This window comes from Eumetopias jubatus, unplaced genomic scaffold (genome assembly GCF_037043125.1).
Source record: "Eumetopias jubatus isolate StellerSeaLion01/CBP00866 unplaced genomic scaffold, mEumJub1_p1.0 scaffold_14, whole genome shotgun sequence".
NCBI lineage: Eukaryota > Metazoa > Chordata > Mammalia > Carnivora > Otariidae > Eumetopias > Eumetopias jubatus.
In genome coordinates, this window is record NW_028274820.1 from 37,099,473 (window position 1) to 37,529,851 (window position 430,379).

Here is a 430,379-nt window from a genome sequence, read left to right on the forward strand (position 1 = left end):
TGGTAAGAACAGACATCCTTATCTTGTTCCTGAAACTAAGAGGAAAACATTCAGTGTTTCACCACTAAGTATGATACTAGCTGTGAGGTTTTTTGTAGATACCCTTTTTCAGATTGAGTTAGTTCCCTTCTAGTCTTAGTTTGCTGAGTGTTTTTATCTTGCAGGAGTATTGCATTTTTTTCAAATGCCTTTTCTGTGTCTCCACAAGAAACCTTGTGGTTTTTGTCCTTATTAATATGTCGTATTACATTGATTGATTTTCATTTGTTGAACCAACCTTGCATTCCTGGAATAAATCCCACCTGGCCATGGTATATAATTCTGTTTGTATGTTGCTGGACTTGGTTTACTTGTATTTTGATGAGGATCTCTGCATCTATATTTGTAAGGAATATTGATCTGCCCTTTCTTGGGATGTCTTTGTTTGGTTTTGTTATCAAGATAATACTGGCCTCAGGGTGCCTGGGTGGCTCAGTCGTTAAGTGTCTGCCTTCGGCTCAGGTCATGATCCCAGGGTCCTGGGATCAAGCCCCACATCGGGCTCCCTGCTCCGCAGGAAGCCTGCTTCTCCCTCTCCCACTCCCCCTGCTTGTGTTCCCTCTCTCACTGTGTCTCTCTCTGTCAAATAAATAAATAAAATATTTAAATATATATATATATATATAATATTGGCCTCATAGAGGATATTTGGATCTAATAATTTGACCTGCTGTTTTTTGTTTTGATTGTTGTAGGCTGTCTATGCTGAGGATCAGCCTGAGGTTTAAACTTAATGTCTTTTCTGAGCCTTTCCCTGGGCATATATGCTCACTTTCTAAATTTCCTAGTATATGCAGTTGTTTGTTTTTAACGTCTGGCTCCCAAAAGAGGAAAAAGAAAAAAATGAAGGGAGGAGGGAAGTGTACCAGGCCTTTAAATCCCAGTGAAGTCATTTCAGCCAGAGGGGGAGGGACTTGTAACAATTGGGGGAGGTGCAACAATGGCCATCCATTTTCTGTCTGCCTCTCTCTGTTTAAAAGCAGCAAGCCAGGGTGCCTGGGTATCTCAGTTGGTTCAACGTCTGACTCTTGGTTTCAGCTTGGGTCCTGATCTCAGGGTCGTGAGCTAGAGCCCCATGTCAGGCTCCAGGAGCCTGCTTAAGATTACCACTCTCGGGTGCCTGGGTGGCTCAGTCGTTAAGCGTCTGCCTTCAGCTCAGGTCATGATCCCAGGGTCCTGGGATCGAGTCCTGCATCGGGCTCCCTGCTCCTTGGGAGCCTGCTTCTCCCTCTGCCTCTCTCTCTCCCTCTCTCTCTCCGTCTCTCATGAATAAATAAATAAAAAAATCTTAAAAAAAAAAATTATCACTCTCCCTCTCCCCCTCCCCTGCTCTCTCTCTTAAAAAAGAAAAAAAAAAGCAGAAATCAGCAAGAAGAGCTCAGATATCTGACATTTGAAGGACAGGGTCCTTTTACTGCCCCCTGGCTCCTTCAGGTTTTATGCAGGCTGCTCCAGGAGCATGTGCACAACTGCCTGTCAGGGCATTGGGATGGGGAATGGTAAATACATGGGTTACTTTATTTTATTTTTATTTTTATTTCAGTATAGTTAACATAGAAGATTATATTAGTTAAGTACAACATAGTGATTCAACAATTCTATATATTATTCAGTGCTCATTAAGATAAGTATACTGTTAATCCCCTTCATCTATTTCACCCATTCCCCCCACCCACCTCCCTTCTGGTAACCACCAGTTTGTTTTCTATAGTTAAGAGTCTGTTTTTTGGTTTGTCCCTTTTTTTCTCTTCAGTTGTTTCTTAAATTCCACATATGAGTAAAATCATATGGTATTTGTCTTTCTCTAACAGACTTATTTCTCTTAGCATTATAACCTCTAGATCCGTCCTTGTTGTTTTAAATGGCAGGATTTCATTCTTTTTTATTGCTGAGTAAAATTCCATTATAGATAGATAGGTATAGAGATACACACATACATATATACCACTTCATCTGTTCATCTATTTTTTTTAATATTTTATTTATTTATTTGAGAGAGAGAATGAGACAGAGAGAGTACATGAGAGGGGGGAAGGTCAGAGGGAGAGGCAGACTCCCTGCTGAGCTGGGAGCCCGATGCGGGCCTCGATCCCGGGACTCCAGGATCATGACCTGAGCCGAAGGCAGTTGCTTAACCAACTGAGCCACCCAGGCGCCCATCTGTTCATCTATTGATGGACACTTGTGCTGCTTCCACAATTTGGCTATTGTAAATAATGCTTCCATAAACATGGGGCACATATATCCTTTCAAGTTAGTGTTTTTGTATTTTTGGGGTAAAAACCCAGTAGTGCAATTATTGGATTGAATTACTGGATCATATGGTAATTCTATTTTCAATTTTTTAAGGAATCCTGTTTTCTACAGTGACTCTACCAGTTGGCGTTCCCACCAAAAGTACATGAGGGTTCCTTTTGCTCCATATCCTTGCCAACACTTGTTGTTTCTTGTGTTTTTTATTTTAGCTATTCTGACAGGTGTGAAGTGATATCTCATTGTGGTTTTGATTTGCGTTTCCCTGATGAATAGTGATGTTGAGCACCACTTCATGTGTCTGTTGGCTATCTGTATGTCTTTGGAAAAATGTGTGTTCATGTCTTCTGCCCCTTTTTTAATTGGATTGTTTGTTTTGCTGTTGAGTTGTATAAGTTCTTTATAGATTTTGGATACTAAACTTTTATTGAATATGTCATTTGCAAATATCTTCTCCCATTCAGTAGGTTGTCTTTTAGTTTTGTTGATTATTTCCTTCACTGTGCAGAAACTTTTTTTTTTAAAGATTTTATTTATTTATTTGACAGAGACACAGCGAGAGAGGGAACACAAGCAGGAGGAGTGGAGAGGGAGAAGCAGGCGTCCCGCTGAGCAGGGAGCCCTATGCAGGACTCGATCCCAGGACCCTGGGATCATGACCTGAGCCTAAGGCAGACGCTTAACGACTGAGCCACCCAGGCGCCCCTGTGCAGAAACTTTTTATTTTGATGTGGTTCCATTAGTTTATTTTTGCTTTCATTTCCCTTGCCTCAGGAGACATATCTCGAAAAATGTTGCTATGGCCAATGTCAGAGAAGTTACCACCTGTGCTCTCAGATTTTTATGATTTCAAGTCTCACATTTAGGTCTTTAAGCCATATTGAGTTTATTTTTGTGTATGGTGTAAGAAAGTGATCCAATTTCATTCTTTTTCATCTAGCTGTCCAGTTTTCCAACACCATTTGTTGAAGAGACTGTCTTTTTCCCATTAGATATTGCCTCCTTTGTCAAAGGTTAATTGACCATATAATTATGGGTTTATATCTGGGCTCTCTATTCTGCTCTGATAATCTATCTGTCTGTTTTTTTGCCTCTACCATACTATTTTGATTACTACAGCTTTGTAGTATATCTTGAAATCTGGGATTGGGACACCTCCAGTTTTGTTTATCTTTTTTGAGATCGTTTTGGCTACTTAGGGTCTTTTATGGTTCTATACAAATCTTAGGTTTGTTCTAGTTCTGTGAAAAATGCTGTTGGTACTTTGATAGGGATTGCATTAAATCTGCAGATTACTTTGGGTAATATAGACATTTTAACAATATTGCTTCTTCAAATCCATGATCATGGAATATCTTTCCATTTGTTTGTGTGATCTTCAGTTTCTTTCAACATTGTTTTACAGTTGGTCTTTTCACCTCCTTGGTTAATTTTATTCCTAGGTATTTTATTATTTTTGGTACAATTGTAGATGGGATCATTTTCTTTTGAGGGGATTGTTTTCTTAATTTCTCTTTCTACTGATTCATTATTAGTGTATACGAATGCAAAGGATTTCTGTATGTTGATTTTGTGTCCTGCAACTTAATTCATTTATCAGTTCTAGTAGTTTTTTGGTGGAGTCTTTAGGATTTTCTATATATAGTATCATGTCATCTGCAAATAGTGAAAGTTTTACTTCTTCCTTACTAATCTGGATGCCCTTTATTTCTTTTTCTTGTCGAATTGCTGTGGCTAGGACTTCCTAGTACTATGTTGAATAAAAGTGATGAGAGGACATTCTTGCCTTGTTTCTTATCTTAGGGGAAAAGCTCTCAGTTTTTCACCATTGAGTGTGATGTTAGCTATGGATTTTTCTTATATGGCCTTTATTATGTGGAGGTATGTTTTCTCTAAACCTACTTTGGTAAAGGTTTTTATCATGAATGGATGTCGCACCTTATCACATGGTTTTTCTGCATCTACTGAAATGATCATATGATTTTATTCTTTCTTGATGTGATGTATCACATTGATTGATTTAATACTCTGGTTTCTCTTCAGATTGTATAAATCTTTTGCCTTTTATATTGATCAATTTACAAATATTGAATCACCCTCACATCCCAGGAATAAATCCCCCTTGATTGTGGTGAATGTGTTATCGGATTTGATTTGCTAGGGATTTTTGCATCTATGTTCATCAGAAATATTGGCCTATAGTTTTGTTTTTTTGAAGTGTCTTTATCTGGTTTTGGTATCAGGGTAATGCTGGCCTCAATACATAGCTTAGTATTATTATAAATTTGGTTTGTAACTCTACTTTTTGTTTTCTACATGATTTAAGAGATTAATACATTTAAAAAAATTAGTCTAAAAGCTAGTATTATTGTAACTTTGGTTTGTAACTCTACATTCTGTTTTCTAGATTAATGCTTTAAAAGAATTATTAGTTTATGTTTTGGGGCACATATTGTGTAAATGTGTAATTTTGTGACATAACAGCCAAAAGGGGCAGGGACAGAGCTCTAAAGGAGCAGAGTTTTTGCATGTTATTGAACTTAAGCTGGTATAAATGGAAATTAGAGTGTTACAACTTTAGCATGTTAAATGTAATCCCCATAGTAACCATAAAGAAAAAAATAGCTATGGAACACGAAAGTAAATAAAGGAAATTTAAACATTTCACTGCAAAAAAAATCAGCTAAACACAAAAGAAGACTGTAAGGCAGGAAATGAGGGTCAGAAATGCTCTATAGCATATAGATAACAAATAGCAAAATGATAGAAGTTAAATCTCCCATCAGTGATTATTTTAACTGTAAATGAATAAGCCTATCACAAAAACATAAATACTTTGTGATTCCACTTATATGAAGTACTTGGTGTAATCAGAATTATAGAGACAGAAAGAACAGTGGATGTCAGGGGCTAGGGGGAAGGAGGAATGGGGAGTATTATTTAATGAGTATAGAGTTTCAGTTTTATAAAATGAAAGTCATGGAGATGATAGTGATGATCGCACAACATTGTTCAGCATATTTAACACCATTGCATTGTATACTTAAAAGTGGTTGAGATAGTAAATTTTGCTATGTGTACTTGCCCAACATTCTTAGACTACAGTTGACCTTTGAATAACATGGGTTTGAACTGCATGGGTCTACTTATATGTGGATTTTTTTTTATAAATACAGTATAGTACTGAAAATGTATTTTTTCTTCCTTATGATTTTCTTAATAACATTTTCTTTTCTCCTAGCTTACTTTATTGTAAGAATACAGTATATAATACATATAACATACAAAATATGCATTAATCGACTATGTTATTGGTAAGGCTTCTGCTCAACAGTAGGCTATTAGTAGTTAAGTTATATACAAAAAGTTATATACGATTTTCAACTGCACAGAGGGTGAGCACCCTAACCTTGCATTGTTCAAGGGTCGACTGCACTTAATTACTATATTTCATAATGGGATATTAATGGATGGAATAGCTACCCAAATAAAACTATGAAGACCATATAGGAAAATGTGGAAATATGATAAAATTTTAATATATATTAATAGTTGCTAATTATAAAAACATATGTGCTAAACACTGTTTTGATTTTTTTGCATTTAATATGTTATATACAGTAAATCCTCATTATAGCACAACACCTTAGGAATTTTTTTTTATCAGAAGGGAAAAATCAAGGCACAGATTAAGTGACTTTCACAAGACCAAGTAGCTAATTAGGGGCAGAGCCAGGATGCAAAATTGTTTGGTTCCAAAGCCCAGCATATTTACTGCACTGCTATTATAAAAAACAAACTATGTGCGTATGGTTATAAACACCAAGGTAAAAGATAATTTGCAAACATTAAATTGGCTGTGTTAAGAGATTAGGATTATGTGACTTCTTTTTTACTCTTTTTGTAACAAATACTCACTGGGAAAAAGGTGGAAAGTACAAATAAGCAAAAAATTAAATAAATAAAAGTTGTGTTATCTCAGTCCCCCCAGATTTAATCACTATTATGTTGTTTCCTGTTTAAAAATTTATTTTAGGGTGGCTGGGTGGCTCAGTTGGTTGGGCGACTGCCTTCGGCTCAGGTCATGATCCTGGAGTCCCGGGATCGAGTCCCGCATCAGGCTCCCCACTTGGCAGGAAGCCTGCTTCTCCCTCTCCCGCTCCCCCCTCTTGTGCATGCTCTCTCTCTCATTCTCTCTCTCAAATAAATAAATAAAATCTAAAATAAATAAATAAATAAATAAAAACTTATTTTACTGTTGTTTCACCATGTTTTCAAATTAAAATATAATAGTGGTATAGTATACATGATAATAATCCAAGGTACACTGTGGAAAATTCAGCTACGATTTCCTCGCAGGGCATAATAGTCATAAAGATTAACAGGGCTTAAAATGTTTAAATGTTAAATGGAACTCTATTAATAGCTGCTATTGATTAAGTATCTTCCATATACTAAACACTTTTGGTGACTTATATAGAAAATTCAGCCTTCTCTCAGTTTTTCTAATTCTTCCTTTAACTCTACCAATAAGGAGGAATGCTAATATAAAATAACAAAACACCCCCAAACCTCAAACCCTCACTAAGAGTTTATTTCTCATTTATTCAGCAGTGCAAAATAGCTATGCCTAGTTAAGGGGCTGTTTTCTGAGTTGAGACTCAAGGAGAGAGACTCCCTAGTTTTGTGGGTCTACCATGCCCAGGACCTCTGGCCAGACAGGAAATGGAATGTCTGTTTAGGAGCTAGGTCTGAAAGCAACTTACATCATTTCTGCCTACATTTCATTCAGAGAAGTCAATCACAGGAGCCCTATATAATCACAAGGGAAGCTTGGAAATGTAGTCTGGTAGGATGCCAAGAAGGAAAAGAAAATGGGGTTTGTTGTAGAGGTATCAGTAGCAGTTACCACATATGCCCTAATGTGGCCTGGGGTGAGTGGATGGATTATGCTATGTTCTAGGCTTTAGGATGAACAATTTCCTTTTGCTGGTATTTAAATTTGTCTTTCTTTATCATCAGCATTGTGAAAATAAGGTTAGGGATAAAAAGATACTCACCTGTTCTGATTATAATCCACTAAGATATATCAGTACAAAGCAAACTAATTGGACTTCCTTTCTGAATACCATATACAAAGAAAAAAATAAACTCTCAGGCACCTGGGTGGCTCAGATGGTTAAGCGTCTGCCTTCGGCTCAGGTCGTGATCCCAGGGTCCTGGGATCGAGTCCCGCATCGGGCTCCCTGCTCCTTGGGAGACTGCTTCTCCCTCTGCCTCTCTCTCTCTCTCTCTCTCTCTCTCTCTCTCTCTGTCTCTCATGAATAAATTAAAAAAAAAATCTTTAAAAAAAAAAAGAAAAAAATCAACTCTTTTTTTATGAGCTACCAACAGGCATCTTATGTCACAGAGAAGAGCCTGAGAAAATTAGGCTAAAACATAGAATCTGAGACAGGAGAAAAGCAAAGCATCCTGATTCTGCTCAGTTTCTGAATGTAGTTGTGAAACAAAAGCAGAAAGCCCTCATTCTTTAGGAAAAAAATATTTATATTAACTTCCTCTTTAAGAATGGAAATTAGCTTTTTATCAGTAAAATTTGTTAGCTAGATAGAAAGCCAAAGAAATACATTTTTGTTTTGACAACCTATTTTTCACAAGATAAAAATTCTCTTAGTGCAACTAAGTTACTAGTTTACTTTTCTGTTACACAAATGAAACCTTTAATTGATTTCATTGCTTCAAATATTTGTGAAAAATTGTTTAGCTAAATCAGAAAAGTCACACAATAATAATTGTGAAAATAAGATAAGGTTTTGCATTGTATCTGTTTATGTAAATTATTCAACAGTAAGCCTCCTATGCTATTTTTAAAGATGCATTGTATTCACTGACTCTAGAAACTACAGTTTTAACTATTCTCTTCTCCTCCTACTACAGTAGAATTTTATTATTATTTTTTTAAAGATTTTTTTTATTTGAGAGAGAGAGAAAGAGACGGAACACAAGCAGTTGGAGTGGGAGAGGGAGAAGCAGGCTTCCTGCTGAGCAGGGAGCCCGATGCAGGCTCGATGCAGGGCTCCACCCCAGGACCCTGGGATCGTGACCTGAGCCAAAGGCAGACACTTAACAGACTGAGCCACTCAGGCACCCCTACAGTAGAATTTTAATAAAATGATTTTAAACAGTTTTTGCCTCCAGAACCCAAACACAATGCAGTGTTTGCTTCCTCACAGTTAACAGAAAACTAGTTTTTCACCTGGGTCTTCTCTGGCTTCAGTTACATGAGCAGGGGTTTTTTTGTTTTTGTTTTTGTTTTTTTTAGCTTAACTAGATAAAGTTTCTATCTTTTACAATGGAAAGAGTTTTGACAAAACAGTGTTTGCTTGATGTCTAGGAACCCTCATCCACTGTTGGTGGGAATGCAAACTGGTGCAACCACTGTGGAAAACAGTATGGAGTTTCCTCAGAAAGTTAAAAATGGAACTACCCTATGATCCAGTAATCACACTACTGGGTATTTACCCAGAAAAATACAAAAACATTAATTCAGAGGGATACATGCACCCCTATGTTTATGGCAATATTATTTACAGTAGCCAAATTATGGAAGCAGCCCAAGTGTCCACCAATAGATGAATGGATAAAGAAGATGTGGTGCATATTAACTACTTTTTTGACTTTTGTTATTTTCAACTTCAGTGGGTTTACTGACCTTGGCTCTGCTTTATGCTTAACAGAGCTATCCCATTCCTCATGGAGAAACAGTAGGGATAGTACATTCATTTCAGCTTCTAAGCTGGCATCTAAAATGAAATTGCTCTGCTTTGTAACTCCAGTGCAAGGTACTAATGACGTTATTACCTATAAATCTTGGGTTGTATAAAGGCATTGTATAACAAAGAATTTTTAAATGGAATCATTACTTTTTAAAAATTATTATCATAATTACAAGGTAACAGAACGAGTATACAAAATAGTGTCTCTGATATTTTATTATGATAACATTTAAGTGCTAGCCATAAATTGTCATTATCTCTTAGGAATGCATGAAAAGACACATGACATGCAATTCTCCAGTTTCAATTATATAAGTACATCATAAATTTTCAGTTTTTATTATGGGTACACTGTTCAAAATTTAATTGCACATGTAAAAAGTTTTAAAGCTGTTATTTTGTCCATAATTTCATATGCTCCTATCATAGTTAGTGCCTGAGTTAGTTGGTCTCCTAAAGCAGCAGTAGTTAGTGACAAGTTGTTACTTTCCATTTTCCACCTATCAAGTGCTTGGCGGACTCTCTCATTTAATGAAACAGTGCTGAAAATTTTAAAGATAATATTATTTTAATCACCAACTAAGATCATTTAAGTTACTTAAATATTATATACCTAAGTTTTCAAATCAATTTACCAGGTTGAAGTGAAGATTAAATTATTGATGAAGATTGTTCATATAAAATTAGCACAGAGCTTGGCAAATAGTGAATGTTAGTTCCATGCCAACCCTTGTTTCCTTGTAGAAAATCAATCAACATTCACTTCTAAGAGAGATTTACTCAAGATCTCAAAACAGTAATTGTGGGTTATTTATCCTAAGGCAGTATATTACTGCTACAGTACTATGTGCTTTATAACGTGATCTCATAACAACTCTCATAGGTAAGTATATCCATTTTACCAGTGGAGAAATTGAAGTACCTATAAGTTAAGGGGCCTATCCAAGGTCACAAAACTAGTTGTAATTTAAAGCCAGACAGTCTGCCATGAGAGCCCTTACTCTTAACTACATTGCCCACATGGTTCTCAAATATATAATAAACTAACATCAGTCTTTTACAGCAAATTAGAATTCATGTTAATATAATGTTTCAAAATCTTATAATACCAAAGTGATATAAATCAGAACATAAGAATAAGCTTATACCACATGTTGTTCTTCATACATACCTCTTTGCAGACATATCTGTTTCTGAGATGACCAGGTTTAATTTTTTACACAGAAATTTAAAATTTGTTTCAGTGATGTTATTGGCAACTATGTTGAAGATCTTCTCTAGGATTTTCTCTACATTTGAACACAAAAAAAATTTAAGTCCTTTCTTTTGAAAAACATACTCTATTTCAAGTTATTATTTTATCTGAGTCCCTTACTTCTGTGCTCCTATCAAATGTCTATGTCAAGTAAAATTGAAAAGTAAGATGCAGACCTAATATACAAACTGAAATTTGAACCATTTGTTCTATTTCTTCCAAAATCTGAATAATCAACATGTAATTGCCATTTAAAAGTGTATCATAAGCACCTACAAAATGATTTTCAAAAACTTTAATTCTTTGAGGATTTGAAATGAATTTAACTCCATCCTTTGATTCAGGCTTTTTAATGGGCTTCTTTATGTACCCTCTTAAAAAAACCAAGTTTACATCTACTATAAATACAGTGTGTATATTTTATGTGTATATTTTATATTCAAATCACTGTATTTAATGAGTGCTAGCTTAGATATAAGTAGAGAGTTTTTAGTTTTTTGTTGTTTTTTTTTTTTTAAAGTTTCCAGCTAACTTGGACTAGATCTATTTTTTGTTATTAAGGTACTTTGGGAATTTTTAAGAACTAGCAATCTCCCACCCCCCTGTAATCATCTCAGTCCCTCAGGCTAGATTATATGCAAATGATATAAATGAAAGTCCAATTTCCGAAGCAAAATTTTAAGGAAGGAACCCCATGTTCTTTGCTAATTGGAGAATAAATGTATCTCCCATGATGACTCCCTTCCCCTCTCTCTGCGTACCTGCAGTATGAAGGCCCCTTGGGTATAAAGGATATAAGTGGCTAGGGTTCTCTCATTTCTGCCGACTTTGATCTGTTGCCACTTCTCTAAAGTCTCTTCCTGCTTTTTTTTAAATTTTCTTTATTTGCCAGAGAGAAAGAGCACAAGCAGGGGGAGCAACAGGCAGAGAGAGAGGAGAAGCAGGCTCCCTGCTGAGCAAGGAGCCCGACACGGGACTCGATTCCAGACGCTTAACCATAAAGTCTCTTCCTGTTACCTAACAGTAATACTTTATGGATTCTTAGAAACTTCTAAAAACTTTATAAAGTAGATATCACAGGAGTGCCTGGGTGGCTCAGTCAGTTAAGCGTCTGCCTTCAGCTCAGGTCATGATCCCAGAGTCCTGGGATCGAGCCCCACGTTGGGCTCCCCACTCAGTGAGAAGCCTGTTTCTCCCTCTCCCTGCTGCTCCCTCTACTCTCTCTGTCAAATAAATAAATAAAATCTTAAAAAAAAGTAGTTATCATAAAATATTCCTTTTTAATGATAATGAGCAGAACCACCTTGCATAGCAAGTTAGAAAAAACAGCTACTGTGACTTTTAATTTTCTCTCTTAGGTTCCTTCCATCAGTGAGGCCCAAGTCTTAGAGAAACTTTTAACTGGTAGCCACACGTGGATGTATATTGTGACTTAAAGAGAACTGTACATTTTTAGTGACCATCTCACTATATTATGAGATTATGCTGATATAAGCTCCTGATTACAGACAGGGAACATAACAGAATGATATGGAGGGATGGTTTTGTATATTTCCCCAAATCTGGATCCATACTTATTAAATTGACTTAATACTTTGTAAGTACTCATTGAAGTGGAGGACCAAACTCTGGATCCAGTCTAAGGATTGACAGAAGCAAAGTCAGAGTCCCAGGAAAAAGCTTAGTTGTTCAGAACTTAGCCCCAAGGAAAGAATTGGACAGTGAAATTTCCCTGCCAGAGGCTTGGAGAAACCAATCTCCATCTGGTCCAGTGGAAGGATATTTAAAGAAAATGGACCTGTTATCTGAAACAATCAGGGACAACCAAAGGAATGCTTAAGGACGAAGAATGAAGACTACCCATGACTGCAGACAGGTGATCATAGTGGGCCAAAAGCTGATTGGCTTCATTGGAAAAGGTCTAAGTACTTTCTTCAAGGCCAGATGAGAGTTTTAGAACAACTACATATGGTGATACGGATCAGAACCCATGAAGAAGTTTTTGTGTGGAATGCCTAAGTCTGGGCACAGCCATGATGAAAAACCTGTGGAAGGGTATTGAGGCCAATAGGTGGATAACAGCCTACTCCTCCACTTGGGTTTGCCTGTTTTCAATGGTTTAGTTTGTGTGGACCCAGATGAAAAATCTGAATTATCAAAATAAATTCCTAACCCTCAGTAAAGGGAAGATGATAAATATTTTAATGCCTCTGCCAGATTGAAAACCTCTATAAAGCATACTATCTTTTAATTTACAGATGATACTAGAAAATGACTTATAAGCTAGTAAGCCACTCTCTCATCACCTACCATCTCTTTGATCTGCCCTCTGTAGATAGTGTGCAATAGTATACAATTGTTTTCCTTTACAGATTTCCATCGGAGGTCTCAGCAAAGGGTTATCATCAAAATTTATCTCCTTCAGTGAAAAAAGGTTGTGGATACCATTAGGTAGAACTGTCAGATTATTTCCTAGTAGAAATGAAGTTATAATTGAATTATACCTTTCTGTATAAAGAAAAATCTGAAGATAAATAACAACTACTTATGGGGCATTTACTGTGTCTCGTTGGCAACATACCAGATATACCAAATATAAATTCTTATCATTGTTTCCTTGCTAGGAGTGAAAAGAAGGAAGTATAGAAACAGAGCTATGGTTCTTTTCTCTCAGAGGATGGCAAAATGAGATAGGAAGCTGTTCTCTTATAGTACAGGAAAGGACTTTGTGATGGTATCTTTTAAATAAACTTTTTATTTAGAATAATTTCAGATGTACAGCAAGTTGCAGAAATTGTAGAGAATTCTTGTATATTCCTCATCCAGTTTTAGTTTCACCTGATGTTACCATCTCACGTTATTGTATTACATTTGTCAAAACTAAGAAACATTGGCACATTACTATTAAATAAACTGCAGACAATTTTGGATTTCATTAGTTTTTTCTATCAGTGTCCTTTTTCTGTTCTAGAATCCATTCCAGGATAACACACTGCATAGAGTTATGTCTTCTTCGTCTCCTCTGGTCTGAGACAGTTACTCATTCTTTCCTTGTTTTACTCAGTTGAGTAGTACTGATTAGGTATTTTTATAGAATATTCCTTAATTTGAGTTTATCTGATATATTTTCTCATGATTAGACTGGGGTTATGGGTTTCTGGAAAGAATACTACAGAGGTGAAGAGCTCTCATCACATCCCAGCAGGGGTACCTGATACCCATATGACTTTACTAGCAATGTTAAGCTTGATCCCTTGGCTAAAACAGTGTCTTGCCAGGTTTCTCTGATATAATGTTTTGATTTTTTCTTGTCCATGCTCTATATTTTTTGGAACTGATTTACAAGGTCTAGTCCATCCTCAAGGAGTGGGGATTAAACTCTACTTCCCTAAAGTGTAATGTTTTCAAGACACCTTAATCTAACAAAAACTGCAGGTAAAAAGTAAAACTGTGGTGACTAACAGGGTAAGACTTCGTAATCATTTAAAGAGGAACTGACCTATAAGTTTGCCTTTCTATTATTTATACATTTATAGTTATATTATTTATAGTCATAAAGGAACCTGGTTCCTTTCAGTGAAGAGTGGCATTCAGAAACCAAGATCAGGATACTAGTTTTGCTCATTGCTTCTGGGAGTGTGTGTGTGTGTGTGTGTGTGTGTGTGTGTGTGTGTGTGTGTGTGTGTACACATACATACCTACATATATATAAGGGGTTTTAAAATGTACATTATAAGCTCATAATTATAAATATATGTGTTAATGCATATGTATAATATATATGTCACAACATATAGTATTTAGGGTCTGGCTTCTTTCATTCAGCATAATGCGTTTGAGATTTATTGGTGTTTAATGACATATCAATAGTTTGTTCCTTTTTACTAATGAGAAATATTCCATTATATGGATTTGCATACATCATCCATTCGCTAACTAAAGGACATTTTCAATGATTCCACTTTTTGGTGATTATGAATAAAACCATTCTATATATTTGCACTCAGTTTTTTTATTGAATATACATTTACATTTCACTTGAAATGAAAGTGTAGTTGGAGTGTGGGGGGTTGTATGGTAAATATACATATAACTTTATAAGAAAGAATGTGTATCATTTTGCATTCCTACCATCAATATATCAGAGTTGCAGTTACAGCTCTTGGTATTGTCAGATTTTAATTTTAGTTATTCTAAGAGAAAGAGTTCATTGTAGCAGCTCTTTCTGCCCACAGGTCTTGTCCCGTGCTTTAATAAAAGCTCCTTTTTGCATTCACACATACAAAAATATCTCATTATAGATTTAATTTGCATTTCTCTCATGACTAATGACTTGAGTATATTTCCTTGTGCTTATTTGCCATTCATATACATTCTTTGTAAAGTATCTGTTCAAAACTTATGCCAATTTTTATTGAGGCAACTGTTTAATATTGACTTTTGAGAATTATTTTTATGTATTCAGCAAATATTTTCTTCTGGTCTGTGGCTTTTCATTCTTTTAACAACACCTTTTGAAGGGCAGAGGTTTCTAATTTTGATGAAGTCCAATTAATTTTTCTGTGGATTGTGATTTTGGTGTTGTATCTAACAAATCTTTGCCAAGGTTACAAATATTTTCTTCTATGTTTTTATCTAGCAGTTTTATAGTTTTAGCTTTTACATTTAGGTCTGTGATTCATTTTCAGTTGGTTTTTTATATGGTATGTGGTATGGATCAAAGTTTTTTTGTTTTGTTTTAATGTTGCAGTTTGTTTTGTTTTTTGGCTTGTGGCTATCTGGTTGCCCTAGCACCATTTGTTGAAAACACTATCTTCTTGGGATGCCTTGGTGGCTCAGTCTGTTAAGTGTCTTCCTTCTGCTCAGGTCATGATCCCAGGGTGCTGGGATCAAGCCCCGCATCAGGCTCCCTGCTTGGCAGGAAGCCTGCTTCTCCCTCTCCCACTCCCCCTGCTTGTATTCGCTCTCTCACTGTCTCTCTCTGGCAAATAAATAAATAAAATCTTAAAAAAAAAAAAAAGAAAGTACTACCTTCTCCATTGAATTACATTTACATAAAAATCAATTGGCCATATATGCATGGGTCTGTTTCTACACTCTCTATTCCATTGATCTATGTCTGTCATTTTGCCAATTGTACACTGTCTTTACTACCATAGCCTTTCATAAGTCTTAAAAATCAGGTTGTATGAATCCTTCAACTTTGTTCTTTTTTCAAAATAATTTTAGCTAGGGGCGCCTGGGTGGCTCAGTCGTTAAGCATCTGTTTTCAGCTCAGGTCATGATCCCAGGGTCGGGATCCCCTTGGGGCTTGATCCCAGCACCCTGGGATCATGACCTGAGCAGAAGGAAGACACTTAACAGACTGAGCCACCAAGGCATCCCAAGAAGATAGTGTTTTCAACAAATGGTGCTAGGGCAACCAGATAGCCACAAGCCAAAAAACAAAACAAACTGCAACATTAAAACAAAACAAAAAAACTTTGATCCATACCACATGACCCCACTTCGGGCTCCCTGCTCAGCAGGAAGCCTGCTTCTCCCTCTCCCATTCCCTTTGCTTGTGTTCCCTGTCCCGCTGTGTCTCTCTCTGTCAAAATAATTTTAGCTATTCTATTTCTTTTGCCTTTTATATAAATTTTAGAATTAGCTCATTTCTTTCTGAAATAAAAAACCTTGCTGGGATGTATATTGGAATTGAGTTGAATTTAAAAATAAGTTGGGGAAAGTAACATATTAACAATATCAATTCTTCCAATTTATGAATACTATATTTCTCTCTATTTAGGTCTTGTTTGAGTCATTTTGTCTATGTTTGTAGTTTTCAGCATACAGACCTTACATATACTTTGTCAGATTTATACCTATTTTATGGGGTTTTTTTGTGTTATTTTCTTTTATTTTTTTAAAAGGAAGGTTTCATTTTTTTTTAAGATTTTATTTATTTATTTGACAGAGACACAGCGAGAGAGGGAACACAAGCAGGGGGAGTGGGAGAGGGAGAAGCAGGCTTCCCGCTGAGCAGGGAGCCCGATGTGAGGCTCAATCCCAGGACCCTGGGACAATGACCTGAGCCAAAGGCAGACACTAACGACTGAGCCACCCAGGCGCCCCCAAATTAGGGTTTTATAGGACAATATGAAAAGGTAATTAGAGTCTCACAAGGAGAAGAAAGAGAAAATGAGGTAGAAAAAAATATTTGAAAATATAATGGTTGAAAAATTCCCAAATTTGATAAAATACATAACTATACAGACAAGAAGCTCAGTGAAATCCAAGAAGTATGAATACAAAAAACCACATCTAGGATGGCTGTCACAGAAAATTCAGAGTAGGGCTCTCAAAGATTCAGCCCCTCCACTGAGTCAATCATAAGCTGGGAAAGTCTGATAGAATCAGCTTTTTCAGAATTCTGGAATTTAATCCAAATCTTACAGTAACCAGGATAGTGTTCAATGAGGATAAAAGCAGCAGAATTTAGGTGAGAGAGCCCTGAAGCTTTTTCATTCATTTCCCTACCATCCTGCATTTCCCAGCATAGCTGTGGCTGCCACTGGGATGGCACAAACTGACATTGCTGATGCAGCTTGGAGCTGTCAGAGAGCTAATAACGACCTTGTCCTTAAAATATTGTGGTTTTGCATTTTGACCTGTCTGGTGGTTCCCCAAGGGACTGGCACAAAGGCTGACTTTTGTTTTACTCTTCCCACTCATGCTGGAGTTGCTTTGCCAGTGGCAGTTGTTGTAACATTTAAAGACATAGACTGCCCATGCCCACCTGGAGCAAGGGACAGCAGACAGGGCAAGTAGCAAACAGACATAAAAGCCCAGGAAGGAAGAGGCACAGGGAGAAGTTTCTTGAGGGAATAAGGGCTCAGAGGTGCCAGAGTGTATCCTGGGGAAAACAGAGTACAACAGGCATGCCAAGGACTGGACACATGCTCAGAAGAAACCTGAGAAAATCCTAGGCTTGAACCTAAGGTAGATCTCTGGGCTCCACACAATCAAGAGAGGAAAACTAAAAGTTGTCGGTGGCCTGGCTTAGCACTGAAGTACCCCAACTTAGAGCTAAGCTGCAAGGACTGGGAGTGTAGTATTTTCTTTTCTGTTTTTGCTCTAGGTATTGAAGGATGGGAAAAGATAATTTGTGCAAATACTAACCAAAAGAGACCAGCAGTGGCTTTACTAATATCAGATAACATAAACTTTAAGTCAAAAAACTATTACAAAAGACAAAGAAGTATATATTGATAAAGGACCAGTATATAAAGAAGATATAACAATTATAAATATATACACACCAAACAACAGAACCCCAAAACAGAAGGCAAATATTGACAGAATTGAAGAGAGCAATAGGCAGTTCTACAATAATAGTTGGAGACTTTAATACTTCACTTTCAACAATGGATACAACATTTTGACAAAATGTCAGTAAGGAAGCAGAGGACTTGAGCAATACAAAACAACTAGACCTAATAGACATATATAGAACACTCAAACCAACAACAGCAGAATACACATTCTTCTCAAGTATACGTAGATCATCTTCCAGGATAGACCATAATGTTAGGCCACAAAACAAGTCTCAATAAATTAAAAATGATTGAAATCATACAATATATCTTTTCTGGCCACAGTGGAATGAAACAAGCAAAAAAAAGCAGAAGAAAAACTGGAAATTTTACAAATTTTTTAAACAACACACTTGTAAAATAACCAGTATGTCACAGATGGAACCAAAAGGAAAATTAGAAAATGTGAAGAGATGAAAGAAAATGAAAATACAATATACCAAAACTTATGGATGCTTAGAAAGAAATTTATAGCTGGAAATACCAACACTAAAAAAGAAATACCTCAAATTAATAACTTTACACTTAAATCAACTAGAAAAAGACAAAGTAAAGCCAAAGCTAATAGGAGGAGGAAACAATAAAAATTAAAGTAGATATAAATGAAACAGAGAATAAAAACCAATAGAAAATGAAACCAAAAGTTGGTTCTTTGAAAAGATCAACTAAATTGACAAACCTTTACCTAGATGGACTAAGAGAAAAAGAGAAAAGACTCAAATTACTGAAAATCAGATATGAAAATGGGGACATTACTACTGATTCTACAGAAATAAAAAGATTACATAGAGTACTATGAACAACATTATGGCAACAAATTAGATAACCTAGATTAAATGGACAAATCCCCAGAAACACAGAACCTACAAGGACTAAATCATGGAGAAACAGAAAATCAGAAAAACCTATAACTGGTAAAGAGATTTAATCAGTAATCAAGTATCTCCCAACAAAGAAAAGCCCTGGGACTGATGGCTTCACTGATGAATTGTACCAAACATTTAAAGAACAAATATCAATTCTTCTCAAACTCTTCCTGAAAACTGAAGAGGACAGAACTCCTCCTAACTCATTCTATGAGGCCAACATTACCCTGATAACAAAGCCAGAAAAAGACAATACAAGAAAACTACAGACCAATATCCTTTATGAACTAATCCTCAACAAAATAGTAGCAAACTAAATCCAACAAAATACTAAAAGGATTATACCTCATGACCAGGTGGGATTTATCTTAAATGCAAGAGTGGTTCATTATAAGAAAATCAGTGAGTGTAATACATGACATTTAGAGAAAAAAGGAAAAAAACATGTGATAATCTCAGTTGGTGCAGAAAATCCATTTAACAAAATTCAACACTCAAAAAAAAAAAAACCCTCAAATTAGGAATATGGGGAACTCCCTCAGTATGTGAAAGGGTATGTATGTATGTATTTTAAAAGTTTCTTTTTCTCAGTAATGTCTATACCCAGTGTGAAGCTTGAACTCACAACCCCAAGATCAAGAGTTGCATGCTCCTCCAACTAAGTCAGCCAAGCAGCAGAAAGAGAAATTAAGAAATCAGTCCCACTTATAATTGCACCCAAAACAATAAGATGCCTAATAAACCTAACCAAAGAGGTGAAATACCTATACTCTGAAAACTATAAAACACCGATGAAAGAAATTGAAGATGACACAAAGAGATGGAAAGACATTCCATGCTCATGGATTGGAAGAACAAGTATTGTTAAAATGTCTTCACTACCCAAAGCAATCTCCAGATTTAATGCAATCCCTATCAAAATACCAACAGCATTTTTCCAGAGCTATAACAATCCTAAAATTTGTATGGAACCGCAAAAGACCCCAAATAGCCAAAGCAACCTTGAAATAGAAAAATCTGGAGGCATCACAATTCCAGACTTCAAGTTTTATCACAAAGCTGTAGTAATCAAAACAGTATGGTACTGGCACAAAAAAAAATAGACACAGAGATCGATAGAACAGAATAGAAAACCCAGAAATGAACCCACAATTATATGGTCAATTAATCTTTTACTAAAGCAGGAAAGAGTATCCAATGGGAAGAGAACAGTTCCTTCAAAAAATGGTGCTGGAAAAACTGCACAGCCACATGGAAAAGAATGAAACTGGGCTACTTTCTTACACCATACACAAAAATAAATTCAAAAAGGATTAAATACCTAAATGTGAGACCTGAAACCATAAAAAATCCTAGAAGAGAACACAGGAAATAACTTCTTTAACATCGGCTGTAGTAAATTCTTTCTAGATATGTCTCTTAAGGCAAGGAAACAAAAGCAAAAATAAACTATTGGGACTACTTCAAAATAAAAGCTTCTGCACAGTGAAGGAAACAATCAACAAAACTAAAAGGCAACCTACAGAATGAGAGAAGATATTTGCAAATGACATATCTGATAGAGTTAGTATGCAAAATAAAAAGAATTTATAAAACTCAACACCCCAAAAATAAATAATCCAATTTAAAAATGGGCAGAAGAGGGGCGCCTGGGTGGCTCAGTCACTAAGCATCTGCCTTCAGCTCAGGTCATGATCCCAGGGTCCTGGGATCGAGCCCCGCATCGGGCTCCCTGCTTGGCGGGAGGCCTGCTTCTCCCTCTCCCACTCCCCCTGCTTGTGTTCCCTCTCTCGCTGTCTCTCTCTGTCAAATAAATAAATAAAAATCTTTAAAAAAATAAAAATAAAAAAATAAAAATGGGCAGAAGATGCAAACAGACATTTCTTCGAAGAAGACATCCAGATGGCCAACACTTTGGCACCTGTCAGAATAGCTAAAATCAACAACACAAGGAAACAAGTGTTGGCCAGGATGTGGAGAAAGGGGAATGCTTGTGCACTGTTGGTGGGAATGCAAACAGTGCAGCCACTCTGGAAAACAGTTTGGAGGTTCCTCAGAAAGTTAAAAATAGAACTACCCTATGATACAGCAATTGCACTACTAGGTGTTTACCCAGAGAATACAAAAATACTAATTCAAAGGGATACGTGCACCCCGATGTTTATAGCAGCATTATCTATAATAGCCAAATTATGGAAACAGCCCAAATGTCCACTGACTAATGAATAAAGAAAAACCACATCTTTTACACACACACACACACACACACACACACACACACACACACACACACTGGAATATTACTCAGCCATAAAAAAGAATGAAATCTTGCCATTTGCAATGACCTGGATGGAGCTAGAAAGTATTAGGCTAAGTAAAATAAATCAGTCAGAGAAAGACACTATATGACTTCACTCAGATGTGGAATTTAAGAAACAAAACAAAGAAGCAAAGGGACACCTGGGTGGCTTAGTTGGTTAAGTGTCTGCCTTTGGCTCGGGTCATGGTCCCAGGGTCCTGGGATCGAGTCCCATCTCGGGCTCCTTGCTCAGCAAGAAGCCTGCTTTTCCCTCTGCCTGCTCTGCCTGCTGCTCCCCCTGCTTGTGCTCTTTCTGACAAATAAAATCTTTAAAAAAAAAAAAGCAAAGAGAAAAAAGAGAGAAAGAGGCAAACCAAGAAACAAACTGATGGTTACCAGAAGGGAGGTGGATGGGGAATGGGTTAAATAGGTGATGGGGGATGAAGGAGTGCACTTGTGGTGAGCACTGGGTGATGTATGAAAGTGTTGAATCACTATATTGTACACGTGAACTAATATTACACTGTATGTTAACTAACTGGAATTTAAAGAAAAAAAAAAAACAGTACGAGACTGGCATAGGGTTGACATATAGACCAATGGAATAGAATTGAGAGTCCAGAAATAAATCCATATATTATGGGGGCGCCTGGGTGGCTCAGTTGGTTAAGCGACTGCCTTCGGCTCAGGTCATGATCCTGGAGTCCCAGGATCGAGTCCCGCATCGGACTCCCTGCTCAGTGGGGAGTCTGCTTCTTCCTCTGACCTTCCCCCCTCTCTTGTACTCTCTCTCTCTCTCAAATAAATAAATAAAATCTTAAAAAAAATGAAAAAAAATAAATCCATATATTATGGCCAATTAATTTTTGACAAGGGTGCTCAGACCATGCAAAGTGGAAAAATAATCTTTTCAAAAAATAATGCTAGAGGGCTCCTGGGTGGCTCAGTCGTTAAGCGTCTGCTTTCGGCTCAGGTCGTGATCCCAGGGTCCTGGGATCAAGCCCTGCATCGGGCTCCTGCTTGGCGGGAAGCCTGCTTCTCCCTCTTCCACTCCCCCTGCTTGTGTTCCCTCTCTCGCTGTGTCTCTCTCTGTCAAATAAAGAAATAAAATCTTTAAAAAAAAAAATGATGCTAGAATAACTAGAGATCTGCATGCAAAAGAATGAATGTGGATCCCTACCTCACACCATATACAAAGATAACTCAAAATGAATCAACAACTTAAACACGAGATAAAATTTTAAAAACTCTTAAAACATGGGGGGGAAGTCCTTGGATTTGGATAATTGATTAGTAGTTATGACACCAAAAACACAAGCAACAAAAGAAAAAATAGCTAATTGGACTTATCAAAATTTAAAACTTTCATGTATCAAAGGACATTATCAAGAAGAAAAAACAGGGGCACCTGGGTGGCTCAGTTGGTTGGGCGGCTGCCTTCGGCTCAGGACATGATCCTGGAGTCCCGGGATCGAGTCCCACATCGGGCTTCCTGCTCAGCGGGGAGTCTGCTTCTCCCTCTAACCCTCTTCCCTCTCGTGCTTTCTATCTCTCATTCTCTCTCTCTCTCTCAAATAAATAAATAAATAAATAATAAATAAATAAATCTTAAAAAGAAGAAAAAACAACCTATAGAATGGGAGTAAATAACTGTAAAACATATATCTAATAAGGGTCTAGTATTCAGAATATATAAAGAACTCTTTCAACTCAACAACAAAACAACACAATTAAAGCCCAATTTAAAAATGGGCAAAGGACAGACACCTGGGTGGCTCAGCTGGTTAAGTGTCTGACTCTTGGTTTCAGCTCAGGTCATGATCTCAGGGTCCTGAGATCAGGCCCTGTGTCAGGCTCAGAGCTCAGTGCAGAGTCTGCTTGTCTGTCTCCCTCTGCCCCCCACCCCATAGATAAATAAAACCTTTAAAAAATAAATAAAAATGGGCAAAGGAATTCAATAGCCAATTCTCAAAAGAAGATATACAAATGGTCAACAAACATCTAAAAAAGATGCTCAAATCATTAGTCATTAGGGAAATTCAGATCAAACCCACAATGAGATACCACTTCACATTCACTAGCATAACTGTAATCCAAAAAAATGTAAAACAAAATATTGACAAGGATATGGAGAAATTGGAATCATTGTACATTCATTGTGGGAATGTAAAAATGGTTCTACCTCTGTGGAAAACAATTTGACAGTTCCTCGAAAAATTAAACATAAAATTACCATATGACACAGGAATTCTATCTCTAGGGATATACCCCAAAGAATTGAAAATGTACTGAAATAAACACATGTCTGCACATGTTCATAGCAGCACTATTCACAATAGCCAAAAGGTGAAAGTAGCCCAAATGTCCATGAGAGGATGAATGGATCATCAAAGAATAGAAGGTTCGTACAGTGTAATATTAAGCAGCCATAAAAGGAATGAACTCCTGATACAAGGTACAACATGGATGAAGCTTGAAAACATTATGCTAAGTGAAAAAAGCCAGTCCAAAAAAGTCATATATTGTACAATTCCATTTGTATGACCTATCCATGGTATTAGGTATGTCCATAGAGATGCAATGCACATTGCTGGTTACCAGAGGGAGAGGGAAGGGGAGAAGAGAGAGCAACTGCTTAATGAGTAAGGGTTTCCTTTGGAGTTGATGAATGTTTGGAACTAGATAGAGTTAGTATTACATTGTGCTACCTTGTTAATGTGCTTTAAAACTGTTAATTTTAGATTGTGTGCATTTAACTTTAATTATAACAAAAAAAAACATACTTAGGCATGGCATAGTCAAACTGCTGAACACCAAAGATGAGAAAATCTGGAAAGCAACAAAAATTTCCTTTGTTATGGCTGAATAATACTCCATCGTGTGTGTGTGTGTGTGTGTGTGTGTGTGTGTATGTGTGTATACACCACATTTTCTTCATCCATCAATCCATTGATGGACACTTAAGTAAATAATGCTGCAATGAACATTGGGGTTCATACGTCTTTTTGAGTTACTGTTTTCTTTTCCTTTGGATAGATACCCAGAAATAGAATTGCTGGGTTATATGGTAATTCTACTTTTAATGTTAATTTTTTGAGACAATGTGTACTTTTTTCAGTATGTATCTATACTTCAAAAAAAAAGTGTTTTAAAAAACTGGCAACAACAAAGGGCAGAGAGAGAGAGAAAGAGAGAGAGGCTAGAGGTAGGAGTCCTTTCAGTGGCTGTTAACGTTAGTACATGTGAGCAGTGGTGCTATTCAAAATATTTGACAACTTGTTTGGCACAAGCACTGACCCATCAGAATAGATGCCATCTGTAAACAACAGGTACAACAGTGATACCGTAACTAGCTGTTTTACAGGTGGGGGAAGATGAAAGCCTGCCTGATAGCATTATCAGTGCCTGTAGAGATAACTATGAGGCAAGAGAGCTGTCTGTCCTTCTTCCCAGGGACAACCACAAGCAGTCTGCATGTCAATCTACATTCCTTTCATTTTTTTTTTTTTTTTTTTTTGGCTCTTTGGAGAGAGGCTCTCACATCAGTTTAAAACCTACATCACTTTCTGTGCTTAGTGATTAACCGTTTAATCCTCACAGTTCAAAGAATATAAATTATTATTTTCATTTACAGATTAGGAAACAAGATTAACATTAACAAAAAAAAAAACTTCCCATTGAATGATGGAGCTAGAATTCTAAGCTCTGTCCTACTCCAAAGCCCATGCTATGAGGGAAGAAAGGAATCAATCCCTAAATTCCTTTCATTGGTATATTCCCTCACATTTGTGAAACTATTTCCATAAATTTTATTTAATTACATTCCCACAAGTCTGTGAACAAGCAGAAGTTATAGCTTTCCTATCTTGCTGATGAAAACACTGAGGTTCAGTGTTTTCAGTCTTCCTAAATTAACGAGTAACAGAGAGAATTAATTCACAAGAGTATATAAACATTTTTTTGCTTGAATGATGTTTTCACATATGCTACCTGCTTTCAAAGTCTCATTCAGTTTGCACACCAAATCTACAGCATGGGTATTCTGGTTAGCTTCACTTTATAAGTGGAGGAAGCAGACTAAATGAGAAGATTTGAACTCAGCCCTTCTAACTTCAAGTCTGGCAGTAAAAGCTGGTGACTTGGTAGCATACTAATTGTTTAGTAATTGTCTCTTAGCTCCAAACCTACTTCCGTGGGTTTCTTGACTGTTTTTCCTTTTAGTGTCATCCCAGCAACACTCTTACCCCACCAGCAGCATGAACCGCAGCCTCTGGTTTTCCCAACCCTCCCAGAACTATGGCCAGCACTCTCTCGTGCTCTCACCCCTCCATACTGCCTCTGTCTGTCTGTCACACTCTCTCTCTCTCTGTCTCCTCTCACTCACATGTTCAGGTTCCCCCAGGTGGGTTATAACCTCTTTCAGGGAAAGCAACTGGACCTTATGCTTTGCTCTCATTTTCTGTACCTAGGAAAGTCATTTCCTTCCAATGCGCACTTAATACATTATGTTGGCTGCTGTTCTGTCTTGTCAGCAAAATTTGCAACCTAGACCATGAATATTCTACTTGTTGATTATGCTTATTGATTACGCTTGACACTTACCACTCAAGTTTAGTTGCTGGAGATCATTTAAACATAGAAAAGATGGTGGCAGATAACTTATTTGATTGTTGCATGCATTTAAACTAGCCAAACTTCTCAATTCCCCTATATTTCTTGGAATCTCTCTGATTGCATTATTTGAGATATCAAGTCTTTTAAGTTGAGTCATATTAGACAGCTCTTCTGGAAGTCTTGTTAACTGTAACAAAGATAAAACAATTACATTTTTAATAAATGTTTCTATGACTAAAACTTTGTCTAAAATCAAATGGAGGGATGGTGTTTTGGCCCTAAAAAGGGATATTTTCACTATGTCACAAATTCTTTGTGACTTCCTTCCTTGCTAAAATCCATAATATATTGTGTGGCATCCAAGTACCTCCCCAGTCTGACCAATGCTACCAATTTAACCAAATGGCTTATTAACCCACTTTCCTTATTCTCCCAGCGCTTAGTGTTCCTTACCACCTATCCCTTTCTTCCCTCCCTGAATCTGACCTGCTTTGGTTTCTTCTCCTCCCTGAAATCTTTCCCAACTATTCTGTCCCATATTTGATATTTTTATTCTCCTCAATGGTGCTTTTTATTAGTCCTTTGTGTGTGTTTTCCTTGGATTTTTAAATGACGTGATATATATTTTATACTTTTTTGTGTACATGTTCCCAGTCAAGATGCATTTTGAGTAAGTGCTCAGTAAACCCCTTTAGAATGGACTCACACAGCTTGGCATTGTAGCCTCAAAAAAACCTCCTAGTACAAAAAGTGTTGCAAAATAACAGGAATTAAGATACCCTGCTATGGTGAAGAACAAATGCACATATTCAGACAAAATATGGCCATTACAAATGGCTTTTGAAATAAAGGAAGGTCTACGAGTGAACCAAAGAATTTTGAATAAATGGGCCCCTCTGAAATAACCAAAGAACAATGTAAATACTAAATATTGTGCTCAGTGTTCTTCCATATATAAAAGAAGCATAAGAAACAGTCCCTAGGGGCGCCTGGGTGGCTCAGTCGGTTAAGCATCCAACTCTTGATTTCAGCTCAGGTCATGAATTCAGGGTGAGTTCGAGCCCCTCATCAGGCTCCACACACAGTGTGGAGTCCACTTGAGGATTCTCTCTCTCCCTGTCCATCTGCCCTTCCCTCCTCTCATGCTCTTTCTCTCTCTCATCCTCTAAAATAAATAAATAAATCTTAAAGGGAAAGGAAATAAAACAGCCCCTAACTTCAAGGAGATTAAAATTAGTTCAGGGGACAAAATATACACACAGGAAACCATAAGGAAACAGTATTAAACAATAGGTAGTCCAGTACCAAATAAAGAGTTATAATGGCTATATGGAAGTTTAGAGAATGTATATCAGTACACGTCAGAGCGCTAAAGGAAAGCTTCGTGTAGCAGATGGGACTCGAATGGCCTCTTAAGAATGAATAGGATTGAATGGAAGTTACAGGACACTTAAGGCAAGACAAATATCATGCATAAAAATGGGCCAGTGAGGAGCTGAACAGTAAAAAGAGGTCCTGGGAAGCAGAGGGAGATGTGTTTGGAGAAAGAATGTGGAACCAGGCCATGGCAGCCCTTGACAGTTGGCCCTAGGACATAGGAGTCGGGTCAAGACAGGTGAGTAGGTTCATAATTTAAAACATAATAAATCAAATATTCTTTTAACTATTTGCTCAACATTTATTAGAGGATGTACCTAAGAATCATGTGATAATAGAGCTACTACAGAAGGAAAACTCATGTTGGGTACTCTTCACTTAGCAAAATAAAAACCGTGTGATTAACCTGAGCTTATTTTCTTCAAATGACTGTTTAGTGACTATCTGCCTTTGGGCATCTTACCTCTACCTCAACTGGGTTATCAAAGTGATCTTTCCAATCATATTTTTTTAGAAGAGTTCTTATAAATTGTTTTTCCATCTGGTGATTTTTTTTAAGGGTATCCAGCTTTATTTTACATGGTTGCCTACTCTTTTTCTTTTTAAAAATTTTTTTCTGTTTCCTGTGATCTTTGTTTTCTTTATTATGTTCAGTTAGCCAACATATAGTGCATCATTAGTTTTTGATGTTCTTTTTCTTTTTTTTTAAGTAGGCCCTATGCCCAACATGGGGCTTGAACTCAGGACCCGAGATCAGGAGTCACAACATGCTCTACCACTGAGCCAGCCAGGTGCTCCCATCTGGTGACCTTTGAAGTGAGGTTGTAGTGATGTGGACTGGTGCCTTTGACAACCACTTGCCATGAGTAGGCAATAGATAAGCAATCTGGGTTCCTGAGAACAGTTCTCCGTAGTGAAATCTGATAACTTTGACAAGTCCTGATGAGAGAAAGGAGACTGAGTCAAAGAGAATAGGCAAGAGGCTCCTAGGCATGAGGTGAGTGATGACCATGGACAAGGTTGGAGATAGTGACGCTGGAAAATGAAGGAGTTGATCCAAGAGCTTTTTCAGAGGAAAAAGTTACAGTATAACTAGTGATGGATAGGGAAGAAAGATGAGTTCATGACTTCTAGATTTGTAGATCTGAAGAAAGTGGCATCACAAACAGAAATGGAGAAGTTGTGAAGGGAGTTACGTTGGAAAGAAAGATGAGTTTGATTTTGAAATCATGTTGAGTTTGAGACAGTAGAAGAACAGGGAAACTGGGAACTGTGGGACTAAAACAGGGATGAGAGATCAGCTCCAGTTATACAAATTTGAGGGTCATGTGCATGGTATAGTAAGAAGTTAATAGAAAAGAGGAATAAAGGATACAACCTTGTAGACTTGCACAGTAAGATACAGGAGGAGAAAGTGAGAGGATTATAAATCAGCCAAGAAATTAGTTGGTGATTATAATGCAGAACCAAAAAGTATCCTTTAGTGCAATAACAACTTGAAAAACACATATATCATTTTCAATTCCAGCTACTTAAGCAGGTATTCCTTGGAGTAGCCTTTCTGGAAATGTATTATGTAGCAGGTGTTGGGTTTAAAAGGGTAAGTAAGTTTGGGAAATGTTGGTTAAACGGAGACAAATCAATTTCTTTAGTGCAGAACTCTTCAGGGCTTTTAATACACTAACATTCATTGGGGGATCCTCTAAGAGATCCTCTAAGAGAAGAAACCAGTGCTTCTCAAAGCTATTTGATCAATAGCTCAAGGAGCCACCCCCTCCCCCCTTCCTAAGGAGCAATTCAGACTAGGTGTTTTTAAGGACAGACTTTGGGAAATCTTGTTCTATATAATAGTCCAGCCTCTATCAGATGATTTTAATTTGACTATAATGGCCAAATTAAACATAGCCAGATAATAGCTCTAGGGCCCTTTTCATTAGTTTACTAAGATCTTAATATAAATTAGCAATGTTTGATTTTTTTAACTATTTCTATAAAATTCATTCTTACAGTTCAAGTAAAATGAAAAGCTAATGCTAATGAAAAGCTAATGCTAATGAAAAGCTTAACATTTGTGTTGACCTAGCAATTCTTTAGGGAAAATTCTCTAATAAAATAGTAAAATGTGAAAAAGGCTGTATTTATGAAAACGTTCATCACAGCATTTTATATGATGATGAAAAATTACATCCCTAAATGCTTAACAACAGACGATTAGTTACTTATATCATGTATTAGCTATAACAATTATTGAGAAGATTGTGTTATATTATGGGGAAATGCTAATCTTAAGTGAAAATAGGAGAAACAAATTAAAATTGAATGTAGAATTTTTTTATACTTGCTTATAAAACCATATACATAAAAAAAAGAGTAAAGGTAAGTTCTATCACCATATGACCAGTAACCAATAGTTATATTACAATGGTATGCTTCTGGAATGATTTTTTTTTACTTCATTTCTCAATTTCCTAAATTTTCAATAATGTGTTTATATTATAATCCATAACTTTAAAACTCCTTTTACAATTAAACTGAAATAAAAAGAAATCTATAAAATTGTCAACTTTAGTTACTTGGAATTTCATTTGAATGAAATATTTTCCCATGAAGCTTTCATGTTGGGAAATATACTTTAAAGCCATGTTTGGGGTTAAAAATTAAAAACCTATTCTTTAAAAAATAAAATATTCCAGCTAAATTTAAAACGCACACATACTACAGTTCAGATTCTAATCCCCTCCGGTGCCAACTTCCCTCCAAAGCCCAGGACATCAATCTCTTACCTTTCTTCCATTTATCTGACTTATATTCAGCTCTTCCAACGACTGAAGTTGGCACAGTTCAATAGGAAAATACACAAATTGATTGCTTGAGATGTTTAATTTCTGGATTCTTTTTAGGTTACAGATATCTGAAGGGATATTCTGTATTTGATTTATTGAAAGATCAAGTACTTGCAGATTTTCTAAAGTACACACTTCTATAGGGAAAGCTTCAAATTCATTACAGCATAAAATAAGAACATGGAGTGATACCATATTGGAGATAGATGGTGGAATTTTCCTTATTTGGTTTTCACCAAGATCCAGGTATTCAAGATTAATAAGAGAACATAAGTGTTCAGAAAATATGAGGAGTTTATTTTTATTTAACTCTAAATTAAGTAGTTGTTTACTAAAAGATATATCCACAGGTATTTCTGAAATATAATTTCCATTAAAATTCAAATAATAAAGAGAATCTAAAGCACACAAACCTACTGGAAAATAAATTATTTTATTATAACTCAATTCAACTTTAGTTATTTTTTTGCAATTTTTCACTTCAATGGGAACATCTGTGATTATATTTCCTGAAAATTCTAGAATGAACATATTATTAAGATGGGAGATATTGTCAGGTATTCTCACTATATTATTTCTGTTTACATAGAGTTTTCTTAAATTTTTGAGCTTATAGATGTTCTTAGGAAGTCCTGTTAATTTATTATAACTAAGACTAAGACATTCCAACATTACACAATGGGAAATTTTCTCTGGAATTTCTTTCAACAGATTTTTATCAAGTATTAGAATTATGAGTTCCTTAAAATTCTCAATTTTGTGTGAAATAACTTCCAGTTTATTGTCAGTTAGTTGGAGTTCTTTCATTTTGAATAATTGAAAAATTTCCACAGCCAAAAAGGTAAGTTTATTATGATCCAGCAGAAGTTTTTCTAAATTTTTAAGCTCCCTAATTTCTTTTGGCAAACTGCTTATCAGGTTTCCAGTAAGGATTAGTGAGATTAACTTTGGAAGGAAGCACAGAACTTTAGGAAATATTGTTAACTGATTATATTCCAGATTGAGAACCTTCAAGTTTTTAAAACTAGACAGAGTATCTGGTATATGTCTTAACTTATTTTTAGCCAAACTTAAAATTTCTAAGTTTCCAAGACTTTCTAAGCCAGAAGGAAAATTCTCAATGTAATTGTTATTAAAAAAGAGTTGCCTGATATTCCCAAGCTGTGATATTTCTTTAGGTATATGTGATATTTGATTGTGACTGACATTTAATATCCTTAAATTATGAAGTAACTGAATTTCAGGTGGAAGAGATGATAACCCATTTTCTTGCAAGGATAGAATTTCAAGTCCCAGCAGGTCACCTGAGTCTGCCCCTTTAAAACTTTTGATTTGGTTCTTGTCCAAATATAGATATTTTACATATTTGATTTTTAAAATGTCCTTGGGGAATTCTTGTAAACCCTTGGCCTTGAGGCTAACTGTAAAGTTATCTGATCCTAAGCCAAGTCCTTTCTGATTTTCTTCAGAGGGTTGTGGACTAGTTGTTTCTAATGTTTCATGCGATAAGAAGCCAGTGAAAGCCGGATACTCAGCAACCATCTCAGTTATTGATAATGGTGGACTTTGTGGAATATCACTTTTTAACCGCAAGCTGTCATATACAGTGATTGTTTCAGGAAATTGAAGAGTTTTCCTTTGTTCTTCATCTCTCTTAGACTTATTTCCAGGGGACGATGTTGATGTATCGTCATGTATACCTAATTCATCATTTCTAGGATGCGTTTCACAAGCTTCCTCTAATGAATTTGATGTTTCTTTAATAAATTCAGATTCCACTGACCATGATGTAGATTCTGTCCTAAATTGACTAGTGATATCTTCTAGCTCTTCTGAAGTACCGTCATTTTCAGACATATTTGCTGCTATGTTTTACATCAATACATGATTGTAACTCAATTTTAATTTTCATGTTTAATTTTCTCCTTTGAACCTACAAAACAAGTATTGGTATTAAAAGAAGACATATAATAAAGATGTTGAAATTACAAATGAATTTTATAATAATTTTTATTCTGTAGTGAATAATTTAATAGATATTAAAACAATATATTTATAATTTATTTTTATTTTAAAAAACAATACATTTATAATTTATTATTTATTTATAATAAGCTAATTTTATATGATTGGTAGTTAAAAATAGTTTATGGATTGCATGCATTTATCACATGATACTCTTGAAATCACATTAAAATTATAGAAAATGAGAAAGGAGACATAAAGGAATGAAAGAACTCAGCAGAGTTTTGGAAAACAGAAAACTGGTGGCTCCCTGACATGCAGAGAGTGCCGTTTGCATTGTGGATATTGTAGGTTTACATGTGGTACTGGAGTGTCTTGTCCCAAGACACTGATAATTTTCTAATAGGTAGAAGTAAAATATCTTACAAAAGAGATGCTTTCTGTAAGACTAACTAGAAGCGGGGCACCTGGGTGGCTTAGTCATTAAGCGTCTGCCTTTGGCTCAGGTCATGATCCCAGGATCCTGGGATCGAGCCCTGCATTGGGCTCCCTTCTTCTCCCACTCCCACTCCCCCGCTTGTGTTCCTGCTGTCACTATCTCTTGCTCTCTGTCAAATAAATAAATAAAATCTTTAAGAAAAAAAATTTAAAAAAAAGACTAACTAGAAGTAAAGCAACTTTTTTTTTAAGATTTTTTTATTTATTCATGAAAGACAGAGAGAGAGAGAGAGGCAGAGGGAGAAGCAGGCTCCCAAGGAGCAGGGAGCCCGATGCGGGACTCAATCCCAGGACCCTGGGATCATGACCTGAGCCGAAGGCAGACGCTTAACGACTGAGCCACCCAGGCACCCATAAAGCAACTTTTTCAAGAACTAAAGCCTGACTGTAAGTCTTTTGTGTGACTCCTGAATTATCTGCACAGCTGTGCAGCACCCCTCCTCAGAGCTCTGGATCCCAGCTTTGTCAGTGTACCTTCCAAGTCTGTAGTTTTTAATAACCCAATCTCTTTCCTTTGTCTCTTCATCCTAGGGGTGGTATTTACTATCTCTGTGTTACTGAAGTTCCCCCTTTGCCTTTTTGGTTCTCCAATACTTGTCTACACACAACACCCTATATTAAATCCTTTCTATTAAACTGGTATGGTTTCAATATTTCACAGACTCTCAAAAAGAATAGAAAAAGAGGGAACATTTTCCAGCTTGTTTTATGACATTAGCACTAACCTTGGCAACACATAATAAGGACAATATGAAAAATTACAGGCCAACTTAAGGCAAAAATTCTAAACATTACAAAACTGTTCTAAATTTATAAAAACCAGCAATATATTAAGAGAATATTTTGTGACTAAGTTGCATTTGTCCCAGAAATTGAAGGTTGGATTTTAACATTAAAAATTTAATGTGATTTGCCACATTGAGATTAAGGAGAAAAACCATATGATCATTTCAGTAGATGCAGAAGCACTTGATAAATTGCAACATTTTTCATGATTTTAGAGAGAACTTTTAGCAAACTAGGAATAGATGGGAATTTCTTTAATCTGCTAAATGGTGTCCATTAAAAAACTCTATAAATATCATACCTAGTGGTGAAACAGTGAAAGCTTTCCTTTGCTATTGGAAGCAAGAAAATGTTGCCCTGTATCATCACTTCTATTCAGTATTTTACTGAAGATCTTAGTCAGTGGCATAACGCAAGAAAAAAGGTATAAAAATTATTAAAAAATAAATAAAAATGTCATTATTCACAGATAATATAATTATATATGTAGGAAATCCAAGATCATCTACAGATACATTATTACAATCAATAGCAACATTAAGTAATGTTGAATATAAAGTCAATATACAAAAGTCAGTTTCCTTCCTTATGTTAAAAAAAAGAAGTTAGAAAATGAAAGTTTAAAGAGGTATCATTTACAATCAAGAAATGTCAAGTCCTTAGGAATAAATCTAACAAAAAGTGTATAAGACATCTACAGAAAAATACTACTTCATATAAGTACAAATGTAGTGAGAGATATTAGAGAAGTCCTAAATAAATGGAGTATTTTTTTACTTTGCAAATTGATCTATAAAGTCTGTCTTTTTTTTTTAAGATTTTACCCATTTATTCGACAGAGAGAGTGAGAGAGCACAAGCAGGGGGAGCAGCAGAGGGAGAGGGAGAAGCAGACCCCCCGCTGAGCAGCGAGCTGGACGTGGGGCTCGATCCCAGGACCCTGGGATCATGGGATCATGACCCGAGCCGAAGGCAGACGCTCAACCATCTGAGCCACCCAGGTGCCCCTATAAATTCTATCTTATTATAAATTCAATTCTAACCTTATTTTTGTGGAATTTAACAAGCTGATTATTAAAAGTCTTTGGACAAAGGGCCAAGAAGAGTCATGATATGCTTAAAAAAAGGAAAACCAGGTAGAGGGTTTGTTTGTTGAATATGAAGACTTCTTATGAGGTTATAGTAACTAAGGTGATATGGCACTGGTACAAGAATATTCAAATAGATCAGTAGAATATATAGAAAGCCCAGAAACAGACATTTGATTATGACATACGGATACTTGGTTTTTGAAAAATATGGGACTTCGGAGCATTGAAAAAAAGGTAATCTTTTCAATAATGATGCTAGAACAACTGGACAGTTAGTACACTGTAAAATATGTCTGAAAGATATATCCAAACCAACCACAACAAGAAAGTTTCCTTAATCAAAACTGCCAAGAAAGGCTTAGAACTGAAACAGAACCTGATAGAAGGGCTTCAGAAATGTGTGGACATATACAAGTACCTTTTCATCTTCTCTATGGCCAACATGAGGAACAGTAAGCTGAAAGGCATTACATCGCAACACCTGGAAGCACAGCCAGACGTTCTTTGGCAAAAACAAAGTTATGATGGTAGCCTTGGGTCGAAGCCCATCTGACGAGTACAAAGACAACCTGCATCAGGTCAGCAAGAAGTTGAGGGGTGAGGGTCAGTCTCCTTTTCACCAGCCACACAAGGGAGGAAGTGAATGAGTGGTTTACAAAATATACGGAAATGGACTGCGCTCGAGCTGGAAACAAAGCAACTTTCACTGTGACCCCCGGAGCAGTTCTCCCACTCCATGGATCCTCAAGAGAGGTGTGGTGACCCTGCTGTCCAACAATGAGGTGCAAGGAGGGTGATGTGCTGACCCCAGAGCAGGCCCACGTACTGAAGCTTTTCGGGTATGAGATGTCTAAATTCAAAGTTGCCATCAAATACATGTGGGATGTGCAGTCCAGAAGGTTCCAGCAGATGGGAGATGACCTGCCCAAAAGTGCGTCCTAGTAGGCAGAAGAATCAGGCTCGGCGGGGGCGGGGGAGAAAAAGGCTGCCAGGCACTTGGGGCCCAGACGTGTGGGACCGCCATCCTGTGGGCCAAACAGCCTCGAGGGCAAGAGGGACAGATTGCTTTTCTGTAAGGAATAAAATGCAGGGTGGCTCCCTGTGAACAGCAAAGAGGACTTTTCCTAGAAAAAAAGGCCTTGTCTTCAGGCTTTTGTATGGATTCCCAGGGTTCCTTTTGTTCACCTTAAGCCAGCATTCAGCACTGGTTCCTGCATGATGGTTGGGGATCTGAGAGCCACCATCAGAGCCGGGGCTTCTCTCCTCTGGTCTTTGTGCCCCTACTGGAAATGGGGGTGTGTCAAAGAATAGAGGAACCCTAGCCACACTTCCTACCCTTTTCTTTCTCCCCGCTTCCCCCCGCCCCATCCCCCACCCACACCAGGGCCAAGAGTCTTAGACGACAAGACAGGATGCTTTCTTTTTTTTTTTTTAAGATTTTATTTATTTATTTATAAATAAATTTATTTTTTATATAATAAATATATAATTTATATAATAATAAATAATATATTTTTCTCTCAGAGAAAGAGACACAGCAAGAGAGGGAACACAAGCAGGGGGAGTGGGAGAGGGAGAAGCAGAAGATAGGATTCTTTCACTAAGACAAGAATAAAGCCACTTTTTAAACCCAGAGCAGATATTAAAACTGTTCCACGGGGGGGGGGGAAGGGAGGGAAAGGAAAAATTAAAAAGTAAAATAAGATATATCCAAAATGTGGTAAAGATACAGAAGGAGATGGAAAATATAAAGAGAAGGAGTAACATATTTAATTAGAGTTCCAGAAGGAGAAAGTGGACATAATTGAGCAAATGCAATATTTAAAGAAATACTGGCTATGGATGCTCCAGAACTAATGAAAAATATGAATCAAGAGATCCATGATATACAACATATCCAAGCAGAATTAATAAAAAGAAGTGTCATTCTAAAACTACAGAACAAGAGAAACAATGAACAAATCATGAGAGCAGTCAGAGAGAAGGGAAGGAACACTATAGAGGAACAACAAGATGAGAAGAGACGTCCTAGCAACTTAAGTGAAAGCTAGAGGACAGTGGAATAACTTATTCAAAATATTGACACAAAGTCCTATAAACCTTGAATTGGGATCCAGCCAAATTATCATTCAAGAATAAAAGGAACAGAAAAACATTTACAGATAAACAAAACTGGGAACTTCTACCACCAAGAGACTCACTCAAAAGGAACTTCTAAAAGATATACTTTAAGAGGAAAAAGATACCAGAGGATGGTCTGAAATTCAAGATGGAATGTGAGCAAGTAAAATGGTAGTCACATACGTAAATTCAAAGAAATAATGGTCTATATAAAACAATAACAGTGCTTCATGTATGGCATTTAAAAAGAACTGGAATATTAGGAATAACGTATGAGTCAAGAATCTCCCTGAATATTACAGAGGATAATGGTAACTGCAGTGCAGAGACTTTGCCAAGTGATTAAAGTCAACATCATCACTACATTATGTACTTCAAGATATGGAGGACTGAGAAGGGCTAATCACTTCGTGGTTTTCTTGCCAAAAATGCATAACCTCAATCCAATTAGGAAAAGACATCAGACAAATCCAAATTGAGGGACATTCTGCAAAATAACTGATCAGTTCTCTTCAAAAATGTTGAGGACATAAAAGACAAAGAAAGACTCAGAAACTGTCACAGATTGTAGGAGACTAAGGAGACGTAACAACAATTTTATATGAGATCCTGGGTTAGACTCTGGTACAGAAAAAAGACATTAATGTAAAAATGTAAATTTCAAATAAAGTCCATAGTTTAGTTAGTAGTAGTATACCAATGTAAACATTGCAACTTCTCTGTAAATCTAAAATTATTTCAAAATAAAATAAAAACAAAACCTGAGCTAAAATGTTCTAAAGTCTTTTTTATGTGAGGTAGATGAGAAGTTCAGCTTTAAGAATGTGTTGGGCATGCTTGATAAAATTTGATAAATTTTTAAGAGTTATTATTAACAATAAAAGTAGAGGGAATAGATACCAGACTTACAAAGAGAAAAATTTTAAGGTGAAATACACAAAAGAAGAAGAACAATAACAATATTTAGAGACATTTTTAAGCAAAACAGGAGAGAAAGAAATTAGAAAAAATTTAAAAGAAAGTATAAACAAGTCCAAATATAATCAAAATAAATGTGAATGGACTAAATAACCAATTAAAAGTCAGATTAAAAAAACCCCAAGTGCTATTTATGAAAGATGACTCTAAAGCATAAGATCACAGAAAGGTTGAAATTAAATGGAGGAACCCATGTTATATGTGGACCTTGATTTATGACAAAGGTGGCACTAAGATCACTGTGGAAAGTATGGCTTTTGATTCTGGGTCAACTAGGAATCCATATAGAAAGAAAAAGATATTTGACCCCTATTTTGCCATCCACAAAAATCAATTTTAAGTGGACTATAGATTTAAATGTGAAAAGTAAAACAATGAGAAGACATTAGGATAGAGAATGAACTAAGTGAACAGAAAAAATATTGTAATAGTAACAGATTGGAAATAACATAAATGTCCATAGTAGGAAACATATTAATAAATTATCTTCTATCCATACATAGAACTAACTTCAACAGAACCTTAACCACACCAGGCCAGGCTGGGGTTTAATCAACATATTTTTAGCTTTTGCTTTAACTTAATGTTAAAGATTATTAAAATTACTGTGTCCAAATCATCTCCACTCAAAGTTTCTCAAAATGTATGGTTTATGGCTTTCATTTTAACTGTGGCTGAGTCAAAGCATTTGGGAGTATAATTTTCTATTTCCACAATATGTTTTGTCATTTTAATTTTATGGTTTTTGCCATTTGTGCCTTAAGAAGTTCTTCTATATTTACTTCTCTATCGGTCAGGATCCCACAGGAGAACATGCTCCCCTCGCATTGAGTAATTTGAGGAAAGTTTACCAGAGAGTTTATTTACAAAGGTAGAGTGTAGGGGAATCACAGAGGATAGTGTTGTATCCCAGGGCTAGTACCATGAGCTCCACTGTTACTCCTAAGCCTGGTAGGGGATGGAGAACCCAGACAGTGCACTGTGGACAAAGGCCACCTGACTGGAGCTTGGACTTTGGATGTATAAATACAGTCAGCAGCAAGGCTGCAGCAGAGAGAGCCAGGGGACTAACTCCCCACTCTCACTCTCCTCCATTCTTATCTTCTGATGCAGCTCCCTTTTGGCTGAACCCGTATGCGGTTCAGAGAGCATGAGGGACACTGAATGCAGTCCATACAGTTTAGCCCTTTGGAGCACAAAGCAGAATCAGATGGTGGAGATTACAAAAATGGCCACAAGTTTTTCCAGTGTTTACACGTGTCCGAAGAAGTAGAGTCTATTTCCTCACCTCTTGAGTCTCCCATTGGCCATGTGACTCAAACTTTGGCCATTGGGGCATTAGCAAACATGACACAAGCAGAGGTTTGAAAAGCACTCAGACACTGCACAGTTTTTGGGACCCCTACCATCTATTCAGTGTGAAGTCTGGTTAGCTTACTGGATGATGAGAGACAGTTGGCTCATTATTCCAGTCTTCAGCCAGCCAACACGCAGAAACAGAGTGACCCAGCTGACTGGCAGCTGACCACAAATGCATGGGTGAACCCAGCCACCACTATCAGAAGAACTGCCTAGCTGAGCCAACCCCAAATGGCTTAGTCACAGAATTGGGAGCTTAATAAAGTGTTTGCTGTGCAGCAAAGACTAACTGGTGTAAGTGGCAAATGGAATATATCCAGCACAAATGTTTAAAAAAAATATGCTTTGCCTTTCACAGTTAGTTCTTTAATCCATATGGTATGGATTATTTTGTTTATGGTATGAGGTAGGGATCTAATTTAATTTTTCTCATATGTCTAGTCAGTTGTCTCTGCAATATATTCAATAGTAAATTCTTTCTTCACTGATTTCTAATGCTGCCTCAATCATATATATGTGTAGAGCTGTTTCTGGAATTTCAGTTCTATTCCTTTTATCTATTTGTCTAAGTTTGCATCAATACCACATGTTTTGATGATTATAACTTTATAATAAATCTTGGTATCTGGTAGAGAAAGTCCTCTCCCCTTATTCTTTTTCTTCAAAATTATGATGGTTATTCTCAACCTGTTACATAGCCAGATCAATTTCAAGACCTGTGCATCAAGTTCCACAAAATGTCTTGCTTGTATTTCAATAAGAATTGAATTAAACTTGTGAACTAATTTGGGAAAGAAGTGACACATTTATGATACTAATTCTTCCTATTTAATAACATGGTATATCTCTGTTGCTATTGGGAATGATATCTGATTTCTATGTCTTTTTTTAGTTTTAAAAATATTTATATATAGGAACACTATTGATTTTTTTAAAAGATTTTTTTTTATTTATTCATTCGAGACACAGAGATAGAGAGAGAGAGAGCATGAGCAGGGGGAGAAGCAGAGGGAGGGGGGAGAAGCAGACTCCCCGCTGAGTAGGGAGCCCGATGCAGGGCTCAATCCCAGGACCCTGGGATCATGACCTGAGCCGAAGGCAGACACTTAAGCATCTGAGCAACCCAGGCGCCCCAGAACACTACTGATTTTTATATGTTGATCTTGTCTCCAGCAATATGACTGGGCTCTCATATGAGTCCTAATAACTTTATATATTCTAGTAGATTTTCTATAAAGACAGTATTACAAATATTGGCAGTATTTGTTTCTGCTTATCCAAATCTCTGACTCATTTATTGACTTACTGCTTTTGTTAAGCCCTTCAGTAAGTACAATGTGGAATAGAAGGAATGATAGTAGCTATTTTTGTCTTATTTTTTTAATCTAATGTGGTATATTACATTAATAGCTTTTCTTTATTGAACATCTGGCATTTTGAGGGTAAATCAAACTTGGTTACAATATATTGCCTTTAATTCACTTTTGAATTAAATGTAACAGTTACTGAGAATTTTTATACCTGTGTTATTAGTAATTTTGTTGATAATTTCCTTTTCTGTAATGTCCTTATCCAGTTTTGTTGTCAAGGTTAACCTCATAAATTGAGCTGGGTAACTTACCCTAGTTATCTGTTTGGTGAAGTATTTTATATGTTATAGGGATAATCTGTTCAGTTCTGTAAAATTTTCTTTTTGATCTCTTCCTCATTAGATTTGATACTGGTTTGTCCAAATTTTCTTTTTCTTTTCAAGACGTGGCGAAGTAACTACTTTCTCCTGGCTTCATGTTTCTTTATAGAGGAAATTCTAACCCTGCAATGCCCTTGGCCTTGAGCCTCAGCTCCACAGTATCTCCTCTACAAAGAAGACTTGAATAACTGTAAGCTCATCTCCTTCTGGGTTCCCCCTAGGTCTTTCTGCCTGCCAGATTTGTGTTCTAGTGAGCTGTCTTCCATAGAATAAGAGGGTTGACTACCTGTTGGGGGAGCCAAGATTGTCCATCTGTGTGATGACAAACTACTTACGTTGAATTCAGGGGGGAACTATCACAAGTCCACTTTGCTACAGACCAAAGCCACTTTCTCTAAACTGTTTTATCAGTAATACGTGTGATATTTTGACCCCCATCTGCTTGGTTATATTGAATGATAAGGAACTTGGGAGGAGAAGAAAGGGTGTTATTCTTTGTTCCTCAAATGGCAACATCTGGTGCCTTGGCTGAACACTTTGAAAATAAATACAACTGGAGAAATTAAGTCTCTAGGGTGGTAAGGGTTCATGGCTTATGGCTGTAGAGTTTTGACCTCAACATTTTGTAGCAGCCCAGATTGTGCTTTTGGCTTTTGTGGGGACGGCGTTTTCAGGTGGCTTAAGCCCTTGGGCCTTCTTTAGTAAGCATGGCATACATGGGATTGTGATCTTGATGGCTTACCACAGTTTATGGTAGTTTTGTCCCCAGGTGTTTGGTTGTTTTCTGCAAAAGGGTACTTTTTGTTTTATTTTTTTATTGTGGTAAAATATATATAAAATTTATGATTTTAATTATTTTCAAGTATATAGTTAATAGCATTAGGTACATTCACATTGTTGTGTAACAAGAGTGTAAGATGAAAAACTTACTAAACAAAGGCTGCTCTGGTCTCCGTGTCTGGGTACCTACAGATTGACTATGAATGCTGCATCCAGTTGGGACTGGTAATAAAGAAGAAACACAGTCAAAGATGAGATCTCCTATTCTGTTGGCCCAAATTAGTTCAAGTACCTAACCTTCAACCCATGACTGTGGCTAGGAGTCAGAGTAATACTATTTTAGATAGTACTACATGGCTCACCCCTACAGTCAGGGGTGGCATTTGCCCACCCCAAATATCACAGGGGAAATATATATATATATATACATATATATATATATATATATATATACATATATATATATATATATATATATATATATGCATGTATGTATTTATACATACATATCTGAGAGAGCAACCCAAACCCAAAGGAAGAACAGATGCTGGAGAAGCAACTATGATGTCCCCTTTAACCACTTCTTAGAGATAACCAGTGAGAAATACCATACATATTCTTTTTTTTTTTTTTACAAAATTGAGGCCCTACTATGCAGTATCCTTGTCTAATATGGTAACAGTAGCTATATGTGGCTATTTCAATTTAGATTAAATAAAATTACAGTTCAGCCTCTCAGTCACACTAGCCATACTTCAAACGCTTAATAGCTAAATGTGTCTAGTGACTACCTTATTGAACAGTGCAGATACCTAACATTTCCAACATCACAGAATATATATATTGTAGTTAACATACCGTGATTTGAAATAAAATATTTGAAAATCTTCTTTCATGCCTGCAGAATATTCCATTGAAGTCTGTGTTATCATTTGTATGACCATTATATGAACATTTTAAAGGCTGATAAATAACATTCTAAAAATGTACAGGAGAAAGTCTTTTTCCCTTGGTCCTCACAAGCACTGAGAGGCTCATTTAAAAGTAAATACTGCCAGTCGCATAGGCAAAAACAGACCCCAACTCTGTTTTTATAAATATTAGTTAGGTTGAACAACAACCCTCTGTAAGTTGTTACATATCTGAAAGACATAGGTATTAACCACAAGACATTTTTATGTCCTGCTGTATCAACAAATTGTTTCCTGGAGTGTGGAATAAAGGCCACTCAACAGAGGCTAAAGAAACGCGGGACAGGGCGCACACACACCAGAGGTAGGTATCCCTGGGCATGAAGAGGGAGGACATAGCTGTAGAGGTTGAGGGGAAATGGGAGAAGAAAACCTGGGTTTGGCTTGTCGGGTGGCCTAAGTAATAGCGCGCTTCGCTTCACCTGGAGCCTTTAGCAGCGACTGCGACTCGGGTGGCGGGCAGGGCGGGGATGCGCGCAGGGGAGCATCCAGCACCTCGGGCAATAGCGGTGGCCTGCCGCCCCGCACTGACGCGACCCTGTGCCGCGGCGACAGTGGCCAAGCGCCTGGGAACGGCCGCGCCCCTGCGCGTTTGTGAGCTGGCCCGGGTCACACTAGGACACCTGCGGGGAGGCGGGGGGCCTCCATTCAGTTCCCCGGGCGGGACGCGCGCCGGCGGCCACCTATGGGGCAGAGAACTCGATGTGCTCCTACCGAGCTTTGTTTTCCTGCCTGCGAGTCTAACAGCAGGCGATAGAGGCCGGGTGAGAATGGCACTTCGTGACGTGGAGGACCCATTTCATAGAGCCCGGCCTTTTCTGTCTCGGTTATCCATGGGGCCATTCTTCAGCGCCTGCGGCCTCCCAACCCACTAATCAGTGGGGGCTGAAGTCACGCTGCCCGGGCCCAAGAATAACCGAGCCTGCTCAACTCGGGGAGGTGGCGATGGCGCCACTGTTGAAAGGGATCGCCGACATCCGGAGGATTGGGAGATTTGCAGGCAGGAGGTCTGCCTTTGCATTTACCAGGAAAAGTACTGGGAAGTGAGTCTAAGGACAGGAGAGGTGGTTGTGCTTTGAGAAAGCTCCCGAGGTGACTGACTTGCCTTCTCCCATCATCTAAACAGGACAAATTGAAGTTCCAAGACTGTTTTAGTCCTAGCCTAATACAACCAAAAACACGGCATTTCTCAGAAAAAAAAAAACAACAGGAAGTCTTTGTAGAATATGAGGATGTAATTGAAAACCAGATATAGAGCTTTTAGAAAAGAGAAATGGAGGGCGCCTGGGTGGCTCAGTTGGTTAGGCGACTGCCTTCGGCTCAGGTCATGATCCTGGAGTCCTGGGATCCAGTCCCGCATCGAGCTCCCTGCTCGGTGGGGAGTCTGCTTCTCCCTCTGACTTCCCCCCCTCTCATGTGCGCTCTCTCTCTCTTTCTCTCTCTCATTCTCTCTCTCAAATAAAATCTTAAAAAAAAAGAAGTGGAAAACTTAAAAAGGATCTTGTTTGATTTACTAATACAAATACCTAAAATATAACAAAATTGAAAAAAATCAATGAGTTTTACCATGATTGAATAAAGTATTCTCAAATGCCACTTGAATTCATTCATATCTTTTGATAAACACTGTTGCATCCTGTTAGAAGGTGATGGTTTAGAATATTCTTATTAGAGTACTAAACTAACAGAAAACTTCCAAACATATTATCCATAGACTCATGTCAAAGGCTCTCCTTTCATTTGCGGAGGACCTTGTCTGCAGAGTAGGGCACTTGACCTTGGTGAGGAGTCACAGCCCTTCTGGTTGTCAGGGTGGTTGGCCCACCACTTTCCCCAGCCCTTTTCCATAGCCTGCAACTGTTATCAAATTGTTTTAGTATATGGACCTCCCAAACCCTCGCATCACCACCAAATTCCAATTTGAAATTTAAAGTTGAATAATGGGCAGCAGCTCTTTCTGCCCACGGGTCTTGTCCCCGTGCTTTAATAAAATCACCATTTGCACCAAAATAAACGAATAAATAGATAAATAAATAAAGTTGCAATTAACTTCTCAGAATTTATGAAAAGCAGTGAGGTTCCCTGCCTTCACGCATTTCATCCACTCCTCACCCCCTGCCTCTGGCAACCATCAATCTGTTCTCCCCATCTATGAGCTTGTTTTTGTTGTTTTTTAGATTCCACATATAAGTGAGATCATATGGTATTTTTGTTTCTCTGTCTGACTTACTTCACTTAGCATAATGCCCTCAAGGTCCATCCATGTTATAGCAAATGGCAAGATTTCTTTTTCATGGCTAAATAATATTCCATTGTAAAATTATAAAAATATGGCACTTTTTTTTCTATCCATTCATGGACACTTAGGTTGCTGCTGTGTCTTGGCTATTTTAAATAATGCTGCAGTGAATATGGGGGTAGATGTATTTTTTTTGAGTATTTTCATTTCTTTTGGATAAACACCCAGATATGGAATTGCTAGATCATATGATAGTTCTATTTGTAATTTTTTGAGGAAACTCCATACTGTTTTCCATAGTGGCTGCACCAGTTTACATTTCCACCAACAGTGTGCAAGGGTTCCCTTTTCTCCATACCTTTGCCAACACTTCTAATTTCTTTTCTTTTTGATACTAGCCACTATAACAGGTATGAGGTGAGATCTATTGTGATTTTGAATTGTGTTTCCCTGATGATTAATGATGTTGAGCACCTTTTTATGTGCCTGTTAGCCATTTGTATGTTTTTGGGAAAATGTCTATTCAGATCCTCTGTCCATTTGTAAATCAGATTTTTTTTTTTTTTTTTTTTTTTGCTATTGAGTTGTAGGAGTCCTTTAGATACTTTGGATATTGAGCCCCTTATCAGATATATAACTTGCAAATATTTTCTTCCATCCCATGGGTTGCCTGTTCATTTTGTTTATGGTTTCCTTTGCTATGCAGGTTTTAATTTGATATAGTCCCATGTTTATTTTTGGTTTTTGCTACCTTTGCTTTTGGTGTCAAATCCAACAAGTCACCGAAGACCAATGGCAAGGAGCTTACCTTCTGTTTTCTATTTAGAGTTTTATCATTTCAGGTCCCATGTTCAAGTTTTTAATCCACTTTGTTAATTTTTTTGAGTAGGCTCCATGCCCAGTGTAGAGCCCAACGCAGAGCTTGAACTCATGACCCTGAGATCAAGACCTGAGCTGAGGTCAAGAGTTGGACACTTAACCGACTGATCCACCCAGACACCCCTGTGTTAAATTTCTGTGCATAGTGTAAGACTGGTCCAGTTTCCCCAGCACCATTTATTGAAGAGTCTATCTTTTTCCCATTGTATATGATTGGCTCCTCTGTTGTAAATTAGTTGGCCAAATATGTGTGCATTTATTTCTGGGCTCTCTATTCTGTCCCACTGACTTATATGTCTGTTTTTATACCAGTACTATACTGTTGGAAATATATATAATTTGCTGATATTCCAGAAGTCTGTACTTTTTGTTGTTCTCTTAATTGAGGCATTAAAAGCTGCTGCTTAGTATACTTAACTTTCTTTACTCAGAATAAGGTAGAAATGAAAAAACCTTAATTTTATTTATTTATTTTTTAAGATTTTATTTATTTCTTTGAGAGAGAGAGAATGAGAGACAGAGAGCACGAGAGGGAAGAGGGTCAGAGGGAGAAGCAGACTCCCCGCTGAGTGGGGAGCCCGATGTGGGACTCGATCCCGGGACTCCAGGATCATGACCTGAGCCAAAGGCAGTCGCCCAACCAACTGAGCCACCCAGGTGCCCAAAGCTTCTTAATTTTAATATGGCAATTTATCTTACCTTTGGTCTTTGGAATGCAGGTAGTTTTCTTATCCTTTTCTTTCTTTCTTTTCCTCTAGGGAGTTTACAAAGTTTCTGACTTGTGATTTAAACTCCACATCAAAAAGCAAATTGGATTATCTTTATCTTCACTTAAGAACTGTCTCAAAGTTTATTCATAACTAGAAAATAAATTTCAAAAACATTTTGTGGTGCTCTCATCATAATGTTTATCTAATCTATCTTGGAATTGTAAGTGTGAATGATATATTTTACCATTCATTTCAATGACTGATTATGACCAAGAAAGATGGGAAACTTACTAACTTTATAGCACTCAGTAAAGCCCTACTTTTGCACTGTTGCAACATAAAATAATATGTGGTATATGCACATCCATCTATTTTAAAGTAGTAAATATCGAGTAAGCCAAAGCTCAGATAAAGTTAATTAAAATCTAATTTTTTTTTAAAGAGGACTTTTTTTTTTTTAAGATTTTATTTATTTGTGTGTGTGTGAGAGAGGAGTGCGAGCAAGAGCACAGAGCATGGGGAGGGGCACTGAGCAGGGAGTCTGCCCCAGGCTCGGGCTCGATCCAGGACCTTGAGAATCATGACCTGAGCCCAGGGCAGACGCTTAACCAACTGAACCACCCAGGCGCCCCTAAAACCCCACTTTTAACTATATACAGTTAGTTACTTCTGAGAGAAATGGTTGAAATAAATTAAAAACCCAGACTGGCTTTTATTCCTCCTAGGGTTATGTGTACAAAACTATTCAGTATTAATTGGGAACAGACAATCTAGAAAGGAAAAATAGCACACATTCAACTTAAGTGAAAATTGCTTATCCATTTTTGTCTGCAGATGACTTAGATTCTTTCCCTTTCACTGCCCTACTGGTACATATTTCAGTAAATACAAGCAAAAAGTATTATCAGCATCTGTAAAATATAACTAGGAAGGAGTGTTATTAAAACATCACATAGCACATTCCAAAAGTCAACAAATGATTTGCTAATTACTGGTGTGGGATTGTACTTGTGTTATTTGCTCATATAATTGAGTTGATGACACAATTACATGATTCTATAACAAAGCATTTCATATGCTCTGAAGAAGACTTCTTTAAAAACAATGGCTTTGGATATGTATTATTTTTATTTAAAGGTTTTATTTGTTTATTAGAGAGAGAGAGCACGAGTGGGATGAGTTGCAGGGGGAGAGGCAGGCCCCCCGCCGAGCAGGCAGCCCGACGCGGGGCTCCATCCCAGGACCCTGGGATCGTGACCTGGGCCGAAGGCAGACACTTAACTGACTGAGCCACCCAGGTGCCCCAGGATATGTATTATTTTTAACTGTACAATTTTGCTCCATTTTTACAGTAATGTTAGAAAACTATTAGTTTTCCCCCTGCTGAATTGGAGTACATATAGTCTACTCCCTAGGCAAGTAGGGGAAATCATACCAGTAAAGCAATGCAAATCAGAAATTGGGGGCAGCGGGCTCAACCTTTGAGTGTCCTCAGTGTAGGATCATCAGTTCAAAGGGGGTTTGTATTTTCTAGACTGTTTAGCCAAACAGTCTAGAAATTTTCTTCAATTTTCTTCAATCTTCAATTTTCAGTTGCAACCCAAAAATATTCTCATATGTGGTCTCAGTCCTGTGCCAACATTAATTTTTATTAATGTAATTAGTTGAGTTTTATTTGATATAATTTAAACTAATTTAATAAGGGTTTACATTTTTGTTAGCAAAGTTTTGTATTTCCCCATTTTTAAAAATTTTATTTTATTTAGGGCGCCTAGGTGGCTCAGTTGTTAAGCGTCTGCCTTCGGCTCAGGTCATGATCCCAGGGTCCTGGGATCGAGTCCTGCATCGGGCTCCCTGCTCAGCGGGAAGCCTGCTTCTCCCTCTCCCAGTCCCCCTGCTTGTGTTCCTGCTCTCTCTGTCTCTCTCTCTGTCAAATAAATAAATAAAATCTTTAAAAAAAATAAAAAATAAAAAAAATAAAATTTTATTTTATTTAAATTCAATTAACTAACATACAGTGTATTATTAGTTTCAGAGGTAGAGGTCAGGGATTCATCAGTTGCATACAACACCCAGTGTTCATTACATCATGTATCTTCCATAATGCCCAACACCCAGTTTACCCCATCCCACTACCCCCCCTCCCCTCCAGCAACCTTCAGTTTATTTCCTGTGGTTAAGAGTCTCTTATGGTTTGTCTCCCTCTCTGATTTCATCTTGTTTCATTTTTCCTTCCCTTCCCCCATGCTCCTCTGTTTCGTTTCTTAAATTCTACATATGAGTGAAATCATATGACAATTGTCTTTGACTGACTTATTTCACTTAGCATAATACCCTCTAGTTCCATCCACTTCGTTGCAAATGGCAAGATTTCATTTTTTTGATGGCTGATTAGTATTCCATTTTGTGTGTGTGTGTGTGTGTGTGTGTGTGTGTGTGTGTGTACACACACCACTTCTTCTTTATCCATTCATCTGTCGATGGACATCTGGGCTCTTTCCACAGTTGGCTATTGTGGACATGGGTGCTATAAACATTGGGGTGCAGGTGCCCCTTCGGATCCCTACATTTGTATCTTTGTATATTTCCCCATATTTTAAAGGTGTCTGCATTTCTGAACATAGACTCTCTGTTAACCTTTGACCGCTCCCTATTGGAATGTGGATACTGACTTAAATTTCTACTAAGTTTTTATATATTTTTAGTGAATTTTCAACACTTGTAAAACAAGTTGTGATCTTTTCTCAAATATGCTTTTAAAATTTACATATAGTAAAATTTCCTTTTTTGATGTACAATTTCATGAGATTTGACAAAGACACAGTATTTGTCAATCACAGTCAAGATACAGTTTTTGTTGTTGTTGTTTTAAGATTTATTTATTTATTTGCCAGAGAGAGAGGGAAAGAACAAGCAGGGAGAGTGGCAGATAGAGAGAAGCAGGCCCCCCACTGAGCAAGGAGCCCAGTGCAGGACTCAATCCCAGGATCCTGGGATCATGACTTGAGCCAAAAGCATGCATTTAACCAACTGAGCCACACAGGCGTCCCAAGATACAGTTCTTTTACTTCCTCAAATTCCCTCGTGCTTCCCCTTTATATTCCCACATCCCCTCGCTCCCATCCTTACCCTCTAATAACCACCATTTGCTTTCTGATCCTATAGTTTTGCCTTTCCCAGAATGTCATCTAAATGGAATGTTATAGTATATAAACCATTGAGTCTGGCTTCTTTTAGTTAGCATAATGTATTTGAAATTCATCCATATTGTTCATCAACACTTTATTCTTTTTTGTTGCTGAGTAGTATTTCATATGGATGTATCTGAGTTTGTTTCACTCACCCATCAAAGGATATATGGGTTGTCAGTTCGGGGCAGTTATCAATAATTATATTTCATATGAATTGTGAAAAAATGAAAAGTGTATCCTATAAAAGTCTGAATACAGATTTTTGTGGGAATATTTTTTTTCTTCTTTGATAAATACCCAAGAGTGGAATGACTGGGTTCCACAATAGGTGTCTGTCTAACCTAGAAACTACCAAACTCTTCCAGAGGCATCTGGGTGGCTCAGTTGGTTAAGCATCTGACTCTTGTTTTTGGTTCAGCTCATGATCTCAGGGTTGTGGGGTTGGGCTCTGCCCTGGGCGTGGAGCCTGCTTAAGATTCTCTCTCTCCCTCTCCCTCTGCCCCTCCCTCTCTCTAATAAGAAAAAAAAATTAGAAACTACCAAACTCTTCCAAAATGGTTTTGCCATTTTGCATTCCTCTTAGCCATATATAGCCAAATGTTAGCCATTTTGCATTCCTGTTAGTTGCTCTGAATTCCTTGATTCTTTTGCCTTCCTTTATATTGTATACATTTAAAAGGCATTTTAAACACCTGTTATCTCTCATGATACCCATAAATGTGCTGTCACTAAAATATACTAGTCTGTTTTTCTCTAGTGGTATTAAAGATTTTTTTTTAAAGATTTTATTTATTTATTTGATAGAGACAGCGAGAGGGAACACAAGCAAGGGGAGTGGGAGAGGGAGAAGCAGGCCTCCCGCCGAGCAGGGAGCCCGATGCGGGGCTCGATCCCAGGACCCTGGGATCATGACCCGAGCTGAAGGCAGACGCTTAACGACTGAGCCACCCAGGCGCCCCTAAATATTTTTTTAACATTTAAAATTTAATTTTTGGCCATATGAAATTTATTGAATATACAGTATGCAGGATGGTACCAAGCTATTTCTTTTGCATACTGATATCCATTTGCCTAATGAGATGCTTTGGGGCTGCTCTAAATGGAATTTCTTTGCCCATTTCTCAATGGAATTCAATACATTTCTTCAAATGATCCTCCATTCCTTATCTTAGGCAGTTTATGATACCATTTTCCCAGTTGCCCAGGACGGAAAGAAGGGATTTATGATTCCTATCTCTTCCTTAGTTCCCATATCCAAAAGGTCACTGGGTTTTGTCAAAACATTAATCCACTTCTCCCCATTGTCTTATACTTTCTTGCTCAGATCCCTTGGAGCCCTTCTGTACACTGGCCCAGGGTGATATCTTAACATACAAATCTGAGCTAGTCAAGTCCCAAGGGCTCCAATGGCTCCTCATTAGCAGGAAACACTTCCTTCAAAATATGGTCTTTTTTTTTTTTTTTTTTTTAAGCCTCCCCAGCTTCTTCTCCTTTACCTAACAAATGTCTGAATACAGAAGCCAGGCTGCCAGAGTTTAAACTGTGACTCTACCACTTACTGGTTTTTTACCTTAGACAAGTAACATAACCTCTCCATATACAATTGTATTCAAAGTTATATAGTGTATGAAAATGAAAATATTTACAACACTGTGTTAGAGAAGTTTGACTTCTAACCTGTTTAGAAGAAAACAAATATCTTGTTATGTTTTTATTACAATCACATATCATGTTCCTGATTCATTAATACTATGGAGCCAGACTACCTTGATATGAATCTCAGCTCCACCACTTAAGTTGGCAAGCTACTTAACCTTCTGTTTCTTCATCTGTAAAATGGGAATAATAGTATCTGCTTCATCGTGATTATTGTAAGGGCTAAATGAATTAATATATCTAAAACAATGCCAAGGAACATAGTAAGCACCATTTTAAGTATTAGCTATTTTCCCATCCATTGTTGGTGTCCTTCCAATAAATCCCAAACAACCAGGGCTTCCTTCTTTTTTTTTAAAGATTTATTTATTTTAGAGATAGTGAGTGGGACTGGATGGGGACAGAGGGAAAGGAATCTCAAGCAGACTCCCTGCTGAGCTTGGAGCCCAGCAAAGGGCTTGATCTCACAACCCTGAGATCATGACCTGAGCTGAAACCAGAGTTGGAAACTTAACCAACTGAGCCACCAAGGCGCCCCCAGTGCTTCCTTCTATCATAGAAATTAGTACAATATATTGAAATTACCTTTCTCACTTACACTTTAAGATGTCTGAAAGATATTTCCTTTGCCACAAGCACTCTTGCCTCTAAGAACTCCCAGGGCTTGCCCTTCTTTTGCCTTAGGGCCTTCTCCGTCAGCCTACCTCTGCCTCTCCAAATACTCTAGAGGCATTCTGACCTTACGGATACAAACTTTAAATGAGAATCATACCATCACAGATGGATTTTTATTGACAAAGTATTTTTTGCATGAACTCAAGCCACCTTAATTCATCAGTTTTCTACACAGCACAGCAAAAACAATTTATATTTTTTCCATTTCATTTTACTGAAATTATTTTCATTGAGAGTATTTTTCTGTATAAATTATAAAGCAAGGAATTGATTCACCAATCAGTTTTTTTGCCTATATTTAATACTGCCAATTAGTTTTTGCTATTGAGTTCCTCAGGATCAAATTAAATTCTCAATTTTATTGATCCAGTTCATCTGTTAAATTTGGTCAAGAACTGTGGCCAGTTTTGGAGCACCTGTGTGGTTCAGTCGTTAAGCGTCTGCCTTCCGCTCAGGTCATGATCCCAGGGTCCTGGGATCGAGCCCCACATTGGGCTCCGTGCTCTGCAGAGAGCTGCTTCTCCCTCTCCCACTCCCCCTGCTTGTGTTCCCTCTCTCGCTGTGTCTCTGTCAAATAAATAAAATCTTTAAAAAAAAAAAAAAGAAAAAAGAACTGTGGCCAGTTTTACTTTGTTAAATATTTCCATCATCTAATGGTGGGGGTGGTCAGTTTTGGCAACTTTTAATCTTAGGTGTTCTTCAGTAAGTTTTTTCTAATACGTTTATCATTGCAGTGTTAGCTGTTCTGGTTTTCTTTTTTCCATTTTTATTTATTTATTTATTTAATTATGTTAATCATACATTACATCATTAGTTTTTGATGTAGTGTTCCATGATTCATTGTTTGCATATAACACCCAGTGCTCCATTCAATATGTGCCCTCCTTAATACCCATCACCGGGCTAACCCATCCCTCCACCCCCCTCCCCTCTAGAACCCTGAGTTTGTGTCTCAGAGTCCATTCTCTCTCATGGTTCGTCTCCCCGTCCGATTTCCACCCCCCTCCATTCTTCCCCTCCTGCTAGCTTCTTCCTTTTTCTTTTTTTAACATATAATGTATTGTTTCAGAGGTACAGGTCTGTGATTCAACAGTCTTACACAATTCACAGCGCTCACCATAGCACATACCCTCCCCAATGTCCATCACCCAGCCACCCCATCCCTCCCACCTGCCACCACTCCAGCAACCCTGTTTGTTTCCTGAGATTAAGAATTCCTCATATCAGTGAGATCAGAGAAAGACATGTATCAATCATATGATCTCACTGATCTGGTTTTATTTCTAAAATGGAAACTCATTTGTTGTGATTTGGATAAACAATTGTTTGAATTTACTTTTTAGCTAAAAATGAGAAAATTTTATCAATTCTCCAGGAGCATTCTTGGGCTCAAAACATCTCACTCCATTTCCTTTTTCCCTTAAATGTCTTTATGGCCTTCTTTCTCACCCCTCAGATGCCAGCTCAAGCATCACTTGCTCAGGGATGCCTCTCCTGATCTCTAAGGCTAGATCAAGTTTCCCACTTTATGCTTACATAATACACTTATTTTTCTTTCATCACTTACTGGACTTTATAAACATGTATTTCCATTAGTATTTATTGTATCCCTCATTAAACTTTGTTCCCTAAAGGCAGGAGCTTTGTTTCTCTTACCACTGGATCCCTGGCACATAAATGGCACTCAAGATTTATTGAAGAATGATGGAAAGGAAAATGGTATGGACATACAATGTCTGACCAATACTAGGCATTCATTAAAACCTGTTTGTTTGTATTTCTATTATTGTTTATTTCTGGTTATGCTGACAGAAAATGATCATTTTTTTTCCTCAATACTATATTTGAAAATTGACTTTCTAATGCTATATATTTTTAAGCCTTTAATACCAAGCTACTCTAATAGTCTTCCCTTCTCTACAGGGTTGCCATACTGTGTAACTCCAGGAGGATACACTGTATTCTATGGAGCAGGGAGCCGTTTGATGTAGTATCATTGGATCCTCACCTCCCTCTGCGGAAGGGAAAGCATTTAGCTAATTCTTAAAGTTGGTTATAAGAGCAATTCTAAACCCTAGCTGTACATCAAAATTACATGGGATACTTTAAAAACAGAAATCCTGGGGCGCCTGGGTGGCTCAGTCAGTTAAGCGTCTGCCTTTGGCTCAGGTCATGATCCCAGAGTCCTGGGATGCAGCCCCGCTTCTCCCCCTCCCTCTGCTGCTCCCCTTGCTTGTGCTCTCTCGCTTTAATCTCTCAAATAAATAAATAAAATCTTAAAAAAAAAAACCCACATAAATCCTTGAGCCCCACCCTGCATTTATTGAGTCATTATGTAGTGAAACTCCCCCCATGACTGCAGAGCCAGGGTTAGGAAACACTGGGTTGGAGCATAGGATGAGTGTGGGAAAGGTGGTTACACATTAATCTGGATAGGAAGGTTAGAGGCCATGTAATTAGGGGCCCTGTATTCAATACTAAGAAACTGGAATTTAATTCTACATATAGTAAGGAACCATGAAAGGTTTTCAGAAGGTAATGAAATAATCAGATCTGTAAGAAAGGTGAACTTGGCACCAGTATGGCAGATACACAGGCAGGGTGTAGAGCCTCAGCCAGGGGAAGCCAGGGACGAAGTTAAACAAACTTAGGAACAGGTGGTAAGGACTTGAACTAGGGTAGATGCAGTGCAGCCAGGGAGGAAAGGAATGGGAAAGCACTCACAAGACATTTGACAAAACCCAATAAATGGAATGTCTAGGATAAGAAAGGAGAGAGAGGCTGAAAAGCATTCCAGGATTTCCAGGCTAAGCAACTGGATGCAATTTGATGATGCCACTAACCAAACAGAGAATATAAGTGGAAGGACAGAACTGAGCAAGCAGAGGAAACAGATTCTGTTTCCAGCTATGATGAAACAGAAGTTCCTTTTGTACGCCATTTAGGTAGAGCTAGAATAGCGGAAATTGGAAATTAAGATCTAGAATTCAGAAGAGAATCCGAGGCTGAAATTTTAGGTTTGGGAGTCATCAGGGTATTTCAGTTGAGGCCATTGGAATGAATGAAACCGAACAGGGCATTGTCTATGTAGAATCAAAAGTGCTTAGCACAGAATTAGAGATAAAGCAGGCTTTCTCATTCAATTTACTTAACCATATAATTTTAATAAGGCTCAGAAAGAGCACCATTTGAAATAAGCAGAAATTAATGTGAAGTGTAAATTACGATGTATAAAAATTATCTGCGATCTTTAGGACAACTTCAAATATGATTACTGTATCTCTGTACTTACTTAGAATACATCAATCTGTTAGCTTGGAAAAACTAGTTTCTAAACTTATTAAATAGCAGATTAGTCAAGATGAGTCAGATGACTTGGATTATGAGTCAGTTAGCTCCTCATCTATGGTATCAATACTCCCCTAAATGAAACAGATACTTGGTGATCTACTTCATACAATGTAAAGGCAATATAATTCATTAAGCCAAATCATAAAAATACAACATATATGTAATAAATGCAACTACTTATATCCAGAGATTGTCACTTAATCTGTGTCTATGTATGTGTATGCTTGTATGCCAGGTACTTTTGTGTCATTTATTTTAATACAAATTCATTATTGGGTCTGGAATTATTTCAATAGAAAACAAGCCAAATTTAAGATTCCTAGGACTGGCTACTTTTAGAGAGTGAATGAACTTGTATATACTGAGTCCCAGAAATCTTTGTTTAAAGAGGGATCCAGGTTAATTATGATGCAGGGGGTTTCAAGAACTATACTCTGAGAAATACTAATTTATACCAGTTACATATTTTAACTAAGACTTTTAAAAACATGTTGAGAAATTTTCTTGGCTTACAGAAAAATGTTTGAAATAGCAGTGTTATGTGGTTTAAATAGGAAATATATTTTCTTTATTCAACTTTGTTGACTTTCAGTATATTTTGAAATGACACACAAACTTATACCAAAGCTATATTTTAATTTCATTACATTCCACTCCAAATTCTTTACCATTTACCAAAAATAACTTTTTATAAAGCTTACTGTTTTGTCCATTAATATACAGGTGATCAATCTACACTTTTTTGCGTGTTTCTCTCAAAAATTAGAATAGCTTATGAGGATATTATATAAAACTGGTATATTACACACCAAACAGAAGTACAGATTCTGTACAATGTAATAGTATACATATATATTACAAGAGACTAAATGCCTTGTTAAAAGTAATAGTTTAAGAAATCTTTCATGGAAAAAAAATCTGCATTACAAAACGTGGTGGCTCAAGTATCGCTGCTTTCCTCTCATGAATTTCTTTCGGTCGGCATTAACTGTCCATTTAGCTTCATTAATAGTTTTACCACAAGGCCAGCCTACAAAGTAAAATATATGTCGACAGTAAATATGAAACACATAAGAATGGGTAAATGACATACATGACAGTGGGCAGTTCCCTATCTATCTGAAAAGGAAGGAACATTCTTAGTAGGAAGCAGCTTGTCAGGAATAAAGAGAATACTTAGACTTTGAAGGGATTTAAGAAGCAACCTACTGGATGCAGCTAGTGGCTCAGATATAATACTGGTTAAGAAGAGGTAAGGACTACCTAATACCTTGATAAAAGAGATAGGGAATACTGACCAGACTTAAAGGAAATGGCAGAAAAAAGAGTTTCACTGTTATAAAACCAAAATAAATTATTCGGATAAGTTTCTGGCTTATTTGCTTAGGAAAGGCCTGCCTTTTTCCCCTTGGTCTTAAATATCTTAATTTCATACGATATCAAAGGTTTTCCTTGAAGCAAAATGGATGGTCACTTTAAAAATTTTTTTCCTTTTTTTTTTTAAATTCAATTAACCAACATAAAATACATCATTTGTGATGTAATGTTCAATGATTCATTAGTTGCGTATAACACCCAGTGCTCATCGCATCACACAGTAGTTCATTAGAAGTCCAAAGTAAATGGTAAGTACTTACCTGTTTTGTGTGTACTATAAAGCTCATTTTATTTTCCATACTATGGATCTGAAAACATGTATCGGCATCCCCCAATTGCCACATAAAACAACCATACTTAAGACTGATGAGTAAAGCCTGCAACATAATTAGAAACTGTTTTATTAAAATATATATTAAAAACAACACCTATCTTCTCTTACTATCTACAATGACCTAGTTGACCTAGTCATGTCTAAACATAATGGTTTGGAATGTTAGAATAAAATCTATTCGAGGTACCTACATTAACTTCACACAGCCTAAAGTACAGAGACACATAGATGGTAGACTCTCAGGAGACTGTCTTAAGCAATGATAAATCGTTTGTATCAGACTGACAAAATATTTTAAAGATGCCTATTCTGTGGTATGTATACACACACACTTTCTCTCTCTCTCAGGAATATTATTCAGCCATGAGAAAAGAAGAAAGTACTGCCATTTTCGACAACATGGATAGACCTCAAGGTCATTATGTTAAGTGAAATAAGTCAGAAAAAGACTAATATTATAGGATATCACTTAATTTGGAGTCTAAAGAAGCTGAAGTCACAGACACAGAAACAGAATGGTGGCTACCAAGGGCTGTGGGATGGGTGAAATGAGATGTTGGCCATAGAGTACAAACTTGCAGTATAAGATGAATAAGTTCTGGGGAATCTAATGTACAGCACTGTGACTATGGTTAACAATACTAAAATATATACTTCAAGTTACTGAAAGAGCTACTTAAGTTACTTAAGTTACTTAAATGTTCTCATCATAAAAAAGATGGTAATTATGTAACATGATGGAGGTGTTAGCTAATGCTATGGTAATAATCATTTTGCAATATATAAGTATACCAAATCAACCCATTGTATACCTTAAGCGTACTCAATGTTATATGTCACTTATGTTTCAATAAAGCTGAGAAAAAAAGATGCCCATTCTCTCAGTGACTTTCAAGAAAATTAAATGTACAGGTTTTTACTTTCTGCATATTAAAAACATTCCCTTTTACTTTATTCAGTACCTTTTGAATATTCGCATGGTACTTTCAGATCTGAATTTATGTAATGAGGTAACATGTTGACTTAGGCAATTCCATCTCACTGAAAATAAGTACAGTGATACAGCTATTGTAAAAATAAGCATAATTTTTAAAATAACATACCCTTCATAAACTCATCAAATTATTTAAAACAAATATTAGAATAACCTATTCCTACATTTTCCTAATGAAAAGCTATATTTAAATAGGCATTCGATGTATCTTTTTGATTATTTTAAAATAAGTCTCTCCTATCGGTAACTTTCATTTTCTTGCCCTAAAAATATATTCTTTATATATGCATGTACAAAGAAAGTATTTGTGCATCCTTTAAAATATATGTTTAAAAATATCTGTATTCTATGACTAGCAGTTCTTAACATATAGATTATAAGCAATTGAAGTTTTATGAAAAAGATGGTTTAGGGCATTTTTAAAGTGAGGTTCTTAAATGAAACAGTATAATTAATTTTCACGAGTGTACATTATGTATAATGGGAAACTAATAACATCTTCTTTAAAATTAGCCATCTACATTTATACTGTAAAATACAGCTCTATAGATAGGGTATGCTAAAATAGCTATTTACCAAGGTACACACTGAAACACTGAGTCAAGATTTAATACCTTAAACTGTCTATCTTTTGGATCAGTTGTCTGAAATCTGTTTAATCAAGATGCAGAAAATGTTCCATTAGTATGGCCTCAAAACAGTTTAATTTACAGAAAAAAAAATAAACCTGTGCTACAACAAGTCCTCAATTATATGGCCAACATAAATTGATACCAGCAAAGGGTAATCTATTGCCTGGGTGTGGCAGTAGTACTATTATGGTTAAAGATACATTAACAAATACAGTTCAATGATGAAACAGCAATACATTCACTATAGTAAAACACTGATCTACAACACAATGTATTATACATTCAATAGTGTCTACATTTTATGTAAGTAGGACAGAAAAATCTCTGATGAGCATATGAAATTGGCTGGGCTATACTTTCCAATGGGAATCTCTCATTATTTCAAAGAGAAACAAGATATAGACAATAGAAGTAACTGATACAAAAAACACAGCTGTATTCGATCTATGGCTTTTCATAGATTTAATCTCTGAAGCTATTATATCCCAAGTAGAGTTTTAAATGTAAATGAAGGTATTTTTTGCAAATGAAGATGTTTATTCTTTTAAAGTAAGCTTGCCAAATTCACCCCTAGCATATCTTGATGACTGTAAGACAACGGAAGACAAGCTGACTGCTCCCATCTTTGATGATTAGAAAATATAATCAACTTAGAGCTTTCATAGGTGCTGTAAATTTATCAGTGGTTTACAGAGCACAAGGTAATGGTTAGATGGACAGAAAACATTGTTACCCTTTGGTTTAATCCCTTTTTATACCCAAGGACAGTATTTTTATTTATATTTCTAGAAATCAAAATCTTACCCTAAAAAAGCAGACTTTTAACTAATAATATTGTTTTCATCCTCTGCCTGCTACTGCAATCTCACTTACTCCTGGACCAGAATATTATTCATAATGTGAAATGTTTTAAGATAATGCTGACCCATCACATGGGAACTAAATAAAACGTTTTATTGTTGCCTAAACTTGGGATGCTACCAAAAGTCAAACATACACTATAGCTTACAGAAGAGGCTTGGTGTCATACCCACAGCATCACCATTTAGTTCAATAAAGGATTTGTAAATGTTGTATAAAATGCTCTGAAATAGCAGAGGAAAAATTTCTTGAAATGGTAAGGGGAATTTCTCCTTCAATTTCCTTTAACAAAGTACAAAAGAAATAGAAAAATGATTACAAACTAATAAGCAGCAGCCTATTTTGTGTGAGTAAAGTAGCTTAAATAGAAAATGATAATAAGCAAATGACCCAAAAGCAAGCTGATATCAGAGACTTCAAAAAAATCAAGTTCCAGATAAACTCCTGAAGTCAGCCCCTATTCAGCTCTATGTCCCTATATATTCTCTATCTCCATTCACAGGCATATCCAACAGCATGGGAAAATAGCTGTGTCGAGTTATCACAAAATGACTGAACTACTTTCAGAAGTTATGTGATCACACAATAAAAGCTTATGAAAATGATGAAAATAAAAATAATTGGTTTATGATAAAATTTCCTAATCTAAGATGCCTTTTCTAACATATAAGCTTAGTTATTACCTCAACTGATCTATTCATAGACAAATTTGAATGAACAAAATTAATGATTTTTCTTAGCTTCCTATTATAAACTAGAAAGCTGTTAATCCTGATAAATGTGTTAAATATGCTGAAAATAATTGATAATCCCCAATTTTATATTATGACTCTGATTAGAAAAAGGAGTATAAAAGAGTAGCAAGCCTCTGATAGAAAAGCTCTGAAGTGATCTAATAACAGTCCCTTCCACACTTCATCTTGCCTGTTCCCCAAAAGGCTCTTACAACTAATTCTGATTTTCAAAGTGAATCCCTTGTATCAGATATTATATTTTTCTTTTTTTAATCTGTATTTTTTTCATTTAAACTTAATTGAATTTTTTGAATAGGTAATATAATCACGGTTAAAAAAATTTTTAAGTTGCAAAATGGTACATAGTAAAAAGTCTCCCTTCTACTCTTGTTCCCAGTGACCTGGTTGCCTTCTCTAAGGGCTTTATGAATTTTTACTCATACACAAGCAATGTGTATTTATGTAAATATAGTCTTCATTTCCCCCCATTTCTACACAAATAGTAACCTATTACATATGGTTCATCACTATGCTTTTTCACTAAATATATCTTGGAAATCATTCTATACATTCCTCATTCTTTTATATGGCTGCACAGTATTTCAACATAGAAATGTACTATAATTAATGAAATTATATAATTAGTATATGTTAATAATATAATTAAAATCCCTTACTGACACTCATTTACTTTTCATCCCTCATCCTTTGCTATTACAAATGAAATTGCAATGAATAGTCTTATATATGTCATTTCTAGATTTTTCATATAGGCTGGTACCATTTTTTTTAGACATTATAAAATGTAACTGGTCAAAAATAGCTGAAAAGCTGAAAATCTACCTTAGTTTCCATGTTGAGGAGATGAAGTCCTTTTATATTCACTCCTACATACACAGGGATGACTTTATGATTGCTGGGGCTTGCCTTCGTAAATATCTGTCCTGTGAAAAAAGCTGCTCCATATGTAGGAATTTCCCAACAATTCTGTAAGAACATGCGCTGAAGGTGATGCATTTCTTTACTGACACCCTCACTTGTACTAAGATTCTAAAAACAAATAAAGTAAAATAAAAGAGATGTGAAAAGAGAACATACCTTTGACAATCCAAATAGGTCAACTGAGCAGTTTCTAAAATCATGGCTGCCCCCAAAGAAGAATAAAATTGTGACATTACCCCAAGAACAAGTTTTCTTTTGAAATGTTAGTATTTAAAAAAGGAAAGAAATATCAAAATCTAAAAATATTGTTTGTCTATTCTATTAGGTTTTAAGTGCCCCTTGGACAGGGATAGCGTATAATTTCATGGGTGTGTGTGTGTGTGTGTTTAATCTCTAGTCCTTACCACGGTATCCAGCATAGAGAAGGCATTCAGTAAAAGATTCCACATTATTAAAAATAAAAATATCATGCTACTTCCAGTTTCATGTGAACTAGAAGATCCATTTTTAATTTCAGGACTGTAAATTTAATGTACCTATGTTTAAAACATATCAAACAATTTCAAACAATTTAATTCACAAAATTTCAACTAGGATATAAAGTGTCTTTTTATTTCTATTAATCAGCTTACCTTGTATTCATGAAGTATTCGGTTTGTCCAGTGAGGTGCCTTACTTTTTAGTTTGGTAACAGGTACAATGGATTTTAGGTTTTCTTCACTGTAAGCAGATATGCCAACATGCTTTAAATAAATCATCTTTAGTAGTTAAAGTACATAAATCATTCAAAAACAAATTGCTTTAAGTAACATGATTTTTGACCTGAAAAATCTATATTTATATTTGAGCTGAAAAATCTATAAATATATCTCTAAATATTAGAGAACTCTCAAAATTTTAAGCAAAAGACCACAACCCCAACATTCTCATTTAAGAGAAATGTTTCTTCTTTCAACAACCACAAAATATTTTTGAAAATTGAAAACCACAATAAAGCTTCAGTGTTTAAAACCTCAGTGTTTTCTCTCAAAGACTGAACTTGTAGCTAGTTTTTGTGGTAGGTCTTAAATGCATCTACTTACCAAGTCAGGTTTTAATGAACTTATTTATGTAATAAAGAAAGATAAAGAAGAAAAAAATATAAGGTATATCAAGGGGTGCCTGGCTTGTTCAGTCAGTAGAGCATACAACTCTTGATCTTAGGGTTATGGGTTTGAGCCCCACGTTGGGTGTAGAGATTACTTAAAAAAATAAAATCTTTAAAAAAAATAAGATACATCAAACCATAGTCAAATATAAGAAAAGTAACTTTGGCGAGAGTATAACTTTAAGAATGCTTTACCATTGCTTTTGTTTTTTTCCTTATTCCATGCCTTGTATCCTTTAGTTCCAAACCAAAGTATAAATATTTCTTAATAACATTTTTTAACTTTCTCAGTTAAACAGAATCTCAAGCACAGCACAAGACCACATGCTGTATTAAATACTTACTTTAGGAAACCTTGCTTGTGTTTCTTACTCTCATAATTTCCATAAACTATTTGCAACAGTAGACTTGCCAATGTTATCAGTTTAGCATCAGGAGCTGTATAAAAGCCCTTCAATAAATTATATCTGGCTTCATCAAAGAGAATAAGAATAGCTAGTGGGTCTTCAATCTTAAAAGAAAAAGTATAATTTGGTTATTGGGCTATAATTTCCTGTTACAAATATACAACTTGTCACTTTCTAATATGGAAAAGGAAAAGCTACATATCCTATATATAAATGAGCTGCTATTGATTTAGAGCAGAGGTTGACAAATTTTTCCTGTTCAGGGCCAGATAATAATATTTTAAGCTTTATGAGTTACAAAGTCTTTCTTACAACCACCCAACTCAGCTACTGTCGCACAAAAGCAGCCACAGATAATCTAGTAAGACACGGGTGTGGTGGTGTTCTAATAACACTTTTTCTATATGGATACTCAAATTTAAATTTCATAAAATTTTCACATGAGATATTATCGTTTTGATTTTTTTCAACCATTAACAGCTTGTGGGGTATATAAAAATAAACAGCAGGTCAAATATAGCATAGGCTATAGTTTGTATCTCTGATTTACAGTCTAATAAAATATTACTGGTTTATAGATATGGATAACTTCTAGCACAATTTTACCTAAATTATATTTATATTCCTCAAACATTATTCTACATGTTTCACACAATATAGTAGTGAACCTCGAGGAAGATAAAAGGAAGCAAGTTAATTCCTAGAAGAGCACATGAAGTTTTAAAAAACCTTATTTAAAAATTTTTTTTAAATTTTACTTGGCTAAAAAAACTTGTCACTTTGAAATAACACTAAAGGAGATCAGAAGATTTGTTTTCTAAGTTTCAAAATCTTTTTAAAGTTTCATTTTATCCAGTAAGATTAACAAAGATTGAAAAGCTAGCCTACAGAATATACTTCTGCTCCAACTGGAAACAGTTTTATAGAGTTTCTGAATGAATACTTAAAGTATTTCCAGGGCGCCTGGGTGGCTCAATCAGTTAAGCGTCTGCTTTCAGCTCAGGTCATGATCCTGGGGTCGGGGATGGAGCCCACAGTTGGGCTCCCTGCTCAGTGGGGAGTCTGCTTCTCTCTCTCCCCCTGCCCCTCCACCCAGCATGTGCTCTCTCTCTTGCTTGCACTCTCTCAAATAAATAAAATTTTTAAAAAGTTATTTCCAAATATAAATCAAAGTGATTTCAATTCCTTATGGTAAAAGTTATTTTTGTCTAACTAAAATAATCTTTTAATACTCTATATAATATGAAAAAAATGAAAGAATTTCATGGGGAAAAAGATGAGAGGATTATTCTAGATTAAAAGAGACTAAAGAGATAACAATCAAATACAAAGTATGAATCTTGACTAGATCCTACATATGGGAGTTATATAAGATTTTTAAACAACTAGGGAAAATCTGAATATGTATCACATATTAGACATTATTATGTATTTTTTTAAATTTATTTACTCTGGTTAGAACTTCACTACCATGTTAAATAGCAGTGCTGAAAGCTGGCCTCCTTGTCTCGTTCCTGATCTTAGGAGGAAAGCTCTCAACATTTCATCGAGTATGATGTTAGCTGTGAGTTTTTCATAAATGCCACTTATCATGTTGCGGAAGTTCCCATCTATTCCTAACTGTAAGAGTTTTATCATGAAAGGGTATTGGATTTTGTCAAATGCATTTTCTGTATCAATTGAGATGATCAACTGTGTTTTTTTCCTTTTTTTTTAAGATTTATTAGAGCATGAGCACAAGTAGGGGGGTAGGGGCAGAGGAAGAAACAGACCCCCACTGAGCAGGGAGCCTGATGGGGGTGGGGGGGTGGAGGGGTGCGGGCTCCATCCCAGGACCCTGAGATCATGACCTGAGCCGAAGGCAGCTGCTTAACTGACTGAGCCATCCAAGGTGCCCCTTCCTCTCTTCTATTTATGAAATTCTAACATTTTTTTATGAATAATCTAGATCTTTGTTTTTGGTAAATTTCATACAAATTTTTATGTAACTCCCAGTATATGTCACTGAAAGGATCATATCTATCTTTGGTTCGCTAGTATAAGAGGGACAATATGAGTGATCAAGTATAAAACAGTTACCAAGTTTGTACATGGTCGATGAACTTTTCATATACTAAAATTTCCTTAACTTTGTTTAATATTTCCTTGGATAAGAATCAGGAAATGCATTGTATGTTTTTTCTTTGCCAAAGTTATGAGCCCCTGGAACTTTTTTTTTTTCAATTTTAAAAAATTTTTAGACTATCACACTAGTTTAACTTGTAATATCCACCTTAAGTTTCTTTGTTGTCCATTCATCCTTCAGATAGCATTATCCCACCTCTCCTCTAAAATTTACAGCAATTCAAATTCAAATGTACTTGTCTGGAACAAATCTTTTTATCAAATGTAAATTCTATCTGCATTTTTTACTATCTATATAATTCTCTGCTTGATTTGGAAATTTACTATTGAGAATAATTTTTTATGTCCCCTTTGCAAATATAATCTTCTCCACTCAGAATGTATTTTGTTCTCCTCCCACACCAACCTATCTGCTCCTTTGAAATTTACACACTGATTAGCCCTTTATTAAATTTATCTTTGATAGTGTACTTCCTAACTATTCTAAAATTCTTTTTGGTATAATCTGTCTTCCATCTGGTTGTTAATTCTCTTTAGGAGAGATTCTCTATTTCTTTTGTTTCTAAGACAATGGACGTGGAAAAAAAAAACCAACTAGGGTTTTTTTTTTTTTTTTTAAAGGTTTTATTTATTTATTTGACAGAGAGTTAGAGAGAAGAGCACAGCAGAGGGAATGGCAGAGGGAGGGGGAGAAGCAGGCTCTGCACTGAGCAGGGAGCCCGATGTGGGGCTCTATCCCAGGACCCTGGGATCATGACCTGAGCCGAAGGCAGATGCTTAACGACTGAGCCACCCAGGTGCCCCAGTATTTGTAGGAGCATTATGTTTTGACCAATATTCTTGATATCCCTTCTATCATTCTTTTTTTTTTTTTAGATTTTATTTATTTATTTATTTATTTATTATTATTATTTTTTAAAGATTTATTTATTTATTTTGAGAGAGTGAGAATGAGAGAGAGAGTACATGAGACAGGGGAGGGTTAGAGGGAGAAGCAGGCCCCTCGCTGAGCAGGGAGCCCGATGCGGGACTCGATCCCAGGACCCTGGGATCATGACCTGAGCCGAAGGCAGACGCTTAACCATCTGAGCCACCCAGGCGCCCCCAACTAGGGGCTTTGTAAGTAGACTAACTCAAACTCTACCATTTACCCTAGGGATGTGAGGATTAAACAGAAAAACAAAAGTAAAACCTCCTCATATAGGAAGAGAACAATTTCTGTTAGTGCCTACCACAGGAATTCAATAGATTCTGTGCATTTAAATGACTATAAATAAGATTTCCAAGCAAACCTTTTTTTCAACTTCCAAAGGAAGTCTCACATCTCTTCTTAGGAAAAGCTGTGGTGTTTCCCTTTGGGGATCCAAATTAGTCAATTCAGCAAGTATTTCTGGCCAGTCACGAACATGTTGCAAGGGTTTATGATAAGGCTTGAGTTGAAGGCCTGAAAAACATCTTTCCTTTTATAAATAATAATGTGAAAATAAGTTACATCAACACACAGAAAATTTGTATTGAACTATCTGTACTTAAGTGCTGAATACACACAAATTAAAGGTCTAAATTTAAATCACTGACTTTATAACCAATTATATCACAACCCAATTTTCGGTTAAGAGCTTTTGTTTTTAAGAGCATAAGAATTATGAGAATTCCTAAAACAAATAAAACATATCAAATGTATATAAGATATTTAATTCCATTATAGTCTATTTAATTATGATCCAATCAGTAGGATCTGGTATTTAAAAAAAAAATACAATTAAACAATAAATAACGAATCACAATAACTTCAATGTATTTGGAATACTTTGCTTGAAAGATAAATCTATAGTGGCATCAGGTTGGTCTTAAAAAAAAAATTTGATGGAAAACTAATATAAAGAAAAAGAACATTTGCATTATTTCAGGTGAAATGAGCACTGACAATAAAGGCAAGTTGGATGAGCACTACATTTAGTGGCATTCAAATCAAATTCTATTGCCAGAGAAGAAACGTTTTCAAATACTTAAAAAATGCTTTGAATTAAGGAGGGGTGAGGGGTCTCAAAGGTTTACCTGTTTCAACAGTTGGAACACTAGTAATTTATATAAAAGAGAAGATCATTGTAGCACTTCAAAATTTAAAGTCATTAAGAAACTGATGCTATACTTAAGTTTACCAATCCACTCTCACAAAGGAATAGGTTTACACAACAGAGTAACAACTTTCTTACTGAGATTTTCTGAACAGATCCAAATAGTGAAGTATTGCTGTGTTTCTTGAGAGAGACGCATTCCTTCCATTATCTGCTGCACTGTGGTATTATTTCCATGCTTCAGTTCAACAGAACGGTATGATCCATCCATTCTGTATATTCGAACTTTTTCATACTAGGACAAAGAACAATAATAAATTATGCAACCTGGTTAGAAGCTATATATCCCAACCTAACAAAATGCTTCAATTTCAACTTCATATGTTTTACTACAGATTTCAAACATGGAAAATAACAGAAAACTGCTTCGAGTATCTGTTGGCATGGTTTAAAAAAATTTTTATTTCCATTATGTTTTCCAATGTTTTCCTCTGGATGTTTCAAGTCAAATATAAGGCAAATGGCTCTTAAGAAATACTCAACTTCAAATTCTTCTGGGAGATGTTTTAAAGCTTTACTGAACTAAGTAGGTATCATATGGGAGATACAGACTTGGTTATTGAGTCTACTGTTAGTCAGGTATCTCATGAGTCTAGTGGGCCACAAATAATACTGTAGAAATGTGTACTAGAAATAATTTTTCCTAAGAGGAATCTGTGATGGAAGACTGTGCATATGAAAGTTATGGAACAATGGACCTTGAGCCAGTTTCTTTCCTCCTGTTCAGAACATCTCAGAAAGTAGTAATATTCTCAGTATGTTTTATTTAAAATCCCTGTCACCTATTTTGCCCATCCCTCACCCATCCCTCCACTCTAGCAATCAATACTTTGTTCTCTATATTTAGGAGTCTGTTTTTTTTGTGTGTTTGGTTTTTTAGATTCCACATACAAGTGAAAGCATATGGCATTTGTCTTTCTGTCTGACTTATTTCACTTAGCATAATAAATACCCTCTAGGTCCATCCATGCCATTGCAAATGACAAGATTTCATTCTTTTTTATGGCTGAGTAATATTCCATTGTCTATATATACCACCACCTCTTCTTTTTCCACTCATCTATTGATGTACACTTAGGTTGCTTCCATATCTTGGCTACTGTAAATAATATTGCAATAAACACAGAAATGCACATATCTTTTTACACTTGATCTTAGCCAAAAGGCTGAGAAGCAATTGCATGTATCTTTTCAAATTAGTGTTTTCATTTTCTTTATGTAAATACCCAGTAGTGGAATTACCAGATCATATGGTACCTCTATTTTTAATTTTTGGGGGAACCTCCATACTGTTTTCCACAGTGGTTGCACCAATCTACATTCCCACCAATAGTGCACAAGGGTTCCACTTTCTCCAGCACTTGTTATTTTTTACCTTTTTGAAACTAGCCATTCTGTCTGGTGTGAGGTAATACCACTTTGCGGTTTTTCAATGTATTCTCAATACATTTTATTGCCCAAACAACTTCCAGCTCAGTTCATTTTGGATGAAAGTACTAATTCCTCTTATCTTTTTCATTTAGAATATAAAAATTATGCCAGGAATAATAATGTGTTCTATACAATTAGAAAATAAATTGTAATCAAGTATAATATAAGGGTGCCTGTACTGCTTTCCTTGACTTTGTCTTGTGCTCATGGAATAGTATTTTTTTTTTTTAAAGATTTTATTTATTTATCTGAGAGAGAGAATGAGATAGAGAGAACACGAGAGGGAAGAGGGTCAGAGGGAGAAGGAGACCCCCTGCTGAGCAGGGAGCCTGATGCGGGACTCGATCCCGGGACTCCAGGATCATGACCTGAGCCGAAGGCAGTCACTTAACCAACTGAGCCACCCAGGCGCCCATGGAATAGTATTTTGACAAAATCTGTTGAGTGTGTGGTGAGTGTATGTTAATATTCCTTAAAGGCAGAAATCACATATTTATTCTTTATCACCTGTCACTTTCAGCATTTCAAGGTGTTAAATTCACAGAGATACTCCATACTTATTGCCTAATTGATGGAAATGTCTGGAAAGGCTCAGAGATTATATCTGTTGATACCAAGTTTTTTTTTTTTTTTTTAGATTTATTTATTTAGAGAGAGTGAGAATGAGAGAGAGAGAGTACATGAGAGGGGGGAGGGTTAGAGGGAGAGGCAGGCTCTTCACTGGGCAGGGAGCCCAATGCGGGACTCGATCCTGGGACTCCACGATCATGACCTGAGCTGAAAGCAGTCGCTTAACCAACTGAGCCACCCAGATGCCCCTGTTGATACCAAGTTTTAATACTTTATCTGTCTGGTATAAATCCTTTTATCTGGTTTGCAAGTTTTCATACAGTTTTTAAATTGATGACAGTTTTCTTGTCACTGTAACTTTTAGGTGAACCGAGTTTTTTCTAATTGTTAATTCTTCTCTATCTTAATGTTACTGCTAATTATTTCAGACATTATCAAGTATTAAGATTATACTAGAAATTAGGTTAATAAGTGTTTTAAAGATTTATTTACTTATGCAATTTTTATTTTGGTATGCAAGAATAAATGTCTGAATGTTAGGGGTGATAACAAATTTAATACTTAAGAGATCTAACCATGAGGTTTTCTAAAAGGAGTAAAGAAACCATCCATCCATTCCTCTTGCCACAAATACTCAAATTACTTATCAATTTAAATAGTTGGCTTAGCTCTATTCCTGATGGTAATTCTTACTGGTTTGTTAATGGCTTCCTTCAATAGCTTTGCAGCTTCTTCCCAGTTATTTTGCTTGTTTTCTTCACAAATATTTAAAGGGGATCTTCCTTGTTGATCTGTTATGTGCTAGAAATTTTGGAAAAAAGAAAAATATGAAAAAAAAAGCATTACAAATATATGGCATTATAAGTGAAAATGTCATTCAATCAAAATTTCATAAAAAACTTTTGTCAAGTATTAAATATTAACCATACTTAGCATATACTATATTTAAACATTACTTGATAAAGATGAAAGACTGAAAGCACTAATAAATGTGATTATATTTAAAAGTTCTGATTATAAGATCCAACAAAGGTTTTGTTTTAAATTATTTAAATGATTATTTCCCCCTTTAAAAATATTTATTAATACAAATTCTGGAAAAATGCATAGAAAATCTTTTTCCTTCTTAAGGATATTTTTTGAGGAAATACAGTATAACACAAAAAGAGGTTAAATTTGGGGTGCCTGGGTGGCTCAGTTGGTTAAGCGGCTGCCTTCAGCTCAGGTCATGATCCCAGGGTCCTGGGATCGAGTCCCGCATTGGGCTCCCTGCTCAGCAGAGAGCCTGCTTCTCCTTCTTCCTCTGCCTGCCTCTCTGCCTACTTGTGCTCTATCTCTGTCAAATAAATAAATAAAATCTTAAAAAAAAAAAGAAAAAGAGGTTAAATTTTATGTATATGCAGGAGAGGGATGATAGTGATGACTGCACAGTGTGAATGTATTTAATGCCACTGAACTGTACATCTAAAAATGGTTAAAATGGTAAATTTTATGTGAGGTACATTTTATCACAATAAAACCAAGTATAAAAGCAAAGTTTATACATAAATATTACTCATATAGATGATAAAATTTATTTTTTAGTTGACTTCTCAAGTATACAACTGAACATTTTAATGTCATTACTTGTTATTCATTGCTTGAACATTAAAAAAAAAAAAACTGGAAAATAACTTACTCTGTCAACTTCTGGATGGTTTAGGAGAATCTGTACTATTTCAGCATGTCCTCCTCCAGCAGCAAAATGAAGAGGAGAACTAAGCTGTCCATTTAAAAGATTTGGATTGCACTTGCCTTTTTCTAACAAAATGCGAGTAGCCTCAACTTTTCCATACCTATAAAAAAAAGATAAAACTTACCCAAAAAAGTCATATAAAATGTTTTAAAAATTCAAATTTTAGATGATTACCTCAAAGAAATCTAAGATTTTTTTTTTTTTTTAGTAAGACATTGACATAAATGTTTTCAGTGCCTAGGGATTTCTTATGAATTCTTCTGGTTCAGATCAACTGTTTCTGTTTCTGATCAAGTGGGAGGAAATAGAAGACAGAGCAGATGACAAAGAACTCCCCCCACACAAAGTACAAAAATTATGAATTAGGGAGATAAAATTTTTAGTCAAAAATAGGTTCAGAATCAGAAACTTCATAATGCTTTCACTTAGGCCTGATTGTGATTTGCAAAATAGGCCCAAAGATAGAATTGGACTGTGTTGGGCAGCTACATATCCAAAGATTTTTGAGTCTCCCACACTGTAATATTTAAATATTTAAATATTAAATATTAGACATTAAAATTTAAATATTAAATATTTAAACCATAAGATACATAAGACCATAAGATACATTAATAAATATTAAACATTAAAATTTAAATATTAAATATTTAAACCATAAGATAGATAGTTTCTGCTCTAATAAAGGCTTACAATGTAATAAGAGAGGTAAAACAAAAACATGGGATAAGTTACATTATGCTGTAAAATTTAAGTAACAGTTTAGGATAGCAATCAACATAATAGGCGCTATATATCTGTCAAGACAAAATAGTATATAACTAATGCTTTAAAAAATGTCAGAAAAGATAAGACTTTAGTCTACCACTCCCTGAATTGATAGAACAATTTGAAGTGGATTTTTTTTTAATTTTTTTTTAAAGATTTTATTTATTTATTTGAGAGAGAGAGAATGAGAGATAGAAAGCATGAGAGGGAAGAGGGTCAGAGGGAGAAGCAGACTCCCCGCTGAGCAGGGAGCCCGATGCGGGACTTGATCCCGGGACTCCAGGATCATGACCCGAGCCGAAGGCAGTCGCTCAACCAACTGAGCCACCCAGGCGCCCCTGAAGTGGATTTTAAGTAGGAAGGAACCAAGAGATGTTGAAGAGAGGTAAAAATATTTTAGGTGGGGGGAAAGGACTAAGCAAAGCAAGGACCCAGTAGAGTACAAAGCATGCGTCGGACGTAGTTGAGTCCACCATTTCATCAGAGCTAAAGACTTATATAAGGCTGCAATCTGAAGCAATGGCGGAAAAGTAATTCACTGTTTGTAAATAAATGGATGGGGGTGGGGGAAGGGGAAAGGAAATTTGCTTTCAGATATGGTACATTTGAGGGGAAAATAATACATCTTTAGAAGTGATCTGATTTGCCATCAATTTTCCTTTCTTCCCCTCTATATAACCTTATACCCTGAACCTGCCATTTGTATGCTACCCTTTCCGATTCATTTGACATTTTGCTCAAGTTCTTTGCTGTTCCTGAGATGTCCTTTTCTCCCTATCTCATTTTGTTTAGGTTAAATTCTGTTATTTCTCTGCAACAGTTTAAAATCTACCTCTTCTATAGTTCCACTACATGTAGCATGTTTTTTGCTTCTTTTATGGGACTTTTATCTACTTTCACCCTTATTTATATACATCTCTTCTCTAATAGCCTGGAAATTCATTGAGGGTAGATACACTGTCTCTGCATTCTCTAAACTGCCTTATAGACAAAAAGAGAGTGACTAAACTGTTCAGTAGGTATTTGAAAATGCAAGCTTAGTACTCAGGAGGAAGGCAAAGGCTTGGAGTATCTATCTGAAAATAAGCAAATTCATCTAACTGAAAAGAATTACTGTTAAGGCTGGGAGAATTTAGGGCGCCTGGGTGGCTCAGTCTGTTAAGCATCTGCCTTCAGCTCAGGTCATGATCCCAGAGTCCTGGGATCGAGTCCCGCACACTGGGCTCCCTGCTCAGCAGAGAGTCTGCTTCTCCCTCTGTCCGCCATTCCCCCTGCTTATGCTCTCCCTCTCTTTCTCTCTCTCTAATAAATAAATAAAATCTTAAAAAAAAAGGGGGGGGAGGAGTCTGGGTGGCTCAGTCGGTAAGCATCTGCCTTAGGCTCAGGTCCTGATCCCAGGGTCCTGGGATCGAACCCTGCATCAGACTCCCTGCTCAGTGGGGAGCCTGTTTTTCCCCCTCCCTGTCCCTCTACCTCTCCCCCTGCTTGTGCTCTCTCTCTCTCTCTCAAATAATAAAATCTTTTTTTAAATTTAATTTATTTATTTGACAGAGAGAGACAAAGCGAGAGAGGGAACACAAGCAGGGGGAGTGGGAGAGGGAGAAGCAGGCTTCCCGTGGAGCAGGGAGCCCGATGCAGGGCTCGATCCCAGGACCCTGGGATCATGACCTGAGCCAAAGGCAGACGGTTAACGACTGAGCCACCCAGGCGCCCCTCAAATAAACAAAACCTTAAAAAAAAAAGAAGGCTGGGAGAATCTGATAAATGAAAAATGAGTATCTTAGAACAATGAAATGCATCTTGAAAAACAATATTTCAGGACAGGAAAAGATACTTCTAAGCAATTCAAGTAATAAAAATAATATAAATGTACATTTTGTATGACGCTTTTAAGTTTTCAACGTACTTTTTTATATAATTACTTAAAATAATCTTCAAAACAACCTATAAGGCATGCAGAAGTGTTTTTATGACACAGTTAAGAAAAATGAAGCTTGAACCAGGTAAGTAACTTGCTGTAGGTCCCATGGTTACTGACCAGTGTTAGAATCCAGGTTTCTCAATCTTAGTACAGCAGTTTCCATACCATAACAGATGCTTAGGTCACAGAATGGAAGCCAATATTTCAATAATAATGATCATGTAACAGTAATATCTTGCATTCGTACTGACCTTCATTATAGCTCCATTATGCCCCTTCAACTCCAATTTGTTCTTAGAATGAAGGGGCTGGTCAACAGTATTAATGCTCTAGAGCGGGGAAAGAGATTAAAAACTCAGAAAAGTTTAAGAAGGTTCATGAAGAGTGAAAAAGAGACAACAGTGAGTGTGGCCCACTCACCTTTGAAGTCTGGCTGTGAAAGGAAGGGAAGAAACAGGACAGTGGCCAGAAGAGGGAGCAGGGTCAAATTAATGTTCTTTTCAAGAGGAAGAGAACCATGTATGTTTGAAGGCAAGAGAAAAGAATGTGCAGATAGTGAATTTAAGGTAAACAAGGATTTCTACTTGCATACCCCATGATACAGGAGAGAGACGGGAACAAAAACGACAGAAGAAGAAGGACATTTCCGATGGCTTCAATTTTCTTTGAAAATAGGAGGTAAAACTATCTGACGAGAGTAGAGAAAGGAAGTAGTGGGACTTTAAGTGCTTAAGAGGAGAAAGGTTCAGAACAGCTCCTAGGGGAGGACTAAAAGGCTGACAGGGTGAATGAGACAAAGAGGATAGACAGCTAAGCTCCAGTGAAGGTGGGGTCATTTGAAGGGTCAAATCGTCAGAGCTCTAAACACTCTCTACCAATAACATGAAGCCTAAAAGTAGGATCAGAGAGCGAAGACGATGTGAGAAAGGTCAGAGAATATGTGATGTCAGTGAAACATTTACTGAGTGGCAGATTAAGTTGCTCATATGGGGAGAAAGCCAACTTAAATAGTTTTGGAAAATGGTGATTCTAGTAAAGAATGGTTTTCAGGTAGGGCGCCTGGGTGGCTCAGTCATTAAGCGTCTGCCTTCGGCTCAGGTCATGATCCCGGGGTCCTGGGATCGAGCCCCACATCGGGCTCCCTGCTCAGCGGGAAGTCTGCTTCTCCCTCTCCCACTCCCCCTGCTTGTGTTCCTGCTCTCGCTGTCTCTCTCTCTGTCAAATAAATAAATAAAGTCTTTAAAAAAAAAAAAAAAGAATGGTTTTCAGTACGTGGCCACCAATATGAGAATTTGAAAAGCTTGCAGCAATCTTAGGGGTTGTCCTCAAAGAGTGATCTGGGAAGCCCTAAGAATCCCTTAAATCTTTTCAGAGTATTCTCCAAATGAAACATATTTTCATAATAATATTAAGATGTTATTTATCCTTTAAACTTTTTTTTATTAAAGATTTTTATTTATTTATTTGAGAGACAGTGAGAGAGAGAGCACATGAGAGGGGGGAGGGTCAGAGGGAGAAGCAGACTCCCTGCTGAGCAGGGACCCCCCCCCCCGCCCCGATGTGGGGATCGATCCCGGGACTCCAGGATCATGACCTGAGCCTAAGGCAGTCGCTTAACCAACTGAGCCACCCAGGCTTTAAACTCTTTTTGGATCATTAAGTGTACGGTGGGGTTTTCTAGAAGCCATGTGCCATATAATACTGCAGCAAATTAAAGGCAGAATTGGATGTGAGAATCCAGCTATCTTCTACTAAGCTAGAGAATAAAGAGATTTGCAAGAATGTAAAATAATACTATTCTAGTTAATTTTTTTTATTCTGGAAAATATGGTATTTTTTCATAAAATTGTTATTTATGTTAATATGTTTATTGTTATTTTTAAATGAATTAATACTTAAAATATTTTTGGGGTATAACTTCTAATATGTTAAATGACATTAGATATAATTTACATAAACAAAACTCTTTGGGATCCTGTAACTTTTAAGAATGAAAGGCGGTCCTGACACCAAAAAGTTGGAGAACCACCAATCTAATAAAACCCTCACTTTAAAGATGAGAAAACAGACCAAGAGGGGTAAAACATCTTGTATAAACTTGCAAAGATAGTCTCTAAATCTCAGTCTCTTAATGAGATGGCCTAGTATTCCCCTCCTTGATCCTTATACCAATTAGTGATTAAAAGTACATTTCCAAGATAAAGTAATTTAAGTTCTTACTAAATGGTTAAATCAGTCTTTATTCAAATTTACATTAATCAAATGATCTGATTAAAAGTATTGCAAGGTGACCCATATTACTCCTGGTACATTAAACTTAGCTATTTCCAACTGACAAAACTAATTTTATCAAAAGATAAAACTCTTTTCCTTGGTATACTGTAGTAGTAAGATTTTCTAATTAAAAATACTATGGATTATGAATTTCAGATTTAGACATCAAAATCTTTAAATTTTTACAATACTTTAAAATAATAATAACAGCCAACATTTATTGAGTGCTTATTATGTGCTAGGTATCCTCAAAGCATTTATTTGCATTTTCTCCTTTAATCTTAAGAAATGTACTATTACTAAGTCCATCTCACAGATGAAGACACAGGTCCTTAGAGACATTAAATAACTTGCCAAAGGTCAGACTTTTAGGAAATGAGAGTTATTAGGACTGAAACCTAAGGACATTTCAAAGAACATTAAATACCATACTTCTATTTTTATGTAATAGGTACTTAAAAATACTACCATTCTTAAAATATAAATATTACCATTCTTTTATTAGAAAATAACCAATGCCACAAAAAAAGGGACAATACTAACCAAATATAAATTTGGGATTCCTAAACTAAAATTCTCTGCCTCTGTCTTCCCAATTCCACAGTTTACTTTTTGTTTAGCTCCAGGTAAGATATGTGATTTCTTTCAGTACTGCTGCTACCAATATTTACTAGTAATCTGAAGAAGCAACTATAGGTTCAGTTTAAAAAGATTTAGGGTAACTCCAAATATGAGTAGAAAATTCCATGTTAACGGGAAAACAACTAAGAACACACTTACAGAATAAAGGAGCCTATTTTTAAGGAAACAGGAAAAAATTAAGAGCATATTTCTTGAATAAAGGAGCCTATTTTTAGGGAAACAGCATATTTTTAAGGGAGGAAAGATGGATATTAAAAGCAACTATATTTAGCTACAGGATCACAAATTTTGGAATCAGTGAAATTAAAAGAATTTTGAGCTGAAAAGAACTCTAGCAATGATCTAATTAATGCCTTTACAGATGGATAAATAGACTGAGATATAGAGAAGTGAAGTATCTTGCTAAATGTTGCTCAGCTAAGAAGTAGCAGACATTCAACAAGCAGTGAATAATGTAGGCACTTTTTAAACTAGCCAAGGAAGATCACTTTAAACAATAAGTCAAAAGCAACTTTCACGTAAGAAATAATGGTAAATAACTTCATTACGTCCCTTCTAGAGGATAAACTATAGCTGAAGTTAACTACTGCTATGAACACAAATGTAAGAACTCAGATCAGCTGAGGGGAAGAGTTATTACCATCATGTGGGAAGAGTCGGAGAGCAAGAGCTACGATGGGCAACTAGTGGAAACAGCTAACCCCAATCTTGTGAGCTAATCCCTCTCATCTTAAAAAAAAAAAAGAAAGAAAGAAAGAATGGCATTCATTCTAATGAAGGATTTTGGGAGTTTCTTGATGCCACAGCTTCCCCAAGAACTAAATGAATAGTTTTCTAACATGATCAATGTCAAATCATAAGTAGTTACATCATGTAAATTTTATAGTAAGGGTAAACAAACCTAATATAACTCCAATACAAAACAACAGAAATTACAAGGGTGAATGAGGGACCTAGTGCTGTATAATGATACTTTTCCCATGGGGCAGACCTTGTAATTCTGAACAGCGGTACATATAAACAATCAAAGATCTAAATAGAAAGCCCGTAAGGCAAAATGTGGTAGAGAAAAAGTGGCTGGAATGACAACAGTTCTGAAAAGAAGCACTAACATTTATAACTAGGATTCACTCCTTCTAAGAAAAAAAAAAAGTAATCCATTTACCAGCATGCATAATGAATGGGCGCCCAGTGGTCACTATCTAATTGGTTGACAGAAAATCTTTCATTGAGAAGACGGTTTAGTAATTCTGAATCTCCTTCACAGGCACTTCGATGGAGAGGAAAGTCATCTACCCACTGTCGTTCCCTAATCATTAAAAACAGATAATTTTTTTAAAAAGCACTGTTGAAATTCAAATTGTTTCAAAATAAACATGACATATCTCTGAAAGCCATATATCACTTAGCAGCTGCAAACTAAATCTTTTATGCAATGCTTACATTGCATACTAACTACATATATCATTTTAAACAATTTTAACATTATAATGTAAGTTTTAAAAAAGCAATGTGGAGTAAAACCAAAACAGTACTTGTCTTCTGTGACACTGCTCATACTTCTCTGCCATTTTTCCTGTTTGGGAATTTGGATTTTCGAGTAGTCTGGAGCTCCTAGACCAAAGTATGGATTTATTACCACTTTATCTACCTAAAAAGGGAAAATAGAAAAAACAAAAACAAAAACCCCTTAAGAGATTTAGATACTTGACTTTGATATAAACACCGCTAAACACAACTAAATAAATACAACTAGATGTCATCTTAACATTTGCAATTAGTAACAGGTGTATTTACTTTAGAAAAAAATTATATTTCAGATAAAATGTCTTTGAAATCAGAGCCAAAATTCATTCAACTCTTACCCGGTTTGTATACTGAAGATCTGATCCAAACAAAGGGTTGTAAATACAAGTATCTGCCTTCTCTAGGGCTAACATTTTACTCTTTATTTCTAGTGCACTGTAGCCCATATGTTGTGAGTTTTCTGTCTGACCTGATTCAGTTGCATATGCAGGGTTTATGACATTAGTTTTTATCCGCTCAAGAGGAGAAGGTCGGAATAAAGCTGGAATAAAGTGAGATTGTGCATGACGTTCATCTAACCACCTGGCAAAATAGAAAGAGGAGGTCAGAGAAGTATTTGTTCAAATATGAAGATGAAAAAAGGAGACCATCAAACTCTGAGATGTGATACGTTCTAATATTACATTCAGATTTTTAAATTTTTAACTAGTGTTCATTAAGTACTTCATTTACTAATAATAAAAGTTTTGCTAATAGACACAGCAAACTATTTTTAAAATGCATATACCATTATAATAAAAACCCCTTTCAAAAAACATGAAGTACTTTTAAAATTAAAACCACTGAGACAGAGGTGACATTAGCTCTGTAGTTACAGAAGGACAAAGGCATGAGAGGCTAAACAACTTGTTCACCGCTAAGAGTAACTCAGTACTAAATCTATTGGAACTTGAGGAGCCGTGTGACCGAACATCAGGGAAAACAGAAAGAGAACTTTAGTCATTCGCTTATTTAACTATTTTTTTAAATTTTATTTTATTATGTTATGTTAGTCACCATACATTACATCATTATGATTCATTGTTTGCGTATAACACCCAGTGCTCCATTCAATACGTGCCCTCCTTAATACTCACCACAGGGCTAACCCATCCCCGCCCCCAAACCCTCAGTTTGTTTCTCAGAGTCCATAGTCTCTCATGGTTCATCTCCCCCTCCGATTCCCCCCCTTCATTTTTCCCTTCCTACTATCTTGTTCTTTTTTTTTTTTTTAACATATAATGTATTATTTGTTTCAGAGGTACAGGTCTGTGATTCATCAGTCTTACACAATATTTAACTATTTTTTAAATTAACATATAGTGTATTATTTGTTTCAGGGGTACAAGTCTGTGATTCATAAGTCTTATATAATACCCAGTGCTCATTACACCACATTCCCTCCCCAATGTCCATCACGCAGTTACCCCATTCCCCCCCTCCAGCAACCCGCAGTTTGCTTCCTAGGATTAACTATTTTTAAAGACATAATTCTATTAAAATAGTGGAGAAAGGATGGAAATAAGGGAACTAGTGCAAAGTAGGAGGGGATATAAAGGCAGTGGTAACTCAACTTGAAAATTAAAAAAAAAAACAAAAACTAAATTACTTTTATAATAAGGAATCTTAATTCTTTTTCTTTTTTAAAGACTTTATTTATTTATTTGACAGAGAGAGAGATAGTGAGAGCAGGAACACAAGCAGGGGGAGTGGGAGAAGGGGAAGCAGGCTTCCTGCTGAGCAGGGAGCCCGATGCGGGACTCGATCCCAGGACCTCGGGATCATGACCTGAGCCGAAGGCAGATGCTTAACGACTGAACCACCCAGGCGCCCAGGAATCTTAATTCTTAATCCAGGGCAGTCTTTGTCATTTTTGAAAAAAGATTAGCTGTTGCAAGCAAACCAGGACAATCTTGTCTTTGGGGCTTTTCATTTTTATATTGTACTTCAAAAACTTAACATTATGTTACATATATATTATTAATTTTATTATTTTCTTCTGTTCTTTCAGAGCTAATTTCTACTATGAACCTGTATTTGATTTATTAAAAAAATATTTTTAGTGGCATTTCTTACTTGTCCAAGGCTATTAACATCCTTGCTGTAAGTGTAGCAAAATGAGTGCTGGATTCACTACAGACTCGCATAATATCTTGTAAGCAGTAAAAAATTGGGCATCCTGGAGTATACGTATATTTAGTATTATCTGAAAAAGAAAATGAATAATGCCATCATATAAAAGGTTTACAACTGCATGTTTTTCATTTAAAATTATATATTATATTTTAAAAAGTAGTTAAGTGTAACATGAATTCTTTTAGATTTGGATATAGAAAACCTTGATTAAATTGATGACCAGTTCTGTGACCTTATCCATTTGGAATTAGAAGACCTATATTCTTGGAGGATTGCAGAAATTGTTTCCTCTTTCTCTTCGTCAACAATATTGTAAAACTCTGATTAATAAGATTTCGAACACCATTTTAAAATATTGTACTTTTTAGCCTAAGTATGGCTGGGGAAAAAATATATATATCTGGAATGCTAGAGCTGGCTCATAAAATACATATAAGTACTATGTGAGCAGCATGATGATGGCATATCCACACTGGGTCATTAATTTATCATCAGTCTTATTGCTGCCTTATAGGAGGCCAGTACTCTAAAGTTTCCAAAGTGGTTTTCATATCTAATACCTCATTGAATTCTTTGAGCACAATGAACTTAGTAGAAGCAGATACCTATCCTACAAATAGAGCTGAGGCTTAAAAAGGTGATTTGTCCAAAGGCACAAAATTAGTAGGCTGAAAGGTCTGCACTGAAAAATAATATTTTTCAATTATTCCAGGATGTCAAAGGCTCAAGTTAAATTTTTACATTAGATCTAAATTCTTTAAATACTACTAATACTGTCAGGCAGAGTATTTTAGAACTATTATTAACACCTTCTTGTGCCAAATACCAGATAGGTCCTGATCATAGTCTGTTAATGTTCTAAAATACTGAAATATCTATTTCTAGTCATATCCTTTAAAAAATCCCTTATTATAACCTGGAAATTTTTAATTTCAATTATAACTTCCCTCTTCACTTCTTTATTCTACTTTTAAAACCAGAAATAAAAACATTACTGTTTAGTCCAGAAGGCTGAATATTACTTTAAAATCAAAATACCTTTTTTAATAAATTTCCTCATCTTAACTACTAACTGAAAAATAGGTATTTTAAAACAGTATTATAGTAGTAACTATGAATGTGAGTTACTAAATTCCTCAGTAGACTTTAACTTAGCATCAAGAGTACATAAAGATTCATAAAACTTAGACTTTACCTTTGACAACTGATGGAACAATAAATAATGCTGCTTCTCTGCCCATCTTCTCCCCATCCAGAGGAAATTTCTTCATTAGTACCACTCGCTTTCCTAACCATTTTTAAAAATCAGTAAAGATAAAAATAATGGGCTTTTAAATTTTATAAATTTCCTTGAGAATTAGAAAAAAATTATTTTAATTCCAGTACAGTTAAAATACAGTGTTGTATTAGTTTCAGGTATACAATATAGCAATTCGACAATTCCATATATTACTCAGTGCTCATCAAGATAAGTATACTTTTTTTTGTGCTCACAAAATTTTTTATTTTTTATTTTATTTTTTTAAAGATTGATTAATTGATTGATTGATTGATTTGACAGAGAGACACAGCAAGAGAGGGAACACAAGCAGTGGGAGAGGGAGAAGCAGGCTCTCCGCCAAGCAGGGAGCCCGATGCAGGGCTCGATCCCAGGACCCTGGGGATCATGACCTGAGCTGAAGGCAGACGCTTAACGACTGAGCCACCCAGGCGCCCCTGTGCTCACAAAATTTTTTAAACTTTTGCATGTTATAAAAACATCAAATGAAAGAAGAAAGTGTAGTATTTAAAAATGCATCAAAATAACAGATCACCATCCTCACTAAAAAAACACAATTAAGAAAAAAATCACTAAATAGATAAATTCTATAGAGGCAATTCACAAAAGTGGGCAATTCCAAATTTTAACAAACATTTTAGAAACACCATCCTCACTAGAAACCAAACAAAGCAAATTAATAAGTAATGATATAGAATGTTTTAACTTATAAAAGACGGCAATTTAAAATATAAGATAAGGTACGCTGGAAGAATGTTTGCTTTTTCAGATATTGCTGGTAGAAGTGCATATGCCTATCTAAACTTTTGGAAAGGAATATGTCAGTATGAATCAAATACTTTTAGAAATACATAATAATAACATAACCAATAATATTGTATAATTTTGAGTACATTTATGTTGAATGAGGTTTCAAAAACTATGAAGCCACATATATGCGAGTATATAAATGTAAAATCACATTAAGTGAAAACAACATCTATTCCCATAATTGGCTAGCATAGTGTACCTGGCATGTAGAATTCAGGCAATAAATATTTGTTGGATGAGTGACACACAGACATACTTTAGCAATGCATAGGACCAAAAAAAAAAAGAGGCTGTAAGGAAAATATATGTTTATTAAATGCTAATTTTGCTTTTAAAAATCAATTTCATTTAAAATAAAAAGTATCATAAGGACATTAGGGATATGAAAAATATATGTGCTGCCGAAGCGAGCACAAGGGATATGAAAAATAATCACCCATAATCTCACCATACTAAGTATATTCTTAATCCCCTTCACCTATTTCACCCATCCTCCCACCCACCTCCTCTCTAGTAACCATTGGTTTGCTCTCTATAATTAAGAGTGTTTTTTGGTTTGTCCCCCTGCCTTTTCTTGGGGGAGAACTAGAAAATTTTTTAAAAGGCAGCATTAAGAGGAGTTAAAATAGAGCCAATTTTATTATATGCCCTAATAAAAACTGTTCATTCCGATAACAATGGACATCATTCTGTAGACAATGAACCAGTAGATTTATGGTACTGGTCTTGACTCACTCTAGAAGAGAAGCTTGCTTGCTTGCTTTTTTTCCTTTCTTTTTTTAAGATTTTATTTGAGCGAGGGGCGCCTGGGTGGCTCAGTTGTTAAGCGTCTGCCTTTCGCTCAGGTCATGATCCCAGAGTTCTGGGATCGAGTCCCACATCAGGCTCCCTGCTTGGCAGGAAGCCTACTTCTCCCTCTCCCACTCCCCCGCTTGTGTTCCTGCTCTCGCTCTCTCTCTCTCTCTGTCAAATAAATAAATAAAATATTTTTTAAAAAAGATTTTATTTGAGCGAGAGAGCGGGAGTGCACGTGCGTGAGCACAAGGTGGGTCAGGGCAGAGGAAGAGGGAGAACCGGACTCCTGGCTAAGCAGGGACCCTGATTTAGGGCAGGATCCCACAATCCCGAGATCATGACCTAAGCCAAAATCAAGAATTGGAGGCTGAACTTACTGAGCCACCCCATAAGTTGCAAAGTCTTAAAGTTTAGTAGCCCTTCACTTAACATTCAACCTCCACCCTCAATTTCAGTTTTGTTGGTTTTTTTTTAAGACTTTTATTCGAGAGAGCATGAGAGAGAGAGAGAGAGAGAGAGAGAGAGAGAGAGAGTGCGCACCCGCGCACACACACACAAGTAGGGGAGTGGGGCAGAGAGAGAAGCCAGCTTCCCTCAGAGCAGGGAGCCTGACAGGGGGCTTGATCCCAGGACCCTGAGATCATGACCTGAGCCAAAGGCAGATGCTTAACAGACTGAGTCATCCAGGTGCCCCTTCAATTTCAGTTTTTATTAAAATCTGATTGGGCTACGAACTACTGTTCTGAACTGTAACCTCCATTCTTAATCTGTTTTTCCTGATTTGGCCGCAAGGGAGCTATAAATAAAAACCTACAAGTCATGCACTTTAAAACTTCTCATCTAGACACCTTTACCATTATTTTTGTCAACTCTTCCAATCTTCCCATTCCACGATAGAGAACCTTGTTCCTGACCCAAGTAGGAATGTCTGGCTGGATGCCTTCTATGGACAAGTAGATAATATAATAGTTCAAGCAGCTTCATTTATGCACAAAATAATGGACTCAATATTTTTATTATGGCCATTATTATAGCCCCCAATTATTTTACAAATTGGACATTTGTAGAAAATATAAGTGTTAGATACAGAATAACATCTCATTTCAGAGGCAATTTCTTTTGTCTAACCCAAGGCATTGCCCCACTTAATCTTTCCTGCCTTGCTGCATCGCTAAACTCAGTTCTGATTCATTGCTTAACTGCCTACTTTGCAAATTATAGATGTAATGAGATTTTTTGTGGGGAAAAAAAATAAAAGCACTGACTACAAGTTGGGAAATGAGGATTCTTGTCCTAACTCCTCCACTAATGGGAATACGATTTTAACAGATAACAACCTATATGTGCATTTCCATTTACAGATGTGAAAATGACTGTATACCAACTCACAGGACCAATTTAAGAATTTCATTAATAAGTAAGTGTGGTGATGCTTTATAAATGATACACAGCACTACACAAAAAGGTAAGGCATAACCACTGCTATTATAAAGTCATTTGTGATTTTTATGTGATGCTTATATAAGGTATCCTATTACTCTATAAAAATATTTCATACATTACTCAATAAATAGGATAGTCAGGATCTGGTATGACTCATTAATATAACTAGTTAGTTTAACTTCTCCATTTTAATTTCTTTTATTAAAGGCTGCCAGAAAATCTTCTAAGAGTACTACCCCTTTCTCTGGGCCAGAGGACATCTTTGTTAACACCGACACCACTTTCATCCCCCTTCTGGGTGAATGGACCAAGTGATAGAATTTGGCTAATTCATAGCTAATTATGACTTGTCTATCTTAGCTCAAATATATGATTTTAGTATATGTCTCAGGAATTTGATCTAAGGATATATCCTGATAACTATAACAATTTAGCAACAGTAAAACAAGTCTAGATGAAATTGATCAGAAGGCCAAGACTGAGGTAGAAAAGACTGACAAATCTGTGGCATCCAAAAAGAGCCTTTCACATGCCTGGATCACCCATAAGGAGAGTCCCCTTTTTAGCTAAGATCAATTTCTAGATCACTTTATTAAAAAGTCAATCTGATAATTAAGGAAAGGATATTCTCTTTGTGGGACTCGGAATGTGTATCAAGGATCTGTAAATTTATGCAGTAACTTATTATAATGTTGAGTTACAATGATTACAGCCCCAACCATTCAGGCCCTGTTAGGGAGGTTACCTATTGGGAAGGTAAAAAATGGTGAATGATAGCTCCAAAAATTATGAATCAGAGGCTTACAGTTCAGCTATCTCTATAGAACAAATACCCAAAATAATAACTTGAATCACAGGATTCAGCCCTATCTCTGCAACAAAAACAGACTCTTTACTGAAACAGATAAATTAGACAATCTCTAGAAAGATTAACAGAAAAAAAAAACCCACTAAGCTTTAAAAAAACAAAAGGTAGGCATAGAGAGGTATGCTTTACCTCATTACAACTGTTTTCAACAGCTATTTGAAATTAGCTTTAGCGTCTTAATGATAATGTCTGAATAGTGGATAGAGTTTATAATTTCTCTAACTTTTAACTGCTATCCACTTCTTGTGAGGCTACGGCCTGAGAAAATTATCATTAATTTTTAAACAGTTTCCTAGGCTATATATTACCTAATATTTTAAATGGGGTCTGAACCTTTTAAGGTTAATACTTCAATAATTCAGTTTGGCTTTTTGAAAAGGTCTTCTTCCTGTGACTAAACAGGAAGAAACCTCTGCTACCTGGTAGCTTATAGGATTCTAATTCATGAATCTTAACTTTCACTTAGTTATGAAGCAAGGTTTTTAGTTTCCTCTGTCCTAAAAGAGAAAATAAAAATAGTAGTTCAAAGATACTTAACTAGAGAACTATACTTCTTGCAAAAGTGATTTGTATTTTCTCTTTGTTTTCAAGCTACTCTTTGGTTTCCTATCTCTACTGAACAAATCATTAACACTGTAACTTATTTAACTATTTTTCAACTTAAAAAACATTACAGTCAAGTTCTTTCTTTCTTTCTTTTTAAAGATTTTTATTTATTTGACAGAGAGACACAGTGAGAGAGGGAACACAAGCAGGGGGAGTAGGAGAGGGAGAAGCAGGCTTCCCAGTGAGTGGGGAGCCCGATGAGGGGCTCGATCCCAGGACCCTGGGATCATGACCTGAGCAGAAGGCAGACGCTTAATGACTGAGCCACCCAGGTGCCCCTCTTTTTTTTTAATTTAAGATTTTATTTATTTCTTTGAGAGAGAGAGAGAATGAGCTGGGGGGGGGGGTGCAGGCAGAGGATGAGGGAGAAACAGGCTCTCTGGGGAGCCCAATGTGGGACTGGATCCCAGGACTCAGGATCATGACCTGAGCCGAAGGCAGACACTTAAAACACTGAGCTACCCAGGCTCAGTCAAGTTATTTCTTGAAAGGCTTTGCTATACCTTAAAAGATGTTTTGAGCCTTTTTCAAGTTTTCTTTTAAAGATTTTATTTGAGAGTGAGAGAGAGAGTGCATGCCTGTGAAAGCAGGGTGTGGGGGGGGGGAAGGGAGAGGCAGAGAATCTCAAGTAGACTCCTCGCTAAGTGCGGAGCGAGAGGCAGCTGGATCTCAGAACCCTGAGATCATGACCTGAGCTGAAACCAAGAAGTGGACGCTTAATAGACTGAGCCACCCAGGCACCCCTCAAGTTTATTTTATATATTTTTTAAAGATTTTATTCATTTATTTGACAGAGAGAGAGACACAGCGAGAGAGGGAACACAAGCAGGGGGAGTGGGAGAGGGAGAAGCAGGCTTCCTGCAGAGCAGGGAGCCCGATGAGGGTCTCCCTGGGATCAAGACCTGAGCCAAAGGCAGACACTTAATGACTGAGCTACCCAGGCGCCCCTCAAGTTTTTTTTAAATGGAAAGGAACATAAAAAGAAATTGATCTTCCCCTTTTTTAAAAAAAAAAAGATTTTATTCTTAAGTAATCTTTACACCCAACATGGGACTTGAACTCACAACTCCAAGATTAAAAGTCTCACACTAATGACTCTGAGCCAGCCAGGCAACCCAAAAGAAACTGATCTTAATACATTTTTAAAAGTATCTTTCTCTACAAGCATTTAAAGCAAACTTTATATTAAAAAAAAAAAAAAAAAAACAAGAAAAATGTTTCCTACCTCTAATACCCTGGTTTGCAGGAGAAATTGGTTTGGTGGTTTCTACTACATAATCCAATATGCCCTGTGTTATTTCACTGTTGCCTTGAAGTTTAGTTTCCAACAAAACTTTCTTTCTCTTTTTTTTCTGTCCTTCAATGGGAACTTCATGCAACAAAATCTTAGATGAGAAAATTTAAAGAGAGAAAGTTTAAAATAAAGTTTACTTGCCCTAGAATATAATAAGCCAGCAGTCTTTCTTAACCCCAGCTTCATATTAGAATATCGGGGGAAGCTTTTAAAACAATAGCAATGTCTAGCTTCATCTTAGACCTGTTAAATCAGAATGTCTGGGGAGGGGGGCCCTGGTACTGGAAGTTTTAAAGTTCTCCAGATGATTCAACAGTGCAGCCAGGGTTGAGAACTAGTAAAACAGAGCACTGCTGAAAACAGCAGCCTCCTGAGAGCCTCTGCAATATCCTCTAATAGGTTTCAGATAACTAACCTTAAAAAAGCAATGTGAGCAAAGTGCTAGAGAAATTAGTTGGAGTTAGGTTAGATTAGAAGTATTCTATGATGCTTGGAATCTGTTGCATAAAAAAGATAATTGTGTTTTAGGGTTTTTCGGGAGTTTTTTGGCTTCAATCACATTTACTAATATATTTAATACAATTCAGGACTACAGAGAAGTAACTTAATTGCTTAAAACTTTAATTAAAGGTAGAAAGATATTTTAAAATGAACTGTTAAAAACAGTTCTTTAGGGAAATAACCAAGAATAATATTTACATTGAATTTGGAACGAGCTGACTTTTGCAATTTTTTTTAATTTTTGAGAGCCATTTCATAAATTGTACTAAAAACTAAATCTATATAAGGAAAACTCCACTGACTACCTTTTAATATCTAATAATTTATACCTATCAATCAATAGAAAAATGGTCAAAAAGCATGCAACAGACAAAAAGACATATAGTGATGGGCAGAGATCTAGGAGCATCAATTCTACCTTTTCAAGATCTAGGTTGTCAAGAAGAATTTAGACGATATGATAAGACTTTATGTAAATGAAAATGACATTCAGTGGTAGCAAATAAAATGTTAGTAAATGTTCTCACTTCATATGACTTAGCTCTGTATTCCCGAGAATTGAGACTGGCAGTATTCTTTGGACGAATAACAGCAACATACGCATCTTCTATGTTTTCTGGATTTCCCATTGTTTTACAAAACAAACAGAAATACCTTGAAATATTAAAAGACACATAATCAGCATAATCACTTTGAAAAACAATTTTAAAAATAACATGTTTATTTTTCTATCTTGGAATATATATACTACCTAAAAGACAAGCTAGTGATGACTGTATCTTAACCCTGAACATTCAAACCCTTAGCTTATAATTTTAAGATTTCTTCTTGGTGCTTTTTTCTTTTTCTGTGAAAGGTAAAAAAATTTTAATGGAGATGCATACTTTTGTATGTCTAAACTGTATAAGAATCTGCCTTTTGGACCTAAAAAAAAAAAAAAGTGATATGATTATAAAATGTCTTCTAAATACTAAGCAAATAATGACCTGAAAGAGTGATTTGGAATATTACACACTTATATTTCATAAATGACACAAGTAAATGTCATACTGTTAATAGTTTGGAAGCTGGAAATAGGCAGCTGTCATGGACATTCTTTCCAAAATCTTTTGAAAGAACTTTGATATTTGACATGTGGATAAGCTAACGTATACCTTATGATTTTCCTGAGAGATGACTACCAGAGAGTCAAAAACATGTGGTCAGTGGATAAAATCTTTCTGATGTTGACTTACGAGTATTTTCCACTTCCATTACCAATTCCCTAGATAACTCCCAACATTTTCTTCCAAATATATATTTTACTTACAAACACACACACACACACACACACACACACACACACACACTTCCCCCAGACTAATTTTAGGAATCCACTGAGGAATTTCCAACAAGCATTTGTATTTCAAGCACTACTTCCTTGTTTAAAAAAAAGACAATGTATTGTGAATACACTGTATAACATAGGTATCACAATTACACAAACCTTTTTTTTTCTATTAAGCACCCAAAAGAGAAATCAAGTAATCCTTAGTCTTCTAAACACAATTTAAAGCAACCAATTCCTGTGAGGGTCAACTTACAATTAAAAAAAAAAAATCTGGGAAAATGCTTTATTAATATTCATCATTTCTCTGGAATACTTAGTACTGCACAGTACGCTCAACTTTTAAAAGATAAACAAATATGATTAATAGAAAAAGGCATAACCATGAGGGTTATAGTATTTTGTTTTTATACCATTTAATGTAAACATATCCCTGAAAGATTATAAAAATTGATTTTCAAGAAATATTCATACTTTAATATTTGAAATATACATATACCCTGTGACATGAAAGAAGAAAACAAAGGCTTAAGTTAGGAAAAGAATGAAAGCTACTAACATATCAAGGCAAAACTGCTAAGGCAGAAACACATGCAGGGAGACTGGAAAAGACTAACTTCAAATAAAAATAATAGAGAAAGGTAGAACTAAAATCAGCAATATGTTTAGACTGAGTTTTAGACAAAGGTTCAAGTGACTAGGTATAGGAAATAGGTAGCATTTTGTTATGGCTCATTCGATTCTGAAAAATGCTTAGGCATAATAATGTTCCAAGCAATGAGGCCTTACAAATATGAAGATGTGGTTCTCAACTGGGGGTGGTACCCTACCTGGGATCATTTGAAAATGTGTAGGGACATTTCTGGTTATCACTATGACTGGGAAAGGGGAGGTGTGCAAATGCCATTTAGTTCCCATGGGGCAGGCTTGTTAACATTTCTTTGCTATACCAGACAGTCCTGTTTAACAAAATGTAAATAATATCTTCAATAAAACCATTTGCTATATTGAGTACTGATTAACAAACTAAAGCCTTTTACACCAGAGAAAAAGAGAAGATTCAGTAGGTGAATATGGGTATTGTAAATTTAATTAGCAGAAGTCAAAGTTGACAAGAGGATTTACCAGTTTGCAACGTGCATGCTAACAGAAATTACCAGCAATGATCGGAAAGTGTATCTTCATAAATAAAAACCAAAAATTGGGACATTATCTTAGGTCTCTGTAAAATGTTCCTGAGACAGAAAATGATCCACCTTCTTCCATCCTTAAGCAATGTTTCTCAATCTTTTAAACCCATGTCAACTTTAAATAACCAAACCAAGCCAAACCCACAAAACGTTTCTGTCCACATAGTTGAAAATCATTGCTAAAGCATATTTTTATTCCCTTGATTTTATCAAGTTGTCCTTAAGTTTTTAATGCTTTTGTTTTCTGAATACAACATTGAATGTTTGTAAAATAATGTGAACAGCTAACACCGACAGTGCTTATTATGTGCTAGACACTATGCTAAGTGCTTTATATATATTAATTCATTTTATTCCCCCTAAACTTGATGAAGGTAGATATTATCATCCCTGTTTTACAGGAAAAAAAAAAGTTGAGGTGGAGTAGCTAAGTTACTTGATCCTTCCACATTCTCCTAGAACAATTCACTATTTTAAAGCATTATAACATTAAAAAAGAAGAGATGGAGACTAAATGTCAGTAAGAATTCCTCTACAGGGATTTGCTGACCATAAAAATCTCATCCTTTTGCTACAAAGAGAGGAAGTATTAATAAAGTAGAATAGGAAAGAGCCATCGGTGCTACTTCTAAGTTAGCTTGCTTTCTCCTTGTCCCTTCAACCAATTCTACTAATCATCACTTATCAGGGCCAACAAGTGTCAATGATAATTTTCAAAGACTTTCTGTTAAGTGACATTCTGTTGTGTAATTTAAGATATTTAATAATCTTCAAATTGCTTTTGAAGACAATTACAATGAATTTGGCTAATACAGAAGGAACTATAAGTAATACTGGCATTGGGAACCAAATGAAATCCTACGGTGAATACCAAGGTTATTTAAGGTTATTTGGAGGAGCATGATTTCATCCTTAGCATATCCAAATATGCTATATATCAGCTGCTGCTGTAGTTCTGCAACCCAATTTTAAGGAAACCAACTAATACAGTAGCATGGGGTTAAGGGGCAAAGATCATGGAGTGAATTGTTTTTATATTGTTATGAAAACATATTTGTATTTTTGGCATTTCCCCCAAATAAGATAAGGCCATCAAAGCAGTTAAGAGACTGTAGACGCAGAGAGAAAGACGCATTTGCAAACAAACTGAAGGCACACAAGCTTTCCAAGAGAGTGCGAAGGGAACGGGAGGGAGATCCTGAGTCAGGCCAGCTACATCAAAGATTTCTTTTGAAAATAAAAAACACCATGAATAAAAAGCAAAGAAAGCCAAAAGCCTCAAAAGATGGAAAGAAGTGTAGAGGCGAGTTGAACCGGAATGACAAGTTGTGAATCGCTTTCCCTGAAATGACAAAAATAAACAATCTGCCTAGGTTTTTCCTCCGCCACCACCCATCAACGTCCACTACCAGGAAAGGACTGCACGCCTCTTTGCTCAAAGAGCTACCACCCCAAGAGTGGCTCTAGCTTCTTCGTTACTAGTAAGAAATAAATTCCTTGCCTGGGGAAACTAGTGGAGATAGTTCAGCCTCCCACCTCTGTTTTCTCTCGCTGGAGTCTGGTTCTCGCTCCTCCTCGTCTCACCCGTGAGGGCGGCCGAGCACCTCCCGGGCCGCTACATTCAACTCACTCGGTGGGACAGTCACCTGCGGGGCGGGTGCCGTCACGGCTTTCTCATTCCTCCTTCCCTTCTGTTTCCCAGCAGCCGGGCCTAACTTCCTGTGACAGGAAAACCCTTGGTGGCCACCAGAAGCCGCCTGGCGTGTTCGGCAGCGCTTTCCAAAACGCGCCTCAAGAGCCCGGGTCTCTGGACTCGGAGAAACTCTTGCCGATTAGTTCTTTATTGTCCTTCCCTCTCCCGAAATTAGGGGTTTCCAGGTCTTCAAAGTCCTTTGCTTCCCCTCCCGCCGCTACCGGGGCGAGGAAATCACTTCCGGGTTTACACCCCTTGCAGCGTCGCGGTTGGCGGCGGAAGAGCTTCCGGGTCGACGGACGAGCTGCTGCCGTTCCTGCTGCTTCCCGCTGGGGCTGCGGGCTGTCTGGGGTTGGTGGCGGTGCCTCGAGGACAGGGGTGGCAGCGGCCGGCACACCAGCGGCTGAGCCGGCAGCGGGGGAGGGGAGGAGGGCGGCCCGGGCTGCGCGCGCGCGCGCAGGGCTCGAGCATGAGCCGGACTTGACCGCGAGGCGGAGGCAAAAGCCACCGCCCCCTCTTCCCCTCCCTTGAGTGAGGCGGCGCGGCGGCCAGAGAGAGATGGGGGGCGCCCGCCTAATCTGAGCCTCGTCGGGGGCGCCTCAGTCTCACGCAGCGTTCCTCGCGGGCCTCTAGTGCGCACCCTCAGCCCCAGCAGCCTCTGCCCGGCGGGCGCACCCGGGCGGGCGAGGAGGGGGCGCCCGCCTGGGTGGGTGGGGTGGGGAGGGTACCTGAGGTCACCTGCTCCGCGCGAGAGGCAGAGGCGGCCACGGCGGTGGCAGAACTGCAGAGCTGCGGGGTCCACCCGACCCTTACCCTCAGCCCGGGAAGTAACCGTAAGTCTCAGCTTCACCATACGAGTGTGTATGAGGCTATCTCAACCCTTTTTGGGTTCCGAGTTCAGCGCTGCCTAGTTCACGCCCTCACGGGTCTCCCACTAATGTGCCTCCTTCCTCTTGTGGAGGATTGTACTCCTCTCTGTCCCCATCCCTGAACAGGCAACATCCTCAGTCGGTCCCGTGGGGCTTTTCTCCTAGCGAATTTGCAAGTCTCAGTGGCGCGTCCCATCCTCCCCAGCCAGATGCATCTCCTTGTCCCTCTGTCCTCAAAGATCTGTGTCCTCCCTCTCTCTCTTTCTCTCTGTATCCCAGACCTCGGAGCCTTCCCCGCCCATCTTTTGAGACGTGGAAAGCCACGGGTTCGGCGGATCTGGTGGGCTAGAAGGTCTTGAGCGGATGGCTGAAAGTGCTCTGCATCGTTGTGATGGGTGGGGATAGGTGCAGATAGCTCTGATGGACCTTTATTTTTGCAGCGTCTGCGACCAAAACAAAAGAATGGGTCGCTCCCTGGACCTTCATTCCTCTCCCTTCTTAACTATGTATAAGCTCTTTTCTGTACATTGCCGTTTGAGTCGCAGGAAATTGGAACTAGAGCTGTAATTAAGCATCTCCTGAGGTTTTAAGAATTAATCTCACAAGCTCTATTCACACGGAATTGACATATTAAACAATCTTGTATTGGAATGAAGACCCATTCCAGAATAGCTTTGCTAGTAGATTCTAAGAAATGAAGGTAAAAAACAAAGGGCTGATATTTCCAATATGTTTTTATGTCTTTAAATAATTTTTGGTGTTTTGGATTTACATTTAGTTCTTAAGTTACGAAGTGTGTGATGTGGAAAATTTTGTATTGGAAAGTTTTGTTAGTGGTTAAAAAACACCTGATTTTTAAAGATCATCTCAAATTGTATTTGGTAAGATAGTTTAAGTCGTTCATTTCAGAGAGACTTTTTTACTGATTTAGATCAGCCACCTACAGATGTTACACGCTTGTGCCTATGACCTTACTGCTTCTTAGTTTGAAAAAGAAATTAACTGTGGATATCTTCAATGTGTATTTCCAGATTAAAGGCTAGGCATTTTTTCTTTTTGAATTTAGTTTGCTTTTTAAACTGCCACTGCAGAACTTTCCAGAAATTAGATTAAAAAATAACTGTAATGCTGTCAGTGACTGAACAATAGCTCTCAACACGACTTCATGCTGATGACACTTTCCAGGGCACTATAGGGAGCAAATAATTTTTTTCTAAGATTTTATTTATTTATTTATTTGACAGAGACAGAGTGAGAGAGGGAACACAAGCAGAGGGTGTGTGGGAGAGAGAGAAGCAGGCTTCCTGCAGAGCAGGGAGCCCAACGCAGGGCTCCATCCCAGGACCCAGGGATCATGACCTGAGCCGAAGGCAGACGCTTAATGACTGAGCCACCCAGGCGCCTGGAAGTAAATAATAATTTAAGAATAATTTTACTCTGCATATTGCAGTTCTTTGTTACTATTCTGTAAACTGTTCTGTAATGTACCTGGTAGCCTTGGTTTATTTTTTTCTGAAAACATAGTCATTGTGTTAAGAAAGGTAGGTGTGTTTAATGATGATTTTTGTGGTTGTTTTCAAAACTTTCTTTTAGCACTTGATTTGGAACTATTACTTGATTTGTAACTTCATATTGTTCACAGATTTTAGTTTAAAGTAGGCTCAGGAGATGTAGCCCCAGCTCTCTGTCTGGAAGTATACTTTACTGGCTTGTTTCAGAAGCCAAGCTCTGTACAGCGTTGAGTGTATTATTAAAGGTGTGGTTTTGCTTTTCAGAAAATTGATGAGTTTCCAAATGTGAGTGAGGTAATTGGCCATAACTTGGAAGAGTCTTTTTTTTTCCTTCCTTTTTTAAAAGTCTATTGATCCCTGTTATCTTTGGAAGTAGTGGGGAAGATAGCACTGTATTTTCATAATACACTTTTTCCCTTGCCAACTGCACTGGGAATTTTGAGTTTTCAATCTGAAAATGTTCCAAAACCATGCAGATTATGCCATAAGGGTGAATTCTAACAGGTGGCTGCTGAAACAAAAGTTTTTGGTTACTCTTTTGTACTCCTATAGCACTGCCCACTTTTGAGAGAACTGATTTTCTTTCTTTCCTCTTCTGGAGTGTGCAGTTGAACTTGTGAAAGTGAAATCTGTGTATTTACAATGTATTTGTAAGTAAAAGTTCAAACTAATTTTCATATATAAATAGATGGAAGAACTTCAGTTAAGCTCATCTGAGTCTCCTTGAGTGGAAGTTAGAAAGATTCCTCAGTGTTTTGGGTACATTTTTCCTCTTTGAGGATGAACACAACATTTATTTAGATGAAATTTTAAAGTACTTTTCTGTAATATTAGACTTATTATGTGACACATTTGCCAAAACAGATTTGAAAGTGGCTCAGTCATTATTTAAAAGAGTCTGAGGGGAGTTTCTGCTCATGGTTTTAAAAATGCTTATGTATTTTATTTCCTTTCTCAAAGTGACTTGCTTAGGGAATAATAATTTTTGGACTCTAAGTTTATTTTTCAGACAATCTCAAGACTACCTTTTTTTTTTCTTTTGAGATAACTTACTTTCATACTCAGTTCATTTCAGTAAATCTTTATTGAATGCCTACTGTGTGTGCCAGGCACTATGTTAGATTCTGGGACTGCAAGTATAAATAAATTACAATTGCTTTCCTCATTGAATTTGCCAGACTAGATATTTGACTGTGATTGTATCCATCTGCCTTTACAGACATCTCTAATAGGTTTTGAAGTCACTTTACTGTATTTGGGGGTTGTTTCGTATCCTTTCTATAAGAATAAATACATTAAATGCCATTTATGAGTGCTTAACTTGTACTAACCACCATGCTAAATGCTTTATATACATAATTTCATTCAATTCTTACAACAGTCTTAAAGAGTATTTTATCTCCCATTTAAAAACCACACAGATTCTGATTTATAGTAATGCTGAATGTTGTTTTTACTCGTAATATGCTAGAGAAGATTCAGCCTTAAGATTCCTCTTTAAGAAAAAAGTTGTAATATAGTTATAGCAATTTTTAATTCTCTAATAATGCTTTGAATAGATTCTCATTTCATAAGGTATTAATATCATTTATTTTCTAAAGCACTTGAATTATATACTATCAATGTAATATTTAGTAGTTGTTGAAACCTTAGAAAAGACAGTTCTGAAGTTCATTATGGTTAACTGTAATACAGATCTTCAGGTATATAGAACTTTTTTTTTCTAGTTCAGCAAAGGGACCAACAGCTTTACTGCGTTTCTTCTATCGCCTGCTTTCTCTCTGTTTCCATACATACATTACATATATGTGTGTAAAAACACATGCATATATACCCATGATTAGAGTCTTTTTCTGAACCTTTTGGAGCCAGGAGCAGACATGGTGTATGGTCACCTGTAAACACTAGTGTCTGTTTTTTCCAAAAGCAAGGCACTCTCTTATATAACCAATGTATAACCCTCTAAATAAAAAAATAAGCATTGGTACAACACTATTGCCTAGTCCAAAGAACCTATTCATATCTCATCGACAGTTGGAACAATATCTCTTTCTTTTCTGGTCCAAGATTCTATCCAGGAATACATGTTGTGTTTAGTCGTCATGTTTCTTCAGACTTCTTCAGCCTCAATTTTCCCTCTTTCATGTCCATGACAGTTTTAGAAAGTACAAAGCCCTACATTCTGTAGGATGACTCTCAACCTAGGTTCATGTAATATTGCCTCATGACTCCATTCCGTTCGTGCATTCCTGGCAGGAGTACCACAGAAATGAGTCTGTGTTCTCTTAGCACTTTGCTTCCAGAGGCATATGATGTCAGCCTTGCCACTGCTGGTGATTAAAACGTTGATCAGGGGTGCCTCAGTGGCTCAGTGGGTTAAGTGTCTGCCTTAAGCTCGGGTCATGATCTCAGGGTCCTGGGATTGAGCCCCGAGTCAGGCTCCCTGCTCAGTGGAGAGCCTGCTTCTTCCTCTCCCTCTGCTGCTCCCCCTGCTTGTGCACTCTCACTCACTCACCCTCTGTCAAATAAATAAATAAAATCTTTAAAAAATAATAATAAATTGGGGTGCCTGGGTAGCTCAGACGTTAAGCATCTGCCTTCTGCTCAGGTCATGATCCCAGGGTCCTGGGATCGAGCCCACGTCGGGCTCCCTCCTCTGCAGGAAGCCTACTTCTCCCTCTCCCACTCCCCCTGCTTGTGTTCCCTCTCTCTCTGTGTCTCTCTCTGTCAAATAAATAAAATCTAAAAAAATAATAATAATATAAAAATAATAGATAAAAAGTCAATCATTTTGGTATCCTTTTGTATTTGATTAGTATTTGTGGAGAGGTATTTAAAAATTATGCCAGCATCTTGTTTCTCATCAAATGTCTCTAGTCACTAGCCTTAATGTAAGTATCAGTGAAGACTCTCATCTTAATTAACCACTTCTCTGATGATTGCCAAATGATATTACTCTTATTCTTCTACTTGTATTAGTTGGGATTTTATTGTAAAGTGGAACTTTCCTTTCTCCCCCATTTGTTTATTTATTAAATCAGTAAGGACTCATAGATTTCTATCTTATTTAATTTGTTGTGATTTGTTACTATTACTACTTATTTTGCTGTTTAAATTGTTCCTGATTTAGCCTGCGGGAGCCCCTTCAAGCTGGCTCCGATGCCTATTTATCATGCTCCCATCTCATTCATTGTGCATTTCTGGCAGAACATGCTGTTCCTTGTTCATTCTGTACTTTGCCTGGTCTAGCCCTGGAATCAGCCATTTCTCCAAGGAATCCTGTTTGGTCTTTGTTATTGTTGTTTGTTTTTGTAAAAAATGGTATTTAAAAACAAAGATTTAGGGGCTTAGTGTGCTCATTGCTACTGGGGTGTCATTACTTATAGGTACTAGGAAATGTATGACTTTGAGTATGGTTTGTATACTCAGACATATGTAACAGACACATATATATTATCTGTAATTATCTCGGTACCTGGGTGTATATATTAATTAAACCATAAGTTTGTCCCTATACTTTCAATTCCAGTCTAATACTCCAGGGTTCTTTCTAGCCTTCTTCCTTTCCACATTTATAAATGCCTTCTCTGGCAGTAGGAAACTTGGCTTCACATTAGCCTCAGTGTAATTATCATTTGCCCAGTTGTTTGACTTACTTCCTCAGTGTGCTACCATTCTCCTTGCCATGTAGACCATCTTCTACCACCCTGCGTCATTGACTGCTGGGCCTGCTGGCCTGTGCCTTTTTGTGGATCTACAACTCCTGACTAGGCCTACGACTCTGCAGCTGCCCATCTCTACACAACACCCATTTATCCTTGCCTCCAGTTAGTTGGCTCACAACTCTGCTGGCCTTCCTAACATGCCCTCAGTGCCCTTTGTCCTCAGCCATCATGCAGACTACTTTGCATGGCCCAGTATTTCATTAGTTTAATTTTTAAGTGTATTTCCAGGATTTATAAACATATATATGATGAAATGTATACATAATTTTCCCACATAAAAATGATAACATACTATATTAAATGTTCCACACTTTATTTTTTAATGACAATATAGTATTCCATTGTGGTGAATGATTAACAACCATAAATTCCTTTCATTCTGGTATCCATTCTCCTTTGCAGTGTGGCTTTGCTGCTTCTCTCTAGGGGCATAATCTATTTCTCCATCTCTTGAGTCTTGGTTGACCCTGTGATTTGCTTTGACCAATGAATATGGTAGGAGTGATGTGTGAGATCTGGAGGTTAGTCCTTAAGAGACCTTCAAGGGATGATTTCTGGCAACTGCCATGTAAGGAAGCTGGTCTAGCCTATAGGAGGATGAGAGGTCTCTTGGAAGTGAATCAAGACTCTCCAGTGGACAGCATCTACCAACAGACATGAAAGTGGACTCTTGGATCTGCTAGCCCAGCTGACTCTTTAGCTGACGGAACCAGAGGTGAAACCAGCAAAAAAAAAAAAAAAAAAAACCCTGCCCAGCAGCCTCCCTAATTGTGAGAAATAACATAATTGTTTTGAGGCATTAAGTTTGGGATGTAGTAACAGATATCTGAAACCATATCTGTGTTCATTTTGGACATCTAGGTTGTCTCTAGTCTATTATGAACAATATTGCAATGAGTATCTTGTACACAGTACATACTATTTTAATTTTAAATAATGCCAGATTATTTTTCAGAAATGTTGATATAATTCTTATTGCCATCATTAATGTCCAAGAATATTTCCCCCACAAACTATTGCTGATTTTTGTTGTTGTTGTTTTTGCAATAAAATGAGTAAAAAGTTTCTTTTGGTGCTTAATTCTGCATTTCATTAACTTGAAATGAAGTTGAGCATCTTTTGTGAAGTGAAGCTGAGCATCTTTTAATATAGTAGTTGGTCCTTTTGATTTTTCATTTCTATGAATTGCTCATTCCTACCTTTACTCATTTTTTCCTGTTGGATTTTTTTCCTTATCAATTTTTTGGTTCTCTTTGATATGTTATCAATGTAGTCCTTTAGCTTTCTTTGCAAATATGTTTTGTCAGTCTGTCTTTTTTTTGGTCTTAGTTTATGACATCATTTGCCATACATTGGGGGGGGTATTTCATATAATCATTTGTGTCTGTCTTTTTCTCTGTGGCTTCTGCTTGTTCCTGTCTTGAGAATATCTCTCTCCTATCTTAGGTAATAAAAACTTTTTTCCTAAATTTTCTTCTAACTTTGTATTGGAATCATGTTCAGTTGCCCTAGAAATCCAAAAAAGAATGATATAAACAAATTAGGGGTATCATTTTCCTCAAGTAATGAGAAATTAGCGATAGGCTGTCCAGAGCTATTATGGTGCTTCTACAATGCTGTCAGGAATTCAGGCTCATTTGTCTTTCTTTCAGTCACCTTTTGGTCCCAGGTGGCATTCCAGGCTGAGAAACAACTTCCTTCTGTTTTCTTCTTTCATCATTCATTGCTCTGCTTGTTTTAACTGAGGATCAAATCCTTTGGTGACTGTAACTTCTGGGGGATGAGGCCAAGACAAAGCAGGTCCCCTAAAATAGCAAGTTCTTTTGAAATATTTTCTCTGTTCTTTGAAAATAATAATACTGATTTTGCTTTCTGTGTCATAATAACTGTATGTGCAGAATAAAGCCCCCGAATCTTTCTCTTTAACCCATTAGGCAACTGGGGTTTTTTCCAAAGTTATTTACAGGCATACAGGGAAATAAACATTATATTCTCAAATTGGAAACTAATGATTTTAAGAACATAGGACTTTATCCTTATGTTCAACAAATAATATTAATTAAAGGTGTTTTATGTACCAGTAACTATGGTGAATAGTGGATATAAAACTCAGTATGATGTGACCCTTGTTATCAGAAAGTTTATCAGATAATTGGAGAAACAGATTAAATATAATATTAGGTGGTAAATTGACTGTTGTCAACTTAGGGAAGCAGGACATCTAACTGTGTTAGTTGAGGGTTGAGGAGCTATGATCAGGGAACTTGAGGGAGAAAATGGCTTTTAAGTTGAGACTTGAATGACTTGTAGGAGTTAGCCTATTAAGGAGGAGCTTGTTAGGGGTATGGGAAGAACTTCCAGGAGCTTTAGTAATTCAGATGTGGGTCTGAGTTGTAAGAGATAGGCTGGCATAAGATAAATTCTGGTTTGGACAGGGACTTTTCCTTAATTCCGGGGGCTGGAAGCCTTGGGAAGGTTTTAAAATGGAATTGGGCAAGATCATATTTGTCTTTTGATAAAGGTAAGCTAGTTGTAGTTGGTGGGAGGTTCTTTGGGTGTGGGATCTGGAAGCAAGGGCACCTACTAGGTAGGAAGTTTATCTGATACATTAACATCTGTTCCATATTAGGAGCACCTGGCTGGCTCAATGGGTAGAGCATGTGACTCTTGATCTTGAGGTCGTGAGTTTTGATTCCCATGTTGGGCATAGAACTTACTTTAAAACAAATAATAAAATCTATTCCATATTAGTTAAATAAATATTCTACACCTATGTGAATATGATGTGGGTAATACAGAGATATATAAAACATACTTCCTGTTCTCAAGGAGTTTATATTTTAAGGTAACTAAAAATAAATATATCAACAATATGAGGCAGTATACTTATCTTATGGTTTCTATCCTATAAAATGAGGGCAAGTAAGGACTAGAATTAAAACTTGAACCCAGTTTCATGGCTCCAAAGCTCATATTCTTTCCATGTGGAAGGCTGTGCTACCTTCCACAGTACTTATTTCCCCTTAGCTTATTTAATTATCAGTATGTTGCTTGTAAGTTACCTCAGAACCCTTGTGAACTAAGATTAGAGGACAGTTAAAATGGTTTTCGGCTTGGAACACAAAATATTGAAGGAGCTATGCCCTGGCTTTCTCCAGGCAGTCTCTGTGGTGAATGGAGTATAACCAGGAAGATAGAAATGTTGGTTAGAAAAATTGCCACATTATCTGAACAAAACAGTTGTTATAAACAGTCTTGAGATTTGTTTCTGGGAAATTTAGTATTGAACTGATAGGACAGTGGAGGACAAGACTGGCATGGCATGGCATGTCACTAGATAGCTGAATAGCATTCTTATTAATGTTAAGGGTCCTTTTTTCCAGTTAGTAGATAGAGCATGGAATGAGAAAACAGCATCACTGACCAATAAATACATAAAGCAATGATGGTTTTTGATGATGTATTTAATTTTTATTTCCAGAGAGAAGTTGGAAAAGTAAAGTTTATTCTGTATCTCTTTCAGTCATTCTAATGCCTTACTTTATTTAAATTTGTTAAATGAGATACTTTGACTTGGCCAGGTAGAGATGGCTGGAGATAATAATATCCTTTGGTGTCTGTCCATCTCTATTAGGGTGTGCTTGCCATGTGATGTCTGTAGGCCTCAATTTTCTTACTTGTAAATTGATACACTTGGATAAATATAGTTGACCCTTGAACAACATGGGTCTGAACTGCACAAGTCCATTTATATGTGGGTTGTTTTTTTTTATATAAATACAGTATAGTACTGTAAATGTATTTCCTTATGATTTTATTAACATTCTCTTTTCTCGGGACACCTGGGTGGCTCAGTCAGTTAAGCATCTGCCTTCGGCTCAGGTCATGATCTCAGGGTCCTGGGATCGAGTCCCACATTGGGTTCCCTGCTCAGCAGGGAGCCTGCTTCTCCCTCTGCCTGCCGCTCCCCCTGCTTGTGCTCTCTGTCTCTCTCTCTGACAAATAAATAAAATCATTAAAAAAAATTCTCTTGGGCGCCTAGGTGGCTTAGTTGGTTAAGCCACTGCCTTCGGCTCAGGTCATGATCCTGGAGTCCCGGGATCGAGTCCCACATCGGGCTCCCTGCTCAGCAGGGAGTCTGCTTCTCCCTCTGACCCTCTTCCGTCTTGTGCTCTCTCTCATTCTCTGTCTCTCACATAAATAAATAAAGTCTTTAAAAAAATTCTCTTTTCTCTAGCTTACTTTATCATAAGAATACAGTATATAATACATATAATGTACAAAATGTGTTAATCAATTTTTTATGTTATCAGTAAGGCTTCCACTCAACAGTAGGCTATTAGCAGTTATGTTTTGGGGGTGTCAAAAGTTATATGTAGATTTTTTACTGTGTAGGGTCCAGCATCCAACCCCCATGTTGTTTAAGGGTCAACTGTAATCTGAGGGTTTTTCTTGCTCTGAAATGTGACTTGACATGACATCTACAAAATTACTTTAAAAGTTAGCATATGATATTGTGATTGAAAAAAAATTACCTTTTCTATAGAGTAGGGAGGACAAGAAAGGAAAGATAGAGGTTGCATTGAGAACTTGGTATCATAGAATGAAGAGAAACATTCTCCAGAAACTCGGAGGGAGTTGTTACTTCTGATTTTTTAACTATTCACAACCTTTGAACGTGGGTTAAATGCCGGATACATAAGGCAGTCAAAAGTGGAAAATAATAAGGTTGTTATACTCAAGGATTATAGTTTAGTAGCCTTTTCAACTGATACTCCTTGAGAAAATTGAACCTTAATGTTCTGAGCTAGAGGTTCTCAAAGTTGAGCATGTATCATAATCACTGGGAGGGCTTGTTAATACACAGATTGCTGACCCCACCCCCAGAGTTTCTGATTCAGTAAGTTTGGGGTGGAACCTGAGAGTTTTCATTTCTAATAATTTCCCAAGTGCTGCTGATGTTGCTGGCATCTATTCTGTAAAATTAATTTATTTCTCCCTTAGGCTTCTAAAAGAGTACTAGTTGTATAGAAGCACTGGGAGAATTTTAAAAATTGTTCTTCAAATCATTTTTCTGTGTCCAGAGTTCTTTAGATGAGGAACTCTGATAGGGGGAGATAAAATGAAGAAAACTATAATTCCAGACCTTATCTTAGAAGGTAAAAACACAGTTGCATGGACACAGGAAGATTAATAGCCAGGTGCAGGTTAGATTAAAGTTGGAAAAAACAGGGTTCGGGTCCATTTACTTAGGAACTTCTCTTATCCACCTGCTATCTAGAATATGACTTAAAAGAGAACTCTTTTCATTTGGAATTTTGTCCCCTTAAACCTAGGCAGTATCAACTACCCGTCAAGGACCAGTTTTAAGTAGAGTATGTACCATGATGTCAGTGTGCTGATGTATAACAAAGTCATATAGCCTAGGGGCACCTGGGTGGCTCTGTCAGTTAAGCGTCTGACTTCAGCTCAGGTGTCCTGGGATCCAGCCCCACATCAGTCTCCCGGTTCAGTGGGGAGTCTGCCTTTCTCTCTCCTTCTGCCCCTCCACCTGCTCGTGCGCACATTTGCACTCTCTCAAATAAATAAATAAAATCTTTTTTTTCTTTTAATGATTTTATTTATTTATTTGACAGAGAGAGACACAGTGAGAGAGGGAACACAAGCAGGGGGAGTGAGAGAGGGAGGAGCAGGCTTCCTGCGGAGCAGGGAGCCCGATGTGGGCCCGATCCCAGGACCCTGGGAGCATGACCTGAGCCGAAGGCAGACGCTGAACGACTGAGCCACCCCGGTGCCCTGAATAAATAATATCTTAAAAAATAAAAATATAGACTAAAAGTCTCTGTGATTCCTTTCACCACCTTCCTTTTTCATACCCTTTATTCCTTGTCATTTATGTATACTTCTTTCTCCCTAATTGGGTTTCTGGTTTCTGTGTTTTTGTATCCTTTTTAACATGTATATACTAAATAATTTGTCAATCAGTAGTCTCCATTAGATTGGCTGAAGAAAAATTTCAACATTTTAAAATTGGGAAAATATGTGTAGAAAATGTCATTGGCTTTATATCTTAATATTAAATTGCTTACCCAAAAAGCATACAATCTATACATTGTTAACTTCCAAACTGTATCTCCAGCCCAGACCTTTCTCCTCAGCTTCACACTTGTATAGCCTACCTGATATCTTACTGGCCTCTCAGATGTAACAGGTTCAATTTTAAGCGGATCCCCCACCTTCTTTCCCACTGTACTTTGACCTCCTGCAATCATCCCCTCTCAGTAATGGTCATTCCACCCTTTCAGGTGCTCAGGCCAAGAACTGTGGAGTCATTCTTTTTTCTTCTCCCTCACTCCCACTTCCAGTCTATCAGCAAATCCCATCCCTACCTTCACAGTACATCCAAAATCTGATCAAGTATTCACCACCTCCACTGCCACCTCCCAGATCCAAGGTACCATCAACTTTTGCTTGGATGACTGCAGCCACTTCCTAAATAGTCTCCCTGCTTCTAGCCTTGCTGCCACTCCTGTTAGTCTTCTTAGATAGCCAACCACCTGTGAAATATGTCAGGTCTTTCATTCCTCTCCCAAGAACTCTTTAGTGGCTTTTCTTTTTTACCAGAATAAAAGCCTAGTGATTTCTGATGACCCTTTAAAAAACCCTGAACAGTCCATCTGCCCCCATTACTTCTCTTGACTTCATATCCTGCTCCTTCCTCACTGTACACTACAATAATACTGGCTTCCTTTCTGTTCCTTGAATGCACAGGGCATGCTCCTTTCACTTGCTTTTTACCCTGCCCAGAATACTTTCCCCTAAATATCCCCACGGTTCACTATTTTACCTGTTTTACTCAAGTGTCACATTCCCTGATCATCCCAAAACTCCATCCCCTTCTTGGCTTTGTTATTATGACACCTTACCTGAATATATTGTAAACTCCATGGGGACAGGGATTTTAGTTTATTTTGTTTTCGTTGTATTTCCCTACATGCCTGGCAAATGGTAGGTGCTCAGTAAATACCTGTGACGTGAATTTATGATTTTATCTGCCTAGAGGAGTATGCCTTTCCTTTGAGAAATGCGTCCAATAATCATGCGCTTCTAGCATAGGCTACCAATCTTTGACTTCTAGCACTTATTATTCTGCTGGTCCTTCTTCTAAAAATGACACATTCCATGCTTCTCTTGTTCAATTTGAAATTACTGTTTGACTGATTTTTATTGTAACATACAATTTGCATAAATTGTAATTCCTAAGTTCATATATTATCTTGGGAAATAATTAAGCATTCTTTAATCCTTTTTAAAGTATATGAATTATTCATTGTCACTGAATGTGGTGTTTCCCAACAGTCATAGTGCTATTTTGGTATGCATGTTGCTTTTACGTGACTTTGTATCATGATTTATAACTTTATACCATAGCCTCTTTCATATTCTTTAAGAAAGGTCAGTAGCTGTTTCCCTTTGTAAACCTGGATTGAGAGTACATGGTCCTGTTTTGATTTTTCTTTTTTTTTTTCTTTTTTTAAAGATTTCATTTATTTTTTTGTCAGAAAGAGAGAGAGGGAGGGAGAGAGCACAAGCCTGGAGAGTGGGAGAGGGAGAAGCAGGCTCCCCGCTGAGCAGGGAGCCCGATGTGGGACTCGATCCCAGGACCCTGGTATCACGAGCTGAGCCAAAGGCAGACACTCAACCGATGGAGCCACCCAGGCATCCTCCTGTTTTGATTTCCAAGAGTTTTGTGGGTTTTAGTGTTTTTTTGTGTAGCCAGTGCTTCATAACTACCTTTATGGGATCAGGTAGGTCCCACAGACACTCCTTGCTCTCTTACTCACTTTTTCTTGCCTCAACAAGATTTGACTTTTATGTACTTGTTATGGAAGTCCTACACTTTGGATTTTTCATTTCGGGTATTGTGCCCTATTGTCAGGTCATGTTTGGATTCATGGAATCATTTGAATCTAGCTAATAACTTTTTAGTCTGAAATCAGAGTCACTGCAGCACTTATGTTCATCCAGTTGCCGTTTCTTCAGGATGCAGGAAAGCATAAGTGGCTCAAATCTCAATTCTTCATATCTTTTTTAGGTGTTAAATTCATTTAGGTGTTAAAGGTTGTTATATTCCTATGTCCTTCATTATTTCATTAAGATACATGGAATATAAAATGAATTTAAAAACATTAAGTCAAATACATAAGACTCAGTTTCTTGTTTTCTGATATTGGAGAGTTTCCAGTCTCAGACTGCGGTGGCTGTGATTTGGAAAACAGGGAACAAACATGAGGAAGTCCTTAACCTTAATTATATTTCATTACTGTGGCAGTAGAATGTAATAGAACTTAATGCTAAGATTCACTATCAGTAGCTAAAAATATATAAAGTGTAAATGAATTCTTTCAGATGCAAACCAATACTTGAATGTCAACATGTAGTAGTTGGGGCTTTGCTGAGAACACAGATATTGCTACATAGCTTAAGACATCCCTGGGGGGAAAAAGCATAGGTTCAAAGATACACATAAGTTTATCCATAATAGTGGATACATTAGAACCAATTTAATGTAAAGCAATGGAGAATGGACTAAAATATTATGTCAGATTTTGATATTATTAAAATTATGTGTTCAAGGGATATTTAATCAAATGAAAAATGCTTATGATAAAACTTAAATACAAAAGCAAAAAGTTCCAATTTTATTATACGCCATGATCCAGTTCTTCACTTAAAAGAAGGCTCTATACATATAAAAAACATGCCCATGGGTTTGAGGATTATAGTGATTTTATTATTTTATTCTTTATACTTTTCTATTTTCTATACTTTCCAATTTTATACTCTCTGTATAATCTTAAGTATTTTTAAAGAAGGAAAGAAGTTTTTAGAACTAGATATAGCTATGATCCTAGGCAAGTTAGTAATAACAATGATGACGACATTATATTGAGTGCCTACTATTTAGCAAATATTGGAATATGTTTTATGTATTTTTGTCATCATATTTTTTAATAGTCCAGCAATGGAAGCTTAATTATCTACGTTTACATATTAGGGAAAAGTCTCAAAACTTTCGAATAGCTTATAAGCTAGTAAATGTTTTAGCAGGATTCAAACTGAAGTTTTTACAGTTTTCGAAATATACCAGAAGGCCTCTCCAAAATAATTTAACTCTCAAAGCCTGTGTTTCTTTACTGTAAAATGTAGGTGGAATTGTTATGCAGCTTAAATGACACAAGGTACATAAACCACAGGACAAGTTTTTTTCCATGAGATCTTATAGTTATAGCCTTCTGGCTTTTTTTTTTCCCAGCCTGCTTCTGCACATGTGTTATTTAAGCAGTTGTTAAATATTTCCATTAATAACATTATCTGAAATTTAACTATACAGTAAATCTGTTAAGTTGCGTTTCCTTTTTTTTAAGATTTTATTTATTTATCAGAGACAGAGTGAGTGAGACAGAGAGAGAGCACAAGCCGGGAGGTGGGGGAGAGGCAGAGGGAGAAGCAGACTCTCCACTGAGCAGGGAGCCCAATGCAGGGCTTGATCCCAGGATCCTGGGATCATGACCTGAGCCGAAGGCAGACACTTCACCCACTGAGCCATCCGGGAGCCCTGTAAGTTGCATTTCTTCAAGACTGTACTTTCAGGAATCATTTCTATAGTTTGTAAGTTGCATTTCTTCAAAGAAGAGCAAAATTAATCCATTGATTAGCATTTTGTTTTTATAGTTTTAATATTTATATACTTCAGTTTTGCAGTCAGTTTTGGAAGTTTCATTTTCATGAGAATCAGTGTTACTTTGTTAAAAGGGATAACGCTTAGGTTCTTCACCTTCCTTAAAAGATGTTTTAAGAAACTTGGTGGGGGTTGTCTGTGTGGCTCAGTTGGTTAAGCCTCTGACTCCTCATCTCAGCTTAGGTCTTGATCTCAGGGTTGTGAGTTCACGCCCCAACGTTGGCTCTGCACTGGGCGTGGAGCCTAGTTGGGAAAAAAAAAAAAAGTTTGGTATTTTGTTGAGTTTGGGAGGCTCTCTTTTCCTTGCCTGAGTTCTGAACCAGGTGAGAGGTCAAAACAGTGAACATACCCAGTTTTTTCTCTCTCCAGATTTTCTAAAGTCCCTGAGGTAGATAAGGGGCCAGTTGGGCACCTTGCAAATGGAGGAAATCATCAGGAATGCGGGGAAAGTGTACTCTCAAAACCTTTCTCAAGTTTTGTACTTTTGTTTAGAAGTTAGTGTAAAAGACTGCTGAAACACCTAAGTATGGTGAATTGAGTCTAGCTGATAGCTATTATTGTCTGCAAAATGGTTGGATGGATGGATGGATGGATGGATGGATGGATGGATGGATGGATGGATAGAATTTGCTTACTGTGATGTTCAGAGTTACACTGTTGCTTATAGTATATTAAACAACTTCAGAAAATCCAGGATAAGTATGATTTCAAGTATTACATTTCAGGCTCTGTATTTTTCCCCTCAAGTGTCTTAATTTTGGATTTAGAAAATATGAATACTCTTATCTATGGGAAATGCAAAGAAGTATGAAACTGTACTTAAACCACAAATTTACATTTTTGACTGATTAAAAGAAAAATTCCTTTAGACAATGATCATACAGATTTTACTGTATGTTCTAGCTACTACATGGTTTTCTGTTATATTATTAACCACCATTTATTTTTCTGTTCTGATAAATAACTAGATTATTCCACAGTTTTAAAAAACCAACTTCAGGGGCGCCTGGGTGGCTCAGTTGTTAATGCCTCTGCCTTCAGCTCAGGTCATGATCCCAGGGTCCTGGGATTGAGCCCCGCATCAGGCTCCCTGCTCCGCGGGAAGCCTGCTTCTCCCTCTCCCACTCCCCCTGCTTGTGTTCTCTCTCTTGCTGTGTCTCTCTCTGTCAAATAAATAAAATCTTTAAAAAAAACCAACAACTTCGAATTGGTTTTTCCTGGAAGAAAGAGGGAGGGAAAGACTTGTGGCAGTGGGGATACCTAATTATGTGTTATATCTTTGAAAAATAAAGAGATTTGAAACAGTTATGGAGGAAAAGACAGTGACGTTATAGGCAGGAAGTAAATTAATGTTAATGTCTTGTTTAATATATCTTTATTTACCCTGCAGTTATGAAGATGTTCCCCCATATTTTCTTCTGAAAGCATTATTGTTTAACTGGCAATTTCACATTTAGATCTGCAATTCATATGGAATTTGACTTTTGTGTGAGGTTTTAGGTAGAGTTCAAGATCCTTTTTTTTTTCCCTTGCGTATACAATTGGCCAAGCCTTTATTGAGAAGACCATTCTTTAAAGGAGGAGATTTTTTAATGATGGAAAATAACAGAACGTGTTTGCTTTTTGAAAGGTGATCTAGGCCTACATGATTTTCTAGATTCTGGGGAGCTGATGGCATAGAAATAGGATAAGTAAATGAAAGAACATAGTTTCTAAAGGGGAAAGAAACATTTTTGCAAAGGAAGGGATCCATAGCGTATTTGTCTCTGCTTTGAAAGGGATGCACTCTCATGCTAAGAAGAGAAAAATGAATGCAAATGCAAGTTGGTTTATAAGCTTGACTGAGAAGATGAAGGAGTTCCATCTCTGTTCTGCTTTGTTCATGAAGTAAGGGTGTTGAGATGGTAGGTGTAGGAGGGAAGGGTTGTGGAGGTTTCAAGAGAAGTAATAAAGTATGAAAGCCCAAAGCCCAATTCATTCAGTTCTTTCTCTCTCATACCTTCAAATTCTGTGAGAGAGAATTTGATTGGTTAAGTTAGTCACTATTCAGTATAGAGTCCCCTCTTTGGGTATAAAACTCTTGAACCAAGCCTTGTAATAGGCAACTAGCTTGCCTAAAAGGTTCATTTTGGATCAGATGTCCATCCTTAGTCCAGGTATCTCTAGGTCAGTGGTAATGGGGGAAACACACATGTCTGTCTTTTGTTCAGAAGGAAGCACTTCTTTCTTGGTCCCTCCAAAAGAAGTCCTAGATTTAAGTCAGTGATCCAGTTTGGATGACATGAACAATGGCTGTGGTTAGGTGAATAGAAAACTCATTAGCCGGATTTGCTCCTTATGACCCTCTGCTCCCTAGTGGAGTCAGCCCCATCTAAACCATGTCTTGACTGTGATGGAAGGGAAAGGTTTCTCTAGAAAAATTGTATTGCTCTTACCAGGGAAGGATGAACAACTGGGGAAAGAAAATATATTGGAATTTAATGCAGAAAAGTATTCATAGACCCTTGATCTTTAAAGGAGTGTTATAGGGGTGGGTTAGCCTGGTGATGGGTATTAAAGAGGGCACATTCTGCATGGAGCACTGGGTGTTATGCACAAACAATGAATCATGGAACACTACATCAAAAACTAAGGATGTAATGTATGGTGATTAACATAACAATAAAATTTTTTTTAAAAAGGATTATAATAGTCTCTTAGTAAACCCAGTGAATTAAGAACTGAAACAATTCTACTGTAAAAAGCTTTAATCTTGTTTTAGAATTTGTCTTCACTGTTAGTCAGTGACTTTTGACTTAATAGCAAAACCACCACAATGGAGTGTGGGTGTTTCCGCTCAGCTTGCATCTCTTCCTTCTTTATCTTACATTAGGTTTTTGTTGTTTGTTTGTTCAAAGGATTTAAGGAAAAAATACCCTTCATTATTAGACCAGCTTGTAGTAGGGTATTTGGGGAAGGACATTACTCTAAAGTATAAAGTACTCATCGCAAGAAGATACGTTTGCACACATGGCAATGAACCACACAGGGTTTGCCAGACTTAATGTTTGACTTTAAGCACAAAGAACATTGGAAATTGTTATCTTTCATCTTACAGTTGAAATACTTACAATACCATTACCTGTAAGACAGTTTAACTTTCTTCTGAAATCTCTTTCATAATAGCATGTTTTTAAGATTGAATCAGTGGGATAGCACTGGGGGACAGGAAAACAATAAAATGTCCCCAGATTCTAAGCCAGTTTCCTTAAGTTGAGGGCTATAGTTATTTAGCAGTAGAGGAGTTTGGCTTTCACCAGGTATGTGTATGATTCTGAAATGATCTCTCATTTAGAAAAAGGAAGTAGAACCAGATAGAAAAACAAATGTTTTTGTATTGTGATTTACTCCGTAAGTAAGAGAAAGGAAGTAGAACTAACCACATAGAAAAGTATCTTTGTATTATCTTGTGCTTTGCTTGACACATAGTGATTGCTCAGTAACAGCATCTAAACTTGTAAAGAATGGGTAAATATGTGAATTTTTTGAAAATCCTTTTTTCCTATTAACATTTTATTTGGTGGGATCCTGTAGCCCTAGTATGGACAAGGATTTTTCTGACTTTATTCTGCATAAACCTAAGGCATCTAGGTTCACTGATAACTTTCCAAGGTGTTAGCCATCATCACCCAAAATATATTGGTTACATCAGCATTGTATCCTTTTCCTTTGCCACAACTGAAAGCATTTCACTATCTTTCTTGCCTAACTACAGTTTCCATTCTTAACTGTGAAGAGTGAGCCAAAAAGACATTTGAGGTACGTGTGTACCACATAATAGAGGTAGGGGAGTCCAGATGACTTTTCCATAATTCAGAGAACAGAAGAAATCTTCTAAATTTAATTTTTAAATTATCATATAGTAATATTGACTTTTGTGGGTATACAGTCTAACATGTTAACACATACATAGATTGGTGTGACCACCATCATAATCAGGATGCAGAGGTGTTCTGTCACCCCCAAAAAACTTCTTTGTCCTGTCCCTTTATAGTCTTACCCTCTCCCACCCCTAGCCCCTGGCAATCACTGATCTGTTCCTCACTGTAGTTTTGTCTTTTTTGAGAATGTTGTATATATGGAATCATATTGTATGTAACCGTTTGAACCTGGCTTCTTAAACTCAGCATAATGCCTTTGAGATTCATCCACTTTGTAGCATTTCATTTGTTGGGTAGGTGATTTGTGAATATTTTCTCTCATTCTGTAGTTTGTCTTTTCAGTCTCTTAAGAACTGTCTTTTGCATAAACTATCACTTTTTTTCTTTTATAGATTATGCTTTTGGTGTCTGTAAAGAACTCTAATTTCAGTTCATGAAGGTTTTCTCCTGTGTTTTCTTCTTAAAGTTTTATAGTTTTTATTTTTACTTTTAGATCTGTGAACCATTTTTAGTTAATTTTGTGTAAGTTGTCCTTGCACCTTAGGTTATGGTTCTGTTCTTTTCCTTTTCTTTTCTTTCTTTCTTCCTTTCTTTGTATGTGGATATCTAGTTGTTTGAACACCGCTATTTAAATAAAAATCTCTCTTTTCTCTGTTGAATTGCTTTTGCACCCTTGTCAAAAATGAATTGACCATATTTGTATGAGTCAATTCTGGACTTTTGTTTTCTGTTCCATGAATCGTTTTTTCTCTTTGCCAGTAGCACACTGTCTTAATTATTATAGTGTTAGGAGTAAGTCTTAAATTAGTATTTTTCCTACAGCTTTGTTCTTTAAGAACTGTTTTTAATTATTATAGTCCCCTTGCTTTTCCATATAAATTTTAGGATTAGCTTGTTTAAATCCATAAAAATTCCTGCTAGGATCCTGCTAGGATAATTCCTGCATTAACGCTGTAGGTCAGTTTGTGGAGAATTGACATCTCTAAATCTGTCGAGTCTACAAAAGTTTTTAAAAAGACTAATAATCTTCATAGAGATGAAATGTTACATCCATGATCCAAAAGTAGAATACTAATAGAATACTATAGGAAAAGGAACAACCAAATGACAAGAACGAACTATGGGATTTAAAACATGATAACTTAATTCCATAAAATAGCTGAAAGATAAAGTTAAGGAAATCTCCCTCAAAGTAGGACAAAACAGAGGTAAAGGAGGAGAGAGAGATTAGAAAATTAGAAGATATAACTAAGAAATCCATTATCCAAACAATAGGAATTCTAGAAAGGGAGAACAGAAATGGAGAGACAGAGATGATCAAACAATTTGTCCTAGAACTGAATTAAGGACATAGATCTCCATTTTGGAAAAATGAATTTAAAAAAGAACCACACAACTTTATAGAAACAGAAAATAGGATGGTGGAAACTGGGGAGTTTAAGGGGGACATACTTTCATCTTGGGAAAATGAAAAAATTCTGGAGATGGTGTTGGTTACACAGCAATGTGAATGTACTTAATGCCACTGAACAGTACACCTACAAATAGTTAAAATGGTAAATTTTGTATCAAAAAGAACAAGAAAGGAGACAGTAGCAGATGAAAGACTTCAAAATGTTTTAAAAGCTGGAGAGCAGTTACACAAAAGGCAACTGATTTAGCAAAACTAAACTGATAAAGCAGAGGTCAAATCTAATTCTACAGTTGTGAAAGAAAAAAGGGCAAGGGGCGCCTGGGTGGCTCATTCGTTAAGCATGTGCCTTCGGCTCAGGTCATGATCCCAGGGTCCTGGGAGGGAGCCCCGCATTGGGCTCCCTGCTCGGCGGGAAGCCTGCTTCTCCCTCTCCCTCTCCCCCCTGCTTGTGCTCCCTCTCTCTCTCTGTGTCTCTTTCTGTCAAATAAATAAATAAAATCTTTAAAAAATAAATAAAGAAAAGAAAAGGTAAGCTGATTGAGTTACAGCACACCAAAAAAGCACAGGAATTGGATGCACGGGTAGCTCTGAAAGAAGAAGGGATATGGCTAAAACAACAGCAGAGATTTAAAAATCTTACGAGGAGTAAGAACCATACAGATCCTCTGTCCATTCTGTGCAGCTATTGCTCCATTTCTGTTCTGGAAGAACACAGGAGATACATCATCTACACAAAGTTTGCCAGAAGCACAGGGACAGGCAGCAGAGGGTGATGCACCATTCTGGAAATGGCATTAGGTGGAATTATACATACTAATGGTAAGACCTCCCCCAGCTTCCTTCCTCCATTGAGCCTGGAAGAATAGACCTAAACATTCTGTACTTAAGGTCCACAGTGAAATAGCCCAGCCAGATTCATGCTACAGTGCAACCTGCTTGTTGCCAAGCCTTGCTACTATAAATAATGCCAAAATAAGCATCAATGTACAAGTCTCTTTGTGTACCTTCCAGGGGTTATCCTAGGACAATATGTTAAATGTTTTCTAACCATAACCCACAGGAAGAAGTAATTTTATATATGATAACCTGGGTATACACACACACACACACACGCACACACATGCTTCATACGTTTGTATGTGTATGTATTTATTTATTTGAAACAAAAGTTTCACCGAACTACCCTTACTACATAAATATACTGTGACATTTTTAGCTTTTTAAAAAAAATAAGTTGGCCCTGTTGTACCTCATTTAAATATAAAAGTAAATTGTGGTCATATACAAATGACTAAAGATAGAAATAGAATTCCTAGGCCTACAATATGTTCATCCTCAACATGAAAAAATATTACAAAATTATAAAATCATTTTCCAAATTGTACTTCCCACCAGTAATGTTTAAGCATTTCAGCTTGTGTTTCCAGACTCTTCTACTAATCTAATAACTAGAATGGCCTCTGTGACAGATACTGTGTATATGCTGACAGTCTTTATTTTTTAATCTTTTCTTTCTTCCTCTGTCAATTAAGGAAATGTTAAAAGGTCAAAACTCTATTCCCTAGCTCTTCTTGCAGTTAGAGGTAGTTGTGTGACCTAATTCTGACTAATGCAGCACGCCAAGCTTGCAGTCTGGAGCTGTAGCAGCCATTTTATGACCACATGGGTGAAAACAGCATGCTGAGAATGACAGTATAAAAATGGGAGGGGAGCACTCAGGGCATTGATGACATGTGTAGCTTATATAAGAACTCTGGGTTATCTCCTTCTGGATTTACAGTTACACTATTAAGAATAAACGCTTATCTATTTAAGCCACATTTATAGGTTTTTGGGGTTCACTCCTCTGTCAATTGCTTGTTAGTTCCTGTAATAGTTAACTTAGGCTAAATTATTCCATAGCAACAAATGACCACAAAGTTTAAGTGACTTATAACAAGAAACATTTCTTTTTTCATTCACTTAAACATGTCAGCTGCAGATCTGCTTCAGATATGCTCCCACGTCTTCATTCTGGGACCCAAGCTAAAGAAGTTGCTGCCTGGGTCTTGTGACAATGAGAAAAAGAGCAATGGTCGAACCACAAGATGGCTCTTAAAACTTTGGTTCGGAAATGTCATGCTTCATTTCTACATACATTTCGTTGCAAAATAAATGCCCAAAAGTGGTGTAAATGGGCAGGGAAGTATAATCTTTCAATAGGGAGGGCTGTGAATAGTTGGGGACAATAATACAACTATCAGTGTATCCTTTTGCATTTTTGTTCTTACCAGTATTTAAAAGCTTTATACATTCCAGATACTAAACTTGTGAGTTTAGCTTTTACGCTGAGGTCTGGGATCTAGTCTTGAATTAAGTTTGCATATGTTCTGAGGTAAAAGTCAAGGTTCAGTTTTTTCCTTATGGCTACCCATTCATTCCAGTGTCATTTGATGAAAGGACTTAACTTTCTCTGATTGGATTGCCTTGGCACCTTTGTTGAAAGTCGTAGTGCTATTTAAGTATAAGTTGATTTCCTAGCACTTTATTTTTACGTTAATCTATTTGTTGAACCTTATGCCAGTACCACACCATCTAAAGTAAGTCTTGAAATCAGGTGATAAATTTTCTGATCTGTTTGATTTTTCAAGATTGCTTAGAATATTCTGGGATTTTGCACTTCTATATCCAGTCTTCCAATCTATGAACATGGTTTCTCTCTCCATATTTTTAGGGCTTTAATCCCACCAATACTTGTTTCAGCACAGAAGTCTTTCACATCTTGTGTTAAATTTGTTCTTAAATATATTTTATACATTAAATGTAAATAGGATTTAAAATTCTTTTTTTCTAGTTGCTTGCTGCTGCAATTTGTTTTTGTTTTTTCTTTTGAAGTTTAATATTTGCGATTTTTATTTTGTAGGAAGTAAATTACTAAGATTGTGTCAAGGTGAAAAAATGTGACCATCATATTTACCAAATCAACTCTGTTTGGTACATTTCTTTTTCTCCCTCTCCTCATGGCACTAATTAATTAATTTAACATGTTAACATTGTATATGTTTAAGGTATACAGCATCTTTTTATTTTTAAGATTTTAGTTATTTATTTGAGAGAGGAGAGCAGGGGGAGGAGCAGAGAGAGAGGGACAAGCAGACTCCATGTTGAATGTGGAGCCTGATGCAGGATCAATCCCCCGATTCTGAGATCGTGACCTGAGCTGAAACCAAGAGTCGGCAGACACTTAACCAACTGAGCCACCCAGGTGCCCCAGCAGCATGTTACTTTGATACATTTATATATTGTAATATGATTGCCAATATAGTGATGTTTATCATATAACTACAGTATAATTATTATTGTCTGTATTCATTATATTGTGCCTTAGATCTCTGTGGCTTATAGATTCCTCATTACAGGTTTGTACCCTTAAGTACCATAACTCTTATCCCCCACCCCTGTAGCCACTATTTTACACACTTTTTTTAATAGGTCCTTTTTTTGGGATTCCATGTATAAGTGATATCATACAGTACTTGTTTTTTTCTGTCTGACTTCTCTCTCTTAGGATAATGTGCTCAAGATCCATCCATGGTGTTGCATATGGGAGGATATCTTTTCTCATGGCTGAGTAATATTCCATTATGTATATGTAACACATCTTTTTTATACATTTTTCCGTTGATGGGCATTTGGGTTGTTTCCATATCTTGGCTATTGTGAATAATGCTGTGGTAAAATGGAAGTGCATATACCTTATAAAAATCCTATTTTCCATTTTTTTTGGGTATATACCCATTAGTGGAATTGCTGGATTATATAGTTCTATGGATCTATTTTTAATTTTTTGAGGACTCTCCATATTGTTTTCCATAGTGGCTGAACCAGTTCACATTCCCACCAGCTAGTATAAGGGTTCCCTTTTCACCACATCCTCACCAGCACCTGTTGTCTTTTGTCTTCTTGACGGTAGCCATTCTAAAAGGTGTGGGGTGATATCTCGTGGTTTCGATTTGTATTTCCCTGATGATTAGTGATGTTTGAGCATCTTTCATGTGTCTGTTGACCATTTTGATGTCCTCTTTGGAGAAATGTCTATTTAGTTTCTCTGCCCATATTTTTTAATTGGATTGTTTAGCTTTTTGTTACTGAGTTGTTATGTTTTGGAAATAGAAACACAATGATGTTTTTATTTGTCCCAGTTGTCAAGTAAAGAACCAGGCATTTCTACTCCCTGTGTTTCTTTCGCACTAGACTATTAAAGTAGGATTGTGACATCAGAGGTTAACCAGTCACTCATCCTTCTCCTTGATGATGATCTTCAAATACCTTATTGTGAATAAAAAGACTATGACATTAGAAGGAAATTGGCTGTGTCCCTTCTTTTGTTCTATTTCTCTTAGTATTGTTCTGTGTAGTAGGTAATACTAATAACCTTCCAGTATACAGATATTGGATGTTTATCTGAAATTTTACCATAATTTGGGGCACCTGGGCGGCTGTCAGTTAAGCATCTGACTCTTGATTTCAGCTCAAGTCTTGATCTCAGGGTCAGAAGTTCAAGCCCTGTGTTGGGCTCCATGCTGGGCATGGAGCCTCCTTTAAAAAAAAAATTAAATTTTACCATAATTTAAAACTCCCAAAATGGAAATTTGATTCCATTTTTAACATTCACACACACGCGAGTTAGAAAAATTCGGGGTGCCTGGGTGGTGCGGTCCATTAAGCGTCTGACTCTTGGTTTCAGCTCAGGTTGTGATCTCAGGGTCATGAGATCCAGCCCCACATTGGGCTCCAAGTGCAGCAAAGAGTGTGCTTAAGACTCTCTCTCTCTCCTTCTGCCCCTCCCCCTCCACTCGCACACTCTCTTTCAAATAAAAAGATAAATAAATAAAAATCTTTTAAAAAAAGAAGTTAGAAAAATCCTTTGACAGCATAATTTTGTTGCTTAGTGATGTATATTTAGCATAAACTGTTTAAAGTCATAGATTTTAGGTACCATACTCAAGTATTTTTCAGTGTTATCATTTCTGATCTTTTTTGTTTTTCCTAGAACTTTCTTAAATTAATGTCATATAAATTGTAAGAATTATGACCTTCTGCTTGAAGTTCATCTCTTAATAGGAAAACATGAGAGAACATTAGTTTGCATAAAAATAATTTACTTTAGTCTTGAAGTTCTAGTAGGCAGAACACACTATATTGAAATGAGATTATCTTGACAAAAGGGGACCAGCCTTTTTGACAATACTCAATATACATTAAGCATGTTGGTTGTTCTTTTTGTGTAAGTATGTGCACTTTTCTTTAAAATTAACTAATTTTAATCAAACATTTTCAAGTGAAGTAAAATATCTCTTGAGTATAGAAACTATATCACATAAACATACCGGTAGCAAACATGGGATTGGATTGATAGTTCTATGAGTTCCCTCTATATTATAGAAATCTCATTTGATGTTACTCAGATTCCTTAACTTAGTGGATGTAAAAGACCTAAACAGATTTCTCCTGTTTTAAATTTTGGTGTATGCCTGGCATATATTTTTTTTGTGTCTGTTTTGTTTACCTTATTTTAATGCACATGTGTATTCAGTTTAGATTAAGTAACTTTAGTTTCTAGGACTATTTAAAGTGAATTGAAAGAAGGTAATTATCAGACACTAATTGGAAATTGTTGCACAGCTTGGGTTTGGACAGTCATTCATCATTTGTCTAGTGATCAGATTTTGAGCTCTTTCAACTGTCCTAAAGTTAGGAACCAATAAGCAGAAAAGTTTTCTGGGAAAAAAAGCAGGCATGGGGAGTATGTATTTATTAAATACCTTCTATATTAGACACTGTGCTAAGTACTTACAGTTTTATTTCTCAAAACAACTCATGCCCATTATATGGTCAAGGAAACACATGCAGAGAGATTAACATAAAGATTAGGATTCAAGTGGATTTTTTTTTAAGATTTAATTTTCTTAGAGCTTTTTCGGTTCACAGCAAAATTGAAAGGAAGATACAGAGACTTCGCATATAGTTTCTGGCCTCCTCCACCAACCTGTAAGGCTTTCCCTATTATCAGCATTACTTACCAAAGTGGTGTATTTGTTACAGTTCATGAATCTACATTAAAATATAATAATCACTCAGTGTCCATAGTTACCTTAGGGTTTACCCTTGGTGTTGTGCATTTTATGGATTTGGATAAATGTATAATGATATGTACCCACCATTATTATATGCAGAGTATTTTCAGTGCCTTAAAAATCCTCTGTGGTCCACCTATTCATCCCTCTCTTGCCCTCAACCCCTAGCAACCACTCATCTTTGTAGGTTTGCATTTTCCGGAATGTTATATAGTTGAAATTGTACAGTCTGTAGCCTTTTCAGATTGGCTCTTTCACTTAGTAATGTGCACTTAAGGTTCCTGCATGTGTTTTCATGGCTTAATAGATCATTTCTTTTTAGTGCTGAATAATATTCCATTGACTGGAATACCACAGTTTATCCATTCATCTGTTGAAGGGCATCTTGTTTGCTCCTAGGTTTTGGCAATTATGAGTAAAGCTGCTATAAATATCTGTGTACAGGTTTTTGTGTGGGCATAAGTTTTCAGATCCTTGGGGTAGACACCAAGGATTGTGATTACCTGATCGTATCGTAAGTGTATGTTTAGTTTTGTAAGAAGCTACCAAACTGTCTTGCAGAATGACTGTATTATTTTGCATTCCTACCAGCAATGAATGAAATTCGTGTTGTTGCATATCCTTGCCAGCATTTGGTATTGTTAGTGTTCCAGATTTTGGCCATTCTAATAGATACATAGTGGTAATTAGAGTTATTTTAATTTGCATTTCTCTCATGACATATGATTTGGGTTATCTTCTAATGTACTTATTTGCCATCTATATATCTTTTTTGGTGAGGTGGCTCTTAAGATCTTTAGCCTATTTTTTTAAATCAGAAATTTTTTTTGTTGAGTTTTAAGAGTTCTTTGTATGTTCTGGACAACAGTCCTTTATTAGATATGTCTTTTGCAAATATTTTCTCTTAGTCTGTAGTCTGTCTTCTCATTCTCTTGACTTTGTCTTTCACAGAAAAGAAGGTTTTTATTTTAATAAAGTCTAGCTTATCCATTATTTCTTTTATAGATTGTATCTTTGGAGTCATATCTAAAATATCATCATTGTGGGGCACTTGGGTACCTCACTCAGTTAAGCGTCTTACTTTGGCTCAGATCATTATCTCAGCATCCTGGGATCTAGCCCAGCATCCAACTCTGCGCTCAGTGGGGTGTCTGCTTCTCCCTTTCCCTTTCCCTCTCCTTCTGCCCCTCCCCCTGCTCATGCTCTCTCTCTCTCTCTCTCTCTCTCTCTCTCTCTCTCTCTCTCTCTCCCCCCCTCCCCCCCCATATAAATAAATAAAATCTTTTTAAAAAATGAATATAAGTGGCGCCTGGGTGGCTCAGTCATTAAGCATCTGCCTTCAGCTCAGGTCATGATCCCAGGGTCCTGGGATCGAGCCCCACGTCGGGCTCCCTGCTCAGCAGGAAGCCTGCTTCTCCCTCTGCCAGTCCCCTGCTTGTGTTCCCTCTCTCACTATGTCTCTGTCAAATAAATAAATAAAATCTTTAAAAAAAATATATATATATATATAAAATAAAAAATTGCTATACCTGAGTTCATCTAGGTTTTCTCCTGTGTTAACTTCTGGGAGTTTTATAATTTTGAGTTTTACATGTAAAGTCAATGATCCATTTTGAGTTAATTTTTGTGAAGTGTGTAAGGTCTTTGTCTAGATTCATTTTTTTGCATATGGATGTCCAGTTGTGTTGCAGCACTGTTTGTTGAAGAGACTGTCTTTGCTCCATTGTATTGTCTTTGTTTGTCAAAGATCATTTGACTATACTTACGTGGGTCTGTTTGGAGTTCTGTTCTGCTGATCTATTTGTCTCTTCTTTCACCAATACCACAGTTTTGTTTTGTTTTTTATTTTTTTAAGATTTTATTTATTTATTTGACAGAGAGATCACAAGCAGCGGGGGGGCGAGGGGCAGGGGCAGAGGGAGAGGGAGAAGCAGGCTTCTAGCTGAGCAGGGAGCCCAATGTGGGGCTTGATCCCAGGATCCTGGGACCATGACCTGAGCTGAAGGCAGATGCTTAACGACTGAGCCACCCAGGCACCCCAGTACCACACTGTTTTGATTACTGTAGCTTCATAGTAAATCTTGAAGTTGGGTAGCACCAGTCCTCCAACTTTTCCTCTCCTTCAGTATTGTGTTGCCTACTCTGGTCTTTTGCCTCTCCATAGAAACTTTAGAATCATTTTGTCAACATCCACAGAGTAACTTGCTGGAATTTTGATTGGGACTGAATTGAATCTTATAGGTAAAGTTGGGAAGAACCGACATCTTGACAATACTGAGTCTTCCTATCCATGAATATGAAATGTCTCATCGTTTTTCATTTTTTTTTTTATTTCATTCATCAGAGTTTTGTAGTTTTCCTCATGTGGATCTTGTCTATATTTTGTTAGATTTATACCTAAATATTTCATATTTTTGAATGATTCTATAAATAGTATTTTTTATTTTAAATTTTACTTGTTCATTGCTGGTATATAGGAAACTAATGGACCTTTTTTTTTTTTTTGAGAGAGAGAGATTGCATACACGCACATGGGAGAGGGAGAGAGAGAATCTTAAAACAGGTTCCATGCTAAGCATGGAGCTCAATACAGGGCTCAGTCTCATGACCCTGAGATCATGATCTCAGCTGAAATCAAGAGTCGGATGCTCAATCTACTGAGCCCCCCAGCACCCCAGCAGTTGACTTTTTTATATTAACTTTGTATTCTGCAACGTTGCTATAATTGTTTATTGGTTCCAGTAGTTTTTTGTCCATTTTTTTGATTTTCTGCATAAATGATCTTGTCATCTGTAAACGAAGATAATTTTCTTTCTTTCTTCACAATCTATATACTGTTGATTTCCTTATCTTGTCTTATTTGCATTAGCTAGAACCTCCAGTTTGATACTGAAAAGGACCTGTTCTTAGTGGGAAAGTTTCAAGTATCACACCATTAGGTATGATATTAGTTGTAGATGTTCTTTATCAAGCTGAGATAGTTCCCCTCTATTCCTAGTTTATTAAATAGAATTTTTATCATGAACGAGTGTTGGGTTTTGTCACATGCTTTTTCTGCATCTATTGATATGATCTGTGATTTTTTTTTTTTTTTTAGTTTCTGTGATGGATTACATTAGTTGATTTTCAAATGTTGAAATATTTTAAAAGCTTTTTTAATATAAGTGTGTCCGGTCTCTAAGACAGCATATAGGTTTGGTGATATGCTAGGGGGACTCACAAGACTAAGTTGTACTCACAGCTAAGACTTATTATAGCAAAAAGATTCAAAGGAAAATCAGCAAAGGGAAAGATGCATGGGGCAAGCTTCCAAGAGTCCTGTCTTTATGGAGTCAAACAGGATGCACCTAATTTCTCCAGGATCAAATTGTGACATGTGTGAAATGTTGTCTACTAAGAGAGTTCACTAGAGACTCAGTGCCCAAGCTTTTACTGAAGGCTGGTCACATTGGTACCTTCTGCCTAGCATATACCAAAATTCCAGACTCCCAGAGGAAAAGGAAGTGTTAAGCATATACTATAGTGTTTTTAGAAACAATTTAGGTACACTGAACCACTCCTATCAGTTAAGGGATGGTGTGAAAGCTCATTAAATCTAAGTTTCAAGACACCTGTCAAGGGCTCTTCTTTGCAAGCAGGCCTTTCTAAGATAGCGGTCTCAAGCCTGTTATGTTAACTTTTTCTACATAGTCCATCCCTTTGGCACTTGGCCAAGGCATCTTTTTTTTTTTAAAGATTTTATTTTCTTTATTCATGAGAGACAGAGAGAGGCAGAGGGAGAAGCAGGCTCCCAAGGAGCAGGGAGCCCGATGCAGGACTCGATCGCAGGACCCTGGGATCATGACCTGAGCCAAAGGCAGAAGCTTAACGCCTGAGCCACGCAGGCGCCCCCCCAAGGCATCTTTATACCTATGCTTTTAAGATGTTCAGAATTTAGGCTGAACCTCTAATTGGTAAATTTAACCAGAAAAGTCTATCTTGAAAGCTAGGTGGCTTCTCCTTAAGTTTTTGTATTTAAGTTTCTTTTTTATCTAGCCCAAGGCATCAATTAAGACAGCACAAATCTGATAAGTTGAAGTGACCTAAATGCCTTTTAGGTCTGAAGCAATGTCCTCAATAGTCAGCATACACACAAAGAAGTGCAGTTCTAGAGGCCATATGTAATACCCCTAGAAACAAAGAACTCACGGTTGTTAGGATAGTCCCAACAGGACATTTTTAGGCAGTACAGGGCCCCTAATGTAACCGCCTACTCTCTGGTCTTTCACCCTAGGGTTCCCTGTCCAGTCCAGTTAATTCAGTCCATTATTTGGTCTCAGGACTGCCTGAAGGCAGACAGTTCCAAACAGATTTGCTTGACCATGACGTCAGTTTACCTGCCTGGTAAGTACGGACCGCATCTAGAGGTGTTGTCCGTGGAAAGCACGAGAAGTAGGGTACCCTTTGCCTTCTTGTCCGCGTTGTCGGGGGTGATCATAGCTCAGCCGTCAGTTTGAATGGAGAATGCTCACAGCTCCTCCAGAAAGGAGGACACCTCCAAGTATCGTTCCGAGAGACAAAGATCGTGATACTCTTTCCCAAACCTCCCTAGGTGCCAGATTTTTGTTTTGTCTCTTTCGTTACAAAATCAGCGTGTCTCATTTAACAGTCTTAAATTTACATTTTTTTTCAGTCATTTCCTATTCTCACCCAGTCTTTTATCCACAAGGATTGGCTACAAGGACAAAAACATTTTTATAGAAAAGCATTTTTATATAATTTGACCAGAAAGACACACTATTATGTTCAGGAATTGTTCAGGATTTAAATCCTGACTTTTCAGAATTTTTCAAAATGGGGTAATATAGCTTTCCCTCTCTTTTGTCCTGGCTAATTAACTAGTTAGCAGCCTAGAAAAGATCAGTCCCTTTTTCTGGACAGCTGTGTTTAATAATCAGAGTGCCTCACTGGGGTGTGTCTACCAGGAGAAAGGTGATGGAATTAGAGTCAGACTCTTAGTCCATCCTCGTAAATTATAACTAATTTGGAAGCCTGAACACGAGTCAGCAGTGGGCCATCCCCCAGAGGAAGTCCAGAATCCATTCTGTCAGTACTGAGTGGTGGGGTCACACTCCTTGTGATGTGCCCTCCTCCAGCTTGCAGCTTTTGGCAGGAATCACAAGTTAGGAATGCAATTAGCCTCTCTGCATCAGGAATATAGAGCCGATTAGTAGCCTAATTTTAGATGGGTCCCATCAGAGAATAAGACGTTTATTGTGGGCATGTGGATGTGACCCAGACAATCCAGCTGGCATCCATTGATGTTTTCATAGCTTAGGGCCCCACAGTGGGGTGTCCTAAATCTACAGCACTCCCAGAGTCTGAGTTCTGTTCATTGAGCCTCTGCTTGCTTTCAGTTTGGTGGTGCTGAGGCTAAAACAGCCCATATCAGACAGCTTCAGGTTTTACTAGGGTCAGGCTCAGGCAACTAGGGCCTGTAAATTTAGAATTCCAAAAAAGCTAGTAGCTAGTCTTTTGCAAAGGAAAGACTCTACAAGGTCCAACAGCTATGTTCCAAATCCAAGCAACAAGCAAGGCTTTTTTTTTTTTTTTAAAGATTTTATTTATTTGACAGAGAGCACAAGCAGAGGGGGCGGCAGGCAGAGGGAGAGGGAGAAGCAGGCTCCCCGCTGAGCAGGGAGCCCGATACCGGACTTGATCCCCAGGACTCTGGGATCATGACCTGAGCCGAAGGCAGACGCTTAACGACTGAGCCACCCAGGTGTCCCAAGCAAGGCTTTCTTATTAGCCTTTTTATCTTATCAATCTTAGAGTCCAAATTGACCCACTCAAAAATACGTACATCAGTCTGAAAAATCATCAGCCTCTAATGATCAGAAATTTCATATCATAAGAGCTCATTAGCAAGTAAAAACTGCCTTTTAAAACTCCAAAATTGTACCTACATCTAGAGATTTCTTCTCCTTTTATGTTGTCTTCCTTTCTGCAGAGCTTCCAATAGGCAAAATCATTAGTTATGGAGATTTAGTCTGTTCCTAATATTCAAAGAGTTTAAATTTGATCTGCTCAGCAGCAGCAAAAAAGCAAGGAAATTTTGTTCCATTACCATTTTTTTTTTTTTTTGCAGCTTTTCCCAATTGGGAGGATCTCTCTAGAGTATGTGAAATTACAAGCATATAACATATACATCAGTGTTATCATACATCCAGATATAATACCCACAAAATACAAAGGTATTTTGTAAAAATTTACCTTTTGTCTCATTGTTAATTTATTTAATATTCCTAGAAGGAAATTTAGCATTTACATAGTTAACATTATGGGGGTGTGTGTGTGTGTGTGTGTTGGGCTAGGGGTATATCTGGGAATGCCAGAGGATTTGGTTGCTGCAGCAGCCCCTAAGTTAAAGAAACTCTTGGAAAGCGGCCCACTACCCCTACCCCATTTTTCCGCTCTAGGTTTATCTAAAGCTTTGCTCCAGTCCTGGGAGCTGATGTAATCTTTTTTCCTCTCATTTGTAGGAGACAATGCTACAAATTTTAACATTTTTAGGCTATCCATAGCTCACCTTTGGGAATATTTTTGGGCCCTTTATCCTCCAACCTGCAGGAAAGAACAAAAAAGATATCTCAAAAAAAAAAAAAAAAAAGAAAAATAACTAGTGTTGTCAAAGATGTGGATAAAAAGGAACCCTCATACACTGGTGGGAATGTAAATTAATGCAACCACTGTGGAAAACAGTGTGTAGGTTCCTCAAAAAATTAAAAATAGAGATACCATATGATCCAGTAATTGCACTACTGGGTATTTACCCAAAGAAAACAAAAACACTAATTCAAAAAGATACATGCACCCCTATGTTTATTGCAGCATTATTTACAATAGGCAATAGATATAGAGACAGCATAAGTGTCCATTGATAAACAAATGGATAAAGAGGATGTGATCTCTCTCTCTCTCTCTCTCTCTCTCTCACACACACACACACACAAATATTACTCAGCCATAAAAAAGAATTAAATCTTGCCATTTGCAACAACATGGATGGACCTAGAGGGTATTATGCTAAGTGAAAGATAATACAATATGAATTCACTTGTAATGTGGAATCTAAAAACCAAAAAACAGAAACAGATCTTAAATACAGAGAATAAAGTGGTGGTTGCCACAGGAAAGAGGGTGGGAAGGATAGGCGGAGTATTAAAAGTGGAGTATTAAGAGGTACAAACTTGTAGTTATAAAACAAATAAGTCATAGGAATAAAAAGCACAACAGGGAATTATAGTCACTAATATGGTAATAACCTGTATGGTGACAGAGGTAACTACACTTAACAATGAGCAAGCTTAATGTATAGAATTGTCAAATCACTGTCACATATCTGAAATTAAAATAACATTGTGTGTCAACTATACCTCAATTAAAATTTTTTAATTAATTTTTTTAAAAAAGGTATTACCTGGGATGTACTCTTCTTCCCTTTCCATGCCCACCCCCAGTCCCCACCCTTTTTTTAGCCAATATAGCCAAAAGCACCCAGAAGATCAGTGAGCCAACTTTCGTGGGGATGGATCTATAATTTTCACATTTCTTAGGCAACCTTTATCTCTCACACTGCTGAATAATCAGAGATGCCAAAGTTGGAGAAATTAAGCTATTTGCTGACAGCACTATAGCATTAGAGACTGAAATGTTAATTTTTCAGCACTATGTGAAATTCTGAATTCAAAGTATGAAAAGTAGTGGTGAAGGGGAAGTTAGAATATAACACATTAACATTTTAAGTAGTTGGAAAGTCAAGTATATGAAAGCTGAATATTGCCTAAGAAAAATTTCAGCTATCTGAAAAATTTACTTGTGTGGAGAGTTCTGAGTTCTGTGATCATTACAGATAATTATGTTTTAATAGGAATAGAGAAGTAAGACTAATGTTTTATAGACTGGTTATATCCTAAGTTTGGACAATTTTCTGCTTGTGGACCTCATGCTGTTTTCAGTATTCATTTGCTAGTTTGGCAAAGAGAGGCAGTCAGGTGCTGCCCTTGGCAGCAATGTTCATTTCTGCCTTTTCTGACTGCAGCATCCTTTTCCACAGTGAAAGCTATATGGACATAAAAGATATCTAAGAGCAGCCAGAATATGTTGGATTATCTCCTTTTCCTTGGTTGCTGAGAAACCTCAGGTAGCCAAACTGCCACATTGAGTTTTTTAGTACTGTCATGATAATACTTTTGCGTTTGTAGAGCCATTGTATTTTGAATGCTGCTGTATGAAGATACTGTAGTTAACACCAAAGTGAATTTTTAATTCAGGAATGCCTATTAATGAGAAGTTGCTTTCTTTGTTAAAGGATTTTTCTCAGCTCAGATCATTTTCATAACACTACTGTCTAATACTCATAAGTTTTCCTGTAAACTGGAGGTATTCATGAACTTCTGGGAAGCCACCGAGGGTAAAGCCACATTTGACTTTGACTTAATATGCAGTTAGGCAAGCTAAACCCAAAGCTCTTAAACCAGACTTCATTTTTAACAACATTTTAAGACTAAGACTGCTTACTTCCTGCCAAAGATAGGGGTATGTGTGTGTGCATGTTTGCAGTAATTTCCAATGTGAGATTCTCTTTCCTGGCTTTGTACTCAATTCTGTAACCCTTTCACTTAGTGTTGTAAGTGCAGTTACATAGAAGAAACCTTTATTAATATTGGCACTGACCTACAAATATGAAAATGGAATTAACCTTGGTTCAGAAGATAATTGAAAAAACATAGGTGTCTGTTGGCAAGTTTAAATTTATCAGGTGTCTGTTGGCAAGTTTAAAAACTGATAAAGTCTAGACTGCCAGTTATATATTATTCCTGATATAGAACATAGAGTTGGTGACATTTTTCTTAAGTTTCACTATTAAAAAGAATGAGTATTGAGTTCTTTAAAGGCAACAACTGAATCTTTATCAGTGGCTTACAGATCCTGATAGAGGAAGGGAGATAAAATTTATTGAGTACCAAGGGTGGTGGTATTGAGCCCCGAGTTGGGCTCTGCACTCAGCAGGGAGTCTGCTTGAGATTCTCTCTCCCTCTCCCCCTTCCTCCCACTCTCTTTCTAAATTAAATCTTTTTAAAAAATGTGTTGAGTACCTACCATGTGACAGGCACTGTATTACATACTTTACCTAGATAATCATCACAATGCTGCAAGGCAGGTGACCTTATGCCTAAGAGGTTAAAGGATTTGTGCTAGAACTAGGAAATAGTAAATATGGGATTCCAACCCAAATTGTTCTGTGCTGTACTCCTTCCATCAAATCAGGCGTTGACAAACTACAACCCATAGGCCAAACCTACTTGCCTGTTTTTATAAATGAAGTTTTTTTGGAACCATTCTATGACATACTGCCTAGGGCTTTCAGGCTACAGCAGCAGAGTTGACTAGTTGTGACCAAGATCATATGATTTACAAAGCTTAAAATATCTACTGTCTGGCCCTTTACCGAAAAAGTTCGCTGTGGGTAGAAATATTAAGGAAACCAACTTTTGAACAGGAGGAAGGAGGAACTACCTGATCAAGTCTGCCAGCAAAGGTTAGAGAGCGTTCTTAGTTGTGGTGCCGTGTTAACATCCAATTTGATAAATATTTGTGCTGGGCACAGGTATAGGTCCTTAGCAATAAGGAGAGAGCAGATATGGTTGAGGCCTCTGAAGCCCATAAGTGACTGAAGAGGAAAAACAGGTAAAGTAAGTAGACTACTGTGATGATCACTATGGTGGAAGCCTGTGGATTAGACAGTTACTTCTGAGAAATCAAGGAAGGCGTCACAGAAGAGGTGATATTTGAGTTGGACCTCAAAGATGATACATTTGACAACTGTGAAAGATAAGGTATTTGGCAGTTATGAAGGGGAATCTGTACCTTCCACGCAAACAGACCAGTGAGGGCAAAGGCACAGAGGCTTACCTAATGTCTCAGAGAAGGATAAATAGTCCACTATAGCCGGAGTAGGGGATTTTTTGGAAAGGAGTATGGTCAGAATTGAAGTTATCAATGTAAGTTGGGATTAAACTATATAAGGACTAATATTCCAGGCTAAGGAAATATTGTGTGTGTATTGTGTTTCACACATAGCATACAATGATTCTTGAATTAAGTGATATTTGTCTATTTGTGCATGTGTGTGGCTATGGTTAGGATGTGTGTGTTACATTTGGAGATGATTTTTAAAGGTCCATTAAGGCAAGGCAGTTATCAAAAATTGGAGCCAAAAGGGGCACCTGGCAGAGCATATGACTTTTGATACATGAGTCTTGATCTACAGGTCATAAGCTCGAGCCCCACGTTGGGCATAGAGATTACGTTTTTTTTTAAAAAAAAAAGAAAGAAAAGAAAAGGAGCCAAAAGAACTGTTTGGACCTCAGGCTCAGACTTGAACTTCTGAGATGTTCACCAATTCCACAAGCCCATAATTTAATCATAGCATACCAGATTTGAAAAGGTAGCTTAGGAACCCTACATACATACACTCAGTTATCCATTCAGCAAATGCCTGAAACTACTCTTGGGACTGGATATGATAGTGAAGCAAATAAAGACTGCCTTCATGGAACTTGTTTTAGTGGAGAAGAGAGGAAATGAGTAAATCATTAGTTATTATATCAATACATACGTTTTATGAAGAAAAGATAAGCAGGGATAAAGTATTAAAAAGTGGCCAAGGAAGGGCTCTCTGAGGAAGATCATTTCCAACTGAGAGAAGAACAGGTGAAAAGGCCCCAAGGCCAGAGCATGTTTGTAGAAAAACTAGAATGCAGACAGTGTGCAACTAGAGCAGCACCCTAAGGGGAAAAGAAGCAGGAGATAAGGGAAGAGAGGGGACAGCTGAGGCCAGAACACAGGGCCCTAAGGTCCATTTGGCTAGTGAGAAAATGAGACTGACTGGTAGCCAGGGCCACATAGCAAGTTAATAGCAAGGCCAGAATTGGTACCATCCTGGTTCACCCTCCTTTCCTTTGCTTCCCTCGTTGCTGGGGTCATTGGAAGATTATTTAAGGTATTATGTGTGTACACCTCAAGCATTCTGTAGAGAAGCTCTTCCTCAAAGGCCCATTATGGATGCTTTCTTCCTTTTCTCTAATTATCTAAAAGCTAACATTTTTTGGGTGGGTTTCCTAGTGCCAGGCACTGTGTTAAGTGTCTTTTAAAATTACTTATTACTGTATGTGAATCTACAGTTACCTCAAAATAAAAAATTAAGAAACTAAAAAAGGAAACATTTGCTGACACCTGCACCACTCCGTACATTGCTTAGAGGTACTGTGAACTGATTGTGCATTCAGTAATATAAATTTCAATCTTACTGAAGCATTCGACTTAGACTGAGGTTCCCCATAACCTAATGAGGAAGACAGGCAAACTATTGGCTGTCCTTTCAATGCCTAGGATTCCATGCATTCATTAAAAATCAGTACTTGTAAATCATTTCAGTTTTCTTGTGATAGCAATCCTAAATTGCTTTTCTTTCTTTCTTTCTTTTTCTTTTTCTTTCTTTCTTTCTTTCTTTCTTTCTTTCTTTCTTTCTTTCTTTCTTTCTTTCTTTCTTTCTTTCTTTCTTTCTTTCTTTCTTTCTTTCTTTCTTCTCTCTCTCTCTCTCTCTCTTCTTCTCTTTCTTTCTTCCTCTCTCTTTCTTTTTTCTTTCTCTTTTTCTTTTTTAGTAGGCTCCACATGTGGAGCCCAACAGGGAGCTTAAACTCACAACCCCAAGATCAAGGCCAGAGCTAAGATCAAGAGTTGGACACTTAACCAATTGAACCACCCAGGCACCCCCTAAATTGCTTTTTTTATTGTTTTGTTTATTGGTGAATATAAGTTAACATTTTAATAGTATATTTATGACATTTAAACTGTATCCTTAGTTGTGTTAATTAATGATTACATTCAAACAGTTTTTTGTTTATAATAAAGTAATATAGCTTTCATTTTTTAAAAAATGATTTTATTTATTTGAGACAGAGACCGACAGAGCACGAGCAGGGGGAAGGGGCAGAGGGAGAAGGAGAAGCAGACTGCCCTCTCTGCGGGGAGCCTGATGCGGGGCTCGATTCCAGGACCCTGAGATCATGACCTGAGCCAAAGTCAGAAACTCAACCCACTGAGCCACCCAGGTGCCCCTAGCTTACATTTTAAAAATCTGTTATAGGGGCGGCTGGGTGGCTCAGTCAGTTAAGTGGCTGCCTTCGGCTCAGGTCATGATCCTGGGGTCCTGGGATCGAGCCCCACGTCTGGCTCCCTGCTCAGCAGAGAGCCTGCTTCTCCCTCTCCCTCTGCACCTCTTCCTACTTGTGCTCTATCTCTCTGTCAAATAAATAAATAAAATCTTTAAAAAAATAAAAAATAAAAAAATAAAAATCTGTTACAGTAACAGAATTAAGATAAAGGGATTTATGTTGAGGGGTGAAGGGTGCATAGAAACCAGCTGCTACAGTCAGTCGTAACCTTACAGGAGGATGGAAGATTCCTTAGTAGATTCTCACTAGCTTGACATCATATTTCTAAAGGCCTTCTTTATTGTCATTTGGTCAATCATATTCAGCCTTTTTATCTCAAGTCATTTTTCCTAAGGAACTATGCCAGTTTCATTTTACTGCAGTACTTTCTATTATTGTTGCTAGTTGCTGAAATCTGCATGGATTTTTAAAAATGGCAGTTTGCCATCCCATTTCTTAAAAAAACGTGAACATTAAGTCATGTTAAATTTTAATAAGTCGTGTTTTCCTGACATTATCTTTTGGGGCAACCTGTATCTCATTAAATGCCTGTGATATTCTAACATCATATGAAGTATGAAAGAGTACCAAATAACATTTCATACAGGATTTCAATGATCATCTTATGGTCAATTTCAGGATAGGCTTTTTAGGTTATCTAATATGAAAGGCATTTGCTTACAAGCCATTAAATCTTTTATGGTTAAATCTTGGGGGTATACGCTGAAAGGATTTAAATGTCCTTTCTATCTCTGTGATCTTATGAGTTTAATTAGTAAAAATTCAATACTACAAACATTCTTCATATAGAGAAATATAAGGTATTTCTTGTATGGGTGTACTTTATAGTCTTTAGTGGAATAGAGGATATGTTGTGTCAATTATTTCGTATGAGTTGTGGAACTTTATGTACATTATTACGTTTAATCTTTACAATGGCCCTCAGAAATGAGTATTATTTTCTTGACAAGAAAATGGATGTCATTAACAGACTTGCCAAGATTCTAGGTCTTTCTAGCTTAAAAGCTCTTTCACTACACCCCATTGCATTTAATCAGTCTGTCAGAGCAAACAGGATATATACATAACACTAAATTACACTAGCCAAGTTTAAAGTCAAAATTATTATTATATTAATATCATATAATAATCCTATCATTTCAGAAGTGGGAAATAACATTAAGAACTGTGATCTGAAATTAAGTTGAAAGCTGAAGCCAAATTTAGGACAGGAATCTAAGGGTCCCGTCGTACCTAGCTATTCAGCCTTATCTTAGCTTATTTCGTTATGCAAATCCCCAACTCATTGTTTTTGAAAACACTTTTATGGTAGGCCTTAGGTATGCACTTCCTGAGAATTTGACTATAATCTGTCATTTGTAGGGAGCCATTGAAGATTTTACAGAAGGTAAATCCAAAAGACTACCACTACCCCTTCAGCTGCATAGTTCTATGATCACATCCTTAAACCCTATTATCACTGAAGCTAACTCTACACCTTAGGCTCTAGAAGAGGGCAAGACATGCCTTTTTCTTTATTCCTCTCTAAAAGAAATGTTTTAACATCAAGGAATTTTTAGGGATATAGTTGGGCCTCTAGGGTTTGTACGTTTTGGTACAAAGTGGCAGGAGTGTAATGCATTCAGACAGCTAGTCTTAACCTTTTTTCCCCTCTTTCTCTTTCTCTTCTCACCATCAGAGAAATCTAAGCTAGAGGGGCCAATGGACCTTGTGATTTACACATGGCACACCTAATTACTCTGGGTTAAGAGACTGGGTAGGGGTTAGATGTTTGGTACCAAAATTAGTAATAAATAGCATTGATTTTTCTTGGAGTGTCCTTTCTACTCATTTTCTAGTGGGGAATGGTTCTTTAAGGATTTGGGAATTTAAGATGTTGTTTTTATTTTATTCCTTTTGTTACTTTATTCTATTGGATAATTAATATCCAAGACTGCTCTGTTTCTACACTCTTTAAGGCTTTCAGGAAATAATATTCAAAATAGATCTATAATGCAAATACTTTTCATCACCTCAATTTGTACCATCCTTGTCTATGAAACTAATTTGTTTGTTTTAAGATTTTATTTATTTATTTGCCAGAGAGAGAGCGAGCGAGCACAAGCAGGGGGAGCGGCAGGCAGAGGGAGAAGCAGGCTCCCCGCTGAGCAAGGAGACGGATGCGGGACTTGATCCCAGGACCCTGGGATCAGGACCTGAGCTGAAGGCAGACGCTTAACTGACTGAGCCACCCAGGCATCCCAAAACTATAATTTGTTAACTGGATTACCCTAGCATCCTCCAGCTCATTCTCCCTATTTCTATCTGTGCCTTCCTATGGTCTATTCTCAACCCAGAAGCTAGGAGAATTTTTTTTTTCACCTTTTTATTTTAAAGTAATTTTAGACTAACAGAAGAGTTGCAAAAATAAGACAGAAAAGGGTGCCTGGGTACTCAGTTGGTTAAGCATCCTACTCTAGATTTCGGCACAGGTCATGATCTCAGGGTCCTGGGATCCAGCCCCATTTTGGGCTCCCCACTCAGCAGGGAGTCTGCTTGTCTCCCTCTCCCTCTGCTTGGTCTGTCTCTCTCAAATAAATAAATCTTTAAAAAAAAAAAGTAGGACCTAGAATTCCTGCCTACCCTTTACCCAGCTTGCCCTAATGTAAACATCTTGCATAACCATGCTACGGTTATCAAAACTAAGAGATTAACATTGGTACAATATTAACTTAATTATATACTTTATTTGGTTTTCACCAGTTTTCCATTTATGACTTTGTTTTCTGTTCTAGAATTCAAGCTCAGATCCTACATGGCATTTAGTTCTCACATTTCCTTAGTCTCCCCTAATCTGTGAACAGTTGTACAGTCCCTTCTTGTCTTTCATGGCCTTGACACTTTTGAAGAGTACTGGCCAGTTATTTTGTAGAATGTCACTCAATTTGAGTTTATCTGATACTTGCACATATTTAGGTCAATGTTACGCATTTTTTCACAAGAAGACTACAGAAGTAATGTGCTTTTTTTTAGTGTACTAAGAGAAAATGATTTATTGGTGATGTTAATCTTAATCACTTGGTTAAAGTGATATTTCCCATGTTTCTTCATTGTAAAATTGCCACTTTTTACTTTGTGATTATTAAATATCTCCCCTGAGATGTTTATACACTCTATACAAATAATCCTGTTTTTCCTTAAACTTTTGCTAACTAAAAAATCAATCTACCCAGTATAATAAAGCAAGAAAAAGAAAAGGCATGGTAGATGTTAAAGGAAGAAATAGAACTGCCTCTATTCATAGAAGACATGAGCCTACTTTAGACAATCCCAAAATATCTACCAAAAAACTTCTAGAATAAGTGAATTTAGCAAATTCATAGTTTTTAAGGTCTAATGTGTGAATTCAGTTGTATTTTCTATATACTAGAAATGAACAATAGGAACTTAAAAATTTTTTATAGGACTATTTATAATAGCACCCCCCAAAAATAAATACTTAGGTATAGATCTAACAAAATATGCATGGCATTTGTGTGATGCAACCAACTTACAAAATAGGACTGAAAAATCAGTCAAAGTAGACATAAACAAATTGACAGAAATACCATATGCATGGATTGGGGCAATCAGTATTGTTAAGATGTCAGTTCTTCCAGTAACCAAGATAATAGAGTGTTGCTGAAAGAATAGACACACAGAAAAACGAAACAGAGTCCAGAATTGGATACACACAAATGTAGTCAACTTTTTTTTTAATTGAGGTATTATTGATATACAGTATTCTGTTAGTTTCACCAGTCTATTGTCTGTATCTGTGAGCTTGGTGTTTTTGTTTGGTTGGTTGATTTTTAAGATTTCACGTGTAAGTGAGATCATACAATATCTTTCTCTGTCTGACTTATTAAACTGAGCATAATGCCCTCAAGGTCCAACCATTTGTCACAAATGGGAAGATTTCATTTTTTTATATGGATGACTAATATTCCATTTTATATGTGTGTGTGTGTGTATGTGTGTGTGTGTGTGTGTGTGTAGAATCACATTTTCTTTATGTATTCATCCATTGGTGGACACTTAGGTTGTTTCCGTATCTTGGTTATTGTAAATAGTGCTGCATTGGGGTGCATGTGTGTTTTCAAGTTAGTGCTTTTGTTTTCTTTTGGGTAAACACCTAGAATTGCTGGATCATATGGTAGTTCTATTTTTACTTTTTTGAGGAGCCACCATAATGGTTTCCCTAGTGGCTACATCAATTTACATTCCCACCAGCAGTGTAAAGGGGCTCTCTTTTCTTCACATCCTCACCAACACTTATTATTTCTTGTCTTTTTCATAATAGCCATTCTGACAGATATGAGGTGATGTCTCTTTATGGCTTTATTTGCATTTCCCTGATGATTAGTGATGGTGACAATCTTTTCATGTACCTGTTGGCCTTATATCTGTATGTCTTTGGAAAAATGTCTATCCAGATCCTCTATCCACCTTTTGATTGGATTGTTTTTTGTTATTGAGTTGACAGAATTTTTTATACATTTTGGATATTAGCTCCTTACCAGGTAAATGATTTGCAGATATTTTCTTCCATTATTTAGGTTGCCTTTTCATTTTGTTGATGGTTTCCTTTGCTGTATAGGAGCTGTTTAGTCTGATACCATCCTACTTGTTTATTTTTGCTTTTGTTGCCTTTGCTTTTGGTGTCTGTGCCAAAAAATCATCATTAAAAGTGATGTCAAGAAGCTTGCCCCCTGTTTTCTTCTAGGAGTTTTACGTTTTCAGGCTTTATATTCATGTCTGTAATCCATTTTAAGTTAATTTTTTGTGTGTAGTGTAAAATAGTGATCTAGTCTCATTCTTTTGCATGTGGTTGTCCAGTGTTCCCAACACCATTTATTAAAGAGATTATATTTTCCCCATGGTATATTCTTGGAGTCTCTGTCATAAATTAATTGGCCATATTTGCATGGTTTATTTCTGGGCTCTTTTCCGTTCCATTGAGCTGTGTAGCTTGTAATATAGTTTGAAATCAAGAAGTGTGATGCCTCCAGTTTTGTTCTTTTTTCTCAAGATGGTTTTGGCTATTTGGGGTCTTTTGTGGTTCCATACAAAGTTTAGGATTGTTCTATTTCTGTGAAGAATGCCATTGGAATTTTGATAGGGATTATACTGAATCTGTAGATTGCTTTGGGTAGTACAGATATTTTAACAATATTCTTCTGATCCATGAGCATAGAATGTCTTTCCATTTATTTGTGTCATCTTCAATTTCTTTCATCAGTGTCTTATAGTTTTCAGTGTATAGGTCTTTCACCTCCTTGGTTAAATTTATTCCTAGGTATTTTATTCTTTTTGATGCAATTGTAAATGGAATTGTTTTCTTAACTTCTCTTTCTGATAGTTCGTTATTAGTGTATAGAAACAGAACAGATTTTTATATATTGATTTTGTATCCTGCTATTTTACTGAATTCATTTATTCAAATAGTTTTTGGCAGAGTCTTTAGGATTTCCTATATATAGTATCATATCATCTACATATAGTGACAGTTTTACTCCTTTATTTTTAATTTGGATGCCTTTTATTTCTTTTTCTTGCCTAATTGCTTTGGCTAGGGCTTCCAAAACTATGTTGAATAAAAGTGGCCAAGAGTGGACATCCTGGTCTTATTCCTGAATCTAGAGGAAAACCTTTCAGCTTTTCATTACTGAGTATGATGTTAGCTGTAGACATTTCATATATGGCCTTGTGTTGAGGTATGTTCCCTCTGTACCCACTTTGTTGAGAGTTTCTGTCATTAACAGATGTAGAATTTTATCAGATACTTTTTCTGCATCTATTGAGATGATCATATGATCTTTAATCTTTCATTTTGTTAATGTGGTGTATCACTTTGATTGGCCGATGTTGAACCATCATTGCATCTCTGGAGTAAATCCCACTTGATTGTGGTATATGATCCTTTTAATGTATTGTTGAATTCAGTTTGCTACTCATTTGGTTTTTGATAAAGGTACAAAGGCAGTTGAGTGGAGAAAGGACTTTTTTTTTAATAAATGGGGCTGGAACCATTGGATGTCTGTACATAAAACATAATGAACCTCAATCCATACCTCAATCTTTTATAGAAATTAATTCACAATGGATCATGGACTCAAATGTGAAACCTAAAACTAAAAAACTTCCAAGAGAATATATAAGAGAAAATCCCTGTGACCTGAGTTAGGCAGAGTTTTACATATGACTCCAAAAGCACTGTCCATAAAAGGAAAAAATGATAAATTTTACTTCATCAAAATTTAGCACTTTTGGCCTGTGAACACTGTTAAGAGACTGAAAAGAGAAGCTACAGACTAGAAAAAATATTTGCAAATCACATTTCTAACAGAGAACATTTTTTATAGAATATGTATGGAACTCAAATTCAACAGTAATCCATCTTAAAAATTGTCAAAAGATCTAAACAGACATTTTAGATATATAATCAAGATATACTCGTGGCAAATAAGCATATCAAGGCATGATTCATATCATTAATCATTAGGAAAATGGATATTAAAACCATTATGTGATACCATAATACATCCGATAGGGTGGCTACCAAAAGAGAAAAAAGGGAGGAAAAAAAAAAAAACAACTCCCAAAAAACTGATGATTCCAAATGCTGACTGAGATACAGAGCAACTGTAACTCTCTTACACGGCTGATAGGAATGAATTAGTACATCTGCTCTGGAGAACAGTTTAGTGGTTTCTTATGAAGTTAGACAAATGACTTACCACATATCCCAGCAATTCCATTCCTGGATATTTGCCCAAGAGAAATTAAAGCATACATTCACATAAAACTTATATGTGAATATTATGATAGCTTTATTAACAATTGTCAAAAACTGGAAACACCCAATATGTCCTTTAATATGTGGATAATCAGTGGCACATCCATGCAGTGCAATACTATGCAGCAATAAAAATGATTGAACTATTGATTCATGTATCAACATGGATAAACTATGAATGCAGTTTCTAAAAATGCTAAAGCCTGAGAAAAATGTAGCTCCAAACCTGTAATAACTCCTTGTTGCACACAGAACAAAATCAAAGCCTTACAGTGCTTATCTCTCTACTCCCACTAGAATATAAATTCCATAGGTGCAATGATATTTATGTTTGTTCATTTATATTTGTTGGCTGAAGAAAGTAGATATTAATACTACTGGTTTGCAGTTGAGGAAACATCAAAAGTTAAGTTACTTGGTAATATAAAAACAGAATTTGAGCACAAGTCTTTCCAACTCCTACACTTTTCGTTGCCATCACACTACTTGCCAGTACCTTTGGCTTAGCATAGTTTCAAAACTAACCCATGGTCCTCAAGTCTGACCTGTATGTTACAATCAACTGGGAGGTTTTTTAAATTCTCTTTCTGGCCTTTTGGTCCTTAGACTAGGTGAAATCACCTCTCCAGGTGATTCTGATGCATAGTGACAAATGAAAATAACTACAAATTAATAGTACTTGTTGAATTAATGAATGAACAGAGTTGATAGCTTAACATATGACTTGCCCACGTTTTTTGTCTGCTGTTGTGTATTGACTTTTCCTGGCTTTTTTTCTTCTGTCCTTATTTCTTGTTTATTTTTTAATTTTTACCTTACCCTTTGAAAATTCTCTTAGAGTCTGTCTTTAAACCATCCTCTACTCTAAGTATTATTGCAATAACAATGAAACATTTCTGTGGATGTAGTGAGTTCTGGAATCTTCTTCCTTGAGGTACATCTCTCTGATTTCAACCTAGAGTGGAGTGGGCTTGGGACTTGACTATTTGAATGAACTTTCTACTTCTTTCTATTCTGGCTAAAGAGATGTTTAGTTGTAGAATTACAATTGTTATTCTTATCAGTAGTGCAGACAGTTGCAGAAGGATGAATTAGAAGTAGATGGTCAATGTGTGTAATGGGTTTTCTTCTAGGTAGATGAAGAATGGGAACCAATTATTTCATTTAGGGCAACAACTTCAATCCATAATTAGGACTTTAAAAATAATTTACTTCTGTGGTAACAGAGAGGCTAAGAGCAAGTTATTTCTGAAGAACTTCATATTCTGTAAAAGATTTCTGGGAGTAGTTTATTAATTTAGGTGCACTTGAAGTTTTGTTGCAGATTATTAACATGTGAAAAGGGAAGCTGAGAGACAATGATTTAAAGCAAGAGTTATAGAGCCCTTCACAATGAAAAGTTAATCAGAAATTAGGGAAAGCTTTCTAGAGTCCATTGATAAGATGCATTTTTCTTACTTTTTTCATTAAGTGACTTATCAAGTGCTATATTTTACCACTGAAAAATGATGAAATTTTGCCTAGATTTTCCTGTAAAACTTAAAAGCCCCAAATAAGGAATTATTTTCACCTCTTTCATAACCCTTCACCTGCCTCATGAAGCTCTGTACATAGATTTATCTTAAGTTGGGGAAATAATACTTAAGAATTTGATTCAAACAAAGAGGGAACAGTCACTTCAGGTTATACTAGCTGTGGCTATGAAAAAGTTAAAGGACACACCTGGCAAATTTCTAGATGAGACTTGTAAGAATAATCTGAGGGAATGGAGCTATGACTTTTAAATGATGAATTTCCTTCTAACTTTCAGGCTTTATTGAACTCAAGTTTTAAAAATGAAACAAACTTGAGAACCACAAAAAGGTTTCTAGATGCCATTATGTTTTTACCATGAGTGACAGTAATGTTTAATGCACATTTAGAGTATTACTGATTTTTTAAAAGATTTTCTCTATTTATTTGTGAGAGAGAGCACGCGCACGCGCGAGAGAGCACAAGCATCATTCAGAGGGAGAAGCAGGCTCCCTGCTGAGCAGAGAGCCTGATGCAGGACTCCATCCAAGGGTCCTGGGACCATGACCCAAGCCAAAGGCAGACACTTATCCCACTGAGTCACCCAGGTGCCCCAGAGTATTATTTTTTTTTAAGTATCTTGTTATTTTAAATAAATACCCCAAGATATCACTGATTTCTTAGATATTTCTTTTTTCACATCTTGGATAGAATTTACTTTTCTTATAGAACATTTGCTAAAGTATAATGTAAATCAAAGAAAATGTGTTGTTTATTAATCTAATCCAAAACTCCACAAATGTTTATAATTTGAGCTACATTCTAACAGGGAAGAAAGATAAGACCAAACAACTGTAAGTTTTCATATCCTGAGGAAAGACCCTTTAGAATCTACATGATATGTTTTATATTTGGTTATAGATTGAAATATATAGTAAACTGAATGGAGTTCTCATTCAGAATAATAAATCCTTAAAATAGTTAAAGCAGTACTACAGAACACAGATTATTTCACTGAGAATAAACACATGGCTCCTAGATCTGAAAAACAAAAGAAAAAAAAAAAATACAGGGTGTCCCTGAAAAATCCGAAAAGTGTCTGTGGTATATTATGATAAGTGTAGAAGTTTCAGAGGGAAGGATTTTCTTCTCTCATTCTAGATGAAATGATAAAGGAATAGTACTCTAGTCTAAAGATTCAGCAAACCTCTGAAAAATTAAATTAAAAAATTTAAATTATGGGGGCACCTGGGTGGCTCAGTTGTTAAGCGTCTGCCTTCGGCTCAGGTCATGATCCCAGGTGGGATCGAGCCCCGCATCGGGCTCCCGCTCTGCGGGGAAGCCTGCTTCTCCCTCTCCCACTCCCCCTGCTTGTGTTCCCTCTCTCGCCATGTCTCTCTCTGTCAAATAAATAAACAAAATCTTAAAAAAAGATATTTAAATTATATAGTGATCCAGTTTATATATATACATACTTATACTGTATATATTATGCATAAAACAAATATTTATATACATTAAAAATAGGGTGGTTATTTGTCAGAATGCTGTGATTATCTTCCAGTTATCTTTTGTCTGTCTTTACTCATTCTACTATGCATATATATTTGCATATTTAAAGTAAAAATGTCAGTAACAAAGAGCCCTTAAAAGACTCAAATGGTGACCTCATTAAGTATAGATGTGGGCCAGAAAATACACCGTTATAGTAAGTCAGTGGTTAACACCATCTCTAAAATAGGTTTAGCATTTGTCTTATCCTGCCTGTTCATCTTCGTCTCCATACTCAGATATAACCATTTGGCTGGAGGGAGTTACGAGTGTTTTATACAGTGATGTGTGCACATTGAAATCACCCAAGGAGCTGAAATGCCAGTGCCCTTGTGCCACCCCCTAGAAACGGATTTAATTACTCTGGAGTATAGCCTGGCTAATGGGACTCCTTAAGTTCTCCAGGTTAATCAATGTACAGCAAAGGAAGGATGAGAACCTCTGTTTTATAAGAAACTTTAAAAAAACAAACTCATTTATTTTTCAGTCTGTTAATTTGTATTCTTTTGAAACTTACTACCTTGTACAAAACTTGTGTTGAACAAGTATATATTATTTTCAACTGTTTTCTTAAATAAACTACGTTTTATTTTTTTATTTTTTTAAAGATTTATTTATTTGAGAGAGCAAGAATGAGAGAGAGAGTACACGAGAGGGGGGAGGGTCAGAGGGAGAGGCAGACTCCCTGCTGAGCAGGGAGCCCGATGCGGGACTTGATTCCGGGACCCCGGGACTATGACCCGAGCCGAAAGCAGTTGCCCAACCAACTGAGCCACCCAGGCGCCCCTAAGCTACGTTTTAATGTCCAGCCTGTCACTGAGTTAATTGGGTAACATGATGGACTGTTGTATTCTGCCGCTATCTTTTCCTCCCTCCAATCTGTCTTCCACGCTGTCCAAATGGTTAATTTTCTAAAGCATAAAATAATTATATCACTGCCATGCATAAAAGACTTTAATTATCCATTCTTTACAGATAAAAGTATAAGTTTCTTAGTTGGCCCCAACTTATTTTGTTTTATCTTCTGTTAGTTCAAAACTAGAGATCCTGAACTCCATGTGTACTGAGCATTCCTTGAATAGTCCTTTTATTTCATACCTGCCTTCACATATGCTATGTCCTTTATCACTAATTTCGATCATTGCTCAAGAGTAGGTTCAGAAACATTTATTGGAATGGAGCGAAAGTAGCATTTATTATTGAGCATACTAGCCAAGGACTGTGGGGGTTTTTTACTGTAACTTAACACCTATTCTGAAGTTCATATATGAGCAAAATTTCCTACATTTTTCACTCTCCCACAAATTGGCTGAGTCTATTGTATACATAATTTATACAGAGATTTAAGTGTATTCAACCATAAAATTCAGTTAAGTAATTTCCTGCCCATGTGAAAGGGAAAATTGAAAGGCTCATACATGTAGGTAACTTTCATAGTACAAAGTGCAGCCTGTGAAACCTTAACAGTCTCTGTGTGGATAAGTGTTACAGTTTAACAAGAAGTTAGTTTGGGCAATGTTAAGAATTTGAGATTTTTTTTTGTCTGTTAAGATAAATTTGGTAAAATGTAATTTAGTTTGTTCTTTTATATATGCTTCCTAGGTTTTCTTAGTGTTGCTAATTGTGTTATTGTTTATTTAGGATACTGCTTTATAACTGATGTTTTACAGTCTTAATTTGATAATTTTTTTCTTCCATTAGAATGTGAAACATGTTGCAGAAACATTCAAGAAGTGGCTGAAGGGAGAAGGAAAAAAGTGCCATTGCCTATCAGAAAAAAACAAAAGAAAACATGGGAAATACCACCACCAAATTCCGTAAAGCACTCATCAATGGTGATGAAAACCTGGCCTGCCAAATTTATGAAAACAACCCTCAGCTGAAAGAATCCCTTGATCCAAATACATCTTACGGAGAGCCCTACCAGCACAATACTCCATTACACTATGCTGCTAGACATGGAATGAATAGAATACTAGGGTAAGTATTATTGTAAACCAGTTAATAATAAATTAGTGAAAGGGAAAAAAATCCTTGATCTTTGAAAATATATACATACATATGTGCATGTTATATGGTATTATAGTGAATTAAACTTTTGTTTTTTAAGATTTAAACTTTTTTTTTAAGATTTATGTATTTATTTTAGAGCTCAAGACGGGCCCTCAAGTGGGGGGGCAGAACTCAAGCAGACTCCGCCTAGTGCGGAGCCCAGCATGGGGCTCTATCTCACAACCCTGAGATCACAACCTGAGCCAAAACCAAGAGTCGGATGCTTAACCGACTGTGCTACCCAGGCGCCCCAGTGAATTATTAAGTATGATTTTTTTTATTATGCCTAAATTAGACCAAAAGTTTTAATAGTAAGGTTGGTTCACATAGTCTTGTGGCTGTAAATACATTTTGATCCTCAGTATGTTTCATAATATGATATCTTGGTAATATTATAGTGTTTATAGCATTTGAATTCTAGAAAGTACTTATCAGCTATCAAAAAATTGCAGGGAATGGTGCCTACAGCAAAGTTTTCAGCTCTGATTAAGTTGAAAAAACAGATGTATTTGCCTTATCTAGTCATGATCGGGTTTGAGTTTCCTTTCTTTTAATGGGGTTCAGTTACTTGAAAAGACTTCTAAAAGCAAAACATTTCCTTAAAACCGAAAATACTGAGAAAACTTAGAATCTCTCCAACAAAAAAGCATTAGTTGACAGCAAACATGTTTATATGAAGAGTCTTACCTCATTACATGAGAATTAAATTTTATGTTTACTAGCTTATAAAATGAGAGGAGCGGAGGATAGTAGTTCTAAAACAAATTTAGTGTTTTAAGAAGTAGATTTTGCAGCTGTAAAAGTCTGATGCTGGAAGAGAAGAGACACTTTTTTGCTTACAGAGTGAATAAAATTCATAAAGCAGTATTTGAAGCTCTTTAGAACTTGGTAAAAAATGTTCAACCTTTTCTCTATTTCTTTTAACACAAATTGTTGTTCAAATTAAGCTGCTCCTTTCGGTTTCCTTGAAACATGTCGTGTGTGCTCTGTTTGCTGTGTGCGTGCTGCTCTCTGCCAGGCGTCTCCCCCACTCCTCTCAGCTTTCTCTTTCTTATCTAAGTCTTACCCTTCCTTCAAGGCCCTGTGCGGGATTTATCTGTCTTCTTAGCTTGTCACAACCCAAAAGAACCTCAATCTTTCTTTTTAACTTCTGTGGCTTTTTTTGTTTGTATTTATTACTTATTTGCTATATACTATATAACTGTGCTTTATAATTTTGTGTATCTTTTCTCTACCTAAATTACTACTTTTTTAAAATGTACCTTTTTTGTACTTCTAGCATCTAGCATAGTGTCTTACACAAAGTGAATAACAGTTTTATAAAATCATTACACAAGAAAAAATTTTATGATCAGGATTTGTGAATGAGAAAAATTCCATGAATGAGCTAAGTCATCCAGACCCATGACTTTATCAAGTAGGAATCTCTGTAACCTCTAGTAGGTATTTCTTGACTTAGTATTTCCATAACCTCTCCTTTTTGCATTTAGTTTTTATTTTCATTTCTCTAAAGATACCTACTTAGAAGCCACCTCCAACTCATCTTGTTTGAAATTTTGTATTTTTTCTTCCCAAACTGGGTTTTCCCTATGTTAACGACACTAACATATTGTGCTGATATGATAATTGCAAATGTGTGAGTGCTTACTGTTTTCTAGGCACTATTAACAGTGTCTACATGCCTTATCTTATTTAATCCTCATCACAACTCTGTGAGGTAGTTGGCTGTCTGCATTTCAGAGGTGAGAAAACTGAAGCACAGAAAATTAAGGCACTTGTCAGATCTCTAGCAGCTTTTTTTTTTTTTTTTGCAGTTTTATACCTTTATTTGACAATCACCGATTAGTTCTCATCCACATTAACTGTCTGTAGATTTTTGAAAGTGGTGACAGGTACATAGGTAACCAGTGTGTAGAGCTTGTTTGGTGAATCTTCATCCTCGTTACGTTTTCTGGACAACTGCACGCGGATACGGTATGGAACATTCCTTATTCCTTTGGCCCAGACAGCTTTGTTGAACCTGGTGTCAATGCGCACATCTGGAGTTCCCATCTCCTTCATGGCAAATTTCCGGATCTCTTTGAGTGCCCGAGGGGCACGCTTCTTAAAACCCACTCCATGGATGCGCTTGTGAATGTTGATGGTGTATTCTCTGGTCACTACTTCGTTGATGGCAGAACGGCCCTTCTTCTTCTCGCCACCCTTCTTCGCGGGAGCCATTCTGCCGGGCCCTGGTTGGAAAGTCTCTAGCAGCTTTTAAGTGACAAAGCTAATTGCCCAGGCAGATGACTTTAGGCTTTAGGCTTTTTAACCACTGTGATAGCCTTTTATCTCTATGGTCAGATAAACCTATGTGTCAGGGCTGCCTAAGCCACTTATTAGCAAGGCAAGTTATTTCATCACTCTGGGCTTAAGTTCCCGTATCTATAAAATAGATATCTATTACATACAGCTTGTGGGACAATTAAATAATGTTATATGTCTATCATGCTGCCTAAGATACAATATGTACTCAGTAATGTTATTGCTTCTCACTTCTATAACCCTAAATATCTTCAAATTATCCTTGACTTACTCTTCTCCTTTATCTAACCTGCTACTAATACGAAGTTCACTAAGTTTTATCTCTGAAATTCACTTCTTTCCATTCCCATTGCCCCAAGCTTAGCTCACCTTTATCAACCTGTGCTCCCAACATTGAAAATATCTGATTCCAAAATGTTCTTTTTCCAACTCTTTTCCTCTCTTAATCTCATATCCAGATTAATCTTGCTCAGTTATATCCTTTTTAATATTTTTTCTATCATGGCAAAACTGTAACAATACCCTATTGTCTGTATTATTCTGTTTGGCCTCTGATGCTCCCTTGACCTTGCCCTCCTTCTACCTAGTCAGCCCAATTTCTCATTACTCTCTAACAAGTTCTTATCAGTGAGACTTGTTGATTGACTTCCTTTGTGCTCTCCCCACCGTTAGAAATGCCACCGCCACCACCACCACCACGGCGTTTGTTTTATTCCTGTTGTTCCTTGATTCTCAAATGTCTTCATTCTTCTCTGATTCCCTCTCCTTTAAATCCTAACTTGGTTTCTGCCTGTTTCATGAATTTACCTACAACTACTCTGACCTGCAATGTTTTTTTGTTTTCTGAAATTCCTACAATTTAGATTTTAAACCATCTTATTGTTATTAAACTCATCTTCTCCACTCGATTGTAAAGATTGTAAATACAGTGCTAGACACTTAGTAATGTTCTCAATAGATTAACTATTGAATACGTAATCCATTAAAGCTTTTTTTTTAAGTTGAGTATTGTCAGTGAGATTACAGAACTGTTGTATTGCTTTAGCTTCCTCACATTGAACACTACAGTATTATTTAGTATCAGGTCTTGTTATATGATTAATTAAAACTTGCTTGGAATACTAAATTAAAATATATTTAACTATTATTATTACTAAGATAATATGTATATTTTAACATAAAAGAAACCAAGTAGCAAAATGTTTTTTAACCACATATAGTATAATTTACAAATATACTTTCTAAAATTGGAAAACACTATTAAGAAAGTTATCTAATGCAGTGATTCTTAAAGTATGTCTGAGGACTCCTAGACCCTGAGATGCTTTTAGGAGGTACATGAAGTCAAATCTATTTTTGTCCTAATACTGAGGTATTATTTGCCTTTTTCACTGTGTTGACATTTGCAGTGAAAGTGCAAAAAATGGAAGCTAAAACTACTGATGCCTGTAGATGAATTAAGATTGTGGTACCCAACCTTCCTGATAATCATTGTATTCATCACTGCCGGCCACTTGCAGTTTTAAAAAAAAAAAAAAAGCCAGTTTCACTTAAAAGTATCCTTGATGAAGCAGTAAAAGTTTTATCTTTTAATAAAAGTTACTATTTTTAATTAATCTCCATCCTTGAGTACAGTACGAAAAAGTTCATTGATGTGATCTCAGATTTTACATCGCAAGTAACCCAAGAAATGGCCACTTGTTGAATTTTTGGTATAGTATCAAATATGAATATTCACAGTTATCTGAAAAGGCATTTTAGAATACTACTCCTTTTTCTAACTATATAGAGGCTGGATTTTCTTCATATGCTTTGAACCAAAACGACATATCACAACAGATAGAATGCTATGAGAATTCGTCTTCTGTTAGCTAGACATGAAAAGAACTTTATAAATGTGTAAAACAGTGCAATTCCTCTCACTTAATTTTTTTAAAGTATTTTTGTTTCATTTTAGTATGTCAAGAATATTTAATATGTAATGGGGTCTTTTTATGAATAAGTATTTTTTAAATGTCTGTTTTAATTTTTAATACAAACATAAATATACATAACCCACATAAACAAAAGCTCTTAGGAAACTTCACTGATTTTTAAAGTTGTAAGAGACCAGGGGCGCCTGGGTGGCTCAGTCGTTAAGCTTCTGCCTTCGGCTCAGGTCATGATCCCAGGGTCCTGGGATCGAGCCCTGCATTGGGCTCCCTTCTCTGCGGGAAGCCTGCTTCTCCCTCTCCCACTCCCCCTGCTTGTGTTCCTGCTCTCACTATCTCTCTCTCTCTCTGTCAAATAAATAAATAAAATATTTTTTAAAAAAAAAATAAATAAATATAAAGTTGTAAGAGACATGTGACCAAAAAGTTTAAGAATTGCTGATTTGGTCAATATTCTTGACTCTTTGAGGCCGGAATATACCTCTTTCTCCATCATGTGGTTATCATTCTATTGAATGAGTAAAGACCTATATAAAAGATGACATATATTCTCTTTAGTTACCAGTTTGGACTACTTTTATGATTTGGCCATATGTTTTATACCTAACTTTATACTTATGTTTTACTTTATACTTTCAGTTTCAGCCTAAAGTTTTTGGGTGTTTTCTTCTTTATTTCCTTAAATGACTCATAATTTCTTTATTAAAGCCTTTAACATCATATGCTCGAATCAGAAATTGTTCTCCTTTCCTAAGAATAAGCAACTCTGATTTCCTTAATCTGTATTTTTTTTAATTTATTTAGATAGTTAAAATTACAAATCAAATTATTATATTAAATGTTTAGTTGCTTTTGGAATTAATAAATTACTCCCCCTTTTTTTAAGATTTTATTTATTTGAGAGACAGCGAGCATGCACATGCAAGCTGGGGAGGAACAGAGGGAGAGGGAAAAGCAGATGCCATGCTGAGCAGGAGCCCCAGGCAGGGCTCCATCTCATGACCCTGAGATCACTACCTGAGGTGAAACCACTAGTCAGATGCTTAACCAACTGAGCCACCCAGGTGCCCCCAAGAAATTGCTCTTCTTAACACTGTCATGTAGAATAAGGATAAATAGCATTTATTCATCAGCATTAAATAAAATAGCAAATCTCTTAAATTATTTGTTTTTTTTTAATATTTTATTTATTTATTTGATAGCAAGAGCTGGAACACAAGCAAGGGCAGTGGGAGAGGGAGAAGCAGGCCTCCTGTGGAGCAGGGAACCCGATGCGGGGCTTGATCCCAGGACCCTGGGACCATGACCTGAGCCGAAGGCAGATGCTTGATGACTGAGCCACCCAGGCACCCCTATTTGTATTTTAGATAGCTTCAAATATTTCACTGTATTTAACCTTGCTAGACTTTCTAACAAACTAATGGCCATTATTTTCTTATGATGTCTCATTTAATTTCAGGTACCAGTCTACTGGCTTAAGTACAGTCCCTTGCTCAGCTTGGCTAGATTCCTAATGCATGAAATATATGGATAGACAAAGGTGTGTGTGTATATATATATATATATATATATATATATATACACACACATATATACACACACTTAGTCAAGGACCTTGGCCATAGAGTAAAGCCTCCGTATGGCATAAGACCTTGATTTTATCACTGTTTCCTTTAGCTTTATGGTACCTGCAACATCAGGCATAATTTTCCTCTATTCTTAAGCAGGATAATATGGTAAAAGTAATTTACAGTTTAGCAGCTAGTTTGCATCCATGTCTCTCTGAACCCAAAGGCTGTTTATTTACATTATACCACACCACACCTCATGCTTCCTTCATGAGAAACTAAATCCATATTCATAAATAGTTACTACTTAATGTAGCAAGAAGACTGTTAGATTTTGTAATCATTGTGTCCTAGTTGGGATACTTTTTAGTTATATCTTCTGGAAGGTCATGTATAAAATGGGAATTATGGGACGTCTGGGTGGCTCAGTCGTTAAGCGTCTACCTTCAGCTCAGGTCCTGATCCCAGAGTCCTGGGATCAAGTCCCATGCTGGGCTCCCTGCTCCGTGGGGAGCCTGCTGTTCCTTCTGCCTGCCTTTCCCCCTGCTTGCGTGTGCTCTCTCTCTCTCTGACAAATAAAAAAATCTTTAAAAAAATAAAATGTAAATTATAATACTTAGATTTTACAGAGTAGCATCTTTTGCTTCTTTGGAAATGAAAGAGGCCTGCCTTATACTATAAATAAAATATAAAACCTTCATTAGAACATACATTAATATCAAGCTTTAAGAAGTAATAGAGTTCCTAATTCTTGATTTCTGTTTTTTGACTCTTATATTTTAGGAGTTATTAAGTTCTTTTAATGGGTTAAATGGATTTAAAGGATTGAAATTCTCCTGTCCTTCCCCTCCTTGCCTGTAAACTCCATAAGGACAGGGACTTAATTTGTTTTCTTCACAATATGCCTAAGTTTTAGAATAGTACCTGCCAAATAACAACTGCAGTACTTGTTGCATGAAAGGGAAGATTTAAAAGGAAGTGAAGGTATATGTATGTGTTAATACTGAGAGAATAAGAGTGTTGATAGCAAGAAATTGAGGCTGTGGCAGAGCAGACTTATTTTGGAGGGAGCTCAGTTGAATATGAGATGATAGTGGAATATGCAAGAGAAAGGGGCCTATAAGGAGTAAGAATATGGTCTAGAGGTCAGATGAGAACTCAGACAGGCTGATAGAGCATTAACAATTATCACAGAGGTAATAATAGAAGACCTTTAAGAGAATCATGATTCCACCACCATTGTCTATAATTTGGATTCTGTTAATACTTTATAGTTTACAAAGTATATTCATAGAAACCATTGAAAGATAGATGGCTATGAGAATAGATTTGCTCTCTAAAAGGAGGGCATATGTATGAAGAGGAAAATGGATTCAGAACTGAATTTTCTTCCAGTAAAGGGGTTAGGAAGTGGAGCTGTTACCATGGGTAAAGAGAAGTTGTGCTAAAAAAAAAGAGGTATTTGAGAAGGTGTGTACTTATGGAAACCAAGGTAATAGAAAGGTCAGGATATAAATGGATAGTCAGCGGTTCCCGAGTAGCTTAGTTGGTTACGTGTCTGCCTTCGGCTCAGGTCATGATCCTGGGGTCCTGGGATCAAGCCCCGCATCGGGCTCCCTGCTCAGTGGGGCGTCTGCTTATCTCCCTCTCCTTCTACACCTCCTCTCCCCCACCCCGCCCCGGCTTGTCGCTCGCTCTATCTGAAGTAAATGAAATCTTAAAAAAAAAAAAAGTGAAAAGTTAACTATTTCAAGCTAAAAGCAAAAGTTAAGGACAATGATGATGAATTTAGCTCTTAGGAAATTCCTGGGGATGTGAAGAGTGCCATTTCAGTGCTGTGATAAGATAAGCATAGATCATTTTGAAGTGGAGATTACAGAAGAAATAGAGGTAGCAGTGATAAACTGGCCATTTGGGAATTAACAGTAAAGAATCTAGAAAAACAAATGGCTCCTGGATAGGTCAGTAGGGTCAAATGAAAGGGATTATTTTCCAAGCTAATGTTTTTCTTACTCCATCTTTCTACTAGTTATCTTCTTCTGTCCCTATTCCAAAATTAATCTATGCAAGTAGTAAAATACACTTCATAATTACCGACATAGTAACAGAGAGGGGCCTATCTAAAACTTACATATCAACTAGTTATTATTCTATTATGCATTCATGTACATTAAGGAAGACTCTACTTTTGATATTAAATAGGTGATAGAAAAGTAATATGAATCAATAAAATTAGAATATCCAACTTTTATAGTTTTAGCACAAAATGTTTATGCAGGTGTGGTATTATGTCTAATAAATTTAAGAATCTTTCCTGAGTAAATATGTATAAAGAAGCTATTTTAATATTTTAACTGAGAATAATAAACTTTTTGTTTCATTAATCAGAGTCTGGCAGATTGGATATGAGAACATATGCAAAATTATCTATCTCTTCTTGGGGAGGATCTGGAAATGTTTAATATGTGAAAGAGAGAGCTCTCTCTGTATCAACATCTTTCCAACTTGCATTAAATCCTTTGGTGTAAAGGACCCGAGATCTCCTGAACAAACTGAAAGAGAATAAATGATCTATTGAAAATGGGAACAGGAAGGGCTGGATAAAAGTGGTTTACACAGGATCTTACAGAATCTGAATTAATTTTAATAATTTCCTAAATTAAAATTTTAAGAAAATGAAATCATTTTTGTTAATTTAATGCCTCCTAGGAAAGGTTTTAATTTTGAACACATTTTTAGAGTATGATTTTAATTTTAGTTATCCACTACAATCCCACTATAATTCAACCATTATAAATACATACTATCAACAGTTGTTGACATGGGGAAAATATTGTATGTTTTCCTTTTTTTTTTTTTTAACTATTAAGCAACATTATGGTCATATAAGCAAACAATATTACCCATGTTCCTGCCTCCTTTAAACAACTGTTTGAATTATTCTGTGTTCCCTTCTAGTTTGAGCTGTAAACATTCATGGACTTTGTAATGACTTTTAATTTTTTATTTTATAGATATACTATGATTTGTTTCCCATTTCTCCTATAAACCAGACATTTAAGTGATTCCAAATTTTTTTATTCAAAGTAACACCATATTGAATGTCATTGTTCCTATAGATTTTTATTTCTTTTTTTTAAGATTTATTTATTTTAGAGAGAGTTTGTGCGTGTGTGTGTGTGTGTGTGCAAGGGGGGGAGAGGGAGAGGGGGAGAGAGAATCTCCAGCAGACTCCCTGCTGAGGGAGGAGCCCGACATGGGCCTCAGTCCAATAACCCTGGGATTATGACCTGAGCCAAAGTCAAGAGTTGGACACTTAACCAACTGAGCCACCCAGGCACCCCCAAAATTTTTATTTCTTTTAAGTTACTTCTTTTAGGATAAATTCTCAAAAGTAGGTTTACCTGGTCAAAGGATATGAACCATGTATTATTAGTTGTTAAGGAGCTATTTATTATGCCCAAGATCACATAAAGAGTGACAGAATTAGGATATGAGCCTGGCAGTCTATACTAGATGCCATGTTCTTGATCATTCTACTACACTGCTGGCTTGAGAGATCTAGAGTGCTATCTTGAGAGAGCCCCAGTGCTGTCACCAATCTAGATCATAAGAGTAAGGTGTATTCAGTTCATCTTGTCCAAGTTATAGCAAGAAATTGGTGTATCTGACAGTATGTTGAGGATTTTAGAAAGAACAGAATATAGATCCTGCCTTTGAAACCTATGAACTAAGTGGTAGAAGGAAACAGATATGTAAGAAAGTAACTGTGATACAGTGTAATGAGTTATATAATTATGATGCTCTATGAAGACAAAGAAGGGAGTGGCCAAACTGGAGGGGGAAACATAGTGTAAAGAGACTTCTATATAGTACTGGGTTTGTTTAGATAGTCTCAGTCAGTTTCTAGGAAACCAAACAGCAGAGCAAGCAATGAAGAGCCTACACATGTACGTGGCGATCAGAAGGCCATAAAGGCTATGTTGGGTTGTAGAGAAAATATGTACAATTAGGGCTTTCTGAGGAAATTTTACTGAAACTTGAGACCTGGGCTAAAAGAGAAGCTTTGGAAGTTAAACAGTGACTGAATAGAGATTGAAAACTCCAGAGAGATTTACCTCCCAAGAGATAGATAAGTTTACATCTGAAGGGTTATGAGGAGTGAGTAAGACTTGAGACCATGGAGACATTCCCTAAATCGTAAAACTCAGAGATGCTAGTCTTTTCATCTCCCTAGAGATATAGTTTACATTTCAAAGGTAAGAACCCAGGATCTTCCCTAGGATCTTTTGTTTACACTCCAGAGGGGAGGAGTCTGCTATATAATCCTTCCAGAATCTTATTTTCAGGGCTCCTGGCTATGTTAACTTGCTATTGCTGCTGTGACAAATTACCACAAACTTAAAGACTTAATACAAATTTTATTATATTGAAGCTCTAAAGATTAGAAGTTTGAAGTGTTCCTACTGGACTAAACTCAAGGTGTTAGCAGGGCTACGTTCCTTCTGGAGGTTCTAGGGTAGAATCCCTTCCCTTTCCTTTTCCAGCTTCCTAAAGCTGCCTGCACTTCTTGGCTTGTGGGTCCTTCCTCCATTTTTTAAAAGAAACAGCTTAGCTTCCTTCCATCTTCCAATCTCTCTTTGACTTTTGACCCTCCTATCTTCCTCTTAAAAGGAAGGACTTGTGATTACATTGGGCCCACTTGGTTAATCCAGGCTCATTTCACATGTCAAGAACCTTAACTTAATCACACGTGCAAAGTCCTTTTACTGTATAAGGTAACATGTTCATGGGTTCCAGGGATAAAGACATGGATCTTTTTGGGGTGGAGGCATTATTCTGCGTACCATACTCACCTGTAGTGCAGATGCCAGTACACAGAATGATGTCTGATCTGGCTTTAATTGCAATTTCTGGTGGGAAGAGTTGAGGTATGAGGAACTGACCTAGTTATTATAAGTAATAATTTATTTGTTTCTGCTTCAGAGACCTCATGTCTAGTTTCAGGACAGTTCAAATCAATGTAGTGCTAAAAACCTAATAGCCTGGTTTTGGAGGACCCTACTGATAAGAACAGGAAAAATCTAGAGTTTTGTCTGGGACTTTCTGCCTTAGGACCTCTTCCTCAACCTTTTTCTCATAAAAGATTTCCAGCTTGGCTAACTCATTCAAATTAAAGAGTCTATCCTAGTTCCTTTATGGTCAGTTTTTTATGTCAGACCCATATGTCTAAGTTAAAACTAACCTAAACTCAATCCATATGTACCTAGGGGTTAGAGTTTGGCTCTGCTGCCTTCCCATTGCTGTTCTGTACTTAGGCATAGAAATGCAAATGATACCAGCCCTCCACAGTAAATGTAGGCACTCATCTTCAGACATGGGGCTTATATTCCTATTCCTCAACTTGTATTTGTGTGTTTTCTAGTATAGACTGACTGTATTATAGCAGGGGTTTTTGGTTTTTTTTTTTCAACTCATTTTCCAGTATCTTATTATAGCCACTGAGTTGGCTGAACTATTAATCCTGTGATCCTAGGTCAAGGATGTATTAGGGAGTTGGGCCTAACTGTCAGATCTAGGTTTGGCATTAGTTAAGGGAGCTCACCTAGACCTATCATTGGTAAAGGCTACCACTTTGGAATTAGATCTTGGTCTTCTAGAACTGACCACAACTTACTCCCCTCAAAAAGTATTACACTGTGTAAATAGTGCTGGCCAATGACTTTCAGGTAGAAAAATTTATTTCTAGATTTAAAAATTAGTCCTAGACTTATGCACTACTTCCTGTCTTATATTAATTGTCACCATCTTTATTAAGTAAAGATGTAACTAAGAGAAATAGAGCAGAACAATAAAGAAAAGAAGATAAAAGCTGGTGTGGAATGTTTGATAATGTGCCCTCAGACATTCATGTCATTGACATATGAGTCTCACGTGGCCCTTCCTGTTCCTTTCCTCCCTCTGCCCCTTCCTTGTTTCTTCACTTCTCTGTTTTTCTTCCCTTTTCTTTTCTCTTCTGTCCCTCTTCTTTTATTAGCAAATACCATAAAGATATTCAGCTTTCTTTTTCTTAGTATTTTGTTCTAGAATGGAGTTTTTTATAACTGTACGAATTAGTCATTCATCTTATTTTGAAACACAACTTCAATAGACATTTTATTAACAACTTAGAAGTAGAGTTTATTTTTTAAATTTATCTTCTGTGTGTTCTTATTTCAAGACAAGGAGACTCTGGTTTTCATTTTTTCCTTTACCATTTTAGGACTTTTCTTTTTGGTAGAGATGGAAATCCAAATAAACGGAATGTGCACAATGAAACATCTATGCATTTGTTATGTATGGGACCTCAAATTATGATATCTGAAGGAGCCCTTCATCCTCGCTTAGCACGGCCCGCAGAAGATGATTTCAGAAGAGCAGATTGTCTGCAGATGATCTTAAAATGGAAAGGAGCAAAACTTGACCAAGGAGAATATGAGAGAGCAGCTATTGATGCCGTTGATAACAAAAAAAACACACCCCTGCACTATGCTGCTGCCTCAGGCATGAAAACCTGTGTCGAGGTAAAACTTTGTTTTTTAGTGTTCTTCATTCTGTAAAATTTGTGTCTTGGTAATACGTAATAATCAGAGTTTTCTTTGCTTGTCTTAACCGTTACTTTAGTCCTTTCTGTCCTCTTTGTGGTTCTAAAAGAATCCGGATCGCTTTTATTAAATAAAGTCATTCTTGGGGAAAGATTAAAAAGAAACCCATAGTTAAACAGTCCACCTTGGGGAAAAATGGAATCAAGAGCAATTAAAAATTGGCTAACATTCCTGAAGATAACAGTCATCAATTAAACACTTGTCACTTAGAGTAAGGGTTTTAGTAGAGATATGTTCTACTTTTTGGCTGATTTGTAGAAGCCAGTTTATACATATTGGGTATGGCAAATCTTAGCAAGTGGGACTTACAGCCATGCTACCTGGAATTGATCAGTTCCCTGAGCAAGGGATAAGTATTAATGAATATATTTATTTTGGTCTTTTAAAACTTTGTAATTTAAAATGTGCTGGTTTTTCTGTTTAGTCTGCATTAATGTTAAGGTTAATGCATTTGAATTTTTCCATTTATATATTTCATATATAACAATAGGCTTAGATAAAATCAGCCATATAATACAGGATCTTAACTAAACTAAGAAATCCTTACTCTTCATGTTATCATCAGTACATACAACAGAGTGGATTTTTTTCAACTACATTCATATCAATCTATACTTACTCATAGAAGTTCTTTCTTATAAATATATTAAAGCGTGAGTGGGGAGCATTATAGAGTGGATCACAGAGTATCTATGTTACCAAAACTGTAGACTTTGATGGAAGAGCAGTGATCCTAATCAGATTAAAATATGTATCTGAAAATTTAATATTTCTTTAATGTTACTCATATATATTTTATACTTCTAAGTTGATAAATATACTAGACATATGAATGTCTTTCATTTACTCGTTTTAAAAGATTACAACCACTTAGGGGAGCCTGGGTGGTTCAGTCGTTAAGCGTCTGCCTTCGGCTCAGGTCATGATCCCAGGGTCCTTGGATCGAGCCCCGCATCGGGCTCCCGGCTCCACGGGAAGCCTGTTTCTCTCTTTCCTACTCCCCCTGCTTGTGTTCCCTCTGTCGCTGTGTCTCTCTCTGTCAAATAAATAAATAAATCTTTAAAAAAAATAAAATAAATAAAAAATAAAAGATTATAGCCCCTTAGAGGATTTCTTTAGTGTATCTGAAGTGACAGTTCTTTTTATTTTAAAAATCCTTCTGATCTTATCTTTAGTTTATTGCTATTATTTGTGATACTGGTTAATCTTTTAGAATCGTAGTCATATTATCTCTTAAGGTTGTGTCACCTTTGCCCACTAGTAAGTTAGTGACAGTCATTAACTTAAAACTATTTTTTTAAGCAATGCTTTCTAACATTGATTTACAGTGTGATAGAAGGATGTCCTAGGATTGGGGAGTACGGGGTGCCTATCGGTAGAATTCCTAAGGCTTTTTACACAAATCTTTTTGTATATTCTATGCTCACCTCCTGTGAAAGAATTTCTGCTGAAGTGGTTATTGATGGGGTTGCATCATATTTCTCAAATGAGTTAGAGTAGAAAATAGCTTATTCTTGATAGTAGTAATAATAGTAATAATTTTCTTATTTTGCTGCTTTAATATTTTGCTTCCAAAAATTCTCCATAAGCATTGCTTTAGTACTTGTTGATTTTGAAATATGTTTACAGTGACATGCTTATTAAATTGTTCCCAAAAATTGAGTGCAGTGTTTTTACCGGTATTATTTTTTGCTCAGTGAAGGAAATTAGTGCTAGGTTTATTCTGAATTGACAGGCCTGATGATTTGCTTTGTGTGAATGAATGTGTGTATATGTTTTAACTGTTTGGTCTGTCAGCATATCACATTTATAAACCACACCATTTGGTAACTTTTCTTTTTTCTGTATTCAGAGGAGCTCTTTCACTTAATGAAACATCCCAAATAGAGCCCTATAAATACCTTAGTTGCGTTTATTCTAGTTTTCCTCAACAAATTCCAGCATATCCTTTTACCTATATGAAGTATAAAGTTATCTTTAATCTCTTACATATACTTGACTATACACTTACCCAGCCTTAGGCCTTGATTGACTTTTGATAATGTTTACTCTTCATTAAACTAGAAGAGTTTTCCTTGGAAATGGACTTTAATTAATTTCCTGAGGTCTTAGTGTGTTTCCTAATACTAGTGCATAAAATAAATGCATTGAAATTTAGAACCTAATAACTGCACTTCTTACAGTGTTAGTTTATAGGTATCTTCATGTGGTATCATACTCCTTGAGTTAAAGAGTGTTATCAGGTATTTATTAATTTTTTCATAAAGCTAAGAGATGATAATATGGTAAAAAGGGTACTGGTTTCTAGTCTTGGTCTTCACCGTGACTATCTACTAAAGCTCTTTGAGATTATCAGTTCCAGGCATCCAAAAGAAAACTATCTCCAAAAGACCTCTTTTAACACTAATTTTCTGTTGATCTTTGATTGCTATAAAATATATCCCATTTTCAGTGTATAGGCTTTAAGGCTAGATTGATTACTTTATTCCATAGTTAAGGCCTACCTGTTTTGTTTTTTTTGTTTCTACTCTTATATCTGTGGAAATATGCCTTCTCTAGTTGTTCAAAATGTTTTTCTCTGTATGTTTATTTAAAGACAGACTTGGTAAACCCATCGGTGACAATTTTCGTATGTACATTTAATAATTTAAACAGTACTGTGGAACACAATTACTACAAGGAGAAGGGGAAGTTTTAAAGTTAATATTTCACTTCTATGGTTCTAACTTTAAAACTTCCCCTTCTCCTTGTAGTAATTGTGTTCCATAGTAAGCTAACGGTACATATCACACACACACACACACACACACACACACACACACACACACACACACACACACACACGCACACAATATATATGTATATAACATAGCAAAAACCTCTTAATTATGAAGTTCTTCTGGAAACTTCCAGGTGTGAAGGCATCAGTAGCTTCATATAGGTTATTGCAGTAGAATGTCTGGCCCTGAAGTTCCTTGTGTTATATTGCTGCCTAGTTGACTTCCTTGTATTGATATTCCAAGAGTCTGTCAAATTCAACATACCAAAAACTACTCAGTCTTTCTATCGTCTAGCTCCTCCTCGTGACTGCCTCTTTTCTATTACTGATGCCATCAGTTTACCTATATCTAATCTTGATACCTGGATTTACCTTGGCCTGGTTTTTGTCTTTTTTTTTGTCTTTTTGCATCAAACTCATGCCACTCATTTGCATAATAGAGCTCTTCCTTTTCTCTTTTGGCCAGCCCTCCTATTTATCTCTATTGACCACTCTCTAACACCAAGTGCTGATGTTGAATCCTCACTTTGGTGTATAAACTTCTGCCTTGGGCTCAGGTCATGATCCCAGAGTCCCAGGATCAAGCCCCACATCGGGCTCCCTGCTCGGCGGGAAACCTGCTTCTCCCTTCCCCCCCACTGGTTGTGTTCCCTCTCTCACTGTGTCTCCCTCTGTCAAATAAATAAATAAAATCTTAAAAAAAAAAAAAAAACTTAAGTAGGAAAATCTGGCGTTTCACAAATATTAATGATTCAGAATTATTTAAGAGATAAAAGTAACACAGAGAGGAATGGGCTGCAATTGTTAGAAAGTTAAAAATGCTTATATGTTAAACATTTATTAAAGACAAACTATAAATTAAGCCTAATTCTAATTTTTTCATATTTGAAAGAATCATTCAAAGGTCTGCAAACTTTTTTCTGTGAAAGTCAAGTGGTAAATATTTTAGACAACTGCTCAACTTTGCCATTGTAGCCTGAAAGCAGCCATAGACAGTACGTAAACAATTGAGTATGGCAGTGTTCTGATAAAACTGTTTATGGATACTCCCACTTGACTTTCTTATCTCCACATATCATGAAATATTCTTTTGATTTTTCTTTCAACCATTTAAAAATGTAAAAGTAGTTCTAGTTCACCGACTACATAGGAACAGGCATCAGGCTAGACTTGGCCCACAGTTTGCACTGGACCCCTGTATTATGCAAAGAATTGGAAGAGGAAAGTAAAGATGACTCCACACTTCAGAAGCTTACTTTAAATATATAAAATAACATTTATGCAGCAAGTCCTATATGCTTTAATTATACAGACATTTTAAAAATGCTGTGTAATAGATGCCCAATGCATAAAAATGGAACTCTGTTAAAACAAATCTTACAAGAATTTAGTACAATAAATAATACACTTTTTTCTTAGTTGCTGAGTTTTTGTTTTTCTATTTCTTTGGAATACAGATGGACTTTGGAGAAGAATGGTGGGTTAGGTCTATTAGCATGGCCCAATTAAAATCCCAGTGATTTTTCTCCCTGTGGCCGACTTCCCTAAGAGCCAGCCTCGTCATTAAGCCTCATTTTATTTATATTAGTCTTTTTCTGTCATAGTGATTCAATAAATGGTTGATGTGCAGAGGTTCTTGCTTTTGATAGTGTTTCATTCTTTGTGAAAAGCATTTTTTAAAATGAGCATTATCTTAGATATTTCCTGTGCACCCCTGTCCTAGTTGCTTATTCAAAGCTTTCAGTGTAGCTGCTTATTGTCAGATCAAATAGAGGTCACTAGAAAACTAAAGGTGGTAAGTCACTTTTCCCTTTTTCAGCCATAAGGCCTATTTGACACTTTGGCAGCTCTCAGAGCATTTCACACTTCGATGAAAAGCCATAAAAACCATTCACAGGTCAGGCTGAAGAGTTTTACTTAATTATATTGTGTTTTTAGCACCTGGAGTTTTAAAACTGAAAAGAATACAGAAGTTGTAGTCCCAGCTCAACAACTTAGTAACTTTGCCTATCTGAGCCTCAGTTTTCTAATATTTATTCAAGAAAGTTATGACTTCCTTATTGCCTGCAAAATATTAATGATGCTAAGGGCTATATTAATTATTTGGGCAATAAATGTTATAGGCATTGAAGGGAAAGGAAGACCATTTTAATTTTACTTATCCTGGAAGATTTCATGGGTACTAGTATGATTTGAGTGGGTAAGATTTCAGTATTTGGAGGAGAATACTTAAAATGTGCCCCTCAGACCTGCAGCATCAGTTACTCCTGGGAGCTTGTTATAAATATGAAATCTTGGGCCCAGCAGGCCTCCAGATTCCAAATCAGAACCTGTGGGGGTAGACTCCCAAAATGTTTTAAGCAAGTCCTTCTCGTTATTTGTTTACGTGTCAGAGTTTGAGAAGCATTGTCCTAGGTCTCAGATATATGCGGGTTAAAGTATTTTGCAGAAGAATGATAAGACAGATGACTTAAAATGAAGATAGAGGCCATACCAAGTAGAAAATACTAAATGTCAAAGTCAAGAATTTGGAATTTATTTATAGCAAATTGAGCCATTGAATATTTTTGATTGAAGAAGTACTATTATGAAAGCAAATATAGCAAGATTAGCCTAATGGTTGTTATGTACACTGGATTTGAATGAGGTACTTGTAAAACTGTTTCTTGAAGCCTTGCTACACAAAGGATGGTCCTCAGACTGGCATTGGCATCCATTATTCAGAAACTTCTTGGAAATGCACAATCTCAGGCCACATCCCAGACCAAATGAATCTGAATCTGTAGGTTTGTTTTTTTAAGATTTTATTTACTTATTTTGGAGAGAGAGAGCAGGGGGAGGAGCAGAGAGAGAGGGAGAAGCAGACTACCCACTGAGCAGGGAGCCTGATGTGGGGTTGAATCCCAGGACTCTGCAGTCATGACCAGATCCAAAATCTAGTTGGATGCTTAACCTCTGAGCCACCCAGGCACCCCCTGAATCTGTAGTTTAATAAGATCCCATGGTGATTCATATTCACATTAAGGTTTGAGAAGCCCTGGCTTAGAGCATAGTCAGTGGGACACCTACAATGGAATCATAACACTTTTTATAAAAAGTACATATATCTCATCCCCACCCTGCTTCCCCCCAATATGACTATCAGGCTACCCAGATGATTCTTACACAGTGCTGGAATAGTGGTTGTAAATATGGCTGCACAAAAAAAAAAAAAAAAAATCCTGTAGTGTAGACCATATCTCAGATCAATAAAATTGGAATTTCTAAGGTTGGAGCTCAGACATTAGTATTTGAAACTTCAGATGATTCCAGTGGGCAGCCAAGGTTGAAAACCAATGTAGTAGAAGGAGTGATAGGCATGAGATTATTGCATGGTTCTGGTAGGAACTGATAAAGAGCCTCGATTTGTGTGGTGGTATTGGAAACGGAAAGAGTAAGGCAGATGCAAGGGACATTGTGAGGACCTGGTAGCATTTTGTGACTTGGTCAATTGATACAAGAAAGCAGGGGAGACTGAGGGTTAAAAGTGATGGAGGCTTTGGGGCTCCTGGGTGGCTCAGTCGTTAAGCGTCTGCCTTCCGCTCAGGCTCAGGTCATGATCCCAGGGTTTTGGGATCGAGCCCCACGTCAGGCTCCCTGCTCCACAGGAAGCCCTTCTCCCTCTCCCACTCCCCCTGCTTGTGTTCCCTCTCTCGCTGTGTCTCTCTCTGTCAAATAAATAAATAAAATCTTAAAAAAAAAAGAAAAAATGATGGAGGCTTTAAGGGCGCCTGGCTGTTTCAGTTGGTAGAGCACAGAGCAGGTAGAGCACAGAGCACGTGACTCTTGACCTCAGGGTCATGAGTTCAAGCCCCTCATTAGGCCTAGAGCTTACTTAAAAAAGTAAAATGTGTGCATTTAAAAAAAATAATGGAGGCTGTCTTTAGGTGATATAATTGTTCTCTCACTGGTTTTTCACATTTTCTATAACAATCTGCTATCATTTGTAATTAGGGTAAAATAAATTATTTTTAAGTAGAATGAGCATGGTTTTGAACCTGGGTCACTTTAAAGCCTGCTGACAATTAACAGACATTTAAAAAGTGAGATGAGGTAAAGGAATTAGTTGAAAGGAAGGGAGACCGTATTGAGTTTTCATTTAGAAGGATGGAGATTGAGGTCTTAGATGAGCTGCATGAAATGGTGTTCAGGCTATTGAAAATTAGTACTAGTTGTTTGGGAGTAAAGAATATAGATTTAGGGGCGCCTGGGTGGCTCAGTTGGTTAAGCGACTGCCTTCGGCTCAGGTCATGATCCTGGAGTCCCGGGATCGAGTCCCACATCGGGCTCCCTGCTCAGCAGGGAGTCTGCTTCTCCCTCCGACCCTCTTCCCTCTCATGCTCTCTGTCTCTCATTCTCTCTCTCTCAAATAAATAAATAAAATCTTTAAAAAAAAAAAAGAATATAGATTTAGAATTGAGTGTCTTCTGCATGGAGTTGGTAACTAAAAACAAGATAAGGTAGAGATGAGAAATTCAAGGAAAAGATTTTAGATTATAGAAAAATTAGAGTTAAAGTCACAGCACCCATTTGGAGAATGCCTGTGTTTAAAGCGACTGAAAAGAAATGGCCTATAAAGCAAATAGAAAAAGCAGAGAAGAGAACTGAGATAATACTATCAGGGATGCCAAGAGAAGATTTCAAGGGGAGGAGGTAATCAGTCATGTGACATGCTGCAAAGAGGTAAAGCAATTAGAAGAGTAAGAAAGGCTGTTGAATTTGAGAGTACTAATGATTTTCAGAAATACTGTTTTAGTGAGATGGTCAGGGTAGACGGCAGACTGCTGGGAGTAATTGAGTCTTTGGCTAAGGAAGTGGAGAGACAGTGGGTGTCAGTCACTAATTTGAAAAATGTGGCTGAGAAAGAAAGGAAAATATTAGGAAAGTAACTGGAAGGATAACAGAATTAAGATGAAGAACGCCTGTACCAGGAGCCCTTAGAAAGTCAGAGAGTGAAGATAGAGGGGTAATGGAGTGCTCAAGGTCACACAGGAAATAGAGATGATGAAATGGTAATTTTCAACTAGAACAGACTTCAGCAGTCATCTTGTTTTGTAACATCTTTTCTCAGGATTATATAAGCCTCATTTTATAGATGGACCTGTGTAAATTGAGACTTAAAGAAGTTAATTGATTTGTCCAGAGTCCCAGCTCTTTAGATTATGGATCAAAGGGGTGGAAGGGATTTGTCTTGCGTACTAGGGGCTGTCCTACCCCTCTTTCTCTGAGATTGGAAACAAAGTAAGGCAAAATAAATGAACAGATGTGTTGAGATAGTGATAATTGGATGTTTCTTTTAAGGTAGAACATTTTATGTACCACTGAGTGTGCCAGAGAGGCTAAAAATCACATTTGAATATTCAGTTCTCCTTCCTTTAAGAGAGTGAGGAAAGTGATAGTTAGAATGCTTTGGTTGAAGCATTTAAAAACTACCTCTTCAGAACCAGATGTAACTCCCTTATTATATAAAAGCAAAACACCTGACTTTTGCAGCCTCCGGTTCACTAATATCCCTACCTAATACATCTTTCACTTATTGGTGTTCCCAACTTCATGCCCCAAATGTCAGTAAGCTGAAGCCCTTTTTTTAAGTACTGCTCCAGTGTCGAGCACTACTGCCGTTAGCTAGCTTCTGTGCCCAAGGTACACAATGCTGATTTTCCTTTGCCGAAACAAATGCTGCAAACGTGGACCCTGCATTTCATCACCAGTTATGAGTTTCTCTCCAGGTGCCAGTTGCAGCAATGAGATACAGGTCTTTGTAGTCCCCTCATCTCCACTCCAGTCATTTGAGGACCCCTTTCAAAGACAGATTATCAATGAAGGCAAGAAATCTCACCCAAGTTCCGAGTATGTTCAACAGTGACTCTCAACAAGGACTTCTCACACATCCCCTCTTCACACACCCATTTTTTTTAAACGCCAAAGCATGCAGTCTATACTCCAGCATATCCTTTTAAGAAGGTTCCCCTTACCAATATTCCAGAATGGCACAACCTCTTAAATTTTGTTGTCTTTCCTTTTGTTAAAGACTAGGGCATTAAGTTAAAGATGATTTATCTTGTTCGCTAATATTTAGAATCTCTTCTGTGGTAATACCTGTTGTAAAGTAAATCAAATCATGGCTTTGAAAGCTTTCCCAGTGTGCATTTCAGAAATCATTTTCTACTAACTCTGAATAAAGAACCAGAAAATGAAGTTGGCTCTCCTAATTCCATAGTAGTCAGAAGCAAATAATTAATTCTCTTTTAGGATTGGATAAGCTGTGGAGCAAGCAGAAAGGCTAAAAACAGTAATAGACTCTGCTATAGGTATGGTAAGTCTGTGGACTTTCTACAAGTCCCCAGTATCTCAGTATGTTAGGTCATATAAGTATGTCCATTTCAACAGCAACATATGTAGTAGTCTAGGGTCACTGCTTATCAAGATTTTTTTTTTTTAAGATTTTATTCCTTTATTTGAGAGAGAGCAGGGGGAGGGGCAGAGGGAGAGGGAGAAGCAGACTCCCCGCTGAGCAGGGAGCCCAACATGGGGCTCATTCCCAGGCCTCTGAGATCACAACCTGAGCCACAGGCAGACGTTTAACTGACTGACCCCTCAAATTTTCATGTGCATAAGAATCTCTTGAACATCAGAATCAGATTCTGATTCAGAGGCCTGGCGTGGGAGGGGTTTGGGTGGTTATGCTGAGATTCGGCATTTCTAACAAACTCCCAGGTAGTACTACCGATCCCCAGACTTTGACTGTCAGAGAGGTTCTAGGTGGTAAATAGCATCTAATATGACCTTGCCCTCAGGCTCTAGAATGTGGCTGCAACAGTGACTGCTTAGAGCTATGCCTAGCAAGTTTTTTTTTTGTAAAGGGCCAGATGTAAAGAGTAAATATTTTGCACTTTGTGGCCATTAGCCATATTCTTCTTGATTTGTTTCTATGCTTGCTTTTACAATTAAAAAAAAATTTTTTTTAACCGTTTAGCTCTGAGGTATACCCTCAGCCTTGAGCAAGAAGCTGAAGCCATATCCATTGGGCTTGTCAAATTAACCCATGGCTCTCAACCCTGACATTGATAGAAGTCCCTTATTTCATCAGGCCTCTTGGGATGACTATAGAGGAATCATAAGGATTCCAATTCCAAAAGCAATAAGGGAACTTTATAAGAAGAAGATCTCTCTGTTTATTGGAGGGAGGGGAGAAAATTATATGGAAGAAAACTACCTTTTTATTTGATGCCATAAAAAATGAAAACTAAAGCTATTCATATTTAGATCATAAGTAAGATCTGAGTAGAACTTTACCATGGACCCAGGATGCACGTGACCTATTTTAATTTATGTGATCAACCTATTCTATGTGGCGGTACAATATCCAGTTATGGTTGTAAGAAATTGGTCCAACTTGTGTGTGAATCCCAGTTCTTCTGCTTAATAGGTGGGTAACTTTGGTCAAGTTACTTAACTTTTCTGAGACATCATAATGTCCCTGGGGTTGTTTATAAATAAGCATGTGTATTTGAAATACATAACATAGTGCTTGGAACTTAGAAGACAATAAATGGTGGCTGTTACTATGTTATTATGGTCATGACTGAATTCTATAAAAGAATCAGCTCCATGACTAATTGTCAGGATATTCTTTAAGGTAGATTATGTCCTAGATTTTGGTCCTCGTGGCATTTATGTCCTTCCTAATGTCTCTGCAGACATAATGGGGAAATTTGAACCGACAGCCTTTAGTAGCAACATATTTAACTTTGCAAAACCATCAGAAACCTCAGTAGTAACAAGTCAAGTCACTCTTCCATGTTTTGTTTTGTTTTTACTTTCATGTTTTTTTTTTTCTTTCATGTATTTTTAAGGTGAGATTTCTTTGGGCAAAATCCCACCTTTAAAAATTGAAAGATTGTTTGATATAGTGTCTTCCCAGCTTGGTTATTAGCGCTTATTCTCATCACTTATTTTGAGGAATGTTGGAAACAGTTTTGCTTCAGTGATTTGCTCATCCTAATTTCAGTTCAGTGTTGGACTGGATAATGAGGATACAAATGAAAACTTTTGTCTGCCATGTCAGGCATTCAGGCATTAGTGGTTAAAGTAACAGTATCAGCAGTGTTCTTGTTTAAGAAAATTTATAGAAATTTATAAAATCTAAAGCATTGATTAACCGTAAAATGTTTTTATTTTTAAGTAAAACTTTATTTTTTTGATTGGGCAGAATGTTTAAGTATTTCTTTTTAAAGTAATAAATTGGCTTTTGTTGTTATTGTTTTTAACCAAAGGAAATCATCCTAATACCAATAAACAAGAATTGCTGTCTTAAAATCAAAAGCCACTGGTATCTAAGTAATTTTTGTCATTGCAAGTACTTACTTTTATGTTTTTGTTGTGTTTCATTATATTGTTAATTTTTTCAAATATGTGGCATGAAATAACTTGTTTAAATCTGTGGTTGCAAGTTTTTGAAAAAATCTTTTTTAGCTTTTAGTAAAACATGGAGGAGACTTGTTTGCTGAGAATGAAAATAAAGACACTCCTTGTGATTGTGCTGAAAAGCAACACCACAAAGATTTGGCTCTCAATCTGGAATCACAAATGGTATTCTCACGAGATCCTGAAGCTGAAGAAATAGAAGCGGAATATGCTGCATTAGACAAACGAGAGGTACGGTTTTATTTTTTTTTTTAATAAAAAAATTATATGGATTTTTTTCTTTTCATAAGTACTAATCTTATTTTATGGCTTTCATGTTAAATTTTATTTTTCTACTTTAAAATCCAGTTCATGTGGTCTTTGCAATGTGCTTAACACCCTGTCGTCTACATAGCCATGATATGAAAATACAGATAGAAAACCTAGAAATGGTAACTATCCTCTAACATATGTAAATATGTTTACTTATGTTTATTTATTTTTTTTAATTATTTGAGAGAGAACCCCACGCACAGGGTAGGGGGAGGGGCAGAGGGAGAGAGAAATTCAAGTAGACTCCGCACTGAGTGTGGCACCCTACACAGGGCTCAATCTCACGACCCTGAGATCAGACCTGAGCCAAAACCAAGAGTTGGACGCTTAAGTGCCACCAAGGCACCCCTGTTTACTTACATTTCAATAGAGAGGCTGGTGTGTGATATGAAGCCCTAACCATTCTTACTCTTCTAAAACTGCAGTCCCGTTTCTCAATCTTTCCCTGTCTTCTGCATTGCTCTTAACAGTAAACATGCTTTGGTAACTTTTATCTTAAAAAACAAAAACAACAAAACCATTTCTCCTTTGACCACTCTTCCCTAGTCCTGCCCCTCTCCCGCTTCAGTTGTAGCCCCCTATCTCGGATCTTCTGAGAAAAACAAAATTTAAGAGCTGTCTATATACATAACTGACTTCTTCACCTTCCATTCACTCTTCAGCCCACTGCAGTGTGACTTTCCTCCCTTCTATTGAGATGGAAGTGCATTTGTCATGGACATCAAGAGTCACCATGTTGCCAAATCCAGTAGGTACTTTTCTCTCCTCATCTTACTGGAATTCTTCGGCAGCACTTGACACAGCTGACCACTCGCTTCTTAGGGAAACATTGTTCCCTTAGCTTCCAGGACATTGTTCTTTGGTTTCCTTTAGGTCTTTCTTGTTTCAATAAATAGTACCTCCATACTGAGTTGCTCAAGCATAAATGGTCAAGCTTTCTCAATTCCTCACTTCTTATGTCCAAACAATCTGGGAATCTTGTCAGTTTTACCTCCAGAAGTATAATCTAGGTCCATTTACTCTTCCTGGTCTCTACTCCTACCTTCCAAGGCCCTCTCCATCTGAGTTTCCTAACTGGCCTCCTTCTTTCTGTTTTGGTCCCCTTAGAATCCATTTTGTATACATAAGCCAGAGAGACATTTTTAAACTTAAATTAGATCATATAAATCACTTAAATTACTTAGTGACTTTTCATTGTACTTAGAATAAAATTCAAATTATTTGCTCAGATACAAGACCTTATATAGTCTCACCACTACCTACCTCTCCAACATCATCTCAGATCTTTCTCCCCAGCTCATTTTGCTCTAATTATAGTATGTAGAGTACACTGAGGCTTTTGCATTTGCTGTTTCCTATATCAGAAATCTTCTCCCAGTTTTTCTCTCGGCTGGCTCAGTAGTTCTTCAGAGAGGCAATCTTGGACTAGTCTTTCACAAATAGGTCCCTCTCCTTCTATTATTCTTTACCATAATATCCTGTCTATTTTTTATAACACTTATCACATGCTATAATTATTTTATGTATTTATTTGCTTTTTACTTTTCTTTCCTATTAGATTATCAACTCCATGAGGGCCAGAATCATAACTGCCTTAATCAACAGAGTATTTTCAGTGTCTGACACAGTGGACATCCATAGAAGTATTAAGTAAATTATAAGACACAATAAATGTTTTCCTCCCAAAATTATTCTGGTTCCTCCGTGTTCAGTGCCAACTTGATTCTAAAAGGACTTATACTAACTATTGTTTCTATGTGTTCAGAAAATAATTGTATTGTTTGGGTTTTTTCCCCATGAATTCCCAACAGTTTTTGAACTTCTGTACTCCAGATTGTTAAAGGAACTGAGTTTCTTGGAATTCAGAAATTTATATTTCTTTACCCTTTGTGTTTCTCAGGTTAGGTTATTTTATGGGAATGCTTATTCAGATTAAGTACACATAGAAAAGGTGGCCGATGTCCTAAGCACTTTCACATGGTTGTTGAATCTACACAGTAATGGTCAATAGCAGTTATGCTCCCTTCTTTTTTTAAGTGAGGAAGATAAATCAGAAAGTAGTTGAATAATGTACCAGGATCAAAGTGAGCTAAACCTGATTCTTCTGACTTCTGTATTTGCTATACTGCCTACCTTTTCATAATCCATCATCTTGAGTCAGACATAAAAACTATTTTCTGTAATAATATAATAATTTAGTCAGAAGACAACAGTTGAACAATAATACTCTGGAAATAATGTGATGTGATTAAATTGAAAGACATTTGTGACTATATTCAGGCTTTTTTCTCAAAGATACTATCTTAACTTCTGAGTAAATCAGAAAATAATAGTATTCATTTTCAATAGATTGAAGATCTAAATGAACTTAATACAACTATAATAAACTATTAAGTTAAAAAAAAGTTACAGAATAGTTTGATACGAATTATATAGAAAAGACTAGTATGTATTGAGAGAAAATTGAAGTATACCAAAATGGTAACCATGGTTATAGATAATTTTTTTACCGTTATTATTTTTTCTATTTGCATGCATTTCTTAAAAGTTATAATGAGCATTTATTGCTTAAAAAATGTAAAAAATTTCCTCCTTTCTGACTCTACCCCCACAGTGGTAACAGTTTCTTGTGTGTGCTACCAGATTTAAGCAAACATATGTGATAAAGAATTTTTAATGCAAAAGTAAGGTCATATAGTATATTGAGTTCTGCTAAAATATTTTTGATTTTTTTTTTAATTGAAGTATAGTTGACACACAGTGTTACATTAGTTTCGGTTCTACAAAATAGTGATTCAACAAGTTTGTATGTTGGGCTGTGCTCACGACAAAGATATGGTCACCATAAACTGCTACCATGTCACCACACAACGCTCTTACAGTATCATTGCCTTGATTCCCTGTGCTGTACCTTTTATTTCTGTGACTCACTCCATAACTGGAGGCCTGTTCCTCCCACTCCCCTTCACCCATTTTGCCCACCGCCCCCCCATCATCCCTCCTTCTGGCAACCATTAGTTCTCTGTATTTATGGGTGTTTTTCTGCTTTTTGTTCGTTTATTCATTTGGGGTTTTTTTTAGATTCCACATATAAGTGAAATCATGATATTTGTCTTTCTCTGTCAGACTTATTTCACTTAGCGTAATACCCTCTAGATCCATCAAAGTTGTTAAAAATTGCAAGAGCTTGTCCTTTTTTTACGGCTGAGTAATATTCCATCAGGTATGTATATGTACACCACATCTTTACCCATTCATCTGTCAGTGGGCACTTGGGTTGCTTCCGTATCTTGGCTATTGTAAGTAATGCTGTAGTAAACATAGGGGTGCCTATATCTTTTCAAATTAGTGTTTTTGAGTTCTTTAGGTAAATACCCAGTAGTGGAATTACTGGGTCATATGGTATTTCTATTTTTAATTTTTTGAGGAACCTCCATACTGTTTTCCACAGTGGCTGCACCAATTTACATTCCTACAAACAGTGCATGAGGGTTCCTTTTTCTCCACATCCTCACCAACTCTAAAATAGTTTTTCAACTTAACAATATATCATGAACATCTTTCCTAAGTCAGAACATATGATCTACATATTTCAACCATTTACCTATTAATTTAGATATTTTTTATTATTAAAAACAAGGCTAAAGTGAATATCTACTTGTTACATATATATCTTTATCCAGTTGTGTGATTATTGTGGTTTAAAACATGGATCTAAAGCCACACTGACTGGATTCATATCTTACCCCCATGACTGACTTATTATATGACCTTGAGTAGTTTACTCAGTCTCTCTGCTTCAGTTTCTTCTTCCTTAAAATGGAGATACTAATGGTCCCTACTTTGTAGAGTTGTAGTGATCCTTAAATGAGTTAATATATGTAAATACTTAGAACAGTACCTGGGTCCTTATGTGTGTTACCTAATGTATGCTATTATATTCATGATCATCATTATTGTTACTGGATGTATATACACATTTTAAAAGTATAGTCTCTATAAATTTGTAGAAATTGGTTTGATGGATCTTGAAATATATACATTTAAGATGCTGTTAAACTGTCCTAAAAGATTATATCAATTTATTTTCTTCTAGTAGCTTATTAAAGAATGTTAAAGAATATTAAATATTAAGAATATTAAGGAATATTAAGAATATATATGTTAAGAATATTAAATAATTTAAGTATTAAAGAATTTCCTCCCATTTCTGCTAGCATTAGATATTATCATTGTTTTTATTTTTTGCTAGTTTAGACAAATGGTACCTATTTGAATTTATTTATGTGATTATTCTGTGAATTGATTATTTATTTGCTTTTTTCCCTATGGATTGTGTTTTCTTAATGCTTTCCAAGAAGACTTTGTGTATTTTTCTGTATCCCACATTTTTCACTTAGGATATTGACAGATGTAAATTTTTCTTCCTCTATGGCTTCTGAATTTTTTTTCATGTTAATATTATAATACATGCCCCTATATTTTTTCTAGTCTTCTAGTTTTGTTTTTATCCATATTAGATTTTTTTGGTCTATTATTTCAAAATGTAAAAAACAATACTTTTGTAGCTCCTTACACACAAATGTTTATAGCAGCACTTTTCATAATAACCAAAAGTTGAAGACAACCCAAATCTCTATCAACAAATGACTGGATAAATAAAATGTGTGGTATACATATACAGTGGTATATTACTCAGTCATGAAAAGGAAAGGAGTACTAACACATGCTACAATATGGGTCAATCTCAGAAACACTGTGCTATGTAAAAGAAGGCAGACACAAAAGGTCACATGTTAAGTAACTCCATTTATATGAAATATCCAGAATAGGTAAATCTATAGAGACAGAAAGGTAAATGGTGTTTGCCAGTGTCAGGGAGGAGGAACGACTAGGGAGTGACTACTTAATGGGTGTGGGGTTTTATTTTGGGATGATAAGAATGGGAATTAGATACATGGGGTGGTTGTACAACACTGTTGAACTGAATTGTACATTTTAAAATTGGGTTTTTTTTTTTAAAGATGTTATTTATTTGAGAGAGAGAGGGAAAGGACAAGTGGGGGTGGGGAGGCAGAGGGGGAGGGAGAAGTAGACTCCCCGCTGAGCAGGGAGCCCAACATGGGGCTCTATCCCAGGACCCTGAGCTCCTGACCTGAGCCAAAGGCAGATGCTTAAATGACTCAGCCACCTAGGCACCCCTAAAATTGTTATTTTTAAGTAATGTGTGTTTCATAACAATTTAAAAAAATAAAACCAAAAAACAATACTTTCTTTAAAATTCATTTTATACCTTCTGCTTTGACCCTGATCAACTTTTGGATTATTCTGCCTATGCTAATAGTTTTACATGGCCTGCTATGTAATTGTATTAGACTATATAATTAGGTAGTTTAAAAGATTCATATTCCCGAGGTGTCTATTTTAATTAAGTTTCTCAATTCAGTTAATGATCTGGACACTGTATAATATTGTATCTCTATAATTTCTTCTTGATGCATTTTAATTAAGTTCTTTCCTTCAGATTAGTTTATAAATGGATAAAATCTATTTTTCATCCCATCACTGAACAAAACTCTGAGTGACTGACTGCTCTGCCAGACAGTTTTGGGAGCTTGAGGATACAGTGAAGAACAAAGATAAGCCCCTGCCCTCTAGGTGCTTATGTTCTAGCATCGATATAGATGCCCACAAATAAGGTTAAAAAGTAAACACAATTTGTGAGAGCGGTAACTGCTATAAGGAAATAAAAACAAGGTGATGTGTTGGAGTGATGGCTGGGAAGAGTGTATTTAATTTACATAAACCTGTACAGGCAGAACAGAGAAACTAGTGAATGTTGGACCTAGTTGGGGTCAGGCTCTGTAGGAGTAGACTGTGTGACTGTATGTGGGTAAATGAAGGGAAGACAAACAATATGTTGCTATGAAAGCCATCGTAAGAATTCCCCCCTCCCAATTCCTCTCCCAGTTTATAACTCAGGAAGGCTCAGGCTCTTTTTCTTCCAGGGAACGCATATGGTGGACATGGCCTTAGCTGGCTTCCCTGGCGTGCAGGTCTAGCCTACTGTGTGAGAGCAGCTGCCTTCCTCTTAAATCAAACTACAGATCGGGGTGGACCAGGCCTTAAGTCCAGGGGAGAACAGCTGATTAAGAAGAAAAGAAACTGAAACAAAGGGAAAGGTCTGAGAATCCTAAGACTTTGTCTTCCAGGCTAAGCTCATGGATCAGCTAATGAGAGATTGATATTAGGAGGAATTGGAAATAATTCTCTTTGTTCCAAGTGCCTTTCACATCTTCTAAAATTAGAGCAATTACTAATACATTTGGGTAAATGAGTACCCGTTTTCCTTTTTTTAACAATAAGTATGTTTGACCTATATAATTGGGGAAAGCCGTTTTCCTTGTGGAAAGAAATAAAAACAAATTCTTCTTTCATAAATACTTTGTCATAGTCTTTTCTGAAAGTTTTTGAAGATGCTATCACTTTATACATGATAGTCAAAGAGGTACAGTTTGTATGTTGGGCTCTTTCACATTTTTTCAGTGACATTTTTTCAGTGGTATTTTGGTAGCAGAAGTATGCACTGATGCAAAAGAGGTACTTTTATTTGCTCTTACCTTTTTAAATTAGTTTCCGTTTTCTTTCTGTGTATCAGTACCGACTGCTTTGAAGGTTATTGCTAGATTGTGTTTAATCTGAAAATAGAAGCAGTTTATCTTTGCAAAAAGAAAGAGAAAGGCACCTTCATTTTAATCCTTCTTACAGAAGAGAGGGCTAGTGCCCACTCGGGACTGAGCAATGTATTGAAATGCTTCACATGACCTAATTACAGTTCTGTTGCAGAGATTTCGGAGTGAGTATGTTATGTGTTCATGAAGGTAATACATCTTTCTCCTTCAAGAACTATTTTTCTTCCATTGTAACCTAAATTTAAAACTGAATTTTTTTAAACTTAATCTATGTAGATTGCTTTATATGATCTCTTTTTTAACCTATCTAGAATCAAATCTCATTTGGCTCGCATAAATAAAGTAGAATGATAGCTAATCCATAAAAGAGCATTTAGACTGGGTATTATAAGGAAGTGTTGAATCACTGAAACTAATATTACACTCTATGTCAACTAACTGTAATTCAAATAAAAACTTAAAAAATAAAAAGAATATTTAGGAAATAACACCAGGAAATATACAGTTGCCACCACTAGGAATATCAAGAAATACCCCTTCTCATTGCTGAGGCAGGAGAGGTACCTGGAATCCCAAGTCTGAACTTGGAACACATTTTTTAGAAGTAATGTTCTACATAGTGTGTAAGTTCTATACTGGAGTGAGTACTATAAATTTAACCATAAAAGGATTTCTTCGATTTTTGCAGGGGAAAGTGTGGTTCAGAAATTAGCTGAAAAGCAAACTGTACATGATAATCTGGGGATTATAAAGGTCAGGAAATTTATCATGTCAACTGAGAAAAATTATCCCTATTAAATAGAATCCCAGTTATAAGTAGTTAAATAAGAATTGGTGAAAGGAGGGCGCCTGAGTGGCTCAGTCGGTTAAGCCTCCAACTCTTGGTTTTGGCTCAGGTCATAATCTCAGGGGCATGGGATCGAGCCCCCTCCCTTCCCCAGTGGGCTCCCCATTCAGTGGGGAGTCTGCTCTGCCTCTCTCCCTCTTCTGCCCCTTCCCCACGCGTGCAGTGTCTTTCACTCTCAAATCTTAAAAAAGAAAAAAAGAATTGGTGAAATGGTTTCCATACCCCCCAAAAATGAAGCAAGAAATAAAGACAGTATCTTATTCTAAAATATCTGTAAATCAACTAAAATGGTTGAGGTTTGCTAATTGCCCAGAGTTCTCTGGAGACTGTGATACGTGCTGCAAGAGGACATCCTCAATTCTTGGGAATTTCTGTTTTTTAAGCTTTTGTGTTTGGCCTTTAGTCTATGCTTACTGTAGTAAGCTGGTTAACAGCTGTTTAAAAGAATTGAAATAGATAATTCATCAATGTTAATAACACAATATTGAATAAAAATAAAAGGAAATTGCCTAAATATATATAATGTTATGCTATAATGTTATGACAACCATACATCAAATTCATGATAGTGATTTCCATGGGCAAGGATGGGGAGACTTAGGGAAATGTAATGGGGAAAACATGTCATGGATTATTTTAGCTTTTACATAATCCCCCCCTTTGTCCCCTCCGTCTGTTACCTGCAGTCAACTGCAATCCAGAAGCAAATGATCTTCCTTCTGACATATCCTCAGAAGGTCAGTAGTAGCCTAATACTATATCATAATGCCTGTGTTATTCACCTCACTTGATCTCATCACACAGGCATCTTAACATCTCACTTCACCACAAGAAGGGTGAACACAGTCCATAAGATATTTTGAGAGAAACTACATTCGTACAACAATTACAGTGTATTATAATTGTTCTCTTTTATTATTGTTAATCTCTTACTGTGCCTAATTTATAAATTAAACTTTATCATAAGTATGTATGTATAGGGAACAACAGTATATATATAGGGTTCAATACTATCCATGGTTTCTGGGATCCATGGTGGGGAGTATTGGCACACACATTCCCCAATGGATGAGGGTGGAGGGGAGACTACTGTATAAAATTTTGCTTCTTTTGTTTCATTTTGTTTTAAAAAAGAACTTGAAACAAGTATGACCAAAATGTTAACAGTAATTGTTTCTGAATAGTAAAACACTTGTAATTTATATTCTTTATATGTTTTCTGTTAAAAGCAAAGAAAAAGATAACAAAAGAAGAAAAAACTTGAGTCGATATAGTACCTATATAAAGAAAACTATATTTATAGTACCTATATAAAGAGCATTAACGAACACTTGAATAAACAGATAATATGTTTATGATAAGAACTCTGAATAGTATGGCGTAGTCACATCTCCCCAGGTTAATTAAGAAGTATCATATAATCCCACCAGTAATCCAAATTAGATCTTAATAAATGTAAATGTTTGGTGGTTCAGTGGTTAAACTCAATGAACATATATATTTACATATATAATTGATTTGTAAAAAGCAAAGACTGGATAAAAATACTTGAGAACTGTAGTCATGATTATTGCACAGTGGTGGTATTATAGGTTTTTATTTCTAATTATTTTTTGTATTACCCAAATTTTTAAAATTGTAAAGTAAGATGGTTTGTCATTATAGTATGGTGCCTTTATTTTAGAATAATAAGGTTGCATGAGCCTTGACATTCCACTTTCTAGCTTATAAAAGACTTGTGAAACAGTAGTTTGAGGTCCATGATAGTGGAGCACACAGAGCCTTTTAACTTCAGTAATCAAACTGAAACAGGAAGATTGAATTAAATGATTATCATATATATTTGTTTATAAGCATTTAGGATTTCCTAAGAGTATAACAGCCAACTTAACTTGATTTTCTTCTTTTCAAAGCCATATGAAGGATTAAGGCCTCAGGATCTTCGTAGATTGAAAGATATGCTTATTGTGGAGACTGCAGACATGCTTCAGGCTCCACTGTTTACTGCTGAAGCTTTACTTCGAGCTCATGGTAATGAAAAATGTCTTATGCTTCTGATAACATGAGTGCCTTTTGAAACTTTTCAGAGTGAAAATATGGCTATTTTACTATTTCAATATAAAACAAAATAGTTTGTTAAACAAGCCTAAGTTGTTTTTTGTAGTGGTTACTGCAGTAGCCAACATCCTCAGAACATTCTGTATTTTGGAGTATAAGCTGGCTATAAATCATAGAGGAGAAATAGGAGATTTGTGTTTAAAAACCAAGCTACTAACTCAGCTTATGGATTGTCTAATTTTAGAAATGTGCCTGATTTGGGCGGGGTTGAAAGTTGGAATCCATAGTCCTAGTCCTAGTTTTAACCTTAATTTTTACTAAAGTCAATTAAATACCTAACAATTGTGTTATTAGTCTGTCAGTTATATTCATTTTATATAAAAGCTGTTTCTCACCATAAAGTGTACAAAGCGAAATTAGGGAGTCAATACAAGAATATACTATCCCTTTTAAGTTTTTTTGGAGGGGGTTGTTGTTGTTGTTGTTGTTTCAAGGACATTAACAACTTTACTTAGGAAAACTACTCAGCTTGTTTTAAGTTCTCTGTGATACTTAGGGCAGCCGTTATCACATGCTGAGTTGGACCCTGTCATTGCACAGTTCGTATTTGATATTTTGGGTGGTTTCAAAGATAAGTTTTTTCTGATTTAAAAATTATTTTTAAAAAGAGAAAGGTAAATGGCTCTTCTGCCTGGTTTACCTGTCTATTTGAACTATAAATCTGTATCACCTATACTAAAATAGAATGTCGGGGCGCATGGGTGGCTCAGTCGTTAAGTGTCTGCTTTCAGCTTAGGTCACGGTCCCAGGGTCCTGGGATCGAGCCCCGCATCGGGCTCCCTGCTCGGCGGGAAGCCTGCTTCTCCCTCCCCCACTCCCCCTGCTTGTGTTCCCTCTCTTGCTGTGTCTCTCTCTGTCAAATAAATAAAATCTTAAAAAAAAAATAAAACAATATAAATTAAAATAAAATAAAATAGAATGTCAACTTCCAAAAATTTTTATATAATTTTTTGATCAGAAGAAAATTTAAAATTCCATATTTCATCATCCCTTGGTCATCACTGTGAATAATTTGGTATATAACTTTCTAGAATCCCTACCTCTAATATTGATATTTCCCAGGGTTCTGTACTTGAGATTATTTCCACTTTATATACCAGTGGCTCGTAAATTTTAGTATAAATAAGGATTACCTGAGAAACTAACCAGAGATTCCTAGACTATTTCTAGAGAGTCTAGGTCATTAGGTGAGGGGAGAGGCTTAAAAATACATGTTGTAAAGACGTCTACCAAGTGGACCAGTCTCAGAGAAGCATTGCTATACACATTTATCTAATGAAACCAAAGGTTTCAAAAATCACCCAAACAGTAAAGTATATCTACAATGTGACTTTAATAAAGTATTTGAGGTTGGGTTTCTAAATGTGTGTTTAACATTTTTTCCTCAATCTAAGGATGTCCACACCTAAACTTCTCTTTTCTCCCTCTGTCTTGATGCACGAGCATCACATTCATCAAATTACCCTGCCAGAAACGTGAAAGTCATACTTCATTCCTCCGTGCTTGTTACATTTGGCCACAGTCTCATCATTTCTTAAGTGTCTCTGATCTTCCCATCCCCGGCTCCAGCTCCCTCTCGAGCTCTTTCCATTCCCATTGCCACTGAGTTAAATTCAGGCTGTCATTAGTTTCCATCTAGATCATAGTCTCCCGAGTCCTGGTCTCCAGTGTTGTCATTCTTCTTTCACCCTATTAATTTTTCATATTGCCACTAGACTATTCTTTTAAAATGCACATTTGAGCATGTCATGTCACTCCCTTGCTGAAAAACCCTTCACTACCTTTCCACAGACTTAAAACCATCTAAACTCTTTAGTAGACCTTCATGACCCAGATTTCTTTACCTGGGCTGTCATCTTCTCGTTTCTTTATTTACCCACTCTTGCTTGTCCTTAGTAACCACATCTTCCAGGAAACCTTTTCTGCTTATGTGTTCCCAAGTCTGCACTGAGACCCTTCCTGTCTATTCCTACTACATCCTGTGTCATACAGTTAGAATACAGTTTTATAGTAATCTCTTTATTTGCTTTTTCTCTAGATTAACCTGGGAGCTCTTAGAGGGAAGCTTTTAATGTTTTTTGTTTCCACAGTACCTGGCATACATTAAGCTCTCAGAAAATGGTTATAGAATGAATAATACATAATAAATAATATACCTGAAGTGTTGTTTATATATACATTACTCCTGCACATATTCCATTGTCCAGAATTCAGTCACTTGGCCACACTTAACTGCAAGCAACAGTTCCACACTGAAGTATCTTTTATATACTCATAACCATTTCTGTGTAATGTATTGTAACTCTGAGTTACAATATATAGAGAATCTAAGTTATATAAAGTATCACAGTCTAAGTTACAATATATAAAGAATCTAGTCTAACTTTACCAAAAATTTTTTAAAGGAACGTTTTCATCTCTATTTGTTTACATTGTGTCATCAAGTATTATTAAATGATCAATTCCAGGGGCACCTGGTGGCTCTGTTAAGTGTCCAATCTTGATTTGGCTCAGGTATGATCTCAGGGTTGAAAGATAAAGCCCCACATCAAGTTCCATGCTGAGCATGGAGCCTGCTCAAGATTCACTCTCTCTCTCCCTCTGACCCTCCCCCCCCTAAAAAAATGATCAACTCCATTTTTACTCCATTGATATTTTCCTAAGTTACTTCTTTTACGTAATAGGGGTCAGTTCTAATAAGGTGATAATCTAATTGAATTTTCTTATTTGGTATTATCTATTCTGTGATGACTTTTTTGGTAACTTACTTAATAGGTCTATATTTCATTTCCCTATTTAGGCATAAAATAGAGGCTAGCAAGTTTTCAAATGGACATCTCTTCTATACTATTTGGATAATACCAGTAACAGTGACATTTGATAATCAAATAAGGTAGAGATAACTGATGTTAGTGAATAAAATAGTGCACCAAACTACAATTTCTACTAATTGCTCTCAAAACAAGGATAGGCTGTGTTTCAGAGCTATTAACTGAACTGTTTGGAAGATTTATAGGTTATATCCTGGGTAACATTCACTCAGCTTTACACAGGAAAGTAGATTTGAGTATTATATTATCTGTTGTCAAATTTAGTCCCAAGGTAATGAAGTTGATCTAGATAAAGCAGAAGACAGAAATGTTTGGCAGTATTTACTGAGCAGTAATTGAATTTTAAGGAAGACTGTTAGGAATACAGAGGTCATTCTCTCAGTATTTCCTCAGTAATACAAGTAATATAATTGAATGCTACCTAATAAGAAAATAAGTAAAATTTACAAAATATGAGACCAAAGGTAATTTGCTTATGCTTAGAATTAATTTATATTGAAGTATTCTTTAAGCTCCTTTGAAGACTCATCATCTTCTCTAGGCAGTTAAACATCAGTGGTCTACAGCTTCTCACTCTGCTCTCTTCCTAGGAAATGATATCTTCTTCCAAGGTTTCTATAGGTATAGATTTCTCCCTCTGGACTAGACTTCTTTTCTTAGCTCCACAGCCTTGTATGTAACTGCCTTTTTTTTTTAAGATTTTATTTATTTATTTGACAGAGAGAGACACAGTGAGAGAGGGAACACAAGCAGGAGGAGTGGAAGAGGGAGAAGCAGGCTTCCCGCAGAGAAGGGAGCCCAATGCGGGGCTCGATCCCAGGACCCTGGGATCATGACCTGAGCCAAAGGCAGACACCTAACAACTGAGCCACCCAGGCGCCCTAAACTCAGCTTCTCAGTGACTTCCTAGCACTCCTGAGCTGATGATGGAAGTGTTATTAAAAAGTCCTGCATGATCTAGCCACTGCCTATTTTTTCAGCCTCATCTCATGCAGTGCTTTCCGTCTGCTCTCCATGCTACAGCTACATTGACCTTTTTAACTTCACAAGGATGCCATCTTCCCTCCTACCACAGGGACTTTGAACATGCTGTGTACTGCCTGTCTAGAATGTCTTTCCCCCTCCCTTTTACTATTTAACTCCCACTCATCTTTCATTTGTCCACTTCAAGCTATTTCCCCAGAGTCAGACCTCCTCTGACTTGGGATTCTCCACCTGTCCTTCATGGCACTCTGACAGTGATGATTCTTTTACTTAATGTCCTTCTCCTTGCTAGACTGTAAGTTTCATGAAGGCAGGAATCCTGCCTGATTTTTCCTCCCATTGTATCCCTACTGCCTGACACAGTGCATGGCACATAAGAGACATTCAGTAAATATTTGCTAAATGAATGATGTGATAGAATCCAAGCAAAAGTTGTGCTGAAAAATATTTATAGTAAATAAGATTAAAATTTAGCATATTTAATATCTGTTTATAGAAATTATAGTAGTTTTTTTCCTTTATTAAAATGATATAATGGATACTTTTGAAGAATAATCTTACTGTGCTAAGAAAAGTAGTTTTAACTTTTTAAGTAAGTAATGACCTATCAAAACACTAACATCTGGGACACCTGGATGGCTCAGTCATTAAGCATCTGCCTTCGGCTCAGGTCATGATCCCAGGGTCCTGGGATTGAGCCCTGCATCGGGCTCCCTGCTCCGCAGGAAGCCTGCTTCTCCCTCTCCCACTCCCCCTGCTTGTGTTCCCTCTCTTGCTGTGTCTCTCTCTGTAAAATAAATTAATTAAATATTAAAAAAAAAAAACTAACATCCATGTAGCAACATTTCCTGGAATGCACCCATGCAGTTTTTTTCACTTGTTGGATTTTTTTCCTCTTTATAATCTGTTCCCTTTCCCAATCTTACTTTCCATCTTCTCAAACGACAACATGGTATGCTGTAACTTTACAGAAATGCTCACGTCTCTTCCTTATATTTCTGTGCCCTGCTCATATGGTTTACACAGCTGGAAATATACTCGTTCTACCTGTATTGCATGTCTAGATCATAATTATCCTGCTAAACCACCAAATACACTGATTTAATATGGTTGAGAAAAGTCTTGCATAGAACATTTCCACAGCTATTTGTATTACAGCTGTAAAATTGTATAGAATGAGCCTATGTTGAATAATTGACTGTATACTACTCATGACCCTATAGTTCATTGTGCTACAGTGGAAAGAAAACAAGTTTTAGAATCACAGAAATTGGTTTTAAATCCCTCACTGAGCCTAGGCAAGTTATAGAACTTCCCTGAGTCCTCGTTTCTTCACCTAAATAATGATTGAAACGTTTGTTGGGAGGAACAAATGAAATAATGTGTGTAAAACAGCAAAATAATTTGATGTGTTTATTATTTTTAATGTGTTAGGTTTTTATGGCTCTGTACTTTATAACAACATGAGTCACTTGGCTATTTTAAAAGTGTTCATATTAGGAAGATCATCTTTTTTAGTTGAGTCAGATGTGAACTCACTTAATACAGAATGTATACCTAATGCACTAAAACTTTATAACCATAATCCCTTCAGAAGTTTCTTCTGCTTTCAAGCTGTTTATCAAATGATTTTTGGACTCGTTGGCATTTTGGTGTGTTTATAGTAAGCTATATAATCATTTTACAACTTGACACCAGTGAAACAAATTGCAAATTTTACATATTTTTCTTGAAAAGAGTAAAATGGCTAAGTTAAATCTATGCCATGAAAAATTTAGTAACTTCCAGAAGTGACGTGTGAGGCACCTCTTTTGATTATTAGTAGAAATGACTGGAAGTTTTGACGATATTTTAGATATTGACACAGTTGTAAGTCACAGTAGATTTTAAAAGTTTAAATTCTGTTTTAAAATATTCGGGGGCGCCTGGGTGGCTCAGTCGCTAAGCGTCTGCCTTCAGCTCAGGTCATGATCCCAGGGTCCTGGGATTGAGTCCCATATCAGGCTCCTTGCTCAGCAGGGAGTCCGGTTCTCCCTCTCCCTCTGCCCCTGCTTGTGTTCCCTCTCTCACTGTGTCTCTCTCTGTCAAATAAATAAATAAAATCTTTAAAAATAATAATAATAATAAAAATTCGGGGAGGGGCACCTGGGTGGCTCAGTTGTTGAACATCTGCCTTTGGCTCAAGTCATGATCTCAGGGTCCTGGGATCAAGCCCTACATCAGGCTCCCCGCTTTGTGAGAAGACTGCTTCTCCCTCTCCCACTCCCCTGCTTGTGTTTACTCTGTCACCGTATCTCTCTCTGTCAAATAAATAAATAAAAATCTTTAAAAAAAAATTCAGGGTTTGGAGCACCTGGGTGGCTCAGTCAGTTAAGCGTCCAACTCTTGATCTCAGCTAAGGTCTCAATCTCAGGGTCATGAGTTCAAGGCCTGTGTTAGGTACCACACTGGGCATAGAGCCTACTTTAAATAAATAAATAAATAAATAAAAATAAAAAATAAATATATATTTACTTATTTATTAGTGGATATCATATACCTGAATATTCATTTGTAATTACTAATTTGATATAAATAATTTTCCTTCCTCTAGGTGGCCTATATCTCTTTAATTTATCCTCACTTTAGGGCGCCTGGGTGGCTCAGTCATTAAGCGTCTGCCTTTGGCTCAGGTCATGATCCTGGGGTCCTGGGATCGAGCCCCACATCGGGCTGCCTGCTCCACGGGAAGCCTGCTTCTCCCTCTCCCACTACCCCTGCTTGTGTTCCCTCTCTTACTGTGTCTCTCTCTCTGTCAAATAAATAAAATCTTTAAAAAAAAAATTTATCCTCACTTCATTTTGTTATATGAAACTCTTAAAAAACATCACTGTATTTCCTGTTTTTGAGAGCTATCATTCCATTTTTCTTAAAGACTGGGACAGGGAGAAATTACTTGAAGCTTGGATGTCCAACCCAGAGAACTGCTGCCAACGATCAGGTGTTCAGATGCCAACTCCACCACCAAGTGGATATAATGCTTGGGACACACTCCCTTCTCCAAGAACTCCAAGGACTACACGCTCTTCTGTCACCTCTCCAGATGAAATAAGTTTATCTCCTGGGGATTTGGATACCAGTTTGGTATGGTTCAGTATTCAATGTACTTCCCATAGTTCTGTGTTTAGTCTTTTAACTTTTAAATTATTTAATATTGTTTCATGGAAGGGGCGCCTGGGTGGCTCAGTTGGTTAAACAGCCAGCTCTTGGTTTCAGCTCGGGTCACTATCTCAGGGTTGTGAGATCGAGCCCCATGTCAGGCTCTGTGCTGGGCGTGGAGCCTGCTTAATTTTCTCTCTCTCTCTCCCTCTCCTTCTTCCTCTGCCCTTCCCCTTACCCCCATGCTTTCATTCTCTCTCTCTCTCTCTATCTCTCTCTCTCTCTCTCTCTCTATATATATATATATATATAGTTTCATGGAACCCTTGTAATTGAATCCTACACCCTTCTTAAAGGATTCAGTTATTTCACCCTTTGGTAAATATTTATTATCACAGAATATTTTTGTTATCTCTGAATTACAGATTGAAAAACAAAAGGTTTTCTTTTCTCATTTCAAAACAGAACACATAAAAGAGTTTGAGAAAGCCATCTACTATATTTACACTTAAAATCTCTAGGTGCTTAAAGTTTTAAACACAACATACTGAAATATTAAAAGTTGAGTTTCTGATAGGCACTTTAAATTAAAAAAATATGAAAAAAATTTTATATTCTCTTGAAAACACTTAAAATGTATTGATAACTATGTATTTGTTTCAGTAAAGCTTTAGAGTATATCATCTAGATATATTTGCATAATAGATGTTTTCTTTTTATTGAGAAACAGTACTGCCATTGTCTACATTTTTAATTGGCATACCATTGGTATACTGTTGCAGGAAATTTTGACGTTTCTTTAATGGTTCAGCCACTCAAAATGTGTGATAAAAATGAAAGCATTCTGGGTTTTATCTAGGCCTTCTTGGAAAATAAAATCCAACTTCTCTAATTTGCATCTGTAACATTGGAATGTTTGCTTCTAATAAATCATTATTTAGAAGATACATAGTTATGTAGCAGAGTTCCTTGGGTAGAAATCCTTAAATTCCTACTCTGAATATCCAGGAGTTTTTATCTTGAAAACACAAAGTTGCTCTGTTTTTGTAGATTTTCTGGGATGAGTATAGGCTAAAGAACATGATATTGAAGTGGTTATTTTGCAATGGACAATTTGATCTTGACCTGAATAGATTTTAATGGTTTGTTTCTTGTACTTTTTTTCCCTAAATGCATAGCTGCTGATTAATACATAAATTTGGAATTTAAGAGTTTGACTTGTGCATTAAAACATTTAGGTCCCTTAATAGTTTATAATGAAGTAGGCATGGTATTTGTTATTCAATCAGAAGTAGGCACACTAACTTTAACTTCCCTTATAACTTTGAAACACTTAACTTTATAGTTACTATAGTAGTATTTTTGCCCTAAGCCAATGAATAAATAAATATATCGTTCTCTATCCGAAGTATGACTTCGTTTAAATCATTGCTCTTCTTCATCTCCAGTGTGACATTTGTATGTGCAGTATTTCTGTATTTGAAGACCCAGTGGATATGCCCTGTGGACATGACTTTTGTAGAGGATGTTGGGAGTCGTGAGTATATGTGCAGCTTAGTATTTCTTACTGCATGATAGCACTCTGATTTGGTCATAAAATTGCCTGCTTTTGATAGTTAATGATATGGATTATTCATACTGGTTTCAGAGTTGCACTAAAATACACTTTCTTTTCTCATTTTTACATCTTCCCATTTATTCAGTAATTAATATTCTTTAGCTTAAATGGAAGGTACTTTTGGTAACAAAGCAGGTATAGGGAAGTAAGTTTTCTTAGTATTTAATTTACATTACAACTAATGTAAATTTCAAGCCTACACCTAAGTATCAAGAATAAGGTTTTTTTAATACTCTGAGAATTTGTAAGCATTTGTTTTATGCTTTCTCTAAATTTTTTTGTGACAAGCAAGTAAATAGCCTTTGAAATCTATAAGAATATGTATAAAATTCCTTTTCAGTCAATTCAAAGGTTAATGTCTCTTCTCGACATGGTTGGGTACAAATGGGAAATTTATTTTGTTTCTCATGTTGGTCTCTATTCTCCTTCCCATTATCTTGCCAAGATTTATACTCTCATACCATCCATTAACTTTGCTCTAATGTTGTACTTTTCAAGGGAGGTTTACAAACAAAACAAAGGAGAATATCAATGTAATTAATGAGCAATACAATATGTTATCTCTGGAGCACATAAGTCTACTGACTAATGACCTAAGCAAAGCATGTAAGGAAATCTTAAAACTCGGAAGGTTTCAAACTCTTCTTTTTCATGGAGTACCAGGTACCAAGTGTAGGGAGCTGGGGAATACCATGTCGGGTGAGAGAACAAGAACCTGAGCAAATTTTCTGTTGCTGTCTTAAACAATGTTGCTGGAGTATAATTGACATATAATAAACTAAATATTTAAAATAAATAATTTGATAAGCCTTGACATATGTACACACCCATGAAACCATTACCACAGTCAAAATAATGAATATATCCATTACCCCAAAAGCTTCCTCATTTCTCCTTAAAATCCCTCCCACCCTTCTCGGTCTTCCTCCCTCATCCTCCCACCACGTCCTCCCTCCAGTTTTTTAGACAACCATTCATCTTTCTGTCATTCTGATTTCATTTTGAGTGCGTTTTCTTTGTTTTCTAAACCAGCATATGGGAGAAAATTTCATTTGGAGGGGAGAAATATTACTGCTTCTTAAAAAGTCAGAATAAATGAGAATATCTTGTCATTCTTTCTAAAACATAGACTAGACTTCACTCTGAATCTAATTAGATAAGATCAAATCAGTACAGCTGATACAGGTTAAACTGACTGGCAAGGGGCAGGTTTACAATCCAAAGCTAACTTTGACCTAGTTGTAGATGCAGAAAATTTTCCACAGATACAGTAGTTTATTTAGCTTAAAATTGTTAACTCTGTTGTATTGGGGAGTATTTTCTGGGTTCTACCAAGTTTGCTACTGTTGACCGTGGTTTCTGTGTGAAAAACTAAGCCTCCCCAAGGGATTTACTTGAATTTTTTTGAACTTCCTTTACCTCCTTCACCAAACTTATGTCACAGGAACCATCTCCCATACTCAACACAGACTAGCCATGGGAAGTTTATGGTAAGATTTAAATTTGAAAGATCTAATGATTATTTTCTGTGTTACGTTATCAACCTACCTAGGACTCCCCTCCCATCATCCTGCCAGTAGTTGTTGTAAAATCAAGCAGCAGGAAAACCAAGTTCCAGGTTGGGTGATTTATACATTGATAAAACCATTTTTAAATGAATTGCAGTCCTTTCATAGGCATATAGAAAAGAAACTTCTTTGTTTAAGAAGCAAGGAAAAAATGTTAAAAGTCCTTAGATTGTTCAAAAACTCTCAATTTATTTTACTCTTCCCTACTCCATAATGTCATCAATCCAGCCAGATGCTTTGAAGCATCTACTCCAAGGGCTGAAATGAAAGGGAAATTATTATTTTCTACCCAGCCTAGATTATCCTTCCTGCTACTTATTAGTTGTTGATTTACGTAAGTGGTTACCTCCCTGTGCCTCAATTTCCTTATCTATAAAATGGTGATAATAGTAAGCACATCATAGTTATTGTCAGTATACTGTTAAATGGCTTAATATATGAAAAATGTCTAAAACGAACAGGGCCTGGAGCATAGTTACTACTCAATAAATGGTAGTTATTATCCTCTTCCTAAGGATGGCTGATCTGCAAGATAACAACATACATAAAGTCTGCCCCAGATTTCTCTCTGTCAACTTTTTTCCTTGATATGACAAGTTCACTTAATTCATTTTCCAAAAAAGTCTATTATAAACCCAAGTCCAACTAATCATTATTTGTGGTTGCTGTTTCAAATAAAAATAGCGTTCCATGATAAACGCAGGTAGGTCTACTTATAGCTTGAACAATTTCCTAAGTGCTTTCCCTCGAGACAACCACCATGCTTTGGTATGCAGCAGCAGAAGTTCATTATGCTTACTTCCCATTTCTTTGCACAGATACTTAAAAGATGTGTCTTGTGAGTTAAGATTTAATAAAATAAATCAATAAAATGTATTAATAATTAACAATAATTCATAATTTTTATTACTCCAAGGATATTCTTAAGTGAAACTGGCTTTTTTTTCTTTAACTGCAAGTGCAAAGCAGTGAAGAGTATAAAGTATACCGGTATTGTTTTAACACCACTGCCATGATTCATGCTAAGGCACTAGCAGTTTTACCTCAAAAATAAAACAGTTTTAATACCATTATGAAAATACTCTTGACCTCAGAAACCCTGTGAAAAGTCTCAGGTCCACAAATCACATTTTGAGAACTGCTGCTCTATAGTATTTCCCCTGAACACTTCATCCATCTTTATTTCTGCCAAATTGTTTTTCTTGACACAGAGGTCATTTTTACCTGGTAACTAAGATACAGAATGCCTTTCTGTTGGGATATGTCAGAGTTTTGTGGAGCATGTGCAGTTTTTAAATCATATTGAAAAATAGAGGGTAAGATTTTAAACATGTTGAATTTTAAATGCATATGAGACATTTAAACAAAAGTAATGTGTGTAGTCAAGATCTGTAGCTAAGAGGGGAGAGCTGGGCTTTAAACCTCGAGTCATTAGCATATAGGTGGTAGTTTAAGTTGGGACTATCTAGATCACCCAGGAAGAGTGAATGAAATGAGAAAGGGGGAAGAGTTTTGGTGTGAAAACCCTCAAGGACAGTAAAACATAAGTGATCAGGAGAGTAAAAAGCACTAGTGAAAGATGAATAAGGAGCAACCAAAGGTAAGAAGAATGCCAGGGGGGAAATTAAGTCCTAGAAGCCAGAGAAAAGAGAGAATCTGAAAGAAGGAACTGTTTAGCAGTGTCTAATGCTCCAGAGAAGTCAAGGCGGATAAAAACTGAGAAGTCTTGAATCCTTGGGCTAATGGGTAGTCTTAATGGCCTTGTTGAGAGCTGGCTATTCAGTGAAGAGGTGACAAAAGCCAGAGTGTTGCCGGTTAAGAAGTGAATGGGAATGGACTTGAGGAATGAATGACAAATCATCGAACTATTTTGTCAAGAAACTGATGTGAAAAGGAAGTGGAGCTAAAAAGGATCATTTAGTTGAGAAATGTTTCAGGGTAGGAGAAAACTTGAGCATATTGATAGTGCCAAAGAAAAGACCCATGAGAGAGGCAGACAAACAGAAAGACAGAGACAGAGAGAAAGGATAGGTTTCTGGACTGTGTAAGTTCTGAAGCTGGCCAGAGTATTTACGGATTTGCTTGGGGGGGGTAAAGGAGGAAGCCTCTTTCACTGAAGTGAGTAGTGAGAAGGCAAAGATAGCTAAAGACATAGCTAGGTTCAGGGTGTGATGGGGAGATAGTAAGAGAGGGCTCTGTTTTCTTCAGAGTGCCAAGATGAAATTGGGGAAGAAGGTGGAAATGGACCAGAGGAAGCAGATCTGATGAGATCTCCGTTAGCTTGATTTTTATTTTTTTAAGTGCAGTTGAATTAAGACACAGAGAGAACCAAAGGAAAAATACTGCAGGCAGAATAGTCAAACTGTTGATGATCACTAGAGAATGGTGACTTAGTTGCCTGGTTTTCCATTTATTTTCTCTAGGTTTAAGTGTTAAATCACATTTCAAAAGCTAATTTGTTTCTTGTTTTTCCATAGGGAATAATAATAAAAATAAAACCCTAGCTAAAATTTATAAATTCTTATTCTATGCTAGGCACCCTGCAGATACTCATATACACATTATATCTTATAATCTGTGTAACAATCCCAAGAAGTGCTTATTATTATCTCCATTTTACAGATAGTGAAACTGAGGGGCAGAACAGGTAAATAAATTGCTGAAGATCATATGACTTGTTAGCGGCAGACCTGGAATTCTCTAACTCAAAATCCTGCTCCTTAACCACTTACTTCACCTTGGGCTAGATTCCTGCCACTCTCCAGGATACCTTTTCCCTACTACCCCAACTAGTGTGCCTAGAGTAGGACATGCAACTTAATACTCATCTAAATGAAATATAAGGAGATAGTCTTTTCTTCAAAAAGATATACTATCTTCCAATGCCACTCCCAAATCTCTTGGATTAGGCATGATTTAATTTTATATAATTGCTTCTTTTTCTCTAAAGGTATAGAATATCGAGGATTGAATATGACCTTTCTAAACCACTCATTTCTGAAATTTTAATGTTAAAGATAATGTTTCAGATTTTTAGAGAGGATAAAGCAAAAGAAGAACATTGTAAAAAAATAATGTATATATAACAAATACAAATATATATATGTGTGTATAAATGAATGGTTGGGCAGGTAGTAAGTGTTCAATGTTTGTAAATTATGTGAATCAGTGTATTACAATTGATATTTCATACTTCGGTCATTGGTTCATTTCTAACAGAAAATTCAGCATAAAGAAAAAGTTCTTAGAATGTGCAAATAAATTATATTCTTCCTTTTTTTCTGTCAATTGATAATTTTAATAGGTTTTTGAATCTGAAAATTCAAGAAGGTGAAGCTCACAACATTTTCTGCCCTGCATATGATTGCTTCCAACTTGTGCCTGTGGATATCATAGAAAGTGTAGTTTCTAAGGAGATGGACAAACGATATCTACAGTTTGATATTAAGGTATGCTGCCAGTTATCTGATTTCATTTTCATTTTCATTTTATTAAACCTATATAACAGATTTTATTTAATTTTTTTGTTTTATTTTTGAAAACACATAGAATAATGACTGACTTTTGTCTCCCAGAAAAACTGCATGAAGGAATGATGGCATTAACTAAAGTTTTAAGCTAAAGCATTATGTTTTTTAAAAGATTTTATTTATTTGAGAGAGAGCATGCACGTACATGTGAGTATGGGGAGGGGCAGAGAAAGGAGAGAGAGAATCCCAAGCAGGTTCCACGCTCAGCACAGAGCCCAACGTGGGGCTTGATCTCATGGCTCTGAGATCATGACCTGAGCCAAAATCAAGAGTCAGACACTTAACTGACTGAGCCACCCAGGCTCCCTAAAGTATTATTTTATGGTTATGATAGATAAAATAAAAATAAAAAATTGAAGTAGTAATTTAAAAAAAAAAACTTGCTCAAAACTATTTACTGATTTGCCTGTTCAACTTTTAAAACTGATCAAGACAGTGTTCAAAGTAAATAGTACCTATTTGCAGTTTTCCAAAAGATATATTTTAGACTTCTAAATGTAAATATTCAGAAATAAAGATTATCAACTTGGAATGGGTTTTTTCAAAGAATAGTTTCATATGATGAATTATAATGTTTCTCTTTTTTTCTATATTTATTTGCATTTAAGAATTGTCCAAAAAAAAAGAATTGTCCAGAAGTATGCAAGTTACTTTGTTGTGTGGTTTAAAAATTATACTTTGGGGATGCTTGGGTGGCTCAATCAGTTAAGCGTCTGACTTTTTTTTTTTTTTTTAAGATTTTATTTATTTATTTGAGAGAGAGACAGATAGTGACAGAGATAGCAAGAGAAAGCACAAGCAGGGAGGAGTGGGAGAAGCAGGCTCCCGCTGAGCAGGGAGCCCAACGCGGGGCTCAGTCCCAGGACCCTGGGATCATCATGACCTGAGCTGAAGGCAGACACTTAACTGACTGAGACACCCAGGCGCCCTGAGCGTCCAACTCTGGATTTCAGCTCAGGTCATGATCTCTGGGTGGTGGGATTGAGCCCTTTGTTGGGCTCTCTGCTCAGCGGGAAGTCTGCTTAAGATTTTCTCTCTCCCTCTGCCTTTGCCCCTCCCCCCATAGGCATGCGTACTTGCTCTCTCTAAAAAAAAAGTGCAGATTTTTTTGTAGTCTAAACCCTATGACATACGGACTTTTCAAAAAGATGTCCTGCTCTTCTGTAACAAAGCATCATAATCCTGATTTTTATGTATTATTGGGGTGCCATTTAGAAATTTACAGTACTAATGCAGCTAATAATCATATAATTATTTTCCATCAGAAAAGCAGCACATTGTATGAGAAAACATTTTTAAATTACACATTTTCTGTGTGAATAATTGCATTTTTGCTTCATCATCTACCTGGTTTTTAGATTGAAGAAAACATAAATTTAAAATGTCACGTTGTTACTAAGGTAATTACCTCTTTTTTCCTTCTTACTAAGTTCCATACTTTCTGGTACTATTTTAAGTATCTCTTGAGACTGATTATTCCTTGTTTTTTTTTAGTTCATCCTTTTTTTCCCTCTAAAGTAAATTGACATGGGATCACTCGGAATTAAGAGTTAAAATAGTTCTGTTGTGTTTTATTATTGCTGTTTCAACAGGCCTTTGTTGAAAATAATCCTGCCATTAAGTGGTGTCCTACTCCAGGCTGTGAAAGAGCAGTCAGACTTACAAAACAAGGGTCACATACATCTGGGTCTGACACACTCAACTTTCCCTTGCTCAGAGCTCCTGCTGTGGACTGTGGAAAAGGACACCTCTTCTGTTGGTCAGTATAAGACAAGTTGGAATCAGCCTAATCACCTTTCTAACAGTTTTTAAAGAGACTTTGCATCTTGAATTAGGCCTTTGGAGTGTAGTATATTTCACGTCATTCTTATTAATTTAAAAAATATGTGATGAGTAGTCATAGTTTATATTTACTGTGTGCTTGATTTGTACCAAATTTGTATGCCAGATATTTTCACATATTGAATTCTCCCAATAATGCTGTGAGTTGAGTGTTGTTATTATTATACCCATTTTACAGATAAAGAAACTCAGGCATAGAGAAGTTTCCCAGGGTTATGCAGCTAGGAAATGGCAGAAATGGGATTAGAGCCCATGCACTTAAACTCTAGTAACAAATTGCTGAGAATAGATTAGAACATGTTTAGAACTTTATACTTTTTTTCTTAAAATTGAAGGCTCCGGCAGTGATTCTTAACCATGGATGCCCAGAATTAACTAAGACCCGTTTTCCCAAATTTTCATCATAGGCCCCAACAAATAAGATTTTGATTTCGTAGGTTTTGGAATAGGGCCCCAAAAAAGAAGCTTGTAGGTGGTTCTAATGCACAGTCCTAGTTAAGAATCACTTTGTGTGTCTTGTGTTTTTTAACTATATGTCTGACATCAGCATTTAACTATATGTCTGACTATCAGCATTCTGCATTATTCAGAGTAGATTCAATGATAATTAGCTGTTGTTGTTTATTTAGGTAATTAAATGATCAGAAAAAGAAATAGTATTTGTTCTCCTTTTTTCTCATTTCCAGATTTATCACGTATGCAAGGGTATACTTTAGATGGATATAAGACTCTACTTATTTACTTATCAGAAACCAAAGTCAAATTATAGCACTGCTAAATAGTAAAAAGGCATAGTTATGGAAATATTCCTACCCTGAAAGGTCTATTTCTTACCCTCATTATCATTATCATTAGCTAAAAATATTTCTTGAATTGCCAGTCTGTGTATAGCACTGAACCCTCTAGGTCAGGTGTCAGAAAACTACTGTCCCCACCAATTTTTATTTGAACACAGCCACACCCATTCGTGCCAGTTTATTTTCTGTGATTGCTTTCAGGCCATGGCAGCATTACATAGTTCCGACAGAAACCATATGGCCTATAAAATCCAAAATATTTACCATTTGGTTCTTTACAGAAAAAGTTTGCTAGACTCCTGTGCTAAGTGCTTGAATGAAGTGATTAATGAAAGGAAAATCATATTGGCTACTTTGATGGCTAAATCAGACTCAGCAAGGAAAATAGCAACAGAATATTGAGTAATAGATTATATCCACATGCCTTATAGTAATTTTTCAAAACATTTACACAACAGATTCATAATTTTTAGTTTCTTAACTCCACCTCACTACCTCACTAGAAGAGTTCAGGATCCAGCTCAGGAGTGACAAGTGAGTTAATGAATACACACTTAAGCTTAATTTTTCATAAATAAATAGTCCTTAGAGGAATATGAACCCACTTTGCTATAACGTAAGAATACTACAGTAAAAAAAATAAAGGAGCTTCCTCTTTTGAGTTAGTGTGGAGTTTCTTCAAAAACTTAAGCTCATGTGCCCTAAGGTACCCCACTGTGTGCACCCTGTGCATCTAAAATGGTACTAATCAGAGGTGCCTCGGCGGCTCAGTCAGTTCAGTGACTAACTTTGGCTCAAGTCACAATCTCAGGGTCCTGGGATAGAGTCCTATGTCATAGGCTCCACACTCAATGGGGAGTCGGCTTGCGCCCCCCCCCCCCCCCGCTTGTGCGTGTGCGCTCTCTCTCTCTCATTTTCTCTCAGATAAAGAAATAAAATCTTTATTTAAAAAAAAAGCGTGAAAGGGGGTGCCTGAGTGGCTCAGTCAGTTAAGCATCTGCCTTCCACTACCCTTATGATCCCGGAGTCCCCACCCAGGTCCAGCCCTGCCTGGGGCTCCCTGCTCAGCGGGGAGTCTGCTTCTCCCTCTGCCCTTCACCCTGCACGAACTCTCTCTAGCTCTCTCTCAAATAAATGAATAAAATCTTCAAAAAATAAAAAAATAAATTTAAGAAGTCTAAAATGTAATGGTACTAATCGTGTATTATCCTTGGGAAAATTTAGAAAAGTTATCACATAAATCGATTTCTGAGTTCTCTGTTCATGTAAACATCCTGATTGAAAAAGGCTAATTTAAGAGGATTGGTGGAGAAGCTACAAAAATGGAAAATATAAATATAAATATAAATTAGTAAAACACTTAGAAGATAAGGAGAAGAAAGCATTTGCTAAGATCAGAGAATAATAAAGTTTTGAAGGGAAAAGAAGAACCTGTGATTAGCATTGTCTTCTTAAGCTCTGGTTTCTGTAGTCTGGCTTTTACTAGTTTTTACTACAGATGAGCTTTCACTTTTTTTCACTTTTCACTTATTACTATAAGGCATGTGGCTATAATCAATTCAAAGGTATTCTTCCCCACCTTTGTACGTTACAAGTAGTAAGTTTGATTTGACTAAACATGACAAAACTGGTGGAAAAACTACCAATATAGGTTAGACTCTAAAAGCTATATGAATGAGTCTATAAACATATATGGTGCTATAAATATACATTTCTAGACCAGTGTTTGGAGAAATATATTCACTTATTCTTTCTCACACCCCAAAATATCGGGCTGATTATACTCAAGATTCAATGGAGACAATATATCAAGACCACAGGCCCTCTTTTGAATTTTATCCCATTTCAGGGGATCTGTGAATGGCCACATGGATTCAAGGTCACATTTGGTAATTATTTACTCTTTCTCCTGTTCACAAGGGTAGTAGAGAGCTTAGCAAATAGAAACATCATTTACTGGACATAACAATTCTAGTTCTAATTCTAAATCCTATTCTAGGATTTTTACATTGCCTGCTTCAACTCTCTAGGCATTAATTTGCAGTCTCTGTTTTTACATTCTTATCTTCCTACTCTTATTCGTGTAGTGTAAGAGCTTTGCCTATAATCAAATTTCTAAAAATTAAAAAAAAAAGAAATTCTAGGAATTCTACTGCCCTTATCTACTATTTCAAAGAGAGGCAAAATCTGTATGCAAAAGGAAGCTTTATAAGAGATATCTTCATAAAATAAAGGCATATGATTCTGGGTGTTGCTTCTTTCTTTCTCCAGAAAGCTCAGAAATATTCTCTAAAGATGATTACAAAAAAACACAAGAAAAGGCAATAATAGTTCCTTCTTTTTAAGAGCTGTGTGCGATGTGTGCCTGGATATAACTGAACATATTTATTGATGGGAGGTAAGGTAGGAGTAGACATTCCCCTTCCCACCACAGTATAGCCCTTTCTCTTTTTTTTTTTTTAAAGATTTTATTTATTTATTTGAAAGAGAGGGTGAGAGAGAGAACACAAGCAGGGGGAGTGGGAGAGGGAGAAGCAGGCTTCCCATGGAGCAGGAAGCCCGATGTGGGGCTCGATCCCAGGACTCTGGGAACATGACCTGAGCCAAAGACAGACGCTTAACGACTGAGCCACCCAGGCGCCCCTATAGCCCTTTCTCTTGTAACTTGTTCACCCACCACTTCTGTGCCCTTATTAACTGAACCTAGAATGTTTTCTCCCCCTAGCCTATATAATTATATTTTGTCTGATTTGACTATATTGTCCCTGGACAGTGTTCATAACTTGAGCCAATGACCATCTCCCCTCTGTTTTAATTAAATAGAATATGCTACTGTGTAACATCTGTGCCCTCTGAACAAACAGCAGTCGTTCTTTTCTGAGGCAACTCTTTTTTTTTTTTTAATTTTTTTTTTTAAAGATTTTATTTATTTATTTGAGAGAGAGAGAGAACGAGAGATAGCACGAGAGGGAAGAGGGTCAGAGGGAGAAGCAGACTCCCCGCTGAGCAGGGACCCCGATGTGGGACTCGATCCCGGGACTCCAGGATCATGACCCGAGCCGAAGGCAGTCGCTTAACCAACTGAGCCACCCAGGCGCCCCTTTAAAGATTTGTTCTTGGGGCTGCTTAGGTGGCTCAGTTGGTTAAGCGTTTGACTCTTGATTTTTGCTCAGGTCATGATCTCAGGGTCCTGGGATCAAGCCCCACATCAGACTCTGCACTTAGTGCAGAGTCTGCTTGTCCCTTTCCCTCCGCCCCACCCCTTGTTTGCACTCTCTCTCTAAAATAAATAAAATCTTTTTAAAAATAAAAAATAAAGATTTGTTGTCAAAAATACTTCTTAATACCACCCAAATTCTAATCTATGAAGAGAACTCAAATTTAACCTTATGTATAGTGGTCATTTCTCTCCTGTTTCGCCTCATAGTGTCCTCAGTCCCTTTAATCTCTAGCGTTGCCACTGGAAATGGAGAGACTTAAATGGAATTCATCTCTTCTAAATCCATAGACAGTCAAATATAAGAGTTACTCAATAAAATTGACTGGCATGAATATTCTAAACAATAATATTGTGTGGTTTTTAATATATCACCCAGCTGTGGAACATTTATTTACTGAACTATACAAAGAAACCTTTTAATAGTGTCACCATCACCATGAAACAAATTGAACCCAGTAAGATTTGGATTATAGGGATACAACTGATGAGAAATCACAGCATCAGGTTTCTAGTCCACTGAAGTTTCCAGTGAATCAGAGTACGATGTGCAGACTTGTCAGGTATTTTGGGAAGTTTCACAAGTGATGTGCATTAGTACATTAATATTGTCATCAACTTGTTCTGTTTTCCTCCAATACCCACAATAAGGATTTTGATAAAACCTACTCTCCTGTTAGGATCATGAATCTTGATTGAATTAAAGCATAGTTTCATGCTTCATCTCCTCCACAGACTTCACAGACAGTGGACTCTTTAAGAGTCCCCTGGGCAAAATAAATGTTGTTCTTGTTTGTGGGCCCTAATAGTTGAGTCTCATCTTCGCTTGCAAAATTAGAGTCTCAATTTCTTAGCTTAATAGCCCTGGTTCTGGAAAAAGATTTTTCCAGACTGGCAATATTTAGCTATTTAAGTATCAGAGCCCTGCCAACAAGCAGAACCTATTCTCCAGCTTGTCCCTAGGCCCAGAAATGAAACATGATATTTATTTGATAGAAATTGATCATAAGACCCTGTTTAAATATCATGTCTACTCTATACAAAGTATCATACTCATCTAAATAAATACTGCTGAAAGTTCAATTTATCAAGTTTTAGTGGAGCAGGTGATTGACATTAAGCAGGAGACACAGGGCCAACCTTTGAGACTTAACTGCCACTAACTAGCTGTGTGACTTGATGATAAATAAGCATCCTCTCTTATAATACAGTAATACAGTTGAAGCCTTTGTAACTGATGCAATCAGCACAAAATGTACTAGTTCCAAAGCCAAACTACTTGGCTTCAAATCTCAGCTCATCTGCTTGCTATCTGTGTGACCTTTGGCAGAGTACTGAGCCTCTCCATGCATGTAAAATGGGGATAATAGTACCAATTTCAAAGAATTGTTATGTGGATTAAATGAGTTGGTACGGGGCACCTGGGTGGCTCAGTCGTTAAGCGTCTGCCTTCGGCTCAGGTCATGATCCCAGGGTCCTGGAATCGAGCCCCGCCATTAGGCTCTCTACTCTGCGGGAAGCCTGCTTCTCCCTCTCCCACTCCCCCTGCTTGTGTTCCCTCTCTCACTGTCTCTCTCTCTGTTAAATAAATAAATAAATAAGTTGGTACATGTAAGAATTACAACACTGCCTGATATACTCAAAAATATTCTTGTTTGTTTAGAAAGAGAGAGGCAGGGAGAGGGGAGAGGGAAAGGAGGAGAATCTTAAGCAGGCTACACACACAGTAAGGAGCCAGATGTGGGGCTCAGTCTCACAACTCTTGAGTTCATGACCTGAGCCAAAATCAAGAGTCGGATGCTTAACTGACTGAGCCATCCAGGCACCCCAAAAATTTTGGTTTTTTTAAATTATAATTCTTAATTTCTCCATTAAGGGAGAAAGTTGCCTAAAGGAGGGGAATCAAAATGAGGATTTCTACTTAGGATGGGTCATTAATAAAGTTCTAAAATGGTGGTGAACTGAAATTGTCAACATTTTTTTTAAGAGGGAGGCGTTACCTTTATTTTTTACTGTACTATAAACATGTAATGTGATAAAAATTGTTACAATGGCAATCCTGTTACAGTGCATAAATGTATCAAACTGGCACACGTGTATACTTTAAATTCACACCGTGTTATATGTCCAATTTATCCCAAAAAGTTTGAAAACAAAAAAAAAAACCTTTTTTTTTTTTTAAGATTTTATCTCTTTATTAGAGAAAGAGCACAAGTAGGGGGGAGAGGCAGGGAGAGGGAGAAGCAGGCTTCTTGCTGAGCAGAGAGCCCAATGTGGGGCTCAATCTCAGGACCCTGGGATTATGACTCGAGCCAAAGGCAGACACTTAACTGACTAAGCCACCCAGGCACTCTAAGAAAAAAAAATTTTAATTAAAAGCTTGCATAAATGAAGTGTTTCAGATCATGCTTTCAAAATATTTTATAACATTTTATAATAAATTTTTCCCACCTACTTATTTTTTTAATTCAACTGATTAACATATAATGTATTATTAGTTTCAGTGTAGAGGTCAGTGATTCATCAGTCTTATATAATACCCAGGGTTCTTTACATCACGTGCCCTTCTTAATGTCCATCACCCAGTTACCCAATCCTCCCACCCACCTCCCCTCCAAACTGAGCAACCCTCAGTTTGTTTCCTGTGATTAAGAGTCTCTTATGGTTTGTCTCCCTCTCTGATTTTGTTTTGTTTTATTTTTTCCTCTCTTCCCCTATGATCCTGTTTTATTTCTTAAATCCCACATCTGAGTGAGATCATATGATAATTGCCGTTCTCTGATTGACTTTTTTGCTTAGCATAGTATCCTCTAGTTCCATTCACATCGTTGCAAATGGCAAGATTTCATTTTTTTGATGGCTGAGTAGTAGTTTAGTAGTGTGTGTGTGTGTGTGTGTGTGTGTGTGTGTGTGTGTGCCCCACATCTTTCTTATCCATTCATCTGTCTATGGACATCTGGGCTCTTTCCATAGTTTGGCTATTGTGGACATTGCTCCTATAAACATTGGAGTGCAGGTACCCCTTTGGATCATTATATTTCTATCTTTGGGGTAAATACCCAGGAGTGCAGAAATTGTCAACTTCTTGGTAGGAATTTCCCATCAGGTTATGAAACTTTAGAACGTTTTTCCTTTTCCAGAATCCTTTAGAGCCACTGTATATTTCTGCCAGTGGTTGTGCATAGTCACAAATTTTCAAGGGAAGAGCCATTCCTTTAATCTCTTGATATTAGTTAATCATGATATTTGGACAGGGTTAAGGATTTTATATTAGATAATCTTTTTTTTTCCTTTATAACGAAGCACTTTTTCCCCTTAGTGAACCCACTGTATTGGTGTGTCTAAATTTCAGTTGACTGTGTGGCAAAATTCTTTTTCCAATTCCCTTGTTTTTAGTGACATTTTGAGGTACAGTCTCAACAACAGGCACCAGGTCTCTCAGAATTCTTGTCACCAGTCATCTGTGTCTTGGTTAAAACTTTGTTCAGGAATTTAGCTTTACAGTATCTACAGAACATTCCAGTCTCTTTATTACTTGTCTCAGAATAACATCTCTCCCTACACTTGACATAATTCAGATTATCAGTCACATAATGTCTGGTAGCATTGTTATTACCATACTTTAAAGTAGTTGGGCTTATTTTCCCAAATACCTTAGTTTTAAAAGGCAACCTCTAGCTCTCTTTTTAATTTATAGTCCTTGCTCTAACTTATTTTTTATATAAAAAGCCTCTCCTTTTTATACCCACTCTTAGCATTGCATTGGAAACTGCCATCGAGTTATAACCGTCAGAAGTGATCCTACTGATTGGGCTAGCACGTGAGGAAGCAGCAGCTCTATGTCCTCCTGTGAGGTTCTGGAAAAGAAAATCTGTTGCTGTGTAATGCAACACAGCCTCAGAGACCAAGCATACCAATAAACGATTAGGGCCTTTTGAAGAAATAGCATTTATTTTTTCAGACTCCGTTTGAAAACATTGGGCTTTCCTCTCCACCGCCTCCCGCCCCGAGTATTTTCTCAGTTCTGTCAGAAAATGTCCTAACACCAGAGCCAGTCATACTTGGTATTGATTCTAGTAGGGAAAAAATATTCAATGTGCTGTTTAATCTTCAGGGGGAAAACTCTTAAAATTAATGGAAATAATTTATTTCACTGACTTCATTTGTTTTAGGTACTGCAGATATAGAAGTCTATTTTACACCTAAATTTTTTTTAATAAGTCATAAGAAATCTAGGTTCTGTATTCCTACATGTATTCTCAAGCACCATATGGAAACACGGTTCCTAGATCTGTGGCATATTTTTTACCCTGGTGTATGCTAGTGTATGTGCCAAATTAAAGTTAACAGTTATCACATCTATCCCTTACATTTCTGGGAAGCAGAGTTTATTTTAATATGTACTAAAGGGAATGTAATATATCTACTTCCATTTTTTTAACTCCCATTTTTAATCAACTCAGTATTTTTTGAATGACTATTAACACTAAGTTACTAAGAAACATTATAAAACCTCAGTTATGAAAAAGATTTTCAAAATGCCAGATTCGGTAATGTCAGGAATTGAAGCAAACTAAATTACTTTCCAGATAATTGTTTTTTTTTTCTTCAGAACATTTTTAAGTATATAATTCAGTGGTATTAAGTACATTCCTAATGTTGTGCAACCATTTCCTATCCATTTATAGAACTTTTACCTCATACCAAACAGAAACTCTAACCATTCAGCAATAACTCCCCATCCTCCCTTGCCCCTTAGCCACTGGTAACCACCATTCTACTTTCTGTCTCTGTGAATTCCCTGTTCTGGATATTTAATGTAAGTGGAACCATACGATATTTTGTCTGACTTATTACATTTAGCATAATGTGTCAAGATGCATCCATGTTGTAGCATAAATCAGAATTTCATTCCTTTTTATGGCCTACTAATATTCCATTGTGTGTATATATACCACATTTTATTTATCTGCTCATTACTGATGGACCCAGGGGTTGTTAACCATATTCTGGCTATCGTGAATAATACTGTTGTGAACATTGGTGAGAAAGTTTGTTATTGCTTTCAATTCTTTTAGGTACATCCCTAGGAGTGGAATTGATAGATCATGTAATAATTCTGTTTTATATATTGAAGAATTACCAAACTGTTTTCCATAGAAACTGCATCATTTTAGATTCCTACCAGCACTGCATAAGGATTCCAGTTTCTCCACATCCTTCCCAAGACTTGTTGTTGTCCAGTTTTTTGATAGTAGCTATTTTAATGGCCTTGAAGTAGAATTGTTATATTCTTTTTTTAAAAAAAGATTTTATTTATTTATCAGAGAGAGAGAGCACAAGTGGTGGGGAGAGGGAGAAGCAGACATCCCACTGAGCAGGGAGCCCAACACAGGGCTTGATCCCAGGACCCCAAAATCATGACCTGAGCCAAAGGCAGATACTTAACCAACTGAGCCACCCAGGTACCCTGTTACATTCTTAATACAGTAAAATATTACTTCTTAGTTTGTAAGACTACCTGCATCAGCAGGTGTCTTAACAGACTTAAACTTTGCAAATAAGATCTTTGTTTAAAATAACACATCATGGAGTGCCTGAGTGGCTCAGTCGGTTGAGCATCTGCCTTTGGCTCAGGTCATGATCTTAGTGTCCTGGAATCGAGCCCCACATCAGGCTCTCTGCTCAGCAGGAAGCCTGCCTCTCCCTCTGCCTGCCACTCCCCCTTCTCATGCTCTCTCTCTCTCTGTCAAATAAATAAAAATTCCTTAAAAAAATAAAAATAAAAATATATAAAATAACACATCATGATGGTGATAATGATGACAGCACCTACAGATTGGGTTTTTCTCCCCCCCCAAAATGATATTTTGTTATTTACTCTAAAATTTCCTTTGTACTGCAGAATATACCATCATATTGAATTAAAAGAAGTAATTTGTAAAAGCCTTAGCCCTTTTTAATGTTTGATTTTTATATCGCTATAGAAAGAATGTAAAATCAAGTTACAAATGATAAATTGATATGTTTTTTATTATTTAAATCCAACTTTGCCAAATTCCAGTGAAACAGAAAATTGGGATTCAGCAAACTCAAAAGTAAATTAGATTGCCCTGTTACTTGGGGATTTTAAGGTGAAAGTAACAACAAGAATGTGATGTAATCAAAAGAAAGGTAGAGTAGCCTTCCTTATACCATTCAAACTAGATTTTAACCCAAAGACTGTAATAAGAGATGAAGAAGGACACTATATCATAATAAAGGGATCTATCCCACAGGAAGATCTAACAGTTGTAAATATTTATGCCCCTAACTTGGGAGCAGCCAAATATATAAATCAATTAATAACAAAGAAACTCACTGATAATAATAAAATAATAGTAGGGGACTTTAGCACCCCACTCACAGCAGTGGACAGATCATCTAAGCAGAAGATGAGCAAGGAAACAAGGCTTTGAATGACACACTGGACCAGATGGACTTAACAGATATATTCAGAGCATTTCACCCTAAAGCAGCAGAATGCATATTCTTTTCAAGTTCATGTGGGGCATTCTCCAGAATACATCACATACTGGGTCACAAATCAGGTCTCAACCAATAAAAAAAGATTGAAATCATACCATGCCTATCTTCAGACCACAATGCTATGAAAATTGAAGTCAACCACAAGGAAAAATTTGGAAGGACCACAAATACATGGAGATTAAAAAACATTCTACTAAAGAATGAATGGGTCAACTAGGAAATTAAAGAATTTAAAAAAAAATGTGGAAGCAAATGAAAATGAAAACACAACAGTTCAAAATCTTTGGGATGCAGGAAAGGCAGTCCGAAGAGGGAAGTATATGGCAATACAGGCCTTCCTCAAGAATCAAGAAAAGTCTCAAATACACAACCTAACCTTACACCTAAAGGAGCTGGGAAAAGAACAGCAAATAAAGCCTAAACCCAGCAGGAGAAGAGAAATACTAAAGATTAGAGGAGAAATCAATGATACAGAAATCAAAAAAACAGTAGAACACATCCACAAAACTAGGAGCTTGTTCTTTGAAAGGATTAATAAGATTAATAAAATCTTGGGGCACCTGGGTGGCTCAGTCGTTAAGCATCTGCTTTCGGCTCAGGTCATGATCCCAGGGCCCTGGAATCAAGCCCGGCATCAGGCTCCCTGCTCAGAGGGAAACCTGCTTCTCCCTCTCCCACTCCGCCTGCTTGTGTTCCCTCTCTCACTGTGTCTCTCTCTGTCAAATAAATAAATAGAATTTAAAAAATAAAATCATGAAAGAAACAGGAGAGATCACAACCAACACTGCAGAAATATCAACAATTAAAATATTATGAGCAATTATATGCCAACAAATTAGGCAATCCAGAGGAAATTAATACATTCCTAGAAACATGAACTACCACAACTGAAACAGGAAGAAATAGAAAACCTGAACAGACCCATAACCAGCAAAGAAATTGAATTGGTAATCAAAAATCTCCCAACAAACAAGAGTCCAAGGCCAGGTGGCTTCCCAGGGGAATTCTACCAAACATTTAAAGAAGAATTAATACCTATTCTTCTGAAGCTGTTCCAAAAAATAGAAATGGAAGGAAAACTTCCAAACTCATTCTATGAGGCCAGCATTACCTTGTTCCCAAAACCAGACAAAGACACCACTAAACAGGAGAATTTTACAGACCAATATCCCTGATGAACATGGATATAGAAATTCTCACCAAGATACTAGCTAATAGGGTCCAACAGTACATTAAAAAGATGATTCACCACAACCAAGTGGGATTTATTCCTGGGCTGCAGGGGTGGTTCAACATTTACAATCAGTCAGTGTGATACACCACATTACTAAAAGAAAGGATATGAACCATATGAGCAAAAGCATTTGACAAAGTATAGCATCCTTTCTTGATAAAAATCCCCTACCATGTAGGGAAAGAGGGAGCATTCCTCAACATCATAAAAGCCATATAAGAAAGACCCACAATGAATATCATCCTCAGAGGGGAGAAACTGAGAGCTTTTCCCCTAAGATGAGGAACACAACAGGGATGTCCACTGTCTTCACGGCTGTTCATCATTGTAATGGAAGTCTTAGCCTCAGCAATCAGACAGCAAAAAGAAATAAAAGGCATCCAAATCAGTAAAGAAGTCAAATTTCACTCTTCACAGATGACATGATACTCTATGTAGAAAACCCAAAAGACCCCAGCAAAAAATTTCTAGAACTGATACAGGAATTCAGCAAAGTTTCAGGATATAAAATCAACACACAGAAGCTTGTCGCATTCCTGTACACTAACAGTGAAACAGCAGAAAGAGAAATCAAGGAATCGATCCCATTTACAATTGCACAAAAACCATTAGGTTCCTAGGAATAGAACCTAATCAAAGAGGTAAAAGATCTGTACTCAGAAAATTATAGAACACTTGGGGTGCCTGGGTGGCTCAGTTGGTTAAGCGACTGCCTTCGGCTCAGGTCATGATCCTGGAGTCCCAGGATCGAGTCCCGCATCGGGCTCCCTGCTCAGCGGGGAGTCTGCTTCTCCCTCTGACCTTCTTCCCTCTCATGCTCTCTCTCTACCATTCTCTCTCTCTCTCTCAATAAATAAATAAAAATCTTCGAAAAAGAAAAAAAAACTATAGAACACTTAATGAAAGAAATTGAGGAAGACACAAAGAAATGGGAAAACATTCCATACTCATGGATTGGAAGACCAAATATTGTTAAAATGTCTATGCTACCCAAAGCAATCTACACATTCACTGAAATCCCTATCAAAATACCACCAGCATTTCTCACAGAGCTGGAACAAACAATCCTAAAATGTGTATGGAGCCAGAAAAAAGACCTCAAATAGCCAAAGGAATGTTGAAAAAGTCAAAGCTAGTGGCATCACAATTCCGGACTTCAAGTTCTGTTACAAAGCTGTAATTATCAAGACAGGATGGTACTGGCACAAAAACAGACACATAGATCAATGGAACAGAATAGAGAACCCAGAAATGGACCATCAACTCTGTGGTCAACTAATCGTTGACAAAGCAGGAAAAATTATCCAGTGGAAAAAAAGTCTCTCCAACAAATGGTGTTGGGAAGATTGGATAGCCACATGCAGAAAAGTGAAATTGGACCACTTTCTTACACCATACACACAAAAAAATTCAAAATGGATGAAAGACCTAAATGTGAGACAGGAATCCATCAAAATCCTAGAGGAGAACACAGGGCAGCAACCTCTTTGACCTCAGCTGCAGCAACTTCTTGTAGATACATCTCCAAAGGCAAGGAAAACAAAAGCAAAAATGAACTGTTGGGACTTCATCAAGATAAAAAGCTTTTGCACAGCAAAGGAAATTTTGGTCAACAAAACTAAAAGGCAACCTACGGAATGGGAGAAGATATTTGCAAATGTCTTATCAGATAAAGGGCTAATATCCAAAATTTATAAAGAATTTATCGAACTCAACACCCAAAAAACAAAAAATTGTCAAGAAATGGGCAGGAGACATGAACAGACATTTCTCCAAAGAAGACATACAGATGACCAATAAACACATGAAAAATGCTCAACATCACTCAGGGAAATACAAATCAAAATGACAATGAGATACCACCTCACACCAGTCAGAATGGCTAAAATTAACAACTCAGGAAACGACAGATGTTGGCCAGGATGCAGAGAAAGGGGAACCCTCTTACACTGTTGGTGGAAATGCAAGCTGGTGCAGCCACTCTGGAAAACAGTATGAAGGTTCCTCAAAAAGTTGAAAATAGAGCTACCCAACAACCCTGCAATTGCACTATTAGGTATTTATCCGAAGGATAAAAACATAATGATCCAAAGAGGCATCTGCACCCCAATGTTTATAACAGCAATGTCCACAACAGCCAAACTGTGGAAAGAGCCCAGATGTCCATTGACAGATGAATGGATAAAGAAGAGGTGGTATATTGATACCATGGAATATTACTTAGCCATCAAAAAGAATGAAATCTTGCCATTTGCAATAATGTGGATGAAACTAGAGCATATGCTAAGGGAAATAAGTCAGACAAATACAAATACTATATGATTTCACTCGTGTAATTTAAGAAACAAAAAACATGGGGGAAGGAAGAATAAAACAAGATAAAAACAGAGAAAGAGGCAAACTATAAGAGACTCAACTGTAGGGAACAAACAGGGTTGCTGGAGGGGAGGGGTAACTGGGTGATGGGCATTAAGGAAGGAACTTGAAGTAATGAGCACTGGGTGTTGTATGCAACTGATGAATCACTAAATTCTACCCCTGAAACTAATAATACACTGTATGTTAACTAAATTGAATATAAATTAAAAAAAAATTTTTAAAAAGAATGTGATATAAAATAGTAGTTTTCAAACTTTAAAATGCAGAAGGGTCATGTGGTAATTTTGATAACATGTAGATTCTAATTAGTTGGTCTTATGGGCCTGCTCTTCGGCATGTTTAACAAGCTCCTGAGTGGCGGAAAGGCTACTCGGCCAGAGAACAAACTTTGAGTACAAGAATTTAAAGTATTAAAAAAAAAATTTAAAGTATTAGTGAAGACAGACCCTAACTGATAAAAATATTACAGCTCTTCTGGCATGCAAAACTAAATTACCAGTATTAGGTAATCTATTTTGAACGTTTAACAATGTGTAAATGAATGTACTGATTAAAAAAAAAATTGGACCTGGTGATATCAAGCTCTGGAATCACATTTTCAATTCTTCTATTGAAATGTTTCTCTCACTAGTCATTGTGCCTCAGTTTTTTTTCAACTTTAAAATTGGAAGAGTACTTTCCATCTATTACCTTGATGTTGAGAAAGAATTTTTTTAAATTGCCTCTTTTCTGTTTTCCTCCTTAGGGAGTGCCTTGGTGAAGCACATGAGCCTTGTGACTGCCAAACATGGAAAAATTGGCTACAAAAAATAACTGAAATGAAACCGGAAGAACGTAAGGGGAATCTTAGATAGCTATACTATATATATTCTAATAGCATTCAAAAGATAATGTGGTCCTATTACTTAGAGTCTTCATTAAGTAAGTTTTCAAGTTGTTAATGCTGTAGCTCTCCAGTTTAACATTATGCCTCTCACTAACACCCTTTTGGATCACAAGGTTTTTGCAGCGGGGAATCACAGACAGGTTCCATGTTTCTAACTGACTGTTTTCAGTTAAGATAAGCAGGGTAAACATGGGTCACATTTAAGCCCTCCTCCCACAGCTGGGTGGAGGGCTTTTTCCTGGAGTGGACCACCTAGCTTTTTATACCTTAAGAAAGAAATGTATACACGGTAGTGAGAGGAAGCTTCTTATTTCCCTGGAAACTTCCAGTGGATGATAAGACAAGTTAATTTCTTGACATTATGTGGCTCTGTAGATTTACTTATATTAAATGGCATGTCTAACTGTTTTTACTGAGATTTCTATAAATACATATTAATCCTACGGAAATGCTATGAAATTGGTGTTAGTAATCCCATTTTGTAGATGAAGTAATTAATACTTAGATTGGATTGAGTGACATCAAACGGCATGTGCCTGGAAACAGAATGGATTTTAATTAGCCTTCCTAATAGCAATTCCTTCATTTAACAGGAATTGCTTTGCAGTTATTTTTCATCCCCTGAAGTGTTTTATGACAACTGTTTCTTTCAAATTAATATAAAAGTTAATTTCACTTTTTAACTTTTTATATAATTGAGTTAGTTTGAGGTATTACAAATCAGGATTAAGAATTCACTCAGTGATTCTGCACTTATTATGAACAAAGCACATGATGATGATGATGCCAGCCCTCAAAAAGTACATAAGCTAGAAGGGAAGCAGTCAGGTCATTACAGTATTATATGATAACTAATATAGTTGGGTAAAGATAAGAGTACAAAAACAAGAGAACTAAATCAGGTTGGGGAAACAAGAAAACTAAATCTGGTTGGGCAGGGGGGTGTCAGAATCCTTCTGAAGGCAGTGAGATAGGAATTGGGTTTTAGCATACCTGCAGGACAGAGATGTGGTAGGTATTCCCATCAGCAGCTAAAGTGATGCTGGGAGAGCCTGGCTGACAGCTCTGAGACCCTACAGACTTGTATTATATCGGGCAGTATACCACTGCCCACGAACTGGTCGTTAGCATTTTATATTCACGAGATTCATTTTGTGCACTGACTCAGGGTTATTCAAATCCATGAAGAAGAGACTACTATGTAAACCAGAATATCAGTTTATTAATTGATAATGAGGGGGATCCCTTTCACATGATGAGAAGGCTTATGTCTGTTATCCAGGAGCAAAAGGAAATGGATAATCTTAGGATATTTTATAGGGAGATCTGATTAAATATTCTTGCCCTGTACATTCATCATTCAATCAACAAATATTTTTTTGAGTACCTGCTATGTGCTAGGAATTTCCCAAATTAAAAACAGCCACATGGATTGTTCTTGTTCCCCAGGTGCATTGTGTCTCTTGAATGCCAGATACAGCTTGCCATTGCTCCCTTGACACCCACCCATTTTCCCTATTCTCCTGATACGTATGGGTCTGTGTATATGTGTGAGTTCCATAAACAGATTAATACCATTATCCTGCAACACCTTTAAACATGACAAGACCATTGGATTTTGCTTTCTTGTTTTGCTTCTGGCACCAAGAAACATTTATATTTCTATTAGACATGGTTGGCTATTGCTCGCCTACCTACGTTTCTTTATACCTTTCTATGATGCTTAATGTTAAGGTCCATGGGAGAAATTGCAAGAGATGAGGCTGGAAAGGTAGGCATTGCCAGATTGTGAGGATTTTTGCCAAATTGTCTGAAGTTATCTTATTAACAGAATAAGCTATATGATACATTTTTTAAGTAGGAAAGTAGCATTATCTGAGATATTTTTATGAAGATAACTGATGACTGGGCAGGTGAGACTGAAGGATAGATCAAAATAGGGAGGTAAATTTTTAGTTTGAGTCAAAGGATGGATGATTGGTCAATGTAGGAAATTCAGATATGAGATTACCTTTCAGGGGAAAATAAATGATTTGTTGTGGATATTGTGAACTTTGAGGTACTTACAGGACATATATGTGGAGGTGCACAGTGGGATTTTAGAAGTACTTGTTTGCAGCCCAGAAGAGATGCTGAGAAGACTTAGGAATAACTTATTGCTTTTAACTGGTAACCATATTATTTATGTAATGTTTATTGAGTGCTACTTTATATTAGAATATGAAAATAAGGTGCCGTCTTCCTTCTTGAAATTTACATTTTAGAAACGAAGACAGCAATATACAAAACTAAGAAAAAGAAGTATTACTAATGCTGTGAAAGAACAGCATACATGTGGTACATTGTGAGGGAGGGGAGAGATCAAAGAGAAGATCAGTTTTCTCTGTGAGAGGGTAAGGAAAAACATTCTGAAAGAATTGATGCACAAGCTGCATCTTGAGAGCTGATAAGATGTTCTTCACACAGACCAGAACAGGAAGGGTATTTGGGCTTCAGGTGAAGGAGAGCTGTGAAATAGCATGGCATGTTCAAGGACTGCAGATTCTGCAGCACAACCAGCGCAAAGGAAGGTGTACTGCAAGATAACACCACACAGGCAGAAGTCCCAATCTGGTGTCAGCACGGGGTGGGGTTTCTATGGGGTGCTGGGAGGTCTGACTTCATCTTGAGACACTGAGAAGCAGTTCTGAGGAGGAGAGTGAGAACTGAAGATGCTTACTTAGGTCACTCAGGTAAAAGTGTGGACAGTGAATAGAGACTATTGGGAGACAAGTAAGAATGCTGTTTCTTAGAAAACTTCAGAATGTCCAGAATGTTTCTTAGAAAACTTCAGAATGAGAGGATAATGAGGGTTTGAAACAAGACAGGGTCAATGCAAACAAGAGAGGAGAGGTGTATACAGGAGAGTTAAAGAAGATGCAGTTTTATTTAGTTGTAAATCTAGTGTGCCTACCAGTTGCCTGGAAGTGTTAATGCACCGCAAGAAATAATTAGCACAATATATTATTTATTACTTCTTGAGCAGAAAATGGCTGAAGTGTCCGATGAAACAAACATTTTCAATGGGTGTTTTTACTTAGGTCTTAACATTGTAAAATTGGTCATTCATTCTATACCCACGAATAAGTTTTTACTAGGACGAGAGAGAGAACGACCTGGCTAGTAAGTACGGGTTATCACTGGGACTGTGACAAAATACCCTTACATATGACCATGATCCTGATAATGAGGAGAGAAGAGAAATAGAAGAACTAGAAAATGATATATATGGTGTATACACAGTTACTTCTGGTGGCCAGAGACAGGGAGACCTCAAATGAAAAACAAGACTTCCTCAAAGAGTCCTAAATGGGGTTTTAACTCAGAAAGACAGAGGAACTTGAGAAAATTGGATAGAAGATAAGGGACTGAGAACACCTGAAAAGTTGTCTACCATAGAAAGACCAACGCCAAGACTACAGAGAAAGTTCCCAGGTGCTGAGAAAAACCTAGGAGTTTTCTCATTGTCCTCCAGACGGAAATGTGATGACCAGCTGACTACTATTAATGGCCACTTAAGTTTATGAAATTTAGGGTGAGGCCTAAAGCAAATAATACTAGGCCAACTGTAAGGCTTAAGCAGAACATCATCACTAAATACATAAAAATAATATTCCAAGAAGGAAAAGTATGATTTAATGCTGTATTGTTTACATATTAATTTGGGTTATGGTCACATACATACTTTTGGCATAAGTATTTTCAACTAAACTTGTCGATTGATGAGGTCATTTTCTCCCTTATGCCTGGTTTTCCAAAGTCTTTGAATTATGAGACTCAGAAGGAGTGACAAAATCTAATTAATGAGAAAAAAATGCTATAAAATATACTAAGATTCGTTCAAAGAATTCCATATAAAGATTTAAATACTATTTTTCAGCACTGAAACTGCCTCTGTTATGTCTAATCTGACAAGAAGAGGGAGTGATTATATTTTCTGTGAAACAATGGTTATTTTATAAAAATTCTGAGACCAGTTTTTCCATAGTACATGATAAATGATTATTGAACGGAATTCAAATACTCTTCTTAAGAAGTCAGTCTTTAAAATCAATTTTGTGGATGCCTGGGTGGCTCAGTCGGTTAAGCGTCAGCCTTTAGCTCAGGTCATGATCCTGGGGTCCTGGGATCGAGCCCCACGTGGGGCTCCCGGCTCAGCAGGAAGCCTGCTTCTCCCTCTCCCTCTGCTTGTGCTCTCTCTGTGTCTTTCTCTCTCTCTCAAATGAATAAATAGTATCTTTTTTTAAAAATTTAAAAATAAAAATAAAATCAACTTTGTTTTGGGCAACACTGTCAGGACCCTTCTCACTCCTGAGAGCTTTTTCTGTATCCTTGTTTAATAAACTTCTGTCGCTTTACTCACTCTCAAATAAATAAATTAATTAATAAAAATAAATAAAACCAACTTTGTTTTCACTTGCATACATACTGATTCTATCAGTAGATCTTAAATTGTTATGCACTAATACTTGATTAAATGAAGCTAATATTTCTTACAAAGAGACCTAAGCACACTAGATTATTGAAGAAAGAAGATCAGGATACAATAGACATGTAACTGAAGTCAAGGGAAGAGTCTGGAACTCAGTAAGGGTGAAGAAAACTCACCAGGTAGTTGGAAGGGGGAGATAAGGTAATGTAGGTATGAAGCAAAGTGTATACAAAAGGCAGATGTATGAAATGACCTTGTTCGGAGAACTAGAAGTAAAGGCATTTTTTCCAGTACAAATTTTTGTTTTAATAATAGTAAAAAAAAATAATAGTTATTTCCTGAACACAGTTTACTTTATACAATCCTCTAGAATGCAGTTAGGAACTAACATTTTCTCCGAGGGTAGGAGAAAAAAGCCGTTACGTTGCAAGTCACACAAGCTGCTTTATTTTAATGGCTTTGTGCTTTATTTATTATAACAATGAACAATAAAGGTCATAAGAATATGTTAGAGCCTCTGAGCTAAAAATAATGTTGAATGCTGAAGGGAGGAGACAGGCCACTATTTAAAAAAAAAAAAAAATTAGACTCTATTGCACTTGGTGATTAGGTTTTAAAGCAGTACCCTTTGTAAATGGCATTACCTCCACAGCTTGACCGGATTAGCCGTAAATATAGTAAGTTCCTCCTGAAACTCCTGTTCTCCACCAAATTAACTGAGAATTCTCTGTAGAAACACCCTAATCAAACCATCTTCTATCAAGTGGGTTTAGAACTGAAGTGGGTCTGATCACTTCATTGCTGCTGCTGTTTCTCTTTGCTGTATGGAACTGAAAACCAGTGCTTCCCAGTCCAGCACTGCTGTTCTGTTGTTGAATAAACTTAAGTATGTAGGCACCTTGGGGTTCTTTGTGGCAAGACAGCCGCACTCCTGCACTGGTTGGCTCCATCAAAGGGCTGCTCCTAGTGCTCAGCTCTTCCAGTTCATATACTGAGCCACTTTCCAGGGGTCATTCAACCCAAACGCTTGTCTCCCTTCCCTCTCCAGGGTTGGGTCACTTTTCCTTTTAAACCTCAAAACTCAAGGAGTCTGATTTCTCACCTGCTTTTAACAGCAATGCTAACTTCTTACCCCACCCTTTTGAGAGTGTCTGCATGTAATCAGGGCCTTGATTGTACAGGCCACTTTCAGTGATTTCAAAGTAATTTTTGGACATCTCTTTCAGGAAATAAAAGGTAGAGCTTCCCTGTGCACTTAGAGCTAGAAAACAAAACAAATTTGATTACTGACAGGGAGAAAGTAATTGTGCCTCTGGACCTCTCTCTAGTACCTAACTCTCTCCACTTGGGGTGCTAGGAAGGGTGTTGGTTTATAAGATTTAGAATCTTTTAAAATCGTGACATTCCTTAAGACTGCAGATCTCAAATGAAAATGGAATAAATTGAGTTTAAGAAGAAGAATATAAGATTGGCATGGGGATAGAGGGAGGGAGAATCTTGCCAGGTGGACAGTGGCCAAATCATGAAGGTGTTTTTTGCTAAAACAATTTGATTTTATCTTGCAGTCAGTGGGGAGCATCTAAAAGGTTTCAAGGAGATACCTATTTCTCAAATATCACTGTGTGGGCAGTATAGTGGAAGCCGGGGGCAGAAGGAGCTGGGGAGATGGGTTGGTTTATTAACTGTCTAAGCAGGAGGTGTGGAGGACCCTAGCTAACGCAGTAAGAAGTAGAAATGGAGAGGAGACAGATAAGGAGGAGAAAATGGTAGAAACTGTGGAATGTAGCAGGTGAGGAAGAAAGGAGGGTATCCAAGATCATGCACTTCCTGGATTGATTCTGAGTAGATGACCATATCATTTACCAGGATATGGAATAGAGAAAGGGGCAGGTTTAGGGGAAATGATAAGTTTAGTTTTAGACATGTCACATTGGATTCATTTTTAGTTTATCTGAAATAATCATGGGTTAAAAAAAGATAGTGATATTTCAATATAATTTTCATGTTTTTTACTATGATGAAGAGTATCTGGTCATTATGTTTGCAGCTGACCCATTTAAGAAATTATTGTCTAAAATTACCATTCTTGGGGCGCCTGGGTGGCTCAGTCGTTGGGCGTCTGCCTTCGGCTCAGGTCTGGTCCCGGGGTCCTGGGATCTAGCCCCGCGTTGGGCTCCGTGCTCTGCGGGAGGCCTGCTTCTCCCTCTCCCACTCCCCCTGCTTGTGTTCCCTCTCTCGCTGTGTCTCTCTCTGTCAAATAAATAAAATCTTTAAAAAAATAAATAAAGTAAAATAAAATTACCATTCTTTCTGTAATTCTTTGTGATGCAGTAGTTATTTTAAACAGACAATAATATATTGCTTTTTGTTAGCTTTAGTTCTTTTCTTCCCCAGTTTATTTGGACACAACTTTAGAGAAAAATCTCCTTTAAATCAGATTTCATAAATAGAACTGGTGGAATACAGCCCCTTATCATACTGTAATCATGCTATTCAAAATGAAGCAGTTTAAAAACTTTGCCATATACCCTAATAGGAAAATAAATACATAGTTAAAATTGAGAGACAATCTACAAAGAAAACTTTGGGGGAGCGGGGTTCCCTCTGAAGTTATACACTAACTCATGTGTTTTGTGTTTGTGCTTAATATCCCAAAGTTGTAGGTGTTAGTGAAGCTTATGAGGATGCTGCCAATTGTCTCTGGTTGTTAACTAACTCTAAGCCTTGTGCTAACTGTAAGTCTCCGATACAGAAGAATGAGGGATGCAATCACATGCAGTGTGCTAAGGTAAGAAGTTAAAGAGAATTTTGCATGCTTTGTAGTTAGAATCTTAATTTGACTTTAATCCAAAGAAGAAACAAGCATAAAACTGTTGCTGGGTTTCAGATGGATTCCAGGAGATTACATTCTGTATTTGTTGAATAACGTAAGTATTGCTTTATACTACTACCTTTTACACTCATAATGAATGTTAAAAATAGATTAAGGATTCAGTGGTATTTGGTCTGAAGGTGAGAAATGCCTGAATCGCTTCCCTGCTAATCTCTCCTAGTGAGGATCCTGAAATCTTACCTGCTGATCAATAAGCCCCTCTCTAACCCTGCCCAGTGAGGATCCTGAGAGAGTTTTGTCTCTATATAAAAAATAATATTAGGGGTGCCTGGGTGGCTCAGTTGGTTAAGCGCCTGCCTTCAGCTCGGGTCATGGCCCTGAGGTCCTGGGATCGAGCCCCATGTCATGCTCCCGCCTCGGCAGGGGGTCTGCTTCCCCCTCTGACCCTCACCCCGCTCATGCTCTCTCTCTCATTCTCTCTCTCTCAAATAAATAAAAATCTTTAAAAAATAATAATATTAAAAGATAAAGTGCTATTTTATATGAGATCTCTTACAAAACTGGCTTTTGAGCACACAGCTTCGATTCAAGGCCCAAGTCAGGCCCCAGGCAATTCCCCTAAGTCCACATCTAAGTTGGTGTCTATGTATAGGTGGCTACATAATAAAAGTACCCAAAGCAGTGGACAGACTTAGGTCTGCTAATGAAATCATCAGTTAAATAAATAATTCATTCATTACAGTATTGAAAATGCCAACAAAGATCTTCTTGACTGAAACATAATTAATATAAATAATTACTTTTGGAAGGTTACCCTACTGGCTTAGTTGCATAGAAAGAAACTGCCATATTTAAAACAAATATTCTGGGGTGCCTGGGTGGCTCAGTCGTTGGGTGTCTACCTTCAGCTCAGATCATGATCCCAGGACCCTGGGATCGAGCCTCGAATCGGGCTCCCTGCTCCGCGGGAAGCCTGCTTCTCCCTCTCCCACTCCCCCTGCTTATGTGACTGCTCTTGCTGTCTCTCTCTGTCAAATAAATAAATAAAATTTTTTAAAAATAAATAAAACAAATATTCTGGAATTAGGTTAATATTTTATTAATCCATGCCTACATTTATGAACATTTTTGTTTTAAAATTATAATATTCCAATTTTTTTCTTTTTCATTGGAAGTTCCATGTATATAAAAATAATTATTTAAAATTGAAAGAACAGGGCACCTGGGTGGCTCAGTTGGTTAAGCGACTGCCTTCGGCTCAGGTCATGATCCTGGAGTCCCGGGATCGAGTCCCGCGTCGGGCTCCCTGCTCGGCAGGGAGTCTGCTTCTCCCTCTGACCCTCCCCCCTCTCATGTTCTTTCTCTCTATCTCATTCTCTCTCTCAAATAAATCTTTTAAAAAAATAAAATAAAATTGAAAGAACAATGTAACTTAATTTACAATGTGAAAGAAACCCAAATAATTAAGAATATTCCAATAACATATATCAATATCTTCTAAGTATTACTTTATTATTTATTTTTTTAAATTTCTTAAAGACTTTCTTTCTTTCTTTCTTTCTTTCTTTTTCTTTCTTTCTTTCTTTCTTTCTTTTTCTTTCTTTCTTTCTTTCTTTCTTTCTTTTCTTTCTTTTCTTTCTTTCTTTCTTTCTTTGACAGAGAGAGACACAGTGAGAGAGGGAACACAAGCAGGGGGAGTGGGAGAGGGAGAAGCGGGCTTCCCGCCGAGCAGGGAGCCTGATGCAGGGTTCGATCCCAGGACCCTGGGATCATGACCTGAGCTGAAGGCAGACCCTTAACGACTGAGCCACCCAGGTGCCCCAGTATTACTTGATTTTTAATGTTAAAGCTAATGATCATTATCATTATTATATTTAAAAAACAGCGGTTACCAGATCATTTTTATAAGCCTATTATTACTATAAAATTAACATAAATGAATTCACTTAGTGAGATAGTAATAATTTCCTAAGAGAGAAGAGGAAAAAGGTAGTACAGTGTTCTGAGCAAAATGCTCAAAGGTGCTTATTATTATTAGTTCAGCTGATCAGACCAAAAATATTTTATTTGTGGTCTTATCTCTAACATCCATTATTAGTTTTTTCTTGGAAAATCTGATATAGACTATATAGATGTATAAAGAAACACAGGTTGACCATAAAAATCGGCCATTGGGCTACTAATAAAAAGGGCAAGATCCAGTTATCCAGTTACCTTTATTAACTTCAAAGCACCTACCAGTAGTAAGTAGTTGATAAATATGAATATTTTTATGAATTCATCAGGTTCATGATATAAGATAATTTATCTTAAACAGATTTTGCTTAAGCTTCTGTTGCATTTAAAAGAAACATCTACTTGTACACTATGGAAATGTAATAGTCTTATCTAATATACCATCTGAAGTATTTGCACTGAATGAAAGAAACTAGCAAGTAATTCTTAGGACATAGAAGAAAGACATCTAGAAAGTAATAACCTTACTACAAAAAAATTTCATACTTTTAGAATTTTTTTTATATGTGAAGGTGGAACAACAGATCATATATAATTGAATCCATGCTCTAACACAGTGACTAAATCATGATATACTTTTATTACTGCCACAATGTTGATTATGATTCAATACAGTGGAATCATTACTTTCTGGAATCAAATTATTAAACATTTTAGAAGAATGAAAAATTTGGCCTTATAAAAATAGTTTTATTTTAAAAAACACTATTCATTTCCCTTTAGATAATTTTCAGGAAACTATTTAAATTTTGCATTCTTAGACATTTTAAATCATTATCATAAGTAATTTTCTTCATCTGACTCTGTAAAACTGTATGCTACCACTAAAAAACAAAAGTTACTAAAGTTCTATATTCTTTTTCTTATCATAGAATATAAAATCTGGCTGTTTTGTAGAAAGTTCTCTCACTAATTTGAGACATCAATAGAGATGTACTGAAGGGTAACTTGTATCAAATCAGGCACAAAGTTTGCTTATACCAAGCAATAAAAGAACTTGCATACTCTTCAGAACCTTGATATCTACAATTGATCGTATAAGTACCTGTTAGTGAAGGGCTAATGAGGACACAAACTTTAATTTAGTTCTCTGTGACCTATCAGGTAGAGAAAAAATTAATAAAAATATAGAAGACTTAACATAATGACTAATATATATCTGATTGCTATATATTCAGACTTTGTATCCTGAAAACATCAATTACACCATGTTTGCAAGTATCCATGGAGCATTAGCAAAAATTCGACCATTGATCATCAAAGAAAATCTAAGTAATACTGCAGAAAATAGAAATGGTAATAGCAACATTCTCTGATCATAATGGAATAAAATAGAAATTAATAATAAAGTTATAAAAGGCCTCTTCATCTGGAAATACTACTTTATCAGATGAGAACCTGAGCACCTATATCTAAAGCAATGCTCAGAAATATGCATAGCCTCATTAAAACAATACAAAATAAGGAATGAGTTAAGGATATGACTCAAAAAATTAGAAAAACAGAATAAACTTGAACACCAGGAGGAAGGATTTGTTTTTTTTAAAGCTTTTATTTATTTGACAGGGAGAGAGAACACAAGCAGAGGGGGCGGCAGGCAGAGGGAGAGGGAGAAACAGGCTCCCCACTGAGCAGGGAGCCCAACGCGGGGCTCTATCCCAGGACCCTGAGATCACGACCTGAGCTGAAGTCAGCCGCTTAACCAACTGAGCCACCCAGGCGCCCCAAGAATGGTTCAATATTTAAAAAGCTATTGCTGGGCGCCTGGATGGCTCAGTCATTAAGCATCTGCCTTCGGCTCAGGTCACGATCCCAGGGTCCTGCGATTGAGCCCTGCGTCGGGCTCCCTGCTCTGCGGGAGGCCTGCTTCTCCCTCTCCCACTCCCCCTGCTTGTGTTCCCTCTCTCGCTGTATCTCTCTCTGTCAAATAAATAAATAAAATCTTTAAAAAAAAAAAAAAGCTATTGCTATACCTCATCTTATTAGTAGATCCAAAGAGAAGGATCATACATATGTTCTGTAGTTGCTAAAAAGGCATTTGACAAAAAATCAACAACCATTCTTTATTAAAACACTCAAAGATGGACTCTTCCTTAGTATGATAAAAATAAATCTAGTTCAGTACAAAAGTTAGCATGATATTTAGTGAGAAAACTAGAGGTACTCTAACTAAAATCAAGAATAAGATAAGGATACTCTTAATCACAAATATTGTTAACATTGGACTGGAGATACCAGTCAGCATATTTAGACAATAGGAAGAAATTAAAGATGTAAAAATTAGAAATGAAGTAATAAAATTATTTTTTTGCAGATAGTATGATTAAATGCCTAGAAAACCCACAAGAATCAGTTGAAAAACTAGTAACAACAAAATTCAATTAATTAGCAGAGTACAAAGTTAATATGCAGAAGGCAATAGCCTTCATTTGTACCAAAAACATCCGGACAAAATATGTACTGAAAGAGAAGATCTCATTTATCTAGAAAAAGCTTAAATGTACAATATTTTTATAAAGAAAATTTTAAGACCCCTTTCTGTAGGACACAAAAGATGACAAACAAATGGAAAGGTAACAAAGTTGTTGGATAGAAAGTTTCCAATGAAAATACCATCAGGTTTTGTTTCTGCATCTAGATAATTCTTAATTCACAAGTTCACATGGAAAAACAAAGCAAGGAGAGCTAGGAAAACTCTGAAAAAGAACAGTGAGGGAGAACTAGCCTTGTCAAATAGTGAGCCTGTTGTAAAGGCTCAGTAATTAAAACAGCATAGTGCTGGCACGTGAATCTAGAGATTAATGAAATTATAATAAAAAGCCCAGAAAATAGAAATATGTGGGGATTTAGTGTATGGTAAAGGAGGATCTCCAGTAGGGGAGAAACATGGACTGTTCAATAAATAGGATTGAGACAACTGGGCAGTTGTGTGGGAAAAAAATAAAGTTGAATTCATACTGTATACTGTATACCCATGAACAGCACAAATACTTAAATGTTTAAAAAACAAAGGAACAAACATAAAAGTACCACAAGAAAACAGATTTGAAATGGGTAGATCCCTCTGACCCAAAATCCATAAGCATTAAAAAAAAGATGTATTTTCATACTGTAATGCTTGTATTTTTGGTATTATTGGCCAATTATGGTAATAAAATGAAATTTTCTTAAAAATAAGAAACATTTTATGTCAGTCTTTCTACTTGGAAACCTTTTAAACTTGTTCCTAGTTTCAAAAACAGTTTATCAAAGTCATAAAAAAAACTTCTGATGAAGACTGGTGAAACTTTATGTACCAAAGTAAGATTACCATGCACTTGAGAAATGAAACATTGTCAGTATTTGTCTTTATTGTGGGAAAGAATATCCTATTGATATTTTTAAAGATTCCTTGATATTACTTCATAATACTATGATTTACGTTTTAATATATCCTTATAAGTGGTCATTTTAAACTGCCCTCCACATCTTTCCATAGTACAGATAAGGTCTCCAGGGGAAACATGAAAAAGACGGCATGTCTTTAAGAAGATTTGTTCCTGATCACACAGGCAGAATTGCTTGATCTCTACAAAGTGGTTGACTAGAAATCAGAAAATAATTTGCATGTTAACACAGGGCAATGTTTGCATATATGTTTTCTTTTGAAGTGCAAGTATGACTTTTGCTGGATTTGCCTAGAAGAATGGAAAAAGCATAGTTCTTCCACAGGAGGTTATTACAGATGTACTCGCTATGAAGTCATTCAGCATGTGGAGGAGCAATCCAAGGAAATGACTGTGGAGGTGAGAACTGTTTAAATTAAGGCCTCTGGCTAAAGGGGGAGTATTTCGCATTTCTTCTTTTTCCTATCTTTGTCATAATGAGGCATTAAATTGAATACACTTTATTTTTTTCCCTCCCCCCCCCAGATTGAATACCTTTAGAGTAGCCTTTAATTTAAATAAAATAGGTCTATCAACTTGAAAGCTTTCTTTTTTTTAATTTTCCCTTTTTTATTTTGTTAAAGTCTTATATACTTAAAAACAATTTTAACATAATAACAATACAGTATTCTGTTACAGCATATAATAAGTTTCTTTGTCTGCTTGGCTTCCATAACAAAATACCATAGACTGGGTGGCTTAAACAGCAGAGATGTATTTCTCACAGTTCTGGGACCTAGGAAGTCCAAGATCAAGATTCTTGCCAATTCAGCTTCTGGTGATGACTCTCTTCCTGTCTTGCAGAGGGCTGGCTGTCTTTGTGCCATATCCTCACATGATAGAGAGCAAGAGCTCTCGTGTCTCTTCCTTTTCTTAAAAGAGCAATAATTCTACTGGGTTATGGCCCCACCTCCAATGACTTTATTTAACATTTATCACCTCATAGGCTCTATCTTCAAATCCAGTCATTCACATTGGGGGTTAAGGCTTCAACGTGAATTTTGGGGAGATACAGTTCAGTCCATAGCAAAAGCAATATAATAAAACATTGAAGATCTGATAAATGTAGGTCTTGAGGGGCATCTTTGCCTTACGCTCTGGGATCATAGATTCAGTGGTTTATCATAGAGAATGCAGATACAAGACTTTGTTCTCATATCCTTAAAAATGTACTGGTTTTTTTTTCCCTCAAAATAATGAAATCTGTATGCACAGCTACCTATTAGTAATAAAAATTTTAAGTGACAAAAAGTCACATTTTAATAGCTCGTACTTTATTTATAAAAGTCGTTTATGGACTTTTGTTTCCTAGGCTGAGAAAAAACACAAACGATTTCAGGAACTTGACAGATTTATGCACTATTACACAAGATTTAAAAACCATGAGCATAGCTATCAGGTATGTCCCAAATCTTTCAAATGCTCTGAATTATACTGTTGTGAATAAATAAAGAAAATTATATAAATTATTTCTTTCTATTCCTTTAGTTAGAACAACGCCTTCTTAAAACAGCCAAAGAAAAGATGGAGCAATTGAGTAGAGCTCTCAAAGAAAGTAAGTTATAAGTGGTATGTGTGATAATTAATCTAAAATAGCCTCACATGCTTAAGTCACTTCATTGGTAGGAGGTTAAGGCCCTTCAAGGAATACATTATTATCTGCGTTGCTCATTCTGGTACTGCTTGGGTCCTCAGAAGCCCAGAGTGCAGCTTAGCATTTGAGGCCTCTGTAATGAGATTTTCTACCCGGCTTAGCTCATAATGTTCCTCTTAATGCAGCCTATACTGTTAGCAGATAAACACACATCATAGTTTTGCTTACTCTGTGCCACCGCTGATGCTCTCCAGTGTCTGGAACAGTGCATGAGCCCTAAAAGGCATCCCTGACCTCGTCAAAAGAGCGAGATTCACGTCACCCAGTTGTAGTGTGACTAAATTCCCAAAGATTCTTGAGAAAATTGAGCAGACTGCTTAATGGAATGGAAGTCAAATACAGTTTTGGGAGAAATCTTCTCGCTGATAAATAATGGACATTAGAGTCTGAAAGCAAAGACAGGAGATGGGGCTGACTTATGGATCCTAAAATGGAAATTCAGAAAGAACAATCCCTAAAATGTATTGAGTATTGATTGCTTCATTAAAATACAATATCTCACAATGACCGCACAGAGTATAGGTTCTACCATGTTTGTTTTAAAAAGTCACATTTTAAAAATAATCATAGCTTATATATAAAAGGTTTTCAGCCTAAAAATGCAATTGTATTTGCTCCAGTTTGTAAAAGTAAGACCCTTTTCATGAGGGTAATTCCCTAATTAAGATAGTAAGCATAAATTAAATAAATTAGAGTAGGAGAAAAAGTATCAATAGCAGCTTTGTCTCCTTGTTAATATTTAGTTTTTAGACTTTAGGAATGATGTAACTATATCGCCATTATCACACTCTTGAAGTACTGTCCACAGTAAAAATGAAAAGATTGAAAAGGAAAAAACCCTCACTAGTTCTACAGTTCTTCAACAGGGATTTTTGTGTCTTACATCACTGGGTTGCTTAGAACAGTGCCTGACACATAGTAAACATTCGATAAATATCTGTAGATGTGAATTACTGCTTCTTTTCAACCTTCTGGAGGTTTGAGACGCATAATGAGATATGAGAAAGAAATGTTACAAGGATTGGAAAGGAAGAAACAAAACTTCACATACTTCTCACACATGTCATAGTGGGGGGTAGTGTTTGTGTTGTTTTGTTTTTCTTTTTTGACATCTTCTTAGTTCAGATCCCTCTGCTAGGGTAGATATTTGAGGATGGTCTATACATCAGTGTGTGTATATACACGTGTAATTTCTTTCCACAAGCCTGCAGAATAATCTTACTTTCAAAAGTACTTATGAATTTAGATTCTACTCCTTAGTTTCCCTTTATTTGCAGTTAAGGAGAAAGCTAGAATGTAATAATGATACTTGGAGAAGGAACGTCTCAGATAGTAAGGCAGTTTCTTCTCCCCTCTTCCTTGGTCTTCCTCCCTTTCTTTCTCTTCTTGATATATTTACTAGCATTAGTTATCCAGTTGTTCCCCAGAATGTTGTATCTTTTTTCTTACAATGTTTTTGCAGAAGCATAATCATAATTTGGTGGGGTTTTTTTGTTTTTTGGTTTTTGTTTTGTTTTTTGGCAAACAACTTAGCAGGGCATTTGTTTTAATTCTTTTTTTTTTTAAGTTTATCTTTTTTAATAATCTCTATACCAAACATGGAGCTCAAACATATAACCCCAAGATCAAGAGTTGCATGCTCTTCTGACTGAGCCAGCCAGGAGCCCCTGTTTGTTTTAATTTTTAATCAGCAAAGTTTTACTAGAGAGAACCTGAAAAATATAGTAAATAAGAGTTGACCTAAAGCTAGATTTGTTTAACCAACAGGGTGAGAACAGAATCCAGAATCAGGGTATGCATTCCTTAATGACTGCCATCAGTGCTCCTGGGCAACTGCAGTGTATGCTTCATTTATAAATGCAGACAAGCCACACATGAGTGTTTTGTGTAGGTGTTTAGTCTAGTTCAGATAATTACTATCATACAGTTACTTCAAACAGTTTCTTCAGAGAGATCCTTTGTTGTTGTTTTTTAGGAAAACTCAGTCGTTTAATTATAACAGCATATTGGCAAAACAATTTTTTTTCACTGTGCCTGATTTACTTTATAGCTGAAGGAGGCTGTCCAGATACCACTTTCATTGAAGATGCAGTTCATGTGCTCTTAAAAACTCGACGCATTCTCAAGTGTTCTTACCCATATGGATTTTTCTTAGAACCTAAAAGCACAAAGAAAGAAATTTTTGAACTCATGCAAGTAAGATATCTTTTTTAAAATTAAATTTAAATGCAATTTTTATAAAAAACAGATTTTGTCCTTTTTCAACCACTTCGCTAAGTTTTATCTTATTTGGCTGTGACTGGAAAAGTTTTGTTTCCATTTTTAGAATGGTTTTTAAGTAAAGGAAAAGTTACCAGTAATAAACTGAAATTTTTTTGTATTTAAATTTACCACGGCAGATCCCAGTGAGTTCTGAGCTGTGTAAACATTTCCTACCACATTTCTTTATTTGTTTTAAACTGGCTGATGTTGAAATCTGGCCTAATTCTTAATATGTAATTAGAAATTTTATCTTCAAAGATGAAACAAACCACAGTACATACTAGATGGGAAAGTTGCTGTTTACTAGTTTATTTTAAAAGGACAACTGAAAAAGTTACAGTATTTAAAAAACAAAAACACCTAAGCCAACTGACATCACTATAGCTGAACAACTTCATTGTACTTCTTTTTTTTTTAATCCACCAAACTTTCTTCTCTTGCCACAATTTCCTTGTCACCCCTTTGAGCTGTCCTCTAGTAATTTATATCCTACATTTCTTTTTTAAAATGCTCAATATTAATATTCTCCATGAAGCCTTTCAGATCTAACCCCAGATCACAGGGATCTTGCCTTGCCTCAAATTCCTTTAGCATTTACATATAGTTTACAGTACGCAGTCATGTATTTGCATGTACAATGCCTTGAAATTTACTCTTTTTTTTTTTCCACGTAGACAAATGATAAATTCCCTGTAGACATCTGGCATACTCAGTATGTCTTTGTAATCTGTACCAACTACATTGTTATAAATGCCTTTCAAAAGAGTGCTATTTTCCAGAAATGTGCAAAATAGAAGTATATATTAAATAGGAAGTTATTTTATAATTTGGATTAATTTTTGACTTCAAAAGAGTTAGATTTAACTGAGAAACCAGATAGACAAGGGATTTGCTACTGACTAACCTACTTAGCCTATAATCCTTCTTTTTTTCTCTTTCTCTTCTTAACATAGACAGACCTAGAAATGGTCACTGAAGACCTTGCCCAAAAAGTCAATAGGCCTTACCTTCGCACACCCCGCCACAAGATCATCAAGGCAGCGTGCCTTGTACAGCAGAAGAGACAAGAATTCCTGGCATCTGTGGCTCGGGGAGTTGCTCCTGCAGACTCACCAGAAGCTCCAAGGCGCAGGTAAAAAGGATGCATGCTATGGAAATCATCCTAGCTCCAGCCACAAATGCCACCAGGTTTATTTTTTTATCTAACTAGGTTTCATATTCCTGGAAGTTACTTATATCTAAAATACAGAGAACTGATAAAAGCATGTTAACTTCTTTTTGGGGATTTCCCCCCCAGTTATATTTCTATCTTTCTTATATTTTGTTTATCTTTGTGTAGTTTCTTGGACTAAAGTAGGCTAGGTTAATTTCATACTTCAGTGAACTCATAATTCAAAGTTATTCTAATGCATCACTTCAAATATGTAATATATGTAGTGATCTGATAGTCATAAACATCTTACAATGTCGAATTTGGAAGCCTTGCCAACTTATTATGGTCTTATATTTTTATATAAGAGGTTATGAAGAAATTAGAAATCTGATATTAATAAAGTTATTTAAGTGATTCATATTCATCCAAGAACAGTCGAGTTTTAGTTGTTTCTTTCAGATACTTATACTACTGCCATTATAAATTAAAGCCTATTTTCTTATTCATAATAATTATAAGCATTAGAAATTCCTTTGACCCTATTTTCATTACATAAACATTTATGAAATAAAAATAGAAGGAATCATAAAATATTCTGATATAGCATGATGATTTTTATTTTTCTACCATTTTACACTAACATAAAGCAATTTAGAATTTGAAAGAAATAAAGTATCATTTTCTTTTCTGGAATTTTTTTTTATTATGTTAGGTTAATCACTATACATTACATCGTTAGTTTTTGATGTAGTGTTCCATGATTTAAAGTATCATTTTAATTATATTTAGTAGTTGATCTACTTTGGTTAAGCAAGTTCCAAGCAGAGGACTTAAAAGTAATGTTCATTGAGTGAGGGTCTGATTGTACTTTGTAGTGCTGATAATAAATCAAATGGTATGTCTAATTTCTTTGTAGCTTTGCTGGTGGAACATGGGATTGGGAATATTTAGGATTTGCATCACCTGAGGTAATTGTTTTGCGGGGGAGACGGGGTTTGTTTTGTTTTTTAATTATATTTTTCCTTCATGAAATCCTGCTTGTATTTCCACCCTTATCTATTCTAAATCCTACTGAGATTGTCAGCAGTGTTTTCTCTTTCATATATAACAAAAATGCCTCAGCAGAGTCTACATTTAGCCATTTGTGGTATTGGATTATCATCACATTTTTAATGCATCCCCTTTTTATTATTTTTAATTACTGAGGAGTCAGAATTACGCCAACTGACAGCATATATTTTGGAACATCACTTCACATTGGTTAATGAGATACAAATTTTAATTTATCAGAAATGTATTTTTTGTTGTAATATTATTTCAGTCTGAATCTGTGAAAAACCTGCACAATCTGTTTTTTTAAAGTTATTACAACAACCTGATTGAATTGATTTATAATCAGTTTCTAAGGTGGAAACTTGACAGTAACAATGTTTATGCAGAAAGAAATGCTTTGCTTAGTTGCTTTGTATTTCTCTTTAAGATTTTCACCCTCTTCTTAGGTTTTTTGGCTGTTGTTATTGATAGATTTTAAAATACAAACAGTCTAAAGTACTAACACTGCAAATAGCAATTACCACAAATAAATTAAGATAGAGTGAAAATCTTAATCACATTGCTATTTTCTGAGATTTAAATTGCCACTGTCACTGAGTCTGATTTTAAATGGTTTTAGCAGTTCTATTTCTGTCTCTCCTTCCTTACTCTTTAAAACAGTAGTATATATGTAATGTTTATGTTATAATAACCTTTTAACTTAGTTCTTGGAAGGGAGCAGGACAAACAATGAAACCTTTGTTTATCATTTACAGCCCATTTGGTATCTGAATGAAATCGCTTATGATCCAGAAATGACTGTGGCTTATTTAAATCAGATACTTTCTCTTTTCAGCTGCTGAGGATACTTGCAATCACCTTGTGGCCTTTTGTATTGGTAGATATATCCAAGAAAATATTGACTTGAGAAAACAATTTGTGCTTTTGAAAATTTTAAATTCACTTAAATTGCAAAAAGAATTCAATATATTAATGAAATTTCTATTGTAAAACAAATTATGAACCTTTTCTTTACCTGATCCTATGCTTATTATTCTTATTATTACAGCTTTAAGGATAATGTGGAAAATTTCCACCTAAAAGCATAAATAAACAAGCTTCAATTATCAAAAAAAGAGTACTAAAGATTTCAGTACTTCAAGGTAGAAACACAATTTAGCTTTATTTGAGCAAAAATAAAACCTTTACCAGTGTACTCAGAGTCATGTGTGCATCATCTTGCAGCTTCTAGCTCCGACAGTAACTTTAGGAACCCTAAGTATTTGTCCTTGAATATTGAAGGCCTGCTAATGTGACTGACACAGATTCATTTGATTAAAAAAAAAGGAAAGCTTGCCACCTCACATGTGAATATTTATAAATAAGATTATTGAACTCTTATTCTCCAGAGATTGAGAATTGTCAAAGTATAAGTAACTTTTCCTTCTTAAATTTATTTTTTTATGTGTTAATAAATTTTATAAGAATTATTTAACTACTTTTGTTTTTCTCTTCTGTGAAGTGTTTGGCACACTGAAACACCAAGTTTTTATGTAAATCTTATTGCAAGTCTGAAGAATTAACATATAGTGTGAAACTAAAATTCTGCATGTTTGTGACTATCAAGTCACTACCAGAATAATATCTTGAAAAATTAGCTCTTTGCCTTCATATATACTCTGAAAAAAAATAATGTTACCGAACTCCAGTAGACTTTTAGGTTGAATTTGTATTTTTTCCGTAAATTCCATCTTATTCTTTTTTTAATTAAATTGAATGAGTCAGTGACAATCATAAGTATTTTGTACCACTTCAAAGGCAGTGGAGACCAGAGGAAAGAGCATAGTGTTAAAGTCTGAGGGACACCTGAATTCAAGGTCCAGCTTTGTAACTTATTAGACTTTAGGCTATGTTCTTCCTTAAATTTCTCCTCTTTAAAATGTGGATGGTGCTATCTACTTCATGGAAGTTCTGGAAGGATTACAGCGTCCCTTTAAGTCACTGACAGATTTGGTGCTCACCAAAAATCTGGCAGCTTTTTCCCCTATACATCTCAAAATTTCTCAATCTTCTCTGTAACCTTAATACTCTTGAACCATTTGGAGTATACCAACTAAAGCCTTTTCATATGTTTCCTTAAAAATCTAGGAATTCTGGGGCACCTGGGTGGTGTAGTCAGGTGGATGTCCCACTCTTGGTTTCGGCTCAGGTCATCTCAGTGTTTGGGGCCCTGCACTCAGTGGGGAGTCTGCTTGGGACTCTCTCCCTCTGCCTCTGCCTGCCCAATACATGCACACTCCCCCCCAAAATAAATAAATATTTTTTAAAAATGTAGGAATTCTTAGGAATGTTCTGATAAGTTTAATTTATGAGATCAGTGTTTTAAGCCTGTTGCATCGTGAGAGAATGCCATTGAGTTTTCTGTCAGAATAATTATAAATAAATTAAGTTTCTTTTATAGTTGTTTTTAAACCAAATTTTAATTTTCTTAAATTGGGAATATGTATATTCTGTGCTCAGTAATAATTTATTTAATTCAGAATAACTTTTTGTACCATCATCAAGTGTACAAAGTAAACAAATTTTCCTTAAGTATAAGCCTTGAGGGGCTGCTGGGTGTCTCAGTCAGTTAAATGTCTGACTCTTGGTTTCCGGAAACTCAGGTCATGATCTTGGGGTCATGAGATTGAGCTCCGCTTCAGGCTCTGCACTCAACATGGAGTCTGCTTGAGAGTCTCTTTCCCTCTCCCTCCCCCTCGCTCCGTCCCCTGTTCACGTGCTCTCTCTCTTTCTAAAATAAATAAATAAAACCTTTAATTAAATAAATAAACAACAAATACTGAACCGAAATAAAATTTTCATGCCATCTTTATCTAAAAAATGTTGTGTTCCTTAGTGGTCCAGTGAACCATGATGACACATGATAGTCATCCAGTTTGGGATCATGGGCCTCCGGGAAAAGAGGAAATCATACTGCAGCTCAGCAGGAAAGTTTAAAGAACCTAAATAATCCCTCTGAGAACCTGTAGTATCTTTCTTGGTTTCTAACCTGGTAGGATGCCTCCCACTTCTTATTAGAGTCCAACTGCTTATTTACACAGATGGAGTTTAAATAAATTTAACTTGAATGGTATGATGTGAAAATTTTATTTGTGATGTAAAACTACTCTTTGTTTATTGCGGTACCTTCCTAACATAAGCATATTGAATATCCTAGGGTAACCAGGGTGATCATAAACCTGAGTATCTTTGCATTTATCACTGAAAGATTCTATGATGGTTCTCAAAATTAGCCTATTTATGCTGGTGTCATGCACACTAACTGGCCTCTCTTCTAGTCTTTTCTGTCTCTAAAACGTGGAAAGTATGTTTGTACCCAAGTAATAGCAGGTAGTCACGGGTTCTGCCTCTGCCCAAATCTGTGTTCTTCCCATATACTGCACAGAAAACACTTCCCCCCACCTGTGTTATAGATAATCCCACATATTAGCTAATATAGGAAGGAAGCCAAGTAACATCTTATTTTAAAACTAACTTCACCTTTTTCTTTTAACCTAATCATTTCACTTCTGAGTATGGTATGTGGTTGTCCCAAGGAATATAAAATCTAATAGTCTGATGAGTACTTGACAGTGTATGCTCTTTGTTTTCTTTTTTTTGCTTTCTATTGCACATATCACAGTCACTTTTTAAAAACCAAACCTCCAAGAGCCTAGCTTATATTAGTAAAATCATTATGGTATTAGTTATAACATTATGTGACAAGACCCAAGCATATGAAATAAGGCTGTTATGACCCAGCATTGGAGCTTGCAAGTATTCCCAAGTTATCCAGGCAATCATAATGACTATTTAAAATTTATCTTTTTCCATTTTACCTTTTCTGTTTCCTTGGCATGGCAAAACCTGAAGTTTCTTTTGTTAAAGCCAAGTGATTTTATAATATGTTTATAAAATCACACATTTTTTTCCTGGAAAAAAAGTGTATTGTTTGTTTTATTTGCATTAAAAAAATTGCATGCTCTCCTGTATTTTATAACCTTTGGTTTATGCAGGAATATGCTGAATTTCAGTATCGGAGGAGGCACAGACAACAACGCCGTCGAGGAGATGTGCACAGTCTGCTCAGTAACCCTCCAGACCCTGATGAGCCAAGTGAAAGCACTTTAGGTAAGCTCTTGAGTTGGCTATGTTTTCGTCTCTTCATTCTCCTGAATTCATTCTAAAAACTGGCTAATCTAAATGTTTGTGAAATAGTTTATAGTGCAGATATACAATCAATGTTCAGATGCTTCAAATGTCACAGGACACAGAAAACCAGGGAGATTAAGAATTTGGGCTGTGGAGTCAGCCATACCTGGATTCGTGACCCCTTCTCTGCTTTGTGTTGGTGTGAAACTTTAGTCAAGTTCACTTAACCTCTCCAAGCTTCAGTCTCCTCATTCCAAAGAAGCAGTAATAACAGTGCCACTTTGTGAGCTCACTGTGAGCATTAAATGAGAGAATGCGTGTAAAACCCTTAAACACTAGTAGCACCTAGTGAACATTCAGTAAATTGTAGCTCTTGATCATTGTTACTATGTTCATGAAATATTTTTCTCCTAGCCTCAGACCTCCTCTAAAACATTCTTTAAAAGAGAGAAGATTTCTGGTATTAGAGATAAATGATTTTAATTATCAACTTTTAACTTAATGTTAATTTAACTAATGTTAAATTGTTAATGGAAAATCTTCGAACTATAATGTCAGCAGATCGTCTTTAATAAATCAGGATCAGGGGCGCCTGGGTGGTGGCTCAGTCGTTAAGTGTCCGCCTTCGGCTCAGGTCATGATCCCAGTGGGCTCCCTGCTCAGCGGGAAACCTGCTTCTCCCTCTCCCACTCCCCCTGCTGTGTTCCCTCTCTTGCTGTCTCTCTCTCTCTCTGTCAAATAAATAAAATCTTTAAAAAAAAAATAAATCAGGACAGTGAGCCTAAAGATTTGTTCTTTGGGCTATTGTAATTTCAAAATTCTTTAGTTTTAAGAACTCTGAAAAGTAATATACCTTTATTTGTCATTGCTTAAGGAAAAAGGAATGGGTGGCATTTGCATTATGAATAGAACTATATTTTATAGTTCTATGAATAGAACTATAGAACTAAATACATAGTGCAAACAAAAAAGTAAAGAACAATCAGGTGTTTGAAGTAGTAGTATTAGATATATATATAGAAATATACATACATATATACATAAATATATTTAAATATATGTATATAAAAATATATATTTTTTTTTAAATAAGGGAAGCCAGTTAGCGCCCCCTTTTGGAACCCAATGCAGGACTTGAACCCACAACCCTGAGATCAAGACCTGAGCTGAGATCAAAAGTCAGATGCCTAACTCACAGCCACCCAGGTGCCCCAGTATTAGATGTATTTTGATGAGACAAATATGGAGGAGAAATCTCTGAAAGATTAAATGAACATGGGTTTTCAACAGCACTGAAAAGAGAAATTGTTGGCCGAAAGAAAAAGATGGGTGAAGTCTTGTATGACTGACTTGTCTCTGGTTCCACTTGCATTGAAACAGACATTGCAGATGGTGGCAGTGGCCGCAGGCCTGGCGCCTCGGTGGTGAGCTCCACGTCTATGAGTGTGCTGCACACCTCTTCCCTGCGCGACTACACCCCTGCCAGTCGCTCGGAAAACCAGGACTCTCTTCAGGTAGCCTTCCTGGGCAGCCTCGTCGCCCTGTTCATGCTCTTTCTCTGTTTAGCCTGGCTTCCTATTTTTACTTTTATTGTTTTCCTTTTTCTTCTTTTCATTCTAAAACCTTTGTTTTGGAGATGTGGTACCAGAGTTCTCTTAAGGAATTTTTTTTCCCTTTAGCATGGGCAAGGAGAAAATTAAAAACAAGATTTGAGTAGATAAAAAAAATTATGTATAAATAGAGGTAATATTTATTATCTTTAGCAAAAGAATAGTTGGCAAACCTCGTTGAATTAAATGATTTTTCCTTTTAAAGTTTAAAGTGATTTTTACTTTCTGTCACCTCAGGCTCTGAGTTCCTTGGATGAAGATGATCCCAATATACTTCTTGCAATACAGTTATCACTGCAAGAATCCGGGCTGGCCATTGATGAGGAAAATAGAGACTTCCTCAATAATGAGGCATCCTTAGGAGCGATAGGCACCTCTTTACCTTCTAGGCTAGACTCGGTCCCCAGGAATACAGATAGCCCTCGGGCTGCGATGAGCAGCTCTGAGCTGTTGGAACTTGGTGACAGCCTCATGAGATTAGGAGGAGAAAGTGACCCATTTTCAACGGACGGTCTGAGTTCACAGCCTCTCAGTGAGGCAAGAAGTGAATTCTATCCATCCAGTGACCCCGACTCATCTGGCCAGGATGCCAACATCAATGACAATCTTCTTGGCAATATCATGGCTTGGTTTCATGACATGAACCCTCAGAGTATTGCCCTGATTCCTCCAGCAGCTACAGAAATCAGTGCAGATTCCCAGCTCCCCTGTGTCAAAGATGAGTCAGAAGGTGTGAGGGATGTGGATCTGGTGCCACCGGAAGAAGATTCAGTGTTTGAAGATGCTGTGGTCAGTGAAGGTAGAGGAACCCAAATAGAAGAAGAAAATCCTCGGGAAGAAAATAATCTGGCTGGGGAGGCAGCATCTCCGGCTGGTAATAGTGGTAATGAGGTAGCCAAGGGGGATGGTTCAGATGTTTCAAGTCCAACACCTCAAACCTCAAGTGACTGGCTTGAACAAGTCCATTTAGTGTGAACTGAAGACCTTGGGCTCCAAATGAATCACAGGTACAGATGGTATTCTAGTGGAGTATGCTTTATAGAGACTTGATCCACTCAATTCCAACTCAATTTTAAACCACTGATGCTAGGGTTGAATACGAAGGAGTTCCCTTGAATGGTAGCTTCATTTCTGATTTTAACCTTACAGGGAATTTCTTTTGTATTTAAAGGGATAGCTTTTCCCCTTTGTGCTGACAAAAAAGAAGAGTAAGAGAAACACAAATGGAATGAGTAGGCCAGATTCCACATTCTGAGAAAATGCAGTCCTCTGTTTAGCCTAAGGTTGACAGTACTTAAATTGAACGTTTAAATTAAAGGCTTACTCCCTAATCCTTGGGTGGTTTTTCCTCTTTTAAAGAAAAAAGTTTTCTTCATTTTAGAAGTTACTTTGAACAGATCTAATAACATTTCGTTCCTCAGTCTGTTTGTGCTCTTCCATCACTTTCTTCCTTCCTTTCTGTCTGAGCAGTGTGAATTGAGGTATCCAAGGCTTCTCCCTAGTGCTGCATCTACCACAGTGTAGTTTTCGTATTCACATCAAGCAAAGATTTCTTGTCATGTCTATTACAGTCCACTTGTGCCAAACTGACTCATGCGCTGACTAACAAGGCGGTAGGCGTGCAGTGTCCTGAAGGGCTCCAGAGGAGTCTCGGCCTTCTCGGGAGTTAAAGGTGCCACTTGGTAGCAGTGATATTCCAGAATTGAATGGGCTTTTGTTGCCATGGAGACTGCATTTAAATAAATGTAGCCTGTAGCTTAAGTTAACTAAACCTAATGCTGCTGTTAAAAACAGTTTATTTTAATATTAAAATACAGTTGATTAGCAACAGCGGTGCTGTATTTTAAGAGACACTTTATTGGAAGTGCAATCATAGTTCTTTGTTTTCACACTTTTACAGTGCATTCTAATTACTAATGGGTGCAATTACTTTTAATGGTAAGTGTTTTATAAAATAGAAAAAAAAGTGGAGTTTTCATGAGTTATAGTAAATCCCACAATTATTAAAAAATTCAATAAAACATCCTGCGCAACATGTTACCGTGCCTTTGCCTAACTAAATGGATAGTTGCCAGTTAAATAAGTGAGTAATTCAAATTTCAGTGTCTCTTCTGAAGTAACTATGCTATGAATTGCAAAGACCTCCATAAAACCACCCATGGCCTTGCCTTTACAGTAAATATAACAACTAAATGTTCAGTTTGTTTGCCTAAATAGCAAATGCTGACATGTGTTTGTTCTATTGCACAATACTCATTTGCTGTGTGATTACTGTTTAGTGTTGAAAAAAATCAACTTCCTAGTTATCAGTGTCTTACTGTGAAGAAAATACTGGTCATAGTTGTAATTAAGATACAATGGTACAGTGTGTAATTAAAACTAGAGTAAACTGTTGGAATGGCTGTTTTACTTACATATTATCAAAACTAGCATAACACAAACAAAATAGATATGCAACACTCCGTTTAATGTTTTGCCAGATTCTTACCAGAAATCTACTGATACCAAAATTTCAGTACTGAGTGTGTACAGGCAAGTCCTGGGCTAGGTACAAGGTTATATTAGTATTGATATCCATGTGAGTTGTGATTATGGTTTTTGATTAATTTTTTTCTTCTCCAGAACCTGCTTTTGAAATTCTTGTCCTTCGAATTCGTATGGCTAGGACATTATATTAGAGTACTTAATATTCCCCAGGTTCCCTTGGAATAAACTGTGTGTGAATTGCTCCTATGCCATGGGTATCAAAGATCCACATTAGCTTTTATTTCCGCAATTATCAGGAACGTCGATATCAATCCCCATTAAATTAGTTGGGGAAAATATTAACTTTGTCTACAGTGTATTACTGTATATTAAACTGAAAAGTCCATTAAAGGATTTTTTTACAAATTTATTTTGGATTAAAAATAGCGACACCAATCAGTTTCTAGACCAAGCTGTAATTTTTCAATAGAAAGAGTCTTTGTATCACATTGAGGCATCTTGCAAAGCTGCAGTAAGGTGAGGAAGAGTGGTCCGTGTGAAGACAGTGTATGTGATGGGTTCCGGCTCTTTGCACCTTGTGCAGTCCCCTTTGTTTCTGTGCTGTTATCTCCTGAGCATGAAAAATGATCATTATTCAATTTGTATTTCCTTGGTACATATTTTAAAAACAACACAGTCATTGACTTTACAATTATTCAGAAATAAAGTTTGGCAAAGCCTATTTTGTAAACAAGTTAATTTTATAATGTAAAAAAAAAAAATTACTCTAACCTTGACTTGTTATTTGCACTTTCATAGTCTATACTTGATACATTCCCACTTTATATACAGTAGGATTCTACAAACGTGTAGATGTCTGGCCAAATGAATGCTGTTAATAATATGTAAAATTCTTTGATTAAACATTTATTACTTAAACTACTTCACTTTTGTCTCATTACATTATAGACTTTGTTTTAACCAAGTCAGGAAGCTGATTTTCTTCAAATTAAATTCCCTCCAATATAATGGGATTAATTTGGTTCTGACATGTAATTGATTAGTGCCTAATATTTTTTTACACTAGCCCACTTCCTATTTTATACCCCCAAGATAAATTCCAAAACACTGCATGACAATGTGTTAAAACATTGTGACTTCACTGCTCCTTTTATTTGCATCACCGTAGCTTTCAGGAGAAAAGTGTTACGATTTTTCCTTGAAATCTCCAATAGAAACACACAGAAAAAGAATTTTAAGGTATTTTGTAAAATTGCTTAGGACAGGAAAAATTTGTATGCCATATGAATAGAAACACCATCATTTTATTATTCTGTCCCTTCTCAGTTACCGAAACAGCCTTTGCATCTGAAGTTCCGGTTTCGTGGAGTCTGCGGGTGAGAACCACTTAGTCATGTCATTGTATTTATGCTTTTCATTGTGTGGATCTAAAGCTTAACCACTAATGTCCATCTGCTGAATTATTCTTCAAATGTTTACTGCAGCCACTGATCTCATTTTTGTTCTTTTAGTCCTCAAATATTGTTGTTTACCTGTCATGAATTAAAACCTGAGACTTACCGAAGTTTGCTTGTAATCTTAAAAGTTATAGTTAGTGTGTCTCTGAAGAGTAAAATCTTGGAATCTAAGTAACAAATTTGGGGAGTTTTTTTAAGGCTGAAATAAAAACTCCATAGGAAAAAAAATTGTCATGTGCTCTGCACTGGGGCTGAGTGGTATTATCTCAGCATTGGGCCATCGGGATAATCACTGGGTCTTCTCCTTAGCAACAGTATGTTACTGCCTTGTCAGCCGTCATCCTCTCACCACAATCGTATAATTCTTTCTAGAAAAATAGAAGTGGCTCTTTCTAGATTATTGAGTGGCCATCCTTATTTTAGGAACAGCAGTTCCTAAAGAACTTAGTTCTTAAAGAAAGGTGGGCCAGAAAAGTTTTCTTTAGTTCTCTGTTCCACTTAGGACTGACAGATGGCTGACAAAATGTGAGTGGTGGGCGAATTTTGAAGGACTTATCCTTCTTCAGTCTTTGAAACTATAGTTTGAAGATATTCTAGATTGGGCCGTATATCATTTTGTAGCCAGCTATTGCACAAGGGCCTCGCCTGCACAAGGCATCAGTTTACAGAGTGAGAGATACATACATGAAAGGACAAACAGAACACAATATAGGAAAGGCTAATTGTCGGACAAGACAGTCCAGTTCTCTTGCACCTCTTCTGCGCTCACACACTTTGCTGGGTGTCCCAAGACTGCAAAGCCTGAAGACAGTTTTACCTGGGTATTTCTCAGGATTTATGCAATTAGTAACCTTGAGGACAGGGAGCAGGTATGCTGTAAAAGCAGTGGACTCCTCACCCTCAGTGTTCCTCAGCTGCATGCTTGGCATCCATCCGGGCCCATTGCATTGCCCCTGTGGAACTAGGGACAAGGGGAACTGCCACAAACATGCCGATGTTCATTCTGCAGGCTGTGTCATGAATGCTAAATAAAATCCTTGGCCTCTGACCCAAGAGTCTTGTGTCTTCTGTCAGCATCCATGATACCGTGACAGGCCAGCTTACTTACTGGTTCTTACTGATAGGGTAAAAATCAAATCCCAGACCTGACAGCTTTGGCAATGAGGATGGAATGCTGACAGAGAAATGATTTTTCTGGAAGAGGAACCATGGGTCAGATTTGGGAATACGAGACTCCCTGGAATCTATCTGGTAGTGAACTCTCTCCTCCAAATGATAGATGAGGGGTTGGGGGAGAGTAAGGGTTCCCACTGTCCTACTTACTACTGAACAGAAGTTCAGCTAATATTTAAAGGCTTAGCCTTTAAAAGCCAACAGTTAAGTTCTCTCTCCACAGGCTAGCCTCCCGCACCTCCTCAGGTTTCCAACCCTCTTGGTTGGGGGTAGCAGGATCTGGCACCTATATGCCACCTGCTGTAGCTCCTGACTCACACATTCTATACTTCTGTTGGGAAAGGCATTTGGATGAGCTCCGCAGCAGAGAAGGCAGGCTTCCCTTGTGAATGAGGCCCTTTGGGTGATTCAATATAATGTCACAACTTCCAAACCGAATGTCTATTGGAACTGATGTGTTAATGTGCCCAGAAGTACCCATCTCATAATTTTCATGGGGTTTCTCCCTTTCAGGGACTGCCATATGTAGAGAAGTGACAGGGACACATAAATCACTCCCCAATTAGCCTCCTTGTCCTCCCCTCTCCAGTGGTCCGCCGGAAACAATAAAGAACCCAGGAGGAGAAAGGGAATGCATTCCTTTGGTTTAAGTACTTAGGGCCATTTCCCAGCACAACATTGCCACCTGTCTGATGCAGCCACCAAGTACACCCATTTTGGGGAAATTCCACTGTTAACCAGCTCCTAGGCTTTTGTTTGAAACTGAATGCCTGACCCATGGAGGCCTTGTGACTCACTGGTATGACATCTCCAATTTGGAGTGAGTCAACTGTACTTAGAATCTAATTAACCTGGGCCCATCAGGCCTTGCAAGTCAAATAGAAACAATGTTAGAAGAGGTATATTTGAGAGCGCGACTAACCTGACTATAGCATAAGTATCTCAATTTTACATGAAAAAAATTAGTAGCAGGCGCCTGGGTGGCTCAGTCGGTTGGGCGACTGCCTTCGGCTCGGGTCATGATCCTGGAGTCCCGGGATCGAGTCCCACATCGGGCTCCCTGCTCGGCAGGGAGTCTGCTTCCCTCTGACCCTCTTCCCTCTCGTGCTCTCTATCTCTCATTCTCTCTCTCTCAAATAAATAAATAAAATCTTTTAAAAAAAAATTAGTAGCTACCCCTTCAGGAGATATTTTGAGCCCAACTTCACTGCCTGAAGCAAAGTCACTGGCTTAGTGGGGGTCTCAGTTCATAGAATGCCTGTACTTGTTTCAATTGCTTGTCAGCAATTTCTACCAAGTCCCAGCAAAAGTTCCTTAAAAACTATAGATAACACAATTCTAAAATTTCTATGGAAAGGCAAAGAAACTAAAATAGCTAAAAAGCTAAAAACTACTTTGAAAAGGAAAAATTAAGTGGAAGGAATCATTCTCAATTTCAAGACTTCAGTAGTCAAGACTGTGATACTGGGGGAAGGATAGACACATAGATCTATAGAAGATGGAGAATCAAAAACAACCCCATACAGATACCATCAACTGACTTTGACAAAGGTACCAAAACAATAAATAGAGGAAGGATAGTTTTTTCAATAAATGGTGCTGGAATAATTGGTTTTGAAATGGACGAAATTATGAACGTCTACCTAAACCTCACACTTCACATAAAATTAAAAATGGATCACAAATTTAAATGTAAATATAAAACTTTCAGGAAAAAAATAGTAGAAAATCTTCATGATCCAGATTAAGCAAAAAATTCTCCCACTTGATACCAAAAGTTGATCCATAAAAGAAAACATTGATAAACTGGACTTCATCAAAATTTAGCACTTTGCAAGAGATCCTTGTGAAGGTGAAAAGCTGCAGACTGAGAAGATTTGCAGACCACGTATCTAGAATATATAAAGAACTCTCAAAACTCAGCAGTAAAAAGACAATCCAGCATAAAATGGACAAAAGACATGAAGAAACATTTTGCCAAAAAAGATACGTGGCTACCAAATGAGCACGTGAAAAGTTCAACACCACTATCCACTAGGAAATACAAATTAAAATCACAGTAAGACACAGTCCGTGCCTATACAACTGGCTAAAATAAACAGTATCAACATCAAATGCTGGTAAGCATGCAGAGAAACTGGATCACCCGGGTACCACTGGTGGGAACATGATGGCACAGCCACCCTGGAAAATAGTTGGGTAGTTTCTTTAAGAACCAAGCATCCACTTACCATAGGTCCCAGCACTTGCACTCCTGGAAGGAAAGTGAAAAACATGTCCACAGAAAAATCTGAATAACATAGTTATTCATAGCAGCTTTATTTGTAGAAACCAAAAACTGGAATCCACCAGAATGTCCTCTAGTTAGAGGAATGGCTAACTGTGGTCTCCCCATGCAGTGGAATGCTACTCAGCAGTGAAAGGGAATGAACAACTGACACGACGGTCAACAACTGGAATGGATCTCAAAGGCATTGTGCTGAGTGAAGAAAGCCAGTTTCAAAATGTCACCTACCGTATGATTCCATACATGTAACATTTTTTGAAATGACAAGAGAGATGCAAACAATGAGTGATTATCAGGGGTTAGGGATGGTGGGGAGCAGGGAGTGGTGTGTGGCTATAAAGGGGTTGCACAAGGGACATCTTTGTGGTGATGGAATGGTCTGTCTTGGTTACGCTGTCCTACATGAATCTACACGTGTGGTAAAATCACATAGAACTACGCATACATATTGTACTAATGTCAGTTTCCTGGTTCTGATACTGTACCTTATGTAAGAACCATTGGGGGAAACTGGGTAAAGAGTACACAGGACCTCTCTACATTTTCTTTGTAATTTCCTGTGAATCTGTAATTATTTCAAAATAAAAAGTTAAAAAGAAAGATAGCAGGCCAAATTTGGCATGCAAGCTATGGTTTGCTGACTGCATCTTTAGAACAAAAATCAGATAAAAGGTTATCTTAGTGCATTATGAGCTGCAACTTGGGAACCATCGATGAGATCTTCAGCAGTGGCTTTGTTTCAAAGACTTTGATTAAGTAAATATACTGAAACTGCCAACATTTGTTCTTGACGGTAGTGTCAAGTATATGCCATGGACATTTTGGCCATTGATGTTCTTTTGAGCCTCTGAGTGCCAGGGGGCATACTGATTTTAAAAAGAACAAGGCTAACTGTGATATAATAGCCTTTAACATGAGTAGTTTCACCAAGGCCCTTTTGTATTAGATAGATATGTGTGCTCATCGAAACTCGTCTAGAGCTAGAGGAGGGAATACCCGTTTGGGATAATATAAGAACAGAAGTAAAAAGTAAATTACAGATTGCCCCATATTTGTGGGCATTATAGAAAGTATAACCTGAATTCTATGGATTCTCCTGTTTCTTTTCCTGTAAGCTTCCACTACCCTGTTGTGGACATCCAAAGTTGATGTACAAAGGTGCTGCATATCACTGGATTTGAGGCCACTCCTGACAGATTTTCAAACGGGGGACCTTCTCAAAAGACAAATTTCTTGGGGCACCTGGGTGGCTCAGTCATTGAGCTTCTGCTTTCAGCTCAGGTCATGGTCCCAGGGTCCTGGGATCAAGCCCCGCAATGGGCTCCCTGCTCAGCAGGGACCCTGCTTCTCCCTTTACTGTTCCCTCTGCTTGTGCTCTCTCTCTCTGTCAAATAAATAAAGAGACACAACAAGAGTGGGAACACAAGCAGGGGGAGTGGGAGAGGGAGAAGCAGGCCTCCGGCAGAGCAGAGAACCCAATGCGGAGCTTGATCCCAGGACCCTGGGATCATGACCTGAGCCAAAGGCAGACGCTTGCTTAACCGACTGAGCCATCCAGATGCCCCTCAAAAGACAAATTTCTAATATTGGTAATAAATTAATCTCATCAGATAGACTGATGCCAAGAGGTGTGGCTTAGAGTCCTTACTAAATGCAGAAGTAAAAAGATTGCCATGGATGTATTAGAATTTCTTTTAATCAAGTCACTGCTATGTAACGGCAGATACAGTAGACTCTCAATAGGCTGTGTGTGGTTGAGAACATTGCCAAGACAATGGAAATGCCTGATGTGGTGCTGGGACAGCAGAAACTTAAGAATGAAATCAGCCAGCATGTCCCTGTTATATACAGGAAGGTTTTCTCGATGCCAGGAGAGTATGCAAAACCTCAAGCTTCCCAGCTGAATTTTCTTCTTTTATGGAATTAATTCACAAGGACTCTGGTGTCAAAGCCTTTGTCAGGTACACACATGGCAATGTTTGTTAATGTATCCAGACCCAGGAGCTTTAGAGGGTCTTCCCAGATTTTAAAGTCCCTTTCTCTTCTACTTGCTCATATTTCAGAAGTTACGCTCATCTTCAGGACTTTGCCGGTAAGTAATCAGAGATTATAAACCCAATAAGAAACTCTACTATGGAGGTAGGGGCTAATCTGAAATAACAGGTTACCAAAAAGTCAGGTGTATGTGACTGTAGTGCTTGTACTTAAAATTCAAATATCTTACTTGAGATCTGTAAATTCAGTTAAATCTAGAAATGAAGCTTTATGGTAAATCATTCTAGAGAGACCAGAAGAGACCATCTAATTCCCCCCTGCACAATTCATTCATGCTGGAAATAGCCCCTTCTCGTTGGCATGCCAGATACTGAAGGCGTTCAGACTCAAAAGGCTTCCCTGGGAGCAAATAGATTGCTTGAGATAGAATTTACATAATTACTGTATTATTATAAAGTATTATAGTGATTTCTATAGAGTCAATTCTGTAGAACTTGAAACCAAAAATTTCCTACACTTGCCAGGTGCTATATTTGTAAGAGAGAATATATAGAAGCATTCCCTGCATGTATATATTATACATAGCAGAAATCTCAAAAATTCAACTATGCGTATCTGGTAGTTAACAAAAACATACCTTCCCAAAGCAATTTATGATAGCTTTTATACTTCAATAACATTACTTCAAACACGCTGTGCTTGTCAATTCATCTATTAGGATCTTAACATTTTAATCATGTAAATGATGGGTTAGCAAACCTTTTCTGTAAAAATCCAGCTGGTAAATATTTTAGACTTTGCAGGCCACACAGTCTCTGTGGCTACTATTCCATTCTGCTGTTGGAGCACAAAACCATTCATAGACAATAAGTAAATGAATGGCTGTGGTGTGTTCTAATATAAAAACAAACTAGATTTGGTTCAGGGGCCTTAGTTTGCTGAACTCTGGTATAAATGAACTGTCCATATGTATAATGTTTGTATTAGGAGACGGTGCCAGGGCATTTAATACCTTGATAATATTCTCCCTGTAAGACCCTTCTCCAAAGCAGGCTTGCTTTCCCCCCAACCCCATCTCCATAAGATTCCTTTATATGGTATGGCCTTTAATCTTCATTTTGCTCAAGATCCAGTTCAAAGTTTTTCCGTGCTTGTTGTTGGTTTACTGTATAGTTTCTGATCTAGGCTCAGTCTGTTTTCTTTCTCCAGTGAAGCTCTCCCCACATTGGGCATCTCAACTTCTGTGGCAGTAACAGGTTAATCTCATGTCAGTAACCTACCTCCCTTTGTACAAGTGGTAGTTTTTTGAATCAGAATCACTGGAAAGAAGGTAAAGGAATTTGGCTCAGCAAACCCCTGGAGATTCTAACTGAAATTAAAGTCCACTGTTACCTCCAGGCTCTCCTCAGTTCCACATCTCTCCAATTGGCTACAATTTAGGAAAAAGACGGGAGGATGGGCAAGGGTCTTCTAGGTGTCTGGGGCTTGGCTTGCAGCAATTTGAGAAACATACACCCGCACTAAGAATTTCAGAATTGCACGTTGAAGGTTCAACTCACTCAAAATTTGTCCCTACTGGCACCTGGTTTTCCTTTAGGAGACAAGGAAATGGCAGAAACTTTCTAAAGCAGTGGTTAGGATGGCAAGGAATCCTAGAAAAGCTGCAAGACAAATGTCTGGCCCCAGCAGAAAACAGGTGGTATTTGCAAATTATTTTGCCCAGTCAGTTTCACTTCAATTACATGTTAGCCTAATTTATGATTAACTTTGGACCTCTGGAGGACCAAGACTAACCTCTTCAATGGAAGGAATCAAACTTCCTTTCACAGTAAGTTTTTATTCCCACAGCCTTGATTTTTCAATCAGATTCTATTTTATTTTATTCTATTTGTCTAATTTGCAATGCCATAGCATCAAAAACAGACTGTACACTGAGGCGCCTGGGTAGCTCAGTAGTTCAGCGTCTGCCTTCGGCTCAGGTCATGATCCCAGGGTCCTGGGATCGAGCCCCGCGTTGGGCTCCCTGCTTCTCCCTCTCCCACCCCCCTGCTTGTGTTCCCTCTCTCGCTGTGTCTCTGGCAAATAAATAAATAAAATCTTAAAAAAAAAATTGTACAGACCACACTCGCCTAAATCTAAACTGCTGGCTAACTGATCCATTTCAGATTGATGATGAAAGAATTATGCTATTATGATCTGCAGTCATCACAGAATTATAATCCACTGTTATTGGAAAGTTTCCCAAACTAGAACTCTTTGCTCTTGATTGTGTCTATTTGGAAAAGTTCATCTGCCTTATTCACAGCCTTCTTTTCTCGAATACTTTCAATAAATGAGGAAGTTTTCCCAGTCCTCTCAGGCTGACTCCCGCATGCACAACCCTTGGCAGCCAGATCAAACCTCCTCCTCTGCTGTTCTCTGAGTCCTGATCTCTGCAGCATGGCCTCTGCAGACCCTACTTCCTCTGCTTCACATCTCCCCCCCATTTCAAAAGAGGTTGCCACAGGTACATGTTCCAATCCCTCTCTCCAGTTTTGGAAAAAAGGGCCCTGGGGCTCTTCCTGTCCCTACTCACTAGGATTTTTCTCCATTTCTCGTACCTTCAATTCCTTCCGCCTTCAAACATGCCCCAAATGTCCCCTGTCCTGGAGAGTGGAAAACCAAAAAGTAAAAAATGCCCCCCCTTTGCCTGCCTCTGCCGTTTCTCTCCTTCCAGAGGTGAAGCAACCAGACTTCTCTCTTGGGGTCTGGCCTCCCCTGCCACGATAACCGTTCCTGCCTCCGTGAAGTCTGGACTCGGTCCTCTCTGTCCCTCCAAATCAGTGATCCAGTCATTGTCAAATCCACTCGGCTTGTTCTTGCTTTTATTGTGACTTGCTCGACTTTTGGGTGTAGATTTAATGAAACAGTGTTGTGTGTTCTTAACGTTCTGAGACATCACAGCCCTAAGTGAATTTTAGCCACATCTCACCAGTGCTTTCCTGAAAGGCTCTGCCAGCCTCCGTAATGTTACCCTCTCACTGTTGTTTTCATGACCCATATTCTTTTTTTTCCTTCCATCTACTAATTACTGGTATTTCTGGAATTTGGTCTTTGGACTCCCCTACATATGTCATTCCTGACTGTTTCATCCATTCTCCCTGCCTCACTTCTCGCCTGTGATGGTCCCCAGTTACCTCTAGCCCCAAGCTTCAGCTCTTGAAACTGCCAGATTCACGTTTCCTGTTTCTACGTATTCAAAATATCTAAACCTTTTACCATATCACAACTCCCCAAGCCATTTCCCTCTTTCTTAAGATGGCTTTATTTTAGTAAGTGACAATTACCCAAAGTAAATATGGGACACCCTATTTCTCCCCTACCCTGAGGAGTCATCCAATCAGACATCCACTTCCATCAGCCTTTTTTGTCCATTATCACGATCACATATGATTGACTCATTCTACCCCATTTATCATCCCAGGTCTGTTCTTAGAGTGCCTTCACTGTATGTGATTGCATTAGCTCTGATACAGCCTTCCTCTCTAACACCTCCCTTCTCTACCCTAACCCACCCACAATGACCAGACTAATTCTCCTACAGCAGTGCCTTCACCATGATACTGCAATCAAAATCTTATGCCTACAAGATGGTCTGAAATCTTGAGCCTGAAAGTTGAGGTCCTCCATCATCTGGCATAACTATCCCTCTACATTAACCTCTTCTCTCCAGCTCCCTCCCTGAACCACCTGAAGCACACCAAAGGCCTGCCTCGTGCCTTCGCTCACCCTGCAGACATGACTTACATGCTTCCCGCTGGGGCAAGCACCAGAGACTGGCTGGACCAACACGTGGAATTAGAAACAGGTGAGGCAAGGATGTGGCCATAGGTTCCTTTGCATGGATTTGAAAGTTGAACTTATATATCTCAGTGAGAATTTTCTCATCAGGCATCTCACACCAACAAGGTATGAGACTCCGGGAGGGATATAAAGATCTGTCTAATCTATGACCTCCAGGAACATGATCAAACCAGTTATATAAGATGTGTATAAATAAATAAGTCATGGAAAATGTTATGAGACTTCTTGTTGATCAATGGGTATGGAGTTTCAGTTTTGCAAGATGAAAACATTTTGGAGATTGATTGCACAATACCGTGAATGTACTTAACACTACTGAGCTATACACTTAAAAATAGTTAAGATGGTAAATTTTGTTATGAGCATTTTATCACAATTAAGATCATTTTCTTCATTGTTCCAGACAACCAGAGGAGGTGGTCACTGAGTTAAGCCCAGAAATACAGGTGAGACAGTGACAATATAGCTAACACTCTATCCTGAGCCCTTTATGTACATTAACTCTGTTAATTCTCTGTAACCCCTACTAGGTGGATGCTATTATTCTCTCCAGTCTGACCCTGGAATACAGGGAAAAGGCAGAATTCTTTAGTTTATCTTACTCTTAAAAAAAAAAAAGTCAGATGCCAAAATATTCAAGAATGTCCACAGAATGTCCAAGAAAAGAGAACGGGTAAATATAGGTTTCTGTAATCAAATTTATTCATGTACAGAGATGTTGTTTACAGCTTTAAAGACTGCCTGGAACACTTCAACAGTGTTATGGACATCTTGCCAATGTTTATTAGTGTGTAAAAATGATACTCATCTTTTGAATTTATGAAAATCAGAAGTGTCCCCCAGAAAGTTTTGCAATGTGACAATGGAACTAAAAATATCATAGCTACAGCTATCATCTACTGAATGCTTGGTTTCGTTTGACAAAAAAAAAAAAAGTATTTTTAAATATTTTTTTGTATTAAAAGGCTAATGAAGTGAGGTAACCCCCACATGTCTGAGCCAGGCAACATGTCACAGCCATCCCTCCTTCCCTCTTTTCAACATGAACCAGTCTTGGCCCTATGACAACCGTCCCAGTCCAATCAGTTGCAAAATAAAAAGGAAGAGGTTGATGATATCCAAGTAGATGTTCAGGGCAGCAAAAACGTACTCTTCAGGGTCCAGATCAGAGTGATGGTGGCGCCCTCCCACCATGAGCTGTACATCCATCACCAAGTACTTAAAGAAAAGAAAGAAGAATTGGCTACCTAAATTGTACATTTCTATCAAGTAGGTATCCTAAATTACCTGGAAAAAATATTTTAGCATCAGCAAATATATTGCAGAAAGTCAATTTGTGGCTATATTTGTTCTTTTTACAGCCTCAACCATTCACTCTGTCCCCAAGTGCGTCTTCTATCTATTACAGCAAGTGCTCCATCCTCCTGATGACAGTGGCACCAAGTCCATAAGCCTCCTTTTGCTTTCCAAATGTGGAAACCTTTGGGCCTTTAGCCAATGAGGTGGACCAGGTGGAACAACTGGACACAGAGATCAACTACAAAATTCCCTGTATTTGTGATTTCCCCACACGTTCTTGCTGAACAAAGAACGAAGATAAAGACGGTCCCTGACATTTAGATTCACACACAGCAATAATTCTGAATTCCTGGGACTTTGGATGATAGTGTTTTTCAAACCTTGACATTGGGATGGTTTTACAATGCTGTCGATATTTCCAAAATAGAAGGAGGGGAAGATGGGGTTTGTATATGGTTAAATATTTCCCAAAATAAACGTTTTAGCTCAGCTACAGTAGATAAAATTAGGAGTTCCTAAAACATCAAGGAAAAAGTCAGGGAGCCCTCTTGCCCTTGTGCTTGTTGCCAGGTGAGCAGCCCCGGGCAGCAGTACACATTAGAGGAGGAAAAGGAAACAAGGGGCCCCTCACTTCTTTGTATCCAGACTCTAGACTGAGTCTAGTGCTGTGGGGCAGAGCCACAGAGCCCCACCAGACAGATCAACGCTGGCACTATAGAGAATTCTAGGGATTTTAAGGATGCTTTAAAATAATTTGTTTACAACAATATCCACTTCAGTAAGACCCATCCCAAGTGATTCTGGTATCAGCTCTCCATGGGCCCCGGTTGCCACTCAGACTGGGAGAGATAAGGAGGAAGGGAGAGCAGAGCAGGAGGAAAGGAAGTGGGCACTCCTGGGTAGCTTCATGCCAGCTCATTACAGACATTATCTCATGTAAAATGTGACCCACCTGGTGGAGGCAGGGGAGATTAAGCCTCCAAGAAGAGAAAGTCACACTGTGGCGAATGGCAGAGAAGGAAGTCCAACCCAAGGCTGGGCAGGATGCCAAAGCAAGTGCCTCACCTTGATACTGAGTCCCTTCTCCTCACTGCTCCCCTCTCCCTCTGACTGATTCCAGCAACTTCGGGGGACGGGGGATAAGCTAGGGTGACCAATCATTCCAGTGTGTCCTTGGAAAACCCCTCAGTGCTGGGCGAACCAGAACAGTTAGTCACCCTAGAAAACGGGCTGCCCAGCAGCTGAGCTTCCAGCCTTCATTTATCACCTGGCGTCCTGACTTCTATGGAGAAGCGCTTTCTCTCTTCCTCTCCTCCAAGAACTCCTGACTTTATCTTATTTCTTCTTATACGAGGGTAATAACTTCTAATCATTTCACAGACACGTCTTGGTGGTTAGGAGTGCACCTCCAGGTGAAATGTTTTTGAAAGCAGACAGAAGTGAGAGAGTAAGATGAGCTGGGATTCAGACCCCCAGGAGCATTTGGGGATAACACCCTGCCTCACCCCTACAGCTCTCATGGTTAACCATCCCCTCTCCACCTCCCTGAAAAAAATTTCAATTTCCCTCTTCCATTATTTGTTTAGTGTTGGGCAGACCTGTCTGAGTCTACAAAAGTATTTGTTCTGCCTCCAGAAAGAGAAACAACAATGTACTTTTGCATGGAAACAAACTATGACTGAAAACAGGACACAAGAGATATAAAAGCAGGCATCAATATGCAAAGGATGAGAGCAAAAGAGTAAAGGAAAATGAGCACAAGTCAGTTCTCTACGTATCAGTGGAAGGAGTGAGAAAACTGAAATGTACATATGTAACATTAGCCTCCTGGTCTAAATTTTTCTGACATTTGAAAATGGGACATAATTCTAACAAAAAGGAACACACTGAAGCAAAATGTGGGATATTTTTAAGCTGGGTGATAATGTGTGGAGTTTATTACTCCATTCTCTCTACTTCCGGGTATGTTTGGAAATGCCAAACATAAATAAAGAGAAAACCTAAAATATGTGACATGATAAAAGCATAAAATGGAACATCATGCAGCCTTTAAAAAAGAATGAACTCAATCCATGTCTGCTAAAATGTGGAGACCATTATTTTTAAGTGAAAAAGCAAAGACAGAATAGTTTTTTTTTTTTTTTTTAGGGCCAGTCAAATTTAGCTGTGGGGGGTGTCGTATACCAACTTTAGTGTTAACAAGTTCTGAGAACCCACTACCATCGGACCAGCAAGACAGAACATTCTATATAGTATGACTACATTTTTTTTTAAATAAGTGTGTGTGAATGGCCATCACAATACTGAAGGAGAAGAACAAAGTTGGAGGACTGATGCTACCTGACTTCAAGACTTACTATGAAGCTACAGTAAGTAAGACAGGGTGGTATTGGTGAAAGAAGAGACAAATAGATCATTGGAACAGACTGAAGAGCTCAGAACTAGATGCACATAAATATAATCAACTGATCTTTGACAAAGGAGCAAGGGCGAGACAATGGAACAGACATTCTCTTCAACCAGTGGTGTTCAAACAACTGGACATCCATGTGCAAAAAACCCAAATCTAGACAAAGAACTTACACCTTCAAAGAATTAACTCAAAATGGATCTCTGGCTTAAATGTAGAACACAAAACTATAAAACTCCTAGAAGATGACATAGGAGAAAACCTAGATGACTTGGGTGTGGTGATGACTTTTTAGATATGACCCCAAATGTACAACCCATGAAAGAAATAATGCATAAGCTGGAGATCATTAAAATTCAAAACTCCTGCTCTGTGAAAGACAAGGTCATGAGAATGAGAGAACAAGACATAGAAGGAAGAAAATATTTGTAAAAGACACATCTGGGGCGCCTGGGTGGCTCAGTTGGTTAAGCAACTGCCTTCAGCTCAGGTCATGATCCAGGAGTCCCGGGATGGAGTCCCACATCGGGCTCCCTGCTCAGCGGGGAGTCTGCTTCTCCCTCTGACCCTCCCCCCTCTCATGCTCTCTCTCTCTCTCTCTCTCTCTCTCATTCTCTCTCTCAAATAAAATCTTTAAAAAAAAAAGACACATCTGATACAGGACTGTTATGCAAAATATACAAAAAAAAAATCCCTCTTAAAACTCAACAATAAGCAAACAATCTGATTTTAAAATGGGCCAAAGAACTTAAGAGACCCCTCACCACAGAAGATATACAGGTGGCAAATAAACACCACTAGTAGATACTCTGCATCATGTCATAAAGGAAATGCAAATTAAAAACAATCAGATACCACTGATGGCTGATTCTGGAACACTTACAACATCAAATGCTGGTGAAGATGTAGAGCAACAAATTCTCAGTCATTGCCAGCAGGAATGCAAAATGGTGAAATTACTTTAGAAGACAGTTTGGAAGTTTCTTATAAAACGAAACATACTTTTACCATCCAATCCAGCAATCATGTTCCTTGGTATCTACCCAAAGGAGTTGAAAACTTACAAAAACCTGCACACGGATGTTTATAGCAACTTTATTCAAAATTGCCAAAACGTGGGAGCAAATAAGATGCCCTTCAGTAGGTGGACGGAGCCATGAATGGCGGCATTGTAGAAAATGGAATGTTATTCAGCACTAAGAAGAAATGAACTGTCTGGCCACGAAGAGACACACGGACCTTAAGGGCACATCACTAAGTGAAAGAAGTCGTTCTGAAAAGTCTACAGACTAGATGACTTCCGCTATACGACATTCCAGAAAAGGCAAAATTTGGAAACAGGAAAAAGATCAGTGGTTGCCAGGGGTTGGAGTTAGGGGGGTGGGGATCAAAAGGTGGAACACAAAGGATTTTTAGAGCAGTAAAAAATACTCTGTGTGATGTCATAATGATGGAATATGTCAGTATATATTTATCTAAACCCAGAGAGTGTGCCACACCAGGAGTGAAGTCTGATATAAACTCTAGGTGATTGTGATGTGTCCGTGTAGGTTCATCGTGTAACAAATGTATCACTCTCGTGGGGGATGTTGATCGGGGGGGAGGCCATGCATGTGTGGGGGCACGGGGGGGATCATCTGTACCTACCTTCCTCTCCATTGTGCTGTGAACCTAAAAGTGCTCTAAAAATTGTCTTTATAAAGAAAAAGAAGCAGCATAGGAGGGAAAGGAGGAGGGGGAGACGTAGGAGGGAGAAGTCTCCCAGAGGGTTTTTGAGTAGATTCCTGACTCTACTAGACTCTGGGGCTAGCACAGGCTTAGGGGCATTGTTGATGCAGATACCATATGCACTTTGTCAAAGTGAGGGAGACATGGACTTACAAGTGAGAAGATTATAGTTCCAAGGCCAGCATACAACAGATGCAACCACTGCAAAGAGAAGAAACAATTTTATGTTAAGAACAAGATTCAGAATAATGAAAGGTCTCACCTGGGTCACTGCTGCCAGATAAGGACCCAATATTACAGAAAGACAAATCTGTGGGGAAATTCATCTTTTTGAACATCGTGGTCCACAGCATCCACTCCATTCCATTCAGCCAACAAATGAAAACCACCCTTGCCAAATCAGTTTTATCAAATAAGTGTTAAACATCTCATGCATGGTAGGGCAAGTAGAACATACTGGATATGTTTCACTTTTTGCACCATCACATAGCCTTTCTCCAGCACCTGCCCCTACACTCAGCTCTTGGAACAGGTCGCTCTGGAAAAATAGTGACCCTCCGGCACCCTAGCTAGAGCTGATTGACAAGAGATGGAAGACATCCACTCCAACAGCAGTGACTCTCTTGACTGACCAGAAACCTTATAGGTGACTGGTATCAAACAAATGCACCAGGCCAGTCAGAAATTCTGAGGCTGTTGTATCATCAGCTAGTGCTGGAGCTATTACTATAGCCAAATAGAGTTGGCCAGTCAGCTCAGTCCAAGAGAGGAAGGGGAGGGGATTTCCATTTCTGTGAATCTTGTCGCTTCTTCCAACCTAGGAGTTCCATGAACATCCCCTGGGTCTTTGCCTCAAGCTAGTCTGTTTCGTGCAACCAAAACAGCCCTGATCAGAATACAGGACTGATCTGAATGCCAAAGGGGTTGGCTTTACATAGGGGAGAGGATAAAGAGGTGGTGCCTAACATATGAGAAAAATCATGCCATTCACTTTTCAGGACAAGAAAGCTCATCCTAGATAAAGAGAGCATTCTGCTAACCGGGGAAGATTCTTGGTGAAGGACATAAATCAGGAGTCAGTGACACAGTGTGGGAGGGGCAGTGTTTCTGGACTGAGCTAATAGTAAGAAAACACCTGATTACTGAAGTCTGAAGAATTCAAAATTGCCCAAGTCAAACAAGCATGTATACTTAACAACAAGGTTCTGTCAAAGTCTTCCGTTTAAACACGTGTGTAAGATTATATATTGTAGATATTTGTGAAAGGAAGTTTACAGTGGGAATTGGGGTGCATCTATCTGGTAGGAAACACAGTTCCTTAAGTGCACCTAGATGGTATTGTAAAGACCTACAGAACCAACCTAATAAATATTTGGATTATTACTACCAATATCTGGGCTACCATCCATGATAATAATTGGAGAGCTGTGTGGTCTTTTAAGGCACATCTTTGTGATATCTTTGAGTTTTTGTCTCTAAAAGATAGATGCTAAACATAAATAAAAATAAATTAAATAAAATATAGATGCTATCTCCCTAGCTGTAAGTCTCTACGTAGCTGTAAGCTGTAAGTCTAGCTGTAAGCTGTAAGTCGCTATCTCCCTAGCTGTAAGTCCCTAGCATTCATAAAGCTAAACCAATTCAGGCAGAACTGCTGGTTATACGTCTTGAAGATCGCTGAATAAGTCCACTTGTTATCAAAGAAACTCTTTGATTCAGCAGCTGGGCCAAGCTGGCCTTAGGGCTTTAGTCCAAAGGTCACAGGCCGCAGGCCAGTCCTCAGCGGACCCGGCTGCCTGTCTCCACACAGGGGCCAATGACAGCCAGGCCACAGGCCCAGACGCGATGCCTCTACCTCCCCACACGCCCTGCAGCCTCCACCCACAGACAGTGCGCTGTGCCAGAAAGGGCATGGCACTGGTGTCACACAGATGGGGCTTTGACCCCACCCCTACCACGTACTCCCTGTGTGGACTTGGAGGAATTATTTAATTTCTCTGGGCCTGTTTTCTTACCTATACAGTAGATGACCTATGTACTTTTCAGGAAGGTCATGAGAATTCAATGTAATGCCTATGTGAAAACCACAGGCTCATGTCTAGTAAGAAGTCAATGAAGATATAAAAGGAAGAAAGGAAGGAAAGCAAGCGAGCCAAGCTGGAATTGGAAAACAAGGAGCCTCCTCTAGGCTGTTGTCGGGGAAAGTCTGAAAAAGCCCATGTCTCTACTCCTATCACTTCAAACAAGCAGCACCTAAGGATAGGAGACGGAGTCTGACCCGCCCCGTGGGGAGGTTCACCCCCTACACCCTCTGAGGGAAAGGCATCTGTGGTCTAGAGAAGGAGCTCAGTCTTCATGCCCCACACCTTGCGTCCTTGGCGCCCCAGCCACACCACACTGGGCAGCCACAAGGACAGGCCTCACGGACCTTCAGCTCCGGGGAGGGGCCTGGCTGCCTCTTCTCAGTCACTGGGGAGCAGCAGAGCCCTTCCTGGGAGACACAAGAGCGCAGTCAACTTTAGCTCAAGGGCCCCCTGAAGGCCTTGATGAACCTGCCTTGACTTCCTCTCTAGAAGGCTCCCACCACCCACCTTCCCCCTCCTTCACTTGGCATGTCAGATACACTGCTGGGGTCAGACAGGTCTTCCAGCCACCAGCGGCTTCCCGGCCCCTTTCCTCCCGGAGACATTTCTCCTGTTTCAGTCCTCGCATGCTTCACCCATTTCGGGTCTGCTTCTCAGAGGATCCAGGCCAACACAACCGGCACGTCACCCTACCTTTCTAACAATTCTCTGAGGTTCCCAAACGAGATCCCACTTACATATGATCGTATGAAGAGTAAGAGAATTCCATAGATAATAAGTACGAAGAGTAAAACAAACAGCATTCCATTGAGCATGGTGAAATCCCACTGAGGAAACAACACAAAAATAACTCAGTTATCATCTATAAGGAATTTCAGGATGTTTAGAGATGCATTTTATACCCATAGATAGACACTGACCCGTTTGTTAATAATTTACCCAGGACATTTCTGAGAACCATGGAAATCCATTTGCCCTACCACGGAAAAATGCTACATTAAAAAGTGTGCTGTTGACTGGAACTTGCTTCAGGAGGGAGGAGTGGGTCGGAGTATGGAGGAAATCACAGGAGCCAAGGATACATGAGGGTTCGTTATACTATTCTATTTTGTATTTATATGAAGTTTCCCCTAATAAAGGTACACTGAATAGGATGTAAATTTGTATGTATGGTATGATCATAATTATTCGTATCTTTAAAAGTGTTGTGCATAGAATACAGTAATGGAATGAAATAGACCAATGTTAACTGGGCACCTTTTCCGTGTTTGTTTGCATATATTTTAATAAAGATACACTATGCTTTCAAAAATTATTGCTAATGATTCTTTTGTAATTTTGAAATTTATTAATATGCTTTTTGTTTTTGCCTTTTTAATAAATCAGGGAAGGGACCAAATCAGCCTGGGAAAGATGAGGATTCTTGTTTTTTTTTCATTTGTCAGAGAGAAAGAGAAAGAGTACAGGCATGGGGAGAGGCAGAGGCAGAGGGAGAAGCAGGCTCCCCGCTGAGCAGGGAGCCAGATGCTGGACTCGATCCCAGGACCCTGGGACCATGACCTGAGCCTAAGGTCTGACTGAGCCACCCAGGTGCCCCCAAAAGATGAGGATTCTTTTAAAGGAAGGGGAACATCATCTTCTGACCTGAGTAAGATTATGCAGCAAAAGAAGACCCTTGAATCTCTGATATTTTGTCAGAGCGTTTTCCTACTTCCTCTATTTCCCCCCTCACTCCCTACCCTGTGCACACCAAGAGAGTAATCTGAAGTATTAGGTCTCCAAGGGTGGTTCCGTACCATCAGCATCGCCCGTGCAATGCAAATTACTCGGCCCACGCCCCAGGTTTTCTGAAGCTGCCACCCCAGGGTGGAGCCCAAGGAACCTGTTTTCCAAGCCCTCCAGGTGATTCTGATGGCTGTTAAAAAAATGTTTGGGGGCGCCTGGGTGGCTCAGTGGTTAAGGGTCTGCCTTCAGCTCAGTTCATGATCCCAGGGTCCTCGGATCGAGCCCCGCATCGGGCTCCCCACTCAGCCGGGAGCCTGCTTCTCCCTCTCCCACTCCCCCTGCTCGTGTTCCCTCTCTCACTGTCTCTCAAATAAAATCTTAAAAAAAAAAAAAAAAAGTTTGCAGCGGAGCATTCAATACTTGCAGCTGGTGGGCATCTGAAGGGTGGCTCAAGTGAAGTGGGCTGGAAGTTGAAAACACACACTGGATTTGAATTTTAATTCAAAAAAGGATGTAAAATAGCTCAATATGTTTGATCTAACGATTACGGAAATGGTATTCCCTTGCATATATCCGGTTAAATAAAATATATGATTAAAATTAATTTCACCTGGTCCTTTTTTTTTTTTTTTTTTTTTTTTTTTTGCCTTTTTAACGTGGTTACTAGCAAAGTCAGACTCCAGAAGGCGGGGAGGCCACGCAGGACAGCAGTGAGCGGGAGGGAGGAGGGGAAAGAGTGGGTCAGCAGCGGCAAAGGAACATACATCCACCCACTCTCACGACGGAAGTCGGTTCCGGGGATACATACTTTTGTTTGAAGAGCAAACAGAGTGAGGGCTAATGTCACCACAGCGGTTGCAGCTGTTGCCCATAACACTTCCTCAGCGTTATAGAAACTGAAAGCAGAGACTGTGATTACTGTTCACATACACATACAAGGAGAAGCACGCACGGAAAAGGAAATGTGTATCCAAGACTTACACTGATACGGCTCCGAGCAGCAGACCTTGAAGAACCGTCTGAAAACAAAATGCACAGTAAATCAGAACCCCGATTCCCGAGGCGCAGAAGCCAGAGGAGATGGTTTAAGGGGCGGGTGTTTTTGGCAGGAGCGAGTGGGAGCGCGGATAACGTGCAAATAACGCTAGCGTGCAAACTACCGGGAAGATTAATTACGGGAAACAAATAGTGGAACTAAACATTTTCCTAACATTCCCCCCAAGACTGATAAGCTGCTTCTATTAGTAAAACTTCTTAGAACGCAGGAGTAACTTTCAGCGTACTGAGGGAATTAAAGATGCATTCAATAGGAATATCGAAACCGTAATAAAAGGTTTCTCTAGACCATATTGCTGTTAATCCCATGGCGCCAACCACACAGAATCCTAATTTTATCAAAGCAGGATATGCTATTTTCACTGATGCTTTGCCAACAGCCCCAGTACGGACCCTTCCTACAGTGCTTGGGTGGGAATTAAAAGCTTCAGACCTCAGAAAAGGGAGGAGGATGGAGGGGATGGGGCTCTAGGGCAGTTCTCCACTGCGCGTGGAGCTGCACCTGTAGGTGCCGGTCTCAGGCTCAGAAGCCGGCTGCACTGGGGCTGCACGAGGCGGGAGAGTGTCCACGGGCTGGCCGCAGCCGGGGCGGGGCCGTGTGCGAGAGAGGCGCTCAAGCCAGAGGAGGAGCCCAACGAAGGCAACAAGGATGGCCCCAGGGGCACAGTCGGGCTCCAGCAGCAGACAGGTGGAGTGCGACAACAGTGAACAGTTGCTGAAGGGCCTGACATTTCCCAGCTGGGAGGGCGCCTCCACCAGAGGCAAGTCCGGAGCCTTGGCTCACCTTCTGGTCCGCGGCAAGAGCCAGGAGAGCATCCGCTAGGGCCCGGGAGTAAAAATGAAGACGCAGCCTAACCGCGGGGCGAGGACTGCTAGAGCGGCTTTGAGCTTCTCCAGCTGGCCAACGTTATCCAGGATAGGAGAGGAGAACGACCGCGGTCCCCAGAGTCCTGGATTGCGTCTCTGCGTGTCCCAAGCCCAGTGAGTAGCTGCATGACTCTCTACTTTGTTAAATTTACCAGAGCTGTCTTTATTTCCAGTATAGGTTTAAAAAGCTCTATCTGTTCCATGTACACGCGGTATTTGAAAAATGTGCTTGCTTCCAACCTTCCTCTTAAGATTTTCTTCATCTACTTGCTCGATTGCTGCATATTTCTCCATCTTTTGCAGCACGTAAGTGTGTGTGTATGAGAGAGAGAGACAGAGAGAGAGAGGATGATGGGAAGAAGACAGAGGTTGGAGGGGGAGGAAAAGATTTAAAGCGGGAAACCAGGGGCACCTGGGTGGCTCAGTCCTTAAGCGTCTGCCTTCGGCTCAGGTCATGATCCCAGGATTCTGGCTCCCTCTCCCACTCCCCCTGCTTGTGTTCCCCCTCTCGCTGTCTTTCTCTCTGCCAAATAAATAAATAAATAAAAATCTTAAAAATAAAGCAGGAAACCACTTTTCAGTTTTCCAAGAGGAGAATGAGAAGTCAAACCCACCTAATGGCTTCAAGAGCGCAGAACATGGGCTCCAGGGGCTTAAATGCTATGGAACAAAAGCTGTCTTCAGTGTGTGTTTTCATTTTCCCTCAACTCCTTTTCTGAAATGGTTTTCTCCATATTTTTCCTAATCTTAGTGAAGACAGAGTCTAGAAGATATAACTAATTCTTTGCCCCTCTATAATATTAAGCTGTTACCTGCTTTGGGATACACAACAAAACCTCAGAGATGAGAGCTTCTTTTGAGACCAATAACTTTGATCTCCTGTAATTTAATTTTTTTTCTTGGAAATTTTTAAAATAAAAAATTCGGAAGTTTTTGGAAACAACTTCCCCACCCTATTGCCTATGCTCCAGGATTCCCAATATCTTTCTGTGTCTGGCTTTTAGCCCCCACTCCTTCCTGAGTGTGGTCTCTGCAGGAACTGGGAGAACCCACCTGCTCCCCTGAGCAATGAGCAGGGTATCCACGCCAGGTAAGAAAGGCCTTTCAATGCTCTGGCAGCCAAGGAAATGCCCACATGTAAGCATCAGAGAGCTAGTCTTCTCCCCCCTCGGGATGAAGCTCTTCTTCCCCACATAGAAATCACACTGGACACTGCACTATATGGATGCTGAGAATCTCGCCATTGGCATGTGTCCTTCCTCTCTTTGACCACCAGGAGGCACAGACCCAAATCCAGGCTTATCACACTCAAGGGTGTAGGACGATGCATTTTTTTAAATTTTTAATTGAAGTATAGTTGACATACAATATTGTATTAGTATCAGGTATACAACATAGTGATTTGACAATTATATACATTACAAAATGCTCACCACAATAAGTGGTGAGGTATCATCTGTCATCATACAAAGTTATCATGACAGGATTGACTACATTCCCTGTGACTTATTTATAACTGGAAATTTGTACCTCTCAAACTCCCATCACATGTGTCTCCTATTCCCCCGCCCCCCCAACCTCTCACAACCACCGGTCTGTTCTCTTTATGAGTCTGTTTCTGTTTTGTTTGTTCATTTGTTTTGTTTTCTGGATTCCACATATAAGTGAGATCATATGATATTTGTCTTTCTTTGTCCGACTTATTTCACTTTGCACTTACCCACTAGGTCCACCCATGTTGTCACAAATGGCAAGATTTCATTCTTTTTATGGCTGAATAATACTCCATTGTATATATGTACCATCTCTTCTTTATCAATTCATCTATCAGTGGACACTTAGGTTGCTTCCATATCTTGGCTATTGTAAATAATGCTGCAATAAACATAGGGGTGCATATATCTTTTTCAATTAGCGTTTTCATTCTTTTGAGTAAATACTCAGAAGTAGAATTACTAGATTGTATGGTATTTCTATTTTTTAATTTTTGGAGAAACTCCATCCCATTTTCCACAGCAGCTGCACCAATTTATATTCCTATCAACAGTGCAAGAGGCTTCCCTTTTCTCCACATCCTCCCGAACACTTGTTATATCTTGTCTCTCTGATAGTAGTCATTTCTGACGTGTGTAAAGTGCTATCTCATTGCATTTCCATAATGACTAGTGATGTTGAGCAGATCATCTGTTGGCCATCTTGTATGTCTTCTTTGGAAAAATGTCTATTCAGGTCCTCTGTGCGTTTTTTATTAGATTTTTTTGGTGTTCATTTGTATGAACAGATAGATAGTATATACATATATGTGATATTAACTCCTTATCAGATATATCATTTGCAAATATCTTCTCCCATTCAGTAGGTCACCTTTCTGTTTTGTTCCTTCCCTGTGCAAGAGATTTTTAATTTGATGTAGTCACAAATGTTTATTTTTGGTTTTGTTTCCCTTGCCTGAGGAGAATGATCCAAAAAGTGTTGCTAAGGCCAATGTTCAAGAGTTTACTGCCTATGTTTCCTTTTAGGAGTTTTATAGTTTCAGGTCTCACATTTAGGTATTTAAGCCATTTTGAGTTTATTTTTGTGTATGGTATAAGAAAGTGGTCCAGGGGCGCCTGGGTGGCTCAGTCGTTGAGCGTCTGCCTTTGGCTCCGGTCATGATCCCAGGGTCCTGGGATCGAGCCCTGCATCGGGCTCCCTGCTTGGCCGGGAGCCTGCTTCTCCCTCTGCCTCTCCCCCTGCTTGTGTTCCCTCTCTCGCTGTGTCTTTCTCTGTCAAAGTCAAATAAATAAAATCTTTAAAAAAAAAAAAGTCCAGTTTCATTCTTCTGCATGTGGCTGTCCAGTTTTCCCAGCACCATTTGTTGAAGAGACTGTCCTTTTTCCATTGTATATTCTTGCTTTCTTTATTAAAGATTGATTGACCATATAGTTGCGGGTTTATTTCTGGGCTCTCTATTGTGTTCCATTGATCTATGTGTCTGTTTTTGTGCCAGTACCATACTGTTTTGATTACTCTAGCTCTGTAGTAGATCTTGAAATCTGGGATTGTGACACCTCCAGTTTTGTTCCTCTTTCTCAAAACTGCTTTGGCTGTTCAGCATGTGTAGGACTATGCATTTTGTATACAATCTAACCACTGGCTTTATTTTCCTACCCTTATTTTTTTTCCTTTCATCAGATTCCCCCACCAATTTATCTTATCTTCTTATACTGTGGGTATTTTTATAAGCTCTCTCAAATCTGATGTGGAACCAGATGAAGAATTAATCAATTGGTAAGTAAATCTTCACAAGGGGAGGGTGCTGATATCCTGGAATCCTTGTGAGCAACAAGGAAAGGAACTAGCGGCAAGAAAAAGAGCCACACGTTTTCTGTGGCCCAGAGCAGCACTGATCCACAGAGAAAGGACCAACGTGGCGAGGCCTTGTGAGTAGAAGCCCCACGGGAGGCGCTGTGAACTGGGAACTAGACCACGCATAAGTGAGGAGAGGAGAGCCAAGGACCTGGAGCCCCCCAGCCCCCAACTCTCCTGAACTGAGATGCAAGGTGAGGAAATAGGGAGAAGCTGCGGTGAGATGGGTTTCTGCTCCCGGTGAGACTTGAAACAGAAATAAGATAAATCTTACAAAAATAAGGAAAATTACACTTCTCACCCACGAGTTTGTGAACCAAATGTGAACCCACTTTCCATAACAAAATGGGTTTGTGGCAGAGGGCCAGAAACAGTCAACGTAGCTGTTCCTGAAATGCAGCCTCTGAGGGGGCTCCCCTGTGTGGCCTTTCAAGGCAAGTTTGCCCAGGGTCCCCAGATCCTCTCAGTAAAGGGGTGTGGATGCTGTCTCATAAGTAAGTTTATGACTTCGTTACAACCAGAATCCAGCCAAGAGAACATCTCACAAATACTATCTGTATTATTCCACAGGAAGATTTTCCACAATAGAAGGAGTGGAATTACTAATGTGACAGGAATAGATTTCAGAGGCAAGCAACAAGGAGTGCTAACAAAGTCTACTTACAAATAATCCCAGGAGAATGTAATTCGCAGGCACCTGGCGGCGGAGTTTCCCGCAGCAAGCAAGTACAATCAGTACAACAAAAAATGCCGGCCTGAGGGTAATTTAAAGCCACGTGTTATTTGCTTCCGGTGATCATATCATATGATATAGGTAGATAAATAGAGATAGAGATATGTTATTATGTTATCATCTGATACTAAGTATAAAGTAAACAAAAATATATGCAGATGATTACCTTTGCTTTTTTTTTTAGCTTTTAAAACTAACTTTGCTCATTGCCATCCATAGAATTTTTTAAATTTTACTTTTGAAATAATTATAGATTGACAGGAAGTCGCAAAAAGACAGAGAGTTCCCGTGTATCCTTCACTCAGTTTCCCCCAGTGGTAACATCTTACATATATATAGGATAATACCAACACCATTAATTTGACATTGGTACAATGTGTGTATAATGCTATGTCATAGAACTATGACACAAGTCTGTGTAGATATGTGTAACTAGCACCACAATCAAGATTTGAAACTATCCCATCATTAAAACATCAACAAAGATCTCCCTCATGCCATCCCTTTATGGGAACACACAAACACACACATACCCTAGCTCCTACTAACCACTAATTTGCTTGTCATCTCTATAATTTTGTCATTTCCAGAATGTTAAACTTTACTTAATTTTTAATAAACTCAATCAGTAGCTGGTAGAAAAATCACTTTTTATGAAATCCAAGAATACTTACAAGATTGCATAGGTGAACCAGGCATTCATGAGCACCCAAGATTTTAAACCCTTCCTGATTAAAAAAAAATTAATATAGTTTTAAACAACAAATTGTTTAATGTAATACTTTAGAAATAAAACAGTTTCATGAGAAAGGGGTAAATCCTAAATGATTGACAATGACAAATGAGGAGTGAAATAATGAAACCTAGAACTATACCTTGCTTCTTAAAATAGACTCATAAAAAGACAGTCATGTAAGTCAAATTTGTATGAATGTACATGTCCTGGTGACATTTTTATTTTTAAAAAATACTGAGGTCTCTAGGTGTACAAAGCAAAAAAAAAATACCAACTTCTCATAAATTTGTTTTGTAAATAGAGATTTTCATAGGCTAAGTTTAAGCAGTGATGGATCATAGCCCCAAAATAATTTCTGCATTTAACCGCGTTCCAAGTCTCCAAAGCCTCCATAATCTCACCTTTTTTCCATTTATCCACTTTTGTCTGTGGAAATAGCTCAGGGGAAATAGAAAATGAAATAGTGCCCCAAATAAGAGTAAGACAAAAAGATCTCGGCTTAGGAAGTTGAAGCAAAACCGTAGAAATCTACCAACACCTTGTTCTAAGAGTTGCCTCAGGAACCACAAAGCTATAGAAATATCATATCCTATGGATGATTAAGAGAAAATAGATAATGTTTAATGATCAGAATTAAGTCGAGTCGATTCAATAAGAATTAATGTGAACAACTTAATATTTAATTTACATCAGTAACAAAGACTTACCAGAAAAGAAACAGGCTGACAATTGCCCCAGTGGCCACCAGCTGAGCTGACAGGATCAGGAACACTTTGATAATGAAAGCTGAAGAGACAGAAACATTATTTTCATGACACAATATTCAAAAGTAAAAATAGAAATGTAATTATCTATTTTTGATACTTAACAGAAAGAATATTTCCTCTGACTTTTTGAGGAGGGGAAAAGGAGCCCTAGTTTAGACTCAGCAGATGGAATAACAACAGAGATCCAGTTCTGCAGACCTTGTGGAAAGTATCCCGTTCGGATTGTCACAGGTATTTTACTGGAGATTTGAGGGTTTATCCGTGGAAGCCCCAAAATCTAAAAGACAAACAGGAATTTAATTCCTTATTATGCACACCCCAACCTCCTTAGGACTAAAAGTGACCTGAAAGTCCCTGGATGTCTCAGGCCATCATTAGGGGTCCGGGTCCACCTGTGGATGAAATGGAGTGCAGGTAGAGAGGGCAGCTAGTCCTCAGAGACAGATGCGGGCTGCTGGGAGGCCGCAGAGCCTTCCCACCACTTCTCTCGCCAGCCTGCCTCCCTTTAGCAATTCCCTTCCCTTCAACTTGAGCAGAAACTGGATAACATGAGGAATCATAAGTAAGACCAAGGAGGTCCCAGCGGCATGCCAAAGCTGAGTGCAGAGGATGTCAGTGTCTCTTTTTGCTTCCTTCCTCCTGCACAGCTCTTCCCAGAGCCCTCTGAATATGGTGCTGAATATGATGACAGTGAACTGTTTGGTAGCTTTGACTCAATTTTCAAAGCAAAAGTAAATTCTGCTTAGAGATGACTGACAGGGTTGTCAACTGTGTCCTTTGGCTAGGTGGTGTTGATGCGTTGGAAGGGTGACAACAAAGAAATGGGATTGAGCTATCTTAATCAAAATACCAGAACATATGTGCCCCAATGAGGGCTGCCTACCTTAAAATATTCATGTAGTCAACATTTATTGCACATCTACTATATATCAGAGACTGTGAGGGAATAAATATTAGATGTGGCCCAGCCTTATAAGACTAGACTAGACATAAGATCACTAGAATAGACAGTCCAGAAATAATCCCTTACATTTATGGCCAACTGATTTTTAACAAATGTGCTAGAACAATTCAAGGGAGAAAGAATAGTCTTTTCAAAAAAAAGCGCTGGGACAACTGGACATATACATACCAAAGGATGAATTTGGATCCTTTCCTCATGTCATACACAAAACCTAATTATTAGTTTAAAAATGGATCATAAACGTAAGCATAAAAAGCAAAACTCCTGGGGTGCCTGGGTGGCTCATCTGTTAAGTGTCCAACTCTTGGTCTCGGCTCAGGTCATGATCTCAGGGTCTTGAGATCAAGCCCCACATCAGGGCTCCTCACTCAGCAGGGAATCTGCTTCCCCTCTCCCTTTGCCCTTCCCTCCCTCCCCACCTCGCACACTCTCTCTTTCTAAAATAAATAAGTCTTTTTAAAAAAAAGAAACAAAGCTCTTGGAAGAAAGCGTAGATGTAAATCTTTGTGAGCAGAAATTAGTCAATAAATGTTTTAGATATGACACCTAAAGCATAAGCAAAGAAAGAAAAAAACAGACAAATTGGATTTCATCAAAAGTAAAAGCTCTGTGCGTCAAATGACACCATCAGAAAGTGAAAGAAAACCCACAGACTGGGAGAAAATATTTGCAAACCATGTATCTGATACGGGACTTATACCTAGAATACACAAAGATCTCTCACGATTCAATAACAGGAAGATAAATAATTAAAAATGGACAGAGCTTATGTAGTGCCCCCCTCCAACTGACACTGGGCTTGGCCACATAACTTGTGTTGGCCAGTGAGACATTAGCATGTGTGAAGCCTGGAAAGGCTTGACAAACTTCTTGGCACAATGGGGCTTGTCTACCTGGTATACTTTTTCTTGGGACCCAACTCCCAAGTGCTGAGAGACTCAAGTCATAAAGAGAGAGCCAACAACCAGCACCAACTTCGAGCCATGTCAAGGAGTCAGAATGGCCACTCAGCCTCAGCTGCCATCTGATTACAACTGCATTAGAACCCCAAGTCAAGACCAGCACAAGAACTGCCCAACTCAATCCAGTCAACCCACAGAATCATGAAAGATAATAAAATGGTTCCTGTTTTTTTAAAAAGTGGGCAAAGGATTTGTATAGATATTTCTTCAAAGAAGATATTCAAATGCCCAGTAAGTTTGTGAAAAGATGCTCAACATCATTAGTCACTAGGGAAATGCAAATCAAAATTACAGTGAGATACCACCTCACATACACTAGAATGGCTATAAGACGACAGACAGACAATAACAAGTGTTGCAAGGACATGTAGAAACAGAACCCCTCATTACATTGCTAGTTGGAATGTAAAATGGTGCAGCCACTATGTTTAACATTCCTCAGAATGTTAGATACAGAGTTGTCATATAACCCTGCAATTCCTAGGTATCTACTACCCAAAAGAAATGAAGACGTATGTCTACACAAAAACTCAAATATGGATATTGATCACAGCATTATTCCTAATAACCAAAAAGTGGAAATAGCCCAAATGTCTGTCAACTGAAGAATAAATAAACAAAATGGGTTCTAATGAGGCGATGGAATACTATATGAGCATAAACAAGGAATGAAGTTTGGACACATACTACAACACAGGTGAACCTTGAACATTATGCTAAGTCTAAGTAAAAGAAGGCAATCGCAAAAGATCACATATCATTTGGTTCCATTGATATGAAATATCCAGAATACACCAATTCATAGAGACAGAAAGTAGGTTAGTGGTTGTCAGAGGCCAGGGGAGAGGATGGGATGGGGAGTGACCCCAATGGGTATGGGTTTCTTTTTGTGGTGACGGTTGCACAACTCTGTAAATATACTAAAAATCATTGAATTGTACACTTAAAAGGGGTAAATTTTATGATATGTAAATTGTATAAAGCTGCTTCAAATAATGATAGCCCCCCAGTCCCATAGCTTTTCATCCATTACCCATTGATTCCATAAGACTCTCATCTTTTTGCATACCATATTAATTTTTTTAAAGTGGGAGAGGGCCCAGCCTCTGCCCTCCAGGAGAGACAGACGCAAGCAACTAACTCCAACAGTGGTGGGGAGGCCTTCAACCTGATGTCCTCATGTGTTAAATGACACTACAATGCTTTCACTTACAGGGTTGTTGGAAGGACTAAATGCAAAACTCTTCCTCTCGCACAACACCCGGTGCTGAAGGACTGGCACCGGGGCAGAGGTGGCTCATGTGGTGCCATCCATCCTCCCTGGCTTCCTCACCACCCAACCCCAACCTGGTTAAAGAGGACAATGGGCCCAACTAAAAAAACTACAGATGGAGGTGGCCGTGGGATCCTGGTGGGGTCAATGACGAGCAAGTGGAAATTCTTGGGTGTGGTTTCCAGGAAAGCCTCTGAAAAGAAGTCAGATTTGGCTTACTCTCGGGCATCTGTCCATGAATAGCACCCCTTGGAGTTGTCGAGGCAGCAGACTAGGCTTAGCCTTTCTTTGCCTTTGCCTTTCCCTACCTGGAAGGCTAGGGCTCCAAAAGGCATCTTTCCAGCCACAAGATGGGGAGTGAAGGCCACAGGGAGACAGCAGTGGGGTTCAAAGCTCACAGTCTACCTTTAAGTTGTCCAGGCCCTAAGAGGGTCTAAGGATGACAGAGTGGTCACGGGGGACTGGTAGCATTTGCCTTGAACGGCATAGTTCATAAAAGAAAAAAGACATTTTTTGAAGCCACAGATTTTTAGTTTTCTATTGCTCACAGCTGAATGCATTTCCCATACAGAATTAATATCTAGGGGGCATTAAATTAATATGCTTTAAAACTAAAGCCAGTATCATGGCATCACCTTGTAGGGAGGTAAGAACATTCTACAGTCAGTGGGTAATTCATATTTCCTCAGGGAACCACACATTGTTTACCGTAATATGTTTATTATGAATTTCTGAATACCCTGGACAACTAAGGGACCACCTACTACAGCAGCCCTACATCATGTTTCATGGTAAAGTGTAACTGGGAAAAACTAAAGGCAAAGTTAAAGCGTCTAACAATCCACTCTGGGAAAGCATTTTGAGAGAACACTTGCTTTTCTCTTCCAAAATTATGCTCACCTTTGCGGACCGATGAATCTGAGAATGGATTGGCTAAATTATTGCTGTCATTTGGGGTGGTCTCATCTGAAATTTGTACCACATAGCTATCCGCTCGCTCTTTCATCTTTGAATGTGGATTCCCGTGAGTTTTTTGTGGCTCAGAAGGCGAAGTTGTGTAGGACTGACCAGACTTGATCTGGACGTTACTATCTGCTGCTTTCCGAACCAGATGGTGATGATCCCCAGAACTAAAGTCTATTGGTTCACTGATCTCCAAGTCCATTTTCCTGGAGGAGGAGAATTGTTATTCAAGTCTTTGTGCTCATACCACTACAATCTTAGCATCCTTGTAACATTCAAATGAGTTTTCTATTTTTTTTTAATTAAAAAATTTTTTTAAGTTTTTTAGTAGGCTCTATGCCCAACATGGAACTTGAACTCACAACCCCTAGGTCAGGAGTCACATGCTGTACCCGCTGAGCCAGCCAGGCACCCCTCAAACGATGTTTTCTTAATTTTAACTCCCTTAGCTCAGGACTTACCAAGCCAGTACTTAACAAATATTTATTGGGTGAGTGATGAACCACTACTTTTAAGATGAGGCCTATAGAGTAAAGTAACTTGCACTTTATAATGAAATTACTATGTTTATAAATTCATCCACAAGGAGTTCATAAACTCCCTTTTATGTGCCAGGTGTGGAGCTCCCCTCATCACCTCTGCCCTCAAAATGCTTATATTTTGGAGGAGAAGATAAACAAGCAATAATATAAAAGCCAAATTAAGCAGGGTCAGGAACAATGGAAGATGATAACGAGAGCCCCTCATAACGTCTGGAGGAAAATGTAGGAAGTAGAAGAGGCTGTCACAAGCTTCCAGAGAAAGGGAAATTTCAGCCAAGGCTGAAAAACGAGTAGGAGGAAGAGATGGGGAAAAGTTTTCCAAGGCAGGGAGTCAGCCTGGACCAGAACGGGAAGAAGCAGAGAGGGCAGGTTCCAGAGCAGAATGAGGTTAGGCAGAGGGCCAGTTAGGGCAGGTCAGTGAGGGACCAGCAAGCAAATTCATCCTGAAGGCCATGGCCATGGTAGGCAGAATGAATGGCCCTCCAAAGATGTCCACACCCTAATCTCTGTGACTTGTGAATGCCCCTCACATGGCAAAGGGAACATTGCTGATGTGATGAAGCTAAGGACTCTGAAGTGGGAATAGGATCCTGGATTCTCTGGGTGGGCCCAACTGAATCATAAGCATCCTTATGATCATACTTATAAGAGGGAGGCAGGAGGACCAGAGTCACAGGAGAGATGACAATAGGAGCAGAGGTCCGAGTGACAGAGTTGCTGTCTCTGATGACGGAGGAAGGGGCCGTGAGCCAAGGAATGCAGGAGGCCTCTGCAAGTTGGAAAAGGCAAGGATATGTATTCTCCCCTAGCACCTCTAAATCCGAAAGCTGGCACTTTGATTTTAGGCCAGGGAGACCGATTTGGGACTTCCGACCTGCAGAACTATAAGAGAATAGATTTGTATTGCTTTAAGGCATTATGTCTGTAGTGATTTGTTACAGCCATAGGTAACTGATACAACAGAGAATTACTGAAGGTACTCCAGCAGGGGACCAGGGGATCTGACTAGAAAGACTGCACTAGGGCGCCTGCGTGGCTCAGGCGGTTAAGCATCAGCCTTCGGCTCTGGTCATGATCCCAGGTCCTGGGATCAAGCCCCACCCCCCCCACCCCCCGCATTGGGCTCCCTGCTGAGCAGGGAGCCTGCTTCTCCCTCTGCCTGCCCCTCCCCCCTGCTTGGGCTCTCTCCCTCCCTCTCTCTCTGTCTCTCATGAAGAAATACTAAAACCTTAAAAAAAAAAAAAAAAGACTGCACTAGGCACAGTGTGGAGAAAGGGCCAGAATAAGCAAAAGCAGAAGCAAAGAGACCAGAAATGCAGGTAAGAGGTTACGGTGGCTCTGCCACAGTGCTTTGGAGCAGAGCACAGTTCTTAGAAAATCAGTACGAAATGAACCAAAAATGGCAAAGAAAAGCCCCCCGTTAGCTTTACTGGGACATGAAGACTCAGACAAGCCCCTGTTGCTGGCCTGCTTCCCCACAGAAGATTGCTGAGAGGGCCAGGGCTTGGTCAAACCATACCCCACTCGGGAATGGCATAAAAAGAAGGTCTGAACAGAACACCACGCTCTTGGAGAGGCAGACTCCATTTTACAAAGATGTCCTTCTCAAATTAACCTCTAAATTTTGCAAAATTCACTGGGATTTTTTTTCAGTACTTGAAAACATAACTCTAAAGTTCATCAGAAAGAGTAAATATATGAGAATAATCAAGAAGAAAATTGAAAGAGAAGGATTATGGGGAGCTGGGGAGTACTGATTTACCTTATTAGAAACCAAAATATCATGAAGCTACAGGATTAAAAGTATGGTTGTAGCATGTCAATAGATAAATGGACCGATGGGATGGAAGAGATGTAAGAAATAGACCCATGTGTATGAGAATTTAAAGTTTGATAAAGGCAAGTGCCTGGGTGGCTCAATCGGTGAGGTGTCCGACTCTTGATTTCGGCTCAGGTCAAGATCTCAGGGTCATGAGATCGAGCCCCACATCACGCTCTGCGCTCAGAGGAGAGTCTGCTTGAGCTTCTCTCTTTCTTTCCCTCTGCCCCACCCCCCGCACTCACTCTCTGTCTCTGTCTCTGTCTCAAATAAATCTTTAAAAAAAATTTTTATAAAGGTGGCATTTCAAATTATTGTCCCATAGTGTTGGAACAAGTAGTTATGCTTAGAAAACAAAGTTCAATAACTATTTCACATCTTTTACAAAAATGCATTCCAGATGAAGTAAAGATATTATCATAAATAATAATAGCCATAGATACTCTACAAGAAAATATCAACGATTATTTTTGTAAGCCTTTGTAAGAATGCTTGGAAATCCTTGCCAGATTTGGTGTACAAAAAGCACTTTTAATATCATTACAAAAGATACCAATAACTCTGAAATGCAAATTTGTGAAAATAAAACTTGCAATATTTACTGTAAGAACAACCTTTTAACAAGGAAAAGATGAGCAACTCTTTAGAAAGATGAAAAAAGAATATAAATAGACAATTCATAAGGGAACTTTGCTCAATAAACTTAGGAAATAATACCTCACAAATATCCATGCAATAAAAACAATTGTGTACTTTTTTCCCCCAAAAAACTAAAAAGCTAATTCTCAGAGTTGCAAGGCTGTAGAGAAATGGATAACCTAGGGCCACATTCTGACTTGTGGGGGTCCTACAGATATTCCCCTTTCTATAAAAAAATATTTACATGTGCATTTTTTGGCTGCACTGGAATGAAAAAAATACAATCCAGACTGGATTCATTGTACACTATTCATTATTATTATATTCACTTTTTTTCTACTGATTTTAAAAGAAATTGGAATATTTTCATGACCCTTAAAAGTACGTTGGACCCTAGGCAATGTGCCTACTGTGCCAGGGGGCTAAATCAGCCCTGAGAAAACCTCAAGGAGTTGGCAGGTGTGTAAACCTTTCTTTCGTCAGTAATTTGGCAGCATCAGATTCAAAATGTGCATCACTTTACGCCCAACGATTACATTTTCAGGAACTTGCCCCATAAAAATACCCACACAAATAGGCAATGAGACATATATAAGGAAGCTCATTACATTATTCACTGTAACTGCAAAAAAAATTTCAGACTAAGTATCAATCATTAAGGAATGGTTAAATTGATTTTGGCAAAGAAAAGTTCGATATATATATATGGATTCATGTCAGAAGTTCACTCCAACACACTTTTGAATAAAAAAACTAGAGTAGAGAATAATACGTAGTAGGATCACACTCATGTTTTATACACCGCACACATACACATTTCCAGAGGCTGAAGAGATAGAGGACAAACCGTTAACATGGGTATCCCTAACACTGCAGAGCTGGGGAACACACTCTGAGTTGTATGAATTTTTATAATGAGCATTTATTATTTATATTAAAGAAGATATTTACATTTTGAAGAGAAAAGGGAATATTTCTCTTTTTGGTAAAATCTGGAGCTCCCCTGAGGGGAACTGTCCTGACACGCAGCTGAGGAGCCCCGCAAGATGCCGAGTACCCAAGTTGGTTTCCTCCCGGGCGGTCCTGCAAATCAGAAGGGGGAGAGGCAGTGAGAGAGTTTCAAAGCACTCGGAACAAAAAACAAACAAAAATCAACGGCAGCTGAGCTTTCCTCATGAAACTACAGTTGGCTGGTGCCTTAATCATACAATGAGGCTTTCACCTGGTCTCAGAATGCTTCCCTGGCTCGGGAGCCAACGGTCATCCGAAGGGCAGGCGGGCCCTGGGACTAAGGGGGAAGTTCTGAGTGACAGTTGGGGGGAGTGGCAGTTGGAGCACCAGGTGGGCTAGGCATCCTGCGGCTTCCTGAAGGCCTAGCGTCATCACCTTCTCCCAAGCAGGAGGAAGACCCGCACAATTATTTCAAATAAGGAAGATTTGTTTATGACAAAGCAGGCACTGGTTTTTCTGCGAGGTGATAACGCGACCCCCCCCACCGTGGTATAGGGAGATACCTACCTGGGGCGGCAGGCCAGTGAGGAGCCAGGGAAGCCTGATTCAGGCTGTTGGGTGAGAGAAGTCAGATGACCACGTAGGAGGGCAGCAAGGAGAGGCATGGGAGCAGACACTTGTCCTGAATGCAAAGTGTTGCTGAGAACAGGCTGACTGATCCACTCACTACACTGCTCATCAGTGTGTGCCTACTGTGTGCGGGGCATGGAAGAAACCCAAAGAGGAAAAAAAGCAAGCTTCCTGTTCTCAGCACGCTCACTGTCCCGTGGAGGCGACGTGGGTGCAAAGGTACACCGTGAGGTCGAGGAGGGAAGAGTCAGAGCGAGGAAGCTACGTCGGGGAGTCAGAGAATGGAGGTGTGTCCTGAGCCGATTCTGGAGAGGACAGGGTGGGGTGTGAAGTGTTGGGAGGGAGCACATTCCAGGCAAAGGGAACACCCTGAGCACCGGGCTGGGAGCCGTGGGACACCCGCACAACAGGGTAATCATATCAGGTTCTAACACGGAAGGTATGTCCACAGAGGGAGATGGACATCACGAAGCCCCTCCTGGGGATGAAAGAGGGAACGGTCAGCAAGCTTATCTGCCCGGGCTCCCCTCTCCTGCACCTGCCGGCACTTTCATGGGTCTCACTCACCCTCTGTCCCGACCGCAATCTCTCTCCCTAGTTTGTTGTCAGTAGACAATTTGAGTTAATTAACGTTTTCCCAAGGTTGCATGTCAGGAGGTTATTAACCAGTGACTTGACTAATCTGATCAAAAAAATGCTTCCTCCTCCTGCTCTCGTATTGGCCTCAGAATCAACATCAATCAGGCACTTACCGAATGTAGACGTTGTTTACAGCCTCACCCGCACTAACTCACCGACTCCTCACCTCGACCCGGTGAGGCGCGTGCTCTTGTCGTCCTGGTCGGCCTGGTAAGTAAGCGGAGACACAAGGCTCTGCCCCGGAGCTGCACAGCACAAGGGCATGAGTGCTCACGGAGTCCCACACGGCCCATATCCACTGGGACACAAAATGGGCTGAATAGTACTCTCTTTGAAACCAGGCTATGATATGTTTTATGCATCTGCTCTCCCTTTTTTTTAATTTTAAGAGTTTTGATTAATGAACCATGCAACACCTAAATCATGCAAATTAGCCTGCTTGGCAGCACTGATAATCCCCTGGGGAATTCAGCTTTTTCCTTTCCCTTGGTGTTAATTTGAAGACCCTAGGAGGTATTTACTCCTGTCTTCACAGCACACACTTGCTCTATCACACACACACACACACACACACACACACACACACACACACACTAGAATTTTCTCAGGTATCCCCACAGGCACAGATTGTGTTTGTCTCTGTGCAGTTGAACCCTTCCCCTGCGTCCAGGCTGGTGTCTCTCTCTGTCTTTGTTTCAGTCTGAGATCTCTCCCTGGCACCTGGGCACCAGGGAGCCCAGCCTGGCCAGTTGTGGCTCATGCTCTTCCTGAGGCCCCAGCGAGGGAGCAGGGGATGGGGTCACAGACTTCATTGAGTTGCCTTCCTGAGTTCTCTCCTCGCATCCATTTCCCTCACCTCCTGACTTGCCCCTCCACCCGGCCCCATCACCTTCTCTGCCTAGCAGCCCTGTCTGTCCCCATGGCACACCACTCTGTTACACCCTAGTGTGGTCTGCACAGGACTTGTGGCTTTGCTTAGAGAAGCCCCACTTACTGACTTAAAACTATGAGCCAAGTTTGAGAACAGACCAAATCTTCACACAGCCCTGAGGTGGGCAATACCATCCTCACCTTACAGACAATGACCCGAGCTACGTGTGGAGGTCCGGGTGCCAGTCCTTGAACGAGACCCGAGCCACCATACACTGCTCTCTCCAGCTGGGAGAGGATTTCTAAGGCTGAAAACCTGCCAGTGTTTCCCTTTTCCCATTTGATATTTTCTTTCTTTCTTTTTTTTTAAATAAAAGGAACACATGATGTTGTGAAAAAAATTCAAACAATACAAAATGAAAAGTGAAAGTCTTCCTCACCGAGTCTGTTACAATCAATTGACAACAGTTTTCTGTCTAAAGGACTAAAACAAATATTTTTCACACACATACAGCTTTTATATTTCCATAAAGTGATCGTATTTTATACATTGTTCTGTAAATTGCTTTCTTTATCTTTTCATTTCCGCACGTAGAAGAGCCTCAAATAGTTTCCTGTGTCACTGAGAATGTAATCCAAAGTCTTTACTTTGGCCAACATAATCTTTTTTTTTAAATAATTTTTATTGTTATGTTAATCACCATACATTACATCATTAGTTTTTGATGTAGTGTTCCATGATTCATTGTTTGTGCATAACACCCAGTGCTCCATGCCGAATGTGCCCTCCTTAATACCCATCACCAGGCTAACCCATCCCCCCACCCCTCCCCTCTAGAACCCTCAGTTTGTTTTTCAGAGTCCATCGTCTCTCATGGTTTGTCTCCCCCTCCGATTTACTCCCCTTCATTCTTCTCCTCCTGCTATGGCCAACATAATCTTGACGAAAAACTTGCCAAAGATATTACAAGAAAGGAAAATTATAAGCTCATCTTACTCATGAACACAGATGCAAAAATCTGAAAAATATTAGTAAACCAAATCCAGCAATATGGGAAAAGGATAGCAAATCACGGCCAAGTTGGGTTCATTCCAGGAGTTGCAATGTTAATTTAACATTCAGAAGTATATCCACGTAATGAACACATTAACAGATAAGTATTATGATCATCTCATAGAGAAAACCGTTTGATAAAACCTCTCTCCTCCTCCTCCCTCCCTCCTCCTCCTCCCTCCTCCATCCAAATGTGTACAACACATTTGTGATGAAAACAGAAATCGAAGGGAAATTTCTTAACCTGACAAAGGGAATCGACAAAATCTATGGTGTCAGAAGTCAGGTATAGTGGTAAGGGGCAAGTATGGGGTTTTGTGGTAGTAATGTTCTATTTCTTGATTTGGTGGTTGGAGTTACTTTGTGATAAAAGGGGTAAAAGTGGCCTTCTTCCTGATGATCTCAGAAGGGTGGAGGGTGTGACCAGAAGCTGCAGGAGCTGACAAAAACAGGAGATGGAGATGGGGGCCGAGGGAGAATGGAGGAAACAGGGTGTTGGGTGTTCATACATGTGGATGTTGACCCAACCCAGGATGGTGTCCTATGATGGAGAGGAAGCTGGTGAGCCATGGGTCAAGGTTCTCAGTGAATGAGAGGGAGTAATTTGTGGATGAAGTGCAAAGAGAAGTATACACTGGGAGATGGAGACATGCATTAGGGGGCATGAAATTTACCACCTAGATGCCCTTCACAGAGTGCATGGTTCTAAAACGAGACAACAGTCCTTATCTATTTTCCACAACCACTTTTACAGTTGGTCTTAATCCCCATAAAGGTCCTGGAAAGTAGTTAATATTTTGTTCTACTATTGGGGAAACCTAGACTCAGAGCAAGAATGCCTGAGCCACAGCACAGGCCCCAGGGCTCTTTGAGGGCATTCGGATGTGGTGTCAGAGCAGAGGCTGTGTCGGCCACTGGTCCAAATCATGGTCCCTCAGTTAATCATCAGTTAACACTAAGACAGGGATAGTAACTCCTTTCAGGGTTGTCATGAGCACTAAGTGAGATTTTGTGACAACGTGGGCGTTCAATACAAGTTTTCTTTCTTTCCCTGGGCCATGCCACCAGCATATTCATTGAGCTGTCTCCAGGTATATCAAGTCCAGAAAACCCAGGATCCTGAAAACAGGTACGCTACCACTACACTATGAAGTGAGGCTGAAAAGCAAGAGACCCTTTTCCATGGTGAGGCCTGTTCTGATCAGCGACATTAATAAGAGGGGAACTGTCTTGTCATAATGCTCTTGTCTAGGCCAAACCAGTCGTTTGCCTTCCCACTCTCATGCTCACTGGCGTGCTGACCAGAGGCTACCGGACCGGTGATAACATCATCACCCGACGGTTTAGGAACGTGTGATTGACATTGTAGGCTTTAAAATGTGTTTCCCCTCCTAATGCATAAATGTCCATGGATACAACCCATATAAATAAAAGTATTTGGGGTTCTAAATTATAATTTTTAGTACTGTAAAGGCGTTCTCAGCCTGAGTGTCAGATTAGCAAATAAAAATACAGCACACCTAGTTAAATCCTAATTTCAGATAAACAAAGAACACTGCATGGGATACACGCATATCAAAATATTATTCGTTCCTTGTCTGAAATTCAAATTTAATTTGGTGTTCTGCATTCTACCTGCCAATCCCAGGCCTAAAGCCAAAGTTTGCCAAAATCTGTCCCCAGAAGGCGATCGAGATCCAAACTACAGTCCACTTCCAGAAGTCCCGGGTGGGGCACTTCCGGCCGTGGGGGGTGGAGCCAGCGCGGCGCAGGCCCCACCCATCGCCGGAAGCTTTCCAGGCCAGGTCCCGCCCCCGAGCCCGCCTCCCGGCGCTTGTGGGCCGCCCGGGGCTGGTTCCGGTCGCAGAGCGGGTGGAACCGCCTTCCTGCCTCCAGGGGGCAGCGGCCTCCCTCGGGTCCCTGCGTGGACAGCTCGGCGCCCGCGCCGCTCTTCCTGTCGCTGGGAGTGGCGGGCCGACCAGCGGGCGGCCCGGGCCGGCGGTCGCCATTCCCGTGTCGCTGCGCCCGCGGGGGCCGCCCGAGCCCGCCACGATGCCACTGGGCCTGAAGCCCACCTGCAGCGTCTGCAAGACCACATCGTCCTCCATGTGGAAGAAGGGCCCGCAGGGCGAGATCCTCTGCCACCACTGCACGGGCCGGGGCGGCGCGGGCGGCGGGGGCGCCGGCTCCGGGGCGGCTGGCGGGACGGGGGGCAGCAGCGGCGGTGGCGGCTTCGGCGCGGCGACCTTCGCCAGCACCTCGGCCGCCCCTCCGCAGAGCAACGGGGGCGGGGGCGGCAAGCAGGTGAGCTCCTCCGGCGCCTCCCGCCCGCGGAGGCCGACCGGGCGTGGGGTGGGCGGAGGCCGGTGGGGCTGGGAGGGAGCGCGCGCGTGGGCCTTCCCGGATCGCGGTGACCGTGCTAGAGAGGGCCGCCCGCTCCCGCCCCACGATGAGATCTTCACTGGCTTGGCCCATTCTAAGCACCTTTGGTATTGTGAGAAATTGAAAGTGTAAAGAAGCGAGACAATTTAAAACCCTTCAGAAATCCCCCTCATTGTAGTAACATTTGCGGTAGTATCCAGACATCTCAGTACACGCACGTAAACGGGGTCATGCTACTGGACCTACTTTCCCTGTTAAAGGTTATTTTATTATTATGTTATAAAGTAAGATTATGTCATTGCTTTAAATGGCAGCGTAAGTATTCCATTGTAGGGAAGTGCCACACCCAGCCTGCTCCCCAGGGTTGGAGAGTTGAGTTGTTAAGGGATGTTCTCCACTATAAACACAGCAAACGAATAGTTCTTGCCTTGGCCGAGACTTAACTCCTACACCTACCCCAATGCCCTATTGTAAGTACTTCACACCTTTTTGGAGGCTCTAGAGATGCTTGTCTAGGGCCCTCCCTGTTTTAATTAGCCCAGTTCCTGTGATTACCCAGGGTAAAAAGAAAAGCCACATTCTACTTAATTTTTTAAAAGTCAGCATAAAGTGCATATTCTGAAGTCCTTGTAAGATGGTTGTATCGGGACAGCAATCTTTCTACAATTTTATTTCTTTATCTTTTTTGTTCTTTAATTGTTTATGTAACAGAGTAAGCAGGAAATTCACAGGAGGTCTGCTCGGCTCAGAAACACTAAATACAAATCTGCTCCAGCTGCTGAAAAGAAAGTTTCCACTAAAGGAAAAGGGAGAAGACATATTTTTAAATTAAAAAATGTAAGATGATTGTGGACAGTGTCTTTTACAGTAATGGCATTGTGTGTGTAGTGTGTCCTGTCAGTGCCTTCATTTCTCATCTGAACTTTGCTCTTCCGAGCCTTTCTGCAGTATTCTGGGGAGTGGTCCGCACTTCTTAAAAGGAAGTGAGCTCTGTTGCAGGAGGCTTGCTGTTTATAGTTAATAATATCCTTTTTCTGTTTTTTTAGCTTTTAATTTTTTCCAGTGGGAAATATAAAATATGAGTCTAAAAGAAACATAAACCTTGAATGCATTTGATTGGGCCCTCTATGCAAGGAGGAGGTGGGATTATGGTTCTTGATATGGCCAGATATATTAGGGGGGAAATTTTTTTTTTATTCTTTAAAGATCTAAGTAAATAATACTGGAACTCATTCATTTCCATATTTGTTTGTTATTACATCCCCAGAAAAAGTATCTTGCTGACACGATGATCAGTTTGATGATTGTGAATCAAAAATTTTGCTAAGCCTTCTGCTGTAAGAAACTAGATGGTTGAAAGACTTGTGCTGGGGGTAGTTGAAAGAAACTTTTGTTGCAGTAAATTCTCAGTATTTTTGTAAACACAAGGGGAAAATGGCCATCCACAGTGGACAGTGCGTTGTAGACTACTTTTTTAAACCTCAGTATGGTGTTCTTTCCTTTTAGAACAAGAATGCTTCCTTTACTGGGCATTTCTGAAATTGGGTGTATTCATTTGTGAAACACTGAGGGGCCCTGTAGTAAATTCTTGTGCCGCCTGCAGATTCTTATTCAGAATAGTTGACTAATTGATTTAAGACTTTTATAATTTAGTTTTCTTAAAATGAGGCACCTGTTGAGAAGGCACGTTAAGTAAATGTGCATGTGATTATAGTTGTATCATTTACACACACGTTTTCCTCTTCTGTGTGGTAGAATATGCTCTGCAGTTATTTCAGTATCTATTTCTTTAGCAACCCTTCTCTTCAAGGATGGTACCAAGACACGTGGGGAGGCCTGGTTTTTGTGTTGTGGCATATAAGCGTGTATTACAGCTTAAGAAGGGTTTGCAGTAATGGCTGGGTGGTGGCAAATGCCTAAGCACTCCAAGGAAGTTTCTATAACCTTAGTTCAGCCTTGCTAGAAAATTACTTCTGATGACAAGTATCCCAGCTTAGTTCCATAGTTAAGTTGAGATGGAAAATGTCTTCAAGGAGACACTTTTTCACATTGTGTTCACCTACACATTTTTTTTATTACTTCCTTTTTTTTGTTGTGTGCAGGCCTTCAGAGCCAGGATGTTGTTTATAACCGGAATGTTATATGTAATAAAGCTCCGAGAGCGGTTGGGGTAGATCTCAGCAGCTTGTGCGTTAGTTCTCAGCAGTTGGTAAGCTGATGGTAGCAGAAATAGCCACAGAAATACTCAGACTGTGCTTTGCCACAACATTCAGAAAATCGTTTATCTTTTTATTGTGCTCAACCAGCAACAGATTTAGTGTTTCTTAAGTTACAGAACTCTTGTAGATGACTGGGAAAATGACTGTATACGCTACACACACATACACACTCGGAATGTGCTAATGTTTTTACTTTTTTTTTTCCCCCAGCCCATCAAAGCTCCTGAGTCCGTTTCCACTATAATCACTGCAGAATCAATCTTCTACAAGGTAAGCATCTGTAGGGTTACTAAGGGCAGGTTTGGGCCTATCATAAGATACACTGCCAAATGTTGGGTTAGTCCAAAGGCCTCTGCCCCTCTATATAATGTGTGATTGCTTTTTGTTCTTCTCTAAGCTAGTTTTCCCCGTAGGTGGCTGGTATAAAACATTTCATCCAGAGCTGAGGTAGGAGGGGTAGTTGCTTATTGAAACATGGTATTTTTAAGTATTTTAAGTGTCTTAAAATTCTAAGGTATAGTGTGGCATCCTGAAAGAGTGAGCCACCCTAGTCACCCTGCCAGTCACTGTGGGAGGAGCACAGAGTGGGGACTTGGATGAGTAGAGGGAGTGTAGACCTGATACCTAGTGGGTAGAGGAGGCACAGAGATTCTAAAATGCCTTTAAGCAGAAGTGAGGGCAATAAGGGCAGTGGCGGGGATTAACATCTACTAGAAGTAGATGGTGAGAGAGTGTCCAAAATGTTTTGATAAAAGAGTGAGGAAGTCCATTTTCCTAGAGCCAAAGCCCACAGACACCTGCTTCTTCGATGGGAGACATGATATATCGTTATTTTTGAACCAGAAGCCTTAGGAAAGCAGTTGCAACACAGAAACAGCCTCCAAAGCCTGGCGGGCCTGGCACAGGCAGCAGCCATTACATGCTGTTGATGTCTTGGGGGCTGAACTATCTTTTGGGGGGCAGTGGCACGAGTTAGTGCTTCATACCTGACCCAAGTGGACCAAACACTGAAAAACTCAAGTATGATACTCTGTGTGTACCTTTTTTGTTGTTGTTAGCCCAGAATCTGTGTAGTCTAAAACAGCCTGTACACAGGCAAACACCACTCCTGTATTTCCAGCATTTCACGCATGTTAGTAATAAATAAAGTAGCTAAATTTAGTATGCGCTTGCTGTGCATCAGGCCCTGAGGTGAGCACGACACAGGCTTTACTTCACTCAGTCCACTCCATGAAGTGCTACTGTTATCCCCATTTTATGGATGAGGACAGTGAAGCACAGAGAACTGCTTGATCTTGTCAAAGATTCTATAGCCAGCAGGTCATGGAGTGAGGCAGTGTGATGGCGGAGCTCAGCTCCTGGCCCCACCGGCAAATGACTGTGTGATTGGGCCGAGACCAAGCTCTCTTTTGTTTCCTCTGCTAGAAAATAGGGATTGTGAATAGCAGCCACCTCAGTGGTTCAGGCGAGCTCATGCCTGTTAAGCACTCAGCAGAGTAAGCACTCAATGAATAGTAGAAATTGGCATCATCGTGTTTTCAGATGTGTGTATCACTCTCACAGCCGAACACACAGTTTACAGATTTAAGTCTGGAAGCAACTGGTTGGGAGGCACCTGGTTGGCTCAGTCAGTAGAGCATGCAGCTCTTGACATTGGCGTTGTGATTTCAAGTCCATGTTGGGCGTAGAGATTGCTTAAATAAATAAACTTTAAAAAAAAAAGAAGCAACTGGTTTGGCTAAGGATTTAATGTACTAATGATTTCCAGGCATGTCTCAACCAAAAGGCGAAAGGCCTTTGAACAGGTGTGGGACCTGTTATTACAAGTATCATATTTTTTTTTTTTAAGATTTTATTTATTGGGGCACCTGGGTGGCTCAGCCGTTAAGCGTCTGCCTTCGGCTCAGGTCATGATCCTTGGGTCCTGGGATCGAGCCCCGCGTCGGGCTCCCTGCTCAGCGGGGGGCCTGCTTCTCCCTCTGCCACTCCCCCTCCTTGTGTTCCCTCTCTCGCTGTGTCTCTTTCTGTCAAATAGATAAAATCTTTAAAAAAGAAAGATTTTATTTCTTTATTTGAGAAAGAGAGAGTGTGTGCGTGCACAGGCACACAGCGGGGAGCCCGATGGAGGGCTCTATCCCAAGACCCCAAGATCACTACCTGAGCCGAAGTCAGACGCTTAACTGCTTAACAGACTGAGCCACCCAGTCACCCCACAAATACCGTATTTCTTATTGCTGTCTGCCACCCCTGTTTGTTAGACAATAAGGACAAAGTGCAACAAAATATTCAGGTATGTTGCCGATACCCAGGATTGCAGAGGCTGCCGCTGCCGCTGCACGCAGCACCGGGGCGGGAGGACTTAAGAGGTCATTGCCATCTGCTGAACTAGAGCCCAGATCAGGCATGCGAGAGGGAGCTGAGTGGGAGCCACTGGGTCTGACGGCCAGGAGTGTGGGCACCCAAGACCCCAAAGGGTTGAATGGCCTCCCTGTGGCAGAAGAGCCCCATGAACAGCTCTGCTTACTCCTGATCCAGTGTTCTTCAGTATATTGAGTTGACCTTTCTTTTCTGCCAGCAGCCCTGAAACCTCCCTGCAAATGAAGGAACTCCTTAGATTAAGTGCCTTAGTCATGGTTAGCGCTTTCTGTATATACATGCACAACACAACACGTGCTAATAATCACTTAACCACGTGCCAGGTACTGCTCGCCATTGGCATCTTTTTTTTTTTTTTTTAAGATTTATACATTTATTTGAGAGAGCAAGAGAGAGAGCACGAGAGCAAGCGGGGGGGGCAGAGGGAGAGAGAGAGAATCTCAAGTGGACTCCCCACTGAGTGCAGAGCCTGACGTGGGGCTCGATCTCATAACCATGATCACAATCATGATCTGAGTGGAAAGAAGAGTCCCAACACTCAACCAGCTGAGCCACCCAGGTGCCCCTGGAATCTTTCAGTAGGACATTGTCTTTGCCTTGCAGTTCTATTTTCACACTATTATATATTTTGAGTTAATATTCATTTAGCATATATTTGAGTGTCTATGATAAGCAAGGCCCTGTTCTTTGTACAAAAAAATGAATTAATCATTTATAATTTGGGAATAATGATGCTACGTGTAGACAAAGCAAACCGTAAGTGCAAAGAATTTATATGACAAATAACTTAGAACGTTGAGTAGTGGCTCTGAGGACCAGCTGAGGATGGATATGAACTAGCCAGTAGCAGATTGTGGTCCGCATTGACTCTACCGGTCCGTAGTGATGCAGATGCAACTGTAGCCCTTAGACCCATGGATGAAGGGTCCACCAGGAAAAGCTCCTGTCACAGCTCACTCACTGGAAGTATTTCTTCAGAATTATTTTTATGGTTGAGGGCACACCCCAGCACTTTACCTGCTGCCAAGGCCCTGTTTTGAGGGAAGCAGTGATAAATCGCACTTGGTTCCTGCAAGTCAAGGACACTTTCCCCAGCTAGGAACCACACCCACCTAAGGGAGTGCTGAGTACCATAAAGATTTGGATCAGCCATTATGGATGCTCAGGGGAGAAATTATTTCCTTTTGAAGACCTAGGGAAGGAGACATGCAACAGATGGCAGAGGCAGAGTCATAGGGAGGGCTCGACACGGACGTGACAGATGAGTTAGTTGGCTGCGAAGTGGAGCAGGGATAAGACCTGAAGCCGTGAATGCTGGAAACGCAGGTAATTGTCTTGTGGGAGGATAGCAGAGTGAATGGCATGGGACCCATCCTGAAGACTGGTTATGATCAGAAGAGTTTCTCTCATTTCTTTGGGTTGGAATGTGTGATGTCCATTTTCTTTATGGATGGCCGAGGAGGGAGGAGTGTAGAGCGTATTCTCCTCGGGTAAGCACTGCTTTTCAATACAGGACAGAGACGGACCCCTGAGCTGGTGAAGGAGCCCCAGCTGCATTCTCTGCCTTCAGTAGCCTTCAGCAAAGTCACTTCCCCTTTCTACAGCTCAATGGCTGTAGGGATAACATTGTTCTGATACGAAATCAAAGTGTTTTTATAAACAAATGTTTTCTCCAGATGCACATTTTTGGGGGTGTGTATAATTTTTATTCAAGAGTGAACAACTTTAGAATTGGCATCAGGGGCACCTGGGTGCCTCAGTCTGTTGAGCATTCCACTCTTGATCTCAGCTCAGGTCATGATCTCAGGGTAGTGAGATTAAGCCCACTCCGTGTGGAGCCTATTTAAGATTCTCTGTCTCCCAAAAAAAAACAAAACAAAACAAAACAAAAAGGGGCACCTGGGTGGTGCAGTTGGTTAGGCATCTAACTTGATTTCTTTCGGCTCAAGTCCTGTTCTCAGGGTCATGAGATTGAGCCCCACATCGGCTCTGTGCTCAGCATGGAGTCTGGTTAAGACCCTTTCTCCCTCTCCTTCTGCCCCTCCCAGTCCACACGAGAGCACACACGCTATCTTTCTCTCTCTCTCTCAAATAAATAAATCTCACTGTGCACCTGGGTGGCTCAGCCGTTAAGCGTCTGTCTTCGGCTCAGGTCATGATCCCGGGGTCCTGGGATCGAGCCCCGCAGCAGGCTTTCCTGCTCAGCAGGGAAGCCTGCTTCTCCCTCTCCCATTCCCCCTGCTTGTATTCCCTCTTTTGCTATCTCTCTCTGTCAAATAAATAAAATCTTTAAAAATAAATAGAATAAATAAATCTTAAAAAAAAAAAAAGATTCTCCCTCTCTCTTTGTCCCTCCACCCCCACTTGAGCTTTCTCTCTCTCTAAAAAAAAAAAGAAAAGAATTTTCTTTTCTCAGGGGCAGGTAACACAACCATATAAACATTGATGCATTGGACCATCTTAAAGGTGTTTTACTGAGCACTTTGCAAACTGTTTATTTCGTGTTAGGGAGGTTTCAGTTCATAGCCGGGGTGCTTTTTTCTGTTTTTATTTCAAATATGGGATTGTCTTCTATTTCCCCCAGGGAGTATATTACCAAATAGGAGATGTTGTTTCTGTGATTGATGAACAAGATGGAAAGCCCTACTATGCTCAGATCAGGGGCTTCATCCAGGACCAGTATTGTGAGAAAAGCGCTGCCCTGACGTGGCTCATTCCCACCCTCTCGAGCCCCAGGGACCAGTTTGATCCTGCATCCTACATCATCGGTGAGTTTGACAAGTGGTGCAGATTCTTGAACTCAGGTAATTCTCCGCTATTACATAAAAGAAGGTGTTAGTCTGCTCGGGCTGTCGTAACAAAATACCACGGGCTGAGTGGCATAAACACAAAACCTATTTTCTCATAGTTCTGGAGGCGGGAAGTTGAAGATCAAGGTGCTGTCAGGGTCACTTTCTGATGAGAGCACTCTTCCTGGCTTGTAGGCAGCCACCTTCTTGCTGAGTCTTCATGTGGCCTTTCCTCTCTTTGTGCACACTCCTAGTGTCTCTTCCTCTCCCTAGAAGAACATCAGTCCTATCAAATTAGGGCTCCAGCCTATGACCTGAATTAACCTCCCTAAAGGCCCTATCTGTAAATACCATCACATTGAGGCTTAGGGCCTCAACATATAGAGTGGGGGGAATATAATTCAGTCCATAACAAAGAGACATAAGCATCATTAAATATTAAAAAGTAAAGAGCTTTATAGAAAATATGAAAGACATTTTATACAGTTGGGGTTTGAGGGCTTTCAGTTATTTTGAGTTAGGGCAGTATATACGTACTAAAAAGTGATGTGGATAAGATTTTTCTGAGGGACCCAGGGTTAAACTCTATATTAAAAGAACGTATTGATCAGGCATTAGGCTTATTTAGGCATATTTACTTATAATAATCTAGTTAAAAATAATTTTAAAAGGAACTGTCCCCATTATTTCTAGAATCTGACAAATTTTCACTATGTGTCCCTTCTACATGTCACACACCTCATCCTAGACCTTTTATAACATATCGTCATGTATAGTTGAAATGGCGGCCAGTGTGCTCTTACTCATTTCAAGTCTACAGAAGTGGTATGAATGTTTCTTGATGTAGACTCACAGGAAGAAGTTGCTGAGTCATACAATTTTAAAAGTGCTCAGAGTTTGGAAGTCACCCCATATTTTCAACCTTTCTGCAATGAGCAGGCGTTACTTTTGCATACAAAAGTTTTGTTTTGTTTTGTTTTTTCCGGAGGGAACTCAGGGGCAGGTAACATACTGCTGCTCTTGTCACCTCTGTGTGAAATTTGATACATGATCAGCTTTAGTCTTCCGCCTGTAGGTGCATAGAAGAGTGGGTTTTTACCTACGTGACTGTAGGACGGGATTCCCGGCAGAGGCGGCAATGTGAACAATCTCTCCTGAGGCTCCTCTCCCTCCTCCTCCTCCTCCTCCTCCTCCTCCTCCTCCTCCTCCTCCTCCTCCTCCTCCTCCTCCTCCCTCCTCCTCCTCGGACACTGGAGCGGGGAGCACAGCATAGGGGTCAGAGCACACACTCTGGAGCCAGACGATCTGGGTTCCTAGCCCAGCACCCAAGACTAGCTGTGTGGCTCTGGACAAGTTCCTTCATCTCTCTTGTCTCGTTTTCCTCACACAACAACCAGGAAGAATAACAGTGCCTTCCTCAGAGCATAGTTTTGAGGATTCAAAGCATCGGTGTATATGCAGTACTTAGAGCAGTGTGGGCATATCACAAACACTGTATACTACTACTGTTTTTAGAATCCTTTCTATATTGAATCACTGTTTTGGGGAGTTAAACAGCTAAAGTAGAAGGAAATGACGGAGAGGGACTTCAGAATAATACAGGTATCAAGGACTAATGTCAGGGCACCACCAGAGTGGTTTCTCCTAGCATCTAGGAATTTTAATCTTTTATGAAAATGATATATATGTTCAAAAATGTGTTTGATCTTTCCATCAACTGCTTTTTAGGACCAGAGGAGGATCTTCCAAGGAAAATGGAATACTTGGAATTTGTGTGTCACGCACCTTCTGAATATTTCAAGTCACGTTCGTCGCCATTTCCCACAGTTCCGACCAGACCAGAGAAGGGCTACATATGGACTCATGTTGGACCTACTCCTGCAATCACTATTAAGGAAACAGTTGCCAACCATTTGTAGTTTAGAAAGTGAAACTCATTTCCAGTCATCTTGTATTCATACTCCTCTAAGACATGCTGCATGTTTCTTTCATGAAATTCTTAGATGGAAAGGTGAACTAGAAATTTTTCCCTAACTACCCAGTAATCATTAGCTTGTTTATTACTAGTCACTTGGAAATTTAAAAGGGATAGCAAGGAATTAAATATATTTTGAAATTAAATATATTCTATATATGTATCTTCCCAGGCAAAGGCTGCAATTTCCAAGGAGACCAGTAGGAACAGGTAGTATCTATTTTTTTCTCCATGATTTATTTCTAGAAACTCATTACAATCAATGGATTGTATTTTTCTGCTAGAACAAAATATTAATTAAGGTTTGGATTTCTGACCAAGGGCTTAATCAAATAAAATGTAGCTATGACCAACTGTGTCTATCACAAAGTTACACAAGCTTTATTTCTTCATCTAGAAAATGCTAGATAGACTGTTTAACCTTAAGGAAAGTGATTGGTGGATGATTCTATTAGCCTGAGCTTTTTCAAACTTCGTTCTGTAGCAAACAGATTCAGAATTATTTTGTTGATTGTCATTGTTTTCATCTCCCTTCTCACTCAAGGTGAGGCTCCCAATCAAACCATAAAATTTTACAGTGCAGACAGCTTCATGAAGCGCACACAGGAATCACGTCGTGTTCAGGCATCCCCCTTGGTAGTTTCTTGACTACCATTAAAACAACCACTGGGCAGTCATAAAAGTGACTTATATGCATTAATATCAAAAAACAGTTCTACTTAGAGTTAAACCATCTGCTGTAGACTCGTAGTTACAGGCCTAAAATAAAGTCTTAGACGCCCTCAATTGTCAGAATTCAGGTATAGGTTCTACTCAAGTGCAGGCCAGCTAAGGGAGGGAACAATAATGTGGAAATGGGAAGACGTGAGGATTGCACACCCGCACTTCTTCTATCCTGACTTAACCAGCATTTTTCAACCCCAGGAAAATTTGTCAGAATCTAATTTAATCATAATGATTTTGAGTTGTAGCAGTTTTAACTGTTAACATTTTCCTGCACAGCTATGGTTTGTATGTTAGAAGGAAGCAACTGTAGATAGCTCTGTGTTCATAGTTCTCTCCACAAATGTTACTGTAAAATTGATTGTAAATACCATTGTAAATAGCTAAGTGCCAGTATTCAAACTTTTGGATTAAAATGTGTTTTTTACATTGTATTTACTTTGGGTTTATTTCATTTAACAATTAAATGTGGGGCTTTCTACCTAAAAATGGTATAAACAGAAAACACCAGTGTTCTCATAATTTGGAGCAATAGATTGATCAATATATAATTGATTTTAGGAAAATTTCAAAGAGTGGCCAATTGCTAAAAGAAATAACGTATGATACTTATTTAAAATGAGGATACAGGGGCGCCTGGGTGGCTCAGTCCTTAGGCATCTGCCTTCGGCTCAGGTCGTGATCCCGGGGTCCTGGGATCCAGCCCCGCATTGGGCTCCCTGCTCCGCGGGAAGCCTGCTTTTCCCTCTGCCACTCCCCCTGCTTGTGTTCCCTCTCTCGCTGTGTCTCTCTCTGTCAAATAAATAAAGTCTTTTAAAAAAAGAAAGAAAACAGTATATATACTTACCATGTGTTTATAAATTGGTATGTGTATAATATTTTTTTAAATAAAGATTAAATTTTCACTTTCTTCCTCAACAAATACCAATGGCTCCCACTGCCTATCAGGTAAATTCATTCCTTTTCTCCTGTTATCGAGGGCCTACCCTGATATGGCCCCAGTCTATATTCCCAGCCTTGTCTCCTTCTACCCACCACTGAAATGTCTCCCCTGACGCCCTCCTCATTTTCCTGGCCAAGTCCTTGTTCATGTTCCCCTCAACTCCACCCCACAGACCTTTCTTAAGGCCCTTGAATTCTCTCTCTCTGTGAGACCTTTCCAGATTTCCATGGATCCTTGAAATCAATCAATATCCTATTCTATTGTTGCATTTAAGTTGCTGCTTCTATTACCCCTACTCCCACCCCTGTGCTTCCTGGAGGACAGATTTTTTTGGTTTTGTTTTTAAGATTTTATTTATTTGTCAGAGAGAGCACAAGCAGGGGGAGAAGCAGGGTTGAGCAGGGAGCCCAATGCAGGACTCGATCCCAGGACTCTAGGATCATGACCTGAGCCGAAAGCAGAAGTTTAACCAACTGAGCCACCCTGGCATCCCAGAGATAGTGTGTTTTATATACTCATTTTTATAATTCCCACAGCACCTACCTTGGGTCCTCACTTATGGGAGGTGCTTAGTGCAGAGTCCAAGTTAGTTGCTGTTCACTAAAATAAATGCCTGTTGATATTTTAATATTTTTTTAAGATTTCATTTATTTATTTGAGAGAGAATGAGATAGAGCATGAGAGGGGGGAGGGTCAGAGGGAGAAGCAGACTCCCCACTGAGCAGGGAGCCCGATGCGGGACTCGATCCCGGGACTCGATCCCGGGACTCCAGGATCATGACCTGAGCCGAAGGCAGTCGCTTAACCAACTGAGCCACCCAGGCGCCCTTTAGTTAATATTTAGTTAACTAGTAGTTAATACTAGCTCATACTAACTTTGGCTTAAATTTCAAATTCTCTGCAGTCAAGGATAATTTCAGATTGTTATTAGATTAATATTTTTAAGATTATTTTGACAGGAAGTTTTTAGGATGAGCTTTAAATAGTTCCCGTACACAAATCTTGACATGAGTATCTGGAAAATTTATTCCTAACCATTCAGGTTCTTGGCTGATGCAGGTTTAAGTTTGTCCTTCCTCTCCACCTCAAGTCCATCTTCTGTTCCAGCCCGCCTGCCCTACTGGCCCCGGTGCAGGACACAGAAGCGAGAGCCTTGCACAGACGGTTCAACAGGCTCCCACAGCTGTGTAAGGTAAAATCTCTAGCGTGGATCCTTTAGCTCATCCTCAGTGGTTCTGCTTTTCTTTTTTTTTTTTTTTTAAAGATTTTATTTATTTATTTGACAGAGAGAGACACAGCGAGAGAGGGAACACAAGCAGGGGGAGTGGGAGAGGGAGAAGCAGGCTTCCCGCTGAGCAGGGAGCCTGAGGCGGGGCTCGATCCCAGACCCTGGGATCATGACCTGAGCTGAAGGCAGACGCTTAACGACTGAGCCACCCAGGCGCCCCTGGTTCTGCTTTTCTGATCAAATCCTGACTGATACAGTTACTGAGACTCTGAAGGATAAAGCCAGGAACCACTGTTTTTCATCATAAGCTATTTAAAATTACTTGGCTTTTTTTTTTTTTTTTTTTTTTACTATGCGTACTACTTTGATAAATGTTTTAAATTTAAAGGTAATGAGGAGGGGGCGCCTGGGTGGCTCCGTGGGTTAAGCGTCTGCCTTCGGCTCAGGTCGTGATCCCAGGGTCCTAGGATCGAGCCCCGCATCGGGCTCCCTGCTCGGCGGGGAGCCTGCTTCTCTCTCCCTCTGCCTGCTGCTCTGCCTACTTGTGCTCTCTCTCTGTCAAATAAATACAATCTTTAAAAATAAATAAAGGGAATGAGGAGGTCACATAGGGAAAGCTGGACAAACTGAATTACAAGATTTTTATTTTTTATTTAATGTTTTATTTTTAAGATTTATTTATTTGAGAAAGAGAGAGCGTGAGCAGGGGGAAGGGCAGAGGGAGAGGGTGAGGGAGAGAATCTCAAGCAGACTCTGTGCTGACCATGGAGCCTGACTCAGGGGTGATCCCAAGACCCTAAGATCACGACCTGAGCTGAAACGAAGAGTTGGACACTCAACCCACTGAGCCACTCAGGCATCCCTATTTTTAAAAAATTTTTTAAAGTAAGGTGTCTGCCCAACGTGGGGCTTGAACTCATGACTCTGAGATCAAGAGTCACATGTTCCAGTCGCCCCATTGCATAATGGGTTTTTTCATTTTTTTTCTTAAGGAATTTGGTTATCCTCCTTGTCTTTTTCTTTCTTTCTTTTTAATCAGTAGGCATCTTTAAAGTTTGTTTTTTGTTTTGTTTTTTTTAAGTAAGCTCGATGCCGAACGTGGGGCTTAAACTCAAAACCCTGAGATCAAGAGTCACGTGCTCTATAGACTGAGCCAGCCAGGCACTACATAAAATTTTAAATTTCTATCTGTCAGGAAAATATGTATACAAAATAAAAACCAAACCAAAACAAAGGAGGAGAAATAGCTCACTCATGTGGCTGTTGGCAGGAGGCTTCAGTTTTCCACAATGCTGACCTCTCCATAGCTTTGCTCACAACACAGCTTCCACCAGAGTGAATGATCCATGATAGAGAAGGAGGGGGAGAGCACCCATACCCGAGACAGAAGCCACCATCCTTTTATAACAATCTGGAAGTGATAGGCCATCACTTCTGCCATATGCTGTTGGTCACACAGACCAACCCTGGTACAATGTGGGAGGGGACCACATAAAGGTGTGAATTCCAGGGGCAGGGACCATTAGGGGCCAGAGCTCTAGGGACTACTCTAGGAATCCATGTTAAGGAGATATGAAATGTAGACAAAAATGTGTGTAAAAAGAGGTTGTTTCTGGTATTGTTTAAAATAGTGCTGAAGATCCAAATTCTGATATGTTTGTAATGGAATTTTATGCAATGAAAAATGCTTATGAAAACGCTCACTGTAGGGGTGCCCGTGTGGCTCAGTCGGCTGGGCGTCTGCTTTAAGCTCAGGTCATGATCCCCAGGGTCCTGGAATCGAGCCCCGAGTTGGGCTCCCTGCTCAGCCGGGAGTCTGCTTCTCCCTCCCCCTCTACTGCTCCTCCCTGCTCGTGCTCTCACTCGCTTTCTCTCTCTCTCAAATGAATAAATTAAAAAAAAAATCTTTTAAAAAATGCTCAGTGTAAAAAATATAGAACTACATGAACAATGGTTCTGATTCTGTAAAACACCTACATGCGTATAAACATATAAATAAGGGTGGAAATAAAATGTCAACAATTGACGTTTAGAATAAATAGTGAACTTTGTATTCTTATCTATACTTTCATTTTTTTGTATTTTGTAGTTTGTATTACTTACATCTACTACTTATATAATCAGGAAAAAATGCTATTTTAGAATGGATATCTAGGCCAAAAGATGGTGTTACGAGCTGAATGTTTGTGTGCCCCCAATATGTTTATGTTGAAGCCCTAACCCCCACTGTGATTACATTAGAAGGTTTGGGCTTTGGGAATTAAGAGTTGGATGAGATCATGAGGGTGGAGCCCCCGTGATGGGATTAGTGTCTTTATAAGAAGAAGAAGAAGGGGCGCCTGGGTGGCTCAGTCAGTTGGGTGTCTGCCTTCGGCTCTGGTCAGGATCTTAGGGCCCTGGGATTGAGCCCCGCATCGGGCTCCCTGCTCAGTGGGGAGTCTGCTTCTCCCTCTCCCTCTCCCTGTGCTCTCTCTTTCTCTCAAATAAATAAATAAAATATTAAAAAAAAAAAAAAGAGGAAGAAAGACGAGAGCCTTTCTCTCTCTCTCTCTCTTTCCACTTTGATTCTGCCAGCACCTTGATCTAGGACTTCCTAGCCTCCAGAACTGTAAGAAATGTTTAAGCCACCCAGTGCATAGTATTTCGTTATTCTATCCTGAAATAAGACACATGAAAACAACCCAAGTGTCCATTGGCAGATGAATGGATACTCAAAATGTGGTATATTCATTCATACAGTGGAATATTATTCAGCCATAAAAGGGCATGAAATTCTGATACTCGCTATAACAAGCATGAACCTTGAAAACATTATGGTAAGTGAAATAAGCCAAACACAGAAGGACAAACATTGTACACTACCACTTGAGTGATATACCCGGAATAGGCAAATTCATTGAGACAGAAAAGGGCTGGGGGAAAGGGGAATGTTATAGGTACAGAGTTTCTGTTTGGGATGATGAAAAAGCTCTAGAAATGGATAGTGATTGGTTGCACAACATTGTGAATATACTTAATAGTATTGATTTGTACATTTTTAAATGGCTAAAGCTAAATTTTACATAATGTCTATTTTACCACAATAAAAAATAGGTATGTAGGAGATAAAGTCAATAGAATTTAATAACTAGTCGGAAGTGAAGAATGAGGGAGAAGGATGAATTAAGGAAGGCCTAAGTATTATTTTGTGATAGATAACAAGTAACAGTAGTAGCTTTCCAGGTAGAAGTAACTGAGGAGTTGTGTCTTGTTTTGTAATACAAGGGCTTTGAGGCATTTCCTGGATTTCAGTATCCATTAGGTAACTGGAAATCTGGATGTGAGAGTTCAGAGAGAGGCAGTATAGTAACAGAACTCTCAACCCAGCTACTTCTGTTAGGGAGGCAGCCATGTTGTTCTTGGTCCCTGGCCTCTAGGCCAGCCTCAATTCTATGAGGTCATGTCTCACTCAGGCCCACCACAGCCAAGACTCCCTTTCTCAGTTCTGATCCTCCAGCACAAATATCCCAGGTATAGAAATAGTGCTTCCCTGTCCTTGTGTCCTGGATTATAAATCTAGGAAAGGCCTCAGGAATCCAGAATTAACAGCAAACCCCTGTGACTGCTGCATGCTTCAGGTGGCAGGGGATTTGGTAAGAAGAGGGTAGGCCATGGAAAGACAGTGGGAGAAATGGCTGCAGCAAGGCATCCTCTTTCTTAGCAAGCTAGGGAACCCTGAAGCAGGGCCATGGGCACAGGGGTTTAGCCATGGAACCATCCCAATATTTCGATGCCCTGAGCATCAGAATAACACAATGGATGAGCACCCAAAGAGCTCACATCCAGTTTTGCAAGCTGAAACTTGCTAGATAAATATGACTTAATTTTGCTAACAAATCTAGCTTTTTCAACAAGTGCAAATTCTCATAGGTGTTAGTAGCTCATGATCCATAGAACGAAAACAGTTTTTCAGAGATTCATGGATTTAGAGACCATCTAATCTAACTCCCTTATTTTACAGAGATGGAAACCAAGGCCTGAAGAAGTTAAGTAAATGTCATGGAAATGTCACTGCAATGTCACTGCAGAACTTCCATAGGTAGGGTCCAAAAGAGATTGGGAAAGTGCTATTGTTAGAGATACTATTAACAAAAACACAAAGGGAAGTTCCTGGGATCAGGGACTGCAAGCTGTGAGCAGAAAGGAGGAGCAGGAGGGAGGAAAGCAGGGAAAGAGTGTGTCTGTTTTGCAGAACAAGCAGCTCCCACTGAGGAGACAGTCCACGGGAGACCCTCTTGCCTGAGCCAGCTGGAGCCATATGGGAGCTGAGGACCTGTGCAGAAGCCCCCCTGAGTTGCCCTAAAGTTACCTTTAGCTCATTATACTACTAAGATCTCCTTGTTCACATACAATGTATGCACTAGCACGCTGACATGGTAAGTGCCTAAGTAGCCAAATATGTGTAAGTTCCTTAATGCCCGAAGCTCCCTGTCCCTGGTTCCCTAGCACACTGAGTAAAAGCCTCCTGAACTAACCCCACGGGAGACAGTGCTTTGGGAGCTACCTTCTCTTCTCCTTACTTGTGACAAATAATAAAAACTCTACTTTCAACACTTTCTAGGGTTGTGTTCAATTTAATGCACCCCAAGCAGTGAATGCCCTGACTTCAGTTATAGTACTAGGTTCCAAAGAATCTAGAACAACTTAAAAATTTAAATTTTGTTTCTGAAATATCTCTGCGTATGGCTGAACTTACATGGTTCCTCTCCCTTTCTTCCTTCTTCCCTCTCCCCCATCCCCACCACTGCCATCTGTCTCTGTTAGAGAAGTGGGAACCTCTAACCAATATTTCTTTTTTTTTTTTTTAAAGATTTTATCTTTCTCTGAGACAGAGAGAGAGAGAGAGAGAGAGCACAAGCAGAGGGAGAGGCAGGCAGAGGGAGAAGCAGGCTCCCCGCTGAGCAGGGAGCCCGATGCAGGACTCGATCCCACGGCCCTGGGATTATGACCCAAGCCGAAGGCAGACACTTAACCGACTGAGCCACCCAGGCGTCCTCACTAACCAATATTTCTTATTCAACATGACAGACTGGCGGGAGCTAATTATTGAGCCACAAGCAGAAGACTTGCAATCATAACGTGAACTTCTTGTAACATCATCATTATTTTGAATTACTCTAACTTCCATTTTCCACCTGCTTAGCAGAAGCCGGGTAGAAGGGAGAGGTTTACAACAAAAGCACCTTCAATACTTAAAGCACCTTAAATACTTCTCCCTGTAGATAGGGAAGATGTGAGTAAAAAGACAATAACTTTAGAATAAAGGGTGTAGGTGCTGTTGGGGAAATGCAATTTAAAAAGAAAACAGGTAATTTACAATGAGATGTGGATGGAACTAGAGGGTATTATGCTAAGCAAAATAAGTGAGAGAAAGACAAATAGATGATTTCACTCATATGTGGAATTTAAGAAACAGCAGATGAACATAGGGGAAGGGAAGGAAAAATAAAAGATGAAATCAGAGAGGGAAACAAACCATAAGAGACTCTTAACTATAGGGAAAAAAACTGAGGGTTGCTGGAGGGGAGGGGAGTAGGGGTTGGGGTAACTGGGTGATGGGCACATGATGTAATAGGCACTGGGTGTTATATGCAACTGATGAACTAAATTCTACCCCTGAAACTAATAACATACTGTATGTTAATTAATTGATTTTAAATTTTAAAAAAATGGAAAAGAAAAAAAAAAAACACAAACGGGTGCCTGGCTGGCTCAGTCAGAGGAGCGTGCAACTCTTGATCTCAGGGTCATGAGTTTGAGCCCCACGTTGGGTGTAGAGATTACTTAAATAAATAGAAAAAGAAAAGACAAAATCTCTCAACCCAGAGTTGAGAAAACACTTATTATTGACTGAGCATTAAACCAGAATGGGATGTTCATCACACACAGTTAGCTAAGAAACTGCAAGGATAGAAAGAAGTCTCACCCTTTTATATAGTCAAACAGATACAAGCCATCACATACATGTCCTCAAGATAAGCAGTAACTATTCCTCAACTCAGAGAACTTGAGAGCACCGGTAGTCATGTGCAGTTCATCCTAACTTGACCTGGTAATTAGGGTGACCGTCTGTGTGAGCTAACTGACTTGATCCAGGGTGGGTGGCAGCAAACTCATATATTTGTGACAGAATGTACTTACTTTTACAACTTGGAGCATTAAAGTTAGGTGCCTAGACTCCTACAGAAACTAGGGGAGAGTGGTATTCTCTCCTGAGGCTTACATTTCAGAGGTAGCTCCCAGGTTCTTGAGAAAGACATTCCTGGGTCATAAAGCTGACACAAGGCTCATTGAGTTTCTAAAAAGAAACACTGCAAAGAGACTGAGAAAATACTTATATGTATATAAGTATTCTAAGGTAAATATTCTGACAGGGAAGGGAGAGAAATCTCTTCCCTTATTTTCAACAAGAGGAATTAAGCCTCTTATTTTAAATTCATATTTTCCTGACAGTGCCCACTCTAATTTGGAACAGGGAGAACGTGGACAGTGTTTTTACTCAGGCCTCCATGTCAGGGCTGCTTTTAGTACATTTTGGTATCTTTGCGAGAGTTTCAAGATGGCAGCCACTTGGTGAGAGACCAGAGGCTGGATTCCATTCTCATCTCACCCAAGAACATTTGGACAGGGTGTAACCTGCATGACCATCCTTGGTGGTTCTCATTGCCGCTTTGTTAACAGGTCCAAGCTGTTCTGAACCTTAAAAAGGCCAAAAATATAATTCTGTGCCAGAGGGAAATTCATTTTCTATTAATTCTCCTCCATGAGCATTTGTCAGTGCTTTGTACCTAGCAGGTTCACAATGTCTGTTTTATATTTCAATCATTAATCATATGGATTTTGCACATGTTCTTAGATTCCTTTGCCCTCCCCCACCTTTACGCCAGTGAATCACAAATACTTTAGAATCATACCTGCAGCTATAAAAACAAAACAAAAAAGACTGCTAGGAACATCCCACAAGCAACCAATTAAATCAGAGTCGCTTGAGAGTGAGAGTGAGGCCTCACTAACTTCCAAAAACTCTAATAAAATTTAAAAATAAAAAAACAAGAAAACACATTTAAAGTTCCGGAGGCGATTCTAATGTGCCGCTTAGAAATAACCACTTGCTTAGGCTAGTTCTTTCTTGGTATATAAAATACAGTTGATAAAAGCTCCAATTTCTACAAAGTGGAAAAAAAAATCTGATAGCATCCTGTTTGGGGGCATTTCAAGAAGATTAATCAAAGGCTTATTTCTAGCAATGATTCCAGATAAAGTTAATTAGTATATCAGGACCCACAAAATGGAGGCCGACCCCTATCACAAACCTAAAGCTAAGTCAGCCGCACTATGACTAACACCTGGGAGGGAAAGCTATCCGCGCTACACCACACCCACCACGCGCCATCTCCGACGCAGCGGGAGCTGCTTTACTTGCCATAGAAAGCCGGACGGCTAGCCTACAGGGCAACGCCAACACCGACCTCCTAGCCAATCATGCCCTGCTTCCGGGTTGCTGCTTCCGCCCAGGTATAAAATGCCGTCTTGCCCACCATCCCTCAGGAGAGCGTTCGGCTGCTTGTGGGGTGGTGTTCTTTCCCCAGCTCTGGGTTCTTTTCCCAGAGTAAGGACATCAAACTCGTTGCCAAATTGTTTTGGTTGTGTCCTTTGACCGTTTTAGCAACAAAATGGGACCCAAAAACAGCAGTTGAAGACTCTGGGGCGGCTGAAGTTACCCACGGAGCTCTTTTGGCTCACTGCCTTTCCTGCCGCTCTCTGGAATCTGCTTTTCTTGAGCTTAGCTTGTTTTGCGTTCTGAGCTCTGAGTTTGTCCTGATCCTTTTGGAGACAGAATCGGTGTGTGAAAGACTCCAGATTTTTCACAGTGAGACCTAGTGGGCCAAGACATCTGGTTTGCGGTGGACCTCCTCTACAAGGTAAGTGCTTTTTTTTTTTTCTCCTGTGATGAGAAATTTAAAGATTTACACTCTCAGCAATTTTCAAATATACAATATAGTATTGTTAACTGTAGTCACCATGCTGTAAAGTACATCCCCAGGACTTAATTTCTTTCATAACTGCAAGTTTGTACCTTTTGACCCTCTTCACCTATTTTGCTAACACCCCCCCACCCAGCCTCTGACGACCACTAATCTGTTCTATGTTATGAGCTCATGGTGATTGTTTAGATTCCGCATATAAGTGAGATCATACAGTTGGTCTTTGATTTTTTTCATGTAGCTTAATGTACTCAACATCCATCCATGTTGCAAGTGGCAAGATTTCTTTCCTTTATATGGCTGCATAATACTCCATGATATATTATATGTCACTTTTCGTTTTTCCATTGATGGACGTTTAGGTTTCCATATGGATAAATACCCAGAAGTAGAATTGTTGGATCATAAGGTAGTTCTATTTTTAATTTTTTGAGGAACCCTCAAACTTTTCCATAATGGCTGCATCCATTTACATAACCACCAACGGTGCACAAGGGTTCCCTTTTCTCCACATCCTCTTCAACATGTACTTGTTTTTCTGATAATAGCCGTTCTAACAGGTGTGAGGTGATCTCATTATGGTTTTGATTTGCAATTCCTTAATGATTAGTGATGTTGAGCACATTTTCATCTCCCTGTTGGCCATTTGTATTTCTTCCATGGAAAAATGTCTATTCAGATCCTGTGCCCATTTTTAGATTGGATTATTTGGGGTTTTTTTTTTTTTTTTTTTTGCTATTGTATGAGTTTTTGTATATTTTGCACATTAGCCTCTTATCAGATATACGATTTGCAAATATTTTCTCCTATTGTATAAGTTGTCTTTTAATTTTGTTGATGGTTTCCTTTGCTGTGCTAAAGCTTTTTAGTTTAACGTCCCATTGTTTACTTTTGCTTTTGGTGCCTTTGGTTTTGGGATCAAATCCAAAAAATCTTTGCTAAGACTGATGTCAACCTTAAAAATAAAACTGTCAGTTATTTTACCAGAAAAAGTGGGTTTATTCGGGAATAGCAGAGAATTGCAATTCAGAACAATCAGGCTATGGTAAAACCATAGGCAAGTCTGGAGAAAAAAGGACATGAAAGCTCATGTATAGAGGAAAGGGGAAATGGGAGGGACTGTTACAAACAAAAAGTCTATTGGAATAAACCGAAAGTTGGGAGTATAGTGGCTTTTCGTTCGCTAAGCTGTGACAGTCTGTCATTGACTAGGCTGTTGCCAGACAAGGAGAAAATCTTTCTTCTCTAGTTGTAGTAGTTAAATGTAGGTTTCTTCCTTTTGGGATCTGCAATTGATGGGTGATAGGGTGTGAGAGCTTCCAGCTCTGACCTCCCAACTCCATTTTGAATGAAGTTTCTTTTTATTAATTTTCACATGGTATATGTTTTCTTCTAGGAGTTTTACAGTTTCAGGTCTTATATTCAAGTCTTTAATCTATTTTTGAGTTAATTTTTGCATATGGTATAAACTAGCAGTTGAGTGTCCTTTTTTTGCACATGGCTGTCCAATTTTCCCGACACCATTTATTGAACTAATTGCCCTTTTCCCATTGTATATTCCTGGCTCCTTTGTCATAAATTGACCGTATATGTGTGGGTTTATTTCTAGGCTCTCTGTTCTGTTCCACTGATTTATGTCTATTTTTATGCCACTACCATACTGTTTGATTAATATAGTTATGTAATATAGTTTCAAATCAGGGACCTTGATGCCCCCAGCTTTGTTGTTCTTTCTCAAGATTACTTTGGCTATTCAGGGTTCCATAAATATTTTAGGATTCTTTGTTCTATATCTCTGAAATACCATTGATCTTTTGATAGGGATTGCACTGAATCTGTAGATCGCTTTGGATATACAGACATTTTAACAACATCTATCCTTCCAATCCATAAACATAGAATATCTTTCCATTTATTTCTGACTTCTCCAAGTACTATCTTTTTTTTAAAGGTTTTATTTATTTATTTGACAGAGAGACACAGCGAGAGAGGGAACACAAGCAGGGGGAGTGGGAGAGGGAGAAGCAGGCTTCCCACTGAGCAGGGAGCCCGATGCAGGGCTCGATCCTAGGACCCGGGGACCATGACCTGCGCCGAAGGCAGACACCCAACGACTGAGCCACCCAGGTGCCCCTCAAAGTACTGTCTTAACTGAATTGGTGTTTTCAGAAATCTTGCATGTAAAGTTGGTCTTAAAATGTTCTCCTTGACAAACACAGAAATGGAACTAAGTGAACAAGGTAGAACACAGTAAGGCCATGGGGTTTGGACCCTAACAGTCAGAGTCAAATACAAGGTTACTGAAATAATCTTGGACAAGTTACATACCTTCTCAGGCAGTTGAGATCAAATGTAATATACGTGAAGTGCTTAGGCACAGTGTCTGGTACATAGTAAATGCTCAACAATGCTACTGTTTAACATCTTAAGGCATCTAGTTAAGTGTAACATAAAGAATGGATTTTAAATAGAGAACGGATGTTTGGGGATGCCATTCAATTCAGTTGGTGACCATCCCAGTTAGGCTGGCCCTGTGCTTATTACCCACACATGGGGAAAAAAAAGTAAAATAGGTGCTACTCTCCATGGGTTAGCTTTGTGGGTTTTTTTCTGATGGGTTGCAATGTCAATCTCACTTTCTCCCCACTCCTCCTTTGGATCAATGTGCATTGATCATATAAGATACAGGAGGACGTGCTCACAACCTCTGGCCCTCCTCCGCATCACATGCTGGCTGGGTGCCAGAGAACCCCACCTGTGCTGTGCTGCACCATTGGCCTCGGGGCTCATCCCTTTTTGGAACCAAAGCTTCTGGCACTGCACATGTTTCTGAGCTTCCAGGAAGAGGCTGTGATCAGATGCCATGGTGCAGGTTGGATCCGTATCCAACCAGCTGAGGCCCTGACCTAAATCTTCAGAAATGTGGTTAAGAATTTCCCTATCCTCAGATTGTAGTAAACTTAAATGATGTTTTACTCATCAGTTGAACTGACCCATCTTCAGACATTGTCACCTGACTGTACTTGTGTGGTTTATCAGTTTCCTTGGAAGGGAAAAGACCTCAACTCAAAAAGTTAAAGACTGCTTAATTTACATGTGGGATTTTTTTTTTAAGGTTTATTTAGTTATTTGAGAGAGAGAGAGCAAAAGAGAGAGAGTGCACCCATGTAGGAGGGGGGATGGAACAGAGGGAGAGAGAGAATCTCAAGCAGACTCCCCCACGGAGTGTGGAGCCAATGCGGCTGGCTCTCAGGACCCCGAGATCGTGACCTGAGCCGAAATCCAGAGTTGGATGCTTAACTGACTGAGCCACCCAGGTGCCCCACATGTGGGATGCTTTTAAAATGCTATAATCCCTTCAAAATTGGGAAAGATGAACTAATTAGATAATCCAAATAATTTTACGGTGGAATTGATTTAATGATGAACCCACTTATCTGTATATACTGGAAAATGTGAAAGTTTTTCAAGTGCTACTGAATAAATCTGCATCAATGACAAAAAGATTTGGGGTTCCTGGCTGGCTCAGTCAGTAGAGCATGTGACTCTAGATCTCAGTATCATGAGTTTGAGCCCCACAATGTGGGTAGAGTTTACTTAATAAAAAAAAAAAATTCTACCAATTGTAAATTTTATAACACCTTTGTAATACTAGGGTATGCTTCTACTTAGATGGGTTGTACTTTGCCAAGAAAGCAATAGGTTTAAAGTGGTGTTTTGTGTGTGTGATACATATATAAAATCATAAAATATAAAGCAGTTCTATATTCCAGTACTTTTTTCCTTTTTAGGGCAGTATTTTTCAATTTGCAAGTCTCAACCGATGTATGGGTCAAAACTAGCATTATTTGTATGAAATAGAATAGAATAAAAAGGAATAGAAAATATCAGAGAACATCACATGTACTAAGAGTAGGTATTGGTTTTGTAAATTATTTCAGTTTCGAATGTATATGGACCTGATCTAGATGTAAAATGTATTACTCTGGATTGTGGACATCAGGGATTTACATCTCAGCATTTTTTGTGAAGCTATAGCATTCCCTTTAACGGACACTAATTCCTACAAAATATCTGAGTAATAGGTCAGAAAAAATGTCTAGGGCCAAAATGCATCATTTCAATATTCTGCCTAAAATGGTAGGCAAGGGGCGCCTGGGTGGCTCAGTCGGTAGAGCGTGAGACTCTTGATCTCTGGGTCATGAGTTCGAGCCTCATGTTGGGCATAGATAGAGCTTACTTAAAACAAAGAACCCTAGGCAAAATTTCTCTGTCAATACATGGTTGACGGTAATTGTTACCCTGGAATATTTCTTGGCTTTTAGTTGATTTGACTCTTGGAAACTTCCTGAGAGTTGAGTCCTAAATCAGTTTTACCAAAAAACGTCATGTTGTCTAGGAAATAAGTAAACTCCATGGCATAAGGCCTTTGTCGACTGTTTTACATTTTATATTTTTATTTTTCCTTATTTATTTTTCCTTTATACTTATGAACATTGAGTAATTACTATGGGAATGTAAAATGCCCATTTATTTTAAGAATCAATGCTGCTAGTATCTCCTGAAACTATTGTAGATGTCCATTTTCCATTGCTTTTTTTTTTTTTAAGATTTTATTTATTTGAGAGAGAGAGAATGAGAGATAGAGAGCACGAGAGGGAAGAGGGTCAGAGGGAGAAGCAGACTCCCTGCTGAGCAGGGAGCCCGATGTGGGACTCGATCCCGGGACTCCAGGATCATGACCTGAGCCGAAGGCAGTCGCTTAACCAACTGAGCCACCCAGGCGCCCTTCCATTGCTTTTATAATCAAAACTGATTCCCAATCAATCATATCTGTTCTAATCCAAAAAAGAAAAGAGCTAAAATATTAGACTTTGTTTTTTCTTTTTCCTCTTTATTTATTCAAAGGAGGATTATCCCAATTTGAGTTGAGAAATAATGATTCGTTCACAAATATTTATTATCATTGACTGATCACCAGCACAAGGCACTGTTCTAAATCTACAGCAGTGAACAATGTGCACAAAAACCCAGCCCTTTGTGGAATTTCCAAGATAGTGTAGTGACAACTGGGTATGATTTAAAAATAAAACCTGCAAATTTATAGTCGGTACTCATGTTCAGTGTTCTCCCAGTCAGACTCTTAAAAGATGACTAGATTTCAGGTTATGAATTATTATACTGATTAGGGAAATAACAAAGGATGATGAGACCACCACTTAATATCTGAAATAAAAAATACAAAATTGAATTTTTTGTTTACTATAGTTTCCATGCATTCTGCTGGTCATGCCTGGTCTTCCTTAGTAGAGCAGACTGCTGATCTTTTTAAATTTTAATTTATTTAAAATCAATTAACATATAGTGTGTTATTAGTTTCAGAGGTTGAGTTTAGTGATTCATTAGTATAACACCCAGTGCTCATTACATCAAGTGCCCTCCTTAATGCCCATCCCCCAATTACCCCATCCCCCCACTCACCACCCCTCCAGCAACCCTCGTTTGTTTCCTATGATTAAGAATCTCTTACGGTTTGTCTCCCTCTCTGATTTCGTCTTATTTTATTTTTCCTTCCCTCCCTCTATATTCTTCTGTTTTGTTTCTTCCACATATGAGTGAAATCATCTATTTGTCTTTCTCTGACTGACTTATTTCGCTTAGTATAATACCCTCTAGTTCCATTCACATTGTTGCAAATGGCAAGATTACATTCTTTTTGAAGGCTAATATTCAATTTTATACACACACACGTATACACCCACACCACATTTTCTTCATTCATCTGTCAATGGACAGCTGGGCTCTTTCCATATAGTTTGGCTATAAACTTTGGGGTGCAGGTGCCCTTTTGGATCACTACATTTGTATCTTTGGGGTAAATCCTTGGTGGTGCAATTGCTGGGTCATAGGGTAGCTCTATTGTCAACTTTTTGAGGAACCTCCATACTGTTTTCCAGAATGGCTGCACCAGCTTGCATTCCCACCAGCACTGTACTGTACGAGGGTTCCTCTTTCTCTGCATCCTCACCAACATCTGTCATTTCCTGAGTTGTTAATTTTAGCCGTTCTGACTGGTGTGAGGTGGTATCTCATTATGGTTTTGATTTGTATCTCCCTGATGATGAGTGAAGTTGAGCATTTTTTCAATGTGTCTGTTGGCCATTTGTATGTCTTCTTTGGAGAAATGTCTGTTCATGTCTTCTGCCCTTTTCTTGATTGGATTATTCATTCTTTGGGTGTTGAGTTTGGTAAATTCTTTATAGATTTTGGATACTAGCCCTTTATCTGATATGTCATTTGCAAATATCTTCTCCCATTCTGTAGGCTGTGTTTTGGTGTTGTTGACTGTTGCCTCTGCTGTGCAAAAGCCTTTTATCTTGATAAAGTCCCAGTAGTTCATATTTGCCTTTGTTTCCCTTGTTCTTGGAGATGTGTCTAGCAAGAAGTTGCTGTGGCCAGGGTCACAGAGGTTGCTGCCTGTGTTCTCCTCTAGGATTTTGGTGGGTTCCTGTCTCACATTTAGGTCTTTTCATCCATTTTGAGTCTTACTTTTGTGTGTGGTATAAGGAAGCGGTCCCATTTCATTCTTCTGCCTGTGACTGTCCAATTTTCCCAACACCATTTGTTAAAGAGACTGTTCTTTTCCCATTGGATATTCTTTCCTGCTTTGTCCATGATTAGTTGATCATACATAGAATTGAGTGTCCCTTTCTGGGTTCTCTATTCTGTTCCATTAACCTATGTGTCTGTTTTTGTGCCAGTACCATACTGTCTTGATGATTACAGCTTCGTAATAGAGCTTGAAGTCCGGCATTGTGATGCCACCAGCTTTGGTTTTCTTTTTCAACATTCCTTTGGCTATTCAAGGTGTTTTTTCTGGTTCCATACAAATTTTAGGATTGTTTGTTCCAGCTCTGTGAAAAATGCTGGTGGTATTTTAATAGGTATTGCAGTAAATGTATAGATTGCTTTGGGTAGCATAGAGATTATAACAGTATTTGTTCTTTCAATCCATGAGCATGGAATATTTTTCCATTTCTTTGTGTCTTCCTCAGTTTCTTTCATTAAGGGTTCTATCGTTTTCTGAGTACAGATGCTTTGCCTCTTTGGTTAGGTTTATTCCTAGGTGTCTTATGGTTTTTGGTGCAATTGTAAATGGAATCAACTCAATTTCTCTTTCTTCTGTTTCATTGTTAGTGTAAAGAAATGCAACTGATTTCTGTGCATTGATTTTCTATCCTGCAGCTTTGCTGAATTCCTATATGAGTTCTAGCAATTTTAGGGTGGAGTCTTTTGGGTTTTCCACATAGACTATCATGTCATCTGGCAAGAATGAGGTTTTGCCTTCTTTGCCAATTCAGATGCCTTTTATTTCTTTTTGTTGTCTGTTTGCTGAGGCTAGGACTTCTAGTACTATGTTGAACAGCAGGGGTGATAGTGGACATCCCTGCTGTGTTCTTGACCTTAGGGGAAAAGCTCTCAGTTTTTCCCCATTGAGAATGATATTCACTGTAGGCTTTTCATATATGGCTTTTATGATATTGAGGTATGTTCCCTCCATCCCTACGCTGTGAAGAGTTTTAAGAAAGGATGCTTTACATTGTCAAATGCTTTTTTGGCATCTGTTGAGAGGATCATATGGTTCTTGTCCTTTTATTTATGTAGTGTATCACATTGATTGATTTGTGGATGTTGAGCCACCCTTGCAGCCCAGGAATAATCCCACTTGGTCGTGATGCATAATCCTTTTAATGTACTCTTGGATCCTATTGGCTAGTATTTGGGTGAGAATTTTTGCATCCATGTTCATCAAGATATTGGTCTGTAATTCTCCTTTTTGGTGGGGTCTTTGTCTGGTTTTGGGATCAAGGTGATGCTGGACTCATAGAAAGAGTTTGGAAGTTTTCCTTCTATTTCTATTTTTTTTTTTTGAAACAGCTTCAGAAGAATAGGTATTAATTCTTCTTTAAATGTTTGGTAGAATTTCCCTGAGAAGCCATCTGACCCTGGACTCTTGGGAGATTTTTTTTTTTTAAGATTTTATTTATTTGAGAGAGAGAGAATGAGAGAGAGAGAGCACATGAGGTGGGGAGGGTCAGAGGGAGAAGCAGACTCCCCGCTGAGCAGGGAGCCCGATGCGGGACTCGATCCAGGGACTCCAGGATCATAACCTGAGCTGAAGGTAGTCGCCTAACCAACTGAGCCACCCAGGTGCCCTTGTTGGGAGATTTTTGATGACTGCTTCAATTTCCTTGCTGGTTATGGGTCTGTTCAGGTTTTCTATTTCTTCCTGGTTGTTTTGGTAGTTTATAGTCCCTAGGAATGCATCCATTTCTTCCAGATTGCCTAATTTGTTGGCATATATTTGCTCATAATATGTTCCTATAATGTTTGTATTTCTTTGGTGTTGGTTGTGATCTCTCCTCTTTCATTCATGATTTTATTTATTTGGGTCCTTTCTCTTTTCTCTTAGATAAGTCTGGCCAGGGGTTTATTAATCTTATTAATTTTTTTTTAAGATTTTATTTATTTGACAGAGAGAGACACAGTGAGAGAGGGAACACAAGCAGGGGGAGTGGGAGAGGGAGAAGCAGGCTTCCCGCCGAGCAGGGAGCCTGATGCGGGGCTCGATCCCAGGACCCTGGGATCATGACCTCAGCCGAAGGCAGTCGCTTAATGACTGAGCCACCCAGGCGCCCCTCTTATTAATTCTTTCAAAGAACCAGCTCCTATTTTGGTGATCTGTTCTACTGCTCTTGTGATTTCTATGTCATTGATTTCTGCTCTAATCTTTATTATTTCTCTTCTCCTGCTGCATTTAGGCTTTATTTGCTATGCTTTTCCAGCTCCTTTAGGTGTAAGGTTAAGTTGTGTATTTGACTTTTCTTGTTTCTTGAGAAAGGGCTGTATTGCTATATACTTCTCTCTGAGGACCACCTTTGCTGCACCCCAAAGGTTCTGAACTGTTGTGTTTTCATTTTCATTTGTTCCCATATATTTTTTAAATTCTTTAATTTCCTGGTTGACCCATTCATTCTTTAGTAGGATGCTATTTAACCTCCATATATTTGTCTTCCTTCCAAATTTTCTCTTGTGATTGAGTTTAAGTTTTAAAGCATTATGGTCTGAAAATGCAGAGAATAATCTCAGTCTTTTAGTACTGGTTGAGACCTGATTTGTGACCCAATATGTGATGTCTTCTGGATAGTGTTCCATGTGCACCCGAGAACAATGTGTATTTTGTTGCTTTAGGAAAAGATGTTCTGAATATATCTGTGAAGTCCATCTGGTCCAGTGTGTCATTCAAAGCCCTTATTTCCTTGTTGATCTTCTGCTTAAATGATCTGTCCATTGCTTTGAGTGGGGTGTGAAAGTCTCCTACTATTATTTTATTATTATCAGTTTGTTTCATTAATTTTCCTATTAGTTGGTTTATATAATTGGATGCTCCCAAGTTAGGGGCATAAATATTTACAGTTGTTAGATTTTCTTGTTGGATAGACCTTTTTCTTATACAGTGTCCTTATTCATCTCTTATTACAGTCTTTGGTTTAAAAATCTAGTTTGTCGGGGCGCCTGGGTGGCTCAGTTATTAAGTGTCTGCCTTCGGCTCAGGTCATTGGGGTTGGGAGTTTATACTAGAAAGGAGTCTAGGGTGCATGTTCCTCTGGGAATCAGGATAGGGTCTGACTAAAGGCAGATGTCAGGTGAACAATAGGTGTTACTCCGTAAGTTACCAAAGGTGGGGGCATTGATGCCGGCGTCAGCCGAGGTTGGTTTGAAGCTAATATCCTGGAACATGGTTGGGATCCGGATCTTCTTAGATGTCATCAGGTATTTGGGGCCTTGGACAAAACTCAGAGGAGGATTAACTTTCTTGCTTCCCTCTTGAAGTAGGAACACAGCTTCTTTGGCTTATTCAGAGGCAAAATATGGAACGTTAATAAGTGGGGTCTAGCAGAAAAACAGGAGAGACAGAGCCTTTCTAAGACAGAGTCCCTTCAGCTCTCCTATCTCATCTCCCCACTGTGGGATTTTTATCCTCCTTACTCTTAAGGGGGTGTTGAAGAGCAAAGGTCTCATCTTGAACTTCAAGCTGAGAGGAATGGTAGAGCATGCCTTTTGGGAGGCATAAAAATCTTGAGCTATCTGATTAAATGAAGGGCTCCTAGGTATAAGTTGTCTGGCTCAGAGAAGCAAATGAGGCCTCATCCTAAGAATAGGATATTTAGATTTGGAGGCCATGCAGCAACAAAGCATCCACAGCAAAGAAAAATTCCTGCTGTAATTGCTATTAATATTTTCTAGATGGATGAACCCAACTAGAGATACTTTCAAATGTTACTGCCGTGGGGATATGGCAGGGTGACTGACAAAGGATTAATAATCCATATTTTGAGAACTTCTTAATCAGAATCCAAATGCCGTTTTGAGCCTCCAGTCTTACAGGGTACTGTCTTTCCCAAGGCTAGTGTACACTTTGCTTGAGGGAGATAGTTATGGGAGAGACGTTTTTAGCCCTTGTAGGGATTTCTATTTCCCATACAGTGGGCTTTACATTAGTGAGGATGTTGGGAGGGATTTTATCAGTTATAGTATTTTCACCTCCCAGTTGTAAAGTCAAACTGGCTAACATGGCATGTTTTTCATCTTCTCTCAGCTCTAACATTCCCAAATGAAGTGTAGCTTGAAGTTTACAAAAGCAAGTCTCTCCCCATCAGGGGGACAGGGCATTCAGGCACCAGGAAGAAACTATGTGAAGGCAAAGGAGAGCCCAGTATGCAAGTTAAATGGAAGGGAATAGCCTTACTTGTGGCTGCCCATTTACTCCAGTTAGAATACAAGATTGTCGAGACAGAGGCCCACTGTGCTGGGTCGGGACAGTGAGTGGCTCCGGTGTCTAATAAACACTCCATCTTTTGGGGGCACCTCGGTGGCACAGTTAGTTGAGTGTCTGACTCTTGGTTTCGGCTCCCATAGTAATCTCGGGGTCATGGGATTGAGCCCCATGTGGGGCTCTGTGCTCAGCAGAGAGTTTGCTTGGGATTCTCTCTCCCTTTCCCACTGCACCCCCCGCCCTGTCTCTCTCTCTCAAATAAATATATATTTAAAAAACAAAAAACCTCTATCTTCTTACTGGCCACCTCAAGGATTACTCGAGCCTCCTGGAATGGTATCTGGAGATGTCCAGAAGGAGCCATAGGAGAGCTCAGGCCCCTTCAATCCTCAGCCTTTTCGACTACTACTGCCTTAGGGATTGGCCCCCTCTCCCTTCAGAGGCGGGGACGGTCCTTTTTTCAGTGGCCATCTTGCTTGCATAAGGCACATTGACTGGGACCTAGCTCTTTGCGAACGGCAGGGTGGGTGGTGCTGGCTCTAGCCTGGCTTTACCAAGCTCTGGCTTCACAGTCCTCTGGAGTGGGTGTCCCTGGGGTGGCGTAGAGCCCCTGGCAGCTGCTATAAATTGGGTCTGCCACCTGCTCTGAGTGATTTTTGTCTGCTTCTTCTGTCCTGTCCCTATTTTTTTGACTTTATTTATTTGAGAGAGCACGTGCACATGAGCTGGGGAAGGGGCAGAGGGAGAGGGACAAGCCGACTCCCCACTAAGAGTGGGGCTCCACGCCAGGACCCTGGCATCATGACCTGGGCCGAAGTCCAACACTTAACCGACTGAGCCACCCAGGCGCCACTGCCCTGTCCCTATTATTAAATACAGCAAAGGCCATGGCTCACAGAAGTCTGAGGCACTGTGGTTGCCTTTTGCAATTTCCTCCTGATATCTGGGGCTGCTTGCACAGTAACATGCAGAACTAAAAGAGATTGTCCCTCTGGAGAATAAGGGTCAGTATTAGTATATTTCCTGAGGGCTTCAACCAATCTCCCTTGGAAGAGAGCTCGATTTTCATCTTTCCCTTGAGTTATGCCCCTCACCTTGTCATAGTTAACTGGTTTTATGATACATCGCCTCATTCCTTCAATTAAGTAAGTTATCATGATTCCTCTCATCTAGATCTTCTGGACCCCTTTGGTAATTCCATTGGGGGTCCCTATCTGGGTTCTTTCTCCTCCAGTGTGATACATTGCATGTCCCTTATTATGGGCTGCTACCTCATTGGCGTACTGCCAGGCAGCATTCAGTATTCTAGCTTTCTCTCCTGCAGTGCAACAATGGGACAACAAAATTTGTAAATCTCCCCAGGTCAAATTGAAGGTCAAGGCTAACCTAGCAAATTCCTCAGAGAATTTGGCTGGGTCCTCAGAGAAATGGCCAAACTTTTCTGTACATGAGGATAAATCATTTGTGGAGAATGGCACATGTACCCAAATGGTGCCTCCGTCTCCATCTGCAACCTAAGTGGAAATTGAGAGGTCTTGGGTTCAGTGTGTTAATGATGAGTGCCTCCATGAGTAACAGCAGGACTTGGTTCCTGGAACAAAGGTGGATAAAGGTGGGGCACCTCTGAGTATGAAGAAGAGTCATTGGATCAGAAAGGGGCTCAGCAGAACTGGTATTTGCATTTGAAGTCTTATTAGATGCAGGGACCCTCCTTCTGGGGGGCGGGCCTACAAGGAGGGGGGTCATCTAATCAGAAGATTTTTTTTTCCAATCCTGAAAAATGAGCTGGGTACGTTCTACGATTTTCCTTTAATTTGGGGTCTAGATACAGTGCCATAAGGGCCATTACATAAGGTATTTCCTTCCATTTACCCTCCCGTTTACGAAACAAATCAAGCTGTAAGATAGAGTTAGAATTTAAGGACTCATTCTTAGGCCAGACCTCTTGGTCTGTAGTTGATATTAAGGTCAAATTTCATTGCAATATGATACTAATTTCTCTTTCAATTGCCCAATCTCTAGGAGGCACCCTAGGGGAGAGTCTTTTGGGATGCCCACAGCCGCCCCCATTTAGGACCATACTGCATGTGGGGGTTCTTAAATGGCACTGGGGTTTCCCCTAGTCGCACAAGACCCAGATTTTGCACTCTTGTTTTCCTGCCTTCCTCTTTCTTCCAAGTACAAGAGGAGAGCAACAGCAGTTCGCTCTGCTAAGGTTTTAGATCAAATCTGCTGGATGATTATCCTGAAATTAACTGTATAACATAAGTGGGCAGAGGAAGTTGGACTTGCTAGCTCAGAATAGGGGAATCTGGCAAAACATGTTTTAAAAGGCACTTGAGGAGCACCTGGGTGGCTCAGTCAGCTAAGCGTCCAACTCTTGCTTTCAGCTCAGATCGTGATCACAGGGTTGTGGGATCGAGCCCCGTGTCAGGCTCTGTGCTCAGCGGGGAGGGGGAGTCTTCTTCAGATTCTCTCTCCCCCTCTTCCTTTGCCCCTTCCCCCCTCATGTTGAGTGAATGAATCATGTATAACTCACCAACTTACCACCACCCATGTCCCTCAAGATAGTAGGGGTGTCTGAAAATACTCCTTCAAGAAGTCCTTAAGAAATACATTGGTGTATTTGTTAGGATTGATCTTGGTTGTAACAGGAACCCTACTCAGGGTAGTAAACAAGAGGTTTATCTGTCTCCGGTGTAAAAAACACCTAGGTGTAGGACATCCAGGGCTGGTGTGTCACCTCAGTGATGCCATCAGGGAAACCGGCTCCTTGTCGTCTTGCTCTGCCATCGGTCACCTGTGGTTTTCACCCTTACGTTTGTGAGCTGGTTGCTGCATCTCCAGACGCTGTGCCCTCATTTCAGGAAGCCCGCCCGCCCCAGGGACTTTTACTTACCTCTGCTTACTGTCTAGAACTGTGTCACGTACCATGTCTGGCCTTAATGGAGATCATGTGACTCAGTCATTGCACTTTCCAAGGAGCATAGGAAGGCAAGGGAGAGCGTGTTGGAATGGTTGTTGAAGGAGTCTGTCTGTATACCCTGACGGATAGGGAGATGTTGCAGTGGAAACGGGCTTTCTGATTTCAGTGGGGATGAGTGGATCCCGGCCTGTGGCTGTGGCTACTGTAACCAGCAGACTGTGCATCTGTTACAAGGATCGGTCTGCAGGGTTCTTCCGTGCTGCCCAACTAAGTGTGGGGTCCTTAAGACGAAAATAGATGGTCAAAGATCCTACTTGATTTTTTATAATTTAAAAATCTCCCTGTTCATAAACAAAGGTCTGATGTGAGTCATCACAGTATCGTTGTGGCCCCTCCCCCAGTTCTCAGGTCTAGGTCCGACAAAGAAGGAAGAAGCCAGGTGTCTAGGGAAAGAGCCCTGAAATAATTTCATAAGTACTCGCCATGGATCTTGCTTCTTCCAAGTCTTCCCCAAAGGACCTGAAGTGACTCATCAGACCATTCTCCAGGTGTCCTGAGAAATAACCAGACATTCTGGGGATTATGAGAGACACTGGATCTGCACTAATGTTAATTCCTAGAGGCCCAGAGGTCCACCCTGACCTACCTGTCAAAGTGAAGGCGTTACTGCTCTACTCAGGGGATGGCCCGGACAACGAGTGGAGACAGAAAATCCTCCAAGGTAGCAGATTTTTTTGAGCAGCCTGTCTCTTTCATTTTGCCAGGAGGTGGAGATGTCTGATATAAAAATCCATGCGAATCCATAGTCAGTGGCTAACAACCAGGTGATCAGAGATTTATAGAGCAGGAGCAGAGAACTGGCCAGGAGGCAGCTCAGGGGAAACTATGGCCGGAGTTCTCAGAATGCACTCAGAGAGTAAGGATATAGATGATCGAGGTGAATGTTCAATTCAAAGTCCTCTGTGCTTTTAATCATCAGGAGTTCTAGATGAGCTCTCCACAGATGTCTATCAGCTTTCATCTCCTGCCCCCCCCCCCCATGCTTGGTTAGTAGACTCATAAACTAAGTGGCCATGGTGGCAGGGATGGGGGTGTCTGTGTGTCATCTGTATGACACTGAGGCTGACCCAGCTTCTGTCCTGACGCCCCCTTGTCTGCAGCTGTGACCAACCATGTAGGTGTACATGCAGGGGACACCAGCCCAAGCCTCGTGGAAGGTTGATAACGTGTGTCCCTCTTCTTTCATAGAGGAGGCAGTGATCTGTCCTCCCTGGAAGGGACACATTCTGGGTTGGGATTTGCTTTGTCCTCCACACGTCTGCCAATACCATCTTTCAAGGACTTACTGATAGGCTTTTATGTTACTATGCTGTCCCACCAGGACCCTTGCTTTCTGATCATGAAATTCACCCTGGAGAGTAAGGTGGTGGGCGTCAAGTGGAATCCACTGGACTCCTCACCCTGAAGCAGCTGGCCTTCTAAGGCGACGGCTCTTTGTGAGGTTGCAATAGATACAGTCCATCTAGTATATGCTGTGAATCAGGGACCAGGGCCTCAGTAGAAGCAAGGATCTGGGAACTAAGGGGTAAGGGGGATAGCACTTCTCAGTTACTACCTAAGTGACCCCAAGTCTTTGCCTCCATCCCCTGTGATTCTGGGCTTTGCTGATTGAGAGGGAAGCAAAGGAAAAACACAAGAGGAACACAGTGGTTTGGGAGGCAGGGGGAGCGTTACAATGTTGGCTGAGTGAACACGGTCTTGCTGCTACACAATACAGGACGGGAGGAGTATGGATGGGACTTGGTGGTAATACTGAATGTAGTTAGGAGTTCGTGGAAGATTTCTGTGATAAGCGGCCACCAATGGCTCAGATAGGAATGAAGTAGTTTAGACTATCCCACCGAGGTGCTGGCTGAACTCAAGGAACATGGAATAAGTAATGGAAGAGAGAAGTCAGAAATACTAGCCACAGCCTCATGATTAGCTGCTGAATGGGCACTAGGTGCTGCCTGTACACTTTGTTGTTTCATGTGTTTATCATGTATTTCTATATGTCACCTAACCTTCTCCTCTTATGTCTTCCCTTAATGCCTTACTAGATCTGGTTTGGGTTGATGGTGGCTGACTTTACGTTTAGTTCATAGATTAGAGAACATCCAGAGAATGTCATGCTAGAGCAGGGGGGGAATGGACAGCATTCAAGGGCCTGGCCTGGGAGCTGCATGTCATAGATTAGGGAGATGCGATCTCATTTTTAGTGGAAGGAATAATTACATTTACTTGAATTTGTGGGTGAAGTCTACCTGTTATGAGAAAAGAATAGCTCACTGGATCCGTAGGACATTTCCAAATGGTCACCGTTGCTAAGCCCAAGATTTGTCAAATGCAAGGAAGATGCTGAATATGTGAATTCTAAGAAATGTATTTCCTTCAGATGAGGAAAAAAATAAGTTACGCCATTTGCACAGTATTATTTCACTAAGGATTTAATTTAGATTTATAGGAAATAAGATACAGACTCTGTTTTAAATATCCCAGTTCTACCATATTAATTTCAAGTATTCCATAACCAGAGGTTTACCAATCTGATTTTATAGATTAAGTTAATTTGTTAAAAAGAATTTTACAGACACCATTTTTACTGTTACAGCATAGGAACAAGCCAGCAAAATCACTGAGCATCTTTTATGCTAGAGTTACTTTCTGTCCAGGTCGAAACATTGTTCCACTTTGATTTTTTCTCTTCTTTGGATTTTGAAAGTTTTCATACCTTAAAAAAAAAGATATTTAACACATGTAAATGCTAAAATCACAAAAGACAGGGAATTGTTTGCAGTTTTTTTCCCCAGTTATTTCCCTTTTGTTAAAATATAATCTAACAGAAATTAGAGTTCTTTATTTTTGAAAGTTGAACATTCCAATCAAAAAAGGAACAAAGGGGATAAAGACACAAGTTAGAAAATAGACATGGCAGTGACATTAAAAAACCTGTTTTAATCAAAGATGTAAATTTTTGAACAAGATTTTTGTCCAAGTACATGGGCCAAGTTTAGAGAGAGAGGATTATGTCCGGTGTTACAACGTACTTCGTTGTGCAGGGTGTCTGGAAGGCAGTAAGCCTTTAAAATGTGAGTATCCTGTGATGTAACAATTCTACCTCAGCCTCAGTGAAACAGTTGAGGCTATGTGCAAACCTGCAGCTCCAAGGATGTTCATTAGCACATAGGTGTAATAGTGAAAACCTGGAAGCAACTTAAAAGTCCAAATATTGTACTATATAGCACTAGGTGCAGAGTGGCTTAGTGGAAAAAAAAAAAACTTACGAATATATGCTTTGGGAGGGGTGGGAAGAAGGGAAATGTGTTTTCCTATTCTTTGTTTTCTGATTTTTCCACAATAAATACATAATATGTATTTGGGGAGTAGAATATGCCCCCCCAAAATGGTCCGCTTTGGCATGGGGACTATTTTGAGCTGAAGGGAATCAAGACACAGCAGACTCAGGAAAAGCTTTTTACCTTCCTTAACTACCTAGACAAATTTAGGTAGCCCTCTTTCTAGTACAGGTTCCCTATTGACCAGAGCACACTTCTTTGTACTGCAGAGCAGGGAAAGCATCTGTGAATTCCTCCCTCCCCTTTGAAGCTGCAGGCCCTTGTCTCTTTGCTTAGCTCAGGATGGTGTCTAAACCTTAATTGCCTGAGTTTCCTACTTTGTATGTATGAAATTATTTTTCTCTTGTTATTTTCTTTCATCAATTATTAGATCAGCCAAAGAACATAGGAGGCAAGAAGGGAAGTTTTTTCTGCCCTCACAAGTGTTCCCACACCTGCCAGTCTCAAGTACTGCAAAATGAAACTTTCAAGAAAGAAGTTGTAACTTACTTATTAAATCCTTTACCTAGAATGGTCCCCAATCTATGGGTCTAGAGCCAAGTGCAAGAAGCCTATAAATCCAAGTGTGTGTGTGAACCGTGGTCCACAAGGGAATAAATTTAAATGTATTTAAAAGAAAGCAAAACACGTATATATTTTGGAACGGTTCTGGCAAACTATTTGAGCTTTTAACAAAGCTTTTAAAATTAAATCAGTTCATTATAAATCAAGTATCAAGTGAACCAGATAATAATTCATTTTTTACTTCAATACTCAAAAGTTTTGGGGTGTACAAATGCAGCTACTGTTTTGAAGGGGCCTTTACATATTCCAAGTTTAAGTGAATGGTCCCCTGTAATTTCTCTACTCCCGAATCCAGTACTTACAGTTCAGCAAAATTCTTCCACTCGTCCTCACTAATGGATGGCCTCGTGTGACTGAGAGCAGCCATTAAATGCGACTGGCTAATAGCCAGACTGGTTTTGACTGGTCCTGGTTGGTGAAGGGAGTCATCCTCCTTAAATAAAAAAGAAAACACAAGGTTAACATAGGGCTGTGATGGGAAAAGCCGCAGCCCATTTTTTCAGGAGACTCTACATTCCCTTTCTCATAAGATTACTAAAAATTGTTTCAAAGCAGGATACACATAACCATTTGATCAATGTGTTTCAGTCCCTTTATAAATAGAGCTCATTTACTGACCGAAATACACATCAAAAAAGGAACAGTTTTTACAGTCTTTACAATTATCGGGGGTGGGGGTGGAGATAAGCCATACTCCACTGTGGCTCCAGTATCTGCCTTTGATGACACTGATCTCTGCCCGCAGCTGTTCTCTTTGTTCCTGGGTGAGGTCTTGGTAACCCTCCTGTGAGGCTGTTCGCAACACGGGAGGTCGTGAAAACGACTGCTCTTTCCCAGGAACTCCAGAAAAATCCTGCATCATGGAGCTTGGTGCAGACAGGCACTGTGAGCTCTGCATAGTTAAGCGTAAGGGGAGGAAAAGAGGGGGAGAAAAGGGTATATGTATCAAGGATCAAATTAAAAATCTGAAGTAGTAAAACCTTAACATGGACAAGCTTACATTTGATTAACTGAAATTAAACAAGTTCAAAATATGTTCATCTTCTATATGCTGCTGAACCACCACAGGGTGAAAACTGCCACAAGGGTTTTTTAATGCTTGGGTAGTAAATCCACCACACTACTGCCCTCGGGGTAGGTTCCAAATGTGCCTTATTCTAACTTTCGTATACTATAAGGTCTGGAACAGCTGCAGAGAAGTTAAACAGAGAACAAAGACTAGAGCTAGAACAACAGCTTACTATTCTTGGGAATAAAAATGGTTCACTTTTAGATTAAAAACCTGAATAAAGCAGCTGTGCAAAAACCAAAAATAGAACTAAATAAAGTAGCAGTGAACCACCGTTAATTTGGGGAGGATAGGTGTTAAATGCTATTTTAAGTTAGAAAAGCAAAGATACTGCCCCTCTGAAATCTAAACGTTTTCCTTGTTGCAACATTACATCAAATTCCTCATTATCTTCAACTATCTTAATGATACCAGAGTGTAATATAAAATGGATCTGCTGCTAAAGAGGTTTTAAAACCACTAACGAAGGGAGGTAAAAGCCCAGGAAACGGAAGGCTCACCACCACCCCGGCCACTCCGGCTCCCTTACGCCACCAGCTCCGCCTCACAGCCCTTACACCAGGGACGAAATGACTAGTTGGGGTAAGGAAAAACGAGACTACTTTACTGGAGAACCAGCCTGGAAGCACAGGCAGGGCTGGTTAGGTTTTACACCAACCTACAGCTTTAGGGATCACAACTGTACAATGGCGACCGCCCAAGATACCAAATCAGAAGAGGTTCCGTTTCCAAGTTCTGATTCATAAGAGCTTCCAAAGTAGAGCCGGTACATATTGAATTTTGATTCATCTGGAAGCATTTCGGACATCTCTAGAGAAACAAGGGACTGTTCCAAGCCACATTCCCCATCTCCCGCTGAATCGTCAGAGCCGCTGCTGTGGTTAAGAAAAACCATTGAAGACAGACTCAGGTCACTGTCAGAGCTGGAACTTCCATCCTAAAATACACAAAAGGACAACAGTGGTAAAGATCTAAATAATCTACAACTCTGAAATAACACAGAGAGCATCCTAATAGACCAGTACACGAGGCATTTTTCAAAAACTGTGTTTTTGAACAGGGGCCTTGCCCACCCTGTGTCCTCTGTGACCCCTCAGACCGGTCTGTAGGGTGCGAATGGCAGAGCTGTTACCCACCTCCCCCCGATACAGCAGGCCTGTGGGCCGGGCACCAACTGAATGCTTTCTGAACGAACACTGCATGAACCACTGTTGCTAGGACTCTGACAAACGAAGCCGGCTGCCTGATGACAGCACCTGAGACTGAGAGAAAGAAAACGACCTGCACTCAGGAAATGCGCACTGAGCCAAACTCTGGCTCTAGTTTTCTTATGGTTCTGAGGCACGTAATATTTTAATAATTAAAATAGAATGTGTACATGGGATTCAGACCCCTGCATTTTATTTGTATGCATCTTTCAACTATGAAATGATGGATCAGCCATGCGATGCAGTGCTTTATCGGTCCAGTGTTTTATAAATAAACACGTTTTCTGTTAGTGAAGACGGTGGAGAACATCAGTGGTTTGCCAAAAGAAATAGCAAAAACTTGACTATCTGATTTAGGAACATTAGGCCCTGTGAGCATTTCCAACCAAATGTAGCGGGGAGGAGTACCCAGGAAAACCCTTCCTAGAAAATATAAAGTCTATAATGTAGCAGAAGTCAAATTACTTGCTGCAAAAATTTAAATACTATCCTGAGAGGAAAAGACTGATGTTAGGTCTTGGGTACAGAAAATGTAAGGTAAACCTAGAATACCTTGCTCCATCAGGAATAAAGTCAGTGATCGAAGAATGATGAGGACATAGCAAAAGGCCACACAAGCCATCCACAAGCGGCTCCTATGGGCCAGTTCTGGGACAGTTTGAACTTCAAAATACTTTTTTTCAAGTATAAAACAACTAAAAATATTTTTCTGTTTATATTATCTAATTCATGATATCCCAGCTGAAGTAATATCCTTCCATTCACCAACATTTTACTAGTTAGGTAACGTTAAAGAAATAGACACCGAACACTTCATAATTACAGATTCTCTGCAGAGCTGGTATTCCAACAACAGACGATTTGACTACAGGTAAATTTCTCTACAGTTTTACTAAAGCTGTTAAAAAACAGCACTTATAAGGTTGACATGCTGACACTGAACTGCTCTTACTCGGCTCTCCTGCCGTGACTTACTGGGAGCCCAGAGGACAGCAGCTGTCCGGGTAAGGCCACTAGCTGCGCGTTGTAAAGTAAAGCTTTCAGATCCGCCCCCGTGAAGGAGTCGGTCACTGAGGCCACGTGCTGAAGGTCCACATCGTCTGCCAGAGGTAGAGAGTCACTGAGAATGTTTAAAATTTCAAGACGTGACACCTGAAGGGAGAAAAACTAATTGACTTAAATAAAGTTAAATATTATTTTAACCTGTATTACTTTTTTTTTTTTTTTTTTTTTTTACAAATTATATCTCTAATAAGCAGTACGAGCTGAATTCTCTCTCCTCTGGAGCTTTTTCCCTAACAGAAGAGACAGGAAAATGAATGAAAATCCGTACTCTTAACCCTTCAGTGTAAATCCTTTCTTACTCACACAGTGCTGCTTTTCTAGATTTCGGCAAATGAGCCAAGAAAGTAATAGCTACAAGTGACATATTCCTTAGTTGCTAAATCTGGGGACCAGAGGCGGGGCAACACACACTAAGAAGAGTTAACATCTTACCTCTCTGTAACCTGGTTAGAGTCTTGCCAGGGTCAGGAGCTGTGTGATCTTTGGACACAGGGAGTGTGGACAGACTACACAGACTTTGCGGACTTGCAGGGCAATGGCTGGGCTTTGCATCTAATCTGGAATCTGTGACTAAAGCCTTGCCTAAAGCTGCTCTTCTAAGGACGACTGCTATTACGAGGCCCAAGTAAAGTTCACAAGGCAAGAGTGCAGCATGTGTTGGGCTTTAGACCCTAAGTAGGAAATTGTCACCTGATCAGGAGGAGGACAGTATACACATTTATCGAGTCGGCCAGGCCTCAGCAGGGCAGGGTCAATCAAGTCAGGGCGACTCGTAGCAGCCAATACATAAACACCTGAGGGGAAAAATATTCTTTACTTAAATCCTGGTGAAATAATTATTATAATAAGATATTTCTGTATTTACAGTTATTACCCTGTAAGCCTTCCACTCCGTCCAACTGAGTCAGCAACTGGTTAACCACACGATCTGTAACGCCTGTATTATCATGGCCTCGCCGAGGAGCGATGGATTCAAATTCATCAAAGAAAAGAATGCAGGGCTTGGCCGCCTGCGCTCTGGGAAAAACAATGTTTCATATTTGCATAAGGCTTCAGAGTTTGCAAAGTAATTGTGTGTGTATGTATATTTATATGTACATGTATGTATTTAAGTCTTTATAGCAAATTCTTAAGGCAAACTGTATGTAATTATCCTTGTTTTCAGTAAACTGGGTCTTTGAAACTTACTGTTGCTATGTATGGCCCTAGGGCCAGTTTTCAAAAAATATCCAGGTGTGCTTAAAAAGACTGTATTCTCCAGTTGTTGGGTACATGTTCTACATATGCTTAGATCAACCTTTGTATGTTGTCTAAATATTCTGAGCCCTATGAAAATCTTCTATGAAGGTAGATTTATCCATTTCTCCTTGCAATTCTATCAATTTTTGCCTAAAATATTTTGAAGCTACCTTACTGAATACACACAATTTTAAAATTAATATTTTCCTGGTAAATTTGCCACCGTGTGGTGACTGCCTTTATCTGTAACTGTTCTGTTGCTTAAACTGCGTGGTGGAGATACAGGAGTTCATTTCACTTAAAAAATATATGGACATTATATTCTCCTAAATGCCTATTTTATAATGAAATTTTAGAATGACACAAAGTAGTTTTTAAATTTGAAATCTTGCTTTCATTCTTAAATACTAGCTTCTGTATTTTATACAAATGCCACAGTAAATAGTTTCTCTCTTTTATAAATTAACATTGCCTGTGGCCAACTTAAACTAGAGTAATTAGTGCTTCATATTACTTGGAGATTCCTTTGAATAACCACTTAACGATTTACTTTCAGCATTTCATGAATATTTCTATTGTAAATATAAAACTAATGTTCAAAATTTAGTTATCAAAAATGTTATAGTGTATTTGGAGAAACAGTTCTCAAGCTTATTAATAAATCACAGTGTCAGTTACTTAAACAGTCATAGGGAACCAACCTAATAAAAATATCCCGAACTGCTTGTTCACTTGCTCCGATGTATTTGCTGAGTAACTCTGGCCCCTATTGGGTAAAATACAATTAAGTTAGAATTGAAATAAAATTCTTTAAAAACAAAATATAATTGTTTATGGCTTAGTCCAAATGCAGTCGTGGGGAATTCTTAATATGATCAAACAGCTGTCTCAAATCCATCTTAAACATTATGTGGCTGGAATAAATATCCTACCACAGGTTCTACATCTTGTGCCTCCTCTGACAGTCTCAGGGCTTAGCTCTCTGACAGAATGCCACATCCTCAGAAAGGCCTGGCTGCCGACCCCACCGGATCCTGCTTGTTTGTCTCTCTCCACCAGTAGAATATAAGCCCCAAAAAGGCAGTTTTGTTCACTACTGAAACCCCAGTGCCAAAAACAGCATAAGTATTGAATAACTGTTTACTAATGAATGGTTTAAAAAGGGAAAATGTTCCATCTATCTCAAATCTTTGGAGACTCCAAAAAATGTGTAATGAGATATGAATTATTTTAATCAGCATTTTCAATTCCTGAAACCAATCTATTTGGCCAGAAGGTGAAGAATAGATCATTTTTTCCAAAAGTCAACTGAAAAACTTTCAAAACGATTCCTTTTAACAAAATCAATAATGAGGACAGTCTTTTCTTAAATTGGGATCTTTTTACAAACTGAATAGGCCCAGGGGCACCTGAGTGGCTCAGTCAGTTGAGCGTCCAGTTCTTGGTTTCGGCTCAGGTCATGATCTCGGGGTGGTGGGATTGAGCCCTGTGTTGGGCTCTGTGCTCAACATGGAGCTGCTTGTCCCTCACCCTCTGCCCCTCCCCCTATTTGCACACTTGCTCTAATAAATAAAATCTTTAAAAACAAAACTGAATAGGCCCTAAAGTGATCTCTAGTGAAAAATCCTTACTTCAAAAAGACCTAATACTGATCAGGATATGTGATCCCAATAAAGAATTTCTAATACTCAGCTAGCTAGGTATCTACTGACATACTAGTATTTAATGAGATTTCCTAGTCAATACAGAACCACAGAGGATGGAACAAGAAACAACTAAGGCAAAATATTATGAACAAGGCAACATACTGGTGTCAGTGAAGGCCCTTGTCTTTGAGGCATGTCTCCCAGGCCCTACCCTGACCTACCCAGAATTTTCTTTACTGAAACCTTTCTGTTGAGAATTCATCCCAAACCATTATTTGAAGGTTTACTAAAAGGGACAAGATGGCCTCCCTAATGGAACAATCTAAAATACAACAAGATGTGTAAGCTTTAATCCTGAAGATTGTTTTCCTTTAAATAGTGAAACTACATTTTAGTGACAAGCAAAAGAGGATATATAATCACAGTTATTCCAGAATCCAGGAAAAGAAGGGAGGAAAATTTAAGTTATAGTGTTTCTCCATCACTGCCAGGGTAGCTGGTAACCATATAACCAGCTCATTAAAAAAAAAAAAAGTGTCATTACAAAAAGGGTAGGCATAACCTGATTGCGAATTACTAAACTGGCTTTCACATTATTAATCAGCTTTGAAAAAGGCTACAATATATATCGATTCCTTTCCCTTGAGATCTAATCACTCTTTGGTACACTACTGTGGGGTTGCTGACAGCATACAAAGACACGGCACCTCAGACTGCAAGAACATGCCGGTGGCAGACTGAGGCACTCCCCAACGCTGTCCGCCGGCATGTCCTGTCACCCCCACATGCACCTTCTGAGGACACTCAGGCGCAGTGTGGCACACACGGGGGTGAAAGAGCCACCAAGGAACGGAGCTAAAAAAAAAAAAAACCCGACTTCCACCTTAGTGTGGCCTCCAACCCCTAGTCTTCTAGGTTTTCTTCCCCCTTCAGGTGTAGTTTGCTCTTTTATCTGAGTATTTATGCATGATTCTACTTGATAATGCATGAAGATTTACATTAAGTAAAAACAGCATAAGCCCTACAAAAGAGAGGTGGCTCATGATGCAACGTCCCACATAGCCCAGTGTGGAGCCCAGTGTGCGGCTTGAACTTAGGAGCCTGAGATCAAGACCTGAGCTGAGACCAAGAGTTGGATGCTTAACCGACTGAGCCACCCAGGTGCCCCCTCCCACAGAGCTTTAACTAATAGATGGATCACTGCTGCTAGTTTTCCAAATATGAGACTAACCCACAATCAAGAAATATAAATGGTGTGGGCAAGGTTATAGAGAAATAGGTACACTCATCGTTACTGGTGGGGATATAAAATGATGCAGTCACTGGGAAAAACAGATCAGCAGTGCCTCAGTAAGTCACACACAGAATTATATGCCCCAGCAGCTACACTGCCTAGGTATATATTCAAGAGAAATGAAAACATGTCCACACAGAAATGTGTACACAAATGTTTACAGCAACATTATGCATAAGAGCCAAAAGGTGGAAATAACCTAAATATCTACAATCATGAATGGAGAAAAACCTGACACCCACACAATGAAATATCATTTCAGCTTTAAAAAGAACTAACTGAAGTACTGGGGCATCTGGGTGGCTCAGTCAGTTAAGCCTCTGACTCGATCTCGGCTCAGGTCATGGTCTCAGGATTGTGAGATAGAGCCCGCAGTGGGCTCTGTGCTAAGCATGAAGTCTGCTTGAGATTCTCTCTCTCCCTCTGCCCCTTCCCCCACATAAAATCTAAAAAAAATGTATCTTTAAAAAAAAAAAAAACAAGTATTGATGGATGCTACCACTTGGATGAACCTTGAAAACATTCTAAGTCAAGGAAGCCAGTCACAAAAAGACAACATACACATGATTCCTTTTACATGAAATGTCCAGAACAGGAAAATCCCTAGATAGCACATTAGTGGCTGCCACGGGCTGGGGGGGGGGGGGTGAAAAAGTTTTGAAATAAGAAATAAGAGAGAGGTGGTGGTTACATAGCATTGTGAATGCATTACATGCCACTGAATTGTCTACTTTGTTATGTAAATTTACCTCCATTAAAAAAAGAGAAAAGGTAAAAATGCAAGACATACCTTGACACTAATGAAATTCATTCCACTCTCCCGTGCGATTACTCCAGCTAGTAAGGTTTTTCCTGTTCCGGGAGGACCATACAACAGTACTCCTGTTCTTTGTCGTATGGGCAAGTTTGCAAACAGTTCTGGGTACTGAACAACACAAAAATATGACAAAGAGCTCAAGTCTAAAAAAAGGACTAAGCAGCAAAGTCAATGTACAGGAAGAAGTATTTGGATGGGAGTAACTTCCACCTTTACTAACCGTGTAACGACAAAAAATGAAGTTCCTATTCAATATATGAGTTCAAAGGAACTACCACCGATTTTTTACCAAGTGGACCACGGAATACATTCTTCCTAAAGTGTGTATAACTGCCTCTGAACTTCTTTTCATTTTGTCCTGTTTTTAAAAAATATTATAACAGTACTACATTTAGAAAATAACCAATCTTTTAACAAGCATATACTGCCTTCCCCTTGTATGGTTCAAACGGCAAGTTATGATAGCTGTGTATATTCAAATATACTGAATCAAAGAAAGAAAAATAATAGAGAAGCATGTATAATGATAACAGTAAGCTCTCCCAAGAGCCTCCATGCCGAGCAGGTGACTGCTTCTAAATTACTGGAGAGCAAGACTTTGTGAACAGGGGAGCCAAACATCAGGCTAATGTCAGCAATATCCTGGTCTCCTCTGTTAGGTATGCCTATTCAGTTCCCCCTGCTGGCAAAATTCTAACCCCATCTCTCTCTCCATTCTAATCTCAAGAGGCCCCAAAGTCAGCCATTATGCAAAGAGCCTCAGCGAATCTGGGTTCCAATGCCCAGACCCAGCATTTGGGGGGCATGATCCTGCTGGCGAGTGCTCCCATGCCCACCTTCTCTCAGGCTTTAACCTGCAGTCCTGGGCTGCCCTCAATATGCCCCGGGCCCACTGGCCACGGTTTCTAGGACTTGCCATCTAGTCTCATGTAACTGAGGTCCTTACCCAGGTCTCTCCTTTTTGCATGGGTCACTGATCTCACGCAATGATCCTTATCTCGAAGGTTTGCGGTTCAAATGCACTACCACCTAGACTGTGCCTTCTGATCTTCTGAACAGTCTATCCCTGCCTCCTTTATCCTGCCACCTGCCTGGTCTATGCTGCCTGCTAACTCTGTCTTTCTAGGACTGAGACCCAGAATCTGGAATCTGACTTAAGCCCTCAGTTCTGTGGACCTAGACGACTCTTCCAGATTATTCCTACCCGTTTCTGTTCAAATCCCAGGTGACAGTTCATTTGCTTTAGTATCATCTGAATGATTCAAGCAAAACACAAGAATTATGCAATTCACATCAAAATATACATACTGTAAATATCACCCCAGCTTTCTTTTTAAGTTATGAACAGGCAAGGAGTATACCAAATACTTCAAAAAATCTGTTAAGAGTATCAAAAATAGTGCTGGCATTTATTTGGTAACTCAGTAAATACTTCTTGAATCAAACTGAGACTAGGCAAGCCAACACATAAAACCATTCAGTGGTTCTTCTGGAAGTACTTGTTTTTTTTTCTTTTTAAGTACCTTAGCTGGTAATTGGATGGTATCCATGAGTATCTGCCGAACTTCATGTAATCCACCAATCTTATCCCAGCCCAGGTCCCTAGGTTTATGCAAGTTGACATTTCGCAGAGACACAGGAATAAATCCATGGAGAGCCTTTTGGAAGTCCAATGTTGTTAAAGCTAATTCTGTTTAAAAATAAACACAACTTGTTTTGGTAGTCATATCTATATATGAATCTTTAATATTTGCTATCATCTTAGCAGGAGAGGCTGATTTCCTACTCACCTGCTTATCTGAATACTAAAAGAGAATATATTTAATTCTTACTATATTAACTCTCTGAATGGCAAGATTTCAAATTTTGGATTTAATAGGAACACGTACCTTCCCTGGTGGATATGCTCTGATGAGAGAGGTGAGCATGTATGGCTCGATCCACAAGCACTGTAAAATCTCTAGCCACAAACCCTTCAGTTTCTTTAGCTATACGTTTCAGGTCAAGATTAGTGAAATTGCTTATTTCACAGTCCAGTTTATTTTTTATTACGTTATGCAGAATTTCACACCTTTGCTCCTAAAGAAAAAAAACATAAAATTCGATTTTTTTTTTTTTTTTAAGATTTTATTTATTTGACAAGGAGGGAGAGACAACGAGAGAGGGAACACAAGCAGGGGCAGAGGGAGAGGGAGAAGCAGGCTTCCCACGGAGCCAGGAACCCGATGCGGGGCTCGATCCCAGGACCCCGGGATCATGACCTGAGCCGAAGGCAGACGCTTAATGACTGAGGCACCCAGGTGCCCCAAAAATGCAATTTCTAATTTTACTCAAATGTAAACTCTAGTACATATATTTTCAGAAAAACCAGGCTGACATAATCTAGGGTAACAGAAAGAGATTGGCAGTTGTCTGCAGATGCAGTGGAGGAGGGACGGATTGCAAAGGGGCACCGGGAAACTTTTGGGACTGATGGAAATGTCTGTTACCTTAACTGTGGTGATGGTTTCATGATGTATACATGTTAAATGGTATATACAGCAGATAATATATACATGTTAAACATTATTAAATTGTACAATTTTTTTCTAATTTTAAATTGTACACTTTATTTTTTTTTTAAGATTTTATTTATTTGAGAGAGAGACACAGCGAGAGAGGGAACACAAGCAGGGGGAGTGGGAGAGGGAGAAGCAGGCTTCCCGCCGAGCAGGGAGCCCGATGCGGGGCTCGATCCCAGGACCCTGGGACCACGACCTGAGCGGAAGGCAGACGCTTAACGACTGAGCCGTTCAGGCGCCCCTGGGCATCTGACTCTTGGTCTCAGCTCAGGTTTTGAGATCTCAGGGTCGTGAGTCCAAGCCCTGTGTTGGGCTCAGCATGGAGCCTGCTTAAAAAAGAAACAGACATTCAATGACCAATACTACTACATTCTGTTATACTTACTACTAGGTTTAATACTTTCATTCTTCAATAACAGGTAATTAGCACAGGGTCTGAATATTTAGGATAAGAATTTTAAAGGGGCCCCTGGGTGCTTAGTCGGTTAAGTGTCCAACTCTTGATTTTTGGCTAAAGTCATGATCTCACAATTGTGAGATCGAGTCCCATGTCAGGCTCTGCGCTCAGCATGGAGACTGCTTGATTCTCTCTCCCTCTCCCTTTGCCCCTCCCCTGGCCCCTGTGCTCTTTCTCGCTCTCAAAAAAAATAAAATCTTAAAAAAAAAAAGAGAGAATTTTAAAGAAGAGGTTAAAATGTGCTTGTCAAAGAAGTCCTGGAACATACTTCTTTGAGCTCGCTGCCTCTAAAACCTTCCTGAACATGAGTCCCCAAAGGGGACGATGGGCCATATAGGCTTGTGATATTGTAATTTATGATAAGAAATACAGATTTCGTTTTTGTCCCTGTTTCTGGCCAGATCTCCTAAAACCCTTAGAATTTCTTAAGTGGTAAGAATGATAAAGGTGTCCTGATAGTCACACCCTTTCCAACACACCAGAGTTTATGTTAATGAGGGGGGCCTTTCAGAAAGCACCTAAGGCTGGGGGCTGGCTGCCAGGGAACGAACCATGAATAGAGGGTTGAAACTTGCAGTACCACACTTCGATTTCCAGGAAGGGGAAAGGGTTGAAGGTTAAAGGTTGAGTCAATTGCAAAAGGCCAAAGATTTAATCAATCATGCCTATGTAATGAAACCTCCACAGAGACCCAAAAGGAGAGGATTCAGAGAGCCTCCAGGTTGGTGAACCAGAAAGCTTCCACGTGCCATCTTGCCAGGCCCTAAGTGTCACAAGGACGGAAGCCATTTGGTGAGAACAGAACCTCATCGTATGTATCTTTCATCTGGCTACTGATTTGGATCCTTTAATATCCTCTGGAATAAACTAGTAAGCTACTGAGTAAACTAGCTTTCTTAGTTCTGTGAGCTGCTCTGGAAAATTACTTAAAGCCAAGCAGGGGGTTTTGGGAACCTCTGATTTACAGCTAGTTGCTCAGAAGCACAGGTAACAAGCTAGATTTGCAATTGGCATTGAAGCGGAAAACAGTCCACAGGATTGAGGCCTTAATCTGTGGAATCTGATGCTATCTGAGTAGATCGCAGAATTAAGTTGAATTCTAGCACACCCATCTGGTGTCTGAGAATTGCCTGGCAGTGTGAAGGAAAAACACACACGTTAGAATTGAGTACTAAAATCATAGAGGGTATAGAATATTGGTGCTCATAAAGAAACAAATGTTTAATCAAATTTTAAAAAAACATCTATTTGGACAAAAAAAGGATAAAAACCATATGATCATTTCAATAGATGCAGAAAAAGCACTGGACAAAGTATAACATCCATTCTTGATAAAAACTCTCTGCAAAATACGTCTAACAGGGAACATACCTCAACATAATAAACGCCATATATGAAAAACCCAAGTGAACATCATATGCAATGGTGAAAAACTGAAAGCTTTTCCTCTAAGATCGGGAACAAGACAAGGATGTCCACTCTCACCACTTTAATTCAACATAGTACTAGAAGTCCTAGCCACAGCAGCCAGACAACAAAAAGAAATAAAAGGCATCCAAACTGGTAAAGAAGTAAAACTTTCCCTATTTGTAGATGACGTGATACTGTATTTAGAAAACCCTAAAGACTCCAGCAAAAAGTACTAGAACTGATAAATGAATTCAGTAAAGTTACAGGATACAAAATCTACGTAATCTGTTGCATTCCTATACACTAACAGTGAAGCAGCAGAAAGTGAAATTAATGATCCCTTTTACAATTGCACCAAAAACAATAAAATATCCATGAATAAACTTAACCAAAGAGGTGAAACACCTGTACTCTGAAAACTATAAAATACTGATAAAAAAAATTTAAACCAATGCAAAGAAATGGAAAGACATTCCATGCTCACAGGTTGGAAGAACAAATATTGTTAAATATTTATACTACCCAAATCAATCTACACATTTAATGCAATTCCTATCAAAATACCATCAGCATTTTTCACAGAACTAGAACAAATAATTCTGAAATTTGTATGGAACCAAAGATGCCACATAGCCAAAGCAATCTTGAAAAAGAAAAGCAAAGCTGGAGGCATAATTCCAGACTTCAAGTTATATTACAAAGTGGTAGTAATTAAAACAGTATGGTACTGGCATAAAAACAGACACAGAGATCAATGGAATAGAACAGAACACCCAGGAATAAACCCAGAATTAGATGGTCAACTAATCTTTGACAAAGGAGGAATGAACATACAATGGGAAAAAAGACAATGTCTTCAACAAATGGTGCAGGGAAAACTGGACAGCCACATACAAAGAATGAAACTGGACCGCTTTCTTTCACCATACACAAAAATAAATTCAAAATGGATTGATGACCTAAATGTGAGACCTAAAACCATGAAAATCCTTAAAGAAAAAAAATCCTTAAAGAGAGCACAGGCAGTAATTTCTCTGACATCGGTCAATGCAACATTCTTCTACGTGTATTTCCCAAGGCCAGGGAAATAAAAGCAAAAATAAACTATTGGAACTACATCAAAATAAAAAGCTTCTGCACAGCGAAGGAAACAATCAACAAAACTAAAAGGCAACCTACTGAGTGGGAGAAGATAGTTGCAAAAGATATATCTAATAAAGGGTTAGTATCCAAAATATACAAAGAACTGATATAACTCAGTACCCCAAAAACAATCCAATTAAAAAATGGGCAGAAAAAAAACGGCAGAAGACATGAACACAAATTTCTCCAAAGAAGAGATACAGATGGCCAACAGACATGAAAAGATGCCCAACATCACTATGCATCAGGGAAATGCAAATCAAAACTACAATGATCTAGATATCACCTCACGCCTGTCAGAATGGCTAATAAAAAAACACAGTAAGTATTGACAAGGATGTGAAGAAAAAAGAACCCTCTTGCATTGTTCGTGGGAATACAAACTGGTGCAACCACTGTGGAAAACTGAAGAGGTTCCTCAAAGAATTAAAACTTGAACGACCCTATGATCCAGTGATCACACTACTGGGTATTTACCCTCAAAAATACAAAAACACTAATTCAAAGGGATACATGCACCCTTATGTTTATGGCAGCATTATTTACAGTAGCCAAATTATGGAAGCAGCCCAAGTGTCCATCACTAGATGAATGAATAAAGATGTGGTAAATATATACAATGGAACATTACTCAGCCATAAAGATGAGATCTTGCCATTTGCAACAACATGGATAGAGCTAAAGAGTATATATAATGCTAAGCAAAATACATCAGAGAAAGGCAAGTATCATGTGATTTCACTCATATGTAGAATTTAAGAAACAAATAAGCAAAGGAAAAAAGAAAGGAGACAAACCAAGAAACACTCCTAACTACAGAGAAGAAACTGATTGTTACCAGAGGGACAGTGGGTTGGGGGGATGGGTGAAATACATGATGAGGGTTAAAGAGTATACTTATGATGGAAAAAAAAAAATATATATATATACACATACTCATAATTCTATTTGCATTTCTTACTAAATGCTCTTTCTTACTAAAAAGAAATCTTTAAAAAAGATAACTATGTAAGGTAATGGATGTGTTCAATTAACTTGATTGTGGTAAATATTTCATAATGTATATGTAAATGTATTGTATACTTTAAACATATACAACTTTGTTGTATCGATAAACTGGAAATCAATAAATCAATAAACTGGAAAAAAATTCAAATGTCCATGATGTATTTACAGATTTCACCAATGGAAAATGAAGCAGTTCAGAATTTGTAGGGTTTTTGTTTTTTAAATGGAATAACAAAACTTCAATAATTTAAAAAAAATGTTTTCCAAAAAACCTTGGAAAGTACACAGTAACATTTCAGATGGTTATAAATGGAAATTGTGCATCTGAGCACAACATGCACCAAATGTCACCTTTAAAATATCCTTAAGCATAAGTTTAAAGCCATAAATTAGTAATAAAATTAAAAAATGAAGGATGACTGGGTGGCTCAGTCAGTTAAGCGTCTGACTCTTGATCTGAGTCATAAGTTCAAGCCCTGCACTGGCTCCATGCCTACAGATAAATTTATTTAAAATATATTTTATATAAATTATATTAATACATTTAATTAACTTATAAATTTATTATAAGTACAAATATAAACGAATTTGTTTAAAATAAATTTAATTAATTAAATACATAAAGTAAAATTGAAAAATGGTTTATATGAAGAGGGGCATATTTCAACAATCTTCACAAGTAGTATTACCTGATTAGGAGGTTGAATATGATGGACACACTGAAATATGTGAATTCCTTGAGCAGAGACAAGCAAAGGATGCAGAGAATGTTGAGACTGGCTTGTGGCAATCAGTGCAACCAAACTTCCCATGGAAATAAACTCTTTCATCAGATCACTCAAAGCTAGAACAAAGCAATACAGTGTAAAAGCTTAGTAAATATAAACGTGAAATTTAAGAATTATACAGCGGCTCAGGTCATGATCCTGGAGTCCCGGGATCGAGTCCCACATCGGGCTCCCTGCTCAGCGGGGAGTCTGCTTCTCCCTCTGACCCTCTTCCCTCTCATGCTATCTCTCATTCTCTGTCAAAAAAAAAAAAATCTTAAAAATAATAACCTGGGGGCACCTGGGTGGCTCAGTCGTTAGGCGTCTGCCTTCGGCTCAGGTCATGATCCCAGGGTCCTGGGATCGAGCCCCGCATCGGGCTCCCTGCTCTGCGGGAAGCCTGCTTCTCCCTCTCCCACTCCCCCTGCTTGTGTTCCCTCTCTCGCTGTCTCTCTGTCAAATAAATAAATAAAATCTTTAAAAAATAATAATAACCTGAAGTTGAGCTTTTAGGTGGAGTACAAAGAGTATGGATCCTTCATACCTTCTAAAAATTAAATCTGCCACTCATTCATTGATTGATTTACTGGGGACCTAGTAACAGCCCTACTCCAACCAATCTCACGGAGGCAGAGGAAGCACTGTAAACGAGTCCGTATACTCAGAACAACGCCTAGGTGGTTCCTTACTTCTAGATCTTAAAAGTAAATGAACAGGAGTCTCTGAAATAAATACAGAAGGATGATAAATTTCCATATTGTGCTGTGTTGATTAGGCAAAATACAGTTCCTATTCCTATGACTTCCTGAACAATCTCTTTCCACCCCAGGTCTTGCCAGGTTTGGTTGTTAGGTCAGAACTGCAACAGGCATTAATCAGGTGTATCTGAGTCTTGACCTAGAAATTTGCAGCATTCCATTAAACACTACACTAACAAGTTTTGCAGATCCTACAGGATTCAAACTCTGAGATTAACATGAGTTTGTAATAACCCAAGGTACTGTGGTTGCATTTTGTCTTTGTTCCAGCTCTCAAGAACCGTGGGGCAGCTACATGCTGCCAAACCCTCCAGCACTCCCCCCAGCTCCCTCCGTGAATTCTACGCTCCAGGTAGAGGGTAGTCACTAACATCCCACCATTTTTCGTACCTCTGTGCCTTTGCCTGTGGATCATTCTTCCTTTGCTTCCTCATTAGCTGCTTCATGCTAATTTCCACTCCTCCGTCAAAATTCAGTTAACTGCAGTTATCAATTCCCCCCAACAGCCCTCTCTGCTAACTCCTTACCACCCCTCCCAGTCCCAGTTGAGGGTGAGCGCTCCTACGGTGCCCCGCGTACACCTCTAGCAGAGCAGATCCCACCACCTCTGAGCTGTGCCACCCTGGTCAAATGACTTAATCTCTCCATTTTCATTTATTCACCTGGAGAATATCTGCATGTAGAGTACAAAACAATCCCTAACCCAGAAAAGGCACTCAATGCGTGGTAGCTACCATTATTATTATCATCAGTATTCTGTACGAAAATTGTCTGTTTACTTTTAGTTTCGCTCCTAGACTTTGAGAACACAACTGTGCAGAAGCATTAGACAAACATTTGTCAAAAGAACAAAGCCAGAGTAAATCCATACAATGAAGCAATTTCTAATAAGCATAGGAGAATGAAAAGACCCCAGAAGACTAATCACAAAGCTGCAGAATTTTCACACTGCACTTGTCTACCAATTTTACTAATATAGAAGCTTCAAAAGCAACACGTAACATCGCATTTTCTGAAGAGAGCAGATTTATCAGTAAGACTAAAACTGTTAGCTAACCGAAGGAAAAGGCCCACAGCCCTGAGCGGATGCATTTCCATTACCATGTGCCAGCCGCTGGCTCTGCACAGCCTCAGGGCCGTGCTCATGTTCTGGGACAGCAGGCCGGCCTACAATGAGGTCAAGGTCGTCCAGCAGAATCACAGAAGGCTGCCTCCATGCCGCCTCAGAGAAAGCCAACTCCAGGGTTTTTTGTACGTTTTCAAGCCTTTTCCCTTAATATGGGAGATATGAAATGGTTTTAATGTTATTTCAGGCCTGGTAAGTTCTGGCTGCCCTTTTGAGAGCATTAGAAAAGCTCAATATTGATTTAACTCTGAAAATTTCAGCTGTATTTTGTTAATATACCAATCACTAAAATTTGTTAATCATTAACTTGGTTTTAATTAATGTAGTCTCAAAGGACTCACTAAAGAACTGAATTTTATAAAGTGGAAAAAAGGAACATGCTACTGTAAGTCCTGTATGTACGCATTCTTTACCTGGCCTTATTCCACAGAAAATTTCAGATGGCATACAACAAAACAGTAAAATAAAAGGAGGATGTGGAAAAACGTAAGAGTAGGGGATCAAGATTCAGATAAAACCAAACATAAATGTAGCTGTCCAGAGGATCTAGAGTTACTGTATTTCAATCATACATTGGCTCCAAACTTCCTGGTGAATTGCCAACTTTTAATTTTCAAAGAACAGAAAATATATAAATTCATAAGCCGAAATAAAGAGTTCCTGTTACTTAGGTCTACAACAAAACTTTCACATGAAGTTTCAAGTAGGACTCTGGGAGATGGACAGTCTCTCTAAAACCACCTTTGTAGCATATGAAATAATGGGTTTTCGAAGGCTATTTCTTGGTTTCTTACCATATACTAGATAAAATACACAAACATACACAGAGCATGGGACTAATTGGGATGACATGGTAGAGGTAGCCAAGGGGGAAAAAAAGTTACTCAAAATAAAATCTTTCCAATCTTGTTTTTTAAAAAAATAGGTAATAAGCAGTAAAGACTTAAAAAGTACCAAAGTGTACATGGTAAATTTTAATTCTCCTCTTCACTGTCCACAGCCAGCCTTCCCCCGCCTCACCCAGGGTTTCTCTAGCAATTCAGGGATAATTTATACGCATTAGCGTATACTTTCCCAAATGGTCTAAGTTGGCATTTTCAGGAATATAGTCTACAAAGAGTTTTGGCCAGGAAAAAAAGGAGGGGGCCTCCATCAGTATGGAGAGTTTAAAAAATTTTGCTGAAAATATTAGAAAGCCAAAGATTTTAAATTTCCAAGAAATTTCAATGACTAACAGAAAAATTAAAGATCAGATATTCACATTTATTAGATTAATGACATTAAATAACATTTCCATCTTTCTAGCAGAAAAGGGTTTTATGTAGAGTGTTATCATATTCATACCTCGTAAAGTTTTACAGTCAACATTCTCCACATGGGCATCCAATATGTCAGATGCTTCTTTACAGACTGCCTTGGCTAAAGTTGATTTTCCAGTGCCCTAGAAAATAATTGCTTCATAAGCAATATATTCAATCACAGAAATAGCTTCTGTTACTGTGGCAACCCAAGATTCAGCCTCACCGATCAAGTGTACACTACCCAATGTTCTATGTCTGTTATATCTCAATAAAGCTAGAGGTTAAAAAAAAAAGAGAGAGAGAAAGGAAAAGAAATTCCACATCCCTGGAGCTCTAGAATCACATTGTGGTGGGTGACATTTAGCATAAAGTAAACTAATAGGAGGGAGTGAAAATCTGGACTCAGGAAGTTTTAAGAGCATTCAGGGTAAGTGGGAAAGATTTCCTAAATATGTATTCAAGTCTATCAAAGAAAAATACGTAATATTCTGCAAAGAAACCAGGAGGCTCCAGCTTCCCAGCCTTTATATGGGAATCCCAGAATTCAAGTAGTAGAGAAACACAGGCAAGGGAAACAGAGGACAACCCAACCTCTGGAATTTAAGCCGCCCAAAAAGGGGCATTTCCCACCCCAATTCCAACCTCAATTGGTACTGACACTAAAGATAATTGCTTTGAGAAAGTAAAATATATATATACTAGTCTAGTACTGTGTGAGAAAGGTGTTACTAAAATGACTTTTGTTTCAAGCTGTTAGAAGCTGGATGTATCCTATGTTCATTATAGGGCAGAGACAGAAAATGCACATCTAATTTGTTTTTACAATTTGTTAAGACAATCACTAATACTTAATTTCTTTTACCTTTAAAAACAGGCAATGCTTCATTATTTACTAGAAGGGAATAATGTGAATATTAAATAATTTTTCCAGAGAAATGAACCCTAATCCCATTTAATTTCAACTCTTTTTATCTTTTTTTTTTTTTTTTTTTAGATTTTATTTATTTATTTGACAGAGAGAGACACAGCGAGAGAGGGAACACAAGCCGGGGGAGTGGGAGAGGGAGAAGCAGGCTTCCTGCGGAGGGGGAAGGATCCCGCAGGGCCAGGACCCTGGGATCATGACCTGAGCCAAAGGCAGCCGCTTAACAACTGAGCCACCCAGGTGCCCCTTAATTTCAACTATTTTTATTTTTTTTATTTTTTATTTTTTTAAAGATTTCATTTATTTATTTGAGAGAAAGACAATGAGATAGAGAGAGAGCGCATGAGAGGGAGGAGGGTCAGAGGGAGAAGCAGACTCCCCGCTGAGCAGGGAGCCCGATGTGGGACTCGATCCCGGGACTCCAGGATCATGACCTGAGCCGAAGGCAGTCGCTTAACCAACTGAGCCAACCAGGTGCCCTCAACTATTTTTAATGGAAACATTTATTACCCACTTCCCTATTATCTTAAATTAACTGTAATTTTAATCCAGTTTCTTGATCATTTACAGTATTACCGTGACAACCAATTAGTGTACCATGTGGCCCTCAGAGACTCTTAAGGTGGGCAGAACTGTTTATTTTTATATTAATATAAAGTGACTCCCAGACTGTATAGGGTTTGATCCTGGTTTATAAAATATGCAAAAAATAAAATAATGATGAACGCTTAGCAGAGAGAGGTAAAAATGTTGTATAATCATCCCACCTCACAGAAGTAGCCAAAGTCAACTGTTCTAATGTTTCATCCTTCCAGACACTCCCCGCACATTTTATGTAAATTTATGAAGATGGGATTATTTGTGCGGGTTCATGACAAATCACTGTCCTCCTTATGGACAAATATGAAGCCGCACCCATTCCCCAGCATGCCGCTGCAGAGATACTGGACTGTAACAGGTTCCATAAGCCCCTTCCTAATGTACATTAATGCTGCTTCCAATTTTTAACTATTATAAGTAAAGCTAAAATAAATATCCATATGCCTGTTTACTTATCTGTCAGATTATATGTTCAGAATAAATTTCTAGGAGTGGAATTACTATATCAAAAGGTACACATTTAAAATTTTGCGGAACATTGCTATAGTGTCCCCTAGAAAGGTTGACATTGGTAGGTTTTTATAATTCTTTTAATACAGGTTTTCCCCTTCAGAGCACTGTTATCTCTTGCCCTTGTTGCTTTGTCTAGCTTTAAGAGAGCTGTGCCAGTTCTAATATTTTGTTTTTCAGCACTATGAGCTGGCAAAACAGCCAACCTTGTTATACAAAGTGTGAAATTTGGCAGGCACTCAACAAATACTACCATCAATACAGCTTCCAGAATTGCATTTACATTTACAGTCAATGGGCTCCAGGGGCGCCTGGCTGCCTCAGTTGGTAGAGCATGCAACTCTTGATCTCGGGGTCATGAGTTTGAGCCCCATATTGGATGTAGAGATTACTTAAAAATAAAAAATCTTTAAAAAATAAAATAAAGGCAATGCTTTCCAAAGAATAGAAATCAGAAGTGCTGAGATACAGGTCCCCTGCCATAATCATTTTGCCTAGTCAGAGGGCCTTCTCCTCACATAGAGTCATTTACATTTGTATAATACCATTTTTCAGCTTACAAAGTGCTTTCACACATATTATTTCCCTTAAGTGAAGTTAATCCTAAGAAGGCAGATAAGAAACCAAAAACCTGCCTGAGGTCACAGCCGGTAAATACATGACAGAGGTGGGACTCAAATCCAGGTCTTCTCTGCTTGTTCTTCCTATTAACCATGCTACCCCTAGGTGAGATGGGGAAGTCTGGTTTCTGAGCCAAGAATATTGCTTTTTCAAAATAAATACTCTACAATGAGGATGCATTTTGAAATCTGACAAAATCTAGAAACCACACAGAATAGTTGCTATATGTCACGAGCCTTGCATATCTGGGATAAATCCCACTTGATTATGGTATAAATTCTTCATATACATTGGTTGACTTGATTTGCTAATATTTTGTTGAGGATTTCTGCATCTATGTTCATGAGAGATACTGGTCTATAGTTTTCTTTTCTTGTAATGCCTTTGTCTGGTTTTGGTATTAGGGTGATGGCTGGCCTCATAGAATGAGTTATGAAGTACTCCTTTTGCTTCTATCCTCTGAAAGAGATTGTAGAAAACTGGTGTAATTTCTTCCTTATATGTTTGATAGAATACACCAGTGAACCTATCTGGGCCTGAGAGGTTTTAAAGATTTTTTTTTTAAAGACTTATTTATTTCAGAGAGAGAGAGAGAGAGAGAGAGAGGGAGAGAGAATGAGAGATAGAGAGCACGAGAGGGAAGAGGGTCAGAGGGAGAAGCAGACTCTCTGCCGAGCAGGGAGCCCGATGCGGGGCTCGATCCCAGGACCCTGGGACCGTGACCTGAGCCGAAGGCAGATGCTTAACGACTGAGCCACCCAGGTGCCCCTAAACTGATGAAGATTAAAGAGAAGACACAAATCACCAAGATCAGGAAATGGCTCATCACAACAGATTCCATAGCCATTCAAAGGATAGTAAAAGGAATACTGTCAACAACTTTATGCTCATAAATTTGACAATTTAGGAGAAATGGACCAATTCCTTGAAATTACAAACTACCAAATGTCTGCCAAGGTGAAAAAGACAATTAAGGAAATTTAATGTATAATTAAAAAGTTAAAGGTGAAGTAATCTCCACACCCAGATAGTATCACTGGAGATTTTACCAAACATTTAAGAAGAATGAATACCAACTTTAGATAATCTCTTCCAGAAAATGGAACAAGAAGGAACACTTCTCAACTCATTTTATTAGGCCAGTGTTACCCTGATAGCAAAACTAGACAAAGACAGTACGAAAATAGAAAACTACAGGCTAGGGGCGCCTGGGTGGCTCAGTCGTTAAACGTCTGCCTTCAGCTCAGGTCACGATCCCAGGGTCCTGGGATCGAGCCCTGCATCGGGCTCCCTGCTCAGTGGGAAGCGTGCTTCTCCCTCTCCCACTCCCCTTGCTTGTGTTTCCTCTCTCGTTGTCTCTGTCAAATAAATAAGATCTTAAAAAAAAAACTATAGGCTAATATCGCTCATGAATTTAGATGTAAAAATCCTCAACAGAATATTAGCAAAGAGTGGAGCACCTGGCTGGCTCTCAGAAGAGCATGGAACTCTTGATCTCAGGGTCATGAGTTTGAGCCCCATGTTGGATGCAGAGATTACTCAGATTAAAAAAAAAACAAAAACAATAACTGGGGCACCTGGGTGGCTCATTTGGTTAAGAGTCCGACTCTTGTTTTTGGCTCAGGTCATGACTCAGGGTTGTGAGATCAATCCCCGTATTGGGCTCCCTGCCGAGCAGGGAGTCTGCTTCTCTCCCTCTCCCTCTGCCCCCCCACCCCCAATTTGTGCACGTGCTCTGTCTCTCTCAAATAAATCTTAAAAAAAAAAAAAAAGATCATTAGCAAACAAACTTGGCAATGTATACAAAGAATAATATACCACAACCTAGTGGGATTTATTACAGATACGTAAGGCTGGTTCAATATTTGAAAACCAATCAACCCTATCAACACCCTAAAAAGCAAAAATCATACAATCGTATCAGTTGGTACAGAAAAAAGGCAGGGAGGATGTCACCTTATTCATCTTATTCATCACCACTTTCTAAATTTCCCAAGCAAATGTAGCCTTCCCAAATCTTGTGTTAACAACCCCATATAACAGATGATCAAAACCCAGAGAGAGAAAAAAAGTGATTAATGCAATGGGCACATTTTAACCACATACCTTTCCTCCTGTGAATAAAAGGGCTCCATTCCTTAGTCCTGCCACTAGGGACATCAGCTGTCGAGACAAAGGGCGTCCCAGGAGGCTGTGAGTGATGTGTTCCATGGAGGATACACCTAAGGAATTCACTCCTCTGCAAAATATATACATTGTTGCATGATAAAACACTGAAGCAGGATAAAATCCAGCTGAAAAAAATTCTGTAACTTTCCTTCCCAGGCTGGTTAATAATTTTTAAAAGAGTAAAATGTGGAAATTTTCCCTTACTTGAAAGTATATTGAATTAATGCCAAATCTGAGTTAACAGCTTTTAAAAATTAGTTTTATTACTTTCAAACATGTACAGTGACTAGAAGTTTTGTCTGAACAGGGCATCTTAAGGAATTTGTCTTAACACACATGGACACCCCTCTCAAAATGATTTTTGGTTTGGTAATCAACATAATCATAAATGCATGCATTTGAAGTGTTAGGATAATTGCAGGCTTATTTCCTCTTAAACTTAGCCTTTGAAATCTAGTTTCAATTTGTAGATTATACAAGCACGAACCTCAACCTACTTCCTGACACTAGCACTTTCTTTCTGATAATAAATATAAATTCCTAAAATCAGAGTCTGAAGAGATTTTACTTTCAACATGAATAATATGCTGTATTTAAACACTGTTACTTTATGGTTTAATCCTTCTACTAGAACATTTACAGACTATACTACTACAGGAAATCAAATCACTACTACTACAACTACAAAAAGCCTCTGTGAAGAATGGGAAGATGTCATGCTTATAGGAGATTCTCATACTGCGTAAGAGATAAAGAAATTAAGACGGGGTTCTTTTCAGACTTGTTTGGTTTTAAAAGTTAAGGAAAACACAAATAATCCTAATTAGTAAATTAATAAGAGAGTTGAAGGAATAACTTAATTTGAAATATTTTTTTTCTTAAGAGATTTTATTTGACAGAGACACAGCGAGAGAGGGAACACAAGCAGGGGGGAGTGGGAGAGGGAGAAGCAGGCTTCCCGCTGAGCAGGGAGCTCGATGCGGGGCTCGATCCCAGGACCCCGGGATCATGACCTGAGCCAAAGGCAGACGTTTAATGACTGAGCCACCCAGGCGCCCCTAATTTGAAATATTTTTAAACATTCAAATAATGTTTTTGGATTTAACGTTTAAAATAAATGTATTAGCTCTAAGAAGTATTGTTTTACTCAAGTACATATGATCCGAATCATACCGAGTTGCTTCCTTCTCACAAATCAAATCTCAAAGCAAAATTTCTAATAAGCTTCAGCCCTTTATGTAGTTACCTAAGAAGGCAAATTACCAAGCAAGGTATGAAAACAGAAACAATCCTTGAAAAAAAAAATCTACTAATGAATTAAGATAATTCAATGACATTAACATCTACTTTAACGTTCATACATAAAAACCCTGCCAGAGATCATGTCAAACATGACTGTAAACATACTAGTTTGGCCAGAACTTCTTACCCCAAGCAGTTCAGCTTTAAAAAAGGAAGAATAAAGTCAATTTCCTCACTGTTTTCTTCTTTTACCATAGGGTCTAGAAGGACCTACAGTAGCAAGGAAAAATCAGTTTTACATTTCAAAGTTGTATCTTTGGCCTGTTTTTCTCAGGTCCCAGGAAACTGAATTACTGATTCTGTTACACAGAGAGAAAAGACACATTGTGCATGCAAGATCATTACTCAAAATAGCCTTCACAATAATAATTTACTCAACCAAGGAACAAAAATATTTATGGTCAACAACCAGTTAAAGGATGTCATCTCCTTCATACATTTTAAGGACACATCTTTATTTGCAATTTTGATGTGTGTCATATTTACTCTACACAATTCTTACATTTTTACCTCCTCTGAATGGTATTCCTTCAATTTTATCTCAAAAGTAGAGAGACAATGTCTAGTTCCCAACCATTCAAATTCTAAACAACTAGAACATCTTTAATCCTATAACAAGAGTGAAAACGAAAACCTAATATTCTAAAAAGACCAGTTATAAAATCCTTCTGGAAGAAAAGTGATCTGATAATATTTGTGAGGAGCTGAGAATTTAAGAACTGCCAAAATAATATGGGTATTGCAAATATGGGTTACAGCAAAGCTGCAAGTAAAAATATGAATTTAAAAAAATCAAACCCCTAAAGCTAAGTTTTCTTGTGTTTCAATACTAGAATAATATGAAATCATAATTCATTTGCCAGTTAACACAATTCTATTCTTAAAACTTAATTGTGCATTGATTTTAAGTTTAGGACAAATCAATTTGTTTAGATAAGTTAAAGAGACTATATAATAAAATATTTTAAATCAAGTTATTCCTTACTCTTATTCATGTTTCTAACACACTTCAGGATGCAAAGTCTTATAGGTAAACTAATACTTTATTATCGATCCTATGTGACAAATATTATTCCATTAAATATTCAATAGTATGTGATTACTTGTATTGTGGTCTTCTGCAGCAGATTGGTGCTCAACAAAAAAATGTTCTCTTTTTCTTTTTCCCAAGAATGAACTATATTTAGAGAAAACTCCTTCAACCCTATCAAAAAAAAAGTAATGTAGAGTTAGCACTGAAGCAGAGATGAAATAATTTAAGATTTAAATTTATTTAAATTTAAACAAAGGTATTCTTTGATATGTAAAACCATTTACTTACTATGTTTCCTGTTCACACGTATGACAGGTTGGCAAAATAATGAAAACTTCCTCAATAGGAAAAAAATCAAAATAACAAAATGTACCCACCGTCTTTAATTCTCAGCTTAATATATTCTTCCTCTGATAGGAGCAAAGGAAGTGTAGTGGTAGTACACTGCTGTAACCATGAAGAGAACACAGTTCTTACGTCTTCGTCACTTACATCTTTGGGCTGCCAGAGCAAAGGGAAGAACAGTAATGAGTTATCCAAATACCTAAGTGAATGTTAACATCATTAGCTTAACACCTTATCTAGCTAATATGTAAACCTTGATACGGCCGATGCACCTTAAGCCTCTTAACCTCTCCGAGCCTTGCTCGCCTCATGTGAGAACCATTAGCTGGTGTCCATTAGGAGGAGACTGGTCAATTAAGTCAATCACGGTATATACCCATTCAGCCACAGTTTGGCACAAGTGATTACATGTGCTAGTTCAAGATGCAACGAGCCTGGCATGACCATTTGTTATCTGTGTGACTGTGTGCAAATTAATAAAACTGTCTGAACCTCAGTTTTATAATCTATTAAATGGGAACTAAAAATAAATAATTTTAAAAGCTAAAAAAAAAAAAAAAGCAAACCTTACCAAACAAAACCAGGAAGGATGTTCATATTTATAGGCACAGATTTGGGATTTCATATTACAGGGCAAGGAGGACAGTGCAGCCTGAAGAGACATTTACAGGGGCGCCTGAGTGGCTCAGTCGGTTAAGTGTCTGACTCTTGATTTCGGCTCAGGTCAGAATCTCAGGGTCATGAGACTGAGCCCCACACTGAGCTCCGCGCCAGGCATGGAGCCTGCTTAAGATTCTCTGTCTCCCTCTCCCTTTCTTAAAAAAAAAAAAAAAGAGCAAAAACAAAAAAACATTTACAGAAGTGGTGAAATTTTATTTATTAACTTTTTTTTAAAGATTTTATTTATTATTTATTCCTGAGAGACAGAGAGAGAGAGAGAAGCAGAGGGAGAAGCAGGCTTCCCGCCGAGCAGAGAGCCCGATGCGGGAACTCGATCCCAGGACCCTGGGATCATGACCTGAGCCGAAGGCAGACGCTTAACCATCTGAGCCACCCAGGCGCCCAGAAGTGGTGAAATTTTAAACACTCCTTATCTCTACGACCAGTGATACATGTACCATGGTTTGGCTCACTGGATGACCATTCCAACCCCATTCTCCCTTGCCTCCCTCCATTAAAGAGGTGGGAAAGAAAACTCCATTCCCAACCTGGAGCTGTGTGTGTGTGTACACGTACATGTGTGTGTGCCTGCATTGTGACCAATGGTGTGCAATCGCAATCATTGGGAAGGGCTTCTCCTCCTAATCAAAAGGTAGAGAAACCTTGCAGAGAAGGTTTTTGCTTTGAGCCTTCTGCTGCCAAGAATGCAGATGTTGATGCCTATTCGTACAGCAAATGCCTTGCATCTGAGAGGAGGAAAGTTACAGGCTAAGGATGGCAGAAAGACCAAAGGAGCCTAGATCCTTGCTGACATAGTTTAACTACCTCTGGGCTCCTCCAAACTTCTTTGTACATGAGAAAAATAGGCTCTTTATATGCTGAAGTCATTTTTTTTTCTGTTAAGCAGGCCACAGTGCTGATACACTCAATAAGTACAATGTTAATAAACTGTTCAAAAGGAATGAAGAAATTCTAAGAAAAACAATTTTTAAAGTTTTAAAATCAGAATTAAGTTTTTAAAGCCTATTTGAAGTTAAAAACAGGAAAACCCAAAAATTCATGTAGGAAAGATCATTAATATGTGCCTAGGAAAATAAACCTCTATTCATTCTACCATTTTTCAACTGGTCCATTTTTTTTTTTTAAAGATTTATTTATTTATTTGAGAAAGAGAAAGAGAGTGAGTGAGCACACAGTGGGAGAGGGAGAAGCAGACTTCCTGCGGAGCAGGGAGCCCGACATGGGGCTCGATCCCAGGACCCTGGGATCATGACCCGAGCCGAAGGCAGACGGCTCAACCGACTGAACCACCCAGGTGCCCCTTAACTGGTCCATTTCTGATCTCTCCTCATCCAGTGTCATGCTAGGTCTGCCGATTAAGCTCAGTTTAGAACTTGATCACTACAAAAAGCAAGCTAAACTAAGTATAGGCATTGCTTTCATACTCTTAAAGATCACAGAAATAGTCTGTTTGGATACTACTGGGCAATGGGATTAAAGACCTAAAGGAAGAGCGCGTGGCTGGCTCAGTTAGTAGAGCAAGTGACTCTTGATCTCTGGGTCCTCAGTTTGAGCCCCATGTGCAGGGTAGAGTTTACTTGCCAAAAAATATACCTAAAATCAAGACTCGAAGAATCAGAAAGCAACCCACGGTTCCTCTAGAATCAACCATTCTTATGTCCTAAGAGATATAAATCAGCCCAGAAGACACCTTCCAATGTCCTAAAGTTTCCACTAAAATAAGCAACTCAGGGGGTGCCTGGGTGGCTCAGTCGTTAAGCATCTGCCTTTGGCTCAGGTCATGATCCCAGGGTCTGGGATCGAGCCACGCATTAGGCTCCCTGCTCGGCGGGAAGCCTGCTTCTTCCTCTGCCACTCCCCCTGCTTGTGTTCCCTCTCTCACTGTCTGTCAAGAAATAAATAAAAAATCTTTAAAAAAAAAAAATAAGCAACTCAGGATAAAGAAAGGAATTCTGTAGTAATATCCTATTATTGAGACAAAAAGAATTTCATGACCAGGGGCTGTTTTTTTCATGAGACCTAACTTTTGAAAAATACCAAGATTAACTAAAAAGTTAAAACTAGAAATCACTGTGTACCATTCTGCCAATGGGTTAAATGTTCAGTTACATACTGTTATGGAAATGGCACTTATTCTATTTGTTTTCCTCTTCTCCGGTACATAAGTTGTCTTATCTGGGGTTTCATCAACTAGAAAGTTCTGTTAAAATGGTTCTTCTGTGATTTGAAAGTATAATCAGAGAAGGATAAAATCGTGTCTGGAAATTTTAAAACCTGTAATGCAGTAATTTTCCAGTATCGTTGTTCTCTGGGAGCTGGTAAATTAGACTGGCACGGGTGACAATACCCTGGTAATGAGCAGCCTAGCACTTTCAGGCTACAGTATTAATACCGAAACAACATGGGGGAATTTTTTTTAAATTACATGGATGTAGGAAAAATATCTTTTAAAAAACAAATTATTGGGGTACCTGGTGGCTCAGTCAGTGGAGCATGCAAGTCTTGATCTTGGGGTCGTGAGTTTGAGCCCCACTTTGGGCATAGAGCTTATTTAATAAAAAAAAGCCAAATTATCCATGTTTTGCATTGGCACAATATACATAATATATGTGTTGCTTACTAAAGATTTCTTGGTTTCTCAAAAAGTTAAACAGAATTACCATAAGATCCAGGAACTCGGGGTGCCTAAGTGGCTCAGTTGGTTAAGCATCTGGCTCTTGATTTGGGCTCAGGTCATGATCTCAGGGTTGTGAGATCAAGCCCCATGTTAGGCTCTGTGCTGGGCGTGGAGCCTGCTTAAGATTCTCTTTCCCTCCCCGCCCCCACCCAGCTCTCCCTTTCTCTAAAAAAAAAAGAAAAAATATATATATATACACATACATATATATATATATATATATATATATATGGCAATTCAACTCCTAGGTATATACCCCAAATAACTCAAAGCAGGGACTCAACAGATACTTGTATACTAATGTCCATAGCAGCATCATTCACAATAGCCAAAAAGGTGGAAACAACCCAAGGGTCCATCAACAGATGAATGGACAAACAAAATGTGGTATATGCATACAATGGAATATTATTTCACCATAAGTAGGAATGAATATATTCTACAACCTGGACGAGCCTTAAAAACATGTTAAGTGAAATAATTCAGATGCATGGGACAAATATTACTGGATTCCACTTATATGAAATATCTAGAATACATGAATTCATAGAGAGAATATAGATTACAGGTTACCAAGAGCTGGAGGAGCAGGGGATGGGGCATTATGGCTGAATGGGCATAGAGTTTCTGTTCGGGGGCTGGGAAAGTTTTGGAAATGGGGGGTAGTGATGACTGCACATAATGAATGTAATTAATGCTGCTGAATTGTACACTTAAAAATGGTTAAAATAGCATTTCATTAGATATATTTTACCACAACAAAATAAAACAGAGACTTCTTTGCCCTTCTGGCAAAAAGGAATACAACATTCCTGTTACTTGGCCGAAGCAGCTAGAAATTTTACATGACATGTAAAACAACTGTGATAGAACATAAATTTGAACTCACTAAGTTTTCTCTAGGTTGTAATTTTAGAGATCTTGGAATTTTAGGGGTAATTTCCACTGGAGTTATTCTGACTACTGCATGCATTTCTATATTTAGTCTCTTTCTCAGGTCATCTGGAATCTGAAATTTAAAAATAAATAGATATATAAATATGTGAAAACTTGATTTAAAAATATTCCACAGCATACATACATTGCTATTAACTTCTATGAATTCAGGTAAACTGATGGAAGTTATCAAGATTCGTAAGAGTAACCAGATGGATATTCAGGCAGTTGTATCACAAACATTTCCATTTTTCCTCTTCGTTTATTTCCACACCGTCTTTGGAATGAGATCCATCAATCTGGATCTCTCAAGTCAAGTCTGCTTGAGGACTGCCACTCCTCGGTGCCCATAGCCGCCAACCTTTCAAGTGGGGCGGGAAGTGTGGACTCCTCACTGCCATCTTATATGGTCGATAGGCCTCTACCTGGCACTTCTTCACCCTGTCCTCACCATGTGTTTTCAAGGAAAAAAATGGGATTGCCACCAAATGGCAGAACCATTAATAGAAAAGAGAAGTCCTAACAAGTTCAGTGTTAGACATTTTTATTTTGAAGATGCAGCAGGATCTAAACTAGGAGTTTAGAGCTAACGGAAAATAATGAGCTGATGGTCTGGAATTTTAGAAAACGATATAGGCCAAAGAGATGAAAACTTTGTCAGTTGCCAGCACAGAGGTCAGAGGTGAAACTGGCAATAAAAGACATCTACAGGGGCACCTGGGCGGCTCAGTCGTTAAGTGTCTGCCTTCGGCTCAGGTCATGGTCCCAGGGTCCTGGGATCAAGCCCCGCATCGGGCTCCCTGCTCGGCGGGAAGCCTGTTTCTCCCTCTCCCACTCCCCCTGCTTGTGTTCCCTCTCTTGCTGTGTCTATCAAATAAATAAAATCTTAAAAAAAAAAAAAAAGAAAAGAAATCTACAAAGGAGATCCCCTTCCTCTCCTATTTTTCTTCCTTGTCCTAGTAATTTCCTCCCTTTATCACCATGAAGTCTTGCTTCATAATGGCTCAAATTAAGTTCAAATAAAAGGGGCTGGTGACTCGCTCCACATAAACTAAGCATTACTATCTGAGGCCAGAATGAGGTGGACACTGGTTGCTCTCCTCCCCTCCACAGTCCCACAGTTAAAAGAGCGGATTCCAGCAGGGTAAGCAGCTTCTGGGTACACCCCTCACACTATGGGTCTCTCCCTACCTAGGTACTGCCCTCAACACATAGCAAGTCCTCCCTTGGCTTTCAGGAACTGGGGAACAGACCTTCTGCAGGCATTAAAGATACGAAGCTATGTAAGGCACCCCGTGCTAAGCACGAACCTGAGAGTCAGCCCGCCTGGGTGTGAATCCTAGTTGTACTTACTATGTGACCTCAGGCAAGTAATTTTGACCTCTCTGGGCCTATATCTTACAGCTGTCCAAGTTTCCTTAATCAGAAAATACGCAATCTTCACCCAAACAAGGACTTTACCTTGCAATCACAAACGCGTCCCTGCAGGGACTTTAGGCACTCTTACTGTACTGATTTTCAAATTGTATATAAAATATTATTCTAATTCATAACCTGGAGAATTTCAAGCAACATGAAATTGTTTTCTCCCTAATAATACATTTTATACTAACCCAGACTTTCCCAAGATGAAGAGCTTCTACAGTTTTGGTGTATTTGATAGCATTCTTCAATTCCTCAAGTCCATTCCAGACTACTTGTAGCACATAGGCCTTGGCTGCTTCCGAGTTGATCGGTTTTTGATCTAGTGGTTCTAAGGTCTGCTTCTCTTTTTCAGGTGACAGGATATTTTGTTTTGTTTTATGTTGCTTTGGAGAAAATAGCTTAATTAGCTTCCCGTAGGTGACAGTAAAGCTGGGTTCCACATCAAAATATTCCTGGTCCCATGGAAATACATGAATGGCACAGTGTCTGTGAAACTCCGAAGTTGCTGTTGTGTTACACATACTGGGAGGCTGCGATTTGCACACTCTGAAAATATTGTCTAGGGGAACAACTTGGGACTGCGTAGTTTTGAATGCATTCATTTCAGTTAAACCCCAGGATAGCTCTGGTTTCTTCTCAGACCCAAAAGAAAAAATGCTTCCTAACACAGTCCATAAGCTTGGCATGGATGGTGAGTCAGTGGTCACCTCTGAGTCTGTCTTATTAGACCCAGGGCCTGTCAATCCTTTTTGGTCTCCTCTGGAATTATGAAATTTCCCATGTGCATTATCTGCTTCTGAACATGTATTCTCCTTGGCTTGGCGGGTCTTTGGCTGAATAAGGAGTTTAGTGTCAGTTTCCAGCCTTCCATAAGCAGCTGCTGGTGTTAGTGCAACTGTGTGGGGAAGCAAGCCATCAGTACACATTCACCTCTGCCAAGGGCTCAACGCTACGGTGTAGAACACAATGGAAAGCACCTACCAGTTTGGATAAATATGTAAGTTTGTTGATCAACCCAGACAGGAAAAATGGCTTTTGGAAAAACTATTCGAATTTGATCCAGAAGATGCTGTTCAAGGGAAGCAGCATGCAGCTCCTACAACCAACCAACAAAAAGATCTATTCACTTTACCTTTTGTCATTCCACGTCTAGGATAGAAATCACAATTCATTCTTCTAACTCGAACCAACTCAGAATACATAATGTAGCTCAGAAAAGAGAAATCTAAAGACGCTGATATTTTGGCTTCCAGTTATGGAAGGATTAAGTCACAGGGATAGAAGGCACAGCATAGGAAACGTAGTGAGTGGTATCTTAATGGCACTGTCTGGTGACAGATGGCAACTACACTTGTCGTGAGCACAGCATGACGTAGAGACACTGAATCACTATGTTGTACACCTGAAACTAGTGTAACACTGGGTGTCTGCTATACTTCAATATAAATGAACAACTATGTTGAAGCAGTTTAACGTTAAACTGGGCTAGTTCTCATTGTGTTTTCTTTACCAGTATCTCCCAGTCATCTGCTGAGAGGGGTTCCACCTCGACTTGCTGACAAGACACCACATGGGAACACAGCTTGAGAAACACCTGGAAAAAATGGAAAATGGAAAACTACTTTTATAAAAGACTTTTTGTATCCCTAGGAAATGAGAAGTTCTCTTTAGGTAAGTAAGTGTGAGCGAGTGAATGAGTGAGCATGTGTGCCTCTGTGTATTATAGAGATCTCCACTGGACAAATATTTATTAAGCACTTATTCTTAGGCAGGCCTTGATATACTTAACATTTTAGGAAAAAAACTGTCTCACGACTAATTATAGAAAAAAGGAAAATATATCCTAGCACAACACATTTTTTAAAAAATAAAGATAAGGGGCGCCTGGGTGGCTCAGTCAGTTAAGCATCTGCCTTCAGCTCAGGTTGTGATCCCAGGGTCCTGGAATCAAGCCCCATGTTGGGCTCTCTGCTCGTCAGGGAGCTGCTTCTCCCTCTCCCTCTGCAGCTCCCCCGGCTTGTTCTCTGTCAAATAAATAAATAAAATCTTTGAAAAAAAATGTAAGAAGAAACAATAATGACATCAAGTCATGGCTTGATCTAATATATATACACTTTATTATTTATAAAAGTTTTATGACTTAGTTTTATAACTAACCTCAAACCATGGTGCTTCTACAAAAGTAAAAATAAAAAAAATGCAGAGACAGAGATCAGAGCCAATTATTTACAGGTATAAACATTCACAGCTAGAAGTAAAGTAAAACAAATGTGTCCTCATTCCAGTCTATGGATATATACGAAATGCCAGTGTGTCTCAAGAAGCTGGAATCCACCACCTTACTTTCTTCCCCCCCTTCTATAGGCATTTCTGGGGATTGAGGAGTAAAATCCCAAACCACCAAGTATTACATGCTCCAGTGAACCAACCCTCCCTTCTCTGCTTTTGTGGATTGGCGCCGAATTTCCCCAAATGCCTCACCATCAGTGAATCTCCCTTCAGCACCTCCCATATGCCCTATTTGAAAAGAGTGATTCTGGGGGCGCCTGGGTGGCTCAGTCATTAAGCGTCTGCCTTCGGCTCAGGTCATGATCCCAGGGTCCTGGGATGGAGCCCCACACTGGGCTCCCGGCTCAGCGGGGAGCCTGCTTCTCCCTCTCCCTCTGCCTGCTGCTTCCCCTGCTTGTACTCTCTCTGTCAAATGAAAAATTAAATATCTTAAAAAAAAAAAAAAAGAAAGAAAAGAGTGATTCTGGGAAAGTACAAAGCAGCTCCTGCCCACCAAGAAGCTATAATCCTGGGTGAGCCAGTCCGCTCTGTCCCTATTCTTTGGGAGATAGTGCCTTAGGCACAATACACAGAGGATCTGCAGAAAATCAGGTAAAAGCTCACTCTGAAGCAAAGAGGCATTAAAAACACACAAGACTGTTCGGAGGCTGATGAAGACATCAAGGTTGGGAACAGGAAGCTGGTGTTTCCCATGGGGAAGGACCACATACTCGAAGAGAGGAGAACTTTAACTTGCTACACAGTTCCGGGCAAACTGTTCTATCTTCCTAGGTTTGTAGAGAAAGGCACCTAAATTAGTGATATCTAGGGTCGCTGTGGTGCTAAAGTTTTAAGATTCTACCAAAGATTTAGGGTGAGCAGAGGACTAATACTAGGCCTATGGATTTATCATTAGTGGCCTATTCTCATTATCAAAAATATGCATGAACAAAATCAGTCTGTGTTCAAAACAAGTTAAAAAGATGTGACGTTCTTGGATACTGTTGTGGGAAACTGGAAATAGAATGCAATTTAGCCCCATTTATCAAAATTTTAAATATGCAGCCCCTTAGACTCTGCAATTCAATTTGTAGTATTTTATTCCATATATATATAAAGATATTCAATGCATATTGTTTGTAATACATGGAAAGGCATCTCTGATATATTCTGTGGGGGGAAAAACTGCAGAAAATGTGTATGATCCCATTCTTTAAATCCTAAAGGTGTACTGAGATCCCAACATACAGTACATACTCATTCTAAGGCTGGGGTTAAAGAAAGAGAAAAACATTTTTTTACTCTCACTTGTAAAATATTTGTAATGAATGTGTATTACTTCTGTAGTTTAACATATTTAGAAGGGAATAAATTGGTGAATACAATAAAATAAAAACACAGACATAAATCCTTTAGCTTTGGGGTTTACCACCTAAGCATATTAAATTCATAGCCAAGACAAAAATAGAAAAATAACAACTCTTTCGTTGGACAGTTTCAAGTATGACCCTGGAAGGTTAGAAGATTTGCCAGAAACAAATGAAGTTCAATAACAGTAAGTAAAACTCAATAATTCATAAGGCAAAAATAATTGCACACAAACAAAATTAGAGAACCTGGAAAGTGAGTAAAATAGAACACAAATTCAAGTAGGGAGCAGACTCCAAGACAATGACTTAACAACAGTATATAGTTAACTTGAATATCCTGGACTGGTTACAGTAGCACACAAATTAGGTGTGATCTCACCTCCTTAAAAAAATTAATCTGAATATTTTCTTCCCGTTGCTATATTATGTGACATTAGGAGAAAGTCATAGTCATCACATTTTGTACTTACCTGGTCCCCATTTGAGAGTCCAAGTTTCTGACCAACTTGTCTGTTAATTTCAGCCACATTTTCACCTTGATCACTGAAATGCCTACCTTCCACCCAACTCAAGAATGCAGGCTGGTGACCCCAGGCTACTTCTATAGCTTGATTCTGTTTATTCAAGAAATAAGAAAGGGGGTGGGGAGAAGAAATAAGAAAGGAGGGATGAGAATTTTTATATGCTTTTCTAGATTCACATAAAAGATAAACCATTATTGCAACCCACACATAAAAAAAGAGTTCTACAGATGGATGGTAACTCTCTGTTGTGCACATTAGAGCATTTAAAAAGCTATAAACATTTCCAATAACCAAAGCTGGTGATGCTATGGGTGAAACCAATACCCTTACTTTTTTTTTTTTAAGATTTTATTTATTTATTTGACAAAGAGAAACACAGTGAGAGAGGGAACACAAGCAGGGGGAGTGGGAGAGGAAGAAGCAGGCTTCCTGCCGAGCAGAGAGCCCGATGTGGGGCTCGATCTCAGGACCCTGGGATCATGACCTGAGCCGGAAGGCAGACACTTAACAACTGAGCCACCCAGGCACCCCTCCCTTGTTTTCTTATGATGCAAATTCATTCAACCACTCCAAAATTCAAAATGGCAATAGGTAGCCAGTGAATTTACCTAAACTCTGAGCTGTATATATATATATACACACACATATATATGTACTCTATCTCTATATCTTAGAGAGAGTATACACACACACACACACACACACTCATTCTGAATTAATGATTCGAAGAAGAAAACCACCCCAGAAGATATCTCTGCAGTATTTTCTATAACAGTGAAAACTTAGGACTGTCTTAAATGTCTATTAACAGGGAAATTATTAAATAAGCTACAAATTTACTATTTTAGTAAAGCATGAGTCAATAAGTAGAAATATATCATGATCATTAAAAATGTAACAGTATTTGTTTATTAGAAGAGAATAAATGTACATGGTAAAAGTACAAAAATTACAAAAAATAAAAGAAGCTAGGTTCCTGTTCCCAAAGGTAATTACTGTTAATAGTTTCTTATGTACATTTCCAGAAATTTTATATTACACAGCTTCTTAAATAATTCTGAAAATTTTACAACTATGGAATTATAAGTACAAAAATCAAAATATAAAAGGTATTCCCATTAAGATCAATTATATGAAATAAGTTAAGTTTGTGACTAAGGACTAAACATTGTTTTCTATGATTAAAGAATTACAAACTCATTATTGAAAACTTAAAAAGTATATAAACTTGGAAGAAAAAAGGAATTACTGATATTCCCTCCACAAGACAACCACATGAACAATTTTGTCTAGCTAATCCTGTCTTCTATGCAAAAATTTTTAAATAGTTGTATATTATAGTCATGATTTAGTATCCTTTTCCCCACTTAGCATTGTATCATAAGCTTTTGCACACATTTATCATTTTTTCAATAAAAAGTAAGGACTTCATTAATAGCCATCAAAACTTACCATCTCAGGAAGTTTTAGTATTTTGAAAGTCATTTATTTATATCAAAATAAATTCATTCATTTACATCAAACTTTACTACCTTAAAACATTATAGGCCACTTACTGTTTCTTTAAATAGGAAAAATTTCAAAGGATGTTGGAGCCATTTCTGAGGCAATATAATGTACTTTAAATTAGCCATGTTATTAAAATGTTATTAAAACTTTGTAGAGAAGAAAGTCATCATGTATCACTTGTGTAATTTTTCCCACAATTCACAGTATAGTCCAACTGCTCAGGGTAACAAAACCCTTCCACCACGCACAGTGTGATGAAGTATACAGAGCCCTGGACTTGGAGTCAAATTCCAAATTAACTACGTCAGCTGTGTGTGAGCTGAGGTTACAAGGGTGAAGATGACCAACCGGCTATATGCTTTCCACACTCGTTCATCAGTCTGTGGCATATAATTTCATAAGAAGAAACTTTCGAAACCAGAGATGTTAAAATAAGGAAATACAAAATACACCCCGAAATATCAAAGAGGAGGGTTCTACCAACTCACTGGACAAGGGGAAAATCAACTTCTTGAAATAGGAAAAATACTTCAATTATTCATTTGGTCAAAACGTAGTAACCAGCTCCACAGTCATAATATATGTTCAGTTGGATTTAGTAAACTTTGCAGACTGAGTCCATTTTCATGTAAAACCTTTCCCACCTGAACCACAGAACCTCAGGTAAAGAGAAGAAACCAACAGACTGAAGAGAAAGGAGCCTGCTTCTCAGGAGGTCAATCAACAAATGACTGACTACCTGCTTTTGCTTGTACCTGTGGTACCGGTATCACCTGGAGGGAACTTTCAGGTGAAATCACAGGTTGTCAGGCCTTAGGACCGGCCAGATCCGAGGCCTGGGTTCTCCCTTGCTAACACAAAAAGAAATGACAAGTCTGTACCTGGCCATTTCTGGAGGGTGATTTAGGTTTATCTGTCTGCATTCAGTGTGGATGTGAATCCTTTCCCCCATTTCAGCAATCACAGCAAGCACTGAGCCCAGCATACAGACAAAATAACTGAGTTAAAGCAATGGTTCTCAACTAGGGGCGTTTTTTTGTTCCGCAGGAGACATCTGGCAACGTGTGGAGACACGTGGAGACGTGGGTTTTTTTTTGGCTATCACTACTGAAAAGGAGGTGTGCTACTGGCATCTAGTGGACAGAGGTCAGAGATACCGTTAAATATCTTAAAACACCCACCAGTCCCCCACAACAAAATATTATCCAGCCTGAAGTGCCAAGGTTAAAAAATCCTGAGTTAAAGCATCTACTGGGTATCCAGTCCTGAGATAAGGACATGGATAAGCAAAAGACGATACCTGAAACACAGAGTACAAGTGAGATGTGCCACATAAACACAACAGTGAAGTTTCAAAAAGGAGACAAATGTGAACAACCCAGAATTTGAAAGCTAGGCGGAGGAGGTAAGATTATGCTCAGCTTTTGAAGGCATGAAATGAAGAAAAACGTTTTGGGGAGAAAAGAACAGCATGAGTAAGAGTACAGAAGTAGGAAGGAGCTGGGTTATGAAAGGAACAGTGAGAAGGCCAGTCTGGATGCCGCAGAGTAAGAGACAAGAGGACAAATTACCTGGAAATGGTACCTGCCTAGGAGTGCTAGTTTCCTAACACGAGAAAGTACAGAAATGATCTAGATACCGCAGGTCCCTTTCGCCATCAACATTCTATGATTCTGTAATAGTAGGTCTCAATTGTTGTGCATCCAAGTAGCCCAAAGATATTTTTTAAATTACAGATGCCTGAAGCTCACTCCCCAAGATTCTGATTCAATAAGTCTGAGAAAGGACCAGAACATTCGTCTTTTGAAAAGCTTAAAGGTAAATCTGACACAGCCCAGGAAACTATTCTTCTAACCCTCTTCCCATTACAGCATTATAGGTATTATGTACTCCATGCTTCAGCCCAAATAAAACAATTTAACACATTAACTCCCAACTCATGACTTCCTGCTTTAATAATTACCTATGCCCTCTAAACCAATAATGCTAGGGGGAAAATAATCTAGAAAAATAGTTCCAGAAAAGTGGAAAGGGAGGATACTTAAAATTAATGTAAACTCTTAAATATTTCCTGCATGATTAGCCAGTGGTGGGTACCATGCATCCAGGATTTCAAATATTCTATCCCTTTGCCCGCATAAGCATACTCAAACTCAGAGACTATGTGCTTCTATTTCTAGTTATGAAAGTGCAGATGCTGTATCTCTTTTAATAATTAATTAGAAGGGTAACGGCAGAGGTTCAAGTATCCTACCTATGTACTTCCAAATATGCAAAATTCTGCACATTTCTGGTACACCTCGGAACTGTTCCAAACATCAGCGACACAGGGAAGAACCTTATTTTATTAACCTACCCCGCTGGGGGGACACGATGCTCAGTCCCTGTTAACGTACCCTGTTAACCTACTGGGACTCTGCCAACCAAATCTGCCCCTCCCTCTGGAGGCCGGGACGGCAGCCGTGCAAGCACCTGGAAATCACTAGCGAGAAAAACTTTTTTTTAAATAAAAATAAAGATTAGCGAATTCCCAGAAGCTTTTACAAACTGGAGAAATATTTCCGAATGCAGACGTAGAATATTAGGATGCTTGAAAGCCCAGTCTCACCGAGTGAAAACACCTGAAACAGGGCAAGTTAAAGGCCCAGGGCTGCACTAAACGTGGTGTGGGCTGCAGAGCCTGTCCCCGCCGGCCTTGCCCTCGAGCGGCCCTCAGTCTGGCCTCTGAACGGCTCGGTGGCGACGAAAGGCAGCCCGTGCCACGCCGCCCCGAGAGGCTTGAGGGCCGCCGCGTCCCTAAAAGGTCTTGGCCCCGTCCGACCCCAGGCTGCCAACCAGGTGTCCCGAGTCTGGGCTGGGAGCCCCCGTCCAGGGCCGGCGCGTTACCTGCAGCAGGTGCAGCTGGGCCACGAGGCGCCGCGGCAAGTGGAGGAAGCAGTCGCGAGCGTTGGTGAAGACCACAGTTACCGCTACCCCACCACCCTCTGCACCCGCTAGGCGATCGCTGCCCCACATTGTGGACGAGCGGGGAGCAGCCCACAGCCGTCCACTCCAGCGGACGCGGGCCACTAGGCCGACCGAGGGCGTCGGAGCCAGAGAAGATCGATCGGCCCCGCCCCCTGCGGCCCCGCCCCTCCCGCCGCGCGCGCCCGGACGAGGAGGGGCAAGCAAGCTGCTCCAGCTCTCCGAGGTCTCTCCGCCAGGACGCTGGAGGGCGGCACCTCGTTCACCGAAGACTCACTCACAGGAAACGATGCCCGACACTGTCGATTCTCCAGCCAACCCTGGCACGTCTTGACCCATCGTCCTCTCTTATTGGGTGAACAGGAATGCGGCGAGCCGGATGTTGTCGTTTTTGCAAGGGCCAAAATAGGCAAGATGGCGTCGAGTGGCGGGGAGCTTGGAGGCGTATTTGACCACCACGTCCAGAGGGCTGTATGCGACACGCGGGCCAAGTATCGGGAGGGGCGGCGGCCTCGTGCTGTCAAGGTAAAGGGATTTTGGTTTCATCCGCTGTTCCTGATAGCTTTATCTTAGCTCTAGCTCCACATGCCCAGTTTATGTAAATAGAGGCTTGAAGGCCTGCGGTCCTGTCCATCAGTCATTGGAGATGGGTATGAGGAAGTGGTACTCAGTGACCAAAGATTCTCACGAACCCTTTGGTCAACTGCTATAACGTCAGCTCCGGAAGGACAGGGCTTTGTTTTAGTCATTGTATCTTCCGTGTTTACAGTAGTGCTTGGCGCATGGGAAGCACTCAGTGAATCTTTGTTATCTCTCTCTAGTAATTTCTTCTGAGCCAACTTCTGCAAAATATGTCGATTGAAGATAGTCTGTGTTTTAATTAGAGGCCTTCACACGGAAGGGTGAACTTATTCTTTATTTTTTCTGCAGACCGGTTGAACGGAATGTTTCTTCTTTTCAGAGCTTTTAAGGTTTTAATTTTAATTCCAGTATAGTTAACATACAGTGTTATATTAGTTTCAGGTACAACGTAATGATTCAGCAATTCTGTACATTACTTAGTGCTTGGCATAAGTGTAGTCTTTAATCCCCAGAGCTTTTTTTTTTTTTAATAGAAGATATGTCTTACAATTATCATAAGGTTTCACTTATTTGTGGAACATAAGGAACAGCATGGAGGACATTAGGAGAAGGAAGGGAAAAATGAAGGGGGGAAATCAGAGGGCAAGACGAACCATGAGACTATGGACTCTGGAAACAAACAAGGTTTTAGAGGGGAGGGAGGTGGGGGGATGGGTTAGCCCGGTGATGGGTATTAAAGAGGGCACTCCTACACAAACAATGAATCGTGGAACACTACATCAAACACTAATGATGTAATGTATGGTGACTAACATAACATAATACAAAATTATTAAAAAAAGAAGATATGTCTTAGGTTTATTTGGAAAATACATTTTTATGTGTTTGCATTTCTTTTAGGTATATACAATCAATTTGGAATCCCGGTACTTGTTAATACAAGGAGTTCCTGCAGTGGGAGCAATGAAGGAATTAGTTGAGCGATTTGCTCTATATGGTGCAATTGAACAGTATAATCCTCTAGATGAATACCCAGCAGAAGACTTTACAGAAGTTTATCTTATTAAATTTATGAATTTACAAAGTGCAAGGTAATGTGCAAGTTAAGCGTAAATTTCATTTCCTCCATTCCCATTGCTATCACTTTGGCCCCAGTTGTCCCTCGTTCATACCTGAATTACTCAATAACCTAACATGGCCCTATATTATTTTTATCTTACTCCAGGCTCAAATGTCATTCCCATGCTTAACAGCCTTTGGTCATGTATTGTGGTAGATTAAAAAATGGGTTTGGGGTAAGTTTTCAAACTCCACTGCTTACTAAAATCACGACTTTGGACAAGTTATTTAACCTCAGTAAGCCTGTTTTTTCTGTTCTATGAAATTTGTACGGTGAAAGGACCTATCTTGGGGATTGTGTGGGGATGGTATGAGATAATCCATGTAAAGGGGCTAAATGTAGTGCCTCCTATGTTCAGAATGCAGTAAACATTAGCTATTGAAGTTCTTAATGTTATGCACCTCTGTGAATTGACCTAATCTTTTCCAGCTTTCTGTGTAACAAATTCTCTGCTTCAGTAAGGCTCAATCTAGTTTTACGTTGACCCCATGCTTGTCACTAATTTGATCCAAGACCCATCCTTCTTTGGCTATTACCATTCATATTTTTTCTTTTTTTTAAGATATTATTTTTAAGTAATCTCTACACCCAAAGTGGGGCTCCAACTTACAACTCCTAAATCAGGAATTGCATGGCCTACCGACTTAGCCAGCCAGGTGCCCCATCATTTATATTGTCTTTCTGTACTACAAATAGCACTTGCGGTCTGCCACTTGATTTTATGGGGTCATGTATTGTTCTCAGTTTGCTCTCATATGTAATCTCACTTTCCCTAACCAACTTGCCTGCCCCTCACGGGGCATATTTTCTAGAGCTTTTGCATCTCCTGCAGCATGTAGTACAGTAGGCTGTGGAGTTGAACATCTCAGTTTGAATCATAGCTCCACAAACTAGTGTGAGCATGTTATAAATCTCCCTAGGCCTCAGTGTCATCATATAGTTTTTATGAAACGTTAATTCACTTAGGGCACTACCTGTTGCGTGGTAAAATCTCAGTAAGTATTTTTAGCATTATCTCTGGGCACAAAAGTACTTAAGTATTTATTGTAGTATAAGGGCTGGCTGCTTATCTATATTTAATAAGTATTTGTTGAATATCATCTTCTAACTTTCTCATTGATTAATTATGTATTCAGTATTTACTTAATTATTGAAGATTTTACGATTACAATATTATTTTTATTATGTATGAATCCCATTGTGCCGAAAAGGCTAAATTGGGTATGAGCTAACTCTTAAGGGCCATTTAACACAGAGAGATCTCTATTTCACGACCACAGATTGTGTACCTCAGGTTAACTGCTGGCTCCTAAGTTAATTAAAGGGAGTCTGGTTGTGTGTGGATGACTTAGCTCAAAACCTGTTAGCCCTGTAGGGAGAGGGGATGAAAGGCTCGAAGAGTATGCACCAGATCAGTAGAGTCAGTACCATCCACTAGTAGAACATCTTAACTGCCAAACAATAGGATGTATGTACACATAGCAAAACCTGAACTTTGCTCTTTAGATCAATGCATTGTATACTAGTTCAGCTTTCATCCTAAGTAAATCAAGATTAATAAACCATGCTATCATGTATTTCTGTTTAGGACAGCCAAGAGAAAAATGGATGAACAGAGTTTCTTTGGTGGATTGCTTCATGTGTGCTATGCTCCAGAATTTGAAACAGTTGAAGAAACTAGAAAAAAATTACAGGAGAGAAAGGCTTATATAGCAAGAACTGCTAAAAATAAAGGTATGGAAAGCCAGTTACTAAACACCTCCTATGTGTCAGGCACTCTGCTAGGTATATCATCATGGAGCTCCCAGTCTAGTGGAAAGAGAGGCAGATAAATGATCACAATATTCAGTAACTGTAAACTGCAGGATTCTGTGCAGCACTCTTAAGTAATCTGGGCTGGAAAGGGAGAGATGTTGGTTTGTGGAAGAGTTCCTACAGGATGAGAAAGGTGGCCACTGAGTTTTGAAGGATCAGTAGACATGACTCAGAAGGGGAGAGGAAGCGATGGGAAGGTAGGCCAAGTAGCATGAATAAATGAGCATCATGTGGTTGAAGGAACATGAATAGCACAGGATAACCACAACACAAGGGCTGCAGTGAGAAGTAAGATTAGAAAAGACAGGAACTGAATCACGAAGGGCCCTGTATCCCATGCTAAGGAATTAAGGCTTGACCTAAAGGCAGTGAGAAACAATTATGATTTATTTGCACACTAGTTACCAGCTACCAATCTAAAACTGCTAAATTTGGGGGCGCCTGGGTGGTTCAGTTGGTTCAGCGACTGCCTTCGGCTCAGGTCATGATCCTGGAGTCCCGGGATCGAGTCCCACATCGGGCTCCCTGCTCAGCGGGGAGTCTGCTTCTCCCTCTGACCCTCTTCCCTCTTGTGCTCTCTATCTCTCATTCTCTCTCTCTCAAATAAATAAAATCTTAAAAAAATAAATAAATAAAAATAAAACTGCTAAATTTGGAAAAATTTTACTTTTTACCAGCAGCTGGCCACGTGCCCCATATTCCCAGCTGAGTTTCCCTAGACACAAATTCCAGGTGCCTGGAATAGGGTCAAGGATTGTAGGAACAGAACACTCAGAATTGGACTAAAATAATGTACGTGGTCTGAAATCTGAATAATACTGGAGGCTCAGATTGTCAAACTTCCGCCCTTTAGTTGAAGGACAGTCAGTGTCCATATAGTTATTGAATATGACGATTGTATGACTGATTGGGGAAGGGTGTGTGGCAGAGGTGAAGAGAGAAATAAGGTGGGAAGACTTTTGGAAAACTTACCTGAAAATTTGGCAAGAGAGCTGTTGAGAGTCCCTCGTCATTAGTAGACATTGAACATTAACCTGTGAGATAGTGAATAGCTCCAGGAAAACTTTTATGGTTGTATAACAAATAAAATAACAAAATATGGGTCTAGCATATTGCTGCCTTTAAAAACAAACAAACACAAACGAAGCAGTATGATACATTCATATAGTAGAATACTCCAAAGCTGTGAGAAAAAAAAAAAAAGCATTCAATGTAATGACCTAGAAAAAAACCTCTAAGATCTACAGTTAAGTGGAAAACGCAAAGGCACAGAGAAATGGATATTATGGAAGAAAAAGAGGAGTAGGTGGGAGGGGGAAAAGTGAGACATACTGGGCAGATAAATAAGAAAGTAGGAATTACTTATGGGGGAGTGGAAACCAGGCATATGGGGGGCAAAGAAAGCGAAGCTTGACACTAATAAACCTTCTGTCCTTTTTAGCTTTTAAACACATGAAGGTATTGACGGGTCAAGAAATAAATTTTTCAGGGTAGCATTTGTTAACATTTTAAAGTAATGTTCTTAAAATTACACATTTCTGAATGATGGAAACAATAAATGAACTATTTTTTTTTCCTCTTCTCTCACCTTTTAAATTGTAATATAAAGATCATTACATGACAAAGAAGAAACTGGTTACAGAGCTTAAAGACACAAAAGATTTTAGACAGGACTTCCATTCAGGGACATCTGGATTTTGTGCGACCACGCAGAACACTTCTACTGGCAACTCGGATCCTTGTCTTCCTTATTCTTGTGAATTGCCTTTATGTTATTTTTCCTCAAAATGTGCATGTTCATCAGGGCAGCATATGGACAGGGCATCAGACTTCTCTCAGGATGGTAGAAACCATGCTGAAACAGTGGAACATTGTATGTACAATGACTCTTTGCAGAAGATACAAATGAAACCTTTTAAAAATTCGTTGGCTTGCCCTGGTGCACAGAAGGCTATTCCTTCTTCAGAAGCAGTTGACAGATTTATGCCTAGGACAACACAACTGCAGGAGCGGAAAAGAAGAAGAGAAGATGACCGTAAAATTGGAACTTTTCTCGAAACAAGCACGAGTAGTAATGAGGTTATGATTGGGCCTCTGTTACCAGACATACCTAAAGTGGACATGCATGACGACTCGTTGAATACAACAGCGAATTTAATTCGGAATAAACTTCAAGAGGTAAGATCATTTTTAAAAAACTTTTAAGGGCGTCTGGGTGGCTCAATCCTTAAGCGTCTGCCTTCGGCTCAGGTCATGGTCCCAGGGTCCTGGGATCGAGCCCCGCATTGGGCTCCTTGCTCAGCGGGGAGCCTGCTTCTCCCTCTGCCTGCCTACCTGTCTGTCTGCTTGTGATCTCTCTCTCTTTGTCAAATAAACAAAATCTTAAAAAAAAAAAAAAACTTTTAAGAGACCGTTTGGTCATAGGGACTAACAGCTAAATGGAGATTTGTGGCAACTAAACTATTGTCATTAATTTTCTTCATTTTTTTTTTAAGATTTATTTATTTATTTATTTGACAGAGAGAGAGAGAGAGAGACAAGAAGAGAGGGAACATAAGCAGGGGGAGTGAGAGAGGGAGAAGCAGGCTTCCCGCTGAGCAGGGAGCCCGATGCAGGGCTCGATCCCAGGACCCTGGGATTATGACCTGAGCCAAAGGCAGACGCTTAACGACTGAGCCACCCAGGCGCCTCATTGATGTGTTTTTCTATAGTTCTCTGTTGAAGTAACTGAATCTAACAGAAATGTATGTGCTTTGATGTCATTAATCCTTGCCTTAAACAATGAACATAACATATTTTATATCATTCTAGATCTAAAATAAAAAGCAGTGGTTTTAGTCAGTGAGGTCAACCTGTGAGAGTGGAGGCCAGGCCCTCTCTTTTTAAAGCTCTCCAGATGGTTCTGTTATGAGCCAAAGTACAGAACTATTGTGTTGAAGGAAAATTATTACAACTTATTTCTCTCAAGTTCAAAGTTATTACAAATTACATCAAATTAAAATGCTTTTTGCTTCTTTGATAAAAGTAGCCATAGAATAAGGTGAGATTTCTAAAGACTAGGCCCTAAGGTCTGCACTTCAAAATGTCAACTTCTTGGGGCGCCTGGGTGGCTCAGTTGGTTAAGCGACTGCCTTCGGCTCAGGTCATGATCCTGGAGTCCCGGGATCAAGTCCCGCATCGGGCTCCCTGCTCAGCGGGGAGTCTGCTTCTCCCTCTGACCCTCTTCCCTCTCGTGCTCTCTCTCTACCATTCTCCCTCTCAAATAAATAAATAAAATCTTTAAAAAAAAAAAATGTCAACTTCTTAAATAGATTACAGCTTCATTGTTCTACTTAAGTAGTAATTTCTTTTTCTTTTTTTAAGATTTTATTTATTTATTCATGAGAGACAGAGGGAGAGAGAGAGAGAGAGAAGCAGAGGGAGAAGTAGGCTCCCAAGGAGCAGGGAGCCTGATGCAGGACTCGACTTAACAACTGAGCCACCCAGGCGCCCAATTAAGTAGTAATTTCTTTACACGTTATTTATGTAATCATTTTCCATTTTCTAAGTACAAATGAAAGAAAGCTAACATTTGAATTTGCTTTTGAAAGATACCTGTTTATGGGGCAAGCCGTTTAGAAATCTAACTGAGGGAGAAAGACCATTCTCCTAAACTTTAACTCTGAGGTTCAGAAAGTGCTTTTCATGCCGTTGTATATGTATTTTACAGTGTGATGAAGGGAGTCTAAGGTGGCTTAATTTATGTGTATTTTTGTTACCTGAAAATTATTACCTGATTAAGGGTGAGGCCTTATTTTATAATAATAAAAATCTGTGAACACAATTTCCATACTTAAGCCTCTTTAAATTTTTTAGTTTGTGCTGGCCCCCCTCCTTCCTTCAGATAGAGTTGAACTGAGGCATAGATGCAGATACATAGCTCTCTCAGCCAGAACTGACTATATTTTCAAGAAAAAAAGTTGTTGGGGACGTCTTGGTGGCTCAGTTGGTTAGCGTCTGCCTTCAGCTCAGGTCCCAGGGTCCTGGAATCGAGTCCTGCATGGGGCTCCGTGCTCCATGGGGAGCCTGCTTTTCCCTCTGCCTGTGCGCTTGCCCACGCTCTCTCGCTCTCGCACGTGCTCTCTTTCTCTCTCTGACAAATAAAAAAATCTCAGGGGAAAAGAAAAAAGTTGTTAGGTCCAATTCCTAGATAAGGAAACAGTAGAACAACAAAATTGAGAAAAATTAACTACAACTTACTACAATTTCTAATAATTGTACATCTAAATGAAGACTGTCATACTCTGCTTTAACTCATTGTCCACTCTTTTTCTGATGGTGTGTTTGGTTTCCCTTCCCTAGAAAATTGAGGATTATACCATTTTCTGCTTATTTCTCCAAATTTCTCATCTCCCCTCTCAAGGCTCCATGTCTCTAAATACATCAGATGTTATTAGTGTTTCGAGTTACGCAGAATCAGGATGTCTGTCTATCCATAAGATAGCAAGTGACTTCAGATCTGTATAGGATTGTTAATGTAGAGTATGTATTTACATTTCTCTCTTCAGTTTTTTTTTCTTCTAAATGGCTTTAGAAATTTTACTCCCGTCATGTTTGGACAGAAAACTTTGTGCCTAGATCGTATGCTGTACCCTGAAATTGGGCTCGCTCTGCCTCAAACGTGAGGGCAAGAATTGGATTACTAGATGTATATCCTACCTCTTCTTTTTTATTTATTTATTTATTATTTTATTTATTTTTAGCATTTTTTGTTTATTATTATATCCTATCTCTTCTAGTAGTTTACTTATTCTTGTACTATAAAAACTAATTTTGGTGGTTCTCTCTTTTTTTTTTTAAACTAGGTCATTTCATCTGTGCCAAAACCTCCGGAAGACAAGCTAGAAGATGTGCATACAAGTCGTCCATTAAAGCAAAGAAGAAGAATATAGACTGTCAGCAGCAAATTCTGTTTTCTACAGGACTCTTTATTTTTTATTTTTAGCCTGTCGTTTTAATTGTTGAAGAGATTATACTGCTGGTATTTTTTAATGCACTCCTCTTTGTAATATCATCCAAGGTACTTATATAAAATTTCATTTTTTAAAATTAGTTTATCATGGACAAAATAGATGCCAGCCAAATATGTTCCTTAAAAAAAGAAAACTAAACTTTTCCAGGAGCTCCACCCAGTGACTTTGGTTACATCTTTTTGGCTAGAAGTGGGCTCGTGGCCGTTCCTAAACAGGGGAAGTCTGGCATTGTGAATGTTTACGTTTCCAACTTCTGTGGATAAGGAAGCAAGAGAAAAGAGGGTTGTGAAAGGCTTATTCACAGTATTTGCCACAAGAACCAAGCTTGTTGGCTAACTTAAAAAATAAAATTAGTTTATCATTACTTATTATAGGTGTTATTTTGATCATACTTAATATTGCAGAAACTGGGGATGCCTGGGCAGCTCAGTCGGGTAGGCGTCTGCCTTCAGCTCAGGTCATGATCCCAGGATCCTGGGATCAAGTCCCGCATCAGGCTCCCTGCTTCTCCTACCTGCCTCTGCCCCCTGTTTGTGCTTTCTCTCTCTCTGACAAACAAATTAATAAAATCTTAAAAAACAAAAGTTACAGAAACTGTTCTTTTAATATTACTTTCCACATCGTAGTAGTTATATGTAAATGAAGTGAAGCAAAGATAAAAACTTTACAATGCAAATGAAGATAAGCAGTCAGGTTCTGTTTCTGATTTTAATATAAGTATTGAGTGATTCACATTCCAAAACTAGAAGTCAGGATATGTCCGAATGCCAGTGTTTCAAAATCAATACAATTCTGTAAAGTAAAAAAGGTAAACTATTAGAACAAAGCTGAAATTAGAAGCCTATATTCTTCAGTTAACTTGTAAGAAGAATTTGCTTATCTTGGCAGAAATGAATCTGTATTTGTAAATGCTAGACTGCTAACCACTACTTTTAGCATACCCACGTTGCTTTTCCTGTCAATGAACCACATAATTGGAAATTGGAACAAGTATGTTCAGGCTGTTGCCATTTTTTTTTTTTTTTTTTTTTTTACTGATAAAAATAACTTGAGAAGGCCCATACCAAATGGTGGTCTGTTTTTCTTTTCTCTCTATACCTAAAGACCTCTTGCCTATTGGATTGAATTTGAATATACCAGTTAGGAAGGTTCATCATCAGTTATGACCTACTGATACAAACTTGCTGGGATGGCTCCAAGTGGTGGATGGTTTTAAAAAGAAGCTGCAGGCAAGGGGTTTGGCTTTACTTCCTTGTAAGGTAATTAGATATTTTTCTCTGCTGAACTGTAAAAGACACCTGAGAGACCCAAGCATAGAATTGGGAAGAGCAAGTTACTGTCTAGAACATGCTTCTCAGACATTAAGATGCTATGAATCTCTACCTCAGGGCCTTATTAAAACGCAAATTCTGATGGTAGTGGCCAGGAGGTGGAGGGTGGTGGGAATGCAGAATTGTTTAAAGGTATAGAGTTTCAGTTTTGCAAGATGAAAAGAGTTCCAGAGACTGTACAACATTGTGAATGTACCTGAAGTTACTGAACTGTATGTTGTTGTTTTTTTTTAAGATTTTATTTATTTATTTGACAGAGACACAGCGAGAGAGGGAACACAAGCAGGGGGAGTGGGAGAGGGAGAAGCAGGCTTCCCGTGGAGCAGGGAGCCCGATGCGGGGCTCGATCCCAGGACCCTGGGACCATGACCTGAGCCGAAGGCAGACGCTTAACGACTGAGCCACCCAGGCGCCCCCTGAACTGTAGGTTTATAATTAGTTAAGACAGTACATTTTATGTTAGATGTATTTTACCACAATTAAAAAAAAATTCTCAGAGGGAGAATTTTTAAATTCTTAAAGGGAGGAGCTGCTCAGTGGGTTCTGTGTTGTTGAATGGATTTCTGATCTTTTCAGGATCTTTTCAGTGACTGTGTGGAGGCTAGCGTGCCTCCCCATCCCCACCAACATACACAATATTTGACCACAATAACAGAAAGTAGAACCTTTGCTGTGTCAAGCATCAAAAGGAAGGAAGGAGGGAGGGAGGGAGAGGAAAGGGAGAGGGGAAGGAAAAAGAGGAAAGGAAAAAGCAAGGAAGAAAAAAAAAGATTCTGAGGCATTTGGTTTGGGGTGGGGCCTGAGAGTTTACATTTCTCACATGTTACTAGGTGATACCATTGCTGCTCATGCACAGACTACACTGAGTAGCAAGGCTCTGGATAACTGGGCTACTGAATTCTGGGAATTAGTTGGTGTTCCATCTGACCTAAGTAGTTTCTCCATTCCAGTCCATTCTATACTGTTCCCCATCAGTCTCAAAATGAGAAGTCTGCCTTTCACACATTGCATTTTACCACATATTTCCAGGCAGAATTAAAATGTGGGAATAAACCACAATGGGGCAAATTAGAGAAATGAGCTGAGATAGCTCAGGAGAGCTTAACATCATGCAATTTCATGCACAAAATTGCCATCCGAATTACTACAGAGAATAAAAAGTTTCTACAGGTTTGCAAAGCAGTTGATCAAAGGAAGAATTAAAGAAAATATTAATGTGTCAAATCAATTATTAGGCTGGCTCTTCTGGCTCAGAAAACTTGTGTCAAATTCATCAATGAAAAACCTTCATGAGCACAAATACTATAAAGTACTTTAAATGTGTCCAAGATTTTTAAAACTTAATTATTCTCAATATTTGACAACATTTGGGTTGAAAGAGACCAAGTTTTGTCCTAGCAGTTTATGGTGGGTACTTGCTGAATACACTGTTCAGTGTTCTATCCCTTAAGCAAACCAATATACCCTAGTTTTCTTTGGGAAAATGATATTAACATACAAGAAATCAGGAATTGTGTATAAGCTAAAGAAGTTACAAGCTCAAAAAGTCTGTTGAATATAATAAATAGTCATTATTGTTGGGCCCCATAGCATTAGGATGGAGCTGAGACCCTCATGTTTGCCTGAACTGCAGCAGTGTGCCAAAACCCCTACAGAGGTGAGTTGTCTAGCAAGTACTACTTTCTGATCCCTTAAAATTTTCTCTTAACCAATTTGAGCTGTTGGCACTGTACCTTTGCTTCTGGTAAACATGGTCCAAACACCTCCAACAAAAGTCTCTCTTCTTTTACTGCCTTTTCAAAGTCTGCAAAAGATATTTTGCCATCGTTGTCATAATCCTAGAGAGGAAGGTGATTTCTTGATAAATGATAGTTTTTAATTTTGCCTGGAAAATAACTCTTTGCCAAGTAAAATTATTAGTTACACTTCTGTGGACACTACTTATGTAAATCAAAAGGTACTTTTTATCAAGGCTACTTATCTTATTCCTGTAAGTCTGTTTGGAATACCTGGTATTATGGGCTGAATGTTTGTGTCCCTCCTGCCTCCGAATTCACATGTTAAAGCCCCCAGTGTGATGATTTTGGAGGTGGGGTCTTTGGGAGGTAATTAGATTTGGATGTCTTGAAGGTGGACCTCCCAAGATATAATTACTATCCATGTAAGTGGAGAGAGACCAGAGCTCCCTCTTTCTGCCATGTGAGGACACATTGAAGTGGTGGCTGTCTACAAGCCAGGAAGAGAGCCCTCACCATGGAAGTGAATTAACTGGCACCTTATCTTGGATTTCCCAGTCTCAGGACTTTTTAAAATTTTATTTTTAAGTAATCTCTACACCCAACATGGGGCTTGAACTTACAACCCTGAGATCAAGAGTTGCATACTCTACCAGTTGAGCCAGCCAGACGCCCCCCGCCCAACCCTGCAGTCTCAGGATTTTGAGAAATAAATTCCCATTTAAGTCACCCAGCCTGGTATTTTGTTATAGCAGTCCAAGAGGACTAAGACACCTGAGTTACTTTAGATACATAAAATACAGCCCTGTCCCTAAAGGACTTGCACTCTAATTGGGGGAATAAGACAAAAAAATAGAGGACACATATTATTATATTGCTACTTTTGTGATTAAAAACAGTGCCATAGGGCAAAGATTTTCAATTTTAATTTGTAGTAGTAGAACTTGTTCCTCAAAGGATTTCTGACTTGGGAGCCCATCATGTGAAAAGGATAAAAGTGAAGTTGCAAAAAAAAAAAGTGAAGTTGCTCAGGTAAGGAGCAAGGCACTGAGAGCAGTAACAGCTCAGGATGGACTAGAATCATGAAAAGATGCTTGCAGACCACTGGGAGGTCTTTCAGGATGGTTGAGATGGCCTTTAGGTAGGCAGAGAGGTATGGGGAGGAAATGCAGAACAATGGCTCAACCTGAATTCTGACAATATGAGGGAGTGTAAGTCAGGAAGAAGACAGACCTGCCTGGAGCGTTAATGACAGGGACTCTGGGAGATTAAACAGGGGGAGACCATGTATGTAAATTATAAATGCCTTTACTTAATTGAATTTGGGTTTGATTTGATGGGCTCTTGTTTTTTCACTTCTGGGCATAACTAAATCAGGGTTGCTGAGAGTCTAACTTAGAGAAACGTTTGAATAATTATCAGAAAAAATTCACTCCATAATATTTCTTTTCAAAAAAGGAGGGAGTGGGTTTAGTACTGGGAAACATACTATCTCTCAAGAAGTCTACCCTGAGCCCTAGCAGCAGCTAGTGAGAGTATCTCTAATGGAAGAAGATATGCTAGAGTCTGTGTTAGCTGAAGGCGAGACTCAGCAGCCCCCATCATCTATTTCTTTCCTGATCCACTGAAGAGTAATGGAGGTGAGCTGGGTCCAGGCTGCCTTAGAGTCACAAATTTTCACTGGTATCCAGGATGGGGTCATAGTAAGAGGAGAGAAATTACTATGCTCATAATAAAGTGGTACTATTGGTTTCATTGAAAGAATTCTGCACCCCATTTTCTAGTGTGACCTTGGGTAAACCTATTTGTACTTCAGTTTTCTCATCTGTAAAACAGAGATCGTAATTTCTACTACATAGGGTTGTTTTAAGGTTAAAATGAGTTCATATATTAAAGTCCTGTGAAGGGTCTGGCATATAGTAAGTACTCTATAAGGGACAACTATTTCAATTATTATGTTATCTTGTTATAGTGTTTCAATGGATTGGAGGGCGAGGGTCATGAAGACAGATGAGAGTAGCATCCCATTTTACACAAATCAAATCTGGTGCACTACCACCCACACATTAATGAGGTTTTACGGATAGTGAAACACTTTAATTAACATTCATTTTGTGCGGTGATTCATTTAATCACCCAGGCATTCCATAAGTATTTATTGAGCACCCACTATCAGCCAGGCACTGTTCTAGGCAATGGATGGAGCAGAAAACAAAAAAAATCCCTTGCCCTCATAAAGGTTGCTCTCATTATAGAGGGAAATAAATCATTTCTTTGTCTTTAGCTTTCTCCAACATCTTCTTGATTGGATATAATAAGTTATAGGTTTTCATTCTTACCACTTTCTTCAGTGTTATATCTACCAACTCTTTTATTCCTTCATCAGTCTCTTCTTCAGATGACTGTTGGCATAGACTGTTCTTCAACATGTCAAATATCTCTTCTCGAGAAATGTAACCGTCACCATTCAAATAGTAAACCTCAAAACAGACTGTCCAAAGCACAAGAAATGTAAAGACTTGGATAAGAACAGTTAAAATATCACTAGTCTTCTCCTTAGTTATTTCAATATATAGTTTTTTAAAAAATAATTTATACAGCCTATAATTATTGGTCCATATGATAGAGAGATTTTAAAATAAAGCACCCTTTATTATACTTCTTTCCACAGGATTAAATCCCCCCTTGGATGTGGATTTTGAAATTGAGAGTTCAAAAATGTTATGAAACCTGAAACCGTGAAATTCCTAGAAGACAACATAGGAACAAAGCTCCTGGGCATAGGTCTTGGTAATGGTTTCATGGCTATGACACCAAAAACACAAGCAACAAAATAAAAAAGAAACAAATGGGACTATATCAAACTAAAAAGCTTCTGCACAGTAAAAGAAACCAACAAATGAAAAGACAACCTGTGGAATGGGAAAAAATACTTGTAAACAATATCAGATAAGGTGTTAATATCCAAAATATATTTTTTATTTTTTATTTTTTAATTTTTTAACATATTCATTTTTTTATTATGTTCATTGCCATACATTACATTAGTTTTTGATGTAGTGTTCCATGATTCATTATTTGTGTATAACACCCAGTGCTCCAAGAACTACAATTCAATAGCAGAAAACCCCAACCCAATTAAAAAGTGAGCAAAGGACCTCAATAGACATTTCTGCAAGAAAGATAAATGAAAAGTCAACAGGTACAAGAAAAATGCTCAACTGGTCATTATGGAAATGGAAATTAAAACCACAATGAGATACCGCCTCATGCCTGTGAGAAAGGCCATCATCAAAAAGAGAGCGAGAGAGAGAACAAATGCTAGCGTGGATGTGGAGGAAAGGGAACCCTAGTTTGCTGCTGGTGGGATTATAAACCAGTGCAGCCACTCTGGAACATAGTACGGAGGATCCTCACAAAACTAAAAATAGAACTGCCCTATAATCCAGCAGTTCTACTTCTGGGAATATATCGAAAGGTAATGAAAACACTAATTCAAAAAGATATCTGCACCCCCACGATCATAGCAGCGTTATGTACAATAACCAAGGTTTGGAAACAATCTAAGTTTCTATCGATCAATGAATGGAAAAGGAAGTTGCGGTATATATATATTCATGTAATGGAATATCATTCAGCCATTTAAAAAATGAGGAAATCCTATAATTTGTAACCATACAGATGGACCTTGAAGGCAGTATCCTAAGTAAAATAATTAAGACAGGGAAAGACAATACTCTGTGATCTCCCTTATATGTGGAATCCGAAAAAACAAAAACCAAACCAAACCAAACAAAAAACCTGACAACAAACTCATAGAAAAAGAGATCAGCCTTGTGACCAGAGGTGAGAGGGTTGAAGGAAGGGAAATTAGAGGAAGATGGTCAAAAGGTACAAACTTCCCATATAAGTTAAATAAGTACTAGGGAAGTAATGTACAACATGATGACTAGAGCTAACAATGATGTATGATATAGAGAAAAGTTGTTCAGAGAGTGAATCCTAAGAGTACTTGTCACAGGGAGAATTTTTTTTCCTTGTCTTTTTTTCCTTTTTCTTGTCTTCTTATTGTATCTGTATGAGAAGACAGATGTTAGCTGAACCTATTGTAGTAATCATTTCACAATATATGTAAATCAAACCAATCTGTATTGCCTTGAACTTATACAGTGATGTATGTCAATTATTTCTCAATAAAACCAGAAAAATAAAAGAATTTGGGGGAAAAAAGTGGTTGACAAAGATGCAGATTCCTGTTCACATGTACCTAGATTGGAGAGGAAACAGTTACAGATTGGATATCAGAATGAACTTTGTAAGAAACATTTGATATTGTCTTCATAATTAAAAAACAAATAACCAGAACTCCTCATTGAGATAGCACAAAGTAAGAGTCCAGATTCCTTGGTCGTAGCAGCTCCGGGAATGCTATTTTAAAGTGTTCTCCAGATAAAACTGTATTTTAAAATGTTCCCTAGGTAAAACTGACATAGCCAGTTGAAACCATTCCTCAATCCATATTGGAGAATCAGTCCTATAGGTACTTTACAACTAACTATTTTAAAAAGCAGCTCATTGGAAATTTACATATCTAAGATGTCTTGAAGTATATTTAAATATACTACATTATCTTATTTGGTGACTTCTTGTTTCTGGTATACTTTGAAATCAATGAGCTTAATTTAGGTACTTGAAACTATTTATAAACAATATCTTCTGTATTCAAAGAGATATCATCAATTCCAACTTGTAAATACTAATAGTCTCTTTCCTCTTCTCTGTCCCCACTGTTATTTCCTAGATAACTTCAACAATCTCCTCAGAAACTCCCCTGCTTCCAACCAATATTTCATTATTTATTATAGTTGATTCACAACTGTCCTCTTTGGGAGTGTTGGGGAGAGGAAACTGATCCTATTTGCTAAGATTCAATTTTAATGATATATGTTCAACTCACCTTATTAGCCCCACATCTCGATACTAATTTCCCCAACTCAACATGCTCAGTAAGACATCCATGCTTTCATTCCTACTGTTTCTATGTCTAGCATGGTCTTCTTTCTATTTCCTTCTGCTCAAGATTTACAAGAACCAACTGAAAGGCTACTTATTCTGTGAAAGTGTCTTCTGACCTACCAGATCCACTAGAAAGAACTTTCTCATCACTCCCATATAGTATTTTGAAAATACATAGATTTCTAAGCAATCCCATTATATTGTGGTTATTAGTTTATATGTATTATGTGACCCAGAACTGAGCATCTCCTCTAGTAGAATGATTTCCTGGGTCTTAGGTAAAACACAAAAGATTTTTATAGACTTTGAAAAAATGTGATGAAACTGCAATAAAGGAGATATATAAAAATACTTTTAAAGTAAACTCTACACTCAACGTGGGGCTCAAACTCACAACCCAGAGATCAAGAGTTGCACGATCTTTTTTTTTAATTTTTTATTGTTCATCACCATACATTACATCATTAGCTTTTGATGCAGTGTTCCATGATTCATTGTTTGTGCATAACACCCAGTGCTCCACACAAAACGCGCCCTCTTTAATACCCATCACTAGGCTAACCCATCCCCCTACCCGAGTTGCACGCTCTTCTGACTGAGCCAGCCAGGTGCCCCTGGAGATAAATATTTAAACCTATGATCATTCAATACATACATACTTGTGTAATGTACGTGTGTGTGTGTGTGTGTATCTCAATATTATGACTCTCTTCTTAAATAGAGTATAAAAACTAAGTACAAACTTGATTACATAACTGACAACATTTTTCAATATATTTGGGTAGTGAGTCTGTCATCCCCTTGGAGCCTGCCTATCTGCACTATCCAAAATGATCTCTGTCTCCCTGGAGAGTGACTTCCACGACTTCCAACCATTCATTCATGCCACAGATGACCTTCCTCAGGTGCTAAACATACAGTAGAGAAGGAGCTTTTCTGGAGTTTGTAATCTAGTTAAATGTTTGGCAAAAGCAATAGAACCAGGTATAAAATTCCAGAGTATCAGATTAGCTGTGTCTTTTTTGTTGAGGTACTTTAATCCATAGCACACATGCAGCACAATCCTATGAGAAGTAATATTTTTCCCAAGTTAACATATCCTGAAATGTATATGAAACATTTTTAGGAAAAGGAATTGGAGGAGGAAAATTCTTTGACAGTGTGATGCTATTCACTCATGTATAACAGAACTTAGAGTCACAGTCATTTTCCCTACGTACCACCACAAGAATTTACATCCATGAAAACTTAAGCTTTTCACTTCTCAGTGAGACTTTTGTATAAGAAAGCTGCAACAAACTTAAGTGGCAACTATATTTAAATGTTACCCCCATGAAAAATTAGACTGGAGAAAAGCTAAGGGAAAGAAAAGCCCCACAGGGGCACCTGGCTGGCTCAGTGGAGCATGCGACTCTTGATCTCAGGGTTGTGGGTTCAAGCCCCATGTTGGGTGTAGAGATTACTTCAAAATAAAATCTTAAAAAAGAAACCCCACATAATGTTGTATGTCAATTTCACCTCAATAAAAATAATTAAGAACCCCCCCCCACAAAACAGAGAAACAAAAAATTGTAAATGTCAGAGAAATTTGGTGGTTTTTAAAATTGTTGCTATTGTTTAAAAAATGTGTGTTTAATGTAGGGATCTTCTTTTCCACGTCCCAAATCCAAATTCAAGTGGAACAAGGGACAAAAATTTGCTTACTTACTCAGAACTCCACAGCCTTTTCTTAAGCAATTTGACACGTTAAGCAATTTTGACACTTTAAGCAATTGTTCCCTTGAAGAATGCCATTTAAAACTGTTCCTATTCTCTTTCCAGGTTCCTCACCCCAAAACCTGGCCCCAGAGGTATAAAACATAGCAAATATACATCACACCAATGGTACAGGCGAAGTGAGGCCAGAGCTATTTATTTTTAGGCAAAATTGTGAATAGAGAAACTTTTGTCTTTGGAATTCCTAACATTCCTGTCCTGTAGGAAACCCCCGTAACCCTTCTCCCTGCGGGCCTGTGGGCATTCTTTGTCCTCAACCTTCTTCCCTCTCTTCACTCATCTACACAAATTCTAACACTAGAGTATTTATGTCTTATGGTTAATGTGCGTTTCATCTTGTTTTGTATCAATCCCTCACATCTTTTTCTTTGATCAAGAGACAAGGAATGGCCTCACTGTGACTTATGCACTGCCCTATATCAAGGTCCATTTCCTGCTGAGCCCAGAGGCAGCCACAAAAACCTTGGCCTTGCTGGCTCATTAGAGTTGGCATAAGCCCTGACCTTGACTTGCTGGTCTTGGCCTGGGCCTTAAGCCAAAGAGTTGTCCTGGTGACATTTAGGCATTACAGACCCAGTGAAGGAAGTGTTGGGGGTCCCTGGGTCTAGGGACTCTCCCATCAAACAGGACACCCATTTCATGTTTTCATTTTCTTTAAAGCTGTCATGAACTATTTTTGAAAGGTTGCTATAGAGAACATGGGTTTTGTATTTTTAAAAAATGTTTAAGCATTCACTAAATACAAAATTGACAATGTATATTACTAAGTCAGTAATCACATATAGAAATCTTACACTTAAGCTTTTCTTCAAAAGTCCCTCGAAGAAACACTGATAATCCTTTAACCCACTCTTTTGCATTTATGCAGTTATCATTGTCTTTGTCAAATGCAAAAAATACTGAAAGAAAAATACCGTAGAAGCATATTGCAATTTACAGCTATTTTATAATTCAAAAGTATATATAGTATATATGAAAAGATTTTTATAACTTTCCTCCAAAACAAAAACAAAAAAACACACCGATAAACTTTTCTCCCAAATTGAGGGGGAAGAAAGGTTTTGGCAGAGTCTTTCTTAAAAGTCAAAATTACTAGAAATATGTTTCCCCCAGATTTTTGTAGAAAGAAAAGAGTAATTCTCCTTCATGATCAATGATGAACTTCACTTGTGATGTTTTGTACAATTACTATGAGCCAAGAAGAACAACAGTGGAGCTAATCAAGATGATGATAATTTTTATTTTAAAAAGAGTTGGCAGGCGTGCCTGGGTGGCTAGTTGAGCAGCCAACTCTTGATTTTGGCTCCGGTCATGATCTCAGGGTCCTGGAATCAAGCCCTGCATCGGGTTCGTGCTCAGTGGGGAGTCTACTTGAGATTCTTTCTCTCTCCTCTCCCTCTGCTCCTCCCCCTTCCTATGCTCTGTCTCTTTCTCTCTCTCTAAAATAAATAATCTTTAAAAAATAAATAAGTAAAAAGAGATGCAAAGGGGGTACCTGGCTAGTTCAGTTGGTAGAGCATGTGACTCTTGATCTTGGGGTCATGAATTTGAGCCCCACGTTGAATGTAGAGATTACTTTAAAAAATAATAATAATCGGGGTGCCTAGGTGGCTCAGTCAGTTAAGCGACCGCCTTCAGCTCGGGTCATGATCCCAGGGTCCTGGGATCGAGCCCATCAGGCTCCCTGCTCAGCAGAGAGCCTGCTTCTCCCTCTCCCTCTGCCTGCCACTCTGCCTACTTGTGCTCTCTCTCTCTGTGTCAAATAAATAAAATCTTTAAAAAATAGTAATAATATAAATAAAATGCACTTAAAAAGAGTGGCAAAATTCTGTTCTAAACAGTCTGTATAAATACCTAAAGATATGGGTGCCTGGGTGGCTCAGTTGGTTAAGCGACTGCCTTCGGCTCAGGTCATGATCCTGGAGTCCCGGGATCGAGTCCCGCATTGGGCTCCTTCTCCCTCTGACCCTCTTCCCTCTCGTGCTCTCTATCTCTCATTCTCTCTCTCAAATAAATAAATAAAATCTTTAAAAAAATACCTAAAGATAAATTACTAAAATGACATTATTTTTAAAATTACCAATGAAATCCTAATATCCTATAGAAAATAAAGTGTTATTGACTCTCTTAGGGGTGATGTTGATTACTTTGATTATGATTATGGTTTCAAGGTATACACCTACATCAAAACTTATCAAATTGAACACTAAAAATTTGTTAATGAAACTGGATCACATTAAATAATTTCCTATTTCAAATATAAGATCTTGTCTTTTATTTTTTTTAGTATAATGAGTAATTATCATTTTTTGTACTGACACAGTATTTTTAGGAGGAAAAAGAAGTCATTTAATAGTTTACATGTCTACAGCATATGAATCCAAAGACATCAGGAATAAAAAGCCATATGCTTAACTTAAAAAGAAAAAACAATATTGCCAGCTTATTTAGTTCATTACTGGTTATTTCTCAAAGTGGTACAACTATGAGATAAGAAATTCTGAGTGAGTTTTTGTTAAAAACAATCCCCACAATCAAATCAACCTTTGTTTTATGTTGGCAGTCTTACCACAATTAAGTCTTTCTAGCTTGGCTTTGAAAAATTCAAGAGGCGCCTGGTGGCTCAATCGGCTGAGCGTCCAACTCTTGATTTTTGGCTCAGGTCATGATCTGGGGGTTGTGGGATCAGCCCCCAAGCTCCTGGAGGGGCTCTGTGGTCAGCACAGAATCTGCTTGTCCCTTTCCCTCTCCTCTGTGCCCCACCCCGGGCTTGCGCTCTCCCTCTAAATCAATCAGTCTTTTTATTTTTTATTTTATTTTTTTTAAAGACTTTATTTATTTATTTGACAGAGAGACAGCGAGAGAGGGAACACAAGCAGGGGGAGTGGGAGAAGGAGAAGCAGGCTTCCTGCCGAGGAGGGAGCCCGATGTGGGACTCGATCCCAGGACCCTGGGATCATGACCTGAGCCGAGGGCAGACACTTAATGACTGAGCCACCCAGGCGCCTCTCAATCTATCTTTTTAAAAAAATTCGGAGTCTTTGATGACAACTGAATACATACATATATATATATATATACAAATTTGCCACATATAAATTTGTCATTACAAATGTATATTTGCCACATATTAATATATACACCACATATATTGCCATCTCAGCTTGGCTCATTTCAATTTCTTAAGACTCTTACCCCTGTTCATTAGTATATCATCAGTCATTCCAAATATGCTGTGCAGGATTGCTCGAAACGCATTACGATCTAGTCCAAAATTGTTAAGTCTTACATTAGCTCTTTCCACCAAGCTGTGAAAAAGTCTTAGGAGACACTCTACTTCACTTTTTTTGACTGCAAAATAAAAATACAAATAAATACAGCTTAGACTTAGTTCTTGAGTATTCCAATCTAATAAAAAATACTTTACTAAGCAGCTCTTTTGTTCCCATGGTGCTAGATGCTCTAGCGATTAAAAAGTATGACATTGACTTGTTACTTGAGGGCTTTCCTTTCTGGGCGTCACCCAGAAGTCTCATAAGATAGTATGTAAATGAAAAATTATGTAATATTAACACTCACAATTATAGACATGTAAAGAAAGAGAAATCAATGTGGGAAAGAGGAGTTGGGCCATTTTCATGGGAGCAGACTTTGAACAGAGACTTGAAGAATGCATAGCATTTACACAGGAAGGAATGTGTTGGGGGTAGTACAATAGAGAATTACAGGGAGAGAAAACATGGGTAAAGGAAAGAAGTAGAATTGCGGTTGGGTTTGAACATGGTTTATTGGGAGCACAGCAAGTTGAGAAGAGAAAAAACAAGATTGAAGATGATGGGCTAATGGCAGACGGCCTTGAAAGCCTAGTCAGAAAATTAATATTTACAGTTGACATGAACCACATAGGTTCAAACTATGGGTCCACTTAAATGTGATAAAAAAAAACCCAACATAGTGCAGTACTGTAAATATATTTTCTCTTAAGATTTTCTTTCTTTTTTTGAGAGAGAGAATGGGGAGGGGTAGACGAAGAGGGAGAGAACCTTAAGGCTCCACGCCCAGTGCCCGATCTCACGACCCTGTGATCACTATCTGAGCTGAAATCAAGAGTTGGAAGCTTAACTGACTGAGCCACCCAGGTGCCCCATTCTCTTAGCATCTTCTTAATAACATTTTCTTTTCTTTAGCTTACTTTATACAATATATAATACATAAAATGTATAAAATATGTTAATTGCCTCTAAGTAAGTTCAGTAATAGGCTACTGGAGTTAAGGTTTTGGGGAGTCAACCATGGATTTTCAACTGTGTGGGGTTGGTGCTTGTATCCTCCAGGTTATTCAAGCATCAGCTGCATTTTACAGGAGCAGTGATTTTCTCATGGACCATCTTTGGACCATCTGTATGGGAGAATCAACCCCCTCTCCATTGTTTGTTTAATCCAGATTCCCATGTCTTGCCCCAGACCTACCAAGTCAGAATCACTAACATCAGGCGCAGGAATTAGCTTTTATTTTTTATTTATTTTAAGAGTTTTATTTATTTGAGAGAGAGCACAAGTGGGGAGGATGGGCAAGGGGAGAGGGAGAGCAGACTCTCCACTGAACAGAGAGCCTGACACGGGGGTGATCCCAGGACCCTGGGACCATGACCTGAGCTGAAGGCAGATGCTTAACTGACTGAGCCACTCAGGTGCCCAGGAATTAGCTTTTAAACAAGAGGTGGGTTGACTCTTCTAGGCCTTAAGGGTTGAGAAGTGGTTTAGGAAAATTCATCTGGCAAAATTATATTTAAGGGGAAAACTGGAAGCATAGAAGCCAGGCTTGGAAGCGATAGGGCTTTGGTTAGGGAGGTGGAAATGAGGTCAGAGAGTGGGAAGGGGCTGGAGATGTTAATTTTCAAACAGAATTTTCCAATATTCATACTTAGGTTTCACTCTAGACTTAGGAAAAGGGTATTTTTAAAGAAGTGCATGGATGATTCTAATGCATTGTCACGACTGAAAATTAAAGGATTAGATTTAGTGGGTTGGGGGTACTAAAGTGCCTGGATTCCACTTCTGTTTCTTACCTAAACAGCGGACTTAGACAAGACATATAGCTTCTTTATGGCTCAGGGTCCTCACCTATGAAACTGGGTATTGTCCTAGATGATCTCTGGGATTCTTCCAGTTTCTAAAAGCCCAATTCTATGAATCAAAGATTATTTGAAAGAACCAGAAGAGTTAGGAAGGAAAGCTGGTTACTATTTCTTTTTTCTCCTCCAACCCCCCTCCTTTTTTTTTTTTCTTTTTATAGGGAGAGATTTTAGATGCTGTCTTTGAGATGATTTCTCAAACTGAAATCAATGACAACACATAGCACATACGCAGTTTGCAACATTATGTTTTCTACAATGGTCAGAATGATTTGGTTCTTAGGAGAATGGTTGACAAGTTTGAAGAATAAGCAATTACAAAAGTACCTACTAACACTGTTTTATGAACTGAATTAGATTCTCAGGCTCCACAGTGTAACTATAAGTCCTGAAATATGACCTAAAGATCATTTTTATCCATCCAATAGGCATTAATTAAGAGCCCCCTGTGAACTGGGCAATGAATACACCATGCTTCCTGCCTGCCAAGTTGTTACACTTTGGCTAAGAGATAAAAAAGTACAACAAGGTATGACAAGCACTATGATTGATGGTGTTTGGCAGTGACTCGAAGGAATAATCAATTGAGGGAGGCAGTAGGAAATTAAAAGTCCCAAGGAGGTGTCACTTAAGCTAAGGCCTGCCAAAGATAAGCATTTGCCAGAGGAGGAAGCTTGGAGTTATGTTCTGAGAGCTAGCTGCAGATGATTTGGTGGGGCTAGGTAGCAGACTTGACTTTACAGACAATGACGAGTTCCTGAAAAATTTTGGCTGGCAAGTTAACAGGATCATATTTGCACTTAAGGGAGAACACTTTTGTAGTAGATTCTTGAAACTACCTTATGAATGGTGAGTTCAGATGTAACAAGGTTTTCTTCCTAAAGACAATTTTAACAGTCCATCCCATCCCATATGCTCTTTGTACAATGATTTTGATATTCCTCTGAGAGATGGAATCTCTCCTTTACTTGAACCTAGGAGGGGGTAGGGTGTGTGTGTGGGTGTGTGGGTGTGTGTGACTGTTTCAACCAGTAGAGCTCAGTGGAAATGAGGCGATGTGACTTTTCAAGGCTAGGTCACAGAAGGGGATGCAGCTGCTCTGAGGACAAACACTTGAAAAGCCTTCTTTTTTTGTGTGTGAAGAAAAAGGAAGCTCAGGTGTGGATGCACTATGTGGAGTGCAGAGTATGTTAATTATTGCCTGAAAGTAGTCCTGCTCAATTCTGAGGGAGAGAATTATCAATGAGTGGAAATGTTAGCACGAACAATGTGAAAACGGATCCCTGAGGAAAGGGAGGTTTTGAGCAGGAGCTGCTCTGAGTCAAATACTAACAAGTCATTCAACACAGCTATCAGGGATTTTAGGCACAATCTTCAGGAGGTAATAACTTTTTTTGGGTTTTATCCATGTAAGCTCACATTTCATTATACCTAAAACCTTACTCATGAGGTCAAGGAACCATTGTAAAAGAGATGTGAAAGATCATAGGTAAGGAGAATGGTGAGGTGCTAGAGATTGGCCCATGTTATTTAACTTCATTTTGGAATAATTTTAGATTCACATAAGAGAAGCAATGATGATAGTTTGCATAAAATCTTCACTCTCTCCCTGTTAACACCTTACAAAACCATGGTACGGTTGTCAAAACAAATACACTAACATTGGCACATTAACTGAACTACAGATTTTACCCATTTCCCACTAAATGTCCTTTTTGGGGAGGTTCCAGAATACAAGCCAGGATATACTTGGTTGTCATGTCTCTTCAAATCTGTTAGTTTTCAGTCTTTCGTGACCTTGAGATTTTATTTTGCATTATGCTCAATTTGTGTATGCCTAATGTTTTTCTCATGATTAGACCGTGGCTAGGGGTTTTGGAGATTCACTAGAGATAAATTGCTGTTCTCACATGTCAGGGGGATACATATTAACAATGTTAACTCCTGATAACTTTGATCACTTGGTTTAGCTAGTCTACAGGGTCCTCCACTGTAGTTACTATTTTCCCTTTCCACAATCTATTTAGAAGCCAACTGGTCAAGTAAAATGGAATTCCACTTCTTGGGAAGGAGTATTGATACTATTATTTGGAGTTCTCCTGAAAGGACGAGGTCTTTTCCCATTTACTTACTCAATTATTTATATCACTATGGGGGAGGGGTGCGGTCACATATACTTATAGTAATTGTTAATTTTCTTGCTCAAATTATTCCAGTTTTGGCCATTAGGAGTTTCAGTTGGCTCTTGTATGTTTCACATAGCACAATCCATTGGCTTTTTCACCTCTTTGCTTCCTGGCACTACTTGCCAGGCCAATCTCATATCACCCCTGGGTGAGATAACAGGATATATATATATTGGTCTCTGCCCCTGGTTCCTGACACATAGCTCCCAAAACTCTTGGGATTTCCTAACTCATCTGAGCAGTAGGAGTATCTTTTGTTCAATTTAGTCATTGACCCTGGTTCTCAACACAAAACTCCTAAATCCCTTGGAACACAAGGGGTGATAGGAATCTTTTGTTCTAATGAGTGACTGCTGGCGACAGCCACCAGAAAGACCAAACCGTTGATTGAAAGCCTGGAACTTTGAGCCCCACCCCCTATTCTGCAGAGGGGCTGGATATTGAGTTAATGATCTATGATGGCTATGTGATGAAACCTCTCTGAAGACCCCCAAAGTACAGTGTTTAGGGAGCTTCTGGGCTGGTGAACATATGAAGGTCCTGGGAGAGAGAATGGAAGCTCCATGCCCTTTTCCACACACCTTGCCCTACGTATCTCCTCCACCTGGCTCTTCCTGATTACATCCTTTTATAATAAATCAGTAATCTATTAAGTAAACTGTTTTCCTCAGTTCTGTGAGCTGCTCTAGCAAATTGGACCTCCACTTTATAGCCAGTCAGTCAGAAGTGAAAATAACCTGGACTTGTGATGGGCATCTGAAGTGGGAGATAGTCTTTTTTTTTTTTTTAAAGATTTTATTTATTTATTTGACAGAGAGATAGAGAGAGAGCACAAGTAGGCAGAGTGGCAGGCAGAGGGAGAGGGAGAAGCAGGCTCTCTGCTGAGCAGGGAGCCGGACGTGGGGCTCGATCCCAGGACCCCAGGATCATGACCTGAGCCGAAGGCAGTTGCTTAACTGACTGAGCCACCCAGGCGCCCCAGAAGTGGGAGATTGTCTTGTGGAATTGAATTCAACCTATGAGATCTGATGCCATCTCAGGTGGTGTCAGGATTAAGAAATCGCTGGGATGCCACAGAAAATTGCTTGCTGGAAAAAACCACACAGTTGGAGACCAGAAGTGTCAGACATATAAGTGTGGTAGTAATGTCAGAGTAAAAGAGAAACACACAGGTGTAGCATAGGGTTTCCTTTACACTCTGTACAGCTACTTCTTCAAGGAATCCTGGTTCTTTTTATTGGAGACTGGTATTTAGACACTAAGGTCTAGGCACTGGGTGTGCTTGTTACTACCAGGGTATTAATATTTCTAAGCCCAATACATAATGGGGGAGGGTAGAATATTTCTAAGCCCTCTCGGCAGACATAGCTGGAAAATATGTATGTATACTAACCTATGTGTGCATACATATTGGCCCATGTTATGTCTCACAAATATAGTGAAAGGCAAATACTGGGCTACTGGGTCTATAGATGGTCCTGGGCTAAATCCCAGAAGAGAAGATCAATTGTATTAAATAATTCATCGGGGCACCTGGGTGGCTCAGTCGTTAAGCGTTTGCCTTTAGCTCAGGTCATGATCCCAGGGTCCTGGGATCGAGCCCCGCCTCGGGCTCCCTGCGCAGCGGGAAGCCTGCTTCTCCCTCTTCCCACTCCCCCTGCTTGTGTTCCTGCTCTCTGTCAAATAAATAAATAAATCTTTAAAAATTCATCAACACTCAGGGCCTCATGAATTCATAAGGGTATATCATACTAGATTTAATTTATTTCCTCCTTTTAGTAGGAGTGGATCAGAGAAATGTAGTTCACAAAGTATTTGGATTTTAGCAAGACATATGAAAAATCTCTTATCCTTATATTAATTATCTACTCAGCATCCAGGAGTACCAAGCACAATAGTAGGCTCTCAAATAAATGTTTGCTAAATAAATGATAACCCCTTGTAAACAGGAGAGGTAAAGGAATATACCGGATGAGTCAGGATCCAAAGTAACTTCTTAGCAAAATATCACTTGAATCAAACAACATGAAATTATTGGGAAGTTTTAAAATTCTTCACTTAGCTTTAAAAAAGTTTTAATCTACTAGGTGTAAAAATTGTGGCCAAACAACAGTATGTATGAAAAAGACTGGGTCAATTCCTAACTCGCTATCAGTCAAGCTGGGATTGCTATTAGGCTGACAGAACTGAAGTTTCATGAAACTAGTGATATATATTGGCTAATTGAATTTTAAATTAAAAAAAATAAATTCTAAGGGAAGATAGCCACCATGTAGTTAGCAATAGTACTCAAGATTCTAAAGAAGGAAGAAAAAAGTATGATTTTCTGGGTTTAAAGCACAAGGAAAGGCAATAGGTAGTTGAAACCCCTGTAAATTAGTTGTTTCTAAATGACAGGTGTGAAGGCTTAAGTGTAAAAATTAACCTCCAATGTGAGATATAATACCAAGACAATAAATTAGCTAGGTTTCAAATTCTACAGAAACCAAAGAAAGTGAAGATTTAATTAAATACATATACACACACACACAAAACCAGATTGCCAAGGATGTGTGAATATGCAACTTAATGTGTAAATTTAGAACAATCAAAAAAAGAGATTGAACGCATTAAAAAAAAGGAACTGAAGTTTCACTTGGAAAAGACAATTTTGATCAGAAATTCTTAAGCTTCAGTGTGTCTAATACATGGAGTGAATGATCTGGATGCTTGGCTCCCACTTGCAGATTTTTAAATGTACCTAGGGTGGTACCCAGGAATCTACATTTTCAATATGAATCTTTAGGTAATTCTGATGGTGAAGATACTCCTACCATATTAGGAGTAAGAGGTACACAGCCAAGATAAACTACAGATTTTGTGGGCCCAATACAAAGAAAACATGGGACGCTCACTCAAAACATTTTTAAGTCAGTTTTAGCAGAGCATTAAACTAAGTGTAGGGCCCTGTGACAATGCGTAGGTGGCATACCCATAAAGCCACTTATTATGCCCTGAGGTAATGATCTGCCACCCCCATTAGATTAAATTTAGTTTAAATCTAATTAAATTTAAATTTAATTAAATTTTATTTTTTCTGTCAAAACTTTTTGTTGAAAAACAAATTACTTAAAATACTACTAATGAACAATGTTTTGTTTGCCTATTTTTCCTTATGGTTAGACTACAAACTAATGTTTCAGCTGTCCAGAAGCTCAAATAAATATGTAAGATATGAAATCAGGTACATCTTTCTAATATATCAAGTTATTCTGCAGCATAATCCTCTTCCATACCAAGACCAAGATTACAGGTTTTGTTCTGTTTTATTTTTTTAAAGTAATACATTTGGTAGGAATGGATTTTTTATTTGTATTATTACAGACCAGTTTCTCTCTCAAAAAGATTAGCTAATATCTAAGACCATGACTCAAACTTTCAAATAAGAATAGAAAGACAACTTTTTTTGAGCCCAAAAAGTAAAGGAGCCTAAGAATAGTTTTTATAGGTCACTGCTTGCTTTCAGTTAAAAAAAAAACCAACCAAACAAACAAAAAACCTCATACTTTTGGATCTTTTAATAGCTTGTACTTTTTAGGTATTGGCAAAGCTTTTTTTCCTCTTAAACATCTGCTGACATGTTAAACTAGCTTAGTTTACCAAAGTAAAAACCTTTTCTGTGGTACACCTCAAAAATTAGTCACCCTACAATGTAGTGTGTTTGAATTAAGGAGAATGTTAAACAGATGTATACGGTTAAAATAATTAGTGTGGTCTCTATAAACAACTTCTGTTCAGGGATTTGTATGTAGAGCTAACGTTTACTTCAGAATAAACATTAACAAACAGGGAAGGAAGAGAATCAGAACTTTCACAGAGCTGTACTTGACCATATCTTATAGACAAAGCGAATTACAATGCGTGTAAGAAAAACAAAGTATTTTTTAAAAGTTGATAGTTACAAATATGGTACGTAACAATTTTCTACTTTATTTCAGTACAATTTTCAACGTACAGTCTACTATTTTTCAAGGTATTTGAAGACTTAAAACAACATTTCTATTGACTACTTGCAAACAGTAAAATTTAAGTAAAATGCTTACATTCTTATTTTGAAAACAAAAATCAGGTAAAAAATGGTGGGTGCAAGTTCTGCTCTCTGTTGCAATCTCACTTCAGATTTACTATTCCTTTTCTTCTTTGCGTCTGTCCTTCTTTTCTTATTTTCCATGGTCTCTTCTTCATCTTCAACAATCCCGTCCCCTTGGTATTTGTCATGAGTCCATTTTGGACTGCTACCTGATTTTTTGAAGTTAAAGCGCCCTCTGCCACGTTGAAAAGTACCACGACCTCTTCCTCTTTTGGCCCAATAATCCACACCATCATCTCTGTCATCATGCAAGAAGTACTTCTTGCTCTTTGGGGTATATTCTGGATCCCATTCCTCTTCCTTCGGTCTCTTTTGAAAAGTAGTATTTGAGTTGTTTGGACCAGTATTTGTCCCAGCAAAAACTCCTCTGGCTCTTCCTCTGCCTCTAATTCGAAAAAAGGTTCCTCGTGGTCGGCTAACTCCTCCAAAGCCTGAGTATTCTTTCAGTTCATGGTGAGTTTTAAATTCTTCTTCTCTTTCCTTCTTACTCTCCTTTTCTTCTCGAGAACTGGGAGAAGAAGGTGATGCTGAAGAGGATGAAGATCGAGAATGATCTTGCTCTCTACTGTTATGTTTACTGTCATCTTTGTAAGATTTGTATTCCTTGTAATCTTTTGGAGTTTTTTCCTGCTTTCTTGATCCACTGGATTCCCTGGAGCCCTTGGAATCCCCCCGTTCTTTACTTCTTTCTTTTCTCCGACGATCAATGTCATGCCGAAGATCAGCAGAATCACACCTTAGTTTTTTATCTCCCTTTTGATTTTCTTCTTTAAAAACTCTCTCTTCCCCTGCTAAACGAGTATGCTTCCTCAGGGCACTTGGAGAGATGTCAATTCTCCTGTGTATCTCAGGGCTCTTTTGCCTGGTACTATGTTCTTTGGTGGCTTTCTGATACGAAGTGAACCTCTCGTTTAGGGTCACTGCAGCTGATTTGAGGTATTGCTCTTTAACATGATGAATCAAGGACACAATGTGTTGAATAAAAGACTCTGAAGTGCTTTTGCTGGCCTGTGGCAACTTAATGTGGTCAAAGATGGATCGGAATTCTTGTTCCTTCTTGACAGAATGGACAAGTGTACTAGCAAGTAGCCTGTCTTTAGTCAAGGAAGCAGGTCTGTTAGAATCATCAAGAGGAACAGGTGCCATTTTGAGTTTGACTTCAGGACGATGAGAATCACTGGCTATCATTTTGATCCTAAGTGGGCTCTCCTCTCTGAAGGTAGACTTTTCTCGTGCATCCAGATTCTTGTGTAGAGGGGGACTGTAATCAAAGAGGTCTTTGAGCTTTTCAGACTTTACCTGCTCAGGTGACTGAGTTTCTTTCTTTACTGTTATTCTCTCAGAACTTTTGTCGTCTTCCTTGTGCTTATCTTTTGCAGTGCTAGGCCTTTCCACTACGTAGCCAGTCTCTTTAAGTTTATAATTTTTTTCTTCTCTAAATCCATCACTTTCTCTATTGCCTTTCAATGAAACTTTGGACTTGTACTTGGGTCCTTCCTCCTCAGTATTCCGGTGAGATGTAGTAGCAAAATTTTTACGCTGATCTGCAAGGACTGACTTCCTGAACTGTCTATAATCCTCTGTCTCCTCTGTGTCATCCCCTTCTGAATCATTAAACTTTTGTTTTCCAGACTCTTTATCACTAAAGTAACCTAGCGCTTCCTGATCTTCCCATTCTCCCTCTGCCCTCCCTTTCTCTGATCCTTTCTCCTTTGGAGCCTCTTTATCCCTGGTATTACCCCTATCAAGTAGGAATACTCTAGACTCTTCATCTGTGAACCTTTTTAAGAATTTTCCTGTCTTCGCAGTTTCCTGATCTCCACCATCAGGATAAAATGAAGAACATCCCCTAGCCTCATCTCTTGGAGCATTCTGTGGTGTGATTGTCTTTGCAGGGCTTCTTCGTGAAGGGATGTGAATTGGACTATTCTGAGAAGGACTGTACCGACTAGATCCATTTCCAACAGAACCAGATCCAGACCTTTCAGGACTATGCTGAATGGAATGTGAATGCTGAGAGGGGGTGTTTTTTGCAGAGTGGACTGTACTGAGCATGGGGGCATCAGAGCAAGATGAATTCTGACTAGGTGGTGTAGCAATTGGTGACGGACTATGAGGTGATCTAGAACTATTATCATAAGCTGAGAGGCCAGGACAAATATCACCAGATGTGGCTGATGATTTGTTAAACTCATCAATAGATTCAGATGGGTCATGTTCAAATGTATCTTTCGGCTCCTCCTGTGATTTACTTTTCAAAGGACTCTCTTCTTGGGGCTCCCCTTCAGCTTTTTTGGTTTGTTTTTCCTGAGACCCTCGTCTTTTAGAGACAGGAGATTTGCTATATGGGGATGAAGAACGAGAAGAGGATGATCTTGGAGACCTAGATCTATATGACCAGCGAGATCTGCTTCGGGATTTTGAGAAGAAACGGATCTTCTTTTTGGGCTCCTGGAACGTAAACGACCTCGTCCAGGACTCCTAGAGTGTCTTCTATTCCAGACAGGTCTATAACCACCTCGATGATATCTACCTCCTCCTCCTTGATAATACCCTCTGCCCCTTCCTCTGTACCCATAAGGTCGTCTCATTCCTCTATTATTTCTGTAATCTTGGCAATAATCTCTAGAATAAATACGACCTCTACTACGAGATCTTGAATATGTCCTGGAACGAGACCTAGAACTGTATCTCTTCTTTCTAGAATGTGATCTTGATCTTGATCAAGAACTAGACTGTGATCTAGACTTTGATCTTGAAGAATGTGATCTAGAATTGGAGCGACCCATTTCTTTTCTCCTTGGGTTTTATGCAGGATTAAACAGTCAAGTGAAGTCTTTAAGATACTGTAAAGTTCTTCCTGGAGAAAATGTTCTGAGAAATTAAACTCTAAATTCAAATTCCTGAAACGCCGAAAGCACCGTTCCCGGGACTTATCTCCGTTGTAACGACACAGCGGCCATTTCCTGACTTAAGAACGGGAGGAAAACCATAGAGGTATCCTCGACGCGCTAGCTCGTCTCCGTCACTTCCCAAATTTAATTAAATTTTAATTAAATTTTAAATTAATTTAAAAAAATTAAAAACGCCACTTAATTTTAATTTACATTTAAATAGTCACACATCCACTTAAAAAAAAAAAATGGGGCGCCTGGCTGGCTTGGTTGCTAAAGCATGCGAAGACTCTTCATCTCAGCGTCCTGAGTTCAAGCCCCACCTTGGGTGTAGAGATCACTTAAGTTTTTTTTAGTAATAGCCACACATAGCTAGTGGTTACTGTTAACTGGACAGTGCAGCTCTAGCTCTAGAATGTTTTATTCCAGCCAGCTGCCCCAAAACAATCCTTTCTTGAGAGAAGGCAGCCAAGACGGCACTAGTCATCAGCCCTCCCCACACCTACCTAAAGAACCAAATTCCAGGGGCACCTGCTTGGCTCAGTTGGTAGACCACGTGACTCTTGATCTCAGGGTTGTGAACTGGAGCCCCATGTTGGGTATAGAGATTACTTAAAAATAAAACCTTAAAACAACAGCAACAACGAAATTAAATTCCAGTCATGAGAGGCCAGTGTCTATCCTGGTCTCAATTGAAGGACCCAAGTAGTGAGCCAAATTCAACTTTCATTCTGCACTATGGTATAGTACTATACAGAATGACCATGAGTCTAGAATGCTTAACAGTAGCATTAACTTGAGAAATAAAGACTGAGTGCAGGCTCTGGCATCAGACTTACCTGAGTTCTAGTTCTGCCTCCACTAGAAAAGTCCACTGTAATTTTAGACAGTTTAAGACTTGGGTTTCCTCATCTGGAAGCATGGAAAATACCACCTACCTCATTGTTTTGAGAATTGAAGATAAACATAAACCACTTAGCACAGCATTTTCCAATGAAGAGCTCAATAAACATGAGTTGTTAGTAATTGAGTGTAAAATAGTAATCTGGTTACACTGGTGAATAGCTATAGCCTGAACTTTTGATCATAACTTTGCATCAAAGCTTTGGAAAGGAATGCAACTCATTTCTCTTTTCAAATAATTGCTAAGTATCTTCTTTGTAGGAGACTATATGGGATATGGGTCTGATCTAGTATTATATATTCATAACCTACAGACTTTCAGAGAATTGCTTTCAAATAACAAATTATGGTATTGAACACACATTTGGGTAGCAGACATTAATGAAAAGTTTCTTTAGGACGGGGAGAGAAGTTAGATTTTTAAAGTCTGCAAAACTTCCTTTTGAATGTTGTAAAACTCAGGTTGCTCAGAAAACAGCAAATAACAGAAGATAACATATTCAACATTGGTTAAATCTGCCAGATGGATTCTGGGTTGTCTGACAGGATTAGAAAGACAGGCCCTAGAAGTGCCTGAGGAACTCATGTCGTTTAAAATACACCTGGAGTAAAAGAAAACTGAATTAAGTCTACAATGAGATTCTTAGGGTGGTGCCTAATACTAGTACAGCCCCAATAATGAGGCTGTTAGGAGGGTCTGAACTAAAAGTAATTTCCTCAGTCTAAAGACATTCTCAGAATTCTCAGTCAGGACTGCTTGTTGTCATGCCTGAGACAAAATATAGACAATTACTTTTTAAGGTCTGTCGGGGCAATCAGGGCAAGGAATCCCCCCAAACCTGTTAATTTTAATAAACACTCGCCATGTGCTATTTCTTCAACATCTAAAGTATCTTCTGTAGCTCTATCAATCCCCTGCCTCTATGGGTTTTGTGCCAGAAAACTCAGGGAACTGGTCAGAGTAAATCTTTAGTTTGAAATCTCTTATCAAATTTCAGACTTAACAGAATCAGTACTTGGTTGGAACATAATCCTTTAGCACTCATGCTGTCACAGAAGTTCTCAAATTACTCTTTCCACATACACAAATATATTTTAGGATTAAAATATTTTAAAATATTAAATATTTCCAGTGTAAGTGCAGGGATCTTGTAAGTTCACTTGTGATCTATTTTTTTAAATGGTCAAAATATTAGAAATTAGAGAAACCCTATTTTGGGGGTTACAAAGAACTTGCTAATGTCAAGTCTATCAATGTTTCTATTTGATGGAATAAGGATGTTCAGGCAGTGTTGGATGTCTGGTCAGTACTTACAGTTCTTCACAGTATTACTGATGGATTCCACCAGTTTCTTCAGAGTCTTCTGGTCCATGCCAAGTGTGGCTTTAACACAGTGCACAATCCTCAGATACCCTAGTTCCAAGCCTATGTGTCCTGGGTTGCCACTGATTCCAAAGTTCACTACTCTATGCCCAACAGAACGTGACCATGGCAACATTCCAGCAACCAAACAGAAGGTTCTCAAGTGAATGAAAAAATATGCAGCCATGGTTGTTACGTAAACTCAGTACAAATGCAGTGATTTCATTAATGTTATTGTGATCTGAAATATTACAGCAATCCCAACATCTGTTTTCTTTAGGGCTAAACACACCACTTAAAGTGGTATTTGATATTACTGTCATTTATTTTTCCTTAGCACAAACTGTATAGTTGAAAATGTTTCCTTCCTATCTGAACACATAAATGAGAAATTAGATTATAAAGACCTTATCTTTACACTGAAATAAAGTATTTTTCCAGGCTATAAAAAGCTCCTTCAAATATTATAACCTCCTTCAAAAACTCTAACTAAGGGGTGCCCGGGTGGCTCAGTTGGTTGGGCATCTGGCTCTTGGTTTCGGCTCAGGTCATGATCTCGGGGTTGTGGGATCAAGCCCTGCAATGGGCTCCGCACTCAGTGGGCAGTCTGCTTGAGATTCTTTCCCTACGCCACACCCCCTGCTTGTGTGCACTCTCTCTAAAATGAATAAAGAAACCTTAAAAAAAAATTAGAAAATAAAAACTTTAACTAAGCACCCTCTCATGATCTCCAAAGAGAGACTTTAATCTGGGAGCTCCTAGAGAAATGTAAATCCCCATTTATACCCCTCCAACTTGTATCTGACTAACTGTAAGAAAGCATGCTGTAACCATGCCAAAGCTGGCCAAAACGGCAACTGTGCTAACTCTCGTCTACTGTCAAATGCTAATACGGAGAACAAACATCTCCGAGTCTGTTTGCTGGCTTTCACTATGGCAAGGCATGAAAATGTACTAAAATGATTTTTAGAATTTAGGACACTACATCCTTATAAATTTTAAATAAAACATAAAAATGAACTTTAAAATAAGACAAACACATCTGGAACAAAAAATCTTTCCCAGAACTTTTCTTTAGGAAATACCAGATGAGTGTTCATTGATTTTAAGTTGAAAACTGGCAATGTTTTAAAAGAGTGAAACCTGTCACTTAAATCTGAAGAGTAACTGTTCTCGATTTCTCTGAGGTTAGTCTACTGTTCTTCATGAAATGAAAGATTATTAGGCAACAGGCTTTTAACACACCCCGACTGAAGGAATATGAACCCATATTCTGGATAAAGTAAATTCAGGACACTCTTATGGTATTTAAAATACCTAAATATACCAAGGGCAACCAAATGAATCCAAAAAGTACCGGTATAAATTCAATTTTTTGATTCAGACACTCATCAACTTTGTTGCAGTTACCTTGGCATTATTATCCAAATAACACGCCCTGTGTTTATAAAACTGGTGTAAAATTATTCAAGAAAAAGCATGGTCTGCTGGAAGGAGGAAGTTAAGAGATGTTAGTAATTTGCATATAACATTACCTGGTCAAATTTTCTTCCCATACCTTATTAGAAAGAAGACTGTTAAGGCTACCAGCAGAGGAAGAAAAGGGGAACCCTCCTACACTGCTGGTGGGAATGCAAGCTGATGGGCAGCCACTCTGGAAAACAGTAGGGAGGTTCCTCAAAAAGTTGAAAATAGAGCTACCTGACAACTCAGCAATTGTACTACTAGGCATTTACCCCAAATATACAAATGTAGTGATCCAAAGGGGCACCTGGCACCCCAATGTTTATAGCAGCAAAGTCCACAATAACCAAACTATGGAGAGTCCAGATGTCCATCGACAGATGAATGGATAAAGATGTGGTATGTATACGTACACACACACACACACACACACACACACACACACACACACACAGACACACACACGAGTATTACTCAGTCAACAAAAAATAAAATCTTGCCATTTCCAACAATGTGGATGGTCCTAGAGAGTATTATGCTAAGTGAAATAAGTCAATCAGAGAAAGACAATTATCATATGATCTCACTCATATGTGGAATTTCAGAAACAAAACAGAGGAGCATAGGGGAAGGGAGGCAAAAATAAAACGAGGAAATCAGAGAGGGAGACAAACCATAAGAGACTCTTAATTACAGAAAACAAACTGAGGGTTGCTGGAGGGGAGGGGGATGAGGGGTGGAGGGGTAGGGTGACAGGGTGATGGACATTAAGGACGGCACGTGATGTAACGAGCACAGGGTTTTATATACAACTGATGAATCACTGAACTCTACCTCTGAAACTAATATTAGGTGTTAATTATGTGAATTTAAAAAAAAAAAAAGGCTACCAGCAGAGGAACAACAAGAAAAGTGTTTCCCAGACAGTCAATATAGTTTGGAAAGAATACAACTTTTTTTTGCCAGGTCATCTTCTTCTTCAGTCTAGTAACAGTTACTTCTAGTGGGACACAGTCATCATGTACTGGACCAGTCTAGAGAGGAACACTTTTATGTTCACACCAAAAATGATCACCAAATAACCTGATAAATTTGTCTTAGCATTTTTGTGAACAATCCTAAGAAAATTCCTTTCAGATAAAAAATGTCCCTCAAACTTGCTGTGTACTCAAGATCATATAGATTTATTAGGAAAAAGAGTATGAAGCTTTTAAGCATAAAATTTAAGGAAGCTTACCAAGAAATATATTATTTTTACAGCTAAAAATTTGGGGACATGTCTTATCCACTTACTACCCAGTAGTGTTTCTTGATCTTTGGAACTTTACTTGGGACTCAAAGGGAGCTGATAAGAACACAGCTATTTTTAAATAAAATAGCTATTTATTCAGCCTCTTGTCATGCCAAAATGTTTTGTGCATATACCACTATAATTAGCACACCCTCTGTAACAGGCAAAATTGTACATCAAATTATATGTTACCTGATTATATAAAAATGTAAAGTGAAAATGATTTATCAATTCCTTTTAACATTACTAGTAAACAGTTCAGCAGTAGATATGAGGCACAAAATCTTAGTAAAATATGACACAGGAAGAGCAATAATGTAATTTTCACTTAACTTGTCATAATTTGTTATGAATATACAAAGACAAATTTCTAAAATGTTATATTTACTAAGATTCTGGCAATAGCTTTATGTAACAAGACACAGCATATCAGGCCTGCCACTCAACTTGTTTATGGTAAGTCTCAGCTTCAATATGAAGCTGTTTAAAAAAAAAAAAAAAAAAAATCAAAAGCCCGCTTTGTTTACATGCTAAGTATGTTGGCAAGTATGCCATTAAACACAGTAAGGAATTTAAGATAGCAAGAATAAGGAGTTAATAAAAGCTAAACATTGCAGCCTAAACAAAATTCATACAAAAATAAAATAAGTATTACTGGTTACATAAAACTTTCCTGACTGGTTAAAACTTAACAGTATAAAACATGCATTTTAAATCTTCAGCTATCAAGTTCAAAAAGTACCAGTGTCTATTTGAAATGATTCTTCTCCAAAGCCAAAGTGTAGTCAAAACTAATTCAAATGTTATAACACATTCTAATGCTAAAAAACATTCAGTTATTATTGAAGTGGAGGTAAATCCCAGAGCTTCTGGGGCTCTGTCATGCTGCAAAGGGCTGTTTCTCTGGTTCACTTAAAGCAGCAAACGACAGAGTCCGAGGATGTCTAGGGGCAAGACTGCTATACTCAGCTCTGACCTCCCCATGGAGCATGGCTACTATGTCCACAAAAATAGGATGTGTGAGGATAAAAGGCACGCTATTCTGCTAGCTAAAGAGATAGCAAACCACCCCCCCCACCCGAAAAGCTCCTTCCCCAGGTAAATAAAAGTATATAAGGGGAAAAAATTAAAATACACTTATCTACAGAGTAAGGATTTTGAAATATCAATGTGATGCCTATTTCAAAAATGTTAACTAGAATCCTCTGGTCATTGCTAATTACATCTTAATGATGTATCCAGATTTGATTTCTGTTGATTTATCATTAGATACTTCTAGTCAAAAATATTAACTTTATCCCCAAATATCTTAACCACTAGCACAACTGTAATGTGTTATCTCCCAGAGTTGTTAAGCACTGGAAGAGAAAAAAACAGATGTTCAAGCAGCAGGCAACAATTATGGCCCTTTCACACAGCAGCATCCGAGTGGCTACTGAATAGTCCAGGAATAATTCTAAAAACAAGAAAATTCATGCATTTTAGTAATTATGTCATAATTTTCACAGTTGAAATTTCCTTAGACATTGCACTTTCTTTATAAGGGAATCCTGATTTTTCTTAATGTTATGGCGAGTCAGGACTTGAACTAGCAGCCTTCTTTTTCTTCTTCTTACTGTGTTTCTTATGCTTCTTTTTCTTTTTTGTTTTTTCCTGTAAAGAGAGTTCCCTGTTAGACATTTCTACAGGAAAATACTCAAATTAAGAACAACAACTTTACCAGGGTCCTTCTAAGCTACTATATAATTATTTCAAACAATCCAGGCAACCAAGGAAACTACTCAGAACATTTCTTGAAAAGTCTCAATAATCAGTATCATATGAGGACTTAAGAGTGCTTGCTGATTTTCAAAAAGATATGGAAAAACTCTAAGTCATTAGCACACAAATGTAGCTTTTAAACAAAATTCACAGAAAATAAATTCTATGGATAATGATATCAACTGCTGTATTTCATACTGTATAATTTCTAAAGGTGAAGTAATTGTAGTTACTACAAAGAAATCCGCACATCACAGCAAAACACAATTGTTTTTATAAAATGACAGTTTTGGGGAACAGATATATTAAATCTGATATTTTTTAAGTAAGCAGAAACACAAATTATTATGTCCTGTCTAAACTGGTAGCACTATTTTAATTATTAAATTAACAACTGAAAAACAACTGGTAAAAAAAATATTGATGTACAGTTGAAAAGTCTAATTAGCTTTTAAGTGAAACAGATGCTTTTTCTTTTTAAAAAAAACTTTTATATAAGCTCTACGCCCAACGTGGGGCCTGGACTCACAACCCCAAGATCAAGAGTCTCATGCTATACCGACTGAGCCAGCCAGGCACCCAGATGCTTAATTTTTAGAAGCCTAGAAAAAGTAATCAAATTGTGACTGGATAGAAACCTATAATTTTGCTCAACTCTGACTCTTGTGACTATTTCTGATGTAGAAGAGAAGGCAAAACTTTTAGAAACAGATACTTAGAAAAATGGTATCAAATGACAGACTAGTTGTTGATATTCAGCAAGAAAAGAGACATGAAAAGACAGCAAAAGCAGAGCTTCCTACCCATTTCCTTATCAATTACAACTTTCCACAATTCCCCTGCCCCTTTCAAAGGTCTCTACCACTTAGTGGCTCTAAGCTAACTTTCATAATTCTTTTCATGACAAGCTCAAGGACACATGGAATCTTACAAAGAGTCCCAAATCTTGTATTTGGGCCTTTAAAAAGTTAACTTTTGGGTATAGGTTACTTTTTCATAGAAGGACAGGTGACTACTCTCTTTTTAAAATACTTTTCTTCTTGGCTTCCACACCTCCATCTGCTGCTTTCTTCTATCGCAAAGGCCCCTTCAACTCCTGTGCTGTTCATTTTCCTCTGCTTGACCTTTCAGGATTTCCTTCCTTTCTCTTCCACATGGCTATCTCCCATGCTTTAAATACCATTTTCATACCAAATCTTCGTATCTAGTCCTATGCTCTGAACTCAAGACTATGAGTTCCACCTGGATACCTAATAGGTATATCTAAAATTACCATAAACAATGCTTCATTTTTCTCTCCAACTCCTCTTAGCCATCTTAGTTAAATGGCACCTCTAATTTGTCCTTTTACTTAAGGCAAAGAATCTAAGCTATGTTTGACTCCACTTTCTGTTTTAACTCCTCTCTCTACATCTAGGTAAGCAAGCCCTACCGTCTAAGTCCACAATATATCTCAAATGCATCAGGCTAGTCCAGCTCCACTACTACCACCGTGATACGAACAACTCGCCTCTGTCCACTCCACCTCCTCTGCCAAAGCATTCTAAAAATGGGTTGGGTCAGGTCACTTCTTTTTTAAAACACTCAAAACAGCTTCCCAAAGCATTCTGATTAAAACCCAAACTCTTTGCTTGTGAGGTCTCTGCTTACTTCCCCAACTCCCTGTATGTTATTCCTCTTTATCTACTAGGTATAAGCCACCCCTACCCTTTCAGTTCCTCAAATAAGTCAAGCTCATTCCTACCAAAGGTCCCTAGCCCTTCTCTCTGCCTAGAATATTCTTCCTTTGATCTTCACGTGGTTAGCTCTTTCCGGTAAATCCTATTTCAGCTTAATTTTACTTCCTCAGAGAGGCTCCCCCCGAAAGCCGCTCTCACATGTCACCCCCTTACCTATCTTGTATTCCATTAGAACAGCACTACCGACACCAACGGCGACTGCACAGAGATGCTTAATAAACACACGCTGGCTGAATGCCCGTAACGGTGGAGCATGCAAGTACAAATCAGAATCATCCAAAATTAATTACTATTATGTCTTAATTAATCTGAACCAAGGACCAAAGCAGTCTTCACCCAAACTACTTTCCCATTCAGAAAAAAAGTCTCTCAAATGTCACCTTGGTCTTGAAGTATATAAAAAGCTACTTCTGAGTCATACATTACCAGGTGAACCTTTCTATCAGAGAAGGACCCTCATCTTAAGAGTGAGGGAAATTCTGGGAAGGGGAAGTTACCCTCAAACCTACAAAAGATGATGTTTTCATTTTTTTTTTTACCTGTTCCTAAGAAAATGCCTTCAAAGCCCATCACGCACGCTTATACTGAGTGCTCCTAAATTACTTTAATGATATGGTCTGCAATTACTCTTTGATAATCTATTATCCACTTTCTCTAGGTTGGTCTGCTTCTCATTTGGATATCACTGCCATTTTCCTTATTCTCCTCTTCCTTCTTTCTCCTTTTAGTACTTCTCCATCTGCATAATAGCAGAGCTGGCTTTAGAAATGGCCAATTTATTATTGAATCATTTATGTTGCCACATTCCTGCTTATTTTTCATTGCAACCTGTGCTGAGAGGCTTTTTCTGCTAATGTTACCAGGTTTGGCCAACCTGGAAGTCACTACTATTAAGGATGGAAGGAATCACTACACCTAGTATTTCATATTATAGCTTAAAAAAGTCAAACAAAAGTTCAAGTTTTCATTTCTCACAGTACTGAGTACGGAATAAAATAAAATGAAATACTGAATAAAATACTGAAATGAAAACAGGAGATGTTTGCTACCAGGATATTCTTTTCTCCGGAGCCAATTTAAGTTGCTCCAACCCACTAAGTAAAGCTAAACACCACACTTTTCCCAATAAATATTTGAACCCAGCAAATGAAGTCATGCTTTACCATGATTCATTATATTACAAACAAAAAGAGCTACACTATTGTCATGTAAAAAATATAAGTGATACTTGCTATTACTTTTTCTCGTTCTTCACTGCTTTTCTTCTTTTTTGGTCGTACCTAAAAAGTTTGAATTTTCGTTGAGAAGACAAATACGTAACTTTCACTCAAGACATTTTTTTCATTCCCTAATGTACCTTATATCTTTAGAATTTATGTGTAAAAACATTTTGATGATACCTCAAACCCCTGTTATATCATAATGACAAGTCAATGAGAAACATTTAAAGGAAAGAAAATTAAGATTTTTTAATCTCTAGAGGGCTTCCTTATATTCCCTTTCAGCAACCCCCCCAAAAAGCAGTGAGATACAGTAGATAAAAAGCATGAGCTCTGAAATAAAACAGACCAAGCTCTGAATCCTATCTCAGCTATGTACTACCCTCAGTTTCATCATCTGTAAAATCGAGATAATATCCACCCTCTAGGGGAAGTGCCTGGAACAAAGTTAAGTATTTCTCTTACTCTATGGTGTTCAATAAATGGTAGCTATACACATAGTGTATTCAGTATAAACCAACTGATTAAAATCCTTCTAAGTAACACTTATTATTACCCCATTAGTATTTTAATCTTTTAAAGTGTGAATTTAAGACAAGTTGCTAAAGCTCATGTATATTTAATGTTAAGTCCAAGTGTAACATAGAGTAAGTGCTCTAGAGGACACGCAGGAAATTATTGTTTCTTACTGCTAGTCTTGTCCTAACAATGACTGGGGATGGTGGTAGTTGTGCTGCATCCACATTTGGCGAGACCAAGACTGGGGATGCTGTCATGTGATGTCCAAGACTGCCAAGAAAGCCTTAACATGACTTTTAGACAGCCTGCCAGACATTCATATAATAAACCTACTTATAGAAAAGACTATATTTTGTTTCATTCATTCAGAGTTTTACTGAGAACTGTTCACCATTTTGGAAAATGTCATTGATGACAATGCCACTGTACAGTTTTTGAAGGGCATTATTTAATGCACCTGCTACAGCTTGAATTTTGTTATGTCTTAAGATTTTATGTCTTCTAGTTATCACTCTCAAGCATTTTATGTACTCAAATATTATTTAGTAAAATTATACATTAATATTTTCTTATATTTCTTTAAAAAATTTGTTAGGGGATATTAATCTAAAATGTGTACATTATATACATTACATACACACACTACAAGTTTCAATTCAATTCACTTCAATTTCATTTCAGGGGGCATTACAAAATATTGCTACAAAAGGGGGGTAATAGGCCCCATTTTACAAGTGAGGAAACCAAGTCCAAGAGAGAAATACTTTAAAGATGATAACTTACAGACCTAAAATTAACTAAGAATAGAGTACAAACAAAATCTAAGATAGGAATATCAGGGCTGAAAGGGACTAAACAGACTACAGAAACTATCTAATTCTACTTCCTTACTTTACAGATAGGAAAAAAGATCATGCTAACATTTCTGTTCTACCTCATCACCATTCTACTCCCTCACTAGTAGTAGTTCCAAACAAAAACAAGGGAATGCTGGGTTTCAAGAGAGTATACATCAAACAGCATCTGTCATGTAATCATAATACTAGAATAGTAAAAAGTAACTCTTAGAAGAATAAAAATAAAATAGCTCAGAAAAGAGATTTGTAAATATGGTTAATTACCATATTAGCTATATAATCATCTTCTAGAAAATGAAAAACTCATTCTGAAATGGAACTTCCATTTCTTTTTCACAGTGCATATACTAGAAAAGTGAGTAAATTGAATATTCATGAAGTGTATTTCTTTTTACTAATTTGTATTTATTAAAAACAAATTATTAAACATTTTAAAGTGAAGAAAATGAATTTGATCAAATACTTACCTCCTCAATATAATCTGATTCTGATAAGGACTCAGATGATAAAGGTTTATCTTCAGGATACATCTTTCTTTTTTTGCTGAGTCCTTTAATGTCCTAAGAAAAATACATGTACCTTGACTCAAAAAGATGTAAGGCTATGCCACACAAGTTTTATGTTTCTAATTAACAGTTTTTCCAATTATCAAAAAAACCATTTTCATTTTAGAAATGTCTAATATTGATGACATTTACCAGTGTTCAGTATTTAATTCCAATAAAGTAATGCTTTTATTTAAAAACCTGAAAAGAAATAATTACATGTCCACTAAGATATAATATTCTCATTTTCTTTTTTTTAAATAAATATTTATTAAGTAATGTGTACACCCAACATGGGGCTTGAACTCACGACCACAAGATCAAGAATAGCATGCTATTCTGACTGAGCCAGCCAAAGTTAATTATTAACTCTGAAGTGTCATAAGAAACCCCAGAGATGGTGTAAGATCCGAATCCCTTGTATTCTAATGGTTTTGTTTCTACCCAGTATTGGATCAGACAGGCCTAGTGCTGCAGAAAAGAAAAATAATGGGTAATAATTTGTGATCTAAAAAGATCTCTACACAGTAGTAATTCCTTTCATGTGTTACAAGTGTTAAATTCACATTAAAAAAAACTTCACCTCTAAGTATTTTTAATGATGAGAAAATATGTAACTCTGGGGAAGAAGAGAGACCAGAGGAGTACTTAGGGACTTAAATATATATTCTGAGGAATAACAATTTCAAAAACATCTGAAGCAAGTATGGCAAAATGTTAAGGTTTTTATTTTTTTTTATTTAACAGAGAGACACAGCGAGAGAGGGAACACAAGCAGGGGGAGTGGGAGAGGGAGAAGCAGGCTTCCCGCGGAGCAGGGAGCCTGACGTGGGGCTCGATCCCAGGACCCTGGGATCATGACCTGAGCCGAAGGCAGATGCTTAACAACTGAGCCACTCAGGCACCCCAAAATGTTAAGATTTTTAAAAGAGATTTATTTATTTACTTGAGAGAGAGAGAGAAAACACAAGAACAAGTGGGGGGGAGGGGCAGAGGGAGAGAGAGAAAGGGGGCAGCAGACTCCCCACTGAGCATGGAGCCCAAGGTGGGGCTTGATCCGAGAAACCTGAGATCATGACCTGAGCCAAAACAAAACCAAGAGTCGGACGCTCAACCGACTGAGCCACCCAGGCGCCCCAATGTTAAGACTTATTAAAGCTTCATAGTGTATGTGCTGGTTGTCATTTTATTATTTTCCATATGCTTTTTCTGTATGTCTGAATAGTTCATAACAAGATAACAAAACCACACAATGAAAAAAATGCTCACTACCTAACTGTACAGAAAAAAACAATATAAAACTTTATAAACAGGAAGTTAATTTTGAAGATTATTAAACAAACAAAAAATCACCTAGAAAATAAACTAAAGTGACCTGTGTTATATTACAGGTGATTTAATTTTGTCTCTGCAAATAGCTTTATTAATTTGATAGAAATGATAAATGTTCACTGTAAGCAAATTTACCCAAATCCCACTACCACGAATTAAACATCATGAAGATTTTTGGAAATATCTCACTATGTGTACATTTACAATTTTACATAAATACTTCCTGTTTGGAACCCGTTCTTGTCATCCAATCTTTCCATGCCAACTACACCATCATTTATGGTTGCCTTTGACATTCACTGAAAGCATATGCCACAACTTACTTAACCCAACTCTTTCTGGAGGGCAGGAATATATATGGGTTATTTGTTATTAAAAACAGTTGAGGGGCGCCTGGGTGGCTCAGCCAGTTGGGATCGAGTCCCACATCGGGCTCCTTGCTCAGCAGGGAGTGTGCTTCTCCCTCTCTCTGTCCCTCCCCCTGCTTGTGTGTTCTCTCTGAAATAAATAATAAAATTAAAACAAACAAACAAAAAAACAGTTGAAATGGAGTGACAGGTACACAAGTGCAAAATCTTTACCTAATAATAACGTCTAACTCAAAGACCAAAGTAGCCTTTACCCAAATGATTTCCTTACTCTCCCACCTCCTCCCAATTGTTTATTTCACTCCTTTAGGAATCACACTTTACCAAGGAACCTCTGTTTCAGGCTCTTTTATCAATCATCTCAGTCTCAGATTACTGGAATACAGCCCATATTTTCTTTTAGAACTGCCTAAACATGCTTTTTACCACTTTTTCTGTATGTGAAGTATCAATTTTCAATTACTAAAGATTAGTTTTTAATTATTTCTAGTAGTTTTTCCTAAATCTGTTCATTATATTTAAATTTTGTTCATGATTTATTTTTTTGTGATCTCTTTTCATCATTCAGAATTAGAATTATGTGGTCAAAAGTTTTTCAGTTTTTGGGGCACCTGAGTGGCTCAGTTGTTAAGCGTCTGCCTTCAGCTCAGGTCATGATCCCAGGGTCCTGGGATAGAGGCCCACATCGGGCTCCCTGCTCAGCAGGAAGCCTGCTTCTCCCTCTCCCACTTCCCCTGCTTGTGTTCCCTCCCTCGCTGTGTCTCTCTCTGTCAAATAATTAAAATCTAAAAAAAAAAAGAAAAAAAAGTTTTTGAGTTTTGAGGCATGGGCCTTCCCTACTCCAAATTATATTCACCCCTGTCTTTCTCTAGTTATACTTTCATACATTTAAAACTGACTTACCTATGATTTACTTGGCCTTAAGGAGGGTCCAGCTCTATATTTTCTAAATGGCTAATCTTTTTGACCCAAGAAAAGCCACTTTTATCATATATTAAACCCCACAAATACTTATAAATTTTTACTGGGGCTCTATACTGTTCCACTCCCTTTTTTTCCCCCTCCCTATTCCTGCACCGTACCACACTATTTTAATCAAAGCGTTTAAAAAATGTTTTAATCAAAGAATTTGAAAAATGTTTAATGTCTACCCAGGAAGAACATTTATTAAATCTTCATGTGCTTCTCTGAATAGATCTGCATAATTTTCTTTACCTAAGTCCTGATCAGTTCTTTAAATTTTTCCTATATATTCTTTGTTACTGTTAGAAATGGGATATTTTCTTCCATTGTTAGGTATTACACTGTCATTTTCACAACTTAAAAATGAGCTGAAAACGATGACTGATATATGAGTTACAATTACACCCTTTAAAAAAAAGATTTTAGAGAGAGAGAGAAAGCACATGGGCATGGGCAGGGGGAGGGGCAGGGGGAGAGAGAGAGAGAGAGAAGAGAGAGAAAATCCTCAAGTGGACTCCCTGCTGAGCGCAGAGTGCAGAGCCCAGTGCCAGCTCGATCCCAGGATCCTGAGATCATGACGTGAACCAGAGCCAAGAGTGAGACGCTTAACTGACTGAGCCATCCAGGTGCCCCTTAAAATTACGCCTCTTTTTGTAACACTACATTAACTATACTCGAATTAAAGCAAAAACCTTAAAAAAACAAAACAGAGAATACTGCCCAAGGAGAAGAAAAATTATACCCTTTTACTATTGTAACAGACATCCTAAACAAGATTAAGAGAAGCCATGGACCAAAAAATGTTCATCATGTGTATAAAAGATGAGTAGTATCTAAAATATGAAACTCCTGGGGCACCTCGGTGTTGCAATTGGTTAGGCATCCCGCTCTTGGTTTTGGCTCAGGTCGTAATCCCAGGATCATGAGATCAAGCCCGGCGTTGGGCTCCATGCTCAGCATGGAGTCTGCTTAAAATTCTCTCCCTTTCCCTCTCCCAAGTCTAATATGTCCAAGTGACATATTGTACGACTGCCTTTAAATGATATACCCTGGGGTGGGGGGGACCAGGACCTGTCCCGAGTCTCCATCTCTCTCTGTGGTCCAAAGTGTCCCGGTCATGTTTAGCCCCAGAGAGAACTGTTCTTCAACCTGCCCCCTTACCCCAGCGGCATACCCGGTGACCAGCACAGCTGACAGGGGTTTAACCTGGTCAGCTCTTGGTGCTGCCTGAAAGCTTCTGCTGAAGCTCTTCCATGTGGAACCACAATCACCTACTTGCCAGGTGGTTCTTACTAAAAAAATCAGACCTAAGCTGAATAGTCTATAAAGAATGTCAGTGTTCTATTCTAAAAAGGCGAGGGAAGGGAAACAACCAGCAAAATCTAGAATATAGGAAACTCTACTGTCCTCTTAAAAAATATATTTCAAGAGGAAAATTTAAAAAGAAAGGGAGGGGAAGTTATAAATTAAAAGACACTTAAGAGATTTAGTCATCAAGTGCCATCCAAGAACTTGCTTGGATCATGACATCAACCAACCATAAAAAATTTTTATGAAAAAATGAGGACGTTTTGAAACACTATTTTATTTTTTTAAAATATTTTATTTATTTATTTGACAGAGAGAGAGACAGCGAGAGCAGGAACACAAGCAGGGGGAGTGGGAGAGGGAGAAGCAGGCTTCCTGCCGAGCAGGAAGCCTGATGCGGGACTGGATCCCAGGACCCTGTGATCATGACCTGAGCTGAAGGCAGACGCTTAACGACTGGGCCACCCAGGCGCCCCGAAACACTATTTTATTATATTTGAAATTATTGTGAAAATGTTAGTATGCAATAGTATTGTTTAATTTTTTTAAAGATTTTATTTATTTATTTGACAGAGAGAGAGAGACACAGCAAGAGAGGGAACACAAGTAGGGCGAGTGGGAGAGGGAGAAGCAGGCTTCCCGCTGAGCAGGGAGCCCGATGTGGGCTCGATCCCAGGACCCAAGGATCACGACCTGAGCCGAAGGCAGACACTTAACGACTGAGCCACCCAGGCGCCCCTAAACATGGTCCTATATTTTAAAGATAAATACTAAATATTTGTGGATAAAATAAAATTAAAATTAAAAAAAGAGGTGGAGGAAGCAGCAGTGCGAGGGTTTCGTGGTAAGCTTTTATCTAGCCCTTAAATCTGTTGAATATGCAATGTTAATGCTATCTTCCATTTGTCTAAGGTTAGCAAAAAGCAACTGGCTTTCCAAAGTGATACTATTAATACTATTCTATTTGTAAAAAACACAAAGGAAAATTTGCCTCCTATACCCAATTCATAAATAGCAAGCAGGAGTGTTTTAATTCCAATAAATTCCATTTATTTTAATGTAAATAAGTATATTTTTAAGTAATCACTACACCCAACATGGACCTCGAACCTACAACCCCAAGATCAAGAGTCCCATGCTACAATGACTGAGCCCGCCAGGTGCCCCTAAAGTTCCTATTTTTGATTCACAAAAACAAATGATATATCCAGAATATGTAAATCCATAGAGATAGAAGCAGACTAGAAGTTACCAGGGGGTGTGGGGGGAAGGAAGAATGGGAATTAGTTAATGAGTATGGGTTGTTTTTAAGGGGGTGATGAAAAAGTTTTGAAACTAGAGAGGTGGTCACTGCACAACACTGTACATATACAATAGTCCCCCAAATTGTAATTTTAAAATGGTTAATAGCATATTATGTAAATTATACCTCAATTTAAAAAATATATAAAAATACTGAGTAAAATATAGTAACTCTGGTCTATAGTTTTCTTTCATTAATAATTGCTGTCTTTAGGTTTTTAAGAACCAGAAAAAGATTTTTCTTCCCTCTAAGATTTTATTTAATTTGAGAGAGAGAGAGAGAAGGCGGAGCGGGAGAGGGAGAGGAGACTGAGCTCCGCTGAGCAGGGAGTCCGATGCGAGGCTCAATCCCAGGACCCTGGGATCATGACCCAAGCTGAACAAAGGCAGACGCTTAACTGACTGAGCCCCCAGGTGCCCCCAGAAACAGATTTTTAAATGTAAATCAGAAACACAGGGATAAATTTAGCATTAATTATAGTTAAGCATAAATGAAGATAAAACATCTACTTATAGTAAAACATTTTTTCAAAACTTATCTATGGTACACTCAATTTGAAACAGAACTCCATGTTCTGTTATTAAAAGGGCTTCTTTCAAAATGACTTGAGGAAACAAAGGAAATATTTAATCTTCATTATTATGAATTTTTAATCTGAGATAATATATTAATCTGTATAAATTCACACTCAGCAGAAATGCTTTTCTGATCTTCTAACCTTTGATAATGAATTCAATAAATAATTTCCTTAAATCAACACAAAATGCTATAAAAGCAAAAGAAATAAATCTCAAGTTAAAAGGAAGAATACACTATTGTTAATTTCTAGAAGTAAATGAAGTATTGTATGACAGACTAAAGTAAAATTATAATTACCTTTTCTTTCTCAGTTGCATCCTTTGACTTCTTTTTCTTTTTTAAACTATCCTAAGCAAACAAACATATATGTACATATCAATTTTAAATGTAAAAGATAGAGCATAAGGACAAAAACAGCAAAAAGGTGATTTGCTCTATGACCGAAAAAAGTATTTCAATACCAGAATTTTATTCTGAAAATAAGAGAAATGTACGTGACATATATATGTGCTTGTAAGGTAATGAGGCTTCTTCCTTTATCTGGCTGTATATCAAATCTACACACTGAAAATGATAGACACTGTCTGTAATAACCACATGGTTTCTTTTAAAATAAGACTTAATGCCATTTGCTTATTTTTGCCTGTAGTGGTCATACGCACTGGGGTTCTCATTCACACTGTCCTCAGACATCCCCCAATCTGATTTTCCTCTCTACCTATAAGGAGGAGAGGTGAGAATTTCTGCTTTTGATTCTTTCAGTTCTAGCCAATAACCTCCCTGAGCCTTCCTCATCCATAAAGTGGATGAGGATTATTGAGAGAATTGAGCTAAAAAAATGTCAAGTGCTTAGAACTGTGCCTAACATAGAGTAGCCACTTGACGAAGACTGGCTATCAGTATCATTAGATTGACTCTTCTATCTTAAAAGACAAAGAGAAAACTAACGTTTACTAAATACTTTCTAGGCGCCAGGCATTTTGTCAGAAGAAATGACACTAGGACAAGTAGAGACTTGCCCCAAAACCAGTTGTTTTGTTCTCCTGGGCTTCTAGGATAGTGTTTATGAAAGTGTGGTCCAAGGACACACCTCTATCAGAATCACAGAGGATATCTATTAAAAACGTAGACTTCTGAGCCTAAGCAGACTTACTAAATCAGACTCTCTCAACATGAAGCCCAGTGTAACCCTACACTTTTATTGCAACCTGCATGTATTTCTTATTACCACAAATGTTTGAGAGCCAATTATGTTTCACAATTCTAGACATACAGAGCAGATTTAGGTATAATGGAAAGGACATTGGACCACATAGTGGAGTATGTTTTTGCCTCTGAACCCTCACTTTTATATGGAAATGGGAAAAATAATGTCTGCCATATTTATTATAAAGCTGTCATGGAAATGCTGAGACATGGAGGCATATGAGGAAGGATTTAGAGAACAATAAAATGGCATATATAAGATATGATTATCAACTGAGTGGCACAGCCCATCAAAGTACAAAAAATAGCATCTCATTTCTAAACTGACAACAATTTAAGACAGGATGACCTAAAAGAAAAAAATGTGTTTGCTATCCAAAATGTTACTAATTTGAGTAATTTTACCTTACTGTCCGATTCAGTTTCTGACATGGAGCTTTCAGAAGATTTATGTGAACGGTTCTTCTTTTTCTTTTTCCTTTTTCCTTGTTTTTTATCCTATATAAAACATTTTTAGAAACATTTGCTTTCTGTTTCAAAAATATAACTGATGTATTTTATTAATACAAAACCTTTATCAATGAACAAAGCTTAAATGAAAGAACCAGCTTGTAAATGCAGGTTTTACTTAATAATTTTTTTTTAAGTAAACTCTATGCCAAATGTGGGGCTCGAGCTCATGACCCCGAGATCAATAGTCACGTACTCTACTGACTGAGCCAGCCCGGTGCCCCCTTAATAATTAATACTTAAAATGTAACTTATATTAACCTTCTTGCTCTATAAAAAAAAGTCAAGTAACTCAAGGTCACATGTAACCTCTAGCATCTAGTCAAATAGCATTTTAGATTTTTAAACTCCATTTCTTCTACTCATATTTTGAAGAGAAGAAGACAGATTTAGGAACCTAAAAAATACATATATATGTATTAGATAAAAATATTTAAATATCTAGTTATTTATTCATGTCAATGCTCTCAGTTTATGTATAATTAACCAAAACCTGGAAGTCAAAGTTTCTAACAGATATTTCATAATGGATTTCCTCTTGTCATTAAATAAACTAGAGATATTTCATGAACCGTTACAGGCAAACCTTACCTCATCTTCAGAATCCGAAGAACTGCTGGAAGAATCAGAGCTTGATGAAGAAGAAGATGAATACTTGACCAAGCACAAAACAATTAAAGCTTGTGAGATGCAGGAATTTTTTTCTTATCACTAAGTCTCTCAAAAACTTAACAAAATCAATCTAGTGTCTGAGAGATAGCATATTCAGAAGACTTAAATATTAAAATGTCAAACATCACACTCCCCACACTCCCTCACACACACAGAAAAGGCTCAACAAAGTTAACAACAGATATGCCAACGGTAGTCAATTTCCCCCTTTCTCTCCCTGACAGCAAGAGAGGAATTACTAGGTTATAAGGAGGTTGGTGCTTTTCTTTATATTGCTAATATAACAAACCCACCCGTAACTACCAAAGGACTTCAAGGCTCCTTGACTCATTTACAGTTAGCATATAGATCATATAAATTATTCTTACTTTTCCTGTAGGCTCTTAATTGTAACATTTAGAAAAATGGAAAACTTTTGCTCACCCTACCAGATTTCTTCTTTTCTTTTTTCTTTCTCTAAAAGCAAACAAAGTACAAATCTAAATAAGCTGATGTGAGTTTTTAAAATTATCTATTGATAGTAGTACACAGATTATGAAAACCCAAGTGTGACATTAAAAACAGCATTAAGCTTAAAATAGTATTACCTGTCTTTTTTTGGATGAGCTCTCACTTCCACTTAATAATTTCTCCCTGTGTTTTTCTAGTTCTTTCTTCCAGTTCTGCAAAAAGGTTATAAACACCATCAGAGGCTATCTATCCCCTTCTAATACATCTGATACAGACAGCCACTACTTCCTTCCCTCTGTCTTCTACTACCTCTCACCATCTCAGCCTCTAAGTACAGGGAAAAGGTACTCCAGGTGCCAGAACCCGGTCACCAAAGGATCCTTTACTAGCTCCTTTCTTTATTTCCTTCTTTTGAGAGTGTGAGTGGGGGTGGGGTGTGCAGTGGGGAGGAGAGTGAGAGAGAGAATCTTAAGCAGACTCTGCACAGAGCCTGACGTGGGGCTCAATCTCACAACCCTGAGATTGTGACCTGAACCAAAATCAAGAGTCAGCCGCTTAACCCACTGAGCCACCCAGGCGCCACATTAGTTCTTTTCTTTTCTTAAAGATTTTATTTATTTATTTGAGAGAGAAAGCTTGCGCATGTGAGCAGGGAGAAGGACAGAGGGGGAGGGAGATGGACAAGCAGACTTCCAGCAGAGCCTGGAGCCGGACATGGGGCTCAATCCAACAACCCTGAGATCACGACCTGAGCTGAAACCAAGAGTTGGCCGCTTAACCGACTGAACCACCCAGGCGCCCGGCCCCAACAGCTGTTTTCAAAGAGGGTATTAAAGAGTGGGAGTTCTCCACTGTATATTGAGAGGAGGAGTCGGTATTATCACTGAGGCTGAGAACCTTTTTCTTTTTAACGAAGATGGTTAGATTCTCTTTCCAGACAGTAAAAGCTGAACTTATCTACCTTTCTATCCATATATATATATTTTAAAGGTTTTAAGTAATCTCTCTACCCAACATGGGGCTCGAACTCACAACCCTGAGTTCAAGAGTTGCTTACTCTACCGACTGAGCTAGCTAGGCAACCCTGCATTAATCTATACTGTAGCTGAAATACTACATACATGTTTGTAATCAAAACAGGCAAACATCATGGAAATCCCAGGGTAATATGGGCACATGAGGGCATGGGAAGATAAAGAGAAGAACCCAATTTTAGAAAACCTAAGATGACATAAATTACTATAATACGGTTTTCCTCTTTTTATTTTAAAGAAATCATACATTTGGGGCACCTATTTTTTCAAACAGGTACTATTTACAAACCTCATTCATTTTTTCTTCAAATTCAGCCAATGCCTTGGAGCCTTTCTTTTTCTTTTCTAGTTGTTCTTTCACTTCTTCCCTTAAAAATAGAATATACAAATAAGTTTTCAAGCAATTCAAATTAGAGACGGATGCTTACAAACAAAACAACAAAAACTTCATAAATAAAATTTTCTTAATATCCTAATAAACCTCCATTTCAGTGTTAATACATTTAAAAATTTTTTGTTCACATCCTTGTAAATCAATTATCATGAATACAGTCTGTCAGATACCACTGATCATTCCTTTTCTAAGCATGGATTATAAGAGCTAATACACCAAACATTTGAGCACTTACATACAAGTGGCACTGTTTTTAATACATTTTCCTTTAATCCTCATAACAATTCTGTGAGAAAACACAGTATTATTACCCCCATTTTACAGATAAAAAAGGGAAGCTCACGGAAGTTAAGAGATCTGCCTAGATTCCCAAAGCTAGTAGTTTCAGTGTTAGGGTCTATGTAAACTACTATTTTTATGACTAAACGTCTATTTTATAATGCACCTAACATATTGCACAGAAAAGTGTTGTGACAGCATGCCTGACTGCTTATTTCTAGAAAGGCCTGCTTACAAGTTTGGGCCTGGCTGGCCTCTGGGAACTTGGATTTTGGACAGGTCCTTACCACTCCCTCCTAAGAATGGCTCACTATACAAATACTACTGCTGAGGCTGAACACCTGAATTCCTTCTAGGAGTCTGGGATTTTGGCACCTGATAGGCAGAGGCTGACCAGTCCCCAATAAAAAGCCTGGGCACATGGAGTCTTTCATGAACTCCCCTGGTTGGCAACATCTCATATGTGTTACAACTCATTGCTGAGGGGATTAAATGTGTCCTACGTGATTCTACAAGAGAAGAAGAAGTCGTACAAGTCTGAGCCTAGTCTCTCCCAGACTTTACCCCATGTACCTTTTCCCTTTGCTGATTGTGGCTGGTACCCTTTGTAATAAATCTTATCCAAAGTCCATCTATCTGGGAGTCCTTCTAGCAAATTACCTAATCTGAGGGCTGTCTTGGGGGACTCTGACACACAAATAATATACTTGCTTGAGCACTTCCTCTTTAATGTTCATCTCTTCTCCCCAGTTTTAAAGGTAAAATATATTTTGTTTTGGGATAACTTTCTGGTATGCTGCAACAGTCAACAACAGCACTACTCATGAATACTCTAAGAGGTAGACGTGGCTTACTTTCTATTTAACTCAAAGGAAAGATCCCCTGTTATATGTAAGCATAAATTTCAGCTATAGTTGCCCAATCTTTAGGGGCACTTAGAAGGATTATGAAGCTAACAACCATGCCATTTAATAATAAGACATACTAAAAAATAACAAGGCCAGTGCTGTGATGCTTTATTTACCAATGATCAGAGCTACTAAATGAGGGCAAATAAAAACCCCCAAAACAATTTAAAACAAAATTTTACAATGGGAAATTCTAACTTATCGAAAAGCCACCAGATATGAAAAGAAATACGGCCTAACATTATCCTTCCTAACACCTAGTTACACCTCAGTGAAGGGCAAGATTAGTCAAACCTACCATTTTAAATAGCTTAAAACACTGCAAGGTTAAGGTCCCTTTAGGGGATAGAGAAGAGATCGGTATGAAAGGTTGTCTGGTAGCTATACAGGGTGGTGGATTCTCAAATATTTGCTTTACACTGATGCGTGATGCTTTACACTGATGCATGTGTTTCATACATTGAAAAGAAAGCACCTGTGAACATCACTTCAAAAAATTATGCTTTGCAAGCAATAAGAGCTGTAACAGTAACCTTTAAAAAATTTACAAAAACCTTATGAATGTCTAAATTGTTTCACAAATACCAGGTAGGCCTTGGTCGATTCAGATAATCTTGGATCGTTGGCCCCGAAGACTGGATTGGACCCCTTGATCTGGCCATTGCTATTGGGTTCATATAGGCCTCGAGGAAAGAACAAAAATTAACTCAATTAAAAAAAACATAAAAAATCCAAATGCTCACTTACTCACCAAGCATGCTTTATTATAAATGCATACTATGTCTAACTAAGCATGAACAACCTGACTAACCGAATTTTCATTACAAAATCTAAATTTAATGGTCTACCAAGTCTCACAAGTTTGGGAGACGAGTAATATCGCTACTTCACAGAAAAAAAATTTTTTCACCAGAGATTTAATGAAAATAATAATGATACCTCTTTTTTGTTTTTTAAGATTTTATTTATTTGAGAGAGAGAATGAGAAAGAGAGAGAGAGAGCACATGAAAGGGGGGAGGGTCAGAGGGAGAAGCAGACTCCCCGCTGAGCAGGGAGCCCGATGTAGGACTTGATCCCGGGACTCCAGGATCATGACCTGAGCCGAAGGCAGTTGCTTAACCAACCGAGCCACCCACGCACCCATGATACCTCTTTCTTACTGTAAGATGACTTTATAATGTTTTCTCCTAAAGCCCGATAACCCTGTAAGGCTAATAACACTATGCTCACTGGCAAATGAAGAAACTCAGTTGCAAAGAAACTAAAGATCTAACTTTTAAATCCATTGCTTATTCTGTATCTTTTTTTTAATAAAAAGATTTTATTTATTTGACAGAGAAAGGCACAGCGAGAGAGGGAACACAAGCAGGGGGAGTGGGAGAGGGAGAAGCAGGCTTCCCACTGAGCAGGGAGCCTGATGTGGGGCTTGATCCCAGGTCCCTAGGATCACGACCTGAGCCGAAGGCAGATGCTTAATGACTGAGCCACCCAGGCATCCTCTCTACTATATCTTTTATCTCAGGAAATACTATGCCATACTGATGGCAATTTTACTCGTCAATTGTTAACACCAAAAATTAAATTAGGCACAAACAAAAGAAAAAAACAGATAAATAGGACTTTATCAAAATTAAAACATTTGTGTATTAAAGAACACACCAAAAGAGTGAAAACACAATCCACAGAATGAGAGAAAATATTTGCAACTCATACACTTGATATGGAATATTCAGAATGCATAAAGAAATCCTACAACTCAACAGCAAAAAACCCAAAGACCCAATTAAATGTGCAAAGTACTTGAAAGAAACATTTCTCCAAAGAAGATATTCAAATGTCCAAGAGCACATGAAGAGATATTCAACTCACTAGTCACTGGGGAGATGCAAATCAAACTACAATAAGATGCCACCTTGCACCCATTAGGATGACTATTATCAAAAGCAGAAAATAACAAGTGCTGTCAAAAACAGGGAGAAACTGGAACCTTTGGACATTGCTGGTGAGAATATAAAAGGGTGCGGCTGTTGTGGAAAAGTTTGATTTCCTCAAAAAGTTCAATACAGAATGATCTGACGATCCAGCAATTCCATCTCTAATTGGAATTGAAAAATAACTGAAAGCTGGGACTCAAACAGATACTTGTACACTCATGTTCAGAGCAGCATTATACACAACAGCCAAAAGGTGGTAACAATCCAAATATCCATCTACTGATGAATGGATAAACGAAATGTGGCAAATACACACAATGGAATATTTTTTTTAAAGATTTTATTTATTTATTTGACAGAGAGATAGCAAGAGCAGGAACACAAGCAGGGGGAGTGGGAGAGGGAGAAGCAGGCTTCCTGCAGAGCAGGGAGCCCGATGCGGGGCTCGATCCCAGGACCCTGGGATCATGACCTGAGCCGAAGGCAGGTTAAGCATGAGCTTAACAACTGCGCCATCCAGGCGCCCCACACAATGGAATATTATTCAGCCTTAGAAAGAAATGAAATTCGTGCGCCTGGGTGGCTCAACTGGTTAAGTGTGCGACTCTTGATTTCAGCTCAGGTCCTGATCCCAGGGTCACGAGATCTAGCCCCAAGTCTGGCTTCGTGCTGGCCGTGGAGCCTGCTTAAGATTCTCTCTCCCTCTTCCCCTGCCCACCCTTAAAAAAAAATGAAAAAAGAAATGAAATTCTTAATATGCTACAACATGAATGAACCTTGTTAACATGCTAAATGAAACCATCTAGACACAAAAGGGCAAATATTGTATGATTCAACTTATATGAGGTACCTAAAATAAACAAATTCACAGAGACAGAAAGTAAAAAGAGGTTTCCAGGGGCTGGCGCGGCGGTGGGGGGGGGGGGGATAAGTGATTGGGAGTTACTATTTAATGGGTACAGAGCTTCTTGTTTGGGATGATAAAAAGTTCTGGAAATGGATAGTGGCAACAGTTGCATAACAGTGTGAATGTACTTAATGCCACTGACTTAAACACTTAAAAATGGGTAAGACAGTGAATCTTGTTATGTTTATTTTTACACAATAAAGAACCCCCAAAGTCAAATTATGCTCTGTATATTGTACTTATTATAGCAGAAAACCACATTTTTAGATGTTTTCAAAAATATCCAGACAAAATAAAGCAGGTTTCTTTGTTAATGACAGTATCTAGCAAAGAGATGTTGTTTTATTAAAATTAACTGCTACACAGGGGTGCGTGGGTGGCTCAACCAGTTAAGCATCCGACTCTTGGTTTTGGTTCAGGTCATGATCTCAGGGTTGTGAGACTGAGCCCCAAGTTGGGCACAGTGCTGGGCATGAAGCCTGCTTAAGATTCTCTTTCTCCCTCTCTCTGCCCCTCCCCCTGCTTGCCTGCCTGCACCTGCGCACACACTCTCTCTCGCAATACATAAATCTTTAAAAATAAATAAAATTAACTGTGCTACATATATAAAATTTGGTCTTGAATTTAGTCTCAATCCCTTGATCCTCATATTTGGTTTTCCAAGTTTAATCCAGGTCAACAAGCATTACAAAAACTTTTTTTTTTTTAAGGTTTTATTTATTTGAGAGAGAGAGAGCACATGCGAGCCTAAGCAGGGGAGAGGGACAGGGCGAGAGGGAGAAGCAGGCTTTCCCCCTGATGCGGGGCTCAATCCCAGGACCCTGGGACCATGACCTCAGCTGAAGGCAAAGGCTTAACCAACTGAGCCACCCAGGCACCTCTCTTCAATTTTTTTTTAAAGATTTCATTTATTTATTTGAGAGAGAGTGTGAGAGCGCGAGCTGGGGAGGAGCAGAGGGAAAGGGACAGGCAAACTCTGTGCCGAGCCCGAATCCCCCCACAGGGCTCAATCCCACAACCCTGAGCTGAAATCAAGAGTTGGACACTTAACTGACTGACTGAGCCACCCAGGCGCCCCAAAACTTTCACTTTTTACATAAAAAGAATTGTGGCCAAACAGGACTACTATCAAGGTTGATTTTAAGGCCTTAAACCTATAGCTTAATGTTCCCAAGGAAGTGAAAGGATATTAATGTATTTGTTGCATTGTATTTAGCAAAACTTGTGAAAATGACCAACATTTCCCAAATAACAAATATGGGAATAGATTTCTCTGGCAGAGCAAACAATATAAAACCATTATAAACAACACATACTGAGAACTACTTCCATTCAACTGGATACTGCTTAATTACTTCAGATGAAAAAATCCATTAACAATTTTCTTACAGGCAGGAATTAATGCTAGAGCTCTTAATGTCAGGGATGTTTACAAAATCAGGGCTAGATGTGAGTATCAAATTCAACTCTCTTTAGAGAGAGGCATATAGTCACATTTTTTACATCAACTGTTATGTTCTCAAATATTCATTCAACTGCCTCTGCTGAGAATTTCACTCAGTTCATGCGGAGAAATACGACAACCAATGGAGGCTGCAATAGAGGAGATGTTGGTCCTACTAATGATACTGACAATCCTAATAACCAGAAGCAGGTACAATGTGCAAAGCCAAGCTCATCATTGTTAAAACAGGAGATTATCTATCTATCTATCTATCTATCTATCTATCTAACATCTTCTCATTTCTTTGGTACCATGTCATAATTTTAGTAGCAGTTAAGGATAAAATATCTTAAGTTTAAAACTGTAAAAACTGTTTATTTCCAAAGAATGCAAATATATACAAGGATGTTCACAACTAAATTACTAAAATAGGGAAAACTGAAAATACACAAAGAGCCATCAAACTGAGATGCATTATAAAGTATATCCTCAAAATGAAATACTATGCAGCCACTAAAAAGAGGCAGATCTATAGTTATTGATATGGACAGATGCCCAAGATTTCTCAAATGAAAAGCAAAAGCAAGTTGCCAAAAAATAAGATACCATTTTAATAAAGTTATAATTCTTTTTTTAAAATCCAGATGCACCGAAATGTACAGGGAGAGGTCCACTTTTGTCATTTCATACACTGGAGAGATTAAAAACAACAACAACAACAACAACAACCCATTACCTTTATAAAAGAAAAACAAAAATTAAAACAAAGAAACTACACACAAACATCGTAATATTAAAGGTAAAAAAAAGGAGAAAAATTCAACCACAATGCTGCCACTCCAATTCAGAAGCTAAACTGTCTTCAAGTAAAAATTCACAAAGAGTACAGTGGCAACTTTTCATTCTCATTAAAAAAAAATTGTGGAGCACCTGGCTGGCTTAGTCAATAGAGCATGCTACTCTTGATCTGACTCTTGATCTTGAGGTCATGAGTTTAAGCCTCAGGTTGGGCATAGAGTCTACTTTAAAAAAAAAAAAAATCAAAACACGTTTACCATGTTTTACAGTCTTCAAATATTCTAGCATGTATCTTAAAATTACATTAATTAACATTTATGTGCCTTAATACCTATTGTGAAACTGCTTCCCCAAAGTACATACCAGTCTGTCTTAGGGTTTACTTTTCAGAGGAAAATTAAATAGTAAAGTAGTATATTCACATGCTAAGGCTATTAATTATAGACAACTTATAGTACAATCACATGAGCTATCATTGTCTATGCACTAAGGTTTAACTTTCAAGTTTTTGGCCATAAACACTATCCTTAGTCTGCTTAAATTACATTCCAAATATATCACTTATTTATTTCAATTGTAAAAGCAATATTTATTAAGTGCACGTTTGAGGTTCCTTTGCAAAACACTTGATGGTCTACGCTCATAATCATTAAGCAACAATGGTTCCTTTACTATGCACAACAGAAAGGTTTTTAAAACAGAAGAATTAATTTTCTTACAAAGATAAAGCCTTTTCACTTACTATGTATCAGTATGAAAAACAATGTTCTTAACCTTAAGGGGGTGAATGGTCAGGCATCAGTTAAAATACAGAAATTGTGCATTTCTTGAACTGTCTCACTATGACTTAAATCACTTTAAATACTGTGATCTTATAAATCGAACACTTGTATTCATATGTAATTAGAAATGGCTCCAAACCGCTACATGAATTTGGGTAACAGAAAACAATCTCTTTTTGAAACTCAGGACGTCGGGGCACCCAGCTGCCTCAGTTGGTGGAGCACGCAACTTTTTTTTTTTAATTGTTTTTGAATATTTTATTTATTTATTTGACAGAGAGAGACACAGCAAGAGAGGGAACACAAGCAGGGGGAGTGGGAGAGGGAGAAGCAGGCTTCCCACGGAGCAGGGAGCCCGATGCGGGGCTTGATCCCAGGATCTTGGGATCATGACCTGAGCCGAAGGCAGACGCTTAACGACTGAGCCACCCAGGCGCCCCTGGAGCACGCAACTCTTGATCTCAGGGTTGCCAGGTCGAGCCCCACACTGGGTGTAGAGAGTACTTAAAAATAAAATCTTAAAAAAGAAACTCAGGATGGCAAATTGGGCTCAAGGGAATAGGTAAGTGGGCAGGTACTGAACAGAGAGATACAAGAACAAAATGTGCAGACCTTCATTTGTTACTTTGATTACCTATTTTTATCTAGAGGATGCATCTGTTTTAGAGGGCACAAAGTAGCAAAAAGAACATGAAGGAAACTTCTGGAAAACAATGGGGACAAAGGGTGGCCATCATGAATTTAAGAACCCTTTACAAATCTTGAGAACTAAAATGTTTAGTTAAAAAAAAGAAAACGTTCAAGAACGTACAAGTACCTAGAGTGAACCCTGATGTAAAGTATGGACTTCAGGTGAAAATGATGTGTCAAGATAGGTTCATTAATTTTAACAATGCAAAAAAAACCCCCAAAAACCCAAAAACAAAAAACCAAAACCGTAACAAATATACCACTCTGGAGCAGCTTTGAATGTAGGGGAGGCTGTGCATGACTGTGGTCACGGAATATATGGGAGCTCTCTGTACTCACCGCTCAATTTTCCTATGAATCCAAAACTGCTCTAAAAAGTAAAGTCTACCCTTTTAAAAAAGATTTTAAGTAACCTCTACACCCAAGGTGGGGCTTGAACTTAAAACCCTTAGCTCAAGAGTAGCTTGTTCTGCCCACTGAGCCAGTTAGGCAACCCAAAGCAAAGTCTTTTTTTGAAAACAAAACTTTCAACCTCGACTTTATGAGTTTTTTTAGAAAGCAATTCTATCATCTTTAGAACTATGATTTTACCATCAATGTAAGAAGAAAAAAACGCCATTATTTTCAGGGGCAAACAATCCTTTTATTTAAAACCAAGAGTTATGATGTACTCAACTAATAAGTATCAGACGACTCCAGTTTTGGTCCAAGTTTAAACAGTTCCATTTCCTCCTTCATGCAACGAGGAGACTAAATTAGACAATCTGTCTTCTAACTCTTGATTTCATGTTTTCATTCCCACAATCTTTCAAGTGCAAATAAAAAATGTTACCAGAACACTGTGCCACGAAAGCATACCAAGTAATAAGTAGAGCCCAGAGTAATTATCAAAATGTTCTGGTAAATGAAGCTAATTTGAAAAGTTTCAAATGCTTCAAAGGGATGTGTAAACTAACACTTCTCCCCAGTAAAACAAAAACAAAACATCTTAGACCTCTGTATGAAACTGTATCCAAGGTCTGGTGATCTCTCAACATTCAAACCCTCAGTCATAAAAGAATCAAAACACTCTAACACCTCAAACCTAAGGATGCTCCAGGAGAACACCATTTCAACTCTATGATAATCAGGATACCACAACAAGGTCTGACCTACAGTCAGGAAAGCAGAAGAAAAGAACATTCCTTAACCTTGTAATTAAGGCTCACCACTGTGGTTCCTAAACATCTTTGATTATGAAGCCTATATAAAATTAAAACAAACGTTCTGAAGAGGGCGCCTGGGTGGCTCAGTTGGTTAAGCGACTGCCTTCAGCTCAGGTCATGATCCTGGAGTCCCGGGATCGAGTCCCGCATCGGGCTCCTTGCTCAGCAGGGAGTCTGCTTCTCCCTCTGACCCTCTTCCCTCTCGTGCTGTCTCTCATTCTCTCTCTCTCAAATAAATAAATAAAATCTTTAAAAAAAAAAAAAGTTCTGAAGATAAGAAATGCCACTATTTCATAAAAGCAAGGCTCTTTTAGCAGCTCCCCATTACCCGAAAAAGCAAAAATCACTTAGTAGTTCATTAAATTTAGTATATTAACTTTAATAACTGCATGTATTTATGAATGTATGCATGTATTTATTTATTTGTTTTGCTGTTCAGTGGCTAAAACTCTGTCAAAGACAAATCCAGGAACTGTGAGGCTGCAACCTATTATGTTTACTGTCCACCCAGTCTGATTCATTATCTGGATTTTCCAAACTAGTAGCCATGTAGAATGCCTTCCCCCCATCTCCTCCTGTCAAAAGCACCTTCTCTTTTGAATGCCTTCAGAGCCCCGAACCTCCATCACAAAATATTTCCTACTCTTTCTGCTATTACTTATTCCTGTGTCTCCTTTATCTCATTTACTAGAACAACTTTCAGGCCAAGCATTCCTGGCCATTTGCCTTTTGCGGTTTTAACTATTCTGCAAAGTTGTGGATAACACTGATGCCCCTTTATAGATGAAGAAACTGAAGCTCGGAGAAGAAACGCAGCTCGTCTTGATCACTCAACTCCCGAGAATCCAAAATTGACATTCCAGTCCATGCCGCATTCCAAAGACAACTGTTTTCACCCTTCATTCCTACACAGGGCCTACGAGGTGCCAGGCAGTGCTAGGTGCTGAGGACACGAAGCCAAACGCTTCGATACTGGTCCTCAAACGGGGGAGCCTGCCCGCCGCTAGAACTGGGCGCGCTGCAGGCCCGCGGAGAGGAGCCGCGCCCGAGGCCTCCACGCCTCCATCCCACCTGCGTGCGCACCACTGGAGCGCGGAGCCAGGGTGGGCGATCCCGAGGAGAGGGCGAGTCCCGGCGCCTCCAGGGGCCTCAGACTTAGGACAAACATACAAGAGGAGACAGAACTCCTTGAGCCCTTGTGGCTTCAAAAACCGGGCACTGCTAGCCCGAGTGCAGGAGGGAAGGGAGCCAGGGAAAACTGCCAGAAGGTGCGGCGGCGTTGGGAAAAACGGGGGACTCGAGAGAGGAGGAAAAAGAGAGGAGAGAGTGGGGGGCCCAAAGGCGCCAACTGCTTGCGCGGCGCACGCGCGTCTGGGGCCGGCGGGGACGGGGGGAGCTGGGTCGCCCGGCTCGAGGTCCAAGAGCCGCCGCTGACCCTCAGGCCCCGTCGGGAAGAGCAAGGGGCTCCGCTATCCTGCCGCCGGGTCCCGCGTCGCCCCACTGCTCTTCCCACCGGGTACTCACCACCCGATTGTCCCGCTTCCCCATGGTGCAGAACTGAGCGCACAGTCAGACGCCGAAGGAGATGGGGCCAGAGAGCGGCCGAAGAGGCCCCGCCGCAGGTCCTCCGGCCGACTCCCCACCCTGCCCAGAGAGAGGCGCCGCGCGGCCCTAGCTGCCGCACGGGGCCACAGCGCCACCTGCCGCTGCGGAGGAGAGGCGGGCGCCGGCGATCACCCGTCGTTCCCAGGCGTCTCCTGGTGGATTCCTGCGCTTTACCACCCAGCCCAAGGCAGGCGGGCACTGCTCTTCATACAGCGGTCTCACCAAGGCGACCCACTTCCGTTCGGCCTTGGACTGTTTTACTCTCTTCCATTCCTGATGCGCTGAAATCCTCATTTCTAGAGGATACGAAAATGATTTCAATGCTTACTGTGGGCTTAACATAGTGCAAGTGCTGGCGGTAAAGTGACGACGAGGACGGACATGGTCCCTCGACGGAGTCCATCACGTGGTGGGGGAAAGACGGTGCTGTCATAGATATTGCTAAAGAAATGGCCCTTTAAGTTCGGTTCCATTCATCCACCACCCATGCGTTTATTTCACACTAATTGTTGAAATCTCTTTTGCGCAGTTCACTGACGAGGTGACTGGAAGCTGGAGAGGCTGCCGGACACAAAGACGATTAAGACACAAGTCCTGCCTTCAAAGCGCCTGTCTACAACCTGGTAGGGGAGATGTACATACACAGGGCCAGCTTTAGGGCATGATGGGTCATAATAATGGAAGTACAATACTGTAACTTCAAGGGAGTTGATCTGGGCTCCAGAGAGGGAGCCATTATATTTATTAAGCATTTACAGACACGGTTAAAGCTGGGCCACTCTGGGCCCATCTGAGCATGATGTCATTAGGAGGCAACCGAAAATCAACTTAGATCTTTTTTGGATTCTTGGAAAAAGGCAAAACAGGCTTACACTCTTACATACATAAAAACTCCTTAAAATTATCTTTCCAAATTTCTGTCTCTCTCACTCCTTCCCTTTCTCACACTGCATGGCACAACAGATGCTGCCCGCTCCCATTTTCTCTCAAAAATTTCCCCAAACTCTCTCAAATGTAGCCATTTGTGGTGCTACTCCTCAACGGATGTTCATTCTCCTGAGTAACCCATTTTGCTTTTTGCTGTGAATCTCATTTCTCCTCCTCCTCCATTACCCCGATTGAACCTGGGGACTGTCTGACCAAAGAGAGGCTTCTCTGTATGCACAAGACGAAGAGAAGACTCTGTGAATAGTAAGGTTGGGTTTTTTTTTTTCATGGCTCAGTTACAGTGTTTTTAATATTCCAAGAACTTAACATATATTATTTCCAATGCTCCAACATAAACATGATAGAGTTTGTGGAAGAATATAGTTTTTTCTTTTATTTTTTTAAATATTTTATTTATTTATTTGACAGAGAGAGACACAGCGAGAGAGGGAACACAAGCAGGGGGAGTGGGAGAGGGAGAAGCAGGCTTCCCGCGGAGCAGGGAGCCTGATGCGGGGCTCGGTCCTAGGACCCTGGGATCATGACCCGAGCCGAAGGCAGACGCTTAATGACTGATTCACCCAGGCACCCCCCCCCTTTTTTCCCCTTTTAGCTCCTTCTTACCTTTGACTTCCTTTCGCTGGTTATACAAAGTACAGAGATTTTAAAAATATAATACTGATATAATTCAACAGGAAATTTTTTGTTTCCTGTAGATATCTCCCCCTCTAGCAATGTACACAGCACTTTCCAGATGGCACATAGATCCCATGGGGGGACAGAGAAACAGGAAAATGACCTGTAGAAATAATGAGGAAGGCCAGCGCTATTGGGAGCTCATCTGAGTGGACTCCATAAAAACTGGATTGGTTCTGGCTTTCTCATAATATAACTTACAGTGACTCAATCAGAAGAATAAAGAAATGCTTTATCCATCCTCTATACAAGGGTGATCTGCTAATAAACACGTTTTCCTTCTAGCTATGGACCTATTCCTCCTCCCAAATGTCCTAGACATGACTAAGCAATCACATTCCATTTTTCAGATGAGAAAAAACTGAGGCTAAGACAAGCCAGGTAATTTGCCCCGGGTCCCATCACTAGAAAGTGAAGAAGCTGGGGCTTCAAACAGGTGTGACAAACTTGAGAGCCTTTGCTTTCCTTACAATAGCACACTGCTTTCGGGGGATGAGGGATCATTGAGAAGTAGCATTACAGGTGGATTGGGAAGGTGGACATACTCCACAGAGGAGGCTTTAATTTATTTACTTACTTAACAGTCTTGAGATCTTTTATTTTTTTACACTTATCATGCCATGAATTCATAAGGAATAGGTTCCAGCAGCTCAGGCTCCTTTCCATTGGTTCTCACAAAGTGTGCTCCTCCAGGTGGAGCAGGCTGGCATTTCCGTTGAACTCAAGCACCTTTCTCTTTGGCTTCCTTTTTTTCCCGATCACACACGTCAGGAAGCCATCTTGGCTCTTTGAGTGCTTAATATACTCAATACGTACATTAAATCTCTTGGCAAGAATCTTACCCTTAACTTGTTTGCTTACAACCATGTCAACAGCATGCTGGGTAACATTATAGACTCTTGCAGTTTTGCTATGGTAACGTTTGCAGGGCATTCCTTTTTGAACAGTGCCATTCTCCTGATGTCTACAATATCACCTTTCTTATAGATTGGCATGTATGTGGCCAAAGGAACCACTCTGTTTTCTAAAAAAGGCCTGGAGAACATAGAGTGGGTGTCTCTCCTCTTTCCCTTTGTGTTGGTCAGTTTGGTGAATTACTGGAAGATGGTGGTTCCAGCCAAAAGGGAGCCATTCACTTTAATTACATTTCCTTTTGTAAACTCGTGGTTCAGTGCTATTAATGGGCAGAGGCAGTGGAAGTTACCAAGTACAGTGAGTCAGAAGGGAAAATTCCTGATGTTCATTAGAGCTTCAACTAAATCAATGCGTTATAATTTTACTATAATTCTCCTCTTGTTCCATCTCTACTGAGGTGACTCATGAGCTATAAAAGTTCTTCTCCAATTATTTCAGGTTGGCTTTTGCTAGTAATGAAAGAGAACACCTTTAATTTAAAAAATTAACTTGATTTAGGTGTAGCTTACATGTGATAAAATTCACCAGTTTAAAATGTAGTTTGTTGAGTTTTGATAAACACATAGCCATGTAAGTACCACTACAGTCAAAATATAGAACACTTTCGTTTCTCTAAAAAGTTCCCTTGTGCCTTCTTGCAGTTAATCCCTTTCCCTGTCCCCCAGCCTGGGAGGCACTGATCTATTTTCTGTCACTGTAGCTTTGCCTTTTCTAGAATTTCATATAAATGCAATCAACTAAGAGGTATCCTTTTGTGTCTGATTTCCACTTATCATGATACTTTTAAGATTCACCTGTGCTGTGCATAGCAACAGTTGTTCCTTTTTATTGCAAATCATAATTTGCTTCTTCATTGACATTGTGTCATTTGGATTATTTACAGTTTTTGCCTATTATGAATAGAGCTCTATGAACATTCAAATATAAGTGTGTGCACATATGTTTTAATTTTCTTCGAGTAAATACATACCAGTGGGGTGGCTGGATTGAATTGTAAGTGTATGTTTAACTCCCAGCTCTTTCCAAAATGGCATCCTGTATCATTTTGCATTAGTGAGATCAATGGTGAGAATTTCAGTTGTTCCATGTCCTCATCAACACTTGGTGTTGCCAAATTTAAAAATTTTAGCCATTCTAGGAGGTATGCAGTGATATCTCATTGTGGTTTTAATTTCTGTTTCCCTAATGACTAATGCAATTTTTCGTCTTTTCAGGTACTTATTTTATTTATCTTCTTTGGTGAAGTTTTATTTCAAATCTTTTGCTCATTCAAAAAATTGGGTTATTTGTCTGAATACCAATCCTTTGCCAGAATACGTTTCACAATTTTTCCCCCCAATCTGTGGTTTGTCTTTTCATTCTCTTAATGATTTCTTTCCAAGAACAAAAGTTTTAAATTTTTAAAAAAGGTTTTATTTATTTGAGAGAGAGAGAGCATGAGCAGGCGGTGGAGGGAGGGGCAGAGGCAGAAGGAGAGAGAGAATCCCAAGCAGACTCCCCGCTGAGCACGGAACCTGATGCAGGGCTCAGTGTCAGGAAACTGAGATGGTGACCTGAGCCGAAATCGCGAGTCTGATGCTTAATCGACTGAGCCATCCAGGTGCCCCCTGTTCTGGTAGCTTTTTTTTTGGTAGATTCTTTAGGAGTTTCTCCACAGACTCATGTTGTGTGTGACTGAGGACAACTTTATTTTCTTTCCAATCTTATGCCTTCTGTCTTCTTGCCTATTGTACTACTAGGACCCCTAACATGATATTGAATAGAAGTGCTGAAAACTGACAGCCTTGGCTTATTCTTGAACCTAAGAGGAAAGTAAGTTGAACTTAAATTCTATTTAGGCTCCACACTGTACCAGGTCTACTTTGCACCTCACACCTTTTACGATACACTTAGTACCTCTCATTTCACGTCTAACATTTTCCTCATCCAAGTACCAATCAATTCTTCCTGAATCCACTCTGAATAGAATTTTTACCACTGCACCACTTCATCAGGACTTCTCTTTGAGGTCACTCATGTTTTCCATATTGTTTAATCAATGCTCATTTCTCAGCCCTCATTTTTTTTTACCTACCAGTGGCATTTGTCACAATGATCACTCTCTTTTCCTCAGAAAATTTTCTTCACTTTCCAGACATCATGTTCATCTGACAGCACATGTTCCTTCTGAAGGCCATTTAGGGCATGCCTTGGTGGCTCACTTTGTTACGTGTCCGACACTTGATTTCGGCTCACGTCATGATCTCAGGGTCTTGAGATCAAGCCTCACATCAGGCTCTGTGCTGAGTGTGGAGTCTACTTGTCCCCCACACTCTGGTCTTCCCCCTGCTCTCTTTCCCTCTCTCTCAAATAAGTAAGTAAGTAAGTAAATAAATAAATAAAATCTTAATAAAAATAAAGGCCATTTAGTCTTTGCTGCTTATTCTTCTTTATCTCCTGGTCTGTAAATATCAGGCTATACTCCATGGCTTGGTTCTGGTTCTTCTCATCGCAGTAAATGGCAATTTGATCTTTCCAATTGCTCAAGTCAAAATCCTTAGAGATGTTCTAGCTGCTTCTCTCTCATTGTATATCCAGTTCACCTGCACATAGTGTGAGCTTTACTATCAAAATATAATCTCTCATTTCTCCACTGTTTTCACTTTGATTAAAGTTATCTCTCACCTGGATTATTTCAACAGCCACCTAAATGGTCTCCCTGTTTCCACTCTTGCTATGCTAAAGTCTATTCTCAACAGAGCAGCCATGGTACTTTAAAACACACATCAGATCGTATGCCAGTTCTGTTCATCTCACCTTTCAATGGCTTCCCATCTTATTCAGAGTAAATGTCAAATTCTTTTTATAAAAGGTTTATTTATTTATTTGAGAGAGAGAGAGAGAGAGAGAGAGAGAGCGAGAGCATGTGCGTGTGGGGTGGGGGGAGGGGCAGAGGGAAAGGTAGAGAATTTTAAGCAGATTCCCCACTGAGCGTGGAGCCAGACTCAGGGCTTGATCTCAAAACCCTGAGATCATCCTGAACAGAAACCAAGAATCAGACGCTTAACCAGCTGAGCCATCCAGGCGCCCCAATGTCAAATTCTTTACACTGACCAACAAGCCCCTACAAGATATGCTTCTCCTTGTCATTTACTTCTCTGTAATATCTCTTAGCCTTTTCTTCTAGCCATCAGTGGCAGCCACACCAGCCTCCTGCTGGTCTATGAAAATGCTTATCATGCTCCTGCCTTAAGGCATTTGCACTTGCTATTTCCTTCATCACATCTCTACCCGGCTCTTTTTCTTTAAGGTCTTGTTCAAATGTCCCCTTTCTCCATGAGGCCTTCACTGACCATCCTGCTTAAAATTGCCTCCCAGGGGTGCCTGGGTGGCTCAGTCGGTTAAGCGGCTGCCTTTGGCTCAGTTCATGATTCTGGGGTCCTGGGATCGAGTCCCACATCGGGCTCCCTGCTCAGCGGGGAGCTTGCTTTTCCCTCTCCCTCTGTCCCTCCCCCAGCTCATGCTCTCTCCCTCTCTCAAAATAAATACATAAAATCTTTAAAAAAAAAACAAAAAAATAAAATTGCATCCCATAGTACTCTCTATGCCTTTTCTCTGTTTTGTTTTTTCTACAGCACTCATGGAACATCCTAGATATTTTATGATAGTTATTTGTTTGCCTCCCCTCACGGGAAATAAGCTCCATAAAGGCAATAAATCTTAAATATTTTGTGCATTGCCATTTCCCAGGGCCTGGGATAGTGCTCGGCACATAGCAGGTGCTCAATAAATATTTACTCAATGAATCGATGAATATTCCCGCCACCAAATCTTTAGATCTGTACCCGCTGTCTTTGCTTGCCCTATTAGAGCTTTCCTCTACCCGAGTGCTAGTCTTTTTCTTGTGCTCCTTGTCCCCTCCCTTTCCCCCTTCTTACTGACTTCATGCCTGCTGCTATTCCTTCTCTCTCCCTCACCTTCAATCACCCCATCCCCCCACACCCCGCCACCCCGTGGACTGTCTTCCATCTCAGAAAAAAAGTCCTCCTTTGATACCACATCCTCTTCAAGTTGTACCTCCATTTCTCTGTTCCACTTTATGGCTAAACTTCTCAAACAGGTTGTCTACATTCTCTCTCCACCTCCCTAATCTCATCTCTGACCACCCTTCCCCCTCACTCTGTATGCCCCGAGCACATGGGCATCCTTTCTGCTCCTCTGCCTTCAGCACTTCAGCCGGCTAGCTCATCCTTTACTCAAAGCTTTCCACAGGGCCCTTCCTGCCCACCATGTCCCAAGTACTTTCTATCTTATGACCTGTTTATTTTCCTTATGGTGCTAACAGTGTAATTACCTTGTGCACATATTTATTTATGGTCTGTCTCCCACTAAAATGTTAGCGCCACGAAAGCAAGTGTCTGGTTCACAGCTGCATCTCTAGAGTCTAGTGGTGGTGCCTGGAATGGAATAAAGGTTCAGTAAGTGTTGAGTGAATGAGTGAGTGACTTTCCAGTGACCAGACAGAGGACTTAAATAACTGACATGTGCAAATAGATGCATTCACAGTACTGCTCCTGAAAGCACTATTTCATATACTGAAAAAATGGGGTGGGCTGGGGAGAAGTGTCTATCAGTTGGGGATCTGCTAAGTAAATTATAGTACATTTACACAATGGCATACTATGCAGCCATACTACGTGGTGATGTAAATTTGTATTTATTGAAATGACGAATTATCCAGGATATTATAGAAAGCAACAAATAACCCCGAAAGCACAACTTATTGAATGAACAGCACAGTCCACTTCTGTGGTACAAAATATATTCTATCTAACATGTGTCTTTGTAAAGCTAGATATGTAGGAATTATTTATCAAAATATTAACAGTAGTTTTATCTAGGTGGTAGGATTTCCATTAATACATGTTTTCTTTAATTTTTGTATTTTTAAAGTATTTTATGGTCAACATGTAAGCATTTTATTTCACCAGTTACATATAAATTGTCTGACTCATTCACTCATTCATTCAACACTATTGAACTTCCACTCAGTTTCAGGCACCTCTAGACCCTGGAGCATGCAATCACATTTTTTTCTTTTCTTTCTCTTTTTTCTTCTTTCTTTCTTTCAAAATTATTTATTTGAGAGAGAGAGAGAGAGACAGTGTGCATGAGAGCAGGGGGAGGGGCAGAGGGAAAGGGAGAGAATCTCAAGCAGACTCCCCTCTGAACAGGAGCCCCACTTGGGGCTCAATCTCATGACCTTGAGATTATGACCTGAGACAAAACCAAGAGTTGGTTGCTCAACTGACTGAGCCATCCAGGCACCTCAATCACATTTCTTTCTTATGTGTTGTATGCAACCTTATTTTAGGACTGTTTGAAGCTGACACCACCATCGACTTCTTCTGACTTGGAGAGAATGACTTGAGGAAATAAGATAGTTTGTATTTGTATGGCATGTCCAAATATCTGGCACTTGGGGCATGGCCCTTTGAATGTTAATTGCCTCCCTTCTCCTCTTGAGAGAGCCATTAGCGCACCTACAGCTAAATAACACTGTATCACAGTGAAATCCAACAGGCAGGAGGGAGGGTCTATCGTCTTGACACTGCTGCCTCTTTGCATCAGGTGCTGTTTGGAAAGCTGAGGCCAGTAGATGTTGAGTGAATATGAGTAACCTTGACTTTCTTTACCAGCTTTCTGAATACACTGTCATAATAGATGTCATTTCCCAATGAGGAATCCTGGAGATCACAGGAAGTACAGGATTTAGAATAATGGGCCCCATTCCAAGTGCTAATGCCTCCTTTATGCTGATGCAGTACTTCTCAAAGATGTTGTGCAGGAGAGTGAGTTCTAGCGGGGGTGCTGTCTGGTGATGCGGTAGTCTTGTGCAGTGACTGAAGTCTTACAATGTCTTTGAAGTCTTCTACATTATTTAAAAAAAATTTGAATTTTGCATTCTATTCCACAATTTTTTTTTATGTATTTTAAAAAGTGTCTTTCTTTAATGAAAAACACGTTTCTCTTTTATTTTAAACAAAATTGATGCTTGAGGAAAATAGATCTTTTTTTTATTTTTTTAAAGATTTTATTTATTTGACAGAGAGAGACACAGCGAGAGAGGGAACACAAGCAGGGGGAGTGGGAGAGAGAGAAGCAGGCTTCCCGCCGAGCAGGGAGCCCAATGCGGGGCTCGATCCCAGCACCCTGGGATCATGACCTGAGCCGAAGGCAGACGCTTAACGACTGAGCCACCCAGGCGCCCCCAAAGTAGATCTTTTTAGCGGTAGCTTTGTATTCTCCTCTGTATAGTCCAGGTTTCTGGGAATTCCCATTCGAAAAGTGCAGGCTCTACTATCATTGCTTTTATCCACGCTTAAATATAAGGACACTACTTGAAATTACAGTGCACAGAAGCGGCCTCCAACTATATGCTAGAGGAGAGAGGGAGCTGTATTAGGACTTCTGCTGCAATTGATAGAAATTTCCCTGAGCTACCGAAGTTAAATGGAGAGGAAAAAAAAAAAAAGCTACAGACAGACTTCATTATAAGGATATGGGGAGTTCCCCAGCCCGGGGAAGAGTCAGAAAGCTGTCTGGATTTAGCCTCTGCACATTACCGTCTCTCTCCATGCGTCAGCAACCCATGAGCCCTGTGCATGCAGGGAGAAATAGAGTTATCTGCAGCTCCGAATTTACAGGTAGCTCTTGCAGACATCTAAGAGATGGACGCACCGTCTCTTGGTCCCACATTCCATGGGATACTATGGTTGCTCCATCAGCTACATCCAGGAAAGGGGCATTTGGAGAACAAGTGTGACCTCCTGGGGCCCACCCCTGCCATGAGAGCCGGTAAACTGGGCCGACACTTAAAAACGCAAATGTAGCAAAGCCCTTCGGGCTTTTAATGAAGTTCTAAGTGAGAATAGCAGAGATAGCTAGGGATCAGCTGAAGGATCTTTCTGTACACTGCTTTGAAGTTAACGGTCCAGTCAAACCTGACTGTAGATGCCCACAGTTTGTGGAAATATGTGTAGTTATGAGTGACCTTTTAAACGACAGACTTTCAATTTTTAAAAAATTTTTTTGAAGTTTTATTTATTGAAGTAATCTCTACACCCCATGCTGGGCTTGAACTCATGAACCCAAGATCAAGAGTCACATGCTCTTCCAACTGAGCCAACCAGGTGCCCCTACAAACTTCCAAATTTCTTAGTAAAAAATCATACTCTTGCCTTCCTGTATCATCCCTCCTGAATATTTCATGTAAATTTAAAAAATGTAGATGCAATTTAGGGCCTGTTAAACAAAATTAAGGCAAGTCCTCATGAGAGCTCCCAGGGAATTCTGGAGGACTAATTTAAAAATACCTGGTATCAGAGCACCTGGGTGGCTCAGTCGGTAAAATGGCCCTCTTGATTTCAGCTCAGGTCATCATCTCAGGGTCCTGGGATGGAGCCCTGTGTCAGGCTCCGTGCTCAGTGGGGAGTCTGCTTGAGATTTTCTCTCTCCCTCTGTCCCTCCCTGCCACACTTGCGTGTGCTCTCTAAAATAAATAAATAAATAAATAAATAAATAAATAAATAAATAAATAAATACAATAAATAATAAATCTTTAAAAAAATACCTGGTATCATACACGAAGAGGGGAATGTATCACACTTCAGATTTGTTGTGTAGTATCTCATTAGCTGCTTCGTCTATCATTCTGCATCAGTATATAAGCGGTTGAACGAAGTGGAACACACAATAGAAATGGTCTTCCTCTTTAACACCCTTCAGTGGTTCCAAATTTCTTTATAAGGCATATGAAACGCTTCCCAACATCACCTCCAGACTCCTTCACATACCACCCCCCCCCCCGCCTTTACTAATTGTTTTCAAACATTAAGTCACGGCCTATTAGTGGGGTTGTGAAATCAGTTTAGTGGGTTGCCACCATATTTTCAGAGTGGAGGATAATAAAATAGAAAAGAGAACTTGTGGGGCACTCAACATCATTTTGTGAAATCTCAGTTCCTGGTATATACATGTGTGCATCTGCACACGTGCACGCACACACCAGATCATGTGGTGAGACTGGATTTCTTTCTGTAGATTATGATCCAGATGTTAACAGCCACTGCCCCAGGGGTGACCTCACCAACCTTACTGCTTGCTCTTACATCATTGCATGCCTTTGCACATGCACAGTATTTCTGCTTGTATGCCTGGGAGACACTGATTTTCGGTTTTGAGTCCATTCAAGTGTCACTTCCAGTGTGACCCCTTTGCTCATCTGTAGGTTATCAGCAGTTGGTTACACAAACCTTTTCATGGTCCCCATCTGCAAGCTCTGGAAAGGACTGCCGTGCCTTACTTAGTTTTGGGTTGTCAGAGTTTAGCATAATCAACTAGTAAGAGGTTACTAAACATTTGTTGCTGGCGCTTTAAGCGCAATGAGCTGCTATTTTGTTTTTTAAAAACATCTGAAACCTGCAAAGGAGTCTCCTGTAACAAAAGTTTAAAACGCATTCTGCTAAAACTTGCTATTTAATTATGTTACTTTACTCACCGTAATTATATTCACTTTACATTAAGTAAAAAGAAAAATAGCTATGACAGTAATTCGTTTCCAAGAAAGCAGTCTAAGATGGCTGTTTTTATTATTTTTATTTGCTACCAATATTTTTATTGTAAGAAATACAAAAGGTATGACAAATATACAAACCATTCTCTTTTTGCTTCAATTTAGCTTGTGCATATGTGAAAACAATGAACTGGACAGTGACATTTCAACACTAATTCTTAAAAAACAATGAATTCCATTATCTGACAATAAATACCTAAATTTGCATTCTAGCACCCAGTAAGACATC

General features: G+C 38.4%; 9 protein-coding genes, 2 long non-coding RNA genes, 1 other non-coding gene and 4 pseudogenes across 22 annotated transcripts; 8 read left to right on the top strand and 8 right to left on the bottom strand.

Moving 5' to 3' along the window:
• Positions 1-9,423: 9,423 nt before the first annotated feature.
• On the bottom strand, positions 9,424-31,534 carry LRRD1 (leucine rich repeats and death domain containing 1). The gene is made up of 5 exons (XM_028117818.1): positions 29,618-31,534; positions 25,446-25,644; positions 12,634-12,795; positions 10,240-10,357; positions 9,424-9,610 (listed from the first exon to the last, which is right to left on the bottom strand). Exons 1-5 carry the CDS (start codon positions 31,532-31,534, stop codon positions 9,424-9,426), a joined length of 2,583 nt encoding a protein of 860 aa, XP_027973619.1.
• Positions 31,535-34,305: 2,771 nt separating this feature from the next.
• Positions 34,306-34,958, top strand: LOC114220030 (mRNA turnover protein 4 homolog pseudogene; annotated as a pseudogene).
• A 19,501-nt stretch (positions 34,959-54,459) lies between these two features.
• KRIT1 (KRIT1 ankyrin repeat containing) lies at positions 54,460-91,403 on the bottom strand. 2 transcript variants are annotated; one of them, XM_028117455.2, is made up of 17 exons: positions 90,999-91,403; positions 87,473-87,599; positions 86,376-86,535; positions 80,545-80,637; positions 79,290-79,419; positions 77,513-77,756; positions 77,183-77,298; positions 76,813-76,956; positions 69,986-70,142; positions 69,001-69,108; positions 66,385-66,541; positions 65,461-65,612; positions 61,982-62,148; positions 61,123-61,210; positions 60,392-60,598; positions 56,254-56,370; positions 54,460-55,646 (listed from the first exon to the last, which is right to left on the bottom strand). In XM_028117455.2, the coding sequence occupies exons 2-17, from the start codon at positions 87,572-87,574 to the stop codon at positions 55,578-55,580; spliced, it is 2,211 nt and encodes a 736-aa protein (XP_027973256.1). In that variant the 5' UTR covers positions 87,575-87,599; positions 90,999-91,403; the 3' UTR covers positions 54,460-55,577. The 2 variants fall into 2 exon arrangements, with proteins under 2 accessions (XP_027973256.1, XP_027973248.1); XM_028117447.2 differs by having other exon boundaries at positions 90,964-91,403.
• A 484-nt stretch (positions 91,404-91,887) lies between these two features.
• Positions 91,888-236,514, top strand: ANKIB1 (ankyrin repeat and IBR domain containing 1). 3 transcript variants are annotated; one of them, XM_028117425.2, is made up of 21 exons: positions 91,888-91,988; positions 142,312-142,590; positions 154,728-155,028; positions 166,403-166,585; positions 176,119-176,236; positions 183,053-183,261; positions 184,725-184,813; positions 189,767-189,911; positions 191,585-191,751; positions 206,735-206,823; positions 214,004-214,134; positions 219,846-219,980; positions 220,933-221,019; positions 221,109-221,175; positions 223,325-223,470; positions 224,490-224,668; positions 225,606-225,657; positions 229,777-229,891; positions 231,293-231,426; positions 231,760-232,529; positions 235,336-236,514. In XM_028117425.2, the coding sequence occupies exons 2-20, from the start codon at positions 142,403-142,405 to the stop codon at positions 232,495-232,497; spliced, it is 3,273 nt and encodes a 1,090-aa protein (XP_027973226.1). In that variant the 5' UTR covers positions 91,888-91,988; positions 142,312-142,402; the 3' UTR covers positions 232,498-232,529; positions 235,336-236,514. The 3 variants fall into 3 exon arrangements, with proteins under 3 accessions (XP_027973226.1, XP_027973216.1, XP_027973236.1); XM_028117415.2 differs by lacking the exon at positions 235,336-236,514 and adding an exon at positions 122,726-122,835 and having other exon boundaries at positions 231,760-235,329; XM_028117435.2 differs by lacking the exon at positions 235,336-236,514 and having other exon boundaries at positions 229,795-229,891; positions 231,760-235,329.
• Positions 106,899-106,975, top strand: LOC148162501 (small nucleolar RNA U3; annotated as a pseudogene).
• LOC114219850 (large ribosomal subunit protein eL31 pseudogene) lies at positions 144,467-144,899 on the bottom strand (annotated as a pseudogene).
• LOC114221078 (protein lifeguard 2-like) lies at positions 234,426-265,881 on the bottom strand. The gene is made up of 12 exons (XM_028119203.2): positions 265,617-265,881; positions 261,458-261,536; positions 260,689-260,742; positions 259,946-260,036; positions 254,992-255,029; positions 254,819-254,906; positions 253,023-253,112; positions 250,355-250,402; positions 245,834-245,982; positions 238,871-238,893; positions 236,284-236,427; positions 234,426-234,619 (listed from the first exon to the last, which is right to left on the bottom strand). Exons 1-12 carry the CDS (start codon positions 265,879-265,881, stop codon positions 234,426-234,428), a joined length of 1,263 nt encoding a protein of 420 aa, XP_027975004.2.
• Positions 265,882-274,696: 8,815 nt separating this feature from the next.
• Positions 274,697-285,721, top strand: GATAD1 (GATA zinc finger domain containing 1). Of its 2 annotated transcripts, XM_088018497.1 has the most exons (7): positions 274,697-275,127; positions 275,917-276,042; positions 276,143-276,221; positions 276,718-276,785; positions 277,635-277,694; positions 282,385-282,568; positions 284,318-285,721. In XM_088018497.1, exons 1-7 carry the CDS (start codon positions 274,876-274,878, stop codon positions 284,506-284,508), a joined length of 960 nt encoding a protein of 319 aa, XP_087874623.1. In that variant the 5' UTR covers positions 274,697-274,875; the 3' UTR covers positions 284,509-285,721. The 2 variants fall into 2 exon arrangements, with proteins under 2 accessions (XP_087874623.1, XP_027975275.1); XM_028119474.2 differs by lacking the exons at positions 276,143-276,221; positions 276,718-276,785 and having other exon boundaries at positions 274,706-275,127.
• A 1,497-nt stretch (positions 285,722-287,218) lies between these two features.
• LOC114220381 (uncharacterized) lies at positions 287,219-292,053 on the top strand. Its single transcript, XR_015766759.1, has 2 exons — positions 287,219-287,422; positions 291,459-292,053. It is a non-coding gene; the product is annotated as an uncharacterized LOC114220381 (long non-coding RNA).
• A 3,289-nt stretch (positions 292,054-295,342) lies between these two features.
• Positions 295,343-317,598, top strand: LOC148162502 (uncharacterized). The gene is made up of 2 exons (XR_015766760.1): positions 295,343-295,419; positions 317,414-317,598. It is a non-coding gene; the product is annotated as an uncharacterized LOC148162502 (long non-coding RNA).
• TRNAK-CUU (transfer RNA lysine (anticodon CUU)) lies at positions 299,636-299,708 on the top strand. Its single transcript has one exon. It is a non-coding gene; the product is annotated as a tRNA-Lys (tRNA).
• PEX1 (peroxisomal biogenesis factor 1) lies at positions 311,716-354,047 on the bottom strand. 5 transcript variants are annotated; one of them, XM_028118192.2, is made up of 24 exons: positions 353,855-354,047; positions 349,406-349,549; positions 346,808-346,891; positions 346,279-346,393; positions 345,486-346,192; positions 343,826-343,945; positions 339,611-339,734; positions 339,304-339,404; positions 338,328-338,410; positions 336,836-336,968; positions 332,117-332,213; positions 330,748-330,918; positions 328,811-328,965; positions 323,432-323,621; positions 323,066-323,232; positions 321,516-321,650; positions 318,487-318,551; positions 317,421-317,563; positions 317,237-317,340; positions 316,457-316,633; positions 314,980-315,210; positions 313,899-314,096; positions 313,507-313,637; positions 311,716-312,015 (listed from the first exon to the last, which is right to left on the bottom strand). In XM_028118192.2, the coding sequence occupies exons 1-24, from the start codon at positions 353,981-353,983 to the stop codon at positions 311,931-311,933; spliced, it is 3,789 nt and encodes a 1,262-aa protein (XP_027973993.1). In that variant the 5' UTR covers positions 353,984-354,047; the 3' UTR covers positions 311,716-311,930. The 5 variants fall into 5 exon arrangements, with proteins under 5 accessions (XP_027973993.1, XP_027974001.1, XP_087874624.1 ...); XM_028118200.2 differs by lacking the exon at positions 349,406-349,549; XM_088018498.1 differs by lacking the exon at positions 343,826-343,945.
• Positions 354,048-354,244: 197 nt separating this feature from the next.
• On the top strand, positions 354,245-369,679 carry RBM48 (RNA binding motif protein 48). 2 transcript variants are annotated; one of them, XR_015766758.1, is made up of 6 exons: positions 354,245-354,457; positions 355,415-355,605; positions 357,223-357,368; positions 359,059-359,627; positions 362,294-362,508; positions 368,200-369,679. XR_015766758.1 is itself a non-coding variant. In XM_028120798.2 (5 exons), exons 1-5 carry the CDS (start codon positions 354,347-354,349, stop codon positions 362,378-362,380), a joined length of 1,104 nt encoding a protein of 367 aa, XP_027976599.1. In that variant the 5' UTR covers positions 354,245-354,346; the 3' UTR covers positions 362,381-363,055. The 2 variants fall into 2 exon arrangements, 1 of the variants encoding a protein (XP_027976599.1); XM_028120798.2 differs by lacking the exon at positions 368,200-369,679 and having other exon boundaries at positions 362,294-363,055.
• On the bottom strand, positions 363,191-375,769 carry LOC114221622 (calaxin-like). The gene is made up of 6 exons (XM_088018362.1): positions 375,748-375,769; positions 375,516-375,671; positions 373,115-373,219; positions 367,868-368,019; positions 365,526-365,630; positions 363,191-363,253 (listed from the first exon to the last, which is right to left on the bottom strand). Exons 1-6 carry the CDS (start codon positions 375,767-375,769, stop codon positions 363,191-363,193), a joined length of 603 nt encoding a protein of 200 aa, XP_087874488.1.
• An 8,035-nt stretch (positions 375,770-383,804) lies between these two features.
• LOC114221612 (bcl-2-associated transcription factor 1 pseudogene) lies at positions 383,805-386,762 on the bottom strand (annotated as a pseudogene).
• Positions 386,763-391,559: 4,797 nt separating this feature from the next.
• Positions 391,560-419,030, bottom strand: FAM133B (family with sequence similarity 133 member B). 2 transcript variants are annotated; one of them, XM_028120414.2, is made up of 11 exons: positions 418,918-419,030; positions 410,218-410,315; positions 408,341-408,419; positions 407,155-407,229; positions 406,991-407,023; positions 406,487-406,549; positions 405,791-405,883; positions 404,477-404,527; positions 398,249-398,341; positions 396,424-396,465; positions 391,560-393,338 (listed from the first exon to the last, which is right to left on the bottom strand). In XM_028120414.2, the coding sequence occupies exons 1-11, from the start codon at positions 418,939-418,941 to the stop codon at positions 393,252-393,254; spliced, it is 738 nt and encodes a 245-aa protein (XP_027976215.1). In that variant the 5' UTR covers positions 418,942-419,030; the 3' UTR covers positions 391,560-393,251. The 2 variants fall into 2 exon arrangements, with proteins under 2 accessions (XP_027976215.1, XP_087874596.1); XM_088018470.1 differs by lacking the exon at positions 396,424-396,465.
• Between the last annotated feature and the right edge of the window lie 11,349 nt (positions 419,031-430,379).

Excerpts from the sequence above, each read along its gene's own strand:
- KRIT1 (XM_028117455.2), bottom strand. The coding sequence starts at position 87,574 with ATGGGAAATCCAGAAAACATAGAAGATGCGTATGTTGCTGTTATTCGT. Across the intron at positions 86,536-87,472 it reads ACAGAGCTAAGTCATATGAA|ATTTTGTTGCATGAAGTTCC; the intron begins GTGAGAACATTT and ends TTCTCATCTAAG. Across the intron at positions 80,638-86,375 it reads TGCAAACCAGGGTATTAGAG|GAAAGCGAGTGGTACTAATG; the intron begins GTAGGAAACATT and ends AAAAATGGTTAG.
- LOC114221078 (XM_028119203.2), bottom strand. The coding sequence starts at position 265,881 with ATGGACTTGGAGATCAGTGAACCAATAGACTTTAGTTCTGGGGATCAT. Across the intron at positions 245,983-250,354 it reads GAACTATAATCTTCTCACTT|TACTTGGTGATGGATGTACA; the intron begins GTAAGTCCATGT and ends CTTTTCTTTAAG. Across the intron at positions 236,428-238,870 it reads TGCAAGTGCTGGGACCTATG|TTCCACAGGGGCAATGCAAT; the intron begins GTAAGTGGATGC and ends CCTTGTCCCTAG.
- LOC114221622 (XM_088018362.1), bottom strand. The coding sequence starts at position 375,769 with ATGGGAACAAAAGAGCTGCTTA. Across the intron at positions 375,672-375,747 it reads GGGAACAAAAGAGCTGCTTA|TCAAAAAAAGTGAAGTAGAG; the intron begins GTAAAGTATTTT and ends TTTATTTTGCAG. Across the intron at positions 373,220-375,515 it reads TGATATACTAATGAACAGGG|TATTTTTTGCATTTGACAAA; the intron begins GTAAGAGTCTTA and ends TTTTTCTTTCAG.
- RBM48 (XM_028120798.2), top strand. The coding sequence starts at position 354,347 with ATGGCGTCGAGTGGCGGGGAGCTTGGAGGCGTATTTGACCACCACGTC. Across the intron at positions 354,458-355,414 it reads GGCGGCCTCGTGCTGTCAAG|GTATATACAATCAATTTGGA; the intron begins GTAAAGGGATTT and ends CATTTCTTTTAG. Across the intron at positions 359,628-362,293 it reads TTCGGAATAAACTTCAAGAG|GTCATTTCATCTGTGCCAAA; the intron begins GTAAGATCATTT and ends TTTTTAAACTAG.
- LRRD1 (XM_028117818.1), bottom strand. The coding sequence starts at position 31,534 with ATGTCTGAAAATGACGGTACTTCAGAAGAGCTAGAAGATATCACTAGT. Across the intron at positions 25,645-29,617 it reads GTCAGATAAATGGAAGAAAG|TTAACAAGACTTCCAGAAGA; the intron begins GTAAGAGATTGA and ends TCTTTGTTACAG. Across the intron at positions 12,796-25,445 it reads CCAGCAACTAAACTTGAGTG|GAAATAATCTGACAGTTCTA; the intron begins GTAAGTGTCAAG and ends CATTTCTACTAG.
- GATAD1 (XM_088018497.1), top strand. The coding sequence starts at position 274,876 with ATGCCACTGGGCCTGAAGCCCACCTGCAGCGTCTGCAAGACCACATCG. Across the intron at positions 276,786-277,634 it reads AAACACTGAGGGGCCCTGTA|CCCATCAAAGCTCCTGAGTC; the intron begins GTAAATTCTTGT and ends TTTTTCCCCCAG. Across the intron at positions 282,569-284,317 it reads TCCTGCATCCTACATCATCG|GACCAGAGGAGGATCTTCCA; the intron begins GTGAGTTTGACA and ends ACTGCTTTTTAG.
- ANKIB1 (XM_028117425.2), top strand. The coding sequence starts at position 142,403 with ATGGGAAATACCACCACCAAATTCCGTAAAGCACTCATCAATGGTGAT. Across the intron at positions 176,237-183,052 it reads AGCTTTACTTCGAGCTCATG|ACTGGGACAGGGAGAAATTA; the intron begins GTAATGAAAAAT and ends TTTTTCTTAAAG. Across the intron at positions 224,669-225,605 it reads CCAGAAGCTCCAAGGCGCAG|CTTTGCTGGTGGAACATGGG; the intron begins GTAAAAAGGATG and ends ATTTCTTTGTAG.
- PEX1 (XM_028118192.2), bottom strand. The coding sequence starts at position 353,983 with ATGTGGGGCAGCGATCGCCTAGCGGGTGCAGAGGGTGGTGGGGTAGCG. Across the intron at positions 317,341-317,420 it reads CGGAGTGGAAGGCTTACAGG|GTGTTTATGTATTGGCTGCT; the intron begins GTAATAACTGTA and ends TTTTCCCCTCAG. Across the intron at positions 313,638-313,898 it reads GATACTGGAGCCACAGTGGA|GAGGATGACTCCCTTCACCA; the intron begins GTATGGCTTATC and ends TTTTTATTTAAG.
- FAM133B (XM_028120414.2), bottom strand. The coding sequence starts at position 418,941 with ATGGGGAAGCGGGACAATCGGGTG. Across the intron at positions 410,316-418,917 it reads GGAAGCGGGACAATCGGGTG|GCCTATATGAACCCAATAGC; the intron begins GTGAGTACCCGG and ends TCTTTCCTCGAG. Across the intron at positions 396,466-398,248 it reads AATCAGATTATATTGAGGAG|GTACGACCAAAAAAGAAGAA; the intron begins GTAAGTATTTGA and ends CAAACTTTTTAG.